Source organism: Homo sapiens, chromosome 3 (genome assembly GCF_000001405.40).
Source record: "Homo sapiens chromosome 3, GRCh38.p14 Primary Assembly".
NCBI classification, from domain to species: Eukaryota; Metazoa; Chordata; class Mammalia; order Primates; family Hominidae; genus Homo; species Homo sapiens.
Genome location: NC_000003.12, coordinates 165,115,765 through 165,692,480, shown reverse-complemented (window position 1 = coordinate 165,692,480; position 576,716 = coordinate 165,115,765). Strand labels below are relative to the sequence as shown.

Below are 576,716 nucleotides of genomic sequence, written 5' to 3'. Positions count from 1 at the left end.
GACATGGAGTCAAATGAGATAATTTTGGAGCTTTAAGGTTTGGCTGCCCTGCTGGATATTGGACTTGCATGGGGCCTGTAGCACCTTTGCTTTGGCCAATTTCTCCCATTTGGAATGGGTATATTTACCCAATGCCTTACCCCTCTTAGTATCTAGGAACTAACTCACTTTTGATTTTACAGGCTCATAGGTGGAAGGGACTTGCCCTTTCTAGGATGAGATGTTGAACTATGGACTTTTGAGTTATTGCTAAATGAGTTAAGGCTTTGGGGGACTGTTGGGAAGGCATGATTGGTTTTGAAGTGTGAGGATATGAGATTTGAGTGAGGTCATGGGTGGGATGACGTTTTTTGGCTGTGTCCCCACCCAAATGTGATCTTGAATTCCTATGTGGTGTGGGAGGGACCCAGTGGAAGGTGGTTCAATCATGGGGGCAGGTATTTCCCATGCTGTTCTTGTGATGGTGAATAAGTCTCATGAGATCTGATGGGAGTTGTTTTTTTTTTTGTTTGTTGTTTTTTGTTTGTTTGTTTTTTTGAGAAGGAGTCTTGCTCTGTTGCCCAGGCTGTAGTGCCGTGGTGTGATCTTGGCTCACTGCAGCTGAAACCTCAGCCTTCTGGGTTCAAGCAATTCTCCTGCCTCAGCCTCCTGAGTAGCTGGGATTACAGGCGAGTGTCACCACTCCTGGCTAATTTTTGTATTTTTAGTAGAGATGGGGTTTCACCATGTTGGCCAGGCTGGTCATGAACTCCTGACCTCAGGTGATCCACCCGCCTTGGCCTTCCAAAATGCTGGGATTACAGACATTAGCCATTGTGCCCAGATGATATGATGGTTTTAAAAACAGGAGTTTCCCTGCACAGGCTCTATTTTTGCCTGCTGCCATCCATGTAAGACATGACTTGCTCCTCTTTGCCTTCCATGATTGTGAGGCTTCCCCAAACACATGGAACTGTAAGTCCATTAAACCTCTTTCTTTTGTAAATCACCCAGTCTTGGGTATGTCTTTATCAGCAGCGTGAAAATGGACTAATACATCTATATATGCATAATTCAATTGAAAAGTAAGCTATACTCCTTTATCTTTCAAGGTGTGTTATACTTTGCTTTATATGTAGTAATTTTAAATGTCAACATAACCTATATTTATGTTGTGTAATAAACATAAATTGAGGATAATTGTAATGAAAATGCAATATAAAGTCTTTAATACTTTGAGCCTATAATATGATGAAATTTGAATAATGATTTAAATTTAAATACACATATTTTTGATGTGAAGGAGTGTGATCAGATAATTAAACACTTTCAAGCAAAAATATATAATATAATGGATAAACTCTGAATGCAGCAAATGGCATGGGAATGTGAGTTTAGGAGAAAAGGGAACTGACAAATTTATAATCTTGCTTATCGATATTTTTAAGTAGATGACAAATATCAGATTGATATGGTATTTAATACCAATGGATACATTTACAAGAGTAACCTAATGATGATACATTTTTGGATGTATTCAAGAAACAATGATTTTTTAGATGGTGATATTTTCATAATGTAGGAAATTACATACTTTCATATTATTTAAAGTTGTAATTAGATATTTTAGATACCAATTTACAAATATGTGTAAATGTATATAATTTTCTGATAAAACATTTTTGGATGTATTCAAGAAACAATATTAGAAAATTGAGATTCGAAAGTTTTATTGGCCTCCAGATCCATTCTTGATAAGGTAGTCACAATTTATTTAGTGCTTTGCCTTTTCACATTGGAGTGTGAGGCTTCGATACATAGTACTTTCTCATTCAATCATAAATGAATTGAAAAATTAGGCAGGACTGAATATTTGTTGTGAGAGATCCAACTGTGAATGGCTGTTGAATGCAGAAGACAATAAAAGTGGATAAAAGAAAAATGAAAATAGTAATAGATCAGATTGTGGAAAAGAATTGAAAACCAAATAGAAATTTTTAAGTTAATTATAAATGAAATGTGCATGAGTATTTTACATCGGCTATCTCAAAGGAAGTTTGAGAAGAAAAACAATGTAATACTCATTAAAGTTACATGATATTTGAGGAACACAATATCCTTAGTGCTGGTGAAATAACAGGAATAAACAATCCCAATATTATTGAATGACAATAATGGATAAAATCATGATGTTAAGATGTTAAGACTGTATAAAAATCTACAATTAACAGACAAGTTCACTATTACTGTTAATAGCTAAGTTATTTCTTACCAATTTAAAGCATTAAGAGTAGACTACTGGATAAAACGTAAAATGTCTTTAAAAACTGTCAGAATAAACAAAATAAAAACTACAATGAGATACCGTCTCATCCCAGTTAAAATGGCTTAAAATGGTACCCTTTTCTTCACATCATTGCCAGCATTTGTTACTGCCTGTCTCTTGCTTGTAGAAGGATGGTTACCAGAGTCTCGGAAAGGTAGTCAGGGTTTGGGACAATTGGCAATGGTAAACGGGTACAAACAAATAGAAAGAATGAATAAGACCTACTGTTTGATAGCACAACAGGGTGACTATCGTCAATAATAACTTAATTATACATTTTAAAATAAAGAGGGTAATTGGATAGTTTGTAACGCAAAGAATAAATGCCTGAGGGAATGGATACTCCTTCTCCATGTTGTGCTTTTTTCACATTGCATGCCTGTATCAAAATGTCTCATGTACCCCATAAATATATACACCTATTATGCAGCCACAAAAATTAAAAAAAATAAAAAACTAAGGCTAAAAATGGACAGAATATTACAAAATACTTAAATACTGATATTTAGTCAAAAACCGTGTTATCTCAAATTTACTTGGTGCTTGCTATAGACCAGGCACTATTTTAAATATTGATCTACATTAGCTAATTATAATAACTCATTACCTTTCCCTGTACACCCTCTGATAAAGGCGTTATTAACACTTACCGTGTTATTAACTTAAAAAAAAAGTCACAGTCCATGAAAAAGAAGAAAATACCTAAGACAGATAACTTATTTTTTTTATCCAATCCATAAGATAGAAAAGCTTAAAATCTGTAGCTTTCTAGAATTGAAAGACAAATTCAAGCATCTTTGTCATAGCATCTCATTTTAACAATTAAGCAATTGAATGCTGTGCCTGGGCTAAAAACACAATCATAGTTGAATCAAAATTCTTGTAATGCCTCATCCATTACCTTAATACAAGACAATATATTTTATCAACAGTATTAGGAACCTAACAATTCCTGTATCAAGTGGTTGCTTTGAAAAGTAAACTAGTTAGCATGTATAATTCACATCAAACAAAAAACAGTGCCTAGTACATAATTAGCACTCCATCAATTCGGGCTAGTATTTGGGTAGACTAGTGATTAAACTTTCTCACCTTAAAATACTTCATTTCTTTGGAAATTCTCAGATTTCTCTCATACTGTTCTGCCATCTTTAGGCCTTAAATCTTTTAAAAGTACAATTAATTACATAAGTGCTCAAAACCTAAATTTCTTTGCTAATGACCTAAAAATACTAACAATTATTTAAAACTGTTATTTAAATATTATTTAAAAGTGCTTTATTCTGTTAAAAGCTGAAAATGAGTTTACACACACTGACCCTGTACTTCCAGCAATTGACTTTTATGTCTGAACAATTTAATAATGTTTTGAATAGAGTCCTCTTGTGCTTTGTCTAATAACGTATGCAGGATTGAAGTTAACTCTGAAGCAATAATACATACCTAGGATATTTTTCTGGTGCACAATTGATTTTTAGTTTGGTGCTGCTAAAGATGGGAGGAGGTGGAAAGGTTTTAAGGAAGAGGATCTACATGCTTCTAGGAGTTTATCAGTCTCTGAGGATAGGTGAATTTTGGGTTTGAAAATGCCCTCACCTACAAACTGAAAATATCCTTAAGAACATACTTCTATTTATCCCATTTAGGTACATGGCCCTAAGGAAATACAATTATTCCTGAGGCTAAATAGAATATTGGGACTATGGTATATATATTTGTTAGAAAAAAACAAAACAGTTGCATGATTAACTCTTGAATAAATTATTGAGATGTTTTAGAATAAAACCCAAATGAACATTTAAGACTTGAAGATAAATATAAAATGTATGAGTTTGGTTAACTCAACAAAAAGAAACAAAATATTTGTAAACATTCAGAATATCAACTGAAAACTTCACTTTTTATCCAAATGTTTAGCATCATAAAATACAGTTCCTCAACTCCTTTCAACTTTTGGGGGGGAGTCAGGTGGTTTAGGAGAAACTGGTGTAATATCTATGTCACATTTTGGTCAGGAAATTACAATTGCACTGTTAACATTTTTAGGATCCTATTCTGAGTTTCTATTCTATCTACTTATTAATTATTATCTGATGGAAAATAGTGTCTATATGCACATTTATTAAGAGTGTTCTAGAACATTCCATGTAAGTAATAAAAAAATCACTCAAATAATTTTTATGTAAATTAATTTTTACTATGAGGTCAGTTTGTGCTAGATAAATCTAGAGTATATAATTTTACCATTGATGTAATTGACATCTACCACAGTTGTTAAATATTCAGTTAAGAATGCTCATAGTAAAATCTTATCAGCTTTAAAACTATTGAGTATCAGATGCAGTCTGTGGGAATTAGTGTATTCAATAAAATGTCCTCCAACATGAGCAGCTGTGTTTTGTCAAGAAGTTTCAAATCCATAATATTCAGTTCCTTCTTCCCTTCTTACATTCTACATGCACACACATTCAGCTGCCAAAATATATCTGAGAATGAAAAGGTGCAGAAAGTTAGAAAAGGAGAAAGTGATAAAGAATAAGAGACAGAGAGAGGGAGAAACAAAATAGATTGCTGTCAATTCAACATTTTTCCTTGAGTTTTTTATAAACTATGTACACATAAGAGAACTAATTACAGCAGTGATTTGCATCCATGAGCTATTTCTTTTTTAGACAGAGTCTCGCTCTGCTGCTCAGGCTGGAGTGTAATGGCGTGATCTCGGCTCACTGCAACCTCCACCTTCCGGGTTCAAGCGATTCTCCTGCCTCAGCCTCCTGAGCAGCTAGGATTACAGGCATGCGCCACCATGCCCAGCTAATTTTTGTATTTTTAGTAGAGATGGGGTTTCACGATGTTGGTCAGGCTGGTCTCGAATTCCTGACCTCAGATGATCCGCCCGCCTCCGCCTCTCAAAGGGCCAGGATTACAGGGGTGAGCCACTGCACCTGGCCCCATGAGCTATTTCTATTCTTCAAAAATATTTCATCATTTGGAAATTTTAAAGGTTATGAGGGATTTTTCTTAATTCAAGTTAGAGCAGTTCAGACATTAGGTTAATTCAACCAAATCATTAAATATTTATATTAAGATATAAATAGGATTCTAAAAAATTGAATTTATCTTACCCTATGGCTATTACTATCCCAAGTCATATAATTCTTATCAAAAGAAGAACACTTGCATGTCTTCATGCTAAGCAAATTTTTTCTCTCCTGTTATCCTTAGCAACCTGCTTATTTTTAACATATTTCTCTTTTCAAATTTTGTTTACATTTCACAGACAACATTCATTAAAAATATTGAAATTTTGAAAAATATCTAATAATTATTTTTACCAAAAAATGTAATAAGAGGCCTTTAAGTTAAGGAAGACAGAATGAAGGTGTATATTATATATGTTTCATTTCTAAAACCCTACTAAAATGACAGTAAATGGGGTTTACATTTTTGTTGAAGTCACCAAGCACAGAGAACAGGAGAGAGATGCAGAAAACATCAAAATAATTTTAGGAGCTGAGGAAGAGATGTATGAATTGTAACTAAATTAACATACCCAAGGAAGTCCAGTCAATTCCAAAGCTAAGTTGTTAGCGGTAAAGAAACCTATGTCATGCTACAGAGACCCAAAGTTTCAAAGATTTTTAACATCTGCTATCTCTTAGAGAGAGGGCAGGAAAGTGAGGCCCAACTAAATCAGAATAGTTTGAAAGGCTTTTGAAGAAGTAATGAGAGCCCTAAAACCTTCCCCAACTCTGTATTGTCAGGCAATGCCTCTTCCTTTATGTTATCAAAAGGCTGGAGTTTCATTATCTACAGAGCGTAAAATGAAGACATCAGTCACAAATGAAGGCCTGGGTATATTTCTGAAAAAGGGATGATTAAGTACATTTTGTTGCTATACTTAATGTTGAGATCCACAGTCTTCTTTCCACCCCCTTCCATTTGGTTCCCAGAATACTGGCAAATAACTCACAATTTCCGAGCATGAGATTGGAAGAGTCTGTAAGGAATATGGCTACCCTAAGAATACAGAACTTAAGATAATAGAAATATGGCTACCCTAAGAATACAAAACCTGAGATAACAGCAATAGGGCTACCTTAAGAATACAGAACCTAAGATAAGGATTCCCCAATTAAATTGTACAGCTGTAATATCATAAAATAAAGCTTACAGGTAACAAGCCTTTCCCACAGTTACCAACCCACTAATTAGTTTTAGTGCCCAATATTATATATAAGCATGCAGATAAAGATTCTTAAACATTTCAGTTAAGCCTCCTGTACAAAAGACAAAGATGAAACACATAAGCAAAATAAAAATAAAAAACAACTTGAAGGAAGCAGTCTATGAGTTGAGAAGAAAACTTCAAAAGAATTATTTTGTCAGTAAAAGGAAGACACTTTTCTTCCTCTAATAAAATAACACTGCCATACATAATAAAACAGATAACAAACAATAACTCTGAGAAATTAATAACATGATAGTATAAGTGAAAGGAAGAAAGACAGTGAAAGAATTTTCTAGAAGATAGAGCAGAGAAAAATAAAAATTAGGAGAGTAAGGATAAAATTAATAAAGAACCATTTTAGATTATCCAAATAGGAATAAAAAGAGTTCCAGAAAGATAAACTAAAACAGAAGAGAGAAAAAAATACAAAGTTAAGTGGTCTAAAAATGTCCTAAAAACCGAGAGACATGAGTTTCCAGATTGTAAAGGACCAGTGATTGCCCAGTAAAGCAAATGTAAAAAGACCAGCATCAGTACTTACCATCCTGAAATTAGAGAACACACAGAATAGAGAAATTACTGTAAAAGCTTTCAAAGAGACAAAAATAAATCAGTTATTAATATGAAGACTCCATAGACAGAATTGCATGAGACTTCTTAAAAACTACACTGAAAGCTAAAGAAAATGAAGTAAAGCCTTTAAAATTCTGAGGAAAATAACTTCCACTTCAAATTATATATCCTATCAAATTATCTGCTAGATATGAATGTGGGCTAAAGACATTTTCAGTATGTAAAATCCCCCCAAAATTACCTATGTCACTTTTCTAAGACCCTGAGAAAATATCATAAGCGAAAGTTGTTTAGGCTTAAGTTTTGTCTAGCCAAAAACCTTCTTTAACTGCAGAGAAAATGAAGTCAGCTTGCTTATATAAACACTGTTCCCTTATTCATAAGCTTAAACCAACACGATCAAGTATCATTATATAATTCAGAATTACCATTAAATGATGGAAAGAGCTGATCCATGTTAAAGAGAAGTAGAGAAAATAAAAACACTGGGTGGACAATTGATAACAAAGTTGTGAGATTTTTTCTTAAAGTTAGGAAGAATTGAATTTTATGAGATTTAAAGAGCTCACCATAATTTAGGAAAAAAGTAGTTTCAAAATCTTCTATGCTGAGATAAATAATTGAATTTCAAGGATGAAGAAATTTTAAAACATTTAGTAGGAGAAATAAGGGAATTTATACCTCTGTATTCTCTAGAGATGATCTATAGTGAATCTTGGAAGACAATGGAGCAATAATTGTAAAATTTTAAAAGCCCAACAAAGGTGTGAATAGCTTTTAATTTTTAGTCTATGCTTTTTGCACTACTGGAATTTTTGAAACATATACATTTCTAGAAGATTAACAAGTATTGATATATGTTTATTGGCACAGAATTCTGGACCTGTATTTGTTAGTATTAGGTTCAGCTACATGTAACAAAGTGAAACTAAAATGAAATCTATCAATTAAATAAAATGAATACTGGATAGGCAAGTTCGTTGTCTGTTTATCTCTTGAGATACTTCAATCTGGGCCTTCTCTTCCAGAAACCAGGCTTATACTAGCTTGCTATTCCAAGCTGATTTTCTCAAACTAGGCCATCATGTCTAAATTCTACATGAGAAAAGGAAGAAATAAAGTACTAATGATTCATTTTTAAGGACACGTACCAGAAATACCATAATAAAGATCTTCTGGCTGCGCACAGTGGCTCACTCCTGTAATCCCAGCACTTTGTGAGGCTGAGACGGGTGGATCACTCGGGCTCAGGAGTTTGCAGCTAGCCTGGGCAACACAGTGAGACACTGTCTCTACAAAAATATTCATACAAAATGTAGCTGGGTGTGGTGGCACACACCTATAGCCCCAGCTACTCAGGAGGCTGAGGTGGGAGGATCACTTGAGCCCAGAAGTTCAAGGCTGCAGTGAGCTGAGATCCCACCACTGCACTCCAGCCTGAGCAACAGAGAAAGACCCTGTCTCAAAAAAAAAAAAAAAATCTCCTTACCTCATACTGTTCAAAACTTAGTAACCCTTATTTTTAGAGAGGCTGGGAAAGAGAGGCCTTATAACTTTCTCACGGATTATAGAGTCACAGTATTCTATTTAAGTACAATAAAATACATAGAAAAATGTTTATATTTCTCAGTGGAAAAGAAAGGGTATTAACTTTGTCTATGCTATGATTAATAATATGTAAAAATCACATCTGCAATTGGAAAATGACTCAAATGTAAACATGGAAAAAGTAAAACTGCTACAGTTGTTCGGGATCATAACATTGTAAATTTATTTTTCCTTTTTGTCAATTAAAGTTAGTGCTCTTCAGTAAACTTTTTAAAATATTGCTTCAAGAGTAGTTGGAGAGACAAAGAATGGACCTGGAAATTTTATATTTTGACTTTTGTAGGTTATTAAATAGGTCTTTGGGGGCAGTGATCATTGGAGCACTTGGACCATTCAGGATCTTCAAGTGAAACAAAGAATATTACACAATGAACACTCTTCTTTACTTTTTTTAAAGTGTTGTCTTGTAGCTGTGAGCAGCTGATATTTTAATAGGAGCTTGAATGACATTATTTAAATCATTTTAACTATTAAATTATTGTTGATAAATTATTTATTTACTAAAATCAGTAAATTGAAGCTTTTTAAGCTATATGCACCAAATATATTTCTTCTTTTTTACTGTCATAGAAAGAAACTTTTATGATTTCAATGCCCCCAGAATCTGCCTTTCCTACCATATAACTATGAAAGAATTTACCATTGTTCATCAATACCTGAATCCCCATCCCACTTTCCACACCGTGTGATGATATCACTGCCCCTCTTGACATGAGACAAGGACATATAAATAGTTTGGATAAATGATTTGTCAGTAGAACCCATGTACCTCACTTTCTGATTGGAGAACTTAATTGGCAGAGACCCTGTATGTTCACTGTCCCTATTTTGGTGATTGTGAAATACTCATTACTACGTAACTCTGATGAGCAAAGCCCCTATCAGCCATTTTGGGCATGCGTTCCCAGTAAGAAATAGTAAGAAATAAACATTTGTTGTGTTTAACCAGAAAGAATAATCTGAGGGGACTATATTTGCTTTTCTGAATGTTAAATTTCAAATTTTCTATAAGCAGCCATAAAATCAGAATTGTGCTTTACTGTTTTCTCATAGGAGGAATCATGAATGCTAGAATTTTAAGCGTATTTATATATTCCCCCTCTTACACAATTTTGAAGTCCACTTTCATTTAAATTCACAAATTATTTTCTGTCATACAAAATATTATTACAAAACAAGCTTAAAACTGAAAATATCAACCATCAGTTGCAATTCTGATCTTAATATTTTTCTTACATGTTTGAATCTTATCAACATGGAGTTAGAGAATCAACTATATATTAAACGACTATATATGTATATGTATAAGAAGTGTGTATATGTATATTCATTTGTATATAATTTGGGTTTAATTAACATTGTAAAAATACACTTGTTTAAGGTATTTGGTTTATTGAGTTCTATAAAAATACATTTCTTTTAGGTATTTGGTTTATTGAGTTCTGGCAATTGTATAACTGTGTGACCATCATCCAAAACAAGGTAAAAAACATTTTCATTACCCAGGAATGTTATTTTTCTCCTTTCTGGTGAATCTCCCTCCCTCACTCTCCAGGAAACTAATTTCTAATTTCTGACAGATTAATTTTTTTCTGTTCTTGCTTTTTTTAATATATGGAAGCAGAGAATGGAACACTTTTTTGTTCCAGGTTTCTTTTGTTTAACAAAATATTTTTGCAAAAATTCACATTATTTCATTCAGTTCATTTATTTTACTTGATGAATAACATTCCATTGTATGAATACACTATAGTTGGTGTAGCCTTTTTCCAGCTGATGGATATTTGGGATTATTTCCAGTTTTTGCCTGCTATGAATAGGCTGCTCTGAACATTTTTGTGCATGTCCTTTTGGCAAAATATGATTTCACATAAGTTGAGTAAGTATCTAATTGTGAAATTCATACTGTAGAACAGCTACTTTTGGTGATATGTATATGTTAACTGGAATCAGAACAACCTTTCCACTTCAAGTTTATTCTCAAATCTGCATGTCTTAGGGGGAAAAACTATTAAATCAGAAGCCAATGAAAGCTTCTCCCTGTTTTGGTTCCTGTGGCTGGCTAGGGGGTGGATACTCAGACTCTTAGAATTAAATGCTCGTACCTTCAGCTTTGAATCTTGAGAAAGTGATCAAATGATGTGAGGATATGCAGACAGTTTTCATTTCAGTATTGACAGTCATCACTGTGACAGTTCAGCAATGGAAACAGTGATAAATACTCAGTGGTATTAGTGCCAGCAGTAATATCCTAATCAGACCATCACTGAGGCATAATGTTGCCTTTCTTTCCTGCTACCTGGATATTCCTGATATATGAACATTCTGAGTCTATTTTTTCCAGCCTTCTGTTAATATTATGAACTACCACACATTCTCCCAGTGAATTTCTTTTCTACTTGAGTTCTAAAATATATTCATGGAACTGTTGTAGTATTCTGTTGAAACAAGATGGACACCCACCTAAAGTCTGGTTCTCTGCCAAGACTGATGATACACACAAAAATAAGAAAATATATAAAATTGTTTATTTCTCACATTAGGAGACATTCTGGAGGAAGCAGTACAGGCTTCCAAGCTGGTCAGAAAATCATTTTAGAGAGTTGCATAAGGACACTGGCTTGACTTTCATGGTGATTACAAGTATAACTGAGTGAAGGTTCCCAGGTGTGGTGACCTAGGTTGCATGGTTTGACATTGTCACAGGAACCGGAAGCATCTGACCTTTTTATCAGTTTGCCCCGATGTGGGGCAAAAGGGGAACAGGAGTGGGAAGGCTGAAAAATGGTTAGTAGTCAAACATTAAAAAATGAAGTTAGATTCTTTATTAGAGGAGTTACTAAAAATATTAGTTGACCAAGACCAAATCATGGAGACCAAAATTATAATGAACACCTTCAAAAGGAGTAAAATTGTTGCCTCATTAATAAGTACTGAGCACATTTTTCTAAAATGTGGTAAATGGCAAGTTTAGTGGCTTTGGAATTAGATAAATATAACTTAAATTCTGGCTCATACCTACATTAACTATCACCTGGTACAAGTTATCTTATCTCAAGATTCATTTCTATCATCTGTAAGAATGGTACTCATAATAGCAGCATCACACAATAATTAAGAATGTCATCTCAGGAGTCACAGGGCCTTTGTTAAAATCTCCTCTCTACCATTCACCAATTCAATAGCTGAGCAAATAATGAAACCTCTCAAAGAATCAGTTTCCTCATCTAAAATGGAGAGAACAACAGTACCGATAGAAACATTGGGAAATAAATGTAATCACAGATTTGGCTCAGAATAAGAATTCACTAAACCTCAGGTGTTAATATTCTATTCACCAAGTGGATCCAACTCTACCATGTACTAACAAAAATTGCATTACTTACTGAAGATACTCTGAGAATGTAGGTTGATGTTTCATGTTACATACCGCACAGCAAAAGCTTTGTCAGATTGCGTATTTTGGGGCTTCCTTCTTCTCCATTAAGGTCTTTTCTCTACAAGCTACTTGTTTCCTCTCTATCCCTCCACAGACCCCAAAATCATCCCATGAATTGATTATTGTAATTAGTTCTTACCCTTTATTTCAATACCCTAATCAGCCACATACAATCCCGGGGTCACCATTGCATTAAAAAGGTCTTATCTTTTAACAAGTTTATGGAAGAGGGTCTTATTTGCTACAACACGGTGAGTGACTTACCATATTATTAACTCAACAAAGTATGTCTCTGTATAAAACAGGATATGTCTCCTAAGAAAATGAATATGTCTAAATAGTGCTATAAAGGAATTATACCTGTCTCATGAGCTTGCAGAGAGGATTAAAGTAGGTAATTTCTGTAAAGAATTTACTTCAATACCTTGCTCATGAGAGCTGGAAAATTCATATTAGTAATTTATATTAGTTATTAGTTACTCCCATTTGTGCTGTATGTAAGGATCTATTTCATATTTTCTCAAGATGGTATTTAATCTTATAATGGATCTGACATTTTAAAATTCTATTTGTTAAAAATAATATCTTACTTATGATGCCAGTTTACTTACCAAACTGTAAATGCCAATTCAAATTTTATGCAGTTCAAGGCAAAGCAAAAGAATAATTCATTTAAAATCATGGCAGCCAACTATAGACTGACAAAATATACTTTGGGCTTTTAAAATCTTCATTAATCTTTTAACTTTACTTTTCCTCTTTAGACTATACACTGTTTTTGTGCTTTCCAAAACCTCTAAGTCAAAACTGAAAACAAAATATTTAACTTGTTAGCCTTTAAATGCTTGGAGGGCTACTTTACTTATTTATTATTTTAAAATAAACTGAAGAATGTACAGAAATATTTGAACATTTAAAAAATATAACCTCTTACAGCAAACAAAACAAAACAATGTTAGATTTTATTCCTGAAGGTTTAAAATCTCTACTGCTAGTGATGCTAAAACTGAACAATCCTAAATAAAATCTTATAGTCCCTTTCTCTTCCCAAAGTAAGAATGCAGGCCTAGGTTAAGTAGCAGAAAAAAAGGCAGCAAAAATGTTTGCATTAATAACATAGAAAAATGCACTATCTTATCCACATCACGAAGGATAAAGAAAAGGACCAGGTTATATTTCAAAAGAAAAAATATTCATAAGGATATAAAATGCTCTTAGATCAATCCTGAGTTGAATATGCAGGAAGACTAAAGCTTTGACAAGAGGTGGGTAAGACAAGATGTTTGGTGGGTGATTCTCACCCTGCAACCCATTTCTTGAACATAGAGCCAATTACTAATGCTGCATATTTATGCACTAAGATTTTTGCATTTTTATCGAAGGAAAAGTACTCTGTTAAGAATATTGTTGAGGAGAAAACGTGTTTTCTAAGCTTGCTTAAATCTAGATTGAAAGATAAAAATCTACAAACACAGGTAAAAACAAAAACAAAAACAAATCTATTTATTGAGCAATCAATAAGCAAATGTATCAGATAAATACATTAATGGAGTGCAGGTGAAGTACTTGAGTCATTGTCATTTGCAAAACAATATGCTTTTGACTTGGTAGTTACTCAGAAAATATAGAATTTAGTTGCATAAGTACCTCCCTAGGTTGCTTTGTTCCTGATTTGGAAAGTGCAATCTATTTTTCTACAAATAGGAGAGGGAAACAAAACTTTGGCATTATTAATATGGGTGTAGAATAGCTCATGGTTTTTCAATGAGTCTGACTAAAATATACTTAAAGAATTTTAGGTCAAACATAACATTAGCCTATAGAAGACAGTATTCTCTGAATTCTGAGATGGCTTCAAGTCTTCAAAGTCTTTTGAGATAGCTAAAATGTTGCCTTTATGAAGAAAACACCATATTTACAACAGAACCAGGGACTATGCACATCAGCCAAGGCATGCCTGCTTCACACTGTAGGGACCCATTGTGCTTGTTGAAACAGACATTCCAACCTCCATTTCACACATCCTACATTGCCGCCATGACATTTTGGGAATTGACTCTTGTACAACACAATAGTGTGACTTGATTCATCTATGAATTCCTCTTGCCTGCACTTGGCTTAGATTTAAGCCACATTAAGCCAATAAATGCTTACAGACTTTTGCCAGTGGAGCTGTGGTAACATGTGAGAGTCACAGTTTCTCTCTCCTCTTAGAATGGGAGCATGGGAGCATGCTGCCTGTATTGTTGCAAGTAGCTATCCTGCAACTATACAGGAAGTATAATAAAACCAAACAAGCAAGAAAGTGAAACAAAGAATCTCAGAGAAATAAAGTCAGAGCTACTATTATGTGACTCAATATGATTCCTTGTTCTTCAGGCTGGTTTGAATGGAGTTCTTGCTATACACAGGGAAAAGCATCCCAATACAGGATGCTTTTCCTTTCTGCCTGCCTCTGAGAGGCCACTGTGTAGGAGCACACAGTGAATGCTGGCTTTACCACATCTAAGTACACTTATCTCCCAACTGTAGAATAAGCCCTTTTCCAATTTCTACAATCAATGAAATTTTCCTGACTTTCTTTTTAAAGTCTTGCTTCTTTTGAAACAATATAGAAATCTCTAGTTTACAGAAAACAAAGTAGAGATGGGGCACAAGAAAATTTTGTCTGGAAAAACAAAACAAAAATTAATTTTCCAAATTAAATTGTTGTAAGATTTATCAAAACAAAACCAAGCAAACCCACATATTTTTGTCTTCTTTGGAAAAGAAAGAAGAAAGAATGGAAAAGGAAGGAAGAAAGGAAGGAAGGAAGGGAGGGAAGAAGGGAGGGAGGGAGGGGAAGGGGCCTGGTGGCATGGTGGGTCATGCCTCACAGCACTTTAGGAGGCCAAGGCAGGTGGATTGCCTGGCCAACATGGTGAAACCTTGTCTCTTCTAAAAATACAAAAATTAGCTGGGCATGGTGGCAGGTTTCACCATATTATCTAGTGTAGGGAGACCCCCTGAAACTATTGCTATGGAATAAAAGATGAAATGCTCCTGATTATTGTAAATACAAAATTGCATGCAGGATTGTGTAAAGACAATGTCAGAATGAGCCAACAGCATGTGATGTGTTTCCCCCTCCAGAGAGCCTATGAATGGATGTGCAGTCAGGGAGGTTTCACATCACCAAGATTCCTATCCCAGAAAAGCAGATGTTCATAGCTCTGGGAATGGAATGCAACCCTTGTGGAGAGCCTATAAACAGATGCATGAGGGTCACCCGTTCATATGGATAAGATAGGGCTATAAATGCCCTCATCTTGCCATGGCTCTTCTAGGCCTCTTTAGGGTTAAGGCATACTCCCTTCTGAGAATTTCTGGTCTAACTGGTTGTCTAGCTTCACGTCCTGTTTCTATCGATTGTTTGTAACCAACTTTTGATGCAACTGTTACTGCTGATTAATATCTTGCTAACCATAGGTTATGGAAAGACTGTGTTTCTGTTTTAAGGCTCTGTTAGAAATTACTGATGCACACACTATACTGTAAATTCTTATCTCTGTATACTGTACTTCTGCATAGAGATGTTATGTTAAAGAATTACTTCATCCCCATGTGACCATCTCACCTCATAATCAAATGACCCTAAATCCCTCACTAACCTACCCCCGCTGTCACTAAACTTAATAATAAATGTTGGTATATCCAGTGCATTGGCAGCGTCACAAGAACAGAAGGCAGTTACCCCTTTGGACCCAGCTTTCACTATCTTGTGTGTGTCTATTATTTCTCGACCTGCCCATCCACCTGGGAACAAAGAGAGAGCCACGTTGCATTACAGGCTGCTGGCCAGATCCCACAATAGTCCAGGGTGGTCTCAAACTCCTGACCTCATGATCCACCCCCTCGGCCTCCCAAAGTTCTGGGATTACAGCTGTGAATCACCATGCCTGATCTATGTTTTATTTTTTAATAGCATTATGTAAGAACTTCATGTATGTTAATAATTTATATTTATTATTAGACTATTGGCAGAATTAAAATCAATACTTTCAATTTTATAGTATTTTGAAAATCTAGTATTACTTTTAAAGAGGTAGTCAACAAATCAATAAGTCAGTGGATTATAATAGGTGATATCGGAATTAGTATTTGAAAAGTCTGATGAAGACCATCTTACTTGACAAAATAGGAAAACATTGATCTATAGAAATCATTTTGAGAATGCTTGAATAATTCAGATATGATACTTATATAATGGATGGAATATAGCATTAGATAAATTTAGCATTGTCTACTCAACTATACTTAGCTTATCAAAATATCTGAAATAATTGGAATATACAAATACATAAAGAAAGAGATACATGTGTGTTTAATTTTTAAGTTAATTGCTGAACATTTATAATAATGAATCCATGGATCCCAGAAACACAGTGACTATAGGAATCTTAGAAGACATTTAGGAGCCAAAGACATGTTTCTGTCAAAATCTACAGCATCAAAGCCAAGTTTCTGTCAAAATTAAGTATCTAATTTGAGGACTGCACAGGATATTGAGAACAGGATCTACAGCCTAAGTCTTCTCGATATCAGAAATCTAATAAAAAAAACCAACATAAAGCTGAGAACTTGCATAAATTTGGAACCTTGAAGGGTTACAGTCTCAGTGTAAGTACAAATGAGAAATAAACCCCATTTTCCCCACTATCTTGGGGATTAACATTTGGCTCCTCATTGCTTATGCAAATTTCTACAGCTGGTTTGAATTTCTCTTCAGAAAATGGAATTTTCTATTCTATTGCATTGTCAGGCTGCAAATTTTCCAAACTTTTATGCACTGCTTTCCTTATAAAACTGAATGCCTTTAACAGCACCCAAGTCACCTCTTGAATGTTTTGCTGCTTAGATATTTCTTCTGCCAGATACCCTAAATCATCTCTCTCAAGTTCAAAATTCCACAGATCTCTAGGGTATAGGCAAAATGCTGACAATCTCTTTGCCAAAACATAACAAGAATCACCTTTGCTCCAGTTCCCAACAAGTTCCTCATTTCCATCTGAGACTACCTCAGCCTGGACTTTATTGTACATATCACTATCAGCATTTTGGGCAAAGCCATTCAACAAGTCTCTAGGGAGTTCCAAACTTTCCCAAATTTTCTTGTTTTCTTTTGAGGCCTCCAAACTCTTCCAACCTCTTCCTGTTACCCAGTTCCAAAGTCACTTCCACATTTTCAGTTATCTTTTCAGCAGCGCCCCACTCTACGGGTACCAATTTACTGTATTAGTGTGTTCTCATGCTGCTGATAAAGACATACTTCAGACTGGGCCATTTACAAAAGAAAGAGGTTTAATGAACTTACAGTTCCACATAGCTGGGGAGGCCTCATGATCATGGCAGAAGGCAAGAAGGAGCAAGTCATGTCTTACATGGATGGCAACAGGCAAAAGGAGAGAGCTTGTGCAGGGAAACTCTTATTTTTAAAACCATCAGATCTCGTGAGACATATTCACTATCATAAGAACAGCACAAGAAAGACTCACCCTCGTGATTCAATTATCTCCCACCAAGTCTCTGCCACAACACATGGAAATTACAGAAGCTACTAGATAAGATTTGAGTGGAGACACAGAGCCAAACCATATCACAGAGTTAGCATACAGGCCTTGCACTTGCAGCTACATGCCATACACTGCAATTGATAGGATTTACCACATTATTATTTATGTTTGTGGGAACACCAATCCTACACTTAGCCCATGTCATCATATTGCAAGTGGGTGGGTAAAGACGTAGGTGGTATCCAAATCTTAAAATTAACCTCAATTGACCTTCAAAAACTGGGCCATCTTAGTTTTCATGAAGCTTAAGCTGGGCGCGGTGGCTCACACCCGTAATCCCAGCACTTTGGGACGCTGAGGTGGGTGGATCATGAGGTCAAGAGATTGAGACCTTCCTGGCCAACATGTTGAAACCTCGTCTCTACTACAAATACAAAAATTATCTTGGCATGATGTCACATGCCTGTAGTCCCAGCTACTCAGGAGGCTGAGGCAGGAGAATCACTTGAACCCAGGAGGTGTATGTTGCAGTGAGGTGAGATCGCATCATTGCACTCCAGCCTGGCAACAGAGTGAGATTCTGTCTCAAAATAAATACATAAATAAATAACTTCTATATGTGCATCCAATTTCTGAGCATTTAAATCTATAAGGCAATATTGACAGATATGAAAGCAGAAATTGACAAAAAAAAAAGAGACTTTAATAACCTACACAATGACTAGAACATCCAGACAGAAAATCAGTAAGAAGCTTACTTGAACAACGCTATAGACTAAATGGATCTAACTGATATATACAGAGCTTTTCACCCAACAGCAAATGAATGCACCTTTTTCTCAAGCACTCACTGAGCATTCTCCAGGGTAGATCACATGTTAGGTCTCAGAATAAATATTAACAAATTGAAAAAAATAAATACCTCTCCAAGTAGCTTTTCCCACCAATACAGAATGAAGCTAGAATTCTGCAACGGCAAGAAAACGAAACAATACAATCACAAATATGTGGAAACTAAACAACACACTCTTGAACAACTATTGGTTCAAATAGAAAATCAAAAGAGAATTTAAAAAGTACCTTAAAATAAATAAAAATGAAAAGAAAATATACTAAATCCTATGCAAAACAGCAAAAGTGTTAATAAGGGGAAAGTTTATAATACAAAATGCCTACATTAAAAATAAAAACCCTAAAATAAAAATCCAATTTTATACCTCCGGGAACTAAAAAATAAGAATAAACTAAGCCCAAAATAAGCAAAGAAAAAGAAATAATAAGACTTAGAGAAGAAGTAAATAAAATGGAGAACAAAAAAGTAAAAAAAATAAGAAAACTAAAGTTTTTTTTTGAAAGAAAAACAAAATTGACAAACCTCTAGCTAAAGAAAGAGAGAAGACTCAAATAAATAAAATCAGAAATGAAAGAGGACACATTGCAACAGATGCCTCAGAAATAAAAGAATCATGAGGAACTATTATAAAAATAATATGTCAATATATTGAATAACCTAAAAAATTGATAAATTTTTAGAAATATACAACCTACCAAAGTTAAATCAGAAAGAAATGGAAAATCTAAATGGACCAATAATAAATAAGGAGATTGAATCAATAATCAAAAATTTCACATCAAAGAAAAGCTTAGGACTTTATGGCTTCATGGGTAAATTCTACAAAACATCCAAAAAGAGTTAATAAACTTTTCCCCAAAATAGGAGAAAACAGTTCCAAATTCTTTTTATGAGGTCAGTGTAACTCTGACACTAAATCAGGGAAAGATATTAAAGAAAAGGAAACCATAGGCCATTATCCCTGATGAGCATAGATGCAAAATTCTTAATTTAGTACTAACAAACAGAATTCAACAGCACACTAAAAGGATCATATACCATAACCAAGTAACCAAGATTTATCCTAAGGTTGCAAGGATGGTTCAACCTACACAAATCAATCAATAGGATACAATATGTTGTCTATTTTTTTCTTTTTTCTTTTTTTTTTTTTCTGAGATGGAGTCTCGCTTTGTCGCCCGGGCTGGAGTACAATGGTGACATCTCAGCTCACTGCAACACTGCCTCCTGGGTTCAAGCTATTCTCCCACCTCAGCCTCCCAAGTAGCTGGGACTACAGACACCTGCCATCATGCGTGGCTAATTTTTGTATTTTTGTAAAGATGAGGTTTCACCATGTTGACCAGGCTGGTCTTGAACTCCTGACCTCAGGTGATGTGCCCACCTTGGCCTCCCAAAGTGCTGAGATTACAGGCATGAGCCACCGTGCCCAGCCAATACAATGTTAACAGAAGAAAAAATGCATGATTATCTCAATAGATACAGGAAAAAAAAAAAAGCCAAAGTTTAACACCATTCATAATTAAAAGTCTCAATAAAATAGGTATAGAAGGATCTTACCTCAACACAATAATTGTTGTATATTAAAAGCCCACAACTAGCATAATTAATGGGGAACAAATAAAAATTTTCCCTCTAAAATCTGTTACAAGGCATTTTATTTCATCAGAAAGACGAAAAATAAGTATTGGCAAGGGTGTGGACAAAAGGGAACCCTTGTCCAGTTTTGGTGGGAATGTAAATTGGCACAACCAGTAGAACATTTGTATAACATTTCTTCAAAAAATTAAAAATAGAACTGTCTTTTGATTCTGCAACTCCACTTCTAGATATATGTCCAACGGAAATGAAACAAGGATCCCAAAATGATGTCTGCACTCTCCTTCTTTCAGCATTATTCACAACAGCCAATAAATGTCTCTCAACAGATAAGTGGATAAAAACAGTTTTACACATACACACACACACACACACACACACAATGGAATGCTATTCAACCCTTAAAAAGCAGAAAGTAGGCATGGAAGAAGTATGGAGTTCTTGGTCAAAGAGTAAAAAGTTTCAGTTATGCAAAATTATTGAGTCCTGGAGAGCTAATGTAAAATAATATATTGATAGTTAACAATACTTTATTGTATACTTGAAATTTCCTTTGACGGTAAATATCTAGTGTCCTTACCAAAAAAATTTAAAAAGCAATAATCTGAAGTGATGGATATGTTAATTAGTTTGATTGTGGTGATTGTTTCAAAATATATATGTGTAGCAAACCATCAAATTATATAATTTAAATATATACAATTTTTAATTGTCAAATATTCCTCAATGAAATTTTTTAAAACAATGTAACTCCTTTTCAGGCATTTTATTGTTATTTTTCTTAAATTTTAGTATAATTATATGTATTCCTTTCTATGTATAATGTATTTCACAATCTTATGTTAAGTATATTTAAACTCATGTTAAATATATTTCACTACTTTGGATCAACAGCAGTAGCACCTTCTCGAACACTTTATTTTTTAATACATAAGTCATTAATCTGGAGCATAAAATTTCTCCAACCAAGTTGTCAACACTAAAAGAAGAATTTCAGATTTCTACATGACATGGTTTGGAACAAAATAAACTAATCACCTCCTGCAATTTAATAACCTGTGATAACTCATGAAATGATGTTTTCTATTTGATGGATTATATATATATCTTCTTCCCAATTTAACTTTTACCATACCCAATGTCTACACCATAACTATGTCTTTATTTCTTAGATGCTCCTGTTTTCTCTGTGTATTAGTTGTCTCTCTCATTAAAGATAGTTTCTCAAAATCAGGTATGCCTCAAAATCACAGTTGTAATAATTGGCTCCACTCAGCACATATAGCATTTTCCTAAACTCAAATATACATCATAAACATATCTTCTCCCTCACACCCACCCTCACCTTAGTAAGAGATGAAACAAAATAGTTTAGTTTCTCTAACTTTTGTTTGGCAAAGGGTCGGAGCTGGGATACAACCCATATTCCACAGCGTGATTCTACCTCTTTAGACATAGGAATCCCTATGGTTAGACTATGCATGTTCCCTTAACTGTCATGCCCAATTCAACATAGTAATTAGCAGAATCAAAGTCTGGTCATGCCATGTTGGGAACTAGAGAAACATGAGTGAAGAAAGCCTCAGGTTAACTTTTTTATTCAAAATGGAAGATTGTTGAGAGCAGCTTATATTGAGAACTGGTGGTTCACTGAAAAGTTTCATTAGTTGTGTGAGGCATGTGTCAGAAAAGTAACCAAGTGCTTTGGACTGAATGAACTGTGTCCCTCTGTAATTCATATATCCAAGTCTTAACACCCCAGGTGTCTATAATGGAGACAGGACTTTTAAGAAGGTTATTAAGCTTAAATAAAGTCATAAGAGTGGAGCCTTGATCCTATAAAAAAAGAAAGAGGCACAAGAGATCTCTCTCTTTTTGCTGTGTAAGGACATAGCAAGAAGGTGATAGTCTGCAGGCGGGTAAGAAGGACTTCATCAGAGACTGAATCAGCCAGCAATTGATCATGAACTTCTAAGCCTCCAGAACTGTGAAAAAATACATTTTTGTTGTTTAAGCCAACCCATTTATGCTATTGTTTTGTTACGGCAGCCCAAGCTGACTAATGCACCATAAATAGAAATTGTAGATCAGTATTCATGGCAATCAGGTGAAATAACCGAGACCACAACATGGGCAGCAGATGCAATTTGCTGTTAACTCTGCCAGAAGGCATTTCTGTGAACCAGAGCTGCTTTGAAAGAGATGGGGACTTGTGTTCATTTGTTGCTGTGCAACATCTTAGTGTTGCCTCACTCTTGACAGAGAGATTGAAAATTTTCTGTACTTTGGATCAGGAAAATCTTTCAGATTATTTACTTTATCTTAATATTAGGTTGAATTAGTTATTTAAAAATAAAAAGTAGTTAAAACTAAAAAATCATATCATAGCCTTGGGAGATGAGGGAAAGTTTTGTTACTATTAAATGCAAGCAAAATAAACATACTTGTGTCAGGCACTAAGCTGGATGCTGAAAATACAGGGGTGAATAAGCAGAGTCCCTATTATTGAGTGTTAACACTTCAAAGTTTAGAATAAATCTGGGGATACAACTGCCTAAGAAATGAGTCAGACAGAAATGGTCCCAAGAATTAGTCAAATCAGAAAAGATGTTTACCTAAGGAAACCTTGGATACCAGAAGAGCTTTCTAAACTGTCATAAATAATAGCATGCAAAATGGAACTAAGCTTCAGAAATAAGGAGAGAAGTGAAAACAGTGATAAAACAGTGAGCAGTGTGTTTGGTGTTAGCTGATGAAGACAGAATCAGAGAGATCAGGCAGCATTCTGAGTTAAAGTGAAAAACAAGCTGCTTTCAATGTGGTAATTCCCAAAATCTCTGGGGTCAGAATGGTGGATTAAAAGAATAGTTCAGCTCTGAACTCTATTTTAGATATCATTGAGAATGTTTTACACTTACTTATGTATTTGTTCAACACAAAATGTTTGGGCGTTTTTGATGTGTGCAAAACCACATAAGGCATAAAATGGAGAGCCTACCCCTTAGGATGCATTTACTCAAATTGAAAATCTTTAATACCCCACAATGGGAGTAAACTTTTTTTTCTTTTCTTTTCTTTTCTTTTCTTTTTTTTCTTTTTTTTTACGATTCAGAGCCAGAAGGGATAAACCATGAATACCTAGTGAGTCCACCTAAAGATAGTTTCTAAATAGTTCTCATGGATTTCAGGGTCCAGGACCATGGAGGGAATAAAATCACGAAGTTGTTGTAGATGAGGAAGGAAATGACGCTTTTTGATGAATGAGAAAAAGCAACTTGACTTTCCTTTAGTATGAAAGGGACACGGTTTCAGATTGTTTGTGCATCACAGGTTCATGGAATGGAGCACTTCTAAGGAGATGGCAGTACCTTTACAGAGATAAATCGGATGTTCCTTTGGTGAATAATCAGCAAGGTTTATGACCCTTTAAGATATAAAAAGGTCACTTATAGCTGAATATGACAAGCAGAAGCACATAAACTAGCATAGCCCACTGGCTAAGGTGAAAAGTCAGGAAATAAAACCCACTTCAGTGACTTATTCTACTTCTTCCAGGTTTATCTGTGTTGTAACAAGCTGCAAGGTTTTCTTCTTTTTAAGTCTGAATAATATCTCATTGTATGTAGCTACCACATTATCTTCATCTATTCACTCATCAATGGATATTAAGTCTGTTCCCATGTCATGGCCTTGTGAATAATGCTGCAATTAACACAAAAGTGCAAACATTTCTTTGAGATTCTGATTTCATTTTCTTTGATATCTACATAGAGATAGGGTTGCTAGATTATGTAATGGTTCTATGTTTAATGTTTTGAGGAATCTCCATACTGCTTTTCATCATGGCTACATTTTACAATCCCATTAACAGTGTACAAGTGTTTCATTTCTCCACATCCTTGCCAGAACTTCTTTTTTTGTTTATAACAACTATGCTAACAGGTATGAAGTAACATCTCACTGTGGTTTTGATTTTTGGTTCTCTGATTATTAGTCACATTGAACATCTTTTCATATGCCTCTTGGCCATTTATAAATATTTTTTGAAGTAATGGCTATTCAAATTTTTTACCTATTTTTAAATTGGGTTATTTGTCACAAAAGGACAAATACTGCATGATCAACTTATATGAGATATCTAAAATAGTCAAATTCATTGAAACAAAGTCAAATGATGGCTGCTAGAGACTGAAGGGAGAAGGAAATGCGAAATAGCTATTCAATTGGTATGAAGTTTCAGATATACAAGATGGTTAAGTTCTAGAGATTTGTATAACTTTGTTCCTATAGTTAACAACACAATATTGCACACTTAAAAATTTGAGTACATCTCATGTTGTGTTCTTAGTATGATAAAAACCAAACCAAAACAAAAACCACTTCCGATGGAGCATCAGTGTCAGATTTTTTTCATAGCAGTATTGCATGACTGGAAGGAAAAATGCAGCTGCAGTGACCACATCTGGTAAACCCTATTGCCTCCAAACAGGTCCCTTGTATAGATCTAAAGATAGGTCAAAGTAGCCGACATTAGATTTCTCTTTGATTTTTGAAGATGGGTGCTCAAGTTGGATTTAATCTAGTTTCAAAGCAGATCTTTGCAACTGAGTTTTCATGAGAGAATTCCTTTCTGTACTAGGCATACATTTAATAAATTGATTGATCTCTTAAGCATCTGGAATGATCCTAGAAATGCATCTTCCATGGGATAAATGAAAATAATAATGGTCCTTAATTTTCTATGAACTGTGGCTGAAAAGCTGTTCTAGAGTTACAAATAAATATAATGTGCTACACAACAAAGTTCATACATGTAGCGTACAATTAAATATGCAGAGGTAGTGAATATTAGAGACTACATCAGGAACACGAATTCTTCCTTTTGACTACATCATCATGCAGCAAAATGGGTAAAAGACACATAATGCTTTTAAAGTGAGTGAAAAAATTTGACCATTATTCTTTGGGTAACTAGGAACATTTAAGTTTTTGAGTGGAGTGTCAGGAGGCTCATCTAGAGCAATAAGATCCTAATTCTCTATGGCTGCTTCTGTTTTCTTGTTTTTGGCAGACTTTCCCCTGTCCCCTCACAAACTGTGCTATATAGCCACAGCAGACTCAGTGACAAGAATCGTTTAACTTTGGAAAAGCCTAATGCTTGCTTTAATAATATATTGTAGAGGTTAACACAACTAGACACAATCGAAGTTACCTTGCTGTAAAGTTCTTTGAATCCAAAATCACTTATATAGGCTCCTTGAGATACCTATAAAACTAATTTCTTCTGTGTGACTAATTTTCTTCTCAGTCCCTTTTTTTGTTGTTGTTTTTTTGAGATGGAATCTCGCACTGTTGCCCGGGCTGGAGTGCAATGGCATGATCCTGGCTCACTGCAACCTCCGTCTCTGGGTTCACACGATTCTCCTGCCTAAGCTTCCCGAGTAGCTGGGATTACAGGCACATACCACCATACCTGGCTAATTTTTATTCTTATTTTTTATTTTTAGTAGAGACAGGGTTTCACTATGTTGGCCAGACTGGTCTCAAACTCCTGACTTCGTGATCTGCCCCCCTCGACCTCCCAAAGTGCTGGGATTACAGGCGTGAGCCACTGCGCCCAGCCTGCTCAGTCACTTTAGGCAGGTGACAAGCTTGTTAGGGAATCCTGTGCACTTAGGCTGATGTCACCCTCATTGAGCCCTTGCTCATAGTTTATTGGTAGGAAAATGGCATGGACTTTAACCAGTACTCAAAATTAGGTGATGATTCTTCCCTATTTCACCAAGAAGAGGGAAGTAATGGGATCAGAGCTCCACTTTAAGGGAGACTACTGTGATGAAGACCGAAGGAAGGAAAATTACATATAGGGACAGTTAGGAGGCATTTATGCTCTAATCAGGGAGATAGGAGCTGGAATTATAAACATATAAGAGAAGTGAATGCTTTTCAATGAGGATTTTATAATCAAGTTAAAGACCCAAAATGCATGCACAAACCAATTCATGAATACAATGTCTTAAAATCTAGCAACTCACATATTTGATACTCTTTCAACAGTAAAAGTTTAAAGTGTTCTTGATGTGTATATAGATAGATAAATATCTATATATAAATATCTATATATAAATATATAGATATATATTTCTATATATACATAGAAATCAGGAAAGAAAACAACTTCACTGTTGTAGTTGGCAAGGCTAAATTAATGAATGTATAGGATGTGAATTATTTTTCTGTATGAGAAAACATATAACTTGTTTTTATTTCTCTTTTTCTTTTTTTAAATTACCATTCTTGAAAATGTTTTTCAATGATAATCAAGAGTAAATGTTATTGCTAATTCTGGTTAAATTTGACACAAATAGAAAAATTTATATGAAGAAGAAAATGGACTAGCTTCTCTATTTCTTTTCTTCTTTGAATCCATCTTTATTAGGTTAGACATGGTGCTGGAAATTTACAAGTTTCCCATATGCTGCAAGAACCCTGAAGGTCAGAGCACCAGTACATTTTGGTTGGCATTAAATGTCACACTATCCCAGAACAGTGGGACTTTGCATTTGTATATTAACTCATTATCTGCAGGCAGTACTGATGGCGAATTTGCTCACAAACCATCTCATAGTGTAATTAAAAAATATTTAAGGAATTTGAAACCAAAGTAAGCATATAGAAAAAAATTCTAATTTGATCTATTTTCAATGAATAAATTAAAATTCCTCTATCTTAAATAAAATGCAATCTGAAGTTAAATAATAAATCTGGTGTAGAACTAACACTTTGTGGTAAACAACTTTGTACACAGCTAACTAAATATATGCATGTGTCTCCAAAGGGAAACAAGTGAACAAGGCATTTAATTCAAAGCAAATATAACTTTACAAAAAATGATTTACTTTAAATAGCCACCCAGTATTTCATTTCGGCTGGTGAAGTTCTGAGAATTCCATTGTTCTATAATTTTAATCTTGGATCCTAAAGTGCTGTGTAAATGTAAGTAACAAGTTAATACTTGTTTGGTTGAAAGCCAAAAACCAGATTTAAAAGGGTTGGAGAGATTCAGCTTGAATCTTCCTGTTGTCAGAATAAGTACTATGCTCTTCCCTCTGAAGCTCTGAACATAAATAGATATAGTGCTGGCGGGATCCTTGGAAAATTGTACAAGCATGATTATCCTCTTTAGAGGCCTTGGTGGGGTAGAGGGGGGTGACTGTCATCGTGGATCTCTTGATCCCCAGAGACGGCTGGCCTTTGTGAAGTCATAGCATTGTCTCTCTAATAACATTCACCTTAGCACCCACAAATTCTGTCCCAACTCTAAGAAACAGAAAAAAAACCTGAGCTTCCAAGTTAATATCCACAAGAATACCTTATAAATAGATTCAGATAATTTTTCATTTCAAATCCTATAACACTAATATCTTTTCAGTAAAATTCAACACTGAGTAAAAGTTGCATCGATGTTATAATTTAAATACATACTCTCTGTTTTAAAACAAAGATAACTTCAGACAAAAATTGTTTACATTAAATACCCATCCAGTATTTCCATTGCACTGGTGAAGTTTTGAGAATGCCAGTGTTCCGTAATTTTACTCTGATCCCAGAGTGCAGTGCAAATATAGGTAACAAGTAAATATCTGTTTGTTTGAAAGCCAAGAACCAGATTAAAAGAGTACAAATTGATTAGCTTACTAGAAAAGTAAAGTATTTCAGTCAATCAGTATTTTGTATGAAAATCTGGCAGTCCTCAGGTAATATCATCAACAGTTCACCATGGTTATAGTTTCAATCATTTGTTAAATTCATTGATTAATAACACACTTATAGTTTACAATTTTAATTATTTTTCTCACTATTTGTCCCTGTGGATATTTACAGTCAAAATTGCATGAGTTCCTTATAAATGGCTTGATATTGATCCAGAGAAAAAATTTGTACAAAATATCACTGAATCAAAATAAGCAGAAATAGTATGCCAGCATTTTGCTTTTTAAACTCTCTCAAAAATATACATTTTTTGGACTTAAAAACTACAGATTTAGGCCGGGCACGGTGGCTCACACCTGTAATCCCAGCACTTTGGGAGGTGGAGGCGGGCGGATCACGAGGTCAGGAGATCAAGACCATCCTGGCTAACACGGTGAAACCCCATTTCTAGTAAAAATACAAAAAAATTAGCCGGGCACGGTGGCGGGAGCCTGTAGTCCCAGCTACTCGGGAGGGTGAGGCAGGAGAATGGCGTGAACCCGGGAGGCGGAGCTTGCAGTGAGCCCAGATAGCGCCACTGCACTCCAGCCTGGGTGACAGAGCCAGACTCTGTCTCAATAAAAAAAAAAATAAATAAGAAATAAAAAGCAACAACAACAAAAACCCTACAGATTTAGTAGAATGAATTGGTAGTTCAACTACACAAAACAGGTAGTCTTCTAAATGTGAACAATGCATCCATAGAAAAACAACAAATTACTATAATTATATACTTCTCTAATTCAGGTGAGCAATAGTAATATAATTTATTCTCCTTCAACACAATATAAAAGCAAATAAAATTTTAATTTTGGACCACAAAATGAGTTATTTAATTGACATATAACTAGCAAGACTCTAAGAAATCAAAGTGTTTCATTATCTGTAATTATAGTTTGCAAAAACTTTATCTTGGCAACTTGGTAAAGTTACTTGGCTTTAAACTTTCATTTGAAAGGTGCTTTATTGAAGTAATTTATATGGGTACCTATAACCTCAATTTATATGATGTCTAATTTTTCTTGCAAGACTTATATCAAGTAATAATGTAGTACAACTATTCTCCTGCACTAAAAGATGTTGTAACAAAGTATACATATTTTATAGTATGTATAGGTACAGTAATTAAGCTATTACTGACAGTATAATATATTATATAATATCTTCTTTTGGACAAACTATAATTTTCTAAATACACACTACCAGGGAAAGTTTGATTCATCTTAAACAAATGGTTTATGTTAATCATATATACACTAAGAATCATCTCTCAACTGATTGTGTTTACCTCTGTATTTTAGCTTTAGTCATCTCAAGAAAGAATACAGGGGTTTATGGTATAGATTTTCTGCATTAACCTTACCTTAGGTCTCATCATATGGTGATGTCATGTTAGTTTTTCCTAATCCCATCATATTATCATATTAGCATTTCTTAATTAAATGGCATTGTATATAAACTCTCTCAACTGTTCCAAATTTCGTGATTTATTCACTATATATATATAATTTTTTTTTTTTTGAGACGGAGTCTCACTCTGTCGCCCAAGCTAGAGTGCAGTGGCTTGATCTCAGCTCACTGCATCCTCCACCTCCTGGGTTCATGCAATTCTACTACCTCAGCCTCCTGAGTAGCTGAGATTACAAGTGCGTGCCACGTCACTCAGATAATTTTTGTATTTTTAGTAGAGACAAGGTTTCACCATGGTGGCCAGGCTGGTATCAAACTCCTGACCTCAAGTGATCGGCCCACATCGGCCTCCCAAAGTGCTGGGATTGCAGGCAAGAGCCATCACGCCCAGCCTACAATATATATTTTTAAAAATTTCTACCTGCTTTATTGAGATAAAATTGACATGTAATTAACAGCTCATAGCTAAAATACACAGTTTGATAGGTTTTATTTTTTATATTTTAATTATTTTATTTTATTTATTTATTTTTTTAGACAGAGTCTCGCTCTGTCACCCAGGCTGGAGTGCAGCGGCGCAATCTGTGCTCACTGCAACCTCCACCTCCTAGGTTCAAGCGATTCTCCTGCCTCAGCCTCCCAAGTAGCTGGGACTACAAGTGCATGCCACCATATCCAGCTAATTTTTGTATTATTAGTAGAGACAGGGTTCTGCCATGTTGGCCATGCTGGTCTTGAACTCCTGACTTCTGGTGATCCACCTGCCTTGGCCTCCCAAAGTGCTGGGATTATAGGCATGGACCACTGCACCTGGCTCACAGTTCGATAGGTTTTGACTTAAGCACAGACCTGTAAAACTATGACCACAATAGACAGAGTAAATATATCCATCATTTCAAAAAGTTTCATATGCATTTGTAATCCTGCCTTCCACCCTGGCCTAATCCTTCATCATCCCCAATCACTTCTCTGCATTCTGCAATTATGCCTTTTCCCAGAGTTTTATATAACTGTAATCCCACACTATATATTCTATTTTATATTGCATATTACATCTTTCACTAAACATTATTATATTGGGATTCATCCTTGTTGCTACACATATCAATAATTGCTTTATTTTATTGCTGAATAGTTATCGACTGTATGAGCATAGAACACTTTTAAATTCATTTATCTGTTGGTGGTTATTTGGATTCTTTTTTCGATTTGGGACTATCACAAATAAAGCCTATATAAATATCAATACACAGATTTCCATATAAACAAGACTTTTCATTTCTCTTGGTTGATTACACTGAAGTGAAATGGCTGGGATATACAGTAGGTCTAGCTTGGACTTTTTAAGAAAGTGTCAAACTGTATCCACAGTGACTCTATCATTTGATATTCTCACCACCATGTATGAGAGTTTCAGTTCTTCACACCCTTGTCAACAGTTGTTATGAGCATGTTTCTTAGTTTTCGCCATATATAAAATGGGTAGTAATAAATAGATATGATTTAATTTGCATTTTCTTTATGACTAATGATGTTCAGCCTCTTTTCATGTATTTATTTGTCATCTGTATCTTTTGTTTTGTGAAATATCTTTTGTTTTGTGAAATATCTTTTGTTTTGTGAAATATCTTTTGTTTTGTGAAATATCTTTTGTTTTGTGAAATATCTTTTCAAATATTTTGTCTACTTAAAAAAGTTTATATGTATATATACAAATGCACACATATATACACATATGCACATGCACATGTATACATATATATCTGTATGCATATATATTTATTCAAAGTGTGTGTATGTATGCATATGTGTTTGTGTGTGTATATATTATACACTACTGAACTCATCTAAAATTTATTATGAGTATGATTCCAAAATATCTCAATACCATTTGTAAAATAATTCTTCTCCATTTTCTCATGCTTTCTTTGTCACATAATACATATCTTTATATAAAGGCTTGTTTATTTCTTATATAATTTCAACTTTAATTTTAGATTCAGGGGTACATGTGCGGGTTTGTCACATCCTAGAAGACAACCTAAGAAATACCCTTCTCCATATTGGTCTTGGCAAAGAATTTTTGACTAAGTCGCCAAAAGCAACTGCAGCAAAAACAAAAACTGACGTGTGTGAAGTAATTAAACGAAAGAGCTTCTGTACAGAAAAAAAAAAAAGAATTTCAACAGAGTAAACAAACAACTTATAGAATGGGAGAAAATATTTGCAAACTCCGCATATGACAAATGTCTAATAATCAGAACCTATAAGGAACTTAAATCAACAAGCAAAAAAAAGCAACGAATAACTGCATTTAAAAATTGGCAAAAGACATGAACAGACCATTCTCAAAGGGTCTGTGGCAAACAAACAGAGGAAAAATGCTTGTGATCACTAATCATCAGAGAAATGTAAATCAAAACCACAATGAAATACCTACCATCTCACACCAGTCAGAATGGTTACTTTTTACAAGTCAAAGAAATAAGGTTGAGAAGAAGAAAACACTTTTACATGGCCGATGAGACTATAAATTAGTTCAGCCACTGTGGAAAGCAGTCTGGAGTTTTCTCAAATAACTTAAAACAGAGCTACCATTTGACCCAGCAATCCCATTACTAGGTATCCACTCAAAGAAAATAAGTCACTCAACCAAAAAGACACATGCACTCATATGTTCAATGTAATGCTATTCACAATGGCAAAGATATGGAATCAACCTCGGTGTCCATCAGTGGTGGGATGGCTAAAGAAAATGTGGTTCATGTACACCATGGAATAATACACAGCCATAAAAAAAAATCACGTCCTTTGCAGCCTGTAGGTGGGGGTCATAATCCTAAGCAAATCACCACAAGAACAGAAAACCAAATACCACATGTTGTCAGTTATAAGTGGGAGCTAAACACTGAGTACAGATGGGCATAAAGATGATAACAATAGACACTGCAAACTACTAGCGTGAAGAGGGATAAAGAAGGTCATAGGTTAAAAAACTACTTATTGGGTATTATGCTTACAACCTGGGTGATGGAATCCATACCTGAAACCTCAGCATCATACAATAGAACCATGTAACAAATATTTTGCCTATTTTTAATGGGATTGTTTAGCATCTTTTCATGGAGTTTTGAAATCTTTTTACAAAAATATGTTGGGATGACTTGTCCTTTATAAAATTTATGCATTGCAAATAGTTTCTTCCAATATATAGGTTGTCTGCATATTCTCTTAACAATGTCTTTTGAAGAGCAGAAGTTTTTCACTGTTGAGAAAATCTGAATTATTAATTTTTTTCCTGTATGGATATTTTTGGTAAAATATGTAAGAAATATTTGCCTAACACAATATCACACAGATTTTCTCTTACTATTATTTCTGAAAATATTATAGTTTTGATTTTAACATTTTGGCCTATGATTTATTTTGAGAAAATATTTGTATAAAGTTCAAGATATGAATTAAAGTTTACATTTTGCATGTGAATATCCAATTATCTCACAACCATATTTTGGAAAGACTGTCATTTTTCTGTGTAATTTCCTATGCTTCTTTGTGGAAATCAATAGTCCATATATGCCACAGACTGAATGTTTACGTCCTCCCAAAATTCATATGTTGAAAGTTAATTCACAATGCGATGGTATTAAAGGTGGTGCCTTTGGGAGATTGACTAGGTCATAAGGACAAAGCCCTCAAAAATGGGGTTAATGCACTTATAAAGACACCCTAGAATGAGTGGTCCCTTGTCTACTTCTGCCATGTGAGGATGCTGCAAGAAGACAGCTGTCTATGAACCAGGAAGCTGGCCTTCCAGAAAACAGAGTCTTTTTTTTTTTTTTTTTTTTTTGAGATGGGGTCTAGCTCTGCCTTCCAGGCTGTAGACAGTGACACGATCTTGGCTCACTACAACCTCCACCTCCCAGGTTCAAGCTATTCTCCTGCCTCAGCCTCCTGAGTACCTGGGACTACAGGTGCCCGCCACCACGCCTGGCTAATTTTTGTATTTTTAGCAGAGACGGAGTTTCACCATGTTAGCCAGGATGGTCTCGATCTGTTGACCTCATGATCCACCCGCCTCGGCCTCACAAAGTGCTGGGATTACAGGCGTGAGCCAACACACCTGACCACAACAGAGTCTTAATTATGGTTGTACCAGTCTCCAAAACTGTTTTTTTACTCCAAAAATAAATTTCTGTTGTTTATAAGCTGCTCAGTTCATGGTAGTTTGTCACAGCAATTCAAATTGTTGTAGAAAATATATATTTGAGTCTATTTCTAGATTCTACTCTGTTCCATTGATGTATTTATCTATCTTGATGCCAATATCACACAGTTTTGATTACTGTAGCTTTATAATTCTCAAAATAAACTAGTGTTGGTTCTCCAATTTTGTTGTCTTTTTAAAGCAAATATCAGAAGCCTCTGGCTTCTTTCACACCTGTTGTCTTAAATATATAAAACCACTTTGTTTTGGGATTGATATGACTCTTAATCACTTAACCTTGATCCCATTTCTAGGTTTCTGCTTGTTTCTTTGAACAAATGACAAGTCTCTTTTCCTTAATCACTAACATTATTAAATATGCATTTTCCTGTTTAATCCATTTTATGGCAATTTTTGGTAATAACGCCTAGTGAATTTCTGGTCTCTGTTTTTTTGCTTTGTTTTGTTTAGTTTCATTTTTACAGGGCTTAATTCTGGTCTTAAAAGGAAATTCAAAAAATCTAACCCAACATAAAGCCAAAAGAAGTACTCTTTAAATTCTTACAATGTTAATTGAACCTATTTATAAATTATCTCTGGAATAATCTTCCTTTACTCACATGAACTATTATCAACCAGAAAGTGAAGGCAAATTTACATCAATACTTGCTGCCTTGTGGTTTGCCATTATTTATCAGACTGATTCAGCAAATTACACAGGTGTTCTCTTCCTCAGTACTGTTTAGCTTTTGTTCTGAAAATAAGTGATTGACCAACATTTCTAGATAGAAAATATTGATTTTTTTTTTCTGTCACGCTGGTGAGCTAGTGGCGGGACTCAACAAAAATAAGTCCTAAAGAATAAGAAGTGTGAGAGAATGCTAGATGAAAGATCCAGAGAAATATGAAAGTAAATAAGAAGCCATCTATTTGGAGAAAGGAAATCTAACTGTATATAAAACATCATGGTTTATACTGAATAGAGGTGTTGAAACCCAAGTCACGCAAGAATTTAACGCCAGGAATGAATGTAAGAGTGGAAGGAATGAGTGGAAGTCACGGTGTTGAAGGCTAATCTGTGGGAAGTTACAGGCCTATAATCAAAGTTTTATGATGGACATCAATATAATTGCTTTGAAGATAAGTGCTTCTCTGATCTAAACTCATGGATATATGTAAGTGTGTAAGGTAGATTGACATTATTTATTTAAATAATATAAGATTACTAGTTTTAATTCTCCTAACAATACTAATAGTTTAGGTTTTGTGTTTTGTATTTTGGTCTTAGGGCCTTTTTTGCTCTGCATTTTGATTGATGAAAATCACATTGTGAAACTTCTGCTTCTGGTCAAGTATACACACACACACACGCGCATGCACACACACATACACAGTAGTACATAATATATACTACATATACATGAATATAATAGTTATATATACATATATACATATACACACACAATGGTGTTCAGGGCACTAGACATGGGATATTAAAGGACTATAAAGATATTGGAAACAAACAAGATGAGCCCAATAATTGCCCCAGTTTACTCCTCCAGACATTTTATAGACTGTATGCAGGAAAAGATAATCCAGGCAGGCTTGGTAGTCTCCCTGAGTTGAGAAGATATAGCTGGGGGCCCAGGAAATCCAAAGTGGCTACACTTCATGGAAAACGAGTACCAATAATTAGAGAGATGCCAGAGAACCTCAGAGATCTGCAAGGTGCCCCCTCTAATATTCAGTTGAATATTTGTGCATGAGTTTAGGAAAGTCATTAAAAGCAGTGAAATGGTGGAGCAGGGAGGCTATCTAAAAGGCTTAGTGAGAATAACCTCGTGGTGACAAAATCTCTCAGCATTTGCTTGTTTATAAAGGATTTTATTTCTCCTTCACTTATGAAGCTTAGTTTGGCTGGATATGAAATTCTGGGTTGAAAATTCTTTTCTTTAAGAATGTTGAATATTGGCCCCCACTCTCTTCTGGCTTGTAGAGTTTCTGCTGAAAGATCTGCTGTTAGTCTGATGGGCTTCCCTTTGTGGGTAACCCGACCTTTCTTTCTGGCTGTCCTTAACATTTTTTCCTTCATTTCAACCTTGGTGAATCTAACAATTATGTGTCTTGGGGTTGCTCTTCTCGAGGAGTATCTTTGTGGCATTCTCTGTATTTCCTGAATTTGAATGTTGGCCTGCCCTGGTAGGTTGGGGAAGTTCTCCTGGATAATATCCTGAAGAATGTTTTCCAACTTGGTTCCATTCTCCCCATCACTTTCAGGTACACCAATCAAACGTAGATTTGGTCTTTTCACATATTTCTTGGAGGCTTTGTTTGTTTCTTTTTACTCTCTTTTCTCTAAACATTTTTTCTCACTTTATTTCATTAATTTGATCTTCAATCACTGATACCCTTTCTTCCACTTCATCGAATTGGCTATTGAAGCTTGTGCATGTGTCACGGAGTTCTTGTGCCATGGTTTTCAGTTCCATCAGGTAATTTAAGGCTTCTCTACACTGTTTATTCTAGTTAGCCATTTGTCTAATTTTTTTTTAAGGTTTTTAGCTTCCTTGTGATGGGTTCGAACATCCTCCTTTAGCTCGGAGAAGTTTGTTATTACTGAACTTCTGAAGCCTACTTCTGTCAGCTCGTCAAAATCATTCTCCGTCCAGCTTTGTTCCGTTGCTGGTGAGGAGCTGCGATCCTTTGGAGGAGAAGAGTCACTCTGGTTTTTAGAATTTTCAGCTTTTCTCCTCCAGTTTCTCCCCATCTTTGTGGTTTTATCTACCTTTCCTCTTTGATGTTGGTGACCTAGAGATGGGGTTTTGGTGTGGATATCCTTTGTGTTGATGTTGATGCTATTCCCTTCTGTTTGTTAGTTTTCCTTCTAACAGTCAGGTCCCTCAGCTGCAGGTCTGTTGGAGTTTGCTTGAGGTCCACTCCAGACCCTGTTTGCCTGGGTATCACCAGCGGAGGGTGCAGAACAGCAAATATTGCAGAACAACAAACATTGCTGCCTGATCCTTCCTCTGGAAGCTTCGTCCCAGAGGGGCACCCACCTGTATGAGGTGTCAGTGGGCCCCTACTGAGAGATGTCTCCTAGTTAGGCTAAACGGGGGTCAGGGACCCACTTGAGGAGGCAGTCTGTCCATTCTCAGAGCTCAAACACCATGCTGGGAGAACCACTGCTCTCTTCAGAGCTGTCAGACAGGGACATTTAAGTCTGCAGAAGTTTCTGCTGCCTTTTGTTCAGCTATGCCCTGCCCCCAGAGGTGGAATGTACATAGGCAATAGGCCTTGCTGAGCTGCAGTGGGCTCTGTCTAGTTAGAGCTTCCCTGGATGCTTTGTTTACCTACTCAAGCCTCAGCAATGATGGATGCCCCTCCCCCAGCCAGGCTGCCACCTCGCAGTTTGATCTCAGACTGCTGTACTACCAGTGAGCAAGGCTCCGTGGGTGTGGGACCTGACAAGCTAGGCGCGAGATATAATCTCCTGGTGTGCCATTTGCTAAGACCATTAGAAAAGCCCAGTATTTGGGCAAGAGTGTCCCAATTTTCCAGGTACAGTCTGTCACGGCTTCCCTTGGTTAGGAAAGGAAAATCCCCCGACCCCTTGCCCTTCCTGGGTGAGGCAATGCCCCACCCTGTTTTGGATCGCCCTCTGTGGGCTGCACCCACTGTCCAACCAGTCCCAGGTACCTCAGTTGGAAATGCAGAAATCACCCATCTTGTACATCTGGGAGCTGCAGACCAGAGCTGTTCCTATTTGGCCATCTTGGAACAGAATCAATCGTTATAAAAATTTAACATTCATAAAGCATTAAGAACACATCTACAACACAGAAGCACTATTGGTTTGTTAAATACATGTATCAGAAATTGCCACATTTTATTCTCAGGATTTTTATTAAAATATTATTTCCACACATTGTATAACTAATTATATTATTGTTGCTTTGTTAAAACATACCTAATGAATATATTTCTTGAAATACTGTAAAAGGAAAATAGATTATAATTATTTGACTTCTAAAAATGCACATCAAATGAGTATTGTTATTTTAGGACAATCAATGAGATAAATGATGAACTGAAAAATAAAAAAAAATATTTAGTTACCTACAAAATATTTATCTCTAGACAGTAGACAGACCCTTAGAGCGAATGCTCAAAATACTTTACAAGTGAGAAGTAATAAGGAAACTGGATTGTGTAGAAGAAAGATGGAAATATGAAGACATGTGATACTCAATTTCTTGCCTCATATGCTTTCAGCAAGGTCTCTAGAATAGTTTTCATATTAGGAAGGAATTAATATATTGTAAACTTTCTAAATTCATGACAAACTATGAATAACCATCCAATGAGCATTAATGGGCAGAATGTAAATATCTATTATAGTAAATAATTCCCAGATACCTTAAATGTGATTACGCCACAGTTGGGGAAACCTCAATTTGTGCAACTATAAAAATTAGGTTCAGATACTCCCTAAATTGATCTATGAATTCAATGCAATTCCCAGCACAATCCCACCTGACTTTTTACACAAAAAAATGACAAGCTAGTCTTCAAATTCATATAGATATGCAAGGGAGCCAGAATAGTCAAAGCAAGCAAAAAAAATTTGAAATTTTCACGTTTCCTGATTTTAAAATTTAGGACAAAGCTACAGTAATCAAAATAGGTATAATGATCTATAATTGACTTATAGATAGATCAGTGGAACATAATTGAAAGTTCAGAAATAAATCTTTACCTGAGGTGAATTCATTTTCAGTTTGGGTGCCAAGACATTATTTCAACAGGGAAAGAATATCCTTTTCAACAAATGGTGCTGGGACACCTGGATGTGTAAATGGAAAAGATAAAAGTTAGATCCCTACCTTATACCATACACAAAAATAAACTCAAAATGTGTTGTCACCTGACAAGTTTTTCCTGCCCACACAGTAAAACCAATTCACCAAAACCATGGTATTGCAGTAAAAAAGAGTTTAATTAATACTAAGCTAGCCACATGGAAGACAGAGTTTATTACTCAAATCAGTCTCCCAAAGACTAAGAGGTTAGAGTTTTTCAAGGATAGTTTGGTTGGCAGAGAACTAGGAAATGGCTGTTCCTGATGGGTTGGGAATGCAATCATAGAGACATGGAAAATGGTCCTTATACACTGAGTTTGCCTCTGAGTGAGGGACACAGAACCATTTGAGTCAGGAGTCATGGAACGAGGTGGGGTCAGTTGGTTAGCAGAATGCAAAAGTCTGAAAAACACCTCAAAACACCAGTCTTAGATTTTCCAGTAGTAATGTTATCTGTAAGAGCAATTGAGGAAGTCATAAATCTTGTGACCTCTGGCCACATGACTCCTGAGTAGTGAGGAATTATAGAAACTATGTTTACATTTTAGCAGAATTCATGCCCCTCCTATAATCCTAATCTCATTAACTTTACAAAGGCAGTTTTTGGTCCCTGAACAAGGAAAGAGTTAGTTTTAGGGAGAGACTGTAATCATCTTCTTTGCATCAAAGTTAAACTATAAACTTAATTTCTCTTATGTTCAGCTTGGCCTATACCCAGGAATGAGAAGACAGCCAGTCTGTGAGGGTAGGAGCAAGATGGAGTCAGCCATGCTAGACTTCTCTTACAGTAATAATTTTTGCAAAGGCAGTTTCAAATGGATTGAAGATCTAAGTGTAGGAGCTAAAACTATAAAACTTTTAGATAAACACATAGTTATAATTCTCTGTGGCCTTAAATTAGGGAATGTTTTCTTATATTTGACATCTAAAGCACAGGTAACAAAAGAAAATTATATTTGACATCAAAAGCACAAATAATAAAAGAAAAAAATAATAATTGACTTTATCAAAGTTAACATTTGTGCTTCAAGGAAGCCATCAAGCAATAAAAAGACAACCATCAGAATACCAGAAAATATTTGTAAATCAAATATATGGTAAGGATCTCAAATTCAGAATATATAAAGAACACTTACAATTCAATAGTAAAAAGAAAAACTCAATTTTAAATCAGGCAAAGAATTTGTGTAGACATTTGTTCAAGGAAGATACACAAATGGCCAATAAGCACATGAAAAGGTGTTCAATATCACTAGTCACATGGGAAATGCAAATTGAAGCTATAATGAGAAACCACACCATACGCACTAGTGTGGCTGAAAAAAAAAGAGTCAGAAATTTGGAACCCTCATACATTGATGATGGAAATGTAAAGTGGTTCAGCTGCTTTGTAAAACAGTGTAGAAGTTCCTCAAAGATGAAACATACAGTTACTCTATGACCTATCCATTTCCGCCCCTAGACAGATACCAAAAAAAAAAAAAAAGAAAGCATATGCCCACACAAAAATTTGGATAAGAATGTTTACAGCAACATTATTCATAATATCTAAAAGTTGGAAACTGCCCAAATATCTTTCATTTTAATTTAATAATTAAAATTTGGTAGTTCTATAAAATGCAATAATATTCAGCTATTTAAAGAATGATGTACTGATTCATGCTACAACATGAATGAACCTTGAAACCCTAATACTAAGTTAAAGAGGCCAGATACAAGCGATCATATGTATGACCTCGAATTTAGATCTTAAATTATATACTAAGTGTTTATAACTGTATTTATATATTATTTTATACACCTTTATCACTAAAGACTCTCTAATTGGGATACTCAAAATCTGTTTATAAGTGTGAGCATATGAAAGATATTTGGGTGGTTTCCACCTTTTACATATTATGAATAATGTTGCTATGAACATTCTTATCCAAGTTTTTGTGTCGACATATAATTTTATAATTCTATTTATATGAAATGTTCAGAATAGGTACATCTATAGACCCAGAAAGTAGGTTAGTGGTTGCTAGGGGCTGAGGAGACAGGTGGCTGGGAGAAAATAGGAAGTGACTACTACTGGCTATGGTGTTTCTTTTGGAGCTGATGGGAATATGGTAAACCTAGATGGTGGTAAAGGGTGCATAACTCTGATTATACTAAAAGCCATTGAATTGTATACTTGGAATGAGTTAATTGTATACTATATGAATTATATCTCAATAAAAGCTATTTTTTACAAAGAAGAAATTTGAAGACTAGTATTCGTTTTCTTTTTTTAGAGTTTGTTTTGTGTCATTTATTTTTCTCATAAAACTACAAACATGCTTTTAAAATTTTTGCTCATTCTTATAACTAGATTTTGATTAACCCAATTACAAAATCTTTAGTGATAAAGGTATATAAAAAAGTATAAATATACTTATGAACTACTTATGAAAATTAGTATATGAGAGTTAAAACAGATATTAAATTTAAGTTGAAATTTAATAAATAAAAATGAAAAATAAATAGAATAAATCCAGCTCATTTATTTTAATATAAAATTATTTCTTACTTTTTAATTATTTGGAAATTATAAAAATATTTTCAAAATCTAATACATTAAAGCCACTAAAAATGTTCTGAATTGTCCTTCATGGAGAAGCATATATAAATAACACTCCTCATTTTAGACAATACAGATTTTCTCTTTTACTGCTTCATATAGTAATTTCTTTTCTTAATTATTCTACTCTCTTAGTTAGATGGTTCTCAGTAGGGCTTGATTTTTGGCAATATATTTGGAAAGACTGACAAAACTAGATAAATATTTCTATCTATTACAATTAGTGACATTAAATCTACCAATACCTCAAACACTTAGAGAAGTGAAGTCTTTGAAACTGCAGTTGAGCTCTGTGTATTTAAAATGCTGTATAACTTATATATTTTTACAAATAAACCTAGTTTTGTGTAAAATATTTTAATTTTAAAATACCAGTGTATTAAAATTTTCAATACATTATCAGATATTTGTATCAGAATTATGAATATTAATTATGAATGATGAATATATATTCAATACTATTTATGCATGTATATAGGTCTTAAGTACAAATTTGTTATTTTTTCTCTATTGCTTTTGTAGCATTTTCATTTTTTAAAGAACTAGAATACTTGTGTATAATTTTTAGAGTAACAAAAATAAAACATTAACACTCATCACACATTGCAAAATAAATAAAGAAGTATTTAAATTACACTACATATTATGGTTCTAAAAAAATGCTAAACTTGGAGTGATTCTAGCCTGGTTATTTGACCTTTTAAAAATTACCATGATTAAGATGAATGACTTTTTCCTTTGTTATATTGTTCAATAACTTACTAATATAGCAGGCCCCCAAATGTTTAATGAAAGATTCTTAATTTACTCCACAATGGTACATCAGCCTCTTGCTACAGAACTGCTTATTTCTGAGTTGACTCTTCCTGAAAATAGCAATCACAGAAGCAGAAAATTGTGTCGACTTTATTCTTCTCTTTACTTTTAACCTAACATTCTCTAACAATTACTTGACAAGTCCTGCTGATTGTATTTCTTCTGTTTCATGGTCAATGCTATCATAAGATTTTACTCTAACAATTTACACTATGAAATATAACCAGGTACATAGTCATGAAGCCCTGTTTTAATAGTGCAGATCTTTCTATTATGCTTCTAAATTAATGTGAGTCTTTCATTAAGAACTTTCCACAGTGTGATGTTCACCTATCTTTGCAATTTTAATCCTAAAGTTCCCTCAGAGGAACCATATGTCCATATGTCCAACCAAATTTAGCTAGCGATGTAGGTTTATATATACATACATCCATAAAACCTGCTCTACAAACTTCTTTCTCTCTTCTGTTGCCAATATTTCTCAAAGAAAATCTACATAATTATAGTCTAAAATATTGGTCGTTATCAATTAACCATTTCTGCCTCACATTTGGTATGGCTGTGTATATTTACAGTATAACCGGTTGCTCCAAGCCAAGCATGGCACAGGTGAAATATAATTAATATAATTCAAAAGTATTAGGACTTTTTTTTTTTGAGATGGAGTCTCGCTCTGTCGCCCAGGCTGGAGTGCAATGGCACAATCTCAGCTCACTGCAACCTCTGCCTCCCGAGTTCAAGTGATTCTCCTGCCTCACCTTCTGAAGTAGCTGGGGCTGCAGGCATGCGCTACTGAGAGGTGACAGCGTGCTGGCAGTCCTCACAGCCCTCGCTCGCTCTGGGCGCCTCCTCTGCCTGGGCTCCCACTTTGGCGGCACTTGAGGAGCCCTTCAGCCCACCGCTGCACTGTGGGAACCCTTTTCTGGGCTGGCCAAGGCCGGAGCCCCCTCCCTCAGCTTGCAGGGAGGTGTGGAGCGAGAGGCGCGAGCGGGAACCGGGGCTGCGCGCGGCGCTTGCGGGCCAGCTGGAGTTCCGGGTGGGCGTGGGCTTGGCGGGCCCTGCACTCGGAGCAGCCGGCCGGCCCTGCAGGCCCCGGGCAATGAGGGGCTTAGCACCCGGGCCAGCGGCTGTGGAGGCTGTACTGGGTGCCCCAGCAGTGCCAGCCCACTGGCGCTGCGCTCGATTTCTCGCCAGGCCTTAGCTGCCTTCCCGCGGGGCAGGGCTGGGGACCTGCAGCCCTCCATGCCTGAGCCTCCCACGCCCTCTGTGGGCTCCTGTGTGGCCAGAGCCTCCTCCACGAGCGCCACCCCCTGCTCCATGGCGCCCAGTCCCATCGACCACCCAAGGGCTGAGGAGTGCAGGCGCACGGCGCGGGACTGGCAGGCAGCTCCACCTGCAGCCGCAGTGCGGGATCCACTGGGTGAAGCCAGCTGGGCTCGAGTCTGGTGGGGACGTGGAGAACCTTTATGTCTAGCTCAGGGATCGTAAATACACCAATTGGCACTCTGTATCTAGCTCAAGGTTTGTAAACACACCAATCAGCACCCTGTGTTTAGCTCAGGGTTTGTGAGTGCACCAATCAACACTCTGTATCTAGCTGCTCTGGTAGGGCCTTGGAGAACCTTTGTGTCCATACTCTGTATCTAACTAATCTGATGGGGACGTGGAGAACCTTTGTATCTAGCTCAGGGATTGTAAACGCACCAATCAGAGCCCTGTCAAAACAGGCCACTTGGCTCTACCAATCAGCAGGATGTGGGTGGGGCCACATAAGAGAATAAAAGCAGGCTGCTGGAGCCAGCAGTGGCAACCTGCTGGGGTCCCCTTCCACACTGTGTAAGCTTTGTTCTTTCACTCTTTGCAATAAATCTTGTTACAGCTCACTCTGGGTCCACACTGCCTTTATGAGCTGTAACACTCACCAGGAAGGTCTGCAGCTTCACTCCTGAGCCAGCGAGACCACGAACCCACCAGAAGGAAGAAACTCTGAATGCATCTGAACATCAGAAGGAACAAACTCCAGACGCGCCACCTTAAGAGCTGTAACACTCATCGCGAGGGTCCGTGGCTTCATTCTTGAAGTCAGTGAGACCAAGAACCCACCAATTCTGGACACACTACCACACCTGGTTAATTTTTGTATTTTTATTAGAGACTGGTTTCACCATATTGGTCAGGCCGGTCTTGAACTCCTGATCTCATGTTCCAGCCGCCTTGGCCAACCAAAGTGCTGGGATTACAGGTGTGATATTATTCTTATTATTAACAGAGAGATGTGGGTCAAGAATGTTCTAAAAATATGCCCTGCCAAGAATTAGGACTCTTTAGCAGAGACAGCAAGGAGAAACAAGTCTACCTTTTCCCAGGCTCACCTTTATTCCTTCCTGGTCTCATTCCTCAAAAGAAAGATCTAGCACAGGTCTTAGACCCAACCAAGAAAAATGAACTTCCTTACTAAATATTTTAAAATCATTTTCACTTATGTTTGAAATTTTTCATAAACATTAGTTTAAAATTTGTATAAGAATCCATTTCACTTAAATTGTGTTTATTGATGAAAATGTGGAATATTTCCAAAGTCTAAATATGATGACTATTTTAAATAATATCTTTGGGCATAATGTTTTTATTGTATTTTTGTTTATTTCCTTAAGATTCTAGAAGTGAAATTAATGAGTAAAGAAATATAAATAATTTTAAGACAGAGAAATCTTACAGAATATTCTTATAAATAATCTGCTGACTTTAAAAAAATAACTGCTCCCATTCTGGAAAATCTACATCAGTTATGCTGTTGAATTAGTCTAACATAAATACGTTTACATTTTTTCTCTGTGTCTCTGAGATAACAGACAAATATATTTCTTTAAGAAAATCCTTGAAAGTCTTTCCACCCTACCAGAGACTATTACAGAGAGGCTGTAATGTAACGGATGAGACAAAGCTGTGGTTCTTGGATATTAGCAATTTCACCAATGACTCAAAAAATAAAAATAAATAAAACCTATATTCTAGCACATTATAAACAAAAACCCACTTTTTTTGAAGCTCGTATAGGTTTCAGGCATGGTCATATTATATTTATCATTGAAGCACACTAAAATAGCACTAAAATAGCAATAGTGTCATCAGGAGTAAATTTTATAGGTTTGAATTTAAAAATAATTCTTTCAGTAGCTAAAAATTACAGCAATACTGTTGGACATACATTTTACTGCTACAACATACAGTAACTGCTATAGAAGCAATAAAAATTGCTGTATTAATGTTGAGTATAAAAAGTTAATGTGAAAAAACAAGTCTGGCAGTCAAGTTGCAATGAATCAGAATTATTTTCAACTGATGATCTGAAATGTACAAGGCAAAGCATTATGGATTATTCTGTTATAGATGGTAGTGAAAACTCAAGATAGGAAAGAGTGGAATAAAGCAAAATGCACAGTGAGAAGCTGGCAACAGGAACCTAGGGAACCCATTTAAGGAGGGGCCAGCAATGTAAAAGCAGTGACAGAGACTGAAAATACACCTAAAAGTTAGAAGGAATACCCAGACAGTATAGCAGAGACAGTTGATGTACAATTATATACATACAAGTGATTTCTCTTCTCAGTTCTGTTTTCCATCCAATAATTATCTCTCCTTCCTGTGAAGCCCTGTGTCTTCAGGAGAATCTATCTCAAGCACAATTCTCAGGTGTGGGCATTGATTCTAACCAGTCATTCCCTTCCTTGACTAGCATCAGGATCACTCGGAACTTAGGAAAAAAAAAAAGAAAAAAAGCAATTCTCAGGGCCCATTCCAAAGGTTATGTTTTAGTTAGTAAGTAGAAACACAGAACATACTCTATTTTTAATCCCTGTCCTGCAAGAAGCTCTTAAGAAAACAATTTGATACATAGAAGCAACTAAGTTCATTAGAATGCCTGAGTTTGAAAGCGAAACACAGGATTTTTAAAAATTTCTCTAGGTGAATCTAAAATACAGAAAGGGTTAGAGCAACTTTTCTAAAGTAGAATTCTATACCCCTTTAAAAGGATCAATTAAAAAATATATATATATGGCCCAAATTAGCCAAAAAACAACAAAGAGAAATTGCTGATAGCTGGAAAAAAAAAAGTTATGTTTCAGGAGAAATATTTTCTGGAATCAGACTGTCCAATATGGTAGCTACTGGTCACATGTGGCTATTGGGTACTTGAAATGTAGCTAGCAAAGCTACTAAATAAAATTGTATTTAATTTAATAATTTAATTTGATAGAATAAAATTTTCTTAAATTTTATTTAATTTTATTAATCATAATTAAATTTAAAAACTGATACTCAATTTCATTATTGGAAAACTTTTAAATATATTTGAAAAAACTTTGAAATAGAATCCACTTTTTCATCTACATATATTTCAAAATATGCACTTTCATATGTATATTTAGCATGACAAAGGGAATGCACAATATCTCAATAATTTGATTATGTAGATTATGGGTGGGAATAAGTGTTTTGATTATGTTGGGTTAAATAAAATATATTATTGAAATTAATTTTATCAGGTTCTATTTACTTTTTTATGCATGTTTTCTAAAAAATTTTAAATTATATTTGTGACTCCCATTATACTTCTGCTGGACAGCACTGGCTAGATATAAGTGACTGCAAGGCATGTGGCTGTCATAGTTATCTTACCACCAGCATGAGGTTGCAATCACAGAGTATGGTAAAGTCAAGCTAAGTGCAGAGAAATTGAACAAGAGCCCTGGTGGAAATTCACTGATTTTACCAGGCTGCCAGACATTTTCAGTTATTTCTCCAGCCTTCCTGTATTAGTTAGCTGTTGCTGCTTCAAAATTTACCCCCAAACTTCGTGGTCTAAAACAATAGACACTCATTATTTTATTGTTTCTGTGGAGTGGGAATCTAAACATTCCTTGGCTAGGCACTGCTACCTCAAGGTCTCTTACAAGGCTGCAACCAAGGTGTCAGCCAGGCCTGTGGTCTCATCTGATGGCTGGGCTAGGGGAGGATCTGCTTCCAGGCTTACTCATGTGGTTGCTACTAGGATTCATTTCCTTGTAGGCTATTGGATAAGAGCTTTAGTTCCTCACTAGTTGAGGAATTAGCCTCTGGCCTCTTCAGTTCTTTGCCGTATAGGCCACTGCATAGATCAGCTCACAACATACCAGCTGGTTTCCTCAGAGCAAGCGAGAGAGCAGGGTAGGAAACTCAAGATGGAAGCCACCATCTCTTTATAACCTAATCCCTGAAATGATATCCCATAAGGTTTGTCATTAAATCCATTAAAAGTGAGTCATTAGGTCCAGTCCAAACTTGAAAGGAGTTATTACATAGGGGAATGAATATTAGAAGGCAAGAATTCTCAGAACCATTTTGGAGCCTGCCTATCAGTTTTTCATGCACTTCATCTCCAGCCTTAGAGGTGATTACTATCCTGAAAGTGGAAAATAATATTTATAGGCAAGTTTTCCTGCTTTTACCTCAGATTAGTGAATTCATAAATAACATTCATTGTTTTGATTTTTAAAAGTTGTATATATATATATATAACTTTATACATATGTATTTACAACTTATTTCTTATTTTCCTCCCTCAAAATTATGTGCATAAGTTATATCTATGTTGTATTTGATGTTGATACTGGATAATGTAGTTTATATATATACTGGATAATGTATATATATAAGTTTATATAAGGTACATTATATAATGTACCTGCTATATAATATTTTATTCAATGAATATGCCAGTTTATGCAGTAAATATTAAGAAATAGTTACCCCCATATTTATTCTATTACACAAAGTGCTACAATAGACAGTGTTCTAAATCGTCTCTGTGCATGTATGAGAGTCTCCCTTGACCCAAGATTACTGGGATATAAAGTCTACACAACTTCAAATTTATTAGATATTGCACAATTGCTTTCCAAAATGTTAAACTAATTTATCAACTCACCTGCAAAGTTACAAGTTTTTGTTTCTCTAGCACATGATTTTTAAAAACAATTTATTATATTTAACTACATTTTTCATTCTGTTGGCTATAAAATCATACGGTTTTAATTTGTGTTTCCCTGATTACTCAAGAGGTTGTGGATATTAAACTCACTTCTACATGCAAATTTTGGCAGAGTTTTTTCTCTGAGGCTTGTTTAAATGCTTCATCTCTTTTCTCATCAGCTCCTTATGATTTCTTTGTTGTTTTTTTTCTTAATCATTGGAGCTTTCTATTATTCTTGTTACAAACCCTTTTATCCAACATATGGGTGAAAAAAATTTCTTTCCAGTATACAATTGGTTTTTATTTTTTATGTTTTGTGTCTTAATTAATACAAAGTCTTAAATATTAATGTGCTAAACTTATGGTAGTATCTCCTTTATGGTTTACATTTATTATATCTTGTTTAAGGAAATATTCCTATCCAAAATGTACTAAAATATTCTTTTACTTTCCTCTTCTTAATAAATTATCCACTTGGATAATATCCACTTCTGTTTGCATTAGCATTTCTAGGAATGTGTTGGCAGGAGAATTTTCAGATTTACCTTTATCTTTTTGCCTGAACCAGAGACAACCCATGTTAACTTTTAAACCAGCCTGTGATTTTTCAATTACATAAAATCTAAAGCATACTTAATTAAATAATAGAAAAAAAGCAAATAATTTAATAAAGAATATGGTATTCAACAATTTAAAGTGTAAAGGAAAGCTCAAGAAACACTGTATTTTGTGACCTTGGTGATAACAGGTTTAGGGAGTAGTTTGTATGGAAACCAGACATCCATGAGTTGAAAACTATACCAATCTCACTAGGACAATTCTCTGAATATTTTCACCTCTCAATCTTGAGAGACTGAGATTATTCTGTACTACTCATCTGACCACAGTGGGGCCAGGAAATATAATGTAGGATATAATGTAGAATTATACTTCCTGGTTCCACTGTGGTCAGATGAGGTCATATGACTGCTTTTAGCTAATGAGTTATGAGAGTAAATTACATGTGCTGAATATTTTCTTGTAACTCTAGCGCTTTCTCCCTCTGCCAGAGCCACAAGCACATTTTATGGTGTGCTCCTTCGCCAGAATGAGTCCAGGAGTGAGGAGACTGGCAGAAGCAAAAAATGAACCTTTCTCATTGCAAGCCATTGAGATTTTGGAATTTATCACCACAGCATAACCTAGCCTGGTCTGATAACATATAAATTGATACAAATGAAGTGTAAATTCATGTCCATTAGTAGAAGGATGGGCTAGATTATGCTGTAGTAACAAACCATCTGATAATTTAGCATCTTTTAAAAGGAAAGCGTCATTTTTATCCTCATGCACGTGTCCATTATAACTTAACTGTGGGCTTTGCTTCATACTTTTCTCACTCTAGGCCTCTGGCCAAAGGAGCAGTCACTGTTTGGAATATTGCCAGTTGCCAGGGTAGAGGAAAATAGTAAGTGATGAATCATACATAAGCTGAGCTCCTTAAGCCTGGTATGACACATATTAATTCCACACATTTTTTTGTTTTGTTTTGTTTTAGTTTGGGTTCCCCAGCTGACAGTTTATGTGAAAGTGATATCAGTAGTAAGTGTTATGCAGCTAAAACATGTACGAAATTGGAGAAATGGAACTAAAAAGAAAGAAAGCCAAGTAGGGTTGCACTATCAAGCAGAGTTCCCTGAAGAGTACTTCCGGCTCCATCATCAGGTCATCAGGGCCACTCAGGAGACTGGGGAAGTCAAACCTGAAAGTTGTCCTGACCACAGGGCACAGAAGGCACAGAACCTGCATTATTCTACCCCATCATTTGTCAGTTAATTTTTAAGATTTTTTATGTGGTGATGTAAAATGCTCAGCTTTTAAAATTTTGGTGGCCCAGTAAGAGACACAGTCTATATTTTGGCAGAGAAAAACATGTGAGCCTTTGTACGCTAAAATAGCAAATGGATCACGGGGTGAGGCGGTGGGTACACTGACAGCTCTGATATGTGTTTCTATGGCTGGGCACAATATACTTAGGTTTAATGAGGCAAGCTAGTACCATATTAGCAGAAGGAGGGAGAAGTCACAATAATTAGTGAATGGCAGTAATGACAACTACAACAAAATGGACAGTTGAATAGAAATAATAGAAGCGTTCTTAGAAAAAATTATTTGACAACTAGCTGCTTCCAAGAAGGAGCAGAGGCAAGAAGGGAAGAAGAGGGGGGATAAAAGCAGAAGAAAGACAAAATATGAGAAAGCAGAGGTTGAAGGAGGGTTTTTTTTTTAAAAAAAAAAAACACTAAAAGTCCTCCGGAATTTGTAAATGCTGTTATAAAGTTTTAAAATGTCAATATGGGAGATGAGTTTGAAGATGTAGGTAAGAAGAGGTAATATATGAGAAAAAGTATTTCAGGAAACACAAGAAAATGAAATCAATTGTGTTGATGAAAATTTTATTTTCACAACATGGACAGAAACCATTTACTTAAGTAAGAAAAACAAAGAGTAGTAAGACTAATTGGGCATGAAAATAAAACTACAGGCATCAGGCCAGGGAAGTAAGGATTAGCTCAAGTGCTGTCATCCCTTTATGTTTCTGAAATAAAATCACCAACTCATTTCCTGAATGGGTGGAAAGAGGAAACCTGGGAGTAAAGGTGAGTTTGGGGTGAACGCTGAGGGGAATGTATAAAGTGTATAATAACAGTGAAAGCCAAATGAGGACCCAGATCATAAGTTTAGGGTGAAATCGACACACAGGTCTCCTCTATACATTGAACAGATCTGGTTCTGTTGTGGAGAAGGGTGTTGCAGGGTGGTGGTAAAACATAGCAATACAGAAACGAAATTCATATTTTGGCCAGAGAGTGATTAAATTGAGTTATTTTATGACATCATCTTGTAAGAAAATGAAGGAAGCCGGAGAGATCTGAAAGATAAGAAAATGAAGGAAGCCAGGAGAGATCTGAAAGATAAATAAAGTATAGAGAGTTGGGGGCTTGATATGAACAAAGATCAGCCAGAATAGAGCTAATGGAATAAAAGGCCTGCAAGGAAAGAAATTGTGTACATGTACACGGTTGAGCTCCTGAATTTCAGGGATTCTGCTGTTTAGAATGATAAGAAGATTTAGTGTATGGTATGAAATTATGTTAGAGAAATTTTGAGGTTAAGGTGTGGTGTTGGGCACTTCATTCACATGTACAATTTGGTTTAGATGATAAGGTGACCAAGAGATAAAATATAATGTAGTTGTAATTTTGGAGCACAATATTCTATAGCACAAAATGCAGTTTGTTGTTGAAACACCGCAGTTAGAACGCTGATCTCTAAAACAATGTCTAAAATTATAAATTGTGATTAATACTATCTCTCTTCCTTACTTAGCTAGTTATTATGACTAATCATATTCATTATCTTGATAATTAGACATCATAATGAATGTGAACTCTTATGTAATGTGCAAAGTGCTGGGCAAATAGTGTGTTGCCCAACTACATTGTGTACTTAAAATCTTACATAATGGCAAGCATAATGCAGCACATCAGAGCTGCCTAATGTGTGGTAAATTGAATTGAACCAATATTTGAAAATGCCAGATATCTTTACCCTTCCTTAAATGCAGTGTGATTAGGGAAAAAAGAGGTAGCTGGCCTCAGATCATACAGTATTGATCAATGTTCTCCTTAGATAAACAAGTATAATTTGAGGTAAGTTACTATCTGTCTTTGTCTAGGAAATACAATTGAATAGTCAGCAGGAAAACCAAACTGCAACTCCATTTAAGTAATAAGACACAGCAGGAAATGATATTGTTACATTAAACACCCTGAAGTGAGTTAATGTGATTATAATGCGGATTCTTTAAACAAACCAATTATAATATGCACAGGTAATAAATTATTATCACTATTAGTATGTGAAGCTAATTCTTTCATTTTCTATATTTCTTATATATGCACATTTAAAAATACTTCTTAAAACATGAATATTTGTATTTTACTGTTCGTAGTTCATCCCACCAGACAGGCTTTACTCTTCATTCAAGTATTATTTCTTTCATTCACTTATATGAAAATACTTACCAATAAGGCTATATGTGGAATTTAAATATAATACATTCCTATACATGTAGTGCATGTGTGTGTTTTAATTATTTTGTTAAAAGAAGTCACATTACAACTACATTAACTCATGGGGAAGGAAGGATTCTAATATGACAATAGTAGAACTTGCTATGTCTTATTATTTGAAAGAAGATGGCCTCAAGGAGTTTGTAAAACTCAGAACAATAACTAAATGTCAGGAAAAACATGTTTCAAGCATCACAGAGAGATAAAACTGGAGTATACACATGGAGATTTAGAGAGTAACAAATAATATTTCCTTGGAAGAATGCAGGAAAGTTTCCTAGAGAAGATACTATCTTAAAAGAATTTTGAGGGATCAGCAAAATTTCTACAATCAGAAATTAGAAGAGTTGTCAAGAGAAGATTATACAGTTAAGCTCGTCCTGAATAAGTTTGGAAAGTAATAAGCATCCTGTTTAAAATTATTTTTTAATTAAAAATAAAATGGAAATATTCTCACAGAGTCTTTTCATGAATCAATGCATATATAATTTTCAATCAATTGTTCAAAAAATATTCACTAAGCATTGATCCTGTTCCATGCAAATGGAGAGAGCTCAAGGTAGCTTAGTGTACTAGTGCTGAAAAAAGAAAAAAAAATCAGATTTGTAATCTATATAGAATTAATACTGACATTTTTTGCTAATGGACTAAAAGAGTATAAGTGAAATTAAGAATAACTACAAGGTTTTGATTTCACCAACTGAATGGATGGTGCTGCCAGTTACTGAGAAGGAGGATTGAGATCAAGAATTTGTAGACCTGTTAGTCCAAGATACCTGCGACCCATTTCTTATATAAAATTCTATAATAAATATATTTCTGCCTAGAAATATTTCTGCATTTAGGGAGCTGTCGACTTGAATGGATCTATCTCTTTTACCTCTGAAGAACTGGGAACTGAAGTGAGCTTGTTCTAGTAGCTTGGCTGACTATTCTAACAATGCATCTCTTTCCAGTCTCTGTCATTTCTACATTAACAATGAAACAGGTCAGCATGCGTCCTTTCCAGTATATATTAAACCACATAAAAAGTTATTGGCTGATTTCTTTAAAGTCTCTTCCCTCAGATTTGGGTAGCAAAGTCAACCATATGCCTCCCTCCCTTAAACATCTATAGAGAGTGATATCCTGCTTCACTAAGTTTTTCCTGAGGGAGGTGACTTCCTTTCTCTTGTCAAATATCAAACAATTTGGCCACTGTTAAACCTAGAGTAAAACTGGTACTCTTATTTTGAGAAATAAGCCTCGAGAAAGTTAAGAATTTTATTTTCCACATGATGCTTTCTATGTTGTAAACACTGCACTATTCAACAATTCTAAAAGCCCAAAAATACTGCTTTTAGTTTCTACCTGGGGTTTTTCCTTTGTTTTCAGAAAGTGTAGATACCTTTAAATAAATAGTTATTCAAAATGTTGCATCATTAACTATTTTTTACTGGCTAAATAAATAAATTAGTCTATATAGTAAGATAATTATTACTAACTGCTCACTCCTCCGTTACTAGAATTCACTGTTTCAATGATACATGCAGTTTTGGCTTCCAATTCTACTTTTTTTTTTTTCACATTTAGAGTTCATTATCACCTTGGGTTATGATTATCTGATCTACTCAACACTTTATCCTCCCATGACATATACACACACCAAAAAGTAGAGCAACAACAAGAAAAACCTGTCACTGGTTTGATGGAAGGCTCCCAACTTAAGTGTGATTTTATTTTTCCAGTACTTGCTATCAGATGTTCTCTTTAGAATCACCCTTTCTCATGGGTTGTAATTTTTCCTTAATAATACATTAATTTAATTTCATAAATTTTTCATCATACTTAAAAGTTTGAACTTATTCCTAATAGTAATAGACAGTTATTGATGAGTGTTAAGGTAAGGAGAGACATGACATATTTCGTGTACTGGAAAAATTAAGTCAACTTAGTGAAAGAATAGGCTTAGAGATATGGAAAAATATTAGTTTAGATATTTTTTAAGTCAAGGAAGGTAAATAATGTTATGTAAATTTAAAAATATGATACAGAAAGTTGAGAAAACTGAAAGTTTTACAAATGTAGGCAGTAGAATCAACAGAAATTGGAGACCAATTGACTGTGCAAAGTAAGGGAAAGACAAATGTGGATGCAAGGACAACACCAGACTTTTGACTTTGACAGCTGTGTAGATGATATCGACAATGACTAAAACTGACATTCAGAAAGAAAAGCAAGGGAGAAAATGATGTCAGTGTTAAACCGTGCTGTTCCTGAGCTAACGGTAATGTTTGGTATTCAGTCGGACATGTGAGTCAGGAGCTCATTAAATAAATGTTGTTCGGTTATCTAGATGAAGAAATCATTAGAAATGATAAAAATTGCATCATAAGAGGATGTGCAACAACCCTGAATTATAATAATATATGAGAGAAGGAAAAGGATTGCATAAGAAATCTGATAAAATGTAACATAACAAAAAGTGAGAACTGCCTTTCTGAATGTAAACCAAAATAAGTCGGATTGGAAAGTAAGTCACAATATATAGGGTTAAATAAAACCCATCTGATGAGAATTTATGGTTTGTAGGGTATGACTCCCCAGACTCTTTAGACAGGAATTTGGGCAAGAGAAAAAACTCAGAGCTTAGTCTTCAGTAATAAAGGTGTTATGTTATCACACAAGATAGTGTTAATTTTATAAATATAAAATATTTTATATAAATATAAGATAGTCAAAAATACTGTAAACTGTTTTTTTTGACATAGTGAGAGATAGGGGTCTAGTTTCAGTCTTCTGCATATAGCAAACCAACCCAAAGCTAGTGAAAGAAAACAAATAATAAAGGTAAGAGGAGAACTAAATAAAATTGAGAAAAAAATAACAAATTAAAAGCTGGTTCTTTGAAAAGATAAACAGAATGGATAACTCATTAGCTAGACTAACAAATAAAATAAGAGAGGATCCAAATAAGCATAATCAGGAATAAAAAAGGAGACTTTACAACTGATACCACAGAAATAGAAAAGATCATCAGAGACTAATATGAACAGCTATATATCCACAAACTAAAATGCCTAGATAAAATGGATAAATTCCTGGAAACATACAATCTTCCAAGATTGAACCAGGAAGAAATAGAAATCCTGAACAAATCAGTAACAAGTAGTGAAAGGAAGCCCAGGACCAGAAGGATTCACAGGAAAATTCTACCAAACATACAAGGAAGAACTGGTACCAATCCTCCTGAAAATTCCAAAAAATCAACGAGGAAGGAATTCTCCCTAATTCAGTCTAGGAAGTAGGTTTCACCCCAATACCAAAGCCAGACAAGGACACAACAAAAAAAGAAAACTACATACCAATATGAACATAGATACAAAAATCCTAAAGAAAATACATTTTGGAATATGCACACATAAGCTTACATTTGTTTTGCTTCCAAATTGTGTCATATCAAAGGTGGCAAAACTATGAACATCCATATTCATTGATTAAAATAATTATTTAGAGGCCCGCTACTTCCCTATAATTATTGCATTTTGCATAATCTGGATTTATACAATTGGTTTACATTTCTCCTTTAACATGAATAAATTTATTTTTTTATTTGTATTTATTTATTTATTTTTGAGACAGGGTCTTGTTCTCTCATCCAGGCTGGAGTGCAGTGGTGTGATCACAGCTCACTGATGCCTCAACTACCTGGGCTTGAGGAATTCTCCCACTTCAACCTCCCACGTAGCTGGGACCACAGGCATGCACCACCATGTTTTTTTGTTTTTTGTTTGTTTGTTTTAATATTGTAGAGGCAGTGTCACTGTATTGCCCAGGCTGGTCTTGAACTCTTGGGCTCAAGCAGTCCTCTTGCTTTGGCCTCCTAAGGTGCTGGGATTATAGGCATAAGCTACTGCACATGTCCAGAATGAAAGTTTAAATTGAAACTTAAACTTATCTTTATTTTCAGCTCTCTGTAGTCTGAATGTGGTAGACTTTCACAGTCTCTGGGCACAAATTAGATCCCATTAATGATTAATCTGAACTTTGGTAACTCCATAGTTACATCTGTGTAATTGTAGACTCCCAGACTGTCATTTAAGGTTCACCCTTCCAGTGTCTCTGAGAGTATTTAGAAGTCTTTCATGTGTTCCTGGTCGATTTAAATTAGCTGCATATACTCCTGCAATAACAGTACCTTTGACATTGCCCTGACATACCCGCAATTATATCACCCCCACAGTATTTCTCAGGACTACCATTGCTCCAACAGAAGGGTTTGCCCCTCAGGATGCTCAGCTCCTGGTTGTGTTCCCAATATTTTTTGTAAACCACAGTCTATGCCCCTGACCTTTCATTCCATTTCATTCTTTTCAGGCAACTGTTCTGCCTTGAGCTAGATTCCGGTTACTAACACATAGCCTCTTGGGCCCTTCTGTGAGGTTTTCCTGCTTCAAGTACCCTTCTCTACACTTCCCTGTAGAGTTCTCCAGTGCTATGTCTCATGATAGTTTTACTTTTTTGGACCCAGACATGATTGTCTCCAATATTACTCACTCTTCTCTCCAATATTCTTCTCCTGATGAGTCATACTATTCATATTGACCATAATGTCTTGTCTTTGTTCTCGTAGAAGTAAAATCATTCTATTCTATGATTCCAAGGAGCATTGCATGATTCTCAGTTGTTAGAATTCCTTAATTTACAGCTAGGTCATTACTTTTTGTTTGTTGTGTGTGTGTCTGTTTTAAACAGTTCCAAGAATACGGATGTGCTACATGAGTTTAGATCAACGGTAAAGTCAAGTATAGTCACCATGTTCTCCCAGAAGCTACTTCTACCCCTGGCCATGTTGCTTTTCCTGAATTCAGATTCTGTTAACCACAGTGGATTTATTCCCAGAAATCATATTGATTCCAAAATTTTAGTTTTTTCGTATTTCCCATTATGCCTTCCATCAAAGTTTAAACAATGCCTTTCATAGATATTCCTGTATATGACAAATGCCAGAATGTGGACAAAGCTTAATTTAGTTCCATGTAAATGTTGGACCTGAATGCAAATCATTCATTGCTACCAGATCCTGAAGGTAGAATATATTAACCAATTTTACTTGCCAACTTTATCTGAATCTGTTTTATTTCAGGTATGAAGCCCTGTAGTATAACAAATTCCATTTTATATAACTCTAAAAACCCTGAGCTCCTTTAATGCAAGAACTGGGTCATAAATATTTCTACTCCTTGCCATCTTCAAATTTTAGCATAGCATATACTCATAAGGCAGCATATATATTTTCTGTTCACATCCAATTGGTTAGAACTTTGTAACATTACCGTATCTTGCTACAAAGTATGCTGGAAAATAGTAGTTTATATTCTGTATAGACATAAGTTTTACCAACTTTGAAGTTATATTTTTGTGTGAGAGAAGGGGAGAGTAGGTATTGATAAGTAAGTAGTGATCTCTTCCACAGAGGTCAACTGTATGTGCTTTCTTGATGATGTGTGAAGAAATCACACTAAGAAGACATGAGCATTGGATAAATTTCCCCCCCAAAAATAAATAAATACTCCCAACTCTCTTCTCCATTGATAGAAGACTTGCTTGGATATAAAGAAATAAAGCTAATAGACGAAGAGCTACTTTGAGAAAGGATTGGACAAAATAATCTTTATAACTCTCTAGGAATATCAGTTATTTTGAGTTGGACTTGAGTAGTAAGAATTCTTGCTCCCCTTATATTCTTAGGTCCACATTGTTGATAACACTTCTTACACCCAAAAAACAAAATGATCTCTATTTTCTTTATGCCAGAGGCATGAGAAATTGATTGATTTATTAATTCAACAAATACATCAAAGCACCTACTATATATGCTAGACACTAGGAGAAACAATGGGAATAAAACAACCCTGAAATTTAAATATACAAAAAAAAAGTAAAGAAAAAATAACCATGATAATAGAGGGTTTTAAAAAGACTTATGAAGAAAATAAATAAAATATTTCAACAGAGAACATTGTAGAATTCTGCATTTGGTATGATAATCAGAAAACCTCTTTGGCTAGGGGATACGTAGAGAAAATCTGTTTGGTAGATCGATGAATGTTACACAGCTTCATTGTGGTACACAACTCGGCTTTCCTGGGTCTGAGAGTAGGGCGTATATGGAACATATACATCTGCCATCTAGGATCTCTTAAAGGAGCCAATGGCATCACCTAGAAAGTGGGACATTTATTATAGGCACCACTCAAAATAGATGCTAGGCAGAAAGCCACAAAATTATCACAGGGACCCTTGCTATTGCAATTAGCCCTTTAATTGCTAATTGTGAGGATATCTGGGGAGGCCCAAATAAGGAGCCTGCAGATCAGAGCAGCAGTGGAGCACTTGAGGGGGTTGGGTCAGTAGCTACTTGCCAACAGGTTTGGGAATATTTTATATTTCACAAACCAGTTATGTAGTACCAGTGCATCTTTGCTGAATGCCAGCTCTGAGCATAAGGAACATTATGGGCAAAGACCTTGAGGCTCAGAAAAAATTAAACTGTTTGAGAGGCAGAAAGAAAGCCAGTGTGAATGGAATAGAACAATTATGCAAAATAACATACAAAGTGGAATGCAGGTGGAATGCAGGTGCCAAATTGGTACGTTTTTACTCTGTAGACTAGAGAGTAATCATTAGTGCTTATTTTAAAGGAAAAATGAATGTTCTGAAAAGTTGTAAGCAAAAGGTATGTCTAAAAAATTGGACGATGGAAAGAACAAAATGAATGAAGCCACTTTAGAAGTTGACTATGTATATCAAGTGGGTGATGGTGATGGCCAGGACAAGGATGATGACATTAAAGATAAGAATAAATTGTTTAAAGAACTATTTAGAAACTAGAACAGACTGGAATTTATTCAATTGGATGTACAGTGTGAGAGTAAAAGAGGAATTACAATGGATTCCTAAGTTTCTAGTTAGGCTACATGGTGGTGTTAGAAAAAAAATACTGGGAGAGAAACAGGATTGCTTTTGAAGAGAAACAGGTTTTTTCTTGATTTTGATATTTTATCTCTTTTCCTTAGTGTACATTCCACTGTCTGTGAGTGTTATGTTATAATTATCCTGAGGAGACTTTAATACATTGGCTCGATCTCTCTGCTTGGCATCACTAAGTTTAAAAGTGGTTAAACCACTTTGGGATTCTGAGGCGGGTGGATCACGAGATCAGGAGATTGAGACCATCCTTGCTAACACAGTGAAACCCCATCTCTACTAAAACTACAAAAAATTAGCCGGGCATGGTGGCGGGCACCTGTAGTCCCAGTTACTCAGGAGGCTGAGGCAGGAGAATGGTCTGAACCTGGGAGGCAGATCTTGCAGTGAGCCAAGATGGCCCCACTGCAATCCAGCCTGGGCGACAGAGTGAAACGCCTTCTCAAAAAAAAAAAAAAAAAAGTGGTTAAACATTTTGTTTCTTAAGGTATGATTATGTTCTCAAAAGACCATAAAAATTCCCCAGAATAAAACTGAATCTATGAATTTAGAAGATATAGACAGCTAGATATATTATATATAATATGCAATATATAATTTACATGTTCATGTTTCTGTATGTATGTGTGTGTGTATGAGTGTGTATAGATACATTTAAATGCAAAAAAACATTCTTTGGTGGTTACTCCAAGGAGTATGGGATCAACACTCCTCAAACAAAATTGATTCAGATGCCTAGCCTGATGATGCCAAACATGCCTCAAAAGATTACAAAAGGATTTCTTACTCACATAATGAAATTTTCTGGAGATAGAAGGATGAGCACCCAAATCAATCCACTGGGCTTGAGCAGAGAGAGTGGATTGGGCCCTTATAGTGACTAGAGGAATGTTCTGGGGAAATGTTCCTATGCACCCACAGGGAATTTATGGGCTTCAAACTTCCTGCTAGTGACCAGGGAAGAAGCTAGTGGGTTTTAAAATCAGCTTGGCCTAATGTGGAAAAGAAAGAAAAGTAAAGCTATCAGTGGTCAAAAATGTAGCCATATCCTTTATTATAAATCTCATTGCTAGGTTTTAACATGAGATCCTATATAGCCTTAGTTTTAGAAACTCTTGACCATAAAATAAACCCATAAAATAAAATTACCTTGCAAATAACCAACTGTATTAGTCCATTTTTCACATTACTGGTAAAGACATCCCTGAGATTAGGTATTTTATAAGATAGAAGTGGTTTAATGGACTCACAGTTCCACATGACTGAGGAGGCCTCACAATCATGGTAGAAGATGAAAGGCTCATCTCACATGGTGGCAGACAAGAGAAGAGAGCTTGTGCAGGGAAACACCTCATTATAAAACCATCAGATCTTGGGAGACTTATTCACTACCATAAAAGCAGCACAAGAAAGACCTGCACCCATGATTCAATTACCTCCCACTGGATCCCTCCCACAACATGTGGGAATTGTGAGAGCTACAATTCAAGATGAGATTTGGGTGGGGACATAGCCAAACTGTATCATTCTACCCCTGGCCCCTCCCAAATCTTATGTCCTCACATTTCAAAAGCAATCATGCCTTCCCAAGAGTCCCCCAAAGTCTTAACTCATTTCAGCATTAACTGAAAAGTCTATAGTCTAAAGTCTCACCTAAGACAAGTCATGTCCCTTCTGCCTATGAGTCAGTAAAATCAAAAGCATATTAGCTACTTCTTAGATACAATGGAGGTATAGGCATTAGATAAATACATCCATTCCAAATGGGATAAATTGGCCAAAATGAAGGGGCTAAAGGCCCCATGCAAGTCCAAAATCCAGCAGAGCAGTCAAATCTTAAAGCTCCAAAGTGATCTCCTTTGACTTCATGTCTCACATCCAGCTAACACTGATGCAAGAGGTGGGTTCCCCTGGTCTTGGGCAGCTGTACCCCTGTGGCTTTGTAGAGTACAGCCTCTCCCCTGGCAGATTTCACAAGCTGGCATTGAGTGTCTGCAGCTTTTCCAGGCTCACGGTGCAAGCTGTTGGTGGATCTACCATTCTGGGGTCTGGAGGACAGTGACCCTCTTCTCACAACTCCACTAGGCGGTGCCCAGTGAAGACTCTATGTAGGGGCTTTAACCCCATGTTTACCTTCCACACTGCCCTAGCAGAGGTTCTCCATGAGGGTCCCACCCTTACAGCAAGCTCCTGCCTGGACATCCAGGATTTTCCATAAATCCTCTGAAATCTAGTTGGAGGTTCTCAAACCTCAGTTCTTGACTTTTATGTACCTGCAGGCTCAACACTAAGTGGAAGTTGCCAAGGCTTGGGGCCTGCACCCTCTGAAGCCATGGCCTGAGCTGTACCTTGGTCCCTTTTAGCCACAGCAAGAGCAGCTGGGACGCAGGGCACCAAGTCCTTAGATTGCACACAGCAAGGGGCCCCCGGGCCTGGCCTACAAGCAATTTTTTTCTCCTAGGCTTCTGGGCCTGAGATGGGAGAGATTGCCACAAAGTTCTCTGACATATCCTGGAGACATTTTCCCCATTGTCTTGGTGATTAACATTTGGCTTCTTGTTACTTATGCAAATTTCTGCAGCAAGCTTGATTTTCTTCTTAGAAAATGGTTTTTTATTTTCTATTGCATAGTCAGGCTGAACATTTTTCAAAATTTCATGCTCTGTTTTCATTTAAAACTGAATGCTTTTGAAAGCACCCAAGTCACATCTTCACTGCTTTGCTGCTTAGAAATTTCTTCCACCAGATACCCTGAATCATCTCCCTCAAGTTAAAAGTTCCACAAATCTCTAGGGCAGGGGCAAAATGCCACCAGTTTCTTTGCTAAAACATAGCAAGAGTCACCTTTACTCCAGTTCCCAACAAGTTCTTCATCTCCACCTGAGACAACCTCAGTCTGGATTTCATTGTCCATATCATTATCAGCATTTTGGTCAAAGCCATTCAATAGGTCTCAAAGGAGTTCCAAGCATTCCTACATTTTCCTATCTTCTTCTGAGCCCTTTAAACTGTTCCAACCTCTGCCTGTTAACTAGTTCTGAAGTTGCCTCCTCATTTTGTGATATCTTTTCAGCAATGCCACACTCTACTTGTACCAATATACTGTATTAATTCATGTTCATGCTGCTGATAAAGACATACCCAAGACCAGGCAACTTACAAAAGAAAGGTCTGTTGGATCTACAGTTCTACATGGAGCAAGTCACATCTTACATGGGTGGCAGCAGGGAAAGAGAGAGCTTGTGTAGGGAAACTCCTGTTTTTAAAACCATCAGATCTCATAAGACCCATTCACTATCACTAGAGCAGCAAAGAAAAGACCTGCCCTCATGATTCAATCGTCTTCCTCCAGGTTTCTCCCACAACACATGGGAAGTATGGGAGCTACAATATGAGATTTGGGTGGGGATACAGAGCCAAAGCATATCAATACCTGAAAGTAGCAACTTGGGAACTGGGTAACAGGCAGAGGTTGGAATAATTTAAAGAGCTCAAAAGAAGACAGGAAAATGTGGGAAAGTTTAGAATTTCCTAGGGCTTATTGAATGGCTTTAACCAAAATGCTGATAATGATATGGACAATAAAATTCAGGCTGAGGTGGTCTCAGATGGAGATGAGGAACTTGTTTGGAACTGAAGCAAAGGTGTCTCTCATTGTTTTAGCAGAGAGACTGATGACACTTTGCCCATGCCCTAGAGATTTGTGGAACTCTGAACTTGAGAGAGATGATTTAAGGTATATGGTGGAAGAAATTTCTAACCAGTGAAGCATTCAAGATATGACTTGAGTGCTGTTAAAGGCATTCAGTTTTATGAGGGAAATAGAGCATAAAAGTTCAGAAAATTTTCAGCATGACAATGTGATAGAAAAGAAAATCCCATTCTGCAAATCTGCAGAAATTTGCATAAGTATTGAGAAGCCAAATGTTAATCCCCAAGATAATGGGAAAAATGTTTCCAGGGCATGTCAGAGATCTTCATGGTAGCCCCTATCATCACAGGCCTAGAGGCCTAGGAGGAAAACATGGTTTTGTGAGCCAGGCCTAAGGTCCCTGTGCTATGGGCAGCCTAGGGACTTGGTGCCCTGCATCCCAGCTGCTCCAGCCATGGCTGAAAGGGGCTAACATAGAGCTCAGGCCATGGCTTCAGAGGGTGGGAGCCCCAAGCCTTAGCATCTTCCACATAGTGTTGAGCCTGCAAGTACACAGAAGTCAAGAATTGAGGTTTGGGAACCTCAAACTATATTTCAGAAGATGTATGGAAACACCTAGATATCCAGGTAGAAGTTTGCTGTAGCAGTGGAGTCTTCATAGAGAACCTCTGCTAGGGCAATGCAGAAGGGAAATGTGGGGTGGGGTGGGAGCCCCTACACAGAGTCCCTACTAGGGCATCATCTAGTGGAGTTGTGAGATGAGGGCCACCATCCTCCAGACCCCAGAATGGTAGATCCACCGTCAGCTTGCACTGTGCACCTGGAAAAGCTGTAGACACTCAACACCAGCCCATGAAGGCAGCTGGAGGGGAGGCTGTACACTGCAAAGCCACAGGAGTGGAGCTGCCCAAGGCTATGAGAACCTACCTCTTGTGTCAGTGTGACCTGGATGTGAGACATGGAGTCAAAAGAGATCATTTTACAGGTTTAAGATTTGACTGCCTTGCTGTATTTCAGACTTGCATGGGACCTGTAGCCCCTTTGTTTTTGCCAATTTCTCCCATTTGGAATAGCTGTATTTACCCCATTCCTGTACCTCCTTTGCATCTTGGAAGTAACTAACTTGCTTTTGATTTTACAGGCTGGTAGACAGAAGAGACTTGTATTGCCATGGATGAGACTTTGGACTGTGGACTTTTCAGTTAATGCTGAAATGAGTTAAGACTTTGGGGGACTGTTGGGAAGGCATGATTGCTTTTGAAATGTGAAGATATGAGATTTGGGAGGGGCCAGGAGTGGAATGATATGGTTTGGCTTTGCTTCCCCACCCAAATCTCATCTTGTAGCTCTTGTAATTTCTACATATTGTGGGAAGGACCCAGTGGGAGATGATTGAATCATGGGGCCGGATCTTTCTTGTTCTGTTCTCATGACAGTGAATGGATATCAGGAGAACTGATAGTTTTAAAAACAGGAGTTTCCTTTCACAAGCTATCTCTTTGCCTGCTGCTATCTGTGTATCCATGTAGAACTGTAATTCCAATAAACCTCTTTCTTTTGTAAAGTGCCCATTCATGTATATGTCTTTATCAGTGGCATGAAAACAGACTAATACAGGTATCTTTAAAGCAGCGCCCCACTCTACTGGTACCAATTTACTGTATTAGTCCATTTTCACACTGCTGATAAAGATGTAAATGAGACTGGGTAATTTATAAGGAAAAAGAGTTTTAATGGACTCACAGTTTCACATGGCTGGGGAGGCCTCACATTCATGGCAGAAGGTGAAAGACATGTCGCACATGGCAACAACAAGAGAAGAGAGTTTGTGTAGGGTAACTCCCCATTATAAAACCATCAGGTCTCATGAGACTTATTCACTTATTCACTGTCATGTGAACAGCATCCACCCTCATGATTCAATTACCTCCCACCTGGTCCCTCCCACAACATGTCAGAATTATGGGAGCTACAATTCAAGATGAGATTTGTGTGGGGACACAGCCAAACCATATCACCAACCAATTAAAATATCACTCAAATATGTGAAAACAGATTGAGGTGTTAATGTGGATGGCATTTAAAAAGCCAAATACAATTTAAAAAATAGAGGTTAATTTATAAAACTTTTTATAAGATAAAAGTGATACTTTATACATGGGCTTTTGAAAATGCAAAAATGTATAAAGAAAAATATAAATCTTCCACAGACTTACTGAAAAAAATTATGTTAAAATATTTTCTTCTTGTTACTGTTCTAAATATATATCTGTACTGTATCTGTATCTGATTCTACATATTTACATATGTACATCTATATAGCTGTATCCATATCTGCATCTATCTATAATGTTTTCAGCTCAGCAATAATTGTGTTTTAACCTAACATTATCTTAGGTGCTATTCTCTCAGCAAATGTATTGTTCGAAGTTATTCCATTGAATGGGTATTCCAAATATATTTCACCATTATTCTCTCTTTATATAATATGCTGTTTTAAATATTTCTATAACAAAAATTATAAAGCACACTACTGAGAACTTTGAATTCTTTAGCTTGGATGTACTGAGTCGAACAACATGAATGATATTAATATTAATTCATATTTTAAATGTGCTTTTAAAAGAACTTGTGACAATTTCCAAATTTACCATGATATGAGAGTAAATCTCTACAAATAATCACTAGTAGTGGGTGTGTATTTCCAATACACACATATGTTTATATTCTTTGATAGTTAAAAATAATATCACAGTTTTTTATCCACACTTCTGTGATGCTGCTAGATAATTCTTGATGAATCTCTATTGTTTCTACACATCCAGACATTAGTCTTTGTTCTCCAGAACTATAGTCTCAAGAATGTTTTTACAAGCCACCCTGGAAAGATAGAGACAGGAACTCCCTCTGGTGCAAATGTATTTACATTTCCAGATAGTAAAGAGAAAGCCAGTAACTTCTTCTGTAGTGATTTAAAGATGTCTTACCCGTGAGACATTCCAGTTTAATAATTATAGAGACCCTCCTACTTCTCCAAAATGAACTTGCTTATATTCCAAGGTATAAAGACAGTGTCTGTCTCAAGAGGGGAGAAGAACAGGTTTGTCAGCAGCCCATTTATAAGACTAGAGTGTCCTAAAGGCGAGGTTCCTTTCCTGGAATGCTTCCCCATGGTATATTCATGTACCACCTGGCCCTTATCATGTTGCCCTGTGAAAACTGGGGCTCAGAGAACTGATGTGAAGTGTTACTCTGGCTAATCTACTGCATTGAATAAGAAACTTTGCTCTTACTCAGAAGTCTAATATCTTTCCACCAGATGCAACTGTAAAATTATGACTGGCTAACTTGCTAGCTTGCTGGCAGAGTGAATTCTCAAATGCTGAAATTTCTCACTTGGCATCTTAATGCTAGCGATATGGACAGGAGGCAGGGACCTAGTAGAAGAGGGCAATTCCCTTGCAAAGGCCCCACCCTCAAGCCTGGTAATCCATGTCCCTCAAAGGGAATAGGCATTCATGTTTTTGTGCCCAAATGCTGCCTTTTCCAAAACCACTCTGGCCTGCCATGCTCCTATCCTGTATGAATATAAACCCCAAGCTCCACTGACAGAGTGGCAGAACAGCACAGCAGTGAAAGAAAGAAGAGAAGGAGCTTTTGAACGTTGAGAGGAGTTTGTCTGGGGATGGTCAGAGAGGAGATCGGCCGCGAGACAGCTGAACTCCAGGGAAAGATCATCTTCTCACTCCATCTCTTTTTCAGCTCCTCATCCATTCTGTTGAGAGCCAACTCCATCACCCGATAAAATCCCCGCATTTACCATTCTTCAAGTCTGTGTGAGCTGATTCTTCCTGGATTATGGACAAGGACCTGGGGACCAAGAGGGCAGGGTGTAAAAGGCTGTCACCCTGACTCCACTGAGCTGGTTAACATTTAGCCACCCACAGATGGCAAAACTAAAAGAGCATCGTAGCACCCCTAGACATGGCCGTGGGGCAAGAGCCCAAAAGCACTTGCCCCAGCTCACCTGCATGCTCCCATAAGGGGTTTGAGTGCATGGCGGCCGAGTAAATGAGTCACACCCCTGTTGCAAGTCCCACTAAGGGGTCAGGGAACTCCTCCGTCTTAACTGGGGGCTCGCCTGTGATCCAGGGGTTCAGCACAAGGGTGAGTACAGATGCAGAGCTGTCGGATCTGCCTCTTTTCCAAGACCCTGACACCTCCCTCTTTCCTTTGAGTAAAATAAATATTGGCTCTTTTTTTCTTCATGGAAGTCTAATCGTTCCATGGAACCAGAGTAGAGTCCTGGGGCAACCAAAGGCATCTTTTGTTGCTGGAAGGCCCCAAGACTAAACTTCTTTGGCCAAGATCCCCAGACTTTGCTGTGGTGTCTTTTGTTTTTTCATGGCTTGAAATGGCTCCTATCTCTTCTGTATAATGTTAAGGGTAATGCTGCAAACTACTGAGATGTTACTAAGTACAATGTATGTTTGGCCCAGCAATCAAGGGAGCAATTTAGAACAATTTGGTTTCCATTTGTTCTTAGAGGTGCGACCCCAAACCTCCCCCTAATGGCTGCAGGTGATGCGTGGGATGGACAAGGTGCGGTGACTTACCACCTTACTGCCTCCCCTTCTGACTTGGGCACCTGGGCCTGTCTGCAGCATGCACAAGCTGTGCCCAATGGCCATGAGGGGTGGGAAAAAACCATGGCTGCCACTGGGCCCCCAGTGCCTCCTGATTGCTGCACCAGTAGAGCTTTTCCTCCCATGGTTGAGTGGTCCTTACTGGTCTGAACCGTGGAAGGGATACAGTAGTTGAAGAAACCCATTTGTACAGAGCAAGAAGTTCCCCCCAAAACACACTTTTTTTTTTGTACTTTAAGATATTTCCTTTATTCTTTTCTAAGTGAGAGGGTTCCTATCTCCAGCACTCTGCTTATAACAGGAAAAACAGTGGATGACCGACCCCTGCTGGCTGATAACTGCAAATTCACCAGGGCACATCTGAGACTTAATCTAAACAGATCCATGCAGCCCCTGAAATTTGTCCCAAAATCAATTCTAGGCTTCAGATTGAGGCCCTAGAATGAAAAACCTGATCTGAGGGATCCGAAGCTAGGCAACAGGCACAATGTAAATGGGTAGGACCAATTCCTGCTAACTAAATCTCTGTTTCATGGAAGGAGGCCATGCTCCATGACATAGATGAGGCCCAGGGAACTCAAAGGTTGTTTACGGCAGGGAAAATAGGGCGTAATGGGTAAGAGAAGATACTCCCACCCAATAGCACTTCCTCTGTTAGCACAGGTGAAAATCACTTTGGCACCCGTGGGTGGCACCTGCCAAGGTCGCCAGGACTAGGTGACAAGATGGAAGAGAAATAAAGGATGCCCACTTTCTCTCCATTACACCTCTGGTTATCACTGAAAGAAGAAAGAAAATGAAGGATGCCTCTATTTCCCTGTCTTTTAGAATTGGAAACCAGCTATCTTCACCATCCCCAGGTTGTACTTCTCTGGAGTGTACCCTGAACCAATGGGACTGATTTGACCCTCAGACTGTGGAGGAAAAATGCCTCATATCCCTCTGCACAAAGGTTTGGCCAAATTATGTTTTACAAGAAGGACTGGTTTGGCCTCAGGAAGGACCCATTCATTTTGATACAGCCCTGCAGTTGAACCTTTTCTGTAAACATGAGGACAGATGGTCTGAGGCCCTGTATGTGCAGGCTTTCTTTACCTTGCATGGCAATCCAGACCTTTCCTGACAGTGTAGGATTTATCCGTCCCTCCTGTTTGCCATCTCAGGGGAGGCTACAAGGGGCAATCCCAGGGAACTAATAAAACACATCCCAGAAGCACCTCCAACAGAGAAGCCAGCTCCCTGCAGCCTTGCTCCTCTAGGTCTACCTCATCCTCCCTATCCAGCTTCTCTCTCTTGCGTGCCCCCTCCTAGAAATCCTCACCCTAGACAAGCCCCAGTCTCGCTCTTGCTCTCCAACAGATGCCTGGTGAATTTGGCCTCAGTAAAGTCCAGGTTCCCTTCTGTCTACAGAACTTAAAACAGATTAAGGAGGATCTTGGCAAGTTTTCAGATGACTCTGACAGATAAATAGAGGCTTTCCCGAATTTCACCCAAGTATTTGAGCTCTCCTGGAAAGACTTTATGTTACTTTTGAATCAGACCCTGACTAACACTGTGAAGCAGGCTGCTCTGCAAACAAGAGTGAGATTTAGGGATGAGCTTTGTATCACATATAGCATCAGGGAAGGGGACAAACTTTATCCAACTGGAAGAGAGGCAGTACCAATAGATGACCCTGGATGGAATCCCAATGACGAAATGGGAGAATGGAAGAGGAGACTTTCAGGAGTGCATAATGGAGGGGTTACACAGGACTAGGACCAAGCCTCTCATTTATACCAAGTTATCCATGATAAACCAGGGATTTGATGAAAATCCCACTGCCTTCCTGGAAAGGCTAAGAGAGGTCTTGGTCAAGCACACTTGTCTATCTCTTGATTCAGTTGAGGGACAACTAATCCTGAAAGATAAATTTATTACTCAGGCAGCTCCTGATATCATGAAGAAGCTGCAGAAATAGGCCCTGGGACTAGATAGTACTTTAGAGAACCTCCTGAAAGTGGATACTTTGGTTTTTTATAAGTGAAAAGGAGGCCCGAGAGAGACAGAGAGGAAACACAGGAAAGATACAGGAGCTTTAATGACCACCAGGCAAGCCAACAAATCCCAGAATTCCCAGGATACACCCTTTAACTGGTACAGATGTGGCAAGCCAGGGCATTTTAGGAAGGATTGTCCAGGAAGCATGAAGTAGCCACCTTGACCTTGTCCAATCTGAAATGGGGACCACTGGAGGAGGGTGGACTGTCCCCAGAGATGCTCGTCACCAGTTCCAGACCAATCTCCCATATGGTCCAGCAGCAGGGCTGATGAGTCCCAGAGCTCATCTCTTCAACTTCCCGGTGGTCCAGACCACCATTACCATCCAGGAGCCCTGGGTAATTCTGAAAATCAAAGGGAGAAAAGTGGACCTCCTTTTGGAAACCAGAGCTGGTCTCAGTTCTCCTCTCCAACACAGGGCCCTCTCTCCTCTTAGCATGACCATGAGGGGCATCTCAGGAAGGCCTTTTACTGAATATTTTTCCTAACCTCTTAGTTGAAGTTGGGGAGACCTTTTGTTCACCCATGCATTTCTAATTCTGCCTGAAAGCCCAACTTCTCTGTTGGGCAGGGATATTCTGGCCCAACTGTGGACCACCATCCTGATGGCCCCTGGGCAAACTCTTTGTCTCCCTCTATTGGAGACTGATATTAACCCAGAAGGTTGAGCAATTGAAGGGAAGATTGGCTAAGCCACAACCGCCCTACGGGTCAAGGTCCACCTTAAGGATTCCCCCTCCTTTCCTAACCAGAAACAATATCCCCTGAAACTAGAGTTTAGGAATGGACTAGAAGCCATCATTGATAACTTGAGGATGCAGTGCCCCCTCAAGCCCTGCAATAACCCTTGTAATACCCTGATATTGGGGGAACAAAAACCCAATGGGGAATGGAAACTAGTTCAGGACCTCCACCTTGTTAATGAGGCTGTGGTTCTGATACATCTGGTGGTTCCCAATCTGTATACCCTGCCAGCTCAAATACCTGAGGTAACTAAATGGTTCACAGTCCTGGACCTAAAGAATGCCTTCTTCTGCATACCATTATACTCTGACTCTCAGTATTTGTTTGCATTCAAGGATCCTTCTAACCAAACCACCCAGTTAACCTGGACAGTGTCACCTCAGGAATTCTGAGACAGCCTCCACTATTTTGGGCAGGTAATTATCAAGAGACCTCTCTGAGTTCCTTTATCCTCAGGTTAAAGCTTTACAATACATAGATGACATTCTCCTCTGGGCTCCAACAGAGGAAATCTCTAAGGAAGGCAGTAAGGCTCTTCTTAATTTTCTAGCTAACAGATGATATAAGGTTTCAAAATCTAAAGCTCAGCTCTGTCAGACCCCAGTGAAATACCTAGGCCTAGTCCTGTCAGAGGGGACTAGGGCATTAGTCAAAGAAGGGTTTAAGAAAATCTTCTCCTTTCTCCTCCCCCAAACTGTCAAGTAACCAAGGGAATTCTTGGGCATTACAGGATTCTGCAGACTGTGGATACCTGGGTAGAGTGAAATAGCTTGTCCCTTATACCACTTAATAAAGGAGACTCAGGCAGCTAAAACTCACTGTCTAATTTGGGAACCAGAGCCTAGAAAGGCCTTTGACCAACTAAAACGAGCCTTCCTGAAGACACCAGCCATTTATCTCTCCATAGGAAAAATGTTTAATCTTTATGTGTCAGAAATAAAGGGAATGGCACTGGGAGTTCTAACATAGGCCCAGGGTACAGCCCAGTAGCCTGTTGCCTACCTAAGTAAGGAACTTGATTTAGTAGCCAAAGGGTGGCCAGCTTGCCCCTGAGCAGTCTCAGTGGTAGCCTTGCTTGTAACAGAGGCTATTAAGTTAACCATGGGGAATAACTTAACTGTTTATGCCTGAATAATGTGGTAGGACTACCATCTACTGCCTTCTTTATGTTTGTTTGTGTTTGAGATGGAGTCTTGCTCTGTTGCCCAGTCTAAAGTCTTGGCTCACTGTAACCTCTGTCTCCTGGGTTTATGTGATTGTCCCACCTCAGACATCCAAGTACCTGGGATTACAGGTATCTGCCACCACACCAGGCTAATTTTTGTACTTTTAGTAGAGACAATGGGGTTTCATCTTGCTGACTAGGCTGATCTCCAACTCTTGACCTCAGGTGATCCACCCACCTTGGCCTCCCAAAATGCTGGAATTATGTGTGTAAGCCACCATGCCCATCCCAGGACTACTGTCTTCTGAGGGGAGTCTCTAACTAACAGACAACCACCTCCTCAGGTACCAAGCTCTGCTATTAGAAAGATCTGCAGTTCAATTATATATATATATATATATATTGGGGTAAAATACTTCAATTTCTTTTAGGGCTTGTTATCTGTCATATGATGATGCTATACTAGAGTAAGATTAGAATTTGGTATGTTATTGCTACAAAAAGTCTGTTTTGTCAGACTTAAGATCTCTGTTTTAATGTTAATACTGGTCAGTTGTGCCTGAATGAGGCATTTCCAAGCCCCTTTTCTTATCATGGCCTGAACTAGTTTTTCAGGTCAACTTTGGAATGCCTTTGGCTGAGAGGAGGGGTCCATTCAGTCTGTTGGGGGGCTTAGAATTCTGTTTTGTGTTTACAGAGCACTACCATTATCAGTGACCCCTTCCCTTCCCTTTCTAATCACTGTTTCCTGTCAAAGGTAATCATTAAGCTGATTCCTAACACAGTGAAAGGGTTTGATGAGTCTGTTTCTGAAGTTTTCATAAATCAAAGTATTCAGTGTAAAACTCCTCTGTATCATTTTTTTCATCTATGTGGTTATGTGTAGTTTTCTCATAGTTCTATAGCAGAATTTTTCAATCTTGCACTATGCACATTTTGGACTGGATAATTATTTGTTATGGGAGCTGTGCATGGGAAGATATTTGGCAGCATTGCTGGCATATGCCCCTTAGAAGCCAATAACATTTCTCCAGTTGTGTCAACTAAAACTGTCTCTAGACATTGTCAAACATCCTCTGGGGATGAAATAGTCTCCAACTGAGAACCACTGTCCTATAGAATTCAAGTTAATATGATAAAAATTGTTAATCAATTTTACTACTGGTTGGTATTTTAGTTGTTTCTCTTATTTTATTTGCTGGTATGAACATTCTGCTACATATCTTGTGGTAACAATAGGCAAATCTGTTTGGTATATACATAAGGGAGGGATTACTGAGTCAAAATGTTAGTCTTAGTAGATACGCTAAGCAGTGCTTTAGAACTGGTTGTGCCAATTTATTCTTACATTAGAAGTGTGTGTGTTATATTTTCTATACAATTGTTGGTATTTTCAGCCTTAAATTTTAGTGCTTCTGGTAGATATCAAGTGTTATCTGTTTGTGGTTTTCCTTTGCGTTTTTCATTAAGTAATTAAATGCACTGCTTTTTCAGTCCATTTAATGTTGAGTGTACATTTGAATAAGTTTTTATGACTATATGTTCAAAATTTTTGCAGATTTTTAAAAATTAATTTGACCCATCTTTTGGGGAGTTCTTTAGACTTGCTAGAAGTAAATTGATTGTTAGATGTATACATAGCAAATGTAGCTTGCCTTTTTATTTTCTAAATGGTGTTTTTTGATAAGCAGTTATGTTTAACTTTAATGTAATTCCATTTATGTATCTTTATAGTTAGTATTTTTTGTGTCCCACTTGATACATTTGATATACACTAGATATTTCATATTTTCTTCTAGGACTTTTAGTGTTTTACCTTTCACTTTTAGAATTATAATCCCTAATAAATTAATATTTTATATAGGGTGAAATGAAATAAAATCTACTTTTTCTAATGGGAATATCCAATTGATACAGCACTGTTGATTAAAAGACCATTCTACTCCCATTGTAATTTATATGTTATGTAATTCACTATGTCATGGAATTATTACACTTATGTTATAAAACAGGTGACTTACGTGGCAGCATGCTCATTCTCACATGGAAACATTTCAAAAGAAAGCTTATGCTTAAGAGTGCTCTGTTTTATATTTTCTTCCACAGTTTTTGGCACCTCGACTCAGGTCAATACTGGACTTGCTGCTCCTCAACCTGGATTACTTCAGCAATGATAGTTTGCAGATCTGTCTCTCTCTCTCTCTCTCTCTTATTTTTTTTTTTTTCATTTTCAGATTCTCCTACTGAACATCTGAATAAGTCTTGCTGATGACCACGCTGTCGTCTTTCTTTAAAGACTACTGATACGGTTTGTCTCTGTGTCTCCAAACAAATCGCATCTTGAATTGTAATCCCCATGTGTTGAGGGAGGGACCTGGTGGGAGGTGATTGGATTATGGAAGTGGTTTCCCCCATACTGTTCTCGTAATAGTGAGTTCTCAAGAGATCTCTTGGTTTAAAAGTGCTTGGCAGGTCCCCCCTCACTCTCTCTTTCTCCTGCCACCTTGTGAAGAAGGTGCTTGCTTCTCCTTCGACTTCTGCTATGATTGCAAGTTTCCTAAGCCCTGCAGAACTGTGAGTCAGTTAAAGCTCTTTTCTTTATAAATTACCTAGTCTTAGCCACATTTTTATAGCGGTATGAAACGGACTAATACAACCTCCTAAATCATTACTATTTCCTTTATTGTCTTTGAATAAGTTTCTTTTAATCTTTTCATTACTCAGGGCTGTTATAGATGACATGGAAATGTACAGCCCAGTTTCCATAGGCATAAATATTTGTTTCCGGTTTTCTATCCATATTTGAATATAAGCATTCATTGAAACTCCAAGTCATTGTCCAGATTTAGCTCTCTACAACACAGAAAAATTCTAAAACTATTTCCCCTAAGAGACCTTAGAAAGATCAAATATATCTTTTGAATAATAAATAAATATAAAAAACAATATAAATATAGAAATAAAAAGACTAAAATATCCAAACTTAAACTCTTCTCTTCCTCTTGATTCAACTTTTGTTTGGCCTCCTTTGTGACCTCGACTTGAATTCCTCCATCCCCTTGCTCTGTTCCTGCTCTTCCTACTTCTGTACTTTGCAAGAACCTTTTTTTTCCTCTACCTCTTGCTGAGCACACAATTCTCATTAGATTATATCTCATTACAATGTCTTATAAAGAGTTAGATATCATGATTAGCCTTATTTTTATTGGTTAAATCTTGTTCCTGATTAATATAATCTAATGAAATATCTAGCCCTCAAAAGAAAAGACAAAAGTCAACAAACAATTTACGTTTTTCCATAAGACATATACCTTAGGATGCCTTAATATCTACCAATTATTTCATCATTTTGTGGAACTCAGTGATACTAATATTTGGTCAGAAAAAGTAAAATAGATTATCAAAATTGTATTCAATATAAGGATCAAAATTTAACAACAGATATATATATATTTATGTATGTCATATAAAAATAACATTATAATACTGTATGCTATATGTGTTATACATAACATATATATACACCTGTATATGTTATATAATATCATTTTATATGTTACATGTCATTTATATGTTATATGTAAATAACATATATATATGCACTATATATTATGTATATACAGCCATGTGTCATTTAATGACAGGAATACATTCTGAGAGATATTAGGCAATTTCTTCATTGTGTGAACCTCATAGAGTGTACTTACATAGAGTAGGTATAGTCTACTACACATCTATGCCATATGGTATAGCCTATTCCTCCTAGGCTACGAACCTGTGTAGCAGGTACTGTACTCAACATTGTAGCCAATTATAATACAATTGTAAAAATTTTTGTATATAAACATAGAAAAGGTACAGTAAAAATAGCATATAAATGATATTTTTAATGGTACACTTGTATAAGGCACTTACCATGAATGGAGCTTGCAAGACTGGAAGTTGCTCTGAGTGAGTCAGTGAGTGAGTGGTGACTGAATATAAAGGCCTAGGGCATTACTGTATACTTTATCAACACTGTACACTTAAGCTACAATAAACATAAAATAAATTTTTTTCTTCAATGTTATCCTTAGATTACTGTAACTTATTTACTTTATATACTTCTTTTAACTTTTTGACTCCTTTGTAATAACACAGTCTAAAACACACACTGTATGCTATGTAGGAATATTTTCTTTTTTGTATAGTCTTACTCTATAAACTTTTTTATATTTTTAAAATTTCTTTTTCACTCTTTAAGTTTTTTGTTAAAAACTAAGACAAAAGCACATGCATTAGTCTAGTCTGCACAGGGTCAGGATCATCAATATCCCTTCCTTCTACCACCTCATCTTGTTCCTCTGGGAATTCTTCAGGGGCAATAACAGGAAGTGAAATTGTAATCTCCCATGATAACAATGTCTTCTTCTGAAATACCTCCTAAAGGACCTGTCTAAGGCTGTTTTACAGTTAGCTTCTTTTACAAGTAGAAGGAGTACATTCTAAAATGAAAACAAGAAGGCTAGTATAGTAAATACATAAGGCCATAACATATTTATTATCATTATCAAATATTTTATGCTGTACATAATTGTATGTTCTATATTTTTATGTGGCTGGCAGTGCAGTAGGTTTGTTAACATCAGCATCACCACAAACCCATGAGTAATGTGTTGCAGTGCAACAGCTATGACATCACTAGGTGAGATAACTTTTTCAGCTTCATTATAAACTTATGGGACCACCACTGTATATGAAGTCCATTGTTGAGCAAAACACCTTTATGTAGCACATGACTGTATGAGAGAAAGAGAAAGAGAGAGAGAGAGAACTTACTAAGACCTCTTCATATGCTTCATAGCTATTCTTGAAGTTCTTCCAGTAAAAAGTAATTGGTCAAAATTGCACTCCTGAAACAGAAAATAAATAAATAAATAAATAAATAAATAAATAAATTCATCTCATTCTAGCCTTTTGAGACATTGCTATTCTCAGAGGAAAAAACATTACAACTGTCATATCCACCTTTCTCAATGATGGTATTTAACCAAGTGTGCCAGGTTTTGTTAGCAAACTAAAAAACAAACAAGAAATAGAATGGCAGCTCTTTCTAGCTCTCTGAACTACTAGGTTTTTTTTTTTTCAAAACTTTAAAGATCCAGAAAAAGAAAAAAAATACAAACCAAATTATTAGCTTTTCATATTAGAAATTAGATAAACCCAAGAACAAGGACACCTTTAGCCTAGCCTAGACAAAGATGTCTGATAATATTTTAAGGCAAAAGGGTAATGGAAGAAAACTTTCCCTATTTTAGCTGAAAAGATAGACTCCAGTCGCACCTGCAAGGAAGTAGCTACTCACCTACCTACAATTTCTATTAACGAAAAAGGAAGAAAAATTTCATGCAATTGCAAAACTGGAACATTCCATTTCTTGTTACTTCCCAGGGTTACACTCCCTACTATAAACCATATGACCCTTCCGTCATTTCTTTTTCAGAGTAACAAAGACATTTTATTGGTAGAAATCTGAGATACCACACAAACACTGCTTTTGCCTCACTCAGTTCCTGTCTCTCTGGAACTTATCAATATACGTTTATGTTTAGTGATGTTACTCCAGTGAATTTGTGGGAACAAGACTTATTTGGAAATGAGGTGCCATTATAAAAGATAAACCAGATGACCTCATTCTGAAAATTCCAGAAGGAGATGAATTCTGATCCATAGTTTTGTGATAGCCTGGAGTGATCACTCACTCTGATGCCTTCCCTACCAACATCTCAGACCTTGAATCTGTTCCCAATAGCCTTTTGGCTAAAGAAAGTTTATATCTAAAGCAGATGAAAGAGGCTGAAGCCATAAAGATCTTCATCAATCCATCTATGTCTTACTGAAACTAACCCAATGTCTATTAATAAAAGAGACTTTTGAAGACCCATCATACTACATACCTCCAAAAAGTACTCAAAGTTTCCTATATTAGCCCTTGTTATGCCTCTTCTGCCCATCAAAAAGCCAAATGAGTGTGGTTACTACCTTGTACAAGATTCATGGACCATTCATTAACAAGTTTGTACTCCCTCATTCTTTGCAGTTTTCAACCATAATACAATTCAAAAATACCTTACCCCTGAGGCAGGTAACTTCAGTGGTAGATCCATATTCAGCATTTTTCTTTTAAGTATACCTTTCCATCCAACCTCATGATACCTTTTTATATTTCCTTAGGGAAATAAATAATATACGTGATAGTGACATTCCTCAGATTTACAGAAATGTTATATTAGTTTTTGCAAATACTGAGCCAGTACTCCACTCTTATATTACAAATGGTTGGTTTTCTGTTCTGTGCTTCAGTTTGAAAGTCTTACAGGATTGATTTCCTCCTTTTTCTGACAAAGATTTTAAAAACAAACTTCAATTTTTTTAGATGCAAGCGCATTTTCTAGGCCATGACAATACGCAAAATGGTAAATCTTGTTGCCTCAAAAATTCGAAGTTATTTTTCATTTTCTCTGACCAATTAGTAGTAGGGAACTTAGAGAAAATCTTGTTCTCATAAGACGCTGTACAAAGAAATGCTAACATTTTTGAACTTAATGACACTTTGTATATAATCGAATGAAAGCTGAAAAATCTGAGCCTTTGGCTTGGAGAGATTCACAAGAGACTGTCTTCACTAACATTAAGCATTTCCTTCAAAATCCCTTTCCTTGGACTACATAACCATAAAACTTTTCTTCTATTTGTATAGAAAACTTAGGACAAGTTAAGAAACTTTGATCTAAAACAGACCACTAGACATGGCCTTCATCCAGAGCCTTGAGATCAAGACACCTGAATGCAGAAAGCCAAAAACTGCTACAACTATCTTTGTATCTTTCTCCTCTAAATTTTAATGGCTTTTAATTTCCTCTCTCTGTTAGTTTAGTGTTACTGATTGCCAAGATGAGATTCTACAAGTTATTTCTTCAGTCTTCTTTGTCTAAACACCAAAGATTAAAACTGTCATTTATATTACACTTGGCACCAATGAGTCCACACTCTAGCTAAAGGTTTAATCAGATTGCTGAGTTTGTACCATTTTCCCTAGGAAACTATATCCTTGTGCAAAATAATAATAATACCACTTTCCTTTCACTACATACTGCTAAAGAGAATTGAGAATAATTAATATTTAAAAAAATCAAAATAAAAAAGAAAAAATCATCGTAGACTATTATTCCCCACAAAGAAGTTGTGTGTTTAACTAAATCTAATGATTAAAGGTACCTGAAAACAGGTTTTACAAAAATACCATAAACTTCCTTCTCTTATTCTTCAGGACTAAATAAGGTTTTTTTCTCTAAACCTTCAGGACAAAATTTGACTATTCATTGCCTTCTACAACCTTATATACTACATTCCCATTTGCCCTGTTGCTAGCCTGATTGCCAACTCTACTAAATGCTCTGACAGTTTTAAGTTTAGGAGACAATCTTGTTTTTTCTTTTCTATTTGATTCTTATTAAGTTTAGGAGACAATTGTGATATATGCCTCCAACCAGAAATCACCCCAAAGTTCCTGCTTTTCAAAAGAAATTAAATTTTTATGACAAAGTGTCATAATTTTAATGATTCCAACCTTATCAAAACTATGCAGCAATTTTTAAAAATAAATTTAACATTCATTTGGGAGCCATTGATCCTAGAAATTCTTCATGAATACAAACAAAGCTATTTGATTAATTCTTCTTCATACTTAAATATAGACTCTGGGTCACATTGTTTGAATATTTTCAATCTCTGGGACCCAAGATTACTAGATAATTCCTACTTATTTGATAGCTATTAAAAACATAATTTTTATGAGTATTTCAGTTTTGTAATAATCTGACTTAATTCTTTTAAATGATAAAAAATTCTTACTCTTTTTTTTTTTATTGCAGATACTGAAACCTTAAATAACTATGGCCCCTACGTAGAAAGGCAGGGTCTAAATTTCCAAGAGAATATTTACTGGAATTTGAGGAAGTTTAAGCCTGAATAAAGATATAACAAACTATGTCTACCAGTGAATGGTGGATAGCTGTTTTGTCTCCTAGTATGTAGCTTTGACAGCCATGCGAAAGCTCAGAAACATAATTTATTATGCCATGATGAAAAAAACATTAATAACCTAGGCAAGCTAAGTAAGGCTGTAAGACTTGGTAAAAACTGGACAAGCTGTGATGCAATAAAGACTTTAAATATACTCAGCTTCCAGGGAAGTACACGTGTTGACTTAGGGAAAGAAGAATACACACATCTAACAAGAGACGTATTGGATATTTTTCAATATAAACAAAAAGGTTAGGAAAACTAATAAGAAATTAGAGGAAAAAGTAAGTGTTATGCAAATTTATATCAAATTTCTCTTCTCTACAGATTCAAAATAAGAATGAAACCTATTCTCTTGGCTTAATCAAGACTCTTGACTAAAATGCATTGTCTGAGACATTCTGATAATTATGATATTACTATTTGATATCTGCATAATTGTTTGCTCTGTTCTCAAAGACTCTTAAATGCTCTGCACAGAAACTCATTGGTCAGATAATTTAAATTCAACTACAAAGACAAAAGTTACAAGAAGCCCTGATGTCTACAATAACCAGTGAATCTGTGACCATAATTAATATGAGTGGTATCAATCTAGAATTCTGAACAAATCTAAATGTGATCAAATTATAATACCCAGCAAGCTGTTGAACAGTAGAGGGGACTGTGAGAGACCTTGAAGACATAAAAATTATTCCATTGAAAGTGTTGTATAATATTAGCACCTACCTTTATTCGCCCCCATCCTTCTTGGTAGTCTCATGACTTTAACACCCATGTGGCTGGACACACATTGCTCAAAAAACTTTTATTAAACTACAATTACAAATGTTCCCTTTTCCAAAAACTGTTTTTGGCCAATCATTCTCCAATCTAGCTGAATTAATTTTGCTTTTTTCTCTTGCTTAAGCTCTATTAAATTTCATCTGTCTTCTCTAATTTATACTACATCATTTTAAGGGAAGACTTTATTGATCTTCTTCCTAAGAATAATTAATATTTTTATAATATTGATCTTGCCAATTCATGATCATGGTATATACTTCTATTTAATTTAGGTCTGTAATTTATCTTAAAATATGTTTGTGGTTTTTAGTGTGGAAGTTTTCCACATTTTTTGTTAGAAGTTTTTCCTTGGTATTTAATTTGTATGCTATTGTAAATATTATTTTATTTGTAATTTATTTTATTTTTGTTTATTATCATATAAAAAAATTAATTTTATACATTGATCTCTTATTAAAACCTGTTTGCTAAATTTATTTAAATTCACTTATGAATTGTAATGTTTATTTTGAAGATTCTTTTGGATTGTCTCTATCCACAAACACATTATCTGTAAATAATGAGTTTTTTTATTCAAATTATTAATTTTTTTCCTTCTTGTCTTATTGTATTGGTTAGGGCCTCTAATACAGTGTTGAAAAATGTTGATAACTAACACATATCTATGTAAAAAGAAAATTTAGTAAAATATCACTAAATATGGTGTTTGCTATAGTTTTTTTCTAGTAGATATTGTTCTAAAATTAAAGATGCCCTCTTCTAATCCTACATTGTGCTAAGAATTTTCATCATGAATTAACTTTGAATTTTTTGTCAAATGCTTTAGTACATCTAACAAGATGTTCTAATAATCTTTTCTCCTTTTCTTTCTGTTAACATGGTAAATTTATAGGGTTTTGAATATTAGGCTATTATTATATACTTGGAATAATCCTGTTTAGTCATGAACTATTATCCATTCTGTATAACACTGGACTTGATAAAATGTTTTTTACAATTTTTGCATCTATGTTTAAAAGATAGATGGGCCCATCATTTTCTTTTTCTCTAATGTTTTTTCAGGTGTTGATTTCAAATTTACATTGAGTTCATAAGATAAATTAGAATACATTTCCTCTTTTTCTATATTCTGGAAAGGTCTGCATAAGTCTAGTGTTATTTCTTTCTTGAATATGAGGAAAAAATAACTTTAAGATATTCAGGTTAATAAATTACATATTAACTTATTTAAATAGATAATTTTGTTCTATTTTATTTTACCTTTTTGATAAATTTTGTTTAAATTTCTATTTTAATTATATTTATTTGTTCAAAATAGTATTTTATCTGACTAATGTCTGTAGCATTGTAGGAATGTCTTTTTTTATTAGTTTCATCCCCCTGACCAGTGTTACCAAACTCTTATTAATTTTAACAGTCTTGTTAGAGAAAAATAACTTTTGCTTTTGTTGTTTCCCTCTAATTTTGTTTTGTTTCTATTTTGTTAATTTTTTTCTTATTATTTTTTCGTCCATTTCTTTTGGCATTAATTGGCTTTTTCCCCCAACTTCTTATAATGTACTTATATATCATTTATTTCAAGCTTTTTTCTCTTAAAGTTTCATTTAAACTTACAAATCTCCTAATATGTACAGTTAAATTCAATTTCTTAAGTTTAGATGTATTGTAATTTTATCATCATTTAATCAAAATTATGTGGTAATTTGTACTGAAAATACATCATTCAGTCATGGGTTTTTAAAAGTTTATTGTTTAATTTCAAACATTTCATGCATGTTTAGTTACCCTTTATTATTGTTGTTGATGTTGATTTTAAAATAAATCCACTTAAATCTACATATGGTCAATTTTGGTAAGTATACAATAAATTGAAAGTAATATATGTTCTATAGGTACAAAATGCAGTGTTCTGAGTATCCAAATTTGGCCTGATTTGTTCACTGTGTTAATCAGATCTTCTACTTGTCTACCAGTTGTGTTAACAGTGAAATGTGAATGCTGTGAAAATAGCTTCCACTAAGGTTTTGGACTGCCTTTTTCTTCTTTTGTTCTGTCAAGCTTTGCTTTATGTCTTTTTAAGCTATGCTACTCAGTGTTCATAATTAGAATCCTTCTTGAAGGATTTATATTTTTACCATCATTAAATATCCCTCTCTATCTTTAGTAATTCTATTTGCCTTAAAGTTTACTTTCCTGTAATTAATAGCTACAACAGCTGTATTTTAATCAGTGTTTTCATGGTATACTTTATTTTCATTTTTCTATGTCTTTCTATATATTTCATCTGCAGTTTTTTATTGTTTTTTAAACTAGTCTAACTAAATTTGTATTTGATTGTTACTACATTTAATTCAGTTACTGATTGTTGTGGTAAAAGCTACCATTTTTCCTTTGTTTTATATTCCTCAAAACTGTTTTAAATTACTTTTCTGTACTCTATTTTTTCTCACAAATTAATAAAGTACATTTTTATAACCTTCCCTATTAGCTTTTTTAAATACATCCTTTTATTGTTCACTTAGAGAATACATGGAGATTACATTATTATTGAATAATCACTGTTAAATATAAATTAATATTTTATAATTTTAGGCAATATTATAGTCTTCAAAATTTTAATTCCATCTACCACTTCCTGACTTTTTATTTTCTTCATATATTTAATATTAAACATATATGAAAGTTCACAATTACTAAAATCATCTTAAAAAGTAAATAATTGTATTTCTGTTATTTATTGCATTTTTAGGTTTCTCTATAGAATCATTTATTTTTGCCTAGTGATTTCCCTTTAGCACTTCTTTTTGCATAGGACTGCTATTGACAAATTTGGTTTTGAGTTTTAGTTCATCTTTACTGTTAAATGGTATTTTTTCTATATATTAAATTCTACTGTGACAATTTTCTTTTTTTTTTTTTTGAGAAGGAGTCTTGCTCTGTGCCCACGCTGGTGTGCAGTGGGGCAATCTCACTGCAACCTCTGGGTTCCACTGACTCTCCTGCCTCAGCCTCCTGAGTAGCTGGGATTATAGGTGTCCACCACCATACTTGGCTAATATTTATATATATATTTTTTATTAGAGACGGGGTTTCGCCATGGTGGTCAGGCTGGCTTTGAACTCCTAAACTCAAATGATCCCCCGACTTTGGCCTCCCAGAGTGCTGGGATTTCAGGCATAAGCCACTGCACCTGGCAAACAATTATTTTATTTCAACACCATCCTAACAGGTAGATGTGAATATTGAAGTTAAAGAGAAGATGTAAATATTGAAGTTATTCAATGGAAAAAAACATCGAAATAAAGAAAATTAATACTATAACAAGAATTTTTAATCAAGGTAGATCAAATCCATAATGTGTAATAAACTATCTTAATTGTTTGCGATGAAAATTAATGAGTGACATTCCAACTTTAATTTGTTTATATGATCTCTTACCCTACTTGGAGAGATCTTTAGGCTACCTTTAATTAGCCTTTGGCATAGCCAGGAGTCTCATATGATTGCAATGAGTAGAAATTATAAATTTTACCATGGGTCTGAAACTAGGAAACATTATTTTAAAAATTTTACTTAGAACATTTTCTCTTTTGAAATAGCTGTAGGCCAGAAATTTTCTGTGGATATCCAGAGATGTGCTGAAAGTGGACCTTCATTTGTCTTTAATAGCTGCAAACAATGCCAATTCTGAACAAAGAATGTCTTGTTATCTTTGAGTTGTTTGAATTTTTAATTCATATGAATGTAAAAGGATAACTTTGAGTTTAATTCATAGGATCTCAAGTTATCTTTGTGTTGTTTCATAATTGAACACATAGGGACTTAAAAGGAATGTAAAACTCTGACCATTTTCTTTTTCTTCAACTCCTGAAATCTCTATCTCAATGTGATTTTTAACAAAGGTTTAAAAACTGCCATGTTTAGAAAAGGAGACCATCCTTAATGTGGGTAAATGATAAAATACCTTGGAAATTTGAAAATCATTAAATTATCTAGGCAACCTCAAGTTAGAGAAGATTACCTAAATCTTGCCATGATTATTGTCAGATATAAATGATTGAATCATAATTTCAAAAAATATAAATTACAGAAACTCAGAATGATCATTTGGAAATGATTTAAAAAACAAGTACATCTCAGTTGTTTTGTAACTGGAGAAAACAAAAAATCAAAAAACTGAAGCTGCATTCTTCAAAGGTTTGGCTAAATTTATGTCGCCAAAATTAGATCCAACTTATGCCTACATCCTGGGTCCTCTCACAGCAAGTTATCTTCTTTAAGCATATCTATTTTATTACATATAATTATATAAGAGCAGAATACTTCAGAGTTCCTCCAATATATGATTTTTTTAAGTTAAAGGAGTACAAGATCCCAATGCCTCTCAGCAAACCTGTAGTGTGAGTGATTATTTGTGTCAAAGTAAGACTTTTCACAGACAATGTCTTAGGTTGCTCCCTAAAAACATACTGAAAGATTATTTTTCTAAAACTTTATTATAAGAGATATATCAATCTTTGGAAAAGCAAAAGAAACAAATGTATAATATATGTTGGTCTTGAAGATAACCAAAAACAAAACACAAATAAGCAAAAAAAACTCATAGCATCAATTGTCCTAAAAGGTAACTAACAAATCAAGCTCCATAATTACTAGTTATTTCTTTAAGATTTTTTAAAAAACAGAAAGGTATGGAAAATCATAAAATTAATCTACTATCCATAACTGAAAACTAGTTGTACATAATTTTTATATAAGTTTGTTAAAATAACATATGACTTCTCTTTTTTACCTTACCAGACCATCTAAATTCATGGGGATTTTTCTATACAAAACCCTGACTACTTCAGGAAGGTTTAATAAACTATTTTAAAACATTTTAAATGAAGGCTATCAAACACCTCTATATCTCTCTATACAAATGGAAGGATGTATAAAGAGAGATGGAGAGAACTAAATGTAAATTTTCAGACTTTGCTTTTACCCAGTTCATAACAACTCCATGTGATTGTGTCTTTAACCAGAACACCTAATGCTTCCCATCAGATTAGTGCTCAATTATGTCAAAGTGCACTGAGTACTCATTTTAAAATAGATGTCTATTATCAGAGCTACAGAGACAACATGAGGAAATGGATACAAGAGAAAACAAATCTAGACATTTATTGTTACTGGTATACAGAAAGAAGAAGAAGGCTCAGAATTCAGCTGCATAGAATATTTTTTTCTTCATGACAGCAAAACTCTTTGTTAAATGTTTTGAATATAAAAGTCAAGTTGATAAATGCTAAGGATTCTTTCTGCTCCATAGCTACAATAACTAGTCAGTTGTTAAAACTACAAATGATTTCTACATTTCCTCTTGAAAGGTAGTTCATATAGGAGTTATTGAAGTGGAATATACTAAATCTAAGTTTATGTTCAATGCCCTGTGGTGATGTAGGTGTTTTTAGTGTTTTTGAGAGTGAAGGGTACTGTGGTTGAGTTTGGTTAGAATTGCTCTAGAAATTTTTGATTACAATACTTTAAAGGGGAGCATTATACTGCAGGATTCTTTAACTCAACATATTGGAAGATTTATTTCACAGTGTTGTGTGTAACTGCCAAATAAGTACACTGCTAAACCCTTATTACCTTTCCTTAAGAAAGTAATCGTAGAGTAGCTAAAGAATTTGTGGGTCTCATGGAGACTAGAGATAAAAACCAATTGGTTCAGAAAAACGCCTCTTTGAACTTGTTGTAATAGAGTGCTCAAACAATTCTCACATAAAATATATGGATTGTAATTATGTTGATAATATCTCCACAGAGGTAGGAAATGCAGTTCTATATTTTAGGTTAACACATCATAGAGATAAGAAATGAGACATAATATTGGACTGGATATGAACATGGGTCAGTATTAATTCACCATTAGTTTAATAAACAGGAGTGTCTTTAATAATCGTTCTTGTTAAAATTATAATTCCAGGAACAAAAATCTAGCAAAATTCCAGAAAATTTATAAAATCTTTTGGAAAATGAACAATATATTTTGTTTGCTGTTTGTATTTTTGTTTTTAAACAATCCATATAAAATAATAAGTAACCAATTAACCTAATTGTAATAAAATTCTGAAGGGATGTTATTTCATAATCAACAATTCCAAAGACACTTTTGTTCTATCATTTTATACTATCGTATGGTTACTTCCTTTGTAGATATGTATTCCATAGATGCCAAAATAGTAAGTTTGAGTTTGTGGTTTATAAATAAAATAGCATATGTATAATAGCACATCCTCCAGATAGTTTCATTTACCAGACTAGAGAACTAGCATTTATTAAGCAGCTACTGTGTGCCTGCTCTGTGCTTCCTTTTAAAAATATTACGGCATTCAATTTTCCTTACAATTTCTGTAAGTATTATGTAATAATATTCCCACTGTTTTAGACAGAGTAACTGAACTTTGGGAGATTGATTGTCTTATTCAAATAAGTAGAAAGGGTTAGAGACTAATTTTCATCCAAGACTTCCTAAAACTACAATCGTTACACTTTTTTCCTAAGAGAACAAAGACCTCTTGGAAGGGGTGGCCTTCAAATTGAGTCTGTAGCACCACTTTCCTAGCAAAAGCAATTAATTGCTAGAGTTTGATCCATATATAGAACAAACCTAGAATAAATTATTTATTTAAACTGATAAGTTTCTGTCTTAATTTGCTTCCACAAAAATGTTATTATGAGTACTTGGCTTAAAAAGAGAAGAGTGTTGTCCATCTAACTCGAATTTCAATTTATTCTTCTCTAAAAATGTTCAATGTCTGTCACAGGTTTCTCCCTAAATAATTGAATTTAGGAAGGTAAATAATAAAGTGAGCTAAAAGAAAAAGTAGGCCAGATTAATCTCTTTAGAACTTTATATTCTGTTAACAGGGGCAGATGAAATACCAGAATTCCCTGAAGCAAATAATAAAGTTTCAAAACACCTGGGTTTTTTTGGGGGGAAGGGGGGAGACACAAAACTCAGTGTTTTAGCTTCCTCAGTTGTTCCTTTTTGATGTGGTAAGATGCAGTGCCTGTATCCACTCAATAGAGATAGAAAAAGAATTTAATAAAATTCAACACCCCTTCATGATAAAAAAAAAATCTCAACAAAGTAGGCATAGAAAGATCAAAACTAGGTTGGGTGCAGTGGCTCATGCCTATAATCCTAGCACTTTGGGAAGCCAAGGTGTGTGGATTGGCTGAGCCCAGGAGTTTGAGACCAGCCTGGACAACATGGCAAGACTTCATCTCTTAAAAAATAAAAAACAAGAAACAAAAGAAAATAAAGATTATACCTCAAAATAATAAAAGCCATGTATGAGAAGCAACTCACAGCCAAATCATACTGAATGGTGAAAAGTTGAAAATATTCCCTAGAGAACTAAAAAAAAGACAAGTATGCTCACTTTCATGACTTGCATTCAACATAGAACTGGAAGTCCTAGCCAGAGCAGTCAGGCAAGAGAAGGAAGTAAAGTAAATTCAAGTTGGAAAACAGAAAGTCAAACTATCAGTGTTTGTTGATGATATGATTGCATACCTAGAGAATCCTAAATACTCCTCCAAAAGACTCCTAGATTTGATCAATGAATTCAGTAAAGTTTCAGATTACAAAATCAATGTTTGCAAGTTATTAGCACTGTTATCGTAATGACCAAGCTGAGAATTAAATCAAGAACTCAATCCCCTTTAGAATAGCTGAAGAAAAACAGTAAAATATCTAGGAATATACATAACCAAGGAGGTAAAAGATCTCTACAAGGAAAATTACAAAACACTGCTGAAAGAAGTCAGGGATGACACAAACAAGTGGAAACACATTCTATGCTCATAGATTGGAAGAATCAATGTTGTGAAACAGATCATACTGACCAAAGCAATCTACAAATTCAATGCAATTGCCATCAAAATACCAACATTGTTAATCACAGAATTATAAAAAATAATCCTAAAATTAATATGTAACCAAAAAGAGCCTGAATAGCCAAGGCAATCCTAAGCAAAAAGAATGAACATGGAAGTATCACATCACATTACTGGACTTCAAGTTATACTATAAGACTATATAGATACAAAAACAGCATGCTCCTTACATAAAAATAGACACATAAACCAATGGAACAGAATAGAGAGCCCAGAAATAAAGCCAAATAATTATAACCAGCTGATCTTCAACAAAGCATACAAAAACATACACTGGGGAAAGGACACTCTAATAAACGGTGCTGGGAAAATTGGCTAGTCACATGTAGAAGAATGAAAGTGGATCCCTATCTCTCATCTTATACAAAAACTAACTCAAGATGGATCAAAGACTTAAATCTTGCCATCATATATGATTTTGGAAAATTTTAGTTATTTTTATACCATAAGCAATTAATAAATTCTGATTGAATACCTGATTGATACCTATTTTATAGAGAATATTATATTCAAAGGCAGGGGTTACATTATCTTTGTATCTTCTATAGTGTCTCTCATATACAAGGTATTCAAGAAATATTTGTTAAAATGAAGTATATTTTATTGTTTCATATTTTATATTTTTTTACAATTAGCTTTTCCAATGCCTTGATAAATACATCAAGCTATTATTTAATGTTTGATAATAGATATTTAATTAAATATATTATATACTTCTAAAATACAATTCATGTTTGATAATATATTAAAGAAGAACATGCATAGAATGTGTAATAATTTTTATCATAAACAACTGAATGTCAGTGTTTATTGATTTAGTCTTAATCATATACAACCTTTTCCACTCTAAAACCAACTATACTTTTTCATATATTTTTAAACAAACTTAATACTTTCAGAAAGGTTGCTGCTCAATTCAGCCATTTTATCCTATTTATACCTCCATTATTGTTTTAACTTGCTATTCTATTATCCTTCAGTCCCTATATCTTTATTTTATATGTATGAGTTTGTTTTTTCTTCTAGAGTAAGTTTCAAAAATTCCAGCAAACTGAGTAGTCTGTTGTACCTTATGGTTCTAAACCATTGTTGTTTGTATTTATGAATTTTTCCATTATCTTTTAGGCATTTCATCATTGTTTCACAATCTAAATGCTGGTTTTGTTTCCACCACATTTTTTTTCTCTAAGCACACTATCCTGGACAGAAGTTCTGCAATTTATTGCTGTTTTGTTTTTCATCCTTGAAGTCCAGTTAAATTTCGTATTAAACAAAAAGATCAAATGTGAATACAGAAAATCGTGCAAATAGAATTTTGTGTAGGATAAAATGTTTTTCTTTAAATATTGGTCTCCTGCTTTGTTTATATTAAGAATATATTTATTGCAGCACTATTCACAATAGCAAAGACTTGGAACCAACCCAAACATCCATCAACGATAGACTGGATTAAGAAAATGTGGCACATATACACCATGGAATACTACGTAGCCGTAAAAGATGATGAGCTCATGTCCTTTGTAGGGACATGGATGAAGCTGAAAACCATCATTCTCAGCAAACCATTGCAAGGACAAAAAACCAAACACTGCAAGTTCTCACTCATAGGTGGGAATTGAACAATGAGAACACCTGGACACAGGAAGGGGAACATCACACACTGGGGCCTGTTGTGGCGTTGGGGGAGAGGGGAGGGATAGCATTAGGAGACATACCTAATGTAAATGACGAGTTAATGGGTGCAGCACACCAACATGGCACATGTATACATATGTAACAAACCTGCACGTTATGCACATGTACCCTAGAACTTAAAGTATAATAATATATATATATATATAAAATAAAAATAAAAAATACACTCTAGAAATGTACATTATCATGACTGTACCTAATATTGTGTACTAGCTTCTAAATCTAAACCAGAGAGCCTGCTTCTTTTTGTTACTTCCTTTTGACATGCAGTCTTCCTTCTTACCTTTTTAAGAAATGACACCATTTCCTGTGACCAGGCAGAAGGGTAAGTTACAACAGTCATCTCAAACGTGTACAATTTCCTTGCTGGAAGTACTGGAGCAAATATGATATGGTCTTTTAAGGGAGAAAAGAAGTAAAAGTCTTCATTTGTATAGGGCAAAAGAAAAAATAAATTGTTTCCAAGCTAAACTTTCAAGCAACAAAATACCTGTATCAATTTCTAAAAAATAAAAATAAAACATAAAAAGGAATATATATTTAGCCAATTTAAGAGAACGTGTATGTTACACACTATTGAGGGAATATAGTTGAAAAATAAAATTTCCTCTCAGCCTAGAAAACTGCTCCACAAAGGTAGAAGAAAAAGACAATTTTTCTTTTCTTTTTCGTTTTAATTGAAGAAGCATTAAAGCAGAATATGGTGTGTATCACAGGCAATCTGCTAGGAGATTATAAAGAAACAAACAAAAAAAACTCACTCTTCTATGTAGCTAAGCAGATTCAAGCCATTGCATACATGGTCTCAGAATAAATGATAACTAATCATCAAATAAGAGGACTTGACAACACTATTTATCACACATAGCTCATCATAAATTCATCTGGTAAGTGGGATGACCATTTCTGTTAGCTAAATGGTTTTCTTCAAAGTAAAAAAATTTCTCATGATTTTATGTTAGGAAGTTGTTTTGAAGCAAGGAACTCTTTTGAGTTAGGTCCTATTCTTCCACAAAAAATGGGAGATAGCACCACTTTTCTTGATGATTACATTTCAGAAATGGTGCCCAGGTCCTTTAAAAAGACATTCTTGGTCTGTACAGCTAGCAACAAGCTTATTTAGGTTTTTAAAATATTTATGTGCATCTCAAAGGGACAGAGAAAGGATTTGAAATTGCAAGTATTTTTTAATAAAATGATTTGAAAGAAAAGAGGAAGATAGAGGAGTCTCCCATAATTACCAGAAAATTCCCCTCCTCACCCCCAATTTGTATTCATCGTTACAATAACCTTGGGCTATATATGATTCTTTCCAACAAAAATTTGCAATGAGTTTAGGGATATGTGAAAAATTTTTTAAATAATCTCCCATCTGAAGGATGAAGTGTATTTTTCGGTTCTCCTTTACTTTTCCCTCCATTTGGCTTATAATCTAACTGAGGAATAAGAGATTCTTCCTGCCATCTATTCCACATTTGCAGGGGAATATCTGTTGAATGAATTGATGAAGACAACCTTAACAATATTTTCATGCACACACTCAACTAGACTCTATTTGGTGCTGGTAGATTGTCTTCTTTATTCTGACATTTTTAAATCTCTTTTAGATGAGTTCATTCTAAGGAAAGACATATTTATATACTTAGTAACTATTTATATAAATCATTCAACAAATGTATTGGTCTCAATTCTTCAAATATTTCTATTCTACAAATAATAACTAGAGCACTTTTTGTGCAAAGTATTGTTCTAGATTGTATGAACGTAGTATTTCTTGCCATTGTTAACTAAGATATCTTACATTCTTCGGAAGTTTGAAACAGATGCCTTTTAAAAAAGTCATATATACAAAAAAGAAACAAAGAAATTTGAGTACACATAAAAAGCCTATTTTTAAGTTAAGAGCCAAGAAAATGATCTTTTAAAAACCTCTTAAGTAACTGAAACCTCATTTTATTAATACAATCATTGTACAAGAGTTAATTTCTTGTCCCTGAGACCAGTCTAACATTTGTCCTATTCAGGTTTTTTTGTTCTTTTTCTTTGGTGAAATTATACTTTTCAGTGACCACAGTCAATTGCCATCACTACTTCCAGATACATTTGGAACAATTGGTGAAAAATATTTTACCACAATAGACGTTTTGATTCTGACAACACATGTACTGTGAGCCTTTAATTTACTCAGTCAAATCCCACAGGACAGAGAAAATCCACATAGCATTGACATATTTATTGAGACACTCTTCTACTGTAGCTTGGGGATATTTTACTTTTAGAAATTGATTAATTTATATAATTTAGATTCTTCACTGGAAAATCTTATATTGAGACACTCTAAGTGTAAAATTTAATTCTTCCATACAGTCACTCTCTTTTTCATCTCACCTCTTTTCCTCTCTGCTTTCCCTATCTCACTCTTTCATTCTACCACTGAAATATTTAAAAATAAAACAAGACCTTAATGTATCAAGGGAAAACACATGTTTTCCATGGGTTATTTACGAGTAGTATTATGAGATTTCTATGTTCTCTGTGGTTCTCTATTGCCACAGTTTGAGCTTTCATCATTATTTAATTCACAGATATAAGTGGATTTCATTGTCTTTGATCACCATTTTTTTGTTATTTATTACTTAATATTAACTGTACTTGTTTATTGAATTATGAAAAATATTTTTAACAAAGTTATTTATCTTACTAAAATGAATCCATTTGGGTGACATTGCCATTATTGTGATAACAGTGAAATTGATTGCAATAATCATTTCTCTAATTAGAAATTAAAATCTAATGTTAAAAACCATTAAAAACACAGTAGAAACTCTGATATTTAAAAAGAGTAAGGCCTAAAAGTCTCAACTAACTTATAAAAGAATGCAGTTAGTTGATGAAAACAGTATGCTAAAACATAATTTAAAAATACCTAGCGAGTCTCAAATCAGATTAGATGGATAATTTTTTAAATCGGTGGCTAAAGTTAATTGTTTTGTTCTCCTTAAAGAAAGTATTAGCATGTTCGAAAACAAAACAAAACAAAAACATTATCATATTTAAATTCAACCTCTCTGTAGCAATATTTGCAAGATTATAGACTTTTCAAGCTAAGTGCATCAATCAATCACCAGAGAGCAGTAGCCATCATTAACATTGGCTTTTAAGAGATATATTCTCTCCTACATTCAGAGGCAACAAGCTAGGCAGAAAGAGATAGGCAACTGAATAAAAATATTAAATATTTATGATTTAAAATTCCCATATTGTTCAAGACTTTTAAGGTGATGCCTTTTAGTACAAATTCATGATTTTTTTAGCCATCAAAATGTCTCTTTCTCTGGGATTTACTATCACAGGAGTTTAAAACAAAAATAACCTTTCCTTTGTCTCCTGATGTTAAAGTTCCTACTTTAGTGTACTCCAAAATTAAATACTAAGCACAAAATTCTACTGTGGTTAATAACTGTAATTGATCACACAAAATAAAAAGAAATATGAATTCTATATGACAAAACCAGATAACTTCCCATGTGATCAGTCTTAAGAAAGGTTTGAGAATTTCTATGCTTGTGATATTAGAAGCTGTTGCTTTCAAATTTTACCTTACATCAGAATCACTAGGAAAGTTATTAAAACATAGAATCCTGGACCTCATTCCCAGAAGTTCTAATTCAGTAGGTCTGGGCAGTAATTTGCTTTTCTGACAAGTTTCTAGGTGATGCGGATGCTGCTGGTCTGGAAACCAATCTTTGAAGATCACCTAGGATTAGAAACTAGGTGACTTATATTCAAGTATCACTTGCATAACAATCTCACTATTAGTAAATAGTAAAAGTTTCATAAAATTTATTTTATTCATATCTTACATTAATTGAAGAACAGCACTTGCCTATGTTAAGAATTTTATTGTTTTCACTTGATGTGGCTTTGTGGAAAAATTATAGAAAAAAATGTGGAAAATAAAGCCTATTTTGGGGATAACTATGGATTTCTGTTATATATTTTAGGGTGCTAAGCGGTATTAAGGTATGTAGGGAAAAATTCATGTTTAATGCAGTTGATGGGTTTGATATTAAAGGAAGGGAAGACTGTAAACAGTTTAGTGAACATGGCAGTTCCCAGTATTATAGAGCTTTATGTCCTGAAAGACAAGTGTGAACATATTTCTCACCTTTATTTTTATGATTTATTTATTTTTCTTTTTTTTTCTGGAACAAAAAGCATGAACTGCATTTGAAGGGCCATATATGATATAAAAACAGAACTAAATGAGAAATTTCAAAAGCCTTTTAGTTGCTGTTCCAAGGAAACTGTTTTTAACAAGAAACCACAATGTCATATTTAATCAACGATGAACAGAAAAGTTGCATGACCAGGACAAATAAAGGAATAATCTTGCTTAATGAAACCAGTTTATCCCCCTTATTATGAATATCATATTTCTATAGATATTCCAAAGATATCATGGGCTTAGAAAGTAGAGTCAAAAATTAACAGTAATTTACAAGGAACTAAACGACCCTTAAAAAAGACCTTTTAGTGGTTTCATTTCCCACTCTTCACCAAAGTGTCTCTATGTTTTTTACTAGCATTCTAATTTTGACTTTTTTTTTTGGCATGATAGTTTGATAATAGTTATGTAGAAATTTATCCATTTATAAAATTTCTAATCTTGCTTTACAAGCAAGAATCTAAAAAAATCTATGCAAAAACTCTACATAATCTATTACATACGATGTGTACTGTGAAAAAGCACACAGGAGATCCCTTATGAATTAATAACTGGTTTTCTTAACTTTAAAATTGTTTTCCCGGCCAGGCGTTATGGCTCATGCCTGTAATCCCAGCACTTTGGGAGGTCAAGGCAGGCAGATCACTTGAGCTCAGAAGTTCGAGACCAGCCTGGCCAACCTGGTGAAACCCCGTTACTACTAAAAATACAAAAATTAGCTGGTCTTGGTGGTGCATGCCTGTATCCCCAGCTACTCGGAGGCTGGAGCACGAGAATCACTTGAGCCCAGGAGGCAGAGGTTGCAGTGAGCCAAGATTGGGCCACTGCACTCCAGGCTGGGTGACAGAGCAAGACTCTGTCCCAAAAAAAAAAAAAAAAAAAAAAAAAAAAGAGATAGCAACCTACTTTTTTCTCTTTCCAGAAGGCAGTTGCTTCAATGCAATTTGCTGAATAGTCTATCCTTTCTTCATTTATTTTTTTCAATTTACCAAGAACCCATACATTTGGAAAACATGAGCAATGTTTAACAAAGTAGAAAATAACCCATACTCAATGATTTACGGTAAAAACATACAACTCCTGTTTGTTTTCCTTTACAGAACTGTCTTAGACAATCCTAAATTTTTACACTTTTGGAAGAATTGTAGAATCAATTCCTCAAGATTTCTCCCATCAAAAAACTACTTGGATTTTTAAATATAACTGTATTATCTGTATATTTTAATTTGGAGAATTTAACATTTCCAAATTGAGCCTTAACACTCAAAAACATGAACATCTCTTCATTTATTCAAATATTAATTATAACTTTCAGTAATACCTTATAATTTTCTCTCTAGAACTCTTTTATTTCACTGAACAGCTTTAAACTATTGTTTATTATAATATTTATTTTATTATGTTTTCTATATATGAAATAAATATGTACACAAGATAGATAGAAATTTTAAGGAACTACTTAGTGCTTTTCTGATAAATGAAGTATATAGTATTCATTTGGGGTTAAAGTATTGGACATATAGTTTGGGTTTACATCGAATATAATAATAGTGGCTCTCACTCGGGATATAAAAGAAAAAACCTGAGATGAAGAGGAACATAGAGGGCTACAGCTTTACCTATAAATTATTACTCTTTATATAATTTACAGCTTTACCTATAAATTATTACCTATAAATTATTAGAAGGACAGAATGGTCTGAAATAAATATATTGTTTCTACTTTTGAATAGTGAGTATATGTGTAATAATTGTATAACTGTAATTATCTTTAATTTTCCATGTAATTAAAAAAGAAACATAAGGCAGGGCTTTAAAGGATTAATATAATTATATGAAATAAGCAAATAAATAAAAAGTTAGAAATGGAATATGCCAGCTGTGTATTAGCCATTGTTGCTTTATCTAAGAGATATATTTCTCAGTTACAAGAGGAAGAACCTTTCAGGTTCAACAATACAGCTTTTCCATATTATACTTAAAATCTTAGATGGATGCAGTACACCGCTCGGTGTCAACAATCTCCACTCGACCTGTCAGTTCGGGGCCAGTTAATAGCCCCATGCTTCACATCCTTGTACATCTTACATAACTGACATTCTTATACCTGCGCTGTGCTGTGCTTCTTCTCAATCATTTCCACAACAATGTCTGAAACCGCTGTCCATTAAAAAGAGATCCTCCTTTAACCTGCAACTTTTCACAGAATTCTTCCTCCCTGTCCTTGCCTGAGGCTAACACTTGTCCTTTTCCCCCTCTGAAGCTTTCTTAAGAGGAGGAGGGTATTCATTCTTCCATACTTTATGTACCTCTGGACAAAGAAGTAATTCCATTAGTATTCTTTCAGTGTTTCATTGCCACTTCTAGACAATTTTTTTTAAAATCCAAAAATAGCGTAGACTCTGGGGCCTGAAGTCTTAACAATTTTTTAGCAATGACTTACTGGACAATTACAAATTCTATGTCTCCATGCCCTCATATGAAAAACAGAGAGATATAAAATAGTCAACTTGTAGACTTGTTGTCAGAATTAAATGAGTTAATACACATAAAGGACATATAAAGTGGTTTTTAAAATGTAACATGATTACAAGGTTTACACATATATTTATTATTATAATGTCTACCAGAGGAATCCAATCTGAATCTTTTAATTTCCACCATTGATTTCATTCATACATGATCTCTGTAACAGCACAGAATCTAAAATATTTCTTTTTCTCAAAAATAAAACTCTATTTCCTTTTAGTTTCCTCCATGGAGAATTCTAGTCATTTATTTCATGTATTCTCTTGTGATATAATTTCAGACAAACTATAGACTTATCTACTCCATATTTGAGTGACGATTTGCTACTGATTTACATCTAAATTATATAAACGATATATTAACATCAAAATACTGATTGGCTATATGTAGAAGAACTAAGAAAAAGTGCTTACGAAATGATGGTTTAAATTAGATGGCTACTAATTTTTAAATGTAGAGAATGAAGAGAATTTTAAGGAAATACATGAAACATGATATAAAGAAAAATACACTTTTTCTTACCTATAAATAAAAATAGCTTACATTAAGATGGGGATTTAGATGTATTGTACTATAGGTGGAGGCTCCATGGCTCAAATGAACTAATTTATATTCCAGTCAATAGAACAAAATCTCATCCTATAGGAACTGTGGCATATTAAACAATTTTTGTGGTCTCCCCAGAGTCCACTAAATCAGAATAAAGACCAACACCAATAAAAATACTTATGGGTCTAGAGATTTTATCTATAAATTCATTCTCCACTATAAATTGAAAAAACTTACCAGAAGTTGGATAAAGTACTCATGTATATTAAGATAAATAGCTTTGGTCTGAAGCTTTCTAGATTATTCCCCTTGAATGTATAATAAAGATAAGGTACACATGCAATCATTATAGAGTCAAGACACTTGCTCCGATTTCCTCAACTATTCAAACAAGAATTCCATGCTTACAGCAGTCCTAAATTGGCACTGATTCTATGATAATTCCTAAACCATAAAAAGTTAAATTGGACCAATTTGATGTTTTACACTTGTTTTGTAAAAGTTTAAGTTTGCTACGTCTGTTTCCAATATAAAAGTAAATTAGAAACCAGGTCTCAAAAGTCGCTCTGGGTTTTTTTCTGATTGGCTATGCTAATAAAAAGTACTGTTTTCAACATTGCAATAACAAGATTAGTCATCAAGTCTTGACAATTTTTAAGTAAGAATTAGTGTTTCTCAAAGGGTAGTCTGCAGACACTAATGTGTCCTCAAAACTGTTCCAGGGTATCCATGAAGGTAGAACAATTTTCCTGTAATATTAAGACATGATTAGCCTTTTTGACTGTGATGACATTTACACTGATGGTTGTAAAGGAACAAAATATAAAGCTCTGGGTACTTAAGCATGAATTAAAAAACCTAACTGTGCCAGTAATCATTGAATTCTTCACAGTAGCAAATTTGAAATTAAAAAAAAATCCAGTTTCACTTGAGAATATCTTTGATGAAGCAATAAAAATTACTTATTTCATTAGATATCAGTCATCTGGTGCAATTGTTTTCAATATTTTATGTGATAAAATAGAACGTACACATAAAAACCCTTCTGCTCAGACCTGAATTACCATGGTTGTTTGAAGGAAAAGTATTTTGCAGTTTGAACTGTGAGTGGGCCCAGCCACATTTTTTGTGAAATACCATTACACTTGAAAGAACTATAAAAAGACAAACTACAGTTGTTAAGTTTTGGATATTGGACAAACATTTTCTTCAATATGAATTAAATGAATCTACTTTTCCAAAAAAAATAAATTTTTGTGTGATTCTTTAAGGGTTTTTGTTTTGATTTGTTTTTGACACAGGGTCTTGCTCTGTGCTCAAGTTGAAGTGCAGCGGAATGATCTTAGCTCACTGCCGCCTTGAACTTCTGGGCTCAAACAATGCTCTCCCTGCAGCCTCCCAAGTAGCTGGGCCTATAAACACATGCCACCACACCTGGCTAATTCATTTTATTTTTTGTAGAAAGGGGTCTCACTGTTTCTCTGGCTGTTCTCAAACCCCTGGCCTCAAGCAATCTTCCCCACCTCAGCCTCCCAAATTGTTGGGATTATGGGGATGAGCCATTCCACCAGGCCTATTTGTGGTTAATAATGAAATTCGAGCTTTCAAGTAAAACATTAGAAATTTGGAAAATACATTGTCATCATCATGAGCTTAATAGCTTGCCAATACTTAGAGGCTTTACTAATGAGATCAAGTGATAAAAATGAATGTGATTTAAATTTTAGCTTGAACAGTAAAGTATGTCAGCAGTTGGGGGATATGGATAGTTCTGTGAAACTACATTTTTCCAATGAACAATTATGCATAAAAGGTGCATTCAAAATGTAAGATGGAGCAATGGATCTTAATGTAATAAAGTACACAAAGCTCAATGTTGTAGTTTCAGAATCCACATTGCAACTAACTTTAAGAAAGTACTATTTCTCTTGTTTTGGTACAGTAACAAAAAAAGTCCTTAATTATGTGAAAAGCTATTAAAATGCCCTTCACATTTTAATATGTATTTGAGGTTGAACTTTATTCACGTTTAAACCAAAATAAAACACTGTGATAGATTAAATGCAAAACAGCAGAAAACAACTATCTTCTATTAATCCCAATATTAAACAGGCTTGCAAAATTATAAAATAATTCCAATCTTCTCAATTTTTTTGGTTTGGAAAACTATAGTCATTTTTTATTAAAAAAAACTCTTTATGTTAACATTTGTCCATTTCTTATTTTTATATTAAGATAAAATAGAAAATTAAAAAAGATTGTGTCATTTAATAGCAATAGATATAGTACTTATATACAAAAGCATTTAAGGATCCTCAATTATTTCTAAGAGTATAAGGGAGTCCTTATAGCAAACCGTTTGAGAAACACTGTTTTAGATCAATGCCATGATCAGTCTCTTACTCAGCCTTAACATCAATGGTTTTTCTCCTGGAGATGGAAATTTTACTGGTTCTCTGCAGTAACATCAGAAAAGACAATTTTCTTTAGACCCTGCAGCATGTGATTTTAAACTATTTTTACTCTTTCCTCCAGAAGTGCTTCCTGGTGTCTGACTTATGGTTCAATGACATTATTTTTCCAAATACTTTTCTGTTCCCATGCCACTGCAACAAGATTTGCTCACCAAAATGCCATATTACTTTTTCAGCCACATTCCTATAATAAAGTTGCTATTTTAAAGCCAAATAATTTTATATGTATTTTTATTAAATCAATTTTTGATTTGGTTCATTGTTCAAGTTCATTCACATTTTTGACTGGATTTTCTATCATAATATTAATGTCTGCTAACACAACATTTTAGTCACTCTATTAGAACCTGTTTTATAGGTTGTCAGTAATTAATGTCACTGGTAAATTGTTAATCAACAGTGGAATCAACAATATTATTTTTAATAGCATATTCCAACATCTTACAAGAAGAAAGGGGAGGAGGACAGGAGGACGGGAGGAAGAGCAGGAGGAAGAAGAGGATGAAAAAGAAGAGAGACTCTGTCAAACTTTTTTTTTTTCTGGATATCATGATATTACATATGATCTACTAGTCTAAGAGAGACCATTAAGTTTGCTCTGACAGTTCTCCAGTGAATCCATCATGGATCTTTGTGATGCCTATGCTATTATTTCTGAGGTTTTACAGCATTTTGAGAAGCATTAATGTCAAACTTCTCAGTATGTTGCTTCCTGTTGCTTCCAGGAGACTTCTATACTCAATGAATACTTTTTAATAATATAACTTTTTTAATAGCTCATTTTCCAAAACTTCCTATTTTTACTATTATTTTGTAAACATTACCAGTAGTATTTTTGTTTTTGTTTTTGAGAGAAAGTCTAACTCTGTTGCCCAGGCTGGAGTAACTCTGTTGCCCAGTCTGGAGTGGTGCGATCTCGGCTCACTGCAGTCTCCACCTCCTGGGTTCAAGCAATTCTTCTGCCTCAGCCTCCCGAGTAGCTGGGACTACAGGCACCCGCCACCATGCCCTGTTAACTTTTGTATTTTTAGTAGAGATGGGGTTTTACCATATTGGGCAGGCTGGTCTCGAACTCCTGACCTCGAGATCTGCCCACATCGGCCTCCCAAAGTTCTGTGATTACAGGCACCGTGCCCGGCCACCAGTAGTAATCTTTACTCACCTCTATAAACTTTCCAGTGAACTTGAATATAATATTTAAAAGAATTTATAATTTTTGTATTCGTATTTTACATCCACAATTTCCCAATATGACTTAGTAAAATGTTATTCCAAGTCTTGCCTGAGGAGACATGGAAAGCACTAGGGTACACAGACTGTCATACGGCCCCCAGTGATCCCTGTTCCATGCCCTCATAGATTTCCTTCCCCTCTTGTGTGGGCTACACTTATTGATTAACTTCTATTGAATAGAATACGATAGAGATGATAAAATGTCATTTCCAAAATTAGGTTATAAAAAGACCGTGGTTTCTGTCTTGGGCATAATCTCTCTCACTCTTTCTTTTGTATTATTCACCCTGGAAAAAAATCAGCTGTAATGTTGTATGGTATCCCTGTAGATAGGTCCAGGTGGTGAAACGTCAAGTCCCACCAAAAACCACATAAGTAAACCTGGAGGCAGACCTTCCTTTCTGCAATGGACCTCTGAAAGAGGATTACAGCCACAGCTGAATGCTTGAGAAAAACTTCGTGATATATCTGAAGCCAGGGGTTATTGGTTAAGCCATATTCACATAGATACTTGACTGTCAAAAATTGTAAGACAATAAATATTTATAGTTTTAAACTGCCAAATTTTGGGGGCAGTTTGTTACAGATTGTCAATATAGGCACTAAAGTGGCAGATTCTACACTTTCTTTTTTTTTTCTTTTTTTTTAAAATTATTATTATACTTTAAGTTTTAGGGTACATGTGCACATTGTGCAGGTTAGTTACATATGTATACATGTGCCATGCTCCTGCGCTGCACTCACTATCTCATCATCTAGCATTAGGTATATCTCCCAATGCTATCCCTCCCCCCCTCCCCCCACCAAACAACAGTCCCCAGAGTGTCATATTCCCCTTCCTGTGTCCATGTGATCTCATTGTTCAATTCCCACCTATGAGTGAGAATATGCGGTGTTTGGTTTTTTTTTCTTGCAATAGTTTACTGAGAATGATGATTTCCAATTTCATCCATGTCCCTACAAAGGACATGAACTCATCCTTTTTTATGGCTGCATAGTTTTCCATGGTGTATATGTGCCACATTTTCTTAATCCAGTCTATCATTGTTGGACATTTGGGTTGGTTCCAAGTCTTTGCTATTGTGAATAATGCTGCAATAAACATACGTGTGCATGTGTCTTTATAGCAGCATGATTTATAGTCCTTTGGGTATATACCCAGTAATGGGATGGCTGGGTCAAATGGTATTTCCAGTTCTAGATCACTGAGGAATCGCCACACTGACTTCCACAATGGTTGAACTAGTTTACAATCCCACCAACAGTGTAAAAGTGTTCCTATTTCTCCACATCCTATCCAGCACCTGTTGTTTCCTGACTTTTTAATGATTGCCATTCTAACTGGTGTGAGATGGTATCTCATTGTGGTTTTGATTTGCATTTCTCTGATGGCCAGTGATGATGAGCATTTTTTCATGTGTTTTTTGGCTGCATAAATGTCTTCTTTTGAGAAGGGTCTATTCATGTCCTTTGCCCACTTTTTGATGGGGTCGTTTGTTTTTTTCTTGTAAATTTGTTTGAGTTCATTGTAGATTCTGGATATTAGCCCTTTGTCAGATGAGTAGGTTGCAAAAATTTTCTCCCATTTTGTAGGTTGCCTGTTCACTCTGATGGTAGTTTCTTTTGCTGTGCAGAAGCTCTTTAGTTTAATTAGATCCCATTTGTCAATTTTGGCTTTTGTTGCCATTGCTTTTGGTGTTTTAGACATGAAGTCCTTGCCCATGCCTATGTCCTGAATGGTAATGCCTAGGTTTTCTTCTAGGGTTTTTATGGTTTTAGGTCTAACGTTTAAGTCTTTAATCCATCTTGAATTGATTTTTGTATAAGGTGTAAGGAAGGGATCCAGTTTCAGCTTTCTACATATGGCTAGCCAGTTTTCCCAGCACCATTTATTAAATAGGGAATCCTTTCCCCATTTCTTGTTTTTGTCAGGTTTGTCAAAGATCAGATAGCTGTATATATGCGACGTTATTTCTGAGGGCTCTGTTCTGTTCCATTGATCTATATCTCTGTTTTGGTACCAGTATCATGCTGTTTTGGTTACTGTAGCCTTGCAGTATAGTTTGAAGTCAGGTATTGTGATGCCTCCAGCTTTGTTCTTCTGGCTTAGGATTGACGTGGCGATGCGGGCTCTTTTTTGGTTCCATATGAACTTTAAAGTAGTTTTTTCCAATTCTGTGAAGAAAGTCATTGGTAGCTTGATGGGGATGGCATTGAATCTGTAAATTACCTTGGGCAGTATGGCCATTTTCACGATATTGATTCTTCCTACCCATGAGCATGGAATGTTCTTCCATTTGTTTGTATCCTCTTTTATTTCCTTGAGCAGTGGTTTGTAGTTCTCCTTGAAGAGGTCCTTAACATCCCTTGTAAGTTGGATTCCTAGGTATTTTATTCTCTTTGAAGCAATTGTGAATGGGAGTTCACTCATGATTTGGCTCTCTGTTTGTCTGTTGTTGGTGTATAAGAATGCCTGTGATTTTTGTACATTGATCTTGTATCCTGAGACTTTGCTGAAGTTGCTTATCAGCTTAAGGAGATTTTGGGCTGAGACAATGGGGTTTTCTAGATATACAATCATGTCCTCTGCAAACAGGGACAATTTGACTTCCTCTTTTCCTAATTGAATAGCCTTTATTTCCTTCTCCTGCCTAATTGCCCTGGCCAGAACTTCCAACACTACGTTGAATAGGAGTGGTGAGAGAGGGCATCCCTGTCTTGTGCCAGTTTTCAAAGGGAATGCTTCCAGTTTTTGCCCATTCAGTATGATATTGGCTGTGGGTTTGTCATAGATAGCTCTTATTATTTTGAAATATGTCCCATCAATACCTAATTTATTGAGAGTTTTTAGCATGAAGCATTGTTGAATTTTGTCAAAGGCTTTTTCTGCATCTATTGAGATAATCATGTGGTTTTTGTCTTTGGCTCTGTTTATATGCTGGATTACCTTTATTGATTTGTGTATATTGAACCAGCCTTGCATCCCAGGGATGAAGCCCACTTGATCATGGTGGATAAGCTTTTTGATGTGCTGCTGGATTCGTTTTGCCAGTATTTTATTGAGGATTTTTGCATCAATGTTCATCAAGGATATTGATCTAAAATTTTCTTTTTTTGTTGTGTCTCTGCCTGGCTTTGGTATCAGAATGATGCTGGCTTCATAAAATGAGTTAGGGAGGATTCCCTCTTTTTCTGTTGATTGGAATAGTTTCAGAAGGAATGGTACCAGTTCCTCCTTGTACCTCTGGTAGAATTCGGCCGTGAATCCATCCGGTCCTGGACTCTTTTTGGTTGGTAAGCTATTGATTATTGCCACAATTTCAGATCCTGTTATTGGGCTATTCAGAGATTCAACTTCTTCCTGGTTTAGTCTTGGGAGAGTGTATGTGTCGAGGAATTTATCCATTTCTTCTAGATTTTCTAGTTTATTTGCATAGAGGCGTTTGTAGTATTCTCTGATGGTAGTTTGTATTTCTGTGGGATCGGTGGTGATATCCCCTTTATCATTTTTTATTGCGTCTATTTGATTCTTCTCTCTTTTTTTCTTTATTAGTCTTGCTAGTGGTCTATCTATTTTGTTGATCCTTTCAAAAAACCAGCTCCTGGATTCATTAATTTTTTGAAGGGTTTTTTGTGTCTCTATTTCCTTCAGTTCTGCTCTGATTTTAGTTATTTCTTGCCTTCTGATAGCTTTTGAATGTGTTTGCTCTTGCTTTTCTAGTTCTTTTAATTGTGATGTTAGGGTGTCAATTTTGGATCTTTCCTGCTTTCTCTTGTGGACATTTAGTGCTATAAATTTCCCTGTACACACTGCTTTGAATGTGTCCCAGAGATTCTGGTATGTTGTGTCTTTGTTCTCGTTGGTTTCAAAGAACATCTTTATTTCTGCCTTCATTTCGTTATGTACCCAGTAGTTATTCAGGAGCAGGTTGTTCAGTTTCCATCTAGTTGAGCGGCTTTGAGTGAGATTCTTAATCCTGAGTTCTAGTTTGATTGCACTGTGGTCTGAGAGATAGTTTGTTATAATTTCTGTTCTTTTACATTTGCTGAGGAGAGCTTTACTTCCAAGTATGTGGTCAATTTTGGAATAGGTGTGGTGTGGTGCTGAAAAAAATGTATATTCTGTTGATCTGGGGTGGAGAGTTCTGTAGATGTCTATTAGATCCACTTGGTGCAGAGCTGAGTTCAATTCCTGGATATCCTTGTTGACTTTGTGTCTTGTTGATCTGTCTAACGTTGACAGTGGGGTGTTAAAGTCTCCCATTATTAATGTGTGGGAGTCTAAGTCTCTTTGTAGGTCACTCAGGACTTGCTTTATGAATCTTGGTGCTCCTGTATTGGGTGCATATATATTTAGGATAGTTAGCTCTTCTTGTTGAATTGATCCCTTTACCATTATGTAATGGCCTTCTTTGTCTCTTTTGATCTTTGTTGGTTTAAAGTCTGTTTTATCAGAGACTAGGATTGCAACCCCTGCCTTTTTTTGTTTTCCATTTGCTTGGTAGATCTTCCTCCATCCTTTTATTTTGAGCCTATGTGTGTCTCTGCACGTGAGATGGGTTTCCTGAATACAGCACACTGATGGGTCTTGACTCTTTATCCAATTTGCCAGTCTGTGTCTTTTAATTGGAGCATTTAGTCCATTTACATTTAAAGTTAATATTGTTATGTGTTAATTAATCCTCTCCTTGGAGGTTGGAGAAAATGGCATTGGAGTTGGGTCCTGAAGGAGTGCTGGGATTCCAGTCGCCATCCACTGGGGATGGGCTTTTTCAGGTAAGAGTGGGGGTCAGGAGTGGGGGTAAGGTGTCACTCTGCAGCAGCTGGACTGGCCTGGAATTGCAGAGCAAAGGCCAGCCAGGCTGGAATGGAGGATGCATGAGCAGGGAGCAGGCCACGGCATGGGGGCTACGATGCCCTGAAGAGGGGTCAGAATTGCTGGGCATGCTGCGACGTTTCTGTTGGAAAGATTAAGTGTGAGCCATTCAGATGGTGGTATGTGGAAGAGGGCCATTTGAGGAACCCAGATGGCATAGAGATGAAGTCAAACTGGGACGCACCCCCCAGCAGGGGCACACTGACACCTCACACAGCAGAGTATTCCAACAGACCTGCAGCTGAGGGTCCTGTCTGTTACAAGGAAAACTAACAAACAGAAAACACATCCACACCAAAAACCCATCTGTACATCACCATCATCAAAGACCAAAAGTAGATAAAACCACAAAGATGGGGAAAAAACAGAACAGAAAAACTGGAAACTCTAAAAAGCAGAGCGCCTCTCTCCTCCAAAGGAACGCAGTTCCTCACCAGCAACGGAACAAAGCTGGACGGACAATGACTTTGACGAGCTGAGAGAAGAAGGCTTCAGATGATCAAATTACTCTGAGCTACGGGAGGACATTCAAACCAAAGGCAAAGAAGTTGAAAACTTTGAAAAAAATTTAGAAGAATGTATAACTAGAATAACCAATACAGAGAAGTGCTTAAAGGAGCTGATGGAGCTGAAAACCAAGGCTCGAGAACTACGTGAAGAATGCAGAAGCCTCAGGAGCCGATGCGATCAACTGGAAGAAAGGGTATCAGCGATGGAAGATGAAATGAATGAAATGAAGTGAGAAGGGAAGTTTAGAGAAAAAAGAATAAAAAGAAATGAGCAAAGCCTCCAAGAAATATGGGACTGTGTGAAAAGACCAAATCTACGTCTGATTGGTCTACCTGAAAGTGATGGGGAGAATGGAACCAAGTTGGAAAACACGCTGCAGGATATTATCCAGGAGAACTTCCCCAATCTAGCAAGGCAGGCCAACGTTCAGATTCAGGAAATACAGAGAACGCCACAAAGATACTCCTCGAGAAGAGCAACTCCAAGACACATAATTGTCAGATTCACCAAAGTTGAAATGAAGGAAAAAATGTTAAGGGCAGCCAGAGAGAAAGGTCAAGTTACCCTCAAAGGGAAGCCCATCAGACTAACAGCGGATCTCTCAGCAGAAACCCTACAAGCAAGAAGAGAGTGGGGGCCAATATTCAACATTCTTAAAGAAAAGACTTTTCAACCCAGAATTTCATATCCAGCCAAACTAAGCTTCATAAGTGAAGGAGAAATAAAATACTTTACAGACAAGCAAATGCTGAGAGATTTTGTCACCACCAGGCCTGCCCTAAAAGAGCTCCTGAAGGAAGCGCTAAATATGGAAAGGAACAACTGGTACCAGCCGCTGCAAAATCATGCCAGATTCTATACTTTCTTAATGTAGAATCTGAATTTTATATTGCCTTCACCATAGATTTTCATAAGTTATATCAACAATGAAAGAGCCAGCTAAACAAAGTCATAGAAAATCAAATAGAAAATTCCAAATTATCTAGCTAGTATCTGCAGCATTAATAGTGTTGAAATTAAGTCTTAATGCTTAGATATAAGTGTATCAGTTAACAGGTTAAGAGTAGTAATCCTTGAAGCACATAAAATTGCTATAGGAGATTATTTTGCTACAGTGTTATACAATTACCAATTCTTCAGTGGCGACCGCTTCTAATAGGTATATCAAGGAAATACTAGATTGAATTAAATTTAATATTATTTATAATTTTTTGATAGAGATATGTTTTCCTTAGAGGCTATTATTCTTTTACTTGACAAAACTGAGTCCTCAGGAAATACATATTATATTGCTACTGTTTGGTTGGCTCATCATTTATAACAAAAATAACTAGGATATATAATATGTCTCTTTTATTCTTCACTCAGTAACATTTTGAGGTAGTTATTATGATTAACACTTTTTAAAAAGAGACATTGTGATTCAGGGAATTTTAGTAGATTTTGTGGCTGAAGTGCAAACGATAATAGGAGTTTTTGAATCTCATTAAAACAATAAAAATTGCAATTCCTTAGATATGATGACCCTTCCAAAGTGTTTCATAAAACACTAGTTTTGTCAGATGTTAAGATGTGTTATATTGGAATCAAATAACTTGGAAAATACTGGATAATAAGTATTTAAACAGTCTTTGTCACTTCTGAAATTTCAAAGCAGTTACAAATTCTACATTGTGAATCATTTTGCTTTGTGAATTTTTACGTTATAACATATATCAAGAAAAGTGTACTACAAATCATGTGCACAGCACTATGAAAATTTTCACAAAATAGAATATTCATGTTACAGCATCCAGATCAAAAGATAGAATATTACTAGTAACCCAGAAGTCCTCATCATGATGTTTCCCTTCATAAAACCTCAAGCCCATGGCTAATAACTACTGATTTCTAATGTCTTTTTAAAAAATCATTTTATAAATGCAAACATATGTCTTTTTTGTTCAGCATTATACTTGGGAATTCACACATTTTTGTGTGTAGTTTCAGTTCATTCATTCTCATTGCTGTTTAATATTCTAGTTATGAATATATCACAATGTATGAATTCATTATTGCAATGGAAATGTGAATGTTTCTAAATGAAAATTATTGTGAAATCACTGCTAATGATTATTCTGGTATGTTTCTCTTTTTTTGTCAATGTTTGGTTATTTTTTTTTTTTTGTATTTGTCTTTTGGTGGACATATTCTTGATTATTGGAGAGTTAGAATTGCAGGTAAACAGGGTATGGTTCCTGATACAGTCTGAATTTTTATGTCCCCCCAAATTTCATATATTGAAACTTAATTCACAACAAGACATCACATCTGCCAGCACTTTGATCTTTGACTTCCCAGCCTCTAGGACAATGAGAAATACATTTCTGTTGTTCATAACCTACCTAGTTTATGGTATTTTTTTGTAGCAGCCCAAATAGACTATGACTGAGACAGCTATGTCGAGTATTAGTAGAAAGAGCAAAAAAGTTTTCCAAAGTCGCCATACCAATTTACCTCCCAATGCAGTGTATAAAGAGTTTCCCTTTGACTCATTCTCTTGCAGAACTTTAGCTGGCTTTTCTATTTTTAACTTTCTTCTGGTGCAGTCTGATATTGTGGTTTAATTCACTCTTCTCAGGTGACAAATTATGGTGCAACACTGTATTTCATGATTGGCAATTGGATATCATATTACAGTGTCTTTTGATAAACTTATACTTTATTTTTAATTCACCTAATTTGCTAATTTTTCATTGGTAGCACTTTGTGTTCTATTTTATTAAAATCTGAGGCAGGAGAATGGCGTGAACCCGGGAGGCGGAGCTTGCAGTGAGCCGAGATCAGGCCACTGCACTCTAGCCTGGGTGACAGAGCGAGACTCTGTCTCAAAAATACAAAAACAACAACAACAACAACAGAAACCTTTATTCGATGTAATGTCATAAATATAGTTTCATCAATTGTCCTCTAAAATCTATTACCTTTTATGTTTAAATCTACAATCTATCTGGAATTGAGCTATCTGTGATGTGAGGTAATTCTCAAGTTATTTTATTTCCATGTGGATATACAATTTACCCATTACCTATTATATATTTCAAAAATCCTATCTCATTTCACTGTAGTCAGTCTTGTCTTTAATTAGGTGAATGTACATGTGAGAGTCTGTTTCTTGAGTCTATATTCTGGGTTATTAGTTTTTTTTATATATCCTTGTTCCAGTACTGCATGTACTGTTTTATTCCTTATGTACTTTTTCATAAATCTTGATCTCAGGTGTTCTATCAGCTATGATTATCTTCTTTAGTATTCATTGTTTTGTCTAGTCAAGATTATATGCACGTTCATATTAATTTTACAAACAGCTTGTCATTTAAAAAAATACTTGTTGAGAATCTGATAGAGATTAAATTTTATATATATATACACACACACATATATATATATGGAAGAATTTTTATGTTAACAGTATGAAGTCCTCTAATTAGTAGACATGGTCTATCACATTGTTCATTTAAGCCTTTGAAGTCCTTTAATAATGTTTTGTTCTTTCCAATATAGAGGAATTACATAAGTTTTGCTGAATGTATTACTAAGTAGTTGATGTTTTAATGCTGCTATAACTAATAATCTTTAAAACTTTTATTATTTATTATTGGTATATAAAAATAAAAATTATTTTTATATATTGGCCTTGTAGTGAACTGATACTATATCTGTGGATGTATTTGGATTTTCTACATAAATAAGCATAAATATTTCTTCTGCAAATAATTATAGTTTTATTTTTATTCTCATTTTCATTTATTCTTTCCTTATTAGATTTGCTAATTTTACCTCAAGGATAAAATTAAATAAAAATGGTAATGGGCCATTATTTTCTCATTAGCTATCTCAACTTTTTATAACACTGCAAAGTAAGATGTTTACAATAATATTTCAAAGGCATTATTTATTAAATTAATATATTTCTGTTCTATTTCTCGATTACTATGGATCTTAATTATGAATTGAATAATAAATATATTATCTATAAATTTTCTTCATTATTATATTTCCACATTTAATTTATTAAAAATGGTATTTATTGTGTTTTAAATATAAACCTCCCTCATATTTCTGAAATAAAAAACATTTTGTAATATTTTTATATGTATTTTAAAACGTTATTTGCTAACATTTTATTCAGGAATTGCTTCTATGTATATTAAATAAATTGGTACACCATTTTTTCCTTCAGCCTTTCTTAACAAATTTTTGTGTCAAAGTTATTCTTGTCCTCTAAAAGGATTGGGAAGTAGTGCCTACTTTTCTATTCTCTGCCAGAGTTTAAGATTAGAAAAGTTAACTATTTAAATATTTTAAAGAATTCATGTTGGAGCTAGGTTGGCCAGCAGCATTGTTCTTAGGAAGGTTTTAAATATGGATTTATTTCGATTAGGTATCCGAATAATCAGAGTTGCTATTTCTTCTATTTCCAATTTCTTAACTAAAGTTCTTCAAATAATTTTTCTATTTTGTCTCAGTAGATTTTTTTCTAGACATAAATTTACTGATAATTTGCCTAATTTTACTTTTACGGTCTGTAGTACCTGATATTGGCAACGGTCATTTTCTCCCATTTATCTTGTTGCATCTCGCTAGCTTTTCAAAAATCAATTTTAGTAATATTTTTCAATAAAACAATTTTCAGCTTGGTTAATTTTTAATATATTATTTTCTCATTCATTGTTTTATCTTGATATTTATTATTTTGAATTTTATTTACTCTTTTTTTCCTATTTTATCACAGATTGTTTAATAAAAACCAAAAAAACAAACAAAAAGAAAAAAATGGCCTGGTGCAGTGGATTACAGGCATACACCTGTAATCCCAGCACTTTGGAGGCCAAGGTGGGGAGATCACTTAAGCCCAGGAATTTAAGACCAGCCTGCGCAACATGGCAGAACCCTGTATCTACAAAAAATTTACAGGCTTGGTGGTGCACATGCAGTCTCAGCTACCGGGGAGGCAAAAGTGGGAGGATCTATTGAGCCTGGAGATCGCGGCTGCAGCGAGCCATGATCACGCCACTGCACTTCAGCCTGGGCTACAGAGTGAGACCTTCTTTCAAGATAACAAACGAACAAAAAATTTCGTTCTTCTTAAGAAGGTATTTAAGCTTAACTTCAAACTATTTCTTAAAAGTAGGCAGAAGTAAAATTTCACATATTTTAATATGTTGAATTTTCATTATCGTTCAATTCAAAATATTTAAAAGTTTCTATTTTGTAATCAGTTAATATTGTTAATGAAATAAAGACCACAGTTCAATATTATATATATTCGCAAATTAAACAAGTCAATTGTAATATAATAAAATGAGAAAAAATAAAACTAATATTAGGCCACATATTTACCTTTTTTGGTGTCTATATTCTTTCCTGCACATCTGAGTTTCTATCTTTTGTAGTTTTTCTTCAGCTCAGAGAATGGCTTTGACCCAGGCATGGTAGCTCATGTTGGTAATCCCAGAACTTTAGGAGGCTAATGCAGGCAGATCGCTTGAGCCCAGAACTTCAAGACCAGCTTGGGCAACAAGGTGAAACCCCTTATCTACAAAAATAAAAATAAAATAAAATAAAAATGTAGGTGTGTGTAGTGGCATGCACCTGGAGTTCCAGCTACTTGTCAGGCAGAAATGGAAGGATCACTTGAGCCCAGGATGTCGAAGCTGCAGTGAGCTGTAATTGTGCTACTGCACTCTATCCTGGGAGACACAGTGAGACTCTGTCTCAATATAATAATAATAAAATAAAATATTTGGCCTTTTGCAATACAGATATACTGGTGATTCAGTCTCTCACCTTCACTATGTCTGAAAACAAGTTTTTATTAAACTTTTATTTTTTAAAGTTTTTTTTTCTTTAAGTTCTGTGATACATGTGCAGAACATGCAGGTTAGCTACATGGGTATACATGTGTCATGGTGGTTTGCTGCACCTATCAACCCATCATCTAAGTTTTAAGCTCCATATGCATTACGTATTTATCCTAATGCTCTACCTCCCCTTTCCCCCCACCCCCCGACAGGCCCTGGTGAGTGATGTTCCTCTCCCTGTGTCCATGTGTTCTAATTGTTCAACTTCCACTTATGAGTGAGAACATGCAGTGTTTAGTTTTCCATTCCTTTGTCAGTTTGCTGAGAACTATGGCTTCCAGCTTCATTCATGTTCCTACAAAGGACATGAACTCATTCTTTTTTATGGCTGCATAGTATTCCATGGTATATGTGTGCCACATTTTCTTTATCCAGTCTATCATTGATGAGCATTTGGGTTGGTTCCAAGTCTTTGCTATTGTAAATAGTGCTGCAATAAACACATATGTGCATGTGTCTTTATAGTAGAATGATTTATAATCCTTTGGGTGTATACCCAGTAATGGGATTGCTGGTTCAAATGGTATTTCTGGTTCTAGATGCTTGAGGAATTGCCACACTGTCTTCCACAATGGTTTAACTAATTTACACTCCCAACAACAGTGTAAAAGTTTTTTAACTGAGTATAAAAATCTTCTTTTCTCTCTTTTATCAGAATAGTAAAAATATCTTCCACTGTCTTCTGGCTTCCATAGTTTCCTTATGAGAAGTTGGTTATATTTCTGACTGTTGTTTCCCAAAATATGATACACCATTTTTGTGTGTTTTTCAAAATGTTTTCAATAGCTTTGACCTTTAGTAGTTTTATTATAATGGACCTGTATGTATTTTTTCTTTGTACTCAACATGATATGGTTTATCAAACTTCTTGGATCTATAAGATGATGTCTTCACCAAATTGGGAGAAGTTTTAGGTACCGTTTATTCAATTATTCCTTTCTGCTTTTTTTTTTTTTTTGGTCCTCCTTTTCTATAACTCCAACTATACATGTGATGCTTAGTTTTATATTATCCCAAAATGCTGCATTTTTGTCTTTTTTTCTCTGTATTTGATACTTTCTATTAATTTGTATTCAGTGTCACTGGCCATTTCTTCTTCAATGTACAATCTGCTATTAATCTTATGCAGTTTTTCTAAATTTTATTTTAGAAATGGTATTTTTTTAGTTCTATACTTTTCACATGATTCTTGTTCAAAGTTGACTTTATCTGCTGGCATATCCTGTGCATTCATTATCATAATTACCTTTCCCTTTAAGTCCTTGAATGTATTTGAAAAATCTGCTTACAGTATTTAACTTTTTTTATTGACTTTTTAAACTGACCTTCAATTACATTTTTCTGTTTCTTCACATATCTAGCAATGTTGATTCTATGTTGGAGATTTTGGAAGATATGCCATAGGACCCTGGATTCTGTCATTTTCCCTTGAGAAGCATTGATAAAAATGAAATTACTGTTTGATGACTTTTAACTTGTACAAGCTTGGTTTATACACTTTAAGAGTAGATTTGTTTTGACTTTGGACTTTTTCTTGGTGCAAATCTCTTCTATAACACAGTCTTTGCTCTTAAGACACAATAGTTCTAGAAGTTCATTGGAAAATCTGTTTTGTTTACAAATATTCTGTAGCTTATTAAGATTTAATCTCAAAAGTCTGTCTACCATGTGACGGGTTGAGGCAGAAATCTATGCCTAGATATACTTTTTAAAACCTATCAGCTATTGCTCTCCATTGGAATTTTTGAAGTCTCCCCAATACATGCACAGTTAAGATGCCAGCCATGGATTTGAGGTATTTTTTTTTTTTTTTTCAGATACTAGAGCTCTCTTCTCTGTGGCTTGTATCTTTCCAGGACTCTTTCCCTTAATTTTTATCTGTTCTGACAAACTTGAACTCAGTACCCTGAACCCTTAATTAGTAAGATGACAAATTTCTGCCTTCATTTTAGCTACCACAAGCTGTATAGACAAAGACATAATATCAAGGGAAATGCCATATAAACATGGACTCATTCAGGATAGATGAGTTAAGAGGTTAAAATTTTCCACTTTCAGCTTGTCTTTATTCTGCCTCTTGTGCCTTCAATTTTTTAAACTGTATTTTTTCCATTATTTATAATTATTGCCTACAGAAGGGTTATTTTTGTATAAGCTATTCTTTTTTTTTTCTTTTCTTTTTTTCTTTTATTATTATACTTTAAGTTTTAGGGTACATGTGCACATTGTGCAGGTTAGTTACATATGTATACATGTACCATGCTGGTGTGCTGCACCCACTAACTTGTCGTCTAGCATTAGGTATATCTCCCAATGCTATCCCTCCCCCCTCCCCCCACCACACAACAGTCCCCAGAGTGTGATGTTCCCCTTCCTGTGTCCATGTGATCTCATTGTTCAATTCCCACCTATGAGTGAGAATATGCGGTGTTTGGTTTTTTGTTCTTGCTATAGTTTACTGAGAATGATGATTTCCAATTTCATCCATATCCCTACAAAGGACATGAACTCATCATTTTTTATGGCTGCATAGTATTCCATGGTGTATATGTGCCACATTTTCTTAATCCAGTCTATCATTGTTGGATATTTGGGTTGGTTCCAAGTCTTTGCTATTGTGAATAGTGCCACAATAAACATACGTGTACATGTGTCTTTATAGCAGCATGATTTATAGTCCTTTGGGTATATACCCAGTAATGGGATGGCTGGGTCAAATGGTATTTCTAGTTCTAGATCCCTGAGGAATTGCCACACTGACTTCCACAATGGTTGAACTAGTTTACAGTCCCACCAACAGTGTAAAAGTGTTCCTATTTCTCCACATCCTCTCCAGCACCTGTTGTTTCCTGCTTTTTTAATGATTGCCATTCTAACTGGTGTGTGATAGTATCTTATTGTGGTTTTGATTTGCATTTCTCTGATGGCCAGTGATGTTGAGCATTTTTTCATGTGTTTTTTGGCTGCATAAATGTCTTCTCTTGAGAAGTGTCTGTTCATGTCCTTTGCCCATTTTTGATGGGGTTGTTTGTTTTTTTCTTGTAAATTTGTTTGAGTTCATTGTAGATTCTGGATATTAGCCCTTTGTCAGATGAGTAGGTTGCGAAAATTTTCTCCCATTCTGTAGGTTGCCTGTTCACTCTGATGGTAGTTTCTTTTGCTGTACAGAAGCTCTTTAGTTTAATTAGATCCCATTTGTCAATTTTTTCTTTTGTTGCCATTGCTTTTGGTGTTTTAGACATGAAGTCCTTGCCCATGCCTATGTCCTGAATGGTAATGCCTAGGTTTTCTTCTAGGGTTTTTGTGGTTTTAGGTCTAACATTTAAGTCTTTAATCCATCTTGAATTGATTTTTGTATAAGGTGTAAGGAAGGGATCCAGTTTCAGCTTTCTACATATGGCTAGCCAATTTTCCCAGCACCATTTATTAAATAAGGAATCCTTTCCCCATTGCTTGTTTGTGTCAGGTTTGTCAAAGATCAGATAGCTGTATATATGCGGCGTTATTTCTGAGGGCTCTGTTCTGTTCCATTGATCTATATCTCTGTTTTGGTACCAGTACCATGCTGTTTTGGTTACTGTAGCCTTGCAGTATAGTTTGAAGTCAGGTAGTGTGATGCCTCCAGCTTTGTTCTTCTGGCTTAGGATTGACTTGGCGATGCGGGCTCTTTTTTGGTTCCATATGAACTTTAAAGCAGTTTTTTCCAACTCTGTGAAGAAAGTCATTGGTAGCTTGATGGGGATGGCATTGAATCTATAAATTACCATGGGCAGTATGGCCATTTTCACGATATTGATTCTTCCTACCCATGAGCATGGAATGTTCTTCCATTTGTTTGTATCCTCTTTTATTTCCTTGAGCAGTGGTTTGTAGTTCTCCTTGAAGAGGTCCTTAACATCCCTTGTAAGTTGGATTCCTAGGTATTTTATTCTCTTTGAAGCAATTGTGAATGGGAGTTCACTCATGATTTGGCTCTCTGTTTGTCTGTTGTTGGTGTATAAGAATGCCTGTGATTTTTGTACATTGATCTTGTATCCTGAGACTTTGCTGAAGTTGCTTATCAGCTTAAGGAGATTTTGGGCTGAGACAATGGGGTTTTCTAGATATACAATCATGTCCTCTGCAAACAGGGACAATTTGACTTCCTCTTTTCCTAATTGAATAGCCTTTATTTCCTTCTCCTGCCTAATTGCCCTGGCCAGAACTTCCAACACTATGTTGAATAGGAGTGGTGAGAGAGGGCATCCCTGTCTTGTGCCAGTTTTCAAAGGGAATGCTTCCAGTTTTTGCCCATTCAGTATGATATTGGCTGTGGGTTTGTCATAGATAGCTCTTATTATTTTGAAATATATCCCATCAATACCTAATTTATTGAGAGTTTTTAGCATGAAGGTTGTTGAATTTTGTCAAAGGCCTTTTCTTCATCTATTGAGATAATCATGTGGTTTTTGTCTTTGGCTCTGTTTATATGCTGGATTACATTTATTGATTTGCGTATATTGAACCAGCCTTGCATCCCAGGGATGAAGCCCACTTGATCATGGTGGATAAGCCTTTTGATGTGCTGCTGGATTCGGTTTGCCAGTATTTTATTGACGATTTTTGCATCAATGTTCATCAAGGATATTGATCTAAAATTCTCTTTTTTTGTTGTGTCTCTGCCCGGCTTTGGTATCAGGATGATGCTGGCCTCAGAAAATGAGTTAGGGAGGATTCCCTCTTTTTCTATTGATTGGAATAGTTTCAGAAGGAATGGTACCAGTTCCTCCTTGTACCTCTGGTAGAATTCGGCTGTGAATCCGTCTGGTCCTGGACTCTTTTTGCTTGGTAAGCTATTGATTATTGCCACAATTTCAGATCCTGTTATTGGGCTATTCAGAGATTCAACTTCTTCCTGGTTTAGTCTTGGGAGAGTGTATGTGTCGAGGAATTTATCCATTTCTTCTAGATTTTCTAGTTTATTTGCGTAGAGGTGTTTGTAGTATTCTCTGATGGTAGTTTGTATTTCTGTGGGATCAGTGGTGATATTCCCTTTATCATTTTTTATTGCGTGTATTTGATTCTTCTCTCTTTTTTTCTTTATTAGTCTTGCTAGCGGTCTATCTATTTTGTTGATCCTTTCAAAAAACCAGCTCCTGGATTCATTAATTTTTTGAAGGCTTTTTGTGTCTCTATTTCCTTCAGTTCTGCTCTGATTTTAGTTATTTCTTGCCTTCTGCTAGCTTTTGAATGTGTTTGCTCTTGCTTTTCTAGTTCTTTTAATTGTGATGTTAGGGTGTCAATTTTGGGTCTTCCCTGCTTTCTCTTGTGGACATTTAGTGCTATAAATTTCCCTGTACACACTGCTTTGAATGTGTCCCAGAGATTCTGGTATGTTATGTCTTCATTCTTGTTGGTTTCAAAGAACATCTTTATTTCTGCCTTCATTTTGTCATGTACCCAGTAGTCATTCAGGAGCAGATTGTTCAGTTTCCATGTAGTTAAGCGGTTTTGAGTGAGATTCTTAATCCTGAGTTCTAGTTTGATTGCACTGTGGTCTGAGAGATAGTTTGTTACAATTTCTGTTCTTTTACATTTGCTGAGGAGAGCTTTACTTCCAAGTATGTGGTCAATTTTGGAATATGTGTGGTGTGGTGCTGAAAAAAATGTATATTCTGTTGATTTGGGGTGGAGAGTTCTGTAGATGTCTATTAGGTCTGCTTGGTGCAGAGCTGAATTCAATTCCTGGGTATCCTTGTTGACTTTCTGTCTCGTTGATCTGTCTAATGTTGACAGTGGGGTGTTAAAGTCTCCCATTATTAATGTGTGGGAGTCTAAGTCTCTTTGTAGGTCACTCAGGACTTGCTTTATGAATCTGGGTCCTCCTGTATTGGGTGCATATATATTTAGGATGGTTAGCTCTTCTTGTTGAATTGATCCCTTTACCATTAAGTAATGGCTTTCTTTGTCTCTTTTGATCTTTGTTGGTTTAAAGTCTGTTTTATCAGAGACTAGGATTGCAACCCCTGCCTTTTTTTGTTTTCCATTTGCTTGGTAGATTTTCCTCCATTCTTTTATTTTGAGCCTATGTGTGTCTCTGCACGTGAGATGGGTTTCCTGAATACAGCACACTGATGGGTCTTGACTCTTTATCCAATTTGCCAGTCTGTGTCTTTTAATTGGAGCATTTAGTCCATTTACATTTAATGTTAATATTGTTATGTGTGAATTTGATCCTGTCATTATGATGTTAGCTGGTTATTTTGCTCATTAGTTGATGCAGTTTCTTCCTAGTCTCAATGGTCTTTACATTTTGGCATGATTTTGCAGCAGCTGGTACCAGTTGTTCCTTTCCATGTTTAGTGCTTCTTTCAGGAGCTCTTTTAGGGCAGGCCTGGTGGTGACAAAATCTCTCAGCATTTGCTTGTCTGTAAAGTATTTTATTTCTCCTTCACTTATGAAGTTAGTTTGGCTGGATATGAAATTCTGGGTTGAAAATTCTTTTCTTTAAGAATGTTGAATATTGGCCCCCACTCTCTTCTGGCTTGTAGGGTTTCTGCCGAGAGATCCGCTGTTAGTCTGATGGCCTTCCCTTTGAGGGTAACCCGACCTTTCTCTCTGGCTGCCCTTAACATTTTTTCCTTCATTTCAACTTTGGTGAATCTGACAATTATGTGTCTTGGAGTTGCTCTTCTCGAGGAGTATCTTTGTGGCGTTCTCTGTATTTCCTGAATCTGAACGTTGGCCTGCCTTGCTAGATTGGGGAAGTTCTCCTGGATAATATCCTGCAGCGTGTTTTCCAACTTGGTTCCATTCTCCCCATCACTTTCAGGTAGACCAATCAGACGTAGATTTGGTCTTTTCACACAGTCCCATATTTCTTGGAGGCTTTGCTCATTTCTTTTTATTCTTTTTTCTCTAAACTTCCCTTCTCACTTCATTTCATTCATTTCATCTTCCATCGCTGATACCCTTTCTTCCAGTTGATCGCATCGGCTCCTGAGGCTTCTGCATTCTTCACGTAGTTCTCGAGCCTTGGTTTTCAGCTCCATCAGCTCCTTTAAGCACTTCTCTGTATTGGTTATTCTAGTTATACATTCTTCTAAATTTTTTTCAAAGTTTTCAACTTCTTTGCCTTTGGTTTGAATGTCCTCCCGTAGCTCAGAGTAATTTGATCGTCTGAAGCCTTCTTCTCTCAGCTCGTCAAAGTCATTGTCCGTCCAGCTTTGTTCCGTTGCTGGTGAAGAACTGCGTTCCTTTGGAGGAGGAGAGGCGCTCTGCTTTTTAGAGTTTCCAGTTTTTCTGTTCTGTTTTTTCCCCATCTTTGTGGTTTTATCTACTTTTGGTCTTTGATGATGGTGATGTACAGATGGGTTTTTGGTGTGGATGTCCTTTCTGTTTGTTAGTTTTCCTTGTAACAGACAGGACCCTCAGCTGCAGGGCTGTTGGAGTACCCTGCTGTGTGAGGTGTCAGTGTGCCCCTGTTGGGGGGTGTCTCCCAGTTAGGCTGCTCGGGGGTCAGGGGTCAGGCACCCACTTGAGGAGGCAGTCTGCCCCTTCTCAGATCTCCAGCTGCGTACTGGGAGAACCATTGCTCTCTTCAAAGCTGTCAGACAGGGACATTTAAGTCTGCAGAGGTTACTGCTGTCTTTTTGTCTGTGCCCTGCCCCCAGAGGTGGAGCCTACAGAGGCAGGCAGGCCTCCTTGAGCTGTGGTGGGCTCCACCCAGTTTGAGCTTCCTGGCTGCTTTGTTTACCTCAGCAAGCCTGGGCAATGGCGGGCGCTCCTCCCCCAGCCTGGCTGCCGCCTTGCAGTTTGATCTCAGACTGCTGTGCTAGCAATCAGCGAGACTCCGTGGGTGTAGGACCCTCCGAGCCAGGTGCGTGATATAATCTCGTGGTGCGCCATTTTTTAAGCCCGTCGGAAAAGCTCAGTATTGGGGTGGGAGTGACCCGATTTTCCAGGTGCCGTCCTTCACCCCTTTCTTTGACTAGGAAAGGGAACTCCCTGACCCCTTGCGCTTCCCGAGTGAGGCAATGCCTAGCCCTGCTTCGGCTTGCGCACGGTGCACGCACCCACTGACCTGTGCCCACTGTCTGGCACTCCCTAGTGAGATGAACCCGGTACCTCAGATGGAAATGCAGAAATCACCCATCTTCTGCGTCGCTCACGCTGGGAGCTGTAGACCAGAGCTGTTCCTATTCGGCCATCTTGGCTCCTCCCGAAGCTATTCTATTATTATGAGCACTGAAATTCTTTTGGACTTTTTATTTTTTCTTAATTTTTAGACTTTATATACTAGAACAGATTTTTGCCTAGAGAAAAGTGAGCAGTTGATACAGTTCCTATAAATCCCCTCTAACCCTTTCTCACAGTTTCCTCTATTATTTACATTTTGTATTAGTGTGGTATAGTTGTTACAACTGATGAACTAATATAAACACATAATTATTATTTAAACTACATAGTTTACATTGTTTCATTCTTTGTGTTTACAGTTCTATAGATTTTGACAAATGCATGTCATGTACTCAACTTTATGGTATTATATAAGAAAGTTTTACTCTTAAAATTTCACTGTGCTCCAATTATTAATCATTCATCTCCTTCCCCCAAGTCCCTGGAAAACCACTGATCTACTATTCCTATAGTTTACCCTTTTCCAGAGTGCCGTATAGTTGGAATCATATAGTATGTCGCTTTTCAGACTGATTTCTTTGATTTAGAAATGTTCGTGTAAGGTTCTTCCATGTCTTTTCATATCTTGATAGCTCATTTCTTTTTATCACTGAATAATATTCCATTGTATGGATATACTAGTTTTTTATCCTTTCATATTTTGAAGTACATCTTGGTCACTTTCAGATTGAGGTAATTATGAGTTAAGCTGCCATAAACACTTGTGTACTGGTTCTTGTATGGATATATTTTCAACTCATTTGTGTAAATATGTAGAACAGTTGTTGGACTGCGGGGTAAGACATGTTTAGTTTTGTAGAAAACTGTCAAACTGTCTTCCAAAGTGGCTGAACTACCTTGCTTTCCCAGCAGCAATGAATGAGAATTCCTGTTGCTCTTCAGGCTCATCTGCATTTATAGGAGTATATATTTTTAATTATTGTTTTAATTTACAATTTCCTGATGAAATATGATGTTGAAAACTTTTCACATTCTTTTGCATTTTGGATATATGTACTTTATCATATATATATACACACATATATATATATACACACACACACATATATATATGTCCTTTATCAGGTATATATATATATTTTTTTACAAATATTTTTCCTAGAATGTGGCTTGTATCTTTATATTCTTAACAATGTCACTCATAGACTAGAATTTTTTTGTTTTATTTTAATAATATCCAACTTCTTACATTGTTTTGTCGTGGGTCAAGCTTTTGGTGGATGATTCCACCAATCTGCAGTGTGGTCACCTGAATTTTCCCTATGTTATATTTTAGAAATTTTACAGTTTTGCATGTTATGCTTAGGTTTATCATTCATTTTCAATTAAACTTTTGAAACATATAAAGTTAGTGTCCAGATTCATATTTTTTGCATCTCTCTTCATCTTATATTTAAAGTGGGTTTCTTCTGTACACCGATGATTAGCTCTTTTTTCTATCTGCTCTGTCATTCTTTGTCTATTAATTTTCGTATGTAGACCACTCACATTTAAAGTAAGTATTGATTGAATTGTATTAATATCTACCTTTTTTATTATTCCAGTCTTTGCACTTGTTCCTTTTTTTTTTTTTTTTTAATATTTCCCTCTTTCCTGTCTTCTTTGGCTTTGGTTTAGCATATATATGATTTCACTTTCTCTTCTCTCTTAGCATATAGATTATTCTTCCTTTTAATTTTTTGGTGATTTCCTTATGGTTTCTAGTATCAATTTATAACTAAGTCCACTTTCAAGTGACACTGTACCTCTTCATGGATAATGCAGGTTCCTTTTAACAGAATTTTCCTGATTTCTCCCTCCTGTACTTGCTGTCATTTATTTTACTTATAAATAAGCTATATTCAACCAATACATTATTACTGTTATTAGTTTGAACAAATAGTTATCTATTAGATTAATTAATAAGACAATTATAAGCTTTTATTTACTTTTATTTTTTAATGCTCTTTTGTTTATGAAGATCTGAGTTTCTGACTTACATCATTTTCTTAGTGTCTGCAAAACTTCTTTTAACATTTCTTGCAAGGCAGGTCTACTGGTGACAATTTTCCTCAGTTTTGATTTGTCTGAGAAAGTATTTCTTCTTTTTTGAAGGATAATTTTACTCGGTAAATAATTCTAGGTTGGAAGTTTTTTCCTCCTTTAATACTAAATGTTTTACTCCATTCAATTGCATGGTTTGTGAAGAGAAGACCAATGACAGTCTTTTTCTTCTTCCTCTACAGGTAAGGTGTTTTTTTTTGTTTTTTATTGTTGCTTTTTTTTTTCTTTTTCTTGTAGCATCTTTTAAGATTTTCTCTGTCATTGGTTTCCTGCAGTTTAAATATTACATGCTTAAGTGTAGACTTTTTGATATTTTTCCTGTTTGGTGTTGTCTGAGCCTTCTAGATGTGCGGTTTAGGTTTGTCACTTATTTTGGAATTTTTTCTGCCAATATTACTGCAAATATTTATTCCGCTCATTTCTCTCTTCCTTCTTCCCCTGATAATTTTATTATGCATACAGTATTTTTTATTTGTCTCATAACTTTTGAATATTCTGATCTTTTTCATTATTTTTGCCTTTAATTTTCAGTTCAGAAAGTGTCTATTGACATGTCTTCAAAATGACTGCTCAGTTATCTGCAGTGTACGATTATACCAATCTGAAATATTCTTTATTTCTCTACAGCATTTTTTCTTAGCATTTTCTTTTGAATTCTTTCTTAGAGTTTCAATTTCTCTGCCTTTGCTACACATCTATTCGTGCATATTTTTCACTTTTGCCTTGAGTAATTTTAGCATACATGGTTATGTAAGTATAATTTTGATTACATAGTTAAATTGTCTGATAATTTCCATGTATTTCTAAGTCTTATTGTAATGCTTTCTCTGTCACAGCAAACGGTGTTTTATGTCTTTTAGTATGTGTTATAGTTTTTTGTTTGTTTGTTTTTTGTTTTCTTAAGCTAGATCTGATGTTCCAAAATAGATCTGGAGTAAATTAGACTTGAGTGTGAGTTTTTATGTTTGTCTGCCTAGGAGTTAGGCTGTATACTGCCTGCAATAGCTGTGGGTGTCAGAAACTAAAATTTCCTCTGGTGTATTAGTTTTTGTTTTCTTTGTTATCTTTGGGTGTCCCTAGAGACCTCTTTAAAAAAAAAAAGACTGAGACTTGTAGTTCTTTCAGTAGTAATAATCTATTATTGTACAGAAATCTCATTGAAGTGGTTGTAGGTGTTGGAGAAGGAAAGAAGCTGTAGTCCTATGATTATATTTTAACCTGCTGGTGAGACTGTACCACTGAGATATGACTTTTGAAATTATCCTCAGCGTGTTTATTCCCCTGAAGTGATACAGGAAGCATAGACAGGGTTGCTATTCTCCATTTCAGATAATACTCCAGTAAAGTAGTTTTCCTTGAGGGCTGTTGTTTTTTTTTTTGTTGTTGTTGTTATAAGTAAATATCTTTACTTTTTAAAACTGCATTAGGAACACTTAACTTGAAATCTACCCTCTTAACAAATTTGTAACTATGCTTTAACAATACAGCATTGTTAAGTAGTACAATGTTGTACAGCAATTATCTGAACTTAGTCATCTCGTGTAACTGACATATTTTTTTAATAAATCCCTGTTTCCCCACCAGCCAGCCCCTGGCAGTCAGCCTTCCACTTTCTGTTTCTGAGTTTGACTATTTAAGGTACCTAAGCATAATCAAGCAGCAATTATCTTTCTGTTACTATCTATTTCGCTTAGCATAATGTCCTTCATGTCCATCCATGTTTTTGCATATGCATATAGAAAACTTCCTTCTTTTTAAAGGTTAAATTACATTCCTCACAAGTTACAGTTTCCTCTAATCTCTGCTCTGTTCAGGCTACATGGCGAAAGCTGGGGGTGGGCTGGAGAGAGGGCTCATTGTCGTTATCAAGAACAGAACAACAAAAAAGAGAATTATCTGGACATATTTCAAAGTGGTTACTTTTTCCTATGCCTATTGGATGTATGAGGAGGTTTGTATTCAATCTTTAAGGTGAGAACCCAGTGGCATTCTGGAAAAAAAACACTTAGAAGTGTGGTGGCCCAGCTAAGACTGGACTCTCTGAAATTGTTAATTCTTAAACTAATTCAAATTACGCCTCCTATAATTCATCAATTACAGTTTAAGTGTTTCTATACCACTGGCTCCAGTGTTGAACTTCGGTTTCCAGTAAGATGTCATTCTCTGTATGCCTCTCTCACCAGATTTGGGGGCAGTAGTTTGCCCCTTGATCTCAATTATCTGTTGCACCTGAAAAGAGTTGTTTTTCTTGGGTTTTTAAGCTTTTATCTTATGATAACAAAAATGATGAACTCAACAAGAAATTAAGCACTGCAGAATAGATAATCAATGAAGTTAAAAACAGGTTAATGTAAGCCATCCAAACCGAAGTAAAAGAGGAAAAAACAAAAAATACAATGATAAGACTTTCAGTGACTTCTTATGTAAAATTAAGCTGTAGAAAATGTGTGCATCTGTGTCTCTCCCAGATAATAGAGCTATTAAAGGATAAAAATATTTGAAGATATAACGTCCAAACATTTTCTAAATTTGATAAAACATGTTAATTTATTAGTACAAAGAATATCAGTCATAGGCATATCACAGTCAGTTTCTGTAACCAAAGACAAATTTTAAAATTTTAAATTAGTGTCAAAACAAACATTACATACAAAGGAACAATAAAAACAATTCAGACATTTCATAAGAAATAATACAGCCTGAAGATATGAACTACATTTTTAAGGTACTAAAGGGAAAACAAATATCTTGACAGAATTCTTTTGCTTTTCCAACTTTTATTTAAGATTCAGGGAGTATATGTACAGTTTTGCTAACCTAAATATATTTCATGATGCTGAGGTTTGGGGTATAAATGATCCCATCATTCAGGTACTGAGCATAGTACCCAGTAATTAGATTTTCAACCCTTTCCTTCTTCTCTCCCCCGATAGTAGCCCCAGTTTCTATTGTTGCCATCTTTATGTCCATGAGTATCTAATGTTTAGCTCCCACTTATAAGTAAGAACATACAATATTTGCTTTTCTGTTCCCGTGTTAATTCACTTAAAATAATGACCTCCAGTTTCATTCATGTTGCTACAAAGGACATAATTGTATTCTTTTTTATAGCTGTGTAGTATTCCATGGTGTCTATGTACCACATTTTTTTAATCCAGTCTACCATTGATGAGCATTTAAGTTGATTCCATGTCTTTGTTATTGTGAATAACGCTGTGATGAACGTGTGAGTGTATGTGTCTTCTTGGTAAAACAATTTGTTTCTTTTGGATATGTACACAGTAATGGGATTGCTGAGTCAAATAGTAGCTCTGTTTTAAGTTCTTTGAGAAATCTCCAAACTGCTCTCCATAGTGGGTGAACTAATTTACATTCTCACCAACAGTGTATAAGCATTCTCTTTTCTTCGCAGTCTTGTTAGCATCTGTTTTGACTTTTTAATAATAGCAATTCTGACTAATGTGACATGGTATCTTATTTTGGTTTTGATTTGCATTCATCTGATGATTAATGATGTGGAGCATTTTCTCATGTTTGCTGGCCACTTGTATATCTTCTTTTGAGAAATATCGGTTCCTATCTTCTGCCTACTTTTTTAATGGTTTATTGCTTGTTCAATTGCTGAAGTTTCTTATAGATTCTGGATATCAGACCATGTGGTGATAGAATTCTATATCTAGTAAAAATATCCTTTAAAAGTGGTAGTTTTAGAAAAACAAAAACAATGAATTAGTCCCCAGCAGACTTTAAATATGAGAAATGTTAAAGAACATTCTTCACACTAAAAGGAATTTATATATATGGAAACTTCAGATATTAAAAAATGAACAAAGATGCTATAAATAGTAAATATTTGAACTAATTTTAAAGATTTTTATCTTATTTCTTATTTTTAAATAGAAATTAAATTTAATAAAGCAATAATATCATTGTATTCTTGGTTTTATAAATATATAGAAATAAATTGTATAACTATAGCACAAAAGAGAGGAGGAATTATATTGATTTTCACATTTGTGTGTAATGTGGTAAAATATTAATTTAAAGTTTTAAGGTGGACTGTGATAATTTAAGCTTGGATATTTTAATCCTACCACAAAATATGAAATAAATCATAGCTAAAAATAATGAAAGGGTTAAAGTGAGGTACAGGAAAAAAAAAAACCTCATTTAATGCAAAATAAATCAGAAAAAAAAGAAACCCCTAAATCAAATGTGACAAATAAAAAACATTAAAAAATGATAAGCTTTAATCTAACTAAACCAATTATTACATTAAATGTAAATGAACTAAAACATTTAGCCTTGCCAGGCACTTGAGTAAAGGTGGTGGATACATATGGAGCTCGTTCACCATCTGCTATTTCTGTTTCTACTGAAGAGCTATTAGAAAAAAAAAATTCTAAAAACTGCTCATCCAATATGTATATATAGGAAATACATTTTATTTATTTTGTAAAATCTTCACTGTCGTCTGTTTTACATGGTATCAATAGCATATTACATAATTTTTATATGCCAATATTTAGAATAATGTACAAAAATTTCTGAAAGTTATATATACGGTTGGATATTATAACTTCATGAAATTACTTTAGAGCTCAGTTATAGCATATAAATAAACTGTAAAATGCCAAATAATTGAGTTCCAAAATTTGTACTTGTCTTTTAAAAGTACAAATGAGAAACATAAATCTTTCTGTGCCGTTTGTTTTTAATTCAAATTCTGAATTTTCTACTTAAATGTAATTACAATATAAATGGAGTATATTTTGTTCACTGGAGATCAGTCTGTCAGAATGTTAAGTCTTTATGAAATAAAGTTCTGTATCTACAAGATGCCAGTAAAAAAAAAAAAAAACACAAGCAAATAGAATAGATATCTTTTTAATGGACATAGATAGATCTTGCATATCTTACCAATTTAATGAAAACTTATCTAATGAATAATGCCTTTAATTTATACACATTAGTAATTATTAACACAAGGTATAGCCATTTATATTTTCTTACAGGTATTAGCATGTGGTTTATTTGTTAACTTCTGATTGATAGTAAATAGAGAGGGCAAAAGAGCATGTTAAATTATACCATGAGGATGCAATGGCAAAATCTCAAGTGTCAGAAATCATAGCAGGAGAAACCAGGTTTCTCCAAAAATTAATTTTAAAGAATAAACAAAAAGACAGAAATCATAATTTCAATTGTTTTTAAATATTAAATATTTGTAAAATTTTAAATATAGGAATATGGCAATTTATTCAAATAAACTAAAAAGTATGAAACAAATGGAAATTTGAACACTATAGGCTCTACCTCCTGGGTTCAAGTGGTGATCCTCCCATCTCAACCTTCTGAGTAGCTGGAACTACAGGCATGTGCCACCACAAACGTCTAATTTTTGTATTTTCTGTAGAGAGGGAGTTTCTCCAAGTTGACCAGGCTGATCTAAACTCTTGAGCTCAGGAGCTCAAGATCAAGCAATCCTCCTGCCTCAGCCTCCCAAAGTGCTGGGATTACAGGCGTGAGCCACAGTGCCTGGCCTTATGACATTGTTTCTATTTCCATGAGTGAAGTGGGGTTATAATGCGCTTAGGTTTTGTCATCAAGGTTATGATGATGTTAGAAAACAAGGAATTCCTATATATATATTTTTTTACTATCTAGGAGTGGTTCTGTAAAAGTTATACTATTTCTTCTTTAAATATTTTATAGGATTTACCAGCACAAAAATCTGGACCTAGGAGTCTTATTTTTAGTAAGATGTTTAAGTTATAAATATAATATTTTTAGATGTCAACATTTTATTATTAAATACCTCATGCTGCAGTTAGCCTCTGGAAACTTTTTTTTTAACATTTGATTTCCTGTATTACCCCTTGATTCAACCCTTGATTCAACTTTCAGACCAAAATATATCACCCAACATGTGTTATTACATATTTCAAGAGAAAGTTATGCCAAAGATATAACTTGTAATGATAGTGTGTTTCTAAAAGAAAATACAAATAAAAACTTGGAGAAAAGTTTTGTCTTATGCTAATTACAAAAGTATCACTTTTTTCTGAGAATGAAGAATTTCTAAGTTTAAAGATTGCAAACCACTCTCATTTAACATTAATTCATGTGTGAGAGAGAAGCATAGATACAAACTGAAGAACTCTGATTCATTTGTACTTATATTTCTATATTTTACATGATACACACACACACATATGCACTTTTAAAAATTATTTTAACAGAGACAGGGACTTTCTGTGTTGCCTAGGCTGGTCTTGAAGTCCTGGCCTCAAGTGATCCTCCCATCTGCCTGGGCCTCCCAAAGTGTTGGAATTACAGCCTTGAGCCACTACAGCCAGCTAAATTGTATTTTTAATTTTGAAATATTTTTCTTATTACCTTCCTTATCATATGAACTAGAATATGGGTTTTTTTTTTTTTTTTTTATTCTTTGATGTGGAGTTTTGCTCTGTTGCCCAGGTTGGAGTGCAGTCCGCACAATCTCAGCTCACTGCAACCTCTGCCTCCTGGGTTCAAATGATTCTCCTGCCTCAGCCTCCCGAGTAGCTGGGACTACAGGCATGTGCCGCCACACCTAGCTAATTTTTTCATATTTTTAGTTGAGATGGAGTTTCACCATGCCGGTCAGGCTGTCTCGAACTCCTGACCTCAAATGATCTGCCCTCCTCGACTTCCCAAAGTGTTGGAATTACAGGCGTGAGCCACCACACCCGGCCCAGAAAGTGTTTTATAAGTGTTGCAGCTAATAAAAATACATTCTATTGTTGGATAGTCTGTATTTTTAAATTAAATTTACTAATCATTTTATTTACATTTTCTAATTTTCTATAATTTTTTATTTCTGCTTTTAGTTCTGTCAATTTTTGTTTTATATGTTTGAGAATATATTCATTTGTATATACAATTTAGAAGTATTATATCTTAAAGAATTATGCTTTGTTATCATTATGATGTATCCTTATTATTTTTGGTAAAGATATTTTATTAAAAGCCTATTGTTTTTGCTGTCCCTAAAGCAACAATAGCATTCTTTTAGTTAGTGTCTGCTTTGTTTTCTTGGATTATTCTGTAATCTTTTATTTTCACTGTTTCTTTGCTCTTATTGCCCTGAAACTTTATTTTCAGTGTTTTTTTTCAATTCAATTTAATTACTAAAAAAAAAAAAAAAAAACAAAAAAGGCAGGCTGCTTGGTGGCTTACGCCTATACTCCTAGCACTTTGGGAGGCTGAGGCAAGAGGATCACCTAGGCCAGGATTTCAAGATCAGCCTAGGCAACACAACCAGACCCTGTTTCGGCAAAAACTAAAAAAACTATCCAGGCATGGTGGTAAAAAATGTACAGCATTCAGTCCATTTAAACCTAATGTGCTTACTGATATAATTGCATTTATTTTTACCAAGCTTTAAATTGTAATTTAAGTAATTATTTGTATTATTTGTTTCCCTTGTTTGGGATTATATTTTTCTCCATTTCTTTTCTCTCTGGTGTTAAAGAAATATGTTCTTTAAATAATTGGTCTTTTCCCTAAAGATTGCAAAATCTATTCTTGGCATGTCAAAATATAATATTTATGACAACTTACCCTCTTCCCATATAATGAAGGAATCTTAAATCACTTCAATTCCATTTGCCACATTCTCAATGTATAGACTGCTGTTTGCATGTATTTTAATTTAATTTTCATTTTAAGCTCAAATGACATGATCATTGTTTTAGATAATCTGTTTGTTTAGATTCCCTTACATTTATTGTCGTCATTCGTCCTAAATCTGTGATTTTTCTTTAAATATTACACAACTTCTGCTTGAAGAAAACCATTTGGTATTTTCATCAATATTGTCTCCTGTTGGTCGATTCTGTTTTTTTTAGTTGTACTCCCAAGATATTGCATTTTTAAAAATTTTTGTGGGTAAATAGTTAATGTATATATTTGTAGAGTACATAAACTATTTTGATACAAGCATACGATATGTAAGAATCACATCATGGTAAATGTGGTATCCATCATCTTAAGCATTTATCCTTTTTTATGTTACAAACATTCCAGTTATATTGTCATTATTTTTAGTATGTCAATACCATTTTTCAGCTCCAGGATTTCTGCTTGATTCTTTTAAATTATTTTAATCTCTTTGTTATATTTATCTCATAGGGAGCTAAACAACTAAAACAATTGAACTTATGAAGATAGAAGAATGATGGTTACCAAAGGCTGAGAAGGATAGAGGGGTAGGGGAGTGGGGATGGTTTATGGGTACAAATTATAATTAGAATAAATAAGATCTAGTATTTGATAGCACAACAGGGTGATTACAGTCAACAATAAGTTATTGCACATTTTAAAGTAACTGAAAGTATAATTTGAATGTTTGTAAAGCAAATGTTATCAAAATCTTATGCACCATATCTATAAATATATACACCTACTATGTACTCTTAAAAATTAAAAACTAATAAAAAAGAAATACATTTTTAAGGTTATAGCTGCCATAGATAGTAATTCTTCTAATGGATCTGGACAAAGTAAGTTAAAAACCTTTTGGAAAGAATTTACCAGTCTAGATGTCTTTAAGAACATTCATGGTTCATGGGAGGAGGTCAAAATATTAATGTTAATAGGAAGGAATTTACTCAAATTCTTATGGTTTACTTGAAGGGGTTCAAGTCCTCAGTAGGGAAAGTAATTGCAGATGTAGTGGACATAGGAAGAGAACTAGAAGTAAAATCTGAAGATGCAACTGAGTACTGCAATCTCATAATAAAAATTTAACCAGTGAGAAGTTATTTTTTATGGAGTCAAGAATACGGTTTCTTGAGATGGACTCTATTCTTGGTAAAGTTGGTGTGAATATTGTTGAAATGACAACAAGGGATTTTGAAAAACATGTAAACTTAGTTGAGCAAGCTGTGGCAGGGTTTGAGAAGATTGAGTCCAGTCTTGAAAGACATTCCAGTGGGACCAGAAACAATGGCTCACATCTATAATCCTAGGACTTTGGGAAGTCAAGGCAGAAAGATTTCTTGAGCCCAGGAGATTGAGACTAGCCTGGGCAACATAATGAGACCTGGTTTCTAAAAACAAACAAACAAAAAAAATTAATGAGCCAGGCATGGTGGTACATACCTGTAGCCCTAGCTACTCTGGTGGCTGAAACAGGAGGATCTGCAGGAGCACAAGAGTTTGAGGTTACAGTAAACTATGATTGCACCACTGCACTCCAGCCTGGGAGACATAGTGATATTCTCTCCCAAAAAAAAGGAATTAGTAAGAAGTTCTACTGTGGTTAAAGTGCTATCAATCAGCATCATATGCTACATAGAAATCTCATGTTACAGTCAATTGATGCAGACAACTTCTTTGTTGTCTTATTTTTGAAAATATCCATAGCCACTTCAACCTTCAGCAATCGCCACCCTGATCAGTCAGCAGCCATCAACATCAAGACAAAACTTTCCACTGCCAATAAATTACAACTTACTAAAGGCTCAGAGGATCACTTGCATTTTTAGCAATGAAGTATTTTTAATTAAAATATTTACATTGTTTTTATACATAATACTATTGCACACTTAATAAACTGCAGTCAGTGTAAACATAATTTTTATGTGTCCTGGTAAACAAAAATATCATGTAAATTGCCTTGTTGCAATATTCACTTTATTGTGGTGGTCTGGAATAAAAACTGTAATATCTTCAAGTTATTCCTATAATCTTTAGTGGGTGTCTTTGGAGGCTTATGCAGAAAGTAAGAGTAAGAATTAGACAAGTAAGGATCCCACTTGTCAGCTTCTGGACTCCTTGCCCTTATAGGCACAAGCGTGATCAAATGTGCCCTTAAACACCTCTACAATTCACAATTGTTTTTTGGAGAAAAGGTGCCCCCAATATAAGGGTACACATCCCTGGAAACTCACCCTCCTTAGAAGAATGGCCCAGTAGTTATTTACTTTAGTGTCAATTCTTCAATATCTTCAAGTAGATCTTTATTTGTTTGATTTTTTTGGTCCAGATTTTCTTATCTTCAGTAAGGAAGGCCTTCAGAAGTTACATTCACCATTATCTAGTGATAAAAATTTGTATCTAATTATTAAAATCCAAAAATAAATATTCAGGCATAAGATGTTTTACTTGTCCAATAGTAATGATATAGTATAATAAGTATAGTTACAGCCTAATTGTTTTAAATCTTAGGCCCTTCCTCCACCTATTTTTCTGGAACTCTTTTTTTACAGGAAGTTCATATTTCAGCAGGTGGTGCAGGAATGTGGTTCAGGCTAACAAGACTTGCCTCTGATCCAGGATTTCACATTTGAGTTTTTTGAGCCTTTACTCTTTCTTTGTCAATGACAATAGGCAACAGTATAGTTCTTTCCTCCCTACCCTCACCACCAAATACAAACATTTTCTTCTCTTTCATTCTCACAGAGCAAGCTATTTCCTTTGATTAAGGTTACACATATAATTTTTCATTTAATCCTGTCTTCTCTTCTAGCTGGTTCCATCTTGATGCTATTATTGTGGTGAAGACATTTAGTTTCTTCATGCTTTGATATTAAATAGTTTATTTTACCTTCAAAGAGTAATTTTTGTTGGCTCTTTTGAGGTGCAGGAATGACATCATTTGTTAGAAACAGCTTTTATTTACTTTCACCTGGATTCCTTCCCTGATGAATATCCACTGCTGTGAACATTCTTTCTATCCATCTTGGGGTTTGAGTTTTAGCTCCTTCCACTTTCACTTACTATACAGTGTGGGCAGGAACAGAAAAACAAATACTGCATATATTCATGTATAAGTAGGATCTAAACATTGGACATAAAGAAGGGAACAGACACCAGAGTCTACTTGAGGGTGGAGGGAGGTAGGAGAGTAAGGATCAAAAAGTTACCTATTGAGTACTATGCTTATTACCTGGGTGGCAAAATAATCTATACATCAAACCCCTGTGACATTCAGTTTACCCATGCAACAAACTTGCATGTGTATCCCTGAACCTAAAATAAAAGTTAGAAAATTTTTAAAAATAAATGCTGTGGCTATTGGAAGATTTCTTCAAAAAAATGAAGGAAACAATTTCTAGAAAACTGAAGTTTTTACATTATACAATATATACTTTTTAAACAATTATACGATCTTAATTAATTTTTAGGAAAAATGAAACAAGTTAACAAAACAACAGCATATAATAGTTAAATACTTTAAACAAACTTGAACAGTATATATACTGTAACATAACAGAAAAGTTGATATCTTTAAGTACATACTTCATTATTTTAATTTCTTGACCTTTAAAATTTATTATGAGACCTGACAATTTTCAATGTCACTTCCAGTTTTAAATATTCAGAACTCAATTGCTGACTTCATTAAAGTTTTGGCTTGTCAAGGTTTAGTTATATATAACAAGAATAATTGTTCAAGTGGTATTTCCTTTAGATTAATTATTTGATTATATAAATATTTTATAAGGGATATGTTTATGTTAAAATGTTAAACTTCTGGTATATTTCTTAAAAACCTCTTAATTTACAATAAAAATTGCTTATATTTTTCAAAAACTATAACATGCAATTGTGCCTGGATACTTTAAGCAGTTTTAATTTGAAAATGTAGCTATATTGTTTTCTTTGCTTTTCTGTCTTGAAAAAGATAAAACAAAAAATGTCTCCTCATTCTGCAGAAATTTTAAATATTAAGTCTTCCCTTTTATAAAGAAAAGAGCTAGCTTTAAGGTCATCAATGTTTCCAAATTTGGATTTAATAGGCCATAAATGTCTCTTGCCAGAAAAGAAGATATATTTTTTAAAGAGATAGGAGATGTGGTTCCTCCAGAGAAAGCAATAAAAAAGGAATGATTTCCCCTAGGAAAAAAAGGAGGTCAGAAGCTTTGGGAAAGAGTTACTGGCATCCACTCTCAAGCCAGGGAGTTGATCCTGAAGTTTGATAATGCTCAGAGTCTAGAAAGAGCTGAATGACTGGACCAAGTGAACACTATAAAGACATAAGAGGTCCCTATTGGGATAGACACATTGACCAAACACTTCTCAGCCTTTAGAGAAAATATCTCATTGTCTTAAACCAAAAGATTATTATCATTTCCAAGTGGTCATTAGCAAGACCCATTAAATAAAATATCCACTTAATGCATATTTTCCAAATAACTTAAATAATATCTCTCTCCAGATTAAGTAAATTGTAAATGCACAAATTAAATCAGGACATCTGGAGCTTTCAAGAATATTGCCTAGAGATTATATGTAATAACCATTTATTCAGCACATTATTACTTTTTCAAAGAACGATTAAGCTCATGATCTTACTTACTCTCCATAATAAAAACTGACCGTGAAGTATAATTGAAAAATTCTGGCCTAAGACTCAGGAATCTCAGGACCAAATTTGGCTTTATTTCTAAAGTCACTTAACTTCTCTGTGAAAAGTCACTGAATTTCAGTATGCATTGAATGCTTAAATGTGGTTTTATTCCTTTTGGCTGTGCAACATCCAATCCAATGTTATTTTGGTAATAAAACATATGTTTTTTTTTCAAGATGGAGTCTTGCTTTGTCACCCAGGCTAGAGTGTAGTGGCACGATCTCAGCTCACTACAACCTCTGGTTCCTCTGGGTTCAAACAACTCTCCTTCCTCAGCCTCCTGAGTAGCTGGGATTACAAGTGCCCACCACCACACCTGGTTAATTTATTTATTTTTAGTAGAGACAGGTTTCACCATGTTGGCCAGGCTGTTCTCGAACTCTTGACTTCATGATCTGCCCATCTCGGCCTCCCAAAGTGCTGGGATTACAGGTGTAAGCCACCATGCCAAGCCAAAACATGATTTTTCTTTGGGGAAAATAGGTTTAATTTTTCAGGAGTTAATGTTTAGATGACGATAAGTCCCTGTTACTGGCTTAACAGATGAAGCTTTAGCCTGTATGGCAGTGATTTGTTCATGAATGAACGAATAAGCCAATTATGACCAGTAACAGTCATACCTGAAACATTGTTTTAGAGCTATAGAAAAGAGATGTTGTTTCCCCTGGAGTAACTAAACTAGTAAAATATAACCCCGGAGAAGTTTGAAATTCCCAATGTGGACAGCAGGTCAGCAAATAAGAGCAATGCTAAGGAAAATATAATAGATAATGGGAAAGACAATGATTTAATATGAATTAATGTTATTTTAATTAATATAAATTTATATATTAATATAAATAAGACTTGATTAAATATGAATTTCTATATTCAGCCATGTTTGCCCAATACATTCTTTTTTTAAAGCCCATTTTAGTTCAGATTCTATCATTTGCAAGGGGACAAGTCATGACTCATATACTATCTTCCACTATAAAATCATAGAAGTAACTAGATAATAATTTCCAAAGTTAAATCACTGTAATGCAAACCCTAAAGAGAGGTAATTAAATACAGAATCTAAGCTCTCTAAGTGGAGAGATATTTTTCCTCCAACTGCTGATTCATCAGCACCAAGAATAGTATTAAGTGCTCAATACACATGTGTTAAATAAATAGATGGATTTTCATCTTGAGATGAGGAGGTCCTTTTATAATTTTTTTCCTCTTATCATTCTTCTAGAAGGAAAAAAAATCAATATTATTTATTTACAGTTGAGTGTGTTACTAAATTATGTCACATCTTTAATTGACTATCTGGCTCCCATAAGTATCTTGGGAACGTGGAAGTCTTTCCTGTCTTTATGAAATTGCAAAACACAGGCAAATCTTTATTGTTCTTACTGATGAGGCTGACCATGAGTACAGTTGTCATAAAATAGATGAAGCATCTATTTTAACACAATTAAATCTGTATGGAACACATATTTTTGCAAGTCTATATTATGCATGAATGATTCCATGGTTATGAAATATTTGTTGAGCACTTACTATGTGCTAAGAATTGTGCAATTACAATGTGTTATAAGAGAAACAGCGAAATGACCCTTCAATTTCCTTATTCATTAGATATGAACAATATAATATTTACCTAATATCATTTATAAGGAAAAAATATAAAAATATAATTATATATTTGAAAATACTTTGTAAACTGCAAATTAATATGCACATCTAAGTAATTTTTAGGCTAACCCACATTAGGACCTAAAATTGCATCATTATTCATAGACATGAACATTTTCACTGTTTCAGGCAGGACAATTTCTGCAAAATAGGGTGTGAATGACTCCCACTGGAACACAACTCCAGAATGCATCATTCACTGGAATAATTCAAAGCTGTTGCCCTGGGCCCAATCAATAATAACAACTCATTTATCTCAATTGTCTCCTCACTTTGCTGTCACTGAGACCTCAGTCCCTGCTAAAGCTTCCTAAATCATGTATATATTCCCAAAGGCTGCTTTATATATACTTAGGAACACACGGATCCTGCCCTCCTTTTCATCTCCAGATTCAACTTTCCATAGAAATGTCCACGGCTAAGATCACTCTGTTTTAAAACTGCAGGAAGGCATTTTAATTTACACCCTGTTCCCCATGGCTGTTACCACCAGACATTGAAATCACCTTTCCCAATTTCTACCGCTGACACTGGCACTGTCACATCTTCTGTGGGTTTTTCACTGTGTCCTCCTCTGCCAGGAACTTCTATCTCTGATCCAAAGGATATCTCAGAGAGCCAATGTGGTTTTGTAGAAAAAAAAAAAAAAGTCATTAGCTCGAAACTTTTTTATAACATGGAAACATGGGAATGGGTCATGACTGTTTTATGGAGAGCAAGAAGTTTAAAGGCTTTATAAGAAAAATTGAGGATGGTCAGGAAAAGTACAGTTTTTTCAGTGAGTTTTAACTATTCAAAGTCCTAAAAGGTGTGAGGATATTGAGAATGTGTTAATCATGGGAGAAGATGCGAGAACAGCAGGACTGAGTTTATGGTTAGCAGTTTTTTATCAATCGAATTTAGGAATATGTACAGGAAGAAACATTTGGGAACAAGTTCTTGCTGGTGTCAACAGAAATTTTTTTACTCCTTCAGTATTTTTAGCACTCAACCTAGTAGATTCTTCATGGGCACTTTGCTCAATGCAGATGTGAAGAATGACTCCCACTTTTGCTATTAGGATTTATCAGACAGTTATTATGATACTTCATAGTCTACCTCCCTCAACCCCTCCAGAGGAAATAGACATAAATGTATGGGCATTTGGGATAGTGACTAATGTTTCTGTACATACAATATTGCATTTAGACTCATCCTTTCTGCTATGGGCTGAATTGTGTTCCCCCAAAATTCTTATATTTATGTTCTAGCCCCTGGTTACCTCAGATGTGACTATATTTGGAGATAGGGTATTTAAAGAGATGATTAAGTTAAAATAAGGTCACTAAGGTGGGCTCTAATGCCATACGATTTGTGTCCTCATCAGAAGAGGAAATTTTGTCATAGTCATATAAAGAAGGAAGAGCCTATGAAAATACTCATCCCAGATTTCCAGCCTTCAGAATTGTGAGAAAATACATTTCTGTTGTGTTAACCACCCGGTTTTTGGTACTTTATCATGATGACCCTAGCAGACTAACACACCTCTCCTCTTAAAACTAAAGTATTGTTAATAAAGGAGGCCTGTTCCTATGTCCTTCTCATTCCTTAAAATAAATTCTCACTCAAAAGTCATATCAAGTCTTCTGATACACAAATCCCCCTGAAATATCCAGTAGGTCTAAATCCCAGTGTTGGATGCCGCTTAAGTTTCAGATGAGCCACACACTCTCTATTCTCAAACCAAACACTCTTTTATACATTTAATGAACTGTCATGCCACTATTGCTGGCCCCATTATTATAACAGATGTTCCTATTAAAAAAGTAAGTATTACTTTGCTGTAAGTCAGTCTATAATTAAGGTTCACAGGTAAAGGGAAAACTCTACTTGAAAGAGTGATGAATTTGTTCAGCTGCTTCCACTTTGTAATGGCATGTTTAGGAGAACCTCTCTATTGCTCTTCCGTGTACAAGTTTTGGTCAATACCTGAAGTAATGGTGTTGTCATTAGGCTTGCTTAAACATAAAAGCTTTGAGGTGTCAAAGAGAACGTTCATTGAAAAAGAAATTGACTATATGGCACACTTGAATGTGCCTGTACTTCTAAATGAATTTGTAAACTCATCCTGATTGATGACACAATGGGCAACACCTAGCAGGCTTGGAGAAGAAAATTAAATACACATAGATTGCACACTGATAAAGGGTAAATGCTCTTTCTATTGTTCAGTGTGATTTAAAATTTTGTTATATGTTAGAATAATTCATTTTACTCTCACTGTAAATTAATAGATAGATGATGAACACTGGAATTAAATAGAAATTAATTAACATACTGGCTCTCCTACTTAGTACCGTCAGACTCCTGCCCCTTTTTCACAAAAATATCTTAATCTGCAAGCTAGAAATAATAACGCCAATTCTTCAGTAATTGTAAGGATTATTAATGTATATTGCTTAGAAATTTGTAAATGTTCAACAAGTGTTAGTTGCTTTCAGTAATGTTAGTCAGCAAAGGCAAAAATGTTGGTGTTACAGTACAGTTAAACTGAATATAAAATGTCCTTATATTGCATATTTTCTTTAACGGGATGTATTAGTTTCCTAGGACTGCCATAACAAAGTACCACAAACTGGGCAGATAATAACAACAGAAATTTATTTGTCACAGTTATAGAGGCTAGAAGTCTGAAATCCAAGCGTCAGTAGATTTGTTCCTTCTGGAGCCTCTGAGGGAGTAACTCACATGCATTCTCTCCTAGCTGCTGGTGGTTGCTGGCAATCCTTGGTGTTCCTGGGCTTGTAGATACTTGTAAATCACTCTCATCTCTGCCTCCGTCTTCACATGGACTTCTTCCTTGCATATCTTCCCATGACCTTCTTGTAAGAGAAATATTCATTGGATTTAGGGATCTCCTCAATCTTGTATGATCTAATCTTAATCAATTACATCTGCAAAGGTCCTATTTCCAAATATGGTCACATTCTTAGGTTACACGTGGACGAGAATTTTGGGGAGACATTATTCAATCAAACATAGTTCATCCTCTTTTTTCCCCCAAATTCACATCTTCTCATTTGCAAGAGTCACTCCATCACAACATCCCTAAAACTCATTCCAGCATTAATTCTAATCCAAAATTATTAACTCAAAAAGTTCTGAATCTCATCACTTAAATCACCTTAATCGGCCAGGAATGGTGGATCACGCCTGTATCTCAGCACTTTGGGATGCAAAGGCAGGCAGATCGCTTGAGGTCAGGAGTTCAAGATCAGCCTGGCAAATATGGAGAAACCCTCCCTCTACTACAAATACAGAAATTAGCCAGGCGTGGTCCTGTGCTCCTGTAATCCAAGCTACTTAGCTGGCTGAGGAACCAGAATCACTTGAACCCAGGAGGCCGAGACTGCAGTGAGCTGAGATCATGCCACTGCACTCCAGCCTGGGTTTCAGAGTGAGACCCTGTTTCAAAAAAAAAAAAAAAATTACCTTAATCAAGAGATGTTGAGACTCTAGCTATAATCTATCCTGAGGCAAAATTCCTATGGATGTGTAAAACCAGAAAACAAGTTGTCTATTTTGAAAATACAATGGTGGAACAGCCATACAGTTGATGTTACCATTCTGAAAGGAACAATAGAGAGGAATAAAAGGGTCACTGATCTAAAGTGAGTTCACAACTCATCAGGGCAAATCTCATTAGGTAGACCTATGTAATAAACCTGCATGTTCAGCACATGCATCCCAGAGCTTAAAGTAAAATTTTAAAAAGATCAAAAAAATAGCTAATATGTAGAATGAACATAATGTCCCTCAACAAATGAATGGATAAAGAAAATGTAATGTATATACACACAATGGAATATTATTCGGCCATAAAAAATGAAATTCTGTCATTTGCAACAACATAGATGAGCCTGGAGGACATTATGTTAAGCAAAATAAGTCAGGCACGGCAAGTTCTCACTCATACGTGGGAGATAAAAAATATATTTTTTTGAGCTCGTTGAAGTAGAGAGAGAATTTTGGGCGTTAGAAGCTGGGAAATGTAGGAGGGTGAGAGGATAGGGAGAGGTTGGTTAATGGATACAAAATTATAGCTAGATAAAAGGAATTAGTACTGATGTTCTGCAGTACTGTAGGGTGAATATTCTTAACTATGAGTTATTGTGTATTTTTTTTAAAGATAGAAGAGAGGATTATATGTAATGTTCACAATATAAAACAATGATAAATGTTTGAGGTGATGGATATGCTAATTACTCTGATTTGATCATTACACATTTTATATATATATATCAAAATGTCCATTTGTATCCCATAAATATGTACAATGATTACACACCAACTAAAAATAAAACTCATTTTAAAAGATAAATAAATAAATAAATAAATATAAAAATAACAGCCTGAGAATTATCCTCTGTGGCTCTATGCTCTGCCTTTTGTGATGGAGGCTCCACTAGCCACATCTTCTGTGTTACCTTCGAAGTTATTCTTCCTTCATTTCATCCCATCTTTGTCTTTTTCAGTCTGGCTGGCAGTATTTCAGCTGGTATAACATTTTTTAAAAGCATACCAGCCTTCTGTGTATGTGAAGGAGATCCACACTATTAGGTAGAAGAATTTTCCACAGTTTTTCCTGGATAATCCCATGCCTATTCCTAGTCTTTGCTGAGATAATTAATTGGCTCCATGAGTGTCACACCTAAGCTCTTCACCAAAAGATAGTCCAGCCCAACATGCTTTATAATATTTTATAATATGGATCAGCTGAGAATTTTCCAAAAATTCAAGTTCTGGTTCCTTTGTGTTGAAGAGTTGCTTCCTCATCTTTCCTCCTGCATTTGACTATAAACAGCAAGAAGAAATCAGGTCACACCTTCCTTATGTTGCTCAGAAATCTTTTCAGCTAAATATTTAAGTTTCTTGCTTACAACTGCCACTTTCCACCCAGCTAGAACACAATTCATCTAAGTTTTCTGCCACCTTGTAATATGAATTAAGAATCACTTTCCTCTAGTGTCCAATAACATGCTTCTCATTTTCTTCCAAGACTTCACTAGAAGCACCTTTAACATTTATATTTCTACCAACGTACTGTTTATAATGCTATGCATATTCTCTAAGATGATAGTTTTCTCTACCTTCCTCTTCATTTGCATGTGACCCTTCACCAGAATCATTTTTAACATCTGTATTTCTACCAATCTTCTCTTCAAAGCAATCTAGACTTTTTCTATCAAGTGCCTCTACCCATTACCCAGTTCTAAAGCCACTTTCACAATTTTAGGTATTTGTCACAGCAGTACCCCACTCCCCATTACCAAAATCTGTATTGGATTTTTAGAGTTGCCATAAAAATGTATCACAAACTGGGTGTTTTAAAACAACAGAAATGTATTATTTCACAGTTATGGAGGCTAGAATTCTGAACCCAAGGTGTTGGTGGGCTTGGTTTCTTCTGAAGAAGCTGAAGGAAAAACTCTCTCATGACTCTCCCTACTCTCCGAGGGTTGCCGACAGTCCTTGGTAGTCCTTGACTTAGAGATACAGCACTCCTATCTCTGCTTCCATTTTCACATGTCTTTCTTCTCCATGTGTCTTTCAATTCCTTTTTTTTTAATAAGGACCCAATCATTGAATTTAGGGGTACCCTAATCCAGTGGCCCTCATCTTAATTAATTATATCTTCCAAGATAATTTTTCCAAATAAGACCACATTCTGAGGTTCCGGGTGGACATGTTCTTAGGGAGAAAAACATTCAACCTAGTAGCAGAAGGTCATGTGTTTCAAATCAGCACATGGATCTAACAGTTAATGTAGTGTCTATGATAAATGGAGAGCACTTATTAAAGCATTGATTCAGACAAAATACATCAACAATAAGCATCATTCTCCTTCCACTTTCTGCATAAAAACATTATTTTTAATACAATATGGTTTGATAGAAACATTTAATCTTGTTCCAAAATATTTTCAGGGATCCAGTCTCTGGAGAAAACTGATGTTTAAGATACAGCTACACATATGTATTAAGTAATTACAAAACAACAAAAATTAAAAGCATTTTCTTTAATGCCAAGAGTGATAAATGCAGCAAATGCTAAAAAAAAATTTTTGAAAATCAAAATTAGCTACAGGCCAAAACCATCACCCCAACCAATTCCTTATATTATGCTTCAATTGTAAAGTAACATTTACATGATAGGAACTTGATTTCAAGTGGCTTATTGTTTGATTTTCCTAATTAATAATAATCCTCCTGGGGTACTTGTTTTAAGCCCAGTATTATGCAGACTTGGCGTGCAAAGGGAAGCTGAAAGCAGTGGTGGTATGTGCTATTTCCCGTGGTGCCAGCTGCTTTGAAAAGATGCATCCAGCTGCTTGGCCGTTCCTCCAGTGAGCAGCAAGACTGAGAAGCAGGGCTCCAGTGGCACCTGGCAGCCACAGTCCCTGCAGGTGACGAAGGCTAAATGACTTTGAACAAGGACTCAGAAGAATAGTATGACCGAAGCAAGGAGTATTGTGCTGGATTACAACAGTGAAGATGAAAGTAAAATGAAGCTGAATAAGCAGGCAGGAATGGTGGAACAGATTAAACATTTAAATGCCACCTGTTTCCTGTCGCTCCCATTACTAGCTATCCCTTACTTGATGAAGGAAAATTTTTCAGAACCACTTGTTTGGAACTCACTCCTGAGCATTTGGTTAGAAGCAAGAATATCCTTAAGTTTTTATGTTGCTTCCTTTGTTTGTAGGGGTCACTTTTAATTAATTATACTAAAATCTATTAATATCTGAGGACTTGGCCCCAAGCATTGGCTCCTAGGTAATTCTGATATATATATATAGTTAAAAATTGCTAAAAATTATGATTTGTTCCTACTCATGCTGTGATCCTGTCTCCTGACAAAGTAGCTTGAGTCACACAAACATTAAATATTACATTCCAACATGGTTTTGTAAAACCTCTAGTTTTCTGCCAAGTCTTCCCTGGATTCAGGGGCTTTCCAGGAGTAAGGTTGCAAACGAATATCACATATGCTTAGAAGCAGGTCTTGACTAGCTTTGAGGTGAGTCCAGCTTCTTAGCATTTTCCTGCTGGGACTTACCTTTTTTGTGTCCACAAAAGTTCTTTGCTTCCTCCATGAAGATGCTCTGCCAATGCTTCCAGCATCTGTCCATCAGCTTCCATCTGGAAACCATTGCTTTCTCTGGGGCACTGACACCCCGCTATACATGCAATGAAGGAGCCTCTCTTCTCTACAGATCTCAGTGTTCCCCTGCCCACCACCCACTATACAGAAGTGGAGAACTCTATTCCCTTTTATTTTTGTTCTGTTACTTTGTTTCTAAAGCAGTACTGTATTGCGGGATCTGGCCAGCAACCCGCAATGCAATGGGACTCTTTCTTTGTTCCCAGGCAGATCAGCAGGTCTAGAAATAATAGACACATACAAGATAGTGAAAGCTGGGTCCAGGGGGGTCACCGCCTTCTGGTCCTGCGATGCCACCAATGCACTGGATATGCCAGCATTTATTATTAAGTTTAGTGAGGGCGGGGGTAGGTTAGTGAGGGATTTAGGGTCATTTGATTATGAGGTGAAATGGTCACATGGGGATAGAGTAATTCTTAAACATAATATCTGTATGCAGAAGTACAGTATACAGAGATAAGAATTTACAATATAGTGTGTGCATCAGTAATTTCTAACAGAGCCTTAAAACAGAAATACAGTCTTTCCATAACCTATGATTAGCAAGATACTAATCAGCAGTAACAGTGGCAGCAAAATCTGGTTACAAGCAATCAAAGAAACAGGACATGAAGCTAGACAACCAGTTAGACCAGAAATTCTCAGAAGGGAGTATGCCTTAACCCTAAAGAGGCTTAAAAGAGCCATGGCAAGATAAGGGCATATAAACAGGCACCCCTCATGCATCCATTTATAGGCTCTCCACAAGGGTTGCCAGTGCTATGAACATCTGCTTTTCTGGGATAGGAATCTTGGTGATGTGAAACCTCCCTGACTGCACGTCCATTCTTAGACTCTCTGCAGGGGGAAGCACATCATGTGCTGTCGGCTCATTCTGGCAGCCCAACCTGGCGTTGTCTTTACACCATCCTGCATGCAATTTTGTATTTATAATAATCAGGAGCATTTCATCTTTCATTCCATAGCAATAGTTTCAGGGGGTCTCTCTACATCTCCCCCTTTTCTCTGATTTAAATGAAACTCCATAGCAATCATAGCTTGGTGCTGATCATGATTGGATTGAAGAATATTTTTTCCAATTGTACACATGAACAATAAACCAATAGCACAAATTATACCCAGAACAAAATTAATGATAGTGGATCCTCCCAAAGATTTTACCCATTGATGGGGTTGAGATTAGATAACCACTCAGAGATACCATCTAAAACTTCAGCACCGGGTAAAGCAGTGAAGTGTGCTTGAGAGGCCTCAAAAATCTGTTCTTTTAGCGTGCTTATGTCTAAACTTAAATTATCTTCACTTCCTTGTAAATGGCGTTTTACTGATTCCTAATTGTGAACACACTCATTATATTGGAACGGAGTTATACAAAAATCAGAAGTATTCCAATCACACTGCATTTGTAATCTATGTTCTACACTCATAATTCTGTCTCCCATCCATGTAACAGTTTGTCTTAGATCATTAATTTGATTGGCCAATTTTTGATCAATACCTGACTGAGAATTCCACATCTGAGTAGAATTTTTTTTTGCCATTTATCCACAAAATGAACAGTTTGTATAGATCAATGTAATGCAACTCCAGCAGCAGCAGCAGTCACAGTAATAGCAATCAAGCCCATTACTACTGCAATTAACATAAAAATAAATTGTTTATTCCTTTTAAGAATTTTTTATAGAATATTGTTAATACCTGGACAGAAGGGGAAGATTCCCAAGGCCTATGTAAGGCTACGGGGAGCCAAATACCTTCTCTGGCTCTGACTATTAAAATACTATGATATTGATTAAAGGATGAGTCAATACAAGTATACAAGTAACAATTAACACAGATAATTATGTTGGTTTTTGAACTAATATGCATCTTTCCTACTAATAACATATATGGTGTTTTAACATAACTTTAAAGCAGTATAGTTTTGTTAGACTCCATATAGATAGTATATATATTTTGGGATGGTACTCTTTTTTGTGAATGTGGGGTGGGGGGAATAGGTTTTATGAGAGGTGGTGGGGGGGACATTAGCAACAGGGGGGTATAAGTCCTCATAAACTTTACTGTCCCATCTTTGAATTGACCTTTTGACAACTGCCATAGTGATATTTTTCGCCGTGTGGAAATAGTAGTGTAAATCAGTCTGTTGTCTTAGTTTTCGAGGTGACAAGGTGGATTTACTTATAACACTTTCTCCAGCCCAAACCCTCATACCAGTCATAGCTATGGTTAATCTCCATAATTCTGAATGTTCAGGTCCGAAGTGGGGAACAACGAGCCTTGGCTTTGGAGGGACAACCCCTTTCATATTTTATTCTGTAGCAATAGTTTCAGGGGGTCTCCCTATAGTATTGCCCAATGTTCCAATGGCTTACAGAGTTTTGATTGCTTTCAGAGTTTTGATTGATAAAAGCTCCCTTTTTCAATTTCATTGGAGTGAAAGGAGGGCTAATAGCTAATAAATATGCATTTCTGGACAAAGAGTTCACATGGGTTTTTACTTTGTTGATTGTATCCTTTGCTGTGCAGAATAATAGTTTAAAGAGCATAGATTGTTTGCAACTTAATGGATAAATGCTTGAGATGATGAACACTCCATTCTTCATGATGTGCTTATTTCACATTGCATGCCTGTATCAAAACATCTCATGTACCCCATAAATATATACACCTACTATGTACACACAGAAATTTTCAAAAAATTAAAAGGACAAAAACAAGAGAAAACAAAAGGGTTTTTAGTGGAAATTACTTCTTATTTAGTTAATTTCAGTGGCAACAATTTTTATACAGATTTTTTGAATGAAAACATATCAGTGTTTTCACGCTGAAATCAAAGCATAAAAATCACATTCCTGAACAATCATCTTTATAAATTTAACATAATTTGCATATTTGTACTTATTGAGCTATGGTATTCTTTACAATAGTTACCTTTAATATGTTTTTTATTGTATTATAATAACGAATATTTTAGATGTTTTAATTCTTCAGTATATCCAAAAAGAGCTAAAATTAATTACCTCATACATATATATTTGTCCACTGTGGAAATAGATCTGAAAGATAAATTCCTAGAATTATTTAGTCAAATCTCACATTTTAAAAATCATGATAAATGTTGTCATATTGTGCTCCATGAAAGCTGTACCCAAATAAACCTTACAATAATAGGTTGTTTCATCACATCTACATACTTTTTGTCTTTGCCAGTGTAATAGGTGAAAAATAGGATTTTCTTATAGTTTTAATACACATTTCTGGTTATATGATTTTCATTGAGCTTATTTTAAAGTTGTTTTTGTGTCATTTGATGTGAACTTTTTCCATACCTGTTACTTTTTCAAATTTTTTTCTCATTAATTTGTTAAGGCTTTAAGGGATTTAGAATAATAGTATTTTGCCCATGTTAAGTATTCAACATACTTTTTCACACTTTATCACTTTTCTTTTGATTTTGTAGATGTTTTCCACATCAAAGTTTTAAATGGCTTTGTGTCATCAACAGTCCACAATAGACTCCTAGAAAAATGTATTGGTCAAGCAAAGTTGAATTTAATAAACTTAGTGTATCAAGGAAAAACACAGCCTTGATAAAATCTTAGTAGTGTCTTAAAAGGAGGAAATAGTATACCGAGTTTATAGGGTTAAGCTTAAATGGCTTTAGTTCTCAAGGTGGTAAACTGATTGGAATTGGGAAAGTTTATGACATAAAGGTGTGGAATTAGTGGACACAGAGCACTAAGGAAGGGTATTAAAGCGATTCTTCATGAGCAAATTGTCCTGAGAAATGAGCTGTTTGTCCAGGTGAGCAAATTGTTTGCCTAGATGAATTGATTTGCAAACATTTCCTAAAGTAAACAGAGAAGTTGTTTATTGATTTTCATTCTTAACTTCCTGTGTAAGAATTTTCTGGAGCAAAGAATTAAATTACATTGTCAAAGGTGGTCTCGGTTCTCAATCCTAACAATTATATATATACGTATATTTATAATTATAACCAATATAATTATATTGATATTGGTGGTGTCAGTTCTTGTGGTTTTTAAGTATTTATATGTCTTCCCAATTTCAAAACTATTTCTAGAAATATTAAAAAGAAAAAAGTCTAATAATTTTATAGTTTCCTCTTTTTCCTCCTCTACTTTTTCTCCTGTTTCTTCCTCTCAATTTATTTGCTTGTGTATTAGTCAGGATTCTCTCGAGCAACAGACTAATAGGATTTATATATACACGAAAGGGAGTTTATTATGGAGAACTGACTCACAAGATCTCAAGGTAAAGTCCCAAGATAGGCTGTCTGCAAGTTCAGGAGAAAGGAAGCCAGTGATCAATCAGTCCGAGTCCCAAAAACCTCAAAAATAGGGAAGCCAACAGTGCAGTTTACAATCTGCGGCCAAAGGCCCAACGACTCCTGGCAAACCACTGGTGTAAGTCCAAGAGTCCAAAAGCTGAAGAACTTGGAGTCTGATGTTCGAGGGGACAGAGAACATCCAGCACGGGAGAAAGATGAAGACCGGAAGAATCAGCAAGTCTGCTCTTCTGTCTTCTCCTGCCTGCTTTATTCCAGTGGTGCTGGCTGCTGATTGATTAGATGGTGCCCACCCACATTGAGGGCGATTCTGCCTCTCTCAGTCCACTGACTCAAATGTTAGTTTCCTTTGGCAACACCTTCACAGACACAGCCAAAAACAGTATTTTCCATGCTTCAATGCAATCAAATTGACCCTCAATATTAACCATCGCAGCTTGAATAGGTATTGAGTATGTTATAAGAAGTGAAGTTGTAGTACCAACTCATTTTTAGGTTCCTAATCAATATTCCCAATGTCGTCTATGAATTAATCTACATTTTCTTCACTTACATAAAATGACATATTTCATATACTAAATTCCCAGGCATATTTGTATATATATCTAGACTCTTTCTTCTTTAACATTGGTTTATTCATGAATTAGTACACTATTATATTCATTATTAAGGTTTATGATATTTCATAATATGTTTGACTATCTTCAGGTCCTTCAAGTCTACCTGATTATTCTTACTTTTCAATAATTTCCTAATTAATCTTAAACATTCATTTATGCTCATGAAATTTAGAATAAGCTTCACCAGTACTAGTAAAAAATATCCTATTGGTAGATTGCAAGGATCACAGCTTGCACACTGATTTATTATTAATTGAGACTCTTCTTATATTAAGCTTATGTATCCAACAATAGAGCATTTATTTCCAGTGATTCAAGTTTCACTTTGGATCTTTTAGTAACATTATAAAAAGCTGCTGTATTTATTGTTTAGATTATTCACAGGTATTTTTTGATTTGGGGCTATAGTAAAAGAAAGATGTTCTTCCATCGTCTGACAAGTTTTTTGTGTGTGCATAATGGCTATTGATTTTGGGATGTTGATTTTGTGCCAACTACCTTATTGAAATATCTTATTGCTTGTGATAGTTTTTTTAGTTTTACAGGATACAGTTTGTAAGTATTCTTCATGTCATTATAAATAATTTCAACTTTGCCACCCCTTTGAAGTTTTTATAACTCATTTCTTTCTCATGTAAATTCCATTAAGTAGTACCTTCACAAAAGTATTAAACATAAGTGATGATAGTCAATTTGTTTATTTTGTTCTCAACTTTAATACACATTTTCTTATTTTGGCTCGTAAAAGACACATATATGCTATGCACATATAATTATATTTACGTGTTGCACATGTATGTGCATATATGTATTCAAAATGTATACATATAAATAATTGCCTTCACCTATATACACAGTGAGGAACTATGTATGTATCAGTCTTATCCAGTATGGATATGGTTTTTGATAACAGGAATTTTCTATATCAATATATATGACATTTTCTTTATAATTATAGCAAATCACATTTATTGATTTCCCAATATTGATGTGTAAACAGACTGTAACCTACTTTTGTGCCAATCATGGCGTTTTGGCAAATCAAAGGCAGTCAATTGTTCAAACCGTGCTCAAATAAGACAAAAGCCAAGCTATAATATATAAAATGTATACATATAACTAGTCTGGCTCTTTCTGTATGTCACTTCATTTTCTGTATGTCACTTTCCTTTTTCTGTCCATAAACCTTTTTTTGACCAGCAACAGTGGTAAAGTCTCTCTGAATCTATTCTTTTTCAGAGGCTGTCCCATTCGTGAATTGGTCTTTGATCAATCGACCTCTGATTAAAATTTCTAACATTTTTCTTTAGCAAGACAATAGATGTTTTGAGACAGAAAAAAAGAGACAGAAAAACATCATGTAACTTTTAGTACGGCATATTGTTATGATTGTTCCTTTATTTTCATGATTTTTATTTTTTTCTTTTTTCTTGCCCTTAGCATATGAAGAAACCATTCTCTTTTATTATGAGTTATTGTTAGGATAACTTCAGTTTTGATTATATGGCTTTAGGCAGTTGGCCTTGAGATATATCTAAACTGTGGCCTCCATTTTTATTTATTTTTAGTAATGTGCAGGTGTATATGATTTACACCAACATATGCGCATACATACACTCCTAGAAAGAAATACACATTGACAGAAAGGGATTATTGACTTTTACTTCTCTCAGGTGAAATATCTTATTGTACCTAATTTGTAAAGATAAGTTTATCACAAGTATGTATATATAGGGAAAAACATAGTGTATATAGGCTCTGGTGCTATCAGTGATTTCAGGCATCCACTGGGGATTTTGGAATGTGTCCCCCATGGATAAGGGGAGAATACTGTATTTATTTTTCCAACCTTTTCCTCATGCTCTTATATCTGTTTTGGGCTCCTAATTTAAATGGATACATTTTCCATGTAATTTTGTCAAAGTTGTGTATCTTTTCCATGTTAATATTTTTCTGCTATGTCTCCCTTACTTGCCGTTTGTATTTTTCCTATTATTTATTATGTAACTTATAGGATCTTTGTAGAGATTATAAGCCAAACATTTAAAATTATTATTTACCTGTGAATGAGAGAAGTTCTACTTTTGCCATCATCTCTTGGTAGAGATTTTCCACGGTTTAAAAGTGAGAACAGTTTACAGACAGCCAGGATATCTTCCTCGTTTATAAAGAAATTTCTCACAACACAAGGTTTTAGGTTTGTGTGTGTGTTGTCAAAAAATACATCAAGTCAAATTTTAAAAATGTACAAGCTTATTTTGATTATAAAACAATAGTTTTCAAACTGGGATTTCCCAAACTAAGTGGTTAAAAAGCTCACCTTACAATAACTATGGCACAGCTTATAAAGCTCAGAAAAAGGAATTTGGCATTTTTTTAAGATTGGCTGTTATACATGAACATTTATTTTAAGGCAAACTGAGCTGTTTAAGTTGATAGATCTATAGTTGATCGGTTCAATTTCACTGAATCATGCTGACAAGAACATAAAGTTTATGGCTTCTTGGTTTATGATGAGAGCTAGGGTTTCAGGAAAATCAGGATAACTTAAGCTTTGACTATATAGCTATAGGCAGTTGGCCTTGAGATATGTCTCAACTGTGGTCTCCATTGTTATTTATCATTAACAATGTGCGTGTATATAAGATTTACACAGAAACAGAAACGTGCACACATACACTCCTAGAAAGAAATATAAAGTGATGGAGCTTTTACTTCTTCCAGCTGAAAGAAATCATCAGTGTCAGGGCTGTTACAGATCTGAGGCTCGCCTTTATCTGGCCATAACGACAGAATGCTTTCGGCATATTCTGCATGTCCGTGTGCTGTCTGCTGCAGTCTCATCTCCTTGCTTCTCTGTGACGCTAAAAATGGTCCAGAAAAGCTCCTATCAGCTATCCTACCATTCTGGAGATTTATTCCGAAGTTACAATTTTATCCCTCAGGATGGCAAACTACCTTAAAGAATTCTCCATGCCAGCGTTATTTTATGGTACAGCTGTAGATTTCTTTTCTCAGCATTTCCTTGCATCATATTATTTTCGCTAGTCTTAGCAGGCCTCATTTGTCTATTTTTTAGAGCTACAGGTAGTTTTTAGTTTCACCAAAGATAGAGCTGTGCTTTCATCTCTTCTTTTACAATTCTCTCGTTGTTTTGGAATGATTTCAGAGAGAAGAGGCAAAGACCACAGAAATGTTATTATTATGCCATTGTAAACCAGAAGTTAATTCTTAAAATTTATTTTGTTATCAACTTCTGTGTCTTCTGTCAACTTTGGACTTACTCATTAACCAATTGAGGGTTAATGTGGGGAGATATCTGAATAATAGTAACATTAATAGGACAATCTTACAAAAACCTGCGGCATTGATATTGGGTCAATCAAATGACTTTGGGATATTTGGGTTATGTCTTGATCAGGAGACTCCTGATAATCTGATTCCAGTATGATATTGATTCTTCCAAGAGAGGGGTCATAGTTTCAGTTCAAGATGAGACTATTCCTCCTACTCTAATATTCCTATTGGTATATGAAAGTGGAAATGTCAGAACAATGAAAAACATTGAGAGGGAGAATAAGGCACGGGGGAAGGAAACTATCTAGGGTTAGAAGAAGTGTTTTGCAGTGGAAGGATTTCTGAAGGAGGTAATGCATGAGCTGGATCTTGAAGGATGGGCGAAAGGATGGGAAGACATGAGCTGAAATGAGAAGAAATAACAAATGAAAGGCAAGGAGAATTGAGAAAGCATTATGCATTAGTGTTCTATGGTTGCATAGCAAATGGTCACAAACCTAGCAGCTTAAAAAAACACTCATATTATCTCATAGTTGTGCAGGTCAGAATTTTGGGTATATCTCAGCTGCAGTGTCTCCTTGGTATCTCACAAAAATACAGTAAAGTATCAGCCTGGCTGGTGTTCTTATCTGGAGTTTAGGATCTGCTTCCAAAATTATTTAGATTGTTTGATGAATTCAGTGACTTGTGGTTATAGAGTGAAGTCTTCTGTGGCCAAGAAGGCATCTGGTGCAGCTTGGAGTATCTCAAGCTTCTTTCATCTCTGACCTTCGCATCCTCTTTCCAAAGGACTCACTTGATTGAGTCAAGACAACTCGCATTCAAGGGAAGGAAATTATGCAGCATGTGCACAGAAAGGGGTAGGCATCTTGTGAGCCATTTTAGTCTACCTACTACACACAGTGTTTTGAGAGAGACTTGAGACCTTTGGTATGACTGCAGTACAGACTGGAAACAGGCAAGCTGGATGAGCAGATAGATGCCTGATGTCTGTCATGCCATAGCATTTGAAGACTTTTTTTTTACATACGATGGGCGCTACGGAAAAATTTTAAGCAAGATCTTTGCTGCTTTATCAGCAATGTGGAAGATGCATTGGTGGAGTATGAAACTGTAGAAAGAGATATTTTAATAAAGAATATTAAAGTGTTCCTGGAAAGAGCTAATAAATTAAAGTTTTGATAGTAAGTGAGCATAGAAAGTTTACCTTTAGATACTAAGGAGATAAATTTGACTGTTTTAATGTACTCTACATTTACCTTTATATATTCACTATCTGCTATGTGATAAACACCATTCTAGGCATCAAGTCAGAATAAATATAAAATAGATGTTTTTTTTTAAAGTAGGGAAAGACAAAAACAGGCAAATTCATAAATGAGGTAATTTGAGATTTATTTCCTGCATGAAAACAACTGGATAGGGTAACAAAGCGGAGAACATGTCAGTTAAGCTGCTTTGGTCTGAAATGAACATTAGACTCAACTTCAAATGGCTTAAGTATAAGTGAGATTTATTATCACACATAAAAAGAAGACTAGAGGTAGTGTAGTGATCTAACTCAACAATGTCATTTAGACTCTGGTTCTCTTTGTCTTCTCTGCCATCATTAGGATGTTGGCTTCTAACCTCAGGTTTTACCCTTCCTGGAACAAGATGGCTGCAGCAGTGCCAAGCTTCACATTCTTACACAACAGTGTCCAGCTGATTGTTGAGAGGTTAGGTCTTGTTTGACACCTCCCCATCCTCACCTTTTAAGACAAAGAACATTTCTCAGAATCTCATCAGCAATCTTTCTTTCATGTCTCATTTACCAAAGGACAACCCATGCCCATTTTTATACCACATCACTCAAAGTTTATTCAAAGCACTGTAACTGAGCTGGATGTGGTGGCTCACACCTGTAATCCCAGAAATTGGAAGGCCGAGGTGGGCAGATGGCTTGAGCCCAGGAGTTTGACACCAGCATGAGCAACATAGTGAAACCCAGTCTCTATAAAAAATTAAAAAAAAAAAAATGAGCTGGTGTGGTGGTGCCCACCTGTAGCCCCAGCTCCTTGGGAGGCTGAGGTGGAAAGATCACTTGAACACAGGGAGGTCAAAGCTGCAGTGAGCCATGATTGCACCCTGGTACTCCAGCCCGAGTGACAGAATGAGATCTTATTGAAGAAAAAAACAAACAAACAAACAAAAAAAACAAAAACAAAACAAAAAAAAACTGTTTTAGAAAATTAGAAGTTTCTAAAAATTTTAAAACTTCAGATCTATACCAGAATTTCTGTGTGTGGAGCTCTTGCACTGGTTGAAAACTTCAGGGTTAGACTTATGAATAATGAAGTGCATCAGATTTAGACTAATGGGGATTGAGCTCACATCCTCTGAAACATGTAGCTATGCGAAGAGGGTATACAAACTCAGAGTGTTGTTAAACATAAATAAGAGGAAAAGAGTTGTCTGTTGAGGAAAATGACATGGCAAGATAATATTTTAAATAGAAAGTTAAGAACTATTATTTCTAAGGAGGTGATACATGAGCAAAAACCTAATCATGAGAAGGCAGCCAGCCAGAACTGGGCAAAGTGGAAGGAAGTAAAAGGCCTTAAGTTGAAAATGACCTTGGAATAGCAGAAGACAAAACGAAAACCAATGTTAAATAAGTTGGTGGAGTCAGTTTCCATAGTCCTTGATGGTTCCAACACGGAGCATGGACTAAGGGCCGTGACATGCTATGTTACAATATGGTGCTTCGTTGCAGCCTGATAGAATTTACTTTTCTTCTAAACATTCACTTCTGAAAGAATAAATCATGTAGAGGACTTAAGTGAGAAGAGGAGAGTCTTTTAGCAGTTTATGCAGCAATCCAAGTGCTTTGGAGAGAAAGAGAAGTGAACGGATTTAAAAATAAATCCATTTCATGTTTTCCTGGTAAATTGAAAGTGTCAGGTGAGGAAAATAAAAAAAGAGAGGGAGTATAAGGAAAATAAATAATCCCTCTCATGTTTAAGGTACTGAAGAAATGGGTAAACATGGATGGTCTGATTGACTAACAGAGTCACAAAGAAAATAGAAAGTTAAAAAATATATTTTTAGAAGCTAAAATTAATATTGGAGGAAGATCCGAAGGTACTGGTTGAAAGAAATAACAAACATAACTCATGTATGTAAATCCAACTATTTGGTATGAATAAACAACACACAGACTCTAGGCTATTTCTAACTGGAATTATAATGAAAAAAAATCCAAAAATTAAACCCTTATGAATGTAAAAGAGAGCAACAACTTGTAATGGTGGTTTCAAACTTAAAAATATGTGGAAATAGTTTATGGTGGACAGATATTTCCAGGAAGTTGACAATGCCATACTCTATGAAACTGTAGGCAAGAATTTCACCAAGCTAGCAAATAAAGAAGGCCATTTGTTTGGAAATATTTGTGATAAACACTGCCTGGAGAGAAAATTAGAGAAGTCCCCAGTTCCCTTCAACCCATCATCTTCCTTCGACCGCACACTATTACATATTCATGCATTATGCCTAACTACATTAAGATTATCAAGAAAGCACAAATCAGTTTGTAATTTGTGTTCTTGACAAGTTAACTCAACACTGCAAAATATATCAACTACTACCTTTAGGAATTTGTTGGCTAAAAGAAGAAAAATTTTCTAAAAGCTTATTTTCCTCATGGTGGTTAATGTGGACAATTTAAATGTAACCACACAGTGAAAAACATACTTTTCAGTTTCTGATACTGTGGGAATATCTGCAAGTTATCAAGATGTAGTAAAAGAATATCTATAAAATAATTTGTTGCAGGACCAATTTTGCCAACTAAAATTGAAAAAATAAAAATACTATAAGTGTCATGTTAATGGAGAAGTACAACTGATGTTTATAAAATTGAAACAACAAATATATACTAGGACCTTGTTTAATGTTATCACAATATAATGTTTTGTTTCAAGGTGTGAAAAAGTACTTCATTTATTCATTCAGTGAATATTTATTGAAATAACTACATATGCCAGACTCTATTCTAGGTAGTGAATAAACATTAAAAAATTCTCATTCTCATTGAGTTTATATTCTAGTGACAGAGAAAAAACAAAAACAAATAATAAGAAACCCACAAAAATAAATAAACCCCCAAGAACCGAGAGAATATACCTGTTCCTTGAGACAGGCATATTTTTTTTCTTGCACTTTGCTATGCAAACAGTATCTGACTTAGAGATTCATTTCAAGGTCACTTGGAGTGGATATTACACTCACTATGGATAGGTTTACATTCTACATCTAGGTTCAATGCTTGTGTCACAAAAGCAGAGTGAAATTAAAGCTATTATTCAGGCAATTAAGATCATGTGCCCTAACACTTCAATCAATGCTTCCCAACCATTTTCAGCCACCACACCATTCACATTCACAAAACAGTTCTGTAAGTAAGTTATTTCAACAGAACTTAATAATTCTCAACTAGGAGGCAATATGCATCATCTCAATGTGGGCAGAATAGGTGGAGGAAGGAAAGGACCTAGAATTTCCAGAGATGTTTAGATAGAGGAAATACTTTTTCTCCATTCTTCATCTGATGTCACCTTTTCACAGTTAAAAGTCAGTAATTTAAAATAAGCAGCATATCTATCTATCTCATTATTTAAGAATATCTACATAAATGCCACAATAATAGCAGCTAATGATAGTGCTTACTATGTTTCAGGCACTGTTCTAATAGATTTAATTCTGAAACCAACCCCTGATTAGAAAACCAAGGCATGGAGAAGTTAAGTGACTTATCTTAGGTCCCACAGCTAGTAAGTGACAGAGCTGGGATTCAAAATCAGGTGTCAATACCAGACACTGTGGTACTACTCTACTAAAAGAACACACAAATATATAACCATGGTTAAAACATACCATTATTCAATTGTTCATTTACGAAAAATTTAATATACAGTTTATTTCTTTTTGGCATGATCAGAAACTTACTGTTGGATCTTTCTGATTATGTCAAAAAGAGATGGAGTAAATATAAATTTAGCTAGTCCCTGAAGCTTGAATGGCTCTAATTAATAGCAGTGAGCTAGGTCCATACTTCTGAGTTTATTGAAATCTTTCATGAAGTCGTGCATCAAACTGGATTCTCATCCTTGAAGTGGAAACACTTGTTCAGCATAACCTTATGAGGATCAGGATCTGAAACACTGCTAGTTCTGGAAATACGAACCACCACAATAAAAACAATACTGGGAGTATCACTCATTTCCTCCTTTGTTTATTGACTTGCATCAATGTGCATCTGGGATACATAATGATGGAATTCATAGGTCCTGTTCTATGGCATTGTGGAAGCTACTGGAGCTTCGTGTGGCAGGTTTTTTTTGTCTATAAAAGCCATGTAAGAGTAAGTGAGAAATAAATTATAAACTGTGAATGTGAAAACATTTGTCACAGTACCTGGAATATATAAATGATAAATAAATGGTATATATCAGTTCTATTAATCTAAATGTTTATCAAAAATAGGTTTTTCTTGTTAAATAATTTTATTGAGTACTCCTTGGTAGAAAATGCTTAAATTGAGATTAAATAATTATTCATTATTTCAGGTTTTTTTTTTTACTTTTTCTGTTTTATTTATAAGCGACAAAACTTCTACATAACACATACCAGTGTGTACTTATACACACATTCACACACCTGCATGTAAGCATACATATACCCTTTCTCTCTCTCTCTCTCACACACACACACACACACACACACACACACACACACACATAGAATATGCAGGTAGATATGTTTTGATATAGTTTGTCTTTCTGTATGTTTGATTATTATGGTGCTTTTTCCCAAGTCCTAGAAATAGATAATGGGTTTTTTCCCCTTCCTACTGAAATTTGACTGTATTTCAACATTTTCTTTCAGAACAAAACTCTCCTCTCTGCTTTCAAAGTTGTTAGCTACCAAATCTGATGAAAAAGTCCTTGTTAGTAGTGTGACGGCAAAGTATTTTAGCACCTATTTCTAGATCCAGATAATACATAACAGTTCCAAATAATACATAGTGTGTTCATAGTATCTTCCTGAAGGCAATAATTTCATATCCACCGTACTTTCCAAAAGAGCTATTTCAATGGTGGGAATTTAAAGCAAGCAAAAAAGGAAAATTATAACAAAGGAGGATGAAAAAGATGATTTGTGTAGGTTGTTAGGATTCTCCAATTTTATTCTTATTATTTCTTTCATTTTAGCAATAATCAAACTTTACATTAATTCAACAAAGTTACTTCCCTCCCTCCAGGCATTGCCAATATAAAAAAGATTTTGGATTTTTAAGCAGAAAATGACAGCAGTATTTTAATCACAAAAGGCAATCATGTAATTAGCATTTATTATGTACCCATTTAAACGTCCTTTCTTTCAGAAAATGTCTTGTGAACACTGCAAGATATGAGACATGATAAATTACTCAAGTACAACATATGCCCGGTGGATGAGTTCACAATCCAATTGAAAAAATAAAACCAAAACAATGAGAGTATTGATTTATATACGCAAGTATTAAATTATTAGACTCGCATTACAAGAACTCTGGATAGCTATCAATACCTTAACTTTGACATTTCCAACTGCAAATGCCATTGCATGCTATATAGATCTTTTTACCCATAATCTACACTTCTGCTATTCTCTCTGTGTTCTCTCAAGTATCTTGCCTTTTTGCCAACTATTCTTCTAACAATAACTTGTCAACTAAAACAATGCTTAAATCCTATGTCATCTATTTGGATTTTTTTCTGATCTCTATGGTATTATCAATCAAATCTCAAAAATTCAGAGGTTCTCCTTCATTACTAGGTATTTTATATATTAGTCTTGCTTCTTCAAATAGAGGAAAGCTCTTTGAAGGAAAGAATCACGTCTCTAGTTTTCGAAATGTAATTAAGAAAGTTTTAGCAAGTGTGTTCATACAAAAAAAATTTTGATAAACATGTTAATTGAAGAGAAGAGATTAACAAGCCACATTTATTTCAGCATCCATTTTGTCTAATGACCATTAAGCTTTAATTAACTTTGAGTCAACATGCTTCAACCACCTTTTTCCCTGCTAGTTGTGCCCGATTAGAAAATAAAATATTTATCATCATATTGCCCCAAATTTACTAAAAATACTAAGGCTAGATACTTTGTGTTCCTATGAATTATTCTTAAAATTATATTACATTGTTATTGCTATTTGACTAAATGTACAAAATATATATAGCTTGAAGAATATGAATATAAATAAAAGTGACTCACAACTACAAGAATAAACATTACTCAGTAGATAACCAAGTGGTACCCTACTACCCACAGGTAATACTAATGGTCTCAGAGCAACATTTATATAATCACACTTCAATGGAAATCATTGCAATTAGAATAACATGCTATTTAGTTGGCTCTGATCTGATGATGCTCATGACTAGCTAAATTTCAACAGATTTCAATGTATAGCCTTGGACAAAGGTTGGCACTACCCACATTTTTACATGTAGCTAGAATATGTTCATGTTGTATAATATTTTCATTTTATGGCTTTTATCCCACAAATGGCATTTTAATAGAGGATCGTTCCATTAGTAAACAGACTGGTCTTGCTGACACATCTTTCCTTTTAAAATATACTTTGGCTGAATTCTAACAAAATCATTTTGAATGCAAAAGGGATGCTTTTCAAGCCAGATGGTTTATCTAATAGGAATGTTTTCTGATTAGAGAAACAGCAGTAGACTCATGATCACAGCAGGTGCCAAACTGGTTCTGTAGCTTACATGAATTTGCAACTGAACAAGTCATGAACTAAAGGGAATCTATTTTGAAATGTGCCACAGTCTATTCTGAGAAGAAGGGAGAGTGTAAAAGTTGCTACCATATTAAATAGGGTTCATATGGCATTTCTTGATGTGAATGTGGTCATTATTGCATTTGTGATAAAATCTATTTGTATACTAAATTTCCTGAGTATGTTGTAGAGAAGATTAATAACACTTCAAAATCATAAAGCTTACAGAGCATTTTATGATGGGATAATAATCTAAAGTGTTTTTTTGGGTCAAAATAATTTGGAATCTTTTAATTGGAAAAAATGTATCTTTTTTTTTCTTTCTTGTTTTCCTTATTCCTTGTACCTGTATTCTGCTTTTGTTTCAAGAAAAAAAATTTTACATGTACTGGTAATTAGGGAAACAGAATATTATTGGTATGATAGGCCCAGCCATGTCTAAGTGTGCATAAAAGGAAACCTCCCAGGCATTGCAGAGATGGCATCCCCATTCAGGTTCCGAGTAATGGACTGTTGCCTTTTACTATAGTATAAGTTGCTCCTGGGTGCTGAGATGACTATTGGGTACAAAAGACAGTGAGCCAGTAGATTCACACTGAGACTTAGTAGCTTCCCATTCTTCATGGTCTGACAATACCATCAAACTTTGATGCACCTTAATGGCATACAAAAGGAAAAGTATGTAGTCTAGGAGAAAAGATGTATAGCCCCCTATGATGGTTAACCCTGACTGTCAACTTGCTTAGATTGAAGGATACAAAGTATTGATCCTGGGTGTGTCTGTGAGGGTGTTGCCAAAGGAGATTATCATTTGAGTCAGTGGGCTGGGAAAGGCAGACCCACCCTTAATCTAGATGGGCACAATCAAATCAGCTGCCAGCATGGCTAGAATATAAGCAGGCAGAAAAATAGTGAAAAGAGAGACTGGCCTAGACTCCCAGCCTGCATCTTTCTCCCATGCTGGATACTTCCTCCCCTTCCTTGAATACTGGACTCCAAGTTCTTCAGTTTTTTAACCTGGCCTGGATCTCCTTACTCCTCAGCCTGCAAACAGCCTATTGTGGGACCTTGTGATCCCGTGAGTTAATGCTTAATAAACTCGTATAATGGACAGACTCCATTAGTTCTGTCCCTCTAGAGAACCCTGACTAATCCAGAATTTGGTACCAGAAATGGTTCTAGAGGAACAGAATATTAAGGATAGAGTTCCTTCATTGGTTTTGGGGTTTCTGGAGTTGGCTGCTTAATATGATTAAACACAAAAATGCTAAGGACTCTACATCTAATCGTATGGAGAACACTGATAGTCCTTGGCGTGAACTGTTTATAGAGTTATGCAAGATAAATGCATTTGACAGTCCTGATTCATTGCTCATGAGAGGCAAGGAGTTTAATGACTCTATACATAATACCTTTGACCATAGTGGAGAACCAAGGAACATAACGAAGCTGGTTGGCTGCTAAAAAAACAAAGTGATGAAAGAAAATGATGAACTCAGGGATTCTATCTCCCAGCTTCAGAAGCAGACACTGAGCGTTAAATCTGCTAAGATTGTCCTGAGTGAGAGTCTTATCTCGTGTAGAGAAAGAGCTGAAATTGTGGAAAAACAGACACAGGCTCTTATGTGAGTGGCTGACCTGCAATGAAAGGCGCATGCACAGCCTTGCCAAGTGTCCATTGTTAAACTGAGTACGTTGATTGGAAAAGAATGGGAGCCTGCAACTTGGCATGCAGATGTGTGGGAGGACCCTGATGAAACTGGGGACACTGAGTTTGTAAACGCTGATGAACCTTTTTTTGCTAGAAGAAGCAGCTTCCCCATCCCCAGTATTGGCAACATCCCCTCCCTGACCCATGCTGCCATCAGCCTTTTCACCTTTGTCTGAGGAGATAAACCCTGCGCTGCCTGAGGCAACAGTGATGACCTCCCCTGAGGCAGTTGCCAGGCAAGATAACGTTGATTCTCCTCAGGAGCCACCCCCAACACCCCTGTTTGCTTCTAGACCTATAACTAGACTAAAGTCCTGGCGGGCCCCTAGAGGTGAGGTTGAGAGTGTAACCCATGAGGAGTTACACCACCCTCAAAAATAACTGCTTGAGTTTGCTAATTTGTAGAAACAGAAATCTGGAGAACAGGCATGGGAATAAATATTAAGGGTGTGGGATAATGGTGGAAGGACCATAGAGTTGAATCAGGCTGAATTTATTGATTTGGGCTCTGTATTTAACTTTGCAGCTCATGGAATTTAAAAAGGTTCTAATAGTTTATTTGCTTGGTTAGCTAAAATATGGATTAAAAGATGGCCCACTGTGAGTGAGCTGGAAATGCCTGATCTTCCTTGGTTTAATGTAGAGGAGGGGAACCAAAGGTTTAAGGAGATTGGGATAGTGGAGTGGATTAGTCACTTAAGACTTACTCATCCCAGCTGGGAGGGTCCAGAAGATATAACTTTGACCAATGCCTTGTGAAATAGATTTGTGAGGGCAGCACTCACATCTTTGAAGAGCCCTGTAATTGTTCTTCTCTGTAAGTTAGATCTAACCATGGGAACCACAGTCACTCGACTACAGATTTTAAATACAATGGGAATAATTGGATCCCAAGGTGGCAGGGGCCAAATGGCAATACTCAACCATCAAAGACAGGGTTGCCATAGCTACTGTAATGGACAGCAGAGGCAAAGCAGCAATCAGAATAGTCTGACTCATGTAGAGCTCTGGCATTGGCTAATTAATCACAGTGTTCCTAGAAGTGAAATTGATAGGAAACCTACAAAGCCCCACAATAGGCTGTCTGCAGGCTGAGGAGCAAGGAGAGCCAGTCCAAGTTCCAACACTGAAGAACTTGGAGTCCAAAGTTCAAGGGCAGGAAGTATCCAGCACGGGAGAAAGATGTAGCCTGGGAGGCTAGGCTAGTCTCTTTTTTCACATTTTTCTGCCTGCTTATAGTCTAGCCATGCTGGAGCTGACTAGATTTTGCCAACCCAGATAAAGGGTGGGTCTGTCTTTCCCAGCCCACTGACTCAAATGTTAATCTCCTTTGGCAACACATTCACAGAAACACCCAGGATCAATACGTTGTATTGTTCAATCCAATCAAGTTGACGCTCAGTATTAACCATGGCAAGTTATTTTTGTTCCCCTAGAGAACCCTGACCGATGAGGGAACCCCCACCTACTTTCTTATCTTATTTACGTCAGTCACCTACTTTCTTATTTATATCAGCTATTCTGTTTATTTACTGCTTTGGAAGTAACTAAAGTAAAAGTAATCTAGAATTGAGTCCAAGTCATCATTCTCACTTATTGTCACCCCAGGCAAATTTCATGATCTGTTCTAAAACAGTTGGTTAGACTGTTGGTACCTGGAACATGTTCAAGTCAGAGATGCATCACCTAGAAGAATCATAATTTTGAAATTTTTGATAGTTCAAAATGCAAATGAAATTAGATTTCTATAGTGATATAAATGCAGTTATCTAAGTACTCTCTAAAGGTGTTCAGTAAGCATCAAAATATGTCTAAATGTAAGTTAAAACTTGAGGTCTCATTTTTAAAAGAAATATATTGATTGGGCCCATTTTTCCATATATGGATTTGTCATTGTAGGAATCAAAACTTTATATGGCTCATTATTACAAGTATCTTTACTAAGTAAATTCCTATACCTTATATCATTTCCTCTAACTAACCAAACTTCTTCAGAATTTTTAAGTATTGATTTTGTTTTAACCACTTGTTTTGGTAGTTATTAATACAAATACTTAAAGTTTTATAATACCTAACCACTTGATGTAGTAAATTTTGGATATTATTTAGATTAGCTATGAGTTTTATAGCATATTATACATTTATCTTCTATATTCTGTTTAATTCCTTCATAATTCACATCATGCAGAATAGAACATTAATGTGCTTATTTCATTAAAATTATGAGGTTGCTTACAGGAGTGTGAAATAGGGAACCTGGATTGAACTTTCTACTTAAATTATAATAGTCTATAATGAAACCTCTTCCAGCATTAAGCAATGTTATAGCATCGTTCATCCTTGCCTAAATGACCATTAACCTGCTCTTCTTTAACTTTTAAAATATTTCTATCTTTGTTCTAGGTCAGTGTTTTGTAACCAGAATAGAGGTAAGACAATGTATACAGGTAACCTACAATTTCCCAATGAGAACAGTTAAATTTCCCTCTCCATCTAAATAATATTGTATGCATGTACATAAATGTATGTATGTGCATATGTATGTAGATTTATATATGCATACATATGTGCTAAAGTCAAATAACCTGGGTGGTCATTATAAACAAGAACTTCCATGAGATTCCAGTGCTCACACTGCATATCAGTTTGAAATGAATTGTTTAAGAACTTCAGTTATATGATCTTTCGTCATTCATGATGTGCTCACTAAACAAGCCAAATCCAATTAATTCAACATTTTCTGTCCCAAGGAGGTCTCATGGAAATTTGAATGGAGAAAAATGGAGAGAGAACTCAATCACATGGAGTGCAGTAGGAGCCATGTACCAAACTGAAAAGGCTGTAGTCACATCAGGTAGTGCCATTTTTATGCCTCAAGTACACAGTTAGTTTGTGCAAAATAACATTACCATTAAATCCATTTAATGTTAATTTTATGTGTGCAATACTTTAAATATGTTTTGGGACAAGCTAAATCTATAAGGAGTGTATACCTAAATATGTATTTATTTGGATTTAAGAAACTGTATAATAAAAGTAACTTAAGTCATTACTGGTGGTGAGGAGAATACTTTGCATCCTTCCAAGGGAATATTCACATTTCTCAAGCATGAGAAATGCTGCTATAGTCTATGTGTACTCTCTGTGGTCTTGGGGTTTGTTACAGTGATGGGGCAAGACACAAGAATCAATTTGTTCCTTCAGGAGTTGGTAAATATTTTTGTAAATGACCAAATAGTAAATATCTGGGGCTGTGCAAATCAGAGCCTCTGTTGCAAACACTCACATCTAGCAAAAATGCAGCACAGACAATAAATAAATGAATGGGCATACTTGTGTTCTAACAAGATTTTATTTACAAAAACAAGTACTTCACCAGATTGGATCTGTAAAGTAAACTTTGCTCACCCCTAAAACTACCTGAGTGGGACATCAGGAGATGCACTAATAAAATATTTCAAAAGTCACCAATTACCCTAGCTTCTACAAAGGATATCCTAGTACTATTAACATAGTATTCCAAAAGAACACAAGCACAAAGCTATCAAGTTGTTTCTTACTTTAACTTAGAAATGGCTTATTATTTAAAGATGCTGAATAAAATCTACCAGAAGTAAAAGAGATAATATTCTCAACACATAGAAATGATAAGTAGCGGAGGCGATGGATATCCATACATGCATACATTCTATGACTATAATAAAATATCATATGTACTCCATAAATATACACAAATATTAAGTATCAGTGAAAAAATTTTTAAAGGTACATTTTATACACATCAAAAACTTAACAGTGACATAAATTAGCCACCTTATTAAATATTTAAAAATAAACATTCACCACTCCTAAAGCCAGCATTTCATTTTTCTCCCTTAAACATAAATTTTCAGAAACCTTTATGGTTATGATCTTTATGAATTTGGCTACTTTTTTTGGAAAACAGCAATGTGCTAAGGTAACACATTTTAGTAATGAGAGCAAACCACCTCTCTAATGTCAGCATGAATGTTTCTAATGCATTCTAAGTACCCTGGTTCTGAACAATAGCTTCACATATTTTGAACAATGATTACCTTTAGAACAAATAAATATAACACATCAGGCACTTTCTCTTCTTGCCAACTCAAAGGTATTAATTGAAAAGCAATAAAGATAACCAAAGAAAGTACATACTATTTTTTAAAACAGATTTCATATTAAATATAATTAGTTGATACTTTGTGAAAACCAGATAATTCAATTCTTTCAGCAAAACAGCATTTCTTCTACTCAAAATACATTTATGGTATTAGGAGGAAATCCTGATGCTTAAAGAAGTTTAATGAATGACATGTGTTACTACTTAAGCAATTTTACAGCAAAGGTAATTTGTTGTATCTAATGGTGTACATGATTGTGTTTTATTTTGTTTGTAAAACAGACATAAAGTAGTGAATCATTTATATCAATGTCTAATGGTCATTACTTCCACTCAGCTAAATTTTGATGTTTAGCTTTCCATTTTATTTTTTAAATTCTTTATAGAGGATTGTAACTTTCTAATTTGCCATACTCATTTTTCTTTATTTTCCCCTCTGATATAATTCAGCTGTGTCTCACCAAAATCTCTTCTTGAATTGTAGTTCCCAAAGTCTCCACGTGTCATGGGAGGGATCTGGTGGGAGGTAATTAAATCACGGGATGGTTTCCCCCATGCTGTTCTGGTGACAGTGAGTGAGTTCTGATAGTGAGTGAGTTCTGATGGCTTTATCAGCATCTGGCATTTCCCCTGCCAGCATTCATTGTCTCTCCTGCCACCCTGTGAAGAGGTGCCTTCCACCATGATTCTAGGTGTCCTGTGGCTTCCCCAGTCACTTGGAACTGTAAGTCAATTAAACCTCTTTTCTTTATAAATTACCCAGTCTTGGGTATTTCTTCACAGCAGCATGAGAATGGACTAATATACCTACTGTTACCTTATTACGTTTATACTTTCATTCTTTCTTTTGCCTGTTATTTTTTATTTAGGTCATTGGCAAACATTTATTAATTATTTTACATTAAATTAGCCATTAAAGGTATTTTGAGTTCACAACATGCCTGGCATTTTACAGTGGATGCTTACATAGAAAGCAGCCATGTATAGAGTGATGAATAATAACAGCAAGAGCATCTAGCCTTATTGGGGCAGGGCATGGAGGGTGTCAAGCTTTTATTAACACTGGCTATAATTTGAAGTAAGTAGCCTTAAAAGAAGTAAATGTTCATTGAAAATATTCAGTAATACAGAAGTATTAATATATACGTGAAAAGTACATTTTTCATACCTATCTCCCAAGCTCTTACACACTTGTAATCTGTCAGCACATCAATATATACAATATACATTCTGCACATGCAAATGTAAATGTTTATATATGTATCTGTGCCTGTATATACAGGTATAAAAATACATTACAATGTATTTCTTTTTACAAAATGAAACCTGACCTTGTACACTGCTCTCTTTTATTTTTTTCCCCATTCATCAAACACAGAAGCGTGGGCATCCTTGTACAAAAGTACATCTCATTTTTATATCAGCCAGCTACTCCAAATTGAAAATATCCTTTCCTTTATTAAATTATCCCCCTATTGATAAAATATAAGGCATCTGTATTTTTTTTCCTAAAAATGATGAAATACTGAACACCTAAATGGGGGAGTTTGTATAACTTTGAATTTGCCAGCAGAATTTTTGAGTCAAAGTGTTTGCACACTCACATGTTGACTGACAGCTTAAAGTAGTTTGTCTTCCAATTTGCTTTCCATCAACTGTGTATATTTCACCACACTGCCACATTCACTAATCATTGCCTTTTGTAAAAAAGGCAGTTTTTTGGAGAAATTTTGAATTGTATTTATTTCAGATACATTTCATAATCACCAAAGTAGTTTTACATTTTTACATGATTCTTGCTCTTATTTATTTCTTCCTCTGTGAATTATCTTCACTTCCTTTGTCCATTGCTCTGTCATGTTGTTTAGATATTGTTCTCATTGATTTAGTGTTGTTAATACATATTGACCATTAAGCCATCATTTACTATGTTGGTATTCTTTTTGTAACTGTTGTGGCTGTAGTTAGCCATAAATTACTTTTAAATTAATTATATGTAGTTTTAGTTGTCATTGTTTTGTTTCCAGGCCACATATCTTGAACAGAAAAGAGTCTCTCAAGAAAATAAAAACATTTTATTGATTATATATTTTATTTTAACATTTTATATGTAATAATTGAGATCTATTTAATGAGTTGAGTACATTTCTTTTTTTCACTTTTCTTTTTCTTTTGTATTTGTTATAACTAGCTTAAGCCACAATGATTAGAGTTTTATTGGATGTATACATTTATTTGACACACATTTGGTATGCTTATGTTTTGGTATGTTTTATTTAGTTCTTCAATAAAGATTTGTATTTTTTGCAAAAAAAACTTAAGTATTTTATGTTTGGAATAAATATACATATTTTGTAGTTGTTTTCTCATGAAGGAATTTTTTTTCTTAATATTGTCTTACTAAGAATCACAAGAAAACTATTGGAGTATGTTAGAACTTCAACTAGTTCAAATAATTTATTTGAGTAGCTTATATTTTTTATGTATTAATCAAATAATCTACCATTTGCCAATGGTAGAGTTTTTTTATTCCTTTAATTTAAATCTAGAGTTACTGATTTTATGACATTTCCAATATACTTGATTAATTCTGGTATTTTTAAGTATTTTTAAAGAAATTTTAAAATTCCTTTACGTTTTAAAATATTTAGAATAAAATCCCTGAGAAAGCCATTTTAAAATAAACTCTGATTCTTTGGGGATGTCCCTGTTTAAGTACTAATTGATTTTTTCTCTTTGTTTATAATCTGAATTATCTGATGTATTTCTCATTTATTTGTGAAGTACTTTATTTTGCTTTCAATTTCAATTTTTTTTCTTTTAGGATATTACTGTAACTAAATTCAAGACTTCTTTGGATGTCACCAGTTTTTCCATCAATGTCCTCTTACAGATTTAGGATTTAATCTAGGCTACATCATTGCTTCTGATTGTTCAATTTCCACAATGTCTTAATCTGTGATTGTTTATCTCTCCTTTCTGGTTTTCATGACCTTGAAAGTCTTGAGGCATACTGGGCAGGTGTCCTGTTGAAAGTCTCCAATGGATCTGTGTTGTTTTTCTCCTGATTAGACCAGAATTATCAGTCATTTGAAATAATACCACAGAGGGAAATGCCTTTCTCATCACATCATACCAGGGAGGTAGTAATGTCCACATGGAATCTGTGATGTTAACTTTCATCATTTGGTTGAGGTAGAATGTGCCAAGTTTCTTGTACTAAAACAATGCACCTTTTTTTTTTTCACTGCACTATTTTTTTGAAAAATATCAGCAAATCTAGCCCAATCTCAATGGGAAGGTGTGAAGAAAGGATAATAATTCATCTCCACCTCCTGGGAGCACAGTATCTCCATATGTTATTTGCAATTCTGTTAAAAAAAAAGACACTTCTTTTTTTATTAAAATAACTGGTTTTCAAATATTTATGATTTATTTCTCTTCCATTGCTGTTAACTTCACAAAATACCTTCAGAAATATTGATGAAGACAGCTAAGTTTATGTGACCTATTGCAGGAAGAAAAACTATCACCTTAATAGAGTACAAGTGTAGTGTCTCAAGAAGGAGAAGTCAGAGGGAAAGGGAGATGTTTATTAGAATCTCATACCTTCATGAGTGATTTTAAAGCTAGTCTTGACAGGGGGGAAGTTGGTTGAGATTCAACAGGGTCTAGGAAGTAGTTTTGGATTGATGGGCACCATGAAGCCAGGATCTTGAAATGAGTATTGATCAACACTTTTGTTAGTTTTGATTAAAAACCTATTTTAGCTGGTTATTCGTCTTATTTCCAAAGAGAAAATATTTTCTAGAACAAGTAATTGCTTTATTTTTGCTTGTTCTTGGTATTAACTTAATAGAGGTACAAGGAAATATTCTGGTTTCAATTTTATTTAACAAAGTGACCAGAAATTATGTTGATTTTAGTTCTTAATGTTTTGTTGTTTCGCTAGCTTCTTGAGGTGAATGCAGATTTCATTTATCAGACTAAAAATATACATCTGTGGCTACAAAATTTCTTTAGAGTATGATTTTGATATTATGTGATTTGATATATAGTAAGATTCATTTTTAAATAATATCTAATTTTAGTTTTGATTTCCCCTTTAACACAAATAACAAAATATTTTTATTTTCAAATATTAATTTTGGCTATTTTTAATTTTAACTTCTAATTTTATTCCGTTAATTCCATTAATATAATTTACATAAATTCTGCTTGCATTTTTTTCTAATATTGTAAATATATTATGGGTATTTGGGAAAAATTTATATTCTGTTTACTGGAAATTTTAAATATATTATTTCATAAAATACTTCTATTTCTAATATAGGCTCACTTTATATGGTTTGTGGCTTTTTTTTGGTACACACATGCTTATAAAGGCGGCATATTTATGATAGATTATACCTCTTTGCCTTTTTGTTCCAGCTATTCCTCTCCATTTCCATTCCACTTCTTTATCCCCTAGATCACCAAAGGAGGCACAAGTCCTTCAGGGTCTTAAGACTCTTAGGAAAACAGTTGCTTTGCCTTCTGGCATTCAGCCTGTCATTTTCCATCAGAAGTAATCACAGTTCTCCACAGGACAAGCTGTAGTTTTTTAGAACAGCCAAGTCTCATTCTATTAACAGCAACAAAAATCAGATGTCAGGCTGCAGAGATGTACCACAGTGACCATATTTTCTACTATTGTATAGAGCAATTTTTACTTCTTATAATGAAGGGTCTGTAATTGCTTTTCTGATATCGGAGTCTGTCTTTTATTTGTTTAGTTATATATCTCAAGAGATTTTTCTAGAATAAAAGAGCCTGTCTTAAAAATGTGTTTATTACCTCTATTTTAAAACAGAAACCTGATATTTTCTCTGAAACATCTGAAGGGTTACTGGAAGTTCTACTCTCTTTCAAGATTTCAAAAATTCTTGGGACCACATTAGAGTTCAATTTCAAAGTAACCAGTCACATACCTCCAGCAGTCTGTATAATAGTTTCCCCAAGATTCTCCCATGCTCACAAGAACAATTTAATATAGTAAGTGGTCAGCCATTAGAGGTAGATGGCACCTGTTGCGTCTTTATTGTCCTACAACTTACTGTGAGGCCTTGCACAATTTACTTAATTTCTTTACAATTATATTTCTCTAAATAAAAAATGAGAATAATACCAGGTTTTGCCTTGTACCACTGTTGCCAGGATTAAATGAGATAAAATCTGGGATGTGTTTTGCAAGAGCTTAGCACAGGGTGAGGACTCAAGGTAAGAGAACTCTTATTGGTAATGAAAGCTCAATTGTAAGATAATAAATATATACCAGGCATATATATCTTGTTCCAGGATCATTACCTTTTTCCTGGGAAGAGATCACAATTATACCTAGAAGCAAAAGCCAAGAACCCATTAGTATCTGAGAAAGCACATGGTAACAGAAGACAGGGTACAGGAAGCAGGTGCTGAGGGATCTACTTAATTCTGAAGGATGGCATGTGTCTGGCCAAGGGTTATTTTTAACAAGCTCAGCAAAACTACAGCAGATCATATTCTATAGCCTCTTAAAGGCACTGCCAGCACCTTCAGGTTTCGGGACCAATGGGAACTCTGTGCAAAGGTATTTGTTATCATTTCTGGCAAAATATTTACTTTAATTATGACTGGAATTCCTTGTCACATATTTTAATAATATTCCCACTGTCAGTCTATCCATAATAATTCAAACAGTGAAAATAGTCTCTACTACTAGATACTTGCCTTCTCTTTCACACTACCTAAATTTCTGAGAGTTAGCTGCTTCCTCACACCAGCAAGTTGAGTCAGCAGATAAGTGACCACATGCACATTGCAAAAGTACCTCTTTCCCTGTTACAAACCACAATTATCTCTAATTAAATTGTCTTGTAAGCACCTCAAACTCAACTCAACATCTCCAGGCATAATATATTGATTCCTATTATCATCTGCTTTCAAACTTTCGTCTTTCAATGTTACCCATCATAGAAAATGGTATCACCATTCATCTAGTTGCTCAGGGTTAGAACCTTACAATCACATTTCATCCCTCTTTCTCTCCTACCTCATAACTAATCCCTCAGTGAATAGCAGTCAGAGTAAAGGTAACAAGAGCTACCTTAAGCATATGTTCTTATTGCACCCTTCTCCCTACCTCCACTACCATTGAAGTCACACCATCATTTCTAACCTGGACAACTTCTGTAGCCTCCTAACTTGCCTCATTGCTTCCTCTATTGTATCACTCAGTCTATTCTGAACATACCAGCAATTATAGAATTTCTTGACCTCTTAATGACTTCTAAATGGCAAATCAGATAGTGTTACTCTTGCTTAAAATCTTTCAATGATTTCCTATCATACATTGAATAAAATTCTTATTATGGCTTATAAGAATGTCAGAACTCGGTCTTATCTCTGGCTTCCTCTGTGTCATCATTTCTTATCATTCTACTTGTTGCCCACTTCACCCCTGCCACAGAGCCCCCTTGCTATTTCTTAAGCACTCTCAGCACACTGTTGTCTCAGGATATTTGCACTTGCTATTCCCCTGTCCCAAAATCCTACTTCTTACATGGCAGGCTCACTTAATTCGCTTCATTCAGATTTCAGTTCATATATCCTCTTATCAGAGTATCTGCTTTTCTGCTTATATACCCGTAACATTTTTTCCCTAAAACAGCGTCCATGTCTCTCTATTCTATGATATTATACTATTTTATTTTTCTTCATAGCATTTATTACTTTTCAACATCTTGTTTGATTTGGTTTGATTTGATTATTATTGGCCCCTACCCATACTAAAATGTAAGCTCCATGAGAGTGGGGCTGGCTCTTTACTATCCACTTTTGAGTTCACAACATTTATAACACACCTTGAACCTGCCCCATTGTAGATACTCATCAAATAAATTTTCTGTTTATTACTCATTTTAGTTTTGTTTGCTCTTTGCAGTAATTAGTGTATGCCCTGCTAAGGGCCCTAATTAAAACTGTTATATGGAGCTGATGCAGGGTTATTAGATATGTTTTTGAAGTTTGCGTATTTCAGAATGCTAGGGGCACCCCTTGGATTTGCATTATTAAGAAAGTCGGCAGCTCTACACATTGGCCCTACAAGTAAGAAAAAAAAAAAAAAGAAAGAAAGTATTGAACAGGAACCCAACCTTAAGGCTGATAGAGAGAACCAGAGGAAACTGATAAATTTAGAGCAAGTGGAGCCAACAGGATTCTTAAGTCTACTGTTGATGATGTCATCATGCGGGTGATCATACTAGAGATCCCGATTCTATTGAAAGTCACTCCCCCTTTCCCCAGCCCCCGCCTGCAAATAAGCAAGTATAATAAAAGCATAATTTGGAACCAGTAAAATATGTGATTAATATTTAATAAACAGGATGTGTCAGGAGAACAATATCATGTCAGGTAGATGAGGTTAAATAATATGTGAAATTGAATTTATAAAATGTATTTGAAGGAATGAAAAGAAATGACAATAACCAATATCAAACTAAACATGTTCACAGTATTTTCTTCTCTTAGTGTCTTAGGGATTTTATGAATTGAGGAAACTTCAGGAAGAGACAAATGCTCTGTATGTTTTCTTTCCTTTGTCTCCTCCACGCAATGAGGTGATAAAGGTTTCAAATTGAAATGCACTTTGAAGTTATTAGGACAGAAGAGTCATCAATTTTAAGGTATTTTTCTCCTTTTCTTTCTACTATTCCTCACATCATTTTATGCCCTGGACCATTTTAACTGCCACTTTCTTAGGTCTCTATCACTCATCTCAAATTTCTCCACCTTCGCTATTCTGGCATTTCACCTTTGCTTTCCTCCTATTAAACCCACTAAAAGGCCCACAAATCATAGCCTCTGGTGAGTCATTTATCTTTCATACTTCAGTTTCATCATCTATAAAATAAAAATACTAGCAATCTTTTATGTGTTTTACAAATACAGTATGGTATAAAGCAAGTAATATGTGTGGAAAATGATGGAAGATGGTATGAGACAATCAGAAGGTAAGGAAAGTGGAGGAAGCCTGATCACCTGCAGAGCGGTCACAAATAGAGGAAGAAGGTGAAGCAAGGTTCTAAAGAAAAAGATAAGGAGCAGATAGTGGAAAGCAGGTGGTAGGGAAAGTGACTGCACCTAGTAACCTAAGGGAACAGTATAGAAATAAATGAAAAATCTTGTGAAACATCAAGATAAGCACCAATAAATATATAATCTTTTGCTCATCAGAAAGAGCTAAGCACTGTGATATGCCAAATATGTGTTATTATTTATATGCATTGGAAATTGGTTAGTAAAAGCATAAGCTGGCTTACTTACAGTGAGTTAGGAATTAAAATTAAGTCATGATTGCTATGGCTGTGTTTGTGCTGAAGTGAAATTGCATTATGATTAGGTAAATAGAATAAGACATACGTGCAAAATCCATTAAAGTCTTGGGCTCTCAACTCTTATCAAAGGAGTAAGGGAATGAGTTAAAAATAGTAGGCAATTAGAGTCTACCAACAACTACTCTCAGGAGATCTTTGTGCAAGAGCCAATAGTAGAGGTTGTTCAGAACAGGCAAATGGATGACTCAGAGTAGAAGATGGTCTCCTGGCCTGAGGCTTTCTTTTCATGCTTCTCAAATCAGAAGTACTTTTCACACTTCTCTCAGTAAAATATATCCAAGGAAATCCCGAGGAAAATCAAAGCAGGCTGCAAATACTAGATTATGACATAAATAAATCCCCTGATTCTTTCAGAATAGATACCAGTGAGATTTCAGACTACTGCTCCCCCTCAGGGAGAAAATCACTAAAGAAATTCCTTTCACTTACTTTGGGACTGCTTCTTGTTGAAAAGTGTTATTCTAACGATTTTTGTGCACTTGCTTTGTTACCCAGGCTTCAGGGTGAAAAGGAGTAAACTCCAAGAAAATAAAATGAAAGTATTGACTATTTTATACATTAATTAGATGAAAAAGCTGTATCTCTATAATGCCAGGATTCCACATTCCAAATTCCTGGAAATTGGAGTCTTTTCTTTTATTGACTGCTACCAGTACTTTTTTTCTTTTTTGGAAATGTTTTTTGTTTTTTGTTGTTGTTGCTTTTGTTTTAAAGTTTGATACTAAACTCAAAGCCTAACATTAAAGAATGAAAATTGGCCAAGCATGGTGGATTACACCTGTAATTCCAATACTTTGGGAGGCTGAGGTGGAAGGATTAGTTGAGTCCAGGAGTTCCAGACCAGCCTGGGCAGTATAGCGAGACCTTGTGTCTACAAAAACTATAAAACTTATCCAGGCATGGTGGTGCACACCTGTAATCCCAGCTACTCAGGAGGTTGAGGTGAATAAATCTTTTGGGCCTAGGAGGTTGAGCCTGAAGTGAGCCATGATTGTGACACTGCACTCCAGCCTGGGTGAAATATCAAGACTCTGCCTCTAAAAACAGACTGAAAGTTGCTGAATCATATTTTGGGTTTTATTTGCATGAAATAAAAGATTCATATAAGTAGAACAAGATCAAATAACAAATATATAAGTTTTATTTGAAAATTTTATTTTCTATGGTTTATTGACACAAACCATATAAATAGAATTTGTAGAAATAATCCAAGTGGTATAGAAACCAATTTTGTTTTTATAAAGTCATGAGATGGTGAAGATTTTTCTATGTCAATTTAATGGATTTAATTTTTAAAAAGAAGGTATTATTTTGTAATATGAACTGGATTAAATATTGGATTTCTATTTTGCTGTGTAATGTAAAACTGAATTAATATTTATTTCCACTGGTTCATTAAGTCAACAAATATTTGTGGAGTGCCTACTATCTGATAGGCACTGTTCTAGGTAACGTGATTAGGGAAGAAAACAAGATGAACAATACTTCTGTCTTTCTTTTTTTTCTTTTTTTTTTATTATACTTTAAGTTCTAGGGTACATGTGCACAACGTGCAGGTTTGTTACATATGTATACATGTGCCATGTTGGGGTGCTGCACCCATTAACTCGTCATTTACATTAGGTATATCTCCAAATGCTATCCCTCCCCGCTCCCCCCACCTCACAACAGGCCCCGGTGTGTGATGTTCTCCTTCCTGTGTCCATGTGTTCTCATTGTTCAATTCCTACCTACAAGTGAGAACATGTGGTGTTCAGTTTTTTGTCCTTGCAATAGTTTGCTGAGAATGATGGTTTCCAGCTTCATCCATGTCTCTACAAAGGACATGAACTCATCATTTTTTATGGCTGCATAGTATTCCATGGTGTATATGTGCCACATTTTCTTAATCCAGTCTATCATTGTTGGACATTTGGGTTGGTTCCAAGTCTTTGCTATTATGAATAGTGCCACAATAAACATACGTGTGCATGTGTCTTTATAGCAACATGGTTTATAATCCTTTGGGTATGTACCCAGTAATGAGATGGCTGGGTCAAATGGTATTTCTAGTTCTAGATCCCTGAGGAATCGCCACACTGACTTCTACAGTGGTTGAACTAGTTTACAGTCCCACCAACAGTGTAAAAGTGTCCCTATAACAGAGATATAGGCCAATGGAATAGAACAGAGCCCTCAGAAATAATGCCACATATCTACAACTATCTGATCTTTGACAAACCTGACAAAAACAAGAAACGGGGAAAGGATTCCCTGTTTAAGAAATAGTGCTGGGAAAACTGACTAGCCATATGTAGAAAGCTGAAACTGGATCCCTTCCTTACGCCTTATACAAAAATTAATTCAAGATGGATTAAAGACTTAAATGTTAGACCTAAAACCATAAAAATCCTAGACAAAAACCTAGGCAATACCATTCAGAACATAGGCATGGGCAAAGACTTCATGTCTAAAACACCAAGAGCAATGGCAACAAAAACCAAAATTGACAAATGGGATCTAATTAAACTAAATACTTCTGTCTTAACAGAGCTTGCGTATTAGTAGTAAAGAAACATGAAATTTCAATTAGATAGATGACAAATAGATAAAATTTAGATGAGATAGATATAAATATCATGATGAAAATAAATAGGGAGATGGGCTAGAGTTTGTGGTGGGTTACTTTAGATTGAGTGGCCACAGACTATTTTTGAGTCTGAATTACAAGATTTGGACAGACAATATTCTCAGCAGGGAATGACAATGACAAAGCCTGAAGATAAGAACTAGCTAGTTTTAGAAAACAGGAGAAAAGTCAGTGAAGCAAAGTAAGCACAGTGAAAAATGGTATGACATGACTTTGGGGTGTTGGTAGAAACTAAATCTCACAAAGCCTCATAGGACAACATAAGAGATTAATTTTATTCTATATTCTGTGTTTTATCAATCGTATACTGCTGGGAAGCAAATCAGTCCAAAACTTAGTAGCTTAAAAAGGAATATTGGGCTCAGTGCAGTGCCTCACACTTGTAATCCCAACAATTTGGAAGACTGAGGCAAGTGGATCACATGAGGCCAGCCTGGGCAACATAGCAAGACTCCGTTTCTACAAAAAAATAAAAAATTAGCCAGACACAGTGGCACATGCTGTGGTCTCAGCTACTGGGGAGGCTGAGGTGGGAGGACCTCCTGTGCTTAGGAATTTGAGGCTACAGTGATCTGTGAATGTGCCACTGTACTCCCACCTGGGTGACAAAATGAGATCTTGTCTCAAAAAATATTGTTTAATTAAAACAAAAAGCTATATTAATTTATTTTGCTCACAAATCCGCAATGATCCATGCAGCATCAGCTGAAGTGTTTCAACTGGGTCCTGAAAGATTCAAGATGGTTTACTCACAAGGCTCTCAAGTTCTTATGGGTTATCAGATGAGAGCTCAATCAGACTGTAGGCTAGGTGCCTGCGTTCTTCTTCATGTGAGCCTCCCCACAACAGGTCTCTTGGACTTATACAAGCATAGGGGCTAGGTATTAAGAGCAAGCATCCTAAATGAACTAGGAAAATGTATCATGCTTCATGACCTACTCTCAAAAGTCATATAGCATTAATAATCACAGCCTTGCCCATATTCAAGGGAAAGGAATACCTCTTGATGGGAAGAGCATCAAAGGCATATTGTAAGAAAAAGAAAGTAGCTGGGCATGGTGGTTCACACCTGCAATCCCAGCAAGTTTAGAGGTTGAGGCAGCAGGATCTCTTGAAGCCAGGAATTCAAGATCAGTCTGAGCAACAAAGTGAGACCCCGTCTCTACAAAAATTAAAATTAAAAAATTAGCCAGGAGTGGATGCACACCTGTGGTCCAAGCTACTTGGGAGGCTGATGTAGGAGGATTGTTTGCACTCAGGAGTTTGAGCTACAGTGAGCTATGAATGTGACACCACTCTAGCCAGGAAACAGAGTGAGACCCTCTCAGAAAGAAAGAAAGAAAAGAAGGAAGGAAGGAAGGAAGGAAGGAAGGAAGGAAGGAAGGAAGGAAGGAAAGAAGGAAGGAAGGGAGGAAGGGAAAGAGAAAGAGGAAAGAGAAAGAAAGAGAAAAATAAAGAATAAAAAAAAAGTGTGACAGGAAATCTTTGAAAAATACAATCTGCCACAGTCTATCTTCAGGCCACAGTGATTTATATACCTCTCGCATATAAAATACAGTCATTCCCCAAGACTAAAGGTCTCACTTCATAATTACATAAGCTCAAAGTTCAAAATCTTATCATATTAATCCAATATAGGTAAAAATAATTCCCCTTAAGTGCAATTCCTGAAATACAGCTCATTGAGCACTCTTTTTTACAATGTGATACATGTCACACATCTGACCTAAAAAGAGAATTTTTCTTGTTCTCCAAATACCCAACGTCAAGTGGAGGAACAGGCATTGGGAAACTGCTACAGACAATCCTACACAAAAGGGTGGGGAATGGGAAGGAACACAGTAGTCACCGGTCCATGTCAATCCTGAAATGCCAGGCACATGCTGCCAATTATTTGGTTAGAGTTCAGTCCTACTCCCTGGAAATTGCTCTCTATGGCTCTTTGCTGCACTCCAAGATCTCCTCAATCTGCCCTGAGTCCACCTTCCATTTTCCTAAGCCTGTTTACACCTATTTCCTGCTTGTAAAGGTTTGAGGGCTTAGCAATATTCCATTTTAAGCTATTTCTTTCCCTTTTTCTTACAAGTTGATACAATTATTTTAATATTTGTGGGATTTCTGTGTATTTGTGTACAATTCATTCCATCAGACGAAAGCCAAAACCACAAATCTTGTCAAGACAGGCCATTCTCTTTCTTGATCTTGCCATGAGTTTGCCTTGGGACACCATCCTTGAGATTCTTATAAGTCTCACTGTATAATGGGGAGGACATTTAAAACACATTGTTATGCTCCTTAGAGGGGTGATTGTTTTAAAAATTATATAAAGAATCATCTTAGATCTCTCTGAGGTCTTAAGTGTGAGTTGTACAGTATAATTGATTTTCTCCCTTAAGCCAGTCCTTGATTTGAACATCATTTGCAATCTAGAAAGAGTAAGAAAGAGAAACTGATTTATTTTCCAGCTAAGAAAGTTCTGAATATTTTATACTTAAGACTTAATTTTTAGCTCATTCCTCTCCCTCTGACATTTTATCATAGGCAGTGAAAAGAATCCCAGTGACACTTCCAATTTTCTGCTTGAAAATTTCCTTAGTTTGATCATCATGTTCATTGCTATATTTCCCATCTTGCCTGTTACTTCAGGTAATAGTGTTGTCAAAGTTTCCACTGCTACTAAACATCTTCCAATCACATTTTCCTACTTTCCTTGAGCTGTCAGACACAGCTTTCTCAACATTCTTTAGGCTTCTGGTAACACTTTGCCAAAGCTTTTCTGGCTTCCGTCTGTGGCCTATCTCAAAGCCAATGCTACATGTTTAAGTGTCTGTACAGCAACACTCCACTTTCCAGTACCAAAATTTATATTAGTTACCTGTTACTGGATTAAAAAAAAAAACTATCCCAAAATCTAGTGACTTAAAAGAAAAACAAAAATTTTCTTTGTTCATAATTCTGCAACTTAACAAAGTATGGTGAGTATGGAACAGCCCACCTCTGTTCCACCTGTCAAGATGGCTGACTTTCTTGGCTGGCAAATTAATACTGGTTATGGCCTGAAAACTTAGCTAAAGCTGGAGGAACCAGATCTCTCCATATGGGCCTCTCCATAGCTTACATGAATTTATTCAGGCATGGAGGCTGGGTTAGAAAGTGTCCTAAGGGGATCAGGTATGACTTTATCTAATTTCATTACCTGTAGTGTCAGTTCTGCTGGAATCATAGGGCCATCCACATTTAAAGGGAGGGGACATAGACTCCCACCCTACAGTGGTAGGAATATCAAGTTATATTCACAGAAGTAAATGTAGGATGGGAGACTTTAAGTCTTCTTTGGAAAATAAAATTTGCTCAAATGAAAAGAAAAAACATCAGATGGCTTTGAGCTAGATTAGTAATGTTATCTGATTTTTGTAGTAAAAGATTACTCTGGTTTCTATGTGGAAGATAAATTAATGTGTATCAAGACAGAAATTAAGGATATCACTACAGAGGCTATTGCTAAAGTTTAGGAAAGAGATATTGGCAGCTTGAATGGGGAGAAGAAATAGAAACGGAGACAAGATTGGAGATATATTGTAGAGGTTCAATCAGTGGAAATAAATTAGATGCAGTCATTGAGAGAAAGAGAGTAATCAAAAATTACTTCTAAATTTTGCACTTGAGAAATTGTGTGAATAGTAATTCTATTCACTGAAATGAAGAAGACTAGGGAAGTAACAACTTTTAAGTCTGTTTTACAAGGAGATGAGATCAAGAGCTCAGCATTGTATGTGTTAAGTTTGAATTCTTTATTTAATATTCAAGTGGAGATGTTAAGTAGGCCATTATGTTTACGTGCCTAGAATTCAAGGATTCAAGAGGAGATGCCAGGGATAGAAGTGCAGGGTGGTGGAGTAGAAGGGGATAACTTTCATTACCCATGTAAATGCCATGGGTAATGACGAAATAAAACAATTTAGATAATGTATGTAGAACATAATGGGTAGCCCAGGATCCTGAAGCATGCTAATATTAGAAGACTGGGCACAGAAATAGGAGTCAGTGGAAAAGAACAAGAAGAGGCAACCAGTGGAGGTGGGACTATCCAAAATGTCTACTACTGTAGAAGCCAAGACAAGTGTTTTAGCTACTATGACTGTGTAGTACAAACACTCCAAAACTTAGGTCATTTAAAAATAAATCTTGTTCTGTGAATCAGCAATTTGATCCGGGGTCTTACTTTACTCTGCTCTAAGTGTAAGCTGGGATAACTTGAAGGCAAAAGGCTGAAATTATATGGAAACTTTTCCCCTCAAGTGCCTGGTGCCTGTATTGTGAAGATTCACACTTGGAAGCTGGGCCAGCTGGAGTTTCTAAATCCTCCTCTCTATCGCTAGGTAGTATCTCCATGTAATCACTCCAGAATGGTGGCTTTAGGGTAGCTGTACTTCTTACATACCTGTTTTGGCTCCCAAGTTGTGTGATCCCAAGACAGAGCCAGGTGGGTACATATCAGCCTTCATTACTTAGTTTTACAGGCCATACAACATTGAATCCACCACATTTTATGGGATAATGCAACTTAAAAGGTCCAAAGAAGCTGAGGAGAGGAAACAAAAATCCATCAGTCAATGGAGGAAACATAGACCCCCATCTCTCAATATTACTTTGTTGGGATATGTTGGTTTAGTCATCTTTGGAAAATATAATCTGCTGCAACTAACAAAGTAGATCAAGTAAGGTAAGCAGTATTGGATTCCATTAAGATAGCTAGTAAGGTGAGCCTATTAGAATGAGCTGTGAATTTCCCAACTGTTAGAGATCACTCATAACCCTAGCCTGATCAATGGAAAATAATGAAAACAGCTTGGGGAAGAGTAAAAAGGAAGGGCAAGAATCTGCAATTATAAGAATAGTGACTATAGATGATTTTTTTAAAAATTATACTTTAAGTTCTGGGGTATATGTGCACAACGGGCAGGTTTGTTACATAGGTGCCAATATGTTACATGTACCATATTGGTTGGCTGCACCCATCAACTTGTCATTTACATTAGGTATTTCTCCTAATGCTATCCTTCCCCTAGCTCCCGAACCCCCGACAGGCCCCAGTGTGTGATGTTCCCCTCCCTGTGTCCGTGTGTTCTCATTGTTGAACTCCCACTTATGAGTGAGAACATGCGGTGTTTGGTTTTCTCTTCTTGTGTACCATTCGGGATATAGGCATGGGCAAAGATTTCATGACTAAAACACCAAAAGCAATGGCAACACAAGCCAAAATAGACAAATGGGATCTAATGAAACTAAAGAGCGTCTGCACAGCAAAAGTAGATGACATTTAAGAAAATTTTCTGTTGAAGGGAACTAAGAAATACAGCAGCAGATGAAAGATATATAAGTTAAAGGAAATTCATTTTTTAAAGAGGGAATATTTGCATGCTGATGGAAATCATTTAAGAGAGAGATAATAAATTGCAAAGAAAAAAGGGAGTATGGTGGGCACAGAGTCTCAGGGTACTGCATAGTTTAAGATATTGGACTTTAATGGGAGAGGAGATCTTTTTTTTTATTTAAAAAAAAATTTGTCTTTTTTTCTCAAGTTCAGTAATTTGCCCAGAGAGTGGACTCTATTGATAACCGCCTGAGGAAAGTAAGTTACAGGTAAAAACAAAATTATGGTTTTGTGAATACAGTGGAAGAAAATACAGCCCAAGAAGTTAGCAACATTATTTTTGAGTCATGTATTTTTAAGTTCAAAATTAAGGTAAAAGCCATCACAGGCAAGATTAGACAATTATTCCTTCATTTTAATCATATTTCTGCTTCTAATGATCTGAAAGAAATTCTACTCTTCCACAATTTAACTAATCTTCACTCTACTGTTTAGTTCTTGTATTTTTTAAAAAACATAGCTGAAAGAATACTAATTGAGTGCCAGGCAAATTAGATTTATAACAACAAAAAACTTGACATTTTTAGATACATCTCTATTTGATCTAAATTATTAGGCTCTAAGAGAATGTGTAAATTTAAGGTAATACTAAATTGATATTTTTCAACACTTTATATTTTACTTCATATGCAATATACTTTTTACAATATTAATTTTGAATTAATCTTATGGTTTATGTGTGAATGTTAAGTTTTATAAATTAAAAAAGTTTGCCTCTTATCTTTTTCTTTTTTTCCTGTTGAGTCTTGAAAGCCTATAGCAGAAGCCTGCGCTTAGTGATGGTACTGAAGACAATGTATCAATATACAAAGTTTTATTTTTTATAATGATTATGTCACTTTATTTGTTATGTTCAGTACTTTTTTAGGTATTTGAAATCTGTTAAGTCATTTTATGATGACAACAATATGTGATAGGTGCTATTTCTGCAGTGATTTAAACGGAGATATAAAGGGGTTAACTAAGGTCAAACAGCTAGTAATTTTGGATGCAAAGTCTATGATATTAACCACTTATCTGAACTGTCTCTCTGCTAATGATGAAGTTATTGATGATAATGCTTAAGAAAATGATGTTGAGAATTGTGTAGCTGAGAGTTAATTAAATAAATGAGGCTTACTTCTAAGAATAAATTACTTAAAGCAAGGTAAAAGAGAGTTATGCAGAGGAAATTAGCTTGCAAAGTGAGTTAATGCCTCCAGAACACAGGGTGAGTGACAGGGGATGAGACTAAGTAGCTACATTTTCTGAAATGAAGATATGAAATACAATCTGTTTCATGCTATTAATGTTGTATAACCGATCAAAATTTGATTATTAAACAAAATCAACCTCTGAGTCTGAGTTCAAAGGCCAGAAAAGATCAATGTCCCAGCTAAAACAATCAGGCAGTAGGAGTTTCTTCTCACTCAAACATTTTGTTCTATTAGTTCTTCAGTTGGTTGGATGAGGCCCACCCAAATTAGGGAAGGCAATCTGCTTAACTCAGTCTACTCACTCAAATATTAATCTTATCAAGGAACACCCCTGCTGACACATACAGAATAATGTTTGGCCAACTGAATGACCACCTCCATGGCTCAGTTAAGCTGATACACAAAATTAACCATTACAATAATAGGGTGGCTTCATTAAAAATTAGGAATGTTTTTGCTAATTATCATGCAATTATAAGACAAATGTATGTAAATTCACAAATTTATTTTACCTACAGTTAAATGAATAGATCTTGTACACAATTCAATGTATATACCTGTGAAACCACTATCCCAATGAAGAAAAAGAAAATTTTTGTCATTCCAGAGAGTTCACTCAGGCCCTCTTCCAGTCAATCGCCACACTCCTAGGTAACCACTTTTCTCCTTTCTATTATTACAGATGTGTTTTGCCTCTTCTTGAACTTCATGTAATGGCACTATGCAATATGCAATTTTTGGTTAATGGCTTCTTTCATTTAACATAAGGTTTCTGAGATTCTTACAGGTTATGCTATATATTAAATCATTCCTTTTTATTACTGAATAGTATTTCATTGTAAGGATACGTGGCATTTTAAAAAATTGGCTGGGCGCTGTGGCTTATGCCTGTAATCCTAGCACTTTGGGAAGCCAAAGCGAGTGGATCACGAGGTCAGGAGATCGAGACCATCCTGGCTAACACGGTGAAACCCCATCTCTACTAAAAATACAAAAAAAAAAAAAAAAATAGCCAGGCATGGTGGCGGGTGCCTGCAGTTCCAGCTACTTGGGAGGCTGAGGCAGGAGAATGGCGTGAACCCAGGGGTGAAGCTTGCAGTGAGCTGAGATCGTGCCACTGCACTCCAGCCTGGGCAATAGAGCAAGACTCCATCTCAAAAAAAAAATCTATTTATCAGTTGACAGACATTTAGGTTGTTGCCAGTTTGGGGCTATAATGAAGAAAAGCCTCTGTGAACCTTTTGGTACGTGTCTTCTTGTACACATACATTTACATTTATCTCAGGTACATAAATAGGACTGAAATTGCTAGGCCATAACTTACACATATGGTTAAAAGGAAATACAAAACAGCAAAAAAAAAATTAATTCATTTAAATGTCTGCCAACAATATATGACACTTCAAGACATTCTATATGCAAAATTTGATGTCAACATTTTTAATGTTAGTCATTTGACCTAGGTGAAACGGTATCTCATTATAGTTAAATAACTATATTCTCAATAATCAAAATTGATGTGTTGATGTATTTGACTGACAAAAAGAACTTGCAGTACTTGCAGTATCTAGTAAGAATTTCTTGAATTACTGATATGGTTTGGCTGTGTTCCCACCCAAATCTCATCTCGAATCATAGCTCCTATAATTCTCATGTGTTGTAGGAGGAACCCAGTGGGAGATAATTTAATCATGGGGGTGGTTTCCTCCATACTGTTAGCATGATAGTGAATGAGTCTCATGAGATAAGAGGGTTATGTAACGGGAAACCCCTTTCACTTCACTCTCATTCTTTTCTTGCCTGCTGCCATGTAAGACATGTTTTTTTTGTCTTCTGCCATGACTGTGAGGCCTCCCCAGCCATGTGGAACTGCGAGTCCATTAAATTTCTGTTCCATGAACTATTTATATATCTAGGAGACATGGTAGGAGGTAAGTAGATCATAGGGACGGTTTCCCCCAAGCTGTTCTCATGGCAGTGAGTGAGTTCTCATGGGATCTGATGGTTTTATAAATGTTTGACAGTTCCTCCTTCACATACTCTCTCTTGCCTGTCACTGTGTAAAATGTGCCTGCTTCCCCTTCTGCTATGATTATAAGTTTTCTGAGGCCTCCCCAGCCATGTGGAACTGTGAGTCAATTAAATCTCCTTTTTAAATAAATTACTGCTGACACATACAGCAGTCTCAGGGAAGTTCTTTATAGCAGTGCGAAAAAAGATTAACACAGGAAATTGGTACCAGGAGTGGGGCAGTGCTATAAAGATAACCTGAAAATGTGCAAGTTACTTTGGAAATGGGTAACAGTCAGAGGTTGGAACAGTTTGAGAGGCACAGAAGACAGATGTGGGAAAGTTTGAAAATTCTTAGGGACTTGTTGAATAGTTTTCACCAAATGCTGATAATGATGTGGACAATGAAGTCCAGGCTGAGGTGATTTCAGACGGAAATAAGGAACTTCTTGGGAACTGGAGCAAAGGTCACTCTTGCTATGCTTTAGCAAAGAGACTGGCAGCATTTTGTCCCTCTCCTAGAGATCTGTGACATTTTAACTTGAAAGAGATTATCAGAAATTGGAACTTATGTTTAAAAGGGAAGCAGAGCATAAAAGTTCAGAAAATTTGCAGTCTGATGATGTGATAGAAAAGAAAAACTTGTTTTCAGAAAAGAAATTGAAGCCAGCTGCAGAAATGTACATAAATAATGAGGAACCAAATGTTAATCACCAGGAAAATGGGGAAAATGTCTCTAGGCCATGTCAGAGAGCTTGATGGCAGCCCCTCCCATCACAGGCCAAGAGGCCTAGGGGAAAAAATGGTTTCATGGGTCAGGCTCAGGGCCCTGCTGCTGTGTGCTGCCTCAGGACTTGGTACTCTGCATCCCAGCCACTCCAGCTCAAGCCATGGCTAAAATGGGCCAAGGTACAGCTTGGGCCATTGTTTCAGAAGGTTCAAGCCCCAAGCCTTGGAGGCTTTCATGTTGTGTTGAGCCTAGAGGGGCACAGAAGTCAAGACTTCAGAGGATCTATGGCAATGCCTGGATGTCCAGGTTGAAATCTACTGCAGGGAGAGAGCCCTCATGGAGAGGCTCTGCTAGGGCAGTCTGGAAGAGAAATGTGGGGTTTGAGCCCCCACACAGAGTCCCCACTGGGGCACTGCCTAGTGGAGCTGTGAGAAGAGGGCCACCACCCACCAGACCCCAGAATGGTAGATCCACTAACAGCTTGGATTTTGCACCTGGGGAAGTCACAGACACTAAACACTGAACATGAAAGCAGCCAGGGGGGAAGGGGTTGTGTGCCCTGCAAAGCCACAGGGATAGAGCTGCCCACGGCTGTGGAAGCCCACCTCTTGTATCAGTGTGCCCTGGATGTGAGACATAGAGTCAAAGGAGATTATTTCAGAGCTTTAAAATTTAATGACTACCTGCTAGATTTTAGGCCTCCTGGGACCTGTGGTCCCTTTGTTTTGGCCAGTTTCTCCCATTTGGAATGGGAGCATTTTCCCCATTCCTGTACTCACATTGTATCTAGGAAGTAACTTATTTGCTTTAGATTTTATGGGCTCCTAGGTGGAAGGGACTTGCCTTATATCAGATGAAACTTTGGACTTGGACTTTTGGGTTAGTGCTGGAATAAGTTATGACTTTGAGGGACTGTTGAGAAGGCATGATTGGTTTTCAAATGTAAAAAGAATGTGAGATTTGGAAGGGGCCAGGTGGAATGATATGGTTTGGCTCTGTGTCCTCACCAAAATCTCATCTTGAATTGTAATCTCCATAATCCCCACATGTTGAGGAAGGGCCCTGGTGGGAAGTGATTGGATCATGGGGGCAGTTCCCGCATACTGTTTTCATGATAGTGAGTTCTCATGAGATCTGATGGTTTTATAAGTGTTTGAGAGTTCCTCCTTCACACACTCTCTCTCTTGCCTGCTACCATGTAAGACATGCCTTCTTCCCCTTCCACCATAATTGTAACTTTCCTGAGGCATCCCCAGCCATGCATAACTGTGAGTAAATTAAACCTCTTCTCTTTATAAGTTATCCAGTCTCAGGGAAGATCTTTATAGCAGTGTGAAAATTGACTAATAGAGCCATATAGGCTTTTCTAAGACTCTCATCTAAAGTATATCCCTCATTTTACAGATATGAAAACATAGTCCTATGGATATTAATCATTACAATATTATTATAACTAACACTTATGTAATTATACTATATATGTCAAGAACTAGTCTAAAGGATAAATATATATTATCTAAGTTAGCCCTCAAATTGACCCTAAGGGTAGTAACTTTATTACCACTATTTTAAAGGTGAAAAAACTGACTCATAAACAGCTCAAGTGACTAGTCCAAGGTCTTACACTGAGTTTCTAATGAATTGGTACTAGGGCTCAGGTGTTAAAATTTTCAGTCTACTAATTTTTCAGTGACATGCTAGATGCAGTTCTCTGATTATTGATTTAGCGCCCAGAAAAGGATTGGTACATTATGACCAGCCACTTAAGCAGAGGTAGAAAAAGGATGAAACCTAGGGGAATAGGTTATTCAATAATGAAATTTAAAAAGAAAAAAATGTTCTAGGGAAAGATAAGTATACTGGTTTTTATTTGCTTGAAAAGTTCTCCCATATCCATTTTCTAATATCAGCACTGTCTTATCTTGTTACAACAGGAATGTTTACATGAGTTAGACTTTTCAGATTCAGTAAATAGCCCATCTGTGATCACATGACCTAGGAGCCACAGTCCTCTACTGGAATCAATTTTTAGGTGCTGGGGGAGAGCAGCTTTCTTCTGCTTCCTCCTAAGATTCTGAATAGGCAAACTTGAATTTGATGCTCACAATACTCAACTTTCTCTCAAAGTAAAGAAACCCTATCTGCGAGATGTAACCAAAGAACTACAGAGAAAAATGAAAACCTGGGAAGGTAGAAGTGGGGTTCAGGGGTGTGGGTGAAAGCTCCAGCTATGGAAACCACTACTTCTCTTTAATTTTGCTTATGCTAGTTCATTTGGGAATTCAGCCATTTGTCATTGCCATAGTACTAGTTAATACAATAGAAAATCAGACAAGCCGAGACCCTTGGGAAAGCAGTTGGCTGTCCTAACGTTAAACTGGTATAAGCATAAAAATCTAATTACCAGCCAAATACAGAGCCCTAAGAAGATCTAGTTCAGGAGATTCAGGACTGAGGCATAGATGCGGGAATTCTAAGTAGAATCACATAAACCCCAAATTCTGGGTAGGAGAGCTGGAAAAGAATGCAGCCCCTATGGCATTAACCAGTATATTCCTGTGGTTTGAAATTACAGTTAACACTACCCTGAGACATTAGTTACTAAACGGTAGAAGGGAAAGCCCACAGACATTTAAAATCGGAAAGACAAGAGGCTATTTTTATATCCACCTAGCAATGCCGCAACAAATCAATCCCAAGAGAACAAAGGAGCATTTGGAATTGCACAAAGCTACTGCAATTCAATTAACTGTGAAGAGGAGATAGCCCTACCACTAAACACCTGTGTGTACTTCTGGGAAATAGCTGAAGCAGGTAACAGCATGTTATATATTACCATATTAATGATTGTACATCATTTAAAAATATAAACAAAAAGAACCGTCTTTGACTTCCAACCTGATTTTAAAAAATAATTCTCAATAGTATTATAAAAGCCAATTTAAAATAAATATTAAATTTCCCTGAACTGGTTTCATTACAGCAAACATTGCTTATAGATATGGCATAAAATTATTCCAGACTCAACTACCTGTATGCTCATGGAATGCTTCCAAACTTACCTCTTTTCATCTATTTTAGCTCTTCCCACACACAGATTTCCTACTATCCTGACATTGCCTCTGACTGGCTTATATTGGCTTTGTTTTTTCTTACTTTGGCCTATTTGAATTTATGGCCAGTGTTTACTTTGGTTCCTTTCCTTATGAGTAGTAAATGCCAGCTCTACAATGCTGTTTCTATTCAGTCATCAGCAGTTCTGACTTTTTTGCTAATTCAAGAGAGAAAACAGATTGAATAAATATGAATGTAGACTTACAGAAAAATCCAAGCACAATATAAAACTAGAAATGAAGATTTGCTAATAAGACAACTTGTACTGTTACAGACAATAGCTGAAGAATGTGAGAAAGAAAAATCAAAAGCACACAAATGAGACTGTGCAGTGAAGAGGCCACAGAGACAACCATACTGTCTTTTTGTATCACAATAAGCAAAGTAAGTAGAAATTTCATTCCTTTAAATTTATAATTTTTAAGAATTAATTCAGACTATAAATTCATTCTTTCTAATGGCTCAAAATGCTTCTATTGGTGTTTTAAATTTGTTCCCTCTTGGAGGTTATTGGGGAAAAAATACGTCTACAAGCTTTTAATAGAACGAAGAGTGTATCTGTCAGCTCTACCCACGAATTTAGGCATTGGTGCCTCTGATCATCAATTTACTTTAGCTTTGCTCCTGACTCACAAGAATGTTAAGTACTCAAGGGATTAAATGCTAGTCCCTTGGGGTTCTGTACACAAATAGGCTGATTTGGTCTAGTAATCAAATGAGATTTGTTTTACAAGAAGATACAAGCACAATTACTGAAACTAAACACAAATAGAAAGAGGAGCTGGTTACCAAGCCAAACAGAATGTCAGTGTTTGAGAACAAGGAGATAGACACTATCTATAATAAGTCATCCACTATGAATTAGACAAATTTCTAGCTATTTTCAGGAGAAAATCCTTGGCTAATCCTCTTTTTAAATAGTAGTCATTTCATAAAATGCATTGATATAACCCTGATTGAATTCCTACTTCTTTATCACTCCCTACAAACAAACATACTACAGATTAATTCAGCAGTATAAGATTCCCCAGAAGAGTTTATAACTGAAAGAAAAACAATATACCCCCAAAAGGGGGAGAAATATTGGAGAAATATAAACAAGTCTTTTCATCCTAATTGGCTTTCCAATATCTTCTATTTTCCTTTTTTTTTTTTTTTTTTTTTTAATTTATTTTTGAGACAAGGTTTTGCTCTGTCACTCAGGCTGGAGTGCAGTGGTGCAATCTCGGCTCACTGCAACCTCACTGCTCAAGCAATCATCTCACCGCAGCCTCCCAAGTAGATGGGATTACAGATGTGTGCCACAATGCCCGGCTAATTCTTTTGTTGTTTGTTTTGTCTTGTTTTTAGAAACAGCGTCTCAGTATGTTGCTCAGGCTGTTCTTGAACTCCTGGGCTCAAATCATCTCCCACCTCAGCCTCCCAAACTGCTGGGTTTACAGGCATGACCAACTGCACCCAGGTGAAAATTTTCTATTTTTCTAAAACTATTTCTATTTTTCTAAACTGTTTGTCCACTCTAGGAACTGTTAGAGTAAAAAAGATATAAGGTTTACATATAAATCTCATAAGAAAGCTAGATTATTTAGTGATAATTTACATCATATATTAGCCTAGTGCCATGTATATTGAAGGGTTTATAAAGTAATATACAATTTTGTAATAGTGTGGTTTATAAATACAAAAAAACCCCCATAAGTAGTAATAAAAGAATAGACTAAGACCATCAAAGTGACGTTTCCAAAGTAGAAACTAAGAATACCTAGAGGCATTAATTATTCTTGGTGTCTTTCTGAAATTCTTTTAGATTTGTTGTTGTTGTAAGGTATTTAAGATAATTTAGAAATTTCTAAATAATTATTTTTAAACTTTGAAAATGTACAAAATCTATTTTAGAGCTTCATAAAGAGGGAAACTTTAAAGGATCACGCTACTTTTTCTAAATCTCAACCAATAACTATACAAATATCTACGGATATTTGACTAGAAAATTTAAATCCTCATTTATTTCAGTCAGTTGTTCTTGCATAGTAATGGGTTAAATATTTTTATGTAGTATATTTTAAAAGCCCACTTAACATTTTCTTTTAGATTATTTTAAAACAATTTAGGAAATCTCAAATACTAAGGTTAGTTTGTTTGCTTTTTAAGTTTAACTTTGTGTACATTTTAATAAGTGACAAGCTTGAATTTCTTCCACAAAATTACAAAGTATTAGAAAAGTTTCTAGACTTATGTATTTGAAATTCTGTATAATACAACTTTTTTTCAACAAATCCTTCCTTCTGAACTCACTGTCAAAACTTCGCTTATACTTTGAAGAGACTGGTTGTGTTTACTTTTTGTCAAAAATATTCTATTTATTATACAACAAAATAAAACACTTACTGTAATAGAAAGATAAGCAGGTAGGAAACACTCTCATTTGTAAATTAGCATCTTGTCTGTAAACTCAAAAAAAGAAAAAAAAAAATTTGGGGCCGGGCACGGTGGCTCACGCCTGTAATCCCAGCACTTGGGGAGGCTGAGGCGAGTGGATCACGAGGTCAGGAGATCGAGACCATCCTGGCTAACATGGTGAAACCCTGTCTCTACTAAAAATACAAAAAATTAGCCAGGCGTGGTGGCGGGTGCCTGTAGTCCCAGATACTTGGGAGGCTGAGGCAGTAGAATGGTGTGAACCCTGGAGGTGGAGCTTGCAGTGAGCCGAGATCGCGCCACTGCACTCCAGCCTGGGTGACAGAGCAAGATTCCGTCTCAAAAAAAAAAAAATTGATACATTTTTTGCAGCAAACATCTATGTGTTCAGATGACTGTCATGGTCTTGATCTATCTCATTACTAAGTATTGGAATTTTTTGTGCTATTTAAGATTATGAAATCTATAAATCTCTTTAATGGGCAAAATCTGATGAAAGCAAATCAACTCTTTTGGATTGTGTAATACTCTGGCAGGCTACCTTGCTTGTTACCTAAGGTCATGATGCTTGATTATCCGATAAATGGCCCAAGAAAGAGCACCAGTGTCAATCCTTATAGTAAATATTTTAAGTATAAATCTGTTTCTTATTTTTAGAAAAAAAATTACCAACATAATATTTTTAAACCTCAATGGGTTTTCCTTGAACATCAGCAAATTGAAAAAACACACTAGGACAATTGGGAAAAAAAAATTACTAGAGAAGAAAGATGTTTAAAGAAGTCTGAGCAGAAAGAGGGAAAGAGAATAAAATAAACCCCGAATATGGGTGACATTCTCTTAGTACAAGATTCAATACAACATTCAACTGCAGAATGAAAAATTGGTACATAAATTTTGGAAATGAAGTTTAAAATAAAAGTAGAAGGCAGGGATAATCATAGTTGAGGGGAAAAAATATGGTGGATATTTTACTTTTTCACTTGGATTAGATTTTATCAGAATGAGTACTCGTATGTGCATACGCAAAATACAACACACAATTTAATTTTATCCAGTAACAAGTACTCTTTCACTTAGCATGATGCTTTGGAGATTCATCTGCATTGCTGGGTATATTAATTTCCTATTGTTGTCGTAACAAAATATCACAAAATTACTGGCATAAAACAACACAAATTTATTTATATATTTTTTTACACTTCTAGGTGAGAAATTTAAAATACTTTTGCTGAAATCAAGGTGTCAGGAGGCTGGTTTCTTCTACAGGCTCCAGGGGAGTATCCATTACCTGCTGCCTTCAGATTTCAGATGCTTATAGCATTCCTTGGCTCCTGTTTGTGTCATTTTAATCATTTTATCATTGTTTCTGTTGTCACATATTTCTCCACACCTTTTTTCCTCTCTCTGATTTCCTGCCTCCCTCTTATAAGAACCCCTGTGATTACATCAGGCCCACCAGATAATCCAAGATGATGTACCCAGCTAAAAATCATTAATTTAATCACATCTACAAAGTTTAATTTTCCAGATAAAGTAACATCACAGGTTCTAGGGATTAGGACATGGACATCTTTGGAAAGAAGGGAAGGCATTACTCAGTCTACCATGTTTCACATATCAGTAGTGAATTCCTTTTCATTGTTGAGTAATATGTATTATTGCATAGATTTATCTCAATGTATTTATCCATTCACCTGTAGGTGAATGTTTACATTCGTTTTTGTTTGAACATAAAGTTTGCAATTTTCTTAGGAAGACATCTAGGAATGAGATTCCTACTTTGTAAGGTAAGTATGTATTTAATTTTATATACAACAGTCTAACTCTTTTCCAAATTGCCTGTACTATTTTCCATTCCCTCCAGCAAAGTATAGGAATTCCACTTGCTCAATATCCTCACCAGCAATTCAAATTCTCAGGTTCTGTTTTGCTTTGTTTTGTTTTTCTGTCATCTGTTTGTTCACAAGTCTTTCAGGTGTACGGTGGTATCTACTGGATTTTAACTGCATTTCTCTGATGGAGCTCTCTGCACTTTACCATGCAAGGTGATATACAAAGGGAGCCTGTCTGGAGAAAGCAGAATCAATAAAATGGAAACTAGAGATACAGAGAGAATAACCTCTGAGTTTCCTCTAATCATTCCTTCCTTTCTTCCCTCCCTTCCTCCCTCCCTTCTTTTCTTTTTTCTTTTCTCCTTTCCTTTCCTTTCCTTTCCTTTCCTTTCCTTTCCTTTCCTTTCCTTTCCTTTCCTTTCCTTTCCTTTCCTTTCCTTTCCTTTCCTTTCCTTTCCTTTCCTTTCCTTTCCTTTCCTTTCCTTTCCTTTCCTTTCCTTCTTTGGTTCTTTCTTTTTCCTTCGTCTCTCTCCCTCTCTCTCTCTGTTTCTTTGTGCTTTCGTTTCCTCAGACCCGTGCCTTAGGTTCTGAGGTCTATCAATTTACTGCCCGTGATTTTGTGAAATTGATACCTTTAATTCCTATAATGAACACAATTTTGTTTGTAAAAGCTGGTTTAGGGAGGTTTATAGATTTGCCCAAAGGTACATTTATGTCTATGTGATACCAAAGACTATGCTTTTTCAACTTCACTAAGCCACCTCAAATAACTTTTTGGAGAATATTATTTTGTCCTTCATCTAATGTCTCTATTTATACATTACACTAACTCATAATTCTTTTTTTAAGAAAAGGGTTCTGTCATTAGGAAAGGTAACACATGAATAAAAGAAGAGATATTTAGAGACCAAGAAACAGGGATACAAATACCAAAGATGTCCAAAAAGAGGAGATGGTAGGTTGAGGGTTACTCATGGTCTAGAGGTGAAGTTATAAAATTATGAACTGGGATATTTTGATAGCAAGCTAATTTTATTTATTTATTATAAAATTATATCATAGAAAAATTAGCATTTATATATTAAAACTGTTTAAATAAAGAAGTATATATTAAACTCAGGAGGTATAGAAGCACAGAGGCAGAAGGTATAGATTGAAATGGCAGGTCTACATACCACTTTCCATGTGTTTCTTTTCCTTCCTTCCTTTTTTCTTTCTTTCTTTCTTTCTTTCTTTCTTTCTTTCTTTCTTTCTTTCTTTCTTTCTTTCTTTCTTTCTTTCTTCTTCCTTCTTTCTTTCCTTCTCTTTCTTTCTCTCTCTCCCTCTCTCTTCTTTCTCTTTCTTTCTTTCATCTTTCTTTTCTTTCTTCCTTTTTTCTCTTTCTTTTCTTTCTCTCTTTGTGCTTTGGTTTCCTCAGTAATAAAATGGAGATAATAGTACTAATTACCTCTTAGAGTTGTTTTGATTATTAAATGTGTTGATATCTACCAAGCACTTAGAATAACATCTACTGCATACTAAGTATTTTATATATGTTGAATAAATAAAGGTTTGCATAGCTAAACCTAACTGCTAATGGTGAGGCAGGAAAAAATATGAGGTCAAGGGCTCAGTCTTATTCAGTGACTAAAATAAACTAGGCATAGAACAACTATTTTTTGATGGTAGAATTTTTTTCAATAATTCTTCTTTTTAAGAAACAAAGTAAATAATTTTTGCTAATTTATTTTTTGAAAGCATTAACTTTAAAATTATTATTTTTGAAGTGTTTGACCTTGATTATCCAAATGAATACTACTTTAGTTAAATGTATTAATATGCTATTTTGCTTCCTAACTTTCACCCATAAAATATAATCATATTTTATCTTTGAATTTTAGTCATGTGAACAATATCACTAATCACATAGACAGTAACAGGCTAAAAATTTTAAGAACTTTACTAATAATATAGGTAAAGATAAATCATTTCATAATCCAATATACTAAATATTTCCCCAAGTGGAATCTGGGAGGAAATTTGGAGCATATATCAATGCTTTCAAGCAAATGGATTAAGATAAAAAACATTGAAATAATGCACTGTTGAATATAATTTTGAACTAAATTATGTTGATCTTTACTTAAGTTGATATTTTCTGTGCTTTCTTGTTTTCAATAAACATGTTAATTTTACAATAAAAATACGCATGTAAAAACATACACCTATGGATACACACACGCACCCATACATTAACTTGGCTGTTATTATGCTGAAAAATCATTAACCATCATTACCTTAACAAATCCTATTTCCAATGAGCTAGTGAGACTTGATTCTATCACAATCATTCCAGTTGACAATCAGCTCTGCAAATTTGAATATCTGCTTTTCTAACTTTGATTTTAGAGGCTCATATTTCCATTCATTATTTATTTTCTTTGTGCATATTTTTTCTTTTTAATTGAGGTATAGTTTACCATAAGTGAACGCTTTAACAAATTTATATATATTTATTCATATGCTCTAATTAACCACCTGCCACATTTTAGATATATTTCTAGCTTCCCAGCAGGCCCCCAGTCAATAATAACACAGCACTCCTGAGATAATGGTCCCGGAATTTTAATACACGTTGCCTTTCTCTCTCTAAGTATCAAAAAAACTTCTTATGGTGGCTTATGTTTAACTGCTTAATTGAATGACTGTCTTTTGAGGTAAGGCCAGACTTCCTACTTCAAATGAATTCTATATACTTCATGTAGCACACACGTAATTCACACTGTTCCAAACATATTCACTAATTTTATGAGAATTTAAGTTTATTTTATAATGCTCACAAAATATAACTGCCTCCCTTTTTTAAGGGTGTCCTTTGCTCCCAAAACACAACTGAGGGATGCTAACAGCCAGTTTTGAAACTAGCTTATCCCAAGGCTCTCCAAACTTGGTAACAATATGTCTAGCTGATATCTGACTAGATTATAAAAAATAAGCAGGCTGAAATTTATAGGCATGATTTATATTAACTTAAATGTGATCTATAAAATAATGGTCAATGTACAAAAGAGAACCATTTCTGATAAACAGTCAAAGATGGTTGTGATGAGATAATAAAAGGATTTAAAGCATAAATGAAAAAGCTGAGTTATAACTTAATAATAATTTTATAAATATGAAATATTATCAGAAGATGGAAAAGTGTTTTTCACATTTTTACTGAAGCCAGAACCAAAATAATGATGATGATAATAATAATCTGAATCTGAAACATGAGCACTTTAAATTTGAAATACTTAAAATATCCCTCACAGTGAGAATTGTTAAATATACAGAACCTCTCTCCAGAGAGCTATAAATGCAGAAAACGTATCAATCTGTCAGAGATAGTTTCAGTACTTTCTGGAAACTGAATAATGACCTCTAGAGATGTCTTTTATGCCTAAGATATTTCAGTTCCTTTTTGATAACATGTGTTAAAATATTTTTAAAGCATAATTTTAAAAAAGTTTATCTCCAGAAAATTAATGTTTAAGAATCAGCTTACATATCAATCTTTCTTTACCTTGTTAATAACCAATTCATAGAATATTTATATAAAACATATTTACAAGAAGTCACAACTAGAAAGATCAAAGTTTCAGATTTTGCAAAACAAAAGAGATGCTTTTGTTTGGTATAAACTTAAAACCAACTTATTCTTCAAACAGAAAGTGTCACATGTACTGTTAAATTTAAGCAAAACTGAACTTGACAATCTTTAGGAAAGTATATACAATACTATTGCTTTGCCTTACAAAGAAATTTTACAAAAAATAGCTAATTCCTGATCTAGTAGTAGATAAAATGCTATAATGTTAATAGAAAATTGTGATTGTTTAAATATTAATGAGTTACATATTTTGTAGCTGCAGATTAAAATAATCTTTATCATATGAAAGTACTAATTATTTCAATAATTATTTTGATTAACAATAAGTTAGAAATTTGCTTTATGGAACAGATTAGGAAGAAAGAAAATGAATGAATGAAAAAGTTTATAAGGCAGATACATGCAATTTCTCTAAAAAAAAAAACTTATTATACAAGTGTATTCTTATGCAAAGATACATCGTGGAGCTGTTGTCTTCAGTCCTGAAAACAACCGCAGGGCATCCTAAAAAAGAGATGAAAACCAATTATGAAATGTTGCATCAAGGATTGGTATGGCAGAACTGAAAAATGTCAACAATATAAGCAAAATTTTTGGACCACATACACAAAAAGAAATAACATATACAGGCATCCCTACAGCCAGTGAAACCTGTAACTATAGTAATTTCCTAGTGACATTCTATCAAAAACATGACTAAAGTTATCTCTAATAGAGGGGCCTTCTTGTAAACTCATCAACCTATCAGAATTCTGGACTGAATATGTGCATTTGTGGAAATGAAATTAAGGATGAGATTTATATAATGGACTTCTAAAAACCAAAACTCTGTATCTATCCTTTTATTGTCTCTGGGGTTAAAAAAAATACAGTTTTTAAATTTAATAATAGATATGAATACAAGAATTCTTAGGTGAATAATATTATTTATGACATTTCAGTTGGAAATAAAAATAGCATGTCAGAATCCTGCTGGAGGTCTTTACTACTCTGTGAGGGAAAACTGTCTGTAGGTAGCAAATTCTAATAACCATATAAATTTCATGTCCTGTCTTTGAATGACATATTTTTCCTGGATTATATTCTTAAGTCCTTTTTTCTACTAAATATATCCAATACTGAGTGGTTCAGTTCAACCCCATAAAATTCTAGAACTAAATGTTTTTCATTAAACATGTTGGATTCAATCGGTGGAGAATCATAAGAAATTATTACAAGTGGATTTTTAAAGAAGACTGACTCGTGTTCAAAATTATCCTCATTCAAATGGGTTAGAATGTTTCAGATACTCAAGGAAGATAATGAAATAACCTGAAGCCTTTAAAAGCAGTGATATTTTATTTTTTTATATTAGAAAAATCTGCAAGAATGATTTGATACTCAATGAGTCCCACAAGGTAGAAAAGTGGGTCCAAGGAACAACTAACACCCTTAGAGGATAATATCCCCAAATTCTTGGCATAACATGGCCAATGACAGATGACTCAAAAGAAAATGTAAAAGCTTCATATTTCATGTAATATAATAATGCTAAACCACAGGAAAATCCTTTTCAACTAATGTTTATGCAGTAATTCCTGGAAGCACAATTCTCACTCTATCTTGACTGTAGGTACAATTTTACTTTATAGAAACTTTTGTCTTTTAAAATATTTTGTCTTAGTACTATTACAGTATCTCTCAATGGCTTAAAGTGCTGCTTTAATCTTTCTAGGTAACATTCTCTTCCTAAATGATGAATTTAACTCAGATCTACAGAAAACAATCTACCCCAGAAACAAACTAATTATGAGAAATGCCAAAAAAATTAAAACACAAACACAATTATAAACAAAGTATGAATTGCAAAAAATAAAATATGGTACAGAAAGTTACATTTTTAGTCCTATAACAACATGATGAATTTCCTTCATTTTATGACAGATGATGACATTGTTAACTTCTACATAGACCCTAATACTGAAAATATTTAAAGTTGTAATCATTGTCATTGAACAAAAGTCTAAATGTTTTTAAGTACATGAAAGAAGTATATAAAAATTGATTATTTCTTTTTATGCAATTTTTTTAGTCTTAAAATATATTTTAAACATTATATAACTTACAGTAACTAATTCACATTGACAAACTTGATATTTACATTTTTACCTACCTTGCTTACCCTAAGATTTTTATGCCAATAAAAGATTGTTTTCAATTTATAATATTAAATATAAACTTTCTGTTCACTAATCACAAAGAGCAACTGAGTTGAAATATTACTTATAGAATGTAAATTATAATATAATCCTCAATTTAATAAATCTACATATAGTTAAATGTCAATCAATATATGACAAAATACGTGAACCAACCCAACTTACATATTTCACACAATAAAATGTTATACAATTATTTTTTAAAATAAAAATAAATAAAAAATGTAAAATCAAGATACTTGCATGGTTACCATTACATCCTAGGCCTTTATTTTTAATTTAAACTGGAAATTATATTTGACACATAATAACTGCTTTTTAAAAAGTTGTCAAAAAACAGCCTATGAGCAAATGCTAACACCAAAATTCTGTCAGCTCTACGACTACCACCTCCACCCTACGAGCCACCCAATCTTAATTGGTATTGACCCTAGACATGGAAGTTTCTCGGATTGCATAATATGATGCTATTTATGGGCTTACCAGTAATATGAGAGGAAAGACTATATTAATAATATGAGCAGAGGTTTACTATTTTGTTGATTCAATCATTCAGTTCAATTCAGTTCATTTTCTTTTCTTGGTTGTAAAAGTAGTCTTCATACTTTCAAACTGTTCAACATAAACTTTTAAATCACAGACACACAGTTCCTGAAAGAATTTTTATTCTTACATCAAGCCTCATCTAGAAACTACAAATGTCAAAATTATTTCTACTCTGCTGAATCAGCTCAAGAATAAAGTTGCATTTTTTCTCCTAATATACTTGAAGTATTCTAAAGATGTGTTGAATCCTTCAGTGTGAACATTTGGTATGACTTATAAAATCTAATTTACCTTTTAAATCTTTCTAGCATAATGAACTGACAAGTCATGTAATTGTCTGTTTCATAATTTGATGTCCCTGAAATATACACTTATCAATATTTTCAGAAAGCTAACTTTCCAAACAGGAATCGTGGCAAATGGTAATTAAACTATTTACTTTTCTGTAGAAACAACCAGGTTTATATAAACATTGGAAGTCCAGTTGAAATTTTTCAGTTATTCTGACTGGAAATAAACACCTGCAGTTACTCCTGATCCCATGACAAAATCTTTTTGTGAGTGAGAATTGTGTATTGTTATCAGAACCCTAATATAGACAAATGGCTTTTATCTTAGGCTACGTAAAAGTATATTATTGTTTATCAGTTTATTTGATAAATGTTTCTTCTTTAAATCCAAAAAGGAAATTATGGGTTTATTTGTCTTTGAATTATGGAGTCATTTCATTATGACTGAAGTTCAATTCCCAGTCTTTTTGTCCCTTTATTATCATTATAGCTTAGTAAGTGGCTGCAGAAAGAGAACCTGAAAGATATATATATATGTATGTGTGTGTGTATATATATATATATGTGTGTGTGTGTATATATATATATGTATGTATATATATTATTTATTGCCATGGCATCAAAGAGTGGTGGAAATAAAGAAAAACTTAGAAGTAGGTAGAACAGGTACAGTGTTTCCTTACCAAGTTTCTATCTTATGGCCTTCTCTGAACTATTGTTAATTTCCTTTACTTATGCTGACTTCTGATGACAGAAAATATCCTGCTAACCACCATACTCAAGTCTACAATACTGAAGATGTTTCCACTGTATGTATTTGTTATCTATTGCTGTGTAATAAATTTTCTAAAATACCTTGGTTCAAAACAAAACATTTATCATCTCACAGTTCTCTCAGGTCAGGAATCTTGTTTTGCTCAGCGTGGTGGTTCTGGCTCAACATCTCTCAGGAAATTGTACGCCAGTGTCGCAATTATCTCAGAGCACAACTGGGGAAAGATTTCTTCCAAACTCATTCACATGCCTTTTGGATGACCTCAGGTCCTTGCTGGATCCCGGCTGAAAACATCAGTTCTTTGACATGTGTGCACCTTAAAACACTGTAGCTTGATTCCCTCACAACAAGTGAATGAGAATGTAAGAGAAGGCACCCAAACCAGACCACAGTCTTTCATAACCTAATTAGAAATGACAGCCCATCACTTTTGTAATATTTTGTTTATTAGAAACAAGTCATTAAATCAACCACCCTTAAGGGGAAAGAATTACATGACAGTATAAATGCTAAGAGGTAGAGATCTTTAGGAGTCATGTTGGAGGCTGCTGACCATACCCATGTTCCAAAAAAAAAAAAAAAAGGAAAGGAGAATTTTCACTTCATTCCTCAATTAAATGTTATCTTAGAATTAAAACTAAAAATTTACCTTATTTCACAAGTTCCCATATGTGCTCTATCTTGGTTTTAGGAAATGATGGAATATGCTTGGCTTTCATTCTAGAGTGAGGAGAACAGAAAAATATAAAAATACAACAATATAAGTCTCATGAAGAAAAAAATAAAACAGAGTGATAGGATAGCATGATGGGCTGATGAAAGAGAGGCTAATTATTTTGATTAGGCAAGGTTTATATGAGAAAGTACTTTTAAAATGAGAACTGAATAACAAGGAATTAGCCTATGTTTTCATAGGGGTATTGTCAGGAGTAGAATATTGCAGCAACGGGAAGAATAAAGCAAAGATTTAAGGCATGAAAATCCTTGATAGGCAAATTATAGGAGTTTCTCGAGACTGATATAAAGTTAAGAGAACCAGATCTTCTAGAACCTTGTATATCATGGTAAGGATTTAGACTTAGTAGAAGTGCAATGGAAAGCTACTGTGTATTCTGAGTGGTTGAATACCTATTTATATCTATCTATATCTATATATATTTTAGAGACCGTCTCACCCTGTCACTCAAGCTGGACTGCAGTGGCACAATCATAGCTCACTGCAGCCTCAACTTCTAGGCTTCAGTGATCCTCCTGCCTCAGCCTCCCAAGTGGCTAAGAATATAGTCATGCCTCACCATGCCCAGCTATTTTTAATTTTTGTTAGCAGTGGGGTCTTGTTATGTTGCCCGTGCTGGTCTTGCCTCAAGTGATCCACCCACCTCAGCCTCCCCAGTAGCTAGGATTACAGGCACAAGCCACCACTCTGGCTGATACCGATGTACTTTTTAAAAGACCATTCTAGGACTGTGTGGAAATGTATAGAATATGGCCACAAAAGATCACAAAGCTATTTCGATATTCCACATAAAAGACGAAGGTAGCTTGAACTAAGCAGTAAAGATAAAGAGACAGAGGGATATAAAATATATTTTGAAGGTAAAGCAGATAATCTTTACTAATAAATTAGATCTGTGAAGATATGGTGAACGTGTATTTTGGCCTCTAACACATTTGAACATATTTCTATAATTTTGTAATGTGCCAACTATGAGTCTCCTCTGATTAAAAGGAATCTGAAAATGCATTTTCCTACACCTCCTTGGAGGTGAAAAACAGGGTTATAAACTAGGTTATGCCTATCAGGCATACAGAAGACAGACTGGTACAAACCAGCAAAACCTGAGGCAGCAAGTATAAATATGTCATCTTAAAAGCCAGGAGAGTGTGTGTCAAGAAGTAGGGAACGTTCAATTATATTGAATACTTCTGTGGTTTGAATACAAAGAGAATGAAGATGTGAATATTCTTTGGCAACAAAAAAGTCACAACAGACAAGTGGACAGGTGTAATTGGAAGGGTGATTTGAGTCACATATGGCACGGAAGAGACGTTAGGAAGAGGAAATAGTAATTATAAAGATATACATTTTAGATTAAGTTTTGCTATTATAGGATCAGGGAAAATCAATGGTAACCATGGGAAGTTAAAGGCTTATAATAGATTTTTAAAAAGATGAGTAATATTAAAATAATGTTTGTATAATGATCTAGAAAAGAGGAAGATGCTGATCATGCAAAAGAAAGAGGTTGTATTCGTTATGTATTTGTCAGCAACAATGTATTGAGTGATAATTATGTGCCAGGCACTGTTCTACAGATAGAAAATATGGAATTTACTTTCTGTTTTTGGCTGAAAAAATAATAAACAAGGAGTATTAAGTAAAATATATGTTGTATCAACTGATTAAAGAGAAAATAATGCTGGCAATTTAAAATAGAGTGACCAGGTAAGATCTCACTGAGAAAATGAGTAAAGGCCTGAAAAAAATGGAAATCACATTATGTGAACACCTGAGAGAATAACTTTCCAGGAAGAGGGAGGAGCAAGTATAGAAGTCCTAATTCAAGAACGTGCTCGATTGTTTTTTTTTTAACTTAATTATTATTTTCAATTGTTATGGGTGCATAATAAGTGTATATATTCATGGGGTAGATGTGATGTTCTGAGAAAGTCATACCACGTGTAATAATTACATCAGGGAGAAACATTAAGAAGGGCAATGTGGGGCCGGGCGCGGTAGCTCACGCCTGTAATCCCAGCACTTTGGGAGGCCAAGGCGGGCGGATCACGAGGTCAGGAGATCGAGACCAGCCTGGCTAACATGGTGAAACCCCGTCTCTACTAAAATTACAAAAAATTAGCCAGGTGAGGTGGCAGGCGCCTGTAATCCCAGCTACTCAGGAGGCTGAGAGCAGGTGAATGGAGTGAACCTGGGAGGCGGAGCTTGCAGTGAGCCGAGATCTTACCACTGCACTCCAGCCTGGGTGACAAAGTGAGACTCCGTCTCAAAAAAAAAAAAAAAAAAAAAAAAAAACAAGGGCAATGTGGCTGAGGATAAATAAATCCGAACAAGGGCACAACATCAAAGAAGTAACAGGCCAGGCAAGGTGGCTCATACCTGTAATGCCAGTACTTTGGGAGGCTGAGGCAGGAGGATTGCTTGAGTCAAGGAGTTTGAGGCTGCAGTGAGCTAGCATCTGGCCTCTGCTCTCTAGCCTGGGTGGCAGGGTGAGACCTTGACTCAAAAAAACTTTAAAAAAAGCCAGATCTTTGGGGCTTGGTAGATTATTTAAGAACTTAGAATGTACATTTGTGATATACTTTTGGAATAAGAGCCCACTTAAAGTAAGCCCATGAGGGAATTGTAAGAGATAAACAGGAAACAGGGAGAAAAAACTACACTTTCAGGAAGTGTTGCTTACAGAGATGGGGAAAATATAATGAGAACTGGAAGAAAATATCAAATCAGTATGAGTTTTTTAATGGAAGAAACATCAAAATATGTGTGTGCTATTAGGAATGGCCCATAGGCTCAAAGTCTTTTTCCTATATCTCTGACTGTCCCAGTAGCTCAAAGTCTTTTCCTCTATCTCTGACCGTATCCTCTCAGCCTCCCAAGTAGCTGGGATTACAGACACCTGCCACCATGCCCGGCTAATTTTTTGTATTTTTAGTAGAGACGGGGTTTCGCCGTGTTAGCCAGGATGGTCTCGATCTCCTGACCTTGGCAGCACTTACATCTATAAAGCCTGCAGCACTTATATTTAACATATAATTTAGCCTTCTCTTTCACACACGCACACGCGCGCACACACACACACACATATACACGGGGAACACTGAGCATGAAATGCCATATCTAAAAATATATACTCAACTATACTTCTTTGCCTTGATTTTCAAAGAAAGAAGTTTCTTTCAGTCGGAAACAGTGTTTCTCAACACCACTTCTGACCCCAAATATTTGCCTTTTCCATACCAAGCAATTCTTGAATTCTCTAGCACCAACTTGACATTCAACAATTCAATTTGATTCTAACATTACCTACAAATTCAGCTAATTGCAAATTTGAGGATTCACACTATTTCCATTTATGTTCATTAATTATCTAGAATAGCTCACAGAATTCATAAAAACACATTATCTATGTTTATTCTTTTATTATAAACGTTTCAACTCAGGAATAGCCAAATGGATGAGATGCATAGGGTGAGGTATAGGGGCAGGGGGAGAGATTGTAGGTGCTGCTTCTGTTCAGCACACATCGCCCTTCCAGTACTTGCATGTTTTCACCAACCCCAAAGCTCCCAGGCTCCTGTCATTTACAGTTTTCCTGTTTAAATAAAGATTTCATTATATAAACATAATTGATTAATCGTTGGCCATTGGTGATTTAACTCAACCTCCAGTCCCTCTCCCCTCCCTGGAGCTTAGGGTATTGTGCTAAAAGTCCAAACCCTTTTGTCTTAGTCTTTTTGATGACCAGAACCCATCCTGAAGCTATCCAGGGAATCTTCCTGAATCCCATTAAAATAAAAAAAGACAGTAAATTCCAAGAGTTTTAGAAACTCTGTGCCAGAAAATTGAGACAAACACAGAATATTTATTTTTTGTTAAACTACACAGTCTAACCCTATATTGCAAACCTCTTCTTAAATTACATAGTCTCATATTCTGTAAAATATTCTTTCTCAATTATACCTGCTCCAATATTTTCTGATAATTTTTTACCAAAATTATAAATCATAAACTTTTTACTGTAAAAGCCACCCCATATTGTCATCTAACCATTATTGCCCTATCCTCCTTTCTTCCATCAGCATAAGCTTCTAAAAGGAATATTCTACATTTACTCTTTTTACTTGTCTACACCATACATTGCTCAATACTTTCCATTCCTATAGCTCCAGTAAACTCTCTCTTATTGAAGTCATAAGCAGCTCTTCAATATGATGGACTCATTTCAGGGAACATACAATTAATAGTAGTAAAAAACTATTTTCAAACAACAAAACAAAAACTAAAGAAACTATCTCCTGTGCAGTTTCTTAATACAATATTTGACCCAATTCTATGCTTGAAAAGGATGTGTGTATAGAATTATATTAGTATGTGATTGCAGGTATACAAATAGAGAGCTTTTGGAGTAAGAACAAATGTATTGTTAGTGCCAGTTTCATTTGGTTTTGTATCTTTCTTAGAAGGGATGAACTACCTTTATCACAGCAGCTCTTGCTCTAAAAAATAATATCATGGATACTTGGAGGTTTCAGATCTACCTCATTTAAAAGCAGGGATGACTCACTCTATCAATGATCTCAAGTACTCTGATTTCTAGATCATGTCATTTACTGCATTTTCACATTTGTATCTGCTTCTAACAATGGGCAACTTCCTAAAATGCTTTTGAAAACACCACCCCATTCCCAAAGTCAAATTTTTCTTCTCATCTTTGGAGTAAAATGACTAATTAAGGAATCATGAAAACCCAAGTTAAGACTTGGGGAAACAAATTTGAAAGTGTTGGCAGTTTACCCATTAGTCAAAGAAGTACAGTACTTGTGAGCAAAGGTATTAGCCAAAATTAGGTTTAGATAATTAATTCCTATGAAATCCTAAATACATCTTAACATATCAAGGGACCAGAGAAACAAAGTATTTGATGGAAATTCCAGCTATAAAAGCACCTGAATGTTAAAGATGTCTGCAAATTTCATTCCTAATTTTTTTTTCCATTTAAGGTACTCCACAAGTTAAGAAGAGGTTATGTCACAGTAAATCCATCGTAAGTTGAAAATATCAAAGTCAAAAGTCCAATTAATACACCTAACCTACTGAACATCGTAGTTTAGCCTAGTTTACATTAAACACCATCAGAACAAGTAGCCTAGACTTGGGCAAAATCATCTGGCAACACACTACAGAAAGTTTTGATGTTTTGTAAAGGCAAAATATCTTTGGACCAAAAGGTTTTGCTTGTTTTTCTTTTGCTCGTAAAATTTAAAGTTATTCTGCTTCTTTATAGTTTAAAACTTTAATGGTTATTGTTTCAAACAATCTCTAGAAGAAATTGTTCATCTATTTTTAATTTTGCCTACATAGTTTTTTGTTTGACTTAGATGCATCATCTGGAGTAATTTAAAGGCTGCTTGACCTCTTAGCAGTATTACTATCGCTACAAACTCCTCAACCCTTCACTCTCTCCCCAACTGGATTAATTATTGTAGTAAAAACTAAGAAAAATACACAGATCTCTTTGGGGAAAAAATGTGTACATGTAATTACTAGAAGCACTTTTTAGCATTTACGGGATTCTTGAATATTTAATGTTAATATATACTGAGGCCTTTGGAATCCTGACCTGAAACTATATTTTCTTATTATTTTACTTTCCGTAATTTCTGAAGTAAAATTTTCTTATAGTCTGCAAATTAATAAACCATACTCACATTGGTTCATATTTATTAATAAACCATACAAACATTTATATGTTTCTAAATAAACAGAAATAAATTTATTATTTCTGTTTATTTAGTAAATGGAATAAATTATACCCAAAACAAATTAAACAAGTTAAAGTTGAATTACTTTTTAAATAAAAATAAAATTTAACTCTAGGTTTATTTTTATTTTATTTTATTTTTGCATTTCTAAGATTTGTTTTAATTGTGTTAACTTAATTTCGTTAAAATCAATTTATAATTGTATTAAAAGATACGTAACATAAAATGTATCATGTTAACCATTTTGAAATATACAATTCAGTAGTAAATACATTCACATTGTTGTGCACCCAATCTCTAGAACTTTTTCATTTGGAAAAACTGGAACTGTATTTTTATGAAACGACAACCCCCCATTTCTCCCTTCCTCCAGCCACTGGCAACCACCATTCTGTGTTCTTTTTTTAATTTGAGTACTCTGTATACCTCATGTAATTGGAATCATATAGTATTTGTCTTTTCTGTGGCTGTTTCATATGGCATGATATCCTCAAGATTTATTTATGTTGTTGCTAGCATGTATGAGAATTTCCTTCCTTTTTAGGCTGAATAATATTCCATTGTATGAAAATAACGCATTTGTTTATTCAGTCATGCATCAATAGACACTGGCCTAGCTTCCACCTTTTGACTAGTATGCATTATGCTGCTATAAACATGTATGTGCAAATATTTCTTTGAGATCCTGCTTTTAATTCTTTTAGATATATACACAGATGTAGAATTGCTGGATCATATGGTAATTCTATTTTTAATTTTTTGAGGAACTGCTGTATTATTTTTCATAGTAGCTGTACCATTTTACATTCCCACCACCAGTGCTTAAAAGGTACCAATTTCTCTACATCCTAGCCAGCACTTAATATTTTCTGTTTATTTGATAGTAGTAATTCTAATGGATGTGAGGTGACATCTCATTGTATTTTTTTTTTTTTTTTTTAGACAGAATTTTTCTCTTTTTGCAGAGGCTGGAGTGCAATGGTGCTATCTCGGCTCACTGCAACCTCCGCCGCCCAGGTTCAAGCAATTCTCCTGCCTCAGCCTACTGAGTAGCTGGGATTACAGGCATGCACCACCACACCCAGCTAATTTTGTGTCTTTAGTAGAGATGGGGTTTCACCATGTTAGTTAGGCTGGTTCAAACTCCTGACCTCAGGTGATCCGCCTGCCTTCACCTCCTGAAGTGCTGGGTTTACAGGTGTAAGCCACCACGCCTGGCCCATTGTAGTTTTGATTTCATTTCCACAATTATTAGTGATGTTGAGCACTTTTGTGTGTACTTATTGTCCATTTGTATATCTCTTTAGAGAAAAGTCTGTAGTTATTTGCTCATTTTTTAAACGGGGTTGATTTTTTTTTCCCCATTGAGTTCTAGGAGTACTTTATATATTCTGGATATTAACCTCTTACCAGATGTATAATTTGCAAATATTTTCTCCCTTTCTGTAGGTTGTTATCTTAGTCCATTTTGTGTTACTATAATAGAATACCTGAGACTGTGTTATTTGTAAAGGAAAGAGTTTTATTTAGCCTATGGTTCTCCAATAAGGGTACTTCAAGATTGGGTAGCTGCATCTGGATGGCTTCTGGTGAAAGCCTCATGCTGCATTACAACATGGAGAAGAAGCAGAAGGGAAAATAGGCGTATGTAAAAAGAGACCAAACATGAGAGGCAGCCTCACTGTGTAACAATCTGCTGTGTGATAACAAATCACATCTCATGAGAGCAAGAAAGCGCGCCTGAAAAAAAAAAAAACTAACAAAAAAACGTTAATTCTTCTTAATGACCTAATCACATCTTAACAGCACTGCCTCCCAACACTACTACCTTGGGTACCAACACATGACATGACTTTCAGTGGAGACAAACCATATTCACACCACAACATTCTCTCTCTGGCTTCCCCAAAACACACTCCCTTCTTACAATGCAAAATACAATCATTCCATCACAATAGTCCCCAAAGTCTTAACTTATTTCAGCATCGACTTTGCATCAACAGAAAAGTCCAAAATCCAAAGTCTCATCTGAGACTCAAGTCAAACTTCTTCCAGCTGTAAGCCTCTAAAATCAAAAACAAGTTATCTGCTTCCAAGGCACAATGGTGGAGCAGGAAATGGGTACACATTCTCATTCTAAAAGGGAGAAATAGGAAGAACAGAGTAACTTTTCCAAAGCAAGCTAAAAGCCCATCAGGGAAGATATTAAATCTAAAGGTTAGAGAATAATGTTTTTTGACTCCATGACCTACATCCTGAGCACACTGGTGTAGGAGATGGGGCCCCAAGGCCTCAGGCAACCCCACCTCTCTAGCTTTGCTTGGTGCAGGTTGCACAGCTGCTCTCATGGTTTGGAGTTTCATACCAGTGCCTGCGTCTTTTCCAGGTAGGCACTGCACAATGTTAGTGACTTGACAGTTTTTGAGCCCCATTTTAATGGCTCCACAGGCATTCTACTGGTAAGGAATCTCTGTGGTGTCTTTACCTGTGCAGCAGGTTTCTGTCCAGGCTTCCAGGCAGTCCATACATCCTTTGAAATGTAAGTGAATCCTACTGTAGCTGCTGCTCTAGCATTCTGTATACCTACAGAATTAGCACAATGTGGACCCCATCAAGATCTGCCACTTGCATGTTCTGAAGCAGGGGGCAGAGCCATGGGTGGAACCACATCAGGGGCCACCAGAAAGATGGCTGTGTGGCTAAGGGGCACTGTGCAAGAATGCAGAAGCAGGGTTCTAAGGCAGCCATGGGCAGCAAGCAGGTGAAGGGCATCAGGGACTTAATCCCCAAAACAATTGTGCCCTCATAGGCCTCTGGGTCTGTAATGGAAGCTGCAGACTTAAAGATCTCTGAGATGACCTTAGGGCCTCTTTCTGATTGTCTTGATGATTAGCACCTGGCTCCATTTTAAACATGTTAATTTCCTTAGCAAGTGGTCCCTGGGCCACATAATTGATTTTCTCTCTGAAAATGCTTTTTTATTCTACCACATGGCCAAATGTAAATTTTCCAAATCTTTCTTTTCTTCTTCTCTTTTCTTTTGCAGCTCTCTGGAAGCAGGTAGAAGTAAACATGCACCATTCTGAGAATTTTGCTGCTTAGAAATTTCTCCTACCAGATACGCTCTTCTATCACTCTTAAGTTCAGTCTTCCGGCTGGGTGCAGTGGCTCACGCCTGTAATCCCAGCACTTTGGGAGGCCGAGGCAGGCGGATCACAAGGTCAGGAGATCAAGACCATCCTGGCTAACACGGTGAAACCCTGTCTCAACTAAAAATACAAAAAAAAAAAAAAATTAGCCAGGCGTGGTGGCAGGTGCCTGGAGTCCCAGCTACTAGGGAGGCTGAGGCAGGAGAATGGCGTGAACCTGGGAGGCGGAGCTTAAAGTGAGCTGAGATTGTGCCACTGCACTCCAGCCTGGGTGACAGAGCGAGACTACGTCTCAAAAAAAAAAAAAAAGAAAAAAAAAAATTCAGTCTTCCACAAAGCCCTAAGGCATAGACACAATGCAGCCAAGTTCTTTGCTACTATGTAACAAAAATGATCTTTACTCTAGTGTCAGTAAGATGTCCATCATTTCCATAGGCCAACTCATCAAAATGGCCTTTAGTGTTTATATTTCTATCAGCATTCTGGCCAGACTATTTAACCAGTCTCTAAGAAGTTCAAGACTTTACCTAGTCTTCTCATCTTTGGAGTCCTCACCAAAGTTGCCCTTAATGTTGTCTTCATTGCAATACAGGATTTTTCTAGCCTGCTTCTCCAAATTCTTCCAGTCACTATCAATTACCCAGTTAGAAATTTTATATTTTCAGGTATCTATATAACATAGTTCCTCTTCTCAGTATCAATTTCTGTATTACTCCATTTTGTGTTGCCATAACAGAATACCAAGGAAAGAGGTTTATTGAGCACGTGGTTCTCTAGGCTGGGAAGTTCAAGACTGGACAGCTGCATCTGGAAGCTTCTGGTAAAGGCTTTGTACAGTATGAAAATATAGAGAAACAGAAGGGGAAGCAGGTGTTGTTAAGAGACCAGACATGAGAGACAGCCTCATTTTATAACAGCCAGGGTAACTAAATCAGTCTGAGGAGAGCAAGAATTTACTCTTGGAAAAAAGACATTAACTTCTCTTAACGATCTAATCTTAAGGCACAATGTCTCAACAATGTCTCACTTGGGAACAAGCATCAACGTGAGTTTTGATGGGAACAAACCATCTTCAAATTATAGCAGTTTACTTTTCACTCTATTAATTGTGTTCTTTGATGAATGAAAGTTTTTGATTTTGATCAAGGCCAATTTATCTATTTCTTCTTTTTTGTTATCTGTACTTTTTATGTCATACCTGTAAAATCATTGCCAAACTCAATGCCATGAATTCTTTTATCCATATTTTCTCCTAAGAGTTTTATATTTTAGCTCTTATGTTTAAGTCTTTGATACATTTTGAGTTAAATTTTGTACATGGTGTAATATAAATATCCAACTTTTGCATGTAGATATATTTTCCCAAGCAAAATTGTTGAAAAGACTGTTCTTTTCCCATCGAATAATTTTGGCACACCTGTAAAAAATAACTGGATTATGAATTCAGGGGTTGATTTCTGGACTGCCTATTACTGCCAATTAGTATTTATGCCTGTACCACACTGTTTTGATTACTGTAGCTTTGTAATAACTTCTGAAATTAAGGAGCATAAGACCTACAAGTGTGTTTTTTCTCAAGATTGTTTTGGCTATTCAGGTCCCTTGAGATTCCATGTAAACTTTAGGATGTATTTTTCTATTTCTGCAAAAAACATCATTGAAATTTTTATAGGGATTTTCACTAAATCTATGGATCATTTTATGTAGTATTGACATTTTAACATTATTCTAATCAGTGAAAATGGATTTCCATTTATTTATGTCTTCTTTAATTTCTGTCAGCTTCATTTTATAGTTTTTAGTGTACATGTCTTTAGCCTGCTTGGTTACATTTATTTCTAAGTAAATGAAATTGTTTTTTATATTTCCTTTTCAGATTGTTCATTATTAGTGAACAATGATATGCAGCTAAATTTCATGTGTTGATTTTGTATTCTGCAACATTGCTGAATTTAAATTAGAACTGAGCCCTATTAGTTTTTTGCCACATTTTTAGGATTTTCTGTGTGTAAGATCATGTCTTTTAAAAGAAATAATTTTAGTTTTATTTTTCCAATTTCAATGTATTTCATTTATTTATTTGTTGCCTAATTTCCCTGGTGAGGAGTCTATTAAATAGAGGGATGAAAGTGGGTATCCTTACATTGTTTGATTCTAAGTTTCTTTTTAAATTATAAACACAGAAATAAAAATGCTGAACATATTTGTTTGATTGATGCAATTGAATTTTATGTTCTAAAGGTATGTATTTTATGTTTATGTCAATTTGCAAAATAATTATAATTGTCTTTATTGTGGGAATTTGGGATCAGTTACTCAATCAAATGATTGCTCAGTTCTCTATTTTACTTCTCTCAGTAGCAAAGGTATAACAGAAGGAGCTTGTGGAATGCTCATTAAGTTACAAACAGACTGGTAATTTAACAATGGACTGCCAATAGAACAATAAAGCCTGTGTAGCTTTATTGTCTTGATACAGCGCATAATTTTTGACAGAAGCAATAGATTTTTTTCATTTTTCTAAAAAACTTGTTCTCAAGATAATATTTGTGTAGCTCTGCAGGAATAGACATCATCTGCTGAGAGGCATTCATAAAAATAAATAATGGGGGAATTCCCCTCCAGCCCCTATACACACTTTCTTTGAAAAGCAGTGACCATCACTGCATTTGGCTTTTTTAATTGGCACTGATTTCCTTTTTTGGCAAATGAAACTCAATTTTTCATACAAGCCAGCCTTCACTGTCTAATCCTAAATATAGGGGCAGCTTTATCACTTACATTTGGCATGGAAGGCTATACAAATCTATTTGGCTTATTTAATTCACTGAAAGAGGTAATTTTCTAAATAACTTCTATTGGCCTAAAGGAGGTAAGGTGCTGCCAGGTGGGTAGTTTATTCTCATTGGCACAATCATATCAGGACATGAACGGGATCCTCACTCTGGGTTTCTAGACACACAAACAAGCAGAACATGCAACTAAGCAAAGGGATTTGTACTCTTTCTGTATTGGTAAGATTCTCTTAACCTTTGCTGTATGGATATATATATATATATCCCTTGAACAACACAGGTTTGAACTACAAGGGTCCACTTATACACAGATTATTTTTAATCAATATGTTTATTTATTAAGGTAGATATGTAGCAAATGCATAAAATACACATAGATACTAGTCTATTTACATGCTAATCAATCATTTATGTTATCAGTAAGGCTTCCAGTCAATAGTAGGCTATAGTAGTTAAGTTTGAGGAGTCAAAAGTTATGCATAAATTGTCAATTGCATGAGAATTGGCACCCCAACCCCAACATTGTCCAATGGTCAAATGTATATAAATATATATAAATGTATACTGTATATAAAATAATATTTCTGTTATATTAATGATTAGGATTTTTAAATGTTTGTATTTTGAAATATAACACATATATATAATGCATAAAATGAATCTATAATGCAACAAATTATCACAGAAATCAAGCATGTAATGCTCATCCAAAAAAAGAAATAGACCACAAGAAATAGTTCTTTCTGTGCAATCTTCACTCCAACCATCTCCTTCCTCATGAAAGGTAACCACTACTCTGACATCTGATTCTAAAGTTCAAATTTGCCATAGAAATCCTTAAATAAATTGAATAATATGTATTCTTTGTTATCTGACTTGTATAATTATTTATCTCTCAATAATACTTTCACTTGTCTGAGCAGGGTTCTTGCTAATTTTTCACTAGTTTAGTTTTTAAAAATTTGTTCAATTCTATTTATTGGAAATGATGTTCTTTCATGACTAAAAAGTACTGGTGAGGTTGTGGAGAAAAGGGAACACTTATATACTTCTGGTGGAAATATCAATTAGTTCACACTGTAGAAAGCTTTTGGAGATTTCTCTAAGAACTTAGAACAAGATTACCATTTGAGCCAGTTATCCCATTATTGGGTTTATACCCAAAGGAATATAAATCATTCTACCATAAAGACACATGTATGCGTATGTCCATCACAGCACTACCTGCTATTTCACAATAGCAAAGACATGGAATCAACTTGAATAACCATCAATGGTAGGCTGGATAAAGAAAATGTGGTACATATATACCATGGAATACTACACAGTAGTATAGGACAATGAGATCATGTCCTTTGCGGCAATATGGATGGAGCTAGAGGCCATTATCCTAAGCCAACTAACATAGGAACAGAAAATCAAATACTGCATGTTCTCACTTGTAAGTGGGAACTAAACACTGAGTGGGAACAGCAGACATTAGGGATTACTTGAGAGTGGAGGTTGGGAGGAGGAGGAGGCTCAAGAAGCTACCTATCGAATACAATGCTTATTACTTGGGTGATGAAATAATCTGTACACCAAGCCCCTGTGACACACAATTTGCCCATGTAACAAACCTCCACATATACCTTCAAATCTAAAATAAAAGTTAAGAAAAAGAAAAAGAAAATGGTGTTTTTAAATTTATTTCATTTTTATTTTTGTGCTTGGTATGTGCATATACTTTTGATATTTGTGTGCTGAGCACTGAGCTTATGTTCAGTATTATTCCCAAACTCACTTCTTCATTTTAAAAATTTATTTGGAGATTTACTTCTATTTTCTGGCATATCATTATGCTGTCTGTAATGACACTTTTATTTCTTATTTTACAATATACATTACTTTTTCTTATTGGTGTTTTTATTATATTGGGTTGGACCTCTAGTAAGATGTTGAATAGAAGTGATGATAACATGTATAATTTTTTCTTATTTTAAATAAAAATAATTCAACATCATACCATAAAGTATGAGGCTAGCTACATACCTATTGTACGTACTCAATATTGCATTAAGAAAATATTCTTCAATTTCTGGTTTTCTAAATTCTTTTTCATGACTAAGTGTTTAATTTGTTAAGGGAGTTGTATATGTTGAAATCAAATGACTTAATATAGTACTAAAAAACATGGGTCATTTTTCAAATGTTAAACTAAATTTATATTTAGGAGATAAACCCAAGTTGATTATGATATGCTCTTCTTCTTATATTTCATTGCATGTTTTGGTTAATATTTTATATTTTTGCATCTGTGTTCATGATTTAAATTGGCCTATAATTTTTACCAGTGATAACGCTCTTGACAGAATATGTTATCAAAATTTGTTCCTATTTTTCCTAGTCTTGGGAAGAGTCATGTAATACCAGCATTAATTCTCCCCTACATATTTGATTGAATTCATTGGTCATATCATCTGAAAATGGAATTACCTCTATAGAAAAGTTTTAGATTTTATATTAAATTCTTCAATAAATATAGTAATATTTGATTATTTTATTTCATCTGTGTCAAAAGTAGCAAGCTGCATTTTTTCTAGGACTGTCCATTTCATCTAAATTTTTTAATGTGGAGTAAAATTTTTCATAATATTCTATTGGTGTCTTCTAAATTTTCAGTTTCTTATATTAGATAGCCTCCCTTCCTTTCCTTCCCTTTCTTCCTCCCTCCCTCCCTCCCTTCCTTCCTCCCTCCCTCCCTTCCTTCCTTCCCTCTCTCCCTCTTTCCCTCCCTCCCTCCTTCCTCCCTCCCTCCCTTCCTTCCTTCCCTCCTTCATTCCTTCCTTCCTCCCTTCCCTCCCTCTCTCCCTTCCTTCCCTCCCTCTCTCCCTCTCTCCCTCCGTCGCTCCCTTCCTTCCTTCCCTCTCTCCCTCTTTCCCTCTCTCCCTCTTTCCCTCCCTCCCTCCTTCCTCCCTCCCTCCCTTCCTTCCTTCCTTCATTCCTTCCTTCTTCCCTTCCCTCCCTGTCTCCCTTCCTTCCTTCCCTCTCTCCCTCTCTCCCTCCGTCCCTCCCTCCCGCCCTTCCTTGCTTCCTTCCCTCCTTCCTTTCTTCTTTCCTTCCTTCCTTTCCTCCCTCCTTCCCTCCCTCCTTTCCTCCCTCCTTCCCTCCTTCCTTCCTTCCCTCCCTCCCTCCCTCCTTCCTTCCTTCCTTCCTTCCATCCTTCCTCCCTTCCTTCAAGTTTTACAAGGCATTTATCAATTACAAAGACTGTCAAAGGTACAATTCTAGGATTTGTTGATCACCTTTTTATTTTTGCATTCTTAAGCTGTAATCTTATATTATTTCCTTGCAGATAACTTCTTTTGTCTTAATTTGCTCCTTTTAAGGAAGCTTAGATCATTGATTTTCAAATGTTCTTTTCTAAGATATCAATTTAAGCCTATAAATTTTCTACAAATTTTCATTCTGGTTTTTCTTTTATTTATGGGTTATATACAAGTATCTCAGTTCTATACATCTAGTGACTCATATGTGTATATATAGATATAGAGATAGAGATACAAAATTATGTGTTTATGTCTAGCAGAAATATACCATGATCAAAGAATAGTCTGAATATAATTTCGAATTTTATAAATGCCATTATGGAGTCTGAAGTTGCTGATCACAAACTAAAAATAAGTCAGTCAGGACAAACTTTTAGTTAAGTTCTTGAAATCTTTCATTAAAGTTGTACTATTTTTTTTCTGTTTCTATAACCATTAGTAAGGAGTGATAAACTTTCCACTATAATTATACATTTTTCTTTTACTTTTTTCAGTGCTGTCATGTTTCAAGGTTTTATTATTGGCTGCATTAAAAATTTGAAATTTTAAATATTCCTAGTGAACTATGTTTTTCCTTTAATGAGGTATATATTCTAATGTCTTGGTATGCATTCTGCATTAAAGTTTACTTTTTTAGCTATAGTTACACTAGTGTTCTTTGGGCTAATGTTTTCATGTTCTAACTTGTACTAGCTGTCTATTTCAATCTTTCTATGTTCTTTGATTTATCGTATATCTTCTGTATACTTTTTCTAACTTAGTTTGAGAACTTTGTTTCTAATTGGACAACTTGGTCCAGTTAATGTAACGTAATCACCAATAAACTGAAATAAATCTACTATTGTACTATTTGATTTTTATGTTCCACTACCTCCTTTTTTGCCTGATTTCATATTAATTAAATATTTTTATATTATTTCATTTTCCCATTCCTTAGATTATTAGTGATAGAACCTCTTATTAACCTTTTAGTGGTTTCCCTAGAAATTATAAATATGCATTGCTAATTTATCAATGTCAGTAGATAATGTTATCTGATACTTTTAAGCTTGTTTAAGATCAAACCTGGACGTTAATACTCTTCAAATGTGTTCAAGCTCCTCCTGTTCTTTGTGATCTATTCTAATGCTATTTTTTAATTTTCACAAGGTATTTTTATCGTTTCATGTACTCAATACTTACCATTTTCATTGCATCTAAAGTTTGCCTGTAACTCCAGATTTTTATTTTGAATAATTTTCCTGCTGATTGAAGAACATCATTTTGCATTTCCTTTATGACAGTACTGGTAAATATACATTTTTTACATTTTTCTTTTCTAATATTGTTTTTATTTCACCTTCATTGTAAGGTAATATTTTCTTTAAATAAAGTGTATAGAGGGAAATTTATAGCACTAAATGCCCGCAAGAGAAAGCAGGAAAGATCCAAAATTGACACCCTAACATCACAATTAAAAGAACTAGAGAAGCAAGAGCAAACACATTCAAAAGCTAGCAGAAGGCAAGAAATAACTAAGATCAGAGCAGAACTGAAGGAAATAGAGACACAAAAAACCCTTCAAAAAATCAATGAATCCAGGAACTGTTTTTTTGAAAAGATCAACAAAATTGATAGACCACTAGCAAGAATAATAAAGAAGAAAAGAGAGAAGAATCAAATAGACGCAATAAAAAATGATAAAGGGTATATCACCACCGATAACACAGAAATAAAAACTACCATCAGAGAGTACTATAAACACCTCTATGCAAACAAACTAGAAAATCTAGAAGAAATGGATAAATTCCTGGACCCTCCCAAGACTAAACTAGGACACCCTCCCAAGACACCCTCCCAAGACTAAACTAGGAAGAAGCTGAATCTCTTAATAGACAAAAAACAGGCTCTGAAATTGAGGCAACAATTAATAGCTTACCAACCAAAAAAACTCCAGGACCAGATGGATTCACAGCTGAATTCTACCAGAGGTACAAAGAGGAGCTGGTACCATTCCTTCTGAAACTATTCCAATCAATAGAAAAAGAGGGAATCCTCCCTGACTCATTTTATGAGGCCAGCATCATCCTGATACCAAAGCCTGGCAGAGACACAACAGAAAAAGGGAATTTTAGACCAATATCCTTGACGAACATTGATGCAAAAATCCTCAATAAAATACCGGCAAACCAAATCCAGCAGCACATCAAAAAGCTTATCCACCATGATCAAGTGGGCTTCATCCCTGGGATGCAAGGCTGGTTCAACATACAAAAATCAATAAACGTAATCCAGCATATAAACAGAACCAAAGACAAAAACCACATGATTATCTCAATAGATGCAGAAAAGGCCTTTGACAAAATTCAACAACCTTCATGCTAAAAACTCAATAAATTAGGTATTGATGGGATGTAATTCACAATAATAAGAGCTATCTATGACAAACCCACAGCCAATATCATACTGAATGGACAAACCTGGAAGCCTTCCCTTTGAAAACTGGCACAAGACAGGGATGCCCTCTATCACCACTCCTATTCAACATAGTGTTGGAAGTTCTGGCCAGGGCAATCAGGCAGGAGAAGGAAATAAAGGGCATTCAATTAGGAAAAGAGGAAGTCAAATTGTCCCTGTTTGCAGATGACATGATTGTATATCTAGAAAACCCCATCGTCCCAGCCCAAAATTTCCTTAAGTTGATAAGCAACTTCAGCAAAGTCTCAGGATACAAAATCAATGTGCAAAAATCACAAGCATTCTTATACACCAATAACAGACAGAGAACCAAATCATGAGTGAACTCCCATTCACAATTGCTTCAAAGAGAATAAAATACCTAGGAATCCAACTTACAAGGGATGTTAAGGACCTCTTCAAGGAGAACTACAAACCACTGCTCAATGAAATAGAAGAGGATACAAACAAATGGAAGAACATTCCATGCTCACGGGTAGGAAGAATCAATATCGTGAAAATGGCCATACTGCCCAAGGTAATTTATAGATTCAATGCCATCCCCATCAAGCTACCAATGACTTTCTTCACAGAATTGGAAAAAACTACTTTAAAGTTCATATGGAACCAAAGAAGAGCCCGCATCGCCAAGTCAATCCTAAGCCAAAAGAATAAAGCTGGAGGCATCACGGTACCTGACTTCAAACTATACTACAAGGCTACAGTAACCAAAACAGCATGGTACTGGTACCAAAACAGAGATATAGATCAATGGAACAGAACAGAGCCCTCAGAAATAATGCCACATATCTACAACTATCTGATCTTTGACAAACCTGACAAAAACAAGCAATGGGGAAAGGATTCCCTATTTAATAAATGGTGCTGGGAAAACTGGCTAGCCATATGTAGAAAGCTGAAACTGGATCCCTTCCTTACACCTTATACAAAAATTAATTCAAGATGGATTGAAGACTTACATGTTAGACCTAAAACCATTAAAACCCTAGAAGAAAACCTAGGCATTACCATTCAGCACATAGGCATGGGCAAGGACTTCATGTCTAAAACACCAAAAGCAATGGCAACAAAAGACAAAATTGACAAATGGGATCTAATTAAACTAAAGAGCTTCTGCACAGCAAAAGAAACTACCATCAGAGTGAACAGGCAAGCTACAGAATGGGAGAAAATTTTTGCAACCTACTCATCTGATAAAGGGCTAATATACAGAATCTACAATGAACTCAAACAAATTTACAAGAAAAAACAAACAACCCCATCAAAAAGTGGGTGAAGGATATGAACAGACACTTCTCAAAAGAAGACATTTATGCAGCCAAAAGACACATGAAAAAATGCTCATCATCACTGGCCATCAGAGAAATGCAAATCAAAACCACAATGAGATACCATCTCATACCAGTAAGAATTGCAATCATTAAAAAGTCAGGAAACAACAGGTACTGGAGAGGATGTGGAGAAATAGGAACACTTTTACACTGTTGGTGGGACTGTAAACTAGTTCACCCATTGTGGAAGTCAGTGTGGCGATTCCTCAGGGATCTAGAACTAGAAATACCATTTGACCCAGCCATCCCATTACTGGCTATATACCCAAAGGATTATAAATAATGCTGCTATAAAGACACATGCACACGTATGTTTATTGCAGCACTATTCACAATAGCAAAGACTTGGAACCAACCCAAATGTCCAACAATGACAGACTGGATTAAGAAAATGTGGCACATATACACCATGGAATACTATGCAGCCACAAAAAATGATGAGTTCATGTCCTTTGTAGCAACATGGATGAAGCTGGAAACCATCATTCTCAGCAAACTATCACAAGGACAAAAAACCAAACACCGCATGTTCTCACTCATAGGTGGGAATTGAACAATGAGAACACATGGACACAGGAAGGGGAACATCACACTCTGGGGACTGTTGTGGGGTTGGGGGAGGCGGGAGGGTTAGCATTAGGAGAGGGTTAGCATTAGCATTTACCTAATGCTAAATGACGAGTTAATGGGTGCAGCACACCAACATGGCACATGTATACATATGTAACAAACCTGCACGTTGTGCACATGTACCCTAAAACTTAAAGTATAATAATAATAAAATTTAAAAAAAGACGTATAGGTCCTATGTTACTCTCTTTCACGACTTCAAATATATCACTTTATTGTCTACTGACTTGAATTACTTCTATGAAAAGTTAGTTCCAGGTTAATTGTTGCTCCTTTAAAACCAATCTGTATTGTTTCTCTAGCTGCTTTTTATTCTCTCTTTCTCTCTCTGTCTCTGTCTCTCTCTCTCTCTCCTTCCTCCCTCAGAATTTTCACTGTGTGAACCTAAGGGTGTGGGATTTTTTTCACTTTTTTTTTTTTTTTGCATTCTCAAAGTCTCTGTGATTGGTTTTGTTTGTTGTGGTCAATTTTGGGAAATTTGCAGAAATTGTATCTCTAAATATTGCTTCTTCCTCATTTTTTCTTTCTTCTCTTACTGAGAATCAAATTACACATGTTTTTGATCTTCTAATTTTGTTCTTTTTGACTCTGAAATACTGCCCTCTGTCTAACATACTTCATCTCTTCTTGCTTCATTCTGGAAATTTTCTTGTGATCTACTTCGAATTAACTAAATCTTCCTTTAGCTGTGTCTATTTTATGGTTGAACCAATCTATAAAATTCCTCATTTAGTTTCTTATTTTTTTAAGTTCTAGAACATTCATTTAAAAAAAAATTCTTGTGCTCTGCCAAATATTTCTATCTTATCATCTATCTCCTTGAATATAACAAGCAAAGTTGTTTAAACTCTTAAACACAGTTAGAGATAACTAGAAATCTGTGATTATCTAATTTAGTTTTAGATTTGAAATAATTTAAAACTAGGCCTCAATGTGTGGGAGAGTTACACCACTTGTTGTTTACTGAAGTTTTCTTCCTAGACTTGAGGGAGTTTCAAAAGCTTTGCTCAGCTTCTCAAACACTGAGCTATGTTTTTAAGAATCAGCTTAAGCTATTTGAGAGAAATTAGCACAAAATAACAACCATATTTAGATTTCTACCTTTCAAATCTTGACCTTGCAATTTTTTCACAGCTTTGTTAGCTCTGCCATGCCTTCAGGCTATTGTTTTTTTTAACTTTATCCAGCTTTTTAAGTTGTCTTCAATATGAATTTTGGTCCAAATTACCAAATTACTGGCATTTAAAAACTGCAAATCTGCATAATCTGTTTTTTTTTAATCTCTGAAGAATAATGACGAGAAAAGATATTTACAGGTCTTTATAATTTTCAAATGATACATTTCTAAATATTTTAAATACTCTGCAGAGCATGAATTGTTATACTCTTTAAAATTGTAATACATGAGCACAAAAACATCTATGTCCATAGAATTGTGTCATGTCATTTTTACACATATTCCTCTAACATTAAGTACCATTCTTGAACAAGCATGTCTCTTCCATCATTATCATCTTGACACATTGGACAGTGCCTTGTATATAGTAACTACTCAATACATCTTATAAATTTAAGGTATTTGATAGAAGTATAATAATTATCATTAAAATCTTTAGTGGCTATTTTTAACTGGCTATTTTAACCCTAGCCTTTTTCAAAAATGCATATAAAAATATAATTAAATATAAATTATGTTTTTTAAATAAGTTCCAAGGCTTAAAACAAATTTAACAACATCGTAAAAAAACTCATATTGTAAATTGTTTATACTGAAAATATTTTATGCATGTATCCAAATGCATCAGTAAAAAAAATGGTTATTTATAATTATATACACATAATACATATATTTAAATACTAAATAAATAAATGTAATAATTATTAATAATTTTCATCTCTCTGTGACTTCGTGAAGCTCCAGTAGTTACTCAAATTAGTGAAGTAATCCAGTTTAAGGGTTTTCATATTCAGGTTCAGGGTCCCCTATAGCCTCAGGCATTGTTCTTCTTAAGATACTTGGTCTTTCTCTACTTTCCTTGGAGTTAGAAGCAAATAGCAATTATCTTTGGCAGCATATACAATGTTGCTGTGGTTTAGAGTGGAATAATCTCTGGTTGTGTTTTTTTCCATTTTGGTCACCAATACACTGTTTAACTCCCTCAAACTATGTTCAAGATGTTCTTAATGGTTTAGAACTACTAGATATAATTCTGTCTCTATTTGATGGATTGATAGAGTCCCTGTTTAGAGATATGTTTGTGCTCAGGTCCTTTTGTTTGTGTCTCTAGCCCTTTAAAAGAAAGATACTATTTACTCTTTTTCATTCAATATTTAGGATCCCTTCTTTCCTTTTTTTCCAAGCAGAGTTATTCATTACCCATCCACCTTCTATTCTTCTGTGTACAGTTCCACTCTTGTCTGAAGCTATTGTTTAAGCAGATAGTTGAATTTTTCTATCACTTACTTACATGTAAGTGTTTGTTCATGCTTCCCAACCCGCAAGATGAGCACGGAAAGAAATGGCCTCAGAAAACAATGCTAAGAGGGTGAGGAAAATATGCAGAAAATGTGCAGATTAAAATTTAGAGATATAATACTGGTACATACATTATCCTATTTATATACCTAAAAGTCTGAAAAGAAAGAAAAAAGCCTTTGTTTTATGCCACTATGTTCCAGACCACATAGAAAAGATGTTTATATTTAATAAGAATTATAATTTTTTAAGGCAGATGTTTATAGATGAGGAAACTAAACTTCAGAGTGGTTAAGGTGGTTTGCCAAATGTCACACAGTAAGACAAATTGTCAGAATTTAAACCCAGGTCCTGCTGGCTTCTAAACTAGGCCTGCAGATTTCTATTTCATGCTTATACTTATGTTGAAGATATAAAAATACACATATCTAAATCTATGTCTTGTCTCATTTTAGATTTTATATATGACTTCATTTGCACAGATTAAAGTCACTTTCCACTGGGCTAAATATCCAGAGCTGAAGAATTTTTATAGGCAATGAATTAATGTATATGAAAACTTAATGAATATTACATATTACAATTAGGTAGAACCTTCTTTCCTTATCCCATTTCCTCTGCAAAGGAGAAAAAGGAAGGACAAAAAAAATGCTTGATTCCCCTCCTGATTTACTGTAGCTGCCATTTAAAATGATTAGTTATACCAGAGTTACCAAGTTGCTGTATAGATATTATTTAAATTGGATTGTTGGACAAGCAGGAAGAGGAAGGCTAGTGTAGAGGAATGGGCTATTAAGAAATAATACTGATCATATTTATATTTTATAAACATTTGTTATTGGCCAGGCACTTTGCAGAGAGCTTTTCATGTATTACCAAATTAATAATTTTATTGATCGTTAAATCTTGACTTTAACCCTATGAAATAGTATATGCTACCATTTTTATAAGTGATAAAACAAAATGGAGAATGCCTAAGAATAAGTTTAGTATAGTGATTACTTATAGTGGTTTTTAAATTTAATTTGGCTACGTTTCCTATTTTTGCTGTTCAAGCTTTAGATCAATGCTTCCCAAACATTAGGCAGCAAAAAATCACCGGGAGATCTTGTTAAAATGCAAATTCTAATTTTGTAGGTGGAGGGGTTTGGATATGGTTTACTTGTCCCCACCAAAGCTCATATTGAAGTTTGGTCCCCATTGTGATGGTGTTGAGAGTTGGGGCCTAATGGCTGGTGTTTGGGCTATGGGGATGAATCCCTCATGGGTAGCTTGGTGCTATTTTCCTGGGAGTGAGTGATTCTGGCTCTCACGAGACAGGATTAGTTCTCACGAGAGTGAATTGTTAGAAAGCCAAGACACCTCTCAGGTTTTCCCCTCTTTTCATGTGCCTGCTTCTCATCTTATCTTCTCAGCCATATTTTGATGAGCACAAAAGCCCTCTCCAGAAGCCAAGCAGTCATCAGCATCATGCTTCTTGTCCAGCCAACAGAACTGCCAAATAAACCTCTTTTCTTTATCAATTACCTAGCCACAGATTCTGCTTTAAGCAACACAAGACAGTAGGTCTCAGGTGGCGTCAGAGATTCTGCACTCAAACAAGCTCCCACAAACCATCCTTTAAGATACAAGACTTTAGATCACTGCTTTTTCCATTAAGTCCAATCCTTAAAGCCCTTTATACTGATTTTACATTAGTTAAAAATGAAGCAGGTATTAATATTTAAATTCATTAAATAAATTTGGTAACCAGATACACATCTATTACTTGATAACTTAGACTGTGTAAGAATAGATAATTCTAAACTTTGTACTTTATGACTACGAATTAGGGTTCATGTCCTATCAATGTCTCCAGAAACAGGCTCATCTTTTCTGGCTTTATACAAATGCTTTACACAAATTGTCCCTGTCCCATTACCACTTAGACACTGCTCCATGAACTATTGAGTTTGCTCTAGCCTTAAATTAGTTTTCTATAATCATATATTTAGTGGCTTTAAACGCTACAAATTTATTGTTTTATAATTCCATGGGTCAGAACTCCGGTGGGCTCTAAGAGAGGTTCTGTTTTCTTGCTTGTTCAGGTTGTTGGCAGGATGTTCCATCCAGTGGGTAGAACTGAGGTCTCTATTGCTGCGGTTGTCAGCTGAGAGCCGTTACTAGCTCCTGGAGATTGCTTGCACTCTTCAGCTCATGGCACCCTTCCTCTATCTTCAAAGCCAGCAACAGCTAATGGAATCTCTCTCATGCTTGAAGTATTTCCTGCCTCTTCTGTCACATCTCTCTGACTCTCTCTTGCACTCACCAGAAATAATTTGTTTCTAAGTGTGTATATGAGTAGATTGGGCCTATTTTAATAATTTAGGATAACGTATCCATTTCAAAGTCTGTAATCTTCATCTGATATGCAGAATCCCTTTTTACAAAGAAAATTCATATTCAGGTTTTCAGAATTCCCAGGATTATGACATGCACCTATTTGGGGGACTATTATTCTAACACACAAGCCTGTTGTGTGGGATAGGCTTGTTTTAGCTAGATTTATTAGCTAAAATGAGAAAAACTAAGTGAAACAGAAGAAGAATGTATTAAAGCTTCTAAGATATCCCTCAGAAATTCTAGGAGGGCCAGAAAACTGGTTTTAGAGATTATGCAGCCAGAAGTAATATCTAAGCCAACCACTAAACTATTCACAGGCTTGATTCCAGTACAGGCATTGCAAACCATACATATGGGACCCTAAGCGCAGCCCTTCCACAACAGTTGTTTCTCAGTCTCAGTGTCTATGCCAACCTCTGCCATATTTACTAGGTATGAATTCCTCAAAAAGCCTGCCTCTTCTTGTTTTGCTCTGCTGAACACTGAAATATTGTGGAGGTACATTTCACTGGGGAAAACAAATAAATATCTGTCTCTTAGCCACAAAGGAGGTGACGAATTGAATTTTGGATTTTTCTTTAGTATCAATTTTGCCAAATATAGGGAAAAAAGAATTTTTAAAAAGTTCTGATCTATAAGTATGACTCTACAACCTATATAATCCTTGGATTTAAATAAAGCTCTAAGAAGGCTAGTCCTCACCTGGCTGTTCCTCGCCTTCAACACAAAAGAATGCTTCTCCAAGCCTCCCAAAAGGCCTAGGGAGTCCACCTACACTACGTTAGTTAATATAGTAACATTCATGGTTGTATTTTGAAAAGATGGTGACATTTAAAGACTCAATAACTCATAGAATCATAAAAGTAAAGCCTCAAGTATTTCTTAAGAGTTCTCACAAATCTGCAGCAGGGACAATTTAGTTTTTTTTGTTTATATTCATGGAATTTTATACCAACTCAAGGTGTTTTTCTCTAGTCATAGGGCTCTGGAGCCTGGATTAAATGACCCTAACAATAGCCTGTGTTGTACACATTATGTTTAGCTTACAAATCCCATTAATACAGTACTTTTTGCTCATGTCTACTATCTAGAAATTACTATGAACAATAGTGCACTGTCTGTCAGTATAGTTGGAGGATTGGTTCCAAGACACTACATAAACACAAAATTGGTGCATACTCAAATCCCGCAGTCCTGCCTGTGGAATATATGCACACTAAAATTTGGCCCTATGTATAGGCAGGTTTGCCTACCACAAAGGTTTTATTTGTTTGGTTGGAAAAAAAATTGAGTATAAGTGGACCTATGTAGTTTAATTCTGTGTTGTTCAAGGGTGATCTATCTATTTATTACTATCTTTATTTTACTGTAGAATAATCACTGGATTAATTGTTTAAATTGGGAAGACCTTGATCTGAATTCTCTGTCTCATTTTCTGCATCTCTCAGATTGGGATGCTAGCATTTAACTCATGGGATTTTTTTCAAAATTAAAAGGGATAAAACGTGTATCACTTGGTTGCTATTAATACAATATAAATTTAGAACAAAAAGTGGATTTAGTAATATTTAAAATAATTTCTTAACAGTGACCCAGTTGGTCAACTGATGATTCAGATTTTGAAATGGAAAAGCCTAATGTCTGCTCACATTTAATCCAAGATTTTTCATTTAGAACAAGACAGACATTTCTATCTAGAGTTGAGGTTACAAACTATGGGAAGGAAAAAGAAGGTTTTCCTGGAAAATCTAATTTTTCCTCTGAGAATTAAATCAGTGGCCCTAGCCATGAACTTTCTAGAATCATATGTAATATAAACTATAACCTAAAGGCATTTCCATAAATAGCAAACCATGAAATCATGCCACAAGAATGACCGACTGATGTGGTCAAGCTATTCATCTTACACATAGTTTATTCAATAGTAATGTTTGAGTTCACTGGGAAATATATCCATGAATTTGATGTTTGTATCCTGTCGCATCCAAATTGAGATTAGTCTCTGCACATGAAGTCAGCAGTTTGGCTTGAATCCCCTTTCCTCCCAGTTGCTAGCTATGGGCCTATGCATTCATTTTATTAATAAGCAATTCCTTATTGAGGGACTGTACACCATGTAAGATAGGTGCTAGGGCTCTAGTTCACATGACAGACACCATTCCCGTCTTCACAGAACTTTTAATCATGGTAATAGTAGTTGCTGAATGACAGCCATTAAACAACCAATTACAAAATTATTTCATTAAAGTTTGAATGAGAGCTATTGAAAAAATATTTATAATTTTCACACCAAATCAATTCCTAACTGCAAAATTTTGAAAATAAGATTGTCTTGAAAGAAATTTATGTCCTATGCCACTCATTGTAAAAAAATAAAGTACACATTGTATTAAGTTTAGAGATGTTTAAATGATGCCAAGTAAAAGAGGTTAATTTCTAGCATTTTGCTAGTGAGGCCTTTTATTAAACATCACTTGTAATTTGAATGTTGCTTCTTTCAATTTCTTATAATTAGTTAGAATTTATTCCAAGCCACATCATCATATAATCTAAAATAATAACTTCATTGACAATGTGCAGTAATAATTGCTGTCTGGTTATCAACAGTGAACTATGATGATTGGGCTGATAGTGTTAATGCTGGTCTTTTAAAGTCAGTGCATCAATATTAATATATTCCAAAAGAGTACCAGCCAATTAAACCTTCAGTGAATTTTATCCTAGTTTGGTTGCCCTGCATTCCACTATGTTTTAATTTCTCAATTGTTAATAAATATAACTTCATCTTGTTGATCTATAGCACCTGTCATCAAATAGCACTGTAATTTGTGACGCCAGAATTTAGTATCTTAAATAAATGTCTTTAGGATGACCATCTCAATAACTAAATACAAAATGTTTTTTGCAGGAATGAAATACTGCTTACACTCCATCTGGAGTACTTTCATCAACTCAAATCTATCTTATTGCTTATAAAAATAATCATTATACCATGACTTTTTCCTTAAGTAAGTTATCTGAAAACTTTTTTGTCATATTTTCAGTCTTTATCACTTGTTGAGAAATTTTAGTAAGTCCCTGAATCAGAGAATCTCCTTCTTTCAAATTAAGTTGCTATTACAAAATTTAATCATTCATGTCATCACTCGTAGTGATTCAACACATTAAAACTATAGCTCTCTGGCACTAACACCAAGAATCATATGTTTCCCTTTAACACTGTAGCATCTTCTTTTGAAGCTGTTACAATATTCCTGGAAATGGTTTAGCTTGTCTATGTGATACATTTTCATTAAAAATATCTCATTTAGAATAAGTCATAGTGATTCAACTGAAGTCTGCAAAAGACATTAATATACATAGTCAATAAGCATTAATATTATGTTTAATACAGAGTGTTTCACTCAATATATTGACCTCACTTTGCTGACAAAAATATTCTGTTGATATTACAGAAAATATTCACTATTATTTAATGTCACTTAAATATTTTGCATAATGCGAGATGTTAAACAAACCTTTATTTTAAAGGAAAGTAACACTTGGCTTTTGTGATTTTCTTAAACATTCAAAATGAAATGCTCTGACTTTAGAAAAAAATGTCCCTACCACTTCTATTTGACAGCATAGCCATGTTTGAAAAATGATAGAAGATTCAGCGAGGTCCAAAAGAACAGAATTAGCTTTATAAGGACATGTTGGGAAAGTATTTTTTCTGTCATGATATTGCACAAAGCAAATACACATACTTATTAAGTCATTGAAACAGACATGAAAGAAAAGACCGTTAAAAGAACTATCTGTCATAGTAGTTATTAATGATGAAATTTTAGATGGGATTCTGTCCAATTAGTTTCTGTGACTCTCAAGTTCTGCATAAATTTGATAAAATTTGCTTGTTTGCATCGTGATTTTTCTGAGGCTCTCTTTCCTGGGCAAATCTCCAGATTGGCAAGCTCAAGCGGATTTTAAAATAGCCTTTCCATATATCACCCACACTTGTCCTGCTTGGGGACGGATTGACGTTTGAGCTTTGAGGGTTGTAACTAAGCTGCTTTTCTCTGCAGAAAAGTTCATTTTACTTCAGCTGTTGCAGATACCTCCCTTACCTCCCACTAATTCAGTGTTTTCCAATTGTGTCAGCCTGCTTCCAACAGCTCAAGCACACCATTTGAAGTTCACAGTAAAAGAATGCCATGAAGAGCAACTTTTCCAAACTCATTCTTCACTCTTGACATGTTACATAACTTTCCTACATGGATAAAGTATAATAATATATTTATTTTTCTTTCAGTTCAGATAGGGAACTGTTAGACTGGCCAACCTGATGTTTTTTTCTAACATTTAAACATTTAATTTATTCTTATTAATGAGGTTTAATCTTTATAATCTAATTTGTAAAATAATTTAAAAATTCTTGAATGATCTCAATCAATCCATGTATTTTGGTTCTTTTCTAAGAGCAAAGCTTTCTAAAAAAGCATACAGAAGGTAGAAGAGGATCTCAAACAGAAATTAAAAGTAGGAATCTAAAATCTGGCAGCACCTATCACATACAAAATGCAACTTAATATATTTCTTTGGGCCTGATTAGTACTAGTAGCACACCACTAATGAGGTCTAGATTATAGACTCATAGAACGTTGGAACAGACCTAGAAAGAATCTATAAACTGATCTAGGTCAAAATTCCTACCTCTTCACTTTCAAGAAGAGGAAAATGATTCTTGTAGAGTTAAATGACTTGGCTAAAGCCAAATAACTACTTACAGAGCAGAAATTAAACCCAAGGCCTCCTAACTTCTGTGCCATTGCAATTTTTCCTAAGAATAATAAGTATAGCTTATGTAATCCTTTATTAACAGTGAAAGCAGCCCCACATACATGTCCTTTGACAGTGGATCAAGATCATCATCTTCATATTAAATAGCAAGCTTTATTACTCACACACTGATTAAGGGAAGGACTAAAGCACATGGTTTTCCACTTCCTCACTAGGTTACACCCAATAATTTTTCAATGTTTTATTTCATAGCCAAAACAAGAAAAGTGGTAAAATAGTATTTAGTTCATATAAGTTTCCAGCAAATATGTATGAAAATGGTTTAAATGTATATTCAAATGCTTTAAACAGTAGTTTCTGTGTTGATAATATGTTTGCTCTAGAGAAGAATATCGTGGTTGATAAGGCCATTTTGTGAGCCAGGACAACTGAGTTCAGACACCACAGTTTAATCATATGTTAATGAAAATAGGTTAATGAAAGTACTGACCTCACAGGGATATTTGATAAAATGTGTTAATATGGCTATGTTGATATTGTTATCAACCACCATTATTATTTTTTTCCAAAGATTTGTAGTAATAAACTGTTTTAAAAAGAATGGCTATATTGTGTTCACTATAATCTGTTCTCTATGAAGGATACATTCTTTTAATAAAATATTTACTGGCAAATTGCATCTGAGGCATTTTTTGAGTTGAATTTAGAACCATAAGCAATAAGATTTCAACATTAAAAATGTATGGTATATAAATGACTTTATACTAAGCTACAACTAAAAATAATTGCTGATCAAGGTGTTAAAACTTAAAAATGTAAAGTAAAAAGTTTTCTCCTATATGTCCCCTATTGCTTACTGACTTCATATTCTCCCTCAGTTTACTTGTATGAAAAAAAAAAAGTATATTGGACAAGATAATCTGTGAGAAATTTCCAGTCCTAAAGCTTTAATTGCATTTCTTGATTTTATGTCTCATTTTCAAAGGAAGCTTTCGCACTCTCAGAAATAGGTAACAAAGCAAATGTTTGCTAAAAAGTAAGCATTTCAGCTTTAAGTAATAGATAAATTTAAGTAATAGATAGATTTAAGTGTTTCAGGTTTAAGTAATAGATAGATTATCTTCTGGATTTTTCTAAATATTAGGTTTCCAAAAAGAACACAGCGGTAATTTAGTATATAGAATAGCTTTGTTGAAAGTGAATGATAGGGTACCTGTATAAAAATTCAGTGAAATTAGAATCCTGAAAATTATTTTAGACAGATACATTTAGACAGTAAATATGGGGTTAAATCACAGGAAACGTTTCATAAGAAACAACGTTTACTTTAAGACCAATATTTTCTGGAGCTTTTCATTTATGTTATAGAAGCTATTTCTCACCTCGTTAGTTGGAATTCTCCAGAGAAACAGAACCAGTAGGATGTATATACAGAGAGAGACTTATTTATTAGAAAGGAATTGGCTTACATGGTTGTGGAAGCTGAAAAGTTCCAAGATCTGTAGTCAGTAAGCTGGAGTTCCGGAAGAGTCAATGCTGTAGTTCCAGTCTGACTCCAAAGGCCTAAGAACCAGTAGAGTTGATAATGTGAGTTTTAGTTCAGGGACCAGCAGGCTTGAGAGCCGGGAAAAGCTGACGTTTAGTTTGAGTCTGAAGGCAGAAAAAAAAGGCACATGTCCCAGTTCAAAGGTAGTCAGGCAGGAGGACTTCCCCCCTTACTCATGAAAAGGTCAGCATTTTTGTTCTAGTAACGCCTTCAACTGATTGGATGAGCCCCACCCACATTGTTGGGTCGGGAGAGGCGGCAAACTACTTTACTCAGTCTACAAAAATGTTCATTTCATCCAGAAACAACCTCACAGAAACATCCGGATTAATATTCAACCGAATGCTTCGGTGTGCTATGGCCCAGTCAAGTTGAGACATAAAATTAACTATCACACTCACCTTCCTAAAAGTGACTGGGTGTTAGACTGGTTCACCCTTTCCCTCCCTCCACCTTGCATCCCACAGTTAATCACAAACGAGGGTGTTGAAGGTGAACAACAGCCCCGCTTCCTGACTTCAGGGGATGACAAACTGTCTTGTCATTTGTGGTCCAAGTTCACAGGGGATCAGAACGAACTTAGTCTTCACCTGAAAGCACATCTTGTGCAGCTCCTTCTCCTTCTCCACCTTGCTTCCCTCACTCCCTTACTTGTTTCTCCTGAGAACACTATCTTAATGAATCAATAGCATAAAATTTCCTATTGGAGGTCGGCTTTTAGGGAACCAGATGTAAATAATAGCTTTGCAGCCTTTGGAAAAACTGTGGGAGAAGCCCAAGGAGGTAAAAAGTACTTATACTTTTTTCAACCTCTCCTCAACAAATCTTCAGTTATCTATTTTTATAATTTAAACCTTAATTTTATAGGAGTGTATGAATTTTACATATATATAGAGTAATGCATATCAAAGTATATAGCAATTCTTATATAAATAAATATCCAATATTTTTGTTATAGTTTGTAGTTGTATTTAGCCTCTATACTTTGTCTATATGGTTTTTAAAAGTGGAAGGTCTTTATACAACATTTAAAATGTAAGGACATGTAAATAAGCATCGAATGGAGAATCAAGGAGTGAGACTGGATCTATAAGGGAAAGAAATATAATATTCCTGATATTCTTTAAAATTGCCACTCAAAGTAGAATCTTCCAAGACTAAAATCAACAGATCTTCTTTCCCATCTCCTGTCTTCTGCTGTATCATTGTTAACTCATGTGGCCTCTCATCTCTGATGAGATCTGGTTATGAATCAGAATAGTACGCTCATAGACATGCCCATGCTCGTGGACATGCCTCTTGTATCTGTTATCTGCTTTGTTTCCTTTTTTCTTTTTGCTAAAGTAACTTTTTTCAAACCACGTCCTCAGTTGGTTAATATTTCATAACTAAGACCCTTCAGTGGGTTGACCATTATGTATGGACTTTGATTGCCTTTCTTCTGTATTTTTGCAATAAGCTAATTATCACTGCATGCAGCTTGGGCTTATTGGCTATACAATCATTAGAATAATATATTATAGTTAAATACTCTAACAATGTAATTATAGATGCACATAGATAGAAGATAGTATTTACAAAATGTGAATTATAGATCATTGAAAGAAATACATACTGTCTAATTCTGAATGTAGAGAAATGTAAACCAGACAACTTAACCATATCTATGTATCCCATGCTAGGTCTAAGGGTGTCTTGCACTACCTTATAATGAACCGGATAAAAAGTAGGTTAGCGTTCCCTTTTTTCTTTTCCTATTTTCATTTTATTTAATAAAAATTGCACGAACACTTAACTTATCCATTTACTCCCTTATAGTTGAAACAATCTAAAATAGTGGAAGAACCATGAATTACAGAAACCAGTAATTACAACCATTAATTCAGAAGAGTTAGCTAAATATAAGATAAAATCCTTGGCCACTACAACTCTGAGTGTGATCCACGAACGGTAATTTCTCAAGATGCCCTATAGGGGAGAAACTTTTTTCATGTTCAAACAGATGAGGGAAACACTGTTTATTATAACTACAATTTTAGAAGTCACGCTTCGCATTGGTATGTTAAATATTATAAGCTGTTCTCATTTAAACCTAAGCAAAGCTAATCTAAATGAGAAACAAACAATAACAACAAAATTCTGCTTAATGTTATTTAACAAACCATTACAAACAATAGACCTTGGATATTATTTGTAATTAACACTTATTTACAAGAGCTTGAGTTCTGTGTATCATATTTGGGTAATAAAAGTTAATGTATTAGATAAGAAAACAAAATTATTGAGGAGTTAGAACATGATTACTCATTTTTAAACAAAAGGATAAACAAATAATCAGTAGTAGAATCTCCTTAATTTAAAGAACTAACTTAATAAACAGAGCCTATTCTCAGATAGTTTTAATGCTAAAAAAAGGCAATTCACGAAGCCATAAAGATTCTGTTTTCACTACATATTTATCAATAAGTATTGAGTATTTCATATAATGTACTATTTTCATAAACTATTTTCATGAAACAAGGTAATGAATGCTATTTATGGCTCCTGGATAATTGTTTAAAATCATGAAAATTTTTCAATTAACAGTAAATTCTGATGCTTAAAAATACCTGCTTTATGAAAAAGAAGTTGGTAGAAGATCAAGATGAAATCACATTTTTTTAATTAATTATGTAATCGTGGAAAATTTACTTAACCTTGGACAATTTGTTAAAAGATATCAATCACGCTTTCTTTATTCATCTCTAGAATTATTGTCAGGATCAAATAAAATATAAGAAAGCATACTGAAAAGCATCACAAAACATGGTATAATTGAAGAGATTTAAATTGTAGCTTTTACTAGGAAGTATCTTAAATTCTGTTAATACTAGTATTCACCTAGAAAACAAAATTTACTTATTCAAAATTTATTTATTGACTGGAGTGCCAAGTATGTGCCAGTACCTGTTCTAAAAGCTTTCCATATATAATTAAGCAAAAAAGACAAATCAGTAGAATTCTTATCTTGCTGGATACCACAATATAATGTCTTTGCTTTTTCTGGCTGGTCATAAATTTTATCATGCTTTTTGCCAACTCCAAAATAAGAGAAAGTTTGCCAGAGGGATCTTAGTTGGTGAATATATTAGTCTTTTGTAACTAATTGCTGTAAAATTATTATTATATCAGAGTCGTGGGAACCAGGGCAACTTCATCTTGAATAGAGGCTGGGTAAAATGAGGCTGAGACCTGCTGGGTTGCATTCCCAGAAGGATGAGCATTCCTAGTGACAAGATATTTAAGATATTTCCAGTTAAGGGAATAGATGAATAATGTCTGCTAAACAGACCCGGCACTTAACAAAGCCAGGAAGTGTCCTGATATCCCACATCTAAAGGACAAAAACATTCTTTTTTTTTTTTTTTTTGGAGTTGGAGTCTCGCTCTGTCGCCCAGGTTGGAGTGCAGTGGCGCGATCTCTGCTCACTGCAAGCTCCCCGTCCCGGGTTCACCCCATTCTCCTGACTCAGCCTCCTGAGTAGCAGGGACTACAGGCGCACGCCACCAGGCCCGGCTAATATTTTTGTATTTTTAGTAGAGACGGGGTTCCACCGCGTTAGCCAGGACGGTCTCGATCTCCTGACCTCGTGATCTGCCCACCTCAGCCTCCCAAAGTGCTGGGATTACAGGCGTGAGCCACCGCGCCCAGCCGACAAAAACATTCTTAGTTTAATAATGAGTTTCTTGCCAAAGTCAACAGTTACACAAAGCTTAATAATCTTTTGTCAGGAGTCCTTGTACTGGAGCCCATTTCCCCCATGATTTTTTGCCTTTATTTTATTTTAATTTTATTTTTATTTTCGTTCAGTTGTTGTAGGGGAATAAGGTGGTGTTTCATTGCATGGAAAAGTTCTTTAGTGGTGATTTCTGAAATTTTGGTGCACCTATCACCTGAGCAGCTTACTCTGTACCCAATGTGTAGTCTTTTGTTTTTCACCACCTGCCAATCTTCTCTCCAAGTCCCCAAAGTTCATTATGTAACTCTTATGCCTTTGCATCCTCATAGCTTAGCTCCCACTTTTAAGTGAGAACATAAAATGTTTGGTTTTCCATTCCTGAGTTACTTCACTTAGAATAATGGTCTCTAACATCCCAGTTGCTGCAAATGCCATTATTTTGTTCCTTTTTATGGCTGAGCAGTATTCCATGGCAGATATATATATATCACATTTTCTTTATCTACTTGCTTGTTGATGGGCATTGAGGCTTGTTACATATTTTTGCAATTGCAAATTGTCCTGCTATAAATGTGTGTACGAGTGTCTTTTTCATATAATGACTTCTTTTCCTCTGAGTAGATACCCAGTACTGGGATTGCTGGATCAAATGGTAGTTCTACTTTTAAATGGTTGTATTAATTTATATTCTCACCAGCAGTGTATAAATGTTCCTTTTTTTTTTAACCACATAATGCCAACATCTATTTTTTTTGACCTTTTACCAATGGCCATTCTTGCAGGAGAAAGGTGGTATCCTATTGTAGTTTTAATTTGGATCTCCCTGACGATTAGTGATGTTGAGCATTTTTTCATGTGTTTATTGGCTGTTTGTATATATTCTTTTGAGAACCGTCTAATCATGTCCTTTGCTCACTTTTGGATGGGATTATTTGTTTTTTCTTGCTGATTTCTTTGAGTTTCTTGTAGTTTCTGGATATTAGTCCTTTGCCGAATGCATAGTTTACAAATATGTTCTCCCACTTTGTAGGCAGCCTGCTTAGTCTGCTGATTATTTCTTTGGCTTTAATTAGGTCCCATCTACTCATTTTTTTATATGCTGTATTTGCTTTTGGATTCTTGGTCATGAATTATTTGCCTAAACCAATGTCTAGAAGGTTTTGATCCATCTTGTGTTGATTTTTGTATAAGGTAAGAGATGAGGACCCAGCTTACTTCTTCTCCATGTGGCTTGACAATTATAACAGCACAATTTGCTGAGTAGGGTGTCCTTTCCCCACCGCAAGTTTTTGTTTGCTTTTTGAAGACCAGCTGACTGCAAATATTTGGCTTTATTTCTGCGTTCTCTATTCTGTTCAATTGGTCTATGTGCCTATTTTTATACCAGAGCCATGCTATTTTGGTGACTATGGCCTAGTAGTATAATTTGAAGTAGTGTAATGTGATGCCTCCAGATTTATTCTTTTTATTTAATCTTGCTTTGGCTATGTAGTCTCTTTTACGGTTCCACATCACTTTTAGGATTGTGTTTTCTAGTTCTGTGAAGAATTGACATGGCAGTGGGACAGGGATGTGCTGGATAGAAAAAGGTGGGGTCTCTGGCGACGGCTCCACTCTCAGGCTTGTGCCCATGGAACTAAGTGAGAGCAGGCACTCCTGTTTTTGCACCCAAATGTTGCATTTTCCAAGACCACTCTGGCATGCCATGCCCTCCATTCTGTGCCCATAGAAACCTGAGACCCTAGTGGGCAGAGACACAAGCAGCTGGACATCAAAAGGAGCAGAAGAGCACACTGACAGACACCAGTAGACACTGGCAGGCCATTGAGGGGGAATGACGTGGAATTTGGTCGGGGACAGTCAGAGGAGAGTCTGGCCACTGGGCAGCTTGATTCAGAGGAAAACCACCTTCCCACTCCATCCCCCTTCTGGCTCCCAGTCCACCTTGGTGAGAGCTACCTCCACCACTCAATAGAACCTTGGACCCATCCTCCAAGCCCATGTGTGATCTGATTTTTCTGTGACACTAGGTCAAGAACCGAGGATACAGAAAGCCCTCTGTCCTTGACATAAGGTAGAGGGTCTAATTGAGCTGATTAACACAAGCCACAAGATGACAAACCTGACAAAGCACACTGTAATACACACTCACTGGGGCTTTGAGAGCTCTAACACTCACCCTATACGTTGCTGTGGGGTCAGAGCCCCAAAATGCACCCCACAACCTGCCCCTGTCTGCATGCTCCCCCTAGGGGTTTGAGCAGCGGGGCACCAAAGAAGCGAGCCACACCCCTATCACACACCCTAGGAGGGGGATAAGGGAACTCCTCCCATTTCAGAATGATGGTGGTATTTTCATGGGAAATGCATTGAATGTATAGATTGTTTTTGGCAGTATGATCATTTTCACAATATTGATTCTACCCATCCATGAGCATGGGATGTGTTTCCATTTGATTGTGTCATTGATGATTTCTTTCAGCAGTGTTTTGTAGTTTTCCTTTTAGAGATCATCCATCTTTCATCTTTCATTGGTTAGTTATATCCCTAAGTATTTTATTTTATTTTTTTTCACAGCTGTTGTAAAAGGAATTGAGTTCTTGGTTTGATTCTCAGCTTGCTCACCCTTGGTGTATAGCAGCACTACTGATTTGTGTACATTGATTTTCAATCCTGAAACTTTACTGAATTCCTTTTTCCTCTCCATGAGCTTTCTGGACGAGTCTTTAGGGCTTTCTAGTTATACAATCATATCATTGGCAAACTGCAACAATTTGACTTCCTCTTTATCAATTTGGTTGCATTTTATTTCTTTTTCTTGCCTAATTGCTCTAGCTAGGAATTCCAGTACTATAATGAATAGAGGTGGTGAAAGTGGCCATTCTTGTCTTGTTCTAGTTCTTGGTTCTTTCAACTTTTCCCAATTCAGTATAATGTCGGCTGTGGGTTTGTCATAGATAGCTTTTGTTATCTTGAGATATGTTCCTTCTATGGCACTTTTGCTGAGTATTTTAATCATAAAGTGATGCTGAATTTTGTCAAATGCTTTTTCTGCATCTATTGAGATGATCATATTATTTTTGTTTTGAATTCTGTGTATGTGATGTATCACATCCATTGACTTGTGTATGTTAAACTATCCCTGAATCCCTGGCATAAAACCAACTTGATCATGTGGATTATCTTTTTAATATGCTGTTGAATTCAATTAACTAGTATTTTGCTGAGGATTTTTGCATCTATGTTCACCAGGGATATTGATCTGTAGTTTCTTTTTTGTTTGTTTGTTTGTTTGTTATATCTTTTCCTGGTTTAGGTATTAGGGTGATATTGGCTTCATAGGATGCTTTAGGGAGGATTCCCTTTTTCTCTCTCTTTCGAAGTAGTTTCAGTAAGATTGGCACCAATTCTTCTGTGAATGCCTGATAGAATTCAGCTGTGAATCCATCTGGTCCTGAACTTTATTTATTTGCCTTTTTAAATTACTGTTTCAATTATACTACTTGTTATTGGTCGGTTAAGAGTTTCTATTTCTTCCTGATTTAATCTAGGAGGGTTATATATTTCCAGGAAATTATCCATATCCTCTAGATTTTTTGAGTTTGTGTGCAAAAACGTGTTCATAGTAACCTTGAAAGATCTTTTGTAGTTTTTTTTTTTTTTTTTTTTTTTTGTATTTCTGTGAGGTACTGTTCTATTTGTCATGTCAGTTGTTGCCTGAATACCTTGGGTTTTTTTTCATTGTGTTGTTTTATAGGCACTGTGAGATTTATACATTAAACAGTTTCTATTTTGGTGTATTTTAAGATTTTGTTTCAAGATTAGAACTCTTTATCATTTCTTTAGTGCAGCCTTGGTAGTAACATTTGTTTGTCTGAAAAAAATACTTTATCTTTTCTTCATTTTTTGAAGCTCAGTTTTGCTAGATACAAAATTATTGGTTGACAATTATTTTGTTTCAGGAGGCTAAAGACAGGACCCAATACTTTCTGGCTTGTAGAGTTTCTGTTGAGAAATCTGCCGATAATCTAATATGTTTTCCTTTACAGGTTACCTGGTGCTTTTGTCTCACAGCTCTTAAGATTTTTTTCCCTTTTCTTGACTTTAGGTAACCTGACGACTATTTGCCTGGGTGATGATCTTTTTGGGATGAGTTTCCCAAATGTTCTTTGAGCTTCTTGTATTTGGATGTCTAGATCTCTAGCAAGGCCAGGGAACTTTTCCTCAATTATTCCCTCAAATATGTTTTCCAAAATTTTAGGTTTCTCTTCTTCCTCAGGAAAACCAATTATTCTTAGGTTTGGCTATTTAACATAATTCCAGATTCCTTAGAGGCTTTGTTCATTTTCTTTTTTTTTTTTGTCTCTCTGTAATTATGTTAATTTGAAAGCCTTGTCTTCAAGCTCTGTCTTCTACTTGTTCGATGCTATTTTTGAAGGTTTCCAGTCATTTTTTATGTCTCTTAAGTGTGTCTTTCATCTCCAAAGTTGTGATTATTTTTCTTTCTAATATTTATTTCTCTGAAGAATTTCTCATCCATATTCTGTATTTTTTTAATTGTTTTAAAGTTGGTTTTCACCTTTATCTGGTATCTCTTTGAGTAGCTTAATATCAATCTTCTGAATTATTTATCTGGGAATTCAAAGCTTTATTTTTGTTTTGGATTCTTTGCTGTGGTCTTTCTGGGGTGTTATAGAAACTTGTTTTGGCATATTACCAGAATTACCTTTTGATTCCTTCTCATTTGGGTAGACTATTTCGGTGGAAAGGTCTGGAACTTAGGGGCTGCTGTTCAGATTCTTTTGTCCCACGGTCTCTTGTTGTGGTGCACGCCTCCTTCCACTAAAGATGGGGCTTCCTGTGAGCCACACTGCAGTGATTGTTATTACTCTTCTGGGTATAGTCACACAATAGGGCCACCAGCCTCTGGCCTGGTGCTGGGGAATGTCTGCAAAGTGGCTTGTGATGTTATCTGTCTTCAGGTTTCCCAGCTATGGATACCAGCACTTGCTCTGGTGGAGGTGGGAGGGGAGTAAAGTAGACTCTGTGAGAGTCCTCTGTTGTAGATATGTTTGGTGTGCTGGCTTTCTCGAATGCTTGTTATGCTAGCAGTGAAATTGTCACATGGACAGACTCAGGACCACTGGTTAGCCGGGATGTTGCAGGTAGCAGAATTAGCTGTTGTTTCCTCCTTCCTGGGAACAGGGTTATTCTGTATGAGTTTCTGTAATGTCCTGAGTTGGTTGGCCTCCAGCCATGAAGTGGTGCTTTCAAGAGAGCACAAGAGATTTTTGCCTGTCTCATGGAATTTTCAGTGACCTGCCACTTCTTTCAAAGTATCTGTGAATTCTTTTGGTTTTCAACAAGCATTGTACCAAAGTGGGTGCATTCCTTCTCTGTCTAGAAGTAGCCATTATTTTATTTCTTTACTGTGCTAACAAACTTGTTTTCACTTTACTTTGTGGACCCTCTCCAAATTATTTCTTGCATGAGATCAAGAACTCTCTCTTGGGGTCTGGATCAGGACACATTTCCGCTAACAGTTATATAATTAGTAGAAAGCACTCATTCAAATGATAGCCTTAGTCCTATAAGTTGTTTGATGTTGAAAAGTTACATTTTAATGTAAGTTTATACAATGGAAATAAACACATTCATTCAACTAACACTTACTGAGTTTCTATTATGTTCTCAGCACCATTCTCTCTCTCTCTCTCTCTCTCTATATATATATATATATACACACACATCTTATATATAAATCTTATAAATATAATCTTGTATAATGTCATATATGTTGTATATATCATATATGTCATAAATGTCACATATATGACATACATGTCATGTATATCATATATATATATGCCATTTGAAGGAAATAAAAATATTACATGCCAAAATATGGCTCCTTGATATAATGAGTACTTTAAATTAAAGTCTCTCCTAGATTAACAAGCCCTGGAATAGGCTTTTTTCCTATCTACATAAAGATAAGAACTGACCTACAAAGGAGAACAATTATTCTTGTTCCTCTCCTTGTTATCTCATTATCCATTACAGGAAAGAAAACCAGAAACATAACTATATTTGAACAGAATCCTTTTCCAGAAACACTGTCTCTAAGATTTCCTTAATTCCATAGAAAACAATTTACAATTTTATTTCTGTTCCCTAGTAACATTTATTGTGCCTTAGTAGAATTCCTCTTTTCTCCCCTGCTCTTCTAACCTATTTTACCAGGATCCAAGCCTTCATTCTTTCTGTAACCTCAAGATTGTAAATAAGCCTCTGCACCTCATTGGGAAGTTGGTCTTCACTTCATTCTGAAGTCTCCCATGTATATGCCTTTAATAAATTTGTATGCCTTTTCTTTTACTAATTAATCTGCCTCATGTCAGTAATTTTCAGTGAATCATAGAGGGCCAAGAGCCTTGTCCTCCATACACTGGAAAAACGGACAGTGTTCCTTCCCTAGTGAGGTATATATTTCAATTCAGAGCATATGCAAATCTTATTTTCCTGGTAGAGATTTAGAGAAAGAATTAAGAAGATAACTATAAGAAGACTACTTAGTACATTGCCTGGCAAGAAGTTGATGTCCATTAAATGGTAACTAAAAAGAAATATTTATATAAATTAAATATGTTTTATTATCAAGAGAAAAAATTACTTCTAATATTGATATACTCTTAAGATGAATAATCTTACCAATCATGAATTTAAGATAGTATCTATTCAAATTTTATTGAGGTTATTAGTGCAAAGCAGGAGATATTAGATGAGTTCATCAAAAAACAAATTGTAACACTTCAAAGTTATATAACAATGAAATATTTCACCAAGGGAGAACTTTGTAAATGGCAACCTTTTTCTCATTATGGAGTTGGCAGGTAATGATGACTGGACATGGTGAGATTACTAATCGGCAATAAAGCAGGTAGTGTAACATCAAATCCACTACCATCCCAATTCTGCAGAGCAAATTACTAAGAGGATGTGTTCCTTGTGGAAATTGGATGTGTATTGTCTAGGAGATTGAAAAAAGACCACTGTGAAATTGTAGGCTGCTTATCATCAGCTCTCTGAAGGCAGGAGTAAAGCCCTGCTTTCTAATATTTGCAAATTCCTGTGATGCTATTATTTGGTACTGTTCAATTATTGCATGCTTTGTTTATTCAACATTGCCAGGGAAGAAAGCAACATTATTACTGAAACATAAATACAACTAAGAATATATTTCACACTCCCATAAAGAGAATTTATAATAAACGTCCATTTGTTCATGCCACAGAAAGAACAATCTTAACTTTCTGTCATATTTTCATCAGATAAGGGTATCTTAGGTTTTGAAAACTGTGTTCTCAGAAAATAAATAAAATAAAGAATATTCAGAGTAAGATTTTTAAAAATTTTTTAATTTTTCATTTCAATGGATTTTGGGGGAACAGGCAGTGTTTGGTTACATGAATAATTTCTTTAGTGGTGATATCTGAAATTTTGCAGCACCCATCACCCAAGCAGCGTATACTGTACCCAACTGTAGCCTTTTATCTCTTGCCACCCCCTACCTTTTCCCCCAGTATCCATCAGTTTTGTTTGTTCTTGTTTCTCCAGTTTTATGAGACGTGACCTTAGATTGTCTATTTTTGCTCTTTCAGACTTTTTAATATAGGCATTTAATCCTGTGAACTTTCCTATTAGCACTGTTTTGCTGTATCCCAGTTTTGATAGGTTGTGTCACTATTGTCGTTCAGCTCAAAAAAAAATTTTAACTTCCATCTTGATTTCATTGTTGACCCAACCATCATCCAGGAGCAGGTTATTTAATTTCCATGTATTTGCATGTTTTAAGGGTTCCTTTCAGAGTTGATTTCCAATTTTTTTCCACTGTGGTCTGAGGGAATACTTGATATAATTTTGATTTTTTTGAATTTACTGGGACTTGTTTTGTAGCCTATCATATGGTCTATCTTGGAGAGTGTTCCATGTGCTGATGAGTAGAATGTGTATGCTGCAGTTGTTGGGTAGAATGTTCTGTAAATATCTGTTAAGTCCATTTGTTGTGGAGTACAATGTAGGTACTGTAGGTCCATTGTTTCTTTGTTGACCTTCTGTCTTGATGACCTGACAAGTGCTGTCAGTGGAGTATTAAAGTCCCCCACTTTATTGTTTTGCTGTTTATTTCATTTCGTCAGTCTGGTAGTAATCGTTCTGTAAATTTGGAAGCTCCAGTGTTTGGTGGATATATATTTAGATTTGCAATGTTTTCCTGTTGGCCTAGTCCTTTTATCATCATATAATGTCCCCTTTTGTCATTTTTAACTGCTGTTGCTTAAAAGTTTGTTTTATCTGATAGAAAAAATAGCTATTCCTGCTCACTTTTGGTGTCGATCTTCATGGAATATCTTTTTTCACCCATTTACCTTAAGTTTATATGAGTCCTTATGTGTTGAGTCTCCTCAAGACAGCAGAAACTTGGTTTGTGAATTTGTATCTATTCTGCCATTCTGTATCTTTTAAGTGGAGCATTTAGGCTATTTACGTTCAATGTTAGTACTGAGATGTAAGGTACTATTCTATTCGTGTGCTATTTGTGGCCTGAATACCTTTTTTTTTTTTAATGTTGTTATTGTTATATAGGTCCTGTGAGATTTATGCTTTAAGGAGGTTCTATTTTAGTGTATTTTGAGGAGGATTTGTTTCAAGATTTAGAGCTCTTTTTAGCAGTTCTTGTAGTGCTGGCTTGGTAGCGGCAAATTCTCTCAGCATTTGTTTATCAGGGAAAGACTGAATCTTTCCTTTATTTATGAAGCTTAGTTACACTGGATACAAAATTTTTGGCTGATAATTGTTTTGTTTAAGGAGGCTAAAAATAGGTCCCCAATCCATTCTGGCTTGTAGGGTTTCTGCTGAGAAATCTGCTCTTAATCTGATAGGTTTTACTTCATGGGTTATCTCATGCTTTTGCTTCACATCTCTTAAGGTTCTTTCCTTCATCTTGACTTTAGACAACCTCATGACTATGTGCCCGGGTGATTTTTTTTTGTGATGAATTTGCCAGGTCTTCTTTGAGCTTCTTTCATTGGATGTCTAGATCTCTGGCAAGGCTGGAGATGTTTTCCTCAATTATTCCCTGAAATATGTTTTCCAAATTTTTAGATTTCTCTTCTTCCTTGGGAACACCAATTATTCTTGGGTTTGGACATCTAACATTGTCCCAAACTTTTTGGAGCCTTCGTTCATTTTTTGAAAAAATTCTTTTGTTTTTGACTTTAATGGTTTGAGTTAATTCAAATGCCTTGTCTTCAAGCGCTTAAGTTTTTTTTTTTCTGCTGTTCAACTTGATTGCTTAGACTTTCCAGCGCATTTTTCATTTCTCTAAGTGTGTCCTTGATTTCCAGAGGTTATATTGTTTTTTATTTATGCTATCTATCTCACTGAAGAATTTTCTTTTTATATCCTGTATCATGCTTTTTATTTAAGTTGGACTTAACCTTTCTCTTGTGCCTCCTTGATTAGCTTAATAATCGACCTTATTAATTATTTTTTGGCAATTCAGAGATTTCATCTTAGTTTGGATCCATTCTTGGTGAGCTGGTATAATTTTCAGGGGGTATTAAAGAACCTTGTTTTCAGGGGGTATTAAAGAATCAGAATTGTTTTTCTGGTTCCTTCTTATTTGGGTAGACTATGTCGATGGGAAGCTCTGGGATTCAAGGTCTGCTGTTCAGATTCTTTTGTCCCTCGGGGTGCTTCCTTAATGTGGTGTTCTGCTCCTTCCCCTAGGAATGGGGCTTCCTGAGAGCTAAACTGTAGTGATTGTTTCCACTCTTCTGGGTCTAACCACCCAGTGGAGCTACTGGGCTCCAGGCTGGTACTGAGGAGTGTTTTCAAGGAGTTTTGTGATGTGATCTATCTTCAGGTCTTGCAGCCATAGATACCAGCACCTGCTCTGGTGGAGGTAGCAGGGGAGTGAAGTGGACTTTGTGAGGGACTTTGGTCGTGTTTTTATTTAGGGTGCTGCTTTTGTCTTTGTTGGCCTCTAGCCAGGAGGTGGCACTTTTGAGAGTGCATCAGCTGCAGCCCTATAAGGAAATGCGAACTTGCCCTAGGCACACCTGGTTAAGTAGTCAGGTTTCTTAGGCAGTGGGCAGGGCCATAGAGTTCCCAAGAGATTATGATTATGATTTTTGTCTTCAGCTACCAGGATGGGTAGAGACAGATCACCAAGTGGGGGCAGAGATATGGGTGTCTGAGCTCAGCCTCTCCTTGGGCGGGGCTTACTGCAGCTGCTGTAGGGGATGGGAGTGTGGTTCCCAGTCCAATGGATTTATATTCCCGGGGTGATTATGGCTGCCTCTGCTGAGTCATACAGGTCACCAGGCAAGTGGGGGAAAGCCAGCAGTCACAGGCTTCACCCTGCTCCTATGCAGCCTGCAGTCCTAAAGGGTGTTCTCAGTCCCACTGTGCTTCCCCAACACCACCAAGTCTATTTCCAGGTAGCCAGTGACCAGGGCTGAGAACTTGCCCCAGTCCACAAGCCTCCCTGCTGAGAAAGCAAGCAGACTCACAAGTTTTCTTCAGCATCTCAGGGAGCCTGCGGTGGTGATCAAGATCCTTCTGTGGATTCTCTCAGCTTTCCTGGTATGGTCCTGCAGTAGTTCTTGGAGCAAAAGTTCATGATGTGAGTCTCCACACACTGGTCTGTCTGTCTCAGTGGAAGTTGCAGATTAGTCCTGCCTCCGATCTGCCATCATGATTTTCTCTACTTCCAGAGTAACATAAATTTGCCCTGCAATTTATTTTAATCATGATAAAAAATATACGATTAGGAAATATCCTTCATTATTTAGTGTAAACATAATGCAAAACTTTTAAAAATATGAGGTAACTTGAAATGTTGTTTGTCTTTACCTAAGGGTTGAAAGTATCAAAAATAAAGCACTGTCGACAGCCAGGTACAGTGGCTCACGCCCGTAATCCTATTACTTTGGGAGGCTGAGGTGGGTGGATCACGAGGTCAGGAGTTCAAGACCAGCCTGACCAATATGGTGAAACCCCGTCTCTACTAAAAACACAAAAATTAGCCGGGCATGGTGGCGCACGCCTGTAGTCCCAGTTACTCAGGAGGCTGAGGCAGGAGAATTGCTTGAACCCGAGAGGCGGAGGTTGCAGTGAGCTGAGATTGAGCCACTGCATTCCAGCCTGGGTGACAGAGTGAGACTCTATCTCAAAAAAAAAAAAAAAAAAAAAAAAAAAGAAAGAAAGCACTGTCTATATTATACATTTATATTCTCGATTTTGGAGTATGTTTAAGCCATAAATTCTGATACTACTTAGAGTTGGGCCAAACTTCACAGGTTAAGGACATAGATTTCCAAAAGAATGCCCTCACTGCAGAGCTGGCTACTAATTTAAGGCTTCTACTACTCCTCAGGTTCAATAATTCACAGAACAAAGGAAAGTGCTATTCTTATGATTAGAGCATTATTATAGCAAAAAGATACAAATCAGAACCAGTCAAAAGAAGAGATTTGTAGGGCAAGGTATGGAAGGATCTTAAATAAGAGGGATCTTTTGCCTTTTCCCCATGGAGTCAGGAGGAATCACCCTTCTGTCATATCTACATGTGACCATATGTAGATTATTGCCAATCAGGGAAGCTCATCTGAGATTTGTGCCCACAGTTTTTACTGGGGTTTTGTTAGGTAGACATGATTGATTCAATCATTTGCTATGAGATTGAACTCAGTCTTCAGCCCCTCTCCTCTACCCAGAGGTTATGCTATTATCACGTAGTTCAAAGCTCCTAAACCTCTAATCATATTGTTGGTCTTTCTGCTATGTACAACCTCTATTCTGAGTCATCTCATTAACACAAACTTTCTAGGGGCGCCCATGAATTACCTCCTTAGGACAAATGTATCATCATCAAGGCTCACCAAGAATGATAAAGACATTCCGTTCCCTAAAGATTTACATCCTTTCCAAGGATTTGAAGCTACTTCTTGGGAATCGGAGGCAAAGGCCAGCCAAATTCTTGATTACATAGGAGTTTATTTTGAAATTTTTATCCCATCAGTACAATCTAAAATATATAAATTGTTATTTCATATTATCTTCACTATTGAGTATTGAGAAATTCAGAAATGTCCACTTGTACAAAGGTTATTTCTAGTGGAAAAGCCCTGGCTAGAAAGTCCACAGCACCGTGTTTATGCTTCAGGTAGCAGAAAACAAAGAGCACAATGTTCAAGCCAGAGGCCACGGGTTTGAGCTCTAGTTCTGTTATATACTAATGGTGATTTTGGACTAATTGCAGCCTCTGGGTCTTAATTGGCTATTGTGAAATAGATACAATAATAATTCCTATTCTGGCTGAATAACAAGTCGGTTGTAGTTTACAAAGAATAGCTAATTAATATAAAAATAAAACTATAAAACTATTTTTGTTGTTTTGAGATAGGGTCTTGTGCTCTGTCACCCATGCTGGGTGTGATCATAGTGCAGTGGTGTGATCATAGCTCACTGAAGCATATAAAACTCTTATAGATGTTATTTTTAAGTCCTAGCTCTAACACTCTTTACCTGTGTAACCTGATGTAACCAGTAAGGAACAAAGGGATATGTAGATGTCCTATGACCACAATGTGCTGATGAGCTCACTTAAATTAACTTAGTCCTTTAAAGAAACCTGACAAGAAGGTGTGATTATCTACATTTTGAAAGTTAAGAAAATTAAATTGAGAAAGATTAAGTACTTTTCTGACTTCACATAAGGAGTGACTATCAGACCTATTTAGGCTATACTATTTTACGTGACTTATCTAAATGATGGACTGCAACTGTATAATTCCTATGATAACTTCCAGCTGTAAAACACCATGACATTTTCTTTTGAGAGATTACAGATTGTGTGGTCAAAAAAGACTAGTGGCCATCTGACCTCAGCAGGAAAGAAGGCCAAGGTACTGGGAGGGATTGTGACATCTTTGAAAGCAAATAGTGCAATTGTTTCTCAAAGGCAGATGATAGGTACTAGGTAAGAAGGTTATTTTAGCAGTTGATGTAAGATATGTTATGTTATAGTGACAAAGCACATTAAAATATCAGTGGCTTAACATAATAAAAGTTGATTTCTCCTATTGATGCTACATGGAGAACTATAAGGGTTTCACTCAGACACCCAAGTGCTAAGATTGCACGGAAGCTTAAGTTTTCATGGGCAGGGAAGATAATACATCATGAAACAGCTTGTAAAGTTTCTGTTTGGCTATTTTTTTTTTTAGCTTTAAGGGGGCAACAAAGGACAATTCTATTATATGTCTAAAGGAAGGAAAGCTGGACATATTTAGAAAACACCTATAACGAATACTGTTTCACCTACTTTCCATTTGTATAATATTCTGCAAGTTGCAAATCACTGTATTCCACATTATTTCACTAATGATGACAATAATGTTGGTACTCAGAAACCAGCACACCAAAATGTGAAGCCTCTTTATCTTCCCAAGATTTGGACCCACCAGGGAATATAACAGTTTTCTTCCCTCTCTGTAAGACCAAAGATATATCCACACCGGAACAGACCTTTTTTTTGAGGTAATGACTATCTGCAAGCATCATTTAAATTCCAAAGAGAACTATTTACAAGTTAATTTATGTTCCCAGATCCATCATTTTCCCTAGTAATCATTTATTGCCCTTCAACGGAGTTCCTCTTCTCCCCGTCCCATACATAACCTGTTTTTCTGTAACCTCATTCTGTCTGTAATCTCAAGATGGCATATAAGCTTCTGTACTGCATTGGGAAGTTGGGTCTTCATTCTGAATGCTCCCTTGTATACACATTAAATAAATATGTATGCCTTTTCTATTATTAATTAATTTGCCTCATGTCAGTGATTTTCAGTGAACCTTTATTTAGGGAGCCAAAAGTCTTGGCCCCCAACAATAAAAAACTGCATTAGTAATAGCTCAGAAATAAGCATACATGCAATATATAATTTTAGTAGGCTTTGAGTGCCTCAACTCAAATAAATTATATAAAAGTTTTGGCATTAGACTTTTGCAACCAAAGTAATATGTTGAGGTAAAAAACCGTCGTATTTATGTAAGAAATCCAAAATTTGGGGGTTTCAAACCATTTAGTTCAGGAACCAGAATAGAAATAAAAATAGTGAAGCAACACAAGCAGTTTTCTATTCTCTGCCATATACATACACACTTTATATATCCCATGTGAAAAATAAGTAGAAGAACCATATAAATTACTGCCCAAACTAGGACACTTTGGGAGTAAACAGAGATATTATTAATACTTACAATAAGACAAGTATAAAGCAGAACTATTACACAAAACCAGGCATGTATTATCATCCTAAAAGAGTTCAGAAAGAAATTATCTTTAATGATTTAAAAATTAATTTATTTTTTTCTTTCTATGCTGTAAATATACAACCATAACAGTTCAAGTTGAAAAAGCATTTATTTATCTACTTCTTTATTTAACAAACATGTGTGTGTACTTTATGCCAAGCACTGATATACACTGGGGAGAGAAGTATTAATTTGCTTTAGATGAGAATTACAGAATGAAGTTACAAGTTTATAAACACAATTCTTAAGAAACATTCATCTGATATGTTTTGTGATGCTGAAACATAGCAGATGATGATTTCTTAACTAATTTTTATAGAAATCTCAAAAACATTTCCCAATTCTTAACTTATTTCCTTTAGTTTAAAAGTCTAAACTATTTTCAGTATAAATTTGAAACTAAGTATATATGCATTGATGTGTTTAAAATTAAAATAAATATAAGCAAATTACACTTTGCTTTATGATCCATGTCTCACTAAATACTGTTTGATTGCCTTAACCTATTGAATTTAAAAACAAGAACCATGCAACAGAGGCAATTTCTTTAAAAAGCTTGATAATAGTACAGACATTTCATAAACAAACTTAAAATGTAACAACATGAAGATTTTTAAGGTAGAATTTTCTAGCTCTACCATTTGTGGGGATCCTCTTTGACTCCCAAATTTGGCATAACATTTATTTTAAATTGAAAATATTTGAACTAGAGAAGATGCAGCAGAAATCTTATTGGAACTTCCCTTATCTGCTAAAGTATAAACTCCCCAAAACATAGCTGTTATTAACCCTCCCCAAAGGGAGTTTCCTGCAAATTAGCTGCCAAGAAGATAATCCATTTCTGTTACCATTAAACAACCCTATGGAATCTCTCATACTCTCTCATTGGAGCCCTAAAATCTTTCCTTTCATTAAGCTTATATATAGAAACATTTACTTCCGGCTATTCTATGACTTTTTCCATTATTGAGAGCTCCTTCATAAGCATATAAATCAACATTGTCTTTTCTCCTGTCAATATGTATATTGTCATTTAATTTCCAGGCCACCAACCACTGGACCCAAGTGAGAAGAGAAAAATATTTTTTTTTGCAACACATTCTTAGATCTGTGATATAATTTTATATTTTTCCTTTGAAAAAGTAACCTTTTCTCCTTAAATGATTTCTAGACAGTTTAATAAGCTGTACTATGGTCCAAATGTGTCTCTCCAAGCCTTACCATAGGTTTTATATGTTGACATGTGGAGACACAGTAATAAGGTTCATCTACAAACGAGGATAAAAGCTCTCAACAGACACTCAATCTGCCAACACCTTAGACTTCCCAGGCTTCAAAACTAGGAGAAATAAATTTTTATTGTTTACAAGCTAACCAGTCTATGGTATTTTGTTATAGCTGCCCAAAAAAAATGAAGACAAGGTAGTATTGCTTGAGGTAGTGAGTTTTTAAAATATTCACGTTACTCGATTTTAAAATTAGGAATATCAAATTTTTATTAAAAAATAGTTGTGAGATTAAAAAGATTATATAATTTAAAAATGACATGGCAATTTGGAATGTACAGAGAGAGTTTAATGTAAATGTTTTGATGAATGAATTATTTTAATCACTAATTAATTGTAGTTGTGAAGAAATTTAAAAAGTTATTCTACAAATATAGCAAAGATAAATTTAATTAGAATTACCACAGTTATTCCAGAAAAAAATAAATAAATACAGAACACAAAATATTCTACAAAATAATCTAAAATAGCAGTAATAGCTTGACTACTTATCCAGAACTTTATGCAACTGAGAAACTTGAAAGTACGGGGCCTAGCCATTGAACACAAAACCACTAGTTGGTGATAGTCCCACAAATAGAGCTTGCGGCTAGCTCCTAGCTAAATGTGAAACAGCAAATGAGAAACTTCACCTCAGTAGAGTAAGCAGACCCAAAAGTCCCCTTTTATGTGAAAATTATTTTTTAATGTTGTCATAAAAGATATTCTAAAAGTATTTTCTAATACTTACTCAGGTGGTTTGGATAGCCAATAATAAGCAATTAGGAGGGAGTATTTTTTTCTAGCAATGAAACATCCATAAAGTGTGCCAAAAAAGGGATATATGTCATGTCAGTCCAAAGCATTTGTAGTACACAACTGCACAAAATGTCAGGCTGAGTAGAGGTTAATGAAGCAAGGAAGAAAACAATAGGAAAGAAGGGAGGAGAAAAAGATATTTTTTAGTAACTTCTTGCAAAGAGAAAACAAAAGGAAGCTACAGATTTAGAGACTATGATCTTTAGAAAAAGCTACCAAAAGGATCTGATAAGAAAGATAATAGTATATCTGTCAAGGACAACAAATCTTGCCTTTCAAAGTTCTAATGACACAGGAGAGAATGAATCTGAGTGATAAGGCTCGATCTCTCTTTACAAACACAGGACAAGGTAAACCACAGGGGAAATAACCAATGAAGATGAACAGAAACAGAAGAAAGTCACGTTTCCTGTATCATTCAGTTTCCTTCAGGTTGCATCATACTATCAAATATTTTCATCCTTTATCCACCCCTTTCCCTTTCACATGCCCTTGAGTAAAATGAGCATTTTATTTTCCCTGGCATCACTCCTTCTTCCTCATTCTTCTCATCTCTTTCTCCTTTCCTTTCAACTGTTATTTCATACAGAGATCCAATACCAGTCACCACTGTGTTTTAATGCAGTAAACCTTCAATTCTACACATATAAATTCTGGAAAAAAATTGAAAATGTAAGTTAAAGTGTAATACATTTACAGAGATTTCATTCTTCACATGTAGCATTAACACAACCACAAAAAGAAGCAGAAATAAATCATTCCAATTTTATCTTCATAAGGAAAGATTATGACTACTTTTCTCAACAGTAGTAAAACACTCAGTTGATACAAATGGGTGTGAGTATTGGTTACATTACTTATGGTGGTCTGTCTTGTATAACGTTTAAGGGGAATATGTAATACTTTCCTAGATTTTAAATTAAGACTTGTGAAAAATAATAGTGAATATAATTAGATTGTCAAACACCAGTACATAACTAGAAAACTGTCTATTTATATACAGAAAAATGTGTAACATGTAAAATGCATGTATCATATCTGAAATTTTTATGATTTTTAAAAGTACAGATTTTATAACAGTAATAATAATAACAAAAACAATGCCAAGAAAAACAGCCAGAAATTCTGCCAAGTGCTTTATGATAGAACACGAGCAGAAAGAATTAAGCTCAAATTCTCATCATGGTCACTATTCCCTTAAGGAATAAGTTTTGTTGACCAGGTGTGGTAACTCACATCTGTAATCCCAGCACTTTCGGAGGTCGAGGCTGGCAGATTGACTGAGCCTGGGAGTTTGAGACCAGCCTGGGCAACATGGTGAAACCCATCTCTTAAAAAAAATACAAAATGCCAGGTGCGGTGGCTCATGCCTGTAATCCCAGCACTTTGGGAAGTGGAGGTGGGCAGATCACCTGAGGTCAGGAGTTCAAGACCAGCCTGGCCAACATGGTGAAACCCTGTCTCTACTAAAAAATACAAAAATTAGCTGGGTGTGGTGGTGCATACCTGTAATTACAGCTACTCGGGAGGCTGAGGCAGGAGAATCACTTGACCCTAGGAGGGAGAGGTTGCAGTGAGCCGAGATGGTGCCACTGCACTCCAGCCTGGGCAACAGAGCAAGACCCTGTCTCCAAAACAAAACCAAATAAAAACAAAACAAACAAACAAAACAACAACAACAAAAAATTAGTTGGGTGTGGTGTGGTGGCACACACCTGTAGCCCCAACTACATGGAAGACAGGTAGGAGGATTGCTTGAGCCCTGGAGGTTGAGGCTGCAGTGAACCATGATTGCACCACTGCTCTCCAACCTGGGTGACAAAGCAAGACCTTTTCTCCAAAAAAAAAAAAAAAAAAAATTAAATGTATTGTAAAACATGCTTTTAAATCATGTATTTAAAAAATTAACATATAGCACCTTGGCATATTTAGTATTTTGGGTTGAAAACATCCAAGAAAACCACAGAAGCAAGTCTCTTTTACCTTATTCCACCCCAACCCTCCCCTTCTCCCCTGAAGATCATAAAACCTAGAAAGAATTTTTTGAACTTCCCCTGAAGGAGTCATAAGATACTCATATGAGAGGTGATGTCCCTATACCCGAGGAAAAGGAACATTCTTCTATCTGGAGACAAAAGGTCACAGGGAAGAATCTGAAGAATAGTCCTTGCTGCTGTAGGGACAATGGAAAACTTTCCCTTCCTCTCTCAAGGCTAGAGTCTGCAGAAATAAACTGACAATAGAGTAACAGGAGAAAAGGCATACAACGTTATTAATGTACAGATGTGCATGGGAGCCATGCAAAATACGAGAATCAAAGAAGGGCCAGATGAGGCTCAAATCCCCTCTTTATGGAGGAGAGGAAAATGGAGGATGTAGGCAATTTTTAGGGGATAGTAAATGATTTTCAATGAATTGATTGGGCCCAAAAAGAGACAATAACGTGTAAATAATTCTCTCTAGAAGTTGAATCGACGGAAGAATAGATAATAGCATTTGACAAAATCTATATAGGTGTGGTGACTTTTCTCAGTCTTCCTTTCTGTGATATGTGTTTTATCTTTCCTGGCTAATGGAATCTCAAGGAAGTGATCGAAGGCAATTATATTACTTAAGGAGGAGCTTCAGGTAAGGGAACTTTAGAGAGAGAGTTCCCCTCTGTGTCTGGGGAGAAAAATAGAAGATCAGAAGACCCTTGGTTCTGAGGCTGTTTCTAAGGCCTTTTAAATTTCCTTCAATGTGAAATGCTCAGCATGCCAAAGTGCCAGATTATGGGGAATCATTTTATGAGCTTCAGCACTGAGTTTCCCCCAAGTTATTAACATTTGATTGATAAAGTTTAGGAAACACTACTCCAAAATATGGGAACTTGGCATTTGAGGAAACAGCAGAAGCAGAAAAGTCACTCTCAACTTCCTCTTGCCCTTCTCTCCTAAAGCAAGTAATAAAACCCAGAAAGTTTAGTTTTTGACCTTCTACCACTTTTCTCCCCTGGCAGGCTATTAAGACCTTCATGAGAGAAATGTCCTCGCTATTCCTGGAGGAAAGGAACAAGAATGTTCATATCCCTGAAGACACAGAAACATAAAGAAAAATCTGAACAAACAGGCCTTGCTAAATTCCCCCCAGTTTATTGCCATGAGATTGTACACTTGTGTTTTCCAATCATATTTCTCCATGACTGTTCACTCTTCATCAAACTAAGTATAAAAATATACATTTACCTGTTTCTTTGGGTCTTTATTTCTTTATTAAGGCTCCTATATCACATAAAATTTACATTTAATAAATTTGTATGTCTTCAAGTCTGGGCACAGTGGCTGATACCTGCAATCCCAGCACCTTGGGAGGCCAAGGCAAGTGGATTACTTGAGCTCAGGAGTTCAAGCTACCAGGCAGGCCAAGATGAGAGGATGGCTTGAGCCCAGGGAGGCAGATGTTGCAGTGAGCCAAGATGACACCATTGCACTCCATCCTGGGTGACAGAGCCAGATCCTATCTAAAAAAGAGAAAAAAAACAATGTATGTTGTTTTTCTCTTGTTAATTTGTCTTTTGTTGTAGGGACCATAGCCATGAACCTGAGATGGGAGGAAAAGATATATCTGTCCTTTTATGACATAAGGCCTTTTGTCCTATCATATATCTCATGACTGTGAGATATATGAAAAATACTCGGGTTTAACTGTTTCTTTGGGTGTCTTCATTTCTTTATGAAGGCTCTCCTTTCATGTAAAACTTATATTAAATATATGTGTATACTTTTCTCTTGTTAATCCGTCTTTTGTTATAGGGGCTATCATCACTTGATAGGTTCTTCCTGCCTTCTGCACAGACAAAATTAGTCCACTGAGATGGCAGCATTGCAGCAGAGAAAGAGTCAAATCAATGTGAGGCTGGCTCATTTTGGATTACTGAACTTATCATTCAAATCAGTCTCTCTGAAGGCTCAGAGGTTAGGGATTTTATAAATAATTTGGTGGACAGGGTGCTAAGGAATGGGTACTCCTGATTGGTAGCGGATAAAATTTAGAGGTGTGGAAAATAGTCCTCTTGCACTGGGTCTGCCGCTGCAGCCCATAGAACCAATTGAGTTATGAGTTACAATTCTGGATTGGTGAGTCTGAAAAACATCTCAAAAAAGACCAATCTCAGGTTTTGTAATAGTGATGTTATCTATAGGAGCAATTGGGGAAGTCACAAATCTTGTGATATCTGGTCATATGACTCCTGAGCATTAAAACTATAGAAGTTGCACCTACATCCTAGCAGAATTCATGCCCCACCCATAGGCCTATTCTTGTGGCCTTCTGTTAGTCTTACATACGTGGTTTTTGGTTCCTAAGCAAAGAGGAGGTTAGTTTTAGAGAGGGACTCTTATCATCCTTGCTTTTAAGTTAAACCAGAAACTAAATTTGCCTCCAAGTTACTTTGGCCTACGCCCAGGAAAGAACAAGAACAGCTTGGAAATCAGAAGCAAGATTAAGTGAACTATGTCAGATTTCTCTGAGTGTCATAATTTTGTAAAGGTAGATTCAGGGCCATTAACCTATGCCCCTTTCAGGCAGAATGGACTCTCTGTGACTAACTGAGGTGCTCAAAGTTAAAATAGAATCAGGTATCCATGGCTGGGTCAGGGAGCATTCTCTGTGTTCTCAGAAAGTTATTGTAAAAGTGTCACAGAACTTTTTTTTTCCTACCATCAAGCCAAACCAGCTCCTCTTGTCAGCACTGAAATAGACTGCAGCTGGACATTCCCCCACTGACTACCAACAGACTACCTGGTGCCAACTCATCAACCACTTGGAACCAACCAGTTAAGAGTGACAGGTGATTTGGGGCTACACAGTCATTCAATCAAGATTCTGTTTCTGTTTCTCACTTCCCTGACTCCCATCCCCTGTTATTATTGCCTCTATAATCACTAACTCTCAAAACACCCCACCACCTGTCTGCTCTTCTTTTACATCACAGGTTGCATCTCCCCAATCTGCAGTTGTTTTATTTTCTTCCTTTTTTTTTTAAGAAGATAAAGCTCTCCTTTTTTTTCTTTCTGCGGATCTCATGGTCCTTTTTTCACAGACTTCCCCTTAACTTTGGAAATGCTGGGAGCCACCAACTTAGTTTCCCATTTGCTGTCCATGCATTCTATAGAAAACCCTGATTATCAAAAATGTATGACCCACTTATAGAGAACATACAGTCAGTCATCCTCTGCAAAAGTGAGCTCTGTTAAAGAGAGAGGTCCTAATGTCACAATAAAAAACATGGCAAGTCCCGTGTACAAGTCAATACATTTTAACCATAAATGTAAATAAAGAATCAAGGAACACTGGATACTGGGGAAAAAATCAATAAAATGAATGTGAAGAATAAAAATGTAAAATGGAATAAGTGACATTAGGAGACACAGAAAAACTTTAGGATACAGAAGATAACATTAAAACTTTTCTAGATCATCATCTGAGAAAGATGGCAGATAGCAGATGGGGCTAACATACAGCTCCCACTTGGACGGAAAGAACAGTATGTGGAGATTCACACTGTGAACTTTGGCTCCAAGAACCATCACAGAAACATACCAGGAAAACCAAAAGAATTCACAGATCCTTTGAAAGAAGCAGCACACCACTGCAAATTCCATGAAACAGGCAAAATAGTGTGAGTTCCCAAAGTATGAGAGGGGTAAAACCTGTCTCCAAACAGACATCCCTGGGGAATCTGAAAACACAGATCACGGGAGAAGAATTTAACCTTATCTAGAGCTGAAACTGATTTAGGGAGCCACATTAAATATAAAAGTAGAAGCAGCAGTGGGAAGAGCCTTCTAGGCACTCTCGGTCTCCAGCTTGAGCCCAGAAAAGCCATCCCTGACTATATCTCACAGGGCCTTGAGGCAAGACAACCAGTGGTTTTAGGGAGGGGCCACAGAATGAAAGAAGCTTTCAACTGAAAATTATAATAATTTTTACTGGGCACTAATGATCTTCAGCAGAATCTTGGGGGTGAATGGGAACTGCTGCCGATATGAGCACAGAAGCCACTAATGACAATGTGGCAAGATGGAGAGGAGCAAGTTCCGAAAGCCATGCTTGCTTTCTTAGTGGGGAAGCTTACAGCCTGAGGCAAGGTCTGAGAGGGACACTGTGGGAGCGAGACCTGCCTCACCAACTGCCTAGGGTCTGGGTGAGGCTTTTTGTTACAGCTATCCCCTACTTCTCTGGTGAACTATTTGACACAGCAGAGGCAGCCATAATCCCCTCCGGAACATAACCCCATTGTCCTGAGAACCACCACCTCAACCCCCATGGTGGCTATGAGAAACCCTACCTAAAAAGAGTCTTAGCCCAGACCCACCTAACCCTTTGCTCTACTTCCCAGTAAGTTCCTCATCTTCATCTGAGACCGCCTCAGGCTGGACTTCATTGTCCACATTATCATCAGCATTTTGGTCAAAAGCATTCAACAAGTCTCTAGGAAGTTCCAAATGTTCCTAAATTTTTCTGTCTTCTTCTGAACCCTTAAACTGTTTCAACTTCTGCCTGTTACCCAGTTCCAAAGTTGCTTCCACATTTTCAGGTTTTCTTTATAGCAATGCCCCACTCCTGGTAACAATTTTCTGTTATTAGTCTGTTTTCATACTGGTATAAGGATACTAACTAGGATGGGGTAATTTATGAAGACAAGAGGTTTAACTAACTCACAGTTCCACATGGCTGTGGAGGCCTCAGGAATCCATGGCACAAGGTGAAGGGAAAGCAAGGCACGTCTTAAATGGTGGTGGAAGAGAGTGAGAATGCAGTGGAAACTGCCACTTTTAAACCATCAGATCTCATGAGAACCCCCAAACTATCATGAGAACAACATAGGGGAGACTGTCCTTATGATCCAATCACCTCCCACCAGGTCCCTCCATTGACACATGGGGATTACAATTTGAGATGAAATTTAGGTAGGGACACAGCACCAAACCATATCACTAAGGAAGGAGGAGAATAGCACATCAAGGAGTCACTCCTTGGGACAAAAGAATCTGAACGGCAGATCTTGAGTTCCAGACCTCTTCCGTGAAAGAGTTTACTCAAATGAGAAGAAATCAGAAAAGTAATTCTGGTAATATGACAAAACAGGGATCTATAACACCCAAAAAGATTACAGCGTCTCCCCAACAATTGATCTAAATCAAGAATAAATCTCTGAATGGCCAGTTAAATAATTCAGAAGGTTAATTATTAAGCTACTCAAGGAGATACCAGAGAAAGGTGAAAAGCAATGAAAATAAATTTAAAAAAAAACCAGGATATAGATTATAAAATGCTCCAGAGAAATAAATATCATAAAGAAAACACAATCACAAATTCTGGAAAGGAAAGACACACTTGGAGAAATACAAAATGCACTGGAAACTTTCAACAATAGACTAGAACAAGTAGAAGAAAGGACTGCAGAGCTCGAAGACAAAGCTTTTTAATAAACCCAATCAGAAAAAGAAAAAAGAAAAGTAATCAAAACAAATAAAGCCTCAGAGAAATTTGGGATTATGTTAAATGGCCAAACCTAAGAATAATTGCTGTTCCAGAGGAAGAAGAGACATCTAAGTTTGGAAAACATATTTCAGGGAATAATCAAGGGAAACTTCCCTGTTCTTGCTAGAGATCTAAACATCTCAATGCAAGAAGCTCAAAGAACACCTGAGACATTCATCAGTCATCAAAATATCTAAAGTCAAGATGAAGGAAAGAATCTTAAGAGCTGTGAGGCAAAGCATCAGGTAAGCTACAAACAGAGATGGTTAAACAAACACAAGTAAATGAATGTGATACACCAAATAAACAGAATTAAAAACAAAAACCATATGATCTTCTCAATAGATGCAGAGAAAGCATTTGACAAAATCCAGCATTGCTTTATGGTTAAAATCCTCAGCAAAATTGGCATAGAAGGGAAATACTTTAAGGTAATAAAAGCTATCTATGACAAACCCACAGCCAACATTATACTGAACAGAGAAAAGTGGAAAGCATTCCTCATGAGAACTGTAACAAGACAAGGATGCCTACTTTCACCTCTTCTATTTAACATAGTACCAGAAATCGTAGACAGAGCAATCAGACAAGACAAAGAAATACAAGGCACCCGAGTCAGTAAAGAGAGAGTTAAACTGTTGCTGTTTGACAACGATATGATCCTATACCCAGAAAACCCTAAAGACTCTTTCAAAAAGCTCCTAGATCTGATGAATAAATTCTATAAAGTTTCAGGATACAAAATCAGTGTACACAAATCAGTAGCACTGCTATACACCAACAATGACCAAGCTGAGAATCAAATTAAGAACTCAATCTCTTTTACAACAGCTGCAAAAATCAAAATAAAACGAGACAAAAACACTTAGGAATATATCTAACAAATGATGTGAAAGATCTCTACAAGTAAAACTACAAAACACTGCTGAAAGAAATCATCAATGACACCAACAAATGGAAACACATCCTATGCTCATGGATGGGTAGAATCAATATTATGAAAATGACCATACTGCCAAAAGCAATATACAGATTCAATGCAATTCCCATCAAAATACCATAATCATTCTTCACAGAACTAGAGAAAACAATCCTAAAATTCATATAAAACCTAAAAAGAGCCCACATAGCCAAAGCAAGATAAACAAAAAGAGCAAATCTGGAGGCATCACATTACCCAACTTCAAACTATACTATAAGGCTATAGTTACCAAAAGAGCATGGTGCTAGTTTAAAAATAAGCATGTAAACCAATGGAACAGAATAGAGAATCCAGAAACAAGGCCAAATATTTACAGCTAACTCATCTTTGACAAAGCAAACAAAAACATAAAAGTGGGGAAAAGAAATCCTATTCAACAAATGGTGCTGGGATAATTGGCAAGCCACATGTAGAAGAATGAAACTGGATCCTCATCTTTCACCTTATAAAAAAATCAATGCAAGATGGATCAAAGACTTACATCTAAGAAATGAAACCCAAAAATTCTGGAAGATAACGTTGAAGAAAGTCTTCTAGATGTTTGCTTAGGCAAAGAATTCATGACCAGGAACCCAAAAGCAAATGCAACAAAAACAATGAAAAACAGATTGGACCTAATTTAACTAAAAAGCTTATTCACAGCAAAAGAAATAATCAGAAGAGTAAACACACAACCCACAGAATGCAAAAAAATATATTTGCAAAATATGCATCCCACAAAGCTTTAATATCCAGAATCTATGAGGAACTCAAACAAATCAGCAGGAAAAAAAAAAACAAATAATTTCATCCAAAAGTGATCAAAGGACGTGAATAGACAGTTCTCAAAAGAATATATACAGATGGTCAATAAACATACGAAAAAATACTCAACATCAGTAATTATCCAGGGAATGCAAATCAAAGCCTCAATGAGATACCACCTTCCTCCTGAAAGAATGGCCATAATTAAAAAAAAAAATAGATGTTGGCATGGATATGGTGAAAAAGGAACACTTATACACTGTTGGTGGAAATGTAAACTAGTACAACTACTAAGTAAAACAATATGGAGATTCCTTAAAGAACTAAAAGTTGAACTACCATTTGATCCAGAAGCCCTACTACTGAGTATCTACCCAGAGGAAAAGAAGTCATTATATGAAAAAGACTCTTAGAGATTTTTTAATGTCCTCACTGTCTATTAAATATTCTTGTCCTCAAGGAAAACATCCATCAGACACTTAGGAAATAGTTATGTGCTGTACCCTAAAAAAGACTTCCTTTTCTTTTCTCTTTTCTAATAATATTGGTATGATAATAAATGAACAATATCATTATCAAACATGTATCTCCTTCCTGATGGAACCAGCCTAAATGCCCATGAACCAACGAGTAGATAAAGAAAATGTGGTGTGTATATATAAATGTGTGTGTGTGTGTGTGTGTGTGTGTGTAAATACCATGGAATACTGCTCAGCCATAAAAAGGAACAAAATAATGGCATTTGCAGCAACCCAGTTGGAGTTGGAGACCATTATTCTAAGTGAAGTAACTCAGGAATGGAAGTCCAAATATTGAATGTTCTCACTTATAAGTAGGAGCTAAGCTATGCGGATGCCAAGGCATAAGAATAATATAAACTTTGGGGTCTTGGAGGGAAGAGTGGGAGGCAAGTGAGGGATAAAAGGCTACTCCTTGGGTACAGTGTACACCGCTTGGGTGACAGGTGCACCAAAATCTCAGAAATCACCACTAAAGAACTTATCCATGTTAAAAAAAATTATCATCTATTTCTATGCTGTATATATAAGTTATTTTATATTCTTATGCCTTGGCATCTGCATCGCTTAGCTCCCACTTATAAGTGAGAACATTCAATATTTGGATTTCCATTCCTGAGTTACTTCACTTAGACTAATGGTCTCCAACTCCATCCAGGTTGCTGCAAATGCCATTATTTTTTTCCTTTTTATGGCTGAGCAGTATTCCATGGTACGTACACACACACACACACACACACACACACGCACTTATATACACATACCACATTTTCTTTATCTATTCGTTGGTTGATGGGCATTTAGGCTGGTTCCATGTTTTTGCAATTGCAAATTGTGAAATAATTATATTTGACGCTTCCTGTATTAAAGTAACAAATTAGTATTAGAGTTTTCAACATGGAATAGTAACAAAAAGTTGTTTTTGTGTAATTTGTCTAGAAAGACATGACGTTTCAGATCTCTCTAGAATAATTCTCCTTGCTTTGTGTTAGCTTTATCACATTTTTGATTATTTTAAATGATAACAAAAGCAACACACAAAAACACAAAGAAGGCAGGTTTCTCTTTTGTGGAAGATGAGAATTCTTTCTAATAATCCTTTCTTCTATGTTTACTTTAACACATTTTATCACTTTGATTAAATAGGTATACAAGTATAGTTTCTCAGGTTCCTGTGACCCTGTCTTTATTAAATGACCAAATCTTTTTGACAACTCTTGCTTTTAGCTTCCTAAGATCAGATCCTAAATTAAAACTAAACTAAAATAAAAATTTCATATTATCTCTCACAGCTAAAACTATCTTTGAGTCTTCCCAAAGGACACCAAGAAAATCACAAAGATTGATTTTATCTATTAAACTGGAAATGGGTTCTAGCAATAACTAGGTTGGCTTGGCAGACTCCTTATGTTTTAATTAGCTCAATATCGTTGTAAGAGCTACACAAGAAGTGTCAAATCAAATAGTCACATTTCCTAGGTTAAGTTTATTTTTTAAAGTATTAATATTAGTATTTAGAAATTGTATTCTTTGGGGAAAGGCTTAGAGATTTGTTTTTAAGTGGTATCTGATTCTCCCTATGTCCTTAGAATTCAGAAATACATACTTTTACTGAGTCTCATTAATTTTCATGGTAATATATTTATTTGCCTAGGTTGAATAAAAATCTATCCTTTTTTAACGGGACACATTTGAGCAAATTGACTGTGCGCCTAAGTTTATATTTGAAAATAAACCTCATTTATTCTCATTAAATAAACCTCATTTATTTTCAAATATGAACTTAGCTAGGACAAGCTTACTATTAAACAACAAGCATAAACTTTCTGTGTGAAATCAACATCTACAAAGCTCCGTCCTCCCAAGAAAACTGGCTTGGGTACTTGGCTTAAAGTTTCTTAAATACAAAAAAGTAATTTCCGGGGACACTGAGAGCCCCAGATCTATACTATGTGTGGGTGTAGACCCTAAGTGTTGCAATATTTCATAACATACAGGGCTCTTTATACATGTCTGGACTTGAGAGCAGGCAGGAAATAACTTTTTTTTTTTTTTTTCTTATCCACTATCCTTGCAAACCCACCCTTTGTACTCATTGACTCTTTACCTTTAGACAAATCCCTAGGCAGAACCCATAGTTCTTTCAGAAAATTTCAGGCAATAAAATGTCCTCACTTCATTATCAGGTAATTTCAAAAAATCATCTCTTTTTCTAGGTAATACATCCCTATACACCAATAACAGACAAACAGAGAGCCAAATCATGAGTGAACTTCCATTCACAATTGCTTCAAAGAGAATAAAATACCTAGGAATCCAACTCACAAGGGATGTGAAGGACCTCTTCAAGGAGAACTACAAACCACTGCTCAAGGAAATAAAAGAGGATACAAACAAATGGAAGAACATTCCGTGCTCATGGGTAGGAAGAATCAATATCGTGAAAATGGCCATACTGCCCAAGGTAATTTATAGATTCAATGCCATCCCCATCAAGCTACCAATGACTTTCTTCACAGAATTGGAAAAAACTACTTTAAAGTTTATATGGAATCAAAAAAGAGCCCGCATTGCCAAGACAATCCTAAGCCAAAAGAATAAAGCTGGAGGCATCATGCTACATGACTTCAAACTATAATACAAGGCTACAGTAACCAAAACAGCATGGTACTGGTACCAAAACAGAGATATAGACCAAGGGAACAGAACAGAGCCCTCAGAAATAATACCACAAATCTACAACCAACTGATCTTTGACAAACCTGACAAAAACAAGAAATGGGGAAAGGATTCCCTATTTAATAAATGGTGCTGGGAAAACTGGCTAGCCATATGTAGAAAGCTGAAACTGGACCCCTTCCTTACACCTTATACACAAATTAATTCAAGATGGATTAAATACTTAAATGTTAGACCTAAAACCATAAAAACCCTAGAAGAAAACCTAGGCAATACCATTCAGGACATAGGCATGGGCAAGGACTTCATGTCTAAAACACCAAAAGCAATGGCAACAAAAGCCAAAATTGACAAATGGGATCTAATCAAACTAAAAGCTTCTGCACAGCAAAAGAAACTACCATCAGAGTGAACAGGCAACCTAAAGAATGGGAGAAAATTTTTACAATCTACTCATCTGACAGAGGGCTAATATCCAGAATCTACAATGAACTCAAACAAATTTACAAGAAAAAAACAAACAACCCCATCAACAAGGGGACAAAGGATATGAACAGACACTTCTCAAAAGAAGACATCTGTGCAGCCAAAAGACACATGAAAAAATGCTCATCATCACTGGCCCTCAGAGAAATGCAAATCAAAACCACAAGGAGATACCATCTCACACCAGTTAGAATGGCGATCATTAAAAAGTCAGGAAACAACAGATGCTGGAGAGGATGTGGAGAAATAGGAACACTCTTACACTGTTGGTGGGACTTTAAGCTAGTTTAACCATTGTGGAAGATAGTGTGGTGATTCCTCAAGGATCTAGAACTAGAAATACCATTTGACTCAGCCATCACATTACTGGGCATATACCCAAAGGATTATAAATCATGCTGCTATAAAGACACATGCACACATATGTTCATTGTGGCACTATTCACAATAGCAAAAACTTGGAACCAACCCAAATGTCCATCAGTGATATACTGGATTAAGAAAATGTGGCCCATATATACCATGGAATACTATGCAGCCATAAAAAAGGATGAGTTCATGTCCTTTGTGGGGACATGGATGAAGCTGGAAACCATCATTCTCAGCAAACTATTGCAAGGACAAAAAACCAAACACCATATGTTCTCACTCATAGGTGGGAATTGAACAATGAGAACACTTAGACACAGGAAGGGAAACATCACACACCGGGGCCTGTCGTGGGGTGGGGGCAGGGTGGAGGGATAGCATTAGGAGGTATGCCTAATGTAAATGATGAGTTAATGGGTGCAGCACACCAACATGGCACATGTATGCATATGTAACAAACCTGCACGTTGTGCACATGTACCCTAGAACTTAAAGTATATTAAAAAAAAGTAATACAAGTCCAAATCTTAACCAAACTTTGAAACTTCTTGTTTTGTTTTGTTTTGTTTTTGGACAGGATCTTGCTCTGTCACCTAGGCTGCATGGAGTGGATTGGCACAATCATACCTCACTGCAGTCTCAACCTTCTGGCTCAAGCCATCCTCCTATCTCAGCTTCCTGAGTAGCAAAGACTATAGGTGCATGCCACCACATGCAGCTAATTGTTTTTTTTAACTTCTTGTGATTTTACATTACTCTATTTTCCAAGTTTGAGTCTATCTCAGAATGGAAAGCCTGCTATAGGGAGGAGGCATGATAAGTTTCTTCTCTTTTTCTAGCTCTCTATACTGTCCACTGGCTAGATGCTATTTAGGGTCATTTCCATGTTTGGGGAGTTGGTAATGAACAGTGGTAAATGGTACAACTGGGTACAATCGTATGTCTGTCTTATGAATGTCGGTTCCAGAGATTCACAGCTGCTGTCTTTTTCTCCAGTAGGACACTTTGCTTGATGGGTTTTTTGAAGATCCTCATTTCCTAGGGAGCTCTTACATATGTGTCTCTTTCATGGGAGCTGACTCCTCCAGCTGGCTGCTTGAGACTTCCTCCTTATCTTTCTGTCTTCTGAAGATATACTGTCCTTTTTATGGTTGCCTCCCCCATCCAGAAAGTTTTCTCAAGATGCTCACATTCTTCTTATACAATGGGTATACCACCTTTACTTGGCAAATGTGAAAGAGTAGAAGGATACCAGTGAAGGCTCAGTTGCTTGCTCTGCCTATCAAGATAATTCAGCCAGCTCCAGCTACTTGCCTTTAGACTTTTTAGTCTCTCAAACTCAAGGAACATAAAACTCTCTGAATGACTTTCTCAGAATCTTTTTTTTGAGATACATGTGAGAGGGAACATAGCCAGGGAGGAGAGTTAACTCACATAGCATACTGACAGCTCTCTCCAAGAAATCATGTGCATCTACAAGCCTCTTCAATTTCTTCTCTATTGTACCACGCAGGTGGGTGATATGCCAGAGTATAACAATAGTTTAGATGTCTTTAAAGGTAATCAACCATCTTTTTGTAAGATATGAGCATATTTGACTTTTGAGGTCTTTGACCAAACTCTGAGACAACAAAATCATACTTAACATTCTGTTACGTTTGTTCCCTTCTATCCCTGTAAACCCAAATTATCCTTAAGTAAATCTCATTCTTCTGTTTGCTACTTATAAATACTCTCAACAGGTTGCAACTATCTCATAGTAGTAATTTTACTCTAGCAGCTCATGGTTCCATTTTTCTCTCTAGGAGTCCTTGATGAGCCTGGGATACATCTTTAACGTTGGGTTTGGGTTCTTAGAGTATCTTTGGTGAGTCTCCCTCAAGCAGACACTTTATTGACAAATGGACCAGTGAAAAGTGAAGAAAAGTTACCCTTTCTTTTGAACTACTCTCCCTGAATATTTATTTGTGGACTTTTCTTCTGCCTCCTGAATCTTTTTATGCAGTTTTTCAGCCACTTAGTGGAATGTTCATTTCAATTTTAAATTGAAATGAACCTCCAAACTTTCATTCAATTAAAGCTTCTTCTGTCAACTCTAACTTATTTCAGGTCAGATAATCTTTGATGTGGAAACTTGGAGTGATTTTTTAATCTTTATTTTCTTGCTCTAATTTATTCTCCTCTTGATTACTGCTATTTTAGGTTCATCCAGTGTTAGAAAATGAGCAGAGAAGGGTAAAGTGTATTTACCAAGCCACACTGATAACTCTCTATAAAGAAATTTCCAGTGGGCTTTTCAACTTTCTTCCTTTCATAATTTCAGGGTTGGTAAAGATCAAAAGCTAGCTGAAATGACCAAACTTCTAACACGTCCTGTATAGTTGAGTTGGCACCTTACTTTGGGATGAGGGGATGTTTTCACCTATCTTACTATTCTTGGCCTTGGAGTTATCTGCCTAAATTCTCAGACAATAAAAGAATGACAGCTAACATCTGACACCCTAATAGATATTAGTGCTTATCACATGACAAGAACTTTTCTGAACATTTTGTTAGCTCTTTTAATTTTCAACCTTACTAAAGGCCGTATAATCACCCTATTTAAATATAACCAAACTGAGATAGAGACATTAAGTAATGTATTTAAGTTAATTGCAGTATTGAATTAAAACATTTCCCTATGCTAAATCTAATGATAAGGAAGCCACCATATAATAATAAAAAGGAAAAAGAAAAATGGCCAACTGTATGGCTCACGATTGTAATCCCAACACTTTGAGAGTCCAAAATGGGAGGATCATTTCAGGCCAGGAGTTCAATACCAGCCTGGGCTACATATATATATCAGCCAAGAGTGATGGTGCATGCTTGTGGCCCTAGCTACTCTGACAGCTCAGTGGAGAGGATCATTTGAGCCCAGGAAGTCAAGGCTACAGTGAGGTATAACTGTGCCACTGCACTCCAGCCTGGTTGGCAGAATCAGACCCTATCAAAAACTACTACTAGTAAGATGTAACTATTGTGACCCCCATTGTCAAAAAAACTTAAAATTAGTAAAATGTAAAATATTTGGATTACCCTAATTAGCAAATTAGGTCTAAAACTCATAATAGTTAATTGGAGACCACACCTCTATTTCTTCTTCCTTAATTATGCTCCAGAAAGAAACACCCCAATTACAGGAAAGAATTTGTGTGTGGGAAGAGAAGGTGGGGAAATGATATGGAGAGGGGCAGTGTTTAGATACAACGTATGAAGTAACTATTAGATCAACTTACAAGGAGGCAGCATTAGGCTAAACTTCATTTTATAGGACATAGCCCCACCCAGAGTTGAGGAGCATCTATATGTTGAACTGGATGATAATAAAAACACATGAGAAGAAATATAAAGGTAAGAGTAGAGTAGAAATTAATGTAATACAAAACAAACAACAGAGAAATATAAAAAATTAAAAATGTGTTCTTTAAGTAGATTAATAAATTTGGTGAATCGATCAAAAATACAATGAGAGACAGAGAGAGAGAGAGAGAGAGAGAGAGAGAGAGAGAGACTTACCAATACCAGAGAAAAGGAGAAATATTCTAAAGATATTGGAGGAAGAATAATGAGATATTTGAAATGATTCCAGAAAATTCAAGAACATTCCCAAATTAAACATTAGGTCCATGTGACTTTACAGATGAACTCTAGCAAACATATAACAAGAAAATAGTATCAATACTAAACAAATTATTTCAGGAAATAAAGGAGGAAACTTGTCCCAACTTCTCTTATAAAGCCAGAATACCTCAGGTACCAAAGTCCAGTAAAAAAACATTTCCACTCTGGGATACCAGAATAGGCCACCCCAAAATAAGCCTCTTTGGCATAAGTATTGTTTTAAGCTAAAGGCAATTAAAAAGACACAGATGCAGGAACGTTTTCTGCCCTCCCTTTATTGGCCTACAAGTAGGACATACGTTTAGAAAGACAAAAGATATCCCTTCCTTCTTCTCTATCAGGGAGGACAAAACTTAACCACTGAACACAACTTTAGATCCTTATTGGTCTAAAGAGACGGCACCAGAAAAATACACATTTAATGAGCTTTATCAACTAGTTTTTATCTACCATGTATTTGCCTTGCCACAATTTGCTGCCCTTAGAAACTCTACGTTGTTTTCTTTTACTTTGTCACGTCTGTAAAAATCTATTGTTCTTCGTTGAAGATGCCATATAAGTTGGAATTCAAAGCCACCTTTTTGAGAAAGACTCAATTCCTGGGTGTCACCAATGTGTATATATATACACAATGTATATATATATTATGTGTATATATATATACATGTATATATATACACATTGTATATATATATTATGTGTATATATATACATGTATATATACAGTATATATACATGTATATATATACATGTATATATACAGTATATATACATGTATATATATACATGTATATATATTGTATATATATACACAATGTATATATATACACACACATATATATAATATACATGTTAATAAACCTCTATTTTTCTCTTGTTATGTCTTTTGCAGTTATCCAACCCCTGTCCCTCTAATCTTTCTGCCTTACCTTACAGGAGGAAAAACCTAAGAAACCCTTGTGAAGGTCACAGCCCAGTGACACAGCCTCAGTAAAAGAATGAGATTAAATCAAAAGATAGTAGAATGCTTCCTCTCAGCCCATCCTTTATACCATATCAACAGTGGATTGTAGCTGAAAGACATGCAAGACACAGACTCCATTTCAGAGGGAGTTCTATAGGAAACACAAAGACAACGGGGGAACAAAAGCAAAGGTGCTAGGGAAATTTAAAGTTTCTGGTACCTGCAATAACAACAAACATTAAATGTACTCCAACTATTAGCCAGATTAACATAAAACTTTGCAGTAAAGGCCTATTTATCTTCATTCCTGTTACTCAGTGCATCATGTCTGGTTTCAATACGTTACTACAAGATGTGAGAAAAGGCAAGAAAAAACACAGGCTGAAGAGGGAAAGCAAGCGTCAGATATAACACAAATTTTAGAATTATGACACAGGGAATTTAAAATAATTATGATTAATATGCTAAGGGCTGTAGCAAAAAAAGTAGACAAGATGCAAGAACAGATACGTAATGTAAACAAATGCAAACTCTAAGAAAGAATTAAAATGAAATGACAGAAATCAAATCACTGAAGAGAATCATAGACCTAAATGTAAAATGCAAGACAATAAAACTTCCAGAAGAAAATATAGGTGACTTTTAGTTTGATGATGAGTTTTAACTACAATACCAAAAGCAAAATCTATACAAGTAAAATTTGATAATTTGGACTTTAATGAAATTAAAAACTTCTGCTTGTGAATGACACTGTCAAGAGAATGAAAAAAAAAAAGCTACAGACTGGGAGAAAGTACCTAAAAAACATATAAATATACAAAAGAACACAAAATTGAAAAATAGAAAGCAATGCAATTTTTAAAATGAGATAAGTTTTAAACAGTGGTACAACTGTTTGGTGGTACAACTCACCAAAGATGTACCAATGGCATATAAACATGAAAACATGTTCAACATCATTTGTGTTTAGGGAATTTCAAATTAAAACAAGAGTGAATAAACTGCACACTTATTAGAAAGGCGATAATTTGACAATGCTAAGGTTGCAGAGCAAGGCTGTAGAGCAACAAAACTACAGAGACAATAAAGACATCAGTGGTTTCCAGGGGATTGTGGGGACGGAAGATTAGATAGGTGAAACACAAACAATTTTTTAGGGCAGTGAAAATATTCTGTATGATATTGTAATGGTGGATATGACATCATGTATTTCTCAAAACCCATTGAACTCTACAGCAAAAGGAGTGAATCTTAACATCTGCAAATTTTTAAAAAAGCATTTAAGAGGTCAGGGGATCTTAGGGAGGAAGGCAAACTGTGACATAATAATCTAACTGTATTACAAATGTTTGAAACAACTGAACTAGACATTGGTATTTATAAAACTGTTAATACCCTAGAGCATGATTTTCTCTGGTCAGCAGATATTTATATAAATAAAAGACTTTCCATTTTTTAATATGACAGGAAAGGCTATATTTGATCTTTTTTTAGCTTTCAAGTTCGAGGGTACATATGCAGGTTTGTTACATCGGTAAACTCATGCCATGGGAGTTTGTTGTACAGATTATTTCATCATCCAAGTATTAAGCCTAGTACCCATTAGTTATTTTTCCTGATCCTCCCCTCCTCCTACCCTCCACCCTCCGGTAGGCCCCAGTGTCTGTTGTTACTCTCTGTGTCTCCATGTGTTCCCATCATTTAGCTCCCATTTAAAAGTGAGAACATATGGTATTTGGTTTTCTGTTCCTGGGTTAGTTTGCTAAGGATAATGGCCTCCATCTCCATCCATGTTCCTGTAAAGGACATGATCTCATTCTTTTTTATGGCTGCATAGTATTTCATGGGGTATATGCACCACATTTTCTTTATCTGCCATTGATGGGCATTTAGGTTGATTCAATTTTTCTGCTATCGTGAATAGTGCTGCAGTGAACATATGTGTGTATGTGTCTTTATGATATAATGATTTATATTCCTTTGCGTATATACTCAATAATGGGATTTGTGGGTTAAATAGTAGTTCTGTTTTCAGGTCTTTGAGGAATCACCACACAGGCTGAGAAATCACCACACTGGAAATCCACAATGGTTTAACTAATTTATACTCTTAACAAAAGTTTATAAGCATTCCCTTTTCTCTGCAGCCTTGCCAGCACCTATTATTTTTTAACATTTTAAAAGTAGCTATTCTGACTGATGTGAGATGGTATCTCATTGTGGTTTTGAATTGCATTTCTCTAGTGATCAGTGACATTGAGCATTTTTCGTATGCTTCTTGGCTGCATGTATGTCTTCTTTTGAAAAGTGTCTGTTAATGTCCTTTGCCCACATTTTAATGGGGTTGCTTCTGTTTTGTTTGTAAATTTATTTAAGTTCTTTATAGCTGTTGGATATTAGACATTTCTCAAATGCATAGTTTGCAAAATTTTTCTCCCATTCTGTCTGTTTTCCCTTTTGTTAGCTTCTTTTGCTTTGCAGAAGCTCTTTAGCTTAATTATTAATAGATTCAATTAGTCAAGTTTTGCTTTTGTTTCAATTTTCTTTGATATCTTCTTCATAAAATCTTTGCCTGTTCCTACGACCAGAATGGTATTTCCTAGGTGTTTTCCAGCATTTATATAGTTTTGCCTTTTACATTTAAGTCTTTAATTCATCTTGAGTTAATTTTTGTATATAATGTAAGGAAGGGGTCCAGCTTCAGTTATCTGCATATGGCTAGCCAGCTATCCCAGCACCATTTATTGACTAGGGAGTCCTTTCCCCATTGCTTGTTTTTGTCAACTTTGTTGAAGATCAGATAGTTGTAGGTGTATGGCATTATTTCTGGGCTCTCTATTCTGTTCCATTAGTCTATGGGTCAATTTTTGTAACTGCTATGCTGTTTTGGTTACTATAGCCCTGTACTATAGTTTGAAGTTGGGTAGTATGATGCCTTCAGCTTTTTTTTTTTTTTTGCTTAGGATTGTTTTGGCTATTTGGGCTCTTCATTGGCTCCATAGCAATTTTAAAATAGTTTTTTCTAGTTCTCAGAAAAGTGTCATTGATAAATGGATAGAAACAGCATTGAATCTAAATACTGCTTTGGGCAGTATGGTCATTTTAACAATATTGATTCTTCCTATCCATGAGCATGGAATGTTTTTCTATTTGTGGCAGCTCTTATTTCTTTGAGCAGTGTCTTGTAGTGCTAGTTATAGAGATCTTTCACCTCCTTGGTTACCTGTATTCCTAGATACTGTATTCTTTTTGTGACCATTGTGAATGGGAGTGCATTTTTGATTTGGCTGTCAGCTTGATGTTGTTGGTGTATAGGACTGTTAGTGATTTTTGCATATTGATTTTGTATCCTGACATTTTGCTGAAGTTCTTTATCAGCTTAAGGAATGTTTGGGCTGAGACTATGGAGTTGTCTAGATATAAGATGATGTCTACAAACAGGGAAAGTTTGACTTTCTCTCTTCCTATTTGGATACTTTTATTTCTTTTTCTTACCTGATTACTCTGGCCAAGATTTCCACTAGTATGTTGAAGAGGAGTGGTGAGAGGTCCTGTGCTCTCTTGTGCTGGTCTTGTGCTGGTTTTCAAGGGGAATGCTTCTAGTTTTTGCCAATTCAGTACGATGTTGCCTGTGGGTTTGTCATACATGGCTCTTATTATTTTGAAGTGTGTTCCTTCAATAGCTAGTTATTGAGAGTTTTTAACATGAAGAAGTATTGAATTTTATCAAAGGGATTTTTTGCATCATTTGAGATAATCATGTGGTTTTGTCTTTAGTTCTGTATGTGATGAATCACATTTATTGATTTGTGTACATTGAACCAACCTTGTATCCCAGGGATAAAGATTACTTAATTGTGGTGGATAAGCTTTTTGATGTGCTGCTGAATTCTGTTTGCCAGTATTTTTTTGAGGATTTTTGCATTTATGTTTATCAAGAATATTGGAATAAGTTTTCTTTTTTTGTTGCATCTCTGTCAGATGTTGGTATCAGGATGATGTGTGCCTCAGAATGAGTTAAGGAGGAGTTTGCCCTTCTCCATTTTTTGGAATAGTTTTAGTAGAGATGTATGAGCTCTCTTTGTACACCTGGTAGAATTTGGCTGTAAACCTGTCTGGTTCTGGACTTTCTTCAGTTGGTAGGCTATTTATTACAGATTCAATTTTGGAGCTCGTTATTGATCTGTTCAGGAATTGAATTTCTCTCTGGCTCAGTCTTGAGAGAGTGTGTGTCTAGAAATTCATCCATTTCTTCTAGTTTTCTAGCTTATGTTAATAGAGTGTTCATAATATTTTCTGATAGTAATTTGTATTTCTGTAGGATCAGTGGTAATATCTCCTTTGTTGTTTCTAATTGTATTTACTTGGATTTTCTTTCTTTTCTTTATTAGTCCAGCTAGCAATATATCTATTTCATTAACATTTTTTTTAAAAAAACACTTGCATTTGTTGATCTTCTGTATAGTTTTTTGTGTCTCAATTTCCTTCACTTCAACTACGATTTTGGTTATTTCTTGTCTTCTGCTAACTTTGGCGTTGTTTTGCTCTTGGTTCTCCAGTACTTTTAGTGGTGATGTTTGGTTGTTAAATTGAGACCTTTCTAACTTTATGATGTGGGCTGTAATAGTATGTTCTAATGCTGCTGATAAAGACATACTACCCAAGACTGGGTAATTTATAAATAAAAACAGGTTTAATGGACTCACAGTTCCACATGGCTGGGGAGGCCTCACAATCATGGTGGAAGGCAAAAGGCACACCTTACATGGCAGCAGACAAGAGAGAGTATTTGTGCAGGGAAACTCCCCTTTATAAAACCATCAAATCCCATGAGACTTATTCACTATCATGAGAACAGCCCAAGAAAGACCTGTCCCTGTGATTGAATTACCTCCTACCAGGTCCCTCCCACAACATATGGAAATAGCGGGCACTACAATTCAAGATGAGATTTGGGTAGGGACACACTCAAACTATGTTATGAGCATTTAGTGCCATAAATTTCCTCTTAATGCAGCCTTAGCTGTGTCCCAGATATTATGGTATGTTGTATCTTTGTCCTAATTAGTTTCAAAGAACTTCTTACGTTCTGCTTTAATTTCATTATTTACCCAAAAGTCATTCAAGAGAAGGTTATTCAATTTCCATGTAATTGTACAGTTTTGAGTGAACGTCTTAGTCTTGATTTCTAACTTCATTTCATTACACTATGGTCCAAGAGAGTAGTTGTTATTATTTCAGTTGGTTTGCATTTGCTAAGGAGTGCTTTGTGTCCAATTATGTGGTGAATGTCAGAAAATGTGCCATGTGGCAGTGAGAAGAATGTATATTCTGTTGCTTTTGGGTGGGGAGTTCTATAGTTGTCTGTCAGGTCCATTTGATCCAGTCCTGAGTTCAGGTCCTGCATGTCTTTGTTAATTTTCTGCCTTGATGATCTGTCTAATATTGTCAGTGGGGTGTTAAAATCTCCCACTATTATTGTTTGGGAGTCTAAGTCTTCTTAAAGATCTAGAAGAACTTGCTTCATGAATCTGGGTGCTCCTGTGTTGGGTGTGTAAATATTTAGGATAGATAGGTCTTCTTGTTGAATTGAAACCATCACCATTATATAATGTCCTTCTTTGTCTTTTTTCATCTTTGTTGGTTTAAAGTCTGTTTTGTCTGAAATTAGAATTGCAACCCTTGCTTTTTTCTGTTTTCCTTTGCTTAGTAGATATTTCCTCATCCCTTTATTTTTAGCCCATTTGTGCCATTGCATGAGATAGGTGCCTTGAAGAGAGCATACCAATGGGTCATGGTTCTTTATCTAGCTTGCCATTCTATGCCTTTCAATTGGGACATTTAGCTCATTTACATTCAAGGTTAGTTTTGATATGTATGGATTTGATCTTGTCATTATGATGCTAACTGGTTATTTTGCAGACTTGTTTGTGTGGTTGCATTATAGTGCAACAGTCTGTGTACTTCAGTGTGTTTTTGTAGTGGCTGGTAACAGTCTTTTCTTTCTATTGTATATTTAGTGCTTCCTTCAGGAGCTCTTGTAAGACAGGTCTGCTGGTAATGATTTCCCTCAGTATTTGCATGTCTGAAAAGGACCTTATTTATCCTTCACTTATGAAGCTTAGTTTGGCTAGATATGAAATTCTGGTTGGAATTTCTTTTATTTAAAAATGTTGAATATTGGCCCCCAATCTCTTCTGGCTTGTAGGGTTTCTGTTGAGAGGTCCACTGTTAGTCTGATAGACTTCCTTTTGTAGGTGATATGGCCTTTCTCTATAGCTGCTTTAACATTTTTTATTTCATTTTGACCTTGGAGAATCTGATGATTATGTGTCTTGAGGATGATTGTCTTTTCTTGTAAAGTATCTTACTGGGGTTCTCTGCATTTCCTGAATTTGAATGTTGGCCTCTCTAGCTACATTGGGGAAATTTTTATGGATGATATCCTGAAATATGTTTCCAAGTTACTGACAACCTCTTCCTCTCTTTCAGGGACACAAACGAGTTGTAGATTTCGTCTCTTTACATAAACCCACATTTCTTAGAGATTTTATTTTTTGCTTTTCATTGAACTTTTTCCTAATTTTATCTCACTGTTTTATTTTAGAAAGCTAGTCTTCAAGTTCTGAGACTCTTTCCTGAGCTTGGTCTATTCCACTATTGATCCTTGTGATGGTATTATGAAATTATTGTAGTGTTTCAGCTCTAACAGGTTAGTTATACTCTTTTCTATGCTGGCTGTTTTGTCTATCAGCTCCCGCATTGTTTCATTGTGATTCTTAGGCTTCCTTGGTTTGGATTTCAACATACTCCTCAATGATCTTTGTTCCTATCCATATTCCAAATTTTATTTCTGTCATTTCAGCCATCGCAGCCTGATTCAGAACCCATGATGCAGAGGTGGCATGGTCATTTGGAGGAAAGAAGACACTCTAACTTTTTGAGTAGTCAGAGTTCTTGCATTGGTTCATTCTCATTTGTGGGCCGATGCTTCTTCAATCTTTAAAGTTCCTGACCTTTAGATGATTTTGTTTTTCCTTTTATCTTATTTGATGACCTTGAGGGTGTGATTGTAGTATAAGGTGAATTTAGCCAGCTGGCTTCATTTCCAGAAGATTTTAGGGGGCCAGCACTCAGCTCCCAACTTTTGGACTGCATGCTCTTCCTCTGGTGGACTTCTATTACTCCGTGACTTCTTTCTCTGGCTATTTGAGCTTAGGAATCCAAGGCACTGCGGGGAAGAGGGCAAGGTGCTACCAGACCACTGGTCACTACACTCTAATAGGTGGAGTTAGCCAAGCATTTCATAGTGCAGTGGAAGGGTCTGTCCTCGTTTGAACATCCCGGCAGCAGCGGCAGTGGCAGTGCTGCAGGGTGCACACTTGTCAGCTGCAGCGGGGCACTAGCAGGTGTCAGGGTGCCTGCCTCCATGCGAGAATTCACCACAGTGGTGGAGGCAGCATGGCTAGGGGTGGAAGGGGAGAAGATATGGGCCCTGCTGGCAACTGTGCATGTGGTCACGCCGGTGGTGGTGTTAGCATGGGGGCAGGGTGCTGGTGGGTGCAGGTCTGTGTGTGTTCTATGTGTGCTGTAAGTAGGGCTGGTAGCTCAGGGTGGGAGATGGTCTGCTGTTCTCTGAGACTAGTTTCTTTCTTGTACCATTGTTGGCACCAGAATGGGCACTGGTGGGGGTGGAGCTGGCTGGCTCTGTGCCTGCCAAGGATCTCACTGCAATGATAGTCCACGGAGGGGAAGCTTCTTTTTTTTAAAACAGACATTGGTTTTTGTTTTGGTTGTTATTTTTTAATTGAAAGACAGATGAGGAATCACATTGAATTTAGTGCCTGCAATTTCTGGATTCAATAGTGTTATAAATAAGATTAAAAAGACAAGATAAAGATTTTCAATTCACCTCACAGATACATAAAAGTAGGTATTCAAAAAATTATGATACATCATGTCAAATATAATCTACAAGGAATAGTAATCTCCATATTCTGCCTTGTCTACTTTTAGATGAAACTGATAGTAAAATATGTGTAATAATGCCATCAACTTCTAAAAGATTACAAAGAAAACTTTGTTAAATTGGAATAAATATATATATGTATATATACACAAAAAATACATATACATTTATATATGATATATAATATATGTCATATATTATATATGTGTATATACGTATATACATATGTGTAATATATACACACACACACACATATATATATATATATATATATATATATGTATGTATTTTTTTTTTAGGGGCCAGCCCTGGAGTGCAGTGGCGTGATCTTGGCTCGCTGCAAGCTCCACCTCCTGGGTTCATGCCATTCTCCCGCCTCAGCCTCCCGAGTAAATGAGACTACAGGCGTCCGCCACCACTCACAGCTAATTTTGTTTTTGTATTTTTAGTAGAGACGGGGTTTCACCATGTTAGCCAGGATGGTTTCGATCCCCTGACCTCATGATCTGCCCACCTTGGCCTCCCAAAGTGCTAAGATTACAGGCGTGAGTAACTGCGCCTGGCTTAGAGTAAGTATATTTAAACCATCATGAATGTCTGCTTAGTTGCTTTAAGATTTGAGCCTTAATCTTTTCCAAGAGTCACTGAATAGTTCTTAGACTGAATTATAACTGGCATTGTTAGACTTAAAACAGCCAACAAAGGGAGCACTTCGGAGATTTCAATATAACTCACTTACCACCATATACTGTTTTTAGTAGTCTGATTTGCATATCTAAAAAGAAAAAATATAAAATAACTCATGTTTAAAAATGTATTTATAATAAGTGTATTTTGCTTCCTTGAATATATACACATACTATATTTAGGCTTACCAATATTCTAAATCCTTCCCTTATCAAGCAACTTCAAAATGTGATTTGGAACCCAGAGAAGAGTTAAAGGATAATCCCAGTTATTACACTGCATTGGAAAAATTAACTCTTAGAGTTTAACAATTGCAATTTTTGTTTGGGACTCATTGTGTCATGTAGTTATCTTAAAAATAACAATAATGATAACAACAGCAACAGAACCAACAATGTAACAGCAACAGAAACAACATAACAGTTTGGTAACCAAAATATGATTGAAAGCATTTAAATATTTAATTTAATTTCTCATGAAAATACTAATAGTTGTTTTTTCAAATGCGGAACAATACTTTATACAATTTCTCTTTGTCTATTTTTCTTACTCTTAACTCCTCTCATAAACAGGATAGACTCTCGTCAAAATTCTCTTTCTCTGAAAATAACGTTTTCCCAATCCACCTTGTACAGACTCTTGTATCTCTTGCCCCCTCCTTTTCTCACACAGTCATAGCCTATCCCATTTCTTAGGTTTCTCTTTTTCTGTGTGTAGGGTGGGATTATTTTCTGACAATCCAGAGGATGCTGTTTGGCTTTCCTTTGCTGAATTAGGGTCTCTTCTGGTTAATCAAATCAATTATTAGAAAACAAGTACTTCAAAGTTAGTATTCAATAGCTGTCAGCCATGCTTCTTGCCAGAGGAGGAAGATGGTATATTCACAAAGTCCTGTTTTTAATGTACGAATTCAACCACAAGACCTCCCTTAGTGCTTCAACTGAATTCACTCCACTAAGGCTCATGCTGACAGAAGATTCTCAATTAAGTTTCCCTTATTCATTCTGGTGTCTGCAGAATACCAAGGAGCAGTAATTATTTGTGTAACTGACGATAAAACAATCTCTAATATGAGCACTAGACTGGATTCCGGGCAACATTTTGTAAACTAGAGTTATAAAAAAATCAATTAACTAAATTATATTCAGCAAATTTTTAAATAATATTGAATAAAAGAAAATATAGAGTACATCACATGCATTAAGTGTTGAATTTCTTTAAATTGCATGTGCATGTACGTGTGTGTGTGTTTGTGTATATTGGATCCTTTGTGTAAAATGTATTTCTTATGGTAGGTCATAATCTAAAAAGTTTAAAACAGTCTAGGGGGTCTCATGATTAGATTTGAATAAACAATATTTCCTGTGCCAATGGGAACATGTCTATATCTAACCTGACTTTGAACCACAGATACAAAAATTTTATCATTACTGGCTCTGTATGTCTATCTTGGGTTTATTTTTTTCTGAGTTTTATAGGTTGGCCTTTCTCTCTAAAAGAAAGGTTCTTTCTCTCTTTGACAGCCTTTACTCTTTTCACAGCAAAATTGAGTGCACAGTACAGAGTTCCCCTGTACCCTTGCCCCTACATATGTACAGCCTCTCCCACTATAAACATCCCACATCAGAGTGGTACATTTGCTATAATCAATGAACCTACATTGCCGCATTATTATCACCCAAAGTAAATGGTTTACATTAGAGTAGATGCTTGATGTTGTACTTTCTGTGGGTTTTGACTAACGTAGCATGGCATGTATCCACTATTGTAGTGTCATACAGAATAGCTTCACTGCCCTAAAAGTTCTCCCTGCTCTCTCTATTCATCCTTCCCTTATGCATGAAACCATAGCAGCTACTCATCGTTGATCTTCTCTGTGGTTTTGCCTTCTCCAGAATGTCATATACTTGGAATCATACAGTACATGATTTTCCAGATTGGTGTCTTTCATTTAGTAATAAGCATTTAAGTTTCCGCCATGTTTTTCATGGCTTGATAGCTCACTTATATTTAGCACTGACTAATATTCTATTGTCTGGGTATACCACAGTTTATTTATCCATTCACCTAATAAAGGATATCGTGGCTGCTCCAAAGTTTCGGTAACTATGAATAAAACTTCTATAAACATACACATTCAGGTGTTTAGGGAATATAAGTTTTCAACTCTTTTGGGTAAATACTAAGGAAAGTGACTACTAGATTCTATGGCAATAATACATTTAGTTTTTTTTTTTTTTTTTAAACAAGCAAATGGTCTTCCAAAGTGGCTGTAACATTTGTATTCCCATCAGCAATGAATGAGAATTCTTGTTGCCCTATATTCTAACAAGCATTTGGTGTTGGTCTTTTGGATTTGGACCATTCTAGTAGGTAGATAATGGTATCTTCTTGTTTTAATATGCAGTTTCTTAATGACTTGTGATGTTGGGCATCTATATATATGCTTATTTTATATCTTTATATCTTCTTTTTTTTTTTTTTTTTGAGACAAAGTCTGGCTCTGTTGCCCAGCCTAGAGTACAGTGGAACCACTCTCGGCTCAGTGCAACCTCTGCCTACTGGGTTCAAGCGATTCTCCTGCCTCAGCCTCCTGAGTAGCTGGGATTACAGGTGCATGCCACCACGCCCGGCTAATTTTCTTTTGTATTTTTACTAGAGATGGGGTTTCACCCTGTTGGTCAGGCCGGTCTCCAACTCCTGACCTGATGATCTGCCCGCCTCGGCCTCCCAAAGTGCTACATCTTCTTTAGTGAGGTGTCTGTTCAGGTCTTTTGCCTACTTTTCAATTATTTTTTTAAATTGAGTTTTAAGAGTTCTTTGTGTATTTTGGATAACAGTCCTTTATTAGATCTGTTTATCGCAAATATTTTCTGGCACTCTGTGGCTTCTCTTCTCATTCTCTTCATAGGCATTTCTTTTGTTCCCAGTACAAATCATCTTCTCCAAAAGCAGAGATTCAGGCTACCCCTCAAGTTGCTAAAAGAGCCTAAGGATTTTTTTTCTTATTTTTAATTTGTGACCATAAGTTGTCTGGCATTGATGCCATTGGTGTCCAGATGTTTGTGGTTCTTCAAGCTATGCTGTAACCATCTGTTTGCTACCCTTGCCAGGTCCCCTACATGGATAGAACACTGTAGAAGGCAGTTCTTTTATGGTAAAAACAGGTCTGTCCTCTTTCTGTTGATGTATGGTTATAAATTCAACACGTATACGTCAGGTACTCTATGCCCGGCTGAATGATCTTTCAAAGTGTAGAGTCTGTAAGTTTATTCAATTTCATTCTTCTAATCACTGAACTTTGAATATACCCAGTAATTGAAAATAAGCAGAATGGGCAGTGTAGAATTTATATCAGAAAATTATATTTCTTATAAAAAGAGGTTTGGAAATGCTATGAATTCACTTACACATATCATTGTAACTAAGCCCACAGGGATAGATTTGGGTACATTATCTCATTTGTTATCAAATTACTCTAATTATATTAAGTATTTAAATAATATAGTTAAGCTATTATGTATTTTATATTATTTCTCCATTTTAAAAAATTGATTCTTTAAGTTATAGTGTGTATGAATGCTTTAAAATTATATTACCTCAAAAGCTTTTTGACAGAAGGCATAAAACAAATCTTAAATATGTAAATGTATCACAAACTAAAGAGGTATTTTTCAGTTGTTCTTACTTGATTTTACCATTTATTTGATAATTTTTAAAAATTTTGGCCAGTAAGTTTTATTCTGTTAATGAAATATTTATGTTTATAATGAATTAAACAAATCTCTTTTATGTATCACAACTAAAGTTATTACAATCATTGTAACTGACTTGACCACGTGAAACCTGCATTTAATCAAATTTTAACATATATTAACACAAATATTATTTATAAAATATTACCAATAATGTTTTGAGTATATTTAAATAGAGTGACAAGTTATGTCAACTGAGTTTAGAAAATGGTAATGGTATGTTAGGATGATATTAATTTGCTTCATGTATTTAGATTTAATCTTTAGTGTTTTTAAAATAAGTTATTATTATAAAATAAAATGCATTAATGAACACCACAGCCTTTGAATTTTTATTTCCATATTTTAAACAGTGTCTATAATCAGAATAAAGAGGGAATAATAAATTTAAGACACATTTTATTTCTGAAATGTGTTTCCTACCACTGTTGTTTAAAATAATAATGAAAAAGAAACCCCAAAGAAACAGGTGTGTGCTGAGATTGTTTGTATTTCCTATAAAACCATCATTGTTTAACTGTGATCAGGGAAAGTAAGTCCCAGATTTGAAATATGTTATCTTGACTAAAGCTCTTCAACATTTTTAGCTTGGTTCAGTTTAACTATTTAGCTATAGAGAAATAAAATTCCAATTCCTTTTAATATATTCTTAAGAAATAAAGTTTACTACTTGCTACCACAGAAAGAAATTTACCACATAGTATACAAAGAACAAGATTACAAGTTCCATACGTGTAGTATAGTTAAGTTACAGTTTCTATGAGTCACACGCTGAAATGTTACCCAAAGACCTAAACCTAGAGTGTGGAATATTTTAAAGTATTTTCTAGAACTTATTTCCCAGATTTCAATCTCTTACCCAGTAATTGATTTCATAAGTCACACAGTGATAAGTGCCATTATATCAGCCAAGCAGAAATACAAATAAAAAAATTAAAAATCTAGTTTGGAACTCTTATATGGTGGTTCTTTTGCTTTTTTCAAATTTAAAGCAGTCATTTTTTTGTTGTTGTTGACTAATACAGACTTTTTTTATTATTATTATACTTTAAGTTCTATGGTACATGTGCACAACATGTAGGTTTGTTACATATGTATACATGTGCCATGTTGGTGTGCTGCACCTGTTAACTCGTCGTTTACATTAGGTATATCTCCTAATGCTATCCCTCCCCACAACCCATGACAGGCCCTGGTATGTGATGTTCCCCATCCTGTATCCAAGTGTTCTCATTGTTCAATTCCCACCTATGAGTGACAACATGCGGTGTTTGGTTTTCTGTCCTTGCGATAGTTTGCTCAGAATGAAGTTTCCAGCTTCATCCATGTCCCTACAAAGACCATGAACTCATCCTTTTTTATGGCTGTATAGTATTCTATGGTGTATAGGTGCCACATTTTCTTAATCCAGTCTATCATTGACGGACATTTGGGTTGGTTCCAAGACTTTGCTATTGTGAATAGTGCCGCAATAAACATACATGTGCATGTGTCTTTATAGCAGCATGATTTACAATCCTTTGGGTATATGCCCAGTAATGGGATGGCTGGGTCAAATGGTATTTCTAGTTCTAGATCCTTGAGGAATCGCCACACTGTCTTCCACAATGGCTGGACTAGTTTACAGTCCCACCAACAGTGTGAAAGCATTCCTATTTCTCCACATCCTCTCCAGCACTTGTTTTTTCCTAACTTTTTAATGATTGCCATTCTAACTGGTGTGAGATGGTATCTCATTGTGGTTGGGCAATACCATTCAGGCCATAGGCATGGGCAAGGACTTCATGACTGAAACACCAAAAGCAATGGCAACAAAAGCCAAAACTGACAAATGGGATCTAATTAATCTAAAGAGCTTCTGCACAGCAAAAGAAACTACCATCAGAGTGAACAGGCAACCTACAGAATGGGAGGAAATTTTTACAATCTACCCATCTGGCAAAGGGCTAATATCCAGAATCCACAAAGAACTTAACAAATTTACAAGAAAAAATCAAACAACCCCATCAAAAAGTGGGCAAAGGATATGAACAGACACTTCTCAAAAGAAGACATTTATGCAGCCAACAGACACATGAAAAAATGCTCATCATCACTGGCCATTAGAGAAATGCAAATCAAAAGCAGTCACTTTTAATGCCACTAGTAAGGTATTTACATTCTTCAGACAATCTTAGGGAGTTACAAAGTTAAGACTGACCTGAGTATATCAAGAATTACATGGAATTTTTATACTTTTTTTTCATAATTTGTAAGCTGAACTGTATTACATTTTGTTAAAACATTTTAGATTTTTCAGTTTCCACTGCTGTGCTTGTGACTCCAATAATACTGACCAGGGATGGTCTGAGCTATAGAAAAAGGAGATTTTATTATATATAATAAACCAATTTGAGAGAAGAAGGGTAATTTGCTATAAGTGTTAAAAGTGATTGAGAAATCAATAAAGATCAAAAAATGAAAAACCCATTTTTAGAAATGTTAGTATAATTTTATAATTGTTAATGACATAATAAACAATATGCTGCAAAACTTATTACCAAAAAAACCTCTAAATAAATAAATGAATTGAAATGAGCAAACATGATTACAAAGCAGTAAGAGGGAGAAGTAAAATTAAAAGAAAAGAAAGTATTTTGTGCATTTAGTGTTCTTTACACATGTATAAAGCATTTTATTCTTGCTTTCTGGTTGTTTTGTGTTTTTTCTTCTTTCCTGCCTTCTTTTTTACGAAAGTAATTTTCTCTGGCAGTATATTTTTATTTTTTGCTGTTTGTATTTTGTGTATCTGTCATAGGGTTTTGGATTGGAGGTTACCATGAGTCTCGCAAATAGCATCTCGTAACCCATTATTTTAAGCTGATTACAGCTAAACTGTGATTATATGAACAAACTAACAAACTAGCAAGAGAAAACTAATAAAAACTCTACACTTGAACTTTATCTCCCTGGTTTTTTTAACCTTTTGTTGTTTATTTTTATATCTTGTTATACTGTCTTTATCATAAACAGTTTTTGTAGTTATTTATTTTTTTATTTTTTGAGATGGAGTCTCACTCTGTCACCCAGGCTGGAGTGTGGTGCTGCGATCTCGGCTCACGGCAACTTCTGCTCCCCGAATTCAAATGATTCTCTTGCGTCAGCCTCCAAAGTAGCTGGAAATACAGGCATGTGCCACCACACCTGGCTAATTTTTTTGTATTTTTAGTAAAGATGGGGTTTTACCATGTTGGCCAGGCTGGTCTCGAACCCCTGACCTCAAATGATCTGCCCACCTTTGCCTCCCAAAGTGCTAAGATGTACAGGTATGAGCCGCCTCACCCAGCCTATAGTTATTTTTTCATAGGTTAATCTTTTAGTGTTCTTACTCAATATATGAGTCATTTATACACCACAAATACAATGTTATAGTATTCACTAATTGTCTATGTACCAGTGGCTTTTGTGCTTTGAGATTATTTCCTATTGCTCATTAACACCCTCTTCTTTCAGATTAAAGAACTTCTGGTAGCATTTCTTGTAGAACAAATCTTGTGTTGATGATATCCCTCACCTTTTGTTTTTCTGGGAAACCCTTTATTTTGTTGGATGTACTATTCTAGGATAAAAGTTGTTTTGTTTTGTTTTTCCTTCAACCCTTTAAATATTTCATGCCACTCTCTCCTGGCCTGTCAGGTTTGCATTGAGAAATCTGCTGTTACACATATGAAGCTCCTTTATACGTTATTTTATTTTTTCTTTTCTCTTGTTGCTTTCAGAATCTTTTCCTTTATCCTTGACCTTTGGGAATTTTCTTATTAAATGTCTTCAGGTAGTCTTCTTTGAGTTAAATCTGCTTGGTCTTCTATTATTATTAACAGCTTTCTCTAGCTTTGTCATGTTCTGTGTTGTTATTTCTTTAAACTTTCTATCCCAATCTCTCTCTCTCTCTACCTCCTCTTTAAAGCCAATAATGCTGAGATTTGCCCCTTTGAGACTTATTGTCTAGATCATGTAGTCATGCTTTATTGTTTTTATTCTTTTTTTGTCTCCTCTGACTGTGTGCTTTCAAATAGCTTGTCTTCAAGCTCACCATTCTTTTTTCTTGATTAATTCTGTTGTTGAGAGATTCTGATACACTTTTTTGTATGTCAGTTGAATTTTTCAACACCAAAATTTCTGCTTGATTTTTAGACATTATATCAATGTCTTGTTAAATTTATCTGATAAAATTCTGAATTTCTTCTATATTTTATCTTTGATTTCACTGAGATTCCTCAAACAGAGATTTTGAATTCTCTCTGAAAAGTCATGTATCTCTGTCATTCTGGGATTGTTCACTGGTGCCTTATTTAGTTCATCTGGTGAGGTTATGTTTTCCTGGGTGGTCTTGCTACTTGTGGATGTTCATTGACACTTGGGAATTAAAGAATTAGGTATTTAGTCTGGTTGCAGTGGCTCACGCCTGTATTCCCAGCACTTTGGGAAGCTGAGGCAGGCAGATCACCTGAGGTCGGGAATTCGAGACCAGCCTGACCAACATGGAGAAACCCCATCTCTACTAAAAATACAAAATTAGCTGGGCATGGTGGCACATGCCTGTAATCCCAGCCTCTTGGGAGGCTGAGGCAGGAGAATTGCTTGAACCCGGGAGGCGGAGGTTGTGGTGAGCCAAGATCGCACTATTGCACTCCAGCCTGGGTAACAAGAGTGCAACTCTGTCAAAAAAAAAAAAAAAGATTTAGGTATTTATTGCAGTCTTCACAGTCTAGGTTCATTTGTACTTATCCTTCTTGAGAAGGCTTTCCAGGTATTCCAAGGGGAGTGAGTGTTGTAATCTAAGTTTTTGGTCACTGCACCTATGTCTACATTAGTGGCTCCCCCAATACCAGTAACGCTATGACTCTTGAAGAATTATAGAAGAACCACATTGGTGGTCTTGGGTATGATCTGGGAAAATTCCCTGGATTGCCAGACAGATTCTTTCATTTTCTTCCTTTACTTTTCCCTAGACAGATGAAGTCTGTCTCCATCCTGAGCTGACTGGAATTGGGAGAGGGGTGATGCAAACACTCCTATGGGCACCACCAGTGGGACTGTGGTGGGTCAGACCTGAAGCCAGCACAGCACCGGGACTCACTCAAGGTCTCTGGTGACTATCACCTGGCTACTGCTAATGTTTATTCAAGGCCCAAGGTCTCTGCAACCAGCTGATGGTGAATCCTGCCAGGCCTGTGTCTCCACCTTCAGGACAGCTGGCCCAATATGCTTCTAGAAATACTGTCCAGGAAGTAAATCCTTGAGTTGGAGACTTTAGAGGTCTGGTCTGGTGGTCTTTGGTTTTACTGTTGCTAAGCTGGTACGCAAGTTGCAAGACAAAGTCATTTTTACTCTTCCCTCTGCTTTTCTCAAGCAAAAGGATTTTCTCGCTGTGCCCATCACGGCTGGGAATGCACTGCATCACAGCTGAAGCCAGTATATTACTGTGTCTTGCCTGAGACCCATAGCAACTACTGCCTGGCTACCACTTCTGTTTATTCAAGGCCCAAGGGCTCATTAGTAAACAAATGATGAATCCTGCAAGGACTGGGTTTTTCCTTTCAGGGCAGTAGTTTTCCTTCTGGTCCAGAGTGGGTCTAGACATGCCATTTGGGAACTAGGGCCTAAAATGAGGGCTTCAGGCCTCTATTTTTTTTGCTTTATTTTGCTGTGGCTGAGCTAGTATCAAAGTTGCAAGGCAAAGTCTTCCTTATATTTCCTTCTTTTTTCCTCAAGTGGAAAGAGTCTCTTCTGGAGCTCCAAACTGTGCTGCTTGAGGTTGAGGGAGGGTAGATGTAAGCACTTCCTTGGCTGCCCTAGCTGATGTCTTATGCAGGCACCTGTACCCCAAGTCTACTGGTGCTGGGCCCAGCATAGCACCAGGATTTGCCCAGGAATTACAGTTCTTGTGGCCTAGACTGCTTTTGGAGTTTATTTAGAACCCCAGATTGCTCTAGGCCCCCATGGTGGGGTTAGCCAGAATTTAGGTTCTCACAGCTGGGCTGGATGATTCCTCTCTGGCTAGGGCTGTTCTGATTGTTATCTCTGTGACACCAACTGAATTTCTGTTCTGTGTTGCTTTCCATTGTGACAGGGAAGCACTAAATTCCAATGCAAAGTTGCACATCACCGCTCCTTCTTTCGCTTAAGCACACAGATTCTCTCTCCATGCCACGTGGCACTGCTGGGAGAGAGGGGAGGGACAGTGGAGGAAATTCAAGCCTATTTTTCCAATGCTCTTCAGTGCCTCTTTGCTTGCTATGATGTCAAAGTCAGGTACTGTGATTGCAGACCCGATTTCTTAAGAGGGTATTTTCTTGTGCTAGTAGTTGTCCAATTTGGTGATTTTAGTGGGGCAGGGGTGGTGGATCATCACTGGAGGGTTATATAAGCCATTTTGTTCCACCTGAGAATATATATCCTAAAGAAGATTTTGTAGAAGGAATCATTATTGTAAACAGTGGGATAGAGGAAAAAGTAAGCTTCAGGTAAATAATGCAATGAATCATTTTGAATTTTACTCCTTCATAGACATAAAAAAATCAGTTGTTGGATTAAAAAAAATTTAAAATGCAAGACCAGAAGCTATGTTTTATTTTTATTTTATTTATTTTTTAAGAATCTATGCACTCTTGACTCTGGAAATTAATGTTTGATGTGTTTTTATACATAATTTCACAAATAATTTCTTTAATATATTAGGCCATACTATATATTGATTATATTCAAATAAATGAAACTATTAATTAAATGTCATATTAATCCATCCATTATTCATGACAAATGTCCTACAATTAAATAAGTGTTGAAGAAATCAACCCCCCAATGGAATAATAAACAATTATAATTTCAGATGACGTAGTCTTCTGTTTCATATTTTAAGACTTAAAATTTAGACCTTTTATATCAAATTTTGGCACTTTTAAATCATAGATGTTTAAAACTGTGTTAAGATTCCTATATCATTTACATGATAAATAATATTTAAAATTTATAGCAAAAAATATATAAATGTCTTTTCAGTGTATGGTTTGTAATGACATATATGCAGTGTGCTATTTATAGAATTTAATAACTAATGATGTTTAATGTAAAGACTCATTCATGATATTTAACAAGGAAGTTACATTTATAGACAACAGAATTTATCCTGACTTCTGGTTCTTTCAGTGACAAATGTATACTCAATTTTTAGTTAACAATTTTAATTTCTTCCTGAAAATTGTGTCACACACATATTTAGTAATTTTAATGGGAAAATATGATGCAGTGTATTCCAACTCAAATACTTCTTCCCAGTTAAAGAAAAAATTAACAATTGAACAGTAAAAATTATTTACATAAGTGATAAACAACAACGTGGAAGTAAATAATACAGTTTGAACATGAAATTCATTGAAGAAAGAAGAAAAAATTCTATATCAAGTGGAGGTTGGTAGAAGAAGAGTGCAAATAACTCATCTTCAGAGGGTAATAAAGAGTTATTGAATCTCTTGCAGATGTCTAATATCAGAACCACATATACTTGGTAATAATAGAAATAACAATGACATTATTAGTTTCTTACAGGTTTTTAGTAGAAAAACTATTCAAAGCTAAATTTTTAGATCCATGCTTCCTGTTAAGAGACATCACAAAAAAAGCAATTGAAAATATAATTCTAAACAATTACACAGGCAAACATCTGTCAGGAATCTAAATGCCACATTCATAAGCATTACTGTAACTGTGAATTGACAATATGCTGCTATACATATTATTTCATTTCCACTATTGTTTTGGGAAGAGTAGAATAAGCCTGATTGTGAATTCAATGTAATTTTTCCCAAGTAAAGATTATGAGAAGGAGGAAAAAAGACAAACAAAAAACTACTGAAACAAAACAAAAAAATATTGATAGCTCCAGGGAGTTCTTGATTCAATACAGATGTCTCTTAGGGATAGGTTCACACAGCGCTTTGCAGAAATAGTTTGATTCATATTCTAAGCAGATCATTACATAATTTTTAAAACTTCATATTATTGTTATAGCAATATTGATAGATAGAACTAAGAATGTAAGAAAGATATAGTGTATGTTTAATAAATACACTGACAAAGAAAGGAGTTTGCTCTTTGACATCCTTTTCCTCATCAAAGCAATGTGCATAATGAGATGGTTAGCTAGGGTATAATAAAAGATCTGGAAGAGATAAAGAATCTGCTTCAGGAATAAATCTCAGTTTTGGTCAAGTAATTTCATCATCTGGCTGGAGTAGAGAGAGCAAATAGGTGGTAGATAAAACAAAAGAGCAATTAAGTCACCTATCCAAGGTCATGTAGCTAATGGATGATGGATCCGAAATTTAAGTTCAAGTTCCCTATCAATAATCTCTCTCTTTCAGAGTCCTGGTGCCGTGGCTCAATCCCATAATCCCAGCACTTTGGGAGGCTCAGGTGGGCAGATTACCTGAGGTCAGGAGTTCGAGACCAGCCTGGCTAACATGGTGAAACCCCGTCTCTACTAAAAATACAAAATTAGCCAGGCGTGGTGGTGCATGCCTGTAATTCCAGCTACTTGGGAAGCTGAGGCAGGAGAATCACTTGAACCTGGGAGGTGGAGGTTGCAATGAGCCAAGATCATGCCACTGCACTCCCGCCTGGGCAATAGAGTGAGACTCTGTCTCAAATAAATAAATAAATAAATAAATAAATAAATAAAAATAAATAACCTCTCTCCTTCATAGAAAGTGGCTACTCTATATGCCTATGCTTCCAAATCTATTAAATTGTGTGTATGAACAAACATGTACCCCACACATTTGCATGCACACACACATACCAATTTAACAGTGAAACCTATTTACATAAGTAATAAGCAACAGTTTGGAAGTAAGTTGTTATATATATATACACATTCATTTCTATTAAATCTTCCTGACATTTAGGAATATTAATAAGCTTTCTCAATGTCACTAAATTAAAAAGTAGCAAGCAAATTTGAGCTGAAATATTTTTACCTCCAAAGCCAGTGGCTCATACTTTGCTATCTCTTTCTTTAGTCTATACAAATATAAACAATTGAGGATTTCATATCCTAAAAGTACATTCCCTCATTCTAAACAACCATTCCAACACATAAAACTGGGCCTAAATAGGGGTGGGCCAGAAGAGTTGTTTTTATTTTTTAGTTCTAAATCATGGTGAAATAAACTTTTCTATAGTTAAAGTGTCCTTGGAGACTACAGATAATTTTACAAGAAAAGAAATTGAAGTTAGAAGTTATAAGGGAAAGCTGATTAAATGTACAGAGACCTGCCTTCTGCTTCTCTCCACACATATTCATTTCAAGGAAAGCGTTACCAACTAATACCAACTATAGATAGATTTCCTTTTCTCTGTTTATGTAATAAAGTGAAAGCAAGACTTCACATAAAAGCTAGAGTTGAAAGTTTATAATTTAATTTTAAATCAAATATTAATTACAATCTCAATACTCATCAAGTATATAATAAATTCAATTTAATTAAATTATTTCATCTGTGGATAGCACCAACACTTACTATTTTCATATCTAAGATTTTTCTCCTCATTAAAGGAATTCTAAAACTAAAAATATTTGAGATTTTAACAAATCAATTTTTTAGACTGAAAAAGAAAGATATTGGGCTACCCAGTCCTATTTATACTTTTAAATAACAGCAGTAGTTAGAAAAAGGTCAATTACCTATATCTATTTTCATAAGCGCCAAAAACAAACATGAATGCATACTAATGGATATTGTGCAAACTTTTAATAAGCAATTAATTTGAAAATGCATTGTAAAACTGGAATGAGAAAGAGAAAAATGGAGAGAGAGAAAAAATTCAACCTAATCATTTTTTCATAGGAATTTATAGTTAGGAAGTAATAAGAGAAATTTATAACAGCATTGATAATATTATTTATTGCAATGTCATATATAATAGCAAAAAAAGAAAATAAAATGAGACACATCATAAATAATCCAAAATAACAAATAGCTTAATAAAGAAGGATGTTAAACCAAATTGTGTAGTTAATATAAACTATTTTTCAGAAATAATGAAATACAGGCAGAAGTTAAGGAGTTTTCAAAAAGCATGAACAAAAACCAGAATTAGTAAGTACATTTAAGCACAGAATTTTAAAATAAAATAAAAAGAATACATAAAACTTTGGCAAATATAATTAGAACAACATGAGAAAATTAAATGAAGTAAAGAATTAAACACGATAAAATCATGAGGGACATGAAAGATACTTTTATAAAGTATAAAAGAATATAACACTGCTGGTAATTTTAAAAACTTAGATTCTACTTAAATTTTTCTATAGCATAGAAGAACAAAAACTGACTTAATCCATTACCAAATATTAAAAACATAACAGAAAAAAGTCATTTGTGACTCTCTGATTAAAACAGATTTCAAAAATAGCAAAGGAAACATATTAACTGAATTATGTAATGTATTAAAAGATCCATCAAACTGACCATGTAAGACCTAGTATCAGAATTCACAGATAGTTTTTAAATTAGAAAAATACAAAAGGACTTTTTTTTTTTTTTTTTTTTTTGACGGAGTCTCGCTGTCGCCCAGGCTGGAGCGCAGTGGCGCGATCTCGGCTCACTGCAAGCTCCGCCTTCCGGGTTCACGCCATTCTCCTGCCTCAGCCTCCTGAGTAGCTGGGACTACAGGCGCCCGCCACCACGCCCGGCTAATTTTTTTGTATTTCTAGTAGAGACAGGGTTTCACCGTGTTAGCCAGATGGTCTCGATCTTCTGACCTCGTGATCTGCCCGCCTCGGCCTCCCAAAGTGCTGGGATTACAGGCGTGAGCCACCACTCCCGGCCTATTATTACTTTTTTAAGTTACCGTCACTTTATTTTATTTTATATATTTTTTTCTTATTTATTTATTTATTTATTTGAGATGGAGTCTTGCTCTGTCGCCCAGGCTGGAGTGCAGTGGCACCATCTCTGCTCACTGCAAGCTCTGCCTCCCAGGTTCACGCTATTTTCCTGCTTCAGCCTCCCGAGTAGCTGGGACTACAGGTGCCCGCCACTACACCCGGCTAATTTTTCTATACTTTTAGTAGAGACGGGGTTTCACCGTGTTAACCAGGATGGTCTCGATCTCCTGACCTCCTGATCCGCCTGCCTCGGCCTCCCAAAGTGCTGGGATTACAGGCATGAGCCACTGAGCCCAGCAGCCATATTTTATATATTTGTTTGAGACAGGGTCTCACTCTGCTGCCCAGGCTGGATTGTAATGCCGCAATCACAGTTTACTGCAACCTCAATCACTGGAGCTCAACTGATCCTCCCACCTCAGCCTCCTGCATAGCTGGGACTACAGGTGCATACAGCCATGCCTGGCTAACACAATAAAAATTATTAGGTCTAAATTTTAGATTGATTCTAGCTACAAAAACAAACAAACAAACAAAACAAACAAACAAACAAACAAAAAAAACTTGACCACTAAGGGGATGTATTAATGCATATAACCAGGTATACAAATGAGAGCAACTTCTGAATAATTTGATTCACTGCTGAGTGAATTCACCAAGGACTCAAGTTGTTTCTGACTCTCTGTTCTGCCTCCTCACTGTTGACTTTATATTTCCTTAGTCTTTGTGGTAATTGTGTACTTGGAAAGCTCAATGTATTATAAAAGGCTGACAAGGTGAGTTGTGCAGGTAAAAGAAAGCTAGTATGTATGTTCGGTTGTGCAACATATGGTACACTTATTGATTGTTGGACACTCTCTTAGCCTATGCAAGAACGTTTACCACCCCTGGACTCCACTAAGGAAATGATAATAATACCCTCCCCATTTCTGTGACCACTAAAATACTTTTACATATTTGAGAAATGATGGCAGTAACACCACCATTGAGACACACTGATAATGCCACTTTGAATAGCAAAATTAACAAATTAGATTTAAAGGAAACATTTAGTACATCATATACAACATGTAGAAAATACATATATTTTCTTTGCAAATACACATATTTTCTTTGCAAATACACATGATACATTCCAAAAACTATCTATGCAAAGTAATACCTCTAAGCTGTGGTAGCAATATTCTTTAGATGTTTTAGAAAAAGTGGGGCATCATTTCATTTTCTTGTATGATTATATCTAAGCATGTCTATAATTATACTTCTTGAGGATTTTACTTTATTTTTTAAAGTTTTTTTAAGTTTTTAAAATTTTAAAAGAAGCTTTTAAAAATAACTCAATATTTTTTAAAACTTTTTTAACTTATTAACTTTTTAAAACTTATTAACTTTTAAAAACATTATTTTTAAAAATACAATATATTTTAAAAACTTTAAACAATAAAGTTCAGGGGTACATGTGGGTGTTTGTTACAGGTAAATTGTGTGTCATGGGCATTTGGTGTATAGATTACTTAATCACCCAGGCAATAAACATGTCACCCAATAGGTACTTTTCCAACCCTCTTCCTCCTCCTGTTCTGCACTCTCTGATAGGCCCCAGTGGATGTTGTTTCCTTCTTTGTATACATGTGTTCTTAATGTATAGCTCCAATTTATAAGTGAGAACATGTGATATTTGGTTTTCTCTTCCTGTGTTAGTTTGCTTAGAATAAAGGCCTCCAGCTCCATACATCTTGCTGCAAAAGACATGAACTTGTTCTTGTGCTGTGTAGTATTCCATGGTACATACGTACCACATTTTCTTTATCTGATCTACTGTTGATAGGTACCAAGTTGATTCCAATTCTTTACTCTTGTGAATATAGTGATGAATATGTGAGTGCATATGTCTTCTTGGTAGAACTATTTGCATCCTTTTGGGTATATATCCAGTAATAGGCTTGCAGGGTCAAATGGCAATTCTGTTTTAAGTTCTTTGAGAAATTGCCACACTGCTTTCCATAATGGCTGAATAAATTTACATTTCCATCAGTAGTGCATAAACATTTCCTTTTCTCTGCAACCTTGCCAGCATATATTATTTTTTGACTTTTTAGTAATAGCCATTCTGAATGGTGTGAGATGGTATCTCTTCATGGTTTTGATTGCATTTATCTAATAATTAGTGATGTTGAAAATTTTTTTCATATGCTTGCTGGCCATGTATATGTCTTTTTTTGAAAAGTGTCAGTTCATGTCCTTTACCCACATTTTAATGGGGATGTTTTTTGCTTGTTAATTTGTTGGTTATTTACAGATTATGTATATTAGACTGTTGGATGCATAGTTTACAAATATTTTCTCTCATTCTGTAGGTTTTCTGTATACTCTGTTGATAGTTTCTTTTGTTCTGTATAAGTCTCTAAATCTATTAGGTCCCATTTGTCAATTTTTGTTTCTGTTGCAATTGCTTTTGGCATCTTTGTTATAAAATCTTTTGCCAGTGCCTATGTCCAGAATTGTACTTCCTGGCTTATGTTACAGGTTTTTTTATACAACCATTTAAGACTTTAATTCATCTTGAATTGATTTATGTATATTTCAGTGTTCTGCATATGACTAGCCAGTTACCCCAGCACCATTAAATAGGGAGCCCTTTCCCCAGTGTTAGTTTTGGTCAACTTTGTGGAAGATCAGATGACTGTAGGTGTGCAGCATTATTTCTGGGCTCTCTATTCTGTTCCATTTGTCTATTTGTCTGTTTTTGTACCAGTATCATACTGTTTTGGTTTCTCTAGCCTTGTAGAATTGTTTGAAGTCGGGTAATGTGATGTCTCTAGTTTTGTTATTTCGTTTATAATTGCTTTGGCTATTTGTGCTCTTTTTTCATTCCATATGAATTTTAAAATAGTTTTTTTTCTAATTCCTTGAACAATGTCATTAGTAGTTTGATAGGAATAGCACTGAATCTGTAAATTGCCTTAGGCAGTATGATCATTTTAAAAATATTGATTCTTCATGAGCAGGGATTTTTTTTTTTCATTTGTTTGTGTAATCTGTGATTTCTTTGAGTAGTGTTTGGTAACTGTTGAGATCTTTCATTTCCCTTGTTAGCTGTATTCCTAGGTATTTTATTGTTTTTGTGGCTATTGCGAATGGGAGTGCATTTTTGATTTGGCTCCCAGCTTGGACGTTGTTGGTGTATAAAAATGCTACTGCTTTTACACAATGGAACTTTGCTGCTGAAGTTGTTTATTAGATAATGTCAATGGAAAGAGGCAAACTCTGTAAAAATATTTGAAGAGATTTATTCTGAGGCAAATATGAGTGACCATGGTCCATGACACAGCCCTCAAGAGTTCCTGAGAACATGTTCCCAAGGTGGCACATGGTTTGGAATACACTGCTTTGGTCCAGAAAAGCTGGACATTTAAGGAATACATTGCTTTGGTCCAGAAGAGCTGGACAACTCAAAGCTGGGTGTGGGGTGGGGGGAGAGGTGCTTCCAGGCTATAGGTTAATTTAAACATTTTCTATTTGACAATTGGTTGAGTTTGTCTAAGGACCTGGGATTAATAGAAAGGAAATGTTAAGGTTAACATAAAATATTGTGGAAACCAAGGTTCCTTTGAAGTCTTATAGTGGCTCCCCTTAGAGCTAATAGATGACAAATGTTTCCTATTTAGATCTTTAAAAGGTGCTAGGCTTTTAGTTAATCTCTTTAGGATTGAGAGGGCCAGGAAGAAAAAGATCTAGCTATGTTAACAGAGATTCTTTACTGATGCAAATTTTCCCCCACAAAGGACAGCTTTGCAGGGCCATTTCAAGATAGGGCAACAAAAGTTGTCTTGGGGTAAAATATTTAGTTTTTCTTTCTTGTCTTGTAATATTATGCCAGAGTCAGGTTGGAAAGTAAGTCACAATATATACGGTTAAATAATACTCATCAGATAATAATTTATGGTTTATAGGGCATGACTCCCCAGACCCCTTAGATAGGAATTTAAAACAGAAGAGACTGGGGTGATAGAAATATTCTATATCATGATTATGGTAATGGTTACATTGGCGTATATATTTGTCAAAACATACCAAATTTTATACCTAATTTTATGTAAATTACCCAAATAATTTTGATTAAAAATTTGTATTTAAAGTTAAATCTAAGCCTTATATTATTAACACTAGTTTAAAACAGTTTGAAGTTAATAAATTTACAAATTAACACATAAAACAAACAGCAGCAGAATAAACTCAAAGAAGCAAACATAAGAACATAATGCAAAGAAATAAAAAAAATAGAGTTCAGAAATGATAAAAACTGGCTCTTTGAGAAGACCAATAGATAGACAAACCATTGGAAAATTAATTTAAGCAAAACCAGAAAAGACAAAAGGAACAAAATTATAGATGCCACAAAGATTAATCAGTTAAGAAAATTTTAAGAACAAGTTTGTACCAACACATCCAAGTTAGATGAAGTTAATAAATCTTCAGAAAAATACAACTTACCAATTCTTTCTTGAAAAGAAATTAAAATTCCAAGTAATCATAACTAATAAAAAATCGTAATCAGCTAAATATCTTCCTACAATGAAGATGCATGCCCAAATATATTACAAGTGAGTTCTATCAACATTCAATAAACAGTTTACTCCACAATATACCAGAGAGGTTTTTTGTTTGTTTGTGTGTTTTGTTTTGAAACAGAGTCTCACTCTGTCGCCCAGGCTGGAATGCAGTGGCACAATCTCAGCTCACTATAACCTCCACCTCCTAGGTTCAAGCGATTCTCCTGTGTCAGCCTCCCAAGTAGCTGGGATTATAGGTGTGCACCACCACATCCAGCTAATTTTTGTATTTTTAGTACAGACGGGATTTTGCCATGTTGACCAAACTGGTTTCCAACTCCTGACCTCAGGTGATCCACTCGCCTCGGCCTCCCAAAGTGCTGGAATTACAGTTACAGGCATGAGCCACCGCACCCGGCCACCAGACAGGTTTTAATCAGAGAACTAGAACAATTAGGAATAACAGGGAATAAAGGCCAACTAAGTAATTTGGAGGACGCAGTATAAAATGAAAATGCAGGGCTTATTGCATGAAAAGCAAGAACAAAATTTTCTCCTTTTTTTCCCCAGTATCTTTTTTTTAATTTTTCATGATGTTTTTATTTGCTATTTAAGGTCACACTGCCTTGGGCATGGGAATACTTGTGAGTGAGTGCAGACCTCAAGAATCACAGAGCAATCCCATGCCTTGATGCCTGGGGTCCATGTATCTAACTCAAAGTCTCTCCATCTTTATCTACAGGGGGCTGCTGAGTCTAGAGGACAGCAGTAGTTGCTGGGCAGTGGCTAGGAAGTGGACAGCTAGAAGTACTTCCAGGAATGCAGGACAACATGTGAGCCAAGGCCCCAAGTACCTGTCTTATGCTGCATTGTCCCATCAGATTTTGCTTACATGACAAAAATTTAAGGATAAAACTATTAAAGGTTTTAAAATATCAACCACAGGGCAAAGGCATCATTCTAAGTCTGCGGCCCAATGTGATGATGTACTGGCTGCAAGCCCAGGGAGCAGACCCTGGAGTCAGGCCTTACATAATTGTGGAAGAATATTTTTAAAAGCCTATGAAAAGCTGTAGCATCCTCAAGATACCTCTGCATCTTGAGGTGAGCCTCAAGTCACTAAATTAGCATAGACAGCAATTAGGAAATTACACACACATGAAGTAGAGGAGAGTAAGGATCAACTGGAATTCACCTGGACAAACTGAGAGACACAAGAATACTCTGAAATCTCTATCTCTCAACACCTCCAATCTCCTGCAGAGGAAACGAGTGTCCTTAACAACAAGTATCTAGCTCAGGAGTCAGAGAATCTGAAGAAGGATGACCTACAAAACCTAGACAAGCTGAGGGCCCAAAAAGCACAGCAAAGGAGGAGATATATATATATATATATATATATGTTTCCAATACAATAGCCACTCAAAAAAAAAAAAAAAGGAAAAGACACTCAGACCAAGAAGCAGAAGAGAAGCAAATTTCTTTAACCTAGAGTACATGTAACTCTTAAGTGGAACATCAAAAGCTTCTAAGTTATTTGTAACATTCCATTTCTTATTCTGGGAGATTAGTACATAAATACTTATTTCATTATTGTTTTGTATTGTATAGCCTTATGATTTTATATCTCTGTGTGTATAATATATCTCATAGTAAAAAAAAAATGAAAGAAAAGAAAAGAAAAAAAGAATTAGAGACCTAGAGAATTTATTCAGAAGGCCTAACATCTAGCTAAATAAAGTTTTGGAAAATATATAAAATAGAAAGTGAAGGACATTACCAAAGAAATAACAGAATAAACTATGCAAGAACTTCATAAGTACTCAGCTTGGAAGTTCACGCCACACATCAAGGCATACCATTATGATTCAGAATACCAGAAAAAATGAGAAAAGCTGAAGAGTTTCAGAGAATAATGGGTCACAAAGATTCAGTCTGGCATCATATTTCTCACCAGCCTGATGAGTCTAAAAGCTACTGAAGCTACAAGGGGAAAATAAATATAAAATCATAAAATATATTCAGACACATAAGAACCCAGGAAAATGTCCTCCCATATACCTTCTTAAACATATTTACTGAACGATATGTTCCAAAGAGGCAAGGAAATATTAATTAGCTAATCAGTCAGTTCATCAGATGAAGACATGGGATCTAGGAAATAATGAATCCCATCAGGGAATAAGATAAGGCAAGGAACCAAAATGACAGCTGGGCAGCAGACTAGAAGCCACCAGTTTGGACTAAAGTTGGAACAAGGATGCAAGAAGAAATAAATTTATTTTAAAAAAAAAGACTTGATAAATGGATAAACTGAAAAAATAAAGACCCTAATAAATGGATAATCTGAATAAACATTTTAGAATATCTCATATATATGATATTCTCTCTCAATATATCATATATAGATATGCTATATCTGTATGATATATGACATACAGATATGATATATCTGAATGATATGATATATATAGATATCTAAATATATATGGATCCATAGAAATATCTATATCTCTCTATATTTATAGAAAGAGAAATATGAATGATATGCTCCAAGGAAGCAAGGGAATATTAATTAGCTAATCAATCAATTCATCAAAGGAAGACATGGGATCTAGGAAACAATGGATCCCATTAGGGAAAAAGATGAGGCAAGGTACCAAAATGACAGCTGGGCAGCAGACATTTTCCTGGGCTCTGATGTGTCTGAATATGTTTCATGATTTCATTATATTTTATGTATGAATATATATATAGAGATAGATACACATAAATCTGTAGATCTACATATATAAAAGAATAAATATATAAAGAATACCTATATATTGATATAGAAAGGAATGTAGAAAAAAGAAGTATTTTTATAGTAAACTACTTAGATTTAAAGACTGCCTATATTTGCAGTTATCCTGTGAAAACTGACTTTTCTAATATTGGAGGAAATGGTAAAAAAAAGACATCCTGATATTGCTAAAGAAATAAATCCTTGGCCATGATAGCAGTGAGTTAATAAATATTTTTAACATAGAAACCAAAAATTAATAAGAAAAACCAGTAAAAGCACATCATTTAACAATTTGTGCACTTAACAATATATATTATATTTAAATACATTAAATATGTATTATATTAAATACATTAATATTTAATACATTTAACAATATGTATTATATTTAAAAGCCAAGGGGGAACAAAAAAAATTAAAGTCATTGCCTATGGGTTATTGGGAGAAGAAAGCTTAAGGCTACAATTTTTTATTCAATTAATTAAGATATTTAGCATCGTCAAAATTAAGATTTTTAACATTATGAAAATAAAATGCCATTTTATTAAAAAAACACACAAATCTATGTTTAAAAAAGACCAGCAACTTCAAGTTTAAAATATACAACTTAACACATTGAAATGTTCTCATTCTACATAGAATAACAACTAAGAAAGTCCTCAAAAAATTGCTAAATATGTAACTAATCTCAAAAACCAAAAGAACATTTCCTTGAATAAGAAATACACATCTCTTTAAGAAGGAAGCGCCCAGAAAGCCACAACCAAAGTAGGGTCAGACACCACTTTGTTAAAAGGCAAATACTGGCCTGGCGCGGTGCCTCACGCCTGTAATCCCAGCACTCTGGGAGGCGGACGAGGGCGGATCACCTTAGGTCGGGAGTTTGAGACCAGCCTGACCAACGTGGAGAAACCCCATACCTACTAAAAATACAAAATTAGCTGGGCTTGGTGGTGCATGCCTGTAATCCCAGCTACTTGTTAGGCTGAGGCAGGAGAATCGCTTGAACTCGGGAGGCAGAGGTTGCAGTGAGCCGAGATAGCGCCATTGCACTCCAGCCTGGGCAACAAAAGCGAAACTCCGTCTCAAAAAAAAAAAAAAAAAAGGGAAATGCTGAATTGCAACATGGAAGACACAAACAGACTGTCTCAAGTGCCCAGGATGTGCAGTAATTTGACCTTCACATATATGCCACTGTTCCCAAAGTGTTACAAGGATTATTTTCTGGAGTGCAAATATATATTTCTGTGTAAACAATCTTTCATTGTTTCTTACAACAAACCTAGACACCTTAGCTTAGTATACAATGCTCACCATAACCTGGGAGCTGCCTTCCTCTCCAGACATAGTTTTTGCCACGATTCCTCTCATACCTTACATTCTAGCCATGCGAGGTGGCTTACATTTCTCTAACTGTGTCAGATGGTTTATCTGTGGCCATCCTACTTCGTCTATGTGGAATGCTAGCACCTCAGGTTGTTCTTCAATGCACCCACCCTCTCCCTGCTAGGCTGTCTCTTACATTAAAACACAAAGTGTCATGTCTATAAAGAATTTTCTGACTCCATAGATAAAGCCAACATCCTTTGCTTTTTATCCTTTATTTTGCCCTATACTAATATCTAACAGAAGACCAGGTGACTCTATATTACCTTTTTCTTTTTGTAGCCAAGTCTTACTTCTGATTACTGGTCTGGAAACTCCTTGAGGGTAGATACTACGTCTTGATCTCTTCTACATCTCCAGTACTTCGAGCAGTACTTGGCATATAACAGACACTTAGTAAGTGTTTTAGTAATTCAGTGAACGTTGAATGAATGAATGAAAAATAAATGTTGCTTTAAAATGTCTTCTGCAGCTTGAGAAGTCGGCAACCTGTCAGTATGATAATATAGGCTGAGACAATCATTGCTTCTGACAATAGAATAAATGTCATTGCTTATAAGCACAACAGAATAAATGTCATTGCTCTGCGTCTCAACAGGATAATCACTGAAAGAGTGAACTTTAGGAAAGTGATTGTGGTTGCTATTACAGAATAACCAGATTAACACAGGCAACTGCTAATGTCTAAGTGTTTCCTCTCTACATTAAGCCAACCTAAGTAATAAATGGAAAATATTTTACAGGGAAAAAAAACAAGACAAAATTTCAGACTAGGAATCCATACTCAATACTTTCTGTATTATATGTATTCTTTTTCATTGATAAAAATGCAAAATTCCCTGTAATACTGGTGAAATAAGTATAGTTTTCTTAAATAAGATAATCTATGCATTCTTGAATAGTGATAAATATTATTGTCATATTTTATAATATAAATTAAATAAAGCATTCCCTTTATTGTGGTAGCTGAAGTAAGTCTGTAGCTATTTTAAAACATCAAGCAAGGTTTTCTTAGGGCTTCTTTTTCAAATTGAACAATATCCACAAAGGAACTACAACAGGCCCTTTTCTCCAATCTTACATCATCAGAAGCATTTCTTTGCCACAGGCCATCTGGAGGATTTGGAAACAGCAGCAAGGGAATAGAGGTTAATGAGAACTCAGAGTACTTCCAGCTGACATGTCAAAATTGGTATAACAAAAATAAACTAACAAAACTATTTTCTTGTTACCTACTTTCTTTTTATGCATTTTCCCTAGCTATATGTAAATTTACTTTCCTGATAAACTCTCCTGCCTCTCTTCTTCAATTAAAACCTTATCATCCCCATAAATCTACCTTACCTTTAATACATTCTTTATTCTCCATTACTCTCACTTTGATTCAAAACTTCCAAAGAATGAAAAAAACTAGACTATATGTCAATAATCTACCATTCCAAGTTTTGGAATCACAAAGTAGTGCCACTTAGATAAGTACCCAAGGAGACAGATGTTTCAGACTTAATTCAATATTCTTCATAATGTTGGTGGAAGAGCTGAGGCAGGTCTGGCTTGTCTGTCATAATATAAAAGAGTCTTGGAAGATGTCTGGGGTCCAGGGTCTAAAACCCCTCGTGGCCTTTGGAACACCAAGCTCTGTGCCAAAGAGTGGAAGGCTGCCCTGCTGCACCACAAATCTAAGGCCAGGGCATAAAACCCCTCGTGGCTTGAATGGAACCCAGGGCTCAGGGCATAAAACCCCTTGTGGCATCTGGAATGTGCACAGACCTGTTGGTTGCTCTCCCAGGCTCGTAAACATGTTCTCTATTATCTCAAGCAACAGAGCATATTCTATATGCGTCAAAGAAAATGCTAAACCATCACAGCTACGCTTGATGCACCACTACCTTTCTACCCTCCATGTCCTCACGCCCTCACCTGTTTACCCTCACATCCTCACCACCTGCTTCTTTGTTTGATCACCAATAAATAGTGTTGGCTCCCAGAGTTTGGGGACTTCACAGACTCCAATCTAGTGTTGGCCCCCTGGACCCACTTTATGCACTCTTAACTTGTCTTTTCTCATTCCTTTGACTCCGCCAGACTTTGTAGCCCACACAGCCTGGTGTTGGGTCTGATCACCCCAACACATAAAGACACCTATTTGACAGGGCTTATTAATTCCTACATTTACAATAAAGTGTCACTGAAAAGCCATGAGGTTATAACTTTATTCTTGAGATCCAGAAGATATAACTTTAATATCACTTAGATTTTTTCCAATGAACTATTATCTTCCATCATTTTCTTCTTTTTCTTTTGAGATGAGTCTCACTTTGTTGCCCAGGCTGGAGTGCAGTGGCATGATAGCTCATTGAAACCTCGGCCACCTGGGTTCAAGTGATTCTCCTGTCTCAGCCTTGTGAATAGCTGGGATTACAGGCTCACACCACCAGGCCCAGCTAATTTTTGTATTTTTTTGTAGAGACAGGGTTTCGCCATGTTGGCCAGGCTGGTCTTGAACTTTTGACCTCAGGTGATCCACCCCCCTGGACCTCCCAAAGTGCTAGGATTACAGGCGTGAGCTATCACACCTGGCTTCTTCCATCACTTTCACTGATGATCGTCGTGATGCAGAGTCATCAAAAAAGTATAAATTATTATTATTATTATACAACTTACTAATGCAAACAAATATGTAATATATCTTATAAGTGTAATTATTAAATCTGTGGTAGAAAGAATAAGTTATTAAACCTATAAACACAAATAGTCAACATACCCAGTAATTTTGATGTTACTAATTTTGGAAGTTGGATCTTATGTGTCTTGATAATTAGGTTTTGTTTTATAGTAGCAGATTCAAAAATTGTATTTCTTAACTTCAATACCCAGCTCTGTCATTTATATTTATGTGACTTTCAGCCATCAGCTGATATACTTAAACCTCAGTCTCCTCATCTGTAAAATGTATATTACACTTGTATTATATCATAAGATTTCTGTGAAGATAAAATGAAACCTGGTTTAGGAAACTAGCACATTATCTGTCATGCAGTGGGTGTTTAATAAATGGTAGCTACTATTATTTGCAAAGAGCCATAGAGAGATGTTATACAACTATAACGTTCTTACTAAACACAGAAACTGTAAACAGGCATGGTTCCTACAAGAATGTCAGCTCAGGGTTATACAGGGTTAGATATACGTCTATGCTGTTTTTATTTGCCTGGCTTATGGATGAAAATGAATAGGGATGGCCTTAAATAAAACATTGAGGTCTCATACCCCCAGTTCTTTCTACAAATCTTGTTTTATGGCTTACCAAAACAGTTTTAATTTCTAACCCATTATTTTTCTTCTCAGTGGCCTTAAAACAACACATACACATATGTTTTCTGAAGTCTATTTCTAAAAAAAAAAAAAACTATAGAAGGCAATGTGCCTGGTACTTAAGTTTATCTATATCTTCATGTTACTTTCTTGTTCAGTTTCTTGCATTTTGACTGTACGTCTTTCATCTCCATTCTTTATATTTGCTTCAGGAAGTTTTAAATTATAAACTCAACCTACATACTCTTACAAAACTTGACCAACTGACTACATAGGAAGCTGTTTTCCAATATTAAGAAAAATAATACCAGGACATGTGACTGTTTTTCTTCCAATGCCATCCTTTCCTTTTTAATTTTTTACAGTTTATGTATTAACCATAAAATTTCACTCTTTAGCAAATGAAATCTGCTTAAGGATTTCCTAGGAATCTTAAACCCCTTCTGGTCTTTGCTTGAATTAGCACTATTTAAATGATTGTCGTATAATAAAATGTATGCTCAATAAGCAATTATTCAGACAACCATTTCTTTGAGTTTTCCTTACTGCAGCTAATGTAAGAAAATTCAAAATGTAGAGACTTTTGGGGAAATAGGACTGCCATATTTACAAATGCATAAAGCCAGTTTTATAGAAAATCCCATGCAGATAGGGAGTCTTAGGGACTGAAGTTGGTTGGTTGTCCAAACTGGTCAGAAAGAAGAGTCACTGGATAAATATTTGCCCTTTCAATTAGGCAGCTGAATTCTAAGATGAGAAATAGAAAAGAGACTATGCCAACATTGTCTGAAGCTGGATAGAAAGAAGAAAGAATATAAAAGTAAGGAATGAGGACAAGTGAATGATATACAAGTTGGCTTGGTTAAAAGCATAGTTTCAGGAAAACATTGCATTGCATTATATACACAAAATAATTACCATGACATTGATTTAACATGATAACCCAATTTTGTAATCCAATTCAGCAAACATTTATTGAAAGCCTATTATTGTATTACATACAATAATAAATAATACATCAAGGATTATACTATGTGCTGAGGATACAACTATGACATGATCCTTATCTTTACTATGGCTATCATCTAATGGAATGGCTCAGCTCAAATTTGATTTAATTTTTGAAAATTACAGTTTCTAAATTAATGATATGGCATATGAGTTAAGCTAGACAAGTCAAAGAAGATTTCAAGACTTCAATTATCATGATCTCAGATAATTTGGTAATATTATGAGAAAGGGTAAAATAAATACGCATGCATTCAAAACTTTAACATAATAAAATAAAAACAGAAATAACATAAAAGGATAGTCATGTGTTAAAGAGTGATATTTTAGTCAACAACAAACTACATATATGACACCATAAAATGTCATATATGATACCATAATATAATACTATATTTTTCTGTACCATTTCTGTGTTTAGATATGATTAGATACACAAATACCTACCATTGTGTTACAGTTGTCTACAGTATCCATTATAGTAACATGCTGTATAGGTTTGTAGACTAGGAGTAATAAGCTATGCTATATAGCCTAGGTGTGTTGCAGGCTACAACATCTAAGTTTGTGTATGTAGACTCTATGGTGCCTGCATACCAAAATAATTTACCCATGCCTTTCTCAGAATGTACGCCTAACTGTAAACATTGAATGCCTGTACATCTTAGTCTGAAATACAGACAGCAAATGACACTCTAAGCATATAAGCACTTAAAGATATCACAATGGGAAATGGTGACCAGTGTGATAAATATAACTAAACTTTTAAAATATCTAACATTTTTTAAACATTACTAAAGGCAATAAACAGAAAAATATTTGTCACAAATATTACAGACAAATGCTTAACATTAATTTATAAACAAGGTCAAAAAAAATTGCAAAATTTATCTAATATACAATTAGGAAAAGGAGTATGAAATTTCAAAAGACAATTCACTGGGTAAAGAAATGACTGCTAAACATTTAAATATTCAATCACCTAATTCAAGAAAGGCTAATTTAAAGAATAATACATTATTTCTCCTGTTGATTTACCAAAGCTTAAAAAAAAAAAACTTTAACCATCATCAGACATGGAAAGAAGAGTCAACAGAAAAAAAGAATTAAAGATGATAGAAGAAAAGTAAATACTGACAATTACCTTTTTAGGAAAACAAAAAGGGGTTTGAGTGCTTTCTTTTCCACAAACATTGGGAAAGATGAAAAGATCTTCATGTAGAGATAGTGATCGATTAAAATGAGAAGGTGAAATGAGAAAGCCTGGGCCAAGTGTCTTGATTTTGGCTGAATGAAAGGCAAGATTAACAGCTAGAAGAAAGAAGGATAGGCCGGGCGCGGTGGCTCACCCCTGAAATCCCAGCACTTTGGGAGGCCGAAGCGGGCTGATCACGAGGTCAGGAGATCGTGACCATCCTGGCTAACATGGTGAAACCCCATCTCTACTAAAAATACCAAAAATTAGCCAGGCGTTTTGACGGGCGCCTGTAGTCCCAGCTACTCAGGAGGCTGAGGCAGGAGAATGGCCTGAACCCTGGAGGTAGAGCTTGCAGTGAGCCGAGATAGCGCCACTGCACTCCAGCCTGGGTGATTGGGTGACAGAGCGAGACTCCGTCTCAAAAAAAAAAAAAAAAAAAAAAAAAAAAGAAAGAAAGAAAGAAAGAAGGAAAGAAAGGATAATGAGAAATCAGAATAGGAAATACCCAGAGCAGTTAATAAAAGAATAAAAAAAAGGCTGCTAAAGAGCAGCAAGAATAAAACTTATACTAGGACTTTGTAAATTATGGTGAGCCAAGCCTGTTAGAGTGTAAGATTTTTTTCGTTTTTCCCCACTCCCATCACCAACCTCCCACCACTCCCACCAGGGGTTACTCTCTCAGCCTCCCACCAGCAGCCATTATGTCCATGTACTCATAGATGCAATGCTTAAGTGATTAGAATCCAATAGTGTATCAGGGAAGGGCATCAATAAAATAATTTATCCTGTAGTCCATGGTTGGAAGAGCCTACTGAAATGAAGAAAATGTGAATATTTGAAGAATAGATGTTTGAACCCTTGAAGGTTCTAGGAGAAATGAGAATGAAATAATTTCTAAAAGGAATAGTATAAATTGCAAATTACAGAGCTAGAAATTCTGAAGGCAAGGTGATTCATGTTACCTTCAGTTTTAGAGATGAACTTACTAAAACTTGAACTGATCTCTATTGCGTATATTTCCATCAGATCTGTGAGAGTTTGAAGTTCAAATATGCTGATATTTTTTATGGGCAAGTATATAAAACTCCAAAGGTCTATGCTTTGACCTATAGAACTACAGTGGGATGTCAAGGAACTGGTCAAGTTCAAAACTTTGCCTAGTTACGAGGCTAACCAATATCCCATTTCTTCTGGGGGCTTTCAGTGTGTTAGTATTCCCACAGTTGTTACGGACAGTTCCAAGTACAAACACTTCCCTGCCCTGCTTCCCCCTGCTTTCACTTTCCCAACCCGGATTACACACAGACTATCATTGAAATGACTCAACTTTTCTCAAATTACTCAAAGTCATTTGCCCATTTTTTACCCTTGCAGATTCACACTTTAATCTAGCTTTAACACTCTAAAAGGATATCCACCCACTGATCAATGGATCCTAAACTTGCCTTTGATCCCTAATAGTTGTGTGACCTTAGCGAAATAATTTTATTTTTCTGTACCTCAATTTTTGCCTCCAAAAATGAATACTGTACATGTATTTGAATAACCTATGTGCAGGTATACAATAGAGGCCTAATAAATATTAGTGTCCTTTCTCCTTTTCCATCTCATCAGATCTTCACTGCTCAAAACTTCCCAGATTTTCTCCCCTGGTTACCTCTCTCCAACTCTTCCCTCAGACATACACAAGTCTCTTTTCAGATCTCAAAACTCCTTTTCTGGCAGCCTCTTCCTTTCCCACAAGTTCCCCTTTGATCCTTCCCCATCATAAACATTTTCCCTTATTTCTTCTTTCCAGAGGTCAGAATCTGATCTCTATTGAAAGCAAATGCCAAATTTTTCCCAATTTCTTATTTTCTCTCCATTCTAAAAGATTGCCAGTTACTCCAGTACTCACCATGCCAGACTGTATTTGGGAGACACTTCATCAGGTCTAAAAGAGTTAGTACCTGTGGTTTCCTGTGGTTTGCTTTGGCTCTCAGGTGCTTAGAGGTAGGAACTGATAGAGGCTGAAAGAGCACATGGTGGTCATGATTTCACAGGAAGTCCTGCCGGTTTGTTGCTGTAAAATGGAGAAAACAGAAGTTCATAGTTTGAATGAATATGGATTACAATAGAGCAAGATACAGCCATAGAATTTTTAAAGACGAGCATTTAACTAACTTGGTGTGCAACTTTCGGGAATTTTAATTATTTATAAAGAAACCATTTCTCTATATAATGAAAAGATTTAAACATGCACATTCTAGACTAGTGCTGTGTAGTTGAAATATAATGTGAATTTCATATGTAATTTTAAATTTTTTAGTAGCCATATTGAAAAAAGTAAAATTAACTTCACTAATATATTTTAGTACAATATATAAAAAAAGTCATTTAATTAATCAAAAAGTTGAGATATTTTACATTATATTTCTTGTACCAAGTCTTCCAAATATGATGTATATTTTACACTTATAGTATATCTCATTTCTGACTAGCTATATTTTAATTGCTCAGTTGCTTCAGGTGGTTAGTGGCTACTCTAATGAATAGCACAGTTTTATACATTACAAAATAGAGTATTTAGCCAGGCACAGTGGTGCATGCCTGAAATCCCAGCTACAGGAGGCTAAGGAAGGATGATGACTTGCCAGTTTGAGGCGGTAGTGCACTATGATCACACCTGTGAAAAGCCACTGCACTCTAATCTGGGCAACATAGTGAGATCCCAACTCTTAAAAAAAAATAGCACATTTATATTTCTCTGAATACCTAAATTTCAGGAGCGATGATATAGATAGAATAAAAAATTCCTGTCTTCATGTTGATTAGAAACATAAAATCATAGTAGGCTGATAATAACCAGCCTCCTCCCCAAACCCCCAAAAAAGATATCCATACCCTAATTTCTGGAACCTGTGAATGTTATTTTATCTGACAACAAAAGATTATGTAGATGTGATTACATTAAAGATCTTGAGGTGGAGACATTATCAGGGATTAACAAAGTGGGCTCTAAATGGAATCACATGCGTCCTTATAAAAGGGAAGTAGAGGGATATTTTACAGCAGAGGAAGAAAATAAGAAGGTAATGTGATGACCAAAGCCATGACTAGAGTGACACAGATTTGAGCCAAGAAATGTCTGCAGCCATTAGAAGTTGAGAGAGGCAAGGAACAAAATCTCCCCTTGAGCCTCCAGAGAGAATATAGCCATCTTGATTTAAACCCAGTAGTACATACTTTGGACATATTTTGAGCATCCAAAACCATGAGAGAATATATTTCTGTTGTTTTAAACCACAAAGTTTGTGATAATTTGTTACAGCAGCAACAGGAAACTGATACACAAGTCATTTATAGTAATGACATTATATTTTCTCGTTTGTCATCAATGTGTAAACAAATGCCATTCATCCTATCTCTAGAAATTGCCAATAATGTGTTCAACAAATATTGATGCTAAAAATGCCTTACCAGATCTTTCATCTCAAGTGGTTGCATTGACTGCCCATATGCTGAAAAATTTAAAATTTATATTTCTATATTTCAGCACTCCCCTGCACTGCAAATTAGTGTTTTCAAATATCTCCTGTGCATTGCCACCTATATGTTCCACAGTCGTAAAAATAAATGCTCAACATTGCTAATCAACAGATAAAGGCAAATTAAAATCATGTTGAGAAATCAACTTACACCAGTTGGAATAGTCGTTATTAAAAAGACAAAAAATAACATGTCCCAGCCACGTGTGTCTGTCTTGTCCCATAGCCTGTGAGTTTCAAATTGCTAAGCCTCCACTTAAGTAAGGGCTATATAGAATGTAGGAAAGTATATGTACATGAAATATGTGTAAAAAATAGAGGCTGAAGATGATATTATGTATTTTATGCTGAATATTGACAACTAATTGTTTCATTGATTGCACATTCATTTTGCAATAAACTCTTTTTAGCAGCAATGAACCAAAAACATTTAATTCTGAAGAATAGGTGTTTAATAAAAAATTCAGTAATAACAATTGATAATGAACATATAACTTGCACAAAATATCTGTTGATATTTCTCATCTAACATATGTGGGGCCATAGAAATATTAAAAACCCCACAAAAGCTAGGTCATAAATCTTCAGAAAAAAATATCAGCATGAGTTTAACAATTAGTACTTTTAAAAAGGAAACCATGTCAGTATTAGTAGATTTTGGTTTAATTCATATAGTCATGGAAAACAGGTTTCAATGGAATGTGACTTTTCATTTAGATTAAATGACTACTCAAAATTATTGTTCTTCTTTTTCAATCTCAAGTTTTCTTGCATGCATGAAAACAGTATAGGGACAACTGTTTATGGAGTAGGGCTATTTCTGAAAAAACTTTGCAAACAGTTAAATGACGTGTGGTTCAAATTAGTCTCAACAGTTATTTCAAATAAAAAGTTTTATTAGCACAATAGTAGTTATATTTTCATGTAACTCATGGACACTAAAACTTTTAGAAGTTAATTTTTCAATGGTAAAACATCAGAGAATTATTGAATATTATTCTGAATAGTTGGAATTTCAACCTTGAAGACTAAAATGATATGTTTTAGGGAAATAAAAATATAAATGTTTGTGGATCAAAATTCATGATAGAGAATTAAGAAATACATGAAATATAAATATATTTGGAATTGGTTCTATTAAATCCCAACAAGTTGTAAGATTTTACCAGCCTAATATACCAAGCTATATACCACAGCTTCTATATAGACACACAAACACACATACACATTAAAATGAAGCTTCACACTTTCTCTCTTTGCTGCTTATCATCAATTAAATTATGGAAATAGTTTAACCTTTACTAAACAATCTTGTAAGCCAATCTAAGTGTCCTACCATGGTATTGAATTGTGTTGTGAATGGTTTTTCTAAATTTGTTATTTATTTATTTATTTATTTTTCTGGGCCTCGCATACCTATTTTTTATCCAGTTACATTTAAAAAACTTTTTTTATGTTGAAAATCTAATAAAATTACCCAAAATATCAACATTGACACAGAAAATTGAAATTATTGAAATTAAAAATTGGAAATAGAATAGTATTCCATGGTGTATGTGTAACACATTTTCTATATCCAGTCTGTCATTGATGGGTATTTTGGTTTATTCCATGTCTTTGTTATTGCGAATAGTGCTGCAATGAATATACACATGCATGTGTCTTTATAAAAGAGTAATTTATATTTCTATGAGTATATACTCAGTAGTGGGATTGTTGGGTCAAATGGTATTTCTGTTTTTAGGTCTTTGAGGAATTGCTACACTGTCTGCCACAATGGTTGAACTAATGTACACTGCCACCAACTGTGTAAAAGAGTTCCTTTTTTTTCACAACCTCACCAGCATTTGCAACTTTTTGACTTTTTAATAATAGCCATTCTGACTGGTGTGAGATGGTATCTCATTGTTGCTTTGATTTGCATTTTGAGGGTAGAGAGAGAAAGGAAGGAGAGGATAAGGAAAAATTACTAATGGGTACTATCCTTAATACATGGGTAATCAAATAATCTGTTTACAACAATCCTCCACGACACAATCTTACCTATGTAACAAACCTGTCCATCTACCCCTGAACTTAAAATAAAGGTTAAAAAAATGGCATTCATGTTTTATATTAATTGGAAAGGTATGGAATACACAGAATAAATTCTGAGGAAGTTAAATGGAAAAAAAAAAAAAGAATAGCACTTTTCTCTATTGTTATGAACTGAATGCTTACATTCCCCCAGAATTTATAGGTTGAAAACCTAACCCCCAATGCAATGCTATTAAAAGATATAGGCCTTTGGGAAGTGTTTAGGTCATGAGGGTGAAGTCCTCATGAATAGAGTTAGTGTTCTTATAAAATAAACTTCAGAGAGCTCTCTAGCATTCTTTGTCACGTGAGGATTCAATGAGTTGACAGTCTGTAACCTCATCAGAGCCCAAATATGCTGGCACTCTGATCTCAAACTCCCAGCCTCCAGAACTGTGAAAAATGCATTTATACATTTCTATTGTTTTTAACCCACTGTCCATTTTTTGTGATAGCAGACATCTGCAGAATTGACTAAAACGTCCACAGAAACAAACAAACAAAATTAGAAAATTTGATGATGAGAGTTCAGTGTACACAATTTATTTACATATTTATTTACTCATTTATTTTTTAGAGCCAGGGTCTTGCTCTGTCACCCAGGCTACAGTGTAGGGGTACAATCATATCTCACTGTAACCTCAAACTCCTAAGCTCAGGTGATTCTCCCACCCTCCCCACTCAGCCTCTGTAGTAGCAAGGATTCATAGGCATGTGCCGCCATGCCCAGCTAATTTGTGGTTGTTTGTTGTTGTTGGAGAGACAGGGTCTCACTATGTTGCCCCGCTAGTCAGGAACTCCTGGCTTCAAGCAGTCCTCCCTACTCAGCCTCCCAAAGCATTGGGATTACAAGTGTGAGACACTGTGCTGGCCCATAATTTACTTTTCAAAATCTACACTTGATCTACAGAACAACCTCTCTTCTGAGAGAAAGTTCTGAAGGTGCTTTTTTAAGAAATTGAATAAATTAATATTATTTACCCAAATGGAATGAAATTGAGCCCTTTGCTTTTTGTAGCATCTAAATTTGGCAAGACTTATAAAAGAACCATAGGATCACCTTATTTGATGGGTGTTGTTACATAAAAATATTTATTGAAGAAAGTTATTCTGAATAAAAGCAAAATGGCAGTGCCAGTTAAAATATGTAGACTGAAATTTTTAAATGTTTCAATAAAAAGATAGAATGAAGAATATAATTAATTTGGTAGAATTAACCCTGAGCTTACTGAAACCTTAGGAAAAATATAGAAGAATTTTCTCAATTAAAAATATATATTTTTGGCCTGCAGAACCGTAACAATAGAAACAATAGCATCAATAAACCATTTCAAATTTATTAGCCTTAAAGTGCAACTATGTAGGAAATTACGAGGAGCATCTGAACATACATTCTTTAGTGACTTGATTTTAGAGACAGATATGGCTAAGAAATTGCCAAAAGCATGTGAATATGAGTCAAATATAATCTTTCCACCTAAATTTTAAAGTAATTTTTAACATTTTGCTTTGCTTTGATATACACAGGTATACGTTTTTATTAGTATACATAATTTTATTTGTACAAAATTTTAAAAAATAGTTTTTGAATAAAAGATTTTTTATATGTTCAACAGCATAAAAATCAACAAAATCATTAATAGATAAATGTCAACATTACAAAGTTTGATTATTTTATAATCTACTTTCACCTTTATAAGTTTTCTGATTTGGACTAAAAAATGATACTATCTTCCTATCCAAACCTGAACTCATAGGACCATCTGGGGATCTTCCTTCTTACCTGTCCTGACTTCACATACAGTTGCTGACTATAGCCCACCAATTTTTTCAAAATAGTTTGTTCTTCATCTTTTCTTCACTGGTTTAGTGTAGGCCTTCATCATATCTTGTAAAAATCTGTGGTAACCTCCTAGTTCAATCCCTGTCTCTTCTCTACGAACACTCAATTCATTAGTCCTACTGCTATCATACACATTTTCAAAAAGGAAAATCAGATTTTGTTATCCAAAGGTATCGATTTCCTCAATCAGGGGTGTTTTATAACCATAGTCTAAATATCAAACACATTACATAAAATTGTAAAATATTTTATGATTTAATCTTTGCTTTTGCTTTTGTCTTCAACCATTTATCTTGTTCTTCTTCATTCATCTCTGGTCATATGTTCCTCCTCTTTGCCTTTGCACATGATTTTTCTCCTCCCCAGAGTAAACACTTGCCTAAAGTACTTGGAAATTCTCCTGTTAGATTTCAAGTGATATTAGTTAGTTCAAGTGATATTGTTTTCTCTGTGAAGACTTCCTTGTCCATATTGCAAAGCTGAAATTATAATTCTCTTTGTCCCACACTATATATAGTGTATGTATGTGTAATTATATGTGTGTGTAGTAGTAGTAGTCACTCTTATTACACTAGATTTTAAGTATTATTTTAAGTCTGCCTTGCCTTCTGGACTTTGAGACATTGAATGCTGACTTTTAGTTTTATCCACTGAAAATGGACAAATGCCTATTCCAAATAGACACTCAGAAAAAAAAGTCTTTGTTTCCTCAGTAGTTGGAAGGAAGAATGAATGACATATACACTGACTGTTCAAATTTATCTGTATTTCAGCATGTTATGTGTTTCTTGTGGATGTATAAACACACACAAAACCAATGCAAAATTTACATAAAATTAAAAAATGCAAAAAACTGAACTGATAATGATAAAGAATTCACACACTTTTTTTTTTTTTTTGCCAGATGTGTTTTTTTTTTTCTTTTGTTCTGCCTCCTAGATTTGGAAGTTTGCCCTCAACAATGTTGATCATTGAATCTGACAAGAACACCTGCATCTGGTGTATTTAGTTAGAAAATCTCCGGATTATTTAATAATCTAGTTTTATATTGGATTGTCATCACAAATGGCATAAACTTTACTGTATATCAAAAATATTTTGTATATTTAAATTGCAATTTACTTTGTATTAGTGTTGTTATAATAACTAGCAAATTTAATTTTTTTGTCAGTTTCTATAACTGATATAACTATATTACCTAAAACCTAATTTGGGGGATTAAATTTTAATATAAAGCATGAATTTACTTGTAATTGCCAAAAACCTTTTCTCTCATTTCCAATTGTCCATGAAATAGACTGTAAGCATCCAATAAATTACATAACAAATTATTTTTCTTGAATTAAACATGTACATTTTCCAAACCTATACTTTCTGTATCTTCTTCTGTTTGTCCAAGAAAACTATTTTACAATTATGGCAGGTACAAGTATAGATTTAAAACAGTCTTAATTATATTTGCTAATTGGTAGCATATTAATTCTTAATTCTACCTTCTAATCTCATAAATAGTAGGTTCAATTGTGTCTGTATGTCTGTGAGTGTGGGAGTTTTGGACTCATCCATGGCTGCATTAAATTTGATGATCATAAAAATGAAAATTGATATTGGTGAAAATGACAATGATGGTGACAGAAGTAATTGTTTTTTGATAAACAATATGATTTCATAGATACGTGTTATTAGGCTCACATTATTGATCAAAGAACTAAATTTAAGAGCAGTGACTTGACCACATGCATTCTACATGGATGAAGATGGACACAAACAAGTCAAATTTAATGTTGTTTTCATTATGTATGAATATAATTCATGAGTCTATTTGATTACATTGAACCTTACAAAACTGAATTTAGTAGACTGATAAGGTACCTTTTTCAGGATAATTTGTTTATGATTTTCAAGTAATATCTTGCATACAAACTCGTTTTTTAATGATAAAATAGAAAAATTTTGGCCAGGTGCGGTAGCTCATGCCTGTAATCCCAGCACTTTAGGAGGCTGAGGTGGGTGGATTACCTGAGGTCAGGCTGAGTTTGATACCAGCCTGGCCAACCCTGTCTCTACTAAAAATACAAGAATTAGCCAGGCGTGGTGGTGTGAGCCTGTAATCCCAGCTACTTGGGAGGCTGAGGCAGGAGAATCACTTAACCTGGGAGGAGGAGGTTGCAGTGAGCTGAGATCATACCACTGCACTCCAACCTGGGCAACAGAGTGAGACTTCATCTCAAAATAAATAAATAAATAAATAAGAAAAGAAAAGAAAAGAAAAAAATTCCAGCACCTTCAAATAGCAGATTTTCTCACTCTAAAATATAACGTAGTCTATTGAGCACTATTAATTAAGAGGACAATATACATCCAGAGAAGGAGATTATACGTATTACCAACTCTTCCAGATTTAGAAACACATGCTGCATTTCCAGGCACTTCGGCAAATTTGAACAATTTGAGATTCTAAGAAATATGAAAGCAAAGTTTTTTTTTGAACAGCAACATTAACCATGAGACCAGCATTTAAACAGAGAGAGCAGAGATCCAGGAATTGTGAACATATGGAGGAAATTATTTAAAACAGTAATTATCTTATTAGTTGTCTTGCAGAATGAACATTTAAAATGGAAATGTTCTCCAGTAAACGCTAAAATCAGGCCAGTCTGCTTCTACTAGAAAGAAAGAGATATATAAAATAGTCCAGAATATGAAAATTGTCCTTAATATTAAGAACTTGCAGCCAAAACTATTCCTTAAATTCATATTCCCCATTTTCATTTCTAAATGAGTTATAAAATCACATATAAGTTTTCTTTCAAATAATTTGCTTGAGAAACACATTGTGGTTGGTACAAGTGTCAACCCACTATTAATGACATCAAAATAGAAATACTGTGTCTAAAACCTGGACTTCATTTTACTGCATAAAGAGTTAATAGTTTTTCAGTGGAGAAACCAGTATCAATTGTATTATTAAATAATAATTACCTACCTGCCAGGTTACTGTGATTTTTGGCATCATTGGCATACAGCGATAGTTTGGCCAAATATTGTTTCTATTACTACCATTTCATTCCCAGAGGTACTCTTTGGCTTTCTAAATTGATCTGATATCCGTAGTGCTTCCAGGAATAAGGTTTAAAAATACAACAGTGATCCTGTGGATAGGTATATAGAAATGTGGGAATCCAAGTATACATTTTTTTCCATTTGGGAATTATAATACATTTTCTAGCTATTGTAAACTTTTCAAATATACATATTTGCTCTTGATGTAAACTTTAAAGCAAAGTATAGTCAAATGATAAAAGTTCAAAGCACTACAGCCATATTGCTAAAATTTTATGTATCTGAAAATTAGGTTTTTTAAAAAGCAGCTTTTAAAGTCTATTCCTTCACATTGTGTTAAATATAAATTTCATGGATTTATTACTCTGCATTTAATCTCCCTCATCTCTCCCTTAATTTAACTTGAAACTTCTGATTTTATGTCACTTTCCTATACTATAACCAGAATATTCATGTTGATGTTATCCCCAGTCTTTTATAGACTTTCTAACAAATGAGTTTTATAATTATTATCACTTTTTCTGACTGTATTATTTTCTATTAATATTTCCTCAATATTACTCTTCTCCATCAGGAGCTACTCGAAAGTATCAATTTTGTCTTTTTTCTTTTTGCTATTATTGTTTTATGGATTGTTGGCCTTGGTTACTTATCTGCCGTATACCAAATTTTCTCTTTAGCTTAACTTTGTGTCAATATAGTTATTTCTAATTTACCCAGAATTCTCAAAAACATATATATGTGTCTTATTTTGGGTGGGCTTTATTTTAAACAACTCTAAAAGAAAATTATGATATATGTTTTCCTCTTGTTACATTAATTCTCTTCTACTTTGGATACTGAGTGAATTTAGAACAGCATTTCTGAATGTTTTAATATACGTTGAAAGGCAGAAAAATTTTCAAGGACCAAATAACTTTATGAATCATTTGATTAAATATCATTAAATTGTGATCTTTACTGCAAAACCTTAAAGAATATTTTTCAGGCTAATGAACTTAATAAATCTCTAATATAATCTTCCAAACTCGTTTGCCAAATAATCTTTTCTTGTCCAAGAATCCTATAGATTAGCATTTATCCAAACCCAGTTTAGGAGGAATGTGGATTACATGTAAATCGCTTCAATATTATATTGTACATAATCTCTCTTTCTCTCTCTCTCTTTGTCTCTCTGTCTCGTTATCCTCCCATTCCAAAAGAAATACCTACTATGTTCCTATTATTCTTCCAGGGAGTGGGAATAGAGTGATAAAAAGAGTAGAAAAAGTCACTGCTCTTAATACAGTATATAGCTAGAGGAAATAAAAATAATATACAAGTAAAATAAATTCAAGTAGAGATGAGTACTATGCCCCAAACACCATATAATACAGTAGATAAAATAGAGAGAACTGAGGTAATTATTTAGATCTCAGGGTAATTCTCTCTGAGATGTCACTTGGGCTGAGACCTCAGTGAAAAAAGAAAGCCAGCCATGTGAAGATCAGAGTGCAGAGAGTGCCAAGAAAAGAAGAAAGCAGGCTCAAAATTCTAAGGATGGAAATAAGTTTAGTGTTTTCCAGGAATGTAGAGCATCAAGTGTGGTTAGAATAAAATCAGTGAGGAAAAAGAGATAGGCAGTGGAGAGTGAGGCAGTGACTACATCATGGGTAGACTGGTGTGGAGCTTTGATTTTATTCGAAGTGCAATGAGAAGCCATTGGAGGGTTTTGAGCAGAGGAATGACATGAATTTTAAAAGATCACATTGGCAGCTGTGTGAAGAATGTCTAATTAGGGGGAATAAAGTAGAAACAGACAAACCATTAAATAGACTATTGAATTTTCCCAGATGAGGGAAGATTTCTTGGGCATGAGTAGTAGCAAAGCAAATAAGAAGTATTTTGAAAAGAAATAACAGTATTTGCTGATGGATAGAATGTGGGTGCCGCGAGGAAGAGAATAAATGATAATTCCTAGGTGAGATTAAACAACAGAGTGAATGTGACACTGCTAATTAATATGAGAAAGACTGGAGGAGGAGGAGGATGGGTAATAATACAAGGATGAGAAGATAATTATGCTTTGAGACCCAACAGGAGAAATGAAATAAACACCTAGTTAAATAAATGTGACGCTAAGAAGAGACATAAAGCCTGGAGAGTGTTCACTAGAGATGATAGTACAAGTTATGGGACTGGATAGGTCACTTAGAGAGATACAGTTGACAGAAAGAAAAAGAAAACTCATGATCAAGCCCTGGGAAATACGTACATTTTGAAAATGTTAAGTTTATAAATTTTAAGCTTATAAATTTATAAATTATAGATTACAAATTATATAAATATAATTTATATAATTAAAATTATGTAATTTAATATAAATTATATATAAATGATATTGGTATATAATTTATATTTGTATAATTTATAAGTCATATTATATTAACTCACATTTGATATATTTATATATAATTTAAAACATAATATATAAATATATTATAAATATGTTATATTTTATATAATATAAATATTACATATAATATATAAATATATTAAAATATATTTCTGTGATTTATTATAAATTATATAAATTATAAATTTTAAATTATATAATTTATAAATTTATAGCAATTATAAATGTATAGCAATTTACAAATTATAAAGTTTTAAAAATTATTCTGTGTATTGAGCAATGGGCGTATTTCAAGATGCTTCAGTATCTTCAGAATTTACAGACCACAGTTCTGGGGAAATCCAAGTATAAAGCTACTAGATTAGACCCAAATTATCAGATACTGGAATCATATTCTCAATCAAAAAATATAACTCTGTGAAGGTAAAAATCTGGAGCCGTATCATTCAGAAGCAATAAAACTGTTACATTTTCTACCTCCTTATTTTCTCAAAAGAACTACAATTTAATTTTTGATATTATATTAAGGCATAACAAGTTGATTTTCTGAGAGGATAACTGAAAAATCATTAACACTGATTCAGACAGGGAAACTTTGAAAAGTCATTCAGATCATTACTAAGCAAAACTTTACATTAGGAGCTCTATTGGAACAGACACTTCATTTCCATAGGATCTAGAGACTTCTTTTAAAATGCTGTCACTATTGCAATGTATGTAATATTTGATAAATTCCACCTGAAGACATGTTTCAGCAATTAAAACAAACTGTATAGAAACCCAGTAAGTTTACAATAATAAAATTCATCTGCATAGAAATATCTATCATCTATTTTTCTATCACTTAGTATGTCCATTTATTATCTATAATCAATTAGCCAGTTTATGTTGTCCTCCAGATATAATCTATAAATACTTTTTTTATTTCTAGAAGAAAACGTATTTTCATTTTTCATTTCTACAAGGAAATATCCTACTAATGTTATTGCATTGTTCCCAAGACAACTGAAAAGCAAGAATAATGAAAGATTCTATTTAAATATCTGCTTAAATTAGGATAGCTCTTGAGAACACTGAAGATTGCATTATAAGAAAAAAAGAACATAAATATTTAGAGAGTCATTAAAAAATTAATTACTAGATGCATAACAGTATGTATTATGGTTATGGATATAAATATATTCTACTAATATGTTTTTACTAGGAAATAACTAGTGGGTTGTACGTCAGCAGTTCTCATTTTATAAAATGCATGTAATTACATTCTGACTTTAGCATACTATAGGTGGTGATAGACTACACAACCCATAGCTGTGAGGATTTACAAAGGAGGTCTGTATTTCTAAAGCCAGGGAGTGCTTCTAAATTGTGGCTATCTCTTACTTCCAGCCTAAATTTGCTTTAGATTAGTTAAACTCAGTTTTGACTATTCTTTTGAACAATGATGTAACATATTGGTGGTGAAGAATAGGGGAGTGGAGGAAAATAGTAATAAAACTAAAACTGAACAGAAAAGGTCTGAATCATTGCAGCAGGCAAAGGGGAAGGAAATAAGCTATCACCAACAATTGGCTGGATTTGGTATGAAAGCATGGAACATTTGAAAATTAGCTGCTGTAATAAAACAGAAATTTCCTGTAGAGTTTTAAAAAGACATAAAGAAATGCTTTTATAATTTCATCAACATTTTCAAATACACCTCGGCATCATTTACACATTTCCATTTTTTCTACTTTTGTCTTCTTTAATGAAATGCATAATTATTTATTATTAAATATTTCTTATAGCTCAATTATATTAAAAAGTACTGAAAAACTGTGTCATATCATTCTTAGTTATGAACCAAACATTAACGCTTGTGCTTATAATTTTAAAATATTCTACCTATATTTACTTTAGCATTTATAAACCAAGTGAAGTTAACACATTTCAAAGACTTTATTAGCCATAGCATCATCCAAAGTTACTTGTGGTTGTGAAGAATAATAAGTAATACTCCTGACCACAAACAGCTGGAAATTTAGTTTGGAAAACACATTAAAATTATATGGAAATGTAATCATTATATAAGAAGAATTATATTACTGTTCAAATAAATATTTTAAAATATCATTAATAAATAGCAAAACTATAAATATGTGAAAGCCACAAATCTTGACATATTTCACTCATGTAGAAATGTTAAGTGGGAATGAAAATTAAGTTTAGGTGGAAATATGGAAGGTATCTTTGTTTACCTCCAGAAATGTCAAAAGTTCTAATACTTTTGTTATCCCTGTTTATTGCTTTCTTTAATTATGAGGAATCATAGTGAAATACATGAAGAAAGAGTAAATTCTACTAAGAAAATGGTTTCAACAAATCCATTTTGAATTTAATTGATGGACGCTTCAAATCGATTACATTCGACAATTATGCATTTTGTGTCTACTATGTGCAAGGCAAAATGCTAGATATTTTTTGATAATGTTTTAAATATACTTTCTTATTTTACTAACTGATAGGATCAACCAAATATAGTCTATTCAAACCGTAAAAAATATTAGGCTGCCAGACCGACTTAATCCAGAAAGGTCACGTATTTGTTACTCCCTATGAAAACGTTCAGCCTACTTTGCATACCAAACAGCTCCAAATTGAAAAGACTTACTAATTCCATAGAAACTGGGTCAAAATGTGAATATAATATAAATTGAAGTTCACCATCATTTTTTATCAAGACATATAGACAGAATGGTTGCAATTTACAAATTAGGTACCTATTCTAAGGTGTAAGACATTTTATTGAAAAAAAACAAAAGTATGAAAATATTTAAACTTATATAAAAAGAATCATAATCTCACACTCCTAATTAATTTTACACTCTAGGACACTAAAACATATATGAACAATTCTTTTAAACAATTGAAATAATTATGTGTATGTTATTAAGAATATTTCTATTTCTTATGAATGTTTGTCTGTAGTCTTGCCCTGTCCAAAATGATAGCAGCTTGCTACATGTGGATATTGAGATTGGAAAAGTGACTCAACCAAATTGAAATGTGCTATAAGTGTAAATTATGCCAAAATTTCACAGACTTAGTACAAATCAAACAATAAAAGAATCTCTCATTGGTGTCATTTATATTGATTACATGTTGAAATAATATTCTCAACGTATTGCTTAAATAAAATATATTACTAAAATTAATCTTACCTCATTTATTTCCATTTTATTATGTGACTACCAAAAAAGTATAAATTACATATGTGGCTCAAATTATATTTTATTTGAACAATGTTGTACTATATGGTATTCACTTGTTACTTTTAATGAGCAAATAATATTCTTAAATGATAATTCATGGCAATATTACTTATTAACATTCTAATATTGCATATTCTGGAGGCTTCAATTAAATTACTCCAACTCTGTAAAATACCACAATGAATAAAAATATTTATAGTTTTCTATTTCTATCAAATTATTTTATGAGAATAAAGTGGTAGAAATGTATCAAGCTAAAGGTCATAGATATCCTTATGGATCTTGTTACATATAAATAAATTGCATTTTGTGGAAAGGTTATATAAATTTATAATGCCTACAGCCAAAAAATTAGTATACTAGGTTCACCAAAATCATTCTGGAGTGAGTCATATAAATAAAATGAAAAAAATGCTACCTTAATGACTACAAAATTCTCTCTCAAAGTTACTTTAGTTTACATTTTTAGTTTTTACAGATGATGAATGGTATATCTTTTATTTACTAATGGATCTTCTGCAATTTTTCTCCTCTTAGCCTTTTATTTGAATTTTTATGATTTTCTTATAAATCTAAAGAAAATATGAGTATTTCAGTAAAAGAGCTGAGCATCTATATTAGATCTGGCAATTGTTGAATGCATACTCTTTTTCAAGTCCTGTGCTAGTGATAGTGACAGGAGACAGACAAATTCCTAGGCAGACAGCGATGGGTCCTGGTAAACACTGACCTTCAAGCCAAGGACAGTTTAAAGCCTGAAAACTGAGCTGCCAGTTCCAGATAGAGTCCAAGACTGGAGCGATAACTTCTATCCCCATCTTATCCACTCTCCTTCACTTGGTTTCTTCTGAATGATGTCTTTTAACCAATAAAATGGTGCTTTTTCCAAGACCACATGTATTAGTCTATTCTAATGCTGCTAATAAAGATATGCCCGAGACTGGGTAATTTGTAAAGAAAAAGAGGCTTAATGCACTCACAGTTGCACATGGCTGGGGAGGCCTCACAATTATGATGGAAGGTGAAGGAGGAGCAAAGGCACATCTTACATGATGGCAGGCAATAGAACGTTTGCAGGGGAATTTTGCTTCCATCGGATCTCGTGAGACTTATTCACTATCACAAGAACAGCATGGGAAAACTCACCCCCGTGATTCAATTACCTCCAAGTGAGTCCTTTGCATGACATATGAGGATTATGTGAACTACAATTCAAGATGAGATTTGAGTGGGGACAAAGCCAAACCATATCACCACACATGGACAAATCAGCATGCACTCCCCCATTCAAACCCATAATAACCCTGAACTCAGCCTCACAGATGACTGCCCACTTTTGCATTCCCTCTCATTACTGAGAACTTTCTTTCTGTCATTTGATAAAATTCTACTCTGCCTTACTCACTCTCTGGTGTCCATGTACCTTATTCCTCCTGGTCATGGGACAAGAACCCAGAACTCACCAAACTATGGGAGTGAAAGAGCTGTAATACTCCTGCTCACAGAATTGCTGGTGGTGAGAATGAAAGAGCTATAACACTCACTTTCACTCGCTGAGCTATGGGAGCGAAGAAGCCACTTAGCGCCACTCCTTCCTGCCCACTGAACTACAGGAACGGAAAAAGCCACAACACTAGTAACTTTACATATTTATTTTTACATTTAATTTTCACCTTGTCCTTCAACATAGATACTGCAAATCCCATTCAAGTTACTGAAATATCAGTTTAAATAAATGTACAAAGAATTAGAAATCTGTTAAGAGAAAAGGCCTAGGCAGATTGTCTTCAAAGCCTTTATTCTTTCCATTAAATAACTTGGTCCCTATATAATAAGTATTTACTTGTTTCTATCACATATGGTACATTTTCTACTTTTTCCTGCCATTTAAATATACATTTTCTATGTAAAAGTAATACAATAGGCAAACCAACAAAAAACCTCTATTGTGGCAGCATTTTTCTGAAACTTTTAATGTGATAAAAGGGAGAAATTACTGAAATATCAGAAAAATTGAGATTAAAAAGCTGGATTTGGGGAAATGACGATAAGAAAAAAATGGAATTTACATTTGAATTTGGATAAAAGTCTATAATGTAGGCATTTGTGGAAAGATTTTACTGCATTCAGAAAATATTTACTGAATATATAAAATAATCCAGCTGCCAAGGAGATGAGGCAGAGTAACTTCCTACCCAAGTGACAAAGAATTATAAGAACAAAACAAATGTTGCCTAAATATGTCACAGAAAAATCATTAAAAAGTGACATCTAATCTCTACAGATGAGAAAGAATTTATTTAATAATCAAGGCGGAGAAGGATGTTCCAGGCAGGGGAAATGGTATGAACATATAGATATGAAAAGACTAGACATGTTTAAAAATGCTGAAAATCTAGGTTTTATTAATGCTTAGATGCCTGTGTTAATTGAGAGGGGATGTATTAGAATGAATCTTAATTATTATTTGTTGAGGACCTTGTTTTCTCCAACACTATGATAGGTGTTTTTCACACATTTCTTCAATTCTCGCAATTTCTTTATGGTCCCTTTTACAAATGAGGTCCTGTGCTTCAAAGAAATAAATAACTTAAGTTCACACCCTTGCTAAATGGTTGTGTCAGGTATCAAACCCAAGCCTTACTGACCACAGCATCCTATTCTTTAATTATCATGTTTTTAGGTTTGTGAGGAGGACCTTGTAAATATTTTGATGTATTTTCCGGGGGAGAGGTGGGTAACACTGAATCAAAATTAACTTTAAGACAAATCTAATTAATCTTCAGGCTTGTGGCCTGAAGACGGGAAGGAGCCAGTTAGAAGGCTACAGTGGGAGATCTGACAAGAATCAATGAGCATCCCAAACAGAAGCTAGATTGCACAAAACTGGGAGATTTCTAATCTACGTAAGAATTAGAATAATAACACCTGAAGACTCCCTACTTTTAAGAAATGAAAAAGAGAGAGAAATTACAAATGACTACTGTTTTTCTAGTTTGGAAAATCAGTTGCTGGCCATTATGCTGTTAGTGTGAGAAGGGAAGTAGGAAAGAAAAATTGAGTGAAGACAGTGAATTTAATTGTTTAGTTTTGAATTACTGGAGCCTGGAGAATATAAAGCTAAAGATATAGAAAAGTCTGTTGAACATATAGATCTAACACTGAAATGAAAGGTTAGAGCTGAAAGTGTACGTTTCTTCATTGGCCTGAGGCTGTCATTTAAAACTACTGAAAGAGGGCTGGACATGGTGTCTCATGCCTGTAATCCCAGCACTTTGGGAGGCTGAGGCGGGCAAATTACGTGAGGCCAGGAGTTCAAGGCCAGCCTGGCCAACATGGAGAAACCTCATCCCTACCGAAAACACAAAACTTAGACAGGCTTGGTGGTGCAGGCCTGTAATACCTACTGGGGAAGCTGAGGTAGGAGAATCGCTTGAACTCCGGAGGCAGAGGTTGCAGTGAGCTGAGATTGCGCCACTGCACTCCAGCCTGGGTGACAGAACAAGACTCAATCTAAAACAAAACAAAACAAAACAAAACAAACAAACAAACAAAAAACTACTGAAAGAGAGGAGACAAAGCAATCAACTAGAATGTGACCGCAATAGAGATATGACAGGAGAGAAGACCTTAGAAGTACCAAGTGAGGCTCCAGTGGACCAGGAGTGTGAAGATGCTGCCTGAAACCAAAACGGGATGGTAGGTGGTGGGTATATAAGAGGAGAAGAAGGAAAGAAGGGACATCAAAAAGACACTACAGATGAGTTTTAAGAAGTAAAGAAAGGTCAAATGCCACAGAAAAATTAAGCAGATTGATGATGAAAAAGAAGCTATGGAATTTAATAATTAAGAGATCCTGAATGACCTTAAGCAAAGTATATTGTGTCAACTGTCTGTGTGTGAGAAATTCAGTTTTAAGTTATATTTCCACTTAAAATAGCAGTGACAATAACAATAGTAATCACTCTGAGAAAATTTCAGCCCGTTTTGAGGGAGTTAAAGCAGGCCTAAGCCTCAAAGCCAGGTCCTCTAACTTCAGACTCCACACTGTTTCATACTTATCATATTGTGCGTCTTTTGGTCAGTGGAGCCCCAGTTATTTTGAACAGTGAGGGAGATGCTGATATTCAGCAGGATAAGCCTGATATTTTACATTTGGGGTTGAATGAATCTTGGATCTGCCATGCACAAGCGATGTGAGGTTGTGAGCCTTGTTCCCTCATCTGAACCACAGAGAGAATAATAATCCCCTCTTGAGGGTGGCTGGGAAAATTTAATGAGGAAGCAAGTGAGAAATATGATAAGCAACTGTCATTAAAATAAATGTGTTTTTCCCCTTTAGTTTCTGTAAAATAAATACTTCATGTTTATTTTTAAAAGATGACAGGTTATTAGTAGCAATTGTTTTCGGTTAGCTAGGCAAGTGAAAAAAATACTGCTCAAACATGAGGATTTTTTTAAATTAAAAGGAATGGGACCGTGTTCGCAGCCAGAAAAACAAAACAAAACAAAACAAAACAGTCTCTGTAATTGCCCTACATGTCACCATGAACAGGATTGTGTATTTCACATTTTAAATCTAACTTTTTATAATGTTAGGTCTGAAATTTGTAGCTGGTTCTGCAAATATATTCAATAATATTCTTAAAGCCTGAATTTGGGAAGCTCTCAATATACTCTCTCCACAGTAAGAGGTACATAAATATTTTTCAGGGAAACTCATAAATATTTTCCTATACTTGGAAATGATTATGTTTTCATTTTCAATATCTTGTATAGAAAAAAAATTTCTTTAATAGTGATTTTATGGAAATATTTAGAATTTTTATTAATAGTATTGCCTAGTAGAAACAGGAAGAAGTAAAGTTAGCTGGGTGTGGTGGTGCACGCTATAATCCTAGCTACTTGGGAGGCTGAGGCAGGAGAATTGCTTGAACCCGGGAGGTGGAGGTTGCAGTGAGCCGAGATCGTGCCACTGCATGCACTCTAGCCTGGGCAACAGAGCTAGACTTTGTCTCAACAAAAAAAAAAAAAAAAAAAAGAATTACATTACTTGTTTTGTTCCCAAATAACTTTTTTACTTCTGACAAGCCACCAAGTTTCCTTTCAGAGGTTATTGCAGATGAAAAAAATAGCCAAAATTATTAAATATTATGTTCTAGGCATTATGATTCCCATGTATTAAATAACTTAATCCTCTCAAGAAATGTGTGCAGGAACACTTTGTGGATAAGAAAACTGAGATACATGAGAGGTTTTCTTAATTCACATTGGTAATAAATGTTAAGTGAGGATCAAAACCAAGAAGTTCTAGCACCAGAGTTTATTATGCCTTTGAGCATTGCTGTCCTTCCCTCTGGAATTCCGTAGAATTCTGGAGATAACGCAACACAATGCATCAGCTGCTCTTCTCACTTCAAACATGAAGACAGTGAGGTATAGAAATGTTATAAGATACGTCAGGTTAGATCACAGCTACATCTGGACTTATCACCCAGATCCCACAACTTTCTAATGCTTGTTTTACTACATTACCTTGACCTCTCTCTTCTGGGCATAAAATCATGATTTTATAAAGCCAGTTTAATAAGGGTTAATCTTGTGACTGCAGCTGCTTAGTAGCATAAATGGGCAAAATTATTATTGTACTTTGACATACTTAGTAAAGTGTCATGGAATAGGTCTCAAATTTTCCAGTATAAAATTGTTTTATATACTGAAAACCATAAAACGTTGTAAAAGAAATTAAAGAAAACACAAATAAAGGAAGAGATAGCCCGTTTTCAAGGATTAGAAGAATTAATATTGTTAAAAGTACCTACTACGCAAAGCAATCTGCAGATTCAATATACCCTTTATCAAAATTTCAATAACATCTTGGACTGAACTAGAAACATCAATCTTAAAATGCTTATAAAACCACAAAAAATACTGACTAATCAAAGCAATCTTGAACAAAAAGAACAAGACTGGAGGCATTATACACTCTGATTTAAAAATATATCATAATTATATTGTAATCAAAACACTATAGCACTGGCATTAAAAAAAAAAAGATGTATTAGCCAATGGAACAGGATGAGAAGCCCAGAATTAAACCCACACTTTTACAATCAGTTGACTTTTGACAAAGGAGCCAAGAACATACAATAGGGAAAGGTCAGTCTCTTCAATAAGTGGTGTCCAGAAAACTGGTATACACATGAAAGGAATGAAATTGAATCCTTGCATCATACCATACACAAAAAAGTAAACTCAAAATGGATTAAAGACTTAAAATAAGACCTGAAATCATAATATTATTAGAAAATAATAGAGAAAAAGCTCCATAACATTGGTCTCGGCAATAAATTTTTTGATATGACCCCAAAAGCTCAGGCAGTGAAAGTAAAAATACACAAATAGGATGGCGTCAAATTAAAAAGCTCCTGCATGGTAAAGAAAACAACAGACTGAAGAGACAGCCCACAGAATGGGCAAAAATATTTGCCTATCACACATCTGATAAGGGATTCATATCCAAAATATATAAAGAATTCAAACAACTCAATAGCCAGAAAACAAACAACCCACTTAAAGATGGGCAATGAACCTGAGCAGACATTAATCAAAAGAAGATGTACAAATAGCCAACAGGCTCATGAAAAAATGTTCAACATCACTAATCATCAAGGAAATGCAAATTAAAAACACAGTGGTCTATCACCTCATAGCTGTTATAGAGTAGCCATTATCAAAAAGATGAAATATAAGTATTGGCAAGGATATGGAGAAAACTATTGTACACTATTGATGAAAATGTATATTAATATAGCCACTACAGAAAATGGCATGCAGATTTCTCAAAAATTCTAAAAATAGAATTACATATAATCGGGTAATCTCATTTCTGGTTATATATCCAAAAATAAAATTGAAATGACTGTGCCAAATCACGATGCTCATGTTCATTGCAGCACTAGTCAAAATAGCCAAGTAATTAAATCAACCTTAGTTTTCATCAATGGATGAATGGAAAAAGAAAATGTTTTATACACAATGGAATGCTCTTCAGCCTTAAAAAAGAAGGAAATTCTGTCATTTGAGGCAACGTAGATGAACCTGGTGGACATTAATGTAAGTGAAATAAGCCAAGCATAGAAAGACAAATACGTGCCACATTTTCTTAATCCAGTCTACCATTGTTGGGCATTTGGGTTGGTTCCAAGTCTTTGCTATTGTGAATAGTGCCGCAGTAAACATACGTGTGCATGTGTCTTTATAGCAGCATGATTTATAATCCTTTGGGTATATACCCAGTACTGGGATGGCTGGGTCAAGTGGTATTTCCAGTTCTAGATCCCTGAGGAATCACCACACTGACTTCCACAATGGTTGAACTAGTTTATACACCATGGAATACTATGCAGTCATAAAAAATGATGAGTTCATGTCCTTTGTAGGGACATGGATGAAGCAGGAAACCATCATTCTCAGTAAACTATCGCAAGGACAAAAAACCAAACACCGCATGTTCTCACTCATAGGTGGGAATTGAACAATGAGAACACATGGACACAGGAAGGGGAACATCACACACTGGGACCTGTTGTGGGTGGGGGGAGGGGGGAGGGATAGCATTGGGAGATATACCTAATGTTAAATGACGAGTTACTGGGTGCAGCACACCAAAATGGCACATGTATACATATGTAACTAACCTGCATGTTGTGCACATGTACCCTAAAACTTAAAGTATAATTAAAAAAAAGAAACTTCAAAATTAGTACAATAAAAATAGCTAATACTTGTAAAAAACAAAACAAAACAAAAAAACAATACTACATGATCTCACTTATATGTAGAACCCAAAAAGTCAAACTCATAGAAGTAGAGGGTAGGATGGTAGTTACCAGAGGCTGAAGGATGGAGGAAGGAATGCGGAAATGTTGGTCAAAGAGTATAAAGTTGCAGCTGGGAGAAATAAATTTTTGAAATCTATTGCACAGCAGGGTGATCATAGTTAATAATAATGTATTTTATATTTCAAAATTTATAAGAGTAAATTTCAAATGTCTAACTACAACAAATGGTATGTAAATGAAGTGCTAGATATGTGAATTTGTTTGATTTAATCATTTAATCATTGTACACATATAGCAAAACATCACCTTGTACCCCCAAAATATATACAATTATAATCTGTCAATTAAAAATAAAATTAATTTAAAAATTATTTCTATTATCTTGATAGTACTGTTCTTTTATGGGTTTTATCTGATTTTGAAAGTTAGTAAGATCTTTTAATAAAAGGCTGTGACAGAGACTATTTCCATGTGCTCTTCTAGTTACCCTTGTAATTATGTTGGTCATCTGTAAGGTAGACAGAAAAAAATATTAAAAAATTTACTTCTCTAGCCATTTAAAACTCCCTACTGAGCCTATGAACCCTCTCGCCTGTCATGTTGACTTTGACAACCATTTTCTCCTGAAGGCATGGAAGAAGAAAGATGGAAATAGCTTAAATCCTAGAGTCAGTGCTGAGAAGAAAGACACCAAACAGAGACACCTGGCAGGCATCAAATGTTGCCTCAATGAGAAATAAACATTTCAAATATTAAGCCACTGGTATTTGGGCTTTATTGAGCAACATAGATATTGCGCTTTGTTGAGAAGCACAGATATTGGATTAGAAAATGAAATGGGACCGTTTTCACCAATAGTAAAAACCAGCAATTTGTTTAGCAAATCAATGACAAGTAGTTAGGAAGCTGCTAAAAGAGGCTGGGGAAATAAAGATACACATTTTGCACTAGCAAAACCTTCAGTAATATCATCTGTGGTAACTTAAAAAGCAGTTCTTGTTTTACTAAATTTCATTTAAAGTCAGACTCCTGAATTCTAAAATCTCTATCATTTCTATCATAGTAAGTTATGATGAAGTTTTCACTTGGATATACAACTAAATTCTGGAAAGCAGATGTTCATCTGTAAAATGGGGATTATAAAATTTATTTCTCAATGTTGAAGAAGATAAGAGAAAATTTGAAAGCACTTTGCACTATTAATATTGAGGTTGTCTTGAACAACTTGAATGGAAGTAGGGAAAAATTGAGAAGGAAACTGTGTGAGAAAAATATATTTAATTCTAGAAAGTATGATGACTCTAAAATATATTTGTTTCAATAATATGAAATTGGCTAATAGAACCAGTACACCTAATTATACTTTCAATTTTTATCATTAGCTACTTATATAATTAACATGAAAATGTATAATTGTTGATATGGTTTTGCTGTGTTCCCACCCAAATTTCATATTGAACTGTAGATGTCACGAGAGGGACCCCACATGTCATGGAAGGGACCCAGTGGGAGGTAATTGAATCATGGGGTTGGTTACCTCCCTGCTGTTCTCATTATAGTGACTGAGTTCTCATGAGATCTGGTGATTTTATAAGATGCTTTTCACCCCCTTCACTCTCACTTCTGCTTGCTGCCACAACGTGTAGAAAGACATATTTGCTTCCCCTTCTGCCATGATTGTAAGTTTCCTGAGACCTGCCAGTCATGCTGAACTGTGTGTCAAACCTCTTTCCTTTATAAATTACCCAGTCTTGGGTGTGTCATTATAGCAGCGTGAGAATGGACTAATACAATTGTTTATTCATTTTGCATATATATAAATAAATACTATAAATTATTGTTGGTTAAAAACACAGATTTTGAAGTCAAAAATATCTGAGTTTAAATTAGTTTCTGATGAAATTTCACCCCATAACTTAACCCCCCAAAGCTTCAATTTTATCTAGATAATTTAAATAATGAAATTACTTCATTTGTTGGCCAAATAATAGAGAATTATATGTTAATTATTTAGTATATTTTCTGAATCATAGTGTTAAAACATTGATAGCTATTTTGTTGTTGCATCAAACACTGTCATAATTATTATAACCACCTTTATACATGCTCATATATCTTTCGCCAAAGATATTAATAACTGATGAGCAGTCTACAAATGGACTCAACAGGATCTTTAAATTTAAAACAATGGAGTTATCAGAAATGCTTACATTACACTGAAACATTTCCCCCCAAATTGTAAAGTGACCCCATCTTTCAGTAGAATGGTTGGTTTTATTGAAAATGGTAGAGGATTTTAAGGTGGTTAAAACAAAATTATTTTAAAATCTAGTGTATTGGAAAGAAAAAAATATTTTGCCTCATTCTTGTTATTTCCATGAATATGAAGTGTAAATAGCCTTTTTATTGGAAATGGTGAATATAAACATCACAACTAAATGAAATAAAATCACCCTTAATATCAATAAAGATTCAGATAGCATTAGCCATCAGCAGTCTCTATATAATTCTCTAACTTCAATTAAGAGTTTAGATTTTAAAATATGAAACCCTTGCTCTATTCAGTGAGGTTACAGTTTAGTTGTTTATTTAATCTTGACAGATTGTGTCCTATTGTTCTGAATGAGTGCTCATTAATTTGAAGCAAGAAGTTGATCAACTTTTAAAAATTTTTTTAATAATGCAGGGGAAAACTATTTTGGCTCAATATGTGATATCTTTTCCCAGGATTTTTCATCTGGAGGCCTCCTCAAATTTTTAAATTGTATCATAATTTTATTTAAAAGTTTTGTGGGAGGTTTTCAAAGTGCTCAGAAACCTCATGAGTTAAGAGTGTAATCTCAGAAAACCTGCGTAGTAATTGACAAGGAAATAATGTTGGGTAGGAAGCACTTTGCAAGAGGCTATTATGGATAGTGAGTTTCAATAATTTCGTTGAAATGGGGTGCAGTGACTCACACCTGTAATCCTAGCACTGCGGAAGCCTGAGGTGGGTGGATCACTTGAGCTCAGGAGTTTGAAACCAGTGTGGGCAACATGGTGAAACCCTATCTGTATAAAACATACAAAAATTAGCAGGGCATGGTGGCACACACCTGTGGTCCCAGCCACTTGGGAGGCTGAGGTGATAGGATCACTTGAGGCCAGCAGGGTGAGGTTGCAGTGAGTCAAAATTGCACTACTGCACTCTAGCCCAGGGAACACAGTGAGACTCTGTCTCTAAATAAATAAATAAATGAAATAAAAATAATGTCTTTGATACTCAGAAGAACTTTTAAACTACCCTGAATACAAGCCCCTGATTCTCAACCCCATGACTGTTTATACTGGATCGTATCAAAATTTAAGAGGGAATATATATTTATATATGTATGTGAATAGTATTCTTTCTCTCTGTTTTTCTCAAAAACACATAAATTATCTACATTTTAAATTGAGAGACAGTTGTGTCGAAAAAAGATTCCTTCCTAAATTAAATTTTAATTATAACAATGCATAATTAATCAGAGCAAAAATATGCAAACCACCTTAAAAAATCAAAATGGATCTGAGGTCACAAGACCTCATTCTATCTTGGCTGAATATACTAAGATAGGTAGGGAAAACACATGTTTTTAAGAAGAATTAGCTAGTCATAAAATAAATCTAAAATCATTGAGCACTTACTACATTCCAGGCAATATTTGAACTTTTCAAATATTTTTCACTGAATAATCAAACAAATCCTATTTCAAAAATATGCTTATTAACATATTAAAAGTAGGACATACAGGAAAATGAACTTGCCCATGATTATACAACTAGTAAGTCCTGGAACCAATTTAGAAAAAGAGTCAAGAAAAAGTAGTTTAGGAAAACTACTCAGGGCTCATCCTAGCACAGTTCAGAGTAAACATATTCCTATCCAATAGATTTGGAGTGTTTTACTCCATAGGCAAAGCTATTCCTACTGTGGAAATGGTGGATCTGAATCTGTTGCCATTAGACTTTTCTTTCTTTAACTAATGAAATCCATTTATTTGAAATCCATACTCACCAAGCAGTTTACAATCTGATTTTCCCATATATAAAAATAGAAGGAACTCATTATGTTGAAATAAGTGTTTTGATTTGATAGTTAAGTGTCTCCTTATAAATTTATAACATGCCATTTTAAATTTACACACCATTGTTTATAACAGGCATATTTTAATCATAATGTAACAGAATACCAGTCCAACAGTGGCTATAACTCAGTTTAGTTTTCCCCGATAACAAGAGGACTGAAGGTAGCGATCTGCTGGTGTTGGTTTCACAGCTTATATAACAATATCAGGATCAGAGTCTCTGAAATTAATTTAGCTTTCTTCTCTTGGTCACAAGATGGCTACCTCAGCTCAAGGCATCATGTCAGCATTTAAGGGAAGAATTAAGAGGAGGGGTCTGTATCTCCGATATCTGGATATGTTATCAGGGGAGAGAAAGATTTTCCAGAAATTTCTCAGCAGACACTGGCCAAAATTGTATAACAGAGCTACTCCTACAAGTATAAAGATTGAAACAGTGAATAACAGCAAGGCCCGCTTCTCCTAGCATCACGTGTGCAACACATTTTTACCAATTTTGAAATTCTAAAAATGCAATTAAAAATTTCAGTGTCAACAGCCAATTGCCACCACAGCAGGAATGTTTATCTTGCAATTATTCTAATATTCTATCAATTCATTTCTTCATATCCAGGTATCTGTGGTCCCAGAATGGGTTCCTAAGAATAAAACACACCAGAAATCTGGGCAAGTCCACATTTGGTGGGCACCTTGATCAACCAAAATTTCATTTACATAAACACCAGTGAGTCCCATGGGAAAGAGTGGTGTGTTGGAGCACATCATCAAAAATTCAGGAAAAAAGATCCTTAACCACCATAGCACAAATAGGTTGAGAAAGAAATTTCATTTGAGGCAGAAAATTCCTGGTACAGGTTCCTAGGCTTTAGACTTTGGTGGACGCCCGTAAGAAGGAATAATTTTGAGGGTAGAAGTGGGTAGTGACAAAATCTGTGGTCCGATCATTCCCAGAAACAAGGGAGTTGTGATCAATCTAAAGAACGAGTGTTGTGATCAATCTAAAGAACCAATGAAATGAAAAACCTCTGTGAATCAGGACCATTCCACTCTCCGCTTCATTCTATTCCCAAACTGGGGTTTGCAATTTGCTGGCGAATAATAGTTAATTTACTTGAATAAATCAACAGATAAATATAGCTAAAGTATTCTCAAACTGAAAGTACAAATCTTCAAAGTACAGCTCAGTAGAGTGGCTTCGTAAATGTGGGGATCATTGTCTTTGTATAGTCCTGAGGCATGCTCAGTGGAGGACAGTGAAAAAGAAGCTATGGTACTGCCAAAAGGAGCCATGGACTGAGGCTAGAGGCTTTCAATTTACTGGGTGAGTTTCAGGATCTACAAAGGAGAGGAAGAGAAGGGATTTGGAGCATAGTGGTAAAACAATACGAAACAAAACAAAACAATAAAAACGAGACTTGAGTAATAAACATATCTGGTCTTGGTCCAGCAACCTTGTGATGAACAGAGAGACACTCAGTGTAGATCCTCCTTCAAGGAAAAACGTGATGCTCCAGCTGTTGAAAGTGCTATTGGCAGAAGCCTACAGCTGTTAGCCCTTAAGGGGTTGTTTGAGCTGAAGAATTTCTCCCAATTCACACTCTTCCTGCGGGTACATCCAACGACTGTAAGTGTTTTCATTTCTGCTCATCCTGGGACAGTTCTTACAGGTCCACTTTAGCTCTGAAGTTCCCTGATATGTCTCCTAAAATTGTCCAGCCTTAAAACTGGAGCTCTCCCTCTGCCTAGTCTTTTTTTTTTTTTTTGGCACGGAGTCTCGCTCTGTCACCCAGGCTGGAGTGCAGTGGCGCAATCTCGGCTCACTGCAAGCTCCGCCTCCCAGGATCACGCCATTCTCCTGCCTCAGCCTCCTGAGTAGCTGGGACTACAGGCGCCCGCCATTTTGCCCGGCTAATTTTTTGTATTTTTGGTAGAGACGGGGTTTCATCCTGTTAGCCAGGATGGTCTCGATCTCCTGACCTCGTGATCTGCCCGCTTCGGCCTCACAAAGTGCTGGGATTACAGGCGTGAGCCACCTCTGCCTAATCTTACTTCATTCCTTTTTCTTCCACAGAGGCCAGTTCCAAGGCACTTACTAATAACTGTGTTGCACTGTAAATTTTGTCTCAGAGTTCTCTTCCTGTGAACCCGAATTGTGACACACCTCACTGAGGGGCCCTTAATTATTCTCATTTGAAAAACGGAAATAACAGTACCAGTTTCAGAGTTTGGGGTTTCATATTTTGTTTACAAATATAAGCAAGAACTGTTGTTCTGACGTTATTTTTTCACTAATGTTTTGCTATTGCACCTGCAGCCTGATTAGGTGTAAAAGCATGTGGATAAATAAACTACATACACAAAAATTAGTCTAATATCACATGAACAAATAGCTCAATGTTTACATTGACACAGCATAGATAACATTTTAGTATAATATCAAATGTGTTTGTTTTGCTTTAATAATTTCAAATGAATATTAACACTTCTGTTTATATATCTTGGCATTTATAATAAGAAATTTTGCCAAGATTATGCTATTATGAAATAAATTACTATTAAATACTTCTTCCAGAAATATTTCTGTTGCAATATATTCCATTAAGCACTTTATTATAGGACCACTATTTACTTTATTGTAATAGATACTTCAGTCATTTTAAAATTTTATTATATTAAAATTGTTTATCTAAAATGACATCTAAGAACATATTCTTTTTTAAAAACATTTTATGAGCTAATTTTAGATGTTCATGATTTATACAATATTTCTCTTTGTTAGAGGAGACAGGTAGGTCTTTGAGATCATTTAAGAGACTGTTATTTCAGGTTCTTTGAAGCTAACTACAATTTGAAGCTAACTACAATTTGAAGCTAACTACAATTACTATAATTTTTACTGCAATTCTTTTTATCAAATATTACAAGCAGTAGAAAAATTCAAAGGTAAATTAATCAGTGAGTTAATATAACTATAGACAAAAACTATCTTTTGTGTATGTAAAACCTTATTCCCAAAGCTATGAAGACATATAAAGAAAATGGATGACACTATGTTAATACATTGCAGAATACAAAATATAATCTGAAAGATGACATAGTTGAATAAACAAAAAGAAGACAGGATCAAATGAAAAACTAGAGTCACTATAATAGCAAATCTTCAAACAAATACGGGTGTTTATTTTCTATAAAACTGCATGCTAAGCACTACAGGGAATACAAAGAGGAGTCAATTTACAATTTAGTATGCAAAGAAGAAAAGTGCACAACAATCGGGATATAGCAATGATAAGAAATAAAACATATGTTAAGTATAAAAATTATTGATAAATGCTAGCCAAGATCAAGAGAGGGAGACATCATATGTATTTGGTGGAAGAATTAGAAAGGAATGGAGAAAATAGCTTTCATTAATTTTATCTACAATTTCAACATTGTTGATATCAATATTTAGAATGGAAGAGAGGCAGAATGGGGAAGGCATATCAAACAGAAAAACAGCCATTGTTGAATGAAGATCATATAAATGTCTTGCATTTAAAATTTAAGAATATACGCTAATTCAACAGATATGTACAAGTTGGCCTGATTTTACACATAGACATTTTAGAGCAAAAGAACATGGAATGTAAAAGAATGATTTTAAAACTAATATCCCCGTTGGCTCCAACATCATTTAGGAGACATATTGCTAAAGCAGATGAGGAGAGGGAGGAAAAAGGTAGATTTCTAAACCACAAAACAATAATTTATTAACATTCACCCTGTCTATTTCATCCTATTTAAGCCTATAATACTCCTTGTAAATTTGTGTGCTTGCAGCTTTGCAAGCTCAGTTTTCCCTCTGAGGCCTCAAATTCAAGTGAGATTATGATGATCCTTCTAGAGGTTTTATAAACCTTCTCACCTACTAAACACCAAAATTCCTCCAAAATGTGACCCCTTTGGTTGACAAAAAATGAATACCTGGATTATTTGTTTTCTTTTTTAGTATTCCTCATTATCATTTCAATTCTATTTTTCCTACTGCCAGTCATCTTCTACCTAATAACGCCTTTCCTTGACATCTGTTATGTTCTTCAAGATCTATATCGTAATCCAATCTGCACGGACATGACATAGAACTCCTGAATTAGGTACTTTCTCTGCATTATGATACACCTTTTACATTTTCTTCCTTTCAAGTTCACTAAACTTGCTCTTATTCCCAGTATCAACTCCTATTCCTCAATCCTGCCAGTTCACACAGATCTTGAACCTCTGATTAGAATGGACTCATCAAAAACTTGGTTTCCACCACGGCATCTATCGCAATTTCAGATTTCTCCAGAGTTTTATTTCCCTTTCCCTGTTTCCGGGCCAGGCTAGACCATGAATTCTTGGGGAATAAAGACTTAAATGCATAAAGCCAAATTCCCCTAAAAACAATCATGATACTAATCTTTTACTGGGAACTCACTATTGCAAAACATTATTTAATTCACATACTTTTTTTTCATTTTTTTGCACACTCCCAAGAAAGCAATATCAATATTTACATATTCTTTTGAAATCTCCAATTTATACATTGTTTAATAATTTCCAGTGTGAACTTCCTCAGATAAATTTCTCCCAAACTCACAGTAGATTACTTTTTTCACATATAGCTCTTGTTCTATCATTTAGTTTCAGAGAAAAAAGTGTCTCTTCTGAATTTCAATACTAACATTTATATTTTTAAAAGCTTGCCTTACTACTCTCTTCTTCCCTGCCAATGTCTGTTCCCCAAAACTGATGTTTACTCGAATGTTGAATATTCCACAGTAAATTCTATCAAGTCAAAAATCGAATTCCCCTTGCCCTCCTTTCTTCTCAGGTACTTAACATAGTCAACCAAACTATGGTATTTTTCACATGGTCTCACATCAGTTGTCTACTTGCACAGTATATATATCATGGTCCTGTTCCCCACCTCTTCTCAATCCTACTGCCACGAGGACCGAAGAGGCAGGATTCATGATGTATCTTGACTTCGATATTGCAAATACTTCTGAACTAGTTTAATTGATCCCATTGTTATTTATCTTCCATATATTGTAGCCAAATTAATCTTCTGGAAAGAATGCAATATTACTTTGTTTGCTTCCATGAAAGCACTCTTTTGCCAAGCAGTCTCAATTCATTAGTCTGACCCTTAAGACTCTCCTTAACTAGTTGACTGTATTTTTACAATTTTACACTATTCCTCAAAATAGGCTCTATACTCCTTCAAAACAGAAATGATCCATAAAATGTAATGGTGGACTTTTTTTTTTTTTGTCCTGTTTTAGCTCTCAATCATCTCTTGAACATACTTCATGTGTCAGAAGGAACTCCAGCTTTATGATTCCAGCTTCCATTGCTGTCAGGACACAGGTAATGTCAACCCAGTTCCCTAGTCAGATATACTGACTTAAAATATCAGAAAAGAAAGATAGGAAAAGAAAGACACAAAGACCAGGCGCAGTGGCTCACGCCTGTAATCCCAGCACTTTGGGAGGCCGAGGCAGGTGGATCATCTGAGGTCAGGAGTTCGAGAGTAGCCTGGCCAACATGGTGAAACCCCATCTCTACTAAAAGTACAAAAATTAGCCGGGCGTGGTGGTGGGTGCCTGTAATTCCAGGCACTCGGGAGGCTGAGGCAGGAGAATCGTTTGAACCCCGGAGGCGGAGGTTGCAGTGAGCCGAGATTGCGCCACTGCACTCCAGCCTGGGTGACAGAGTGATACAGCATTCAAAGGCAAAAATATGAACTTTTTTCCGCAAAATTCTCAATTTAGTGTTCTGTGCCAATTACTTTTTATTTTATAACCTCTTCTTCTTAATCTTCTCAATCTGGCTATTCACCCACAACCATATGAACGTATACTTTAAATATAACTTGGACTTTCTATGGAGTAATCAAATGTGCACTTTTAGGCTTTAGTTCCTGTAAATTTTGCTACAGAATTCATTACCTCTAACCAACTCTTTATTCTTAAATATGATCCTTTTTTGGTCTAAAATTTCATATTCTTAAACTTCCTTTCACCTGACTAGTCATTATCTGTCTGTCCCTTTGCATTCTCTCTGCACTAACCCTCCAAATATGGATATTTCTTGAAGCTCAAAGAAAAAATGATCCCCGTCTCTACTAAAAAATACAAAAAAAAAAAAAAAAGAAAGAAATTAGCCGGGTGTGGTGGCGGGTGCCTGTAGCCTGTAGTCCCAGCTACTCGGGAGGCTGAGGCAGGAGAATGGCACGAATCCGGAAGGTGGAGCTTGCAGTGAGCTGAGATCATGCCACTGCACTCCAGCTTGGGCAAAAGAGTGAGACTCTGTCTCAAAATGAAAAAAAAAAAAAAAGAAAAAAAGAAAAAATGATGCTCTTTCTCTATATTTCTTCTCTTGTTTTGATCCTCAGTAATGGCTGTATACTGATAATGCTAAAATATATTTATCTCTGCCTTCTTTTATACGTTTTTGTTACATATCTCCAACCTTTTCGAGAATATTGACACTGAATATCTCACCATAGTCCTAAATTTTTTACAGCTAGAACTTAAAAAAGCCTTCTATCTCAACTTTCTGTTTTCTATCAATAATACTATTATTCTTCCTATAGCACTACTTCAGAATACCTATCCTTTGGGATACTCTGTATAAGGCAAAGTCATAATCAAATTGGAACATAAACTTTATTAAATGGTTACATTGTTCAGTGTCCAAATAACTGAATAGCAAATTAATAGACTACTAAACATTCTCTTCTCAATCAGAATTATTAAGGATAGAGTGATAAGAAAATTTAGCATCAGACATGACATCTCATCAATTAGTGAGTGCAATAATTATATTCATGGCTAAATGAAAGAGAGAGAAAGGTCCATGTAAATTTACATTACCTCTGTTTAAAATTTATTTTAATATTATAAAACAGAATTACAATGAAGCTTCAAACAATAAAAAGTCCCTTTATGAAATTTTTGACATATCTAAGGTGTGTAAGTCCTTGTACTCTACCTTTCGTGAACTTGTTTTAAAATTGCTATCAGTAGGAGCATATAGATTAATTCAATAATAGCTTTGTTCATTTTATGATTATAATAAGTTTTATAAAATACTGTGATTTGGGGTTTGTGCTATTGTGTAGCACAAACTGTACAATATTGTATAAAAATATCTATTTTTGGTTTCTATTACTGACATTCAAAATTCAACATAAGAGGAGGCAGAGCAGATAAAAATGAAGAAGACCAAGAAAAGGTTCTCTGAATTGTTTGGGGGAGACATGAAGCCTGTAGGGAGATAAATGTTGGATGTTTGACATTTAACAAAGAAGGCAGAACTTGAACAACATTTATAGAAAAGTGGAGGCTCTAACCAAAGGATTAGTTTAGAAAGAGGAAGATATAAGCATATTTAGAAATAAAGGGGTGAAGATAAATTGCCATTGCTACCAATAGAGAAAATAATTATAGCACTGAACCTCAAAGGATGTGGCATAGAATACTTTTTGGAATATATATATATATATATATATATATATATATATATATATATATATATATATATATAATCTCCTCTTTGGAAAAGAGGAAAAGCCTCACAATCATAAAAAAGAAGTATAAGTTATATTCAGAATCACCTACTTGCTAAGGCAGGATAGAAACTTATTCATTTCAGAAAGAAATGGGTCAAAATTATCAGTACAAACATATTGTAGCATGTAAGTTTATTACATTTCTGACTCCAGTGACATAAATTGTAGGAATTCCAAATTTCTAAGAATGTATTAAAATATGTATGCGATATTGGAAATCTATGAAATTTGCCTCATTGATTACATAGAATGTTCAGGACAGTAAAAGCAGAACAAAATAAAAACTATCAATGAATAAGAAAGAAATTATAACACTCATTTTCTTGCATTCTAATTATGTAACTATCCACTAATCAATAAAAGCATAAACAGTTTTTTATCAGGTAAAATGGTGACCAATGTCCATTTCTCTTATTCTTATTAATGGGTCAGGGCAGAATCTTAAGGTTGTTGGAATCAGTCTCAAGTTTTAATACTGAAAATAGAAAGAATAGGCTGGGCATGGTGGCATACACCTGTAATCCCAGCTACTTGGGAGGCTGAGGGGGGAGAATTGCTGGAACCCAGGAGTTTGAGGTGCAGGGACCTGTGATTGTGCCACTGCACTCCAGCCTGGGTGACAGAGTACAACCTTGTCTCCAAATAAATAAATAAATAAAATAGGAAAAGAAACAAATAGATTACATATAATGTAGAATACTTTAAAAATGAGAACTTTATTATAAGAAAATTAGCAATTCAAAATGCAGTGCTATTCATACTAAGATTTTGTCTCTATGATGGAAGACTTCTGTGTAAAATGTAAAAAAAAAAAAAAAAAAAAATCAATGAATAGTTACTGTAGTGGCCATGGCCATGTAGTAGTGAAATAGTTCAATATTTAGGCCGGGCACGGTGGCTCATGCCTGTAATCTCAGCACTTTTGGAGGCCAAGGTGGGCAGATCACAAGTTCAGGAGATCGAGACCATCCTGGCTAACACCGTGAAACCCCATCTCTACTAAAAATACAACAAATTAGCTGGGCGTGGTTGCACGCGCCAGGTACACAGGAGGCTGAGGCAGGAGAATTGCTTGAACCCGGGAGGCAGAGGTTGCAGTAAGTCTAGATCATGCCACTGCACTCTAGGCTGGGCAACACAGTGAGACTCATCTCAAAAAATAAATAAATAAATGAAATAGTTCCACGTTTAATTGAAAATATACAGTTCATGCAAATTAACTAAACCAATGTCTTTCATTTTTATATCACAAAATCATCTCTCCTGCAAGCTGTATGATTGATTCACAGCTTCTGCCAAGCAGCAGTGAGTTCACAGCCTCAGGTCCTTTTCCTGAGCTCCCTTATCTCTTACATTCGATTGTGTATTCTTTGTTTTTTCTGAGGTTATATTTTCAAGTTAAGAGTTTTCCTTTCGAAAACACATGGCAAGATGCCAGAAAAGTAACTCAAGTGGTTTTTGGATGACTGGAGTAATTTTTAGTGTTTTGAAGTTTCTGAGTTTTCTATATGGGCTTCTCCGATTTTTGTAATAAAACAATTTCACTAACATGTGATAATATTTCTTAAAATCAGCAGGTAGCATCAATCATTGAGCCAAAGAATGAAATCCTGAACGTATTTAATGAAATTAGTACAAAATACACCAAATAAATAAATACAATATATACACCTATAATGGCATTTAAATATTCATCTTTTCACACTATTTTCTGCCCCAACATAGATTAACTCCCACATAAAATAATGAGCATGAAGACAATATGGTGATCATAAGATTGCTTCATATCTTCAATGACCAAAATCTTTCTTTTTCTTTGAATTCTGATTCAAAGATCACTCAAGAATAACTTGACAATTTTTCAGTGGTATAAGGTTTCAGGAGGATTCTATACTTTCACACTGTATTAAAGCATCAACTATGCAAGTGCTCTTAGCTGGGATGCTATTAGGATGACATGTTGACCTTATCATCCAGAATCATAGAGTTCCCAACTCTGGCATCCATTAACTGATTGCAGTCTCATTGTGGCTACAGAAGCAATTGATCTCATCTCCTTTTAACTCTGAAATCTTGAAAATATATCTAACCTGTTCAGCTATGACTCTGTCACCAGTGCCCTTTCTGACCTTAGCTAGAAAGAATTTAACATGTTTGGTTCAACTTTATGAAAATTACTGTGAAATAACCCTTGCTGTTGGTCACTTATTTCTTTATTAAATAGCAGTTTACAGAGGAATGACTGTGTGCCAGAAACTGCTAGGTGCTAGAGGTACAGACAACACTAAGACAAGCGTAAGTACAGCGTGTTCTGAAAGCTTATAGCTACGGCTCTTGCCCTAGCTTGAGAGGTCAGGGCAGAATTCATCACTAAGGCAGTGCCATGTGAGATGGGATGCAAATAATGAGAGAGAATCACTAGGCATAGGGATAGAAGGAAGACAGGAATCTAGCGCCCCCTCCCAAAAAAATGGCACTATATGAAATAACCCTAAGGCAGGAAGTAAAAGGACCCATTCCAAAAATATGAAGCAGGTGAGAAGTCAAATCAGCCCCCAGAGATAACATGCTATTGGAAATTAGAAAGCACTTTAGGGATATAAGCATAGTAGAGACATATTTATGCCAATTATTTTTAAAAGATAACTCTGGCTAAAATGTGATAATTTCATTAGGCAAGACAAGAGAAGGAGAAAGACCAAAGATGAGGCCACTGTGGTATTCCTGAAGAGACCTCTGCCTTTGGGAGATGGATATAAATAAACTACTATTAAATAGGTCTTCCAGACTGGATGAGCTAGACCTGATGCCCTAAAGACAGGGGGCTAAGGGTAAGAGAGTTATCAAGAATGGCTGGATTTCTCACCTAGATTTTTCCTTAGTTTATGTGCTAGCTGTTAAGCCTGGGTATAAGCTGCATTAAGTGCTTATTTTGGTAATTTTCCCCATACTCCAATCTTTTAGAAGTCAGATGACAGATATCCTCAGGCTGACTGCTTGAATGCCAACTTAGACCTTCAGTCATTGCCTGTTTGTGGATTTTCCATTGCCTGCCTATTTTAACTCCTTATTTTCAATTTTCTGACCTTGAATGACTGCCTCAATTGCTGCATTTATTCTTTTTTCTACCCTCTGTATTTTAAATTCTGTTTGTTTATTTTATACTGCTCCATTAAAAAAATAAGGATACTTTTAAAAATACCTACAATAAAATAAAAAATAAGAATTCAAGTGAAATCCAAAAACTGAGTGAAAGCTGGGCCAGATTTGTGCAGGTCAATAGGGTGTGAAGCTATTTTTATAAAAAGAGTTGCAAGTTTTAAATATCACTTTGTGGTGGACAAAGCAAAAAAATAAAATATGATTTATTGCCCAGTTCACATTATCTTCAAAAGGAAATATGTCAATTATCAGAGGAAAGCTCTAGATTTCTTGGCACTTAGGAGTGACACATTTCTCTCAAAAAAGAGAGCCTAAATGATGCAGTGTTACAGCTCAATATCCCTGCACTAAATATAATGCTGACTTTCATATACTACTTCTTTCTATTAGTCCTTTTCCACATTGTTATAAAGAACTACCTGTGACTGGGTAATTTATAAAGAAAAGAAGTTGACTTTACTCACAGTTCCATAGGCTGCACAGGAAGCATGGCTAGGAGGCCTCAGGAACCTCATGATCTGATGGAAGATGAAGGGGAAGCAAGGCATATATTACAGGGTGGCAGGAGAGAGAGAGAGAGAGAGAGAGAGAGAGAGAGAGGGAGACAGTCAGGGCGAAACCACCAAACACCTTTAAACCATCAGTTCTCATGAGAACTCACTCTTTATCATGAGGACAGCATGAAGGAAACCACCCCCACGATCCAATCACCTTCCACCAGGTCCTTCTACATGTGGGGATCACAATTCGAGATGACATTTGGGTGAAGACACAAAGCCAAACCATATCATTTTTAAAGTATTTAACATATTAGTATGAAGAGGTAGTGCACAGTTATTCTAAAAATAATTCTCAATGCTATCCAAATATATTATTTGATCCAGGAATAAGTTCTAGATTATAGAAAACATATTTGCATTGAAATGGAGAAAACAGAATAAAAGGGAGGTACATTTCACTTGGGCAGAATCTAATAAAGTGGGACAGATTTCTTACTATACACAATCTTCACCTCAAGACTCTAACACGCTCACCTAAGGGAGTATTACCTCTGGTATGCACTACCCAATTCTTGAAGTATTGGGTAATTGGGTATACTTCAGGTATGCTAGAGAGAAAAAAAAATTGAGAAACACCGATATTGGGATATGGGTATAGGCTATGTCTCAAACACCCCTTTTTCCAAGACACACACACACACACACACACACACACACACACACGCATGCAGATACACACACAAAATCTCTCACTTAGATGGAATTTTGATAGAAATTGGATGAAAGCTCGTTCAGGGTCCTATATGTGAAATAGCATTAGTGTTGTGATTAAGAGCACTGTCCCTAGACAGAGGTTGTCTAGACGTAATCTTGGGTGAATTACCAAATCTCCCTATAAACCAGTTTTCTCATCATGGAAAGAAAAAAGAAATAAATCTTATATCTCTAATAAGATTGTTGTGAGAATTAAATAAATTAATTTGTATAAAATACTTAGAAAATTGGTTGGCATGTAATATGTACTATTCATTGTTTATTGTTATTGTTGTTGGGTTTTTTTTTTTTTTTTTGAGACGGAGTCTTACTTCATCGCCCAGGCTGGGATGCAGTGGTACAATCTCGGTTCACTGCAACCTCCGCCTCCCGGGTTCAAGTGATTCTTCTGTCTCAGTCTCCTGAGTAGCTGGGACTATAGGCATATGCCACCACGCCTGGCTAATTTTTACATTTTTAGTAGACATGGGGTGTCAGCATATTGGCCAGGCTGGTCTTGAACTCCTGACCTCGTGATCCACCTGCCTCAGCCTCCCAAAGTGCTGGGATTACAGGCGTGAGCCACCGTGCTGGCCTCTTTATTTGTTTTTAAAACTACAAGAAACCTGGTGGGCAGGGTGGCTTACAACTATAATCCCAGTGCTTTGGGAGTCTGAGGCAGGAGGATCACTTGAGGCCAGTGGTTTGACACAAGCCTGGGCAATATAGTGAAACTCTGTCTCTACAAAAATGAAAATAAAAATAAATTAGCCAGGCATTGGTGGTATGCTCCTGTAGTCCTAGCTCCTTGGAAGGCTGAGGTGGGAAGATCCCTGGAACCCAGCAGTTTGAGCTGTGATGATACCACTGCACTCTATCTTGGGTGTCTCTAAAAATAAATAAATAAATAACATTTTTTAAAATTACAAGAAACCCTTTGTAAGAATTTGAAGGGCTATTATTCTTTATTTTTCAGTATTTTTTTAAAAAGATTCAGCATACATTTATTACATATCTACTGTGTCAGGTCCCATAGTAGGGTACATTAAGTCAACTGTGAGTATGATAGATTTTCAGCTGCCAACCCCTAAGCTCCCTAAATATGTTGATGGAAAAAACCTATTTAACCTTTAAAGATTTCTCTCTCTCTTTTGCTTTCTTTTTCTTTATCTTCATTTTTAAAACTTTTCTCATAACTCTTCAAATAGATACTATACACAACACATAGTTTAGAAAACTTGCCTAGCCATATTGCTTGAATACATACAACTTTGCAGATTAACTGAAGAGATAAAAACGCTCAGTGTTGTGAGTGAAAATTTAGGAGCCACATCTAAGAGCCCACCTTTATGTTGAGGTTGGCTTTTAAGTACTGAGTAGTGTCTGCAGATATGGACTTAATCCTAGAGCACATAGCTAAATCTGTTCATTCATGGAGGAAGTTTTGCTCTAGTCTATAGTTTTCCCCCATATTACTCTACCTCATCCTGAAGGAGAATAACATACAACCACTGATAACTTCTGTGGATCCAAAAACTATTTATATGTGTCACAGGGCAAATCCCCAAATCGTGATTCAGCCAGGCAGCCCATGTAGGTTCTTAGCTTCATGCAGGAAGGAATTCAAGAGCAAACAGAGAGTATAAAATGAAAGCAAGTTTGTTAAGGAAGTAAAGGAATAAAAGGGTGGCTACTCCATGAGCACAGCAGCCTCAAGGGCTGCTGGTTGGCTATTGTTTTGGTTATTTCTTGATCATATGCTAAACAAGGGGTGGATTATTTATGAGTTTTTTTGGGAAAGGGGTGGAGAGTTCACGGAACCAAGGGCTCCTCTCCTTTTCAGACCAATATACGGTAAACTTCCTGGAGTTGCCACGGCATTTGTAAACTGCTATGGCTGCTGGCGAAAGTTCTTTTAGTATGCTAATGTATTCTAATTAGTGTATAATGCACAGTGAAGACAACCAGAAGTTGCTTCCATTGCCATTTTGGTGTTGACTGGCTTTTTTTTTTTTTCTTTGAGACGGAGTCTCGATCTGTCTCCCAGGATGGAGTGCAGTGGCACGATCTCAGCTCACTGCAAGCTCTGCCTCCCGGGTTGACGCCATTCTCCTGCCTCAGCCTCCCGAGTAGCTGGGACTACAGGCGCCTGCCACCATGCCCAGCTAATGTTTTGTATTTTTAGTAGAGACGGGGTTTCACCGTGTTAGCCAGGATGGTCTCGATCGCCTAACCTCGTGATTTGCCTGCCTCAGCCTCCCAAAGTCCTGGTATTACAGGTGTGAGCCACCGCGCCCTGCCAATCAGCAGGGTTTTTGTGACCTGTGACTTGTGAAACAAGTCTGCCGAGTTCCTATCTCATGTGTATATTCCTGGTAACATTTGAACGTGACCAAAACTAATACTCCATTTCAATCAACACAAGTCACATGTACTTAAGTATTCAGAGATTGAAATCAAGGTATGTTATTCAAATGGTCTTATATTAGCATGCATATTCATTGAGCTCTTAAATTAAAATTATATACCATGAATATATGCATATCCTTTATGCATATCCTGAATGCATATTAGGAAGCTAAGATTTAAATATTGTATTTGGATTTTTGGGGGCAGAAAAGTAAATTGTGAACTAAATTTTTTTCTAAAATTATTTGTGATACTGTTTTCTCCGCTAAAGAAATGAAAATCCAAAAACACTCTGAGAATACATGTCATCATTATTTTTCTTAATGGAAAACATTCATTTTTATGTCAGAATTAAACTGTTAGTACCTCATAGGAAAACATTTTACGTATTGAGTATATGAAAAAATTTAGGATATTTAGGTAAACCCTTTAATGGATTTGAAGAAAATATTTAGTTTATCAAAGGAAAATATTCAAGAAGTTAAAATTAAATTTAAAAAATAAAAAACATAAAACTTTCTAAGATACTTATTCTAGTAGACAGCTTAGTAACAAATACTTTACAAAGTCATCTTTTAATTTTGTTCTAAAGTATTTATTAAAATATATTCTTAACATATTAAAGAAACACTGTTTGGAATACAGTCAGTACTTCATATAGTTCAATATTTAAAAGTGCTTAAAAATGTATATGTAGATATCCATTTACTTATATATTTAATACTAATGTAGATGGCAACATGGTAGCTATATGTTTAAACTAATAGGTGTCTGATTATAATAACAAAAATAGGATTTTCATATAGTTTCAGAAGTCAGATATTTTTGAAGAAAGGCAAATTTCATATCAGAGACATGCATATGATTCCCCAACTCAGAAGCAGTCTACCACAGAGGTAAGAGTTGTTTCTGAACATGCACAGACTGCTGTGATTTGCAACTCCATGATCTCAGTCTTGGGACAAGTTGCATAACTTGCTCCTGCATAATATACCTAGAAGGTTCAATAATCATTTTGGGGAGACTGACTAAACAATGAGCAAACCTAAGAATCAGTTTTTTCATTTTCTCAAGGTACTTGATAAAGCAGGTAAACATAAAGGTAAATATTATGGTTGTTTATAATTGTTATTTACATTATTATTGTTTATTAGATATTAAGATTATGGCTTCAAATTATTATTTGACATTATAAATATTTGATGCTATCATAAATATTAATTAGAAGTCATAAACTTAATAATATCTAACAAACAATAATAATATAAATAACAGTTATAAACAATCACAACTCTTGCCAGGCCTTCCAAATGGTTGAGCAATGAAAATAGCTTAACCAAAATTTCTCCCTTTAACAGTCATATAAAAGCTACAGTAGTGCATTTTTAAAATAAAATAAAATATCAGAGACAGAATTAAAACACTTTGAAAAATAAGTTTAAAATAACTTGTTCAAATTCTCCTAGAATATTTAACACTGGTATTCTGTTAAAACCTGCTTACTATAAAACTAATGTCAATGAGATCTACATTCATTCATAATATTTATAAACAAATCAGTATTATTTTTAAATATTAGCATTAAATAACATAAGAAATTATGAGAAAAACAAACATTCATAAAAAATGTAAAGAAGGAATATGAGGACTCTAATTTCTAATAAATACCTTTAATTATGGTATTAATTATGATACATATACTATGTTTTTCCAGAGTGACATTTTAAAATTAAACTGTATTTTATTTATGTTTTACCTGTAAAAGTGTACTAACACTGTAATGCCAGATAGATAGATATAGATAGATAGATAATAGATAAAACAGCTCTTTGAATACTTCTCGGTTTCAAATTTGCAGAAAATATTGTAGGATGTTTTTCTTGTTTCAAAGCTTTATTTTCCTAAAAATAAGTACAAAGTTCTGTTTTATGATAATCTCTGACATTTTGAGTCTTCCGGAGTAAATCAGTTATTTTAATTTAAAAGTGTTTTAAATGTCTGTTACAAAATATTTTTCATATATATGCAATTACCTGTGTTTTCACATTTGTTCAAACAGATTTGTATTAATATGCAATTTTTTTAAGCAAACTAAAGATATGCCTCAATTTTTTTGATTTTCTAAATTAGCAATTCTTCTCTCCTGGCAAACCATAAACTGTTTCAAGAATGTCACTTTCTGCTCAGCTACAGAGATATCTTTGTAAAGAGCATAATTTCTAAGAATGTGGAGATTAACACATGTGAGAGTCACTCACATAGTTATTATTTTATTTAAATATAACTTCTCCATAGTTACATCATAATGTAGCTTCCATTCATCTGCTTAATAGTCTTAATATAATGTAATCTCAAGGTAATCGCTAACCTAAGAGCAACCTCTGCTGGCAAACAGAGGTTGAGCTGCAAGCAGTTTTACAGTAGTTTTACAATGCTTTTTCACTATGCCAGATTAACAAGTATATTTTGGAGAGGGTTTTAACATTTTAATTTTATACAGCAGTGTGAAAAATTGTATAGTTTCAACTTAAAATTTAAAATGAAGGTAACCATAAGTGTTTTTAAGATTAAGTAAAAATCAGAAATTCTATGTTAAAAGCTTGATTTTAAATTCTCAGCTTTGGAGTTTGAGACCCATGTATAAAGTACAGTTAAATGGGGATAAGAGCTCAAATTTCACAGAACTCTTCAGAATATTAATAAGAAAATGTTATATCAAAAAGTTTATTATAAAATACAAAGTACTATATAAATAAGTAAATTCTAAATTTTAAAGATGATTTCAATATAATGAACAAAACAGACATGATTAATAAATTTTTTCCAGGTAAATATAATTGTAAATGAGAGGTCGTATACAGAGAAGGGACAAGAAAATACTTTTTTTAAGAAGCATATAAAAGAAATGTTACCTAGATAAAACTTTCAAACATTACGTCTATTAAATATACACTCACTCTTGTGTTTATGTTACTAAAGCACACAGAGTTGAACCATAAAATGTGAGTTGCATACTAGTCCATAATTACTCAGTAAATATATGTAATTGCCTTGTCTTTTGGGTTAGGTACTATGGAGGAATATCATGTAAAGGCATACACATCTACCATGGTAAAATTAGATCCACAAAAATAACACACTTGTACAATAGTGAATAACTCAGATCTGCAAACACTGTGTGACCGTTTAACTATACAGCCTATATCCATTTGACTGCTGTATTTATTTTGTGTAGAATCATCCCTCTATACTTCATCGGAACTTCTTCATATGGCCTAGAAAACATGTAATATCTTATGTCTAGTGATTTTTCAATACAGAGCCACTTATACAACAGAACTCTCTAAATCTGACTCATACTTTCCAAATGTACTTCCTACATGATTTTGTCATTCACGTTTACCTACCGTACCAATTTTTTGGACAAACCTTGGCACTTTCTTCTTAACAGTAATAGTAGCTAATATGAAAGCCCAGTGCAATAGTTCTCAAAATGTGATCAAGACTCCTGGAAGTCCCAAAACACATCCATGGGGGTTATGAGGTCAAAACTATTTTTGTAATGCTAAAATGTAGTTTCCAATTTTCATAGCGTTGACATTTGCATTCAAGGTGCAAAAACAGTGATGAAGAAAACTGATGGTTTCTGGGCACAAATCAAGGAAGTTGTACCATACTGTACTATTAGTCACTGTATTCTTCACCACCACACACTCATAGTTAAAAAAAAAAAAAAAAGCCAGATTCAGATTCACATAAGGATGGCCATGAAGCATGGAAAGTGTGTATAAGCGCTTCTGCTGCACACTAAAGTATGATGATCATCATGAGAAACAGCAGTTATTCAATTATGTGATGTGATTTTAGAGTTGAACTAGTTGCTTTTGCTTTTTACATGGAAAATCATTTTTACTTGAAAGAACAATTGACAGACTAACTACAATTATTCAGAGGATATTTGGCAGAAATGCTTTTAAAAATGAACAAAGTAAGCTTACCCTTAAAAGAAAACAACTGACATTGTTTGTTGTTAATAATAATATTCAAGATTTCGGCCGGGGGCGGTGGCTCACGCCTGTAATCCCAGCACTTTGGGAGGCCAAGGCGGGCGAATCACGAGGTCAAGAGATTGAGACCATCCTGGCTAACACAGTGAAACCCCGTCTCTACTAAAAATACACACACACAAAAAATTGGCCGGGCATGGTGTCAGATGCCTGTAGTCCCAGCTACTCAGGAGGCTAAGGTAGGAGAATGGCATGAACCCGGGAGGCAGAACTTGCAGTGAGCCGAGATCACGCCACTGCACTCCAGCCTGGGCAACAAAGTGAGACTCCGTCTCAAAAAAAAAAAAAGAAAAGAAAAAAAATTCAAGATTTCAAGCAAAAATAAGAAGTACAGAAAACTTACATCTGTCATCATAAGCTTAAGATCTTTCTAATAATTCGAGACTTCCCTAAAGCAATTGTTGGTGACAATAAATGTGATTTTCTGATGTTGCATAATAAAATGCATTTAACATTTGAAGATTGGCATAAATCAATAAACCAGCATTTTTCAAATGATCCTTATGTGATGATACAAAGTTATGCATCAGTAAGGATGCATTCAAAGAATATGATACATCATTGGATTTCAAGAGTTCAGAAAGTTCATTGATATGATTTCAGATTTCACCTTGCAGTTAAACATTAAGAAACTATCATATGCCAAGTTTTGGTGTAGCATTAAAGGAGAATAGCTACAATTACATGAAAAGCTTTTGAAAATATCCATCCCTTTTCCAACTACGTATCTGTGTGAGACCAGATTTTCTTTATATAGGTCTGCAAACACAGCATTGCGCACCAGATTGCATGCAGAAACAGATAGAATAATTCAGCTCTGTTTTATTAAGTCAAAGAGTACAGAGACCTGCAAAAATGTAAAACAATGCTATTTTTATCAATTAATATTTTTGTCTGTAAAACATAATCCCTTTTTCCTAAAAAAACATTACTTAGTTTAGCTTGTAATGAGTTTACTACTGCAATTTTAAATTAATAAAGAAATATTTTAAATTCTTATATGTAAATATTGATAACTATAATCTACATAAATCCTTTAGGGTGTACAATAATTTTTAAGTTGTAATTGCTATCTAAAACCCCCAGTTTTAGAACTATTGGCCTAATATGTGCTAGATATTAGTCTAATGTCTGCAGATACTGTTTTGTTTAATTCTCAAAACAACCTTGTGAATGAGTAATACTATTTTTATGATCTGTAGATAACATGGAGCACAGTAATTTGTCAGAGGCCTCATAGCTAAAACGGAGTGAAGACAGGATCTGAATGCTAGGTCCCATGCTTTTTACCACTTCCTGCCTCCATGGTTTTGGTAATGTTTCCCATAAAAGGCCTACCTCATGGTCTAAGTACTCCATTGAATAGCACTGTAGCACAAATTGTAAAGTAATAAAACAGAAGGCCTGAATTTGACTCCCAACTTTACTGTGAAATTCCTTGAGGATCAGTAGCTTAAAAATGAGCAAATTAATAACGTTCTTGTGACATGGTTCTTGCAATAAGGAAATTAAATAATACATATAAAATGTTTGCATTAACTGTAAAGCATGCAAAAAGTATTATTATTGCCTTTGCTTTATGTCCCATTTGCAGGCATTCCTCTCCACGGTCTTCTTAACTATCACCTTCCTCTCTGTTTCTTCTCTTTCTAAAGAACTACAGCACTTTTTTAGTGCACTCATTTACAACTCACTTTTCTTTTATATGTGTCTCTTACTCTCTACTTAAATAGCAGGCTCTGCTGGGCAGGGAACCTCTTATATCTAAGTGCATCCTCAGTTCCTTACCTCCAGCCCAATCTCCAGTAAGTTCCCAACAGACATTCTCGTATGAAGTCTCAGTCTGTTGCTTAGGTTTAGAATTAGCATGCACCAGGTCTTATTGATCCAGCCCAGCTTTTATTCAAGGACTAAAGCCAGTAAGGATCTTCTAACTGAGTTACATAAAAGCCATAGGTGAGTGATTTTAGAAAGGTGTCTATGTATCTGGATAAATTAAGGGAGACAAAATAAAGCCACAGTTAAAAGGAATGTGTTTATGAGTTATGCTTATAATGATGTATCATGAAAGCCTATCAATATGCACATTTTCCTGTTTTGACTCTTAGGCCCTTATTTATAGAGGGTGTAACTATTTTATGCATTGCCTTTGAGGTGTGCAAACCTTGATGATCTGTCACCCAGACTGGAGTGCAGTGGCACAATCTTGGCTCACTGCAAACTCCGCCTCCCAAGTTCAAGTGATTCTCCTGCCTTGGCTTCTTGAGTAGCTGGGATTACAGGAGCCTGCCACCACGCCCAGCTAATTTTTGTATTTTTAGTAGAAATGAGGTTTCACCATGTTGACCAGCCTGGTCTTGACCTCCTAACCTCAGGTGATCCACCTGCCTTGGCCTCCCAAAGTGCTGGGATTACAGGTGTGAGCCACCGCACCTTGCCGCCCTTCCAATAAATTAAAAATGTATTCGATGTATATGAATAATCATCATTTTTTCTTACTTCACATTCTTTTGCAAATCTTTACCTTTAAGTATCATCAGACCTCTTTCACTGGAACATTTAATTGTTCATCTTCAGTTCACTGATGCATCAGAGTGTCATTTCTGATAAAATATCAGCTCACTTACTGTATCAAAATAAAATTGTTGTGCAGTAATTTAATGACATAGCTCTTTCCTTTATGAGCTCTGAAAATATCTCATTAAGAGTTTCACAAATTACCACAATAACTTATGCTGACATGCTCATTTATTCTCATTTATGAATAAATCTGGTTGACAAGTCTAAGGAAATATTGCAGGGAATTCCTGGCCTCTGATATATGTCAGGCATCATTAGAGAATCTCAAAGTGGGGATTATCTGAGCACAACCACTTGACTATAAAAGCAAAATATTAGATTCCATCAAAGTTTCCACAAAAAAATGTACTTGTCATCTGACACTTGTCCATGGTACAATATGGAGATGTTCTTACTTCCCACTCATCAATAATCACAGTGATCTCCTCCATCTGCCAAATGCTTCATAACAGAAAACAGTCCTGTACTGTGGCATTTTTCTGTCTTTAGAATATTATTATGTGATTTGTTTTACTTTTTAATTATGATAGGCCACTCTCAGTGATTATTTTTCAGAAAAGAAAAAAATAAATGTAGAAAATTATTTGGGGATTGAGTCCAACACATTTTATAGACAATAAGTACAAATTAATATTGTTGTGAAAGTGAATAATAGACAAAAAGTTGTACTTCAATTTCTGGGATTTTTAAAAAGTTACTTTAATTGCCTAAGCAAATGAAGGTGAATGTTTAAAATATAACATGGGGTATATATTTTTATTTAATTAAATATCTATGAAAGGAATATTAATTAAATACTTAACAAAAACTAATAAAAACTAATAAAATAATTTGTCTTTTAAGAGATTATGGTCCAATACATGTTGATAATATTTAAAGAAAGATATTCACGAATCACCCAATTTGTTTCCACATTTTAATAGTTCTCTTCCTTTTAAAATGTCTTTTTATTTTCTTCTTTACAAATTTGTTTAAGAATTACAAAAGAGCAGTGTGCATGATTAGCCTGTCTATAGTAACATTCTTATTTTTTTACAGCTTCAAACTCATTTTATATATTTATGGTGTAAAAAGATTGTCTCTGATGTGGATCCTATTTTATAGTATGCAGGTAACATGTGAAAGTGCTTTGGCCATTATTAGATTCAAATATTTAAAGCTTATGAATCAAAATCTATTATTCAGTTTCTTTGTTTGTCCAGTGGCCTTCATTACATAGTTAAGTTATTAAATATAATATATTATAAACATTAAAATAATATTAAAAATATATTATTTTTTCAGACAAGGTCTCAATTTTCTTACTGAAGAACTTCTATTAACAACATAGTTAAGTACGGTTCTTGAGTACCCCTCCTATCTCATCTCTGACTATGCTCATCTACCTTTACCATATTCTTGTTACACTGCACCTCTTTCCAGTTCTCCAAATAGCAAGCTCATCCTACTGCTTGTACCTCAGCATATGCTGTTTCCTCTGTCTGAAACTCTCTTCTCCCAGATCTTCAGAGGTAAAGCTTTCTCATCATGCAGATCTCAGCTTAAGAGTCATATCCTCAGATATGCTTTTGCTGAACATCTTCCTAGATATAGACCAAATATGAAATCACTTTTTATTACATTTTTCTGTTTTCTATCACAACCTGGAATAAATTTATTTGTCCACTTATTTTTTTTTTATCTTCTTCTCTCCCAAAGGAAAAAAAAAAAGAAAAAGAAAAGCAACAGCATAAAACATGACCTTTGTTTCCTTCATCAGTGTTACATCACACAATATAGTACCTGACTTCTGGAATGTCTTCATTACTGGATAAATGAATGAATGAATAAATAAAGGATTATAAAATCATGATATCTAAAAAACAAATTCTAGAACAAAAGGCAGATAACAAAACAAAACATATTTTAAAACATGTTAAATGCTGTAAAAAATATTTTTTAATGGCCATAGAAACATGAAGAAGGAAACAATGTTCTGCAAGTGGAAAGGTGGATAAGCCTCACAAATGCATGAAATACATGAGTTGCACCTAATTACTAGAAAGATTATATAATTTTTCAGCCATACCAAGAAGCATTTAAAAGCAAAAGGAGGAAAACAAACATAAACTGGGAAATAACAATTTGGAGTAGGGGCAGTGTGGAAGAGAGCAGAGAAGCTGAAAAAGAGACGATTTCAGCATAGCAGAGCATAATACAAATTATAAAATGTGTACAAAGAAATATAGATTTTATCCTAGAGGCAGTAGATTCTATTAAAACATGCGAATGGCAAGGTGACATTTAGAGTTTTAAGATGGAGAGTAAACATTTAATGTTTTGTAAAACTTCCCTAAGTTCCTATAAGCAGACTTGAGAGGGGAAAGAATGCAGCAGAGTAGGAAAGTAGGGAAAAACGTGAGGAATGAGATGATAAGGCTGTGCTTGTGAAGTTGCGTTTCTTCACAAAAAGATCCGCTGCACAGGTTATCTGGTCTTCCCCTACATTCAAGGGTCTGCAGACTGTATGAAAATACAAATGGGTTAAAACAAAGATGTGAAAATTCTAAGGGGTGCAGGGAGAAAAGGAGAGGGAATACAAAAAGAAAGTCTTTGGGTTCAAATGAGATAATATCTAAGACAATGTTTTTAAAAGAAATGGCATAGAAAAAATTATTCTGAAAAGACAGAGAACACATAGAAAGCCAGACTGCTCTAACTTGTTTTAGAACCTCTGGTGACAGATTGATGCATGCACTGACACATAAATACTCAGTATGGTTTTACAGAACTATGAGTGTATATAATTTCTTTGCCTTTATCCAGAATGAAAGAAGACAACAAATAAAACAAACAAAAGCAAATGTAAATTCTCTACATTTTTAGTTAGATCAATGCAACATGTGCAAATCTGACTTATGAACTTGTGAATATCATGTTCTATTTTAAACATCTTTTACTAAAAATTTCACTGGAATTGGCGAAGAAGAGCCATTATCAAGGAAGATTTTCTTGTTAAGATTTAGGATAACTAAGCCATATAAGGGTAAAACAAAAATAAATACCGATCATGTTGGACCCTGTGCATTAGCTGGGGAAGCAGGACTCTTTATTACTGTCTTTCATACTCCTAAGGAACGCTAGCCTCTTTACAAACTGAGCATAAAGTGGTCCTCTCTCCCTCTTTTAAAATGCAGAGCTGTTCTGTTCTGCTCAAACAACTTTTGCAATAATGTCTTTACCAGTGAAAGTGAAGAATAATTCATCTAATTGAAACTTAGAATGCTATAGATAGGCAGAAAGTAATTACCTATGATACAAACTGGCCAGGTTCCTGGGAATAACATCCATATCTTTATGAGAAATGGTATGAAATCATTCGAGACCATGAACATCAGGCCATCCATTTACATCTTATCTGCACTTCTCAGAGTTCTACAGGATGCATAAACAGGAGTAGAGTAAATATGAACAGCAAGGTAATCCTCCCATTATATTCAGCACCAGTGAAATCCTACTGTGTCTAGTTTCACACCCCAGAACTTAAGAAGAAGGAAGTGAGCTCAGGATAGAATAAAATAAATAAATGAAGTATTAAAAAAATGGGAAAATTCTAAGAAGGATTAAAAGAACTTATTTCAGCTTGAGAAGGACTGATGAAAGGGACATTATTAATAGTCTTCAATGAAGAGTTGTTCCACAGATTGTGGTGACCAGCTATTTCCCATTTTCATTGAAAACATAACAGAGAAAAATGAATTTTAATTGTTAAACAGGGAGGGAAGAAAGAAACTTTTGATAATGGAAAAGGCTGTTCAACACTAAGTGAGTTCCAAAGGATTTCAGAATATTGCAGTTGTGGAAATCTTTTAAAAATAGACTTTTAACTACATCAGGTTTGCAGGTCAAGAGAAGGACAAGATGACCTATTAAGATGATTTCCATGACTGCAATTCAAAGACTCTATTAAAAAGGAGGGCAGGATATCCATTAATCACTAAATAATAACTTCTCTTCTTGAAGTTATTTATTTAATTTGATTGTATAAAGGTTTTCATTATGTGAGAATGAGGGAAGCAGTTTATTCTTCATTTCTAGTTCACAAAACATACCCCTGTGAAAGGTCATTTTACTTTGTCCTTCTCTTGACCTCCACCTCATATATTTAAAAGTCTGTTTTTAAAAGTTTTCCACAATTGTAATATTTTAAAATTCTTTAAACCCATTGAGTGTTGAACATTCTTATCCATTATCAAAAGCTTTGATTTCATGTGAAATGAAATCAACGTCATGCAGCAGAAATAAGCAAGGGAAAACTTTGCATAGCTACTAACTTAACCCATCTCTAGCAGTGTGGGAAAGCTTTGGACTAGAAAATGTAGAGTAAGGCTTCTCAACTTTAGCATGCATATAAATCACGAAGAGTTGTGTTAAAAATGCAGATCCATGGATCAAGCCCTCAGAGTCTAATTCAGCTGGTCTGAAGTAGATCCAAGAATCTGTATTTTCAGCAACATCCCACAGTGCAGATTAAGGACCATAATATCAGAAACAATTATCTAGAAACTTTGGTTCCAGGTCACATGTATATTTACTCAATATTTTTGTTCTAATAAATCATATAGATAGGTAGATAGACATAATTAAACTATTCTATGAATATGAAGTCATAAAATCATCACAGAAAAATTATTTATAAACAAAATTGTTCCTGAAGCTCCTTTAAATCACTCATAAAATACAGTATAATATTGTGGCATACGAAAACTTGTATAGTGATGTAAACACAACCAATGGCTTAAGAATTATTTTGATACACCAAGGCATATCTAAGTACTAAAGGTAATTTTTTTTCCAAAGCATTAGAAAAAATGCTTTGAAAAAAGCTTCTGCATCCCGCAAGAAACAATCAGCAGATTGAAAAGGCAACCTATGACTTGTGGAATGAGAGAAAATATTTGAAAACCATATATCTGGCTGGGTGCAGTGGCTCAGGCCTGCAAAACCAGGACTTTAGGAGGCCGAGGTGGGCGGATCATTTGAGATCAGGAGTTCAAGACCAGCCTGGGCAATATGGTGAAATCCCCTTCTCTACAAAAAATACAAACATTAGCTGGGCATGGTGGCACGCACCTCAAGTCCCAACTACTGGGGAGGCTGAGATGGGAGGATGACTTGAGCCTGGGAGGCAGCGGTTGCAGTGAGCCGAGATGGCCCCACTGCACTCCAGCCTAAGTGACAGAGACAGAAGTTCCCAAAATAAATAAATACATAGAAAAGAAAAGAAAACCATATCTCTGTTAAGAGGTTTGCTATGGTCTGAATACTTGCATCCCCTTCAAATTCATATGTTGAAACTTAATCCCCCATTTGATGGTATTAAGACTTGGGGCCTTTGAAGTTGATTAGATCGTGAGGACTCCACCATCATGAATGAGATCACTGCCCTTATAAAAGAGGTACCAGGGAGCTTGATTGTCCCTTTGCCTTTCCACTGTGTGAGCATACAGCTAAAAGCCACCATGTATAAGGAATGAACTTTTACCAGACACTGAATCTGCTGTTGTCTTGATCTTAAACTTTCCAGTGACTAGAACTTCAGAAATAATTTTCTATTTACAAATTACCTAGTCTAATGTGTTTTGTTATGGCAGCCTAAACTAAGACAGCGTTAATATCCTACATATACTGTAAGGAATTCAAACAACTCAATAGGAAAAAAACAAATAACATAATTTTTAAATGGAAAAAAGGACTTTAATAAACATTTATCAAAAGAAAACATAAATGACCAATAGATATATGAAAACATGTTCAACATCACTAATTATCAAGGTAATGCACATCAAAAGCACAGGAAGATATCACCTCACACCTGTTAGGATGGTTATTTTCAAAAGATAAAACATAAGTATTTTGTAAGGATGTATAGAAAAGTGAACATTTGTACACTGTTGGTAGAAATGTAAGTAGATACAGCTGTTACAGAAAACAGTATGGAAGTTCCTCAAAAAATTAAAAACAGAATTACCATGTATCTAGCAATTCCCCTTCTGGATATATTTTCAAAGGAAATAAAGTCAGTGTGTTGAAGAGATATCTTCACTCTCATGTTCATTGTGGCATTCTTCACAATAGTCAAGATATGGAAACAACTTAAGTGTCCATTGACAACATATGGATGGATAAAGAAAATTTGTGTGTGTGTGTGCATGTGTGTGCACAAATATGTGTATATATACACACACACATTCACGCAAATTTTCTTCATTCATATGTTGTGTATGTGCATATGTATGCATATATACAGAGAGAGAGAGAGTCATGCACTATACACATATTATCACATAATGATGTTTTGGTCACTGATGAACCACATGTATGAGAGTGGTCCCACAAAATTTTAATACCATACGTTTACTATACATTTTATATATTTAGATATTTTTATCTACACAAATACTTACAATTTTGTTACAATTGCCTACAGTATGCAGTACAGGAACATGCTGTACAAGTTTGTAGCCTAGGAGCAATGGGCTATACCATATACCCTACATACATAGTAAGCTGTATCATCTAGGATGTGTAGGTACACTCTGATGTGCGCATAATGATGAAATCACCTAATGATGCATTTCTCAGAATGATCCCTATTTCTAACTTATATGTACGTATATACTACATATATATACAGGCCACATATATGTGCGTACATCACACACATGTACATACATCACATATATTACATATATGCACACACCACATGCATTACATATATGTACACACATCATACACATGTACATACATTACACATATGCATATGCATCACCTATATTACCTATATGTACATGCATTATATATATATTACATATATGTACATATATTACATATATATAACACACATATAATGGAATATTTTTCAGCCTTAAAAAAGAAGGAAATCCTACCATTCGCAACAGTATGGATGAAACCAGAGAACATTATGCTACGTGAAAAAAGTCACACACAAGAAGATGAATGCTACATGATCTCACTTATATGTGAAATATAAAAAAAGCTAAACTCATAAAAGTAGAGAGTAGAACGGTGCTAGAAAGGGGCTAAGAATGGAAAGAAATGGGAAGATATTGGCCAAAGGATACAAAGTTTAAGTTGTGCAAGATGAATAAGCTCTAGTGATCTAATGTACAGCATGGTGACTATAATCAATAATACTTTATTGTATATTTAAAATGTGCTAATCTTCTTAAGTATCTCACCATACACACAAAATAATGGTAACTGAGAGGTGATGGATGTATTAATTAGCTTAATTCTTGGAAGAAAGTTACACATATATAAAATATCATGTTGTACATTTTAAATATATATTATTTTTATTTGTCAATTATATTTCAATAAAGCCAGTATTAAAAAGGATTAGTATTCACACTATACTGCCATTAAGTGAATTTGTAAATTTCCGACTATGAATGTGGAATTGGTGGATAATTCTAAAATGACTATGCTTGCCAACAGAGTTTAATATTAATCCTGTGTAACTGATCATGTTAATAGTTTCAAATATGTTTGTATTAAATGAAATAATAAATGTGGTAACACCTAAAATAGGGTCTGTTGCTTTGAAGATGCTCAATATGTTTTTGTCTAAATTTGAAAAAAGAAACTAATTATAATGACTAACAGTTTTTATTTTGTTTTGTTTTGTGAACGCTATGGATAACTTGATGACTAGGTTCAAAATTCTCCATCATTGCCTTCTCATCAAAATCTCATCTCACCGAACATCTCTTTAATGCAGTCAAAGACTGGTCTTATGACGTATTAGGCTCTCATTACAGAGTTAGACTATAAAAGCAACTATTGATGAATTAGATGCTTATTTGATGTGATTTGCTTGTAATGCCATTTGGCCATTTTCCACTTTGGGTCTCAGTGTTCTCAATTAGAGGGTTTGGACTATATGAACTCAAAATTTTGTTGCCAGCTTTAAATTTCTATGATTTGACAGTTTTTATATTCTTTTGTTTTCTCCCAAGTTACAAACAACAGGTGACTAGTTCCAGTGTCCAATCAGACAATTCATTTTTTCATTCTGAACCACACTTCAAAAGGCAGTATGGAAAAGTGGTTAAGGTCATAGTTATTGAAATAATTAATACCTGGATTTGCAAACTGACAATAAAATTTGTTACCTCTATGATTTTGTGAGCAGTTATTCAGTCTTCTCAAAGTTATTTTTATCAATTTAAATGGGTAAAATATTGTCTACTTCTCACAGGTGTTGAAAAAAATCAACCACTATAAAGAATTTATGATGCCTGTATTATACTAAGCACTCACTGATTGATAGATGTTAGTTTAATTATTTTATCTTAAAATGGTCATTGCCACCTCTCCTGAAACTGACTTCTTTATAATTTTTGTTTATATGAGAATCAAAAACACATCAGAACAAAATCATGAAAATCTCTGCAAAATTTGAATGCCAGCAATTCATTAGTTAGGATCCTGTTTATGCTTGTTAACAATAAAGACTGTTGGATTAAATGGAAGTCTTTCTACTATTAAGAGAAATTATGCTTGTATTTTCCAAATATTTGAATTGCACACACCACATTTTTCCCATAGAAAGCAGGTTTTTAAAAAGCATTCATCTTCTGTCAATAGTGATTATCTCTTTTAAAGTAATTTTATTTAAGAAATAAATTTACTAATAGCCTGGTCATGACCTTACGTTAGCCCTGTTCTAATAAAATAGATTTGATTATTTACATTAATAGTAACATAAATTGTATTGCATGAATTATGATAAAATTCAAATATAAAAACAGTACAAGCCAGTGGCATTATATTTTTCATATCAGGTTCATCAATTAATAACTTTTTAAATATGAAGTTTATATAAAACTTCCCCCAAGAGTGTAGCACAAAATATTCTTGTAAGTTAGTTAAAATTTTAAAGATTGCTTTTCTAGCCAAAAAAAATTTAAAAATCAGAATTATATGATGGAAATTTCTATTCCAATATCCATAGATTCATTATTAGTTACACAAATAATATGCTAAATTAAAGATTCTTCCACAATAAATCTTAAGAACTTGTAAATTTTGTCTATGACTTTTTTAATTTTTAATTTTTGTGGTTAAATAGTAGGTTCATATATTTATGGGGATACATAAGATATTTTGGCACAGGCATAAAATGCATAATTACCACATCATGAAAATTTGAGTATCCATCCCCTCAAGCATTTATCCTTTGTGTAACAAGTAATTCATTTATATTCTTTTAGTCATATCATCTGTCAATCCCACTGCTGTGTATATATACCCAAAAGAGAGAGAATGAGTATATCAAAGAGATGCCTGCACTCCCATGTTTGCTGAAGCACTGTTCACAATAGCCAAGATTTAGAAGCAACCTAAGTGGCCCATTAATCGATGAATGGAGAAAGAATATGTTGTACTTATATACAATGGAATACTATAAAAAAGAATGAGATTCTGTCATTTGCAATGACATGGATGGAACTGGAGGTCATTATGTTAAGTCAAGGAACTTGTAACCTTTAAGCATAAGTCAGCAGCTAGCACAACTCTCTTTCTAGAGCCATTTATATTTAAAAAAATGTTTAGAGAAAGATTAACCTCAATTTTTTTCTTTGCAAAATATAGCCATTTCCAATAGGGAGGAGCATAATAGAAAATTCTCAACTTACTTTTCCCTCACCACTCCAGCTCAGGTTTAGAAATGTCATTATAAGCAGGTATCTACAATTGATGATTTAGAAGAAATAATCAAATAAGTCCCACAATTTGGAAGCCTTGAACTACAAGAGATTCTAATGGTCTGGAGAACTTACGGTTTCCTAGGTTAGTAACTTCCTGCCAAAATTATTTCAAATATAAAGGGAAACAAATTCCTTTGCTTATTATAATAAACTACCCACACAATTTACACTTATTCATCTCTTTAACTATATATAAAAATATATATGTATATGTATATGGTGTGTGTTTATATAATACATATGCATATTCTTACTCTATTTTGTGCCAACTGCTTGAAAATGTGTACTACAAATATCTGTTTTATTTTCTTAAAACAGATTTTTGTCAACCATGTTACATTTTCTGTTAATGTAGATTTACATTAGCAGTACTAACTCTAACAATATGAACACATTATATTGATAGTGCTAATAGAATATAGACATGAAAATGGTATTCTCACTATATTCATGAATATAATGTATATCATTTTCTAACATTTGAGGAGTATTGTTTAATATATATACTTTTTTTATTTTTATTTTTATTTTTTATTTTTTGAGACGTAGTCTTGCTCTGTCGCCAGGCTGGAGTGCAGTGGCGCAAACTCAGCTCACTGCAACCTCCGCCTCTCCAAGCTGGGACTACAGGTGTGCACCACTGCACCCGGCTAATTTTTTGTATTTTAGTACAGACAGGGTTTACAATTTTGGCCAGGATGGTCTTGATCTCCTGACCTCATGATCTGCCCACCTCAGCCTCCCAAAGTCCTGGGATTACAGGTGTGAGCCACCATGCCTGGCCAATATATACATTTTAATTTTAAGAGATTTATGACTGCATACGGATTATATCAGAACGTTTATGTTTTCATTCTATTGTATAAATTTTGTCTGTGACATTATTTCGGTGGGTTACAATTCTTTGTATAAGGTATTAATATCTCAAATATGAAACACCTTATGACCCTTTGTGGAACTCAGCCTATTTCTTCACAGAAAAAATATAGAAATAGAGGAAAACTTTATATTTTTGTCAATCCAGAAATGTCAGATGTGAAACTGGGTCCCTAACTTTTCCTTGAAGAGGAAGTTCTGCTTCTGGTAAGGCATGGTTCAGGGATAAATAAGGACATCACTGTTCTAGAAGGCAGGCTGTTCTCTGTCAGATACAAATGATCCCATGAGAATGAAGGAGATAATAAAAGGGGGAAAAATTGATCTGTCATCAGGCTGAAAAGTAATGCTTCAGACCTGCTATTTAGATCCCATATTTATGCTCTGAGATTGAGCAGCGCTGAGTAGTATCTCTCTGTAGAGTTTAGGTAACTGAGGAAGGAGACTTAGTATCAGAAAACAGAAATGCGAGAATGCCTCAGAGCAGAAAAGATTCTGCCTTCAGTGTATACACAAAATGGGAAGATAGCATTTAAATTAATATAGTCTTTGCTGTAGCAAGTTTTTCTTTTCCTCCATTCACAGGCTTCTATTTACCTATATTTCCTCCCTTTGGCAATTTAGAATTTTTGTTCTTTTGTACAGAAAGAAAACCATAAAAATAAAAACGAACTAGGATTCATGAAGTATTCATCCCTTGGAAATAAATGAGCATCACCTTACTGTATGCCTCCTAATGAATTCATCAACTTAGCTTACATTTCTATTGAAAATTGCAATATGTCAACTTGAAAAATGCCCTTTATGTATGAAGTAAACTGTTTACATTACACACAGATTTAAAAAGGGAAGCAATTCCACAACCTCAAATTCAGTGAAATTAGAGATCCCACCATATCTTGGTAGCCTGGAAGCAAATTGCAACCGATTTTGCAGAAGCTTTATGTTAGAATACAATAATAGCAAAGTGCTGGATCTTACCTTCAGGCCAACTTCAATACAGCATTTTAAAAATCATACTAAAAACTACAATAACCTGAATAAATAGAATGCGTTTTCTTTGTAAGATCTCAAAGTGTTTCTCCTAAATTATCTCATTTATTCTTGTGACATATTTCTATAGGGAGAGGAAATTAGTTTTGCATAATTTTAGTCTACAACTGACCAAACAACTTTCAGACAATCCTGACATTCTGGCACTGAAAGCTATAGCCAACTGGCTGCATGCTTGGTAGGCCAACAATAGCTGGGCTCTCTAATACACGCCTTTCAGTTGAGAGAAGAGTTGGTTTTATAGGGAAAGTAGGGTAGGTGATTGCCTAACACAGTGTGTTTGAGGAATGCTTGGAATACATTATATTATATATTATATATAATAATAATACTTTAATATGTACTCTGGTTTGGTAGAGGGTGCTTTCATATATCAAGGTTAATATATGAACATTTATATAAGTAATACATAAACATTTATATTATATTATTAGCATTAATATATGAAAACACTGCCTATCAAAATATAATAAATGAGAAAGATGTGGAGCAAGATGGCCAAATAGAAGGCTTGACAGATCACCCTCCTGGAAAGGACACAAATTTAACAACTATCTCCACACATCTAAAGCACATTTATAAGAACCAAAAATTAGATGAGCACACACAGTACCTGGTTTTAACTTCATATTGCTGAAAGAGGCACTGGAATTGTGTAGAAAAGGCAGTTTTGAATTTTCAACGGCCTTCCACCCGCCAACCTCCTACTGATCTCCCAGCAGTGACCACATGGTGTGGAGAGAGAATCTGTGGACTTGGCAGAGGGAGAGCGCAGCAATTATGAGACATTGCATTGAACTCAGTGCTGCCTTGTCATGGCAGAAAGCAAAATCAGCCTGAACTCAGGTGATGGCAGCCCATGGAGAAGGTATTTAAACCATCCCTAGTAAGAGAAGCATCGCCCATCTAAGCAATTGGAAGTTCCACCAAGCATTGCCACTAAGAGCTGAAGTGCTCTGGTGGCTCTAAAGAAATTTGAGAGACAATCTAGGCCACAAGAACTGCAACTTCTAGGTGAGTCCTAGTGCTGAACTGGGCTCAGTTCCAGTGGACTTGCATGCAATCTACTGAGACATCAGCTGGGACAGCTAAGGGAATGCTTGTGCCATCTCTTCCTCAACCCCAAGCTGCAGAGCTTGTGGCTCCAAAAAGGATTCCTTCCTTCCACTTGAGGAGAGGGAGGGAAGAGTTAACAAGAGATTCTTTAGCATTTTGGATACCAGCTCAGCCACAGCGCACAGGGCACCAGAGTAATGAGGCCCCTTTCCAGACCTTGGCTCCTGGAAGACATTTCTAGACAACCCTGAGGGGAACCAGCCAGAAGGGAACCAGCTGCCTTAAAGGAAAGGGCCAATTCCCAGGAGGACCCATCATCAACTGACTAAAGAAACTTTAGGCCCTGAATAGCGAGCAATAATACCCAGGTAGTAACACCAAAGGCCTTGGGTGAGCCTCTGAGATTTGATGGTTTCAGATGGGACTCAGCACATTCCCAGATGTGGTGGTTAAAGGAAGAGACTCTGCTTCAGAAAAGTTGAAGTAGAAGCAAAAGGGACTTTGTCTTCCATGTTAGGTACCAGCTCAGCCACAAGGGAGTAGAGAACCAAACAAGTTCCTGAGGTCCGTAATTCTAGGCCTTGCCTCTTGGATGGCATTTCTAGACCTACCCCAGGAAAGAGGGGAGCCCACTACCCTGAAGTGTGAGTTCCAGGCCAGGCAGCATTCACCGCAAGCTGACCGAAGAGTCTTTGGGCTCTAAGGAACATTGGTGGTAGACTTGGAGTACCTCCCATGTGCCTAGGCTCATGGTGACCATGGAGTGAAGCTCCCGTTCCTGTTGAAAGGGGAAGAAAAAGTGAGAAGAACTGCATCTTGTGGTTTGAGTGCCAGCTCAGCCACAGTAGAACACCAGGGAGACTTCTAAGATGTTTGACTTCAGTTCCGGGCCCCCAGATAGCAACTCTGGACATACCCAGAACCTGGGTGAACTCACCACCCTAAAGAGAAAAAAAAACAATCGTGGCTGGCTTCACCACCTGCTGATTGTAGAGCTCTAGGGCCTTGAACAAACACAGGTGGTAGTCAGGTAATGGTTATAGTGAACCTTGGGTGAGACCCAGTGCATCAGGTCTCACCTGACATGACACCAGTTGCGGTGGCCACAGGGGTGTTTGTGTCACCCCACCCCCAGCTCCAAAGCTTTGTTTTGGAGAAAGAAAGGGTGGAACCAAGAATCTCTGCCTAGAAATCTATGGAATTCTTCTGGATCTTATGCAAGACCATCAAGTTGGTACCTCTAGGAGTACGCAAGAACCATAGCGTTACTGGGCTTGGGGTGCCCCGCTAATGCAGATACAGCTTAGATCTCAACACCCAAGTCTTTTCAAATGAGTTATTGGCCTTAAAGAAGAGGTAGAAAAAGAGATAGGAGTAGAAAGATTATTTCAAGGGATAATAACAGAGAACTTCCCAAACCTAAAGAAAATATCAATATCCAAGTACAAGAAGGTCATAGAACACAAAGCAGATTTAATCCAACGAAAACTACATCAAGGCATTTAGTAATCAAACTCCCAAAGGTCAAGGATAAAGAAAGGATTCTAAAAGCAGCAAGAGAAAAGAAACAACATGCAATGGAGATCCCGTATATCTGATAGCAGACTTTTCAGTGGAAAACTTACAGGCCAGGAGCGAGTGGCATGACGTATTTAAAGTGCTGAAGGAAAAAATCTTTTATCCTATGTATTAGTCCGTTCTTGTATTGCTATAAAGAACTACCTGAGACAGAGTAATTTATAATGTAAAGATGTTTAATTGACTCACAGTTCTGCAGGCTGTACAAGAAGCATGGCTGGGGAGGCCTCAGGAAACTTACAATTATGGAAGAAGGTGAAGGGGAAGCAAGCACATCTTACATGGCCAGAGAATGAGGAAGAGGGTGAGCAGGGAGGTGCTACACACTTTTAAACAACCAAATCTTGTGAGAAGTCACTCACTATTACAAGAACAGCATGGGAGAAGTCTGCCCCCATGATTCAATTACCTCCTACCAGGCCTCTCCTCCAACACAGGGGATTACATTCAACATGAGATTTGGATGGGGACACACATATCACCCTAGAATAGTATATTCAGTGAAAATATCCATCATACATGAAGGAACAATAAATACATTTACAGAAAAACAGAACCTGAGGGATTTTATCAACATCAGAGCTGTCCTACAAGAAATGCTAAGGATAGTACTTTAATAAGCAAAAAAATGTTAGTGAGGAATAAATCTGTGAAGGTACAAAACTCACTAGTAATAGTAAGCACACAGAGAAACACAGTATATTATAATATAGTAACTGTATGTGTAAACTACTCTGACTAAAAAGACCAAGAAGTGAACCATTCAAAACTAATAGCTACAACATTTGAAGACATAGTACAATAAGATATAAATAGAAACAACAAAAAGTTAAAAAGCCGGTGGAACAGAGTTAACGTGTAGAGTTTTTATTAGTTTTCTTTTTGTTTGTTTATTTATGAAACAGTGTTATCACCTTGAAATAATGGGTTATAAGATAGTATTTGCAAGCCTAATGGTAAACTCGAGTCAAAAAATATGCAACCAATACACAAAAGAATAAAAAGCAAGAAATTAAATTATACCACCAGAGGAAGTCACCTTCACTAAAAGGAAGACACAATGGAAAGAAGAGAAGACCACAAAACAACTAGAAAACAACAAGAAGGCAGGAGTAAGTCCTTATTTATCAATAATAACGTTGAATGTAAGTGGACTAAACTTCAATCAAAAGACATAGTGATTGAATGGATAAATAAATAAGACCCAATGATCTGTTCCTTATAAGAAATACATTTCACCTGAAAGGACTCACAGAAACTGAAAATAAAGAGTTGGAAAAATTATTCCATGCCAAGGGAAACCAAAAAAGAGCAGGAATAGCTATACTTATATCAGACAAAATAGATTTCAAGACAAAAACTATAAGAAGAGACAAAGTACATGGCTAGCTAATGATAAAGTGGTCAATTCAGCAAGAGGATATAACAGTTGTAAATATGGGATCAGGTGTGATGGCTTATGCCTGGAATTCTAGCACTTTGGGATGTCGAGTTGGGCAGATCTCTTGAGCTCAGGAGTTTGAGACCAGCCTAGAAAACACGGTAAAACCACATCTCCACAAAATATATAAACATTAGCTGGGTGTGGTGATGCATGCCAGTAGTCTCAGATATTTGGGGCAGAAGGATCGCTTGAGCCCGGGCAGTACCGGTTGTAGTGAGTGGTGATTGTGCCGCTGCACTCCAGCCTGGGTGTCAGAGTAAGACCCTGTCTCAATAAACAAACAAACAAACAAACAAACAAACAAACAACTGTAAATATGCATGCATCCAACATTGGAGCACTCAGATATATAAAGCATATATTATTAGAGCTAAAGAGAGATACCTCAGTACAAAAATAGCTGGAGACTTCAACACTCCACTTTCAGCATTGGACAAATCTCAACAAACACTGTACTTAATCTGCACTATAGACCAAATGGACCTAAAATTTATTTACAGAACATTTAACTCAATAGCTACAGAATACACATTCTTTTCCCCAGCACATGGATCATTCTCAAGGATAGATCATATGACCACATGTTAGGTCACAAAACTAGTCTTAAAAAACGTTCAAAAAATTGAAATAATATAGAGCATCTTCTCTGACGACAATGGAGTAAAACTAGAAATCAATTAATAAAGCAATTTTGGAAACTATAAAAACACATGGAAATTAATATGTTCCTAAATGGCCAGTAGGTCAATGAAGCTTATCCACCATGATCAAGTGGGCTTCATCCCTGGGATGCAAGTCTGGTTCAATATATGCAAATCAATAAATGTAATCCAGCATATAAACAGAACCAAAGACAAAAACCACATGATTATCTCATAGATGCAGAAAAGGCCTTTGACAAAATTCAACAACCCTTCATGCTAAAAACTCTCAATAAATTAGGTATTGATGGGACATATCTCAAAATAATAAGAGCTATCTATGACAAACCCACAGCCAATATCATATTGAATGGGCAAAAACTGGAAGCATTCCCTTTGAAAACTGGCACAAGACAGGGATGCCATCTCTCACCACTCCTATTCAACATAGTGTTGGAAGTTCTGGCCAGGGCAATTAGGTAGAAGAAGGAAATAAAGGGTATTCAATTAGGAAAAGAGGAAGTCAAATTGTCCCTGTTTGCAGATGACATGATTGTATATCTAGAAAACCCCATTGTCTCAGCCCAAAATCTCCTTAAGCTGATAAGCAAATTCAGCAAAGTCTCAGGATACAAAATCAATGTACAAAAATCACAAGCATTCTTATACACCAATAACAGACAAACAGAGATCCAAATCATGAGTGAACTCCCATTCACAATTGCTTCAAAGAGAATAAAATACTTAGGAATCCAACTTACAAGGGACGTGAAGGACCTCTTCAAGGAGAACTACAAACCACTGCTCAATGAAATAAAAGAGGATACAAACAAATGGAAGAACATTCCATGCTCATGGGTAGGAAGAACAAATATCATGAAAATGGCCATATTGCCCAAGGTAATTTATAGATTCAATGCCATCCCCATCAAGCTACCAATGACTTTCTTCACAGAATTGGAAAAAACTACTTTCAAGTTCATATGGAACCAAAAAAGAGCCCGCGTCACCAAGTCAATCCTAAGCCAAAAGAACAAAGCTGGAGGCATCATGCTACCTGACTTCAAACTTTACTACAAGGCTACAGTAACCAAAACAGCATGGTACTGGTACCAAAACAGAGATATAGACCAATGGAACAGAACACAGCCCTCAGAAATAATGCTGCATATCTACAACTATCTGATCTTTGACAAACCTGAGAAAAACAAGCAATGGGGAAAGGATTCCCCATTTAATAAATGGTGCTGGGAAAACTGGCTAGCCATATGTAGAAAGCTGAAACTGGATCCCTTCCTTACACCTAACACAAAAATTAATTCAAGATGGACTAAAGACTTACATGTTAGACCTAAAACCATAAAAACCCTAGAAGAAGACCTAGGCATTACCATTCAGGACATAGGTATGGGCAAGGACTTCATGTCTAAAACACCAACAGCAATGGCAACAAAACCCAAAATTGACAAATGGGATCTAATTAAACTAAAGAGCTTCTGCACAACAAAAGAAACTACCATCAGAGTGAACAGGCAACCTACAAAATGGGAGAAAATTTTCGCAACCTACTCATCTGACAAAGGGCTAATATCCAGAATCTACAATGAACTCAAACAAATTTACAAGAAAAAAACAAACAACCCCATCAAAAAGTGGGTGAAGGACATGAACAGACACTTCTCAAAAGAAGACATTTATGCAGCCAAAAAACACATGAAAAAATGCTCACCATCACTGGCCATCAGAGAAATGCAAATCAAAACCACAATGAGATACCATCTCACACCAGTTAGAATGGCAATCATTAAAAAGTCAGGAAACAACAGGTACTGGAGAGGATGTGGAGAAATAGGAACACTTTTACACTGTTGGTGGGACTGTAAACTAGTTCAACCATTGTGGAAGACAGTGTGGCAATTCCTCAGGGATCTAGAACTAGAAATACCATTTGACCCAGCCATCCTGTTACTGGGTATATACCCAAAGGACTATAAATCATGCTGCTATAAAGACACATGCACACGTATGTTTACTGCGGCATTATTCACAATAGCAAAGACTTGGAACCAACCCAAATGTCCAACAATGATAGACTGGATTAAGAAAATGTGGCACATATACACCATGGAATACTATGCAGCCATAAAAAATGATGAGTTCATGTCCTTTGTAGGGACATGGATGAAATTGGAAATCATCATTCTCAGTAAACTATCGCAAGGACAAAAAACCAAACACCGCATGTTCTCACTCATAGGTGGGAATTGAACAATGAGAACACATGGACACAGGAAAGGGAACATCACACTCTGGGGACTGTTGTGGGGTGGGGGGAGAGGGGAGGGATAGCATTAGGAGATATACCTAATGATAAATGATGAGTTAATGGGTGCAGCACACCAGCATGGCACATGTATACATATGTAACTAACCTGCACATTGTGCACATGTACCCTAAAACTTAAAGTATAATAATAATTAAATAAAAAAAATAAAAATAAAAATAAAAAAATATAATTTCACTTACAACAGCTGCAAATAAAATTAAATTCCTAGGAATTAAACAAGGAAGTGAACACTTTTACACTGTTGGTGGGACTGTAAACCAGTTCAACCATTGTGGAAGTCAGTGTGGCGATTCCTCAGGGATCTAGAACTAGAAATATCATTTGATCCAGCCATCCCATTACTGGGTATATACCCAAGGGACTATAAATCATGCTGCTATAAAGACACATGCACACGTATGTTTACTGTGGCATTATTCACAATAGCAAAGACTTGGAACCAACCCAAATGTCCAACAATGATAGACTGGATTAAGAAAATGTGGCACATATACACCATGGAATACTATGCAGCCATAAAAAATGATGAGTTCATGTCCTTTGTAGGGACATGGATGAAATTGGAAATCATCATTCTCAGTAAACTATCGCAAGAACAAAAAACCAAACACTGCATATTCTCACTCATAGGTGGGAATTGAACAATGAGATCACATGGACACAGGAAGGGGAATATCACACTCTGGGGACTGTGGTGGGGTGGGGGGAGGGGGGAAGGATAGCATTGGGAGATATACCTAATGCTAGATGACGAGTTAGTGGGTGCAGCGCACCAGCATGGCACATGTATACATATGTAACTAACCTGCACAATGTGCACATGTACCCTAAAACTTAAAGTATAATAAAAAATAATAATAATAATAAATAAATAAATAAATAAATAAATGATCTCTACCATGAAAACTATAAAAAAAGATGTAAAAAATTAAAGACACAAAAAATGGAAGGATATTTTATGTTCATGGTTTCGAAGAATCAATATTGTTAAAGTGTTTCTACTACCCAAAGCAATCTACTGATTTAATGCAATCCCTATCAAAATACTGATGCCATTCTTAACAGAAACAGGAAAAAAACTGTCATAAAATGTATATGGAACCATAAATACCCAGAATAGGCAAAGCTATTAAAAGCAAAAAGAATAAAACTGGAGAAATCACATTACCTGACTTCCAACTATAGTACAGAACTATAGTAACCAAAACAGCATGATGCTGGCATAGACACTGATGCATAGTTAGTAGAACAGAATAGAGAACCCAGAGATATATCTATACGTCTACAGTAAACTCATTTTTGACAAAAGTCCCAAGAACATATATTGGAGAAATGACTGTCTCTTCAATAAATGGTGCTGGGAAAACTTGATATCCATAGGCAAAATAATGAAACTCGACCCTTATCTCTCATCATGTACAAAAGCCAAATAGAAATGGATTAAATACTGCAATCTAAGATCTCAAAATATGAAACTACTAAAAGGAAACCTTGAGGAAACTTTTCAGCACATTGGACTTGGTAAAGATGTTTTGAGTAATACCCTACAAGCACAGGCAACCAAAGCAAACATGGAAAAATGGGATCACATCAAGTTATAAACTTCTGCACAGCAAAGGAAACAATCAACAAAGTGAAGAGACACCCACAGAATGGGAGAAAATATTTCCAAACCACCCATCAGACAAGAGATTAATTAACAGAATACATAAGTAGCTCAAGCAACACTATAGGAAGAAAATCAATAATCTAATTAAAAAATGGGCAAAAGACCTGACTAGACATTTCTCAAAAGAAGACATGCAAGTAACCAACAGGTATATGAAAATGTGCTTAATATTACTAATCATCATACAAATGCAGATCAAAACTACAATGAGATATCATCTCACCCCAGTTTAAAAGGCTTTTATCCAAAAGTGGGGCAATAACAAATGCTGGAGAGGATGTGGAGAAAAGGCAACCCATGTACATTGTTGGTAGGAATGTAAGTTACATTGTTGGTAGGAATGTAAGTTAGCCGTTATGAAGAACAGTTTGGAGGTTCCTCAAAAAACTAAAAATAGAGCTACCATACAATGCAGCAATCCCACTCTTAGGTACATACACAAAAGAAAGGAAATCAGTATATCAAAGAGATATCTGCACTTCCTTGTTTGTTGCTGCACTATTCACAGTGGCTAAGATTTGGAAGCAACCTAAGTGTCCATCAACAGATGAATGGATAAAGAAAATGTGGTACATATACACGATGGTATATTATTCAGCCATAAAAGGAATGAGATCCTGTCATTTGCAACAACATAGATGGAACTGAAGGTCATTATGTTAAGTGAAATAAGCCAAGCACAGAAAGACAGACTTGGCATGTTCTCACTTATTTGTGGAGGCTAAAATTTAAAAGTAGAAGGATAGTTACCAGAGGCTGCAAAGTGTAGTGGGGGTTTGGGGGAAATTGTGGATAGTTAACAGTTACAAAAAGGTATTTAGAAGGAATGAACAAGACTGAGTACTTGCCAGCACAACAGAGTGACTACAGTCAGAAATAATTTAATTGTACATTTAAAAATAACTCAGAGAGTATAATCGGATTGTTTGTAACACTAAGGATAAATGCTTGAGATGATAGATATCCCATTTATCCTGATGTGATTATTACACATTCCATATTCATATCAAAATTGCTCATGCAACCCATAAATATATACACCTACTATGCACCCACAAAAATTTTTAAAGTGCAATATATGGTGAAATGCCAATTATTAATAGTATTAAACTAATATTATCAATGCTAATCCATGAACACACCCCCTATCAAAGCACAATGTGTTCTAATATATAAAATTTCACTATTGGGATTTATGCAGCAAGGTCTTCTTACATATACTGTGTTACACTGGGTATTTCAGATAGCACAGGTACTGCCGTACAAGTTACATGTTAGTTTATAAATAATTATAAAGATCTCAGCATGATAATTTTATCAATAATTTTATTAATTATTAGTTTTCAATAAAAGAGAAAGGTGCCAATTAGATTTGGATAGGGAAGATAAAATTAAGATTTTCCTAAGAATTTCATAATTAAGCTGCCATTTATTCTAATATTGTAATAGGCCTGAACAAAGACAACCAAAGACATTTAGGCAAATGTGGATCTTTGGAATTCAAGAGAAGTGGCAAGAAGGCATAGCAGAGAGTACAGTAAGGAAGGAACTTTTATCAAAAGAAAAGTTGATGAAAACATACTATAATAATTTTCAGTATTTTTGCACATTATTAGAGCTATAAATGAGACTTCTGTAACTCTGAGTTTTGTAGGTTGTTCAGGCCTTATCCTTTGGTATTTAGCTTATATCTAGAATTGCTCTCTGGTGAGCATATGGAACCAAACATATGAGTAAATTCAAGAATATCTAAGCAATTTTGACTCACCTCCTGGTCCAAAACAATGTCCATGTATTTTGAAAGTTTGCCAGAACATAGTGACATCTCTGGACAACGTAGACTGTGGTAGCTATGTGGTAGCCACCATTCAAGAGAAATTAGTTATGTAAACCAAGTTTACTATCATTAGGGATATCACAACTACTACAAGATTATTTTACGTACAGCAAAAAAGATACTAAAATAGTTAGTCTTTGTTTTATTTAAACTATATGAAGTAAATAAGTGAAGGGCCAAATTACCCAAACCACATCCATCTTTCCACTTAGTACAAGAAAAAATGTCATATTGACATGAAAATTTACAAATGAAGATACCTATCTAGGAAAAATAAAAAACTTGTCTCTTGTCCACCAGAAACTAGTTAATTTTTTATCTCGCTAAATACATTCTGATTTTTTCTGTTTGTTTTCTATGACTATTGCAAGATAGAGCATTTCTTCACATGCCGTCGTCTTCCTCATACTAAATTCCCATTAATACTTTCTCGCTCTCTCCACTCTTCATATATATATATATATATATATATATATATATATATATATATATATATATATATATAAATGCCAAAGGAAACAAGCATAAATTAAGCCAGATATCTCTTTAGGACTGCCCACCAGAGACAAACTTTATTTCTGCCTAAAGTCTTTAGTAAAATGATATATTTTAATTTTCAATATAGTCTTACTCCCAATCTCATAATTATGTTCTACACTTTTATTTATCCCTGGGCTTGCATTCTGGCCCCATCTCCTTGTTACTAATTTCACAGAGAGAAAACTATTTAGATACCTGAATATAATTTAACACACATAATGGAATAGGGATAAAAACCCAAAACCCACTTCTTAGAATAAATTATAAAAATAAGAATAAATTATTAAAAATGAAAATACCTAAAATAGTGACTAACAAACGAGGTGCCAAGTGAATGGTGGCTTTCTCTCTTTGTTTTAGTTCAAGGGGAAAATAGCATGTGCTTTGAAAAATCAAGGTGATGAGATAGACAGTGCTTTAAGTTTAAAATGAGAATAATAATATTTAAATACCTGTTCCATCATTTAATAGCTACTGAACACACACAAGTCATTCAAAATCCCTGGAACTCAGTATTTTTCCATGTAAAACAGGGATAATACCTGTTTTGTTTTCATTATGATACTGTTATAAGAAAAAATTAAATATGTTTGAGAGTATTTTAAAATATACACCTTTATTATTGTTGCCTTATCATATATTAATTAATCTGCTAGGCATTTCTGAGGCTACAAATAGATACAATAATAGAGCATTGGTCTCTGTTTTCAAGGCTCTTAAAAGAAAGCATTAAAAAAAGAGATTTATTTGTGAGAAAAATGAGATAATCCAATGAGGTTAAACTGAGACTCTTAAAAAATTTATAAACTCTTGATCTCAGAGTAACAGTCAGCTAGGGTCATCTTTTCTGGCATATAAAATCTATTATAAAAGTGTATTAATAGCACAAAATCATAAACCCTCTGTAGCCTTTGAAAATGACTTTCTCAAAAAAGAAATGTTCTGCTTGTATACATCTGTACTTCCTGTTGAAAGGCTGTTTATTCCTCAGTTACATAAAAATCTAGAAGTTATCTTTTTCACTCTGATATCTGGCTGTCAGTTTCTGGGACTCACTGTGCTGAAACACTATCTCAGACCATCAACAAATACTACATTTCCAGATCTTTAGCATTTATTGTTCCTGACATCTCTTGAGGCCACTGCCTGTACTTGTTTTCAGCCTCTGTGAATTAAACTGCCCAAGCTTTCATTAGGAGTCAAAGCAGAGGAGGTGGCATTCTGTAGATATCATGAGGTCGCCATCTATCTAAACATCTGTGCTGAATTTTTTGCCACAGGGTCTTGCATTGATTATTAGCTGGGATAAATCCCAAAATACTGTGTTTTCTAAAGAGAACCAGAACATGGCTTTGAACCCAGAGTAGATAACAGAAATGTTGCATAATTATAAATCATCTGCAGAATAAATTCATCTGCATTCATTTTTGGAAAGAAGACTATTCTTGTTTCTTTTATCATTTTCTTGTGCAGTGTGCAGCTTTAGGAAGGATAAAGCCAAAGGTCATTTGTTTCTATAATAGAAATACATCATCTTATTTCAACAAAGATATCTTCTGGCTTACATATATACCATTAAAATTGTATTATAATATATACATAAATTATGATTTGTTATAACATACTTGCTTTAGGTTTCTTGGAAAATCTTCTCTAAGTTTTTTTGTAATATATTTGTCTATTCAATTTACATGGTAGGATTCTTAGAATCATAACATTTAGAAATCATTTGGACCATTCCCTATTATTTTACAGAAGAAAGTGAAGCTTATAGTAAGTGAATTACCCAAGATTACTCTTCTAGTTAGTGATATCTTATTTTCTCATATTCAGTCAATAGATTTTTACCACAAAATGCTGCCTGCCTTGGGGGAGGGATCATTTTTTATTATTTCCTGAGGTTATTTTCTCTATTCCCTATATTCTTCGCCCTCTATCATGCCAATAAGGAAAATATGCATATTTTTGTTGTATATATTCAAGTTGCGGTTAAAAGAATGGTTTAAATAGTGGAAGGAAATAAAAAATGTGAGATTAACAGGCAAAAATTCACATAGAATTTTAATAAAAATCTGTTGAAGACAGACATGGGAAACTACATTTTGTACCAATGTTTATTCATAAATAGTAATCTATTTGAAAACTTCAACAACAATGTTTACTAAGCAAGTACCCTTATAAATGCTTTGATAATTTCACTTAGTATCAAGATAATTCTATTGCTTAGGTTTTATTTTTATCGTTCCTTTAAAATTTTTATTTTTAATTATTGTGGTACATAATAGTTGTATATACTTATGGGGTACATGTGATGTTTTGATACAGAGATACAATGTATTATGATCAAATTAGGGTAATTGGGGTATCTGTTACCTCAATCATTTATCATTTCTTTGTGTTAGGAACATTCCAATCCCACTTTTTTACTTATTTTAAGATGTACAATAAATTATTGTTAACTATAGTCACTCTTTTGTGCTACTGAATACTAAATCTTAATCATTCTATCTAACTGTATTTTTAAGCCCATTAACCATCCCCACTTTATCCTTCTCTCCCCCACTACCCTTCCCAGTATCTGGTAACCATCGCTGCATTCTATATCTTTCTCAGCTCAATTTATTTTTTTTTTTAGCTCTTACATATAAGTGAGAACATCCAATATTTGTCTTTCTGTGACTGGCTTATTATACTTAACATAAAGACCTCTAGTTTCATCCATGTTGTTGCAAATGACAGGATCTCATTTATTTTACAGCTGAATGATATTCCATTGTATATATGTAGCATATTTTCTTTGTCCATTCATCTGTTGATGGATACAGGTTGCTTCCATATATTGGCTTTATGAATAGTGCTGGAATAAACATGGGAGTTCAGATATCTCTTGGATATACTGTTTCCTTTCTTTTTAAATTATACTCAGCACTGGGATTGCTGGATCATATGTTAGTTTTATCTTTAGTTTTTGAGGAATCTCCTTACTCTTCCCCATAGTGGCTGTACTAATTTACCTTCTCACCAATAGTGTATGAAGGTTTCCCTTTCTGACATCCTCACCAGCATTCATTATTGCCATTTTTTGGTTAAAAGCCTAGCAGGGGTAAGATGGTATCTCATTGTAGGTTTGATTTGCATTTATCTAATAATTAGTAATGTCGAACATTTTTTCATGTACTTTTGGCCATTTGTATGTCTTCTTTTCAGAAATGTCTATTCAGATCTCTTGCGCATTTTTAAAATTTATTTTTTATTTTTAATTGTGGTAGGTACATAGTAGTTATATATATGGGGCACAGGAGATGTTTTGATACAGTCTTGCAATGTGAAATAAACATATCATGGAGAATGGGGTATCTATCTCCTCAAGCATTTATCCTTTGAGTTATGAACAATCCAATTACACTCTGTAAGTTATTTTAAAATGTATAATTAAGTTATTGTACACTGTTGGTGGGAGTGTAAATTAGTACAACCACTACAGAGAACAGTTTGGAGGTTCTTCAAAAAATTAAAAACTGAGCTGCTATAAGATCCAGCAATTCCACTGCTGGGTAGATGCCAAAAACAAACAAACAAACAAAAGGAAATAAGTATATCCAAAAGATGTCTGCACTCCTATGTTTGTTGCAATACTGTTTACCACAGATATGATTTGGAAGCAGTCTAAGTGTTCATCAACAGATGAATGGATAAATAAATTGTGGTAAATTATTTTTTAGTTTTAATTTTTATAGATTTAGGGATACAAGTGTAACTTTGTTACATGGATATATCAATTAGCGGCTTTTAGTTTACCATCACCTCAATAGTGTCCATTATACCCAATAGCTAATTTTTCATCCCTCACCTCGCCTTCCATTATCTTATCTTTTGGAGTTTCCAATGTCTATTATTCCATTCTGTATGTCCATATGTACCCATTGTTAAGCTTCCACTTGTAAGTGAGGACATAAGATATTTGACTTTCTGTTTCCGCATTATGTCATTTAGGATAATGGCCTCCAATCCCACCAATGTCAGTGCAAAAGACATAATTTCATTTTTTATAACTGAGTAGTATTCTATGGTATCTAAAAGTATTGCCATTACTTTTAATGGCAAAAACTGCAATTTATTGCTATTATGCTCCAATTGTGTTTGTACCAACCTATACTAACTTACATTCCAATCAACAGTTTCTGAGGGTTCTCCTTTCTCCATATCTTTGTTAGGATTTGTTATTACCTTTCTTTTGAATAAAAGCATTTTAACTGGGTTAAGATAATATATCATTGTAGTTTTGATTTGTATTTCTCTTCTTATTAGTGATATTGAACATTTTTTCATGTCCCTGTTGGCCATGTATATGTCTTCTTTTTGAGAAATGCCTATTCAGATCAATCATAATTTTTTTTCTATTGAGTGGTTCAAATTCTTTATATTTTTGGGTTATTAATTCCTCAGCAAATAAGTAGTGTACAAATGTATTCCCTTGTTCTGTGGGTTGTCTCTTCACTTTGCTTGATTGTTTCCTTTGCTGTGCAAAAGCTTTTTAGCTTGATATGATCCCGGGGTTTCTTTGCTTTGGTTCCCTGTGCTTTTGAGGTCAGACTCAATAAATCTTCGCTCAGACCAATGACTTGGAGTGTATCCCCAGAGTTGTCTTTTTTTGTTTGTTTTGTTTTGAGACAGAGTCTCATTCTGCCACCCAGGCTGGAGTGCAGTGACACGATCTCAGCTCACTGCAACCTCTGCTCCCCAGGCTCAAATGATGAGCCTCAGCCTCCAGAGTAGCTGGGAATACAGACGGGTGCCACCATGCCAAGCTAATTTTTGAATTTTTGGTAGACATGGGGTTTCACCATGTTGCTCAGGCTGGTCTTGAACTCCTGAGCTCAAGCGGTCCACCCACCTTGACCTCCCAAAGGGTCAGGATTACAGACATGAGCCACAGTGCCCAGCTGGATTTAAGTCTTTAGATCCATTTTGATTTGATTTTTTATATAATGAAAGATAGGGGTCCAGTTTCACTCCTCTACATATGGATATACAGTTTCTTCAGCAGTATTTATATATATATATAAAAAACCTGTCCTTTCACTGATGTATATTTTTGGCATCTTTGTCAAAAATGAATTCACTGTAAATGTATGGATTTGTTTCTGGGTTCTCTACTCTGTTCCATTGGTCCATGTGCCTGTTTCTATGTCAGTACCATGCTGTTTTGGTTACTATAGTTTAATAGTATAGTTTGAAGTCGGGTAATGTGATTCTTCCAGCTGTCTTCTTTTTGCTCAGGATGGCTTTGACTATATTCTGTGTCGTTTGTGGTTCCGTATACATTTTAAAATTATTTTTATATTTCTTTGAAGAATTGACATTGGGATTTTAAGAGGCATTGCTTTGAATTTGTAGATTGCTTTACGTAATATGCACAGTTTAACAATATTGATTCATCCAGGACTATCTTTTCGTTTTTTGTGTGTCCTCTTCCATTTCTTGCATCAATGTTTCCATTTTTATTACAGGGATCTTTCACTTCTTTGGTTAATTTTTAGGTTTTTTACTTTATTTGTAGCTATTGTAAATGAGCTTACTTGCTGTATTTCTTTTTCAGATTGTTTGCTGTTGCCATACAAAAATGCTACTGATTTTTGTATGCTGATTTTGTTTACTACTTATAATTTTACCAAATTTATCAGTTCTAATAGTTTTTTTTGGTGGCATCTTTAGGTTTTTCCAAATAAAAGATTATATTGTCTACAAACAAAGATAATTTTATTTCTTCCTTTTTAATTTGGGTGTCCTTTATTTCTTTCTCTTGTCTGATTATGATGGCTATGACTTCCAGAACTATGTTATTGATGAATAAAAGTGGCAAAAGTGTGATATCCTTGTCTTGTTCCATATCTTAAAGGATCTTCAGATTATTCCCCTGTTTATTATGACACTAGTTGTGGGTTTGTCATATATAGCTTTTATTGTGCTGAGATATGTTTTTTCTATACCCAGTGTTTTTGAGAATATTTTTTATCATGAAGGGTTGTTGAATTTTTAGTATGCTTTTTGGCAGAAATTGAAATGATCACATTGTTTTTGTCTTTCATTCTGTTGATGTAACGTATCACACTTACTCATTGTGTATATTGAACCATCCTTGCATCCTTGGGATGAATCCTACTTGGTCATGATGAAGGATCTATTTGATGTGTTGTTGAATTCAAACTGTTAGTGTTTCATTGAGAATTTTAGCATTAATATTCATCAGATATATTAATCTTTAGTTTTCTTCTGTGTTGTGTCTTTTTCCAGTTTTAGTGTCAGGGTAATATTAGTCTCACAGAATACATTTGGAAGTATTGCCTCCTCCTCAATGTTTTTGAATAGTTTGTGTAGGATTAGTGTTAGTTCTTCTTTAAATGTTTGGCAGAATTCAGCAGCGAAGGCATCAAGTCCTGGGTTTTTCTTTGATGGGAGACTTTTAAATTATTACTATTGCTTCAATCTCATTACCTGTTTTTGTTCTCTTTAAATTTTGAATTTCTCTGTGGTTTAATCTTGGTAGGTTGTATGTGTTTAGTAACTTATTTATTTTTTTGAGGCTTTCCAGTTTATCGACATATAGTTGCTCATAGTAGTCTCTACTGATCTCTTGAATTTCTATGTTATCAAATGAAATGTCCCCTTATTCACCACAGGTTTGAGTTATTTGAGTCTTTTTTTTTTTCTTAGTCTGGCAAAGGTTTCTCAATTTTGTTTATCTTTTCAAAATAACTTTTCATTTCATTGATCTTTTGTATTTTTAGTCTTCATTTCTTTATTTCTGCTCTGATCTTTATTATTTATTTTCTTCTTCAACTAATTTTGGGTTTAGATTCTCTTGCTTTCTGAGTTCTTTAAGATGCATCATTAGGTTATCTGAAGTTTCTTTTTTATTTTTTCTTACTTTTCTAATGTATAATAGATGTTTATCACTATGAACTTCCCTGTTGGTACTGCTTCTGCATTTCCATTTTCATTTGACTTAAAATTTTTTTGAATTTTCTTCTTAATTTTTTCATTGACCTTATTGTTGTTCAGGACCATATTGCTTAATTTCCATGTGCTTGTATACTTTCCAAAGTACCTCTTGTTATTAATTTCTAGTCTTATTCTGTTGTGGTCAAAAAAATATTTGATATAATTTTCTTTATTTTAATTTTTGAGACTTGTTCTGTGGCCTAACATATAGTCTATCCTTGAAAATGTTCCCTGTGCGGGGGAGAAAAATGCATGTTCTGCAACTGTTATCATTTCTTTTTACAGAAGAGGAAAGTGAGTTGCTATATAACTTCACAATTAAAATGTATATGGCATTTTAATAGTATAAATATTTATTTTAATGAATTTTACATGTTTAAATTATTTAAGATATGTAGAACACGTATGTCATATGTCCTGTAATTACACATTTGTCTTAATATGACTCTGTGTTCCTGTGACCCCTATTTTTCTATATTCTAAGATCTTTGATGGAAATATTGAGGTATCTCAGAGGGTACCTAAGTAAAATTTAGTCACATAATTAGCCTACAATAAATACTACATCAATGAATAAATAAATGCATTAAATAACCAGCATTTGCTATAAATGGGTTAAAGAACAGTATTGCAATGGCTGATCAGTTTTCCTCCTTATAGAACTATTGTTCTCCCTAAAAACTTGCAGCTCCAAAACAACAATTAATTTTTTTTTTTTTACCTGTAACTCATCTTCAGTAGGCTTGGAAATAATTGATTTATAGAATTTTCAATTCAATCTCTCCCAAAAGATGAATTAAATTCTTTTTGTGTTTCTCTTACTGCTTGTATTTTACCTCATTAGGAAATCGAGGACTGTCTGATTAGCTTTTATCTAAATTTACTGTCACCTAACTACCTCAGAGACCAATGGTTTAACTAAGATTGGAAAATACAATTAATGAAATTATCAGAAAATATTTCCAATAAATTACTGTATCTCATTTACCTTCACAATTCCATAATCTGTCACAAACTTGGCTTACTTATCTACAAAAGCAGACTAATAATCTGTCATCCGTATTTAGGAAAGACTATTTTCTTCAACTTTCTTACTGAAATAATTAATTAGAAAATAATATTCTCCACCTGATCTTATGAAGGCACAAACTGAGAGCTTAGTTGAGGCAGAACCTAAGGACTTGAAAGCGTGTCTCTCTCATAACAGATGGAACATGTAGTATTGACGGTACCCCCAAAATCTTAACATACATAAATTAGGGGAAAAGAGTGGAATGAGAAGCATTATTCATTTCTTATCTCAAAATGAAGAATATTATCTCACTTATATTGTTAGGTCTTTTACCTCCATAGAAAACATCTGCTTTAACTTGTATTAGTACAGCAGGATGTAAGCAGACCTGGTAAGTTCTAGGGACTTGAATTCAAATTATTTCTTTATCTGGGGCTCAAAGTTAATTTTTCAGATCTCTAACGTGGGCACACTTAAAACATTTCAACACTATATTCTGTTAATAGAGTTGTCAACATTAGAAGAAAAATTGAGAACTCCAGGAATTATTATATTTTTCTAGAGTTAATGAAATAGTTTCTACTAACATTCATTTCCAGTTCCCACCAACCCTGCGTCTATGATTAGCAGAGACATGTCATAGCAGAATTGTATTCCTAAAGCATGTAGTGAAGGAACCACCACTCTCCACTACAGTACTATATTGTTTCTACTTTAAGGTAAGACCATCATAACTTCCATTTCCTTAGCAATGGATTTCTTTCTGCATTGCTGACACTGCTGAATAAGAAAAAGCCGCAGATATTAACAGCAGCACAAACAATTGTCTGTATAATTTAGTTATTAAAATTTCTATGTAAAAGTAAAGATACTATAAAATATTCTTTTACAAAACAAAATTCTTATTACAAAAATACAAAATCACTGTGTTTTAATCCTCTTAAAACATCTCTCTTTAAAGAAAAATGGCACTAATGTTAAATTCACTGAAATAAAGCACATGTCATTAAAATTACATTGAGGCATTCTTGAAAGACACAGCACCACAGGCAATCCCAGGATGCCCTAGTGTCAGATTCTGTGAGTTAGTCAGCCACATATTTAACACTATAGAAGTATGAGGTTGGTAAATGGAACTTTCATGAGTCAAGAGCATAACCTTCCAATTATGTTCAAAAATTTCTTCTTGTATAAAAGATAATATGATGTACTAGGAAATACATATGTAAAAGCAAAATTCTTCAAATCACATTACTTTTAAAGACTTTTTTTAAGTGTGCAGAAACAATTTCTTTTTTACAAAGTGATTCACAGGTACAGAAGACTGTAATGTAAGCCAGCTGCCCTACCCTTGCTTCCATCTGTCAACTCCTTTCATAACTCAAAGTTCTGATGTAAACTGAAAGCAAGCATCAGGCACACATAAATGAATAGTTTTTCCTATGTATTTTTTGTCATATCACATTGTGGTGTTTTGACTGCCACACAGATTGATATAGCAGATAAAATAATAAGGTACTGAGAGGTAACCAGTACAACAGAACTAAACACAATTGAAGCATATATGGTAGCAACACTTGTCTATAGCAGAGCTACTGCAATGTTGTATTTTCTGTTTACATAATATAAATATAATGGCTCTTGTAACTTTTTGTTTTCTTTTTGTAGTCCTATAATATTTCATGTTATGTTGCTTCTTTCCATGTTCTATTGTATATTCCATATAAATAATAGTGCTTATATTTAGTATAGACTTGTATAAAGTCTTCATTATGTATTCCTCATTACAGTTTTCCTAACTCTATGGAGGCTACATCCAATAAATATGCAAAGCTATCCCTAATTGTGAGTTTTTTAAACTTGTGGGATTCTAAAACAATCCCAACTGTAAAAATATGTCCTATTAACTACTATTATTGTATAATAAATTTGAATTATGGTTTCTGATATATCCAAATAAACATATGTACAACTTCATCAATACCATATTAGAGGATACATTCTAGAATTTCATTAATTGAACAGAATCACCTGGAGAAACTTAAGATTTTTCTAGTCTTCAATTAAGAAATGAACTAATACTTATATGATATTTACCTATTAACCAAAATTAAAATGCTCTAGAATAAAAAAAATCATGTGAGAATGCACATATTTATTCTGAAATATACATGTGTGAAAGCAGAATTTAATCAATACCCTGCAGTATTGAGTTTAGGTCTCAAATCTAAATTGGTGAACTATGAGCTTTGCAGATATTTCCTAGGGAACAATTTACAACAACCTTGGGCTACAATGGATATGTGAATGGAAACCTGGTGATTTTCCAGATTTCTTTGTTGTTTAGCTTTGAATTCACCCAGGGAATTGCTTAAGCCAGCAATATAACCTTCAAGGGAAAAAATAGGTAGCATATGTCCAGCGTGCCTAGATAGTTTCAAGTTTCAAAACAAGGTAATGATGATGCTTTAACTCAAATATGATGCTGAAGTATTATACACAAACTTACATCTGTAATACCATCCAAGTAAACAGTAAGAGATAAGTTAATGTTTAAAAAATGAATAACTACATGGGGGTATCCATCTATCTCTCTACTCTAGCAGATCATATATAAGCTTGTGCAGGGAATGGTTTTCTTCTGTCTATTATAAAAATTGTATACTGAAAAATATTGTTAGTATATAGGTTTCTGATTTGAGGCCCTGTTTCTCTTAATCTCTATAATCTACCTGAGAAACCAATTAATCCACATTCACTTCGGATGAATGAACTCAGATTTTTTTTTTTTTTTTTGAGACGGAGTCTCGCTCTGTCGCCCAGGCTGGAGTGCAGTGGCGGGATCTCGGCTCACTGCAAGCTCCGCCTCCCGGGTTCACGCCATTCTCCTGCCTCAGCCTCCCAAGTAGCTGGGACTACAGGCGCCCGCCACTACGCCCGGCTAATTTTTTGTATTTTTAGTAGAGACGGGGTTTCACCGTTTTGGCCGGGATGGTCTCGATCTCCTGACCTCGTGATCCGCCCGCCTCGGCCTCCCAAAGTGCTGGGATTACAGGCGTGAGCCACCGCGCCCGGCTTTTTTTTTTTTTTGAGATAGAGTCTCACTCTGTTGCCCAGGCTGGAGTACAGTGGTGCGATCTCGGCTCACTGCAACCTCTGCCTCCTGGGTTCAAGCAATTCTCCTGCATTCAAGCAATTCTTCTGCCTTAGCCTCCTGAGTAGCTGGGACTACAATCCCGTGCCATCATGCTTGGCTAATTTTTGTATTTTTAGTAGAGATGGGGTCTCACCATGTTGACCAGGCTTATCTCGAACTACTGACATCAAGTAATCCGCTCACCTCTGACTCCCAAAGTGCTGGGATTACAGGCGTGAGCTACCATGCTCGGTCCATGAACTTAGATTTTATATTTTTTAAGTATGGATATATAATAGTTGTAAAAATGTATGAAGTATATGTGGTATTTTGATACAAGCATACAATGTGTAATGATCAATCTGGGTAATTGTGATATCCTACATCTCAAACATTTATAATTTCTTTGTGTTAAAGGCATTCCAACTATATTCTTTTTGTTATTTTGAAATACACAATAAATTATTGTTGACTGTAGTGGTTCTATTGTGCTACCAAAAACTAGGTCTTATTCCTTCCATCTAGTTGTAAATTGTACCCATTAACCATTCCCTTTTTATTCCCCCAAACCCCCAGATGCCAACTATGGAAGACTATATCAGCAGCAGTTATTTCTGTGGAAACTAAAGCATTGGTGAGCTAATATCTCTCTACTGGGGCATTCACTAAATTCTTAGTCAGTCAGTGTTTTTACCAAAAAAAAAGGTATAACACTCCAAAACCAGTAGGTAATTATTTCAAACCTTTTCCGCATTCCTATTTCTTTGATTGTATGCTCCCTATGCTTGCTGTAAGATTTTTGTTTTAACAATTTATTATGTAATTTGGTTTGAATACTCTAGACCATTGTTTCCAAAAGTGTTCTTCCAAGATGTCTAGGAAATTTTACTACCGGATTTTATGAGGGATTGGCTTCTCAAGATAATTATTCATTTAACAAAAGCTTGATGAGAATCAACAAATACACCAGGTTTACAAGGATAACGTAGTTGCCAGTGAAAATTTATCAATCATTTCTCAGACTAGTGGAGGAAGATTGGCATATAAGCAAATGAATTACAATATGGATGATACTTACTGTGACCAAGGTACAAATTTAAGGCTTCAGAATATCTATCTTTGTGTATGAGTTAGAAAAAGCCTCCCAGGAGATATAGGATTTAAGAAAAAGCTCAAAAGTTGATTTTTCGGAGTAAAGAAGGGGGAAGCAACTCTGAAAAGAAAAAAAAAATAGCATGGCAACAGGCAAAGTCTAAGAAAAAAAGTATTGAGTTTGCAAATTGCTGAAAAATGTGTTAATAATTGACATTTATAGGAGACACAACAAAGGGTAAGACACAATACAATTAACTGGAGAGAAATAAAAATCAGACACACTGGGTAGAGGCCTATTTGTCAGGCTAATGAATTCTGATTGCTCTTGAAGGTAAAGGTAAGCTAATGTGGAGTGTCAATTACCATTTTAAAAAGCAATAGAGAAGAAGACTAATAAGGGGAGCTAACTACAAACAGGAAGACTAGGTACACCAAAGAGTAAGCAGTTAGAAAAGCTGCAGTGACAGATTATGAGTTTAACTCTGGCAGTGGCACTGCAGGTAGAGAGAAGCCAGGCGCAAATGACTGTCTCCGGGTTACAGCTCAGTCAAGAACACGGTGAGCACATTGTCGGCTTTTGTGTGTGTGTTCCTGTGGCCAAAAATCTTTCAAGATCCACCTGGTATGAGCTACATGTTTATAAAGCACTATTATTTAGACAATATAAAATTGCCATCTGTCTATACTCTCCTACAAACATTCTTCTAATTTCTGCATTTTCCACTGGGTATGCTACAGAACCAGCAGCTCTAATAGACGACAACTTCAATCTCCCATCTTCAGAAAAACCCCAGTTAACCATGGGATATTTTTTCTCAGCTATATTACCTTGGACATCTGTAGAAGATACTCTTCCTTCATTCACATGAGTATTAGACTGAGTCCCTTTATCACATTGCTTTCCAGTATAAATTTCAATAAGGATGAAAAAGTTAGGGTTCCTTAATTTAGTTCCTAACTTAAGTTAGGGGTCCTTAAGTTCCCAGGGAGAAAAGGCAGCAGAAATCCAGATTTGTATGCAAATTTTCCCACATGAAAAAATCTGAGTGCCAAATGGTTTATAGGCAACTAGTTTTCAGCAGTACCAGGCTCACAGCTGTTAGTAATGATACATATTTAGTGAAGTAATTGACCTAGTATATAAATATTCAGGTTTTTTGAGGGTAATTGTCATGGCAAACACCCTGTGAAGTTGATGGCCAGTGTGAGTTCATGGCAAGTTTGATTCACAGACCAGACCAGACAGATGCTATCAGACTAGAAAACAAAATTATGTAATCACTTTCCTTTTTCTGGTGAGATGCAAAAGAACCCGTGCAGAAGCTAATTTATCCTATCAACACATTTTAACTGAGCGCCTCATCTTTACATTCACCAAGCTGAAATTTTGAACAAGATAGACATGGCCCATAACTCACTTGGATATTACTTTACAATAGGGGTAGCAGAGACAAAATAAACAAACCAATAAATAAAATTATTACAACTTGTGAAAATGGCTGTAAAGTGAAAGGGAAAGATCAATTAGATCACATTCCAGCAGAGAACAGTGGGTTGAGGGAGGCAGGCAGCAACATCTCAGGTGAATCTACTCTCTGCCTGTCAGACACTTCATTTCCCACATGATATTAAGCTCATTCAGAAGAAACTAATCTTATTCATTCATTCTAAAAATATTTATTGAATTCTTATTGATCATTTAATTCTGAAAATTGGGAACACTGACACCAATTGTTCTCAAATACTAAGTAGGTCCTCTAATATTTATACTAATCAGACTAATTCCTCCTTTTTGATGCAGTACATTTATAGAAATGGAACAATTACACTTGCCTAACCCCTTTTCCATTTGCCCCAAGAATACTCACTAGTGGTGCTTGCAGCTGCAGCATTTACCCCAAGATAACTTTGTCACAAAAATATCTCACTTTTATTATTATTTTTGCATCTTTCTAGTATATCGACTTTGGAAACAAAAGACATCATTCTATTTATAGCATTCTGGTTTTAGTAGTGGGATTTACATTTCCAAAATACAATAATCCTCAATTGCTGTAAACGTCATATCCTAGAACATGTAGCATTCCTATGCATGATGTTAACATCATTCTGTAGCAGTTGCTGGCTGAAGATTCACTTGATGAATCTGATTTTTCCAAAGTAGACAGTTGTGATGATTTAGATGATTCTGATGTTAGCTTTGTTTAGAAGTAACTCCAAGAACAGTTTGTATATTTTATTTTCAAATTGAAAACCAGTAGGGGGCCAAGCGCGGTGGCTCACGCCTGTAATCCCAGCACTTTGGGAGGCCGAGGCGGGCAGATCACGAGGTCAGGAGATCGAGACCATCCTGGCTAACATGGTGAAACCCCATCTCTACTAAAAATACATAAAAAATTAGCTGGGCATGGTGGCAGGTGCCTGTAGTCCCAGCTACTCGGGAGGCTGAGGCAGAAGAATGGCGTGAACCTGGAGGCAGAGCTTGCAGTGAGCTGAGATCTCCCCACTGCACTCCAGCCTGGGCGACAGAGCAAGACTCCGACTCAAAAATAAAATAAAATAAAATAAAACCAGTCAGATTTGCTTCAGCCTCAAAGAGCATGTTTATGTAAAATTAAATGAGCACTGGCAGTGAGCTGCGCATTTTGTTTCTAACTGGGAAAAGGGTTAACAGTTTCTTTTGCTGTTGTTGTGATGGTTAAAAAAGGAAAACAAAGAAAAAATAAAAACACTCACTGTGATGGTTAATTTTATGCATCAACTTGACTGAGCTAAAGGATGCCCAGATAGCTGGTAAAACATTACTTCTGAGAGTATTTTTAAGTGTGTTTCTGGAAGAGATTAGCATTTGAATCAGTAGACAGAGTAAAGATTGCTTTCACCAACATTGGTAGACATCATCCAATCTGTTGAGGGTCCAAACAGAAAAAAAGGTAGAAGAAGGTCAAATTCGCTTACTGTTTGCATTGAGCTATCCATCTTCACCTGCCCTTGAACATTATTGCTCCTGGTTTATGGGTCTTTGGATTCAGGCAAGGACTTACACCATTTCTTATGCACCCTTATGCTTTCATGCCTTTGACTCAGACCAGAATTTAGACCATCAGTTCCCCTCTGGTTATCAGGCTTTTAGACTTGCATTTGAGACTGAATTGCACCCCAGCATTCCTGATTTTCCAGCTTGCAGACAGCATATCATGGAACTTCTCAATCTTCATAATCACACGAGACAATTCTCAAAATCTCTCTCTCTCTCTCCTATTCTGGAAAACTTTGACTAATACACTGACTTAAGTGCAACATCACCAGCAAATATATAATTTGAGAGCAGATTGAACAAGAAAATATAGCATAAAACATTGCTTCCACCTTACTTAAAAAGAAGTAATGAATTCATTGTTGTGAGAGAGTAACTTAATGTATCCAAAATTAGACAGTCTCCTTATTTAAACGTACTGCAGTTTTAGCAAAGTTAAAAATAAAATCAAATTTCAAAGTAAAACTAAGTTAAGTAAAAGTATTTTTCAAAAGTACTGAGTTGATTTTAAGATGTGGTTATAAGAATAACTTTTTGTAGCATTATGCAAAGAGATGCATGTGATTACTGTCAAGAATCAAAGAGGAAGAACAATCTACAAGAATAAAGAAAATACAATATTACTGAGTCCATTCATATTGATAACTTTTTTATATACAGAAATTTATTAATTCACTGAAAAAAACAGTCAACATCTTCTTTTTTATATGTATTGCTTATTAAAAGTAATACCACTGTTTATCCTCCTGTTCTTACAAGTTTTTCTGAAGTAAATCAATGTTCTATTTTCTTCTACTAAGATTAAGAACAATGGAGTGTAAAAATTACAGTTAAACACTTCCTTTTTCAATTTACATAGTTTCCCACTACTCTGAAGTCCTTTAAGTATCTAAGTGGATAACTCTATACAAACAATTACCAAAGTGAAAATTAGAAAGCCAGAACTTAAACTGAATGTACTAAGATGTGTTTTATAAATATTTCAAAAGAATAATTCATGAAAAATGAAACAACAGATCCTAAGAAAGGTAACGAATACATGTTCTTAGCATACACTCAAAAGACAGGAAAGAAAAGAGTTGGACTGAAAATTCTCTGAGCCTACTTCGTCAAAATATTGGGAAAAGAAAAAATAGAAAGGGCTGAAATAAGATTAAGTCTTTGTTAATGGATTTAGCTTCTGTGGCAATGAAGCGGCAAGAAATGAAGAAAGAAGGAAAATAAATAAATAATTTAAAAAATGTTTAAAAATGGTTATTAATGCCCCATATCTTGATTTAATTAAACAACAAGAAATATAACTTTTTACTTAAGAATTGTGATATTTTTGACATATGACATAAATATTTTATAATCAAGAATAAAAAGGATATTGTAGAGTAACTTTCTATAAAGAAATAAATTCTAAACCATTTTATGATGAGTGATTAGTTTGTTATGAACCCAGAGTCTTACAACCTCTAAGAACAAAATACGGGGAGCTAGAATAAGTCACAGAGTGTCTAGAAGTGTGACTATCTGAACTTCACTGAAGGAAAGATAGATATAATTGAAGGAAAGATAAATACCTATGTTTCCTTCAGAAAGATGTTGGCCACGGGATAGATTTTGATTCTAGCTGCGATAATAAAGGAGGTAGCACTAATGGTTTAAGGAGATGATGCTCTGATACTTTCTATCAGAGAGGCCTTGATTTAAATTTCAAACTCTCACATTCAAAGCTTTGTAACTTTGCCTAAGTCATTTGAATTCTGTCCTTAGTTTCATGATCTGTAAACAAAGCTATTAATACGCATTGTATAGGTTTTATGAAGATTAAATGTAATAATATAGGTAAATACAAAGGTCTTAGTACAGTGTCATATGGCAGTTGGCATTCAACAAATATTAGTTATTATTCTTTCACAGGTTTTAGTATGGTGTCAGTCCTGCATAATCAGTGTTCAGATACAGTACTTTAGTCTAACAGCACATTAATAATTTATACTAAGAAAAATAATGGGACTAACAGGTTGTAACAAGAATGTGTTGCTTAAAGCAAATGGCTAGATAAGGAGGCCAAGAAAAAATTCAATGTCAACAGCAACAGAAGCTGTTTATATATTAATCACAGGCTTCAAATTGGGCCTGGGGGTATGCCAAAGGGCAATAAATGAGTGTCAGGTCAGCAACATTAACATCAAGTGCCTAGATTCCTGCTCTTTTAGGCAAGACTGTGCTAAAATACGGAATAGTGGACTGTGTGTCATAGGTATATGCTTTATGAGAATATATTCTGTAGTCAATAATAACTTACTTATACATTTTAAAATAAAAGAGTGCAATTGGATTGTTTGTAACTCAAAGAATAAATGCTTGAGGGGATGGATACCCCATTCTCCATGATGTGCTTATTTCATATTGCAAGACTGTATCAAAACATCTCATGTATCCCATACATATATACACCCACAAAAATTAAAAATAAGAAAGAATTGTTAATAAAGAATATATTCTGGAAATGCAGTTGATTCCAGAGTTTCAGGTAAAACAGAAAGACAAAGAGTGCAGTAATGTAAATAAAGATGTGATCTCAAAAATTGTGTAGCTTTTCCTGTGTGTTTCAGGGACTGCTGGTTAGCCTTCCTAAAAAGCAAACAGAAGCTCACTTAGTATTTCCTTAAAAATCCTTCAATGGCTGACTCCTCAATTTCTATATCTATAAGGCTATTGCTACCTAGATAAGGGTTACCGAAACCGATATACTAGCATCCAGCTGTGCTGGAGGCACAAATTTTCCCAAAAGCAGCCTTCAGAAACTGTCAGATGAATGTCAAAATACTGGCTTGAGAATAAGTATCTAGAAGGCCTTGTGGAAAGTAATCCTGGTTCCTAGCGTAATATCTTCAAGAAGCTCCTGGATAAATCAGTAAATTTGGACTTGGGTAAAATAACTTTATGGCCCATTATTCACTGGCTAAACATGCGGGTTATATTTCAGATTTTTGTATGGAGTACCCAGGTCCACTAAGAAATAAATACCAACTGGAGTGCAGATGGAAAGATGCACAGAAATTATACACATTTATTGTGGATTTAATAGAGATTTAAATTCACAATTAAAGTTGTAAATGCTATGAATTTCCTATGACAGACAAGAAAAAATGAATAATGTTGGTAGACTGATTTGTTGAAGGGCTTTGTATTTTAAGGAAGCAAATCACTTATCTATTATAAGATTTAAAAACATTTTCTAATTTCTGTGCTTTATCTCTTCATGCTTGTGGAAGTTATGGTTTTCTTTGGCAATCATAAGTCTTAAATTTGATTAAACTTAAATTTAAATTTTTATCTTTTAGAGTTCTAACACTGCTATCTTATTTTTTGGAAAGATTTCTCCATAATATTATTTGTAAAAATTCTTCCATATTTTATAGTTGCTTTAAATTCCTACATCTTTTTTAGTTTCCTTCCTTCCTTCCTTCTTTCCCTCTCCCTCCCTCCCTCTCTCCCTCTCTCCTTCCTTCCTTTTCTTTCTTTCTTTCTCGTTCCTTCTCTCTCTCTCTTTCTTTCTCCTCTCCCTTCCCTCCCCTCCCCTTCCTTCCCCTCCCCTGCCTTCCCTTTCCTTCCCTTCCCTTCCATTCCCTTCCATTCCCTTCCCTTCCCCTTCCTTCCCTTCCCTTCTCTTCCCTTCCTCCCCCCTCCCTCCCTCTCTCCTCCCTCCCTCCCCCCTCTTTCTTTCCTTTCTTTCTTTTTCTTTCTCTCTCTCCTTCTTTCTTTCTTTCTTTTTCTTCCTTCTTTCTCTTTCTTTCTTTCTCTCTTCCCTTCCCTTCTCCCTCCTTCTCTCCCTCTCTCCCTCCTTTCTTCCTTCTTTCTGTCTTGCTCTATCACCCAGGCTGGTGCATGTAGCGGCATGATCATAGCACACTCTAACCACCAGCATCTGGAATTAGGCAATCTTCCTGCCTGACATCTGAGTAGATATAACTAGAGATGGGTACCACCACAACTATCTAACTTTTTTATTTATCAAATTTTTGCATAGAGACAAGATCTCACTATGTTGCCAAGCTGAATATTGTTATGTCTTTGAATCCATCTAGCAATTCATTTGGGGTACGATTTGAGAAAATTTCCAGAAAGCTTTTTTTCCCCATATGTATAGATATTTTCCCCAACACCTTTATTAAATAGTCCATCTTTTTCTTTTCAAGTCATAAATCATCATATGTTATATTCAGCAATACAATAGATAAGATTTTGGATTCTTTCATTTACCTATTTGTCTATCTACAGTGTTGGTATCTGTTTCAGCTACTGTAATTTTCAAGAATTTTTTATGTTTGGTTTTAAAGTGTTACTCTTCTCCACCCCAATACTTTTTTTCTTCAAAAGTTTAACATATAAATCTTCCAAATAAACAAACTTTAAATGTAGCATGTAAACCCACTCCCATACCAATTCCTTTTGGAATTTGATTTCTTCAGTTTCTTTGACTCACTGATGAAAATGAAGAAGTTAAATTCCTCACAGGAAGTGATAACCATCAGGGACTAGGTTATCTGGGAAAGAGACTTGGACACAGAGACAGCGTGCACAATGTTTATTAGGAAGATCTTTGTGCAAAAGAAGCTAAATGAAAGCTTTAGTGGTCAGAGGAGGAAGATGAGGTACTGCAGATCTAGTGACAGCCTCAGCCAACAGATTGAAAACTCTGGACTTGGAATGTCAAGTCAGTTTTGTCCTGAGATGGGCTGAAAAGATTAAGTTACTTCATCAGTTGGTCACTGAGTGTAAGGGACTAGGAAAAGGACATAGTTTTGGGCAAAGAGGCTTTTTTTCACCTATGGCAACTTCTAAAGGGGGTGACAGCTTAAGGTGGTCTTTCCATAGCATTTGTGGCAGCTGTGGCAATGACACTTTCATTGAAGAAGAATCTGGATGATACATCATAGTGCTCACTATACCACTTCACAGTATTGACTACACCACTTTACACTACAACACTTCACATTATTGACTCTTTTCATTCAGATACTCATATCTATTGATTCTGGTCTTTAATTTGACTGAAAGTAACAAACTATAATTTTCTTTATAAAAGTCTTGTATATTTGGATAAAATTTAATAATTCTACAGTTTTTATTGCTATGGGAATATTCTTTTTTTAAACCTTAATTTTTTTTTCCATTAAACAGAAGAAAGTTGTTGATTTCTTCATACGAATCCAACAATTTTCTTTAATTTCATTCACTCTTCTCTTTCTCTTTCTGTTGTTGTAGTTGTTGAATGCTTGATTCACATATTTTAGTCTCTTCTTCTATAATGAAAATATTGAAAAAAGTTTTCTCTGGAACCCTGCTCAGACCTTACTTTATATGTTTTGATTAGTTGCATTCTTAAAATATTTTTATTTTAAATATTCTGTAACTTTAGCTTTGTTTTCTCTTTAATTCAAGCTTACTTTGGAAGTTAAAAAATACTTAAATGGTTTAATATTTTTCTAAGTATTTTACATATCTATTGCCTTTGAAGAGTATGTCACATGAATTCTAATTTTAGGAAAATTTTTAGTTAACTTATCGTAGTTGCCACAAAAATAAAAAAAATGATGTGGGGTACACTCTTTTTTCTAGATGACTATTTTTTTAATCTGCTGTTTTTGTTTCCTTAACTATCTCTTACATTAGGTGTATGTTTTATTGTAGTAACTACACTTTTAATTTGTAACTTTTTAATGTTCTGATTGCTTTTTTATAGCAGCTTTCTTATCTTACAAATATGACTCTAACATCCTAAAAATATTTTTTAAAAATATTCGGTTTCATTCACTGATAACTTTTTAAATCTAACTTCATTTCTCTGTTAATTTTAGTGAATCTGTTCCTGCTGGATTTTAGTGACTTACTGAGAAAAGAAATAAAAAAAAAACACATATAGAATGAAAACAAAACATGAAAAACTAAATACAGAAATGACCATCCTTATACTGAACAGTAAAAATTGAAAGCATTCTTCTTGAGAACTAGAACAAGACAAGGATGCCCTCTCTCACCACTTGTAACCAATATAGTAATGAAATTACTAGCCAGAGCAATCAGGCAGGAGGAATAAATAAAAGGCATCCAAATAGGAAAAGAAATCAAACTGTCTCTCTCCATGGCTGATATAATTCTAAACCTAGAAAACCCTAAAATTCTGCCAAAAAGTTCCTGGAACTGATAATCAATGTACAATAATCAGTAGTATTTCTATATGCCAATAACATTCAAGCTGAGGGCTAAATTAAGAATGCAATCCCATTTACAATAGCCACAAAAATACTGGGACTACATCTAACCAAGGAGGTTAAAAATATCTACGAGGAGATCTACAAAACACTGCTAAAATAAACCATAAATAACACACACAAAAATTGAAAACATTCCATGCTCATGGATCTGAAGAATAAATGTCATTAAAATGGCCACATTGCCTAAAGCAATCTCCAGATTCAACACTATTCCTACCAAACTACCACTGTCATTTTTCACAGAATTGAAAAAACGATTCTAAAATTCCTATGGAACCCAAAGAGGGTCCACACAGCCAAAGCAATCCTAAGTAAAAAGAACAAAGCCAGGGGCATCATGTTAGCTGACTTCAAACTATACTATAAGCCTACAATAAACAAAACAGCATGGTACTGGTACAAAAACAGATGTATAAACCAATAGAACAGAATCGAGAACAAGAGAACCAGAAATAATGCCACAAATCTATAGCCTTCTAATATACAACAAAGTTGACAAAAATAAGCAATGGGAAAAAGAATCCATATTTAATTAATGGGGCTGAGATAACTGGCTAGCCATGTGCAGAAGAATGAAACTGGACTCCTACCTTTCACCCTACATGAAAATTAACCCAAGATGGGTTAAAGAGTTAAATGTAAGATCTCAAACCATAAGAATCCTAGAAGAAAATCCAGAAAACATCATTCTGGACATTGAGCTTGGGAGAGAATTTATGGTTAAGCTGTCAAAAGGAATTGCAAGAAAAATAAAAATTGGCCAGTGGGACCTAATTAAACTAAAGATCTTCTGCACAGAAACAGAAACTATCAACAAACAGACAACACACAGAAGGTGAGAAAATATTTGTAAACTATGTATCCAACAAATGTATAATATTCAGAATCTATAAGTAACTTAAACAATTGAACAAGCTTAAAACAAATGGCCCCATTTAAAAATAAGTAAAAGACATGAACAGACACTTCTCAAAAGGCAACATATCAACAGCCAACAAATGAAAAAATGGTCATCACCACTGATCATTAGAGAAATGCAAATCAAGACCACAATGATATATTATCTCACACCAATCAGACTATTTTTTGACTATTATTAAAAAGTCAAAAAAACAAGAGATGGCTGTGAGATTGTAGAGAAAAAGGACTGCTTTTACACTGTTGGTGGGAATGTAAATCAGTTCGGTCATTGTGGAAGACTGTGGCGATCTCTCAAAGACTTAAAGACAGAAATACCATTTGATCCGGCATTCTCATTACTGGGTTTATACCCAAAGGAATATAAATTGTTCTATTATAAAAACACATGCACATCTATATTCATCGCAGCACTATTCACAATAGCAAAGACATGCAATCAACTTCGTTTCCATCAATTGTGGACTGGATAAAGAAAATATGGCACATATATACCATGGAATACTACAGAGCCATAAAAATGAATGAAATCATGTCCTTTGCAGCAACATGGATACCACTGGAGGCCATTACTAAGCGAATTAATATGAAAACAGAAAGAAAAATACCTCATGTTCTTACTTACAAGTGGGAGCTATACACTGGATATTCATGAACATAAACATGCCAATAATAGACACTGGTGACTACTAGAGTGGGGAGGTAGCAGCTTTCTTGTTTTACAAATAGGACTCTAACATCTTAAAAACATGAGAAGTTATTCTATTTCATCCATTAACCCTTTTAAAAACCTTGTTTCTCTGTTAGTCTTAGTAAATTTGTTGGAGGAATGCAGGGGCTGAAAAACTAACTGTTGGATACTATGCTCACTACCTGGGTGACAGGACCATTTGTACCCAAAACTTGACATCACATAATATACCCAGGTAAAAAACATGCACATGTACCCCCCTGAATCTAAAGTAAAAGTTTTTTTAAAAATTAATTAATGGAAAATAGAATCAATGTCAGTTAAAAACAAAAGGAAAAAAGAAATGACTATATTTTTATAAAATATGTGTTTTAATAAATATCCTTTCCAGAGGAAAAAAAGAATTGTGGTAATATTTAGGACAACAGTAAATACACCTTATTTCTTATAATTATTACTATTATACTTTGAATATATGAGGATTTTATTTGTAATACTTGTTGATTTAGACCATAGAATGCTTTTATGGTTTTCTATGTTTCAGATGACAGAGGTTTAGATGTATTTACAGGAAATTTTTTGGTACTTTCTTTATAGTAAGTCCCTTTATACCAACATTGCTTGTTTGCTTGAAACTGGCACCAGAGATCACAAGGACCTAGATATTTGAAACCAGTTTCCCATTTTAAAAAATGCTAGAAGGGTTTCATGCATTTGTTATGACCTCTGTATTGCTAGTTTCATGTAAATAGCCTCATTTACTCTAACATCAACATTGGGGGTTAAAGTATCTTTTGGGGAAAATTGTGAGGATTTCAACATAAAAGTCATGAGTTTGTTGCAAAGAGAAAAGAAAAGTTTCTGATTCAGAAGCCAAAAGGTGAAAGAGTGGTGATGTTTTCAAAATCTCTACCAGGTGAGAAGAAAAATAAAGATGTATAAATAGATATTTAAAACTTTAGGAAAATAAATCTTATGTGACTTTTTAAAAAAGGCCAAAGCAGGAATAAAAGACCGTGACCACTAAAGCAGAAACTATCCATATATTAATGACAAGACTACAACAATACTGAGCTGTTGATGATCAACCTCAGCATACATGCCTAGATTGTAAACCCTAGAGCACATTTATTTTCATTTATGCATAGAAGAAATGTGCAGTGTAAGAATATAATATGAGCTTTAATTGGTGTAATGGTTAATAGGTGAGTCCAGAAAGGCTTCATCAGCAATAGAAAGGGTAAGCCTTTTTTTCCATCTTTAAAAGGTTGAATAATTGTGTCTTATTTGGTAAGTTATGTAACATATGGTTTTTAAAAATATAACTGAAAAACAACACAAATAAATAAAAACAATACAAACTAATTCTTTAATAAAAGAATTAGACTTTATGCTAGGAAATAAGGAGACAAATGAATAAGACCAGATCCTTGAATTCTGAAATTTGTGGCATTCACATTTTTTATGACTTTTATATTCAGTATTATACTAGATTATATTATTTACATCCTCTACTAAGCTGTAAAATCATCTAGTCAGAGTTCATACTGTTGTAGCTATTACTGTTTTTACCATTCTACCTTATGTGGAATCTTTTATATACTGGCTGTTTTGTAAATATTTATAAATGAATAAATATATATATAAACGAATGAATGAACAACTAAAATTTTTAAAATAATAGTTATGTGTAATATATACTGAGGACTATATTTATCTGATACAAAGATGACTACAAACCTTAAAAGTTCATTATTTGAAGGAGAGAAATAATTACAATTAATTTTAAATGAATCAATATAAATACATGTGGATCAATTTATCAAACTCATGCAAGAAGTTGTTTAAAATGTTGCATAAGATTACTTAATCCAAACATGATCACTACCCACAAGGCACGGAGGACAAACAGTACCAAACTCTGAAAAATCTAATCAACCAATCAATATTTGTAAAACAGCTTAAATTTGTTAAACTACATACTCTAACTCAGCTATGGGGAAGAAATTTAACTATAGGTCTTAGTATTTGAAGAGTCAAACCAACTATTTTAACTGTACAAGTGAAGGGTTCTAGAATTATTACTCAGGAAAATAGATCATTATGGTGAAATGAGAAGTCATTATTCTGGGATATGTTGTTTCAGTCAGCATTAGCTTTCAGGAACCAGTCAGGAATGGCAGTGAATAGAATTAGGCAGAGTACTCAAGTTTCAGCCAAATGAATTGGGAAAAGAAGGGAAAACCCACTCATTCATTCATTCTTTTAATCACTAGATAAGTATATAATGAATATCTACTACATGCCAAGTTCTCTGCTATATGATTAATTTTAAAACATAGTCCTAGCTAATTTTAAAACATAGTCATGGAGTTTACAGTCTAGTTATTCAAATAATTAGAAATAGATGAAACAAAAGGACGATGCAATAGCATTATTGTTAGGTAATGGATAAATTGGAAGGAAACATTGAACTAGCCCAACAATTGCCAATTTTCTGCTATTGTGAATGTACAATAGTGTGCATAAAGTCTAGGTTTGGGATTTTAAGTTGAAAAAACAGAAACTTACATATGTTTTTTAAAATGAAGAGAATCATTACTCTATATGAAGGAATGTAACTATGAAAAAAAGTCATTTGTATAATTAAATTAAAATACTATTTTTATTAATGAATGACAGAATTTGCCAGATTATAAGAAAATGGTGATTCTAATTATGGCACTATTAAGAGGGTCCCTATTGCAACAATTAGAATTTGACTTTTTAATTATGCCCTGGCAAACTGCCTTACTGAATTAATACCCTGGAACTAATATTTGAAGGCATCATTAGTATATTTTGTTAATAATACCAAGAAAGATTACATTATTATATTCCATATTGGAATCATATTTTCAGGTATTGCAAAAAGTCATTGTGAGCAAAGTAAAGTTTTTAAAACTTAAATTGCATGATATTTTTATTCAAATATGTTCTGCTAGGCACTCAGAAGTATAGGTCTCAGAAGAAACTTTTTATTTCATTCCAGTTCCTTTATACATATTCAGCACATTTTCCAAATATCCCATGAATTGCCCCTAAATTTCTGATAGTTTTCTCATTTACCTTCTCTGTTATTGCTAATTACTCAATACTATTGGTTCCATAGCCAATGTTTAGCACCATTCCTTGGCTGCCAAATGTCCTCTAGCTACTATTTACAGCTGTCCATACTTGATCTAAATTTTTGCGTCACTCAACAAAAAGCTGTCTGGATCTACCAATCAGCTTCATACAACTTCTTATAAAAGTGTTCCTGCCCCTTCTCAGCACCTAAGTCTGTTCCTAACAGTTCTCCATATAAAAGGGAAAAATAATTAAACAGAATCCTTTACTTATTTAAATATTTGCGTTTTTTCTTTTTTTAGAATATATGCAAAAGTGTATAATAATTACAGCAAAGTTTTTGTAATATACTTTTCCTGATTCTCTTATAGCTATCACTTTTGAATTACAAACTTACAGTAGCTATGATCCAACAAGGGGTTACAAATTGCAGGATTTTTAAATGATCTTTTAGATTACAAAACAACTACCATCCAAAGAGATATTCTCAGAATTTTAAAATCTTCTCTCTTACTAAAAATAAACAATAACAAATAATTTTAAATATAAAAAAAACCTTTAAACCAACTTCAGCTGACTCTATGGAACCTAATAGATAATTCTGCCTCTGTATTGATGGGAATGCACTTCAAAAGCACTATAATACAGCATTATTTATAATTTGTTACAAAATCATGAGCTCGTTCAACAGAAGTGTATCTTTCAGACAATTGACAAATATCCATCTACGAGCTAAAGGTGAGATTATTTAATAATATCTGAGAGAACCTTTAAAAATATTATAAACTTCAATGGTTTCTTAATCAGCATCATTATGGTCCTCAATTATTATACTAAGGTTTAATGCAACAATTCCTCATTTGGCATTAAGGTAGGTATATAAGAATGATTTTCTTGTATATTTCAGTGCCCTCAAGTCAATAAGCTTTTTGCTTTTGTGTTTGTTTTTTTATAGTCATCCACCCCTTTCTTATTATCAGCCTGTCATCTCCTTTTATTTTTTGCTTGTAAAATATCTTACCCAACCCACTTTTTCTTTTTTTTTCCACATCTATCCTTTACTGAGGACTAACAACTTTGAGTGAATTATGGATTTTAGATCATTTCTTCCAAACAAATGAGCATTAAGTTTCATACATATAAATATAAACAAATGTTATATCTAATACTATATAACATATTAACATTTATATTACATATACTGTATATAAGTTTACTCATCAACACAATGTGTGTGTGTATGCAACTAGGATATAAAATGGTTTAAGGACAATTTCCCGCATATTTGGGGTTTATGGCAGGGTTGTAGACATTTGAGTCAGCCAGAAAATGTGCTTCCTGATAAATAAAGTGTCATTGCAATAAACTAGAGCTATCAAGCTCCACCTAGTTCACCCTAATGAATGCTATGAGATATGGAAAAATAAAACAATGAAAAAATTTGCTCCTAGCATTGATTATATTTAAAACCTAATTTCATAAATATAAGCAAACACATGTTATCCAAATGTGCAATTTAATCTTACGTTAAAATTGAAATACTGAAAGCTTTGGTTTCATGTTGACAATATTATTTTAACATCATTATTTTAACTCAGATTCAATTCTACTTTGTTTTTGTTATTCTGAAAAAAAGAAAATAAGCCATAAGCCAGTCATAAACTCCCTTACTCTGCTGATTAATAGGGGTTTCTCATATTTTTGTATCAGTAAATCGCTTTGGCCTGATTCAATGCAGCATTATCCTTTATTAGGAAGTCGGGTTTTATGCTATCACATAACATTTTAGGAAAGGGCCTGAGAGATCATTGGTCCATTCCCTTTATTTAGAGATTATAAAAGGATTTTAGAAAGATGCTGAAAAAAAATCTCTTGTGTTCTGATTAAAGTTTATCTTTTTTTGCTCCACTTAAATAAGTTTCTTATGTCTTGTTCATATAAACAATCCCACTGTTATATAAGGTCAGCTAACTGCTATAGTGCTTCAATCAGGCATTACCATGTTGTGGAGAGAAAAAAATAACACATTTTTAAAAAATGTCATACACAGTAATGTTCATAACTTACATCCGTAAGTTATTGTTTTGTCATAAAAATGTTCTTCTCAACTATGACCGAATAATCCTCATCATATCTTATTTTTTCTTTGTTCCATTTTCTTTTCTATGTTATCGGCATTAGAGGGATTCTGGAAAAAATCACCTTAGTGGTATTTCTAAAAACAAAGAGATGTTTTAAAGTCATTTTTTCTGACCACAAAATTAATGCAAAGTATGAAAAATAAAAAAGAGGTATACATGTGTCTGTGTGCATGCATGTGTGTGTGTGTGTGTGTGTGTGTATAATGAGTAAATACATAATATATACACACAATCTATACTTACCATGATCTATTATCTCATCATCCAGGGGCTAAGTATCTTGAGATATTTCTATTTTGTCTTTCTTTTATACTGTTTTGTTTTGTTTTGTTCTGTTCTGTTTTGTTTTGTAACATGAATGCAGACATACATATGGAAATTGCAAGCCTGGCTACTGTCTTAAGAAAGAATTAACCTGAATTTGTTTTTTAGTTCTGATGTAACACACCAAGGACAGGCCTGCAGAGTCATTCTTTAAAAACCTTTTTCTGTGTTCACCATTATGACCTAACTTGACTCAGGAAGAAAGAGGCAACAATTTTGAAGTAAAGGAAAATTTCACCCATTTTTGAATCCTGGAAAATTATAAAAAGAAGAAGAAATATTTTGTTGTAAAAGAGCATCAACAGCAAGGCTCCCCCGCAACTACCTATTTCAACCACTGGCAGGAGGGAACTTTGCAGTATATCTTATAAATAGTCAAGAGCAAAATGTGATCACGGGAAAGGAGGCTTTGGGATTTATCTTTCCAGGATGATTTAATTTCAAATATGGATTGGAAGTAAATTGAAAACCAGAGGAACCACCATGATATATATCACGATGTAGTGAGGGGACTTCTTTCAGACTGCAGGATGGATCATGGTAGCTGATAGCTCAAGAAAGCTGAAGAGAAGTTGAGTCAGCATTGAGCAGGCTGAGAGTCCCTGTATATGCATATCAAAAAAAGATCACGTGAATCTACCTGAAGGGTGTGTTGTAAGCAGAAGAAAAAAAAAAATGTTTCCCTGGAGAGCAGCACGTGTCTGTCTTTACGCACTGGAGAACCAGCAAGAAGTCCCTTTATCCTCAAATTTAGAAAGAGATAAACACCTCAATATCCGTGCTCATATAAGATGATGGTAGTGTAAGAGAAGAAAATTTATTTGAGAAACTATTCTTTTAGTCCAAAAATAAACAAATACTAAAGTAAGGTTTACGTATTTTAATTGTTTCTAATAGAATCATTAGAATAGTCACTCTCAACCCCTGCCCCTGCAAGGCACCCTATTCAGAGAATGGGATTCGGAAGAAAAATTCACAAATTAGATGTTGCAAAAATAAAGTAGTTACTTTTTTCTTTGTACATTCACCTCATGGAATGAGTTAGTCACAGATTTGATTCACACGCATTCGTTTTCCTGAAATTACTGTGAATAATATATACTTTAGGCTGCCATGCCTTACATTTGTTAGGACATTAATGAAAGGATCAGAAATTTAACTCCATTGCCAACCAAACTGCCATTTGTCTGTCTGGATTTGAACTATTCTTAAGTGCCCTCAACTGAAAGCAGTCACTGTCCCAAATGAAATACAGTATAATGATACACGACCTCTATCTATCTCTCTACTATCATGAAGAATATGATACCACATATTTGATAGGAGGTCTAGAGCAATTGGTGGATTTATATTAACTTTGCATATAAAAGTTAGTGAAGCCACAAAATTGTTAATTGTCATTGCTTAAAATGTATTTATTTATTTTGAGTTAAATCTTGAATCTTTTTTCATATGTAGAGAATATCTATATTATAGAAGATAAATCCAAGGCCAAGAATCTTCTCCCCACCTGAAAGTATAGTATATATTTACATGTTCCATCTTATCTTTGTTAATATAAACTTTCCTGAATTATATATTCAGGATTTCTGATTTTTCATAGAGTCCATCTTCTAATAGCATTGGAAACTGAAGCTAGTTGCTGTAGGTTGATATCACAGGATACACCTCTCTCTTTAAGAAGAGATTCAGGGCCAGGCCTGGTGGCTTACACATGTAATCCCAGCATTTTGGGAGGCTGAGGCAGGCAGATAACCTAAGGTCAGGAGTTCGAGACCAGCCTGGCCAACATGGTGAACATGTCTCTACTAAAGCCAGAAAAATTTAGCCAGGCATGGTGGCGGGCACCTGTAATCCTAGCTACTCGGGAGGCTGAGGCAGGAGAATCACTTGAACCCGGGAGGCGGAGCTTGCAGTGAGCCAAGAGCCCACCAATGCACTCCAGCCTGGGCAACAGGGTGAGACTCCATCTCAAAATAAAAAAATAAAAAAAAAAAGAGAAAGAAGAGACAAGAGACTCAAATACAATTATTCAAGGTAATCACACTATGAAGTCTTGAAAAAACATGAAAAAGAGAAATCTTTAAAGAAAGTGTGGAGAATCATCTTAAATATTTTATTCAACTAACCAATATTTCATTCTTTGCTTATCTATGAGTTGTTCTGTAACTGAGCAGATCCTGTGTACTACAAATATTATTTTCTTTAGTGTGGTGATAGACAAATAATTTTCTGTAACTTTGCAAACAAACCTGGAAAATAGAGAGTCATGAAATAAAGACATTATGAAACACCTGATTAATGTTGCAAAAATAAAGTATAACAAAGTATATTTGATACCCTCATTTTTGGACAAGGTCCTGATTATTTTATCATTACTTTTGGCATAGCTTTAAAATATTTTCAAAATATTGATAAATGTTTAAACTAATATAATTGTTTGGTTTTACTACCAGAACAATAAAGCCACGAGATAAAGCAGTGCCATCCCTAGGCACGGAAAAAGTAGAAAACTTAACATGGTATCTGGAATATTGATTCTGGAAATTATGTATTTTTATTTCATTTGGGGTATATACAGACTATTGCATACTAATAAGAATCAGCTAAAATATTCTTACAAAACTTTGTTGTGTATAAAATGCATTCAGATTTTCTAAAAGAAAACAAAATATAAATATCCTGAATCTTAATAATAATAAACATTTATTTCACGTTTAGTTAGTACTATTTTGATACCCAATTTAGAAATAGTAGGCTTAGCATGGTTAGTTAGCTTATCATGAGTTGTTTAGCTTACACCAATAAAAAATTTGCAAAATTGCAAAATAATGTCATGACTTTCAATAATTTTTTTGTTATGAAAAAGAATAATTTTGTTTCATTCTTATAAACAATTTTTAATGTTAACATGAAATGGGTTGACTTTTTTATTTTAATACAAATTCATAAACACATTTTTTCAAACATCTTTATTGGGTTAATAAAAGCAGCTGGATCAATCAGTAACCTCTGGAAAATTTCTAATGGGAGTATACTCCTATGAGAATGAAAGTTAATAAGAAAATAACATCATCTTAATATTACTAAGAAAGTAGTTTTGACCTTGCAGTAGGTCCTCATAGAGGCTCAGTGATGCCTAGATTGTTTTCCCCTGGATTGGAAGATCTCTACAGTTTTTGTCAGTACTGTAAACTTAAATATTAATTGATGATTTACATCTCTGTGCAACTAGAGTTTTCTTTGTGGATATAATCAGAATGTTTTTAGGCATCTTGAATCAGCATTATAGTTGGAAGTCTGAGAGGAAGATAAGGAGAATTCCAAAAACTACAGTAATAAGAAATATATAATAGTAATAACAGGATTGGAGAGTAGAATACATTCAAAGCCAATCTAAATAGAATCAGGCCCATGCTAGAAGATGAACTGAATACAGAGGGCGTAAGTGCATGCTTGGATATTGATTAGCACAAAGTCACCAACAGAAGGCTGACAGATGATTAAATATTCGTCAGTGTAAGTCCAGTCCTAAGACATCCAGCCAAATGAGAACCATAGATATTTGCCACAGCATAATTGTTAGAAAAATGTTTTTAGTTTTCTTAGAAGATATGCTAAAATAATTGGAAATCCAGATAAATCTACCACTCTAAAAATGATACACCTACCAAATATCCTATACCTAGGATGAGATAACATGATTTGGAATAAAAAGTCCTTGATAGGAGACAGAAGTTCCACATCCTCTACTAACTGCTTAGAAAAGAGTGGTAAACAGCTTAATCTCCCTAGACCTTAATAATGCTAAATAAAACAGATGAACAGTATGATAGATAACATTTTTAAAAGTCCAATGCACAATGTAACAAACAGTGGCAAGACCAATATATATTATGAAACACCACATTAACGTTACTAAAAGAAAGTAACAACATGTATTTGATACCCTTTTGGTTGAAAGAGGTTCTGACTATTTAATCATTTTTGGCATAGCTTTAAAATATTTTCAAATTGTATACTGAGAAATGTTTCAAATATTATAAAAATTTTTTGATTTTCCTTTTAGGAAGTGACAGGAATGTGATCAGTTTAGAAAACTACTACTAGGAATTGCGGGTGGGGGGATATAAAGTAGAACATACATTTTGGGCAAAAAATAAGGAAGAAGGAGGAGGAGGTGAAGAAGAAGGAGGAGGGGGAGGAAGAAGAGGAGGAGGAGGAAGGAAGGAGAAAAGAAGGAAGAAGGAGAAGAAGGAGAAGGAGGAGGAGAAGAAGAGAGAAGAAGGAGGAGGAGAAGGAGGAGGAGGTAAAAACATGTCAAGGAGTGAAAAATCAATCCATTTAGAGAGACAGCAGGCACAAATACACAAATAACCAAAGGAAGAAAAAGTGGATTTAATGGTTAACTGGGTAACTAAGCAGGGAAGAGATCACATAAGAACGTGCATTTCTTGTGGCCAGGCAACAGTGATTCATCTCTTTAAGTCCATTCCTTGCATGTAATCAATGAAAGGGTTTTATTTTAAACAGAGTTATGGGTCTCAGCTCTAATTAAAAAAAATCCTTATCATGGGTATTTTAAATAAAAAATGTTCTAATTGTTAATAAAATTCTACATTACACATGGACAGTCTCTACTTTTAGCTTCATTTAATACATGGAAACTATACCCAAAGTCAATATTATTAGGTAATGCTATTTTCTCCAAGGAACAATGCCATAATTGTTAATTATCCCCCTATCCAATGATATTTCCTAAAATAAATCCAAGTTATGACCAATTATAGGAAAGTATGTTAAAGAAATAAAAATAAAAGTCTGAGATTACTTAAAATATTAGATCAATATTCTGTGGTATCATATCTGTATTATTTTTCCACATTTCCCCTGGGATTTGAAACCTTGGTATTTTAGACTTCTGCCTTTCCATGCCCTTTTCTCTCCCTGAAATGCCAGTGTCATTCCATCCAATTAAGAGACTCCTATTTATTCACCAAAACATTTCTCAAGTGTTCTAGTAAGCTTTCACTTGCAACAAATCAGTCCTGTAATATAAAAAAGATTTAACAGTTCAACTTCTCTACTAGATATGAGAACTCTGGAACATCTCCTTGATAAATATCTAACAAATGCCAAAGACCATATAAATCTCAGTGGATCGTTGTGAAAATTTAACAAGACTGCAAACACGAAGTGCCTAGTAAAAAATGAGCATCAAACTAAGTAAGTTACCTTCTCATTAATCCCCACTCACAATACATACATGCATAACCCTTCCTCACAATTTCATTTATTAGCATACACTCATTGACTACATATATTTCCAATCAATAGAGATTTTTAAATAATAGATTTTAAAATAGATACAAGAGACAGAAAAATAAGACAAAAAATTTTTAAAAAAGAAATGAAAAGACAAAAATTCTTGCCCTCATAAATTAACATTTTAGTGGGAAAAGGCAGATAAATAAGTAAAGCATTTAATATGCCAAGTAGTGATAAAAATGGAACAAGGAAAAGGAATAGAAAATACAATTACATGGAAATTGAATAAGCTGCTCCTGAACGACTTTTGGATAAATAATGAAATTACAGCAGAAATCAAGAAGTTCTTTGAAACTAATAAGAGCCAAGACACAATGTACCAGGATCTCTAGGACACAGCTAAGGTGGTATTACGAGGGAAATCTGTAGTACTAAATATCCACATCAAAAAGTTAGAAAGATCTCAAGTTAACAACCTAATGCCACAACTAAAAGAACTAGAGAACCACTTGCAAACAAATCCCAAAGCTAGCAGAAGACAAGAAATAACCAAAATCAGAGCTGAACTGAAGGAGACAGGGGCACACACATACACAAAAATAACCATTCAAAGGCTCAACAAACTCAGGAGCCGTTTTTTTTGCAAAAACTAATAAAATAGTTGATATGGTTTGGCTGTGTCTCCACCCAGATCTCATCATGAATTCCCACATGTTGTGAGAGGGACCTGGTGGGAAGAAATTGAATCATGGAGGCAGGTTTTTTTCTGTACTGTTCTCGTAATACTGAATAAGTCTCAGGAGATCTGATGGTTCTATGAGGTGGAGTTTCCCTGCACAAGCTCTCTCTTTTTGCCCGCTGCCATCACGTAAGATGTGACTTACTCCTCCTGGCCTTCCAACATGAGTGTGAGGCTTCCCCAGCCATGTGAAACTGTAAGTCCATTAAACCTTTTTCCTGTATAAATTACCCTGACTCAAATATATCTTTATTAGTAGCATGAAAACAGAATAATACAACGACCACTAGCTAGACTAAAAAAGAAGAGAGAAGATTCAAATTAACACAATTAGAAATGATATGGAGAATATTACCAATGACCCCACAGAAATACAAACAGCCATCAGAGAATATTATAAACACCTCTATGCCCATAAACTAGAAAATCTAGAAGAAATGGATAAGTTCCTGGACACATACACGCTCCCAAGAATGAGGCAGGAAGAAATGTAATCCCTGAACAGACCAGTAATGAGTTCTGAAATTAAGGCAGTAATAAATAGCTTACCAACCAAAAAAGCCCAGGACCAGACAGCTGAATTCTACCAGATGTACAAAGAAGAGCTGATACCATTCTTACTGAAACTATTTGACAAAATTGAAAAGGAGAGACTCCTTCCACACTCATTCAACCAGACCAGCATCACTCTGATACCAAAACCTGGTAGAGATACGACAACAACAAAAAACTCCAGGCCAATATTCTTGATGAACATTGAAACAAAAATCCTCAAAAAAATTGTCAAATCAAATCCAGCAGCACATCAAAAAGCTTATTCACTACACTCAAATAGGCTTCATCCCCAGGATGCAAGGTTAGCTCAACATCCATAAATCAATAAATGTGATTCATTAAATAGATACAAATAAAGACAAAAACCACATGATTATCTCAATAGATGCAGAAAAGGCTTTTGATATATTTCAACATCTCTTTGTGTTAAAAACTCTCAATAAATTATGTATTGAAGGAACATACTTCAAAATAATAACAGCCATGTAGGACAAACCAATAGGCAACTTCATACTGAATTGGAACAAGCTGGAAGCATCCCCCTTGAAAACTGGCACAAGACAAGGATGTGCTCTCTTGCCATTCCTATTCAACATAGTATTGGAAATTCTGGCCAGGCAATCAGGCAAGAGAAAGTAATAAAGCGCATTCAAATAAGAAGAGAGAAAGTCAAACTATTCCTATTTGCAGATGACATGATCCTATATCTAGAAAGCTCCACTGTCTCAGCCCCAAAAGCTTCTTACCCTGATAAACAACTTCAGCAGTCTCAGGATACAAAATCAATGTGCAAAAATCGCTAGCAATCTTATTCACCAACAACAGTCAAGCCAAGAGCCAAGTCACAAACACCCATTCACAATTTCCAGAAAAAGAATAAAATACCTATGAATACAGCTAACAAGGAAAGTGAAAGATGTCTACAAAAAGAGCTACAAATCACTGCTCAAAGAAATCAATGATCACACAAAAAAATGGAAAAACATTCCATGCTCATAGATAGAAAGAATCACTATTGTTAAAATGGCCATACTACCCAAAGCAATTTATAGATTCAACGCTATTCTCATTAAACTATGATTGGCATTCTTCACATAACTAGAGAAAACTATTTAGAGTTAATATGGAACAAAAACAACAAAAAAGCCCAAATACTAAGGCAATCTTAAGCAAAAAGAACAAAGCTGGAGGCATCACACTACCCAACTTCAAACTATATTACTTCAAACTATACTACTTCAAACTTTGGCAGTAGTAACCAAAACAGCATGGTACTGGTACACAAAAGACACAGAGGCCAATGGAACTGAATAGAGAACACAGAAATAAGACCACACACTTACAACCATTGATTTCAATAAACCTGATAAAAACAATGGGGAAAGGATTCCCTAGTCAATAAATGGTGCTGAGCTAATGGGGTAGCCATATACAGAAGATTAAACCTAGGCCCCTTCCTTATACCATATACAAAAATTAAATAAAAATCGCTTAAAGATTTAAATGTAAAACATAAAACTATAAAAACCCCAGAAGGCAACCTAATCAGTACTATCTTGGACATAGGAACAAACAAATATTTCATGACAACGATGCCAAAGCATTGCAACAAAAGCAAAAATTGACAAATGGGATCTAATTAAACTAAAGAGGTCCTGCACAGGAAAAGAAACTATCTACAGAGTAAGACAACTTACAAAAGGGGAGAAAATTTTTGCAAACTATGCATCTGGCAAATGTCTAATAGCCAGCATCTATAAGAAACTTAAACAAATTTACAAGAAAAAAAATGCATTAAAAAGTGGGCAAAGGACAGAAACAGACACTTCTCAAAAGAAGACATACATGTGACCAACAATCATATGAAAACAGAGCTCAACATCACTGATCATTATAGAAATGCAAGTAAGAACCACAGTGAGATACCGTCTCACACCAGTCAGAATGGCTATTACTCAAAAGTGAAAATAATAATAATAATAACAGATGCTGGTGAGGTTGCGGAGGAAAAGAAACACTTATACACTGTTGGTGGGAGAGTAAATTAGTTCAACCATTGTGGAAGACAGTGAGGCGATTCCTCAAAGACCTAAAGACAGAAATACCATTTGACCCAGAAATCCCATTACTGGGTATATGTCCAAAGGAATATACATTGTTCGGCTATACAGATACATGCGTGCATATGCTTATTGCGGCACTATTTGCAATAGCAAAGACATGGAGTGAACCTAAATGCCCATCAATGATAGACTAGATAAAGGAAATGTGGTACATATACACCATGTAATACTATGCAGCCATAAAGAGAAACGAGATCATGTCCTTTGCAGGGACATGGATGGAGCTGGAGGCCATTATCTTTCGCAAACTAACACAGGAAAAGAAAACCAAATACTGCATGTTCCCACTTACAAGTGGAAGCTAAATGATGATAACACATGAACACAGAGGGGAACAACACACACTGGGGTCTATTGGAGGGTGGAGGGTAGGAGGAGGGACAGAAGATCAGGAAATATAACAAATGGGTACTAGGCTTAATACCTGGGTGATGAAATAATCTGCACAACAGGCCCCCATGACACAAGTTTACTTATGTAACAAACCTGCACACATACCCCGGAATTTAAAATAAAAGCTTTTAAGAAAACCAACCCAAATGTCCAACAATGATAGACTGGATTAAGAAAATGTGGCACATATACACCATGGAATACTATGCAGCCATAAAAAATGATGAGTTCATGTCCTTTGTAGGGACATGGATGAAATTGGAAATCATCATTCTCAGTAAACTATCGCAAGAACAAAAAACCAAACACTGGATATTCTCACTCATAGGTGGGAATTGAACAGTGAGAACACATGGACACAGGAAGGGGACCATCACACTCTTGGGACTGTTGTGGGGTGGGGGGAGGGGGCAGGGATAGCATTAGGAGATATACCTAATGCAAAATGACGAGTTAATGGGTGCAGCACACCAGCATGGCACATGTATACCTATGTAACTAACCTGCACATTGTGCACATGTACCCTAAAACTTAAAGTATAATAATAATAAAATTTAAAAAAAATGTGGAGATGCATGAGGAAGTTGGAATTTTAGACAGGTAGGCCCAGGAAGACCTCATGTTTAAGTGGGTGACATGTGAGTGAAGATCTGAAGAGAGCTGACAGGCCAGCAGAAGGCTGGTGGTATTTCTGGCAAAGGGAAGACCAAACACTCTTCCATCAGCATATAACCACGTCGCACATACAGAATTATAGATATCTCCAAGAAATGTCTCCAAGAAGGAAATGAGATGAACTGAAGCAGAAGCAATAATCTACATTATAAATGAATCATTAAAACATTATTTATATAGCAGGGAACTGAAATTCAAACCCTTACTATGTCCTAAGACAAAAAAAAAAAAAAAAAAATCAATGAAAAGAGACTACCATGTAGCCTAGCAAATTTTTGATTTATAAGATAAATAAAAAATCTGAGAGGCATCGAGATAGAAAAAATAACAAATAACAGGTTGGTTTCAGGTCTCTGCTCATCAGATGACAATGGAGCAATGTGATTAAATTTTAGAGGAAAATGTTAAAAATCAGAAGTCATACTCAACTTATTTTCCATTTATGTATAAACTTGAAAGAGATCTTCAGTTGTGTATAGGATCAGAAATAATGGCACTAATGTTTTCTTAAATGAATAAATAAAATATGTGAATCTATACTGCCAATAAATAAAAGATAGATAATAATTTACAATGTAAGAATTTTAAAAATGTGAAATAGATTAACAGATTTTTTTTCTGTTTGAATGAGAAATCAATTATATGGTAATCAGTTCTAAAACAAATTCAATTTCTGACCATTTCTGCAGCCTAAAATATCAGGCTTAATCTTGCAACATTACCTTCAGCTGTTATTTTTCCTTGTATTGGGAAATATCTCTTGGCATATATCCTTCATCAAGAGTGCAGATGGAATCTTTTTCCTGAGTTGATAGAAGCTTAACACATGAAATGATGTTTTTATCTTCAGACTCTTGCTAAATAATATCTAAACTAGGCAATTCAGCTGATAGGCTCAGTGAAATATTAAACCAAAGTTTTGTTTTGTTTTATTTGCCTCTCACAAAGTTATCACCAGCTAAAAACAACATAAAAGTCATTTAATAGCCAAGTGTAATTAATGTTTTTCTTGCTAATTAAAATGCATATTGAATTACTTGATCCATCCTGTTGCTTTGATTTTAATTGGGAAATAATAATAAATCACTTAAAATGTAGTCTCACCTGTCATTTAGTTCCCTTTTTATGTCCTCTTGAATTTTAGGACCAGTCATGTTTCTTCAGTAATTGTGAAAGATTCAGTACGTAAATGTATATGTAAAAATATTTTAAAAGTATACTTCTAAAAAATTTTAAAAGTATAGCAAATATATTGAGTTGTTATTTTTGATATATACTTCTAATTTTAAATATTTTAACATGTACATTTTTCAAAGTAAAAATTTTGTTTCATAAATAGAAAACATGACTAAAATTTTGTACAGAGAATATAACCACAATTAAATAAGATTTTAAAACTACACCTAAAATCATATTTTTGATGGTGTTAGGATTGTGGATATTTTTGCAACTGCATTTTTTTTTTCATCTGGGACTATGTTACCCAGGCTGGAGGAAGGCAGTGACTATTCAAAGGCTCCATCATTGCCTATTGTGCACTGCAGTCTCAACCTCCTGGCCACAAGCAATCCTCCTGCCACATCCATCTGAATTGTGGGTATTTTTATTTTTAAAACTCTATACCTTCCTATATTTGTCAATTTTTTTCACAATTAGTATTCATTCTTATAATATCAGAAATGCTCTAATGAAAGTAATATATTTTGTCATGTTAGTGTTAGTCTACTTTTTCATCATTGACTGGGTATAATTGGCATTTTGGAACATGCCATTAGAATCCTTCATAGGTACTTGCTTGGATCAGTTTTATACTTATTTCTGCTCAACTGAATTGCAGCCTCCTGAAAGATTAAATCTGGTCTGCCTCTGACATTGATAGGATTCAGGACTCAGAAAATAAGTACAAACACAGGGTCAAATATCCTTATGTCTTAATATTTAAAACCATAAGTCAAAACAACAAACTGTAAAATAATACATACTCTAACCTTTTACATTAGCAAATATTAACTTCCTATTGCCAAATGTTTTTTAAAAAAGTCAAGATATTATTTTTTTAAGACTGATGTAAGTAACATATCAAAGACACATGTAGCTGTCATTGCAAATGCCTAGATACTGTGTGGATAAGATGCTGATGTAAGGATGCAAAAATATACAGGCACATTATATATACATATATATTTCATAAATTATTACTATTTTATATATGTCTATCTTATAAAGCATATTCTTTTTGCCTTCATTTCAGTAAAATTATTCATAAAGGTAATAATAAATATCTGTCCATAAAGATCTAAATAAATTTTAAAAATTTAATTATAAGTATAAAAACTTCAATAAATTTTAATACAAATGTAATTCAAAGTAAATGTAAAAGTTTTAAAGTTATTTTATATATTTGTTGTTTTTAAAAAATATTCAAAATACTCTACTAAAATTAATTGGAAATATAAAATATCAAAATATTTAATAAAATCATGTAAATATAATGTTAAATTTAATTTTATAAAATTCTCATTCTAAGCCATTAAATATTTTTATAAAAATAGAACTATTCACAGATCTGTTATTAAATGTCCACCCAGTTGTACCTTTTATACATATTATATCTAAGGCTACATCTATTCAGATTTAAGAGTAGCATGAATGGTTAAATATTGAAAAATGTTCCTCAGCCAATATGTGCAACACTTGCAAAAGAAAGATGCTTATTTCTGGGCCGGGCACGGTGGCTCACGCCTGTAATCCCAGCACTTTGGGGGGGTGAGGTGGGCACATCACCAGGTCAGGAGATCAAGACCATCCTGGCTAACACGGTGAAACCCCATCTCTACTAAAAATACAAAAAATTAGCTGGGTGTGGTGGTGGGCGCCTGTAGTCCCAGCTACTCAGGAGGCTGAGGCAGGAGAACGGCATGAATCCGGGAGGCGGAGCTTGCAGTGAGCGGAGATCTTGCCACTGCACTCCAGCCTGGGCGACAGAGGGACTCCGTCTCAAAAAAAAAAAAAAACATAAATAAATAAAAAATAAAAATAAAAATAAAAGATGCTTATTTCTGAGTACTCTAAGGATTAAATAAGAGCACAAAGAGGTACAAAAAAAAGACACTCAATATTTTATGTAAGAATCTAATGCATTTGTATTAACTGAAAGGATTTAAAAAATGAATTTGTTTTTATTTTTAAGTGCTTCTTCCTCTCAAACTTTTTCTTTACCCAGAAATAGTACATATCTGACACTGGCAATTGTGGAACCCGCAAATCTTCAAAGCATTTGTATACAATCACTTTTTGTTGTAATAACTTATGCCAAGATATGCAGTAGTTTTCCTAGGATCTGAATGATGTTAATCATGAGAACAAATGTTTCAAATAATGAGTTGTGCTGAGAATTGTCTGTGTGTTCTTTAATTATTTTTATTCAAGTTTCTCTGACTTGTGGAGCTTAGGGCAGGAAGTTTTTTGCACTGATCTAAGGCAGTACCAGTGGGAATCATGCCCTATCCACCTTGTCTACACTGCAGTTACTAAACGAACATCTCATAGCACAAGAAGTGCTTAATAACTTTTGAATTTGTTGAATTAACCTGAAAACCATTAATATAATAATCCAGAAATTGCTAAAGACATGCAAGTAGAGATTCTTGAACATGTAGTATGATGCTTTTTGGAATCCACCAAATGAATGAGTAAATTGAGAAAAGGAAGGTAATGAAGAATTTAAGATTGAGTAAAGCAACAAAATAAAAGGGGGTAAAAGGTGGGACCTGTTTGCAATGTTCCCTCCCTTCGTTAGAGTATATGCTATGCATCTGAAAGTCTCTAGTCTTAAAAAAAGATAAAGTAAATAATTAAAGTGATAAGTTAAATATTGACAGCCCTTAACAAAATGCAAGCCCAATTTTATGTCTGAAAGAGAATCTATTTACACTACACGTGCAAAGCAGGTATCCTTTTGTGAATTTAAGAGCTTGTATCTTTCTTGCACTAGAAAGGAGGAAGTTCGAACCCATGGCAAAGAAGTTAAAAACCTTGAAAAAAATTAGATGAATGGATAACAAGAATAACCAACGCAGAGAAGTCCTTAAAGGACCTGATGGAGCTGAAAACCATGGCAGGAGAACTACGTGACGAATGCACAAGCCTCAGTAGCCGATTGGATCAACTGGAAGAAAGGGTATCAGTGATGGAAGATCAAATGAATGAAATGAAGCGAGAAGAGAAGTTTAGAGAAAAAAGAATAAAAAGAAACGAACAAAGCCTCCGAGAAATATGGGATTATGTGAAAAGACCAAATCTACGTCTGATTGGTGTACCCGAAAGTTACAGGGCGAATGGAACCAAGTTGGAAAACACTCTGCAGGATATTATCCAGGAGAACTTCCCCAATCTAGCAAGGCAGGCCAACATTCAAATTCAGGAAATACAGAGAACGCCACAAAGATACTCCTGGACACAGGATATACATTGACACAGGAAGGGGAACATCACACACCGGGGCCTGTTGTGGGGTGGGGGGAGGGGGAAGGGATAGCATTAGGAGAGATACCTAATGTTAAATGACGAGTTAATGGGTGTAGCACACCAACATGGCACATGTATACATATGTAACAAACCTGCACGTTGTGCACATGTACCCTAAAACTTAAAGTATAATAATAATGAAAAAGAAAAGTCTTGATTTTTATAACCAATGATATTATTTAAAAGAAATATACTAGTAAAATAAATTCTAAAATTTAGCTTAATAGTTCTTGAGTAAGGCAAAAGAAAAAAAAAGACACATTTTACTGCCAATTTGTTAAAGAAAGTGCCAGGTAATGTCACTCCACTGTGGTCATATCTCAAAATATCTCTGCTTTTATTCTAAAATAAGACATGATCTATAAAATGTTTGTGCATCTCAAGATGATTTCACTGAAAGCAGTGCAGAGTTCCAATAAGGTAATCAAATTCTTCAGAGACTCTTCTAAATATAATTCGTAACCTATAAGGTATTTTGTATTCTCTTTAATAGAATGCCTGACAGAAATAGAATAGAAAAAGATTACCTCCTTCCTCCCCAAAGACATGCAGTGGATCTGATTCTGTCTCAGCCTTAGTCAACAAGTGTATTAATGGAAATACTATGGCTCAGTATGTTCCACATTGGTAAACTTGACAGAAATAGCCTGAAGTTAAAAAAAAAAAAAAAAAAACCTAGAAAAATTTAGATTTTAGGAACTCACTGTGAACCCTGAAAATTAGTCACTAAATCTGTATTTTGATGATCCCTTTTTGAGACATATATTATGTGAACTATTCTTAACATATTTCTGTTTTATATCCCCATTTTAATGGTTTCAAAAACTACTTTATTTAGGAATAAGGTTTTATTTCATATTTAAAACTTCTAGTGCCATCTGATATAATATCATTTTTCCCATTGTATAAACTCACCTCAAACTTCAGTTAAATGATTCGTAAAAGCAATTTTGTCAGTTTTTCTCAACAGTGAAAACATAATATTGCTTTTCTAAAAATTCTAATAATATGAGCTTAAAATGTTAGTATGAGAGCAGTTTTCAGCTTATTTATATTTGATTTATGGCTTGTTCTGAAATATATTCTTTCTGCTACAATGTTTATTTTCTGTAAAGTGGATGAGTCATATGTGACAGGTAAATAGGGAAACAGTATCAATATGAAGTGGAAATTGCTTTGATTCACACACGATATTCCTTAGCATTTCAGTGCTTTGTGCCACCAAATAACTACTGAATGCAGCAAGCCATGAGAGAATATAATATTATATACAATGCCAGCTGACCCCACAAATCTACCTGTTGGCTTGAATTAAATAATGCTTCTGACTTGGAAGTTATTATTACATAGTTTGCTACCATTCTTGTATATTGAATAAAATGGTGGCTCCCCAAATATATGCCCGCATCCCAATTCCCAAAGTTTGTGAATATTGCCTTATTTGGAAAAAGGGTCTTAGCAGTTGTAATTAATGAATGTAAAATATAGATATGATAATTACATTATCTGGATGAGTCCTCAGTCCAATGACAAGAGTCTTTGTAAGAGAAAGGGAGAGGGAGATTTGAGAGAGAGCAAGGAACAGGAAAGGACACAAAGCATAAGTTCACATAAAAATGAAGCGGAGAGTGGAGTAGTGCAGCCTCCAGCTATGAAATGCTCATAGCTACCAGAAGCTGAAAGAGTTAAGAAAGAGAAGTTTTTCCTACAGCCTCTTGGAGGAAGTGTTGCCCTGTTGACATGACTCCTTGATGTTAGACTTATGGCCAGACTAGTGAGAAAATAAATGTCTGTTGTTTTAAGACTCCTAATTTGTGATAATTACTTAAAACATCCCTAGTTAATTAATATATCTTGTAACTTTCATTTTAATCTTCATAACAGAGCAATTTAACTCAAATTTTTCTGGTTCCTCCTTTCAAACATAATGATTACCTTTTTTGGTAAATAAAGTTTGATATGTACTGTAATATTTATAACTGTTAGGAATTAAATATATATTATATATATATTTAACTGCACCAGTATATTTATAAGGAACGTCATTTTGTTCATTTGTTTTTGTGCTCTAATTGCAAAGTTTTATAGATGCTGAGTCACTTTGCCTATCATTAACTTTTCTATCAGCATACTCTTTTTACATGTGAGATTTTGGAAAACAGCTCAGTTTATTTTTAGAAATGCCTATTTTGTGATGTAACAGAAATGCTTCCATTTTATGTGTATAGATGTCTCTTTAAAAATGTAATTGCATATAAAAACTGACAGCATAAGATGTCAGTGATTATTAAAAGCATTTTTCTGTAATTTCTTGGGTACATAACATTACAGAAATAAAAAATTGAAAGCTATCTTGGTTGTCATTTTGTCTAACCTCCAGACTAATGCAGGAAAGCTGTCTATAATATTTAGGTTGCCATCCAATGTTTATTTGAATATGTCTATTGACATACAGCTTATTCAAATTAGAGAGTTCATAACCATGTTTAGGTTTCTAAATTACTATCTGAAATATATTTAATCCTCACTTCTTTTTTACTTTCATTTACAATTATATATTTTTTGAATTTGCACATTTAGATATATGTAAAATAGTCTTTTTTCAGGTAAAATAAAAGTTGATAGGGTGCCTGAGGGTTTAGTCAGGATAGATAGCTGAAGGCAGTTTTGGATTAGTGAAATTATAGACAACTAGACGCAATAACTTCTCTAAGGATATATTAGAAGTCACATATATGACCTGGATAAAACAACACAAATGGTCATCACCTGACAAATGAATAAATAAAGCATGGCATATCCACCTAATGGAATATTATTCAGGAATATAAAGGTAGTGGAATATGAACAAGTCTTTAAACATTATGGAACGTGAAAGAACCTAGTTGCAAAAAAACACATTTCATGGTTCTATTTATTTCTGAAGATCCCAGAATAGGCAAATCTATGGAAACAGACAGTACATCAGTGATTTCCAGGGATTGTTGGGAAAAGATCATGTGGAGTGACTGCTAATGGATTTTTTTTGGGGGGGTGATGAAAATTTCCTAATATTAGTTCATTATGTTTGTGCAACTCTATGTATATACCAAAAACTACTGAATTACACATTTTAAAAAGGTGAATTTTACTATACATTAATTATATCTAAATAGAGCTGTTATGAAAACATACACATACACACACACACAAAACCAAAACCAAAAAACAAATCAAGGTCCACATGGTATCAGCAGCTATGAGAAAGGAAGCAGAGAAATGGCAAAGGGAAATTGGATAGACTTAAGAGCCTGAGAACCTACAAGTCACCTACAGGTACTCCTTAGAAACCTGTCCAGCTAATCAGCATATGGCAGTCAAAAGTGAAACAGCGTTCTTCACAGTTCAACTCAAAGGTATGTGTAAGGAGACTGTCTAAAGGCTGCTGTGAAAAAAGGTTGAGCCCTATGGATCCTTGAAATCCACTGACTAGATATCCTTTCCAGAACAGTCTGATATTGACAGAAGCTGTAGGATACAGAAGCTAAATTAAGAGAGTTCAGATAATTTGGGAAAGGGAAAGAGAGTTAACCTTTCAAAAATATATGACTATATTTTTTTAAACATCTGTGAGAATAACAAAAGTTTTGCCAGATATGGTGGTTTACACTTGTAATCCTGTCACTTTGAAAGGCTGAGGTAGTTGAATCGCCTGAGCTCAGGAGTTTGAGACCAGCCTGGGCAACATGGTGAAACCCAGTCTCTACCAAACACGCAGACACACACACACAAACACACACACACACACTCACACACCCACACACCCATAGCCCTGTGTGGTGGTGCACACCTGTCGTCCCAGCCACTCAGGAAGCTGAAGTAGGAGGATCACTTGAGCCTGAGAGGCAGAGGTTGCAGTGAGCTGAGATCTTACCACTGCACTCCAACCTGGGGGACAGAGTGAGACTCCGTCCCCAAAAAAGGAAGAAGGGAAAGAGAGAAAGAAAAGAGAAAGAACGGAAGAAAGAAAGAAAAGAAGGAAGGAAGGAAGGAAGGAAGAAAGAAAGAAAGAAAGAAAGAAAGAAAGAAAGAAAGAAAGAAAGAAAGAAAGAGAAAGAAAGAAAGAGGCGTGAAGGGAGGGGGGAGGACGGGAGGGGTGAAGGGAGGGGGGAGGGGGGAAGAAGGAAGGAAGGGAGGGAGGGAGGAAGGAAGGAAGGAAAGAAGGGAGGAAGGAAGGAAGGAAGGAAGGAAGGCAGGAAGAAGGGAGGAAGGAAGGAAAGAAGGGAGGAAGGGAGGTGAAGGGAGGGGGAAGGAAGGAAGGAAGGAAGGTGGGAGGAAGGAAGGAAGGAAGGAACGGAGGGGGGAGGAAGGAAGGAAGGAAGGGAGGGAGGGGGGAGGAAGGAAGAAAGAAAGGAAGGAAGGAAAGAAGGAAGGAAGGGAGGGAGGGAGGGAGGTTCTAATGCCTTTAGGTTGGTAAGGCTATCTTGATCTATCCTCTTCTTTAAGAGCATAAAAAGATAAATTTCATTTGCATATGAGCAGTAGAAAAAAATTGTAGTAAAAATTATGCAAATATAAAGGAAATAAGAACAATATACAGAATAATTTACCTACTACAAATAAAGGCACACCCAAAAAAGAATCTACCATCAATCAAACAGAAAAAAAAAACGAAGTATTTCAAAACAAGCTAAAGAAACTTAATAAAATTATAGAACACCGAAAAACAAACTTTAAAAATAGAAAAACTCAGATATAAGGGGATTGAAGAAGAGAGGATTGCAAGAAAAATATTACATAATTTAAGAAATAATTAGAAGAAACAATCAGAATTAGAAAGTAGATTAGAAGTTTTATTCTTTCTGTTAAGAGGAATAGAAAATGGAAAGGAAGAAATTGCTTTAATCAAAAAGAAGGAAAGAAATAGATCCAAAGTATTTAATAGATACTAAGAGGTGAAAAAATCAAAGTAATGAAATGTAATATACAGTTAAAACTATGATTTAAAACATTTTTTCTAAAATAAAAGAATAGTTGAAACAACACATTGAAAGATAGACAACATACTTGGGAAAACTGACCCAGAAGAACAAAACAGAGCACACCGGTACAACCATTAGATTCTAACAACAGTGAACATTTTTTTCCTTACAGGCAAAAAAAGGAAGTGACTTAAGGAAAAAATATCAGATTGTTACCAGATTATTCAACCATAACATGCTCCCCAAAATAGAATAATATGTTAATGAATGAAAATGTGAGCCTAAAATTTTATCTACAATCAAGCTTACTTTCAAGCATGTAGGTTATAAACTGTAATGAACAGGGAATATTGTATTCAATGAGCCCTTCCCTTTAAACAAGCTTCTCACAACAAAAATGACTGTAAATACATGAGCATAAGGAATTGTAGCAAATAATAAATATAACCTATAACTAAAATTAAATGGAGATTAAAAGGAAATTATATAGTACATAATACATACATACTTTGAAAATATATAACTGTCAAAAAATATTGTGGGGGAATACAGATTGCAAATGAAAAGTAAATAAGCTCACAGATTGCCTTACTGGTATTAACTTAGATTAAAGTAACATTTTTTTTTGTTTTTGAGACGGAGTCTTGCTCTGTCACAATGCTGGAGTGCAGTGGCCTGATCTCGGCTCACTGCAACCTCCGCCTCCTGGGTTCAAGTGATTCTCCTGCCTCAGCCTCCTGAGTAGCTGGGATTACAGGCACGTGTCACCAGGCCCAGATAATTTTTGTATATTTAGTAGAGATGGGGTTTCATCATGTTGGCCAGGATGGTCTCAATCTCTTGACCTTGTGATCCTCCCGCCTAGGCCTCTCAAAGTGCTGGGATTACAGGCGTGAAATATTTTAAATTAGGTGCTGTGGGGATTCATTATACTTTTCTCTCAGCTTTTGAATACTTTTGTAATTATTATAAAAGAGATAACTTCGGAGTTTCTAGTTTAGAAATCTTGCAGTAAGCCAGACAAAAAACAATAAAAACTGGAAACATAAGAATAATGAGGAGAATAACAAGGAGAGAATGGATATACTATTAAATAGAATTGGCAGAAGATTGTGACCTGTGGAGATAAGAAGGGTGGAGAGGCCAAAGATGACTCCATAGTTCTAGTTGAGATGACTTGGTAGATTGTGGTTGTCACCACTGAAACATGAGACACATGGGAAAAACAGGTACAATTAACTTAGATGGGAGCATAGAAGAATACATACGGCACAGAGGATGATGAGTTGTATCTAGAGAGATTAAATTTACCAAACATCAAGGTAAAACAAAATAATTAGCTATAATGACATTTTAAATTCTAAGTCCAAACTAATAATAGAGCCTAATGAATAACTACGGAATTAACTCTTTTTTCTTTCTTTCTCTCTTCTTTGGTTTCTGAAAAGCTTTCTTCCATAAATTCATCTCTTGTGCTCTCTCATCTGCAATTCCATTTGAAAACTTTTATTGCTTTTAGCAAATGGTTTGTACCTTGTTTTAAAAATTCAAATTAAAGGTGAAAAAAGTTGAAAGTTGTTTAAAGAAAAAAACAGGCCATTGCCTTATAATTCTGTTCTCCAGAATTAGGAAATTTGAAGCTCTTTTAATTGTTTCTCCTAGCGTTTACTTTTGTATTTCCAAATTACATGCAAATTCTACCAACTTGATGTTTATCAATTAGTAAAGGATCTACTGTCTTTCCATTACAGTAAATAGAGATTTACCTCTTACACTCACCTTGTAACCCAATACAACAGCTACATTATTGTTTGTTTGTTTGTTTATTTTGAGATGGAGTCTCTCTCTGTTACCCAGGCTGGAGTGCAGTGGCGCGATCTCGGCTCACTGCAACCTCCGCCTCTCAGGTTCAAGTGTTTCTCCTGCCCCAGCCTCCCAAGTAGCTGGGATTACAGGTGCCCGCCACCATGCTTGGCTAACTTTTTGTATTTTTATGCAGACTGGGTTTCAATATGTTGGCCAGGCTGGTCTCAAATTCCTGATCCCATGATCCACTTGCCTTGGCCTACATTATTGTTAAAATCAGTATTTGGTTTATGCATTATTATGAGTAAGTAAATATTGTTACTTTCGAGTCAGTTAACATACTCAAAATTACATTTTCTTGTGTGTGTAATGTGTGTGTGTGAGTGCGTGTCTGTTTGTGTGTTTTTTTTTTTCTGGAGTTTGTAATTAATACTTTTTTCACATTTTTAGTTTTATTTGGTCCTTTATACTGACCATTCTCACATCATAGAGTAGCCTATTAATTAAAATTTATCTTCATATAACTTCCTTTAATAGAAGTAAAATAGTGCATTCAACTATCCATATGGTCAAACATCACAGTCTCTCAGTTTCTCCCATTGCTCTCAAAATACCTGGAGAGGAACATAGCTTTCAAAGGCTGCTGCATAGCTGTGGCCATAATTCTAATTTCCTTCTCAGCACTGCACAGGGAGAGGCAGCACATTGTAGAGCTTACAAGTATAGACTTTGAAGTAAATTCTAACTGTGTTCAAATCTTAATTCTTAGGGGTGTTATGACATATAAATGAATTAATACATAAAAAGTGCTTAGAGAAGTTAATCTACAAAGTTCAATGACATGTAGTATTTTAAAATAAAACTTTTCTCCCTGCATTGGATCTATAGCTTCTTCCTTCTTGGTTGACTCTACAGTTTTGATAGAAGAGATGCTCCAGGGGATTCTTGAGAAACGATGGGAGATAAACTGTTGAGATATTGCATGTTGAAAATATATTTCTTCTACACTTATATTTACTTCCAAATAAACTGCAATCATATAATTACATTAATTAAATTTTAATCGTGTAATTACTCAATTAATTCATTGAGTAATTAATTAAAGGGCTTTTTAAAATCTCAGTGAAGTAAAATAAGGACTCCTAGCATCAGAAATTAGTAAGTTCTGCCACTGAAGATTCTCAGTGATTATTGAGACCAAGCAGAACAGTTGCCCCAAGTAATGAGCTTGTGGAACCTCACCCACACAAAATTAGTTACCTCTACTCTCTAAACAAGCCTGTCTGTAACTTACCATTCTGTAACTACTAAACCATGTCTCCAGGAATCGTAACCTATTTTCATTACTTGTAATTCTCCCTGTTCATTACAGTTTGTAGATTTTATATGTATGAAAATCAGTTTGATTGTAAATAATATCTTTGGCTCTCCCTTTACTGAGAAAATACACTCTAGCTATCAGCCAATATCATGCATTAACTTAAATCCTTACACTTAAAAAGGAGTAGAAAATCCTGAGACACCAAATATTTCAGGGAAACAACATTAAAACCATAAACGAATAAAACAATCACCGTGAACAAAAGGAAGAAATAACTACAGTTCAAGAAAATAAAGCTAACAGAAAAAATAAAACTAATAGAAGAAAAAGACTAAAATACTAAAATAAGGAAATAAATTTAAAGTAAATACATAAAATAAGTAAATAAGTAAAAATATTAAGTAATATTTATTTTGTATTTAATATTAATGTAAGGAAAATGTTAAAAAAGGAAATAAGCTTTAAAATAAAGCAAATAAACAAGTAAAAATGTTAAATAAAAATTTATTTAAAAGTAATATGATAAAGATTTCCATTGGAAAGTAAAAAAAGAAAAAAGAATAAAATATTTTTAAACAATTCAGTTTTTGGAACTCAAAATCATAATTGATATTCTCCCCTATGCACAACAAAACAGAATAACAATAATAACAAAAGTAGATTCTTAATATACACACTGAATAACAGATGGGGCAGGTTTATAGATAAAGTTACCCAAAAAGAACAAGCAAAAGTACTATTCTAAAGCAGAAATAAAATGCTAAGAGATAGGGCATATATGTCCCTGTCTGAATAATATCCCTTGATTAAGATATTCTACAACATAGATAAGATATTCTACAACATAGATAGATATTCTCCAACAGATAAGATGGAGAGGAAAAAAAGTCAAAGAAATAACAAAAAAGAATCTATGAGCTGAAGAAAGATTAGAGTCTTTATACTGAAAAGTACCACCAAGTGGCAAAAGTAAATTAAGAAAATTATCCCGAAAAATATTCATATGAAACTGTTAAATACTGAATAGGAAAAAGTATAAGTTTTCAGAAAAAAATACATAGAATTGGTAATCATACTAATATTCACACCTGGTCACTCCCCATTACATAAATATTTACTTTCTGAAAATATCATTCCTCTTAATCTGATTACTGTTTTTTTTTTTCTGTCAGTTTCCTCTTGTTAGAATATAAGATATTTGACAATAGGGAATGTATTGTTGCTGTTTTTATATTATTATTATTACCGTTTTCCCAGCAATAAGTGTTGTGTCCAGTATGTATTAGGTGCTCAATAAGTATTTACTAAAGAAATGAATTAACAAACAGTATGCTATTTTTTCAATGGACAAGACACTTAATCACTCATACTCAGTTGCCTAACAGGAAAAAAAAAAAAAAAGCAGCTACATGAGATGGTTTCCATGGTTCCTTACAGGTTACATTTTTGTGATTCAAGTATGACTATTTATCCCAAAAGTTAATTTACAATATTAAATCTTAACTTCTCAATCTCTTTAATGGCTGCTCTGTAGCAGTCATTATTTGTCTTATAGTTGTTACCCTGAATATAAACTCTGTTTCTATATTGGAACATTGCTGCTCTGTGAATCTTGGTTGCAGGTAGAATTGATCCCGACTCTAGAAGGCAGAAAGCCCAGATAAAGACAAACAAATTATCAGGACTCCCTTGTTTTTAGGCCATGAGCGAGTGACCTAAGTACAACACTCAGATGCTCTTATTCAGACAACAGAGAATCCGTTGCAGTGGCAGGAGGTGCAGTGGTCTCCAGGAACAGAAGTGGCAGTGACAACAGCAGCTTTATCCAGAGGCCACTGTTGCTTACTAGCAGTAGAGCAATCTGTGGCATCTAATGATCAGCAAAATTACAGCACAAAATGCTTTGCTGAACTTGTTTTTGTCACAGGACTGGATATTGCCTAACTTCCTTACTTATTTCCATTTTCTGTTTGTTTTGTTTTTTGAGCTACCCAACACCTTTTAATACGTTTATTTTCAGCTTACAACACCTCCATTCTGCTTGTAGGCTTCCAGCCAAAATTGCTGACTAATACTTGGCAATAGAATGATAAAGCATTCCTGAAACAGCCTCAGAAAATTCTTAGAAATATGATTTAAAAAGTTATGATTCCTTAATTGTTAAAAATAATATTGTCAAATTAATTATTTTCAGTAAAGATACATGTGATTAATTTTCAGCAAAACAAAACTATTAGTGGTAGATTGTGAGCTTTCAGGCTGAAATTTCCCTGTATTTCAAATGTTTGTTGTGTGTATGTATATGCATATATGTAATAGAAGCTAGCATTTGTTGAACTTACAAAAATTGCTGAAATGCTATATACGAGTAATTAAATTAGAATGTTAAAAAGGTTAAAAATAAAAAGACGCACAAATATGCTAAGATAATACTAATAAAAAAGTAGTATCTGTATTAATGTCAAAATTAGAATTAAAAGCAAAATCATTCAATATGGAAAAAAATTTTAAAAACATAAACCAGGAACAATGGTGCGTCTGTAATCCCAGCTAGTTAGGACCTTCAGAAATGCTACAGCCCAGGAGTTTGAGGCCAGGCTGGGCAACATAATGAGACCCCATCTCTTAAAAAAATAAGAACATATAAAATATATTTTAATTCATACAATTGTGATACATATTTAAATTTTGGTGCTCTCATTAATCTTCATAATATAGCATAACTTACTTCTTTTTCTTTGATTCAAATTAAGTCTGGCACAGAGTCCACATGGGCAAAAGCTGAGAAGGATACAGACCAGACTATTAAAAATGGAATAGGATAGTATGGTCTTTATCCAAGTTTCTGGCACAGAGCTCCTAAAACGCTTGGGATTTGAGTAACAGCAATGTCTTTTGTTATTCATAATGAGCTCTTTCTGATGACACCTAAGTTTATGCTAGTGAGACGAACTAGGATGGGGCCTCCAGATAACCTCAGGATGGGGCTAGCCTCCAGAAAGACCAAGTGATCAAAGTATTGGTACTTTTAGTCCAATTCAGTGACTTCTGGGAAGGCTAGGAGAGGCTGGAGAGTAAGCTCTATAAAAACACTTGAGGCCGGGCACGGTGGCTCACGTGTGTAATCCCAGCACTTTGGGAGGCCGAGGCGAGCAGATCATAAGGACAGGAGATGGAGAACATCCTGGCTAACACGGTGAAACCTCATCTCTACTAAAAATACAAAAAATTACCCAGGTGTGGGGGCAAGCGCCTGCAGTCCCAGCTACTCGGGAGTCTGAGGCAGGAGAATCCCTTGAACATGGGAGGTGGAGGTTGCAGTGAGCCAAGATCACACCATTGCACTCCAGCCTGGCAAGAGAATGAGACTCCATCTCAAAAACAAACAAACAAACAAACAAACAAGCAAAAAACACTTGAACACCTAAATCTGATGAGCTTCCAGGCTGTTAAACACATCAAGGTGCTGCGAGTATGGTGCAGTCCGAGAAAACATGGAAGCTCTATGCAAACTCCCACCCCCATCCCCATACCTTGCCCTATGTAGCTCTTCCATTTGACTCTTCTTGAGTGGCACTCCTTATAATAAACCAATAAGTTTATTAGTTTATTTACTAATAAGTGAAGTGTCTCCGTAAATTCTGTGAGACCTCTTGACCAACTATCAAACCTTAGGGGAGAAATTCGGGGCACTCCAATTTATAGACAGCCAGTCAGATGTATGGGTGGCCCAAGGCTTGTAATTGGGGTCTAAAGTGGAGTTACTCTTATGGGAGTGAGCCCTAAAGCTGTAGAGCCTGTGCTAACTCCAAGTAGTTAGTGTCAGAAATGAATTGAATTGTTGAAAACCGAGTTTCATCCAGAGAATCAGAAAATTCATTGTTGGCCTTGGAAATCAACCCAGACAAATATCAATAGGGGACTTACATATTTTACTGTTGTAATCCTACTATATATATATGTAGATATGTATTTATAATCATAAACATGTATTTGCTTTTTACTTTAGTTTTAAAATCTTGTAAATAATGTGTACAGAAATATAGTAAATGTAGTTTCTGATTTCTTATCATCTTTGATGCCTTCTCTTTTAGTATTGCTGTTATCCTATTTTGGTGCCTATTATCTGCTCAAGTTCCAATTACTTTGGCACTGCCTTACTAGGTATACAAAATGAAATAAAGTTCAGTAATGGTTAGTAAAATGACGCAAAAAGTTTAGGCGAAATGTTGAAATGAGCAATATCACCAAGCAGCTGAAAATGTGTTGAGATACACTAAGTGCTATATAAAAGAAAGCAAACAAACAAGACTTCATTACACAGTTGACTAATCTCTGTAACTGATGGGCAATCCTCATTGTCTTACAACATTCAGGCTTTCATTAGTGATTTCAGGCCAGCAGAGGAAACATAAAATTGAATGCATGCGGCCAAGGTGAAGTTTTAAGGGTATGATTTTGAATTTATTATGTTAAGAATCATATAAAAGTAATCAATAATAAATAGACTAGAAATGTCTTTACACAAAATGGTAGAAGGCTGTAGTCCTAAATCCAGAAAGCTAAACATATTCTGAAAAAGGAAGTTGTCAAGTACATCAAACTTATATTCTCATGGTTATTTGTATAAAAGATAACGATGATTAAAGGAAAATACTATACACGTAGTTCTCCATTATTTTCTAATACATTTGTTGTTAAATAAGTTACATTAATGCTTTCTAGAGATGAGATTTACAGCAAGAACTACATATGTACTTGTACATGAAATAAAATCTTTAGTGACATCTCTGATTGCCTGAAATGCAATTCAAAATCCAAATCTGTATATTATCACGAAGTAATCTCTCTCTGGGCAAGAGAAGCATATCATATGTCATATTTCTAAACTTTTAGTAGGAAGAGCAAGCCTTGCAAAACTAAACAGATTGCTCTGCAAAGGCTTCTGAACTTGATTTTTTTTTTTTAATCACAGAAAACTGCCATCTATCGGTAGAAAATCTCAACCAAGGAATTCATAGAACTTAACAGACTTGACTAGACTACAAAGCAGTTCACAAGGCTCTCAGTCTAATTAAGAGTGGTGTAACAATATTTTAAAGACCTTAATGGGATTTCTAAAAGCTAGTTATCAGCTTTCTAAATTATATTTACAGCATTTTTTCCAAATAAAATGTATCAGTATGTAATATATAATATACATTTATTTGACATTATTTTCTTATGTAAACCTAGACTAATTTTTTTTAAGAGACAGGGTCTCGCCCAGGCTGAAGTGTGATCTTAGCTCACTGTAGAGTCAAACTCCTGGGCTCAGGTGATCCTCTGGCTTCAGGCTCCTGAGTAGCTGGGATTAGAGGGCAGGCATGAGGCACTACAACTGGCCTCAACGTTACCTTTTAAAGATTCTAACTACACCATATTTGGGAGGGAGGGAGGAATTTTAATATTTTTGAAGACTAAAAGAATTATAAAAGCACATTATGTAAAAATGGTAAAAAATTAGTAATTTTAATAATGAAACAAAATATATTAGTAAAAGTTATTACTAATTCTCAGATAACTGTGATCAAAAATTATAACTTAAAATATATGTATTTTTTAACCATATAACATTAAACTTTGACCATTTTCCACATATGAATCTGTATTTGAATCAATGTGATTTTAAAACACGCTCGGGATGCTCAGCTTTTCAGTTTAATTTGGTAAACTAAGTGACCTAACTATAACCAAGAATCACTTTTAACAAATCAAAATATCAAAACTGGAAAGGCCTAGAAGTTAAACCTTGTAATTTTAAATTAAGGAAATTGAAACCCACTGAGGGTAAGCAATTACCTAAATATTACACAACTAGAAGAGAAGGCAGCTTTAGAACCTAGTCCCTTGACTACATCTCTGTTTCCTCTCCATTCTTTTGAGCCATCATTTTCAATTACATTAACTATGACAAAAATGTACACAGTTGTAAAAATTAGAAACAAATTTTTAAATATCTTGTAAACTAAGCTTTGTTTATTATTGTTCATAGTCTCATTCAAAAACAAAAACATGTATAAATTACAGGCTTATCAGATATTCTGAACTATCATAAACCATAGCATGGCACAGAAAAACATGTAACAGAAATTTAAACTCTGGAATCTAAAAGGTTAATTTCATGTTATCCTTTTATTAGCCTAGCATTCTTAAATTTTATCAAACATCATTAAATATTCTCTTCCATTCATACATCTGGCCTTCTTCAGATTAGTGGCACTCCTCATCAGTCCTGAAATTCAACACTATATTTAATCAATTTAAATCTACTCATTCTATTAAAATAAATAATCATTAACTCTGGAACTCCGAAGATAATGTGACTTGAAAGTTAAATATGCACTGAGGGAGAAGTACTTTTTTTTTTACTTTTCTTATCAGAGGTAATTTATTGCTTATATGAGTTAAGACTGAGCATCCTCAAATATGCTTACTAATAAGGAACTGTTCACCTTATTTAGCAAATAGCCTTTCTCTTGTCCTACCTTATAGATCATCTCCTACTTTCAGCTCTTACCAACATTCCACTTAGTCACAAAAGCCATTGAAGGAACAGTCCTTTGAGGCAATAATGTAAGGTAAATCTCTTTCCAAATTAAAAGCAAAATAAGTGGTGTAGCTCAGTGAAAATGCTGACTCAGAGGGATAAGTGTTTTAGCACCAGCTTCGTCACCAGCAACAAAGTGTGTTCATATTTGCCTTATACCAAAAAGGTCAGTGATTCTCAAGTAAATAGCTCCCTCCACTGGTCCAACCATCATTATATGCTTTGAAGCATAAAGTCCCTGGAGTTCTACTAGAACCTCATCTGTTTGCAATCCAGATGAGAGAATGCTACCCAGAACTGTTTGAGAATTTAGAAAAACTAGATTTAAAAGGTGGATCAGCCAATAGCTAAAAGGTAGCAATCTCTGTAGAGCAGTAAGACCTCAATGGAAATGTAATTAGATGAAAAAATATGTATAAATAACAGGACTCCTTTCAGAGACAGCAAGACCAGCGACTGGAAAACACACTATGAAAAATATCTCGCAGCTCTCAGAGGATGTGATGAGATATAAAAGAGAGGAAAAATGATCTCCAAACTACTGTCAAGGTATAAAGGGTCTGTCTAGGTACTGGGCTTCTTTTTGCTAACTGGGTATTAAAGTTTAGGAATAATCTGAATTTCTTATTTATAGTAGAGACTGAATACTTCTTTGCCCTTCTTTCGTAAAACACTTATCCTATTCTAAAGAATATTTTCAGTTCGAAGGGATTCTCATTATTAACCTATCCAATGTTTCTTTGTAGGAGATACAATCTAGTCCAACCTCTTTGTTTTGTAGATGAGGAGGCTCACAAAAGTAAAATAGTTTACTAAAAAGTTTCTCATCTAAATCCTGACCATATCGCCAGATTGATGAGGTATCCTTTATAGGACAGTGGTTCCCAAAGCATTGTGCTTGCACTAGCAGCAGCAGCATCACCTGGCACTTGTTAGCAATAAAAATTTGGGGGCCCCACCCCGACCTGTCAATTCAGAAACTGGAAGATGAAGCAGAAGCAATCTGTGTTGTTTCTGGTTTGTGACGGAGTCTCTCTCTGTCACCCAGGCTGGAGTGCAGTGGCATGATCTGGGCTCACTGCACCTCCGCCTCCAGGATTCAGGCAATTCTCCTGCCTTGGCCTCCGGAGTAGCTGGGACTACAGGTGCGCACCACCATACCCGTGTAATTTTTGTATTTTTAGTAGAGATGGGATTTCACCATGTTTGCTGGGCTGATCTCGCAATCTGTGTTTTAATAAGCCCTCCAGATGATTATGATGTACATTAAAGTTTGAGAACTTCACTCTGGCAAATGTTATCAAAATTTTAAAGTTAATTTATTTAATATAATAAATGAAAAAAAATTTTAACAGTGTTCTATGTACTAAATTTTAGGGAGTATAATCAACTTGTGAGTTGTATACAGATAGATTGTCCTTAGACAATCAAAGTTGGACAAATTGTTCTCACCCATGCTTACTCTATCCCACCCAATATCTCATTCTACGTTGGCCAAAAATACATATTTATTGTTCAGATTCACTCAAAAGACAATTTCTATGTGATTTTCTTTCTTCTACAATTTAACTAAATTCCAGATCAAATCAACTTTCCCTTATTATTACAGGCATATTTCTACCAAAATATTTTAACAAATTTCTGTTAAATAATTGGATACATATAATTTAGCTGGGCCTCATGGTTTTTGAGATTCCTGTCATGGAGATAAAAATTACTACTGGAAATCACTGAGAATGATAGTTCTCTGCCTTAGCTGCATCATTTAAGGCTGCTCTTTCTAACTAAAGAGTTTAGAAAAATACTGATGTCTGGATCCCTTTCATACGCCACCAAAAGGCTCTAATTTAATTATAATGGGAAGCAGCCAGGACATCAGAGTTTTTGAAAGTTCCCCAGATTATTCTAATATGAACTCAAAACTGACGTGAAAGTTGAACGTGAACATTGCTGATACTAAGATGAAGTCACTCCTGTCAGACCCAAACAAGGTATAGCTGGGAAGTCATGAAAGAAGGGGACTCATCCGTGTTTGAGATAAGAATTATCAAAAAGGCTTTTCTGAAGTCCACAAAAAGTTTCTGTATGTCCTATATGTGTTTCATATCTTACCTTACCTGGCTGGCTTTTTCTATATGTCCACATATATTTTTTCAACAAGATTTATCTAAGAAATTCTTCAAGACAGCAGTGTTACAGATTAGATGCTTTCACAAGAACACTTGCCTAGCAATGGGTATGTTTACCAACGGGCTGACATCAGCTCCAGAAATGAGCTTCTGTGACCAACATACCTTTATTCGGAGCAGTTTATGAGGACTCCTTTTTGCCTTTAAAAATTTCTCATTATCTCAGGTTATCTGGATACACCTATGATTTTTTTCATAGCTTGTGTGTCCTGGATTACAATCCTCTGTTATTTATTCTCAAGTAAAATCATTTTTTGGGAGAGTCTCTCTCTTTCTGTTTTTATTTTAGGTTGACACTGAGAACAATTGGCATACAACAATCTCCAATTTGGCATCCAGAGTTGCATTAAAACAGCAAAAATAAACCTGCACCACCATCTCTACAACAAAACTTACCATGTAAATATGTCTGGTTTCAGTCTACTGAATTGGCTTACTGACTTTACCATTTCCATGTGAAAAGAAGAAAAATGTGTTCAGAAGGTTAGAAAATTGAGTGTTTGGAAGGCAATAATGAAGAGCAAGCATTTCTACCACTGTGAATATATATTAATTGCCTTAAATATCTTACCCCAATCCTTCCCCAAGCCCAAAGCTGCCATATTGAAGTACAGCTTTTATAGATAAGTATTTCATAAACCTCTGCCTCAGTTAACAATAGCATTTTGGGATTCTATGCAAGATTTATTTGCTTGGCTAGACAGTTTCTTAGAGCCACATTCTGGTCCTTTAATGAAAATGCTATTCTTGTCATGTCAAACCCCAGTGGCAACTATTTGAGTAGATTTCTAATAGAATGTTAATATATTCTGACTTAGTACCCTTTGGGAAAAATATCAACATCTGTGTCAGAAGTGCCAAATTAGTATTTTCAGATATGTATGATGTACTATATTCAAAAAGAAAATAAAAAAAAGGAAAGGAAAAGAACAGAAAGATCAAAAAAGGCATTTAAAAAAAATTTGGGAGATATCATTTAAAATGTAAATTCTGGCCAGGCGCGGTGGCTCACACCTGTAATCCCAGCACTTTGGGAGGCTGAGGCGGGCAGATCATGAGGTCAAGAGATGGAGATCATCCTGGCCAACATGGTGAAACCCTGTCTCTACTAAAAATCAAAAAATTAGCCAGGCGTGGTGGCGGGCACTTGTAGTCCCAGCTACTTGGGAGGCTGAGGCAGGAGAATGGCTTGAACCTGGGAGGCGGAGCTTGCAGTGAGCCAAGATCGTGCCACTGCACTGCATCTTGGAGACAGAATGAGACACTATCTTAAAAAAACAAAAAAAAAAAAAGAAAAAGTAACAAAACTAGAATGTTTAGCAACACTAGGCAGCAAACCGTCATAATACAGGAGAACGAAAGCCAGAAGCTACGTCTCTAATGCTCACTCCTTTCAGGGCACTGTCAAGTTTGCCACAGTTCCCATGAAGGCTGTTCACACATTTGTTAACTACCTGGCCCTTGTTACTGATGGAGTTCAAGACACACTACCTCAAAATATGTCACCTTGGCAATTGAATATTTTAAGTAATTTGAGAAAACAGTAGAAGCAGGAATGTCACCCCCGCTCCTTGTGCCCTTCTTCCCTGAACCAGGTCATAAAACATAATAAGGACCTCCTGACTTTCTCCTAAAGCCAATGATAAAACTTTTGCGTTAGGAGTGTCTCCTCTATAAAGGGAAGAAAGGTACATCCTTACCTCTCAAGACAAGGACACAGAGAAGAATCAGAACACACAGGTATTGCCAAGCGGGATCTACTCCTCCCCATTGGTTTACTTGCATTAGATCACACCCTCTATGATCTATCATGTTTCTCCACAACTATCCACTATTCCTTAAACCTATCATGAAAAACACTTAGTTTTAACTATGTTGTGGACTTTGCATATCCTCAAGAAGACTTCCATGACATGCGAAACTAAACTGAATACATTTGTATGCATTTCTCTTGTTAATCTGTCTTTTATTATAGGGCCCTCAGCCATGAACCTAAAATTAGTAGAAAAAAAGATATTTTCCTCCCATAGATTAGCCTACGCTTTAGTGGGCCTCAGGTTTCACTGATGAGAGTATTAATGCTATGTGGAAAGATAGGTACAGAATGGGGCAAATCTAAAGTTAATTTTATTGGGCTATGGTAAAGATTTCTCCCTGTGAAGTCAACCTGATAACCATGACTTTGTTAACTCCCTTTTCTACTAAGTGATTTGAGCTCCATGAAAAGACCAACTTTAAATAAATTGTACCCAATTGAAATGCTCTTTAACAGTAAGTAGAGGAAGGGGAAGAAAAGAAAGAAAATAAAAAAAGGAAACGTGAAGAAAGAATATTTTAATAAAAAAAAAACTTGTCTGTATGTATAGATGGTTAATAAATCCCAAATGTCAATATGTATTTTAAATTATAATTCAGAAAGGACTAAATGAATCAGTTGATATATGTACATGTTGTGAAAGTTGTCACAATCAAAATCCAGTCACTAATGTTAAAAATAAAATAAAGAAAACCCTGACAAATAGAGCTGGAGAAGGCCAAAGGCCATGAAGAGGTTTTTTGCTTGTATGCTCAATAACAAAAACTATCACAAAAGACTGCAAAAGCAACAACCTTTTGGCTTAATTCCATTACAACTTTAATGCCATTGTAATAGCATTACAAAGGCATAAAGGCCATTACAACCTTATACAAAAAATACTTCTGCAAGGACATCTGCCCAGCAACTGCTTCTCTAACCTCAGACTGGCATCACCTTTGTTATTCATCTTTATAGCCAAAAATAGTTATTTCTAAACAATTATGTCATTCTCTTCATTTTTTTAAAATCTTTTAACTTCCTTTACCTTTCTGAATATGCATAGTTTACTGTGACACAGGTATTCCCATTGCAATGCTTATACCCCAATAAATATCTTTTTCTTTTATAGTGCTTCTCTGTTATTCACATTGACACATATGGTGTCAGAAATGGGGACTGGAAAGGAGCAATCCTGGGAGGAACTTGTGATTTTTGGAACCCGTGTGCAGTAGTCACTGGGGTTCTTTGCGTTCTCCCCTTCCATGGCCTGCCTTTTCTGCCCTGGTGAGTCTTCCCTCTGATGGCGCCTCTCTCGTTGTGGTAGAAGACATTCGATATTGTTAGGGGTCTGGTTTAGATAAGGATATTGTGGTAGAAGACATTCGATATTAGGGGTCTGATTTAGATAAGGATACCTTAACAAAAGACAATACATGCCTCCTGGGATGATAAAAGACATTTTGTCTTATTTGGTAATTTTTTTTTCTGATATAAACATATACGTCTTTCTGGATTGAGTATTCTGATTTCTTCAGAATTTACATTTTGTCTGTGAGGCATGTCTTTTCTAATAAATTACTTTTGGTTTGGTCTGCGTGCCTAGTTGAATATTTTGTTTGATCTGCATGCCTGATTTAAAATTTCAGTGAATACTCATCTTGGTATCTTTGATTTTGTTTGACCCTTTCCCCTTGCTTGTTTCTGAAAATCCTTCCAGAGCAAAAATAAACATTCTAAGTGGTGATTGAAGGATGGCTAATTAAAGCCACTGGGCTTTGCCACCATGTAAAAACATCAGTCTAAACTCCTGACATGCCTCTATAGAATTTATAAAATTTTCTTTGTTTCTGAGAGATTGATAAAAATCTTATTGGGATTCCCAAACATTAAGGCATACCAAGTTTTCTGGGACTCTAGCTGGTTACATAGTATAGCTCATTCTTCCACATATTTTTTAAACTGATGGGTAAAATTACATCATGGAAAATTCAGAGCTAAAACGATCATTATTCCAAAAACCCGTAACTCTAAGTTAACATGTATAGTCTTCTATGTTCTCTGCTATATATATATATACTTTTTTCTGCCTACTTTGAATCTGCTGACTTTTCCACTGGCATTGAGCTAAAACTCACTGCTTATGGCATTCCAGCCAAAATGTAAAAAAAAAAAAAAAAAGAAAAAAAGAAAGAAAAAAGTTTTTATGGGATTTCAAAATAATGACTTTATAAATTGCAACAGCTCTATGGTTCAAAAATTAATAACCTAAAAGGTAGAGAATCAAATAAATGTTTATAGGAATTAGGCACTCAGATCAAACAGGTCAAAATCCTTACCTCAGAGCAATAATATAAGGTATCTCTGACATAAAAATTTTATATTTTCTACCATGCAGAGGCCAAAAAGAAAAAGCCCCTCTGCCCCTAGTCTTCCAAGAAGATGGTAAAATTATTCTCTGCCTGAATTTGGTAGTCTAGCAAACCAAAGTAACAAACAAAAAATACATTTGTTACTAGTTCAAGGCTATTAGGAAATTTTTTTTTTCTTATACAATTCAGAAAAAAAAATAGTTAAAATGTAAACACTGAAAGAGGAAAGAGGGTGAGTTTTTTTTTTTAAATTAAACTCATTTTACTCAAAATTTTGGCCCACAGCCATCATTAAACTACCTATCAGGACACGTACAGTTTAGGCTTGTGAAGAGGTCCTGATTTTAACAAAAATATAATTTTGGTTCAACTGTCTTTCATAAACCAGTGTGATTATATTACTACCTCATGACTAAAATTCTAGAATGAAAGCTACAAGGTCTTTATTTGTGTATGTACACAGTGTTTCGGTATATTTATGCATATTTACATGTAATATATTATATCTTGTGTCTACAAAATAAATTCTGGCATAGTCAGCCAGAAATCCCTTAAGGAATTCTATTCATATTGGCTTAGATAAATGGACTGTCATCTAAAATATAAAATACATAGTAATTAACCGAAATGGTTTCCAGTTAATGTGACTTAAGTAAATTTTTAGTAAAGAAGCTGGCTTTAAAATCATTGGTAAAATAAAAAAAGAAATATCTTCAAAATTATCAGTATTTTTTGACAATTTTATACTTGTCTCAGACAGATGCATTAAGGTGTCAAGATTTGACACAAAAGTTATAAAACTTTTACAAAACCCAGCCTAAAATGGAATGACCTTTGTGTAATTTTGGTAAGACTAAGTTAATATTGTTGGTTTAATGAAAGTGACTATATCTTCTGAGTTAACAATAAAATATCCATATATTTGAGGTTCTTACTTAGGTAAACACCTGGTATTCACAGGCTATGATGACTAGTTTTACCTAATATCTGTTTTAATAAGTAATCTAGGTAAACTGTTTTTAAAAAGTTAGTAAATTGGGTGATAGGGTTTGGCTCTGTGTCCGTAGCCAAATCTTATCTTTAATTGTAATCCCCATGAGTTGAGGGAGGGACCTGGTGAGAGGTGATTGGATCTTGGGGGTGGTTTCCCACGCTGTTATGGCGATAATAAGTTCCCATAAGAGCTGATGGTTTTAAAGCATGACACTTCCTTGCTCTTTCTCTCTCCTGCTGCCAGGTAAGGCGTGCCTTCCTTCCCCTTCACCTTCTACCATGATTGTAAGTTTCTTGAGGCCTCCCCAGCCATGTATAACTATGAGTCAATTAAACCTTTTTTCATCATAAATTACCCAGTCTCAGATAGTATCTTCATAGCAGTGTGAAAACAGACTAATACATTAGGTAAATGTAAATGGGATAGACTGCTATAAATAAACTTCTTAAGTAATTTAAAATCTTAAAGTTATGTTAAATTATAGATACTCATTAAAGATCTGAGTCATTTTAAACAAGATAAAAAATAAACAAATTGCTGAACATAAATATAAATTTGTTCTTGGCTTCTTAAATTTTATGGAAAAGCTAAATATATTTGTATCTATTAATATAGACAAATATTATGAGAAATATGTTTCTAAACATTATAAAATGATTTCCATCTAAAAATACTGATATGTGGGCCAGGTGCAATGGATCATGCCTGTAATCCCAGCACTTTGGGAGGCCGAGGCATGTGGGTCACCTAAGGTTAGGAGTTCAAGATCAGCATGGCCAACATGGTGAAACCTTGTCTCTACAAAAAATACAAAAAAATTAGCTGGGCATGGTGGCAGGAGCCTGTAATCCCAACAGAGTGAGACTCCATCTCCAAAAAAAAAAAAACAAAAAAACCTGATATGTGATCTTTAAAACTGCTTGCTAAAAATTGAAGTTACTAATAGTTAAAAATCTAATTAATATATATGTAATTCACTGCAGAAAGTGTGCCTAAAACTAACTTTTTTCTTTTTTAATAAGAAAAAATGATAAGAAAGGCACCAACATGTGTTGTTTATTGAGGAAAAATTATAATTTTGGGTGATTTAAAGAGTATTTAAATGTTTCTCAAAAATACAGATTTAGGATGTAATTAGAAACAAGAAAGAAAGGAAGGAAAGGAACTAGTAAGTAGGAGAGAGAGATGTGAAGAAAATTATGGATATCAAGGTATATTTTTGGTAAGAAAGGTGAAAAATAAAAGAGAATAATTTCGTGTGAGAAAGAATTTTATTTGACAAACTTTTGTCCTGAAGTACAATGACTGGCTACTTAAAAAAGAGGAAGTATAGGACAAAGCAGAAAGTCCAAATATGTCATCAATGGTCTGAGTAAGTCATGATAAAATTTGTAAAGGAAAAATATATGAAAGAAATTTTGTGTGTAATCAAGATGGCTATAATTAGTGTTATTTGTAAGTCTTTCTAAAGATTGATCCTGGATATTAAAATTACATTAATATAAAACTACAATATGTGATTTCCTATGTTAGAAAAACAAGGTTTTCTTAAATTATTGATTTGCTCCTAATAAAATGTAAGAGGTTAAGTTTTTAATTCTGATATTTAATTCTTTAACAGCCATCTTTTAAACTACAGGGAGTTTCTATTTTTGCAACACTTTTTCCTGAGGTCTATTTAATTCCCCTAGTTTCGGTTGGAAATGTTGTCTTTTTCATTGAGAATGGTAATTTCATTTCTTGAGGTGAAATTCTTCTTCTTGAAGCTTCTCAGATTTCTATCTCATACGTTCAGTTTTTGCTGTATCTTCTGCACATGATTTGCAGGTCATACATCATTGCCTTTTGTTCTTTCTTTTCTTCAAACAGTGTATCTTTTTGCTTGGTGGTGGTGATAACTCGCTTCTTCAATCTTTTCTTCAGTTTCTGTAACATTTCGTTTTCTCTACTTGTACCTCTGCTGATATGGCCTGATGCTGAAATGTTTATCTTGAAGTTCTAAAGAAGGAATTCTTCCTCCAGTATTACTTGTTTCTCTATTCTTGCCTTTTTCAAAATTTGACTGAATTTTCTCCGTAAGCAGGAAACTTCCCATGCTTGTAGTAAAAGCCATGTATTACCCTGCTCAAGGTACTAGTTTTCTTTTTACATTCTTCTATAATATAGTTCAGACTCATAAGCCTGGACACCCTCTTACTGTGTCTCATAAAATTCAAGTACCCTTTTCATCAGATTCAACCTCCAGGTTTTCTAAATGGGCTTCCCATAATAAGAAACAATTTCATTATAGGAGGTTTTTCTTTACCTTTCTGGTTAAATCCATGTAAATTTCTGTATTGCTTTTGAAGTTTTTAAAGTATTTTTCTGTTTGAATGAATATTATTTTATAGTGACCTGTGAATCTGTTTTAATCAATTGTTTTGAAAATTTTGTCATTTTTGATGGGCTTCCCCCAAATCAAAGTTCTAAGTTAAGTCTTTTTGACCAAGAATTAATTTTGGCATTTCCCAGTGGGCCCCTGGAGAGCATCAAAAAGTGTACCTCTCATCTTGTAAAGATGTTAAATAATTAGACTTATTTGGTAAATTCTATTTGAAGCATTGCCAAATGATAAGTGACACTATATCTTTCAGTGACATTTATGGGTATATTATTAATAAAAATGTTTCAAAAAGTATAAACATTTATAAAAATCAAATATGTTTCAGTCATAATTTTTGTTATATTAAATCTTTTCTAAACTTATATTTGTACAGACACTTTATTAATGTGAGCGTTCTAAAGATTTTATGAAATTTATAAAAGTCTGATGGTCCTGATGTGACCCCATTACATGATTATGGTTATCATAAAATGCTATATGTAATAGAAATAACTGAATTTCCTTGTCGGCTGGGAATTTTCATAAAATTTTTGACTATGGCTATTGAAAGATTTTATTATCTATTGTTATTGTTTTGAATTCTTCTCCAAAAGTATTTGCAATCAGTTACAGCCCAAACTTACTTTTTATCAAAAAGATTTTTGCATGTATTCTTAAACACAAATTTCTGATAACCCTAAGGTTAATGAACTAAATAAAAATTCCCAGAACTCTAATAAATAAACTAAAGGTTCATGAAACTACTAATCAAGATCAATTAAAACAAAAAGATTACATGAAATTAAGTAATTGATGAAGCTTCCATTTTATGGCTTTTATTTAAAACATTGTTCATTCTTTACTTAAATGTTTTGTTTTCCAGATTTAAGAAAACTTTCTCACATATGCTAATCTACAGTTTACAACAATTTGGTAAAGTATACTTTTGTGAACAAATATGGAAGCATTTGCTTTTTTCCCTATTTTATTCCTCCAAAATTCAGCAACTATTCATGAGTATTCTTATTTTTTATGACAGTATGATCAGTTACATAATTTTAGTAAAAATATGCTCTCTATTTATAATCAGGATACAATTGGAAGCATTGGTTATATTACCAAGACTTTGACTGAAATTACGTATTTAAAATGTGCATAAAATGCCTTGTTTCAAGAGTCCCTAGCCTTACCATGAGTGAGTACAAATTGTCACTTCCTGGCAGGCTCAAGTACTTTAAGACTGTAAGTAAAATCTAAAGTCTGCCTTGGTTTGGCTTCCTAGCCTCAAAAGGTTTTATAATCTGAAATTCCTACATAAAGAGAAAAAAAGTTATATTTCTAAAGAAAAAGTCTATGATATATCTGCCATTGGATTGTAGCCCTGTGCATTGTTTTCAAGTTCTTGTTATCTACCTGTAGTTTGGGCTAGACCCTGAACTCTCCTAATTTCCTATAACATTTGGCTACAATTCTACAACTAAAAATAAAAACTACTGTGTTCCTAAAATTTGGTAAGCTGAAACTAGATAAATTTTAAAGAACAATCCTCCTGACTGATATATAGGCTTTACAAAAAAAAGTTCATCAAATCACTCAATGTCATAAACAAAGACATTCACACTGATCCAGGAGAAGCTGACATTTTCATGATGTAGGAAGCTTTTTTTCAAGATGTCAGAATAAAATTTCCTATCATAACAAGAATCTCACCCATCTTAATGCCTATCTTTTCCCTTGGCAGTATAATGATATAATTGAAATTTTACAGTCAATAGCTTTTGCTGTTAACTTAACAGAACTTAACCTAAAAATTCCTTTAATATCCACTGGCTAGTAAGAAAAGGTCTGTGCTATTGTTAACACTCCATGCTGCACCTGGAAAAATTCCTCTTCAAAAGTTAAGAGCCATATACACAAAATAATAATAATAAAATGGCTACATGGTTACAACAGATACCACCTAAGTTCCTATGATCATTTGGCTTTTTCAATTCTTTGCCTTTAAGCCTAGGTCCATGGCTTAAAACCATTATGCAAACCGAAGTTATCATATTATTATTAATTTTACTTTATATTTGTCCCTTTTTAAACTTTGTAACTATTACTTGTTAAATTTTTTGCAGAAGTACAACTACTAACAAAATTATGATGGCCCAAAATAGTTGATGACAAACGACTATGAAACAGACAAAATTTAACTTAATAATGGAATCCAGGTAGACTTTGATTGAGAGTCATTCTCCTCTTGTTCAAGTTCATTTCTGGTTCAAGTGTGGTTAAAAGGGTTTTGATACTGATTCCTAGGCACCAATTACTCCTCCCAAATGTGAGATGAGACCAGCAACCAGGACAGCACCATTTCAGGACCAAGGGACATCAAAACCTAACTACAAGATGATTAATCAGTGAAACTTTCAAAGAAAGATTTTAATCAAAGGGGGAAATGTGAAAGTTGTCAGAATCAAAAGGGGATCACTAGTGTTACAACAACCCAGACAAACAGCTGAGAAATGGCATGAAGAGAAGGTTCTCGTGCTTGTATGATTGATAACAAAAAGTATCGCAAAAGACTCTGCAAAAACCATAACCCTGCACAAAGGCTGTTGCAACCTTAAACAAAAGCTACTTCTGCAAGAACATCTGTCCAACAACTATCTGTCCAACCTTAGACCGGTGTCACACTTTTTACTGATCTTTGTAACCAAGGATAATTATTTCAAAACAACTAATTCTCCTTATTTTTTTTCCTTTAAAAACCTTCATCTTCCTTTTCTTCCCTGAATACAAAGTTTACTATGACATGCATATTTCCATTGCAATGGTAAAAAATATTTGGGAACATTTATTTCCAAATAAATGAAGATCTCTCTCTCTCTTATTTAGGGTAACAATGTGCTTAGATAGTAGCAATTATTTCCTCATATTATCATCTTTTCTTTGTTCTTGCCTAAATTTCAGGTGATTGACGTTTTCCAGTGGCTTTGTTTTATGTATTTTGTCCTTACAAATGTTCTGATGTGGGTGACTACAATTTTTGAAATATATTTTTGTTAACAATACAAAATCTGTCAGATATAAAAATTTAATCATTCTAATCTTGTTTTGATGAGTCTACAATTCACTGACTACATTTTATTTAACTGACCTTGTTTGATCATGTATTATTCTCCTCCTCCCCAAGTTAAATTAAAAAATTCTTCATATAGTTACATGAATGTCTGTGAATCTTTAAGTATAGAAAGAAACGAAACAATCTCCCTTTTCTTCTCTCTCTCTGAAATGTACCAAGATAAAAAATATTTCTGAGACATATTTTGAAGCCATAGCTTTCAAATCTTTTCATTGTTTCTTTCAAAATTACAAATAGTCAAAGACCAAAATTAATAATATTCTAGATATTTAGGATTTATATTTGTATGATGTCAGTGTTACTCTATCATCTTTTTACTTTTTTATTTTGGACTGGGGATCCAAAATCAAAAGAAAGCCATTTGTTTATTCTAGTTAGAACCAGAGCATCTTTGCTCCATCAGAGAATAATTGGCAACCAAAATTGAAGCATTCTCAATTAAGATTATAGTGATAGATTGTCATAGCTTTTCTAGCTAGACAAAGAAGGTACAGGGCTTCAGAATTTCCAGAAAATTATGAATACACACATTGATGCACATTATCTAGATCTCTAAGGACTTGAGCACATATTCATCTATATACAAACACATTTAGTTTGGGGACTTTCATCCTCAGCACTACTGACATTTCAAGCCAAATAATTCTGTTCTGTGCAAACTAGGCTGTTTAGCAGTATCTCTTTACCTTTAACTTTACCTTCACCTTACCTACTAGATGCCATTAGCACTCTTCAAAGTCATTTTATGACAATCTAGAATGTTTCCAGTCTTTGTCCAATGTCCCTTGGAGAGAGAAATCATCCTTTGTTTAGAACCATTGACATTGTCCTTTCTAAATAAACAAGCCTTCTCATCTCTAAGAAATAGATTTTGTACATAAACTTTAAATTAAACTTGAAAGAATATTGATATTTAGTAATATTATTTGAACTAAATTATAAATCCCTATAATCCGTAAATATTTATGGAGCACCAACTGCATGCAAATTATATTCTTTTTTGGTACTATTTAAATTCAATGTAAGACACAGGGTCAAACAGGTAATTCTTTAAACAGACATGATATCATTTTAGGGAATTAGAAAGTTAATTTTGAACTACAAAATATTTACCACACTGAATGTAATTTGTCACTGTTTTTAAACTTCTCAATATCTAAAAATTAAAGACTTATTTTGGCTTAAATTTTCTATATTCCAAATATGAAGTTTCATGTTAATGCTAGATATTTTATTTATTTTTATGTATAATTTGCATTCTGATTTGTCTTATTAATACTGCTATACCTGAGAAATGCATATGAGTAATACACATTTTGATAGAGTTGAAAAAATTCCAAGATTAAATTTTACCCTTGTAAGCTCTTCAAAGGAGGGGAGGTTGGTAGTGAGAGTGTTAAATTTCACCTGAGCACCATGCTTCTAAAATACACAGAAGGTTACTGTATTAGTCTGCTTTCATACTGCTGTTTTCACACATACCCGAGACTTGGCAATCTACAAAAGAAAGAGGCTTAACAGACTCACAGTTCCACATGGCTGGGGAGGCCTCACAATCATGGTAGAAGCAGAAAGGCATGTCTCACATGGTGGCAGACAAGGGAAGAATGAGAGCCAAGCAAAAGGGGTTTCCCCTTATAAAACTGTCAACTCTCATGAGACTTATTCACCACCATGAGAACAGTATGGGGGAAACTATCCCCATGATTCAATTATCTCCCACTGGGTCCCTCCCACAACATGAAGGAATTTTGGGAGCTACAATTCAAGATGAAATTGGGGTGGAAACACAGCCAAGCCATATCAGTTACAAAATCCTCCCAACAATTTGTGTTCAGAAAAACTGTAAATGACCACCTTATAAGGCCTACCTCCACCATTCCTCAATTATTACCTTGTTTTATAAGTGCCTAATGATCCCCTTCCTCTTTGAGACATTCTTTATCAATTAAAGTTCTGCTGATTGCATAGCCAGAATAAAATTATATCCTTAATTGTCTTGTGCATTTTGTCTTTCATAGTGGCTTTTTAAAATTAATTTTTGTTTATTTGTTTGCATGGTTTTTATTTTTGTTTTCATTTATTTGTATTCAGATATAGAAGAGTGGAGAAGTCAAGTAATCTCAGGAGGTCCTGGCAATCTCACAAAAATTATGCTTCAGCCGTAAGTAGTCTCCTATCATTTAACAAGATTCCCAGATTATTCATATGCACATGCGAATTTGACTCACATCATCCAAAACACATCCTAGATACTCCTTCTGGTAACCTATAGGCTGTTGCATTTTCTTGTGTCTTTCCCTACTTCTACCTATAGCTAGTAAATGTCTTCTGTTAGAGTAATTTTAAAGTGATTAACCATGATGAGTCTCATCATTTCATTAAGATATCAGGTTCTTTCATACTAGCTTTTGCATGTGTTTCTCTGCCTAAAATGACCCCCTCTCCTATCAAAATCCTATTCATTTATTGTAATCTGTCATTATATATGCCTGTCTCTGCAAGAGCATATATAGGGTAGAAGCTGAGACTCTTTCATTTTTTTTTGTTTTTTCACCTTATCAGTAGCACTTAGGAAAATGACTAGAAAATTGTATGCACTCCATATATATTTAGGTAATTACATGAACTGAATGAATAAGATATAAAATAAGAGACCAATTCATTTATTTAGTCAAAAATAATTATGAAGGACTTACAGAGTAAACACTGTTTCTTGTGACAGTATTTCAAGGTAAGCAAGATATACAAGTTCCTTGCCCACAATTAGTGATTTCAGATCATGATATGTACTTTGAAGTAATATCAACTACAAAGTTGAAATTTAGAAAGTGTCTGGTTTGCAAAACAGGTAGCCCCTCACAGGACAGGTTATTTGAGCTGACAAAAGACAAGTGAAGGGCCTGACCTGTATACATTGATCAGCTAGCAACAACGTGTTCTAAGCAGAAACAGGAAAAGCTTTGGAGTGTTCAACTGATAGAATGTGGCTAGATTCTGCAAGCAATGGGAGGAGTAATATGAATGAAGAATGGAGAGGGAGATTTAAATTTTAAAACATCACTATTACTGCTCTGAGGAGGAGGAGAAATGAGTAGCAAGAGCCTGAATCAGTAAATCTAAATATATAAAATGGTATTCCAAAAAAAAAAAGATGAAGAAATTCATTGGACAAAGGTAATAATAGCAGGGAAAGTTATAAGAAAATGTCATACTTCCCGTGTTGCCAGCAAGACTCTCTCAGACACTTACGAGAGTCCTTTAATCCAATGCTTCCGACGTTTTAATATGCATAGGTGTCTTCCGGGTACAACATTAAACTGCAGATTCTAATTCAGTAGGTCCTAAGTGGGGCCTCAGATTCTGCATTTTTAATGAGCTCCCAGGTGATGCTAATGTTGCTGATCTGCAAAACACCTTTTTAGCAGAAAGGTTTCAGACAATGGCCTGATCTAGGTATACGCATGTTAAGAAAAGAAGCAGAAAAACAAAATTGAAGACTGTCATAACTGGGTTCAAGAATTCTGTACTGCAACATTAAGGTGTCAGACACGAGAGCATAGAAACGCTTAATTCTGATTTATGTAGGCAATTGTTAAATACTGGTCAAATTTGTAATGATCATATTGCCCCACATGTTACAACTGGTGTGATTTCTTAAGTCTAAAGTTTAAAGACACAAGGAGTCAGAAACTGCTTTGAAGACCTGCTGGTGGCTCAGTTTTCTTGTGTCCTTTATACTTTTGATTGGTGAAATCATTTATAAAATATTGCTATTGGCATTTCTTTTCTGACCTTTTTATCAAAGACACATTAATTCTGTTCTTTAGTGTGTTGCAGTGGGGTTCCTCAACTCTTGACATCACTTCCCTTTTCTAAAAACTTATTTTTTGGAGCTTATTAAAACACTGATAGAGTTGGGAAAATACTCTGGAATGAGTGAAAGATAAACACTCCCATTTTTACTTAAATGATTTTTAAAATATTTTTGAATGAGAAAAATGATAAAAGTGAACCAGGACTTGCATAAAACTTAGCACACTAAGTTCCAACTCAGAATTTTTTTTCAGTCCAATATGTAGGTCAACAAAAATGACCTCCAGTTTGTCTGGAAACTTTTCAGAGACTTACGTGATAAAAAGGAGAATCTATTTTAAATACAACAATGTGTACGTACCATCACCTGATATCACTGTCCAGTTCTGATGTACACCCATAGAATTCACCTCAAGTCTATGAACAAACTGGATCAGATCTTTCTCTCAGGTTTTTTTTTAATTTTAAAGTGATTTATCAATGAATTGAATGAATAAAAGTAGGTTAATCTTGTGATTGACAGACAAAATAAATTTCAAGATGATTGTCATATAACCTTTTAGAAATTGATGCAAATTTGTGATTTGAAATTTGGGAGAAATTAACAAATTGGAAAGCCTTGAGAAAAGAAAAGAAATGTCTTGGAAGGAGAAAGTCAGCAAATAATAGGTAGTCTTATGACATATTAAAATTTGACAATATTATTTGAAATTAGAATATGCATTTTCTTTAACACTATGCATTTTCAGAAAAAAAAGTAAATGCCAGTTTTCATTGCATTGAAATATATTTAAAACATGTTTCTAGTTTCAGCTTTCCTTTGAGTTCCCCAATATTATCATAATTGGCTAGAATTTGCTAGATATACAAAGAGAAATTTGAAAGGCCATTATTAAGAATCCATTCCTTATGAGAATGGTGATGGGAAATCATCTCCTCATTTTTATAGGTTAATTAGTCAACACCTAAAATATCAACTTATTTTAAAATTGTCTAAAAAATAAGTGTTCTAATATTGAAGATTATGCAACTTCTACATGTAAAATGGAGGAATTAGGGCACATATTGGTATTTCTGAATACAAACTGGTATAGGTTCTAAAGCTTTACAGTTCACTCTTAAGTAAAAGTAAGTCAATTTGAAACAACTGGGCAAAATATATAAAACAATACCTTTTGAGATATTTGGCATCATGCAGTGAAACACGGTGATATTTTCAAGAAAGGGATACATTTTTTATATTTTTACTAAATACAATTATTAACTCAAAATAGATCATGACTTAAATGTAAAAACAAAAACTATAAAAATCCTAGAAGAGGCTGGACATGGTGGCTCATGCCTGTAATCCCAGCACTCTGGGAGGCCGAGGTGGGTGGATCATTTGAGGTCAGATGTTCAAGACCAGCCTGACCAACATGGTGAAACCTCGTCTCTACTGAAAATAAAAAAAAAAAAAATGAGTCAGGTGTGGTGTCATGCACCTGTAATCCAAGCCACCTGGGTGGCTGAGGCAGGAGATTTGCTGGAACCCTGGAGACAGAGGTTGCAGTGAGGTGAGATGGTGCCACTGCACTCCAGCCTGGGCAACAGAGCAATACACTGTCCAAAAAAAAAAAAAAAATTCATAGAAGAAAAATTAGAAAAAAAAAGTCCTTGTGACTTTAAGTTGGGCAAAGGTTTCTTATATAAATTTCCAAGATTAGGATTAATAAAATAACATATTGATAATCTGACTTATTTATTTATTTATTTATTTTTGAGACAGAGTCTTGCCCTGTTGCCCAGGCTGGAGTGCAGCGGCATGATCTTGGCTCACTGCAAGCTCCGCCTCCTGGGTTCAAGCAATTCTCCTGCCTCAGCCTCACAAGTAGCTGGGATTACAGGTACAGGCCACCACACCCTGCTAATCTTTGTATTTTAGTAGAGATGGGGTTTCACCATGTTGGCCAGGCTGGTCTCAAACTCCTGACCTCAAGTGATCTGCCCTCCTCGGCCTCCCAAAGTGCTGGGATTACAGGCGTGAGCCACTGTGCCTGGCCAATAATGCAAATTTTATCAAAATAAAAAACTTCTGCTCTTCAAAAACAGCAAGAGAAGGGAAATATAAGCCAAAGACAAGAAGACAATATTCGTAAATCATATATCTGATAAAGGACTTGTGTCCAGAACATATAAAGAACTTTCAAAACTCAAAAATAAGAAAACAAACCCAATGTTTTAAAATAGTCAAAAGATTTGACTCGCACTTCATCTAGAAGGTCTACAAATAGCAAATAAGGTCATAAGAAAACACTGACATAGAACAATCTATGGATATAAATTAGGCTTCCGAAAAAAATATTCAACAACATTTCTCATTAAGGAAAAGCACATTAAAACCACAGTGACATACACTGTATACATAATAGAAAATATAAAATTTAAAAGACTGACTATATCAAGTGTTCTGAATGAGGCAGAACAACTACAATTCTCACAAATTGCTGGTGGCAATGTAAAATGGTACAATTACTTTAGAAAACAATTTGGCAATTTAATTAAATATTAAACATGGACTTACCTATAATATGATCCAATGATTCCTCTCTTAGATATTTGCCTGAGAATTAGTATATATGTTCATGTAGTGACTTGTACACAAATATTCAGAACAGCCTTATTTGTAATAGCCCCCAAATGGAAACAATCCAAATATTCAAAGCAGGTGAATATACAAACAAAGTTTGGTTTATCTATTCTTATTTTATTTTTTGTAAAATGACAGTTATGTAGAAGAAAATTTTAGTATATCTATACAAGGGAGTATTACTCACCAATAAAAAGAAATAAGGTGCAGATACATGCAACAACATGAATAAATCTCAAAATAATTACGCTATGTGAAAGACACTAGACAAACAAGATATTATACTTCATTATGCCATTTATAAAAAATTCTACAAAATTTGAACTATTATAAGTAACAAAAAGAACAGTGGTTGCCTGGGAGCAAGGAGGGAGGGAGAAGCAGGAGGTATGGATTAAGAAGAGGCAGGAAAAAATTTTTTGGAGTGATGAATATGTTCATTATCTAGATTGTGGTGATAGTCTCATAAGTGTATGTGTATGTCAAACTTAATACATTGTACACTTTATATATGTGCAGTTGATTAGATGTCAATTATATGTCAATAAAACTGTTGAAAAAAGTAGTCTCTTTAGTATGTGTTCATGGTTTCAATTTACGAAGTTCTAAACATTCAATTTACTTCAAACATTCAACACATTTTTCTTTACTTAAGGTAATATAATTCCATCTCTCAAATAGTTTGAGCTGATTGCCCATGGGGAGGCAGGCATAGTCAGCTTCTTTCTTTCCAACTCAACAGCTGCTGTTTCTGACATTTTCAAGGGTAGGTTTGGCTAGAGGTAAGAGACGTAAAAAATTCTGATTTGATTGCCACTATCATATAATGGATTGGAAATTTCTAGGTCTGGCAAATATTTAAAGCTGACTTCTCTCTAGAGACATTTTTGTTGGTTCTCTAGAGCTGCACTGCTCAATCTACAGACACATGAGGCTACTACACGCTTGAAATGTGATTATTGTAAGAGTAAAATACACACTGATTTCAAAGGCTTAGTATGACAAAATGCTGTAAAATATCTCAACAATTTTTTATTTTTGACTACAATGTTGAAATAGAATATACAGTTTCTTAAATTGTATTTTAGGTTATAAAATATAAATAATAAATAATTTTTAAATGAATTTTACTTTTTTACTTTATAAAACTGTGGCTCACAAAATTTTGAATTACATATGTAATTCACTATATCTTTCCTATTGGACAGCTAAAGAGAATCTCCCTTTAGGTCTTGTGATATAATTCTCCTGGCTCTGACAGTGTTCTTACTTCACCTGGTCACTTCAAATACACTCTTGTCTTAAGCCACAATGATATACTTCATCAGACTTACTCCTGGTATGTTCTCACCTTAGGAGGCAGAAGACCGCAGTCTGGCATTCCCTCTGTGGGCTCCTTATATAGAACTCAGAATTTGGGATGAATGTTGTAATTAACCATCCAGCTTTCTCTTCAGGAAGAAGGACTTAATTAGCCACGTAGTGGGTGGGTCACTCTTAGCTATCAGCTGTTTTGGATTATTTCCTTCCATGGCTAAGCAGTGTCCTAAGACTGATTAACATGGGGAAATTTGGTCGGGCACAGTGGCTCATGCCTGTAATCCCAGCACTTTGAGAGGCCGAGGGTGGTGGATTGCCTGACCTCAGGAGTTCAAGACCAGCCTGGGCAACATAGCGAAACCCTGTCTCTACTAAAACAAAGAAAAATTAGCTGGGCGTGGAGGTGTGTGCCTGTAATCCCAGATACTTAGGAGGTTGAGGCAGGAGAATTGCTTGAACCTGGGAGGCGGAGGCTGCAGTGAGCCAAGATCTCACCACTGCACTGCAGCCTGGGTGACAGAGTGAGACTCCATCTCCAAAAATAAATAAATAAATAAATAAATAAATAAATAAATAAATAATGGGGACATAACAGGCTTGCCCCCTTGTCCCAAGTCATGTAAACGCTGAAGAGCCATTCAACTTCCCGGCTCAACTTCATTCTCAACTCTCCCTTATGCAGCTGTTGATCCCAGAGTACTCACTAATATATTTTTGCAAGCTAGCTAATCACTGTTCCAGTATCTGCTTCCTGGAGAATGCAATACGCAATATTACAGCACATTTGACTCATGAAAATGAGTGTAAGTTCTTTGAAGAAAAATTTGTTCACTCTGTTGACACTAGTCCTTTTATCTTTGTTGGTCCTGACTCAAGCACCAGCCTGCTAAGCCTCTCAATTATGAAGGACACACACCAAGCTCTCAAAGTAATCTCACTGAAATCCTTCTTATTAGGCTTGAGGTTAGGCAGACATTCTTCTCTTTCTAACTCAATGAGAAGATGGAATTCATAGCACAACTCTCTCAAAAACAATCCTTTAAAAATGTTTTCTCTTTATATTACTGTCCTGTCTCTTCCTTATTTTGTTTGTGAGTCAGTCACAAATTTTTGGTCATGATATTCTCACAATTCATTTTGCAATGTAGCATTTCTCTCTTTCCTGGTGAGCTTTTTTTTTTTCTTTTTTTTTCTTTACGCCTCAAGATAAAGTGAAGCAAGAAAGGAAGAGGAAAGAGTTCAGTTGAATATTTAGTTACTGGTAAAAGCTCCGAGATTTCCATATGTCCTGGTCTTACAACATAAGAATAATAAAAGCTCAATAAAAATATCACAAGACTGTAGTAGCTAATAAAAGTTTTAAAAATCTGCACTAATTCAAATTACGGTTTTAAACTAGTTTTTAATATGATTGATATGATCAAATCTGTTTTTCCCATTGAGAATTACCTTTCCCTCTCAGGATTTTGGCTACATATAACTTTTTTCATAACATTTAGTATTTGATTTTATTATACTAACAATAATTCCAAATCACTCAATATTGTCTCTACAGTTTGCAAACAGTTTTGTTATCTTCCTATTTTTTTTATTGTCAGAGAGCTAAGTAAATTTACTAAAATCTTTGAAATATTTTGTATGCATGCTACTTCCATGCAATTATGTATCTATAATAATAGGTTTTAAAAAGCTAATCGACTTTGTTAAATATCTACTTTGTAAAATGATCATTATAAATCATTGTGAGGAGTTAATTGTCCTTATTAAAATATTATTTTGTAGATATATTACAATGAAAAATCTTTTAAAAGATTGAATTTTATACTCATCAACTTTTTGAAAATTAATATGACTCCCTACCCTTCAATTTTAATATTATTACAAAGCTTTTGTGACATATCAGTGTTTATCTATAGTCTTTCCTTGATATGTGAGACATAAGATAAGTATTTCGGTTTAGGTTTTTTATTTTGCTTTTTAAACAACTGAGAGATTACATTGATTTAAACTTTCTCATATTCTATTTAAATAACTGTATGGGAAATTACGGGTCGCTGAATTAGGCCTAGCATTCTGAGGTAAGAAGTAGAAGACTAGCCTTATTTCTAGCAGAAAGATGATTTAAAATAAATCTTCTTAAGGATATGCTCTGGTATTTGTTTTTTTATAAGGTATGCCAAGAAAAATATGATAAATTTGCAACACAATTTGATTTATATGTAACATGATTAGTGAGGTCAACTATAAAAGTATTGCAGATTTTCCAATGCAAACTTGACATTTTCAGTCTCACTGCCAGGAGAGCATGCACTTTAAGTTTCTTTAAAGACTGGCAATGATGAATTTGCAGCATCTGATCCATATACTCTCACAGGGTCCTTCTCAAAAGCACAGAAATGGTCTAGGCCAATGTCTATGTCTATGAAAGGAAGAGAAAGCCGATATGATCAAATCTCCACTACTGGCCTCACTAGCATGTTTCAAAGAAGAGAATCATCAGCTTCAGAAGTCATACTAGCATTTTAATGTTATGATTAGTAGTAATATTATGTTGTTATTCAGTGTACAGGTAGATCAAACAACTTCCTAGTTCCCTTGTCCAGCTTATTCATTTATTTAAGAAGTCTTTACTGTGTGATATTAAACTTTATGAAACAAATAAAAGGTATAGATCCTATTCTCCAGAAAGCTATGGTTCCAGCATAAAGCAATATATGCACAGGAACAATTTCAAATTATGTGAAGAATAGCTACTTTTTGTACCTATGTTTGTGAACTCCAAGTCTATTGTTCTATTTCCATTGGCTAAGCAGAGTAGGGCCCAAAATCCTTAGGTGTCACAGACTACATAACATGTATACGTAGTTACTCAACAATAAACTGTCACAGCATGCTATTTCATAGCTTTATGTTTGTCTTGGGTTGAAATACATGGACTTACTTTCAGACCTTGTTACATATGACCTCCTTCAGACCTTGTTTACATATTACCTCCGCTGTGAAATCATCTCCAAATCCTCTGAAAAGAACTAATTGATATCTGAGCTTTGGCTCAGTAATACCAGAGAAGGACCATAATAAAACAGAATATGCATGGGCTTTAGTACTGGATTGCTGTTGTTGATTATATCTCTAAAACTTACCTGCTAGGCAGCCCTTAGACATATTGTTTACCTGCATGAGCCTCAGCTTTCTCTTAAAATGGAACTAGTAACACCTATCTCACAGGACTTGGTGAACTAATATAGGAAAAGCACAGTGCTTGGTACATAACAAACCATAGAATAACATAAAATATTATTATACAATTACTATATATATGCCTAAAATATAAACACGTGGTCAGTAATACTATTTAATATTTTAATTTAATAATTTAATTAAATAAATACTATTTAATAACACCAACGATAAGAATAAGAAGTAATCATGTCTAGGCTTCTATCTCTTTTTTTAGCCTGTGATAAAATTAAAGACAACTGTCTTCCTCACTTTATTTCCTTAGTTCAGCTAAGCCTCTCATCTGTAGTAGTTGTTCAATGACTGTAAAATTAATGACTCAATAAATTAATTACACAAAAGTTGAAATGACTATGTTTTGCTCTACTGGGATGACTTCCCAAAATGTGATGTAAAAAGAGTATGCTGAAAAGCAATGGGTGGGAAACATGGGAATGTAGATTGAAGTAGTGGCACTAGATTATGAGGAATATAAAAATCTAGTGGCATGGGGGAGTTAATACAGGTTTCTTTGAAGAACAATAGGGGTTAGATTATTACCCTTGTTCTAAGTGTTATGGTGACTCTCTGTTTTGTTCCCCATTGTATAATAGATTCTTATGTACAGTGATACATATTATTTTAAATAGAAAATATTATTATAATATATAGATATTATTTTAAATAGAAAATGACATGCACTGTAAAAGAGGTATGAATTATGTACTCTTAACATAATAAGTCAGTGCATAGTCTTGGCACCTTTGTCAAAAATCTATTGGCCATACATTCACAGGTTCATTTCTGGGCTCTGTATTCTGTCCCATTGGCCCATGTACATGCTATTTTAATTACTGTAGCTTTACATTCTGTGCTGCAGCTGTGTATAGTTTGAAATCGGGTAGTGTGATACCTTCAGATTTGTTCTTTGTTCTCATGATTGACTTGGCTAGTCTGTGTTCCAATTTTTGAAATCAGGTACTGTGATACCTTCAGCTTTGTTCCTTTTGCTCATGATTGACTTGGGTATTCTGGGTTCCAATATACAAATCTGTGAAAATTGTCACTGGAATTGTGATAGAGATTGCATTGAATTTGTAGAGCACATTGGATAGTACAGACATTTTAACAATATTAATTTTTCTAATCCATGAACATAGAATATCTTTCCATTTATTTGTGTCCACTTCAACTTTTTAAAAATGTTTTATAGTTTCCAGCGTTAAGATATTTCACTTTCTTGCTTAAAGTTATTCCTAAATATTTTTGTTGCTATTACAAATGGAGTGTTTTCTTAATTTCTTGTTCAGATAGTTTGTTGTTAGTGTATAGAAATGCTATTATTTTTTGTTTGTTGATTTCATATGATGCAGTTTTACTGTATTTGCTTATGGGAAATGGATAGTCTCTTATACAAACAGTGTTGGGAAAATTAGTATCCACATACAGAAGAACAAAATTGGACCTTTGTCTTACACCACATAAAAAAAATCAACTCATAATGGATTAAAGACTTAAACCTCTGATTTTAAGGAGAGACACTGTAACAGTAATAGAAGAAAACATGGAATAAAAAGCTCCATGACTTTGGTCTACACAGTAATTCTTTGTATTTGGCGCCAAAATCACAGGCAACAAAAGCAAAAATGGACAAAAGGAATCACTCAAAACCAAAAAGCTGCACAGCAAAGGAAACAATTAACTGTGTACACAGACAACCTACATATTGGGAGAAAATAGTTGTGATCTATTCAATAAGAAGTTAATATCCAAAATATGCCAGAAGTTCAAACAACTCAATAGCAAGAAAACAAAACAAAAGAAAAATACCAAAAATGGGCAAAGAATCTCAATAGACACTTCTCAAAAGAAGAGATAAAAATGGTCAACAGATGTATTTAAAAATGCTCAACATTGCTGATCATTAGGCAAATGCAAACTAAAACCAAAATGAGATACCATCTCACACCTGTCAGAACAGCTATTATCAAAAAAAGAAGATAGCAAGTGTTGGCAAGGATGTTCAGATAAGAGAACTGTTACAGATTTTTGGTGGGAATGCAAATTTGTAGAGCCATTATAGAAAACTGAATGGGGATTCATCAAAAATTAAAAATAGCATCACCATATCATCCAGCAATCCCATTTCTTGATATTTAATCAAAAGATTTAAAATTATTTTGTAAAAGAGGTGTTTTCATTCCCAGTTTATTGCAAAACTATTCATAATAGCCAACTTATGGAATTAACCTAAGTGTCCATCAACAGATGGATAAAGAAAATACGGTATATATCCACAGTGTAATACCATTCAGCCTTTAAAAAGAAGGAAATTCTATCAACAAAAGAAGGAAATTCTTGCAACAACATGATGGAATTGGGGAACATTATGCTAAGTAAAATAAGCCAGGACAGAAAGACAAATACTGCAAGTTCTTACTTATATGTAGAATCAAAAACAGTTAAATTCATAAAAGCTGAGAGTAGAATGGTGTTACAGCGGCTGGGGCAGGCAGTAATGGGGAGATGATGGTCAAAGTGTACGAAATCCTCAGGCAGAAGGAATATGCTTTTATTTAGATCTATTGCACAGCATGAGGATATAGTTAATAACAAAGTATTTCACTTTTCAAAATTGTTGACAGGATGAATTTTAAATATTATCACAGCAAAAAATGTTAATATTTGAGATTATGGATATGTGAACTAGCTTGATTAAATTATTGTGCATTGTATTCATAAATTATAATATCACTTTGTACCCCAAAAATATGTGCCATTATAAATTGACAATATACAATAAAAAATAAAAATAAACATTTTGTCTTACCAGTAGGCTTTTTCTAGAAACTTGGAAGCCTTGCTGGCCAAGAAGAACCAATAGATCATATTGGGAGGCCCTTTTGGCTAGGAGGTGAGAGTAGACTCAAGTTGACAGCCAGCAAGAAGCTGAAGGACCTCATACCTACTGTGGCAAGAAAATAAATTCCTCTAACAGAATTATTTGCTGGAGGAGGATTCATTGTCAGTTGTGCCTCCAGATGAGAATGCAGCACAGCTGACATCTTTTGACTGGAGCCTTGAGAGACCCTGAGCAGAGAACCCAATTAAGCCACAACTGGACTCCTAATCCAAGAAACTGTCAGATAATAAATAGCCAACTTATGGCTGTTATAAGCCAAAAAAATTAAAATTAAAATAATGTCTATATGGGAGAGTAGAAATGTCCATGAGGATACAGGAGATACAACCAATCCTTGCCAAGACTGATGTACTTGACGAGATTTAACCAGCACAATGCTGTTTTCTTCACTCCAATTACTTCCCATCCCCAACCAGATAAAGAAGGACTCAGTGTCCTGTCAACCCATGACAATCTTTATCTAAAGGATACTGAATGTGTTTCATCTGTTTGTTGTCTATGTGGTCTCTGTGAGTCTATGACTCTGTCTGATATTAGGCAAGTTATTTATTATCTACTTCAATTTCTCCAAATGTAAAATGGTAATATATAGGAGATAAAAACATCTCTGACCTCACAGAATTTCTGTAAGAGTTAAATGAGGTTATCCATGCAAGACACTTAGCATTCAGTAAGCATATGGCACTCAATAAGTTTGCAAATGTTACGTTTTACTGTAATTAGTGAAACCCCATTCATATATAGGGAAGATACCCTGTTTTACCTCTACCTTTAGAACTGCAAAGTTATAACTTAATCATATGACTTCACTGAGTTAGAAACCAGGGCACAGGAGTTCTGACTTTATCTCTACCACTTATTAAGTGGCCTTGATTAGGTCACATAGCTTCTATGGGCATTGGTTTCCTCACCTGTAAAATACAGGCTTCAACTACATGGTCTCTATAGTCCCTTATCATACTAACAGTTTATAATCCAGTGCACCATTAAGGGTAAGTGATATATGAAGAAAGTCAGTCTTGCCTATTCAGGGTGCTGCCCACTCAGGGGAGCAGGGGTCAGTAGAGAAATGGGATAGACATGATAATTTGTGAAATTAAACAAAGGAAAAATGAAAGCAGAAAGCACCAATTCATCTGAACATAAAGCAATGGGATGGAAAGACTTAATAGAATGGAATAGAAAGCCATGTTAAAAAATTGTAAGTCAGAGGACACATATCTATGTTTAAAGACAGAAGGAAGATATTGGTAAAGAAAAAGAGATAAAAATATATATCCTTCATATATGTTAATTTTCTAAAATTAGAATTATTATTTGTTTTTTCACCATTTTCATCAGCTAAGGATTATGTTTTGTCAGTAGCAGTCTTTTGAGAATTTATCCCACTTGTTTTATCATTTCAGAAAGTCTCTCAACAAGATGTTAATTTTGTTGCCAATCTAGGAAAGTTAACTTGAAACTATAGGTGAAATTTAATGCTGTCTACAGTGCAATTTCTTTTGTTCCATAGAACCATAGTACAACCAGAAAAGTTTTAAAGTCAAAACAACTTATGATCTTCTAGCTCTCTGTACTGCTCTGCACTTTAAACATCAATGATGTACTTGCCCACTTTAGCTGAATTAAAGATGCTGTAATTACTGAGTCATAAGATAAGAAACTAGAGAGTCAAAGGAAGGAAAATGGAGGCAACAGTTCAAAAATGAGGATACCTGAAAACACTAGGCTCTAGTTAAGAGACAAAGATGTCTTAAGAGAAGAAACTAAGAAAGAATTGGTAACATGGAATCCAATGATTTGTCATTATAGGTAGGTGCAAAATCTCTAACAAAGTAAATATTTGATATATAATAATACCTTTAAGACAACACAAAACCATTAGAAAATAAACATGAAAGAATATGTTTCAATTATATTAAAATATATTGTCCCTAGATATTATTGTTATGGATATTGTTTTATGACAGTAACACTGACAATTACTACTAATATTTTTATCTGACATTAACAGACTGAAATTACTTTCATATATTACCACGTATCAAGAAAGGCAGATCATCGACAGACAAATTAGATTAACATAGGCATTACTATGTGCTAGGCACTTCACTGAGTACTTTACATAAGCTATATTATTTAATTCTCATAACAGATCTACAAAATAATATTGTCCCCATTTTACAGACAGTAAGACTCAGAAAGATCAAGCCACTTCCCAAGTCACATAATTAGTGGCATCACAGAGATTCAAACCGAAATTTGTCACTTTTGAAAACAATATAAGTTCAGGAAGAGAACAAAAGAAAACCCAGGAGAAAAGATTCACTGTTAAAATTTCTAACTCAGGATACTATTGGTAATGTGAGAAACAAGAGGAAGTTATGGGCAGAGAGAAAATTGACTAAAACAAATTAAAACAACAGAAATTTAGAAGAAAAAATTATGTCATTCTTAATCAAAGCCCTCTTTATACAATTTTATATTAATTTATATCCATTCCCTGTGTCTAATGCAATAAATTAGTCATTCTATTTGAGCTGCATCAGATTCACCAAGAGGGCTTATTAAAAGAGACTGCTGGACTTCTCCCCCAAGCGGTTCAGATTCAGTATGTCTGGGGGTGGAGCCTGAAAATTTTCATTTCAAGTAGGTTCCCAGGTGATACTCATGAGGTCCAGGGACCTCACCTTGAGAACCAGTGTGTAAGCTATTAAATCTGGATGTCCAGTTAAAATAGGATACTTGAAAGCTCTATCATATCATTTAAAGTAGTAGTAACTTTGTAAAACAAATCATTCAAAAGACACTCTCAAAAAGAATAAAAATAAATCAAATTTTTAAAATGAAATGCTCAAAACCTATTTTTCATATCCATTCAATGTTGCTCAGAAAGTCATTGCTGTAATTCATTTTTAAAGTTGAAATGCCAAGTAGAATAAAGGATGTGGGATGTTATTGCAGAATTGTCTTTCTTTTAATTTAACCTTTTAAAGTACAGTAGACTCAAGCGTTAAAAAGGAATGGAGTTCACTGATTACAGGGCTTCAGGAGAAATACTTAACATGAAAAAATAGAAATCATTTTACAATGGAATACAACTGTCATTCACTGAAGCCATGTGGGAGTATGTCTTTATATACAAAATTAGATTATACTGCTTGAAATATCTTCATATAATCATATAAATGATAAAATTCCTGGTTTTGTTCATGCCTACTCAAAATTAACACTGGAAGGAAAGGAGAAGAAGGAGAAAAGAAAGAGGAGAAGAAGGAGGAACAGGAGGAGGAGGAGGAGGAAAAGAAATAGGAGGATGAGGAAGAGGAGGAGGAAGAAAAAGAGAAGTTTAAGTTGTCTAGTATTATTTTCAACAGTGTGTTGGCAGACAGGTGGTCTTACTAAGAGGCTCTCTGGCATCTATACAACACATCTTTTTATACAGCCTACCCCTGCTTTGTGGTTCAACGCTTCATCAATTAATAAGGTAGTTAATGTGTTCTCCACTATAAAAGTTTTATTCTCTTCTGGCATTTTCTGTCAACATTTCAGGGATTTAAAGTGAAAAAAATAATAATGAATGATCAAGAAATCACCTCTCTTTCAGGTTAATCTTGAATTGTGAATTTCATAAGTGTGCTTTAACACAACTAAGGCAAATGAGTCACTGAGACTTCCCTCCAACTCTTAATCCCATGCAGAGCACAGAGAGAATTCCTTGGGTGGGAACTTTGTTTCAAGATTACAAAAACTGTTTCCTTATGCATTCTGGCTGGAGCTTCCTGTTTGTTTCAAACCATGGATTGAAGAAATGATGTGAGAGAGAATGACAGCTCATATTCTAAGTAAAGGTGGACTACTAGTTGGAGTAGATTCAAATCCACATAGCCTTTAAATGTACAGATTATACCTTGTAAGGCTTGTTGCTAAACCATTCTTAGTTCATTTTTGAAGAGATTCATTCTTGGGGAGTGGAGAAGTAAAATGAGAATTAAAGGAATGGGGTAGAAAAAAGACAATCATAACTTCATACCAGATATTGGTGAGCACTTCAAGTCTCTGAGCAACTCTAGAAAGACGAGATCAAGACAGCATAGCAAGAATATAGTAGAGGCAAAATCTCTGATTCTCAGAATCTGATTTTTCCACTAAATGAAGCACAAACTAGAATAGTCCCAAAGATTTTTTTTTTTTTTTTTTTTTTTTTTTTTTTTTTTTTTTTTAGCAGAGTTTTGCTCTGCTGCCCAGGCTGGAGTGCAGTGGTGTGATCTCAGCTCACCACAACCTCTGCCTCGCAGGTTCAAGCAATTCTCCCGCCTCAGCCTCCCAAGTAGCTGGGACTACAGGTGTGCCACCACACCCAGCTAATTTTTGTATTTTTAGTAGTGACGGGGTTTTCCCACGTTTGCCAGGCTAGTCTCAAACTCCTGACCTCAACTGATCCGCCTGCCTCAACCTCCCAAAGTGCTGGGATTACAGGTGTGAGCCACCGTGCCTGGCGGCAAAGACAACTTTTAAATGGAATACTCAAAATCACCTACTGCATTAATATCTGCTTCAGATAAACATTATAAATATCTTTTCATTTAAATGATTTAATGTAAACTAATGCTTAGCATTATCTCTTTTTCATCTCCAAAATTATTCTTTAAATATTTGGTAATTTTTCACTTATTGTTTCTGAAGAAGAAAATATGCTTTTATATTTAATGTGTGATTTAGCTTACTTTTAAAAAATTAGAAATGTATAGATAAATGATTTAATAGTATTAGCACTTTGGGCTTTTAAAGATAGGCATTTGCATTGAAATATTAATCCCTAAATTCTATTTTAAAGTCTGCAGGCATCATTAAAAACAAAAAAAATGCACAACTTTTTGTTTCTTTAGTCAGTATTTCTTTGGAGTCATACTTAATAATGGAAAAACATCTTTCATATTAAGAAACTTCTTTTTTCCCTTTTAAATGTGACATGTGACCAGCAACATGAAATTAATGTCTTTGGATCAATTACAAAATTACTGTTCTGCTATCCTGATACTTTATAGCTGTCTTCATAACTTTGCATTCCTTTTCATCAAATTTATACCAGCTTAAGTCCTCCTTTGTTAATCTACTTGCCACTAATTCATTATTTCTTGCTAAGGAACCACCCAATGCACTGCTGTCTCTGGATAGTGGTTCTTACTACACTTCTCTGAGAAAGAGCATCCTTTCTGTCTTTCTACATAGTATTCAAGACTTCCTTATTCCAGAAATATTTCTAACCTCATCTCACTTGATTCCACATTTATTTATTTGGTTTATTATTTATTATATTTTCTTATTTTTCGAGACAGAATCTTGCTCTGTTGCCCAGGCTGGAGTGAAGTGGCATGATCTTGGCTCATTGCAACCTCCGCCTCCCGGGTTCAAGTGATTCTCTTGCCTCAGCCTCCTGAGTAGCTGAGATTACAAGCACATACCACCACATCCAGCTAATTTTTTTATATTATTGGTAGAGACGGTGTTTTACCATGTTTGCCAGGCTGGTCTTGAACTCCTGGCCTCAAGTGATCCACCTCCCTTGGCCTCCCAAAGTGCTGGAATTATAGGCATGAGGCACCGCGCCTGGCCCACATTTATTTTTGATGAAAATCAGGAGAGAGAAGTAAAATCAGAAGAGTGAAATAAATGGTAAGGTAGATACAACTGGCTCTCCTTAGAAATTTCCTGAATAGGACCACAGATCACTGAGCCAAGACTTGTAGCCATTGCACACCATTCACAGGATTATCTCACATTTCCTGGGTGTTGAAGTAAAGTTAGTTTTTCATTCTACACTGGTGGGTGTACGTCTCCCATTCTAGCATGAGGACACTAGTTGTGTCCAAGAGTTTGAGATTCTAATCCAAATTCCCTCTTTGTGAACATCTGCTCCCTTCTTTCAGTGGGTTTAATACACAAAGAATATTACATGGAAAAGAAAGTCAAACACCTGTTTTAGGTAGAACCCCGAAGTTGTGAAATCACACTATATAAGGTTGACGCTTAGAATATTTTGAAAAGTTAATATTTTCAAATGATGTTCATAGGACCTTAATAATATAACTAAAGTTAGTAGATAAAGTGGTAGTCATTAAAGGATTTTGAACTGAGGCAAACGAACACAAGAGTTATCCTGATCTGATAGCTACAAGAGAGAATTGTGACGGTTAAATGAATGATTATGAAAGCCTGAACTATGGGGTCTCAGAATTAAATAACAAATATAGGCTCTAGAGATATCACTGGAGATGGAAGCATTAAGATTTAAAAACTTTTTATTATTGATGAATATAAATGATGGGGAAAGTGGACCGGGAAGAACAAGGGCTCTAGTATGAGTGACTGGGAAAGACAGATGCCCTTAACAAAAAAGAAACCTCAAAAAGTAGCAGTGTTGTATGTGTATTTCAGAACTTGGGTGATCAGGGAAGGGCAATGGAATATAGGTTAGGTTTTATATAGGCTAAATTTGAGTAGATATGAAGACAGCAAGAAAATATGTTCAGCAGTCAGACATGAAGGACTGGAAATAGTCGACTTATTTAAGTAATGAGCACAGAGAAGATATTAGAGACCAGATGCACGAATACAATCAAAATTATAAAAGTATAGAGACAATAGGGCCAAGCATAAAATCTGAGTGCCTAAAATTAGGAAACAGAAACAGGAGGAATTCAAATGCTGTTATTAGTCACTAATAATATAGATGGATCATCTGTTATATCAATTTGGCACGATAACAGCATTAGTACTTGCTAATTTATTATGACACTATTTATTATTCCATTTCTCTTATGTTAATAAAAAGTCACTATTATTTTGAAAATATTGCCAGCAATGTAATTCATTCTCTACTTATTGCAAAGATATTTACTCATAGGCATGAGGTTCTGTGTTAGGCATTGGGAGCTACGTAGTTTAAAAAGACATGGTATTTGGCTTCAAGGGACTTTTGCAGAAAAGTAGTCAAACATTCTTTTTTTTTTTTTTTTTTTTTTTTGAGATGGAGTCTTGCTCTTGTCGCCCAGGCTGGAGTGCAATGGCGCGACCTAGGCTCACTGCAACCTCCACCTCCTGGGTTCAAGTGATTCTCCTGCCTCAGTCCCCCTAGAGGGAAGCCTAGCCTGCAGCTAGGATTACAGGGGCCTACCACCACGCCCGGCTAATTTTTGTATTTTTAGTAGAGGTGGGGGTTTCACCATCTTGGCCAGGCTGGTCTCGAACTCCTGACCTCAGGTGATCCGCCTGCCTTGGCCTCCCAAAGTGCTAGGATTACAGGTGTTGGGCCACCGTGCCTGGCCAGTCAAACATTCTATTATATATTAATAAAACACAATACTCTTTCAAAATAGTAATTATAACTTAAACTCCTTTTCATCGATACCCTTGAATAGTACTGTTAACCACTTTATCCACCAATTTTCACATTTATCCATCTCACTCGATCTTTATAACAATGCTGTTGAGAAAAACAGACAAATATGTTTCCCCATCTGACAGCTGTTTCTGGCCTATCCACCCACATCTGTTATCTCTTAAGAGATTTTTCAATCAGGGTAGGGTGTTGGTGATGGAAAAATATGATGCAACTTCAACTCTCCTTCTTCTTAGAAAATATTGAAAACCTGTGGCTTCCTTAGGAAGATTTCTCTTGTCACTAAAGCTCATTTAGGCCTTTTCCTCAAATACTGGTCATCAGGAATCCATGCATTTATTTGCAGATTCTGTTTTAAATATTGTTGATTTAAAATTATATAAGTATATTTTATTATTTTCTGCATTTAAAATGACAAATACATTACATAACATTTTGATACTATAAAATGTGATAGAAAAAGGCATCAATCATAATTACCATTTTAAAGAAAACTATCATTTTGGTGTTAAAACTGAGATTTTGGTGTTCTCTATATCGATAGTTAGGTCTATACCTAGATCTACATCTACTATATATAGTCATATTTTATATTCAAATCTGTATCCTGTTTTTATCACTTAACATTATTTTATCACTCAGCAATCATTTTTCCTGTAAATGGAATCCAACAAATGAAATATAATTTACCTTGCCATATCTTGTGGTAGGATTATATTTGAAGGTTTTATCTGGGAAAGGTGGAAAATAATGTACGTAAGTCTTGTTTCTATAGCACTCTATGAAAATAAAAAGACCTTTAAGCAAAAGGGAGCTGGGGAAAGCACTGAAGAGAAAATCCATAGCACTACATAATTCCATTATCTCTGAACCTGACCTGCTCACATTTTTACTAATGACTTGGATAAATATGACTGATAACTGTGTAGATGGCATAAAACTGGTAGAAATAACAAATATGTTGCATGATGAAATCATAGTCCAAAAGGATCAAGCAGGTTGAAATGATTGGCTAAGCCAAAGAAGGGTATACTTTTAAAAGGATGAATATAAATTTTCACATTTTGGATTTTTTAAAAATCACTAATATAAGATATGATATGTGAAATGAGTTTTTAAAAAATTGCTAATACATGATATGAAATATTAACAGAAAGTTCATGCAAAATAAAAACAACAAGCTATAAGAGACAATAGCATCATCTGGCTGACAAAGAAGCTAACGCAATAATAACTATGACCAAAAAATACTATGACCAAACTGTGGAAATTGACGGCCCGTTTTCCTCTAAACTAGAAGTCATACATTGAGTTTGTTCATTTCTCTTCTCCATACCTTAAGAATATGTAAAATGGCTGCAGTTCAATAGGAAGTACTCATGATGCAAGAAATGTCAAAATATAACATATAAAAGAAGGTTGAAAATTATAAAGATATTTAGTCAGGGCATAAGAATATTGAATTTTAAAAATTAATTTAATAGTTACATTAAAATATGTGGAGGGATTTAGAAAGAATTCTATTTGTCCTGATATGCATGTTTTCTGTTCCACAAAAGCAAAATTAGGACAAAAGAAATACTATTATGGAAAAATGAATTGTGGCTCAATACAAGCAATTTGGCTGATATGTAACAGTATATAACAACAATAATAACATACAACATTTGAAAGTATTCAAACATAAGATGAGCTGACTCAATCTATCTCATGTGATTAGGAATTTTCAGTCTCCAGACCTGTTCAATAAAAAATTAGATAACATATAATCATCTACATTCTTCCCCTGCAGAATCTCATATATTCACATTGCTTAGGTTGCCGCTACTGATGAGTCTAATATTGATTTCAAGCCTTGTCTGTCTCCTAAATTCTAGACACACAACATCAATATCTTCTTTGTTGTCTCTATACCAGTGGTTCTCAGTTGGGTGCAATTTTGTCCCTGCTTCAGGGCAGACTTGGAAAAATCTGGAGATATTTTTTGGTTGGCACAACTGAGAGAGGTACTACTGACATCTGGTGAGTACAGTCCATAAACATTGTTAAGAATCCTACAATGTACAAAATAACCCCCCACCCCCAAAAAGGCATTATCCATCTCAATGTGTCAATATGACCAAGATTGACAAACACTGCTCTACATGTATGTCCAACAGGTAACAAACTCAGCATGACAAACTCCAAACACATGATCTCCACTCCACTCTCCTGCTTCTCCCTTAAAATCCCAGTCATCCCTTCAATAAAGCTTAGTTGCTATAAATTACTATGACGAATGCCACTGTTAGGTAGCCAACTACATGAGTTAGAAATCTCAGAGTTATCCTTAACTCCTTACTTTCCCTCATCTCTTAATGCCAGATTCTATTTATCTACTTCTAAAATGTATTTCTAAATCCACACCCGCCTTTTCATTACTGCTGCCACTGACAGTTTGGTCCCACACTTTCTACCAATAAGATTTTTATTTCAAACTCATCTTTCACATCGTTGCCAGGATTATATTTTTAAAACAAAAAAGCAATTGTCTCATTATCCCATGCAGAAACTATAGGTAAACCTCTTTTGTCCAGTGAATAAATGTTCAAGCTTTGAATTGCAATGGAAGATGGAGTGGGAGTATCATTGTGTTTGTTACCATTTTCTAATGGAGTGTTACAACTTCTTCAGGGAAGATTAAAAATGTAATAGTCCTTTGATGATAGCACAGAAAGGAAAACAAATGTTTGACTAATGCCTGTAGCCAGGGTAAAATCATTAAACATACAGATGTTTAAATGTTAAGTATGAAGTTAAGAAAGACCACATGAAATAGATTTGAGCATGCACTGCACTGCACTGAACATATTAAAAGTATACAAGTATTGAAATTATTTTCAATAAGGTAGAAAAAGAGGCATGTGCACAAAATAATGCACCCAAATCTTTTAAATTTGCCTTTGGAATTTTGATTGATTTATACCCAGTCATACACACAGACACTCAGTCTTCCTCTCCACGTTTAAGCCGAATCCTTCCTAAGGAGACCATGCTGTTGGCAGCAAAAAAACAAAGTTAGGTGTTCCAGGGAAGCAAGTCTGGGGTTACAGCCAAATCTCCACAAAGCAGAGAGTTCTCTAAATAATAAAGAGTTGACTGTGATGGCAAAAGTCTTCTTGCAGGTGCAGATGCATGTATTTTGGAATACAAATAAACCCTTTCAGCTGCTTTCCCTATCCCACTATCACCACCTTATTCTCATAGTGTTCTGATCTTACTGGCATTCTTAACTCAGGGATCTCTTTACTCCAACTTAGTCCAGGTGTGGGGTAGAATATGAAAACGATGAAAATAAGGGAGGATTTTGATAGAAATAAACACATAATAACAAAATAAAAATTGGAGAAAAGGGGCAATAAAGACCCTTCTGCTATAAAGGGCTTTATGTTTGCTTCAAAAGTATAATTGATGAATACTATTTAGAGTTAATATCTGAAAACCAACCTTAATGCATACATTGCTGACATTTGGGCTAGTAAGTAAATGAAATGGAGCCCAGACATCAGTTAAGATATCTGTGCTATCACTGAATTAAAAAAAAAATTCCTGAACTTTGGCTGAAATTGTTTTGTTTTCATCAATCTCCTGCATTTCACATTTATCTTTGTAATTAACTAGTTTTGACATAATCTAATTTCTTACCAGAGCCTAAGAAACTGTTGCACAAGGAAAGTTTGGAACATTTCATTTCCAACCTGCCAAACAAAAATTGTCTCCTTAACAGTTCTTTTTATTATAAAATCCAAATCAGTAATGGATCTACTTAAGTACTGTTTTAGGCAAAATTAAGCAGAGTAATTTCTCAAGCTCTGCAGTATGCTTATCAGTCACAAATGAAAGTTAAAAATACAGCCAACTGATTTGCACAGCTTCATTTTCTGATCTCTAGCCTAATAATTATACAAATACAGATTTGTATTATTCTTCCCAATGTTATGTAGATCATCAAATCAGACAGATAGCATCCTTTTCTTATGGGTAAAATTTTTTTATGTCTCACAAACTCAATATATAATCTGTTTAGCCATTTGTAACTTGCCCAATATTGCAGTACTGACAAACAAAAGCTAGGGTGATTCTCCAGTTTTATCTTCCAGAAACATTTCAACATGAAAGATTGAAACAATTTAAAAATATATGTGAAAAGCAGAAAATTATTGATTCTGAAAATGTAACAGTAAATATTAAAAGTTTCTCAAATTGATGTATAAAATTATAAATGTACTTTGAATAATTTATCATAATGATTTGCACTCATGCTGAATAAATGAGTACAGATTTGAAAACAGTTCATGAAAAAGTCTACAGCGAATCTAATTTAATCTAATCTAATATAGCAAATCCACCATAGCTGGTCTATAGTGAATCTAATTTCCTGTGTGTGAGATACCCATATAATAATCTCCCTTTGACACTGACTAAAAGATTCTGCATAGAAAGTAGCAATCAATGAGACTCCAGCAAACTTACCATCCTAAAAATCCATAAATATGCCAGAAGAGAAGATGACTTACTAAATGATAAGAATGAGAGAAGAAACATGGAAAACTCACTAGATGGTGCAAAATTATGGTTAAGTTACTGAAGTATAAATTGAAGGAAGAGACATCAGGTTACATTTCTAAACTAAAAGGATAGAAGAGGTCCTTAACAAAAAGTAATTACTCAGAAATAAGGTAAAATGATCATCATTTAGTCAGATAATCTTTTTACTTAATGCTAGTATATTCATAATGTTACCTGCCATCAGGATGATCAGGATTCAATACACAATAAGTGGGTGGTAATGTGATTGTTACTCTTCAATACAGGCATTCCTCAAGGGCAAGGTTTACTGTTTTGCATTATTGATAAATCCACTTAATATTTGGTATAAAACTTTGCACTTGAATAGTACATGCCTACGGGACAATGATGATAGGTGTCTGAAATGTATACATAAAATCATGTACATACAAAATTATACTGTAAGGTGTATACCTTCAATCCTTCTTCAGGATTCAACCACCATTTTTTTGTTGTTGTTTCTGAATGTGAACGGTCAAGTGTAGAAGGTGAAAAGGCCAGTGGAAAAAGTCAAGCAGAGAATTTAAAAAAAATAGCCAATTTAGATAAATTACAAAACTAGGGAAAATGATTTTAAAAACTAGAAGGAAGAAGGCAAGGAGGCCTAGAAAAGGCCCTCTTGTAGCTCCCTGCATGTGAAGTACACAGCGCCCTGCCCTGCAGAAGGAACTCATCAAAAGAGCATGGACTAGGTGCATAAGGTGTCTGCAGTATTTATTGAGGGAGAGATTTCAATAACAATCTCCTAATATCTAAATGACATGTATTAAAAGGTCAGTGGACCAGTTTTCTGTTTCCACTAAGATCAAGCATGAAGATGTGAGCTTATATAGCAACAGGAAGTATTCAGGGAAGGGTTTAATAAAGAATCTCACAACAATGCAGGTAACTGATATGGGGATAGGTTAGCAAGAGAAGTTGTGACATGGCTTTTTTGAAAGTGCTTTGAAATTGTAGAGATTCTCCTTTCTTCCTGAAAATCACTTTTCAAGCTCTCCTTTAGCCCCCTAAGATTGTAAGATTATATGTTAAGGACCAATACAAAAATCCAACTATAGAGTACTTCAAGGTTAGATTTAACCAGAAAATGCAAGTCAAAATATCTAGTCTCCACTATGTTTATTATTCAGTAACAGGCCCAGAAAATTAGTTGGCACAACTCGAAATATTTCTGTAGCAGAAGGTACACCAGGAAATGTAATACCATCAATTATAATTTTAACGATATTAACGTCAGGCAGCTTATTAATTCCTGACAAAAACACAGTTTTAGAGAACATTGGTCTCAAATATTAGAGAATGTTTTCTTTAGTACACTCTTTAGGAATTCACGTCAAATAACCGCAATACAAAAAGAACAAATGTTCTAAAATCTTTGGTAATCATTTTAATTAAATAATATAGTGCACATCTCCTGTAGAGAACTTTCTTAAAGTTACAAGATGTTCCGTCAACTATTTAAAATAATGAAAATGTGGGTTGAAAAATTCACTGAAAAGTTGCTTTTGAGCATCATTCTTGAATGAATTAGGACTCATTCTCTGGAAGCTCCTTTTGTCATAGGAAAAATCAATTTTATCAATTGCTATTCAGTATTAAAGGCTAGAAAAAATTCTATGGAAATACAGAGAAGGGAAGAACTAATTCTAAGATATCCTCCTTAAAAATAAAAAAGTCAAACAGAAAATTCAGATCAGGTTTCTTAGTTTAAGTAGTGTATACATGATTAGGATCCACAAGCATCACACATTCCATGCATTTACCTTCATAATCAACACACTTTAAAGGATATTCTACTTTGGCAAAACCTTGCTGTCTGCCATTTCTGTTCAGTCGACTTAGCATTATTTTTGCTTTTAATTTCAAGTGCCTTGAATGTGTTTCATATTTCAAATTACCTGAGAAAATGAAGCCTTCAAACCCTGAGTTGTTTTTACATCCCCACAGTTTCCAGCCATACTATCCCACAGGAAGCTCCATCTACTTTGAACCAGTGACTGCCAAAGTTTCATGTCTCATCTTAAACTTTTCATCCTCTCTTCAGCATCATTTTGCTAGTTGCCTATATCTGTGGTTGCCATTTAAAATGTTATCAAAATTACCAAAGGGATTTGTTAAAAACAAAGGCAGTGACCTACTTCAGATTCTGGATATAAATCTTCTAGATTCATGTCTGGAAATTTGGGTTGTTAATGAGCCTTCTGAGAGTCCCTCAATTGCCAGGAGATTATGAAATTCTATCAGTTTCGGGATATATTTTATGAAATACCTATGAGCCTCAATGCTAAAATTGAGCCCTAGGATAAATTCTTTTGGATCTCAATCTCCATATATTATTCAAGTTAACCATCACAAACTCCTACACGGTGAGTATTACTGTTTCTATTTTACACATGAGGAAACAGAGGCTCAAATAAATTGTCATGTGGAGCTATGAACACTGCTAGCATGCTGTGTAGACTGCATGGTGGAATGAAGAAAATAAAGTGTTGAGGAGTGAGACTTATATTTGAATCCTGGCAGAGCCACTAAAACAATCTGATTTTGTCATTCATTACCTTTGAGCCCCAGTCAGTCACAGTAAAATAGTAATTATAACGCTGACCTTCATAGGTGATAGCATACCATGATCTCTCAAAAAACATTATTCTATTTCCATTTGCCATTCCAATTTATTTCTTGCTATTTCATTAAATATTAATTCTGTCTTAAAATTTTTTTGGACCTGTTTATCTCTGAATGGAAGTGCATTGCCCCCTTTGAAAATATTATTTTCAAATATTGTTACATCATCATCTAAATATGATTATTTAGAAGGTACATCTGTCATGTAAAGCACCATAGTAAGCCTGTTCAAATAAGTGAAAATTGAAAAGAATTAAACCAATTTTCAAAATTAGGAGAATATTAAACAGAAGCAAAACTACTAAATAACATTATGATATAGCCATATATGATAATATTATGCTGGTACTGACAATTATAATTTTTAAAGAGCATGATAAAATAATAGGTACAAAATGGGACATAGAATGTATGTATAATCTAATTTCATATTAAAATGTGTGTACAAATGGATGCGTATATACAAGCAGATGTGCATGTAATTTTGTCAAAAAACAGAAAAAAAAATGCCAAGATGTTAATGGTAGCTATCTCTTAGTTGAATAATTATGGATAATTTTTTTTTCCTTCTTTGCTGTTTGTATTACATATTTTCAACTAAAAGCATTTTATAGTGAGAAAAAGTAAACACTATAAGATAAATAGAATTTATAAATAAAACAAAATAAATGAGGAATGCTGCAAACTGTTAAAACAGGCCATGATATTATTTACTTCTTTTTTTTATCTTGAGACCTATAACAAGAACATATTTCTTACAAAGATTTCTTTAGATTCTAACATGCCCCACACCATATAACGCTCAATAAAGATAAAGGTTCTCTCTGACTGCACACATTAGAAGTTTTTCTGTAACCATATTGGGCTTCCATGGGAATTCTACAAAGAAAATATCTGCAACAGAAGGCTCTGAAACCAGAGAACAAACTGTTCTTAACTGTTTGGTGTAATTTCTCATTTACACAGGAATCAGCCTTCCCTAAATAAAATTGCAATAGTCCCAAGTCCAGCATTTAGCAAATATCTACTCTGGCCTGGTCACTCTACAAGGCCTTCTATTTTTGTTGTTCTTCTCTCTGTGACCTTGGGCAAGGAAGCTAACCTTTCCATGCCTCTATTTCTTACATAAAGCATCGTGCTAATAGTACCAACCTGATGTTTGTCTTTTTGAAGATTAACTCAGTTAACATTCAGAAATCCCATAAATAAATCTTCATAGCACTACTACAAAAAACATTATTTAACCTTAACAACTACTTTTTAAAAAATTATTTATTATTTTTAAAAACTTTTATTTAAAGTTCAAGGGTACATTTGCAGGTTTGTTATCCAGGACTATAACTACTTTTAAGAGGCAGGTATACAATTGTCACAGATAGTAGATGAGGACAGTAGGACTGAGAGCTTAGTCACTTTCAGCTCACACGTGGCACTGAGTCAAATACCGCCTTTATTGATATCCAAGCCCATACAGCCTATACATAGTCATAAAGCCGTCATGCAACAGATACTACTTATCAATATGTACACACCTACTGTATGCAAGACAGACACTGAACAATGTTGGAAAAGACTCAGCTCTTGCCTTTCTTGAGCCTAGTGAGGAGGGCAGGCAGTTCTTCAAGCAGTAAGTGTGATGGCAAGGGTGAGACTATGAGGCCATAACAGTGAAGAGAAAGGTGCTAAATGCATTCTAGAGAGGTCAGGCAAAGCTACTTGGAGGAAGCAACACTTCAGCAGAGATCTGAAGAGTGAGTAGGAGTTAGCCAGCAAGCTGGTGAGGAACAACAATCAGTTGGCATTTGCTCCCTGGTGTCCTGTGCTGGAGCTCCAGAGCGGCCAACACTAACTTCATGCCAGGTGACAAATGATCTGAGTGCCCACAGCTGCAGCTGCCGCTTTATATGCTATCCCTCCTACTTCCATCGTTAATGAGCCTGAGTCCAGGAAAGAATACATCTTAGTAACCAAAAGCTCTTCTGTTAGCCCTTCGTTCAGAGACACAAGAGAAGCTTCTTCACTTCTGTTAACAATACAACCACAGATCTTTTGTTATTTTCCTCTAGCACTTGCTAAAATAGCAGTTTGCAGCTACTAACTCATTTTTATACATCTTGGTGGCAGGTGGGGGTACGCTCATAAATATGCTCATTATAAAAAATGCATGATTTTTTTCCCCAGGAACAGCTCTAAAGCATACAAATGCTTCTAAGCTTCCTTAAGGTTAATTCTTACTGCTAGGAACTCTTCTGATTTGTTCTTTTAGTAGTTCTAACTTTGGAATATTCCACCTGCAGTTACACAACACCCTAGAGACACAGGTATGCTAGAAGATAGCTATTCCAGATGTAAATAGCTCTACCAAGTAAAGGCAAATTTTGTATCTTTATAGATATTTCCACATTTCAAATAATATTTTTAAAAAAGATGTTTCATTTCTAACAGTTAATTAAGGAGAAGGAGCTTTCTCTTTCTGTTGTGATGTGTCAGGTATAACATTCTTGGTATATAGAACCACTAGAAAGATTTCCATTTTGTCCTTTAGAAGCCACTATTATATGACTATATCTACTATTTTAATTAGTGTGAAAACATAATAATTTAATCTTTACTCAATCATTCAAAAAAAAATGGCAGGGCCCAGGGGGCTCACACTTGTAATCCCAGCACTTTGAGAGGCTGAGACGGGCAGATTGCTTGAGCCCAGGAGTTCTAGACCAGTCTGGACAACATAGTGAAACCCTGTTTCTACAAAAAGATACAAAAATTAGCTGGGCATGATGGCGTGTGCCTGCAGTCCCAGCTACTCTGGAGGCTAAGGTGGGAGGATCACCTGAGTCCAGAAGGTCAAGGTTGCAGTGAGCCATGATTGTGCCACTGCACTCTAGCCTGGGTGACGGAGTGAGGCCCTACTTCAAAAAAATAATTATAAACTTAAGTGCTGTTTGTGGCTGGCAGTATGTTTAGTATAATAGAGAGATTCAAAGAAAGCATGAGATTTGTTTCCTGCCTTTAAGGAGTTTACAGTATGGTCACACAGGCTAAAGAAAAATCATGTTAAACTGATTCAGTGTCACCGCTGATTAAAAAAACAGTGACATTAGGATACACAGAGGGAGAAGAGATCTTTCCACTACACCCAGAAAAAGGAGTACAGTGTGAATCTAGTAGCAGAAACACTTCCATTATTTGTATATATTTTGTATTTGTGTAATTTTGAATGTCCGGCCTTCCAAAGAAGACACACAAGCATGTTGTTCAGGGCATTGTATTTGTATCTTTCAAAATGATCATTTAACAATGATCATTCAGAAGAAATAATCATTTCTTCTGAAATAAGTTTTTAAAAACATAAGTTAGAAAATATTGACCAAGCTAGCTCCATATATGAAGAAAAGTCTATTTCTATTGTTTTAATACAACAGCCTTAAGTCAACCACTAGGGGGAAAAATCCTGCAGTACACACTGCAGTAGATTTCTCCAAAACTGAATGTCCAGCAGTATTTAGACAAGGTGTACTTTCCCTAATAGATTAATCTCCAGGCCAAGCCATACACTAGGGTTTCAAATAAGGTGAAAGTCTTGGGCCAGCCACCATGCCATACTACCTCCTCTCACAGGGATAAAAATAAAGCATTACCAGCAAGTCCAACAGGATGGAGACCAGGCTAGTGTGGAAATTTGTCTTATTGACACTATTGAGAGAAAAAGCCTGACTTCGCACAGATTAGCTCAAGCTGAAACTAAAAGCTTGCATCCTCAGTTGAACTGACACATATAAACCCCATCGACATATATTTTTAAAGTGAGAAATTCCACCCTTGTATATTTTTAGATGAGTGATATAAAAGTAAATTAAGATATATAAATCATTATCACAGAGGAAAGATCTCTCTTGAGGAGCAGGGGAAACTCCAGGGGTTTATTTCTGAAGTTGTTGGTTCAGTGACATTGTTTATTTGGCCCTTCTATTTGCAAGTCATTATGCATTCATTTATAATTTAGTTGGGCAGATCATGTTTATACATTCCTTTAAAATCATTGTATCTTTTCACCCAGTATCATCCTTTCAAATGACAAAAACTTTTTTCTTCACTAGTTTATCCACATATTCCTGTCATTGTCCATAAAAAGTATAGATATCAGTATACAGGAACAAAAAAGAGGAGCACTGCTGTTGCGGGGTCAGGGGCTGTGACCCATAGAAATTATCACAGAGTTCCCAATACTATGTAAACACACAGCTAAGGATTCCCCAAATGATCACTCTGCATATCCAAAATTATAAAGAGGCTCTAGAGAGTTTCGCCTAAATCAAGTTGCAGAGAACCAAATATTAGAAGCGTTCTAATACGGAGGTAAACATACGTTACAGGGAGCAAAGACATTCCTCAAACCCTCAACTCTTTTCCTGAATGTATTTGTTTAACCTGTGTTATATACTCACTATTTCTACTATAGGGATATGAAGAGGAACTGTTTAATTCTGCCTGAATAATCACACAGTTTATAATTATCTTAATAACCATTTTAAAAATGTAAAGGCAATTCTATTCATAAAAGAGGTTAAAAATAGAGTAAGATTAAATACCAATAGTGGTAATTCCAGGGAACTTGCTTAGAAGTACCTGAGCCGTAAGTGGAATCAGCTGACACAATAGCTTCAAAGACTTGGTAAATTTTGAGGATTTTAGTAATTTAAGACCATCAGGAAAACTAAATGTGAATGATATAGAACCCTGACCGTATTCCAATTTTACTATTCATTAATTCATTCAGTAGATAAATATTTTTCAAGTACTTTCTAGGCTCTGAGGATATAATATTGAAAAAGAGTGCTATGTTTTGCAACTTACATTCTAATATGGTAGACATGCAATACATAAACCATACAAATATCCTAAAACTTTATGCTGGCCCTTGTTGTTATGTACAACATTCAATGTTTTAAGAATACTAAATGCCTACATTGTTAGTGGCACTAGGAATGAACTGATGATGAAATCCCCAAATTTCAGTCCCATGTTCACGATCATCTTCAATATCACACAGCCTATTTGTATAATATTATCTCTTACTGCTTACCTCTGAGACCAATAAAGAAGGCCATAGCCAACCCAAACCAAATGTCTGACCTGAATACATCTCTCGCCCAGAACCTCTTCACACCTACCAAAATTGTTCTTTTAAACCATCTGTTTAGAAGGGGGCTTTCCAATCTGAAGGCCTTACTAATGCCCCTAATTTAGATCGCTCCCTCAATTTAAATGCTACACACCTGTGCATGTCTCACTTTAATGGCATTTATTTTGTATTTTACTGTGTACTCATATTCATGAACATGCCTAACCTAGTCATTTGAATGGCAACTCTTTGAGGACAGGGACTCAATAGTTTCTAACTTTTCTCAGTATTTTAGGCTTTATTTAGCATGCTATCTTACCTAGTTAGCTTTCAAGTCATATTTCTTGTATTGAATTGTGTTATATCTGCTTATGTGCAATGATAAAAGATACAATTCAGTCACTGGTTCATGAACAACATCTGTTCAAGGGAATCTATACAAGTTTATAAGTAATCTAACATTAATCTTAGAGTAATATTACTAAATATAAAACCTCAGCCTCGATTATGTCCAATTTAGCTCTGAATCTTAATCTTTCAATTTTGTTGTTTCTAATATAAACTCTCGGTCAGAACTCTCGAGTTTTCAAAACTCTTGTGAATTCCACATACAACCTGAACTTTAGGGAACCTATATTTATATATCTATGCATCCTATCCCCATATAATCACCTCGGCAAATAATTTATGTTCAAAATGTAAAAACCAACCTTTCCTCAGAATTTAAAAGCATAGAAAACTCAATGCACAACTGAATGAAATTCAACAAATGTAAAGTATAACAGTAAAACAAATATATTCTTTTAAATTCAGATTTAATATTGTGGTAATGGATCTGCATACTAAGTTATCCAGATAGACATACAATGTATGAAGGTGCAGAAATTCATCTATATTCAGCACATGTCTATTTGTAATCATACGATAATAATTCTGCATCTAGGTCACATATACATGTGTATATACACAACACACATTTACAAAACAAAATGTACATATGCATGACATGCATTTTTCATAACTAGTGTTTTCATAGCTACACCATGTTTTTTTCTGGCACATAGATTTGAAAACACTGATATATTACAGGTGTGTTTAAGTCTACACCTACAGGTAAAAGTCTACTCCACGGCAGTCAAACATTTTTTGCCATTGTCTTTTAAGTCATATCTAGTAACACTGCACAGTGATACAGTTTAGGTTTACTTTCTTTTTCTCTAACAAAGAAACATAAAAGTATTTTTCTATCATTATCATGTGTTTCTTAAGACTGTGACTCGGGTCACATTTCTATTAATAAACAATGTTCCGTAAAGCTTTTATTGTATCATTTTGGAAAAATGAAAGATTGTGACTCCCAAGTCCCCATGATCCTGGTGAACATGAAATGGGTGTATACACATAGGCGCAATCCAGGACACACAACGTTTGGTACACAAAGGACGATCAGACCAGTCCTACCCAGAACAATTCCATTGAGTAGTTTCTGTTGCACGTACCAGCTCGGCTGCCCAGGATCCATTCTGCCTTTAAATACTACAAAGCAATTTACACTCCAAGTGCCGCCCGCTTAAGTTCTTCCTTTTGCTCTCAGAAATGGAAATACTTATACAGTGAGTGATGCCTTGTTGCAGCTGCTTCGCGAGTCCAGAAACCCATCTCTGAGCCGCGCGGGATTAAGCCCTGCGGCTCCAAGCTCATTCTCTCCAGCAGCTGGCAACTGGCCGGTCGCTGGGAGGCGCGAACGAGCACCAGCACGCCATCTGGAGGCGTTAAGAAGCAGCTGCAGCAAATTTATAACAACTGTGGGTGGAACAAGGATGTCAGAAAATTCTCTTTTTAAATAATCAAATGGTTTTTTCTCTTGTTAAATAATCACATGGTTTTATTTACACATTTCTGTGGATTAAGAAAAGACCAAAAATTGCAGGAAGATCTCATTCTGTTGCCTATGAATATTCTCTGTCTTTCGTACTTCACAATAAAATAAAAAATATAGATTTCACGTATGTACAAACACCACGAGATGGCAAATTTTCTGCTTCTTGGTGACTCGTCTCAAAGGAAGATAATTAACACTGACTACTATCAGAAGTTTCAAGATTTGGGTATTTAACTGAAAGGCAGCTTTCCAAAAGAGAAATCTATCCCTCTGAACTAACGCAATCCAAGTGCGTTAAACATGCTCTGCTACTTTGAAAAACTATGAACCTTACCTCTGGAAATGTTTAGTCTGCTTTTTATCAATGCATTACACTGACTTTAGTATGAGAACAAGGAAAAGCAGTTTCAACTATACCTCATGTGATCAGGTGTTCATATGACTTTAATATTTCAAAAAAAAAGCTCTTTCAATTAATTTCCCACTATTAATCTCCCTAAGCTTCTTTCCCTTAAAGAGAATAATTTGGTATACCTGGATGAGATATAAGCTTAATTAATTGAATAGAACATTTTATGGCTTGTCTACTGCGGCATGCATTTAGAAATATAATCGTTAAAAATTTCTTCATTACCTGCAGATGAGTGAACCCCACCCCTGCCACGACTCCTACTTCTATCATTGCATCACGATTTTCAATTTCACTTTTTAAAAATACAAATTTCACTTTAAAACTCTTTAATCAGAATCTTATGTAGAGTGGTTGTGGTGTTTTTTTGTTTTGTTTTGTTTTGTTTTGTTTTGTCAGGGAAATGTGAACCAGAGATTGATTATGCACTCTGTGGGGCCCTCTTGGGAAACAGAAATTCCTAATCACTTCATTTTCAAATCAGTTTTTGAGAATGTCCGGCAGAATAAACAGAAGAAATTTCCTCCATCAGTATTTCATCTCAAGTGTTTATTTCCATTTGTATAACAAATGAACATACCGGTTTTTCAAGTACATACCACTAAACATATTCTGAAGAAAAGTAAAATTTTTATTTTAAATACAGATAGTATGTACCAAATATTTATACTGTAATTTTTGTGAGTTTGTTAAAGGTCCGAAAACAGATGTTTTCACATATAGATGTGTCTAACCAAATAAAATTTACATGAATATTCAGATGTAACATGTAGATAAATCAGGGATAAATTTTCACACATAAACATCTTGACCTTACAAAATCATTGTTTAAGTAAATATTCCCATTTTTTACAAAATATTGTTTAAGTAAATATTAAGCATTGTTTAAGTAAATATATAAAAATTTAAGAATTCTTTTGAAAATATTAAGTAAATTAAATATTTAAATGTATAAACAGAAAAAAAAGTGAGACATTAATGAGAGGAGTTAACATATGAATCTCATAGTCAAAGACATTGTGGCTATGCTCATCAGAACCAGCTGAAAATGATAGGAGCTGATGCTGCATGCAGAAAAGATGACGACGTGGTTAAGGGAGGAAGAAAAGTATTATGGTCACGTGTCGTTTTCTGAAAGGTCTAAAGTTAGTCTTAAAACACTGAGAACAGGGAAAATATAATAAAGGAGTAAATCACCAAATAGAAAGATACTAAGGAAGTAAAGGATGTTATTTCATTTTCCATAATTTAATATGTGTAACTCAAGAAAAGAAAAAGTTTAAGACAATGTCACACCGTGAGGTCTAAAGAAAGAAAATAATAGGGGCCTTTTAATGTCTGTCTCTTTCAGTGAACTAGGATGAAGATCTGTATTAGATTTCTATTACTGTATAACAAATTACCAAAAATTTAGTGGACTAAAACAAAATACATTTATTACATCACAGTTTCCATAGGTCAGCAGTCCAGACATGGCTGAGTCCTCTGCTCAATGTCTTATGAGACTGTGATCAAGAGGCCAATTGGGCTGTATTCTTATCCAGAGGCTTGACAGAGAATAATTTATTTCCAAATTTAATCAGGTTGTTGAAGTATTTATTTCTTTAGGGTTGTAGAACCCATGGTTGCTTGCTTCTTCAAGGACATCAGGAAAATGTGTTTTCATTTTCAGGCGGTCACCAATCTCTCTTTTAAGGAATTTCACCTGATTAAGCCAGGCCCACCCCCAAATAACCTCTCTTGATTAACTCAGAATCATCTGATCAGGGAGTTGAATTACATCTGAATAATTATTTCCCCTTTGCCATATTTTATTGAGTAGAAGGAAGTACCAGGTTCCATCCACACAAAACAAGAGGGGATTAGGCAAGGGCATGATTCATTGGGGGTCACCTTAGTGTGTGTCCACAGCAGGATCTATGTAAAGGCATGATATTTCTTGCTTACCACGCCAAAGTTAATTGGGATAGCCTTGGGGAAGTGACAGTATGGGGTAATTTTGTTGTCTTTAGAGTCAAGGCAGAGACTTATTTATTTATCATAGGAGAACTATAAATACATAGTTATATCTGTGATGAAAGAAGTGTAACAAGAACAACAAAAGCCTGGAGGAGTCATCTGATGAAGAAGAAACATGGAAGTAAAAGACTGATGCAGTGAATTGAGGAATGATGTCAGACTCATGAGTAGGACTTAGGACAGTGAAGAACATTGGTGCAGATGAAGCTGCAACAGTTCTATGTGTTAGATGTATTTATGTTGCCTGGATGTCTTCCCACAGGCCCTCAGGCCTATGCAGCCATGTTCTGAGGTGGCTCTGCTTTATTAGATAAGTGTGTATACCTGACTGAAAAGAATACAGTCAGAGATTGTCCAGAAATTTGTGGTCTGTGTGGCCTTACTGAAAAAAAAAAAAAACAAATAACCTATCCAATTAGATTTTCAGGAATTTGAACTAACAGAAAAGAGAGAAGTTATCAGTTGCTAGAGAACATTATAAATTAAAGGTCATGAAATAACTGTGAACTGACTGCTAGCTAATACAAAAAAGAACTACTTAGCAGGAAAAAAAATGGTGGAGACTCAAAAGGAAGTAGCGATTAGAAGTAATAGTCATTCATTTCATTCCTCCAAAACATTCATATGTAATTCCTATTATGTACTGGGCACTGCTTTGGGTGGCAATGGTACCACAATGAATTAAAGTCCCTGTTCTGATGAAACTTATTGTTGTAGGAGGTGGTAGACAGTAAAACCCAAAAGTAAATAAATTATATATTATCAGGTAGAGAAACTGTAGGAATAAACAAGTTATGCAGTTCAGGAGTAATGAGGGAATTACTACTTGGGATAGCATGGTCAAGAATGCCTACATGACTGTATGTCATTTGAACAGAAACCTAAATATAGTGAAGGTGCCAGCTAATATTTGTGGAAGGATGTTCTGGGCAGAGTGCATAGCAGCTTCAAGTGTCCTGAGATATGTGTGCTCTTCTTAAGTCGAAGGAAAAGCAAGATGGAAAATGTGGCTGGCACAGTGGGAGCAAAAGAGTAAATGATAGGGCATAGGTCAGATACAGGCTGAGTGAAAGATCATATAGGGCTTATAACCTGTGTAAGGACTTTGGCTTTTACGTAGAGAGATAGGAAACCAGTAGAGGGTTACCGAAAATTGCATCATACTTGAATTTTTAGGAATCACTCTGCCTTCTGTAAAGAACGGAAAGAAATTAAGGAAAGTGTCAGGGAGGCAACCATGCAGACCCCAAAAGAGACAGAAAAAAGATCTAATATCCAATTATGTTTCCCATGAAGTTTGGCTGTACTAGTTTCAGTTCTTGATTTCTATGAGATGAAGACCGTAAATCTTTTAAATAAACAAACAAACAAAATCCCACCAACAACCCTTTTCTTAAACTAGTTGGATGGATCTCAATTCCTTGTAAAGTGAACACTATACTGTCCACATGGTAGAAAGAAGCCAGTCCAGCTTACTGAGTAACAGGTGTTGCGTTTTGGTTGATTCATCCTATCAAGCTGAGTTGTATATGAAAGGTCCCTGCATGAATTAGTACTTGCTCAAAGGTTTAAGGAATGTCGAAACTGTTCAGCACTTGAATATTCTGGATTCCTGTTTATTTTGGCATTACAGTTAAAAGGTAGTAGAGTTTTTAAAACATGTTACCTTTTAGTAAATGCTAGAGAACACTTGCACATGGGGAGTTAATGTCAGCCTATTGTATCATTCAACAGAGTTATTTTTCCAGGGCATTGGTTTAAACCCACAGAAAAAGGCCAGTTTCTAAAGATTATCTGATCTTTTGTGACACAAGTGTTCCAAAAGTTTCTAACTTAGTAAATATTATCATTCAATATCAATACAGTGTATTTAAGACATATAATTCATTTTTAATATTTTATTGATAGCTATTCTGTTTGTTTTATACTACAGAATCTTTGAAACTACTCTACATTTTAGAAATAAAATAACTCAAACAAATAATTTATAAGAAGTCCATTAATTTCCAACGTTGTATCCTTCTAACACACACGCATACAGAAACACACATGCCTATGTATCACTTGTATATGTGTAGGCATATTTTGGCTATTTTTCATGGCCCTTCAAATGAAATATTACAAAATAAACCATAATATATTTTAAGGTGAAAGTGGGAGGTATCAGCAGTTGCTTTTTCACTTTCTTAACCACATCAAACATTTCATCACTACCCTTTGAATAAAAATATCCAACAGAAACAAAAAGTAAGAAAATTACTTTTAGGTCAGATTCTCCTTTGAAATTATTAAGGGCACAACATGAAATACCTACTTAAATATACAAGTGTTAAATATTTATCTTCTATTTATGTTTTTGGCAAATCTTTTTAGAAGGTACTTTAAGATTTTTCGGGAGGGGGAGGTAAATTTGTAGCATCATGGGTTCTACATTATTTGATAGCTTTACCATCATTAAAAAACTAGTGAATGATACCTTCACCATGACACATATGTTTATTATTTTTTTCTTGTTAATATTATTCAAAATATGTGCAAAATAATAACATTTCTAATAAACATTTTCCTACTTATCAATTTTTTTAAAACCATGCCAACTGAAGTGCCAAATTCAGACCACTCATCTGTGAAAGTATTTTGTCAAACGATGAAGAAAAAATGACATGCATATGGAATAATATTTATCTTTAGATGCCCAAATATGAAAAAATCAATTTCAGTACTAAAAAGGCAGAGTTACAGATATGGAAATCACTAAACATTTGTTGTTTAGCAACATAGAAATGTGAAGGGAGACTTAGATAGAATATAGTAGCTAAAAGCAGCTATAGATGCCTAAGCCTCAGCAGCAATATAAGGGAAGGAGCCAAATTCAAAGAAACTTCAGTTTTTGTTTTTTGGGTTTTTTTTTTTAATTGAACTAAGCTACTTTGTGAATTACTGACATTAAGAAATAAATTCGGTGTTTCACTACACTCTTGTTATATACTTAAGATGCAAGACTGTACATAAGATTTCCATTATTTGTGAATTCCAGCACGTGATCATATTGAAGACTTTTATCTATTCCCATACTTAGTGCTGAAAGCATTTTTTATCAGGTTCTTTATATTGAAATCAGTCTGATTTCAAAATATTCACTTTATATTCATGTTCTCAAATAGCTTTCAAAAAGTCAAAAACCAGGAGAAATTTGGTTTTACATGTAAACATGTACATATATGGTTTAGGCTGTCTAATTTGTGTAGCTGATACCAGTACTGTTCCTCTATGATGCAGTTGGTTTAAAGTCAGTAGATTAAAAGGACACATACAGAACTTCAAATGTGCTCCCAAAGGGATATCCATGAAGACTAATTAAAATATTGTGGATGTTTCAGAAGTAACTCTCAAGCACTACAATGCTTTCTAACATTTTGTCACTTCATTGCTTACAACAAATTCTGTAGTTTCATGGCTTCAGTTGTTTTTTCAAGTTAAATCACTCCTTCTCTAGCTCAAACTCATATCTTGAAAACTAGTTCTGCATTTCTACCTGGCAGGTGAGTTTCTTTGCATAAATATATACTTAAATAACTAGGAAGTTCATTACCTTAGACTTTTAAACAAGTCATCTAGGGGTAAAAAAAAAAAAAAAAACAATTGATGGAAAGTAGAAGTTTTAATTTGCTTAACTGTTTTTTCAATCAGTTGGATTTGTCCAAAAATAAAATGGCCTGCTCTGAAATGCACTAAGCTCCATTACCTATGTAACAAACCTGCACACCCTGCACATGTACCCTGGAACTAAAAATAAAAGTTTATTTAAAAAAGTATATACATAATCTTGATAACAACTTGCCAGGGGACAGTGAAGTAGATTCTAATATCACGTAATTGGTCAGATTAGATTACCTTCCAAGTCCCTCTTAGTCTTGAGATTTTATGATTCTATAAAATTATTATTTCCTTCTCTCATAATATCATATTTAAAAATATGTTTCTACCACTAAAGCTTATCTGATTTGCCTTTTTCCATTACATATAACACCTACATTTATTTCCTGATACATTATTCAATAATCAATTTACTTCAACTTACATTTGATTTATTTCTCTTCATCTTAGTCTTTTAAAACTTTTTCCCCTCTCAGTAATTTTAATCTTAACATCTACAATTTATTAATTCAAAATAATTTTGAAAAATATCTTTAAAAGTAGACAAATAACTTTGTGCTTAATCCAGCCTATAAATAAACATTTGTTCATATTGAATAGTTTAAATCTGATTGTCTCAAAATAGCTCACATAACCTTTAAGATTAAAACACTTGTTTACTTCAAAAAGAAGCTGAAGGTTCATTTGGAAGATGCCTATAAAGTGCTTTAAAATGTTTTAGTGAAACAAGATATAAAAGATCAATGTTTAATTGAATATTTTATAACTTCTTCATACTTATAGCTTGTTAAATCTATGCTGATTCACTAAGACTTATAAGATGCTATTAAAAAAACAAAATTATCAATTGGTGTGGAACTTTTTCTACGATATAAAATGTTTCAAAAGTGTTTCTCCTATGGAGATACAGAAAGATCTACAGAAATAAACATACAACAAAACTAAAAATATTAATTCATGTTTTATCACATTTTTATTTGCTTAACTTTTATAGCCTATGTTCCCATTTATAAAATTGTGTGTAACTATATTTTCAATTGTTTCAACAGTGGTATATCAAAAGTTAAGCAAATGACAATGCACTTAGGTTTTGATGGTTATCAGACATGCAATTTGTTGACCTAAACAGCATTTGAAATGAACAAAGAGAAAAAAAAATGTTTTTTTTCACAAATTTTTTACAATGCTTCACAAATGTTTTTACAATGCTTAAAAACAGACAAACACAATACGTAAATGGCTACATGCTGTACATAATCACAGATTACCACAGCTACATTTCAAGTTTGGAACTTTCTTGAGTGGCTACTTCATTATACAACAAACAGTTCTCTAACCCTAGTTTAATTAGTAGTAAATCTTTTAAAAGATGTATTTATTTTATTTAAACCATCAGAATGAGCAAAATATATGCTAGACCAAAAAATAAAGTCTATCTTAGTTATTTCAATATCATTGTTCCTCTCTGAAAAATGACAGAATCATTAAAACTATTTGAAATATTGTAATGTTTATAATTTAAAAACCAATCAGCAATGTAGACATAATTAATATTTGTTGAACTAAAAATTACATCCTATATATTACTTTTATGTTTTCCTTTTATCCATTGTGCATCATCAATAAAGAACATCTTTTTTTAAATGAGAGTTCTCCTTTTTCACAATGTAAATGATGTTTGGTTAAAATAAAACTAGGGACATGTAAATGTCTGTATGCAAAGCACTAAAAAGTCACAACATAAAATCAAATATCCATCATAATCACTTACTCTACAATATTTTTATCTGGCCTGTAATATTTGTATGGGTAGTACTCATGTTTAACACTAACAACCTATTCTAGCTATTCAATCTTCTGCAGCTCCCCAGTACCATCAGGCCACACTAACATCTGCTCAGAGTAAACAAATTAATATATTCAGAACTCTCTCATCAAAATGACCTTGAAAATAGTTCCAAAAAGTTAAAGAGATTCAGTAACTTTAGGAGTGATGTTGCCCAATGTCTTTCAGGGTTACTTTAATATCCTCCAGCCCTGAGGCTCAAAGGGCATGTGTGTGATTTCACACTTGCCCACATAAAATATGGTGTATCCAGGAGTGAGTCTCCTCAAATTGGGCAACCACCTGAAAAGGCCAAAAATATCTCTGTGACACATCAAACTACTGATGCAGTTTGGTTTTTCCTAAATCTGACTGATTCATTATGGGGATGTACTCCTTTGGCAACCCTGCCTAGATATACCACTTTGAAGCCCAATTTGGCGACCCAGTGAGTGAAACACCTATGACAAATTTTCTTTGTATATCTATGTCTTCCTGTATGTAAAATTCACATGGAAGAATTTATTATCCTAGAAAATACTGGAAAGAGGTTTGGAATTCATGCCAGTGAGTCTGAAATGCTATATTTAAAAAGAATCCATTTTAATACATGGTGCTTTTTATTACTTTCTGGGTCCCTGTAGATATTTTACTAATCTTAATAATCTTGAAGAATGCTGAGTATTTTAAAGAACAAATGAAAACATTGTAAGTATGATATATACACACACGTATACACGTATATATATATAATCTAAATTCATTTTATGCAGAACCAACACAGTTGCCATACTAAATTTAGAGTGTGTGTATATGTATATATCCCAAAAAATTCCACAGGCCCCTGGCTGTCTCTGTGACCAACTCCATCCTTTCCTATCTTTTAATGTAGGTAATACGGACACTAACTTGTGGTATTATATGTCAATAATATGAACTAACGATGGTATAAATTATAGTATATACAAAATTCACTAAATAAAGATGTAAAACATATATCCAGGCCTGTCTATCGAAGGATTTTATGCATAAATTAAAAGAGAGTACTGTTTCTTTGCAAAGGGTGAGTTAGAGTTCTTTGAATGCTTTTGAAAATAGGTTCAAGATCATTCTACCTACAATTATAATAGCTAAATAACTTTGCCTTCCTTGGACAATGTATTGCATTCTCTTCAGGAAGAAATGGCAAGAGATACAGAGATGATTCCCCAGGCTACCTTCTATTCACTTTGGGAGTTAGTGGAAGACTGCCCTCTTTCCAACACAGTCTCTGATGAAAGGGATCTATTAAAAAGAATTGCGTTGGTTTACACTGCAGATTGAATGGAGCATTAAACGAATGACTGCATTAGTATGACTGCAGTGGGGGTAATGGTCGCCTCTGTAATGTTGTAATAATACTTTCACATACGTGTTATTACACGTATTAATTGTTCCAGTGTCCGTATCTAATTTATCGCGAAATGGTATCCAGCATCTCTCAGGCAAATGCCCCCCTCCCAACTCCCTGTGCCCTACAGTTTTATGCCCCCCGCCCCCGGCAAATGTAAACAGATGAGGAAATATGTGTACTTTCAAATCGTCACCCATGTATCATGAAGGTGGGGGATTACTGCAAATCACTTGGAAACCGCTCCCCGGAGGCGTTTAGCGATACCGCCCACCAATACAGCTCAGATGTTCTTAATTTGATCACCCTCCACCTTTTGGGCTGTAATTTTCCAAACAGGCATCTCTCTCATTTGCAAATAAAAGTTACAAATCAATCCACGGGTACAGAATGCTGACTTCCCGACACTCAATTTCACAGGGTGTCTCTTGAAGAGCTGCCAGGTTGTGACCGATAATGGGGGAGAGGGAAAGGCGGACAGCGAAAGCGAGAGAGAGAGAGCGAGAGCGAGAGCGAGAGAGAGAGCGAGAGAGAGAGAGACAGAGAGAGGAGAGAGAGAGAGAGAGAGAGAGAGAGAGACAGAGAGAGAGAGAGAGAGAGAGATCACTTGCTTCCTTGCTTCCTAAGCCGGGATTTTGCCTGCGATGCGCGGCGAGAGGACTGCGGCGGCTGATTTACACAGTTGGCGCGGAGGAGGGGCCGGGGGTGCGGGGGGGACGCGCTGGCGGAGCTCCGGCGATGGGCTGATCTGGGGGCTCCCGAGCGCCGCTCCCTTGGTGCGCGATTTGGGGGCGGCTGATGGATTTGCATTCAGGTTCCAGCCCTGCGTTTCCTATATTGACTCCTTATACACGACCTGGCGCTCCAGTTTAGGAGGAGACGTTGGTAAGTAACGTGTAATCCGATTTTAGTTATTTCCTAGGCCATTAAAGTGGCACTTTTAAAGCAGGTCAGTCTTAAAAGATGCCGCCGCCGCCGCCGCCGCGAGCGTCTCCTTGGCCTGAAACGTTCAGCAGTCCCCTCCCCCTCCCACCCCCCTCCCCCGCACCTTCTCCCGCTCGAGAAGTGAGGGTGCTTGAATGGTGAGCGGTCAGAGGACTCACTCTCTGCCAACGGTATCGCTTCACCTTCGTGCTTTGCCTGAGATCTCCCAAATCCAAGTGGAATTTGGTGTGCACAGCCATACTGTGTATTTGTATCTTCTCTCCCCCTCTCCTTCTTTCCCCCCACCTTCGCCGTCTGACCAATGCTGGGATCTGAGATCTAGTCGCCCCCTTCCTGCCTCCTTTCCGCCTCTCCCCACCCTTTTCTTCTCTCATCTACACGCCACCAACCCCCACTCCCACCCACCTAAAGGGCAAAGAGCAAAGACACCCTGGAAAAGCAAGGGCTAATTCCATCTTCTCGGATGGAAGGAGGCCTCGGGCAGGGATTGCGCTGTGAGTGACAACCTTTGAGGAAGAGAGAAAGAGAGAAATCCAGAGACTGAGCTCAGGCTCTCGGGAACAACGAAGCTCTCCACTGATCCAGAGCACCGAGATTTTAAATCAAAGGAACCTAGTCCTGGGACACTCACTCTGCCTGCCTGCCTACCAACCATCGAGGGCATAGGGAGCTGTGGTCGTGAGCTCCCTGTCGCTGGCATCGCCGCGCTAGGTGCGCGCCCCGCTCTCCCATTGGTATGCAGCGACCATTTCCCTGCAAGTCTCAAAGGTGGAAACATTTAAACGGATTACAAGCGTGATTCGGTAGCCTTTCGGAAAGTTGGTGGCCAGAAGAGGAGAAGCTACAAGGCTACAGTATGATGGATACAATTCAGCTTCGCAGAGAGTTTGCCCCTCCTGCTGGGTAGCCCCTCGCAGCAAACCTCGGAGATCCTGAGCGCTCTGCACCATAGGTACTCGCCGCCATCCTTTCCTACTTCGCCTAATTGAAACCAGTATTTCTCGTATGTAGGATGTGCATTGTAGAGCACATCGAGTTTGGCCGCGGTGTATTCTGTACGCTCACAGGTGCTAGGGGTTTGTTGCAGTTTTGAATTGGATCAGTTAGGTGTAAGGACGTTGGTGGAAGGAGGGGTACCGGAGACTAACATACCCTCGGACCTCTTTTCTGGGTGAAGACATCGTAAGTAACTCCAACAAATAGGCCAGGTGGCGGAGCGAAGGACCCCTCCCCCAGTGGAATGCTCGCTGGTGTTGTAAGAGGTAGAAGGAAAAAGGCTTGAGCTTTTAATAATTTTCCGTTTCTAAACAGACCATTGTGCGTTTCGCCTGACGACAGCAGATTAGAAAAGGCTCTATAGACGGCTCAAAGCTCTTCAGAAAATGAATGATGCAGCGTTTTAATTATTTGTTCTAGGGAAGATAGTTTTGCTTCCATATTGGAATACTTAATCTTAGATCTGAAAAAATTAGTGAGCTGTAAGATCCAGCAGTGGGGAGGAGGAAGTGGGAAGGGGGCACAGCAGGGAGAAAGGGCTTCTTGTCCTCCCTCTGGACAAACAAATGGCTCTGGGCGCTCCCAGCAGGACACGGAAAAAACTGGGGCCCCATGGCTCAATATTCCCTAACTTTTGGAGCCCTCCCTGTCCTTTAGACGCGCTATCCTGAGCTAAAGAAAAGGAAAAAGGTGAGATAGCCTTTAGGACACAGCCCAGGTCCAGAACGTAAGGGGTTTTAGTTCAAGAAATAACAGAGACTTCATTGCCGAGACAACATTTACCGTCATCTGGAAGCTCAGGGCAGCCTCCGGGTTACCCATCGATTCCATCACATCATGGGTTCCGATAACACCCGATAAATAGTCACCGCCTCTGCACATTGGGTACCCAAAGTGCTGGGCGGGGGATGGGGGGGAGGGTGCGGGTGCCGGCAGCTGGGGAGGGAGAGGGAATTGCTCTGATTCTGAGCTTAGGCTATCGGTATTGGTTTACTTCTTGGCTAAGACCTATGGGAGCAATAGGGTGAGTCTGGAATATTAAGGGTAGAATGTTAGAAAATTCTGCCCTCCTGCTTACTTAGTGTATGGTGGCATGTTTCTAAAATTAGCTACTGTCTGCCAGTGGACTCCTGTGCGGTCATTTTAAATGCAAAATATCATGGAAATTGCCTTTGACTGACTTTTAAGGAACACATTGTTAGGTGATTTACCTGTTTTAGAGCAGTAAGAAATTGACATGTAAGCTGTGCTTTGCTTTAAAATTTGCTTTTGTAAAGGGTCCATTAAGGGAAAACCATCTCTACCTACTAACTTTGAGTCCTTGGGCAATTGAGGTTCAGTTTAGTTCTTTAGCAACCAAAAAGTCCCTGCCTTCTCCCCTCCCGGCGAGGAGTTGGTGACAGGATTGGTGTGTGCTGGTGGGGGCAGATGGGGAGCATCCACAGCACACGGGTCCTGTTGATTAGACTCCTTTGCTGCACACTTGGCTCTCCCCAGTTTCCCCACCAAGCTGCATTCCTTCCCAGCAGGCAGGACTGTAGTGCTGTCAGCTGAGCCTTAAAAAAATTCCTCTGAAAGCGTTCCTGAACTGTCATCTGGTAGTCCCTCTACAATACAATATCTTCCTTCAATCACCTCCACCCCCACTCCCACTACTCCCTAGGATTCACTCCCCGAAAATTTCACGGAGAAATATTTGAGTTTAAAAAATAAGAAAGAGAAAGAACGGACAAAAGCATCCAAATCCTTAAATCCACCCCAATCCCGCGAGGTCTTTCCCGGTGGCGCAATGTGAAATGTACCATTGTTACCCAAGTGGTCTGTATCTCCTTCCAGAGAATTGGCTTGTCTCTGTTTTTAAAAAGTGGAAGAAAAGAAATGCTGTTGAATCCAGGGGCTATCGAAGGCTTTGACCTGCAGCACAACAAAAGAATTCCTGGTGCAACGGGATCGAAGCAAAATGCAGGAGAAACTCGGTCCAAGTCTTTCAGGCTGTCTGAGCTCTTATTCGGGACACCCAGGCAGAATCAGACAGATTCAGCTTTTCTGCTTTGGGGACCTGGATTTCCCCCCATCCCCGTCATTGCAGGGAATGGCTGTCCTGTGAAAATGATACTTACGAAGGATAGTCTCACTTTTCAAACCACCTGCACTAGAGAGATGAGCTTTGGAAACTAAAGGAGCAAATCATTCAGGGGATGGTTTCCTTGAGAGTTTAAAAAAAAAGAAAGAAAGAAAGAAAGAAAGAAAGAAAGAAAATGCCTATCCCTGCCCCCCTCCCCCATCTCCACCTTCCTCACCAAAGAAATGTTTCCCATAGGTTGGTCTCCTCCCCCTTCTCTCTGGTTTCTTATTTTGCCAATTTGTGTTCTCTACCCCTCTACTTCTTTTCCCTACACACACACACACACACACACACACACACACACTCACTCAACTGTATAGTCAGGGGTTCCTAGTGCTCGCTCCCGAACCCATGCTAAGCGCGTTCCCTTTGGAGCTCATTTTCATGACGTGGAATGCTGGGTTCAGGGTTATAGCACATATATATTTTTAAAGCCGGAGCGAGAGAAGTCTGAGATTCTGCACTGTGATTGAGCCTTCCTTCCTCCCTGCCTCCCTCCTGTGCTTCCTCCCAGTGCCCAGTGATGTGCTGTGGGTACCCAAAGAGAGCAGCCACCGCGGCGGCAGCGGCAGGGGCAGCAGAGCTGGAAGCCTGCTGCAGCCCCTTCTCCTCCCTCCTCTACTGAGTGTGCCAAGCGGCAGTTCTGCATCCTAAAGAAGCCCATTGAAGAGCCCATTGCATTCCCAGCACGTCTCAAGCTTGCTGCTTTTTTTTTTTTTCTCTTAGTCCCCCCGCCCAACCCCCTTTATCCCCTTTTGCTTCAGCTTCAGCAAAGCAAAGGGAGGGGGAGGGAAAGAGAGAGAATCCTTAAACTCAAGCTTTTTTTTTTTCTTTTTCTTTTCACGGTTCCATGCTAATAAATAAATAAATAAATTACAAAAAAACCCGAAACCCAAAAAAACTCTGGCAAAATAGGTAAGTCCAACACATCTGTAGCCTTTTTTGCCTAAACCATAGGGACCTGAAAAACAAGAAAAATATTTAAGATGGTGAAGAAAGAACTTAAGTAGATTTTAATATTTCATAAGGGAGATGGAAGACTAATTGATACTGCAATGTAGCCTTTTCTCTCTCCCTCTTTTTCACTGAATTGTTTTTAATTTTTGAGTATTGCATGTCTGAGGCAGATTTCTCTTTGCTTTCTCACGGTATCTCCTTTCTTTACAGCTGTGAACATTATAGGCGAGTGTAATGTGAAGATTTATTTCTTTCACTTTTCCTATAAATTATATCATTGTGGTTTAAGAAGAAGGTTGATGAAATATATCTTTCTGTGTGCTCTCTATGAGGAAAATATATGCTAGAAACTTTGGTTTATTTTTGTTGATTAAAATCAGCTATTAAATTTTGATTGATATTTTAGTGACTCAGGAAGGACAGTGTAATAAAACTGCATTATTATCATTTATGTAAACATTTTCATATACTGATGTTATTAGGCAAGGAAAACGATGCATAGAGAAAGACTGTTATCAGAATAGTGCACTGCATTTGTTTCTTCTGATTGGAAAAGAATGATATCTTTTTTGAAATTTATTTCGTGTGATAGATCATTTATCAGCAGGTAAGAATAGAGGTTTCCACTCTCTCTTGACTTTAACTACCCACCTCCCCTCTAACCAGCCACCTGCTCTTCCAGCTTTTTACAGGGTTCCTCAGTTGATCTTGAAGGCGCAGATACACATTCCAAACTAAGTTTTGCAAATGTTTTAATTCAGACACTTTCAGACTCAGCATCCTCTAGCTGTCCCTATCTTTAGCTCTGACAATTGCACGGGCATGTTTTTTAGAAGGGCTAATCACTCCTACATGTTTTAAATAGTCAAATGATACAAATATATACAAATTATTTATTAAATTAAAGAAGATGACAATAATGTATTATTGGGCAAGAAGATGTGGACATATAGTGTACATACTGACTATACACTGTAATAAAGCATGTTATGATCATTTCATAAAAATAAATCTTAAGTTTTCCTGAGATGCTGATCATTTTACACATCTCAACATCTGATATTGAGCAATAGGCTCATACTTTATCACACTAATCAATATAATAATTTTGGAGTATATCATGTCTTTTTAATCATCAAAACCTATAACTCAAAGAACATATTTTTCCCATCAGAGTTCCAATCAGATTTATTATGAGTATCTTTGATGTCAACATGAGTTTTAACAGGCAAACAGGTGTGATGGCCACATTATTGCCATTATTACTGAATCTGCCTATGCCTAAAAGGAAGTACGATATACCAGTTCTGTTGTTTGTTATACAGAGGCAATGCAGGCTGCTTTTGTTCATGCAATATGCCGTTTACCAAGTATGGCTTGGTTCAGGAAAATGTCACTGCATGGTTCAATATTTCAGAGTCTCCTAAGTTTAAAATATAGGACACACTCTAAACATTAAGTATGTTGCTAGCTCATCTTGAGTGTCACTTCAACAATTGCTGAAGTTTTTATATAGCTCTTAAAATGCCCCACATGTAGGAGTCAATTAAAATAGTACATATGACTAAAAGCTAAAAATCTGCATTTTTATTTCTGTTGCAGTTTTGTAATCAACCACGAACGATGAAACCTTCCATAGCTGAGATGCTTCACAGAGGAAGGATGTTGTGGATAATTCTTCTAAGCACAATTGCTCTAGGATGGACTACCCCGATTCCCCTAATAGAGGACTCAGAGGAAATAGATGAGCCCTGTTTTGATCCATGCTACTGTGAAGTTAAAGAAAGCCTCTTTCATATACATTGTGACAGTAAAGGATTTACAAATATTAGTCAGATTACCGAGTTCTGGTCAAGACCTTTTAAACTGTATCTGCAGAGGAATTCTATGAGGAAATTATATACCAACAGTTTTCTTCATTTGAATAATGCTGTGTCTATTAATCTTGGGAACAATGCATTGCAGGACATTCAGACTGGAGCTTTCAATGGTCTTAAGATTTTAAAGAGACTATATCTACATGAAAACAAACTAGATGTCTTCAGAAATGACACCTTCCTTGGCTTGGAAAGTCTAGAATATCTGCAGGCAGATTACAATGTCATTAAACGTATTGAGAGTGGGGCATTTCGGAACCTAAGTAAATTGAGGGTTCTGATTTTAAATGATAATCTCATCCCCATGCTTCCAACCAATTTATTTAAGGCTGTCTCTTTAACCCATTTGGACCTACGTGGAAATAGGTTAAAGGTTCTTTTTTACCGAGGAATGCTAGATCACATTGGCAGAAGCCTGATGGAGCTCCAGCTGGAAGAAAACCCTTGGAACTGTACATGTGAAATTGTACAACTGAAGAGTTGGCTGGAACGCATTCCTTATACTGCCCTGGTGGGAGACATTACCTGTGAGACCCCTTTCCACTTCCATGGAAAGGACCTACGAGAAATCAGGAAGACAGAACTCTGTCCCTTGTTGTCTGACTCTGAGGTAGAGGCTAGTTTGGGAATTCCACATTCGTCATCAAGTAAGGAGAATGCATGGCCAACTAAGCCTTCCTCAATGCTATCCTCTGTTCATTTTACTGCTTCTTCTGTCGAATACAAGTCCTCAAATAAACAGCCTAAGCCCACCAAACAGCCTCGAACACCAAGGCCACCCTCCACCTCCCAAGCTTTATATCCTGGTCCAAACCAGCCTCCCATTGCTCCTTATCAGACCAGACCACCAATCCCCATTATATGCCCCACTGGGTGTACCTGTAATTTGCACATCAATGACCTTGGCTTGACTGTCAACTGCAAAGAGCGAGGATTTAATAACATTTCTGAACTTCTTCCAAGGCCCTTGAATGCCAAGAAACTGTATCTGAGTAGCAATCTGATTCAGAAAATATACCGTTCTGATTTTTGGAATTTTTCTTCCTTGGATCTCTTGCATCTGGGGAACAATCGTATTTCCTATGTCCAAGATGGGGCCTTTATCAACTTGCCCAACTTAAAGAGCCTCTTCCTTAATGGCAACGATATAGAGAAGCTGACACCAGGCATGTTCCGAGGCCTACAGAGTTTGCACTACTTGTACTTTGAGTTCAATGTCATCCGGGAAATCCAGCCTGCAGCCTTCAGCCTCATGCCCAACTTGAAGCTGCTATTCCTCAATAATAACTTACTGAGGACTCTGCCAACAGACGCCTTTGCTGGCACATCCCTGGCCCGGCTCAACCTGAGGAAGAACTACTTCCTCTATCTTCCCGTGGCTGGTGTCCTGGAACACTTGAATGCCATTGTCCAGATAGACCTCAATGAGAATCCTTGGGACTGCACCTGTGACCTGGTCCCCTTTAAACAGTGGATCGAAACCATCAGCTCAGTCAGTGTGGTTGGTGATGTGCTTTGCAGGAGCCCTGAGAACCTCACGCACCGTGATGTGCGCACTATTGAGCTGGAAGTTCTTTGCCCAGAGATGCTGCACGTTGCACCAGCTGGAGAATCCCCAGCCCAGCCTGGAGATTCTCACCTTATTGGGGCACCAACCAGTGCATCACCTTATGAGTTTTCTCCTCCTGGGGGCCCTGTGCCACTTTCTGTGTTAATTCTCAGCCTGCTGGTTCTGTTTTTCTCAGCAGTCTTTGTTGCTGCAGGCCTCTTTGCCTACGTGCTCCGAAGGCGTCGAAAGAAGCTGCCCTTCAGAAGCAAGCGGCAGGAAGGTGTGGACCTTACTGGCATCCAAATGCAATGCCACAGGCTGTTTGAGGATGGTGGAGGTGGTGGTGGCGGAAGTGGGGGTGGTGGTCGACCAACTCTTTCCTCTCCAGAGAAGGCCCCTCCCGTGGGTCATGTGTATGAGTACATCCCCCACCCGGTTACCCAAATGTGCAACAACCCCATCTACAAGCCTCGTGAGGAGGAGGAGGTGGCTGTTTCATCAGCCCAAGAAGCAGGGAGTGCAGAACGTGGGGGTCCAGGGACACAACCACCGGGAATGGGTGAGGCTCTCCTAGGAAGTGAGCAGTTTGCTGAGACACCCAAGGAGAACCATAGTAACTACCGGACCTTGCTGGAAAAAGAGAAGGAGTGGGCCCTAGCAGTGTCCAGCTCCCAGCTTAACACCATAGTGACGGTGAATCACCATCACCCTCACCACCCAGCAGTTGGTGGGGTTTCAGGAGTAGTTGGGGGAACTGGGGGAGACTTGGCAGGGTTCCGCCACCATGAGAAAAATGGTGGGGTGGTGCTGTTTCCTCCTGGGGGAGGCTGTGGTAGTGGCAGTATGCTACTAGATCGAGAGAGGCCACAGCCTGCCCCCTGCACAGTGGGATTTGTGGACTGTCTCTATGGAACAGTGCCCAAATTAAAGGAACTGCACGTGCACCCTCCTGGCATGCAATACCCAGACTTACAGCAGGATGCCAGGCTCAAAGAAACCCTTCTCTTCTCGGCTGGAAAGGGCTTCACAGACCACCAAACCCAAAAAAGTGATTACCTCGAGTTAAGGGCCAAACTTCAAACCAAGCCGGATTACCTCGAAGTCCTGGAGAAGACAACATACAGGTTCTAACAGAGAGAAGAAAATATATTAGTGCTTTTTTTTTTTCAAAAGAAAAGGAAAATAAAAGAAATATATCCCTTGCTCCCTTTACACTTGTCCCAGTAACTCCATCCTCACGATCTTTCCTACCCTGAACAAAACTAAAACCGCATGATAACTAGAGAATACAGATGTATGCTCTCCCCTCTCAGATGCGATTTGGAGGAAGGGCCATACTCAGATCATTAATCAATGAAAGTGCCTTCGCAGACTTTTGCCAGCAAATGTTATCATTATTTTTTTATACTGAAACTTGAGACTTTGACTGTGCCATGTATAAGATATACTGGGGATCATTGTATGGATCCTAATTAAGTAAAATTCAATGTGTCTTTTTATTTTCAGTAACTATTTTTTTTATAGTTGTAGTTTTGATTTAAAGGGGGGGAAACAAGTTGACATTTGTCATTTGTGGCTTTCTTTCTTATCATCATGGCACAGATTCTGTACATGTATTAACAATGCAGTTTGCTGCATGCCTGGAAACTGCAAGATGGGGAGGGAGGGGGCGGGTCTTGCTCGAATGTTCTCACTCACTATCTTGTCTCTCATACACATATCCATCTGCAGACCATGGTCCCTAAACCTGCAGTTTCTTCCTGCTGGTGCAGGTACACACACACACACACACACACACACACACACACACACACACTCCATACCATTTCCATTCAACTCAATCTGCTTAGTTCGGGTTTGATCCATTTTTCTCCTCTCCATAGTTCTACCACCCTTCACTGCTAGTGTACAGCTCACAGCATCTCTCCTACCACCCTGGGAAAAGTCACATTCTAGGCTGGATTCTACTGAAGTAGAGGCCTGGTGGTTTAACAGCCGAAGACACACGCCTAGGGATGAGCACCCTCTTTGTGACACTTCATCCTGATGCCAAGATTTTTTGGAGAACATCTGCACTTTCTTATATATATATATAATATTAAAAAAAGCAACTGGGTATATATCACTAACAGCTTTGTAGGAAGCACTTTTAATGTTTTCTCTCTCACACACAAAGATTCAAAAGAAATGTGCATATATTTATTCTGTAATTTCAGTGATTATAAATTGTAAAGGTAATGTTTAATCATTGTATAGTGATTATGCCTCTGGTATAGCTTTCCTAATAAAAAGTTTTTGAAAAACATAATACATTATATATAGAGGATACAAAGCTTGAACCTTAAACTCCAGCTATGCCATGCCTTTCGTGCTTCCATTTTAGAAATGATTTCTTTTACTTGTTACACAGAAAGTAATTTATTAACGGGTTTGATGCACTGTGATGTTGATAAATCTTATATCCCACCATCTCTAGTCCAAACCAGGATACAATTGAGACTTAAAATGTGACTTACGGTTTACTTTTTTTTCCTTGAATTATGAATTTCAGTCTTAGTAACCAGTGATGCACTGTTTCCCAGGCAAGATGCAAGGGGGAGAAAATAAAGTAACTAGATCGCTAAGAAGTACAGGATTAATTAGGAGAAGATAATCTAGGATCCATACATCTTAAGATAATAAATGAGATAAAGAAATTGGAAAGTAAAATTGCTATTGTTTTTAAAATATGTAGTCCAATTACATGCACACCCTCACACACCCACACGCTTCCACACACACCCACACAACCCAATAAATATCAAAGGCCGTGGAGCCAATTTAGATGGCCAGAATCCTGTGAAAGCTGTCACTTATATTTGGTTACCATTTTCCAACCACTTACAGCAACTGGCCCCAATAACGCTTGAACTAAGTCAGAGGATGCTGAATGAGTTTTTCGTCATATGACATTAAAATTATGTTGAAAAATTAACCTGACAACAAACCAAGTTTAGATCCATTTATATGTGAGCGAAACCAAAGAATATTGGATTTTTATGGTGCCGGTATCAAATTGGTGGAGGAAACTTAAGAAAACAGACCTATGAGGCAGGCACTTATCTAAGTAGGCCATTAGAGGGCAGCAGAGTTCCAGAGATCCACAGACCCAGGACCCGCAGAACTGTGCAGCGAGGTCAGTGCTCTCTGCTAGGGTTTCCTCAAAGTGCCCATAGCAGGAATTATCATTAGGTGTTGAATGTAATTCATCACAAGTCACTGAAGCCTTACATCACAATTTTTTCCACAAAAAGAGAATGAGTCTAGCAGCTTCTGAAGGTGTGTGACTACAATAGCACGAAGGCATTGTAGTAACAAAATGAAAAGCCCCATGAATGTCTACAAGAATATATTTATATTCCTCTTAATTAATTATATAGAAATATCAGCATAGGTATGCATAAAAATAAAAAAGACAAGTATATACATATAAAATTGCAGTTTTGGGGCTCTTGACATGTATCTATAACTTTTATGCTCAATTATTTGAATATAATTTGGAATTATTTTAAAAGGAAAAAGCCCATGAACATCATTCACTTTATCTGTCTGTGTAATATTGAAATGAAGCTCTTATGCAGAAGAGTCAGGCCAATTATTAGATAAGTGTCATTCTTCTTTTTTGTTTTATCTTCTTCTTTTCTTTCTTGTTTTCTTTTTTTACTTTCCCACAAATCACCTTTCTTCTGGTTATCCCACCTCCTTTATTCTTTCTAATCATCTGTCTCTTTTTTTTAAGGTACATAAAACCAATATTACACTTTAAGTGTTTTAAAACCCAAATTACAGAGTCTCTCTGAACTAGCAATTTATCATACTTCCATTCCTCCTAATCAAATGGTTTGGGGAATAATAGAAAGCATATGCATAGTAAAAACTTAAAAGTGCAAAGCTAGATGCTTCAGATAGTAGTCCTCATTTCCTTAATGACCACGCACATATTCATAACACAGCATTTTATACAAATCAGGCTAAAGTACAATCTCAAAAGACCCTGGTGCTTTCAACGTTTGAAAAATGAGTGCCCATAAACAATATCAAATCACAATATAACTTGATAATTATAATGTTTATATTTCACTTATTAAATACAGAAAGACTGTTTGGTCTTAAATATAGGTGGTACTTTCACCCTTGAATGAGAAATAAATTTATTTATTTAGCAAAAATAAATTTATATGAGAATGGAATTTTGTATTTAAGGGAATAGTTTTTTGCTTTTATGGAATTTTCCACCCCCTGGTTAGGACATTTATTTTTGCTGTGCATTCAAATTACCTAAGTTAGCTTCAGTTTATAATACTAGATCTGATTTCATTAAACACGATGGATATTCATGTAGGTACTATGATTATAATATGTTTTATGTTTTTGCTGTAGTAAAATATTTATTTTTAAGAAAAAGTTAGATTACTAATTCACTTCATTGTGAGGACTAACTTGACTAAAGCAGACCCAGTTCTGGCAGTTACTTGCTATTATTCATTGCTATTTTTATTACCAAGTATAGTAATAATATTTAGAAATAATAAAAATATTGTAATATCTCAAACTATAAGATGATTAGTGAGAAATAATTGGAAATGAACTATTAGTTTAATTCAATAAGTTTTAACATCATGTTATACATCATATGTGGTATTATTTATGTAGATGTTTTTATATTTTTATTTAGAATGCTATATTATTTTATGTAATTGCAAATACTTAAATATAAGGATGATGAACACTATAATTTTAATAAACTTTAGAGAGAGGGAATCGAAAGGAAAATTTAATGACTGAGCTTGAAGATTTCTTTTGAAACCTGGCACTATTACTTTAAACCCTTGATATTTGAAAAGAATATGTTTAGGATTATGAAAATTTATAATGCAATTATAGAACAAAAGAACTTTAACCATCGCAACACATTATTTTGATTCACTCAGTGTAAATTCATCATTCGTACAGTCCTGTCCTTTTGCAATTATGTTGTCTAGGACAATAAATGTTACGCTTTTGTGAAATGGCTATGACAAAGGGAGCATTAATGAAATGCTACACAAAATTTGAGAAATACGACTATAACAAGTCAAGATAATGTGAGAGGAAGTGGTAATCAATGGACACTCCATCTTAAGTGATTTGAGCTAGTTTCATTTGAACTTAGACATTTATAACTTACACTTAGCTCAAAATTTTCCACTGAATATTCAGGTGAACAGAACACAAATAAGTATCACTAAAATCACCGTATTCACTTCAATATACTATGTTCTGTTTAATATACTATAGGCCTTTTAAAAGTAATAGGAGCAATAACACATGTATAATTGGGCCATTGTGTGTGTGTGTGTGTGTGTGTGTGTATATAGTACTATTATATATGTATATACATTGTATATACATGTATATAGTTTATATATGCTGAATTTTACTTATATGTAAATTACACATTTTTTATTACATGTATAACAATTTCTGTTTTATGCATTTATTTTTCTTGCTTCTGTCTAGCCACCATCCAAGAGAAGCTGGATGAAATTTTGAGTCTTCACTTTCGGAATATTCACATGTAAAAAGTAACACTGTAATTAATATTTCTGAATTTATAAGTTATTTTATCTTCCAATTTGTTTCATTTTGTTATTTAAATCATAGGGAATACATCTCAGTGAGATTGTGATTTATTTTAAGTCTTCAGAAGTCTTCAGAGTATAGGAACTAATTTCTTCATATAAGTATGCAACATAAGTCTAATAAAAAGCAAGTACTTATTTTTCCATTTTTCTATTTATAGAATAAATTTTACAGGTAAAAACAATTTAATAACTTCATTAATTAGACAAGACCTTTTAAATTTATCTAGGTCTGTAGGAAAAGTGAGATCTTAAAGGTGAAATATAAGAGAAGTAAGATCCAGTTTAAGACATCCAACATCCCATTTTACTTTTAAAACATCATCCTTAAATTAAAATGTTTGATAATAGTAGTAATAATAATAAACAAATATTACCATCTTTAGTTTGCTTATAGGGAATCTGAATTGAAGAGACATAATTTTTATATGGAGAAATCAAGTGTATACCAGGGGTTAGTAGTTGTGAAGAGGCAACATGCTATGGCCATCTTCTTTTATTTTGGTAATTTTTACTCCTGATAATACAAATTCTTGAGAAATTGTATTTTTTTCTATTGCACTCACACAGATGATTTTTTACATTAAAAAATTCTAATAGAAAATAATTCTTGTGGTGGATTTCAAAGATATACAGCCCAAAGGCATCATAATAAATTTACAGTTCGACCCAAACCAACTCCTACAGTACCATTAAACTTTAAAACCCAATGAATGTTAGTAAAAAGAAGCCTTTCTTCTTCACCACCCAGTAACAGAAAGGCTCAGCATGCCTAATTAAATGTTTCTTGGCCAAGTGTGGTGGCTCAACGCCTGTAATCTCAGCACTTTGGGAGGCCGAGGCGGGAGGATCACGAGCTCAGGAGATCGAGACCATCCTGGCTAACACGGTGAAATCCCGTCTCTACTAAAAATACAAAAAATTAGCCGGGCGTGGTGGCCGGTGCCTGTAGTCCCAGCTACTTGGGAGGCTGAGGAGAATGGTGTGAACCCAGGAGGCGGAGCTTGCAGTGAGCCGAGATTGCGCCACTGCACTCCAGCCTGGGGGACAGAGTCAGACTCCGTCTCAAAAAAAAAAAAAAAAGGTTCTTTAGTATATTTAGTCTATCTACTTACCAATAAGAAGTACAATGGATTGATGAGTTTGCAATGTATTAAACTGTATCAAAACCAAACAAATTGTATCAAGAAGAATATGCCATTGACTTAGATAAAAACAAACATGAATACTTTATTTTGAGTCAATTACAATAAGTGGGAGATTGTTCTCTTGAAAATGAAAGGTATTCTATTACCCATATTACAATGTGTTATATGTGAAGACAGAGCTGTTGTATTTCTGATACATTTTGTTAAGAACCTGTAGGTTTAGAGTCTTTTTGAATGATGAAACACTGCATAATCATTTTTGGTAGCTTTGAAACGAGAGCATAACTTCCCTAAACCTGGGCATGTCAAAGTTAGCTCTGAAAAAAAAGATGTTGAAAGAAAGATATCACCTGATTGTGTGGAGAGATGGAAAGAAGTTCTGTTCTTCCTGCAGAACTTATTGCTTTCACTGTTGCTGACATCCCTGCTTCTACTTCTGTTTCTGACTCAGTGCCAAGATATTCTTATGACTAAGGGCATATGCATTGAGCTCAAATCAGGTGTCAAAGCAAGATCAGAGATTGATGACAATTCTTACACCCAGTAACAAAATGCCCAAGTCACTTAGTTTTGTACCTAGGCTGAGAAGATAATTCAACTTATATCCCCTGATTATGATATCATTCATAAGTCTGATGAAAAATGTCAGAACCTATAGTAAAACTATAACTACATGTGGACATTGACAAAATCAGTTAAGTGTTTTAAAAATATGAAACTCATCTTGAAAATCTCAAAACCTTGCCTTTCCTCTTCTGAAATGCTCTTTATCTTTGCTGTGGCATCCAAAATATTGCCTTCATTAAAGCTACTAGAATCCACATATTGTTCCTCCTTTTATTTACAGTGTAAACTTTTGACTATTCAGATGTTATGTGGCCACAAAGAATTCTAAGGGGTGTTTTTTTTTTTCCTTCAGAATTCTGGTAAAACAATTTATCTTAAAATACTTTTCTTTTCGGTATGTGGTAACAAACTTTATGGTAAAAACAAGCCCATCAAAGATGTAAAGTATTAACAGATCCTGTAATTTTTTTTAAATAGAAAACCTTAAGGTTTATCTAAATTCAATCTTTCATGTGTATTAAATCCAATTGCAATTTTTTTTTCCCCTATACGTTCTCTGCTTAACCAAATTTGAATTCAAAATTGAAATCTGTTCCTCTGTTTCCTAACTGACCCTTCATTTGTTGTTTTACTTTTTTAGCTGGCAATTTTAAAAGTAGATAGAGAAAAATGTTAACTCCAAGTATAAGTATGAAATCTGTCTGTGGAATAACCAGGCCCATGAATTTTTCACTTTTTCTTTAGGAAATCTTCAACAAAAAGGACAATGGAAATATGGGGGTAAAATGAAAATGTCCTCTTTCTGAAAACCGTTTGATAAAGGCTTAATGGAGAAAGTTTGAACTAGGTTTTTGTATTCACCTTTAAGTGTCCTATCTTTGGAAGAGTTTAAATCTTGCAGTTGGTTTACTAAGCCACTTCAATTAGCATCTGTTAACAAATTCACTGAAAATCAAACCTTGATGATAACTGAACAAATTATAATTAAAAGTAAATATTAACACAAAAAATCACTAGGATGAACTGAAGTAATGATATTAAAACATTTAGATTAGTTCATGGTACAGATGTGTAAAATAAATGAGGAGGTCTTTTTTCCTCTTTTAAATAGTAATAGTTTCTTGTGTACAAACAAGAACTCCTCATTGCCTGCTAGTTAATTTTTGGGCCATTGTAACATAACTGTCCTTAGCCCATTACTAGAATGTATTTAAGAAACACAACCAATTATTATTATTTTTAAGAAAACTTAATTATCTATTAAAGTTATTATAATTTATTATGTAACGTTTCAGAGCAATGACTATTGCAGAGCCAAATATACATAGTTTAAAGTATTTTTGTTACCTGTAATATTGCTCCCCCCTTTTATTTTTATGGTTTGAATTTTAACAGTATAAATGATAATGACATTGCATTTTAATTTGGATCTTATACGCTTCTCTCTTTATAAATGTGGATAACGTAAGTGAACATTGCTCAAATGAATTCTGGATGTGTATATATATATAGATATAGATATATACATATATACACACACACACACAATGCATATATATGTGGACACCATCTACTAACATTTTTATGAAACAAATGACAGTTTACATACTGCATTATTGCACAGATGTAGTTTTTAATAAAGGCTTAAATTTAAGCTTCAAAATAGGGTAAGATGTGGTGTGGAATGTTGAACAGTATATAAAACTGTAGTTGGTAATATTTTATTTGTTAAATGAATCAGGCTTGGGTTTGACACTTACTCACTTCTCATGTTAATTTCAACATGGCTACCCAGTTGTGAGATACACCTTTCACTACTCCTATCCCATTTCAAAAATATATGTGAGCATTTCCATAAAGCATTGTGTCCTAACTCAAAGCAGGTAGCATGGAGATATTGGTTCTGTGGAACTTTTCTTCAAATTGCAATCTGCCTTTCCTAACTGCAACATGCACAGATCCGTCCTTATATCCACTGCAAGGGACATCACAGAAAAATGGAAAGAAATGTAGCAAACAGAAAATGAAGAGAGAGAGAAGATAATGTGTAATCAGCTGGGGAAAGACTTCTGAGGTAATTCTCATATGCTTGCTCATCAGCCACCATTTTGAGAACTATTATTCTCAGCAAATATCTTACCAAGCAAATACTTTATCTTTCAGAATATGCAGTTTGTTTATTCCCATGTTTGTACAAATTACTGTGGTTATTCTTTTATCTCCTGAAAATACATATCTTTCATGGGTATCAAAATTCAGTTTCAAATTCCCTTCATGCAGTAGGCCTCTATTGATACAGTAAACTAAATTTTGACTATTCTCTCAAATACTCCTGCACACTATTTACTTTATGCTGATTTGAGTATGTTGGAATATTTTACCCTAAGTGTCCTTCAGTCATTTTGCCTATTGGTGCCAAGAATTCTGGCTTTTCAATTATGTTGTAAGCACTTGAGAGCACAGATTGTCTTCAGTCTTTCGTAGCCCAGTGTCTAGGACCATATTTTGCACAGGTAAGGGCAATACATTCCGATCAAACTTCTGAGTTTCGTGAATCTTTTCCTGTTACTAAAATAGCCACATTACTACCTTTCTTCCCATTATTTTCAACACAGAGCCTGGGCAACAATAAACACTAAATAAATATTTGTTGAATAAATGAATGGACAGAGTTTTAAATATGTGTGGCCTATGGATTCTTGCAAAAGTTGAAAGTCCTGTGTATGTAACCCAGAGAAATGATGAAAAGAAATGGAGTTTGGAGTGTAAGAGAGGTGGTAAGAAATGTGACAGTATGAGAAATGACTTCTTTTACTTTTCTTAAATTTGATTATTGGCAATATACATGGTGTCTAAATAAGCAAGATACAAGCTGACTAAACAAAGAAGGCAGAGGAAAATGAGTAATATGAGCATGTCTCCAAGGAGAAACTAGGGGGAAGAAAGTAGGAAGGAAGGAAGCGAGGGAGGGAGGGGAAGAGTTACAAGATGTATTCATAGCTCCTCAGCAGTAGACAAAGCAGAGAAAGGAGCATAGCCAATACTATTCAGGTGCGGTGTTAGAAAGCTTTTGCTCAGTTGCTTAAATGTTTATAAATAAGAGCAATAATTTAGTGGGCTCTATTGATGTATTCTTTGTTATCATTGCTTAACAGCAGGTTCTACCACTTCACTGCAAATTTTACTAGAATGTTAATCCAGCCAAGATTATTAAAATAAAACAGGGCATATATAAAAGTATTATACATATTGCCTTCCTTTAAAAAGAAGAGCTGTTTAAATACATTTTTGTCTGTTCTATACAAGACAAATGTATAATAATTAACACTTGGAGTGTCAGGATTTGTGTAGTTATATCCCTTTCAGTTCTAACTCTGTTGTGGACAAAGGTGAGGAGTAATTAGATTATCAACAAAGGATTGCAGATACTCATACAAATTAATATATGAAATATATTTCTGCCTTGTAGGATCCAAATTTTAATGCATGTCAAACTGCATTTTCACTTAGGTAATGTGAGGCCTTACAAAGAGAAGAATATGCATCTGTATTCTTATTAAACTTTGATTCTTGAAATGCTATGATCACGTTCTCTTCTAGCTTACTGAAAATGTATAGTAATCAACCAGAGTTTAATTGATGGTAAATTTAACCCAAAGAGAAATATTTAAGGCAGTTGTAAGAACAAAGACATACTTTATACAATAAACGGAAGGTAAATATTTTTATTAAAGATATGAATATCCATATAAAAATTCAGAGTGCTTTTTGGGTCTGGAAGTTTGGCACTTTATTCCTACACCTTAGTTGTCTTGAATGTTTGACTTTGTGTTGAAATTGTATATTTTCATTGTCATTTTACATTGTCCTTGAAATATGCTTGTGTTTGAATTCTAATCTTATTAGGGAAAAAATAATTCTAAACTTCATATTTACATTTTTAATGCATTTAGAGTCTAATTTAATTATTTTAGAGGTTATTTTGCAGAAGTACTGTGTTAAAGGGATTGCAGAATTTCAAACTATTGTCACAGAAATTAATGGCATGTAGCCCAGTATGTCTTAGAATGTAACATAGGAATATCTTCCTTGTCAATAGAATCAGGGATGTAGGGCTAATAAATTCTTCAGACATAAAATAGGTTTGTATAAAATTGACACCTAAAATACGATCACTTAGGAAGATGTAATATATTGGAATTGTAAAGTAAAAAATATGAATATGCATAGTTATGTGTACACATATGCTACAAAATTTTATTACTATTTTCATTAATAAAAATGCTATGACAAAATATTAAAAGGTTAATATACAACATACAAAAGATATGAACATGAGACATAAATTAAGTTTCATATCTTAACCCCCTGTAAAAGTCAGTAAACCTTTTAACTTGAATTTTTCTGAATAATTAACTGTGTTGGGCTGAGAGAATACCTGGTGATAATTAATAACTTCCAGGAAAAGCTTCTCCATGTCTTAAACATGTTGACAGTCAGACTTAAGTTTTATTAGAGCATTATAAATTACTATTACCTAAGAAACATAAAAAGTCATTTACATTGCATATTAAAATGTTCTTTTTTGTTTGATTGTTTATAATTCTGATTATAATATGATCAGATTGTTTGAAGAAGTTGATGATCTCCTATGATATGCATATTCCACTCTGAGTCAATATTTTCCATGAATTATGCTCCTATCTTAAAAGACCAACTTGCCAAAAACAAATGAAGACTAGATAAAGAAAAATTCAATAACTATGATTCTCTTTAAAGTGCTTACTGTAGGGATTTAGATTTCCTCTGCCTCTTGCTATTATCAAGTGAAGTGACAACTAGATAGAAAAAATACTACTGTAGCCTGTAATCTCATCCTTTTGTCCATGTTTTCCCAATAACACTACTATGGTTTAATAAAAAGCTAAGTATAAAAAGGAATCTCACAGATAACCACAGATAATAGGTCTCACTGCTAAATACCCAATTTTCCATATGAAAACAAGACATAGGATACCATAATGAGTAGAGCTATGATAATTCAGTTTGGTTTTTCAATAGTTCCAGCTATCTACCACATTCTAGAATGTGTGGAATAAGGCTAAACTGCAGAGGGATGTCTTCATAATCCAGTTACCACTTCATAAGAAAGGGGAGAATGAAGACCTATATTAAGAAAATGGGACCTCTACTAATGACAATTCTTCAGTTTACCCTTTTGAGTCTCAAACTCTGTAAGACATCATAGTGAAGGCTATCCTGACTATTTCAATAACCTCACAGAAAGACCTTAACTCATACCTTAAGAAAATTTCAGACCCTGCAATATCTCAAACCTTTAAAAATGAATTGCAGCTGAAGGCATGGAAGGACTGTTATTACTCTCCTGGCATATTAATTTAGGTTGATATTGATAAATATTTCCTGAGAGTACATAGATAATGGAAAATACCTAATTACATATAAATATGGCAACAGAGTATATAGCCTAGCAAATAAAGTAAGTTTAGCAAATAATTGATTTCCCCAGGCCCATATCTTAGCTAGTGAGAGTAAAGTGTATGAGTGTGACATTTCCTGTTTGACAGAATGGGTCATAAGGAACTTTTATGGGAAAGATGTGGTTCAACAGTCTTGATATGTATAACATGTTCAGTAATAATCGGCCTCTTTTCTCTCCTCCCAATGCTTTTATCCCCAACCGACACACACACTGCTTCAACATACACACACATTATGTGCTTTCTTGACTGTTTTAAAATTACTTTTTCACTTTCAAATTATTTCAATCTGATTTAAAATGATGATATACACTGTGGGTAGGCCTCCTGAATATCCCCCAGCTCTACTTGTGGAGATATTTGAATGAAAAAAAAAAAGTGAAACTAAAGTAAGTCAATGGGTGTTTGATATATGAAATTAGAGAGAAGAATTTTTGCATATTGAGTGACTGATATTTTAAATTTTATCCAGAATTTTGATGTTAAAAATAGGCACAGATACAATAATTTTGACATTATAAAACATGCTTAGACAACCTAATTTAATAACTAAATTAGGTTGTTTTCTTCATGTAATCATGAATGTAATAAAACAACTCTTTAAGAATTGTTATCTTAGAATATTTTAAAATGTGATCTAAAATTTGAAGACACTTCTAAATACTAATAATACCAAAAATGAGCTAGATTCTTTGTTCTTTATTATGTGTATGTGGTAGAGACCTTAAAGTTGTGTTTTAGGAAAAGTTTCAACTGAATTTGAAAGTAACTTAAATTGTTATGGCTGTGTGTATGTAGATGCAGGGGTTCCTTGAATGTGCAGATTTGCAAAACAGTTTCTATTAAAATGGTTGATAAACAATTGAGCAAAGTAATAACGAATTTTGCATGTATCCATGCTTACGTTTAATGTCATTAGCTTCTAGGAGTTTTGAATCAGATCAAATTTAAATCATAGATGAGGTATCTGTGAAGCTTGGAACTCTGGCTTAGTTTTGCTAAGTGCTGAATTCATCACATAGAGCACTCAGTAAGTGTTATGCTCAAAAGACAATGAATCCTGGCAAGGCACAGTGGCGCATGCCTCTAATCCCAGCACTTTGGGAGGTCAAGGCTAGCAGATCACGAGGTCAGGAGTTCAAGACCAGCCTAGCCCACATGGTGAAACCCAGTCTCTACTAAAAATACAAAAATTAGCTGCGCGTGGTGGTGCACATCTATAATCTCTGCTACTCGGGAGGCTGAGGCAGGAAAATCTCTTGAACCGGGAGGCTGAGGTTGCAGTGAGCTGAGATTGTGCCACTGCACTCCAGCCTGGGTGACAGAGTGAGACTCCATCTCAAAAAAAAAAAAAAAAAAAAAAAAAAAGACAATGAATCCTGTCATATCTGAGAGTCTCTGTTCAGCCATTAATGCCTACGTAATCTCCAACAGGTTGTTTTAATGTTTCTGCTCTGCCAAAATCTTTTTATATAGTCAGATTTATATTATTAATAATTTTAGATGTGAAGAAATGGGCAAAGGTAATACAGAGTTGTCTACATGCCTTTCAACCAGTCTCCAGGATTCCCCAATGTTAATAACTCATATAAAGATGTTACATTTGTAAAAACTAAGAAATTAACAATGATACAATACCATTAGCTAAACTATAGGATTTATTTAGATTTCAGCACTTTTCTCATATATATATTTTTTTCTGTTTCAGGATGCAATCCAGGATATCATATTGTATTTAGTAGAATTTGGTTTTACTGATTTCTTTATTTCTGTATTCCAATCTAAAGATACTGGTAGCCTGGACTAGGGTAGTAGCATTGGAGACAGAAGGAAGCAGATGTAAAATATATTTTGAAGCCGGGAACAATAGGCTAGGTTACTGAATGGCTATCAGTCATGAAGCAAAGGAAAGGATCAAGGATAATTTATGGTTTGGGGCTTGAAAAACTTAGTGGATTGTAGATTATTTTACTGAGACGGGAAGACTTAAGGATGGGATGGGAGCATGTTTACTTGTTAAGATGTGAATATAAGCAATAATGCATGTAAAACATCTATATCAAAGACTTCCACATACTAACTGTTTAATAAATGCAGCTTTTATGAGATGGTCATTATCATTATTATATCATTATTATTAACAAGAAATATCAATATTGCCAATATTCAAGGAAACTTTCTCTGCAGGTGCCAGTGAGAGAGACGTTTATGTTTGGTTTTGCATTTTTTTCTGTTTGGAATGCTTTCAGAATCCTATCCAATAAGGATGTAAACTGGAGACACCAGCCTTTGTTTGGGATTGGAGAAGGATATGCTCATACTTTCCCATCCTTCTCTATCCAGAATTGGGTCTTAACTATAGACCCTTTAGTACCAGAGGCTTCACTGTAAGACGCCTTGTTGAGAGGGTTCTATACAATTTGGGCTAAGACATAGGGGTATAAAAAAGCATAAAATGTTAAGCAAATGGAAGAAGTTTAGAAAGGTGGAGGGAATGGTTAAAGATGAGATTAGTAAAGCAAATTGGGATCATAGTGAAAGGGCTTAAATGTAAGCTAAGAAGTTTGAAATTATCCCTATAAAAGGAAGATCATACAATTTTGTAATATCAAGATTCTAATCACTGAGAAAGCTACAGCAAAGTAACAATGAAATTCTAATGTCAAAAACCTTATAAGCAAGATGATCTCCTACATTCAGTTCATTCCTAACAGTAGTGCTCTTGAAAGCAGTAAAATGGATATCTTGGGGATTAAAGTGGTGAGTTTAACAAAGAGAGTCACTGTGGATTTTCACAGAAATACTTTTAGTAGATCCCCACTCTGAGAAAGGACCAATTGGTGCTGTAAAGTTCCAATTTTGATATGCCTTACCTCCTGTGTTCATCTTCAACCATTTCCTTCAAGTCAGAGAGAATGAAAAGATGTAGGTGCCAAAAATGAGGGATTGCCATTTATTTCCTATGTAGGATGATAAAATATTTTAGAATCTGCCATGTGTTTCATAAAGAGCAAAGTAGAAGTTAATTCCAGCTGAGCTAGAAAAAAGTGGGGTATCTGCAGGGTAGGATACAGCAGCATCTATTCATAATGCTATGGGACATTTTCTTTGTGTTGTACACAGCCAGGTGACCCAGAATTTGCTAACTGCATGATTTTACAAGTGTCAGCATGTACCTAGCTTTTATGTCAATACAAAGAGATTCTGATTGTAGTCATATAGCTTATATTTAATTTTGTGATGGGTTCATTTTACAAGTATCTTGAATGTCAAGGAGAGACAATAGGGCAGCTTCAATGTGATGCTAGATGTGAAAACAAGAAATAACTTATATATGTATCAAGACACTAAAAATTAAGTGTTCTTCTACCATTCAAGTGATTGAGGGTGGGTACATGTGTGTTGGTAGGAGATCAAATGCCTGGGCAAAGATTCCTTTAAACTGTTAAGTATCCTTCATACTTTATTCATAGTTTCTCAGTAATATCATTATTGGGCATTACACTCATTACCTAAAATTGTTTCACTGTGTACACACAAGTCCTGAGACTTACTTAGATCTTTCAATGCATAGTTGGTGAGTGGTACAAAGAGTACTGGAGCTGACTTCACTTACTCTTCTGTTTGTGATCTCATATTAAATTTGCCTTCTTCTATGGGGCCTTACATCTTTTATTTATTTAATCTGCTTATGTTATTCTTCTGAGCAAATGCACAAGCCAAGTAGTAAAGAATGATTTTAAAAGAGGCTTAAAGCATTCGTACAAAAAAGAAAATGTTATTCAGAAAATGAATGCTTTTATTCAGGTTTAGCATGGCAGAATCCAGGTCATGAATGGCATTACTACATTTTGTCCTTTAACTGCAGCCCCAGGAGATAGATGAAATCCCAATAAAGATTGACTTCACATAGGCAAATGATGGATAAGAGTATAGATGTTAAAAACATTCCCACTCTTTCCTTAACCACAGAGTTATTTAATTTTGCTGGTGTTATTTGAAATAATGGCTAACTTTCTGCTTTGCTTTTCCTGTGTAAATACAGCCACTACAGTGCTGATTGGAGGACCTGTTATTTTTTATAATTTAAATATTGTTAGAATAAAAGCAGAAAAAAATGCCTTCAATAATTATTTTGCAATTTAAAAATATCTTCAGAATTTCTTTGGATAAGCTTCTGTTGGCTTCTACCTTAAAGTAAGAGAAGTAAATTGTAAAGGCTTAATTTTGAATGACAGACATTGCTGGTGATACAGATGTCTGATTCTTAGTTATACTAGTTACGTTTCCACACTAGTATCTTTCCCTGTATTTTTATCTTCTCTTATTTTGAGTGAGAAACTTAATCCTATCCCTTTAAATTGTAAACCTGCTATAAAGCAGGCAACATGGGGGAAGGAATTTTATGCAAAATAATAATGTAAAATGAAGCCTCTTAAATGATGCTGGAATCGTACCTTTAAGGCATGGTCTAGGAATGATACAACATCACTTAACAAATTGGTCAGGTACTAACAAGAATATATAGCACCATATTTTGCACAACGTTATTGAACATCTACTGTTTCAAAGCAAGTTATGGTGAATACAAAAGCATATGATCTCAAGGAAATTACAGACTAGTTTCGGAAGCCATAACTTACACATGTAAAATTATTTTAAGCTATTAAAAACTATTAGTGTAGAAATAATGTGTGACAAGAATTAAGAAGGGATTAAAATATAGTTTGACAGAAAGATATCTGTTATCTATTTGATGTTGTCAACACCCAGAATCAGCCCTGAGCAAGCACCTCTGAAATGCTGGATTATAGAAGTCACGATGCCACAGCTTCCTGTTCACAGTTCATTTTTGTTTCAGCTTGCATTAGCTGAAATCAACTATTAAGTGTATAAAATAGCAAAGTCTGGAAATTACTTCTTCTTTTTTTTTTTTTTTTTTTTAATTGACAGAGTCTCCCTCTATTACCAGGCTGGAGTGCAGTGGTGCGATCTCGGCTCACTGCAACCTCCACCTCCTGGGTTCAAGCGATTCTCCTGCCTCAGCCTCCTGAGTATCTGGGACTACAGGCACCCACCGCCATGCCCAGTTATTTTTTGTATTTTTAGTAGAGACAGGGTTTCACCACATTGGCCAGGATGGTCTCGATCTCCTGACCTTGTGATCTGCCTGCCTCAGCCTCCCAAAGTGCTGGGATTACAGGTGTGAGCCAATGCACCTGGCTGATTAACCACAATTCTATGCTTAAAAGTCCTCAGCTGAAGAATCGCTTAATGGCATAGTTATAATTATTCAGACCATTGCAATATTTTAAAAATTTCTGCATTTAGAAAGTTGCTGACTTGTTCAAACAACTATCTCTGAAATTATTAAGCACTCCTTTTGCAAATAAAAAATCTTATATCATCACAATTTAATATATTAATTTAAGCATATTGTATCAAAACAAACTTTGGCTTCTTGAACTTGATTGCACTGCCATCTTTAGCTATCTCCGGATTTGTTCATAATTATTGTTTCCAGGCAGCCCCTTTATGAATGATAGAAGAGGCCCTGCTTACATTGCTGTGAGAGTGGCTGAGGTTATGCTGGTTGTATAGTTTGGGATTAGGTTTCTTCAGAATCCTCTAGGTTGTTATAACTGTTCTCTCCACTCTGCACATATTCTGTTAATTTTAATAAATAATTATCTCTGAAGTAAATCTATAGAGTCAGCAATATTTTGCCCCTCAGAACTTGGAAACAGAAGAGGTTGTGCTCTGAAAGTAAAAATCCTAGCCATAACGCAATGCATTCGTAATGGAGAATGTTAGTCATCTATAGAATCAGCTGTGCAGTTATGTCTGTTGAAGAATTCGTTATATAATAACATTAGGTTACAATAATTTAGGAGTAGTCTCAGAGATTCATGACAGGAACAAGATATCATATCAATCCTATCAATTATATATCCTGGATCTATTTCTGAAATTATTCCTCTCCACCTCTAGGAAACCATTATTTTATTCACTATAATTTCTTCCTGAACTTTGGCAATAACCAATTATTTTAACTATATTTACTTTTAACCCTACCTCCATAAACACCTTTTTCACAGTAGCCAAAGTGATAAGGTAATTCTAATAAATTTCTTTCTTGCTTAAAGACCCTTCAACAACTCCCTCTGGTACTTCTAAGAAAGTTCAAAATCTGGTGGTTCCAAGATGGCAGAATAGGAAGAGCTTTGGCCTGCAGCTCCCAGCATAATCGATGCAGAAGATGGGTGATTTCTGCATTTCCAACTGAGGTACTTGGTTCATCTCACTGGGACTGGTTGAACAGTGGGAGCAGCCCTTGGAGGGCAAGCCAAAGCATGGCGGGGTATCACCTCACCTCGGAAGCACACAGCGTCAGGGGATTTCTTTTTCCAACCAAGGGGAGCTGTAACAGACTGCACCTGGAAAAACAGGACACTCTTGCCCAAATACTGCACTTTTCCCAAGGTCTTAGCAATCGGCAGACAAGGAGATTTTCGTGCCTGGCTCAGCAGGTCCCATGCCCGGTTTGGCAGGTCCCACGCCCACAGAGCCTTATTCACTGCTGGTGCAGCAGTCTGAGATTAATCTGTGAGGTGGCAGCCTGGCTGGGGCAGAGGCATCCACCATAGCTGAGGCTTGAGTACGTAAACAAAGTGGCTGGGAAGCTTGAGCTGGGCAGAGCCCACCACAGCTCAGCAAGGCCTACTGCCTCTATAGATTCCACCTCTGTGGGCACAGCATAGCTGAACAAAGGGCAGCAGACAACTTCTGCAGACTTAAACGTCCCTTTCTGACAGCTCTGAAGAGAGCAGTGTTTCTCCCAGCATGGTGTTTGAGCTCTGAGAATGGACAGACTGCCTCCTCAAGTGGGTCCCTGACCTCCATGTAGTGTAACTAGGAGACATCTCCCAGAAGGGGCCGACAGACGCCTCATACAGGCAGGTGCCCCTCTGGAACAAAGCTTCCAGAGGAAGGATCAGGCAGCAATATTTGCTGTTCTGCAATATTTGCTGTTCTGCAGCCTCCGCTGGTGATACCCAGGCAAACAGCGTCTGGAGTGGACCTCTAGCAAACTCCAAAACTCCTGCAGCTGAGGGACGTGACTGTTAGAAGAAAAACTAACAAAAGGAATAGCATCAACATCAACAAAAAGGACCCACCTGTAGGTCACCAACATCAAAGACTAAAGATAGATAAAACCACAAAGATGGGGAGAAACCAAAGCAGAAAAGCTGAAAATTCTAAATACCAGAGCACCTTTCCTCCCCCAGAGGATTGCAGCTCCTTGACAGCAATGGAACAAAACTGGATGGAGAATGACATTGACAAGTTGACAGAAATAGGCTTCAGAAGGACAGTAATAACAAACTTCTCTGAGCTAAAGGAGCAGGTTCTAACCCATCACAAGGAAGCTAAAAACCTTGAAAAAACATTAGACGAATGGCTGACTAGAATAAACAGTACAGAGAAGACCTTAAATGACCTGATGGAGCTGAAAACCATGAAACGAAAACCTTGTGACTCATGCACAAGCTTCAGTAGCTAATTAGATCAACTGGAAGAAAAGGTATCAGTGATTGAAGATCAAATGAATGAAATAAAGCAAGAAGACAAGGTTAGAGAAAAAAGAGTAAAAAAAAATGAACAAACCTCCTAGAAACATGGGACTATGTGAAAAGACAAAATCTATATTTGATTGGTGTACCTGAAAGTGATGGGGAGAGTGGAACCAAGTTGGAAAACACTTATCAGGATATTATCCAGGAAAACTTGCCCAACCTAGCAAGGCAGGCCAACATTCAAATTCAGGAAATACAGAGAACACCACAAAGATACTCATCGCGAAGAGCAACCCCAAGACACATAACTGTCAGATTCACCAAGGTTGAAATGAAGGAAAAAATGTTAAGGGTAGCCAGAGATAAAGGTCTGGTTACCCACAAAGGGAAGCCCATTAGACTTCACTTGGTGGATCACTTGGCAGAATCCCTACAAGCCAGGAGAGAGTAGGGGCCAATATTCAACATTCTTAAAGAAAAGAATTTTCAACCCAGAATTTCATATCCAGCCAAACTAAGCTTCATAAGTGAAGGAGAAATAAAATCCTTTACAAACAAGCAAATGCTGAGAGATTTTGTCACCACCAGGCCTGCCTTATAAGAGCTCCTGAAGGAAGCACTAAACATAGAAAGGAATACCCAGTACCAGCCACAGCAAAAACACGCCAAATTGTAAAGACCATCAATGCTATGAAGAAACTGCATCAATTAACGGGCAAAATAACCAGCTAACATCATAATGACAGGATCAAATTCACACATAACAATATTAACCTTAAATGTAAATGGGCTACATGCCCCAATTTAAAAACACAGACTGGAAAATTGGATAAAGAGTCAAGACCCATCAGTGTGCTGTATTCAGGAGACTCATCTCATGTGCAGAGGCACATATAGGCTCAAAATAGAGATGGAGAAAGATCTAATAAGCAAATGGAAAGCAAAAAAAAAAGCAGGGGTTGCAATCCTAGTCTCTGATACAGCAAACTTTAAACGAACAAAGATCAAAAGAGACAAAGAAGGCCATTACATAATAGTAAAGGGATAAATTCAACAAGAAGAGCTAACTATCATAAATATATATACACCCAATACAGGAGCACCCAGATTCATAAATCAATTCCTTAGAGACCTAAGAAGAGACTTAGACTCCCACACAATAATAATGGGAGATTTTAACACCCCACTGTCAATATTAGACAGATCAATAAGACAGAAGGTTAACAAGGATATTCAGGACTTGAACTCAGCTCTGCACCAAGCAGACCTAATAGACATCTACAGAACTCTCCACCCCAAATCAACAGAATATACATTCTTCTCAACACCACATTACACTTATACTAAAATTGATCACATAATTGGAAGTAAAGCACTCCTCAGCAAATGTAAAAGAACAGAAATCACAACAAACTGTCTCTCAGATCACAGTGTAATAAAATTAGAACTCAGGATTAAGAAACTCACTCAAAACCACACAACTACATGGAAGCTAAACAACATGGTCCTGAATGACTACTGGGTAAATAAAGGAATGAAAGCAGAAATAAAGATGTTCTTTGAAACCAATGAGAACAAAGACACAACATACCAGAATCTCTGGGACACATTTAAAGCAGTGTGTAGAGGGAAATTTATAGCACTAAATGCCCACAAGGGAAAGTAAGAAAGTTCTAAAATTGACGCCCTAACATCACAATTAAAAGAACTAGAGAAGCAAGAGCAAACACATTCAAAAGCTAGCAGAAGGCAAGAAATAACTAAGATCAGAGAAGAACTGAAGGAGATAGAGACACAAAAAATCCTGCAAAAAAATCAATGAATCCAGGAGCTGATTTTTTGAAGAGATCGACAAAATTGATAGACTGCTAGCAAGACTAATAAAGAAGAAAAGAGAGAAGAATCAAATAGATGCAATAAAAAATGATAAAGGGATATCACGACCGATCCCACAGAAATACAAACTATCATCAGAGAATACTATAAGCACCTCTATGCAAATAAACTAGAAAATCCAGAAGAAATGGATAAATTCCTGGACATATACATCCTCCGAAGACTAAACCAGGAAGAAGTTGAATCTCTGAATAGATCAATGACAGGCTCTGAAATTCAGGCAACAATTAGCCTACCAACCAAAAGAAGTCCAGGACCAGACAGATTCACAGCTGAATTCTACTAGAAGTACAAAGAGGAGCTGGTACCATTCCTTCTGAAACTATTCCAATCAACAGAAAAGAGGGAATCCTCCCTAACTCATTTTATGAGGCCAGCATCATCCTGATATCAAAGCCTGACAGAGACACAACAAAAAAAGAGAATTTTAGACCAATATCCCTGATAAACATCAATGCAGAAATCCTCAATAATATACTGGCAAACCGAGTCCAGCAGCATATCAAAAACCTTATCCACTACGATCAAGTTGGCTTCATCCCTGGGATGCAAGGCTGGTTCAACATATGAAAATCAATAAACATAATCCATCACGTAAACAGAACCAATGACAAAAACTAAATGATTATCTCAATAGATGGAGAAAAGGCCGTCAACAAAATTCAACAGCCCTTCATGCTAAAAATTCTCAATAAACTAGGTATTGATGGAATGCATCTCAAAATAATAGCTATTTATGACAAACCCACAGGTAATATCATACTGAATGGGCTAAAACTGGAAGCATTCCCTTTCAAAACTGGCACTAGACAAGGATGCCCTCTCTCACCACTCCTATTCAACATAGAGTTGGAAGTTCTCACCAGGGCAATCAGGCAAGGGAAAAAAATAAAGTGTATTCAATTAGGAAAAGAGGAAGTCAAATTGTTCCTGTTTGCAGGTGACATGATTGTGTATTTAGAAAACCCCATCGTCTCAGGCCAAAACCTCCTTAAGCTTATAAGCAACTTCAGCAAAGTCTCAGGATACAAAATCAATGTGCACATGTCACAAGCATTCCTATAAACCAATAAGAGACAAACAGAGAGCCAAATCATGAGTGAACTCCCATTCACATTTGCTACAAAGAGAATAAAATACCTAGGAATCCAACTTACAAGAGATGTGAAGGACCTCTTCAAGGAGAACTACAAACCACTGCTCAAGGAAATAAAAGAGAATACAAACAAATGGAAGAACATTCCATGCTTATGGATAGGAAGAATCAATATCATAAAATGGCCATACTGCCCAAGGTAATTTATAGTTTCAATGCCATTCCCATCAAGCTACCAATGCCTTCCTTCACAGAATTGGAAAAAACTACTTTAAAGTTCATATGGAAACAAAAAATTTCCAAGACAATCCTAAGCCAAAAGAACAAAGCTGGAGGCATCATGCTACCTGGCTTCAAACTATACTACAAGGCTACATCAACCAAAACAGCATAGTACTAGTACCAAAACAGAAAGATAGACCAATGGAACAGAACAGAGGCCTCAGAGGTAACACCACACATCTACAACTATCTGATCTTTGACAAACCTGACAAAAAGAAGAAATGGGGAAATGATTCCCTATTTAATAAATCGTGCTGGGAAAACTGGCTAGCCATATGTAGAAAGCTGAAACTGAATTCAAGATGGATTAAAGACTTAAATGTTAGACCTCAAATCATAAAAACCCTAGAAGAAAACCTAGGCAATACCATTCAGGACATAGGCATGGGCAAGGATGTCATGACTAAAACACCAAAAGCAATGGCAACAAAAGTCAAAATAGACAAATGGGATCTAATTAAACTAAAGAGCTTCTGCACAGCCAAAGAAATTACCATCAGAGTGAATAGGCAACCTACAGAATGGGAGAAAATTTTTGCAATCTACCCATCTGACAGAGGGCTAATATCCAGAATCTACAAAGAACTTAAACAAATTTACAAGAAAAAAAAAACAACCCCACAAAAAGTGGGTGAAGGATATGAATAGACACTTCTCAAAAGAAGACATTTATGCAGCTATCAGACACATGAAAAAATGCTCATCATCATTGGTCATCAGAGAAATGCAAATCAAAACCACAATGAGATACCATCTCACGCCAGTTAGAATGGTAATTATTAAAAAGTCAGGAAACAACAGATGCTGGAGAGGATGTGGAGAATTAGGAATGCTTTTACACTGTTGGTGGGAGTGTAAATTAGTTCTATCATTGTGGAAGACAGTGTGGCAATTACTCAAGGCTCTAGAACTGGAAATACCATTTGACCCAGCCGTCCCATTACTGGGTATATACCCAAAGGATTATAAATCATGTTACTATAAAGACACATGCACACGTATGTTTACTGCAGCACTATTTACAATAGCAAAGACTTGGAACAAATCCATCAATGATAGACTGGATTGAGAAAATGTGGCACATATACACCATGGAATACTATGCAGCCATTAGAAAGGATGAGTTCATGTCCTTTGCAGGGACATGGAAGAAGCTGGAAACCATCATTCTATGGTTTGTGATAGCAAACTATCACAAGGACAGAAAACCAAACACGGCATGTTCTCACTCATAAACAGGAGTCGAACAAAGAGAACACATGGACACAGGGAGGGGAACATCACACACGGTGCCTGTGGGGGAGTGTGGGGCTCCCGTAGGGATAGCATTAGGAGAAATACCTAATGTAAATGACGAGTTGATGGGTGCAGCAAACCAAGATGGCACATGTATACCTATGTAACAAACTTGCACGTTGTGCGCACGTACTCTAGAACTTTAAGTATAATAATAATAAAGAAAAGAAATTTCAAAATCTGTAATATATGCAGGATTCCCCTGCAAGGTCTCTACTTCTCAACTACCTGCCTGCCTACACACACCTCAATCATTAATCACTCTTCTCTCATTCACTAAGTTCCAGCCACACCTGCTTTGTTAATTACTTAAAATACCCAAGCAATTTCCCACCTGAAGATCTTGTTCCATGTTTCCACTGCCTAAGTCTCTTCCTCTAGTCCTTGGTAGGGTCCATTCATTCATCCTTTAATACAGATCTCAATCACTTCTGTAGGGAAGCCTTCCCTAACTTCCCAAGGAAAACTGGGTCTTTTGTACTGTAGTCACATACCACCATTTATTTTTCCTTCAGAGTAATAAAGGCAGTTGTAATTTCTTATTTGTGTGATTACTTCTTTAATGAATGACCCCCTCACTAAATTATAAGTTCACTAAGAGTAGAAACCATGTCTGCTTTGTTAATGTGGTCTCTTCGCTGATTTGTTTAGTGCTTAGCACATGATCTGTGTTTAGCAAACATTTTTAAATGAATGAATCAATGAATAAATGAAAGCTAAAACCTTATCAAGTGTATTGTAACCACTTTGAAGAAGAATTATTAAAACCAATAACCAGCTAAAGGAAATTAGTGAGCAAGAACTTCCTACTACTTTTCCAATACTGCCCCAGAGATGTTGATGCCTCATGAGGAAATAGCAGGTCAAGTATCCTGCCATGAAACAGAATACATTATCTATTAAATAAATAAATAAATAAATAAATAAATAAATAAATAAAAATTAAAAATTAAAAAAAAGATTGTCTAGTTATCTATTCTTGCTTTGATTTTATGTTCACGAAACAATGCTATTTTCACTTTTTAATTTCTTTATTTTTTTCAGAAAGAAAAGTCACTGTAAAGTTCATGTAATTATTCTGATATCTGTGATATAGTTCTCACTATAAATAGATATTGATATTCTGGTTTATATATCATCCCTTTTATTATTTTGGTGAATACACGTCAGCCTCATAAATCTAAACACCTCTCCTTGGGTGCAGAGAATGAAGAATAGCTTGGAAGATAGAATATTGAGGAATCTAACCCTCTCAAGCCTGCAGTAGACCTTATATTAAAGGTGTGAGCAAAATCTAACATAAGGAGAAATCCAGATTTCTAGTAAGATTATTTTAAAAATATCTAGATGGAACTATATATATGACAGAAATTGGTTTCAAAGGCAAGATATGAGGTTAGGAATTCAATAGTCAAAACAATGAAAATGAGAAAAGGGAGTAGAACTGGAGAGGGGTCTGACAAAATTGTCTGCCAAAGGTACTGTTCATGGTGATGGGTGCCAGCAGTAATACATGGTGGCTTCTGAGCCTAAATTTAAAGCACAACATGCATCAGAGATATCAAAGACGGAACATAAATGCAGCATCATAGTAAATTTAAATTGAATGTCACCTGTGAGTCCAGAGAGGACACTGTTTAACCTTTCCAGGGAGGCAGGAAAATGTGGAGTGTGCGGTATAGTGTGTTGATTAAGAGACTTGTTCTGGAGTTAGAATGCCCGCTATTGAATCCGAGCACTGTATTTACCAGCTGTGTGACCTCAGGCAAATCATTTAACATAATATATAAGCATTAGTTTTCCTTTCTGTAAATTGGGAATAATAATAGCACCAACTTTTAAAAGTTAAATATAAATTGTGAAATATTTATATGCATGGGTGTTTAGCACAGTGAAATACACAAATTAAATTTTGTAACTATAATATTAATAACAAGGCCCTAAATATAGTAACCTACTATGTTCAAAACATTGTAAAAAGGATTCACAAGAACAGGTAAAGTGGGGGTGGGGGAAGAGAAATAATGAGATGAATGAGACTGAATTCCTCTCAGATAGGCATTTATTATTTAATAAAGGATATTTTCTGCTGAAAAAATATCAACAGATATCCTGTTTGCGTAGGACAAATTCTATTGGCAAATGGGTTTAGTAATTCAAGAAGGAAGAAAAACGAAAGACAGAGATTAACCTGTTAGAGCCTAGATAATACATTTAACCTTTTAGAAATTTATTTTGGTAAAATATAATTAATAAAACTTACTAGAAGACAATTAGCAAAGAGATTAAGAGACATGAAAAGTGACATTCCTGTTTAAATAGAGATATTATTTAATATTAAAATGAAGTATTAATGCAAAATCTCTTATCAAATAAAAGTGATTTGTTTTTGGACTTTCTAGTGTGTATAATTGTACAATAACAACTGAATGATGCTCACCTCCTTTGAAAGATTCTGAATTACAATAATGGCATGTTTATGTAATGAAATTTGACATTTCAAAAACAAAAACTGTCTTAGAGGAGAAAGAAGAAACATCATGATAGAAATAAAATATTAATTCAGTTCACATACCCTATTACACATATATTCTAGGCAAGTGGATGGGCATTTGCAACAAATTATAACATTAGCTACTGAAATAATAAATAGTAAGAGCAAGTCAATATTTTCCTAGTACAGCATAAAATAGCGATTTGGTAATGAAAAGCTATCTCGAGCAGTTTAAAGTATCTTGGAATAGTGTATGTTCCCAGTACTGCACAGGAGCAGATTGTTAAGTCAGCTTGCAGAATAGTCACGGTAAGAAGCTGTTACATAAGCAAACCAAATAGTTCTGAATTCTTGGTTGAAACGATACTGATGAACCAATTACAATGGGATGGAAAGAAGGAATGAATAGAAAGAGTGTGCCTGAAGTTGTGGGGTGTGTGTGTGTGTGTTTGTGTATGTGTATGCTTGTAAAATAAATAAATACATTTGGCAGAAAACAAAAGGTGGAAAATTCAATTGGCTAATAAAAAACCAATGATAGCAAAAATAAAAATAATAAGGAACATCAATTGACCAAATAAAGTGGTCTTGCAAGTGTGATAATAATTTACCACTTCTTGAAACTGCTGCAAATAACGGGCTAGAAGAATCTTATTTTACCGACATCCAAGACAGAGAAGATAAAACACATTTTAACTCAGGAAAACGATACAGATCTAGAGGCAAACCTACTGATTAAAGAAATGCCAACCTAATATTAATGTGTCTAAATGTTGCCAATTAATAAGGCATTCTTAAGATGTTATAACATCAAAGCGTAGGTCTACAATCTACATATAGAGGCCTTGTGAAAATAAATTCTTGGGACCATTCTATTTTTCCGACCACTGAAGATGAGGTTGGCACCTACTTCTCTAAAATCACAATGACCCTTCTAAATTCTGACCAGTAGTTATGGTAGTAATAAACAATGTTCCACTGAGGGGTATTTATATGTGTTTAAGAAAATACAGCTACCAAATTAAAACTATGCTATTTGAATCCCATGTAATCAACGATTCTACCCTAAATATTTCCAAAAGTTTGCATTAGTATTTTTTTTTATCAAAGGCATATAATTTGCCTAATAACTTTGTATTTGTTGATCATTATGCTACATTGCAGGACACTTCTTCAGGTAGCCCTGGAGTGACCCAATTTTCCCACATACTTGTTTGTAGTTCTTATGAATAACTAGATTGTTCTGAGAATGAAACATCCTGAGATAAGAAGAAACTGAATGGAACAGCCTGGGCTCTGCTCCAGTACCTCCTAAAAACAGGATGTTTTCTCAACACTTTAACCAAGTGATTCCAGGCTCCCAGTTATATAAAACCAAGGGCAGGCTGCTTTCCAGGGTCCCTCAGTTTCTGTGCTAGAAGAGCAGAGACAGAAGAGATTCCATCCACCTGGGGCAGCTCTCCTAAGCCTAGGGCTATTCATCTTTCTTCATAAATTCCAGGCTTCTGGTGTTCCTTGCTGCTTACCTGTAGGTAATCAATCAGCTTCACATAGCTTGTGTGTAGGTGTTCTGTCTTACTGGACTCAAACACGTTAGTAACCAGTGCACAGTCAACCTGTTTTTCATACATCTTATCATTTGATGTCATAACTGCCAAGCTTGCTGTACATATTTATGTTCCAGGATCTTTTTAATACTGAAACATAACAAATTTAAATTTGTTTTGATATTCCAGATTACATTGAAACTTCTGCAAAGTTTTATTTTCTTTTTAATGTAACTTGTGGTTAAACATTTGTTTCAGATAAATAATGGAAGTTTCATTTACCCCAAACAAAATAAGTAGCAGTGGATTCTCTTTTCATAGAAGAATCTAGGGCTGAAAGGCTGAAATTAGTTTCTGGAGAAGGGACATATATTGCTTGTAATAACAAAAATTAAAACATACTGATGCCCTTGTCACACTTCAGTAACACAGCAACAAGAAATGATCTTACTTTCCTCAAACAAAAATGTTTAATACATTGCTCAGAAGGTATATTATATCTTTAGCCTCACAGAACTCTGGTTGGATTATTTCAATAAGATTTCCGAGGTAAATGGGAGAGCAAAATTTGTCCCTTTACATATATGCTCACCAATGTTCCACCTGAAGAAAAATATACACAATTTGGTTCTAACAAAACCTATGTCTACAATTAATTTTATTCATAATACAAAATGTACTAAACCTTAAATACAATTTTTAAAAACTATTTTAAAATATATTAATTTAAGGAACCATATTAGCTACTCAGCCTCAGTAGAGCAGAGCTTCTGAAAGCAATGTGTTTTTTCTTCCTAACAAACTGCAGTCATTTATGGAATATTATGTCATGAGGTAGAGAGAGTGGGATGAAATAATGAATTCTTTTTAAAGACTATGCTACTGAGGTACTGGATATCATTCTTTTCTCAGTTTTATAATATATACATGTATGTGTAAATATATATATATATATTCCCTACAGGGGATAAATTCTAGCATGAAAGTACTTTTCAGTTTTGTCTTTTATGATTACTATGTAGCATAGCTAAAAAGTGCAAATATTTATAAAAGCTGTTCACTCTGAATTTGTTATCCACAAAGGGATAATTTACCCATGGAGTGATACATTTTGAGTATTTGTTTTGATAATGTTGTTATGGTAAGCCTGTGAACATATTAAGTATTTCACCTGTCCCCATTGTTTGGAATGGCTATGGGTTGTCATAAAATATGCTCATTTTATATGACTCCATTAAACAATGGCTTAACGATTTCTGCTTGAACCGGTCTCAGTATTGAGAAGAAGGATCAGGAGATGATAAAGAAAAGTGTTATTAAGCCATACAGGATTACATGTGCCAGTCTTAACAGACCAAAGGCTTTTCTGCAAGAAAAAAAAATGTCTGTCTGTCTTTCCCTGTTTCTCTGTCTCTCTCTCCCTCTGCCATTTTTGTCAATGTATGATTGGAACCTTAGGTAAGAATAATGCTGAGGATTATAGACGTGAATAACATTCCTGGGGAATTTACATTATGGTGGAATAGTTTACCTCCATTGGCTGTAAAAATAATACATGGTTACATTTACCACCACACAGAATATGAGACTGTATGATTATAAAAACAGTTTTTTTTAATCAGGGTCATACGAAGGGTGAGACATATAAACTTCATCATACATTGTTTCCTTTGAAGTATGTATTGAGGATATAGACTTAAGAAAAGCTATAAAAATGTTTAGAGGATATTTTAGTGTTGTAATGAGCCATAACTTCAAGTACTATAAAAGGATATACAAAGCAAGATGACTGTACATCGAGTACCTGGTGTTAGTGGCTTTCATAATGTAACAGGTGTTTAGAGACACCATGAAGGGATAGCTCAATGTTTTTAATAAATTTTTTAAGTTAACTTGAATCAATTTTGTCAGAGCCATTCTAGCCTTCTGAGCCATAAACAGGAGTTCTGCATTAGAAACTTGAAGGCCACTACCTGTTCTGTTGAAGCTGATATTAGAACAAGTGGTCTTTATTCCAACACCTGTTCGTCTCTCAATTCTAAGAGCCATGCACCTGCTAGGTAAGTGCTTCTGGGAAGAGTGTGAATGGTGGGAGAAGACTGAAAAATGGTTCTGGGCTAGAGGACAGTGGCGATTTTTACCTGAACTAGCTGAGAAAACCGATGGTAAGTTTCAGATGGGTAAGTTCCACAGATTTGGGGCAACTGAACCAAGGTTGGAGAAAGTGTTGGGAACTGATAATGAACTTTACTAGAAAAAAAAAGCTTTCCTCAGATAGTACAAGAAAAATTAGACCAAAATGAAAATTGAAAATGAGAGGATATTTATAATTTGGTTTGAATGTGATGACATAACTGATAGTCTTAAAGAAAGCTGCATATGAAATGAAACAGAACTTTCAATTGAACAGACAATTTTTAGTAAATTATTTCCATAAATTTCTAATTAAATGTTAGTGATCAGGGTGGAAAAAAAGGAAAATTAGAGCTGTAGTGTGCTTTCTCTCTGTCTTAAATTGTAAATTTTAAAAATCCATATTCCTGCTAGATTAATAACATCTTAATCTGTGTCCTACCTCACATCTGTGTTGGAATGAGATAGGATAAATACTTTAGCTGAAAATATGTCATCTGAATTTAACGCACTTGTTTCAGGGAGTGGAAATTGACTTTTTGTGTGTGTGTTATGTGGTCATAAAATGTCAATTTGTATTACAAAATTTAGCACTGAGCTAATTCAGAGCCATTTAGGCTCACTAATAGGACTGTAGTGGCTCTCTGACTTCCCAGTAGCATCTGCTGAGACTGAAAATAATAGAAAAATTAACTTTAATGGCATAAGAGATTTTTGTGTTATTTGGTGCCTAAAAACACAAGTGGATGTGTATTAAGGTAGAAGAAAGCATGGGTAATATAATACTCACAGGCCCTCAGACATGAGGAAATAAATTTTTCAGTGCCTGTGGTCAGTAAAGTACATGGCGCGCCCACACTAACTGTATGCTGTGGATAATTTTAGAAGCCATAAAACAGAGAGGTGAGATGCATTCCAATGGTTTATTTGGAAACTGGATTGAGAATTATATAAAAGACTTAGCATAAAGATTGAAATTATTGCTCCAGTCTGTCCCATCCCCCAATTCTTACTTCCTTGTAAAGAAAAATATGAGAGGTATGAGAAGATACATAATCCTTGTCATTCAGAAGTGCTACATAGGGCCTGGATTTTATCTCCTTTGATTTGCCAAGTGTCTCTCAAAAGAATTTACTTAATTCTTTTATGAAAATATTAGTTTTTCCCCACTTGACTGAGATCTCTTGTGGTCTAAAGCTCTGCACATCCCAGAGTTTATCAGAATTTCTAGCATATAAACACTTTAAATACACAGTCAAGGCTGGCACAGTGGCTCACATCTGTAATCTCAGCACTTTGGGAGGCTGAGATCAGTGGATCGCTTGAGCCCAGGAGTTTAAGACCAGCCTGGGTATCATGGCAAAACTCTGTCTCTAGAAAAAAATTCAAAAGCTAACTGAGTGTGGTGTGTGTGCCTGTAGTCCTAGCTACTCGGGTGGCTGAGAGTGGGAGGATCGCTTGAGCCCAGAGACTGAGGCTGCATTGAGCTGAGATTGCACCACTGCACTCCAGCCTGAGCAAAAGAGTGAGACCCTGTCTCAAAATAAATAAATACATAAAAATTAAAAAAATAAAAATACATCCTATTTTAAAAAGTGGTTATGTTCTATAAAATTTGGGCAAACATTGAGTTAACAAATACCGAACTGCTGCTCTTAGAGGAAATATATATTATGTATAAACCAAAACAGATAGATACATACACACATGCACAGATACACATACACCTCATATTTCACATAGATTATATGTGAAATTCTTAAATGTCAGAAAGAACTCGTCCTGGTAGATTTTCTTTATTTTATAAAGGAGAAACTGCGGTTCAGAAGTGTTAAGTGACTTGCCTGAGGCCACCCCACTTATAAGTGCCAGAGTTAGGATTCAAAATCAGTCCCACTGGCCCCAAAGCTCAGATGTCTTGTACTACACTGCACTTTCGCCAACCAGCTGCATATTATTGTCATCTCTGAAAGAGAGCTAAACCTAAGCAAGAGTGCTGCCATTGTTAACCTCAGCTGGCAGCACGTGCTCATTTTTTGCCACTTTGCATGGATCCACAAATGACTCCCAAACCTGGAGTATTTGTGGGTCACAAATAAATTTAAGCCACTAGGGGATTCAAAAATACAGAATCTGTGAATAATGAGGATTTTTTTTTACACAAATGTATTGAATTCTGTCCTCAAAAGAAATATAATATGTAATATTTATTAGTTATTTTTTACTGACAATTTGCAAACTTCAAGTGGTCTGAGAAGCAGTGTGACATAGTTGTTAGGCACAGAAATCCTGAAGTCAGATTACTGGGCTACAAAAGCCATCTTGGCAGCTTCTCTGAGAAAATGGGCAAGAGATTGTAAGAGAGATAATATTAAGCCTACCTCATAGGAATTTGGGAATATTAAGAAAATCAACCCATTACAGTACAAAATATGTGTAAAAGGCTTATAACTTTCCAGGGAAAACTGTAATCATTCTAAGTCATATACATTTTAAGTACTGTTGTCACTCTTATTAATTAGATAAATAGTATAATTTGCTAAAACTTGAAAAGTGAAATGAAATTTTTAATACATTCTTTGAAAGATCACAGAAATAAAGTAGCATTTTTATCTCATCATATCAAGAGTACTTATTATCAACATGATTAATAATGATGGTTTATGTTATCTGTGATCACCTGACTGAAGTGCTTGTTAGGTTTCTCCCCTCTAAAGTTACTCTTTTCCCCCCTCTACATATTGTATGCTTTGGGAGGAAGTCACTATGTGCACACCACACTTAAGAAAGAGATAATAATGTTCCCTCTCCTATAGGGTGAAGTAGCCACATAATTTATTTGGAACTCTGCACAGAGGAATTTTCTTTTCTACCCTAGTTGTTAGCTTATTCAATAATTTATTCACATCAGTATAGATTCATGGATATTTATTTTATTCTTTGAGTCACAATTCAATATGACTTGCTTTATTGCTCACATCTTTCACTTCACTCCCGTGCCCTTTGATTCCCACATTAACATGTTTTTTTAGCGCATCCTTAAATTCCTAGCGCTACAAGATATTCCTGCTTGAGGTTCATCTTGTATATTTCTTAACACAGTCCTAATCCTCAAATCACCGCCACTTCACCAAGGAGCCTTGGTTCCTCTTAGTGGCAAGTGGTATTAGAAACCAACTCATTGACTTCGGGGTATCATTTCTTTAGGCTCTCTCAGCTTATAGAGTGAATAAATCCATGTGTGTATTTTAACCCATACATAAACACATATCTATGATTACTTGATATCTAACTGTCTGTATCTATATTAGTTCTAATATAAATTCTTACTAATGACTCTAACCATAACCCATTAAATAATGAGTAATTCTAGCCTCCTCCCCTTGCTAATTTATAAATTTCCATTCGAACAGTGATAAACCTGCCTTCCACCATCCACCATCCATTTACTTAGTTATTGAAGTCAAGTATATATATATATATAAATATCAGATTGTTAACCCATGCCGTTGTGGGAAATGATCAGTTAGAGTATAGTGCTTATGTGCAGTTCCTTTTGCCTTTTGTTCACTTCCAAAATTACTTAGGTCAGTACCTTTTCCCTACCTGCTTCTGTGAGGATGTTTCATACATCTTTAATCAGATTATTTTGTGACAGTCTTCATTTTCCCTGTGACTTCCTGATTTCCTAAATGATTTTTAAAAAATCGTACATATTTAGTTTGACTTTTCATGTTGTAAAGTTATATGGGAATTGAAAAGGGCATAATTTCATACTCACTGTTATGTGTTGAATTGTGTCCCCCAACAAAACATGTTTCAGCCCTAAACCTCTAGTCCCTGAAAATGTAGTCTTACTTAGAGATAAAGTCTTTACACAAATATCGTCAAATTAAAATAAGGACTTCTGTCCTTAAAAATGGGAAATTTGGACATAGACACATATACAGAGAACATATGTGAAGATGAAGGCAGAAATTAGGGCGATAGATCTATAAACCAAAGAACAGAAAGATTTCTAGGAAACTCTCAGAAGCTAGGAGAGAGGCATGGAATGGGTTCTCCGTCACAACACTCACGAGGAACCAACACTGCCAATACCCTGATCTCAGACATCTAGCCTCCAGAACTTGAGAAAGTAAATTTCTGTTGCTCTAAGCTATCCTGTTTTATTTCTTATTATTTTGTTTTTAATAGCAGCCCTAGTAAATGAATACATCTACCATTACAGTATTTCAGAATAGTTTTACCATGCCCAAAATACCCTGTGCTTTACCTACTTATCTCTCATTCCCTCCTCTGCACCTTTGGTAACCACTAATCTTTTTAATGTCTTATAGACTGTGAAATGTATCTTTAAGTAACTCCTTAGATAATCATGGGCAACCACAGAAAGATAGAGAGAGATGAGGACAGAGAGGGAGAAAGACAAAGAATAAACACATCTACCTTTCAACTGTGACATTTAGGTATTTGTTAAATATTTTAGGAATAATTAAATTGAGGAACTAAGTAATATGAAAAGAACTGTCAGACCAAAGAATCCTTTCATTTGGCTGCATATGGAGTAACGTAAAATAATAGGTATTGCTGACAAAATAGTAAAAACTTAAATACAAAATAGATACAAAATGTATCAATTACAAAACTTAGTAATTATTTAGGTCAAATAAAACAGAGTAATTATCCTAAGTAATAATAAATTAATTGGGTAATTGAATTTGTAGAAAATGAAAACATCTGTTATTACCTTTTGCCTGCATCTGCAGGCGACATACAATTAGATTGAAGTTTGTTAACAAAGAATATAATGTGCAAAGCCTAAAAAATGTAAATGTAAAAATGTAATGTTTATTTATAAATGTGGATTTGGGATCAGCAAAACAGGTCAAAATATATTAACTTCTCTTAAAGCATGCATATACATAATAGAGAATAAATAATAAGGGAAAAAGATAACTTTACAATGATTATTAACTAAATGTTCACTTGTTTACTCCTCATTTTTCATGAATTATTCAGTGCAACATAGAGAAACACAACTTAAAGTTTAGTTATCAACTGATCACTTTCTAGAGGTAAATATTGCTTCCAGTGAGCCATCATCCTCAGCAAACTAACGCAGGATCAGAAAACAAAGCATGGCGTGTTCTCACTTATAAGTGGAAGCCGAACAATGAGAACACATGGATGCAGGGAGGGGAACAACACACACTGGGGCCTGTTGAGGGAGGGCAGGGGGATAGGGCGAGGGCATTAGGGAAAAGAGCTAATGCATGCTGGGCTTCATACCTAGGTGATGGGTTGATAGGTGTAGCAAACCACCATGGTACAAGTTTACCTACGTAACAATCCTGTACATCCTGCACATGTACCCCAGAACTTAAAAAGAAAAAAATTGCTTCCAGTGAAAACAAACTTAGAATAAAACAGAGGGAAATATGCTTTTGGTTTAATGATTCCACACAACTCATTGGGTTTTCACACACAGTTTACTACTTTGGGCTAGGCACGGTGGCTCACGCCTGTAAACCCAGTACTTTGGGAGGATCACATTGAGGCCAGGAGTTGGAGACAAGCCTAGCCAACACGGTGAAACCCCATCTCTACTAAAAACACAAAAATTAGCCAGTCGTGGTGGTGCACACCTGTAATCCCAGCTACTGGGGAGGCTGAGGCAGGAGGATCTCTTGAATATGTGAGGCAGAAGTTGCAGTGAGCCGAGATCGGCCACTGCATTCCAGCCTGGGTGACAGAGTGAGACTGCATCTCAAAAAACAAACAAACAAAAACAATTTACTATTTTGTTAGGGAATGAGCAGGTTTTATTGCAATCACATAGAGATTTCTTTTGTACTATAGCATGCAGCCTACTATATTACATTATAACTATGTGGGTATGGGTACGTGAAGAGGGGATAGGTATAATTTTTCTTCTCTGCTAGATAGTGAGATTTGAAAAAAGTAGGATGTTTGTAAACATAGTAGATGTTTGATAAACACATGCTTCTAACATTATTTTTCTTCTTAATCCAGGATTATTGAAGAAGTTGGAAATACAGAAAAATATACAGTGAAATATTTAAATAATTAGGAAGATTATAAACCAAAGTTAAGTGCTTCTATTTAATTTTTTAAATGTACACATGCCTATCTATCCATATGTAGCTATATATTTAAATACTTTGAATCAAATTCTTAGTCTTATTTTACTTAAATTATACATGCACATTTTGCAGTTATTAAAATTACTTAAATATACTTTTAATTATTATACCGTATATACTCTTATTTATGTAAATATTTTTACTTTTTTTTTTTTTTTTTTATAGAGACAAGTTTTACTATGTTGCCCAGGCTGGCCTCAAACTCCTGGGCTCCAATGATCCTCCCACCTCAGCCTCCTGAGTAGCTGGGACTACAGGAATACACAACCATGCCCAGCTTAATTAATACTTTAAATGTTTAACGTATATAATTTGATGATAAAAAATACAGACTTAGAGTCTACGAACATGTAACATTATTATAGACCTAGTAGGAGTTCCTGTTTGCTATGCTACATTACTTTTTGTAAGATATGTAAAGGCATATAAATATATTTTACAAATGGTAGGGCCAAAACTAGGGTGAGGTAAGCAAGGTGTCTCAGGCACAAAATTTCAGGAGGTCCTCACTCTCCATTGCAAATGCTGACCCTGACCTTCCATGAACCTGAGAGTGAATGTTTCATAAAAATTTGCACCAGGTGCCTTGTTTGCCTCACCCTAGTCCTGACCCTGACAAATGATAATCCTAAGTTTTTGAGTATCCTAAAAATATACTGTTTAAGATGTGTTATTATAGTCAATATATTCTGTTCCTAAAATCTAAGCACTAAATTAACAGTTTGAAGGCATTCTTTGTAAATAATTATTTCGCATTTGAAAATAATTTAGGATATTTAAATTATTTTTAAGATAATTTAAAAATTTTAAGATATTTCTGTGTATCTTATTTTAACCTGTAGGGGTAGAACAGTTTCTTCTACATTTTGGCACTGATTCTACCAAGTGTGTTCTTAATTTTAGGTCCTTCTGCTTGCACCCTCAATACTGTAACCATTAGACAAATGTCTTAGGTAGAATGATCAACACTCATTACCTTTACTTCTTAATCTGCCGCTAATTTCTAAATGTGAGTAATATCCAGTTCTCAAAACCAACATAAAATGTGCTGTCTTGTCTTTACCTTTCCTCTCTGCAACACTGGGCTGTTTGATGGTACCTCTTGCAATCCCATTCTTCTTGCCTGGCTTCTTTCTCTAAGGCAGTTCCATCAAGACTGTCTTTGTATCGCGAAGCCCACATCCTCTTAGTTTTTTGTTTGCTTGTTTGCTTTCCTATTTTGTTTATTTTGTGTTCATTTCTTTTGCTTTTCTTGTAGCAGCAATAGACATAGAGTGATATTTGAAATTGTGAAGTGGTATATTGAAAGGTTTTTTTGTGTGTGTGTGGGAGAAATACTTGGTAGTGAAAAGTGGAAAAAGTAAAGAAAAACTAGATGAACTAAGATTACAGAAAAATCTTTGGGAGGCCGAGGTGGGCGGATTATGAGGTCAGGAGATCAAGACCATCCTGGCTAACACGGTGAATCCCCATCTCTACTAAAAATAAAAATAAAAATAAAAATAAATTAGCCAGGTGTGGTGGCATTCGCCTGTAGTCCCAGCAGGAGAATGGTGTGAACCAGGGAGGCGGAGTTTGCAGTGAGCCAAGATCACACCACTGCACTCCAGCCTGGGCGACAGAGCGAGACTCCATCTCAGAAAGAAAAAAAGAAAAAGAAAAAAAAAAAGGTTACAGAAAATAAGGAATTACAGGATAAGAAGTGGATTTGGCAAAAGAAGTTCAGTTTGGGTGCAAGGACAGGTTGGAATTCTGGGGACCTAGATTTAATGGCTGGGTAGAAAATGGAAATCCCGAAACTGAGAAACTCCTGGTTGTTGATAACAGCTTATGAGTACAGGGAAAATGGATATTTCACTTGACATATATGAATCACTGGGTTTCTGACCTTTGAGATTTCAATTTCAGGGAAGGGATAGGAGAAAGAATCCAATGTAATGATTTAATGACAATGTATAACAAAAGGAAGCATTGAAGCATTGAATGACAATCTAATATGTCCAAGAAATTTGGTGATAAAGAATTTTAACTGGAGTCTGAATGGAAAGAAGCATTTTGTTCAATAATTGTTAAAATGTGACCATGTTTATATATCTTGTTGTAGATAGACATTTGACTATGGGTGCATCAAAAATAATTGATTGATACAGCTGAGAGTTTCCCTAATATTGCTTACTGGGCTTCTTAGGGGGTTCAATCAGCAATTACATAACTTTTCTGTAGTGTTTAAAATCATATAGACTTAACATGATGAAGATAGGAAATATGAAGTCAGTGGAATTAGGTGAGAGAAGTTGTGGGAACATGAGAGTGGCAGGAAAATATTCTGAGTTATCGCAGGTCCAAGTGGTGATCAGGTCAAGGAAGTGACTGTGCATGTGGGTTGTGAATGTTTGGAGTAGAAGACTCCTAGGAACTGTAAAGTGAAGGTGCCAGAAAAGGCATTAAAGTGAAGTGATGTGGTAAGTTCAACTGGGTTTGGCTGTGATAAAGAAGAATAACACATTCTTTCAGTGATGGAGTTTCACCTTTGATATTTTATGACGAATAACTAAGTAATACTATGTAGATCTGAATCATAAAATCATAAAGCTTTAAAACTGGAACCGATATTTGAGATAGATTTGTTGAACTGTCATAATTTTACAACTGACATGAAGAAAATGTAGATAATCAAAGGTCACATTGCAAATGAGTAACAAAGTTAAACCTATATAAACATAAGTAGCTAAGTACTTGTATACATGTAATTTATTTTAATTTCTGTAGTTTGCGGGTACAGGTTGTTATGGGTTACGTGGATAAGTTCTTTAGAGGTGATTCCTGAGATGCTGGTGAACCTGTCACCTGAACAGTGTACGCTGTATCAAATATGTAGTCTATGTTTTCAACTGTCTTTGTCTGATTTCAGTATCAGGGTAATATTACCTTTATAAAATGAATCAGGAAGTGTTCTCTCCTCTCTTTTTCTGCATGAAATTTTGTTGAATTGCTGTTAATTCTTTTTTAAACATTTCATTGAATTCTCCAGTAAAATCATCTGGGTCTGGATATATTTTTATGAAATTTTTAAAATTGTAAACTCTATTTATTTAACAGTTATAGGGCTATTAAAATTGCCTATTTCATATTGGATAAATTGCAGTAGTTTGTGTTTATTGAGTAATCGGCCTATTTCTTCCATGTTGTCTATGTGTGTAATACATAGTTTATGTGTGTAAAGTTGTTCATAATATTTTATTGTTATTCTCTTGATGTCTGCAGGTTCTATAGTCATATCCTGTTTCATCCCTGATGTTGATAATTTTTGTGTTTTCTCTCGATTTTTTTTGCCAGTTTTGCTAGAGGTTTGTCAATTTTATTGATCCTTTCAAAGAACCAGCTCTTTATTTCATTGATTTTTCTGTATTGCTATTTCTATTTTCAGTTTAATTTCAGTTTCTTTCAGTTTAATTTAGTTTAATTCTGCCCTTATCTTTACTAAGTTCTTCCTTCCTTTTCCTTTGGTTTTATATTAATCTTCTTCCAGGTTCTTGAGCTGAGAACTTAGATGATTAATTTCAGACTTTTCCTCTTTTCTAATAGCATTTAATGCTATAGATTTCCCTCTCAGCACTGTTTTATCTGTATTCCTCAAATTTGGTATGTTGTACTCTTATTTTCAGTCAGATCAATGTATTTTCAAAGTTTCCATTGGAACTCCTTCCTTGACTTATGAAAGAGTGCCTCTAAACCTTTCTGCCTTTTCTGGCACCTTCGCTTTAGAATTTTTAGGAGTCCTCTGCTCCAAACATTCACAACTCATATGCATAGTCACTTCTTTGACTTGATTATCACTTGGACCTGCTTTATTCCCATGATATGCAAATCAGAAGTGTAGAGGCACTTTTTTACACATTTGTGAGGTTTTAAGTTTATGTTCTTCACTGGGACTTAACTAATGTGGGCGGGCATGAAACCACATTTTTTTTTTTTTTCCCTGTGGTATTTGACCATAGTAGAGTGGCTATTGTCTAAAAGTCTTTTTGTCTTGCCAGACTGCCCCTTTCTAGGATATTTTTCTGTCAACCAAAAGTAAGTTGCTTATGGCCCTGTGATATGAAGGGGCTGAACATCAATATGTAAAAAGCTAACTGAGATGTTACATTACTATACTGAGAAGAAAAAAATATGTGCACTAAAATGAATTGTAATGGATCTTGAAACCCAGAAACTCATAGCTTTTGTTATCAAGTACTCAAATTCTTGAAGTACGAAGAGTATGAAAAGTACCAAAGGAATTAAGAAATCTGGTAGCTAGTCATATAGCAGATATTTTACTGTAGGACAAACCATTTAAGCTGTTGTTCATTTCAAGAAAGAAGGTATAATATTGGTTTATCTTCATGACATATTGATGCAATTCTACAATTCTGTAATTCTGTAATTTTGCACTTAAGGAGAAATTAATATTTTTCCCATTGAGCTTAATGAAATAAAAATAAATGTATTCATATTTAGTTGGGAAAAGAGCAATGTGATTTAGAAATAATTCAATATTACTCAATAAAAATTTACAGATGCATTTTCAATCAATGTACATTATAAATAAAATGCAATATTGCTAAACAGTGATATAATCTGTTAGCACAAATCAAAGCTTGCCTGTTTTAAGTAACTATAACTTTTACCTACTAATACATTATCAACTACCAAATGATTACCAATCCAATGAACACTGGAGTGCAAAGATAAAAAAAAAATTCAATTGAAAGGACAAATTCCAGATACTCAACACATGAGATAAAACACTCTTCAGTTTTAGTAAGATATGATTCATTTAAATTACATGTATCCCATCAAAAAGTGGGCAAAGGACATGAATAGGCAATTCTCAAAAGAAGATGTACAAACTGCCAACAAACATATTAAAAAAATGTTCAGCATCACTAATTATCAGGGAAATGCAGATTAAAACCACTATAAGATACCACCTTACTCCTGGAAGAATGGTCACAATTAAAAAATCAAAAAATAATAGATGGTGGTGTGGATGTGGAGAAATGGGAACACTTCTACACTGCTGGTAGGAATGTAAACTAGTATAACCAATATGGAAAACAGCATGGAGATTCCTTAAAGAACCGCAAGTAGAACTACCATTTGATTCAGCAATCCCAGTGCTAGGCATCAAAGGAAAAGAAGTCATTATATGAAAAAGAGAAGGTAAATTTCTCCAGTAGCCCATTGTATCTACCTACATAAACTGTGGAACCATTACATATGTATATGCATACATATTGACTACTTATGCATTTGTATATACTTTTCTGAGACGTCAGGGAACCTTCTCAAATATGGAAGTTAAAACTGGAGACTAAAACTTTTTTGAATGGTAATTTTATAATCTTCAGAACATATGAATAAACATGGAGCTAAAAGTCATTATCCAAGATTAAAAAATAAATAGTATAATAAATATCATAATAACAATTCAATGCAATTTAATAAATAATGTTGTCTAAGCAATGGTAGCTCAAAATATAAATTTCTCTAAGATTACATCTTAGATGTGTGGTAGAAGCATTCATATTGGAACATGTACTCAATTTTTAATTAGTGTTTTGTCATAACTTAAATTGCATCACTTCAAGTTTTCTTTTCCTGTTACATCTGAAGGATTCACCTTGCTAAAATGATTTTTCAATTTTGAAAGCACTTTGTTTTCAAAATGTTTTGAAAGAATTAGGGTCATGTTAATAAATTATTTAGCCAATCTTAAAATGGCACCACTGAAATATTCTGGTAGACCCTCTTTTTACTTCCTGGAAATATCTTTTTTTGAGATGCATTGGCTCTTTCAGACAATCAAGTTGCTTTTTAATAAATGACTTCACAGAACATCTATTTCTATGCAACCCAGTGCAGATTGCTTCTCTTTACCATTTTTTAAGAAAGATCAGAAAAAAAATGATAAATAAATGAAATATTTCTATTTTCCCTGGTAAATTTGTTATATGCATATTTTACATAAGAGATGTATTTTGTATTCTGAGTTTTTTTGCTTTAATTAATGCATTTGCCTTATAAAGGCAGATACTATTCACGTGAGCAAAAGCTGATCCATAATTGTGTATGCTATCTAATCATTTTTATGGCATTGATTATCACAGGATTTGTGTACTGGACAAAGATCAATTTAAAGTAAATTCATGATAATGCTGTCATTATGTGGTTTGTAATATGCTTATTAAGTGGAATCAATTTTATGTCAAATCTTCACATCCAAAATATTTAAAGTACATACTGTAAAAACTTGATAAACTGTTCACCTGAAAATAAAATGATTATATTACGTAGAGTTTAGGAAGTACAAGAATAAGGAGAGTGTATAGGGTGGGATACATGTCAAGAGTCAGGAAAAGGAAGGGGAAAAAGAGATAAAGATGGTAGGCAGAAAATAGAATATTATACATAAATAGATTTAAACATAAAAATATTTTGACAAAAAATTGTATTGTTACTTCTTAGTTATGCCCTCTGTGTTTTACCAGTTGCTTTGGTATCTGTGATAAGGGTGTTAGAAGTCTGAAATCACTATTTGTACATGTGTAATACTCTCATCTCCTTATCTCCACCTTAATACCATCTCATTCTTTGTCCGTAAGGAATAACTTGAAAAGCTGTTTTGTGCATGGATGGAAATATATGTATGTGTGTATAAATACATTAAAAATTATATCACGAGTTCAGGAGACTGAGACCATCTTGGCCAACATGGTGAAATCCCGTCTCTACTAAAATACAAAACATTAGCCGAGCGTGGCGGCACATGCCTGTAATCCAAGCTACTTGGGAGGCTGAGGCAGGGGAATCGTTTGAACCCAGGAGGCGGAGGTTGCAGTGAGCTGACATTGTGCCACTGCACTCCAGCCTGGCGACAGAGCAAGACTGCGTCTCAAGAAAATAAATAAATATATATAAATATACACACAACAAGTGACTATGATTTAGCAATTGTAGCATTCAGAGGAAAAAAAAATATTGCTTCTTTCAGTTTGTGAATCTAGTAATTCCTTTTATAAAGAAGTAGCCCAAAGTCAGTCAGATGTTTCTGAGCCAGGTTTTTCTAAAGATTGTGTTATTATTCACTCTGGGAGATATGCTTTCATAAATAGTAAGCATAAAACTGTCACACAGATTTATTTGTGCTTCTGGCCTACGACAAAGCCACTGTGACCTCAGTGATAGTGTCAGACTCCCATCTTGATCAGCTTCAGAGTTCTTAAAATACAAAGAATTACTCAATCTGTTTTATATATGAATTTCCCAGGGACCTAGTTAAAATAGAAATTCTTGGGCCACTGCCTTTAAGATTTAGATTTATTATTTCTTGGGCTGAGCTCAGAAGTCTCTTTTTGATGAGCATTTCAGGTGATTCCAATGTAGCTTCTTTAAGGACATTTATTTGAGTAAAATGTAAATAAGCTTTCTGCTAACAAACTAGGTGGCTGCTTCTCTGGTAATGCCTACCGAAGTACCAGAAATTTCAGGGTTTTGTCAGCATTTGCAATCAGTTCGGACAACTCTCTGTAACCATAATCAAAATCATTCAATAATTTAGAATTTCTGAAGATGACAGAAATAATTAGTTAAAACTTACTGAGAATATGGTGTTTAATAATAAATGTATTGTCCTAGCACTTTGGGAGGCCGAGACGGGTGGATCATGAGGTCAGGAGTTCAAGACCAGACCAGCCTGACCAAGATGGTGAAACCCCGTCACTACTAAAAATCCAAAAATCAGCCAGGTGTGGCAGCGTGCGCCTGTAGTCCCAGCTACTTGGGAGGCTGAGGCAGAAGAATTGCTTGAACTTGGGAGGCGGAGGTTGCAGTGAGCCGAGATCGCACCACTGCACTCCAGCCTGGGTGACAGAGAGACACTCCATCAAAAAAAAAAAAAAAAAAAAAACTGTATTGATTATACATTTAACATCAATAATTGTTTATAATAAAACAATTGAGTATTATAATGCAATCCTTCGAACTCAGGTAATTGCTTGGCATTCTAAAATTATTATTATTTTTTTTCAAATTTGAAAGTTTGCTTTTTCCAGTGATTAATGAAATAATGCAGCACTGTTTGGGGATATTGTGTGCTCCTGTTTTGTTTCAAAGATATTAGCTCACCTTCAAAATGCTTGAAATATTTTCTTTGTTTTTATTTTTGGCAAATTCCATCATAAGTAGAATGATAGGAATACTAGCTTTATTGCTATGTAAGCTTAGGAAGGTGACATTGGAAGTGCCAATGCCATATTTTTCATTTCTTTCACTCCATTACCTGATGTAACGAACCAAAATACTCATTATTTGGTCTTTCCCTGTATTTATTCTTTTTAAAAAAAATCATGATAAAGATGTTAGCAATGCATATTGTAATATCTGGAATTATAGAAAGCAGAGATCCAAAAAGGTTTGGAAAATTCAAAGACTGATAGAAATTCAAGCTGGAAGAAAACTGAGTAAAAAATTACTTGTATTAGGGTTGAGAGAAAGAAAAGTACTGTTTCTCAAATGTGCTTGTGCTAGCAATCACCTGAGATAGTTGATAAAACATGCAGATTCAGTTGATCTTAAGTGTGCCCTTAAATCTCCATGTTTAACAAGTATACAGGCCTTCTTATGAACAGGTAAGTCTAGTAAACACTGAAACTGCATTAATAATATATTAGCTTGGTAAAGACATGTTTGTAAAAGGCTTCACAGCTTAATTAGGGAGAAGTTTATAACTCTGGACACCAACTATGGCTGTTATTCACAGTACATCTGCAGAATCTACAAACTTTTTAAATTCAACTTTATTTACAGTATAACTTACATGAAATAAAATGTACCCTTTTTAAGTATATATATCTTTGGATGGGTTTTGTCTCTATAAAGATCTAATAATGAAATAATTGGCACATATTAATGTTTTGAGAAAATATCTTAGTCTTTTAGAAATTGGAAATAATTATCTGTTTGATGTAAAACCACCATAGTAGCAGAAAGCCTCAGAGAATGGCTTTGGACACCTGCTGACAACTTCTAGTGGCTTAACTATTTTGATATTTATGAATGTCTTCATATCTGATTGCTTAGTTTGGTGTAAACAAATTATTTTCCATGAGGCTTTTACATACCTTTCTTTCAATGCTGAGTTGAAACTCCACATTTGAAGATATTATACTTAAAAGTATAACATCCAATAATTATATCATAGTTATTCTAATCTTGAAGAATATATAAAAGTTCTAAAAATTCTGGAAAAGGAGATAAAGACTATTGTAATGAGCATATTTATAAATCAGTCAGCATGCCTTTCTTTTATCTTATATTTGGAGAAAATATGAGTACTTTTGCCAATATGACAGAATGCTAGGCATTATTGCCTAGTTATTTCTGAAAATTTTGTAACTGCTGGACTTCAAAATCATTATTATTTTTTGGGGAGTTGGGGGGAAGGAATTTTGCACTTGTCACCCAGGCTGGAGTGCAGTGGTGCCATCTCCACTTCCTGCAATCTCCGCCTCCCAGGTTCAAGCGATTCTCCTGCCTCAGCCTCCTGAGTAGCTGGGATTATAGGCGCCTGCCACCACCTACAGATACTTTTTGTATTTTTATTAGAGACGGGGTTTCACCATGTTGACCAGGCTGGCTGCTAACTCCTGACTTCAGGTGATCCACCCACCTCAGCCTTCCAAAGTGCTGGGATTATAGGCGTGAGCCACCATGCCCGGCTACAATCATTTAGAATATTAAAGATATTGGCTGGGCGCGGTGGCTCACACCTGTAATCCCAGCACTTTGGGAGGCGGCGGCGGGCGGATCAGGAGGTCAGAAGATCGAGACTATGCTGGTCAACATGGTGAAACCCCATCTCTACTAAAATACAAAAAAAAAAAAAAAAAAAAAATTAGCCAGGTGTGGTGGCATGCACCTGTAGTCCCAGCTACTAGGGAGGCTGCGGCAGGAGAATCACTTAAACCTAGGAGGTGGAGGTTGCAGTGAGCCGAGATTGTGCCACTGCACTCCAGCCTGGTGACAGAGTGAAACTCTGTCAAAAAAAAAAAAAAAAAGATATTGTTGGATGTGTGTTGGCAACTGAATAGGTAATAGAGGGTAGACAGTTCTATTAAGCATCACAAAATTCATATTTTTCCTAAAAAGCATATTAAAACTAGAACACACCACTAACAATCCTGTAATTCATGGTTTCATTTCATTTATATTTGCTTAACAAATAAAATAACACCAATTGCATTAATACAATTAGATATTCTTCACCTATTGGTATTGTCAACTATTGTATAGGTTCAGTAGTTACAAACATGTTCCAACTTGATGACCAAGAATGCTCAGTAGATCTTGATTTTTTTAAAAACTGTATGCTTCCCAATTCTGTGCAATACTTGGAAGTAAGAAATGTATTTGGATGATTTATTTTGTCCTCGAATAAATGTCTATCAGGCATTCTGTAGTGTCATTTCATTTCGTAATCTTTTATTTTAAATATCTTTTACCTGAACAGAAATAATTCTTTCTACAGTTCACTACAACTGCTCTTTCTAAGAGTTTTTTTCTACTGTAGTCTTTAATAATGCTATTATGTTTCTTTATATATTGAGGAGGCTTTCAATCTATATTTCAGTAATTATATGTATAGAACCCTGCCATCTATTCCCTCTAATTTCTTCTCTTTATTCAAATAACTTTACATAAAATAACTATGATTTCTTATTAATGTTTATCTGTATGTAAATATGGCTGATTTTTTGGATAGTAGGAATAAAGTATAAAGTGACCGATAAACTTACTAATTGAGTGGGATGACAGTAAGGGAAAATGTCATAATGAAAGAGAAAATTTTAAACAGCAAAATTATTTAACAGCCTTGAATTTGGGTTTGGCATTGGTTGTGTTATATACTGGTACTCTAAATATGAGTTCTTAAAAAATCATTTTTATTAATTAGCATCCTTTTTCTTAGTCAAAGTGACTGACTTGCCAGTGTCTCCAACTAGAGTAATTCGAAAGATTATACTTTTCATACAGTATTAATAGTACTGTTTAATTTTGGGTAAATAAATATTTCCAACATTCCAAAAACAATTTGAAATCAAAGACAGCATAGGAGGTTCCAAGATGGTCAAATAGGAACAGCTCCAGTCTACAGCTCCCAGCATGAGCAGTGCAGAAGGTGGGTGATTTCTGCATTTCCAACTAAGGTACTGGGTTCATCTCACTGGGGCTTGTCGGACAGTGGGCGCAGCCCACGGAGCATGAGCTGAAGCAGGGCAGAGCATGGCCTTACCCGGGAAGCACAAGGGGTTGGGAATTCCCTTTCCTAGCCAAGGGAAGCCGTGACTGATGGTACCTGGAAAATCGAGACACTGCCACCCTAATACTGTGCTTTTCCAACAGTCTTAGCAAACAACACACTAGAAGATTATATTCCACACCTGGCTCAGAGGTTCCCACACCCACGGAGCCTTGCTCACTGCTAGCACAGCAGTCTGAGATCGATCTGCAAGGTGGCAGTGAGGCTGTGGGAGGGGTGTCCACCACTGCTGTGGCTTGAGTAGGTAAACAAAGTAGCCAGGAAGCTCGAACTGGGTGGAGTCCACCGCAGCTCAAGGAGGCCTGCCTGCCTCTGTAGATTCCACCTCTGGGGGCAGGGCATAGCTGAACAAAAGGCAGTAGAAACTTCTGCAGACTTAAACGTCCCTGTCTGACAGCTTTGAAGAGAGAGTGGTTCTCCCAGCACGGAGTTTGAGATCTGAGAATGGACACACTGCCTCCTCAAGTGGGTCCCTGACGCCTGAATAGCCTAACTGGGAGACACCTCCCAGTAGGGGCCGACTGACACTTCATATGGCCAGGTACCCCTCTGAGATGAAGCTTCCAGAGGAAGGATCAGGCAGCAACATTTACCACTCTGCAATATTTGCTGTTCTGCAGCCTCTGCTGGTGATACCTAGACAAACAGGGTCTGGAATGGACCTCCAGCAAACTCCAACAGACCTGCAGCTGAGGGTCCTGACTGTTAGAAGGAAAACTAACAAACAGAAAGGACATCCACACCAAAACCCCATTTGTACGTCACCATCATCAAAGACCAAAGGGAGATAAAACCTCAAAGATGGGGAGAAACCAGAGCAGAAAAGCTGAAAATCGTAAAAATCAGAGTACCTCTTCTCCTCCAAAGGAATGTAGTTCCTTGCCAGCAACAGAACAAAGCTGGATGGAGACTGATTTTGACGAGTTGAGAGAAGAAGTCTTCAGATGATTGATAATAACAAACTTCTCCGAGCTAAAGAAGGATGTTCGAACCCATCGCAAAGAAGCTAAAAACCTTGAAAAAAGATTAGACGAATGGCAAACTAGAATAAACAGCATCGAGAAGACCTTAAATTACCTGAAGGAGCTGAAAACCATGACACGACAACTACGAGATGCATGCACAAGCTTCAGTAGCCAATTCGATCAAGTAGAAGAAAGGGTATCAGTCATTGAAGATCAAATGAATGAAATGAAGCAAGAAGAGAAGTTTAGAGAAAAAAGAGTGAAAAGAAATGAACAAAGCCTCCAAGAAATATGGGACTATGTGAAAAGACCAAATCTACGTCTGATTGGTGTACCTGAAAGTGATGGTGAGAATGGAACCAAGTTGGAAAACACTCTTCAGGATATTATCCAGGAGAACCTCCCCAACCTAGCAAGGCAGGCCAACATTCAAATTCAGGAAATACAGAGAATGCCACAAAGATACTCCTCGAGAAGAGCTACTCCAAGACACATAATTGTCAGATTCACCAAAGTTGAAATGAAGGAAAAAATGTTAAGGGCAGCCACAGATAAAGGTCGGGTTACCCACAAAGGGAAACCCATCAGACTAACAGCTGATCTCTCAGCAGAAACTCTACAAGCCAGAAGAAAGTGGGGGCCAATATTCAACAAGCTTAAAGAAAAGACTTTTCAACCCAGAATTTCATATCCAGCCAAACTAAGCTTCATAAGTGAAGGAGAAATAAAATCCTTTACAGATGAGTAAATGCTGAGAGATTTTGTCACCACCAGGCCTGCCGTACAAGAGCTCCTGAAGGAAGCACTAAATATGGAAAGGAACAACTGGTACCAGCCACTGCAAAAACATGCCAAATTGTAAAGACCATCAATGCTAGGAAGAAACTGCATCAGCTAATGAGCAAAATAACCAGCTAACATCACAATGACAGGATCAAATTCACACATAACAATATTAACCTTAAATGTAAGTGGGATAAATGCTCCAATTAAAAGACACAGACTGGAAAATTGGATAAAGAGTCAAGACCCATCAGTGTGCTGTATTCAGGAGACCCATTTCACATGCAGAGACACACATAGGCTCAAAATAAAGGGATGGAGGAAGATCTTCCAAGCAAATGGAAAACAAAAAAACCAGGGGTTGCAATCATAGTCTGTGATAAAACAGACTTTAATCCAAAAACTATCAAAAGAGACAAGGCTATTACATAATGGTAAAGGGATCAATTCAACAAGAAGAGCTAACTATAGTAAATATATATACACCCAATACAGGAGCACCCAGATTTATAAAGCAAGTCCTTAGACACCTACAAAGAGAATTAGACTCACACACAATAATAATGGGAGACTTTAACACCCCACTGTCAACATTAGACAGATCAATGAGACAGAAAGTTAACAAGGATATCCAGGAATTGAACTCAGCTCTGCACCAAGCAGACCTAATAGACATCTACAGAACTCTGCACCCCAAATCAACAGAATATACATTCTTCTTGGCACTACATTACTTCAATTCCAAAACTGACCACATAGTTGGAAGTAAACCACTCCTAAGCAAATGTAAAAGAACAGAAATTATAAAAACCTGTCTCTCACACCACAGTGCAATCAAACTAGAACACAGGATTAAGAAACTCCCTCAAAACTGCTCAACTACATGGAAACTGAAAAACCTGTTCCTGAATGACTACTGGGTACATAATGAAATGAAGGCAGTAATAAAGATGTTCTTTGAAACTAAACAAAGACACAACATACAAGAATCTTTTGGAAACATTTAAAGCAATGTATAGAGGGAAATTTATAGCACTAAATGCCCACAAGAGAAAGCAAGAAAGATCTAAAATTGACACCCTAAGACACAATTAAAAGAACTAGAGAAGCAACAGCAAACACATTCAAAAGCTAGCAGAAGGCAAGAAATAACTAAGAGCAGAGTAGAACTGAAGGAGATAGAGACACACAAAAAACTTCAAAAAATCAATGAATCCAGAAGCTGGTTTGTTGAAAAGATCAACAAAATTGATAGACTGCTAGCAAGACTAATAAAGAAGAAAAGAGAGAAGAATCAAATAGACACAATAAAAAAAATGATAAAGGGGATATCACCACTGATCCCACAGAAACACAAACTACCAGCAGAGAATAATATAAACACCTCTACACAAATAAACTAGAAAATCTAGAAGAAATGGATAAATTCCTGGACACATACAACCTCCCAAGGCTAAACCAGGAAGAAGTTGAATCTCTAGACCAATAACAGACTCTGAAATTCAGGCAATAATTAGTAGCCTACCAACAAAAAGAAGTCCAGAACCAGATAGATTCACAGCCAAATTCTACTAGAAGTACAAAGAGGAACTGGTACCATTCCTTCTGAAACTATTCCAATCAATAGGAAAGAGGGAATCCTCCCTAACTCATTTTATGAGGCCAGCATCATCCTGATACCAAAGCCTGACAGAGACACAACAAAAAAAGAGAATTTTAGACGAATATCCCTGATGAACATCGATGCAAAAATCCTCAATGAAATACTGGCAAACCAAATCCAGCAGCACATCAAAAAGCTTATCCACCATGATCAAGTCGGCTTCATCCCTGAGATGCAAGGCTGGTTCAACATATGAAAATCAATAAACGTAATCCATCATGTAAACAGAACCAACGACGAGAACTACATGATTATCTCAATAGATGCAGAAAAGGCCTTTGACAAAATTCAACAGCCCTTCGCGCTAAAAACACTCAAAAAATTAGTTATTGATGGGACGTATCTCAAAATAATAAGAGCGATTTATGACAAATCCACAGCCAAATGGGATTTGGGCAAAAATTGGAAGCAATCCCTTTGAAAACTGGCACAAGACAGGGATGCCCTTTCTCACCACTCCTACTCATCATAGTGTTGGAAGTTTTGGCCCGGTCAACCAGCAGGAGAAAGAAGTAAAGGGCATTCAATTAGGAAAAGAGGAAGTCAAATTGTCCCTTTTTGCAGATGACATGATTGTATATTTAGAAAACCCCATCGTCTCAGCCCAAAATCTCCTTAAGCTGATAAGCAACTTCAGCAAAGCCTCAGGATACAAAATCAATGTGCAAAAATCACAAGCATTCCTACACACCAATAATAGACAAACAGAGAGCCAAATCATGAGTGAACTCCCATTCACAATTGCTTCAAAGAGAATAATCCAACTTACAAGGGATGTGAAGGACCTCTTCAAGGAGAACTACAAATCACTGCTCCATGAAATAAAAAAGGACACTAACAAATGGAAGAACATTCCATGCTCATGTATAGGAAGAATCAATACCATGAAAATGGGCATACTGCCCAAGGTAATTTATAGATTCAATGCCATCCCCATCAAGCTACCAATGACTTTCTTCACAGAACTGGAAAAAACTACTTTAAAGTTCATATGAAACCAAAAAAGAGCTCGCATTGCCAAGTCAATCCTAACCCAAAAGAACAAACCTTGGGGGCATCACACTACCTGACTTCAGACTATACTACAAGGCTACAATAACCAAAACAGCAAAACAGTATCTCTGGTACCAAAACAGAGATATAGACCAATGGAACAGAACAGAGCCCTCAGAAATAATACCGGACATCTACACCATCTGATCTTTGACAAACCTGACAGAAACAAGAAATGGGGAAAGGATTCCCTATTTAATAAATGGTCCTGGGAAAACTGGCTAGCCATGTGCAGAAAGCTGAAACTAGATCCCTTCCTTACACCTTATACAAAAATGAATTCAAGGTGGATTAAAGACTTAAATGTAACCATAAAACCCTAGAAGAAAACCTAGGCAATACCATTCAGGACATAGGCATGGGCAAGGCCTTAATCACTAAAACACCAAAAGCAATGACAACAAAAGCCAAAATTCAGAAATGCAATCTAATTAAACTAAAGAGCTTCTGCACAGCAAAAGAGTGAACAGGCAACCTAAAGAATGGGAGAAAATTTTTACAATCTACCCATCTGACAAAGGGCTAATATCCAGAATCTACAAAGAACTTAAACAAATTTACAAGAAAAAGTCAAACAACCCCACCAAAAAGTGGGCGAAGGATATGAACAGACACTTCTCAAAATAAGACATTTATGTAGCCAACAGACCAATGAAAAAATGCTAGCCATCACTGGCCATCAGAGAAATGCAAATCAAAACCACAATGAGATACCATCTCTCACCAGTTAGAATGGCAATCATTAAAAAGTCAGGAAACAACAGGTGCTGGATAGGATGTGGAGAAACAGGAATGCTTTTACTCTGCTGATGAGACTGTAAACTAGTTCAGCCATTGTGGAAGACAGGGTGGTGATTCCTCAAGGATCTAGAATTAGAAATACCATTTGACCCAGCCATCCCATTACTGGGCATATACCCAAAGGATTATACATCATGTTGCTATAAAGACACATGCAGACTCATGTTTACTGCAGCACTATTCACAATAGCAAAGCCTTGGAACCAACCCAAATGTCCATCAATGATAGACTGGATTAAGAAAATGTGGCACATATACACCATGGAATACTATGCAACCATAAAAAAGGATGAGTTCATGTCCTTTGTAGGGGCATGGATGAAGCTGGATACCATCATTCTGAGCAAACTATTGCAAGCACAGAAAACCAAACACTGCATGTTTTCACTCATATGTGGGAATTGGACAATGAGAACACTTGGAAACAGGGTGGGGAACATCACACACTGGGGCCTGTCGTGGGGTGGGAGCATCAGGGAGGGATAGAATTAGGAGATATACTTAATGTAAATGAAGCGTTAATGGGTGCAGTACACCAATATGGCACATGTATACATATGTATCAAACCTGCATGTTGTGCACCTGTACCCTGGAACTTAAAGTATAATACAAAAAATAATAATAATAAAAAATAAATCAAAGACCACATAGAAAGGGACATATGCTCTCTCTCTCTCTCTTTTTTTTTTTTTTTTTTTTTTTTTGAGGCAGAGTCTTGCTCTGTTGCCCAGGCTGGAGTGCAGTGGCACGATCCCAGCTCACTGCAAGCTCCACCTCCCGGGTTCACGCCATTCTCCTGCCTCAGCCTCCCGAGTAGCTGTGATCACAGGCACTCTCCACTGTGCCCTGCTAATTTTTTTTTTTTTGTATTTTTTAGTAGACACCGGGTTTCACCATGTTAGCCAGGATGATCTCGATCTCCTGACGTCGTGATCCTCCTGCCTTGGCCTCCCAAAGTGCTAGGATTACAGTCATGAGCCACTGCGCTCAGCTAGAACATATGCTCTTAACCAAAACTAACATACATGTTGAAATTATTTCTAATCTGTGTTTTGCCATTTACCTTTATTCATTCTGAAGCTTAACTCCTACCCTCCCTCTCAAGAATCAAAGACAAAAATTAAATCCTCATTATTTTAATGTTTAAATTATTTTGCTCAATACTACTCTTTAAAAAGAGAGACAGGAAAGGTGTATTATGAAAATGAGCAATAAGATATTTCAGCTTTTACAGCTGTAAGACAATGAAAGGTTAATAAGAAACTCTAAAGTCAACATAGTGAAAATTCCCCAATGTATTTAAAACTCTTAAGTTATGTAATGACTACAAAGTTCATGTTCAGACAATTTAAGTAAATGTTTGTGTGTATTTGTCCCTTGACAATGCTATCAAGGAAATTCTGTTTGAGAATGTACTCTGTAATGTGAATAGGTTATAAAATCAAATAACAGATCTAGTCTTTTCTGTCTATAACAGAGTGTATGTCTTGAAACAAAAGTTTAATCTTTCTGAGCCTCAGTGTTTTCATTGGCACTGCTAGGGGATAGGCACTAGTATTATCCTCATGTTATAAATTTCAAAACTGAAGCATAGATGAATTAAGCAACTTGTTAGGGATACAAAGCCAAGAAATACTGGAGTAAGAACTTGCTCAAGATTATATGATCAATGAATGTCAAAAGTGAGACTTGTGTACAGAGCTCATTCTGATTTTAGTTCTTTTGCACTAAGCAGCCTACCAAAGTGAATGCCTCATGAAGTTCAGCAGTAGTGAGAAGGAGAAGGCCCTGGAGACAATGACTGTATGTGTGCGTTTGTGTGTGTGGATATAAATACCTATGTATTGTGTGTGTGTTGATATATATACATATTGTGTGTGTGCATGTGTAATAGATTTTCAAATTTAATAACATGTACATGATGCATAATTCAAACATTACAGATGTCTTGTTCTTTCCCAGGAGACAATTAGCATTGTTAGTACCTTCCCAGAGACCATCTATACATTTACAGACACATATTTATATATACACACACACACACATATATACACACATATATATGTTATATGTAATGTATATGTGTAGACCATTTATATATTTACAAACATATGTATCTACACATTTACATACATATATACAGAGATCATTATACATTTACAGACATATATGTATGTATGTTACATATATAACATTAATGATATATGTAACCTAAATGATATATACTATGCACACTATGTTGCTTCTAACTTTTTTCTCTTAGAGGTCATATAAGCTACTACATATCCATCATTTTTCTAATTTATTTTATAATATTCTGTTTTATATATGTGCTATAATGTAACTAGTCACAAAGTAATGAACTTACAAATTCTTTCTAATTTTTGTTGTTATAAACAAAACTGCAGTGAGTAGATAACATTTTAATGTATGCAATTATGTACGTAGAAAGAAGACCTATGGGTGGGATTTCTGGGTCAACAAACATATATATTTTTAAATTTTAATGGATGTGCCATTCACCAACTTGACAGCAATTTCCTACCCAGATGCACATATGAGAAGGGCTGTTTTCCATACACTCTCCACTACAGTTTATCCAATCACTTTATTGCTCAAGAGTGAAACATGATCTGATGGCTTTAATTTTTATATCTCTTATTATTTATGTATCTTAGTCTGTTCACTTTCTAATATTTTTTTCTGGGTAATGTCAGTTCATATAATTTGCCATTTTAAAAATTAGACCATTGGTCTATTTATTATTGATTTGTAGGAGTTTATGTTAATTCTAGAATGTAAACTTTGGCATTTGATAAATATTATCAAAATGCTCTCAACTTATCATTTAAATTTCTCATTGTTTAAGATGTTTTGAACCAAAAAAGACCATTTACATTTCTATGTATTTAATTTGTCAGAATTTTCTCTCTATAGCTTCTGAGCTTTAAACATATTTAGATAAGATTCCTATTCAGTGTTTGCTTTAAAAAAAAGAGAATGAATAAAATAGTTTCTTTAGTTTTCTTCTAGTACTTTTATAGTTTTATTTTTTAATGTTAAAACTTTTAATTCATCTAGGATTTATTTTGGTGATGTAAAATCCAACATTATTTGTTTCTCCAAAACCTCCCAGTTTTTCCAACATTATTTGTTGAATAATATCTTTCTACAGATTTGAAATGCTAATTTTAAGGTCCAGAATTTTTAATAGTATTTATTAAGATATTTAAGGCTTGGTGTGGTGGTTCATGCCTGTAATCCCAGCACTTTGGGAGGCTGAGATGGGTGGATTACCTGAGGTCAGGAGTTAAAGCCCAGCCTGGCAAACATGGCAAAAACTTTTTGCTACTAAAAATACAAAAAAAATTAGCTAGGTGTGGTGGTGGGCACCTGTAATCCCAGCTACTCGAGAGGATGAGGCAGGAGAGTCACTTGAACCTGAGAGGCGGAGGTTGCAGCGGGCCAAGATTGTGCCACTGCACTCCAGCCTGGGTGATAAGAGCAAAACTCCATCTCAAAAAAAAAAAAAACATTTTAAAAAGTCATTTACCCTATTATTCATATTTGACATATATCAAGAAGACATTGTAATACTTCATAATCCTTAACTTAACTTGGAAGCAGTAATGGATTGGTTGGAACATATTTAATTGTTTACATAAGTGTCAATTGAATAGAATTTCTTTGTGAGATTTAGGTAATGATTAGGGATAAAGAGAAAGGGTAAACAATTCTAGACAACAAGAGTGAAAGAACAACTGACCATAAGAAATCTTAAAATATGCCATGGTTATACATCCACTCCTTAGAAATAATCCATATATTTTTAAAAATTATAACTTGTATTTAAGCTTATCTAAATATAGCTTATATTAAAATTTCTAGAGATGGGTGAGAGTCTTAGATATATTTAGGCTATACAAATACCTCTGGATATGCACTCATAATTGTGTTTGATTAATTAAAAAACTGCAAATTCCTTTCCATGTCTCCAGTCTCTATGGTCGAGAAATAAATGAAATATGTCTTACTTGACAAAATCCCTCATCAGAAACTAGTCTCTATTATGACATGTGCTTTCTGCATGTACACTCTCACAGTGAAGATAATGTATCCTTGTAAATAAAAATGACCTCATGAACTCTGGGACTTCAGCCCGGTACTTCAGATAGTTCTAAGGTGCTTGTTAATGCTGACATTGTGCATGATTTTATTATTTAAAATATATGATAGTCTAAACTTCAAAGTTATTAATGCTTTAATGCAAAGAGTATGGTCTTTGGAGATAGAAACCTCTGGCTCTTCAGCTGAATGTGGACATTAAACTTCCTCTTCTCCACCTGCAACTGTAGAATAATTGCTCCATTCATGTGTTTTTTTTTTATTTTTTTGAGGATAAAGTAAAATAATGAGAAAACATTACAGCACAGTGTTTTATATAAAAGTTTAGAAATGTTAACTCACTTTTTTTTTTTCTCCTTCACTGGAAACCATTTTTATTACATAATACTGGGTGTTTTACTTTACTTAAAAATTTTATTATCATAACTCTTCCAACACATTATTATAATTTCAAAGTTTTTATTTCTTGAAATCATTTTCATGGTACTTAATTTCTTATGTATTTTTTTTCTTCAAGAGCAAGATAATTTGAGAGAGGTGGGGTAACATGGCAGAATAGAAGGCTCCACCAGTTGTCACCCCTTCCCACAAGGACACCAATTAACAATAATCTACATGCATTAAGCACCTTCTTAAGAACCAAAAACCAGGCGAGCACTCACAGTACCTGGATTTAACTTTATTTCTCTGAAAGAGGCACTGAAAAGGTAGGAGAAACAATTCCGAATGGCCAACACCACTAATTTCCCATTCCTGGCAGCAGCAGCTTGGTGTGGAGAGCATGGGGAGAGGGAGAGCCAGCAATTATGAAGCATTGAACTCAGTGCAACCCTTTTTATAGCAGAAAGCAAATTAGCCCAATCTCATCTGATGCTTACCCACAGCAGGTACATTTAAACCAGCCCTAGCCAGAGGGGAATTGCTGATCCCAGTGGTGGGAACTTGAGTTTCTGCAAGCCTTGCCATTGGGCTAAAGGGCTTTAGGGCTCAAAAAAACCTTGAAAGGTACTCTAGGCCACAAGGACTGCAACACCTAGGTGAGCCCTATGACTGAACTGGGCCCAGAGACAGTGGACTGACGAAGGATGCGACCTACTGAGACCCCAGCTGGGGTGGCTAAGGGAGTGGTGGTATCATTCCTCCCAACCCCAGGTTACAAAGCTGTAGCTACAGAAGAGACCCCTTCATTCCACTTGAGAAGAGGAGAAAGAGGAGCAGGGAAGACTTTGTCTTGCAGTTTGGAAGCCACCTCAGCTGCAGCATAGGATATTGGTTAGAGTTATGAGGCCGCATTTCTAGGTCCTAGCTTCCAGAAATTTCTAGTCACACCCTTGTCCAGAAGCAATTCTGTTGCCTTGAAGGGAAGGACTCAGTCTTGGAAAGATTCATCACCTGCTATCTGAAGAGCCCTTGGGCCCTAAATAACTAGCAGTGATACCCAGGTACTACGTCAATGGCCTTAGGTGAGACACTGAGACTCGCTGGCCTCAGGTGAGACTCAGCACATTCCCAGCTGTGGTGACTGTAGGGTGAGACTGCTTCCACTTCAGAAAAGTGAAGGGAATAGTAAAGGGGACTTTGTCTTGCAGTTAGGTACCAGCTCAGCCATGGGGGGATAGAGCACCAACTGGGCTCTTGGGGTCCCCAATTCCAGAACTTGGCTCTTTCTTGGCATTTCTGGATCTGTCTTGGGCCAGAAGGGAGCCAGCTTCCCTGAAGAGTGAGTCCCAGGCCAGACAGCATTCACAACAGCTGACTTAAGAGCCCTTGGGCTTTAAGGAAACATTGGTGGTGGTGGTGGTGGTGGCTACCAGGTAAGGCTTCTCTGTCTTTGGAAATGGGAGAGAATAGTGGGAAGGACTGTGTCTTGTGGTTTGAGTGCCAACTCGGCCACAGTACAATAGAATACCAGGTGAAACTTCTGAAGTTTTTTACTACCTCTGCTCAGAGCCTGGGGGAACTCACTGCCCTTAAGGGAATGACATAGGCCTGGTTGCCCTTGTCACCTGCTGATTTTAGAGCCCTGTGGCTTTGAGTGAACATAAGTGGTAGCCAGGGAGAGATAGCAGGCTTTTGGCCAGACCAAGTGCCAAATTGGCTTCAGTTCTGATCCAGCACAGTCCTAGGGGTGGTGGCCATAGGGGTTTTTGTGTCATTTCACCCCCAGCTCCCGGTGGCTCAGAGACCATAGAGAGACTGTTTGTTTGGGAGAAAGTAAATAAAGAGTACAAAAGTCTCTTCCCAGTAATCCAGAGCATTCTGGATCTTGTCCAAGACCATCAAGTCAGTACCTCTAAGAGTCTGCAAGAACCACAGTGCTACCAGATTTGGGGTCATCCCCTAGAGAAGATACAGCTTAGATTACAATACCTAAGTCCTCTCAAATATCTGCAAATTTTTTCCCAAGAAGCCCAGACTGAGAAGACGACATTAAATATGTAACTCTTTAATGCCCATACAAGGGTAAGATAACTTTACAAAATGATGTAGAATGTCAAAATACTTTAAGTAACTGATTTTCAATCACTATGCAAATTTTCAAAATAAAAAATCAACAAAAGATAGAGTCATATAACATTTACATTTTCAGTGGTTAAATAACTTTTTTGAATCTGCCCATTTTCCTTTCTGTTTTGAATACTATTATTCCTGCATGTCTATGTTATATGACTCTTGGTCATTTGCCTTTGTGGGTTTCTCTTCTTTTGGCTGTTCCTCTTAAAGTTATTTTGCTATTAGTGGTATTCGAAAAGATATAGGCTCATGACGTCTCAAAAACAATTAACTTGGGCTTGCTGCCATTAATTTGAGTGTTGATGTTGTTATAATAATAGAACGGACATGGTCCAGATCAATAGCATGTCTTAATACTTTTTCTCTCCATTTTATACCTCGAAGTGATCGAAAATACTAAAAAGATTTTAATCTGACTTAAATGCAAATTATTATTTCTTGCTTAATGCAGAAAATATTTAAATATTATTTATCGCTGAAAAACACATGTAGAATGAGATATAATTTAAATTTACATCTCCCCACATTCAGCTTTTTTGTAGCTTTTTGTTTTCCCTTATGTCCTGAGGCTAACCTTGAAACCAAGAAAATGACAGTTTAAAGAAATGAATATACTATTTATTTGCATAATGGGTTTTCATCCTTGATATTTGAGGTTAGAATTTAGGGACAAGAGGTAGTTTTGTATGATTGAAATTTTCCTATTATATAGTCCCCATCAATAAATCTGATTTGCTGATCTCTGTTCTTGCCATAATCTGCATGCTCAATCTTTCTTTCTATTATTATCCTAGTCACATCTGATCCACATCTGTGGTCTTCCTAATCCATAAAGTGTTCAAGCAATAGTAATCATCTTATTCAATATCTATTCCTGTCTGCATTCCTCAGTCATCCTAACTGCAAAACTTGACATAATGATTAGCAGGCATCAGTGGGCATATTATCAGTATAGTGATAGAATAGAGAGAAAGGAAAGAGGTTAGTGAGCTAGAAAGGATAACTACATTCTTTTAAAGGAAAGAGTCATGGAAATAAGAACAGGAGCGGGGGGAGAAGCTAAGGTATCTGAGATTATTTTGTTTACCTCATATAGGTGGATCTAAAATGATTATTTTAAAATGCTATTTGGAAATGTATGCAAATACAGATTGCATACAAATAAGAATTTCATAGTTTTAGACCCAAAATTTTATTTTGGTAGCCAAGAACAGGAAGAATTGAAAAGTAATATTTATCAGAGATGGGAAAATTAGATCTCATGAAATGACAGAGCTTTCATTAAAATGGGTTTATTATATAGATGAGAAAACTGAGGTGAATATCAAATGACTTGCTTAGACTCAAATTTAAGTATTCAGTAGCTAGGCAAGATCTCCTGTGTCCCAGACCAATGTTTAGTCTGCTGAATAAGATCACCAATTGTCATGGGTATGAAGTAGAGTGATGTTAACCATCCCAGGTTTTTAATGGTTTCAGAAATAAAAACAGAGAAAAAGCAACAAACGAGTGAACCTTACAATTCCTAAGTGTTATATATAATATGAAGAAAGCAATTAATATCCTGCTTAGAGATTAATCATCCTCATTTAACAGATATTTATTGAGCACCTACTATGTCAAGAGCTTCATACAATCTTCTTCTAAAATCATTGTCAAAAGCCACTTACATATTTTGTTTTTTTAATTGCCTTTTTATTATTTTAGCCAAAGATTAAACTTTTTTATAAGTTTTGTTATTTAAGACATTATCTTTTTAATCCAAATCCAGGAAAAGTTCAACAATATAAGAAAATTAGTTATAATCTACTCTATTTTGGTTGGTTATCTTTTTCCTAACTGATTAATCTTTTGATATTTCTAGTAAAGTTTGAGTGGTTTTGATTTGTTTTCATTTGGCCTATCAGATTTTTAAATATACAATAGTACTCATTTTCTAAATATAGTCATGCACTGCATAACGACGTTTCCGTCAACCATGGACCACATATACAACGGTGTTCCCATAAGATTATGATAGAGCTCAAAAATTATTCTTGCCTAGTGACATCATAGCTATTGCAAAGCATTATTTACACATTTATGATGATGCTGGTATAAACAAACCTACTGTGCTGTCGGTCTTATGAAAATATACTGCATGCAATTACCTACAGTTCATAATAATAATAATAATAATAAACATCTATGTTACTGGTTTATATATTTACCAGTCTATATTTTGTATACTTTTGCTAGTGTGTATTTCTTCTATTTATAATAAAAAAAGTAGTTCAGTGTAAAACAATATGCTGCATTAGGCCAGCAGCAGTCTCATACATTTTGTGTTTATTTTGTCTGTTGATTGCATCATTTTCTCTTGTACTTGATCAAATCTCATGTGGTTTTGCTCATCATGGCCTCTAAGCATACAAAATCCACTGCTAATGTTGCCAGTAAGAAGCCACATTGAATCATTCACCTGAACAGGAAATTAAAAGTGATTAAGGACTACAAAGGTAGAAAATCAATGATGATTATTGCTCACCAGTCATACATGTTCCTGCCTAACATAGCTATGATCTTGAAGAACACAGTAACAAAAGCTTTTAAAGGATATGATTCATTGAAGGCAATGGGATAAACAAAAATTTTAAAAGTGCTTATATCAGATATGGAGAAACTTCTAATGACCTGGATCAAAGACCGGACACAGAAGTGTATCACCCTCAGCACAATGATGATCACAGCCAAAGCAAAAAGTTTCTTTGCAATATAAAAAGAAAAGGCTGGACTTGACTATGATGTTGAATTTACTGCTAGCTCTGAGTGGCTTAAAGGATTTAAGAATCATTATTTTTACATAATGTGAAAATGAGTGGTAAGTCTATAAGTGCTGATGTGAAAGCAGCTGAAGAATTTTGGGAAACTGTACATAAGCTGATTGTGGAGGAAAATTACTTGCCAGAGCAAATCTTCAATATGAATGAAACCTCCCTATTCTGGAAACAGATGCCTGAAAGAACTTTCATCTACAATGAAGTGTCATCAATGCCAGGTGTGAAGGCTTTTAAGGACAGGAAAACAGCCTTGCTTGGGGGCAATATTGCAGGCTACAAATTAAAACCTTTTGTGATCTGGCACCATAGGGACTCCCGGGCCTTCAAGCATATTAATAAGTGCACACTGATAGTGAACTACAGAAACAGTATGAAGTTACATATTATCCAGTTCCCCTTCCAAGATACCCTCTGGAACTGCTATGCAAGCAAAATGGAGAAGTGCTTTGTAAAAAATGACATACCTTTCAAAATTGTGTTTATTGTTCATAATGCTCCCGCACATCCTCCTTTTATAGGTGATTTTCTTCCTAATATTAAAGAGGTGCTTTTTTTCTCCAAACACCATCTCTTTGGTCCAACCAATGGAACAAGGAGTTACAGCAGCTTTTCTTCTTCCTTTTAGATTTTAATATTTTTATAGAAAATTGTATAGAAAGTGGATTTGGTTGGTCTGGTTGGAATGTGCGAATGATTGCTATGCATGTACATAGACATTAGTTATTGCAGATGGACCAGTTGGTGGTAAATTATTACATTTGTATACAGTTTTGGAATTGAAATGTTTAAAGTCATTTCTCTTAGTTTTTATTAGATAATTATAGCTACCAAGAAAATTGTAGTAGGTGAAAATCACCACCTTCTGAGATCTTAGAACGCTAGAATATTAAATTGTCATTGCCCTCAGATTGACAGCAAAGTAAAATATTTGAACAAAAGTGTACTTGTTTTTGTTTTTGTGTTTGTTTGTGTTTTTTCTTGCAATCATGCTGTATTTTCTTAATCTTTTTAAATTTCAACTTTCATTTTAGATAAAGGGAGTACATATGCAGATTTTTTTACAAGGGTGTATTGCATCCAGGTGGTGAACATACTACCTAATACGTAGTTTTTCAATCCATTCCCTCTTTCTTCCCTCTTCCCTGTAGTAGTCTGCAGTGTTTTGTATTCCCATGTTTATGTACATGTGTACTTAATGTTCAGCTCCTACTTATAAGTGAGAACATGTGGTATTTGGTTTTCTGTTCCTGAATTAATTTGCTTAGGATTATGGTCTCCATCTGTAAATGGTATGATTTCATTTTTTATGGCTGCTGAGTTATCCATGGTGTATACGTATCACATTTTCTTTCTTTTCTTTTCATTTTTTTTTTTTTTTTTTTTTATTTCTGAGACAGAGTCACTCTGTCGCCCAGGCTGGAGTGCAGTGGTGCAATCTCGGCTCACTGCAAGCTCCACCTCCTGGGTTCATGCCATTCTCCTGCCTCAGCCTCCCGAGTAGCTGGGACTACAGGCACCTGCCACCACACCTGGCTAATTTTTTTTATTTTTAGTAGAGCCGGGGTTTCACCATGTTAGCCAGGATGGTCTCGATCTCCTGACCTTGCGATCTGCCTGCCTCTGCCTCCCAAAGTTCTGGGACTACAGGAGTGAGCAACTGCTCCGGGCCATACATATCACATTTTCTTTATTCAATCCACCACTGATGGGCACCTAGGTTGATGTCATGTCTCTTTGCTACTCTGAATATTGCAGCATTGAACATAGAAGTACATGTACCTTCTGGATATAATGATATATTTTCTTTTGGGTATGTACCCAGTAATGGGATTTCTGGGTTAAATGATGGCTGTGTCTTAAGTTATTTGAGAAATCTCCAGACTGCTTTCATCCGTCTGAAATAATTTACATTCCCACCAACAGTGTATAAACATTCCCTTTCTCTGCAGGTTTGCCATTCTCTGTTTTTTGACTTTTTAATAATAGCCATTATGACTAGTGTGAAATGTCTTGTGGCTTTATTTGCATTTCTCTGATAGTTAGTGATGGTGAGCATTTTTTTTTCATATATTTGTTGACCATACAGCAGCTTTTAAGGTCTAACATCTGAGAAGAACATTGGCCAGGCTATTGCTGCAACTGAGGGGGATACTGAGAATATATTGATAGAATTCTGGAAGGATTACATCTATAAGTATATAAAGAACATTGCTCAGGCTTGGTGATGTCACCGAGGAGTATGTGAATAGTGTCTGGAGGAAGACACTCAGGAGGTTCATCCATGACTTCATGAATCCCCATGAAAATTCACAGCTAAGAATTTATGAAAGTGTGTGCAGATCTCATCAAGCTCCCTAAAATTGTAAAAACATACCATAACATCAAAAGGTTTTCATTAACAAAGAATAATGTTTATGTTGTATTATCTGATTAGAAACAAAGCTATAATGAAAAAGAGAAACAAACCAAGTAAACAACGAAGATGTTTCTGAAAAGAGTGAAACTTCCTCAAGAAGAGCCTCAGGTAGGTCCTTTAATAAGTATTCCAGAAGAAGGCACTGTTATCATAGGAGATGACGGCTCCATGGGTGTTATTGCCCTTATAGACCTTCCAGTGGGACAAGATGTAGAGGTAGAAGACAATGAAATTGATGATTCTGAGCATGTGTAGGCATAGAACAATGTGTAGGTTTGTGTTTCAGCTTTCAAACAAAAAGTTTTAAAGGTAAAAATAAAATTAAAAATAGAAAAAAGTCTGGTCCAAAGGTAGTGAGTTATCTCAATTGATTGTTCAGTCAGTTTCATGTCAAATTTTTTGTTCTGTGCTTTTCCACCTTCTCACTACAGCACTTGAAAAAATTTTTGAAAAGTCAAAGAGAAGCCAGGCATGGTGGCTCATGCCTGTAGTCCTAGCACTTTGGGAGGCCAAGGCAGGTGGATCACTTGCAGTCAGGAGTCCAAGACCAGCCTGGCCAACATGGTGAAACCTTGTCATTACTAAAAATAAAAAATTAGCAGGGCATGTTTGTGATTGCGTGTAATCCCAACTACTCAGGAGGCTGAGGCAGGAGAATAGCTTGAATCCAGGAGGAGGAGGTTGCTAGAAAACTGGTTTTCTGAAATATGAAAGTCAGAAAAAAGTAGGAGAAAAAGAACAAAATGGAATGAACAAAATCTCCAAGAAATATTGCATTATGTAAAGAGACTGAATCTATGACTCATTCATGTCTCTGAAAGAGATGCAGAGAATGAAAGAAACTTGAAAAACAAATTTCAGAATATCATCCATGACAATTTCCCCCAACCTAGCTACAGGCCAACATTCAAATTCTGAAAATGCAGAGAACCCAAGTAAGATACTCCACAGGAAAATCATCTCCAACACATATAATCATAGGATTCTCTAAGATTGACATGAAATTAAAAATATTAAAGGCAACTAGAGAGAAAGGTCAGACTACCTACCAAGGGGAGCCCATCAGACTAACAGCAGACCTCTCAGCAGAAACTATAGAAGCCAGAAGAGATTTGGGGGCAAATATTCAACATTCTTAATTGAAAGACATTCCAACCAAGAATTTCATATCCAGCCAAATTAAGCTTCATAAGCAAAGGAGAAATAAGATCCTTTCAGAAAAGTAAATGCTGAGGGAATTTGTTACCACCAGACCTGCCTACAAGAACTCCTGAAAGAAACACTAAATATGGAAAGGAAAGAGCATTATGAGCCAGTACAAAAGCACACTTAACTGGGCAGACCAGCCAACATCATGATGACAGAACCAAATCTATACATATGAATATTAACATTGAATGGAAACAAGCTAAATGCCCCAGTTAAAAGGCACAGAATAGCAAGCTAAATAAGGATCCAAGACCCATTGATATGCTGTCTTCAAGATATCCATCTCACATGCAATGACACCTTTAGTCTCAACACAAATGGTTGGAGAAAAGTTTACCAAGCAAATGGAAAACAGAAAAAAAAGCAAGGGTTAAAATATTTATTTCAGGCAAAGCAGTCTCTAAACCAACAAAGATAAGAAAAGATCAAAGAAGGGCATTACATAATGGTAAAGTTTCAATTCAACAACACCTAATTATTCTAAATGTATGTGCACCTAAAACAGGAGCACCTGGATCGATAAAGCAAGTTCTTAGAGACTTTCAAAGGGACATAGGCTCCCACACAACAATCGTGAGAGACATCAACATCCCTCTGAGTATTAGACAGATTATTAAGGCGGAAAATTAACAAAGATATTCAGTACCTGACTCAAAATTTGATCAAATGGACCTGATAGACATCTATAGTGCTTTCCATGCCATAAAAACAGAATATACATTCTTCTCATTGCCATGTGGCACATATTCTAAAATTGACCAAATATTTGGATCTATAACACTCCTCACCCAATGCAAAATAATTCAAATAATAAAAATCACTCTTAAACAACAGCACAATAAAATTAGAGATCAAGACCAAGAACATTGCTTAAAACCATACAATTACATGGAAATTGAATAATCGGTTCTTGAATGACTTTTGGATAAATAATGAAATTAAGGCAGACATCAAGAAGCTCCTTAAAACTAATTAGAATGAAGATAAAACATACTAGAATATCTGCGACACAGTTAAGGCAAAGTTAAGAGGGAAATCCCTAGCACTTAGTACCCATATCAAAAAGTTAGAAAGACCTTAATTTAATAACCTAACATCACAACTAAAAGAATTAGAGTACAAAGAGCAAACCAACCCCAAAGCTAGCAGAAGACAAGAAATAAACAAAATAAGAGCTGAACTGAAGGAGATTGAGATACAAAAAATTATTCAAAAGATCAACAAATCCAGAAGTTGTTACTTTCAAAAAATTAATAAAATAGATAGACTGCAGCTAGACTAATAAAGAAGAAATGGAAGAAGATCCAAATAAACACAATCAGAAATGACTAAGGGAATATTGCTTTGACCCAACAGAAATACAAATAACCATCAGATATTATTATGAATACTTCTATGCACTTAAAGTAGAAAATCTAGAAGATTTTCTTTAATAAATTGAATCCCAGAACAGATGAATAATGAGCTCCGAAATTGAATCAGTAATAAATATCCTACCACCACCAACAACAACAACAAAAAGCATGGGACCACACGGATCCACAGCCATATTCTACCATATGTACAAAGAAGAGCTGGTAGCACTCCTGCTGAAACTATTCCAAAAAATTGAGTAGAAGTAACTCCTTCCTAACTCATTCTATGAGGTCAGCAATACCCTGATACCAAAACCTGACAGAGAAACAACAAAAATAGAAAATGTCAAGCCAACATCCCTGATGAACATCAAAGCAAAAATACTCAACAAAATAGTGACAAACCAAATCCAGCAGCATATCAAAAAGCTTATCTACCATGATCAAGCAGGCTTCATATCCGGGATGCAAGGCTGGTTCAACATATGCAAATCCACAAACGTAATCCATCACGTGAACAGAAGTAAAGACTAAACCCACATGATTCAGTAGATGTAGAAAATGCTTTTGATAAAATTCAGACACTCTTTCATGTTAAAAGCTCTCAATAAACTGGGTATTAAAGGAACTTACCTCAAAGTAATAAGAGCCATCAATGACAAATCCACAGTCAACTTCGTGCTGAATGGGCCCAAACCAGAAGCATTCCTCTTGAAAACCAGCACAAGGGAAGGATGCTCTCTCTCTTACCACTCCTATTCAACATAGTATTGGAAGTCCTGGCCAGTGCAAGAGAAAGAAATATAGGGCATCCAAATAGGAAGAGAGGAAGTCAAATTATCCCTGTTTGCAGATGACAAAGTCCTATATCTAGAAAATTTCATAGTCTTGGCACAAAACTCCTTAAGCTGGTAAACAACTTCGGAGTCTCAAGATAAAAAACAGATGGACAAAAATCACTATTATACTTGCATGCCTATAAAAAAACAACAGTCAAGCCAAGAGCCAAATCACAAATGAACTGGCATTCACAATTGACACCAAAAGAATGAAATACCTAGGGATACAGCTAACCAGGGAGGTGATAGATCTCTACAAGAACTACAAATCACTGTTCAAAGAAATCAGAGTGGTCACAAACAAATGGAAACACATTCCATGCTCATGGATAGGAAGAATCAATATATTGTGAAAATGGTTATACTGCTCAAAGTAATTTATAGATTCAATGATATTCCCATAAACTACCATTGACATTAATCACAGAAGTAGGAGAAACTATTTTAAAATTCATATAAAACCAACAAAGGGCCTGGATAACCAAGAGAATCCTAAGCAAAAAGAATAAACCTGGAGGCATCATGCTACCCAACTTTAAATTTTCTGCAGGGCCACAGTAGACAAAACAGCATGGTACTGGTATAAACACAGACACATAGAACAATGGATCAGAAAAATAACCCATAAATAAGGTCACATACCTACTACAATCTCACCTTCAACAAAGTTGACAAAAATCAGCAATAGGGAAAGGACTCCTTCTTCAACAAATGATGCTGGGAAAACTGGCTAGCCATATGCTGAAGATTGTAATGGGACTCCTTCCTTACACCATATACAACCATCAACTCAAGATGGATTAAAAACTTAAATATATAACTCAAAACTATACAAATCCTGCAATACAACCTAGGCAATATACCAATCTGGACATAGAAACAGACAAAATTTCGTTCTAAAGATACCAAAAGCAATTGCAACAAAAGCAAAAATTGACAAATAGGATCAAATTAAAATGAAAGAGCTTCTGCAAAGCAAAAGAAACCATCATCAGAGTGAACAGACAACCTACAGAATGGGAGTAAATTTTTGCAATCTGTCCATCTGACAAAGGTTTATTATCCAGAATTATGAGAAATTTAACCAAATTTACAAGAATAAAAAACAAACAATCCCATTAAAACGTGAGCAAAGTACATAAACAGACACTTTTTCGAAAGAAGAGATACATACAACCAACAAGCAGATGAAAAACAGTTCAGTTTCACTGATCATTAAGAAAATGCAAATAAATACCACATTGAGATACCATCTCTCACCAGTGAGAATAGCTATTACTGAAAAATCAAAAAATAATAGGTGCTGGCAAGGTTGTGGAGAAAAATAAACACTTATACACTGTTAGTGTGGCTGTGAATTAGTTCAATAATTGTGGAAAACAGTGTGACCATTTCTCAAAGACCTAAAAACAAAACGACCATTAGACCAAGAAATTCCATTACTGGGTATATACCCAAAGGAATATAAACCATTCAACATAAACGCGCATGCAAGTATATGTTCATTGCAGTCCTATTCACAATAGCAAATACATGGAATCAACCTAAATGCCCATCAATGGTAGACTGGATAAAGAAAATGTGGTACATATGTACCATGGAGTACTATGCAGCCATAAAAAATGAGATCATGTACTTTGCAGGGATATGGATGGAGCTGGTGACCATTTTCTGTAGCAAACTAACACAGGAACAGAAAGTCAAATACTGCATACTCTCACTTATAAGTGGGAGCTAAATGATGAAAACACATGGACACATAGAGGGGGACAACAGACACTGGGGGCTATAGGAGGGTGGAGTGGAGGAGGGAGATGATAAGGAAAAATAACTAATGAATACTATGCTTAATACCTGGGTAACGAAATAATCTGTACAACAAACCCCCATGACAAAAATTTACCTAAATAACAAACCTGTACATGTACCCCTGAACTTAAAATAAAAGTTAAAACATAGAAGAAAGCTTATAGAATAAGGATATAAAGAAAGAAAATATTTTTGTATAACTAGATTGTGTTTTAAACCGTTATTACAAAAGTTATCATTTTTTAAAAAAATTTTGTTTATAAAGTAAAAAAGTTACAGTAAGCTGAGGTAAATCTATTATTGAAGAAAGATTTTTTTTTTTTACAAATTTAGTGTAGCCTAAGTGTACAGTGATTACAGAGTTTACAATAGTGTACAACAATGTCCTAGGCCTTCACATTCATTCACCACTCACTCACTGATTCACCCAGAACAACTTCCAGTCCTGCAAGCTCCATTTATTGTAAGTGCCCTAGACACATGACCATTTTAAAAATATTTTATGCATTATTTTATTGTATCTTTTCTATGTTTAGATACACAAATATTTACTATTTTGTTATAGTTGCCTACGCCACTGAGTATAGTAACATGATGTACAGGTTTGTAGTCTAAGAGCAATATACTATGCTATATAGCCTATATGTGCTATATTAGATTTTTGTAAGGCTGTATGACATAGGTTTGTGTAAGAACACTCTATGATGTCAACACAACAATGAAATCACCTGATGACACATTTTTCAGAATGTATGCACATACATGACTTGACTTTAAACATAGATCTTCAAGTTATAACCAGTTTATTTTTAGAAAATAATATAACCCTCTCCAAATCAACATTTTATTTGTTTGCAGCAAAAAGATAGTATTACCTACTTAAAATAGTTTTGCAATAATTAAATAAGAGAGTATGTGAACATGGAATGATATACAGATGGTCAAACACTAGTCTATTTTTCATATTTTTTAAAAAAAGAGAGATAAAACACAAATTACTAATACTAGAAATGGAAGGCAGGATGTCACTACAAATGCCATAGACATTAAAAGCATAGTAAGGGAATGTTATAACAATTGTATGCATATAAATTAGAATACTTAAATGGAATGCAACAAAACCATGAAATGCTTAACCACCCCCCCACTGATGAAATACATAAGCAGAATAATTCTACACTTTTACTACTTAAGATACTGGGATTGTAAATAATCATTCAAAAGGAAATTTTTTAGTCCTAGATATTTAAACTGGTGAATTCCATAAATCATTTATTCCAGAAAAATCATATAAATGATTATTCCCTAATTTTTTTTATGAGATCAGCATGATCTTAATGGTGAAACCTAATAAATATCGTACAAGAAAATAAACCACAAAAGAAACTTTTGGACTGAGACAATGGGGTTTTCTAGATATTGTCAAACAAAGACAATTTGACTTCCTAACTTTTAATTTGAATCCCATATATTTCTTTCTCTTGCCTGATTTCCCTGGATAGAACTTCCAGTACTATGTTGAACAGGAGTGATGAGAGAAGGCATCCTTGTCTTTTACCAGTTTTCAAGGGGGAATGCTTCCAGCTTTAGCCCATTCAGTATGATGTTGAGTGTCAGTTTGTCATAAATGGCTCTTATTATTTTGAGGTATGTTCCTTCAGTACCTTGTTTATTGAGAGTTTTTAACATAAAGTGATGTTGAATTCTATCAAAGGCCTTTTCTGTATAAATTGAGATAATCATGTGAGTTTTTTGTCTTTAGTTCTGTTTATGTGATGCATTAGGTTTATGGATTTGCATATGTTGAACCAGCCTTGCATCCTGGGTATGAAGCCTATTTGATCATGGTGGATTAGCTTTTTGATGTGCTGCTGGATTCAGTTTGCCAATATTTTACTGAGGATTTTTGCATTAATGTTCATCAGGGATATTGGCCTGAAGTTTTATTTTTTGTTGTTACATCTCTGCCAGGTTTTTGTATCAGGATGATGCTGGCCTCATAAAATGAGTTATGGAGGAGTCCCTCCTTTTCAACTGTCCCTACAAAGAGAATAAAATACCTAGGAATACAGCTAACAAGAAAAGCAAAGGACCTCTTCAAGGAGAACTACAAATCACTTCTCAGGGAAACCAGAGAGGACACAAACAAATGGAAAAGCATTCCATGCTCATAGATAGGAAGAA

General features: G+C 35.2%; 1 protein-coding gene and 2 long non-coding RNA genes across 9 annotated transcripts, besides 2 other annotated features; 2 read left to right on the top strand and 1 right to left on the bottom strand.

The window, feature by feature from the left end:
- Window positions 119,284-119,878: an enhancer, noted in NCBI's record as "H3K4me1 hESC enhancer chr3:165290391-165290985 (GRCh37/hg19 assembly coordinates)". NCBI's record gives its function as "activates a minimal SCP1, AML or CMV promoter by ChIP-STARR-seq in naive H9 embryonic stem cells {active_cell/tissue: H9 hESC(naive)}" and the evidence as "EXISTENCE:reporter gene assay evidence [ECO:0000049][PMID:30033119]".
- On the bottom strand, window positions 153,044-485,533 carry LINC01322 (long intergenic non-protein coding RNA 1322). Of its 5 annotated transcripts, none has more exons than NR_174100.1 (7): window positions 485,322-485,533; window positions 391,847-391,981; window positions 309,574-309,686; window positions 246,218-246,438; window positions 231,849-232,029; window positions 180,830-180,970; window positions 153,044-153,416 (listed from the first exon to the last, which is right to left on the bottom strand). It is a non-coding gene; the product is annotated as a long intergenic non-protein coding RNA 1322 (long non-coding RNA). The 5 variants fall into 5 exon arrangements; NR_174098.1 differs by lacking the exons at window positions 246,218-246,438; window positions 391,847-391,981 and adding exons at window positions 201,215-201,285; window positions 346,956-347,009 and having other exon boundaries at window positions 309,522-309,686; NR_174101.1 differs by lacking the exons at window positions 246,218-246,438; window positions 391,847-391,981 and adding an exon at window positions 433,958-434,075 and having other exon boundaries at window positions 309,522-309,686.
- Window positions 231,639-232,838: an enhancer, noted in NCBI's record as "CDK7 strongly-dependent group 2 enhancer chr3:165177431-165178630 (GRCh37/hg19 assembly coordinates)". NCBI's record gives its function as "activates an origin of replication core promoter dependent on BRD2, BRD4, P300/CBP, MED14 and CDK7 cofactors, with strong dependence on CDK7, by STARR-seq in HCT116 cells {active_cell/tissue: HCT116}" and the evidence as "EXISTENCE:reporter gene assay evidence [ECO:0000049][PMID:35650434]".
- Window positions 485,534-495,371: 9,838 nt separating the features above from the next.
- SLITRK3 (SLIT and NTRK like family member 3) lies at window positions 495,372-505,761 on the top strand. 3 transcript variants are annotated; one of them, NM_001318811.2, is made up of 2 exons: window positions 495,372-495,447; window positions 501,630-505,761. In NM_001318811.2, the coding sequence occupies exon 2, from the start codon at window positions 501,651-501,653 to the stop codon at window positions 504,582-504,584; it is 2,934 nt and encodes a 977-aa protein (NP_001305740.1). In that variant the 5' UTR covers window positions 495,372-495,447; window positions 501,630-501,650; the 3' UTR covers window positions 504,585-505,761. The 3 variants fall into 3 exon arrangements, with proteins under 3 accessions (NP_001305740.1, NP_055741.2, NP_001305739.1); NM_014926.4 differs by lacking the exon at window positions 495,372-495,447 and adding an exon at window positions 495,610-495,889; NM_001318810.2 differs by lacking the exon at window positions 495,372-495,447 and adding an exon at window positions 496,097-496,901.
- Window positions 505,762-534,310: 28,549 nt separating this feature from the next.
- Window positions 534,311-542,475, top strand: LINC02023 (long intergenic non-protein coding RNA 2023). Its single transcript, NR_189162.1, has 2 exons — window positions 534,311-534,578; window positions 540,688-542,475. It is a non-coding gene; the product is annotated as a long intergenic non-protein coding RNA 2023 (long non-coding RNA).
- Window positions 542,476-576,716: the final 34,241 nt, after the last annotated feature.

Coding starts and splice junctions, on each gene's coding strand:
- SLITRK3 (NM_001318811.2), top strand. CDS start 501,651: ATGAAACCTTCCATAGCTGAGATGCTTCACAGAGGAAGGATGTTGTGG.